Source organism: Rissa tridactyla, chromosome 3 (assembly GCF_028500815.1).
Source record: "Rissa tridactyla isolate bRisTri1 chromosome 3, bRisTri1.patW.cur.20221130, whole genome shotgun sequence".
NCBI lineage: Eukaryota > Metazoa > Chordata > Aves > Charadriiformes > Laridae > Rissa > Rissa tridactyla.
Window position 1 is genome coordinate 99,391,084 of NC_071468.1, and position 498,423 is coordinate 99,889,506.

The window sequence follows — 498,423 nt, forward strand, 5'->3', positions numbered from 1 at the left end:
CACAGTTTCTTCCCTTCTCCACCCGGCTGCTACACAAGTTGCTCCAGCATAGGAGTGAATCCACCAAAATCCACCTAGTAGTTGCAAGAAGGCAGAGCTTTTGCCTTTGTCTGACCAGCATGTTAATATCCAAGACATCTTACTGAGACCAGCAGGGCACCGGCCAGGGCAGGTCAAGGAGTAAGACAAGAGCTCGCACATTTGCTTTGAGTGCTGTACCCGGCCTGGACCGGAGGGGGAGAAATGCAACAAAGCTGAGGAGCACTCCACAGAAACCAGCAATGCTTTTCTTTTTTTTTTTTTCATTTCATTTCATTTCATTTCAATTAATGTTTAGGGTTTGGCATGTAAGCAGTACCACACTATTAGAAACCATGGTATGCAGTTTGCTGTCCATCAGCATTTCTTCTACTGAAACCTGTCCTGCTGATTTTTTACAGGTCAGCAGTTATGTCTACATCTGCTTTTTTAAATTTTTTTTGTTTCACTGATACTAAGTAATGATCCCAAAATTGTCTGAAATTACGTGAAGACCTAACCTGTTTCTTTTTTTTTAATTTCAATTAAACATTAACACTAACATTATTGCAAAAAGTCATACAGTTACTTCAGCAGAAATTAAGAAGCATAATTAACATCTATATTACAAGACTCAACTAAATTTTACAATGCAAAACCTTACGAGGGGTTTATCAGCCCTTTCACAGAAAAATCCTTTTCTTGGGAAAAGAAAACAGACAAAGAAGTGAAAAGATAGCATCATAGTGGAAAACTCCCAAAATCACAATTCAAACCATCTCGTAACCCAAATTTTCTTACTGACGTATTTACTGAAACCTATAGACAGTTTCAACAGTATCAATTCCACAGTAACATTACCAATAGGGACTGATTTTTGAAGTATTTTTTTAAGAGAATCATTGATGTTGCAACAACCCACCTCACAAATGTTTTACAACATCCATATGGTCAGCTGTCAAACTGTCACCATCATCCCATCCAAACACAGTCCAATCCATCGTACCCCAACCTGTTCCGCTACCTAATTAACAAAATCCAAATCCCTTATTTGCATTAAATATATATATCATTGCAGTTTCTACTCCCACTTTTGTTATACTAACTAGCAGAGTGCCCGATGCTAATCCATCAGAACCCAGTATGATTACCACTGCTAATAAGAGGGTAGATATGGTGATGCCAATATCTAGTCCCTTTTTCAAGGTGCCCCATTGATCCATCGTGTCTGGGATGTTTGGATCTCTATGGATGGCAGGGATTAGCACAAAATGTCCCTTCTCTCCTTCCAGCTCCTTTTCAGCTGTTAATCTACCCACAATCTTATTTACTGTGTGTATCATCAGCCTGATAGAATTCTCATGTAACTCAGTCTTTCTATATATTGTCTTTGTAACTTGCTTTCTTTATGTTTTCACCTTTTAAAATAATACTCCTAATTTTTTTTAAACTTTTGCTTATTCACAATCTTTATTTATAGATTTTTCCATCCTTTAACTCATTTCCTTTACTGGTCTGGCTTTTTCAGAAGTCTTGACAGATTTACACTTTTCCTGTAGTGTATTTGTATCATGGCTGGCCCAACTTCTCTTTGTATGTCTGTTTTGCAGTTCTCTGCTCCAAGTTTTCTTATTACTTCTTTAAATATTTGCCATCCAGGTTATAGGGAGATTTTTTTTCTGACCATGATGCACAGATACCTCTGTACTTACTATAAATAACAGGGCAAATGTTCTGAGCTGGCCTTTAAATTCCTGCAGGCTCTGAAGCGAGTAAAGCGTGAATCATGCAGTGAATAGAAGTTCAGGGGGCTATTTTAGTCAGAATACACTCTCAATCTCTCAGTGTTAATTTATTTAAGGGGGGAGTGATGACGGTCACATCCCTTGTGACACTCTAAGTCTCTCTGGCTCCACTCACACAGCGCTTTCAGATCCTGGATTTATTCCCCAAGTCCCCTGTCCAAGACTCTGGTACACAGGCGGAGGAAATCTAGATACATCTTCACAATCTTCTTAAATTTATCCTGACAGGTAGGTCTATCATCCACCTCCGCCTCTCACTGCATGCATCTTCTTCAGTATGTTTAGGCTGATGTAGCGAATATGCTCACTGCATCCTTGTTCTGTTACATATCGTATTTTCAATCCCTTAGCATCATTTTTCAGGCTACATATCAAGGAAGAATCTGCCTGTGCCTGTGCTAGGTTTCTCCAAAAGGATACACTCTTCTACTCCATTACAATATGTTCCATGTGCTTTAAATAATTTTGCCTGCCATGCTGGGGCTTGGGGGAGTGAGGTGGGTTCTTTTGTTACTCTTCCTTTAATAACTTTTGAGCATTCAACCAATGTTAGAGAGAGGGGCTGAAGCATCAAAGATAAGAAGTACTGGCAAATTTGAGAAATCAGTCTGGGTAAAGGAAAGAGAGAGAGATTCAAATTTCTACCATGGGAAAGAAAAGCAGAACTCGGCCTCTTTTGTGCGTGGAGCAACAGCAAGCAGCCAGTTAACACAAACATCCTGGTCGATCAGCTTAAATATAGCTTGAGATCAGCCACCGCTCCGTCGTCTCCAAACAAACAGGGGAAGGTTTGAACTATCAAGCATGAGGACTAAGAAAGTAGAATTATTTTGTAGGCTTAATGTATTCTGCTGCACAAGCATCTTCTTTTTCCTCATCTAATATCTATCTTTACCATATTTAAAATGTGAGCTTCTGAAACACGCAAAGAAGTTTTTCAGTCTTTCTATCTGTATAGATACTGATGTTTTCTTTTCTTGGAAATGATTACCACTAAACTAATTTACAAGAAAAAAAATGCATTTGTTACATATGATATTTAAGATTTGCTGCATTTCTAATACTCTCTTGAGATTAATCAAATTTCTACCTGTATAGCAGTAGAGAATAGGATCCTTTCTTATCAAGTAATCTGTAGGCAATTGAAAAATTTCTCTAACCCTGAAAGAATTACTCTCCATCATAAAAACTAGACATAGCAATGTATCTAGGATTTTTTTATCTTTTTCTTTTAATGATATAAAGCACTAATTGTCAGGATTCAGAATAAGGCAAAGGAGGTTTAAAATATTTTTTACAAGGAGACTTTCTTATTGTCTGAAAGTTCCAAAATATTATTCTATCTCTATTAAAAGAAACCCACTGCAGTTTAAGGATTTTCTTCAGCCTTTTGGGTGTTTATTTAGGGCTATTGAATAATACAGACTTGGCCAGGCGGATTTCCCGTATTAAGCCTATGACTTGATCATGAAAAAATGTCCTGTTCTGTACTGACACACACTGAGTTTTCGAATACCCAGTCACTGTGTAAAACAGCCTGCAAAATTCCAACCTAAACATAAGTGGCGAGCCGCCTTCCAATTGCTAATAAATCTCCGTGTTACACTTACCCAGAGCACTTTCACCATTGCAAGTGAAAACTCCCAAAATAAACACCAGGGTGGTAGCCGGTCTGCCTCATCTAGTCACTAAACCCGCACTTACCTTTTAAGCTCTTCTTTTAAAAGGAATAGTTTCCCATGGAATACTTGGAAAGAGGTAGGTATCCCGCTGGCCTCCGAAAGGACATCCAGCCTGCCTAAATTTAGGTGCCTGGGTAGCTGATGTATTTTCCGTTTGTTTGTCTCAAGTTTGGGTTGGGTTGGATTGGATTTTTTTTTGTTTTCTGGTTTTGGGTTTTGTGGTCTTTTTCAAATGTAAGCGATGCACAGGAGTGGAAACTGAAGTATTTTTGCAAATTAGGGGAAAAGAGTCTCCCTTGTACGTAATACTAGGTCCTGTTCCCTGTTATGACTTGATACCATCACAAGGAGTTAGACATAACCCTTATGTCTAGCCTTACGCAAGCATAATCCCAAATTAATAGGAAGTTGCCTGAGTAAGACATACGAGATGAAGATGATTAACATGCTAGCTCATTCTTGAGCCACCTTCCTACTAGAAACTAAATATATTACTTTGTCTTAGTTCTTAGTATTTTTTTCTTTATATCGCTTTTGTCATGTTCTACCATTTCCTTTGGCTGAGGCTTTGTGGCAGTTGAGCTAAAGAAGCAACACCGACTAGCTTATTGAAAAATAACGGTCAAATGTTCCAATAAAGGCTCCTCTCCCCATTAAGTCTTGTCTAAAACTGCATTGGTTTCACTGGAAGCAGAATGTAGCCTCAGAATGTAAAACCCCAATCCCATCCTCCAGCACTCTGGACATCAGTTCCTACTGTAATGCTCCTTAAAATTCAGGGCTTGCTGATAAAACTGTTGATTTATTTTCATACTACAGAGCTAGAATAACTATTGGCACCAGTATCTTGGCAATCTTTCTTCAGATCACCTACGTGAATATGTAGAAATCTGGTACACAGATTAATAGCTTTGAAAACTACATGGTACCTTTGAATAACAAATTTCAGAAGCTGAGACTAATAAATTTTAAATCACCATTAAAATTGCCTACAATATAGCCACACTAAGTAGAAGAGATGACTGCGTTTATCTTCTGAGTTTGGATAAACCGAGTTTATCCATTGCACAATTATTCACAACATACTGCTTTCAAAACCACAAGGTTATTAGATATATTGAAGACCTAACATTTTTATAACAAATCTGGTAACAGTTAAATGTCAAGGGTGGATCACAATGAATCCAAATGAATCCAGCTGGTATACCTTACTGTCATATTTAGGTGGCATTGATGCATGGCAAAAAAAAGCAGCAGCATTTTTTTTCCCTAGCATATAGCATCCCAAATGCTTTCAAAAGTGACTGTGTTCTCTGTATACATATTTAGTTTTTATAGACCCATTACTTATGTGGGTATCTGCATGGTATTACACACTTCAGTGCCTGCAGTTTTGCCTTCTCAATGAACTGTATGCAGATAAATATGGGTACGAACGGTGGCAGATATGTAATTATATATTGAGTGTTGAGTACATGTGGAGGTGTTGAGTGCCTCACCAATTTACGATGAATATGATGGTCTCTGTGACAACTTGATGCCCCGTGCTAGTTCTTTCAAGAGCAGAAGTTCCTCTAGACCAAACTTTAGGCAAAAGTAGACTGAAAGTAGAGTAAAGCAAAGATCGGTTAAGCAGGTACAATGGTTACAATAGCAGTCATCACAGCTAAAAATCACTGTTGACATTTCTCCCTATTCTTCTTGCTGTTTCTGGCAGTCTGAATACTCTCCTGATTCCTCCCTCTCTCGATTGCATAGTACAGAGAGTCCACACTCGGCCGCCTTCACCCTGCAAGGCAAGAGCACCGAGTAATGGGCACCGATAGGCAGATTCTAGAAAGCAGGGAAATAAACCAAAATGAGCGTAGTTTAGCTGCAGGAAAATGGTCAGTTGCACAGCAAAAAATGCTGAATTTTGCATTTCAGAGAGCCAGACAAGTCTTGTTTTAGAATAGCAGAAAATTCACATGTGTTAGAGCTGCTCTAGTTTACAATCACCTACATTTCAGAGATCTTTTCAACAATTCTAAAGGCTGGAAGTCTCAAGTCAACACAAGACATTTTTTTTCTACAAAGTCCACAGCTGTGGGGTCACATAGCACAAAGAGCTCTCAGACTGGTTTAGTTTGTGTGCTTTAGTTTGAAGTTTGTTGTATTCCAACAAATTTGTTTGGTATTTTATTGATTAGGAAAAGTTTCTGTCTTTTTTTTTTTTTTTGTTCCCCGTAGTGGTTCTCTATTGAATGCAAAGCCTTTCTCTTACTCTTGAGGACAAACACATTTCCATGGCCAAAGGATCACCTAAGATTAAGGCCAACAATTATTTTCCTTGGGAATAAAGCATCTTTCTAGGAAGGTAAAAGATGACAGAGGCTTGGGGAGCCAGTTTTCCATGCTTTCACTTCAAGTGCAAGAAATTCTTTGCCTTCCTTTCTCTATCATAAATACAAATTGTTAAATAAATAGAAATGCTTTTAAAAATAAAGCAATAACACACAGCAACAAAGCACTAAACTTCACGTACAGTTCTCCCTCTGGTAAGAGTATAAGAGAAACAACCAACCATGTGGGATGAATTCATAATATTGCACGTATCCCTAGAAGTTTTCCACACAGTAGAGAGATGAGGCTAGTACAAAAACCTACATAGGACAAAACCCTCTATGGTGTACAAATAGGTACTGCATAACAATAATATATTTGTTAGTAGAAAGAAACTAAATATACCAGAAGAGTAATAAAAGAAAAACTACATTTGGTTTTGATTAAAAAGTCCAATTAGTTGAAGATTAACTGGAACGAGAAGGACAATGAGAAAATCAGATAGTTGGAAATGTGCTCTTCTGTGATGGTAACTCACACTTAGGGTGTAAAAGTCCACTGTATCATCTCTCAGGGACCTCTTGCAAAGGTGAACAGAGAATTTCCTACAAAAAACCACAGTTTTACGGCAGTGAGAGAGCTGCCAGTAGCCCTTTGGTGGCAAGTGGTGAGGGGGTAGCACAGCCTCCGTGTCACGCCTCCTCATCCAATGCCGACCGATCTTATTGCCTTGCAGGAGGGAGCAGGTGACACTCTCAGGGAACAGAGCCAAGGGTGTTAATTTATTTACAGGCCTGGGAGCATCTTGGTTTTGCTTTGTATGCCCATGCAGCCTGAAAATTCTACACAGGGCACTGAGAAAGCCAAAGCTGTAGGAGGAGAGTCTCAAAAAGGGAGGGACAGCCCCAGGTGTCCTCGGAAGTATGCTGGCTAGGCTACTATTCTTACCTCCGCAGTCTCCTCACCTGCCATCCCAGTTACAACATCTCAGTCCACTCTGACAGTTTCTGGGCCCCAGGAACTCGCGATGCTCATTTTTCCCATCCCCTCAGTATGTCCTCCCCCAGCTCTGTCTCCTGCATAGGCAGTGCTTCTGTTACTGCCTGCACAGATCCCCCAGCTCCAAATATGCAGACATCCCTCGCTGGTAGGTAGCCGTAATTCAGTAGTTGGAGTAATACTAGTAACTCCATCCCCAACCAGCCTGGTGTCCTGGATAATGCCATCGTATTTCACTTCTTTCCCTCACTCACAGCCCCACAGGGAACCCTATTTCTTCCCACACCTCTTTTCACCAGCATCAGACTTACTGACCTGCTTATTCTGCATCTCCAGGCCCTTAGTTCAGCAGTTGCAGCTGAAGCGGTCGAGACTCTGTTCTTCATTCTGGCTCCATCTCAGCTTTGCCATCCAAGCAGTTCAGACTGTCCGGGGAAGAGGAGCAGAGCTCCCACCTCCCAGCCTTCAGCCCCTCCAAACGTAGGCACAGGCCAAGTAGGCAACAGCAGCACCTTCCTGGTGCAGCCTCCTGACAGTACTGAAACACAAAGGAACACATGGGACACAGGGCTTTTCTGAAAATTCAGTGACGTGATGGGATGTATAAAAAGAACGGGGGGGAGGTAATGACATTTGAGATAATTACAAATACATTTGCTCTTACAGATTATTGGCTTCAGAGGTAAAAGACTCGCATAACTTCCCATTTCATTTATCCTTCTTCATCGTGTTTTACTTCTATAATTTTTATTGAGCTTTTTCCTCAGAGCCTGGTATAAAAATACCTGCATTCACTTATAAGGTTCCCGTCCCCCTCAGTAAGCTAAAGTTGGACTCATTAAAGTTTTTTAAGACTGCTATGATAGACTCTTCAAAGTTCAAGTGTAATAGCCTGAATATAGATGAGTTTTCAGTGGCAGCCAAAGAAAATGTCAGAAACTCATTCTCCCTGACATTTTTGAACTTCGAAAAGACTGAAAAAAGTGCCTGGCTGAGACTTTGCGAAACCAACCAAATTTTTATAACAATTTGTCTTTGCTGTTGGGATTCTCTACTAGCCACACTTTTACTTTGGGGTATTATCTTTCCCATGCTGTGTAGGACTAAGAAGTCAGTTGGCTAGAATCTTTGGATACCTGTAAAAACTTAAAAAATGAGATTGCTCTGGAAATTCACAAGTACAATTTCTAGATTGCTTTTGTAATTGACAGATCATTTCCCATCAGTGACAATTGTCTATTTTAAATTGTGGTCTACCGATGATGGGTTCACTGGAAGGTGCTCTTAGTGGTGGTCTACAGAAAGAGACTGGTCACACAATTAGAAAAAATAGAATGGACTCTATGATTTACTTTTTCTGCTTTGTTTTTCAATAGATTTTAGAGCTGGAAGAAAATATATTTAAACTGCCTACATACAACAGGCCATAGAATTTCATCCACCGTATGGATCTGTACAACTAAAATTGATCTAAGATACCTGGTTTAGGAAAGAACAAATCTTGGGATCTTTCAGTTAAACTCAAATCCAAATTTTCTGGAGTAAATTTGAAGTAAAAGGGGGATCTGGTTGTGCCAAAGCTTAGTAAAGCCCACATGCTGTGGTCACAAGAACGTGGAACATATTACATATCTGAAGTTTGCAGCAAGATGTTGCATTAGATCAATAGTTATTTTTTCACATATGACAGCAAGACTAGGCTGGTAGAGACCACTGTCTATTTTCTTATATTTACCAAAATGTGGGTTTTTTTTCCCTATAGCTTGGCTGTAACATCTTACAAAGTCAAATTTTGTTGTCTTGTTGCTTTTAACTAAGAGTAGCCTTTCTTAAGTATAAATTGCTTTCCTCTCCTGCTTGCAAAAGAGATACAGAAGACTTACAGAGGGCAGCCTAGTAAACACAGATGCAGAATATTTCTACTGTGGTCGGTACAAAGAAGTTCTAAAGTTGTCTGTATGTTTCCCAGTTGTTTTTTTTTTTTTTTCTTTTATGGGTGTTCCAAATTTCTTGCCTTGTTTTCCTCCTTATGGGCGTGGACATAGATTTAGTTTTTATGTCTACATTGACATGATCTCAGCCTGACAGTACATTATGGGAAGCTGGAAGATTTATTGGCAGAAGAGGGACTGTTGGAAGAAAAGCTGCGTAGTGGTAATTGGAGAATGAGTCAGTGTCTGGAGTCCAGCTGTGCCTGCTACACAAGCCTGACTAGAGAAATCTGAGTTACTCAGATTTCTTCAACTATCTGAAACTGGCTTTTTCAAAAAAAAAAAAAAAAAAGGGAATAGGCTTTATGTATGCTGGATACATTTTTAGCTGACAACATTTGTTTAAAGGCAGCAAGATATCTTTCTTCCTTCTTATCGTTGTTAGTATTGCAGTGGAGCGTAGGAGCCATGCTCCTGGAGAAGCAATTCATTATAAACGCACAGACCGGCATGTCTGAAAGATGTCATGGCATCAGCATCTCAAAATGCACCAATAATAGTTTGATATGCAATAAGTTCTGTGACTAATATCGTAAAAACACCTCCATCCTCACCCTGGGAGGCAAAGCATTGCTATTTCTTATTGCACACATTTACAGTGGTAGAAGATTAAGAAGCGCAGCATCTATTCCGCGCTGGTATTATTTTAAATAGTGATTTGAATTGTGAGGCTTGCTTCATCAACATCCCCCCCCCCAAAAAAATTGAAATTCTAACCTTTGAACAATACATTATTTTAAGGAAAAAGGCATTTAAATGTGCTTAGAAAATATTGTCAAAATAAATACTGAATTTGAAGCAAATTTTATAAAATTAAGCGCTTGACAATCCATTATTTTTATCTCTTTTGCCATACTAATAAAACCAGCTACTTCTAAGTGAAGCATTCCTCACAGATTGCAGTGAGAACCTCAAAGTGTTACAGTGGATATCTGTTACCTAATTTTACTGTCAAGACGAAGAAAAACAAAGAATAAATTAATTGTGAATAATTCACATTTTCCCATTTCATTGCATTTTAATAATCCCTGAAAGTTTAGAAACATAAGTAAGGAATTTTCTTTTTTCACATAAAAGATTCATGAAAGATTCATTGAAGTGTCACGTGGTTGCCCAGTTTCTCATCTCAGTTTTTGGCTTACTCATTGCAATTATAAGATAAATAGACCAAAAGTTCAGGAGAGCAAACCTGACAAGATAGCATGTCTTGTATTTGTTACAGGCATTAATAACACTATTTCTGGAATTTTAGATCCACTCGAGAATTTAAATAAACTAAAAACAGAAGGGAAAAAAAAAAAACAAGCTGTGTTATCCATTCCTCCCTGTCCCCATTACCTCACACAGATGTTTCAAAACTATTAATTCCAGCTCTGGGTAGCTATGAAGGTAGCAGTGCCTGCTGTGGTGTAGAGCTGGATGTTTGAGTAGCTTTGTTCCAGCTGGGAAGGGAGAGTGACCAACACGGGCTTTGAGAACACGTCATTGAATAAAGAAGATCTCCCTGAAGCATTTGGGACCTGGCGTAATTCCTGAACTCTCTACGGCATTAGAAGTACAGCACTTATTCTGTGATTAGGAGAACACATACAATTTGGCTTTTTATGGATCACCATCTTTTCTTTCCCCTAGCATGCCCACAGCCCTCTGCTCCATTTCACACACAACAACCTCACCCTCTTCCCCATTCTTGTTTCCTAGGTGCTTCTTTTCTTCCTTGCTGCCAGAAGAAGACAGTACATGTGCTGAGCATACCCTGGACACTGATTAGCTAAGTAGTGGCTATCAAAAGTGACGGATGATTTCTGCTGTCTTGCCTCCGGTGAGCCACACTCATTTATCTGGGCCTCTTTCATCTACTTAGTTGACGGTTTTCAGACAACATGTTGAATGTTTACCGTCTTTGAGATGTTTATCTATCTATATTATTTTATTTCGATCTATATTATTTTGAATCTACTTTTATTAGTATAGAAAGAATCATTCACTGCCATTACCAACTCAAATAGAGAATCCTTCTTCTGCAGTTGCATTAGCAACAGTCTGCAAAGGCAGTCAGCAGAGATCAGCTGTGTGGACAGTATTTGCAACGCAAATAGTGGGTCCTTGTCTTCGCCACAAAATGTCGCATGGAATGGGGACAATGCTGATAGGTCATATGGTGCCCATCTTGCAAACTTATAGCACATCGTTTCTGAGGCAAAACCAAGATATTTTGTCACAATACCGCTTTCTCAGTTCTCTTGTACGTCTTACGGAAGAAGGTATTTTATTGGAAGGTCCTTAAGGATTACGACTACCAGAATTCAGTTCTGTAGAATATTCCATATCTCACGTGGTTTCTCACACCATGGTTTCACATGATGATAAACTCCGCAGTGACAGTAGCATAGACATTTTCTTTTATCCCCGTGTGATGATGTGCCATGCTGTGAAGCAGATCAGGGAACTAACTGATTTGACTTTAAGAAAAAAACTTAGTGCTTTTTGAACACTATTTGAGTTCAAATCCAGTTCACATTGTGAGCACACAAACTGTTGTTTTCAGTGCAACTGAAAAGTCTGTCCCCATCTTTCTTATAAGCCCCCTTTAGGTACCGGAAGGCTGCTATAAGGTCTCCCTGGAACCTTCTCTTCTCTGGGCTGAACAACCCCAGCTCTCTCAGCCTGTCCTCATAGGAGAGGTGCTCCACCCCTCTGATCATCTTTGTGGCCCTCCTCTGGACCCGCTCCAACAGGTCCATGTCCATCTTGTGCTGAGGGCTCCAGAGCTGGACACAGTACTATAATAAATAAGAAAGACAAAAATTAACTCCTACCCTTGCTAAGATGACTGAAAACCAATCACTAGGCAAAGAGCCTTGGTATTGAAAGAAATCTAAAGCTACAAAAGTAGAAAATCTGAATCTAAAGCAATCTATGCACTAGCCCCATAAGTGGGACATTGGATTAAAGCGCAAATATTCTTTCATAGCAACCATCACCAAGGACATCAGTTATATAAAAATGTGATATAAAAATGTGAACAGATAGATATCCTTCTGCAAATGAAGTAAAAGTGGGTTGTTCTCCATCTGGAAGGTTGATAAATGAAATGTTGAACTATTTGATGAAAAACATCAGGAGCCATTGACACGTCTTTTACAATCACTTTCTACACCTGCCTACTCACTACCGTCAGGGCAATGCCAAACGGAGGTTGGTTGTAGGTCTTTTTACACACATGCATCTATACAACGTGCAGGAGTTGCAAATACAGGAGCAGCCCAAGCATCTACTTAATCCGATCTGTTTCTGACTATGATTGGTACCAGATGCTGCAAAGGAAATTTCCACAGAATCCATGAGGTAAGCAGTCATGGAGGAACTGATATATAAGGACAGTTTCTTCCTAACTTTCCTGTTTAGCTGGTGCGTGCCCTGAAGAATGGCATCTTGCGCCCTTTCCAAATTCACACTCTCCCATTACCTTAATAATGTATATATTGTTTAGTAAACCCCGTAGCTTTCTTTCTGTACCCTGCTGCAAGCTTCCCCCATCACCAGGGCTTTCACAGTCTGTGCACCAAGGAGCCACGGGCCAGCTCTGACACCACAGCTGCACAACCTCTGCTCAGACTGCCAAAAATGAGCTGTGAGGCTGTACAGAGACAAGAAAAATAAAAATCAGAGGTAGAGCTAGAACTGGTGAGTCAAGATTGTTAGCAGCTCAAGGATTCAAGAGGGAAAACACCGGCGTGGAAAGGTGTATAACCCTAAATTAAAAAAGAGAGGGAGGCTTGTCAGCCCAGGGACAAGTCAGGAGCTCCTGGGTCAAGTCACCAGTGTCATGAGTGTTGGTGGTGCTGGTGGTAGGTGGCCCAGCAGCCCTGTAGATCCATTGCGGGGAGCCGTGGGACCAGCCTGGCCTCCTCCTCATGACTGATGCCTGGCTGGGCAGCAAACACCCTGGGTGCCATATCTGGAGCAGCGAGCGTATTGATCCTTAACCTAAGAGGTCATTAAATCCAAGCTAATTTTTGTGTAAGTCAATAAGCACTTGCTTAGTACTTGTAAGTTGTGCATATCCTGCTTGAGGCTACACATGCCCAAACAAATCAGCTCAAAATAGGGACCGTAACAATTGACGTGTGCGTATTTCTGAAATCTGCTGGACTCTCAACCTCAGTAATTTATCGAACAATCAAATCCATGGATTATGTGTTGTATAAAACACTGGTAATTGTGTAAACTGAGAGAAATTGCACATTTCTGAGTCTGTGCTGCAGTTGCCTGATTGAAGCACGTCTTTTTCAACATGATGTTTTATATTACTTCTTAATCTCTGCAAAACCAGCCAATTCCTACCACTTGATTTGCTCATACTGCAGTGATTCAACCCTTGGCATTTCTAGCAGATTCACCACAGATAATGAGTTGTGACATGTGTGTATAGCTCATTGAGTAGATAGCCCACAACTGTGCCTATTTTGTTTTTACAAGCATTTTTGTTCAGTTACACTGGACAATGCAGCCAGCAGGATAATATTTCATGAAGTCATCTTTTGCAGTAGCTGTTGTTTTTTTTTCAGTAGCAATGAGAATTTCTGAAACAGAATATTGTTGCTAATTACTTTCACTCACCTAATTTAGGCATCTAAAGCTTAAGTGCCTGGTTTAAGCTAATTGACTTGGCTGCCTCAGTGGTTACTGGAGAGAGAGAGGTCTCAGAGAGCAAAAGATCTCCAGTGTATTTTTGACACTTACTTTATCCCAAGATGAATCACCCACCAGGAGTCCCCCCTCTTTCTGCTGAGTACAGAGGTAGTCAAAATGATAAATTTCAACTGGATGCTCACCCTTGCTTTTATGCCGTGAATGTATGAAGTTATCTGCAGATGGACTGCAAAGAAACAATGTTACATAGACACAGCTTGAAATCACACTTAGAGAATCACAGAATCACAGAATGGCAGGGGTTGGAAAGGACCTCTGGAGATCATCTAGTCCAACCCCCCTGCCAGAGCAGGGTCACCTACAGGATCGTGTCCAGGCAGGTTTGGAATGTCCCCAGAGTTGGAGACTCCACCACCTCTCTGGGCAGCCTGTGCCAGGGCTCTGCCACCCTCAAAGGAAAGAAGTTCCTTCTCATGTTTAGGTGGAACTTCCTATGCTCAAGTTTGTGCCCATTACCTCTTGTCCTGTCCCTGGGCACCACTGAAAAGAGCCTGGCCCCATCCTCCTGACACCCACCCTTTAAGTATTTATAAGTGTTGATAAGATCCCCCCTCACTCTTCTTTTTTCCAGACTGAAGAGACCCAAATCCCTCAGTCTTTCTTCATAAGAGAGGTGTTCCAGTCCCCTAATCATCTCAGTAGCCCTTTGCTGCACCCTCTCCAGCGGTTCCCTGTCCCTCTTGAACCGGGGAGCCCAGAACTGGACACAGTACTCCAGGTGCGGCCTCACCAGGGCAGAGTAGAGGGGGATAGCTGATACATACTATTTTAGAGATATAGGAAGCAAGCTTGAGATTTTCTACTCCAAGCCAAACGATCCCTCCAGGTCTCTTTCTTTTGCATTGTTATGATGAAACTTGGATGAAGCTTCACTGAATTTGGTGAGCACAATGAGTAGTTCAGCTTCTTTTGTGGTGTGTGGGGTTTTTTCCTGGGGGGGGGGAGTGGGGATGGGAGTGGAATTTCAGAAGGAGCCATCACGAAAAGCCCAGCCCACAAGCCCACAAGTGAGGCCGTGAACATGGTTTTGCAGCTGGTCATCATATTTGAAGAAGCATGGAGAGTCCATATTTCTGGAGAGTCCAAAAACAAATACAGTCAAAGATCTAAAATCACAAAAACATAATGAAGTGGGGTTGTTTAGCTTAATAAAGAGAAGACTGATAGGGAAGAGTAAGAGCCTGATGATTTTCAAAAACCATCATGGAGGAAAAGCAATTATCACAGCAAGGAAAATTTCAGAGTAGACATAAGGAGAAACCTTCTCATAGTAAAGAAGTGCCTGGGGGGACTCGTCAAGATTTCATTACTGGAGCTTGTTAACACTAAACAAGACAAGTATCTATCAGGAATAACTTAGGCATAGATGCTCTGCCCTAGGGAAAGAGAAATAGAGCAAATACATCATTCCTCTATAATCTTTCATTGTCTAAATAATTTCTTATTTATAAAAAAAAATATTTCTTATTTCTCTGTTTCTTATAAATTTCTTATAAATAAGAAATGGGCTGACAGGAACCTCATGAAGTTCAAAAAAGGGGAGTGGAAAGTCCTGCACCTGGGGAAGAACAGCCCCAGGCACCAGTACATGCTGGGGCCACCCAGCTGGACAGCAGCTTTGCAGAAAAACACCTGGATGTCCTGGTGGACACAAAGTTGATCATGAGCCAGCAGTGTGCCCATGCCACGAAGGTGGCTAACGTTACCCTGGGCTGCATTAGAAGCAGTGCTGCCAGTAGGCAGAGGGGGGTGATCTTTCCCCTCTGCTCAGCGCTGGTGGGGTCACACCTGGAGTGCTGTGTCCAGTTCTGGGCTCCCTGGTACAAGAAAGACAACTACTGGAGAGAGTCCAGCATAGCACCACAAAGATGATGAAGGGACTGGAGCATCTCTCCTATGAGGAGAGGCTGAGAGACCTGGGACTGTTCAGCCTGGAGAAGAGAAGGCGCAGGGGGATCTTACCAGTGCATATAAATACCTGAAGGGAGGGTGCAAAGAGGACAGAGCCGGACTCTTTTCAGAGGTGACCAATGACAGGACTAGAGGAAACGTGGGCACGAACTGAAACACAGGAGGTTCTGAACATCAGGAAACACTGTTTCATTGTGAAGGTGACTGAGTACTGGCACAGGTTGCCCAGTGAGGCTGTGGAGTCCCCATCCTTTGAAATAATCAAAACCCATCTGGACATGGTCCTGGTCAACCCGCTCTAGGTGGCCCTGCTCAAGCAGAGGGGTTGGACCAGATGACCTCTGAAGGTCCCTTCCAGCCTCAACCATTCAGTGATTCTGTAATCAATGGAGGGAATAAGCAGACCCACAGAACGATTTTGAATGTTATTGGAATTGCTCTTTCCCTATATGTCTGTCTTTTTCTGACACCTGTAGAAAGAGTTCCCGATTTAGATGTCCACGTTTATGGGCAGGAGGGGATGAATCTGGGCCAAGGGCTGAAGAATACAAAGTGCCCTGGTAGCAGAGTCCCTGCTCAGCTCCCCTAGGAGTTAATGGTGTTTATCAGCCCACTGAATAAAAGTTGCTTTTTCTTTTCTTTTTCTGACAGAATTTAAGCTTCTGCATAATGGGGGTTAAAACATAGCCTGCCAGATTGTCAAAATTATGCTCTTTATTTCTGTAGAGTATGCCAGAGAAGAAAATCCTAAAGCACACAAGTGAAGATTTGGTTCTAATCTTCATAATGTTTAAGTAAAGCAAAGACTCACCGTCTCACCTGTGCATCATGTTTACCAGTCCTCAATTTACTTAAACATTGAGAGAATGTAACAAAATCTTCATTCGCTGATATTATGAAACATAACAAAAAGGGGACTGCCAATGAAATAACTTTATTAGCATGTTCATAATACCTTTTTGCATTTCTGTAATTTTTTTCGCATTTTCTGTTTTTTAGTTTGGTCTTTTTCCAATTGATAATTACACTTGACAACCTGAATCTACTTTGCCTAAATACATAAACTCTATTTTAAACGTTTTGTCAGGAGCAATACTCAATGTTAAAAAAGAGATTTTCAGAGCCCATATTTTCCCTTCTGCCTTGTGATACTGAAACCCAAACTTTGCTACTGATTTGAACTTGCCCATACAAGTTAAGCTTACCTACACCACCTTCCTAATTCCACCTCCTGCAGAATAATGCCTTCATTTTGATCTACCATATAAATGCAACTCATTGATTTCTTTCTTCGTAGGCATGCCACAACCTGCCCTAACTTCCTTCAATTGTTTCTAATGCATTTACTGGTCTTTAAAGTGAGGTAAATATTTTGTTTCAGTTGTCAAAGATTCTTCTTTACGTATAATCATTGTGAAAAGACAGTCAATACTGTTACTGAGTATGTTTAGTGGGTGGTGTCTAAGTGACGAGCAAGAATATGCACTCTGGAAGCACACGGAGGTTACTAAGGAAGACTGATATTTACCTGAAGGTATTAAGTATCAGTAAATAGGCATGAAAATAAGCAGCACAAAAATTATTGTGACTTCAAGATAAATAGCAAAGTTCTAAGTCGAAAAGGGGCCACCAACAATTCTTTTCCATTTTCTACACATGAAATTTCAAGATAATCGATCCTCTTTATGCCACAGCTTCACCCCACACAACGTGTAGATGCAATATTTCCTTTTTTCTGTTTTATTCTCTTTTTAAGACTTGCTATTGCCATTGGCTGTAAAAGCCAGCCAGATGAAGTGCTTCGTTATATGTCTCTTAATTAAGCTAGTGAGAACATTTAATAGAACTGGGTTTTAATTTTCTCCTGCCACTCTACAATAAAAATGCATTCCCTAGATTCCCAGTCACCTTTTAGAAACCTCATATAATGAGAAAGAGATATATTGGGCTCTCGATCGTTGCCATTTGGCTAGTACGTTTTACTTTTATTCTTCCTTTGAGGGATGGAGATATTCAGTATAACATTGTTATTTAAAAGTCTTTTCCTGAAGAACATTTTACTGATTTTTGAGAAGATTTTATTTATGGAGCTCAATGTCTTTGCTCTTATTTTTGAAGGCCGTACTGCAGCAAAGCTCTAAAAGACAAACCCCAAAGTAGATTAGTTATCCCAACTGTTCAGACTTCCCAGACCCGCATTGGCACTTACTGAGTTTCGTCAGCCTTTCTAGGGGGAGGAAAGCTTGAAAAGTAATCCAGTAATAAAGCCAAAGCCCTCAGTACACTCAGGGAGCAAGAGTGTATGAAACGGAGAGGGAAAAAATACAAGGCTTTTATTTTATCCCTGAGCCGATATGGGACAGACACCTCAGGTAATGGATGCCGTGTCAGAATAAAGGGGTTTAGCATAATAGTGGGGTCTCAAAATACAACTTGGGCTCAAAGAACAGGTTCTTTCCATTTTCTGACAGCAGAATTTACCAAGGTGAATTTGTTAATAATGGAGATAAGCAATGTCACCTGGGTGCTGTGTTCCTGGGGACTTAAGAAAATTTAGGAAGCGCAGTGTATCCCCAGATGAACAGTACTGCTAAGGGGTAGACTTGGAATTTGGATGGGGTGACACCCTCCTGTACAAACCCTCACATTTTCAAGGTAAATAATCTCATCTCTAATCTAGCAAAATCACCACATAGTTATGCTTGGCTAAATACAATTCTGAACACGACTGATACCAGAGGAGGGATTATTTTTTTCATCCCAAAGTATTTTGACGTGTCAGTCAATGGTGGATTTCCACATATTAGTTAGTTACCGCTTCCTCTGAAGCTATGATCTGCTCGTTTAGCAGGCATTCAGCGACTCACCATGCCGCTAGGAAGTTGAGCATGAGCTCTATTATTTCAACAGAGCTGTTGGCAGAGAAAGTCAATCCCTCTGTTGACAGGAGCTATAGACAACCTACTTGTGTAAGGCAAACTCAGCGCTCTACCAGGTTACCACGTCTCACACTGAAAAGCTATGCCGTAATTTCCTCCTCTTTTCAATGGCATTTTAGTTGACACCAGTTTTATCAATGTATATTTTCCATTGAGAGGTTAAGTTATATAGCTGACTCCAACAGACATTTTAGGAAAATAACTTGTGAACTTTTCTGAGGTTTATAGTAACCTGGCAATGCACGTGAACGTCTGAAATGAATACTGAGGTAAGACCTCTAACTCCATCTCAGCTGCAACCGGCCATACAATAAGCAATGTATGAATGTGAAACAGAGAACAGGAAAAGTAAGTCTTTGAGATGATATTTAGGAGTGACTTATGGTTTCATGGTTTTCAGGCACTTTTTTCCCTCTGCTGTGATTTCTGATTTCTTAGACAGATATTTCCAAAAGCACTAGAAGATCTACTTTACTCTCAGACCACAAATCTTCTATATAACTCTCCTTTATGAGTAATTCTAATTATTTTCCTAAAATCAGCTAGATGATAGATATATATTCTCAGTCCTAGTCCACTATAAAATCTAGATGCATCGAAACAGCCCAGCAAAAAACCAAACAAATAATACAGATTAAGAAAGGATAAAAGGCTGAGATGAAAAAAAAGTCTTCCATGAATTGTATGTGAGAAGCAAAGAGCAGGCTGCTCCCCAGAGAAGATGACCTGGGAGTCGGGGTGACAGTGAGGTGGCGGGGCACCATCCTTACCAGCCCTCCTCCGTGGGCCTATTTTAATGGGTTTAGACAGCAAAAACAATTCCCATTTTAAAGTGTCTTCATTTACTCAGGATTCAACAAATCAGCTGCCTTTGGAGAATAAGGTCTTCCACAAAGCTGAAATTTTTGAGCACTCACCCAGGTCCTGGGACGCCCTGGGTTCCAGTCATACTGCAGCTGGAAAGGGTTTGAACTCACAACATCTAACTCTCTTAACATGTTTGTGAGGTTTTTTATATCCCCTTTTGAATATCCACTACCAAGAAGGGGAGAGAAAGGGAGCAGAGAAAAAAAAGGTATCTCCATAGGGATATGCCTATTTCATAGCATAGACCTTATCTTCCAATTAGGTATCTTCCTATATATTTTCTTTCATTTCTGAGGTGATGTGTGTCCTTGGAGGGCTGTAAAATGATTTTAAATACTATGAAGCAGTAGTGGATTCGCTGCCACCAAACTAGCCCTCAGCTAAAATGCAGATGTTTGGACTGGCTCGGCACCATAGAAAACGATGGCTTCTGTCCTGTTTTCATGGCAATGTGACAGCAGCTCTGACAGATGCGTGCTTTCGCTGCAGTGAAGTGGCTACAACATTCAGGATACAGCCCTTCTTTTCCTAAGCTCAGCACTACTCATCCCCAAAATGGAAGACAATATGGTTCCATGAAAGGCTGCTGGCTTCTCACCCAAAATCCCTGCTGGATAATAGAGTGGAGGACATAAAGGGCACTGTCCCATCTGAAATAGCACTGGCTACACTCAGTGTTTTGGGTGAAGATGAGGTCTGTGGTGACAAACTCTACCCATCTGCCCTAGCCTATAGGATGCTGGTGGTCCTCAAATAGCCCTGCATAGCTGAATTTTGGCAGCTTCACTGGCAGCAGGCACAGCAAGGGCAAATTAGAAGCCAAGGTGCAGTGATGGGCACAGCTCCCTATACAGAATATGTTGATGCAATCACAAGGCATATGCCAATCAGGTGATAAATAAACAGAAAGTGTGCTAAAAACCTATATGGTACAAGGGTGAAAAGGGTGAAGAGTTAAGCTCTCACATCACAGACCACTTTTGCCATCATGTTGTATGAGCTGTCTGCCCCCGAGGACAGGGAGACAAGAACAGTATGCACCATTTGCCCTAGGAGTCATCATCTGGTGAGCTTCCAACCTCACACAAAGCATGAGGCAGCATCTTGGCAGCTCTTTATGCTTACTTGCCCAGTGCTTACAGTTAAAATTTGGAAAACTGAAATCTAGTTCACGTTCCTCTTCTGCCTGATCGAATTCAAATCTTTTATCCCTCCAGTGTGCCCTTCCAGCAGACTGGTAAAAACAGGATTCATGTTACTTGAGCAGAGACAGGAGGCTTGAACTAATAACATTTTAACTCAATTAATGTGTTCCCAGAGCAAATTATTTCCTTATGATAATTCAATTTTTATGAAACATATACACCAACTTGAATATACATAAATTTCCCACCAAGCTCATCATTTTGTATAAACACAAAAAATCCTAAGAAATCTACAGTTACTTGATAGCAAATGTACAAAACCCCAGCATTATGGAGAAGGTACAAAAGACAGGTCAGCTACCGGGACATAGGAATCAACTTTTTTATCAAATAACTCATATTTGTTACTCTTTTCAGCAGTTATTTAAAATAAGCCTATAGCATTTTAAGGTATAAGATACAATACATTCAGAACAACAGAAACAACTATGTAGGCATAGAAAGAATCATAACTACTCTCAGGACTGTCTATTTATTAATTTATTAATTTTCTATTAATATCTCACTCCTTCACAGGGAATGAGTGAATTTTATCCATTCTTGATTAATACACTAAATAAGAACTCAGAAAACATGTTGTTATGTTGTGTTATTTTTATAGTACAATTAACGACTTTGCATATTTCTTCATTTTCTCAGTTGTTACAATCTGCACTGTTAGTCACAAATAAGTTAGTCTTAATTAATTGGAGGCTTGGTAAGTACATACCCCAAGGATCTGGCAAAGCTTTCGATAAAACTGCATGCAGCCAAGATATGCTTTCTAGTTCTCCTCCCTCTGCTGTGCTCCCCAGACAAACCCGTGCCTCAGTTTTCCAGGCAGAGCATCAACAACCCGATTTCCCCCTGTGGCTTCTGAGTCCCTGCTCCAGTGTCTCCAACAAGGGAACATAATCCCAAGAGGCCACTTCTTCCTCACCCCGCGTTAGAGGCTCAGAAGGAACACTGCATGGGATGTGCTTTGGATGGACCGTACAGTCTGGGTAAAGAACTGTTTCGTTGTGACTTAAAAGTTGTCCCCACAATAATTAACACCCTTCAGACTGTTCAAACCATAGGAGTTTAGGAGAACTTCAGAGAAAATTAGATCTTCATTGGAGAGCATTGAGGCAGAGCCTAGAGAGGACTTTGAAGCTGTCAGCCACAAGTGAAGCTGGAAGGAAGGAGGAAGGGTACTGTAGCCTTATATAAAAAATACCAACAGTTTATTTTAACATTGTTTTTTACTGAGTAAAGTCAACACATTTGGTACATATTTGTCTGTACACTTAATCAAATACAAGGTGTCATTTTATTTGCAGCAGATTTATCCAGTTTAATTCAGTGTGAATTAAAGTAAAAATATATAGATTTCATAGCAAATTGACCCTGCAGCAGTTTTCTTGACAATTCTGCCTGAGAGTTTTCTGATTGCTCTATTGACCATGTGACCCGCCTTCTGGACGTGGGGAAGGCTGTGGACGTTGTCTGTCTGGACTTTGGTAAGGCCTTTGACACCGTTCCCCACAGCATTCTCCTGGAGAAGCTGGCGAATCATGGCACAGACAAGTGTGCTCTTCGCTGGGTTAAAAACTGGCTGGATGGCCGTGCCCAGAGAGCTGTGATTAATGGGGTGAAATCCTCTTGGTGGCCGGTCACCAGTGGTGTCCCTCGGGGCTCAGTTTTGGGGCCAGTTTTGTTTAATATCTTTATCAATGATCTGGATGAGGGGATTGAGTGCACCCTCAGTAAGTTTGCAGATGACACCAAACTAGGTGGGAGTGTTGATCTGCTTGAGGGTAGGAAGGCTCTACGGAGGGACCTGGACAGGCTGGATCGATGGGCCAAGGCCAACGGTATGAGGTTTAACAAGGCCAAGGGCCGGGTCCTGCATTTCGGTCACAACAACCCCAAGCAACGCTACAGGCTTGGGGAAGAGTGGCTGGAAAGCTGCCCAGCAGAAAAGGACCTGGGGGTGCTTGTGGACGGCCAGCTTAACATGAGCCAGCAGTGTGCCCAGGTGGCCAAGGCGGCCAACAGCATTCTGGCTTGTATCAGGACTAGTGTGGCCAGCAGGAGCAGGGAAGCGATGGTGCCTCTGTACTTGGCACTGGTGAGGCCTCACCTCGAGTCCTGTGTTCAGTTCTGGGCCCCTCTGTACAAGAGGGACATTGAAGTGCTGGAGCGTGTCCAGAGGAGAGCTACCAGGCTGGTGAGGGGTCTGGAGACCAGGTCATATGAGGAGAGGCTGAGGGAGCTGGGCATGTTTAGCTTGGAGAAGAGGAGGCTGAGGGGAGACCTCATTGCCCTCTACAACTACCTGAAAGGAGGTTGGAGAGAGGTGGGTGTTGGCCTCTTCTCCCAGGTGAATAAGGACAGGACCAGAGGAAATGGTCTGAAGCAGCAGCAGGGGAGGTTTAGATTAGATATTAGGAAGAATTCCTTTACTGAAAGAGTGGTCAGGCACTGGAACAGCCTGCCCAGGGAGGTGGCTGAGTCACCATCCCTAGAGGTGTTTAAGAAACATCTAGATGTGGCACCTCAGGGCATGCTCTAGTGGCAGAGATTGTAGGTTGTTTGGTTGGACTCGATGATCTCAAAAGTCCTTTCCAACCATGAAGATTCTATGATTCTATTGCAAAATATCTTGCTTTACTCTTGTAGAGTGTCCTTTTTGGCATATTCATTTATATTTAACAGTTTTCTTTGTGTTTATGTAAAGAAAAGGACAGTAAGTGGAGTTCAGGGTGGGTTTTTTTTAAACAGATTCTGTTAAATTTTGTAAATATACTTACAAAAGTATCTAAAAGTCAATATAAACTCAGTCCTGACATACTTCAGGAAAGAACTTTCTGAAGTCCCACATTACCAAAGCCATTACATGACTGCAGACAATTGCCCAGAGAAGCTGTGGATGCCCCATCCCTGGAAGTGTTCAAGGCCAGGCTGGATGGGGCTTTGAGCAGCCTGGTCTAGTGGGAGGTGTCCCTGGCTGAGGAGAAATAACTAGACTCCAGACGATCCAATGTGAATCAACAGAAGCCATTTATTAAGCACAGATCATCATCTTTTATGCCCCGCGTTGTAGCATATAAGCGAATCGCTTATTATAATAAGCGACTCGCCTATTTCTGATTAGCTAGTTACACTGTCCACACGCTGTGCATGCAGTTTGTTCACGCATCAGATTGGTTACAAGAATTCGCGTCGTAAATTGCTTAGTCATTAGCACAACATGTTTTCTGCCTTCTCAGTCCCGTTTTTCCTATGTATTAATTCCGTCTTCTACCACCTGTTTTGCTCTTAATCTAATCTCTCATAGTGGGGAGGCTGGCTCACATGACCATTTTCTCTCAGATACATTCCTACACCTGCCCACGGCAGGGGGGTTGGAACTAGATGATCTTTAAGGTCCCTTCCAACCCAAACCATTCTGTGATTCTATGATTCTGTGGCTTGACCATGGGGAAAAGCAAATCCACGTTTCTGTAAGAATCTAAGTAGAGCATTTTCATCTCTGCCAAAAACATCCTATTTGGTATGTATTTCATCTATAAACTTGTTTATTAGGACACGTTCATCTCACAGTGCTATGAAGTTTAAGATGTAACTGCAGATGGAATACTTTATTAGATACCGTCTGCCATACGATCTACCAGTGGCTGGTCACAGCATCACGAATCTCTTACAGGTCTCCTTTACCTGCAAATATCAAAAGGGTAACATCTTAATAATTGTATACTTTCACTTTGTTATATGTTCTGCTAAAATATAACTGTACATCTACATAAATATATAGTTAATAATATAAAATACCTACAGATCTGCACTAAGCTCAAAATATTTATCCACAATCTCTTCGTTACACAGTTCAGCAGTTACTTTTCCATAGATTTTGAGTAGAAGACAGATGGCATTTCACAGTAGAAACCAGATGAGATATCACGTAGACAGATCTGTGACATATGGTAAATACAAGCCTCTTCCTGGCTGTGGTAGATCATAGCAACATTTTTCCCAAATACTTGTGTTGTTTTGTAGTAGTGCAATATTTCAAAGCTTTATTCAGGTGGTGATTATCTGTGTCTTAATTTCAGAAATGCATGTCCTGAGACAAAATTGGTTTATGATAATCTCAAACATTTAGCTTGTTTCATGGCATTTTTTGTCTGAAATGGGCTAAACTTCACAGACTAAACTGGAATAACAGCACATAATGTGGCAGTCCACATTTAAACTGCTTTCTAGCAACAAGTGTCTGCAAAGATACCCGTCAACATGCAAAATTTGTAATGTGGAGAACTAATGCTTCCAAAAATAAGGACACAGAGATGCTGACTACTCAATACAGTAAATTAACACCTTCGATCTATCACAGTAGGTTTAAAATAAGGTTACATCAGTCACACATAAGACGTTAGCTTACTTCAAAAATAGTTTGCACACATATGACTCATTGTACACAAAGCTGATTTTCTCCACGTCTACTAATGTGACAATTATGAATGATTCCAGTCCCTGAAAAGTTTCTCAAATAATAAAAATCTATCTGTCAACCAGGCAAATACATCACATGCCTAGTTACAGGGATCCACATGTGTATGTTTTTTTCCTCTAATTCCTGCCACTGCAAGTTTCCAATGCTATTACACCGGTTAAGTACCTCTTACTGACTGCCACGATCTGGACATCAAGTAGAGATAAGGTCACACAAGGTATTTCTCAAATCATCTACTTCCTATAAAGCCTTCAGTGACTCAAAAGAGAACTTGAAAAATGTGGGGGAAGCTAAATGTCAATGAATGACAACATATTTATGCAGAAAAGAAGCAAATTACTATCTTTGTAAAACGCCTAATTGCCTCTGAGAACAACCTCGCTTAACTATAACTTACCGCATTCTGGTGATTCCAGTTCCTTTATCATTAGGAAGGTTTTGCACTTCATAGGAATGTTTTCCTCTGGTTTCACATGAGGATTAAAATACAGGTCTGCAGAAAGTCTGAACAGCACTTACAAACGACAGTGGGTAGCAAGAAAAACTCTTTACAGCTCAGGTCTCTGGGTAGCTTTGTTTTAATTAATTGTATGTATTTTCATAACAAGTTCTCAAAACTAAAGTAACGGAAGTGTCTACTTTCCTCTGACCTTCTTAGACCTCTTGACTTTATCCTGTTGAATAGCAAGCTGATTTCCCCATGGTAACGATTGCTGCCGATATTTCAGGTTTTTTTTCCTATTAGACTCTTCACAGTTTTAAGAAACCAGTTAATTGGAAACTTTTTAATTTTGCAGGATTCTTGTCACCTTCCTTGTATCTTGTTTCTGTTTTATCTGCTTAATTCTTCCCAGAAATGCTGTCAAAATGTTTATACACGAAATAATACACAGAAGTACAAAAATGCATTTTCACAAGATGTTGCAGTCAACATATGCACATGTACTGCAAGGTGTATATATATAGATGTATGCATATATGTATGTATGTATGTATACAGGTAAAGTTTTCTAGGTTACTCAGATTCTTCTGCTCCACTGATTTCCAGGCAAGCTGTAAGTCCTCAGTATATCCAAAACTCCTAGAGCCTCTGTTACATGGTTTTATTTGAACCCAGGTGCCTAAATGTAACACTGTAAGCTTGAAACTTATTTCTGTTACTCCAAATTCTCCAAATTCAGATGTAATGCTCCAATCAACAGCATTCCCTGAAAATAAAGCAAAAATAAACCAATAGTTTGCTTGACTATGGTAAGCGCTGCGTTCTCCAAAGTACTTTAGAAGGGTTTGTATATCCTGCCAAATTTAAATAAAGGAATGAATTACTAATAAGAAATTCTGACTGCCTAAGCCCTCTGATCATCATCAAGTCAGTTCTCTTCAGCTACCCGTGGCAGCAAATTTTAATCAGAAGAGTATTTGGTTTGTTTTCTTATCCCCAAATAATTTCTACTTCTAGCACTTCTCATTTTGCCCCCTGGTCACTGAAATTTTGATTTGAAGATCCATCATACGAAAGATTGATAAGCAGCATTCAGAACCTGCTTTTCTAGGGGAATATGTTGCTAATGCCATAGCAGATATTTAATTTCAAGCTCTTTATTGCTAATTTTGACTCTGTTCCTCCTTTGCTATCTATGTCTTCGTACCTTTGTTGTCTGTCAACTGTTACATAAGCCTTTCCTGTGCTACCAGGACATACTTTCAAGTGATTACCCAATTCAGATTAATATCTTTATTTCCTTCTGGTGTGGTAGCAGATCCCTCTTTCTCAGGCAGCCATTACTTTTCATTCACTGGATACATATTTAAAGGAGCAAGAGCAGGAAAAGATAACAGGTCCATTAGTACAAGCAACTCTGCTAATATAGATTCATCAGTAACTCTGAATATACACAACTTTAAACACTTTCAGCATTTTCTGTGGGCAAATGCATTTCCAGATGAAGCAAGCTATAGCAAATACTAAAACTACGTATGATTCTTCAATATATGTAACTGAATTATCTAATATTTAGTGTTTAAATCCTGATGTTGCCCTCAAATGTTTCCATTTCTCTTCTCTTTACATTTTTATTACTCAGAAAACAGACAGCACACAGATCAATTATTTTTTTATCAGCCTCTATAGAGTTAACAGAAATAACTCTATTTAGAAATTCTACTTTGTTATTGTATGACACTGTTTGTACCTGATAATTCAACAGCATCGCTGAATATATTGGATGAAATTAGTTGAAGGCACTGCTGACAGCATCTTATCTTGTTTTATTTACTTTATTTACACTTAAGCACAGAAACTATTGCCTTGGGCATGGGAAACCTCTTCAGAACTGTTGACATCTCAAGGCTCATTAACTTCTCCTCATAGGAGAGTTATTTAAGAGTTACGTAACAATGCATTAATAATTGCAGTCGTAAACATCAGTATGTTCAGAATTACAAAAACAGCTATAAAAATCCTTCAATGCAACACATCTTACTTTCTCTGACCTTGTTGACCTAGCCCTGACCCTGGGATTACAAAACGGCAATGGCAGGTTGTATCATACAAGGCCAGGCTGGATGGGGCTCTGAGCAGCCTGGTCCAGTGGGAGGTGTCCCTGCCCAGGGCAGGGGGGTTGGAACTAGATGGTCTTTAAGGTCCCTTCCAACCCAAACCATTCTATGATTCTATGATTCTATACTATCATCAGTTTCAAAAAATACAAAAAGAATGTATTCAACATTCATATTTTTATATGTTTGTGAAATATATAAAAATTAAAATTGAATGTGATGTACAAATGAAAAGTATGGAAATGAAAAATAAATGGCAATGCAATGCTTGGTAGGGCGTCTAAAAACTTATTTTTGCCTGTTTTTTCATTTAGATGCCAAGCAAAACTGGATTATTTGTAGAATAAATTTTTAGTGTCAAAAAAGCAAGCAAATATTGATTAAAAAATGGGACTTTACTTTTTACACCTAGGCCTCATGTCAAAAAATAGCACATAGCTACTGACACTTTTACACTGTGCCATTCAAGTGAATGCTTTTTTCATACCTATGTATTCCTGTAACTGAGTTTTATATTTTTTCCCCAACTTTCAGCAGAGGTTCTGTTCAATAAAAGAAAGAAAACATAAAACTGCTTGAGAGGACACTGTATTGGGTGTGACGTGTAAGCTTGGAATCTAATGAAAAGCTTGGGATCATTTTTATTTTAGGCTATTCAGATGATTCCTTACAGGCGTTGTTTGGAAAATAGGTTCTTCTGATATCATAGACAGGACAATACATAAAAACTACATAAATAGTTGGTATCAACAGAAATAGTAGGTTGGAAGAAAATAGTAGGTCAGAATTGCAAATTTGCATGGCTCTTAGTAATGGGGGGGGGGAAATATAGAGAGAAAAGAATAATGAAGAATATCAGTGGCAGCAGATTCGAGAGGCAAACCTTGGCTTCCAACTCAAACCTTTCAAAAAGTCCGGTTGGTTTGTGTCTATGAGCTGCTGGATTGCGGAGAAGCGTCTCTCCTGGCAAGTGTTAAGCGTATCTCTTTGTCAAGCAGTGGAGTACAGCGGGGAGAAAGCTGGAGATGGGGAATCACTGCAGCTCACTGCATGCCTCGCCATGGCAAGGTCCACTGTCACCCCTGTAAGTTCAGGAGCTTGTGGGAACTGGTGATCTTAGTCATCCCCTCAAAGAAGTACACCAACATTCACTTGTGTCTCTGACCCTATTTGTTCTCCTTTGTATGATCTTATTCTTAATGACTTATTAGCATGCAGTTCAGCTACGAGGTATGCTATATGAGCAACGACATTAATATCCAACTTTAAAAGGATTTGATAATAAAATATAAACATACATAAATAGAAATATTTTCATCACATTAAAAAAAATATAGTGACTAGAAGTCCAGCATGCAGCACATTTTCACAGAAAACAAATTATATCAAGAAGTTGCTGTCTCTTTTGGTTGGTTTTTTTTCCACATCATGTATGCATTTCAGCCGATGCAATCCTGAAAAAAAACCAGGGCATGCAGCAGATGCATTAAATTGCCTCGCTGAGAGATTGCAAACCATAGTTGTGATTATGCAGATTATCAGCAACTGGAGTGACTCTAATGGGACTCCTGAGGACTCTTGGTGAAAGATTATTTAACATTTTTATGGATTAATCAGACAATGATATTCATGTAAAGCTTGCCGTTAACAAACAGATGACTTTAATAAAGGATGGCATTACTTTCCTGTTACAGATTGATTTGATTTGATTTGCAATCAAACAAAATAACTTCATTGTAGCTAACTGCACCATAATACATCTGGAAAAAAAAAAGAAAGAACATGGGCTATATGCTTATGTTAAAAAAATGACTTGGAAAGCAGTAATCACAGGAGAATATGCAGAAAGCTCTCTGAATAGGAGACCTCGGTGAAATGGTACGGCAAAAGGGATTAGCGTGACCTTTCAGGGATCTGTAAAGGGGAACACAAAGTAGAAGGTAGGAAGTTGCCTAACCTCTGTACATCTACTACTACTATTAACGCTAATTTGGTATAATTTGCTTTCAAATTTGGTGTATCTGCTTACAGCACCAAAATACTGGAGAGTGTTCAAAGGAGTGTCACAGAAAGTGATCTAGATGCTGAAAAGTTAGCATTGTTATAGGTGTCTTACGGGGCTTGGGATATCCAGTTTGTTGAAGAGAAGTTTCACAGCTGATTTCATGAGTGCATCCTGGTACCTGCAAACGGAAAAGATGCCCAAGAGTAGGTGCTAGTCAATCTCTGTGAAAAGGTGTAGTAAGATCCAGTGACCGGAATTTTAATTTAGACAAACTGAAGAGAGATACAACTTTTTAGTTGCAAACAAGTCACATAGCTGGCTGACCTCATCACGAGTCATCAAATCACATACATGCTAAAGCCTTGAAATCTGTGAATGTATCAGTTCCTCCCTTCTTCTCTTTCCTTTGTGGGACATGGTAAGAAAAGTTTCCTGAATTGCTCTCAGTATAGCCATAAGGTGCTAGAATGGTTTAGCCTCACTGAGTTGTTGGGGTTTCACAAGGAAATATCTGCGCATCGCCAATATGCCAGACAGGTCACAGTACATGTTCTAGCCTCACGCTTCATAAAAGCATTACCCAATATATGGAATTTGAAGGTCAGAAAATTAAAAACTGATATTATTTACAGCACTCACTAACTTACTGACCAAATTAGGGCACTTAGGATAGGACATATCTCCTCTAATCTTATACAGCTGTGGCCACAGGCTGCCTTTCCAGTCAACGGAGGGAACTGAGGGAGCGGAACACCTGGGCTACCTGCCAGCCACCTGAAGGTGAACCACACCATACACGTGTTTCCGATATAGGTATTAGGTGAGATGAATCCCAGTCATGCACCTCACGTCCCCCGTGATGAAACCTGGGAAGTACAATAAGGACCATTTCTGACATGATTACTTTGGTATTAGGCAGGCAATAAATTTATCTTTGAGTTAATGGGAGGGCTCTCTAATTCAAGGCCTTTTGGCATACACAAGCCCTGGCATCAGACAGACTCCGACACTAACAGTCGGGGCCAGCATTAACAAAACGAAAGCATAAATTTCAGAATAAAAACCATGCATAAAATTTAACTATTCTTTTGAGGCATAGCTGCAAAATGTGCTAATCCAAAACATATTTATTTAGGTACAATAAATGTGCTACATCAATTGACTCTCCAGTGAAGATGCAGCCTTGGGAAGCACAGGACAGGGATGAAGAAATCTTAGTTGTGCAAGGCAGTTTTCAGCAACCCGAACTCAGTAATGCCCGAGTGTTACTCGGCCATACTTGAGTAGCAGAAGTGCTGGGGGCGGCACTGAAAGCTGCCACCCCAGCCAACAAGATGTGCTTTGCAATATGAAAAGAGAAAGAGGTTTTAAGGCAGGGGATATCTTTTATCAGTCCAACTTTAAAAACAAACAAACAAAACAAAACAAAAACCCAAACCCAGAACATCTTCAGATCTTAAGACCACCATGTCTACAATTATGCTAAAAATTACCATATTCTGTTTGATATATAGAGGGTGGGAGCACCTCTCCTGTGAGGACAGGCTGAAAGAGTTGGGGTTGTTCAGCCTGGTGAAGGCTCCGGGGAGACCTTGTTGCGGCCTTTCAGTATCTGAAGGGGGCTGACAAAAGCTGGAGAGGGACTTTCTACAAGGGCATGCAGTGATAGGACAAGCGGTAATGGTTTCAAACTGGAAGAGGGTAGATTTACGTTAGGTATCAGGAAAAAACGTCTTTACTGTGAGGATGGTGAGACACTGGAAGAGGTTGCCCAAAGAAGCTGTGGATGCCCCATCCCTGGAAGTGTTCAAGGCCAGGCTGGATGGGGCTTTGAGCAGCCTGGGCTAGTGGGAGGTGTCCCTGCCCATGGCAGGGGGGTTGGAACTAGATGGTCTTTAAGGGCCCTTCCAACCTAAACAGTTCTATGGTAAGATTCTATGTGCCATGTTGATGGGCTGAGCCTGGTGCAGTCACACCTTGGTGAAGAAGAAGGGGTGCTACCCACAGGGACGGCAGCCGCCTTCAGGGACGGCCTGGCGAAAGCCCCTGGGTGGTCACACAGGGGTTTGTTTCCCATGGAAGGCGAGGTGAGGAAGACGGGCCGCCGGGCAGGAAACGAGGCGCAGGGATGAACGCCCCCGGGGCCCCGGAAGACCAGCCGCGCTCGGATCCTTCCTCAGGAACCCAGAGGGAAACCCCTCAGGACCAGGCAGGCACATCCCACCCGCCACCTCACCCTCGCTTCTTCCTCGACTCGGGCGGCCAGCGGGCCCGACGCCAAACCCCACGGGAGCGGCTCCCAGAGGATCGGAGGGCCGGGGGCCGCCGCCGCCGCGGGGGCGGAGGCAGCGGGCGGGCGCTTCCCCGAGCGGCGCCCCCGGTCCTGACGGCGTTTCCGGGCGGGGGAGCCGGGATGTGCGTCCGGGTTGGGTCGGCCCCAGCGAGCGGTTTCCTTTCGCCTTCCCTCCTTCTCCCCTTCCCTGCCTCCCTCCCTCGCTGAGGCGGAGCCGCCGCCGCCGTGCCCTCTGCGGGAGCGCCGCCCGCCCCGCTCCCGACGGGGGTTGGTGAGAGGGGCCGCGAGCGGGAATCGGGGCCCCGAGGCGGGAGAGTGCTGGCGGGCAGCCGGGGAGCGGGGTCGGGGAGGCGGCGGGAGCGGGGCTGGAGGGGTCGGGGCGGCGGGAGGGGGGCCGGGGCGGCCGGCCCGGCCTCCGCCCTCAGTGCGGCCGCGGCGGCAGGGCCGGGAGATGGCCGCGGGCAGCCCCCCTGGCACCGACGGGCTGTCTGTACCGAGCGCTGGTCCTCGCTTAAAATGGCCATGCGGAGCCCCCGGGGCCGACTAGCGGCCGTGTTAACCCTGCTTGCCTAATATCTGATAAAAAAAAAAATATATATATACACTAGTGTTGAATGCAGCCAGAGGCAGTCCCGAAACATGACCCGCGGTTGAGGCGAGCCGGGGTGTCGGGTAGCCCGGCTCTCCCAGCGCGGGGTGCGGCGATGGGCACAGTCTGTAAAACCGGTGTTTTTTCCCCTCCTTTGACAGAAGGGATGCTTTTTTTTCCTCAGGGGAGGAAATTTGCCGCTCTGCAGATGCGAAGGGTCGGTTGATGGCCCGGCACTGCAGAACGCGGGGGATGCTTAGCCTCTGTCTCCTTGCTCTTCTCTTTCTATATCTGTTTCTTCCTCATTAAGAAAAAACAACAAAAAAAACCCCAACCCTCCTCCCCCCGACAAAAAAAAAAAACAAACCCAAAACAAAAAAAACCACCACCGAAACTTGAATGAGCTATCTTTACGTTAAGCCAAGTCAAATATTTTCCATTTTTGCACATGGGAATTTTAGTTTCTATGGAAATCTCCGTGTGCGCTGTACGGAACTATATGCGCTATATGTGAACTTTGTCCGACTACTTCAGCATCTTGGTTTTGTCTCTACTTAATGTAGCGACAGCAAAATTAAAACAGAGGGAAATTAGTTGTCCCCCCCCGGAGTGGCTGTGTGGTGTGAGATTGTAGTTAAACCTAATATACTTATGATACAGGCGTTTTGAGTGTAACTAACTTGTGTATGGAGTATTGATAAGATAAATTACCCAAAAGTTTAAACATTTAAAAAATGTTTTAAGACGGTTGGATTATTCAATTTCTTGTTTTAAAAAAAAGACCTTTGGGAAACACACAATCTTCAGAATTATCCAGTAATATTTAGTATGTTTAGTGTTTTGATTCACGTGCAAAAAAAAAAAAAAAAAGAAAAGAGCACACATTGATTTTGGTTTTTTTTAACCTAATTCCCCACAAAGACAAATTTCGACAAGTTCATAAGAACTGGAGTAAGGGATATCACCACAAAATGATATAGGTTTTATGTCAGTGTTGATGTTAGGTGATGATAACCTGAACTGCGTATAAGAGAAGAGTGACTGAAGGTAGAAGTTGCCATACTTCAGACTCATAATATGTGCTAGGTCGATCAGTTGAGCGTCTTGTACGTGTTAGCAGTGGAGCATCAGGAACATAATCAACATGTGACAATACAGTTATATAAACTGCCAATTAATAAGTGGCAAATCGAAGTACAGACTGGTTAAATAACTCGCCTGAGGTCATTTAAGCAGTCTGTGGCAGCGCTGGAAATGGACTGTACTGACTGTGTGAACCCTAATGTGTGGTCATCTTTCCTCTTGCTTCTACTCACAGCATTTTAATGAATGTAGCTATTTACTTTGTTTACAGAATCAGTAGTTTCCTGAATAAGCCAGAGAGTCACTTGGGCTGCAAAGATGTTGGAAGAAGATATGGAGGTGGCCATCAAGGTGGTGGTAGTAGGAAATGGAGCTGTTGGGAAGTCCAGTATGATTCAGCGATATTGCAAGGGGATTTTTACAAAAGACTACAAGAAAACTATTGGTGTAGATTTCCTGGAAAGACAAATCCAGTATGTATTAAACAGCTGCCATACTCTTGAATTTTACCTTTCCCTCTGTTTCTTTGTTCTGTTGTAATCCTAAGATTTACAAAGGTTTGAAACCTAAGGCCTGCTGTCTCCAAAGCACAGTAAAGGGAGTTGCTTTCTCTCTTGCACAGTGGGCTGAAATTGTATCACTCTGTTTTCCATCCAAGGCTTAGAATTATAAATGAAAAGCAAAATAAAATTTGGAACCTCTATCGTACTAAGCTTTTTGACAAGTTCCCTTTGTATTCTACCACCTGTTGATTTTAATTTTTTTTTTTATTTTTTATTTCTTGTGGAGGAAGTGGAAGTGCTTATGATAAAATGATTGCACAAATTTATTAGCCAATATAGGCTTGAATGACTGGGGAAAAAATTAAATATGCTATAGATTTAGTCTCTGTGTAATATAAATAGATAATACCCAATTATGTTTGCTAAAATGGAAAATACTATGGTAATGTGAAGTAAGAAAATTCTATAAATTTTGTAAGCTGATTAAAAAGACAAAAGGGCCGTTATTCAGGCACCTAAGTTTTGTTTTGAAGTCTATATTTTTCCCCAAAGAGGGAAATGCGAGGAGGGGGAAAACGTAACATGGATTGTCGGGAAAGAGCATGTAATGTAATCAGGGGACTACTGCCGTAGCATGTTACAGAGGTGAACCGTTATCAATACTGAACTACGTTATGTTTAAATGAAGTTAAATTTGAACTGAATTACTCTTACATTGTAGACATAGAAATATTTCCATGTCAGTTGTTTTCAATTGCTCCCGTTTGTTGTATTGATTACAAAAACTGTGTTGTTTATTTCAGAGTTAATGATGAGGATGTCAGGCTAATGTTATGGGACACTGCGGGTCAAGAAGAATTTGATGCAATAACTAAGGCCTACTATAGAGGTGAAAATACCATGTTTGTTACTTGACAGTTGTTTTTTTTGGTCTGCGCATCTCTAAGATACTTTCCTATCTCTGTATGAAGAATTTTAGTTATTTCGTGTGTGTGCAAAGCATGTTTAGTTTATCTTTTTTCAGTTCTTAAATTTTTTTCCCCTTCATGTAAGATCCTTGTCTTAATTAAGCATGACTTTATGCAGGATGCTCAGTAGTGCCCTTTAAAAAACAACAAGATGAGACCAATATCTGCACAGAATTTAGCCATTCAGACAGACAAATGCGAAATTTTTTTTTTCCCTCTAAAAATGTTTTACTTCTTTAAGACATTTATTTGTAAATGTTCCAAAAACTATTGCTGGGGCACTTGGAAACTAATCCAACGGGAAAAAAAATCCACCAGTCATCCTAGAAAGATAGTTTACTAGGCACAACAGTTCTCTTGCTAGTACAGACTGCCTTGAACACGTTAACACAACGGAGTAATAAGGAAAGCCTATGTACTTCATAAAATAGAAACTCTATTATTCAGTCATCCAAAGTTAGGTTATCTATTTAGCCAGTTACAAATTGCACACCTGGGCTTTCTTTTGCGTATAGTTTAACAGTGGTTGTGAAAATCTTTCCTTTTTTTTTTTTTTTTTAAACATGAGAGAGATGAATGACTTGGCAAAGATTCCATCATTAGTTCTTGTCAAACTAATCACCTGATGACTGGGAAAAATATATCACTATGGTATAAAATCTTAGAAAAATTACTTCATTTAGAGATAAAATAATAGTTATGCCATGCTGTTTCAGGGTGCTATAGTCCTCTGACCTTTTTATATCTCATGACCATTTTTGGCAACTAACAGGGTTTTTTGTAATATTTCTGGTTGTCACTTGTAATTGATGATTACGATTTCTTCAGAGAAAGATATTTTTTTTTCTACTTCTTTTGATCCTCATGTGGGAATAGATCATTCTGCTATTTTACAGCTGACAAGTTGAGCATATGAATTTTAGAAGGTACTGCTTGATTCTCTTGGAGCTTCCTTTTTACTCTCCTGGCCTTCAGTTCTCTCGTGTGCTTTGCTCTCCTCAATTATTCTAAGCCACAGTCTTTTTCTCCTAATTGCTGGGACTGGTATTCTAAAATATGGAGTGTTCAGAAGAACTTCAAAGTACACTTACTGGCCTCGCTTAGGGCATATCTTGGAATCTTGCTCATGACTCGTGCCCAGCATGGTACAGTTAGATCTCTGCCTTCAGGATCTTTGTACTGAAGAGGCTGCTGTGAAATAGGAGATAGTCATCCCGTGGATACACATCGTAGACAGCATGATGGGTGTATTAACAGTTCAAGCTATTAGATACAATGACTGTTCCGCACTAGACTTTGACTTACGAAGGACAAGGGAAATTACAAGAGCCTGGAATGCAATTTTGATGTAGCATTGGGTCTGCAAGCACAATATTATAGAAGCAAAAGGTCAAGCTTACTTTGGAAATGCAAAGATTTCATTGCCAATTATTGCTGATAAGAGGGAGGACACCTCTAAAGTAGGTAAGATAGATGCTGGTTGATACTTCAAAGTCTGCCTCTCCCACAGGTCACTGTCCCACTATCGTTAGGGCTTACACACTCTCCTGGAACCTTGTGTATTGTCAGTTCTTCAGGGATCAGCAGCTCATCCATGGTCACACAATGAATGCCTCAGAGTCTGTTTCTGAGCCCTTCTTGTCCAGGGACCAAATTGATTCAGCCTTGCAGAGAAACAAAATTCGAGCTCACAGTGGATTTATCATGAAGTTTTCTGTGTATGAAATGTGCAGCTGGTGTAGCTGCATGCCCATGAGGGTAACAAAGGGGTACTGGACAGTCAAAAAACCACTCGCTAATATTTCAATTGTGGAAGTACCTTCTCAGTATCCATGGGTTTTAACTATTGTTTGCTAACGCTGTTGCAAAACCATAACAAAAATGGTACAAAACATTTTCAATAATTTATCATAGTGCTGTGACAGAATGAGTATGAATTAGCAACACACTTACTTTCTCCAAAAAGCTACTAAACAGTTTCCTTGAAATAATCACAACTTCCTCTGAAAACTTAAATTTTCTGCTTTTCAGAATCCAGATTGCTGTAGTGCAAAGAATAATGTGAAGTGAGCTTTAGAGATACTGCATACAGAAAAGTATTTGCTATCTGGAAAAGAGTGAGCAATAAGCAAACATCTGTTTTCCTTTTTCCAGCCTTTCCACACCCTCTCCTTTCCTTTGTATACATACACGGTGCTGGAAATAACTTGAAAGGTAACAAACCCGTAGCCATCGTGAATAATGGATATAATGATCAAAATAATCCGGCAGTCTATTTTCATTTGGAGACTTTTTGACACAAGCTGGTGGTAAAAGTGCACTTTTACGGAAAAAACTTGAAAAATCCCTCATATTTGAAATACATTATATATGATGATTCTTTTTTTTTGTTTTTAATATTTGTTGCGTTTTTTGTATTTATTTTTATATTTCTAGGAGCCCAGGCTTGTGTTCTGGTGTTTTCTACAACTGACAGAGAGTCCTTCAAAGCCATCCCTACCTGGAAGGAGAAGGTCATGACTGAAGTTGGAGACATTCCCACAGTTCTTGTGCAGAATAAGATTGATCTTCTTGATGACTCTTGTATAAAGAAGTAGGAGTTTTATCTTACTGTTTTTAAAGAACAATACATGCCCCCTGTATACATATGTTTAAAAAAAACCCAAATCTGAGGGAGTTCTGGTGAAGACTTAAGATACAGGTATTGCTGCGTGAGTGTAGTTACTTGGGCAGATGTGCTTGCCGAGCTAGGAGCTTTCTGTTTGCTTCACGCCTTCTTCTGAAGTGACAGCCAAAAAAAAAAAAAATAAGAATAGCATTAAGAGTTTGGTTGTGCCATGATATGATTTTCTCTCTTTTTTTTTTAATCAGAAATCCTAAAACTGTAAATTTTCTCTCCTGTTAAAATTTAGTTACTGTTAAACTGTGCTGTGCACCAGTGAAGTTACGTTATCTAGCTTGGCTAGTGAATGCTAGATAAAATGAAGTAGTAGTATTAAACAGGTTGTTTGAAAAAGTATCTTAATATTTTTTGGTTTCGCTTTTCTTTAATTTGTTTTTATTGCTCATTTTTATCAAAACATTATAACTCTACCAAAATCCATATCTGTTAATATTCTCAAACTGCATGGTGCTGGTCCTTCGCTATATTTTTCTCTATGGATTTTACTGTCAATTCATTCCGTGTTTGTATACGTGACCAATTTCATTCTTGCCATAAAATCAGCTTAACAAATGCTAACTTTCATTTGCCACAGCCTTTCATGTAGAAAATATTGCATGATGAAGCTGATCATTCTCCACTTCTTTATTTCTACCATCTTCCTGAGAGATTTAAATTATTTCTTCTTTTCGTTGTTTCCTGCACTGGCTTGCTTTGTTCTCTGTTTGCTATCATTGATGCCATAAATCAGCTTGTCCTCCCTCTGCAAAGAATACTATGGATTTTTCAAAGGAAAAGCAAAATTGCATTTGAACTCCTCCTTTATTCATGGTATGTCACTTAGGTTTTGTTCTCAGAATGCTCCGTCTGCCTCAGTAACTTCATCTTTCTGATGATGTGATTTGCCTTGGTGAATTTTTCGTGTTTCCTCAACTTTTCCTTAAAATTTAGCACAAGTTTTCTTTCACTTCACAGAAAAAAATAATTCTTCATTTCATCTCTGCACTCGTCTGATTGCATAGTCTACTACTTCATTAAAATATACTTAAGGATTACTTTGTTGTTGTTGTTTTGACTTTGCAGTGGTAATTGTTCTGATTCTAGTGCTGTTAATTACAGCCTCCTTCCTTTTGGTTTCACTGACAGCTGTCTTTGAACTCTGGGAAATTTTAGTTAACGAAGTCAAATACTGAAAAGCAATCGCTTTTGGTCATAAAGAAACTGCATGTAAAATACTTTCTTGTCATAGTGGAGATATTGTAAAGAAGTTAGGGAACAGGTATTTTTTTGCCTGACTGAGTTTCTTACCCACTTAGTCATGTTTAACTTACCACAAAGCATTTTGTCTATTAAGAATAAATGCTGGCAAATAATACAAATTAGTATGTACAAATTCTTCTTCTTTTGTGCAGTGAAGAGGCAGAAGCGCTGGCAAAAAAGCTAAAATTAAGGTTCTACCGAGCATCTGTGAAGGAAGACCTAAACGTAACTGAAGGTAGGAGAGAGAGCAGAGCAGGTGTCTGTCCTGCCCTCTGCTGTACCTCTCTGGTTCGGAGCTGATCTGTTACTTCCCATGTTGTTGCAATCCTTTCTGTATTTCTTAGGAGCCCACTTTAAACATAACTAGAATTACTTGATAGCGGTATGTTAGGCCCATTTCTTCATGTACATCTGTCCCTTCTCTTCCACAAACAGCGCGTAGCTTCAGTATTTAGAAACGCCAGTGTGTTACGGCTGCTTACTCCTAATGACTGTCAGTAAGCACTGAGCTTTGAAAAAACTTCTATGTAGAAGTTCAGTTACTACAATATACAAATTGTTGAACAGATTATTTTGTAATTATTAATAGCTAATAATTTATATAAATAATTATTTCATAGTTTAGTTATCTTTAAATAAAGTACGTTAAAAGATGGGATCTCTTGCAGCCATTTGTATACTGGTGACATTTTATTGGTTCCCAAGTATCACTTTTTAATGTATATATTTAATTTCATAAGAGTACTGTTGGAAAATTCTTCCGCTGTCTTTTGTGGGGTAGGTTTGAACAGTAATGAATTGCAGACTCTGATAACTTATTTTTTCGCTTAATCAGGCAAACTTAATAGTAAACTCACTGTTTCTTCTCTGTTAATGTCATTCACCTTGGAAAAAAGATCTGCAAGAGAAAATGTAGAATGTTCCTGTATCATCTTTACAGGAGTTATTAATTACAAATTTAAATAATCATAACACATCTAGGATTCTGAGAATTCTCTTATATTGTAGATTTTTTCAGAATCCTAGGTTGACTTTTTTACCCCAATACAAATGGGGGCAGCATTAGTTGATGAGAAAAATGTTGCTGCCAAGTTTTACCCATAGCCTTACTTTACATAACTGTTACCATTCTAAGGTTTCTTGCAGAAGTGTGTGTGTGTGTATATATATATATATAAAAAATTCTGACATAACTTTAAAAAGTTGCAGGTTGCATGAATTGGAACATTTAGCAATATGTATGTGCCAGCTTTATGACAGGAGTGCTGAGATGTTTCTGTCTGCTGTGCAAGAGCCTGGTACGGCAAACTCTGAGACCTGGGTAGACACTGGTCTAATCTGGATTCTGCACAGGCCTGCCAGACACAATCATCACCAGGTCGTGCTAAACCTCTGGTGTTGAATGCACTGGTGTCACCACGCAGAATTTTGATACAGAGGTGTTATTACTGATAGGAAGATTATTTTTAGGCACATTCTGATGTCGCTTTTTTCTTTTTAACATTCCAGTTTTTAAGTATTTGGCTGATAAATATCTTCAAAGGCTGAAGCAACAAACAGCAGAAGATCCAGAACTAGTACATACAAGCAGTAACAAGATTGGTATGTATACTGTAATAAAAAACCTGAAACAGTACTTTGTGCCATCAAAGCTTATGGTCTCCTTTGTTTCCTTATGGAGTTAGTACAGGGTGAATTGGGGTCTTAATTATTACCTTCCTGTCTTAGGATATTGTCTCCTTTCCTTCTGTGAAATAACTTTGTGACTCTCTAAAGTTACAAGACCGTCAAACTGGTGTACTGAAGTTTCTAGCTAATGTTTGTCAAGAGCCCTTTTATTAAATTCATTTAAACAAACATTGTGTAAGGACTTGAGAAAGGATGCTTGTTGTTTTTTTAATGTAATTAGTATTTGCGTTACTCATCTTGGTGCAGATTTACAAGAGACTCATGGTGAAAGAATCTGGCGTGTAATCAGAAGGTCTTTGTAAACTGCCTTTTGTAAGGGAACGCTGAACTTCTGTACTCCTTCTCTAAAGCGTTTCTGAGTCAGTTCATCTATTTTCCTTAAAACACTCCCTTTTTATTCACGTTTTTTCCTTACCTTCATCTCAGCAAAGTTTCCAACTTTAAAATTGTCATGTTTTTCTTTTACTGTATTACTCAACTAACCATAACTTTTGCTACCATGCAATGAGTAGCATACGCACACGCAGATGAGTGTATATGCTGCCCTTCAATTACATAGATGTATACTGGCTTTAAATACTTCCTAGCTAGTAATTCCAACTGGCTTTACTTCAAATTTAGCTGCAAAATTGACCCAGAAATGGAATGAGCCTTTAAAAAGTACGAGTATGCATTTGAGGTGCACTGCTATGCTAGTTAAGTGTTGCGTCTTAAGTGTTAATGTATTATGCTGCAAGAAGTAAAGAACTACAAATACTTTTCTTGTCTTTAAATTCCGTAGGTGTTTTTAATACAGCTGGTGGAAGTCACGCCAACCAAAATTCTAGCACTCTTAATGGTGGAGATGTCATCAACCTTAGACCAAACAAACAGAGGACCAAGAAAACCAGAAGCCCTTTTAGCAACTGCAGCATACCTTAGACCACTTTTGGAGGAAGAAAGACCAGCCCAGCGAATTGGATGAAGTTGTGCAATTGAGTACAGAATAAAGCCAGCTGTAGAGGTATTTTTACCAGTGCTTTAGCAAATCTTGTGCCTATGGGATCCTTGATAGAGGGTGGATTTATATAAACTTGCTGATGCGGTGTTTTTTTGGTGTGTGGAGTGAGACACCTGCTGGCAAAACACAGAATCGTTGGTTGCCCCGTGCACTTCGTAAAAAAAATTAGGCAAGCTTCTCCTTTTTCAAGGAATTATTTACAGAGCTAGCAACTAGGTATTGCTGAATTGCAAAGCACATGTAACTTCAGGATAACACTTACCAATATAGGTACAGACCATAACGCTATGGCCCAAGGTAAAGTAGCAACCTGGCAACTAAATTTCAAAGAAAATGTTAAATTGGTTAGTCAGTACACTAAGAAGATAAATGAAGAGCAAAAAGAAGACACTGCGTTTTATGCCTGACTATATTAACGTGGATTCTGGCCGTTCTGTGGGTGCAATATACTTGTATTATACATATGAGTGCTAAGGTATATATGTAAACATTTGGTACGAATATTTAGGCTAAATTCCAGTGTATACATTACATGGAGATAAGCTGATGATTACAAAATAGCATCTTCAAAAAAAAAAAAAATCCTTTAAAAATGTTGTATTTCAGATGAGGGTTTCCCAGCTGCCACTGTGTACGTTTAACTTGCTGTACTTTGGGCCTAAAAGCTTAGATTTAAAAATGTATGGTGCCAAAAATGCTCCTTCTTCTTACCTAATGCTGCGCTACAGATGTTTTTGTAAGTTTGTTTTTCTCAGTCTTAACAGGTTGAACAAATAACACAGTCTTTGACACTAATAGTTATTCCAGAGGAACATTTAATATGATCATATTCCTGTTCAAATTTGATTGTTGTATCCGGTGTTGCCTATGAAAAAGGAACTTGCAAAGCGGTGTCACAGAATATCTATCTACCTTGGAAAAATTTTTCATAGATACCATAAACGAAGTTATGGGGATCCAAAAAATTGCAGCTGATGACTGAATTACATTAATGAGACGTTCTTGAACGTTGTCTCAGATTCAAAGTTAGCTGCTGGTTACAGAAAATCTCATTCTGCAAGTTCAGAGACATGGCAAAAATTTTTCAAAGTGCTTAAGTAATTTTACAGAATTGATTTAGATGTTTAGGAGCCCAAATCTAAACTTAAGTTATTTGGGCTTAGGCTCCTAAATCACTAAGGTGCTTTTAAAAATGCTAAGCAAGGTATCTTTTATTTACCAAAAATAAACACTTTTTAATCCTCTTCAAGAGCATGCATGCCTTTTAAAAAATATCCATTTTGTTTACATGTTTTTGTATGGTATGATATAATTTTAACTTTCTAGGATTTCTACAACAAACCTGCCGGTGACAAATGCAAAATATGCTGCTTGAAAAAAAAAATCAGAGTTTTAATAGTTTTTTAAACGATGTATGAGAATGAAAAGGAGTTGAGCGATTCTGTATATTTTTGGAGGAAGGACTTTTCACTGTGTGAATTCCTGTCGGAAGCTTGGCTGACTTTGTTTCTAAGTCAATGAGTATGAAAACTGAAATGTACTTTTTTTTTTTTCCCCGCTGTCTGCAGGGAGAGAAGTGGGTGGCAAGTTATGCACAAACACTAAAGATCTCTGAACTCTGTCTTTTATGTTTACTGTATTAGACTTTCTACTGAGTACCGTTGTTTCTTTGACAAGCTGTTAGAGCATCTCCCGTTGCTGGCAAGAAGGCGGCCTTCAAGGCGCTCAATCTCCTTTGCCATGGCAGCAAAACTCTGTGTTCTTCACCGTTAACTTTTCCTATATTTTCTCTTGGATAAAGGCCTTCATTTTTTAACAAGTGCATTTCATCGCCGTATGTATGTGTAAATGGAGTCAAGTCCTATCTGTCTTAGCAATTTAAGAAGTAAGGTACTTAGGATGAGACACGACTGTGCATCATGGGGCCACCTTACAACTTCAGGATGTAGGACAGAAGTGTGTGCATGAAGAATTTTGGTGTTTTTAACATGGAAACTTTTACATTCCATTGTCTGCCTGCCGGTTTCACATTTTTTTATTCATTTTTTTTTCTCTTGAAAACGAAACAAAACCACAAAGTGTCTGAAACATCTTTTTTGCCTTGTTTGACTTTGTACGGAGGACTGAAAAATAAGTCTTTATTATGTATGATGACCGTTTGTACTATTACGTGTAATAATGTAGACGTCGTATTATTACATAAGCCATTTGTATTTAAGGTCTGTCATTACAAACCACTGTTTGAAGGACTGAAAACTCAGTAGAAATTTTCATAGGTGGAGACAATTGCTAAATTTAGGATATGGTGAAATTTAGTACACATACTTTACCATAGGAATCTGTATTTGCAGCGTTGGGTAACTGAGTGTTAATTTCATTCCCACCTTAAATCTGAAGCGGCTCTTTCTTTGTTGTGACTTTGCAGTGCTTGTTCTCCAATACAGCTGAGATGGAGACTGTCCAAATTAGCCTTTTGCTGGAAGCGCTCTGCATGTACGCTGCTTGAAAATTAAATTTTTATCCTACTGGGGTTAGTGTGTAGACGTAAACTAGATGACTTGCATATTGCAGGAATCCTTAGGTGTTCACATTGCCGTTCAGTGGGAGTAACTTTCGCCTTTTGGATGAAGAGACATGCCTAAACGTTTAGCACTCACGTTGTCCCTTGTGAATAATTTTTATTATAAACATTGCCCCATTCTCGTTAAAATACCGTATATTTCAGTTACCAAAACCTACAGGCGCAGAGCTGGTAATAAAAATGCCCTTCTCTGTGCACCTGTGTGACTGCGTGGTGGAAGAGAGCGTAGCTGTTAGGCCCGTGGCAGGTGGGCAGCCTGGATTCCGAGGAACAGATCTTCCTACCGCAAGACACGACTTTTGCTCTGTGAGACTAAGCTAATTGCACTCCTCTTTCACCCGTTAATATCTCTCGAATGGCTCATTGGATGTATTGTCTGAATCTTGCCAAAAATGCTCTGCTTTCGGCTGACAGCGCTACCACTAGTAGAAAACTTGGGTCATTGTTAATGCCTTAGTGACATGGGCGTTCAGTAAAGAGCATGACGCTGAAGCATCTGTGGCTCCCGTGTTGTATCCATTCAGTGAATGGGTGTTCTCCCAGTAAGCAGGGCACCGTTTGATGCAAAGCGGTAACGCTAGGGATGTATTTCCGACTGGAAATAACAAATCTCAAAGTTGTAAGACCGATGACACTAAGACTTTTGTGCTTCTGTGTGTGTGGTTAATTTAAAAAAAAAAAATTAAATATTCCACTTAAAGACGATTTTGAAGCTTTCTTATTTTCAGTGTTTTCTTAAGGCAACGCTTACAGTTTTGAGTCAAAATGCCTGATTACCATACTGTCAGTCTGATTTCCTGTTTAATTTTTTCATGCTTCAGCAAAATTTGTCTTTATTTTTTTTCCCCCCTCTCTGTTATTGGGCGACAGTCTGTCTGACAGGTAGTTTTCCTTTGCGTCACGTGTGTAGATGTGTGTTGTGTTGTGCTATAGGGACCCGAGCGGCTGAACACGTCGTACTGCCTGGAGGCTGTGCAGGGGTACGTGCGTTGTAGTGTGTGGATGTGCACCTTGAACCTCGTTATTCATCTGTTCAAGTTGATAGCTACCGGTTAATAATAGAATTAATTACTTGCACTGCGGAACCCTCTGGTAGGAATTTGGTCCTACAGCAGACTTAAACCCACTTCTTGGATTCCCGTGACGGTACCGAAGTCCCTGCTGCTTTTCTAACTAACTGTCATCATAGACCGTGGGCTGACGTTGCAGTTCCTGCACGCTAGTTGTACCTAAGCCAGAGAGCGAGTGTTGTCCAACAAGCCTCATTTCATCAAAACTACCTGGCCAGCTTTTTGTAGGAAGCAAACAGTTGCGTGTATCTTTTTTTCTTTTCTTTTAAATTCTCAAACAATATTGACGAATACTTCTCTCTGTTAAATATGGCATCCTAATAGGTTATTAAAATTATAGAAGAAAAACTGCAGCAATGTTTAGAGTTAAGACGAAAGGTGCTATAACAGACGAAGAGAAAACCTTCAAACAGTTCCACGTCGAAGTGTTCTGTATGAGTCATCTCAAAGCTAGGTGAGTCCCAGCACCGAACTCGACTCATGCTCAGGTTTCTAGCAGTAGGGGAATACTGATAAATAACTTCTGGAGTGAGGGTTCGTTCTTCTCTTGCCGACTTAAAGGTGGTTCAGCAGAACCAACTGAAGTTGATCAGAAAAAATAAGTAAAAATTAGTCTGGACCAGGAGAAATACCACTCTCATTGTGAGGATAAAGATGCATCGTTACTAATGAATGACTTACTCTTATTTCCAAGTTCATGTGAATCTGAATGGTTAAAACAGATAATGTACATAACTGTTTTTATCACCATTGTGATCTCAAGTAAACGTAATATATTTTTAGAAAAAAAAGTCAACTTACAGTAAATCCTCAAGTGGATTAAAGGCTTAAAACTGAATATTCTGTGTATGCCGTTCCTGTAAAATCCCTACGAGTTAATTCTGCTGTTCTCTTGTAAGTGCCATCAGTTGTATCACGCAATTTAAACATGTTTGTTTGATTACTGTTTGCTCTGATACAGGTCACGATGTTTGTGGTTCTATTAAATTGTCAGTGTATTAATTTTCAAAAAGCTATTGCCATAACCCTGTCACTGCGCAACCTGAATCCGCTCAAGAAACTCGTGTGTCCAATTCCAGCCTGGGTGTTGCCAGCAGCTGGGATCCCAGGCAGCTGGCGTTAGGTAGCCTCCCTGGAACAAGTCTGGGCACCCCCAACTAACAGAAACGCTGTTCCTGAGCTCCTGTCTCTTGATTTCTGCACCGCACGGGTCAAACACAAAATAGAGATTCTGTTCTGCTCCTGGTCATTGCATTTTTCACGATTGGTCTGGCTCTTACAGTGAGAAGGTTTAAGCGAACGCTCGTGGACATTGCAAATGGCATTAAAATATTACTAATGTATCAGAGATGCCTGATGCATCTTCTGAAAAGAAACGGGTAACTAGACACTGATTTTTATTTTTTATTTTTTTTTTTTTAGTAAGACACAACCCACAGCATCTGGGGCTGCCTCTTTACCCAGGTCCTAGTGATATGCAACACGGCAACCTGCTGTAGGTGACCCTGCTCTGGCAGGGGGGGTTGGACAGATGATCTCCAGAGGTCCTTTCCAACCCCTACCATTCTGTGATTTCGTTATCTATCTCAGTAATCTGTAAAGTTAATATACTCCTGCTTCCTCTTGCATGCAGTTTTGCACGCAGAAAAAACAGTTTTCTTGCTTAACACCCCTGTAAGGATTAATAAGCAATGTTTTAGGCAAGAAAAAAAAATCTTGACATGAGAAAACTCCCATTTTTATGGTCATGTATTTTTAGGTCAGGGAAGTGCTTAACTGCACACAGAAAGCCGAAGCTTTGACACCATCGAGGGGTGGGGTTTATGTACTGTGCAGCTGTATGAGGTTTAGCTTCAGGACAGTGGGTGGCCGTTTCACATGGCTTCTGCTGCCTGTCCCCCGCTGCAGACACCTGGGCACCTCTGGCGTCTCTGAGGAAATGGTTCGTGCTCACTGATGTCCCGTTTCCAAGACTGGCTTATGCTGAGAAGAACGTAAGCTTTATTTTATTGCTCAGGAGATAAGGGGACCACACGTTCACTGGTTTTTCTACACCTTCTTTGTCCCAGCTGTCGTAATGCCTGTGGAGCCTTGTCTACTGTGATGTAATTCTTGACAACAGACAGCACTTAAAAAAAGTTTAAAACTTTAATCTGTGCTTTGTTGATCTCTGTCACATGTGTGATGCCAACTAGCTATTTTGAGTTACTTTAACAATGATAAATGTTTAAGATGATAGCCACTATGAAACTGGCATAAAACGCTCAGTAGATGTCTTTTGCTGTGGCTTACGGGTATGACTGTGGAAGAAACTCTAAAGACAGTATGGCTGGTGTTTAAATTAGATTGTTCAGATCTATGGGATCTTTAATAGATGCGGCACGTCAGTATGCAATGGTAAAGCACAGGAGAGGGTAGAGATGGATGTATTGCAGACCCCTGTGCATCAGATGACACAGAATTTCAGAAAGTAGAAGACAAACAGAAGAAAGAATTTAAAATAAAACCCAGTAACTTAGGCCCAAATAAGCTGAATCTATGCTATTAACTCAGCTGTTGATAACCATGTTTTGATCACTTCATTTTGTCTTTGGAACAAACACAGGCCTGTGAAAGTGCTGTAAGAGTAAAAATACTTTTTAACTATTGATGAAGAGGATCTAAAAAGGAAAACAAAAAAAAAAACACCTTTAAAACTTTTGGTCTGAATAACCTTATAATGGTTATATTATAATATATATTATAATATATAATATTATTATAATATATATATAATATTAAGGTTATAATATAACCTTAAAAAAACCAAATACTGAAGGAACAGTCTAAGCATCGATAGGCTGCGTTCAACTTAACTATTTCACAGCCTGATTTCTGAAAACAACCTGCACTGTATATTATTGTTGAGGGATTGAATGCTGTTAAATAGCCAGAAGCTTTTCTTCCTCTTGTTAAACTTCACAAGGATCTAAAACATATGAAAAGAGACTAGTTATTGCTAAAATGGAATTTCAGAATGAATCTCACCAAAGTCTTTTCACAGTCTCAAAGCTGAAACATTAATTGTGTTAAAAGCACCCTCCAGAGTGCCAGCTGTGTGGATAAAACGCAGCGACAGCATCTCGTAGCTGCTGAAGGCTGCAAGAAGAGCGGGGCCAGGTTCCCTGCAGCCTGCACACACTCGAGGTGTTTAGCCCCGTGGAGCTCCAGAGCTGCAGCTGAGCAGGAGGAGCCTGGCATGAAGAGGTCCCACCTTGGGCTAGTGCTGCTCGGGCTGCAACACTCAAGGAAGCGCGCTGCCACGGAGGGAGCTGGGGTTGGTGGCGTCACTCTGTCCCATCCCGCACCCGCCAGCTGAGCTTTGATCCGAGTTGAGACGGGGCAGGGCTGAGCCGCCGAGGCTGCCGCTCCCCTCTGTGACCACCACCCTTGGTGGAACAGAGCAAGACTGACAGGCGGTGCGGGGAGGGGGTTGCAGAATTCCAGGCTTACCCTAAAACATGCAACTTCTGACCCGCAGCCACAAAGCACGGCAATAATAAGCAGAAATTAGGAGTGAGAGGGTGGAAGAGGAAAAAAAAAAATTAAAAAAACCCACTCACACAAGGAATGTTAAACTTAAAGAGCGTACTATCATCCTACCCAAGAAACAACTATAGTACCTGCCAGTTGAGAATCCAACTGTTTTGCTCTGGTGCTTCACAGATGATGACACAAAGCAAATCTGCAGAGCAGCAGCTGATAAAATACAATTCCCCTTTATTATATTATCTTTGAAAAAAAAAATACACAGCAACCTCAAACTACAGCTAGATGGTGGGAGGCAGGGTGGTTCACGGGGCAGGCGAGGGAGGGGGCTTTGCCAGAGCTGGAGCTCATTTCTAGCCTGGGTTGTCACCTTTGGATGGATGCGTCACTTTCCACGTCCGCAGTTACGACCTGGAGGTATGTCTGTCTCTTGGAAGTATTGTGACCTGCTTATGAATAGTGACAAATTATTAAAAATGATAAATGGTAATGAGTATGACAGTGTGTTGTTTATGAAAATACACAGTTTATTCATGTTTTTGATTTATTGCCACGATTTGGTTTTTGTCCCCCTAAGTCTGGTTCACACGCTATGGATACAGCAGAGAAAAGCTGAAATCTCACTACATGACAAAACAACTTTAGTCTTAAAAAAAAACAAAACCCAGGAGAATGGAGGAAAGGCTAGATTTTGACGGTGTCTGACAGTTCAGCAGAAGCACAATTACAACAAGCAGTATCAGGGGAAGTCCTGATAGCGTTCATTATTGCCAAAAGAAAATGCCAATGCTACCAAAACCCACTAAATGCTCGCACCTCGCAATCAAAGATACTTGGATGCGCGTGCATTCGCATATACGCATGTGCTTGTACAGAGAAATTTTTTTTTCTTAGCTTCTGTGTGCTTTTTATGGAGGTTTGCTCACCCTGCGATTTGCCAGAAGTATCCAGGAGGGTAGTTTAATCCTGTTTGCTGTTGCAAGACTGTCTGACAGAGGATTTCTGGTGCTCCAGCAACGTGATCGATTTTTCAGAATTTTCTAAGTTTCTGAGCAGAGTCTCTAGCCGCCTTTTGATTTTCTTCTGATCCTCAATGGCACAGCCGATTACCACGGACTGAAATTTCTGATCGATGGGTCCTGCCGGCACGTCAGATGTGCACGCACCGTAAAGCGACATTAAGCGGATTTTGGCGTCTTCCAAATCATCTAGAAGTTTATTGACAATTTCATCGATCATCTTGGTGGCATGCTGTAGGGATTCCTGCTGCTGGGCGTTTCGGATGGTTTCTACAGAAACCTCCACAGTGAGGGTTCGGCCCATCAGACGATTAGCAGTCAAATTAAGTTCTTCTCTCTCACCTAAATCGAAAACAAGAAAGTATTCTAAGTTACAGGCAAATAGTTTCCTGTGCAGATAACATCATCAAAACAATCAAACTCCTACCACTTTGCAATAAACAAGGCTGTTTTTTTAAGTAAGTGACAATCAGCAAGATTTCCAGGGGCCAGAAATTATTTTTTTTTTGCATTTGCATAAATCCTACTTATTTCACAGAAGCCAGCGTCTTCTGATTTGAAATGTGGCATTAAGCTCTATTAAAAATGTAAGCAATGCTCTTCCGCGGCTGAGACAATGTTGCTGCGTCACATTAAAGCAAAGCATACACTATTATCAGGAACATTGTTCATTAACAGAACAGGCACATTAAGGACCTTCCGTGCCTCTGTAAGGGAGAGATTTAGTCTGTACCCAGAAGGCCATAAAGAGAAAACTGATTTCAGACTACCAGATGCAATTAGAGGCCATGAAAAATATGGTTTTCTATTTTCTGAAAACCTGTGTCTTTTCCTAAAATACAACACAACATATTTGACATGTAGAGTCTTAAAGAGCCAACGAGCCAGCAATTTAAAGCTCCTATTATAAAACGTACAGATTCAGGGAATATATTGAAAGCCATATATCGTACAATCATGACAATGATCTTAATCATCAGGTTTTTGCAGGCAGTACGCTTTGTAGCACTCATGCCTGTCCAGCAGTCAAAGCCATTAGAATGCTGGTTTTTCAACTATATTTAATCATCATCATCAACTTCTCTCCCTCAGCTGAGCTATGTTAACCCCGATTTTGAAAATAAACTGGTGAACCAAGTATGGGCTGTCACATACGCAGTAGTGACAGTCATGGCAGGCCATCCAGCTGAAGAACATGTGAATTTACGCAGTCAAGAAAAAGGGGATCCCAGGGTAATGGATGGCCCTTCAGTAACCTTAGCTGGCTCCAATGCCCATACCTTTACCAGCAGGAGCAAGCAAACGGAGCTGCTCCCTATGGAATGGGCTGTTTTGACTTTGGGTCAGTTGCAGGCGTTACAGCAAAGCAGTTTCTCACCTTCACTGATGTGCCTCATGTCCTGGCTGTTCTGTATATTGTGGATCATTTCTAGCAGGATTTCTTTCTCTTGTTCCATAGCAGATGCTGCGTCACGGAAAGCCTCTACCCTGCCCATGGTTGAACCAAACAAGATGTTTAAATAATAAAATAGCTGTTCACCTATATAGCTGCCAAGAAGTGTTTCTTTAAACTCCAGCTTAAGAAGTACAGTCAGTTCTTAATTATCCGTGAGCCAGACTCTCTGATTTTATGACATTCTCCCATATCTTAACTTCACTTTTCCAGACTCAATGTAATTTAAAAACACAAACAAATGGGGGAAAAAAAACAAACCCCAAAACAACAGTAATTCGATCAGACTTAGATCTTTTATTTTACCAACAGTACTGTTCGATCCTACTCCGCGGTTAGTCTGGATATTCAGAGCCTGACAGTACTACAGCCCCATAGCAGAAGTCCTGTAGCTAATTGGCAATTATTATCAGCTGCTTAACTAGAAGAGAAACTGACCCAGTCCCCATCAGGGAACTTGGGGGTGAAGGCTGCAGCAAGGAGGGCCGGCTTACCCACCGCTCCCAGGCCAGCAGCACAGAACCACTGCCACCCACCTACGAAGCAACAAACGTTCTGGAAAATTCAAACGCTGCCTCGAAGCCAAATGACCCCTTTCACGAGGAGAAAAAAACAGACGAGAGGGACAAAGCTCACACACTTTTATTAACGTGACAAGGCCTCCCCTGGCGTGCCTTGGTGGCTGGGAGAAGATGCTGGACCGCCTGCCCCCATGGTCACTGGTGTTTTCCATGGAGCGATGCTCGCTGTGATTCACATGGGAAGGAAGCTTCTGTGGGAGCAGCTCCTATTTCTGGGCTTCCAGGGAAGCAGGAAACTTGGTTTCTCCCGAAACAGGACCCCTACTCCAGTCCTGTTCACTGTGCTGAAGCTCACAGGGGCAGACCCATCTGGCCATGGGCAATGTGAAAACGCCATAATAGAAATCAGGGTCCAGTTCCTTAGTTCATGGGGCTTTGAGCAGCCTGACCTAGTGGGAGGTGTCCCTCCCCATGGCAGGGGAGTTGGAACTAGATGATCTTTAAGGTCCCTTCCAATCTAAACCATTCTATGATTCTATGTCTTATTCCCCACCATGGGTTTAAGGAGGGGGCTTTTGCATTCAGCTGAGTCATCTGGAAAAGCACATCTGGGAACTGTCTACCCTGGAGACTGGGGACAAGAGGGAAACATCCCCCCTGCCTTGGCTTTGCCCTTGGAGGCTTGAGGGTAGGGGCTTGTAGAGGATTTGCCAAGCTGCAACCGGCTGCAAGAGTTGCGCAAAAAAACGTCAACTCTGCATTCCCAGAGCCCACAGAAAAGCGGAATATCACGTGAACCTGGCTGACAGTTTCAGATGCTTTCAACGTGCAGCTCGGGAGGTCTAGCTGCTGTAAGCAGCACGGGAATCCATCTATCCCAAAATGTTTATTAAACCTGGCCAGAAGAGGGGAAACAAACCAAAACATTGTTAAGTCTCTTAGATGCTCCGCACTCTTCAACATTACTGCTGTAATGTTGCTGCTCCCTCCTCAAAGGCTGGCTGAGGGCAGGTAGCTTCAGAAAAACAGCAGTAAGAAAAAGGAGGGCAAAAAAAAAGGCAGAACGGGAGCATTTGGGGATATAAATAGCCACACTTCACATGCAGCCTGATCATGAAATGGTTCTGTTTTACAAAATATTTAGCCTAATTTAGGCAGTGAAAGCACAAGCTTCAGGCCTTGCCTTTAATGTTCATTCTGAGGAGGAGTGGGAAAAGTTAATGCAATGCAAATTCTTGCCGACAGCAAATACTTTTAATTATTATTTTGGACTGGTTAGTAAGAGCAACGAGGCAGGTGGAGTCATTTCATACTTCAGATGTCTGCGCTTTGTAATTTAGGAAGTCTAGCAATATTTTCATAAATGCCTCACCATGCCTTTTTAAAATAAACTAGTATTTTCACAATTTAAAAAATGCATTGTGACCGCTGGAAAACTTAAAATTAAAATTTGGAAGGGCAGAATTTCAATCTTAATAGTGTTTTTAAATCTGATTCGGCATATTGTTGTACTAACTTAAAAACTATAGGTATATATGGAACAATCCCTGATTTCCACAGGCTTTGCTGGGTCCTGTGAAGAATGTGGAAAAACTGCATTGCAGAGATGTGTCCTGAATTGGTGCAATTCTAAAGAGAGTGCCTGAAACATCACTGCTTCCAAATGCCAGCTACTGGTAGGACCCAAAAGCCAAATGATCAGAATTAATGATTGTATACTGAAAAAAAAAACCCAACCCCCCTATAATTTACCAGCTAGAAGTTGGATTGACATTGTTTTACAGAAAGTCATATAACCAAATCTTGAGAACTATTTTATTTGCAATAGTTGTTTCTTGGGAATTATTTTAACCACTTTTTCAACTGCAATACTGGGTGTCACGCAACTACAATCCACTGGGATTTTAGTTTTAGTGTATTTGCTTCCATAAACGGCAGTCAAAATGAGCACCTACCCTGGCACTGTGTAACGGCACATGGAGGCACAGCAGCTCCTGCCACCGGGGCAAAGGGACAGGGAAGCAGCATGTCAGGATTCCCCCACTCCGCTGCTATCCCTTCTAAAAATTTCCATCCTGACCCATTATTAGCAGTGACATGGGGCTAAATAACCCTAAAAAATAAACTCCTCGGGTTTCAGAGACCTCTTGAGGGCAGGGTGGAGGCACAGTGTGATAACACAGCACACTGGCAACAAAGGCAGCACCGGAGCAGCCAGCGAGCAGGAGATCAGAAGGTAGGGGAATGGCAAGACAAGGGAACAGAGGAAGCAGCCAGCTGTCGCTGCTGTGGACCTGGATCCCACGGAGGTCACAACAAGGGGACAGGATCATTTCAGAACAGCACTCCAGGGGGGAAAACCCCAAAAAAGCAAACCACTCACACCTGCTTCAGGAAAACAGTTAGTGCTCCAGAGAAGATGCAGGGGGGCTTTATCAGGGTGAGATACCCAGCACAGCTGCACCCTACTTTATCTCTCCAGCTTCTACCAAGGCCTGTGGCCACCTGCCCCCAAGCTGGGGTGGGTCCTGCTGGCTCCTCTGGCCCACAGGTCACAACCAGGGAGGGACCTCGGCCCCCTGGCAGGGACTGCACTCCTTTCCCTCCTCACTCTCCGCAAGAGGTCCACACCTTGTGGTCAGCTCTTGTAACTTCAGTCCTAAAATGTGCTTTAAAGTCACAGGTTTGTGTAAATCTTTGGCTTTCTTGGGGTGGGGGACAAAAAAAAAAGAAAAGATTGGAAGAGATAAACCTCTAGCAGAGGTGACTGATGTGGAAAAGGGTGGAAACACAGTCCAAGCCTCAAAAAACCAACCAACCAAAGAACAGAAGGCAAGGAAAAGAGAACACAAAACTCATATTAATGCCCAATTATCAATCATCTCGATGCAGCAGTATGGTCTTTTTCTAAGAGATGAAAACATCCAATCATATGTTAACTTGGACTGTATTTGTCACTTTGAACATCAACTAAATATTCCATCCATTACCTAAGACTAAAAAAACATTCCTTACTTCTGATTTTTCCTGGTCCGGAGCGATTAGCTGCGCAGTGCCTTTCTTTCCTACATACCATTGACATGAGCAGAGCATTCCCCCGCGGAACAGGTGGACCAGCCTGTGCTTTTGTTTCCAGATGAGAAACTCGATACCCGCTTTCTTATGACAGCTGCAATAACTCCGTCCTTTAAACTACTCATTGACTTAAATAGCTCACTATTAAAGCTTGTGTGCTGGAGGTGCAGATAAGTTTTCAAAGGAAATAAGAAACATCTGAAGACGGTGCAGCTTTTTTCCTGAAACGGAGCTGAGCACACTGGACGGAGACAAGGCAGGAGGTTTCACTCCAGCATCCTCAGCTGCTTAAACTGAGCTTCCCTTCTCGGGTGAGCGGTCCCATGAACATACAAATATGTGGGGGAACATGGTTGTTCCGAAGGAGAATAGGAGCAAAAGTACAAAAAATTAAGATTTAAAAAAACCCAACCAAACAAAAAACCGCAAGAGTCTGACTTATCTCATGTATCATTACACCCAGCACTGCGTGTTCACTTAACATAACCACCAGAACATGGTGACTCACAAACAGAGACTCTGGTCCTGCTTCCAGCTGCTCCCGGGATGTCTTGGCATTTGCCAGCAGCCAGGGCAACACCAGGGTCCGAGCCCTTACAAGGGACAAACGTGCCACCCGTCCCCCTTGCCACCCCTGCTAGGGTGCTCGCACCCCGGCAGCCAGATTAATCCCTCTTTTCTGCTCACTTTCCCTACAGAAAAAACTCCCCCCACAAACACCTAGCAGGGAGGTACAAAAATACCCTGTTACTGTTGGAAAAGCAGGTCTAGTGGTATAAGGGAAGGGAGGAAAGGGAAGGCTGTTTGAACCAGAGCATTTCCGATGGGATGAGGGTTGCCATGGGGTTCAGCTGACCTTAAACAACTTGAGAACCGAGGACTGTCGAGGGGTTTAATTAAAGCCTGTAGTTCACTTTGACAAATTTTCACTTATTGTATTTACAACATTAGGGTCTACAGCTAACTAAACCAGCTGGAGAAGGAAGAAGTGTGGAAGCTCTTCCTCCCATCATTCAAATAACTTTGAAATGAGGCACGTTGATTAGTTGTGCATGGAAAATAAATAAGACTTGAGCGACTTTAATCAAACTAGTTTGACTCTTTTTTTTTTCGTAACTGTTCCACATTTAGAACTATGGCTGTCTGAAAGGCCCACAGCAAACCGAGAAGTTTAATTTGGGGTTTAGTTTCTGGTTAACCAAACTGTCTGCTTTGTTTCAGAGTTGCTCAGCAAATTTAAAACACATTTTTGCATATTCTGATGCTCATTTTGTGATTATACATTCATGCATTAGACCTCGATGTGAGCAGCGAGACTTGTTTGCAGACAGTGATTTTGTTTAGTCAAATTGAGAGAAGTCTGCGAAGGACTTCAAGGAGATTTAATCAAGCTAAGTGAAAGGCTAATATAAAGGCACACAAAGTCCACTCCTGAATAATGCAAAGTAATACAGGCAGAAAGGGGAAAACACAACTCCTATATCCCACAGAGCTCTTTTAATTACAGGAAAGTCCTAGAAACATTCTGGGTGGTTCTGTGAAAGCTGCTGATCAATATGCAGCTGTAATGAAGGAAAGGGCGTGTTGAAACAGTACCAGCAGGAGGTGAATCAGTAGTACACCCACGGCACCCCACACATCCATCCACCTCAGAAAGGACACCGTGTAATTAGGCAGAGTTGAGAGGACAAAGAAGTTGATTAAAGGCAAGGAATCATCTCTCATGCGGCCGAATTGGGAAAAAAATCAAATGGGATTCTCTGGGGAACACCAAGCAGCAGGAGGAGATGGGACACGTCTTGGTGCAACGATGAAATACACATCATATTCGCAATTACTTGGGAAAAACACACCTAAGCTGCCGAACGCAATGCTATTCACGTTATAGTTACATGGTTTATTACCCTTCAGAGAGGAGGTGGACATAAACATGGGTAACAAGAACATCCATAGTTGGACCAGTAAGTGCAAAGGGAGGTGTGTGAGACACGAAGCCTCATGCTTCAGCATTCAGCACTGCGGCTTAAAGGCTTCCAAGAGCCTCCAGAGCCCGAACGACACCAGATTTTACCCACAGCTTTCCTGCACCTTCTTATGAACCACCTGCCCAAGAGATGCGGGAGAGGGGATATGGGGCTACTGTGCAGGACAACAGACACCATCCACCATGAAGTTTGTACACGCCATGTCACTGTTGCCCCACCAGCAACCACCATCCCCTCTTCGCTAAGGACTCCCCGCACCGAAAAGGTCAACAAACGTAAAAAAGTCTTTTGCGCTTTCCCTGAATAATGTCTATTTTCATACGTTCACAGAATAGTAGGGGTTGGAAGGGACCTTCAGAGATCATCTAGTCCAAACTCCCTGCCACAGCAGGGTCACCTAGAGCAGGTTGGGTTCGAATATCTCCAGAGAAGGAGACTCCGCAACCTCTCTGGGCAGCCTGTTCCAGTGCTCTGCCACCCTCAAAGTAAAGTTCCTCCTCATGTTCAGACAGAATTTCCTGTGTTCCAGCTTGTGCCTGTTGCCCCTTGTCCTGTCACTGGGCACCACTGAGAAGCGTCTGGCCCCATCCTCTTGACACCCACACTTTAGGTATTTATAAGCATTGATGAGATCCCCTCTCAGTCTTTTCTTCTCCAGCCTGAACAGACCCAGGTCTCTCAGCCTTTCCTCATGACAGAGCTGCTCCGTTCCCTTAAGCACCTTTGCAGCCCTCCACTGGACTCTCTCCAGTAGTTCCCTGTCCTTCTTGAACCGGGGAGCCCAGACCTGGACACAGTACTCCAGGTGCGGCCTCACCAGGGCAGAGCAGAGGAGGGAAGATGACCTCCCTCCACCTGCTGGCCACGCTCTTTTTAATGCGCCCCATATTCCTCTTTTCACCTCTTTCCAGGCCACGCTACTTCGCCTCAGCGCAGCAGCTGCCATTTTTAAGCTCGCCCCCCGACGAAGGGGGAATCCCTCCTCCCTCGGTTACCTCAGGAAGCCTCACCCCAGCGCCCTTCCCTTCCCCTCCCGCCCTGAGGAGCCACCGGCTCGGCGGCTGCCCGGTCCCCTCAGCGCCGGGCCGCGGCCCCTTCTCCCCCCGGGGTCCCACCTGAGCTCCAGCTGGTCCAGGTTCTCGAGGAGGCGGCTGGAGCGGTCCGCCATGGAGGTGGAGCGGTAGAAGCGGCCTCGGAGCTGCCCGCCGGATTGCTGCTGCTGCTGCTGCTGCGCCGCCGCCTCACTGGCCTTGGCGCTGATCTTGGCCTGGGCCATAGCACCCGCCCGCTGCCGGCGGCGGATCCTCGCTGCGGCTGCGGCCGCTCCCTCCCCGCGTCCCGCAGGCGGCGGCCGAATGCCGGCAACTCGCTCATGGCCAAAGAAGGAGCCCGCCCCTTCCCCGGACGCCTGAGGACACCCCGCCTCCGCGCCAGGACCGCCGCCTCACGGCTTCCCGCCTCCGGGTGGGGTGGGGGGTGAGGGGAGGCCGCGGTGGTGGCAGGCCGGAGTCATCAGGGTGGTGACACCCGGGGGGGGATTAAACCCACGGGTGACAAGTCGTTCCTGACACCTCGGGGTCTCCCCGCGGCCCAGAAAGCTCTTGGGGGGCAGCAGAGGCGCCGTACGGCGCCTCTGCTGCCCCCCAAGACCTTTCTGGGCCGCGGGGAGACCCCATGTACTGTCCCCCGTCCCAGCAAAACCTGGACCAGCCAGAAGTACCTCAGATTAGGAGTTGACCTGTTGGAAAGCGGCTCTGCAGTGAAGGATCTGGGAGGCCTGGTGGACAACAGGTTGACCATGAGGGAGCCCTTGTGGTCGAGAAGGCCCATGGTCTCCTGGGGCACATTTAAGAAGATCGTGGCCAGCACGCGGAGGGAGGTCATCTTCCCCCTTTAATCGGGCCCGGTGAGGACACATCTGGAGTACTGTGTCCAGTTCTAGGCTCCCCAGTTCAAGAAAGACAGGGGACTACTGGGGAGAGTGCAGTGGAGGGCTACAAAGATCAAGGGAAGGAACCACCTCTCATATGAGGAAAGGCTGAGAGACCCGGGTCTGTTTGGCCTGGAGAAGAGAAGACTGAGAGGGGATCTCATCAATGCTTATCAATATCTAAAGGCTGGGTGTCAATAGGATGGGGCCAGGCTCTTCAGCGGAGCCCAGCAACAGGACAAGGGGCACAAGCTGGAACACAGGAACATGAGGAAAAACTTTCCTTTGAGGGTTCCAGAGCCCTGGAACAGGCTGCCCAGAGAGGTTGCGGAGTCTCCTTCTCTGGAGATATTCGAACCCAGCCTGCTCTAGGTGAACCTGCTTTGGCAGGGAGGTTGGACTAGATGACCTCTGAAGGTCCCTTCCAACCCCCTACCATTCTGTGATTCCGTGTAAACCAGACACTAAGGGAAGAGGAACAAGTTTTTCAATATCTGTATTAACTCAGTTCGAGGTGGTAGCAGCTAGTATGAGGATGTGCCTTCCAGAAACGTTCTGTGTGGCTGGTTCATTGGTTTGCTCTTTCATTAAAGCAAGCAAGCAGTCCCACCACCACCCCACTGTTATTTTTATATAAAGCTATTCAAAAAGTGAGCTACAAAGCTGAAACATCTGAAAACGCAAGAAATAGGAGGAGGAAAACAAGAAACGCTTTAAAGATCCATAAGCCTGTTTGAGGGGTGAGAAAATTTGGAGAAAAGTTAAGCCAGAGACAGCCCTTACTGTAAGCGGAACCTGAACAGAATTCCTAAAACTAAGATACTTGAGATATTGCCACTGATCACACATCTTACTGGTGCCAACTGTAAGACACCCCTGACCACCTGCAGAAAAGAAGTTGTTCCACCAGCTGTCACTGTCCACGATACAAAAAGGTTTACTGAAAAGTGCTCAATGTTCTCTTTCTATGCCAGGAAGAAAAAATATATCTATCTATTTCATGGTAGCCAAGGTAGCGGATCTACATCTGGTAATTACTTGTTCCAAGATTGTATTTAATTTGACCATACGAAGTAGTACCTTCTCTCTCGCAAGTGCCCACCGTACTAACTGCGCCAACAACTCACACAGAATCTCTCATGCTTCAGGTTCCTGCTGGAAGCGTTGGTTCCGGCAATTGAAGTCACACATAGGCTTCACTTGCCTCTACAGTGAGTATTTAAAAAGGAATTTGCTTATCCCAAAAGTCCAGGTTTGGGCAAATACCCATGTCTCTAACAGACCAATTTTTGGCACCCAGCGAAGAGGGATTCTGTTGCACAGGGATACTGTTTTGTACACTTATCCCGCTGTGATTCAAAATAGCTGTTTTCTCAGGCTCGTCCACTCAGAATGATATCATGTCCCAAATGCTCTCGTTAAATTAATTGCCCGAGTTTTGTTTTATGTAGTTGGATAAGTAAGGCTCATTGCCTGTGAGCTCATGGAAATAACTTCATTTGAACAATTGTTCCATCCATCTCTCTACGGTCTTTGTAGAAGATAATTAAAAACCGCTTCCCACCCCAAGCAGAAACCATTTGTAGCCAGGACACGCAGTTTTGCAACCATTTTTTTTCCTAGGATCCTTCTATTCTTCCCAAGCCAATTTATTAAGTATCAAATAGATTGGGTTTAAAAAGCAGAAATCAAAATAGCTGCACAGCTATGAACATTTTTTTCCTTGCACAGGGTTTTAATTCCACGCAGGTAGAAGCTGCAATGAACCACAGGCACAGAACAGCTGTAGCTGTGTCCAAACATATCCCATATGAGACTTACCCTTTTTAGCAGCAAAATGTCATTTTACCCTAGAAGTGAGAATAGCACAAACCCTGGAACCAAAACACAGGTTTATAAGCAAAAATGGTCTTTGAGGACAAGCCTCAACATTACTGCCTGTGCAACCTGGGATATCTTCCCATTTAGAAACTTGGAAGGACCATGAAAACAGCTTTCCCTCTCTCTAGAAGGGTAGATTGCCCTGTTCCCTCTATTTCTTGCTGAGGTATGTAAAGGGGCACTTGTCACCACTTTTCTAAAATAATAGATGGCTGGAAAGATAGGAGTCCGTCTCTGGAGGAAGGGAAGTGACTCACAGATTAATTAGGAGAAGTCTGGGGACACAAAAATCATGAGGGCCTTTGGGGCCTCAATGCAACAGAAGGAGGAAACAAAGCACAGATTTCATCCTCCACCTTGCGGTCTGTGGTGAAGAACAGTGATGGCCAAGTTCAGGACTGCCAGTGCTGCCATGCCAATAACCCCCTCTCCTCATCTTCTCCACAGCTGTGTTCATGTGATGGACTCCAGAGCCCTGCTCTGGCTATGCGCACCAGAGAGAACACGAGGAGAAGGTGTGTATCTCATGGTTTCTGCACTCCTGCCTCAGCAATGAAGCCGCTGTCTGTCTCTTGTTTAAACTACAGCATCGTAAAAAACGTGTGCAAATTGCAAAACAGAGCAAAGTACAGAAGGGTCTCATTGACACGCACAAGGTCCCTTGAGGTAGCAGAAAAAGCAACTTTCCTAGGTCTCAGACATCTGATGTATCTGTAGAAGTCCCAGAGCCAGGGAGATGATCTACGCTAAAAGCAACACCAATAGCCACATTGCTAAATAGCACCTTAGTTCCAGCTTTGCCTTATTCCAAACCCTGATTTATACCTTGTCATGTACCCTAACATTTATACATGAGCTGTCATGGAATGGGATCAAAGAGAAAGTCCACACCCAAGAAACGCCATGCCAGATTATTTTCCTCCCTTCACCTACAGGAATTATTTTTTCCTTCCTTCACCTACATCTTCATCTGAAGAACCTTCTTTATACGCAGGTGTTATGGAAACACAACAGTTCCTATACATACCAGAAGGATGCGACCATGGCTTGGGCCAGCCAACCAAAGCCGGCTTGCAGTCTCCCCAGCAGCGTGACAGCAGCAAAGATGGGCCAACGCGGGTTTCTAAGGTGTGTTTTCAATCAAAATACATATCACAGTAGGCTGCCCCCTCACTCAGCGCCTGCTGAACCTGTGCTACTGTGTCTTTGCTGCTATTGTTACCAATGCTAATTAAAGCTAGCCCTGGGTTTGCCTATACATGTCGCAGTCATTTGACTGTGTAGGCAAGCCCTGAGGTCCCAAGCCTGTTAAAAGTCTGAATGAAGTCCTCTATCTCAGAAGCAATCTGAAAGCTGGTATGACCATTTTGGGGCATGCAGCAGTTCATTTTCACAGAGAAGAAAACTGCCTAGTAAATGAGCCAATGAATTCTGTACAGCTGCAGATGCTCAGACAATTGTCAATGAAGCTCTGAGCGCAAAAAAAAAAAAAAAAACCAACACAAAACCAAAACACAAACCAAAAACAAGCAGAAGGGCTCCCAAAAATTAGGATACTGTAGTCAGTGAAAGTAAGCTTGCACAGATTTGCAAAGGGAACTTTACATCAAATTTCCATGCATGCAGAGCTTTGCTGTCCGAGGGCACGCTTTGCCTGTACTTGCCACTTGCAATAAATTTCCTGACTTGTTTACATCCACCTTTATAATATCTTGTACCATATTATTTGATGCAGATTGTTACAACTGAGCTCTAAACCACTTGAATTAAGAATTTCCACAGGAAACTTGAGGAGGTTTAGAAGCGTCAAAGAAATATGCAGATGCAGACTTTATTAAAGCTACTTAGCTGGAAAGAATTGCCAGAAAGTATCTTTGTGCTAATGTCAGCCAATTTTTCTAAATTAATTTTGAAACAATTCATCATCCATCCTCCTCACCTCCTTCCAATTTACAGCAGTCATTGTAAACATTGCTAGGACAGCACAAGCAGATGATGGAACACTTTCCTTTTAAGAAAGAAAACGGCGTAACTTCATACCTCTATAAACTTCACCATATTTGGTAAAGATTCGGTGAAGGTTTGCATTCTGTGGCTGCTATAGGAACAGTAGCGGTCATTTCTGTATACCTTGAAGAGCTAAGAAAATTAACCCATCACCCAAAACCACATACAAAGCAAGTAGTTTACAATAGGATAATTTATATTTTTTTAATTTTTTTTTTAATATTATTAAACTACAGAAGCAACCAAGTAGGCATGATGTTTTAGTGCTCCAGTGACTTTCATCACAGTTGCACAGACTTATTTGGCATCTCATCTTGTCTCTAAATATGACCAAAAGAGGGTTTTTGTTTGGTATGAAAGAATATGGTGCAGAAGGCACCAAACAGATAAAAGCCTTGTACCAATCTCGACTTGTCACGATTTCAGTTTTGTAAAAAGCTTAACACATGCACCATAAAGAAATTAAGAGCAGTAAAATGGTGGTAGTGAGGTGGAGATTAGATTTTTTTCCTCACTAAAGAGAAATAGGAAAAATCACCACAGGATTACTTTAGATTAATGAAGGGTGAACTCGATCACCACCACAAAAGCAAATTCTCTTAAAAAGGGCAGGACAAATCACTTCTAGTACAAACATAAAGGATGCTGGGCAAGCTCTTTTTAACAGATGAACTGTGCTTGTAAATGCAGACAAATCTCTCAGCAGCATACGCAAGGCAAACCTCAAGAATTTCAGCCAGTTAAACAAGATCCCCAGCCAGAAACATTAAGTTCTGAAACGCGACCATTTACAAGACACCTTTTCCAGCTGAAGAACAAGGTGCAGTACCACAAGCTGTTGGTGAGTAACAAGTCACACGTCTGTACATGCCATGTTTTAAGAATACAATTTTCTCTCCTCTTCTGGAAACTGAAGGATCACAAGCCAGTGATGGCAGAAAAATTTGCAAAGAAAAATTTCAGAGAGTTAAGAGAATCTCAAAGAGGCCAAAGAAAATGAGGAAGAATTTTAAGACATCGATAATTCTGGAGGCTACTTTTAACATAAAAAGAATACAGAGACTAGAACTCTATTTAGCTGTTTTCATAAAAGCCATAGCAGCAGTGTCTGGGATTTGCTACTTGTTTTGGTAAGCAGATGCGGAGGCCAATACAACGTGTTTAATAACTGGAACTCCAAGTACAGACAATGTGTGTGCACACATGGCTTTTGTTTGTTTGTTTTTAATGTAACCAATTAAGTCATGGCCTGTCAGGTACAAGCAAACTTTACATTTATGACAAAATAAAGTGTTATGAGGAATAAAGTACATGATCAAAATCCAACATAGCAGACTCTGGAGAAGACCATCTACCCAGGTTTTAAACATTGGTTGAGCCAAGCAAAGAACTTTCTCAAGCTGAAACATCTTTTCATTATGAAAGAAATTTGCAACTTTAGGGTCTGCACTGAAAAAAAAAAACAAAAAAAAAAAACTGCCCAAAAGCCTCTGTAACTTGGACTGAGATGTTTTTGAGGATGAAAATTTTCTGTCTCATTCCACCCTTTGTTAGAAGAACTTGATGTGAAAAATTGTGGAACTGATTCAGCTTGTGAGTCAGTAGCTAAAGGCAACTCAAAAATCTTCCAGAAAAGGGCTTCCTCAGGAGCACTATGAGCTATACACCCAGATTTGAACAGGAGAGCAATTAATCTGAGATTTGCAGTAAGAAATCAAGCAGCAGGCACAAGGGGTCCCGCTTACTCTGTGTCGGGTGTCAGAGTCAAATGCACTGGAAGCGGTCAAACTATTTTCTGGTGTTTGAACAGCTTCTTCAAGTTGTATGATTGCTAATGGGCACCGAGATAACTCATTAGATTCTTCATTAATTTCTATTTGTTTCAGAGATGGCAATTACATCAGAACCATGACTGGAAATCAACCAGTGCCAGTTTCCCAGCCTTTCTGACCATGATGACACACAGCTGTAGTTATTCTGACTCTCTGGAATCAAGAGACTGAGAAAAACCTAGCCTTTCCCATGTCTTACTCTCCACAAAAAGTATTTAGATCTACATTTAAAAATATTAGATCTACAGCAGTTAGAGACAAACTCACAGGCTAATGAGTAATAATTAAAAAAAAAAAAACAAGCTGGCATTTTATTACATTGAGATTTCTTACTGATCGACAGCAATCATTAACTGAAGTATAATAGGCTGGTAAAGCTGGACAGCTTGCATAGGTATTTTTAAACAGAGGAACTGAGAAAGGTGGCATAGATAACAATTTTAAACACAGAAATAATTGTTCACCTTAAAATAAGGACAGTACAAAAATAATTAACACATTTACATTCATTTATCCAAGGCCACCTCTTCATGAACAGAAGGGAGCAAAGATGCTAGTATATAGGAATAATGCAGCTTAAATTCTCCACATCTATTCCAAACAGGAACTAGAACGTTTATTTAGCTTCTACTCCCTTAAAAAGTTGTTCCAGCCTCAGATCAGGGAGAAGAACTGAACCCATCAAACTTTAAGCTATCAAATCCAACACTCTACCATGCTACTATGGAAAAAACCACACATTTATAAAAATAAAGCTAACAAACTAACTGTACAGCCTGTGGTCCTGATTCTGACATTTATAACAAACAGGACATAGACAAAATTATGGTCTGTGAAGTGAAACTGGCCACAGGCAAGAGTTAGGCCATATGTTCAATTTACAAACCTGGGATCTAAGCTTCTCTTTATAACAAGATTAGCTAGGCAAATCTGAGATAATTGGAGTTTACTATTTTTATCTGTTGCAATGACCACATGAAAAAGTAAATAAAGACAATGACATTTTGTGACAGAAAAATTAAATACAAGAACCAATTTTAAAAAAAAAGACAACAAAAAACCAAACAGCAACTTAGAACCCCAGAATACCTAGTAAGACCAGCCTACTAATTAGGCAACAACTTATACAGCTAGACTGGAAAGACTTAGTCATCACCCATTAGAAACAGAATATGCAAAGGCTTAAAAAATTATTTTTATAATACACAATATATTGCAGCGGATATCCATAAACTTCAGCTGTTCAGCAGCATGACAGAGGACATCAGATTATAAATCTAACAATTTAAGATACAGACGTGTTTTTGAAGTGGTATTTCTGAACCTTTGTAAATAGATGAACAAGCTTCCATTTTTGTGAGCAGCTCTGATGATGAGGTGTTAGTCCACTGAAGTTTCATTTACATTTCCTCAAGGCTTCTCTTGATAGCTTCTTCCAATTCTGTGTCTTCCTCTGTATAAACACAAAAAGACTGATTATAATCTCAAACTATGGTTGATAACTAGTCATAAACACAACCACATTAATATTACTACATAAAGCAACAAATTACTTCTGTGGGCAATGACAGTAGACTGCAAAAAGGCAGAGAAACAGAATGATTTCCCTCCTTTTCTCTTATGCTATCTTTTCAACACTTCAAAATACAGGAACAACCTCTACAACCTTCCACTGTATTAACTAGGGACAGACCAATGATTAGTTTCAGAGTATAACACAACAACATATTTACTGGTCAAAATAATACTAGGATTAGAACTCATATGTATGCACCAAGAAAAATAAAGTATGAAAATGAAAAAAGACAGACACAAAACAAGCAGAGGTTTCAGTATTTTCATTCCAGTTCCTTATTAATAGATATTCCCATGTCTACATTCTAACCTGGCAACACTGTTGTGACTCTTACTAAGAAGGCCAAATAGAGGGGGGAAAAAAATAATCATATTAACAGTAAGAATAGTCTAGATCAGGGCTGTAACATTTTTGATGGTAGAGGCAAAAGCTGCATTGCAGTCATCTGACTTGTTAACAACCTCTCTTAAACACCTTTCATAATACTCAAAAAAAGAAACTCTGTTTCTGCATTATATTTAGGTTGCTTTGGGCACTAATTGTTCGGTGTTAGTGAATTAAATATCTTAAGTTAGACAAGGTTTATATGTACAGTAAACATTAATATCAATGGTATAGTTGGAAAAATTAAAGCAGCTTTCAGACACACAGTCACTGTTGAATTATTCATCTTCTGATTTAGGAGGACACAAGCACATCCTATAACAAAAGCTCTTAACTCTTACAACAAAGGAAACAGAATAATTACATATATTAACGTAACAGATTTTAAAACTTTAATTATTGTCGGGCTGTTTTATGCAAGGCCTAGATTTGGAACAGAAATAGTATCAATGAATGCTCTCTCATGTCAGCAGAGTCATACTCATTCACCTGGACCTTCTTGCAACATCCGATACTACTGATAAGACACGTTTCTGAAAGGAAAGCATTCCATGGTCTCAGAAACAAAAAAGAATTTTTGCAATCGAAATAAAGCCAAAAGCCATTTGCATATAACTGCTTGCATTAAAATATGTTGTCAATTAGCCACTAAGCGTGTGCAAGAATCAAGAATAAGGTCCAAACTGTGACTCAGTTGCTAGTGGCATGCAGTGACCTGGACTGTCCTCTACTCCCTGGAGCTGCTGAAGCAGCTTTTTCTGCCTCTTACACTTGCTTTTCGCTTTCTCCTCTTCCAGCAGTTGCTAGTGCTTTTTCCTTTTTACCCCTTTCTGGGGCTGATTTTGCCTTCTCACTCCCTTTTACCCTGTGACAAAACTGCAATTAATCACGCAGGCAGCCAGTGAAGGCAGCTGAAGCCAGGCTGCTTCATAAGGTCAGATGTCTTCAGCAGCACCAGAACTGACACCTCCTGTATGTACTAAATGCCACTGCTATCCCTGGTGGCAATACCCAGTGCTAGGGGGACCTGAGCGTGGCAAACTTTCAGTACTGTAGATGAAGATGTGGGACATTTAGTAAAAGTTGGTAAATATGTAACTGAATAAATTCTGGGAATGTAAGATTCAGTTTGATCGCTGACCTTGTACAAATTATTATTTGTTTTAGCTCGTTTTATTTCCATCAGGTAGGAGGGCAGATTCAAGCCTTTAAACAATAAATTCTTTTCAAAGTTCACTGTAGTCTGTCACCAAAAATTAATGACTGCATTGTATGAACACCACCACTAAGCACAACAGCAAAAGGATGAAAACAATTTCAAATAAGGCAAGATATGATGTGAGCAGACAGCTGTAGTGCTGATTAAAACTTGTGCATGAATCTACAGCTTTTTTAGGAGGCCTAAAAGCCTTGTTGAGATAGAGTACCTTATTTTGAACTACTTATTCAGAAGTTCAACTATTTAGTTGTTCTGCTCTGAGTCAACACAGTCACATTAAACTGGTACAAAGTGAGCTCAGTCAACTCTTTAATTGCACAATACCCTGTGGTGCACGAATAAAGCAGATTTTGAGTCTGCTGGCATACTTTTCAGGTTAGGAAATTAGTTTTTATTTATAACTCATCACAGCGTTCTTAACTACTCAAGATTGCCCAGCATATTTTAGAGAGTATTCCTAAAAGGTGACTTCCCATAAAACTGATTATAAGTTTAATTTCTATATTTTCCATAATTAATAGCACTCTTGAACACAGAATAGTAAAAATTAACAGACCTTCCTGCTTCTTTGTTTCTTCTAAGCTCCTCTTCACTGTTAGTTTGATATCTTCATCCTCTTCACTATCTGAACCTTAAGTGTACAAATGAAACATAAATTACACATTGCTTCTCATAAATTTAACAGTCCCCTCTTGCACTTCTCTTACTGTAACATCATCGTAGGTTGAATTTGAAGAAATACACTTGTTATGATGTGAAAATCAAGATAAAAATGCATTATAGTGGTAGTTTAAGACAGTAACTCAAGAGACAGTTATTTTTCAGCTGCCTTCTTCCCTTTCTCCCCAAAATCTAGAGGCAGACTGCTTCAATTTTATATTAAAGCAGTAATAAGAAATAACAGGTGCAGAAGCTACTGTTAGTGTCTACTGCATTTGCTTTTTTGTAATATTCATTTATTTTTTTTAAAAAGAGAGTACTCGCTTTCTACAAAATGTAGCAAGGATTTAATTATGGGAAAAAGTGCTATAGCGTGTGTCTGCCTACACATGGTCTTAGCTGTATTTTGTTGCCCAAATACACCATTTGAACAGTGGAGTGCTGTTAACTCAACTGAGCCGTGTAATTCAGCAAATGTTGTTCAAGTCTCACAGAAGGAAAACGAGTCGATACACTTAGTTTAATCTGCTAACTCGTCACGACAATAGCCAAGCCCAGCCAAAACTCCACTACCTTTGCCTTTCTAAATAACACTCTTCACAAGGCTGGTTTCCAGCTCCAGCATGACAGCTCTATTTTGAACTGTCTAGCAGGGATCAGTGTGCCTAAGGTGGTTTGGTTTTTGTTTTTCATTTGTTTTAAACAGAGTCTCAGTAAACTACAGGTTAAAAAATAAACAAGTCGATGAGTCACATTATGTATTCATTCTCCTGCTACAGGCTATTGCTATTTTGGGAGATGGTCTCTGTAATGAGGTCTTATAGCATTCGCAATCAACTAGGTCTCCTACGGTCATATCAACAGAAGCACTTCCCTTAAAGTCATCATGTTTATTAGTACGCCAGAGTACTTCTGATCATTCCAATATGGACATCTAATTTACTGACTGTGCAACTTCTGGCATTTTAAATGACCCAACTTAGGTATTCAGAGGGACACGTACACTTTCTAAAATTTGTTTTCAAACCTCTGACACATATACCTTATTCGAACAGTAATGTTGCTGACTTTCCCAATTCCAGGAATACAAACTCCAACAGCTGGTATCAGAGATCAAGAGCCCACAAAGATACCAGAAATAGCCGGATATACAGTGCAATTAAAACAGTCTTTTCTCCAGTCACTTGGCAGACTGACTGTGAATCCTTTTTGGAGCTGCCTACTATCTTTGGGCAGGAGAGATACTATTTTTCACATCATCTTCCAAAGCAAACAAAGCAAAAGACAGAAAAATCCACACGACCACAAAAAAAGTCATTACAATAACTTATGGAAGGGAGGAAAAAGTGCAAAGAAAAGGCTTCGAACAAGTGGCTTCTCCCTTATTAACCTTTTTTTCCATCTTCCAGCCTGGAAGACTGCTCTAAAAAGTTTTGTACTGTTAGAGGTGTAACAGTTGAAGCAATCACTCCCTAACTCACTTCTTGGCATAAGCATAATGGAAGAACCAAGTTCCTGTGAGCAGTAAAGCATAGCACAAGAGGGTCTCTGATTTGCTACCATTTTAAAATAAAAAAATGCATTAGGAGCACTTTTCTGGAGGTTTCTGAGGTTTTTTTTAGACCACTTGACAGAAGATGCTGGCAAACGGGCAAGGCAATATTCTTCTGATTGTCATCTTGCACAGATGGTTAAACAGCACAGAACAGGAATAGTCAGAAATCCAGGAGTTTCTTTGAGATATGATCTAAAAGAAGTCAACTTTCCTGGAACTGGTTAGAGAGTCACTTTGCATTCACCCCAGAAGAAGCCATGATGGCAACCCACTGACACACTGTTGGAGGTCAGTGCTTTCCTGCTTACTCCTGGCTTCCCTGATCCTGACAACAGGCTAACTTGACACTCATTTTTCAGAATACAGCAGGTAAGTTGACTTTACTGTCAATTAAGACAGTTATGAATGCTAAAACAGGATTTGCAGATAGAATTATTTTAGTTCATTAACAAAGTTTAAGATTCATCTTATGCATTAATGCAGGCCTCATCTTGCCAAAATGTTTTGCTAGTCACACCACCTTAATTACACCACTGTAATAACATGGGGCAAGGATTCATACTGGAACAGAAGTATATGCAAACTGGCATGCAAAACATTTAAACATTTTTAAATGCATGCCCCATGATTTATCATTGCACATGATATGCAATAACTAAATACTACCTGGTAGTTACAACATCACAGAGAACAGGTTTGCTTAAAGCATAGTTGAAGACAACACTATTCCACTGCCAGAAACTATGAAACTTGACAACAATTAGTACTGATGATCTTCTGTTAGTTTGAGGGGGAAAAAAGAATCAGCTTGCAGTCAAATGTGGTTACGAGGCACGTTAAAAGTCTCATGAGCTACACTCTGCCTTCACTGGTCATTATTTGCAAGACTTCTCTCCCTTCTAACTGTATTAATGCACATTCAACTTCCCATGAAGGCAGTTGCTGGATTCTCTGAAATCTTTGAGTTGGCGGAAGTTAACCTATAAAGAGGCTATCAAAAAGGCAAGTCTTAGATAAGAGCTTTTCATGCAAAGGCTTGTCAGCATCTCAAACTGTACCGAAACTTTCCTTACCCAAACCCAAAAACTTGTTTGTCCTCGGTGTTCCTCCCTACCCCCACCCTCCCCAAATCTACACAGAGCAAAGACTAGAGGCACAAAAGTAGTAAAGATGAGAATTTTAAGAAGTTCTGATATGATTCTTTGGGAATCAGGAATAAGATAGTAACAGTAAGAAGAAAGCTGTCTGCAGGAAAAATCCTAGGCAGAAATGTTTCAATAAATAAAGGGGGGGGGGAGGGAGGGGCGGCAGGGGCAGAAATTCAGCTTCCATAAGAGGCTAGACAGCAAGAACTATCAGTGTGAAACTCATCGCTTGTCAACCAAAGAGAAAGAAAGGCCAACTGAACAGATGCATTTTTCAAGTCAGAAGACACGAGGCTGGTTTTCCACATGGGACAAGTCATCGTGCTTGACCTAATGTTGCTCATAGTGGGCCTGTACCCTGTGACTGAACTCTGGTCTCAAGATCGGATTCCAGTTAAGAATATACTCCACGCAAACATCACAGAAAGGCTGAGGTTGGAACAGACTCTGGAGGTCATCTTGTCCAGCCCCGTTCCCGCTGTCTGCCCCGTACTATATGTTCAGAAAGTTTTTGAATATTACAAAAGGATACTGTACTGGGGAGCTCAGAACTTGACAGTTATGGCCTTACCAGTGCTCAGTAGAGGGAAAAGACCACCTCCCTCAACCTGCTGCCAACAGTCCTCCTAATGCAGCCCAGGATACCGTTGGCCTTCTTAGCCATGAGAGCACACTGCTTGCTCATGGTAAACTTGGTGTCCGCCAGGACCCCTGGGTCCTTTTCTGCAAAGTTGTTTTCCAGCTGGTTGACTCCCAGTCGGCATATATTGGTGTCTGAGGTTGTTCCTCCCCAGACGCAGGACTTTGCACTTCTTGTTGAACTTCATGAGGTTCCTGTCAGCCCATTTCTCCCCTGTTGGGGTTTCTCTGGATGGCAGCACAACCCCCTGGTGTATCACCTGCCACTCCCAGTTTTGTGTGTCATCAGCAAACCTGCTGAGGGTACGTTCTCCTCCACCATCTAGATCATCAACAAAGACATTAAACAGGACTGGTCCCAGTACTGACTGCTGGGGTACACCGCTGGTTACTGGCCTCCAACTGAACATCATGCCACTGATCACTGTGTTCCAGGTCTGGCCATTCAGTCAGTTTTCAGTCCACCTCACTGTTGGCTCATCCAGCCCACACTTCATCAGCATATACTCCTGGTACTGCTGGCATCTTCTGGTGATGAACAGTAAATGAGAATGTTTAATTTGGAGGAATGAGACATGTCCTGTGTCTCTTGTTAAAATCCTTAGGACATTCTGTAGCTCCCAACTCCTCTGGGGTCAGAGGAAAAGCAACTGACCAGTTTCTCAGCCAAGAGATCCTAACATATGGCCTCTTCTGTACTCTTCTGTAGTACATTGTGTTAAATAAACAACAGCTAAGAAACCGTGACCATACCTATTCTCTCAAAGAAATCCCACTGCTCACTATTGTCCTCACATATTGCCAAATTCCTGCTGGAAGAAGAAAAAAGAAAAACAGGAAAGCAAACTTTGGATGAATATAGAGATCAAGGATCAGACAGATTATAGATGGGAGCAAATACAGTGATTTTTTTGACACTTCATGAGTCTGTCTTAGAAACGTATTCTGGGAGGAGAGTGGTTACCTTTCACAGAATGCAAGCGCCACCCACTGTCCTGACATCAAAGCTCACAGCTTGAATTTGGATTAGCTGCCCACGAGGCTCAGCATAATTCCCCCCCTGTATCTGACCCTCTTCTCTTGCAACCTCCCTAGTTACCACCATCCCCTTAATAATTTCCATCAGGTTTACTGGTTCCTCTGTCTCACCAGAGACTGAATTTCCCTTCCCTCAGGACTGAATTGTCCTCCTCCCTTGCCACACAACTTCTTAATGCACCTCCTGACTACTGCACATGTTGCGCAGTCTCACACACTACCTCCACTTCTCTCTCCTACAATGCTCCTTCTCTCAGTCTTTTCAGTAAATCCCAACCTCATCTGCCTGTTTCCCACCCTAATGTACGGTGACAATAATATCACATTTAACTCACTGTATCTCCCCCCACTGAGCATTTTCTTTTTACAGTTGATGTCTGAGGTTTTAGTGCTACGTTGCCTTAAGGATACCATTAAAGTTACCTTATTCAGGATCCCAGTAACTACTTGTGATGGTGCAACCTCACCCCCATGCCTTTAGGCCACCTGGTGCTTGGCCCAATTTCCCCCCCCTACCTTGGGCCACATAACAATACAATGGACCAGAATGTTATGGCAATCCATTAACACCTGGGACATATAATAATCCAACATAAAAGAAAGAAAGAAGTGAAGGGTAACAGATCAGAACATTATGTTCTGGTCCATTAGCACACCTGGCTCCTGTGTCCCCTACCACTTGGAAAAAAGAACTACAATCAATCACTCCAGACAATATATGGATTGTGGCCCAAAGAGCCGCACATTAGCTTTACAAGTGTAGGTGTTCTTATCTATTACTGGATCCAAATACTTTCTGACCATCTGTCTGTGCATGCCTAAGGAGTCAAAAGGGGCACCTGTAGACTCAGAGTCACCCACTGTGAAGGGAACTTTGGTCCTAGCAGTCAAAGACTCATGTGTGTGTGCGCGACCCCTTGAGTGATGTGTGTTGGTATGTTTGTGTTCATACACATATGTATTGATTTAGGATGCCCTATAGTAAGTTAGCATGAATCTTGGCCATTTTCAAATCTGTAATCAAGTCACTCTTCAATTATTTTGTTAAATCACCTCACAAATCCTCAAATCAATTATTAAGTGCTGCTAAAATTCAACATCTTGATCTGCCTCAAATCATTAATAAATTTTGAACTGCTGCTAAATCATAACTTTGTCAAATATTTCCATCCATGACACTACTTAGCCAAAAACTTAAGATCAGTACCCCATGCTTACCTTCGCTAGCAATCGCATTCAGTATGTGTGATCATGCTGCCTTTAAAATACTGTTCCTTGGCTTCTGGAATCCCTTCCTTTATTTCTTCTTCAATATGTCTCTGGAGGATCCTCACCACATACGCCTCCCCAGTACTCACTGCTCTAATCTCCATTTCTTCATTAAGGTAACATCATCTGTAAATATAAGTACAGCTACTCCCTGCTGAGGGCTCCCAAATACACAAGACCTCTCTTCCTCTGTGCAAACTAAAGCTTCACCCTATCTATCTTTCCCTACAGATGCTCATTCATCAGTTCATTCAAGTGTAAAGCTCTCAATCCTCCACTCTTCTCCAATTGCATTTTTTGGAAACCGTGGCCAATACCATGATTGTCACTCAGACTTTCATTTAACCTTCATCTTAGACACCTCTCTCAAATTCACAACTAGATTAAATTAAACCTTGAGGATTTTTTGGTATGATCTGATCATGAGGTCTTCCCAGTTCATCCACTTGGCTACAATTCTTGTTCAGACTCATTATCATAGGTTTTATAACACTGCTTTCTCCCTAGGGCATATACATATATTCAACCATGCACACAAGAGAGGCCACTGACATACCAAAGCCGCTAATAACTTCCTGTTCTAGCTAAACACAAGGTTACAACTCAAGGGTGACTTTATCACTCCCTACTACAATAGGCTGTGGCCACTGTAATAACAGTGTAAGTAAAGGAATAGATTCTTACTAGAGTAACTATCATTCATTCATGGTGCATCACACTGCAGATGCTCATGCCCTTCACGTTCTCTCTCTTTGGACAGTGAGGGCTGGAGGCCATGATCTATCTTTAGTCATTCGCAGTCTGTGTTAACTGAAGGTTCAGAAAAAGTAGAGACTGGGGTCAGATTCACCCAAGAGTACTCAGGGAGCTGGTGGGAGAGCTCACCAAGCCTCTCTCCATCATTTAGCAACAATCCTGGTCAACAGGGCAGGTGCCAGATGACTGGAGGGTGGCTAATGTGACGCCCATTTAGAAGAAGGGTCAGAAGGAGGATCCGGGGAACTACAGGCCTGTCAGCCTGACCTCGGTACCAGGAAAGATCATGGAGAGGATCATCTTGAGTGAGGTCTCACGGCAAGTGCAGGGCAGCCAAGGGATCAGGGCCAGCCAGCACGGGTTTAGGAAGGGGAGGTCCTGCTTAACCAACCTGATCTCTTTCTGTGACCATGTGACGCGCCTTCTGGATACGGGGAAGGCTGTGGACGTTGTCTATCTGGACTTTGGTAAGGCCTTTGACACCGTTCCCCACAGCATTCTCCTGGAGAAGCTGGCGAATCATGGCACAGACAAGTGTGCTCTTCGCTGGGTTAAAAACTGGCTGGATGGCCGTGCCCAGAGAGCTGTGATTAATGGGGTGAAATCCTCTTGGCGGCCGGTCACCAGTGGTGTCCCTCATGGCTCAGTTTTGGGGCCAGTTTTGTTTAATATCTTTATCAATGATCTGGATGAGGGGATTGAGTGCACCCTCAGTAAGTTTGCAGACGACACCAAACTAGGTGGGAGTGTTGATCTGCTTGAGGGTAGGAAGGCTCTACAGAGGGACCTGGACAGGCTGGATCGATGGGCCAAGGCCAACTGTATGAGGTTTAACAAGGCCAAGTGCCGGGTCCTGCATTTCGGTCACAACCCCAAGCAACGCTACAGGCTTGGGGAAGAGTGGCTGGAAAGCTGCCCAGCAGAAAAGGACCTGGGGGTGCTGGCGGACGGCCAGCTTAACATGAGCCAGCAGTGTGCCCAGGTGGCCAAGGCGGCCAACAGCATTCTGGCTTGTATCAGGACTAGTGTGGCCAGCAGGAGCAGGGAAGCGATGGTGCCTCTGTACTCGGCACTGGTGAGGCCTCACCTCGAGTGCTGTGTTCAATTCTGGGCCCCTCTGTACAAGAGGGACATTGAAGTGCTGGAGCATGTCCAGAGGAGAGCTACCAGGCTGGTGAGGGGTCTGGAGACCAGGTCATATGAGGAGAGGCTGAGGGAGCTGGGCATGTTTAGCTTGGAGAAGAGGAGGCTGAGGGGAGACCTCATTGCCCTCTACAACTACCTGAAAGGAGGTTGGAGAGAGGTGGGTGTTGGCCTCTTCTCCCAGGTGAATAAGGACAGGACCAGAGGAAATGGTCTGAAGTTGCGGCAGGGGAGGTTTAGATTAGATATTAGGAAGAATTCCTTTACTGAAAGAGTGGTCAGGCACTGGAACAGCCTGCCCAGGGAGGTGGTTGAGTCACCATCCCTAGAGGTGTTTAAGAAATGTCTAGATGTGGCACCTCAGGGCATGCTCTAGTGGCAGAGATTGTAGGTTGTTTGGTTGGACTTGATGATCTCAAAGGTCCTTTCCAACCATGAAGATTCTATGATTCAGATGTAGTATTTGTATTGGACTTCCACAAAAAATTGACTACTGAGAAGGCAAGCAATTATTGGGATAGTGGGAGCTAGGAAGCTTAATAGCATTCATCAAAATGAACTGAAATCCTGCTCTTCCAAACATTAACTCTCATAGAAGCTGCATTCGGTAGTATTTAAACACTTCAGGCAATAGTAGCAGATTAAAGATACTCCAGCACAGTGGAAATGAAGTTTATGGGTCAGTGAAAGAGGTGCAGTGGCTATCTGGCAGACAACATCATACATCACCGTTGATTTTGACAGTCTCCTGAGACAGTCTGGTCCTCTTATTAAAAAAAGTCTGGTTTACTTAAGGGCTCAGTCAAAGGATCTCATTTGAATACGACTGTGAGAAATATAGTTAAGCTAAAGCCATCAACTTAGGCAATAATCACTCTTGTCAACCAAGAAGTTCTGGCATTCCTTTCAGTGTCAGGATGGGTATGACGACCCCTAACCTACCATCAGCTTTGCACTCAACATTGTCCAGCACTCAATTAAAAGTATAAACTGTAGCAGTACTGTCACAACTAGATATGAAGAGTTAAGACATAGACAAGGGAATAATGGTGTTTTTCTGCATGCTACAAACCTTTTTTTGCAAAGGAATTACAAAGGGAGACACCGAAAACTCAACTCTTCCACCCTTCTCAAACCCCTTGATTAACATGCATGAATCTCCTATCATGTGCTGTGCCTTCGGCATAAAAGAAAAAGAACCTTCTGTATTTATGAACTCAGGTTTAGCCGCAGAAGAGAGCAAGTAAGAATAAGTGTTTTACCTACCCTCAAAGGAAATTCATGCATCCATTACAGCCAATGGTTTAAGGTAGCATGTAGTGATATCCTATTGCAACATATGCAGGAACTTTTCTTTTTATTTATTTTAAAATGAATGCACATACCACAGTTCCCACAGCAGTTCCCCTTACATAGTAAAATGGTTCACAAGGTGCACCTGTGATGGATTGCCACAATCCAAATGCAGTTCAGCTGCTCACAAGCTAATGATAGCTCTGTGAAGGTGATTCAGGGAAACAACTTTTTAGTTTTGAAGCTCATCCAATACCAAGAACTGTCTTACATTTTTCAACATAATTCTCTGTGGTAACCATTTCTCACTCATTTCTCCCTCCAGAATAATAGCCATAGGCTTGAGAAAGTCACAAAGCAAGCAATTCTTGTTTATATTTCCTTATATTCAGCTGCATTTCTGTAACAGGACAACACGTTATGCCAGCCTATGATATATCGCATGACTTTCCATCTCAGCCCTCCAATACTGGTCTTGCCACACTAAGACTTGCAAATGCTTGCTGATGCTGCTGAGCCACACACTGAAGTGTGTGTTCTGCGGTGGCTTTATCTTTTTAAAAAAACTGTATAGACTCTTGGTAACGACATCATTGCACTACGCAATGAACACAGGCCTATTATCAAAACCGAATTTTCTAATGTCCTGTTTTAATAAAGGAATAGGAGACAAAGGCAGCTCTCACTATCTGGGTCCTCCTCCACTGACACTGACTGAAGAAAGGGACCAAGGACGGCTCAAGACAATTCTGTTCCTTACAAGTTTGCCAGGGCATGCCAACAGCCAAAGGACTCATGCACATTTCCATCACTTTCCTGCTCAAAGTTTGTTATAAAAACAAATAAAAAAACCCAACCACATGCATAACTTAAGTGGTATACACAACCAGCAGCCAGCCAGCAAGTTAAGGTTTGGGGTCTCTCAATAATGTCCATCACCATAATAGTAAATTAAATATTAATGTAGTAAAGGACCTTGAAATAAGGGTTAGATTAGGAAACTTCTAAAAGCAAGGCCAATATTAAAAAAAATAATAATACTAAAGTATAATCTATAAACAGAAAATGGTTATATCAAAGTCATCATCTTTGAGCCAGTGTACCCTGGTGAATAAAACTATTCTAACAAAACTACACGGGCAGGGAGCTAGACTACCCTTATGTAGCAAAACAGTCATTTCCCTCTCCTCATCGTCTCATATCATTTCATTCCCCTCTCCTCACTGTCTTGTATCTTTAAGTCGCGAAACAAACTGTACAAGAAAGGAAGCCCCTATAGCTAAACTGACTTACAGCTAAATTGACTTAAATTAACTGCTTGCAAGTTACAGCTCTCTTCCAGCTATTCCTCCCAAAAATATACAAAGCTCTCGAAGCAAAAACAACCTCCCACGTTAATATAGTTACACTAGAAGAGATCTATCAATCTAGGAATTTCAATACGCTCTACAAAGAAAACATTCATAGTGGGAATGCAATGATTCATTGTGTAGCTTTATGGATAACCATGGAGAAAAGTCATCTTCCCCCTTGAGCAAAATGAACTGCACTAGTGAAAGTGATAGTTCTGTGATTAACTATGCCAAGACACTTTACTAGTATGGCTGCTTCTGGCTAGGAATCACATCTCCATTACCCAGCTGAAACATCTAGACCAGCAAATGCCTGGGATGGCCAGAAAACTCTGTAAGCACCTTTTCTGTATCAGAAGCACATAAACCAATTCCAGCTCATGACAGATAATTTTTTTCAGGAAACCATGAAATTATCCTGTCTTTATTTTTCCCTTTAATCGATTGATGCCAATTCACCATTCAGTGCTAGCGCTCCACTTTAATCTTCCGCAGAACAGCAGCACCATGTGACAGCTCTCATCCACTTGGCACCAAGACTAGCAGTGTAATTTCCTGAAAACAGTTTAGGGCTAATCCAGAAACAAGCCTCCCAAACCACAACAAGAAGCCACGAAAAGCAGTGATGTGTCTACAGAGAATTGTCAGGTCTTTTAGGAAAATTTTAATTCAAGATATTTTAAAATACTAAGTATTAAACCTCATGTCAGCTCTATTATCCTTTGCATGAAAATGAGCTGGCTCAAACCTCTTTGATTATCCTCTATAAAAACAGTGTGACCATTTTAGCATGCCATTAATTAGAATATGGCATTCTAGAGAATTTAAAAGCTTTCACTGATATTTTTCCTCCGAATGGCTGCCAATGAAGATACTTATCAACTGACTGGAAGCAGTGAGAAGGACAATCAGAGTTAAAATAGGCAGAGATATTCTGGGAAATAACAATGCTTTAGCAGGGTCGTGTTTGTTTCAGACCCAGAATAAATAAAGCAAAGCAGATTTGAATACAAACTGACAAATACGCACACAAGAGTGCTCTAAACAGCTTTTCTTCAAAAAGAAAGGAGACAACAACTGAAACAACAGTTTGTCTCCTGCTATAATAAAGAATACAGGGAGGACAGAGTTTGTTATGTTGAATAAAAAACCACTTAAGTCTGGTTTCAAAGCTTGCCCCAAGCAAACCGATATTCTGATCTATATTTCATCAAAATACTAGTACAGTAGAAGAAGCATCAAGCAACAGCTTGTGTTACCAGCACAAGTGTTCAATTCTTTTATTAGAAAGAATTATTGGTTTACTGGAAAGATTATGTTCCATGTTTACTTTCTACCTTTTGTGGTATCTGAAATGCTGTTTAGCAAGGCACACATCATGTCTCCTTCAATGTGGTGAGGATTTAGGATGCGAGCTGACCGCTGGGTCATCTTAAATTGATTTTCCAGTTCCAGGAAGCTTTTGTCTCCAGAAAGTACAGTGAAAGGAATCTGCTTGGGCAGGTGCTCATCCAGACGACCAGCCTGTACGGAAACAGGTGACAAGCGTTGAACTGAGATCACATTTTTACCTCATGGTGTTTGGGTAGCTTTATGGAAGACAGGTCTTCATAGGCAAGATGCCTGCAGCAACAGCAACTTACCTCCGCTTCCATGGCTGATGTACATTATACCACTGAGAAAGGTACTATTTCAACAGTTTTGACACTGCATTTATTCTACACATAAAATAATAGATATAGAAAATGGCTACCAGAAAAGTACAGATGGAGTATGGAATGAATTCCTGAAAAACAGCATTTCAGAAGCATCTCCACATAAGAGTAGTCATCTGGGCAGAACATTTTAAGAATCATAAAAAAAGTGTGATGCAACATACAAACCCTGATGCAAAGCACACTTATATCATAGAATTAAATCCTCAAGTAGTTTTATCTAACTGATAAAGCACTATACAAAGAACATGAGTCTCCATGGCATCCCAGATTCCTGTACTTCACCTGCACCTCTCCCAACTCAGCCAAAGCCCTAGGTCTATCGAAGAGAGGCACTGCTCTTTGTCAGCCCAACAGGGTCTCTGAAACTGGCACCCACCCATCTCCACCTTAAAGATGGCTCTAGATTTGGGCTCCTTGAAGAGAGGCAGGAGTTACATTTCTTTCTGAAACAGAAACTGTAAGAATTGTGGTTTTTTATTCTTCATTCCCTAACCATCCCCGTTACCCTCCACAATGGACTGATGTCCTATTTGGGTGAACTTTTTTTATTCCTGCAGAAAGAAAAAGAACAACAACAAAAAAACCATGTAAAGCACTTCTCAACAGTCTGTTCTCCGCTGAATTCAGTGACAGGTTTATCATTCTTTTTAGTGGACACAGAAGTCACGCAGAGAGAATCTATGCATCATCTGCAATTAGTATTTCACATCAATAGCAGGTATCATCTGCGACTCTTCTCTGGGTACACAAACACAACAATAAAGCAAGCTGCACTAACTTACGTGAACACAGAGAGCAAAGTCTGCTGCTTCTCTTCTGGTACCGCAACGTGGATGAAGAAAGAAACATCCAATCCTCTTCAGATAATTGTAGATTTTGCATTGCACTGGAGGTTTCCAGTTGCTGTATCCTCCTAAAGAGGGAAGAAGAAAAATTAAAAAAAAAAAAGGAAAAAAACCCAAAACACTAGAAATGCCACCATGAATTAAGAATTCAAGAAGGCAAAAGCAAAGATAAATCTGGCTTTAAAGGCAGAATTTACTTTGACCAATGTGAAAGATGAGGAAACACATAACCAAAATCCTAAAAGAACCCTTGTTCTTGGGTTAGAAAGCAAAAAAGGAAAAAGCAGCTAGCCTGATCCTACACAAAACCACTCATTCAATTTTTTATGAATTTTACTTCTAATCCTGAAAAACTTATCTTCTAGACATCATGTGCATTTAGACACCAGCATGTATTTTTTCCAGCTTTAAGCACAGCTATAGTTAATGTGCAGAAGCAGAGGAACTCTGGGAATGCGGTACAAGTAACAGAAATGCTTCTCGTAGGCAATCGTGTACTAATGTAACGCCCAAGATTATTTCTAACAGACTCTGTAACTGTCTGACACATTACATGTCAGGAGTCTTTTAAAATAAGATCCAAGAACTGGAGCAACAGCTAAAACAAATGCTAGAGTCTTGACTAACACTTGGATGCAGTCAAGGATAAGCAAAATGAGTCTACAACTGGAGAAAAAAAAAAAAATAAGTGCAGGAATTTTCTCAACAGTATCCTAAAACATGTAGTTACTGGCTGAGAAAATAGTTGGATAATAGAGATGAGCTGAGTAACAGGCCTGCTACAAATCAAGAGAATACCAGGCTGAAAGAGGTTGCAAGGGAAAGGAGCAGTAAGTCTCTCAAGAAGAGGGGGGAAAAAAAAACACCAGAGGAGTTGCAGTTACTATGACAACATAAAAAGGCAAACAAATGGAAGGACCATTTGAAGGGGGTGAATAAGAGTTTCATGACCTTCCTAATTGCTAAGAAATAATGGGTCTGCAATGGGGAGGGAAAAATGTTGCTTTACGTGCCAGATGATAGAGCAGCTGGATGTAAGAATGGATTTTGAATGGAAAGTGAAAGCACTCATTGATGACACTTCATGTGAGGACATGTGAAACTAGAGCTCAAGTAAACAGGTTGCAGAGGATTGCGTATTCCAACCTGCCCACCCCTAGCCTGAGAAAGAAGTAGAAGCAATCTTCCGTAGATTCCTCCTCCCTCCAACCCCCCCCCTCCTTTTCAGCCTAATGGCTATAAGAGGGTGTCAAAAATGATCTCAAAGCTCAAAGATTTAGTAGCAGACTACACAGAAACAATTTAGGAGTATGTGTCCATGAGAAAAGTGGTATTTGCAAGTCATTCTCATCTGTTGTGACAGCCTTGGTCCCTGCTATTTGGGAAAGACTTGTAATTACCAACCCTGGCTTTTGGCTACATAAACATACAACATAAACATTTGGCCAGGACAGCTGAAAACAATGACAGAACTGTATTTACTCTGGTGGAGCTAGACCACAAAAGGGTGAAGGACAACTGGATAGCTGAAAACAGAAACCATACAGAGCCTGGGCAATACAATGGAAGAACTCAAAGCAAAGCTAAGGCTGTATTAGCAATAGGAATAACAGAAATAATGCAAAAGTATCATATAAAAATAATTAAAAAAAAAATCAGAAGTGTTGTTTGGGAAATGCAGGGGAAAAAAAATCAGAAGAGACAGGGATATCACCATATTTTCACAGGCTAAACAAACAACAATAACATGCATCAAATAACTCTGTAAACCATTATTATGAGAGGGCACCTACAACAATGAATCCAGATGTGCCTGGGAGCCTTAGTATTCCCAGGCTCTGTAACAATGTAGTTGACAGTAATAAACTGCTAAAGTATTTTCTGATATGAATATGGACGATTTTAATCACCGTTAACTCTTTGGTGTGGGTTTTTCAGCTCAAGTGCTCCAGGGGCCATTCCCATAAGGTAGCCTGCAATGCAGCAACTCCATTTGGGAAGCAAGAAATGGATTTGGGCTGGGCTGCGCCAGCAGGCGCCTATGTTTGGAACATCCCTGGGAACAGCGTCTTAACTAGCAGAGAGGTACCTTTGGGTAAGATTATCGTATTAATAGAGGTTCCTAACAATAGATTAGTGACGCTAAGACTGTACTATGGATTATTTCTCTTTCTTAGATAGGTCAGAGAAGAGACATTTCTGACAACAACACAGTTCAGACATTCCTGGGTTCAATCAATTTTTTTTCTTACTGAATCAAAACAGGGCATGGAAATGGAAACCTTGGAAATAGTTAACAGCACAGAAGACCCTGTCATAACAAACAAGTTTGGGTAAATTAATGACAAACCAGTTTTGAGTAAATTAAATAGAATAACAAAGTATGACTGAAAGCAAGTGCCTGAATTCAAGCGGCGAAAGTTTGACATAACTGTGAAAAATTCTAACTTTGGACTTTAGATGTCAAGCAGACCTGACATTTCTTCAAATCAGATGCCTAACAGTTTCTTATTTTTGTCTGTAGAAAAAGAAAAAAAAGTTTTCCAAGGTCAAGTGGATTGAATAACTATAAACAACAAGCCTTCAGCAATTAAAACCCACAAACCCCAAATCACAATAGCCTTAGAAATCAAGGAGTGCAGAGGTGAAGTAAAATTTGACCAGAAGTCAAGCAGGGTAAAGCCTCACAGAAGATAGTAAGAACAAACAACAGGTTGTTCAGCCACATAGAAAAGAGAATATAAATAAATGCAGCAGCCAGGCAGCAAAGATGAACTAGAAATCCAGGATTATTAGGTATAATCTAAACCCTCAAAATTAATATTTTGTGGGGTTTTGTGCATGCTTTTGTGCAGGTACATGTACATACACAAAGATACTGTTACTGTACCAAGAGGTCAAAGGCTAAGTAATGACAATACAGGTAATGATACAGAAGCGATACCTGAGCAGACCACAAAACTCAGGAGCACAGTCCTCTTTAACAGAGAAAACGTGTGTCATATTCAGGTGTGTGTGTGTGTCCAACCTCAGCAGCATGAAAACTCTCAGCATTCAGGATGTTCTTGATTAAAGGAAGAGATAATCAAGAACATTAAGTAAAGAAGTAGTACAGTGCAGTGGTGTGTACAACACGCCTCACAATTCCTGCAAGTCTGTTAAGATGATGCCTATGTCTCAGGCACTAAATATTTTGAAACTAGCCCTTACCTAGACTTTAGTGAAGTATTCAATGTACAACAGGCAAAATAATTATGAAGGCAGATAAAGAAACACAGTAGAAAAAGCATGAGGTGGACAAGAAATTGGTTCAAGAATAGTCAGGTTAGAAAAAAGTATCAAGGGATGCTATTAGTAGGCTTTGCCAAGTTGGGGTTTACAAACCCCAAGGTTATGGGTTTACAAACCCATAACAATGTGAGTTCCATCAACTACCTCGTACCACTACCGGTATCTTCCAGATGTGAGATACACTTATCAGGTATAGGATGACCAGGGACATCGTTAAGGAGCAAGCCAGAGACAGAACAATATTCTAGTACAAGAATGTAAAATCATGCCTTTTGGAACTGAAAAGAAAACATTATGATGAGGACTTGGGAATCAGAAAGAAAATAATCCCTGAGTATTATGGCTGTCCTGATAACTATGAAAACCTAGTATGATATAGCGTAAGTAGGTTCAGCAGGGAAGGCAGAAAGGCTCTTAAACTGTTCAGCAATTCTGGAACAATATTCTACAAGGAATGCTAAGAGCAGAGGAGGTTAAGACAGAGTTAGAAAACTTAAAGAACACTTCTATGACATGGTGCCTGTGACGCTGTAACTTAAGAGGCCCTAGTGACTGTTCCTGTTCTTCATCCTCTCAAAGAATCTCTGCTCAAGTATTTGTGTAGACTTGTTAATCTTATTTTCTTTAATAATTTTTTACCTTGAAAGCCCCAGATAAACGTCCCTTGGTTCAGGTTAGCTGGCAGCTGCGTGAATAAGCTTCCCCAGTTGTCCAGATCCACCAACACAATGTGAGTCATGGTACTCAGGTAGTCAAGATCAGGAAGTTCACCATCTTCAATGGGATAAAAAGGACGCGTTTAAAGATCAACTGACTTTCTGGTCAACCAACATACATCAACTTAAGCTATGCTTTTGAAAATTCACGTATTCAACTATTCTATAAGCTAAAAGTTATAAAACATGATCATATTTGGCAACTGCACTGTTTTTAAATCAACTGAAGTAGCGTTTGGTAACGCGCAAATCAGACAAAAAAATGCGGAATCTAGCTATACGATGGTGTAGAGCTGGACAGTTTTGTGCTAGGCACAGAAAGCTGTTGTCCTGCACCAAGACATGTGAATAGTCTGTTTAATATTCAACTGTGCACCTCCTACTACAGCAAGTCTCCATGACATTTAATTGCTTACATGCACAAGAGTATGTAAAATGTTTAGAGAAATATTTTGTGCTGTACATTTAACATAAATGTCAACCTTTTAATCAAAAGTATTATGACACTATGAGTAACTGAAAACACTTCCAATTTTTGAACACAACCTTTAGCATTCTTGATGTCATTCTTAGAAGTGACACAAACTTCAAAAAAATATTTGCAGGCTCAAGGCAAAAACACCCCCTAATACATACTGATAACATAAATGCTCAGATGAAATTATTTTTTAGCAAGGTAAGGAAACAGAGAAGATGGTGTTAAAATAAGACTGACCACATAGAAAGCACTACCAGGCTCATAAACATTTGTACATACAAAGGTGGCAAGTTTCTCTTGAATGTGCATTATAGACCACTTTTACACTTTTAAGAGTTAGATCTCTATTTGGGGTCCTTGATTGTCCTCTTCCTTTTAACACCAAATTAAGCTCCCAAGTAATTTCAAAATATTTCAGTCCCAGGGTTCTCATATCTGCCAACCTTTTTTTTTTTTTTTTTTTTTTTTTTAAAAGACTTCATACATACAGCATATAACAATAAATTGTTGATTACAAGTTCTGGAAACTCAAATACTGAGAATTCAAAACGCAGCCTTAAAGAACAACAAATACTGAATTCTGAGTTGATTTACAGACTGGGTATAGGCAAATAGTATGCTACATACTTGTACTAACATTGAAACAGTGTGTTAAAGACAACAATATTTTCTAATGTTAAAAAAAAAAAATAAAATTCTGCAAACCTTCACCAAGTTCTTCAGAGTGTGCCGAGTCCTTTTTTTCTTTCTTTCCCTGTATTGGTCCCTGCAGAGGAGATGGCTTTGGTCTTCCCTGAGTCTTCGATGGAGATGCTTCAAGTTTTAGCTGGTGCGGTTTTCTGTCCACACAAGCCCCACTTGCTGTAAACTTGAATACTGTATTTTCCGATTCTGATGCAAGACTTGATAGATCAGGTTTCTGCAAGAAGCAGTGTTTCATATGATAGTGCTGATGCGCGCTCTGAAGATCATCAAAGTTTTTGTTGCATGCAGCACATCTAACAACATACATCTCTTCCTTATGTTTCAGTGACGTGTGACTGCTGAGATGACTGTTCAACTCAGCAAAATTCTGTGCAGTTGCAGAACACAAGCAGCATCGAAACCATAAGTTTCCTTTTTGCAGCATGGCTTTCTGGCAATCCACATAATCATTCCTCCTGTTTATTCTGGAGACATAAGTTGTCCGGCAACCACAGGTTAAACGGTCTCCTTTTTCTACTGGGAGGAAGTCCTCCTCTTTTTTTATTGACATTTCCATCTGCTCAGGCACAAATGCATAGTCTGTGCTATGAATCTCCTTATAATGGATTAGAAATTCTTCTTCTGTGTCAAAGAAGAGATTACCACAAAGGCCACAGAAGTATTTAGTCTGTATCTCCTGGTTATGATGCTCTTGGAAGTGTCGCTGTAGCGTTCCTACTTTCCGAAAGTGATTTCTGCATAAGCCACAGCAATATCTGTGAAATGCATGGCTTTCTAAGGACATGCAATGTTGTTTAACGCTCTCTTCAGATTCAAACATCTCCTCACAAATGCGGCATTGCCATTTTCCCAGAATATGACTTTTTTCAGGGGAGAGTTCCATAGGACTAGGAATGCAGTCTTTCCTTTCACCTGCAGAAACGCACTCTGTGTCAGAAGCGGATGGCATAGGTTCATCTTCCAGAGCTTCTTGCTCATAATAGTAACTATGTCCACCATGAAATTCAGTCACATGTCCCATAATATCCTCTTCTCTGAGATCTACAGAACATGCTCTGCACCAGAGAAGAAAATTAGTCAAGTGTGCTCCCCCATGGAATCGACTCATATGCAGGCGGATAATGCTTGAATTTTCAGCAAGCTTTCCACACACAGCACACTTGTGACAGATCCTATTTGCTGACAAAATGTGCTTTTCTACTGACTCTTCTGTAAAAAACTTTTGAAGACATTCACAAAACCAGGCTTTTACTTTGCAAGCACTACCTTGACTTTGGTTTGCTACATGATCTTCCTTTTTATCCTTTAAATCGCTCTTCCGTTTTGAAGGAGTAGATCCCCTTTCACTGGTAGGCTCATTCGAAGTCCAGTGTCTTTTAAGTAGTGGTCTTGACCGATCCACAACATGGCACAAGTAAGACTGATTTTTATTTTTTCCATTGATATGACAGAACATCAAGATGGACTCTTCCATTCTACTAAAAACTTTAATGTTATGTTGAGTGGTTTGCTTATGCTGGGTGATCTGATTCTTATCAGCAAACAGTTTATCACAGTTCTCGCAGTGACCTTTTGTTTTAAATATCTCTGCAACTTGGGAGATTCTCTTCTTTGACACTGCCACAGGCCCAGAATTACGACAACGTGTTCTAGAATGGATTAAAAAAATAAAGAGGTTATATGATAACCTGAAATATTTTTAAACTTTCAAATGTACTTTGAAATATTACCTAGCAGCTACAGCAATTAGTGTGTGGAAATAGTGCCCTCTGTACACTTTAACTCACCTACTAGCTTGCCAACAAAAACATGCAATGTCTATCTCATCTCTGCACTTCAAAGAGAATTAGGTGCTAATTTCCAAAACTAGCACTTAGATCGATGCATATGTTGTTTTAGAAATCCAATGCTGCCAACTTCTTGGGGCTGTTCAGCCTGGAGAGGAGAAGGCTCCGGGAAGACCTTATTGCAGCCTTTTACTACTTAAAGGGGGCTTATAAGAAAGATGGGGACAAACTTTTTAGCAGGGCCTCTGGCAATAGGTCAAGGGGCGATGGCTTTAAGCTAAAAGAGCATAGATTTAAACCAGGTACAAGGAAGAAATTGTTTATAGTGACAGTGGTGAAACACTGGAACAATTTGCCCAGAGAGGTGGTAGATGTGCCATCGCTGGAAGCATTCAAGGTCAGGTTGGACGGGGCTCTGAGCAACCTGATCTAGTTGAAGATGTCCCTTCTTATTGCAGGGGGGTTGGACGAGATCACCTTTAAAGGTCCCCTCCAACCCAAACCATTCTATTATTCTATGAACTTAGAAACAATGGAACAGAGACCAAGTTCTGTTGCTCTGTTACAGAAAGTAACAAAGAGGATACAGACATTGATCAGCATTCTGCAGTGGATTGTGCGGGGTAAGGCAGGGTAAAAGACATGGCAAGGGGGCAGGTTTTTGATAGTTTACTCAGGAAGTCAATATTCAGATAGTCCTAAATGCCCTGAAATCTATTTGCACCACTAAGAACACACCTGCCTATCTGTTATTGATCTATGAATGATCACATTATAAAGACGAGTGTCGCTCACAAACCTGAAATGAGCTGTTAATTCCATATGCGAGCGTAGTATCTGGCAGCAGGATATACACTTCACTTGGAAGGGGACCTCTTTGCACAAAGATATCAGAAGGTTCTTTGCATACGATGGGAAAGGTAGAGGAAGGCCAGCCTTCATGTCATCTATAATATGGAATGGCAGAAAGTGCAACCACACATTAGAGTTCTTTCACAGTTATGTCAGCTCTCAGATGACAGTTACAATGGTACTCATTTGTCACAGGCTTCAGAAAGTGAGTTACCATGTGTCAGCTGAGCCACAGTAATTGTGCAATGGAAGTTTTACATAAAATTGCATTAATGTTTTAAACTTCTGTAAGAATCTCTTATCTGAATCTCTTTGCATCCTTTTTTTTTTCCATACTCTGCAACTAACTCTACTGCCCTTTTCCTCCTTCTACAAGGTCTGATCAGTTATCTCCCTTAGGAAGGTTCTTATTGACCATCCTCCCCTCCATCTGTCACCACCTGCCTACTCTTTCGTTTAAAGCCATAGTATGTTTAAAACAGAAAGAAGCATGCAATTCATTTAAGAAGTTTCCGCATACTCTGACTATCTCCTTTTTCCCATCCTCAATGTTAATTCTCCCTAAATTTTCAGGTGCATACTCCATGTCTAACTCCAAGTGCCAGCAGAACAGAAATTTTTCTATTGAAAAGAGAATGGGAAGTGACTTACAAGCTATTGCTGTTAATGTTCTGCATCTTAGGAGGCAAGTTATCTTCGAATTTTCTGTTTAGTAAGATGTGATGATCAGCAGGCAGTAATTTGAGGTTATGCCTTTCAACTAACTTCACTACCAGATCTTACAGATCACGCTGATATTAATCCTAAAGACCTACCAATGCAAAGGAATAAAACAGAGCCCCTCCTTTCCCCCCCCCCTTTTTTTTTTGTTCCAAGTTAAATGCTATCCATCTCTAAAGAAGAAAACACTATTTTGGTCTTTTCAAAGCAATAGCTCACCAGCAATCTTTTTTAAAACCTATGGCCTGATTTTAAAGGCTCTTGGTCTTTTCAAAGCAATAGCTCACCAGCAATCTTTTTTAAAACCTATGGCCTGATTTTAAAGGCATCTACGGTCAGCACATTCAGAATTAATAACCTCTTTTTGAGAATAAAAGTCCATTAGATTTACAATACATAAGAGAAATCAGAACCATGGAGCTGACTGTCACTTCCATGAAGACGTTAGTACTGACTCAACCTGCAGGAAGATTCCTTAAGCCTGTCTTTACTGTACACTTCCTGCGGACACCATGGGAGAGGGCAGAAGTAGAAGATATAATTATGAAGGTGAGAAATAACTATACCAATCCTTTTGGACATGTAGGCTTATCCTGAAAGATACACTATCTAAAGTATGGCAGCTTCTTGAATAAGAAGTCAACTCCATCTATATCTGATCTGTCTCAGCTGTTTCCCTAACATTAAAGTAAATGCTTTAACGCCTATTGCTCATGTCAAAGCTAAAAAGTCAGTACAGCTATGATGGTCATTAAACCTGTTTTCAAAACCATGACCAGACAGATATCTGCTGTGGAATTACGAAGTATGGTTCAGGATGTTATCAGCTCACAACATAACTGCTATTTTAGCCTTCAGTGGCAATGTGACCAATGCAAGGCATCAGACTGGCAGCACCATTCCAACTAAGCATGCTAAATTTGCAATTATATGGAGACGAAACTTTCACAGGTCTTTTGTATCAGGAATGCCAAGGGAACAGACAAGAAAAATAGCTTCCAGCAGACTTCAGACAGTACAGTAAGGGGAGGGATCACCACAGCCAGTCTGACTGGAATTGAAAGAGAAATTTACGTGTTTTGGTTCCTATCAACATGATAAATGTAAACTTATTTAGGACAGTAGTTGCACAGAGTCACTGGAGGATGAGACACTTATACAAGAGACTTGGAGATAAAGGAAAGTCTGCTTCTCATTACAGCAACTGTGATGGAGGAATCATTTCTACACAAAGTTATAAATTTCAAAGCATCTCCTCTTACAGAGCTGTATCACATTGGAGACCTTAAAAGAAAAATAAAAATTAATTAAAAACCTTAAGCTTTTTTTACACAGAAGAAAAATATAAGTCACTTCATATCATAAGGAGCAATTATCAGAAGGAATGAAAAGTGGTACACTTCGTAGCAACATACCACTCAATTTAGAAGCCTCGAGGAAGTGGTTCTTTCCTGACATATGCTTCAAGCATTCGTCACTTTTGGTGAAAAGGAGGAAGCAGCTTGGGCATGCAAAACACTGAATATGCTGTGGAGGGAGATCTTTTTTATGTCCATCATTTTCATTTAGCTGCAAGAAAAAAATGATCTAGTTAGGAAAAATATTAAGTCAAGAAACCAGTCACAGTTCTCCTCATATCCTTCCATGGTAATATTTTCACTTTTGGGTTTTCAGCTACTGCATCTATGTTTATGCACAGCCTACCCCTATGCACTTCAGCTCTTGAGTCATAAGGGACTGGCCAAACTGCCACTGTCAAACTCAGCTACTCAACCTTATGACACTGTCAACTTTTCCATTCCCTTCTTGCACCATCTCTACCTTCCTGACAAAAATCTTTAAGTTTTGCTGCTGACATTTTTGCTTAATCCCTTATGTTTGCTCAAGGAATCTTCATGATATGCTTATGCCTTCTTCCATAGCTTGTTTAGTATTATCTCCTCATCCTTCCACACCAAAATAACCCCATCTTCGTGCCTCTGCAAGAGCTGGTCCCTTTCTCCAAACTCGTCTGTAACTCCTGCTCATGCCCCTGGACGCACCACAGGCACACACACAACTTTGAAGCAATGGCAAAAGAGCAGGGAAAAACTATGATGCAATCTTTCAAGCTTGTCAGGTCTGACTATGCATCAGGAGTTACTACTAGATGGGTACATAATAATATTTGTTATTAAAACATTCAACTTTGAGAGTGCTATCCATTATCCAGTTCAACACCAGACTGCTTAAATAAAACCAGGCACCCAGAACATAACACCTGTCATTGAACTGAGGTTTTACAGTGGGAAGTTACGAACAAAAGGAAAAGAGTGAGCATTATCCAAAAACAAAAAAAAGTGAAAAGAGTGGAAGTAGGGAGGAACAACAACAAAAAAGCAAATACTATTAGCTTATATTCAAATCAAAACTCAAATGCTAGATTATCCTTTTCCCTTCTGCAATTTAACTAGTGAGTAGCAGCAAATACATCTATCAGAGAGACCTGAAACAGAGAAGAAACAGTTGCAGCTCAATCGCCCAATTTTCTTTTCTCATTCTGCTGCCTCTTTTTCCCCCATCTCCATTCTGCTGCTTCTCTTTACCATCACGTATTTCACCATGACTTCTTGCCTTTATCTTTCATAGTTTTGGAGATGAGAAAAAAGGGGAATGCCTTTTGACACCACCACCAGAGGGACAAGAGGTTCAAGATAGAACTATGGTCCTCTCATGGGTATGCTGGGAAGTACAATCTAATGGTCAAACCTACTGGGAGTACTGTCAGGATACATCAGGTGTTTGAAACACAGCAGAATAAGAAAAACTACTGCGAAGACTAAAACAAAGGAGGTGAGAGAAAGAGGGTTAAAAGAAAAAAAAAAAGAAAAACAAAAACAGTGCATAATTATGTCTTGAAAACCCTCTACTATGTTCAGTCAGGAGGATTACTTATCCTTATGATCTTGCCTTAGATAAAAGATGATCGCTGTACTGCTGAGAGGTTGAAAATCTTTTGCAGCATATCACACAGGCAACAGCATTATTTGGGGGTCCGTGTAATGTGACTGTTGGGTCACAAGGAGAATGATCAAACCTGGAGAGAAAAAAAATAATTAACAAGTTAGTCACCTCTAAGTACTCAAAACGTTTGTGTTTTTTTTTTTTTTTTTTAAATGGGGGAAAAAAAAAACCTGTCTTTTGAAGTTGTTGGACAAAAATCTATCAAATAAACCTAAACTGTATAATTCCTCACTTCCCCTATCATTAACTGTATCAGTCAAAGTATCCTGTACAGAGGTGATTCTCCCTGAGGCTTACCTGTTATAATGACCACTTTGGAGAGGAATCATACTGTTTTTAAGAGCACTAGAACTAACAAAGCCTTGAATTCCTACAGAGGGATTTTTAAAATTTATTTATTTTTACCTCCTTGCATTGGTTCTGGCTGGGATGGAGTTAAGTTTCTTTGTAGCTGTTTGTATGGTGCTGTGTTTTGGATTTATGAACAACAGTGTTGATAGCACAGTGACGTTTTAGCTATTGCTGAGCAGTGCTTGCACAGCGTCAAGACCTTCTCTGCTTTTCAGACTGCCCCACCAGCAAGTAGGCTGGGGCTAGGCAAGAGGCTGGTAGGGGACACAGCTGGGACAGCTGACCCCAACTGACCAGAGGGACATCCCATACCATACAACGTTGTGCTCACCAATAAAATCTGCGTGAAGGAGGAGGAAGGGGGGATGTTCAGAGTGATGGTTATTTGTCTTCCCAAGTAACCCTTATGTGTTACAAAGCCCTGCCTGCCAATGAGAATTCCCTACATTGCTTTGCTTGCCTGCACAGCTTTTGCTTTACTTATCAAACTGGTTTTATCTCAGCCCAGAGTTTTCTCACTTTTACCCTTCGGATTCTCTTCCCCATCTCACTGGGGTGAGTGAGCAGCTGTCTGGCACTGAGCTGCCTACCAGGGTTAACCCACAGCACTCCCCTCAGCTTCTCTCCTTACCACCTTCTCCACGACACATTCGCTAGTTAAAAGGCGGTATATGCTGGAATTGACACAGACACAATGAGTGCTCACTAGCAGTCATCAGCTGTGAACAGATATCTGGCCTACAGCTCTTGCTCCTCTTTCCCTTCAAAATACCCTTCAGGGGCATTTTTTTAATCATACTATCAAGTTGTATATGTTAACCTTTTGGTCTTTTTCAGTCTTGGAAGAAGCAACAGAAGTGGAGAACAAAAATCTTGCTTCTCAAAAATAAAAAGATATTAAAAAAATGCTCAACAAGATGAAGAAATCAATTCTGAATGAAAAAAAAAAAAACAACCCCAAACCCCCCCTAAAAAAAAACCAAGAGGGAAGTTCATCACATCATCTATATAAAATCTGTAACACATTAGTCTGCTCTCCAAACTATAGGCAGTTTAAGGTAGACTTGACACTGATGTCCTGAGTTTAAGCATATTCTTTCATTATTATTTCTTGCACTGAGCTCTTTCTCTATGTCCTTACCTTTGAAGGTGACCTAGGAGAAGATGTCCATTATCAAACTCTCTGTTGCAATGCATCACAGGGCAAGATATGGGACTGCTGTTGACTTGTCTCTGACCTCCCCTCTTATAAATACCCCTTTTTCCACTGTTAACGGTGCCTGGTTTGAGACCTGTGTTATAAAACAAAGCACTTAAGCCTCTGTAATTCAGATTCTGGTTAAGAAAAACAAACTAACACACAAGCCCTAAAACATTAAAAAAATCAAGTTATATTGATTCTTAAAAGCAAGCTAACAATGCACTCAACTCAATGCATTGAGTTACTCCATGTAACTCAATCCTGCCATGGTAAGTCTGCTCTTTCAGTTGAGGAATCCGTCTCTTCAATCTCCAGTAGGATTACTTTTCACTTTGACACCCTTCCTGTAGGAGCTCCAGGCAGTATTTTAAAATGATTTGTCTTCCTGAAGTTATACTTACTTACGTAGACATTTTCCTGAGCAACAGTTCAACAGTAATATTTTTCCTTCTAGCATCTTTACTTATGAAAGTAGTTAACACTGCCTTACTGGTTTTTAGACTTTGTATACTGAATTTTCTAAGCAGCAAAATATTAGAAGAATAGCTTTTATGGCAATGAGTGTGTAAGAACTTTCAGGTGCCACACTCTAGCAAAGTTAATTTGTTAGATTTGGTTATGCGTAAGCGGCACCTGTAAGCTCAATGTCGGTATTGCTCAATGCAATTATTACTTGTTCTATTCTGCAATGCAGGACTTCGAAAACGCATCACTGAAACTTAATTTCCTATTCTTACCTGGCATTTTTAACCACTGGTCCACACATAATCTTGCAGCTTCTGTGTCACTGTGTTCCCGAATAAATTCTAATTCTTGCAACCCATGAGCATACTGGGAATCTACCTTCTCCTGAAGGGGAAAACATATCAGGCAAGGTGGTAATCAAATAAAAAAAAAATAAAAATTCAAGATTAAGTATGCATCCCAAAACTTACACATGGGTCTCTAAAAACCTAAAGAAAAAAAAAAACACCCACAAAACCTAGGTGGGGGGGCGCAGAATAAAATCTTACAACTTGACTGACTTCTGTATAACACAATAAAGATGGAATGTAACAGCAACAAAACAATAAATTAAAAAAAATAGTACTAATTTTTATGCCCCAAATAAAAGCTACAGCCTCAGTGAATTACTTTACTTTTACTGCACCCACTGAAGTTTCGGAAGCATGTGCATAACCAAGATTTTTAAGATTATAAAAAGCAGCAAATAATAATGAGTTTTTTTTTAAAAAAGCAGCAACACAAAATAGTTATTGAAACAAAGAGTCAATTTGTTCCACTGCCGAGGCAAAAAAACCCATGGTAGTTTCACTTTGAAGGGCAATTTTAATTGCATTACGTGATGAGGAGTAAAGGAACTGCCCAGCAGGAAAATATTCATCATCAACAAAAGGATGTTCTAGCCTTCGTTCTCAGACTCCTTTAAAAGCTACATAGCTATCTCTGACGCCACTTAACCTTTGAGAAACTGTATGTGGAGACATTAAGAGACTGCCAAATTCGAAGGGCAGGAGACAGGAGAGGGATGTAGACCTCTGGACTTCAAGGCTACCTTGGACTATATCTAACAGCCTTTTACTCTGTTGTATTACAGTTGCATAGTCTATTATAGACTATAACAAGCTGTAACTATAGTATAATTATGAGACTTTAAAAGTCATTAACAGTGTTCAGAAAATTAGGCTGCAAAGTCCGCATGTTCCAGAAATACTGGATTTGCATTTGTCCCTGTTGAATTTCATGAGGTTCTTGCAAGCCCATTGCTTCAAGCTATCCAGGTCCCACTGATAGCAGCCCTACCCTTAAGCCTATTGGCTGCACCTTCCAGTTTGTAATAAAAATTAAAAACTCATGCCTTTTAAGTAGCTACACAACACAATTAATAGGATTCACCTTTAAAATTATGCCTTACATATAGAAAATTTTATCCCATTATAAAATATTACCTGATACAGAGATTTAATGTGGCAAATGGCTTCCCCAAAATCTCAGACAAAAGCAGGCAGATAACTAGGTTTGCTGGATAATGGTTTGTGATAACTGTTATTATTCAATTATTTAACCAGAATAATTTATGCTAAGGTCCCTCTGCTGTATATACAAGCAAGAGAACAAGTTTTTGCATTGGCTTGCATGAAGTTAGGTTGTTTTTTTCCCCCCCTTAGGAACTGCGTAAGACTAGCAAATTGGTCGGTTAGAAGCTGTGTGTTTCAAATGATGCCCCAGAAGGAAAAATCTCTAGTTACTAGTTCCAGATCCAGCTCAGCAATCTTTTTTTTTTTTTCCACTTAGCAGTGAAAACAAACACACTCATGACTACAAGGCCTGTATTATCCAATTCTACTGAAACAAAATACGTCCAATACCTTAAAGGCTTTGTTTTTCTCTTCTTTTTGCTGTTTCTCTACTTCAACATGGCGTGCCAGACGATCCAAGGTTGATGCAACTCGTTCTTTCTGATAGTCAATGTGATCTTTACGTTTAGTATTTCTCTACAATTGAAAAGTTAAACTTTTATTTAGTAATTGTTAAGTAACAGGCAGTAATATGGTGAAAAGTGATGCCCAAACATCAGGACATAGCTCAGTACAGATACTCCAATACTAAGTTCCATGCTTTACCTTGCTAGTTTTCCTATTTACCAGCATCTGTAACTTCTGCTAAAAAATGAAGCAACCCCAACTCCCCTACATATTCAAGGCAATTCATCATCAGCCTCACAAAAGCACAAGAAGGAACATGGATGATTATGCTGGGTGTCCTAGAAATCTCCAACAAATGACAAATTAACTAAATTCTTCTAAGTAGGTAAACAAAATTCCTGAAGATTTCAAAGCCAACATGTGGCCCACCTGAAACATTGAGAACCAATATCATTCTTGCTCTAAGACAACATTGCCCAGTACCTTCAGAAAGGCACATCATTAGCTTTTTCTAGCATAAGGGATAGGCCATACACTGTACTTTGCTCCTGCTACACGAAAAGCTCTAGCAATCATCACTGCGAGTGAGCATGTGCATGTACAGAAGACCCACCTTTCCTGGAAAGAACCAGGTTTCTGACACACATCCTCTACCGCAACACTGGAAAACAGAAGTCAAGAGATGGCCACTGCTGCCAAAAACAACTCTGCTAGAGTCACTTTCAGTCACTGTCCCTCTCAAAGGCCCCACAGAGTAGGCACAATAAGCCTGGGGGATACATGAACTGACCAGCCTGCTTCTGACTCAGAAATTCTTAGGAGGGATTATGAAGAATAAGGCTGAGTTAAGACCAGGCTGTCATCAGAATAAGGTCCTCCAACCTGCTGCTTAAATGTTATTTTAGACGGAAAAGGCCTGGGAGTAGGACAGATACATTTGCAGGCTAGAGACTGGACACAGACTTCTGAGGTCACTTGTAAAGCGGTATTTTTCTTCAACACACTTGTTAAAAACACCAAAAGTCAAATAAAGGTTCCAAGTCCATTTCAAGAAGGCAAAAAATGTCTCTGGAAAAAACGAATTGTTGGCACTCTTGCCTTCCACTCAACAGTAGGTAAAACTCAAAAGACTTTAATATTGGTTTATTTACTTATTACTTGTTAAAAATACATCTAACAAGTTTTTTGTGAAGAGTAACATACATATGGAGTATAGGAAGCAAATATATGGAGTACAGGAGATTAATTCATTCATTCAACCAAGAAGTCCCAAAATACGTTTTAACATAACTCACATGAATGTAAGAACTGCTGTTAGGTTCTTCATCCTCACTACTGACAAGATCAATGCATTCAAGTACAGGTCTTAAAGGTCCTTCCTGAAAAAGTGTTAAACACACACACAAAAGCATTAAATTGTCTTCCTCAAAGATAAAATGTTGCATGCGTTACAGCACATTGTCAGCATTAGCTATACCTGGAGAATTTCACCAAGGTTTCAAGAGGGTGCAGTAAGGAAATTCCTGCATGGTAACTTTTGCACTTAACAGACTAATCCACAAAATTGCTAAAACATGCAAATAAATAAGTATTCACAAATAACTAAAATATCAACACCTAGATATCAACTAGAAAAAAAATCAAATTAACAGTCTTCAGATGCTTAATCACTTTATATTCTTCACCTTCTCAATCAACTTAGATCTACATTTTTAACGATACCTCACTTGCACCATTAATTGACTAGTAATAGGGTAGCAGGCTGCTACCAAGAGAGGAACAATCTTCGATTTCATTGAGCAATGCTACATGGTTTTTCATTGTTTTTTGGGGGGTCGATTTGGTTAAAAGACATAAATTAAATTCCAACTCCAAAAGAAATTAAACTTGGGCATTTCAAACATTAAGAAAGTGGGAAACAGTTTCATACACATTTAAACCCTGAAGGCTACTCCTTTCTGAGGAGATATTCCATCAGCAGGTTACAAAGGTCTTTGTATTGGAATCACAATGAGGAGGAGGCCATTTTATTTTAAAAGAAAACACACTTCACCCATTCATACCACATACTCAAAAGCACAGAGACACATGCCCAAATAGTCTGTCCAGCATTCAGCTGCAAAGAAGTGCATCCAGGAAGCCTGGTCAGGACTCCGTGCAGCAATACGGAGGACAAAGGACCATGGCTATCAACAAGCACTTAGGTCCTCTCTATTATTCCTAGCTTGGCAGCCACGTGCTTTGTCTCTCTCCATGCTGCTCCCTCCTCTGAGAGTCACTAGATGTTATTGGTTTTGTCTCCTTCTAATGATGTCTTAAGGCTCTAGCCCTGTTCTTTGTCTTGTGTAGTCATCTTGATGGTTTAAGCCTTGGTTTTAATTTGTGTGAATGCCGTCCCGGATCAGAGCATCTTCAGAAACTTCATGTAAATGGTCTGTGACATCAGTGACCTGCTAGTCTAGGTAGTATCAACACCAGCTGATTTACATGCCTTCATATGCCTCCTTTTATTCATTACGTGTGGTGCTTACACACACATTGGTGTATGTTCCCATTCACTCTCCATTCATGCCAATTCTAACATTTCTACTACAAGCTTCTGTCAGACAGCAGAATGTTGATGTAAACACGAGAAAGCAAGACGAGAAGAGAAAGCAAGACGAGAAGAGAAAGCAAGACGAGAAGAGAAAGCAAGACGAGAAGAGAAAGCAAGACGAGAAGAGAAAGCAAGACGAGAAGAGAAAGCAAGACGAGAAGAGAAAGCAAGACGAGAAGAGAAAGCAAGACGAGAAGAGAAAGCAAGACGAGAAGAAAAAGCAAGACGAGAAGAAAAAGCAAGACGAGAAGAAAAAGCAAGACGAGAAGAAAAAGCAAGACGAGAAGAAAAAGCAAGACGAGAAGAAAAAGCAAGACGAGAAGAAAAAGCAAGACGAGAAGAAAAAGCAAGACGAGAAGAAAAAGCAAGACGAGAAGAAAAAGCAAGACGAGAAGAAAAAGCAAGACGAGAAGAAAAAGCAAGACGAGAAGAAAAAGCAAGACGAGAAGAAAAAGCAAGACGAGAAGAAAAAGCAAGACGAGAAGAAAAAGCAAGACGAGAAGAAAAAGCAAGACGAGAAGAAAAAGCAAGACGAGAAGAAAAAGCAAGACGAGAAGAAAAAGCAAGACGAGAAGAAAAAGCAAGACGAGAAGAAAAAGCAAGACGAGAAGAAAAAGCAAGACGAGAAGAAAAAGCAAGACGAGAAGAAAAAGCAAGACGAGAAGAAAAAGCAAGACGAGAAGAAAAAGCAAGACGAGAAGAAAAAGCAAGACGAGAAGAAAAAGCAAGACGAGAAGAAAAAGCAAGACGAGAAGAAAAAGCAAGACGAGAAGAAAAAGCAAGACGAGAAGAAAAAGCAAGACGAGAAGAAAAAGCAAGACGAGAAGAAAAAGCAAGACGAGAAGAAAAAGCAAGACGAGAAGAAAAAGCAAGACGAGAAGAAAAAGCAAGACGAGAAGAAAAAGCAAGACGAGAAGAAAAAGCAAGACGAGAAGAAAAAGCAAGACGAGAAGAAAAAGCAAGACGAGAAGAAAAAGCAAGACGAGAAGAAAAAGCAAGACGAGAAGAAAAAGCAAGACGAGAAGAAAAAGCAAGACGAGAAGAAAAAGCAAGACGAGAAGAAAAAGCAAGACGAGAAGAAAAAGCAAGACGAGAAGAAAAAGCAAGACGAGAAGAAAAAGCAAGACGAGAAGAAAAAGCAAGACGAGAAGAAAAAGCAAGACGAGAAGAAAAAGCAAGACGAGAAGAAAAAGCAAGACGAGAAGAAAAAGCAAGACGAGAAGAAAAAGCAAGACGAGAAGAAAAAGCAAGACGAGAAGAAAAAGCAAGACGAGAAGAAAAAGCAAGACGAGAAGAAAAAGCAAGACGAGAAGAAAAAGCAAGACGAGAAGAAAAAGCAAGACGAGAAGAAAAAGCAAGACGAGAAGAAAAAGCAAGACGAGAAGAAAAAGCAAGACGAGAAGAAAAAGCAAGACGAGAAGAAAAAGCAAGACGAGAAGAAAAAGCAAGACGAGAAGAAAAAGCAAGACGAGAAGAAAAAGCAAGACGAGAAGAAAAAGCAAGACGAGAAGAAAAAGCAAGACGAGAAGAAAAAGCAAGACGAGAAGAAAAAGCAAGACGAGAAGAAAAAGCAAGACGAGAAGAAAAAGCAAGACGAGAAGAAAAAGCAAGACGAGAAGAAAAAGCAAGACGAGAAGAAAAAGCAAGACGAGAAGAAAAAGCAAGACGAGAAGAAAAAGCAAGACGAGAAGAAAAAGCAAGACGAGAAGAAAAAGCAAGACGAGAAGAAAAAGCAAGACGAGAAGAAAAAGCAAGACGAGAAGAAAAAGCAAGACGAGAAGAAAAAGCAAGACGAGAAGAAAAAGCAAGACGAGAAGAAAAAGCAAGACGAGAAGAAAAAGCAAGACGAGAAGAAAAAGCAAGACGAGAAGAAAAAGCAAGACGAGAAGAAAAAGCAAGACGAGAAGAAAAAGCAAGACGAGAAGAAAAAGCAAGACGAGAAGAAAAAGCAAGACGAGAAGAAAAAGCAAGACGAGAAGAAAAAGCAAGACGAGAAGAAAAAGCAAGACGAGAAGAAAAAGCAAGACGAGAAGAAAAAGCAAGACGAGAAGAAAAAGCAAGACGAGAAGAAAAAGCAAGACGAGAAGAAAAAGCAAGACGAGAAGAAAAAGCAAGACGAGAAGAAAAAGCAAGACGAGAAGAAAAAGCAAGACGAGAAGAAAAAGCAAGACGAGAAGAAAAAGCAAGACGAGAAGAAAAAGCAAGACGAGAAGAAAAAGCAAGACGAGAAGAAAAAGCAAGACGAGAAGAAAAAGCAAGACGAGAAGAAAAAGCAAGACGAGAAGAAAAAGCAAGACGAGAAGAAAAAGCAAGACGAGAAGAAAAAGCAAGACGAGAAGAAAAAGCAAGACGAGAAGAAAAAGCAAGACGAGAAGAAAAAGCAAGACGAGAAGAAAAAGCAAGACGAGAAGAAAAAGCAAGACGAGAAGAAAAAGCAAGACGAGAAGAAAAAGCAAGACGAGAAGAAAAAGCAAGACGAGAAGAAAAAGCAAGACGAGAAGAAAAAGCAAGACGAGAAGAAAAAGCAAGACGAGAAGAAAAAGCAAGACGAGAAGAAAAAGCAAGACGAGAAGAAAAAGCAAGACGAGAAGAAAAAGCAAGACGAGAAGAAAAAGCAAGACGAGAAGAAAAAGCAAGACGAGAAGAAAAAGCAAGACGAGAAGAAAAAGCAAGACGAGAAGAAAAAGCAAGACGAGAAGAAAAAGCAAGACGAGAAGAAAAAGCAAGACGAGAAGAAAAAGCAAGACGAGAAGAAAAAGCAAGACGAGAAGAAAAAGCAAGACGAGAAGAAAAAGCAAGACGAGAAGAAAAAGCAAGACGAGAAGAAAAAGCAAGACGAGAAGAAAAAGCAAGACGAGAAGAAAAAGCAAGACGAGAAGAAAAAGCAAGACGAGAAGAAAAAGCAAGACGAGAAGAAAAAGCAAGACGAGAAGAAAAAGCAAGACGAGAAGAAAAAGCAAGACGAGAAGAAAAAGCAAGACGAGAAGAAAAAGCAAGACGAGAAGAAAAAGCAAGACGAGAAGAAAAAGCAAGACGAGAAGAAAAAGCAAGACGAGAAGAAAAAGCAAGACGAGAAGAAAAAGCAAGACGAGAAGAAAAAGCAAGACGAGAAGAAAAAGCAAGACGAGAAGAAAAAGCAAGACGAGAAGAAAAAGCAAGACGAGAAGAAAAAGCAAGACGAGAAGAAAAAGCAAGACGAGAAGAAAAAGCAAGACGAGAAGAAAAAGCAAGACGAGAAGAAAAAGCAAGACGAGAAGAAAAAGCAAGACGAGAAGAAAAAGCAAGACGAGAAGAAAAAGCAAGACGAGAAGAAAAAGCAAGACGAGAAGAAAAAGCAAGACGAGAAGAAAAAGCAAGACGAGAAGAAAAAGCAAGACGAGAAGAAAAAGCAAGACGAGAAGAAAAAGCAAGACGAGAAGAAAAAGCAAGACGAGAAGAAAAAGCAAGACGAGAAGAAAAAGCAAGACGAGAAGAAAAAGCAAGACGAGAAGAAAAAGCAAGACGAGAAGAAAAAGCAAGACGAGAAGAAAAAGCAAGACGAGAAGAAAAAGCAAGACGAGAAGAAAAAGCAAGACGAGAAGAAAAAGCAAGACGAGAAGAAAAAGCAAGACGAGAAGAAAAAGCAAGACGAGAAGAAAAAGCAAGACGAGAAGAAAAAGCAAGACGAGAAGAAAAAGCAAGACGAGAAGAAAAAGCAAGACGAGAAGAAAAAGCAAGACGAGAAGAAAAAGCAAGACGAGAAGAAAAAGCAAGACGAGAAGAAAAAGCAAGACGAGAAGAAAAAGCAAGACGAGAAGAAAAAGCAAGACGAGAAGAAAAAGCAAGACGAGAAGAAAAAGCAAGACGAGAAGAAAAAGCAAGACGAGAAGAAAAAGCAAGACGAGAAGAAAAAGCAAGACGAGAAGAAAAAGCAAGACGAGAAGAAAAAGCAAGACGAGAAGAAAAAGCAAGACGAGAAGAAAAAGCAAGACGAGAAGAAAAAGCAAGACGAGAAGAAAAAGCAAGACGAGAAGAAAAAGCAAGACGAGAAGAAAAAGCAAGACGAGAAGAAAAAGCAAGACGAGAAGAAAAAGCAAGACGAGAAGAAAAAGCAAGACGAGAAGAAAAAGCAAGACGAGAAGAAAAAGCAAGACGAGAAGAAAAAGCAAGACGAGAAGAAAAAGCAAGACGAGAAGAAAAAGCAAGACGAGAAGAAAAAGCAAGACGAGAAGAAAAAGCAAGACGAGAAGAAAAAGCAAGACGAGAAGAAAAAGCAAGACGAGAAGAAAAAGCAAGACGAGAAGAAAAAGCAAGACGAGAAGAAAAAGCAAGACGAGAAGAAAAAGCAAGACGAGAAGAAAAAGCAAGACGAGAAGAAAAAGCAAGACGAGAAGAAAAAGCAAGACGAGAAGAAAAAGCAAGACGAGAAGAAAAAGCAAGACGAGAAGAAAAAGCAAGACGAGAAGAAAAAGCAAGACGAGAAGAAAAAGCAAGACGAGAAGAAAAAGCAAGACGAGAAGAAAAAGCAAGACGAGAAGAAAAAGCAAGACGAGAAGAAAAAGCAAGACGAGAAGAAAAAGCAAGACGAGAAGAAAAAGCAAGACGAGAAGAAAAAGCAAGACGAGAAGAAAAAGCAAGACGAGAAGAAAAAGCAAGACGAGAAGAAAAAGCAAGACGAGAAGAAAAAGCAAGACGAGAAGAAAAAGCAAGACGAGAAGAAAAAGCAAGACGAGAAGAAAAAGCAAGACGAGAAGAAAAAGCAAGACGAGAAGAAAAAGCAAGACGAGAAGAAAAAGCAAGACGAGAAGAAAAAGCAAGACGAGAAGAAAAAGCAAGACGAGAAGAAAAAGCAAGACGAGAAGAAAAAGCAAGACGAGAAGAAAAAGCAAGACGAGAAGAAAAAGCAAGACGAGAAGAAAAAGCAAGACGAGAAGAAAAAGCAAGACGAGAAGAAAAAGCAAGACGAGAAGAAAAAGCAAGACGAGAAGAAAAAGCAAGACGAGAAGAAAAAGCAAGACGAGAAGAAAAAGCAAGACGAGAAGAAAAAGCAAGACGAGAAGAAAAAGCAAGACGAGAAGAAAAAGCAAGACGAGAAGAAAAAGCAAGACGAGAAGAAAAAGCAAGACGAGAAGAAAAAGCAAGACGAGAAGAAAAAGCAAGACGAGAAGAAAAAGCAAGACGAGAAGAAAAAGCAAGACGAGAAGAAAAAGCAAGACGAGAAGAAAAAGCAAGACGAGAAGAAAAAGCAAGACGAGAAGAAAAAGCAAGACGAGAAGAAAAAGCAAGACGAGAAGAAAAAGCAAGACGAGAAGAAAAAGCAAGACGAGAAGAAAAAGCAAGACGAGAAGAAAAAGCAAGACGAGAAGAAAAAGCAAGACGAGAAGAAAAAGCAAGACGAGAAGAAAAAGCAAGACGAGAAGAAAAAGCAAGACGAGAAGAAAAAGCAAGACGAGAAGAAAAAGCAAGACGAGAAGAAAAAGCAAGACGAGAAGAAAAAGCAAGACGAGAAGAAAAAGCAAGACGAGAAGAAAAAGCAAGACGAGAAGAAAAAGCAAGACGAGAAGAAAAAGCAAGACGAGAAGAAAAAGCAAGACGAGAAGAAAAAGCAAGACGAGAAGAAAAAGCAAGACGAGAAGAAAAAGCAAGACGAGAAGAAAAAGCAAGACGAGAAGAAAAAGCAAGACGAGAAGAAAAAGCAAGACGAGAAGAAAAAGCAAGACGAGAAGAAAAAGCAAGACGAGAAGAAAAAGCAAGACGAGAAGAAAAAGCAAGACGAGAAGAAAAAGCAAGACGAGAAGAAAAAGCAAGACGAGAAGAAAAAGCAAGACGAGAAGAAAAAGCAAGACGAGAAGAAAAAGCAAGACGAGAAGAAAAAGCAAGACGAGAAGAAAAAGCAAGACGAGAAGAAAAAGCAAGACGAGAAGAAAAAGCAAGACGAGAAGAAAAAGCAAGACGAGAAGAAAAAGCAAGACGAGAAGAAAAAGCAAGACGAGAAGAAAAAGCAAGACGAGAAGAAAAAGCAAGACGAGAAGAAAAAGCAAGACGAGAAGAAAAAGCAAGACGAGAAGAAAAAGCAAGACGAGAAGAAAAAGCAAGACGAGAAGAAAAAGCAAGACGAGAAGAAAAAGCAAGACGAGAAGAAAAAGCAAGACGAGAAGAAAAAGCAAGACGAGAAGAAAAAGCAAGACGAGAAGAAAAAGCAAGACGAGAAGAAAAAGCAAGACGAGAAGAAAAAGCAAGACGAGAAGAAAAAGCAAGACGAGAAGAAAAAGCAAGACGAGAAGAAAAAGCAAGACGAGAAGAAAAAGCAAGACGAGAAGAAAAAGCAAGACGAGAAGAAAAAGCAAGACGAGAAGAAAAAGCAAGACGAGAAGAAAAAGCAAGACGAGAAGAAAAAGCAAGACGAGAAGAAAAAGCAAGACGAGAAGAAAAAGCAAGACGAGAAGAAAAAGCAAGACGAGAAGAAAAAGCAAGACGAGAAGAAAAAGCAAGACGAGAAGAAAAAGCAAGACGAGAAGAAAAAGCAAGACGAGAAGAAAAAGCAAAACGAGAAGAAAAAGCAAAACGAGAAGAAAAAGCAAAACGAGAAGAAAAAGCAAAACGAGAAGAAAAAGCAAAACGAGAAGAAAAAGCAAAACGAGAAGAAAAAGCAAAACGAGAAGAAAAAGCAAAACGAGAAGAAAAAGCAAAACGAGAAGAAAAAGCAAAACGAGAAGAAAAAGCAAAACGAGAAGAAAAAGCAAAACGAGAAGAAAAAGCAAAACGAGAAGAAAAAGCAAAACGAGAAGAAAAAGCAAAACGAGAAGAAAAAGCAAAACGAGAAGAAAAAGCAAAACGAGAAGAAAAAGCAAAACGAGAAGAAAAAGCAAAACGAGAAGAAAAAGCAAAACGAGAAGAAAAAGCAAAACGAGAAGAAAAAGCAAAACGAGAAGAAAAAGCAAAACGAGAAGAAAAAGCAAAACGAGAAGAAAAAGCAAAACGAGAAGAAAAAGCAAAACGAGAAGAAAAAGCAAAACGAGAAGAAAAAGCAAAACGAGAAGAAAAAGCAAAACGAGAAGAAAAAGCAAAACGAGAAGAAAAAGCAAAACGAGAAGAAAAAGCAAAACGAGAAGAAAAAGCAAAACGAGAAGAAAAAGCAAAACGAGAAGAAAAAGCAAAACGAGAAGAAAAAGCAAAACGAGAAGAAAAAGCAAAACGAGAAGAAAAAGCAAAACGAGAAGAAAAAGCAAAACGAGAAGAAAAAGCAAAACGAGAAGAAAAAGCAAAACGAGAAGAAAAAGCAAAACGAGAAGAAAAAGCAAAACGAGAAGAAAAAGCAAAACGAGAAGAAAAAGCAAAACGAGAAGAAAAAGCAAAACGAGAAGAAAAAGCAAAACGAGAAGAAAAAGCAAAACGAGAAGAAAAAGCAAAACGAGAAGAAAAAGCAAAACGAGAAGAAAAAGCAAAACGAGAAGAAAAAGCAAAACGAGAAGAAAAAGCAAAACGAGAAGAAAAAGCAAAACGAGAAGAAAAAGCAAAACGAGAAGAAAAAGCAAAACGAGAAGAAAAAGCAAAACGAGAAGAAAAAGCAAAACGAGAAGAAAAAGCAAAACGAGAAGAAAAAGCAAAACGAGAAGAAAAAGCAAAACGAGAAGAAAAAGCAAAACGAGAAGAAAAAGCAAAACGAGAAGAAAAAGCAAAACGAGAAGAAAAAGCAAAACGAGAAGAAAAAGCAAAACGAGAAGAAAAAGCAAAACGAGAAGAAAAAGCAAAACGAGAAGAAAAAGCAAAACGAGAAGAAAAAGCAAAACGAGAAGAAAAAGCAAAACGAGAAGAAAAAGCAAAACGAGAAGAAAAAGCAAAACGAGAAGAAAAAGCAAAACGAGAAGAAAAAGCAAAACGAGAAGAAAAAGCAAAACGAGAAGAAAAAGCAAAACGAGAAGAAAAAGCAAAACGAGAAGAAAAAGCAAAACGAGAAGAAAAAGCAAAACGAGAAGAAAAAGCAAAACGAGAAGAAAAAGCAAAACGAGAAGAAAAAGCAAAACGAGAAGAAAAAGCAAAACGAGAAGAAAAAGCAAAACGAGAAGAAAAAGCAAAACGAGAAGAAAAAGCAAAACGAGAAGAAAAAGCAAAACGAGAAGAAAAAGCAAAACGAGAAGAAAAAGCAAAACGAGAAGAAAAAGCAAAACGAGAAGAAAAAGCAAAACGAGAAGAAAAAGCAAAACGAGAAGAAAAAGCAAAACGAGAAGAAAAAGCAAAACGAGAAGAAAAAGCAAAACGAGAAGAAAAAGCAAAACGAGAAGAAAAAGCAAAACGAGAAGAAAAAGCAAAACGAGAAGAAAAAGCAAAACGAGAAGAAAAAGCAAAACGAGAAGAAAAAGCAAAACGAGAAGAAAAAGCAAAACGAGAAGAAAAAGCAAAACGAGAAGAAAAAGCAAAACGAGAAGAAAAAGCAAAACGAGAAGAAAAAGCAAAACGAGAAGAAAAAGCAAAACGAGAAGAAAAAGCAAAACGAGAAGAAAAAGCAAAACGAGAAGAAAAAGCAAAACGAGAAGAAAAAGCAAAACGAGAAGAAAAAGCAAAACGAGAAGAAAAAGCAAAACGAGAAGAAAAAGCAAAACGAGAAGAAAAAGCAAAACGAGAAGAAAAAGCAAAAGGAGAAGAAAAAGCAAAAGGAGAAGAAAAAGCAAAAGCGACCCAAACTGTGTACATAGGTCATAAGTTTTTTAAAGAAGGTGTACAAAATAACATCTGGAGCTCCATCCACACTCACTGCAAGAAGAGTCTTCAATTTTTAAAGGCAAAAAAAGAAGCACTATGTCCACATAATCTGATGTCAGGCAAAAAAAAAAAGCCCATATCATGCTACATTATCACATGCCAAATAAATAATCAGTATAATGAATATGAAATAGGATGAGTAAGGCTAAACACACTGAACAAAATTATTCCTAGTGACTCTAACTCACATCCGTGGTCACACATGTATGCATCTTCAGTGAGAGGCAAAGTTAACTAACATGCCAGAAAAAGTTTCCCATCTGAATTCTGAAAGTTGTTATCTAGCCTCAAAGTAAATAAACAAAAGCAAAAGATAGTTTATGTTTTTGTGTTTTGGTAGCGAGGACAGGTGGTGGTTGGGGTTTTTTTGTTTGTTTGGTTTTTTTTTTAAAGTCTGTACATGCAATGCCATCTACATCATATGACGGCTTTTGACTAAACTGCAGTATTAGCCATTTGGCTGGCAATATTACTGGCACATACCACAGAGCTGTTATATACTCTAAAGGTATTCTTTATTCCTTAAAGTGAAGTTTTCCAGGCAGAAGGACTTACGATAGTCAGCAGGCTGACTTCTTGAAAAGGTGCAGTACTGTATCCACCACCTCTGCCGCATATTGGGCAGTGTCCTCAAGATCTTAACAATCAACCAACTAGGTCAGACTAGGAAGATTTACTGCCTCATGAGAAGTAGTGGAGAGAACATGCGTGCAATTCTCTCCACTGTCCTTACTGCATCTCATTCTTTACATTCTTCCACCTTTCAAGGCTGTAAAGCTGTTCAGCTGGCCAGGCATAAACACTCCTCATTGTCTCAGTGGGGAGGAAGAGGCATGAGATCTTGGACAGATGACAAAAGCTCATACAAATCAAGCCGCAGGCCTCAAATTACCCCAAAAGAGTGCTTAACTTTTCACAATTAAATAAAGAGAATATGGTTTCCTAAATTAAATCTAAAAATAAATAAAAAACCCAACTTCAATGACAGATTTGCTTTTGTAGAAACTGAAAACCTCTATAAACCTATAATACATTAAATCTTTATTAAACAACAGGTGTTAGCAAGTAACAGTGCAAACACACACTCAGACCACCTGACTGTCCAATCAGTTCAATAATGTGTTTTGAAGTGTTCAATTCTGATCCTAACAGCTGTAGCTTCTTCAAATGCAGAAATTTTCCTTATTTCTGTTTACTTACTCTCTGGGTTCAGGAGCTAATTAAAAGTTAGGAAATCAACTGCCAAAAAGTAGAGTAACTTGTTTTGAAGCCTAGGAAGTTCTAATGACCAGAACAGTAAATTCAATTTAACACAAGTAATAGTACACTTGCTTAAATGTTGTTTGCATACATGAAAAGTTCTTTTTTCCTTCTGAATTCTGTGCCTCTTACTACACAATTTTTGTGTACTACTTTTTGGGTTGCATTCCAATTTGAACACAAATGCAACATGGTAATTCTTTAAAATGACTCCTCAAAGATACACCACCTTATTTTCCACAAAAATAAAATGGGAGGGAATATCCCAATCCATCACAGCATCTGCCTATATGCACTCCTGAATAATAATGCAAGTCCCAAAAGTAGCATTTATTTAGGCTAGTTTGTGTTTCATTGGTTGGTAGTTTAACCTTTAGATGAAGATTAAAAGCAAATACTGAAATTAAGAGTGTAAGAACTACAATCCTGGATCCCATCAAGAACTCATCTAAGCTACAAAAGATTATTTTGAGAAAGTATAAGAATTGGCAACAACAGTATAAACTTATCCCAAGTATATCCAATCAGCAACTGCTTAAGTCAATATATTGTAAGAAAGGCAGGTATTGCTTTTGTAGAGGAGAAAAGCCGTTTCCATCAGAGGTGACATGATATGGGAATGGTGACTAAGACAAAGAGGCTCCAGCAAAGGCTTGTAGAACATCTCTTATCACACAGACAAAAGGACAAACTGATTCCTACTGCATTAGTGTCTAGAAGGGTAGTCAAACATTTAACCTGGGCTAGTGACACTGAGCAATTTTTTTTTTTTACCAAAAAGGAAAGAAATAAACTAGTCAGATAATCCCTTTAGGTATAGCATAAAGAGAAGTAAACAGAGGCAAGACATCCGGGAAGAATTTTAGGCGCCTCAGACAGACTGTGAACCCTGGAGTACCTAACCGATGGGAAACAGGGGAGGGAAAAATTCAGCCGGGATTAAGAAATAAAAAGGTGTGTTTCAAGAACTGAAAGTGGGCCTACTTGCTAGGTCACCCGCTCTTGCAAGAACGTGAATAAAAATGTGCTTCACAGAGGATTCTGCCTGAGCCTGTTTCATTCGGACCGGAACTTATTTCTAACAATATGAGAAACCTTGACTGAAAGCCATCGTTAAATGTCACAACACTGGTTTAGACCCATCGCAGCTGAGTGCCATTAAATAGAAAAGACTCCAAATACTACTTCTAAAGAGACAGTGACTTCAGCCTGGGCTCATCCTGCCAGCAGTGCTCCTCTCTGCCAAATGAGCCCAGAGAAGCTGTGGGTGTCCCATCCCTGGAAGTTTTCAAGATCAGGCTGGATGGGACTTTGGGCAACCTCCTCTAGTGGGAGGTGTCCTTGCCCATGGCAGGGCGGTTGGAACTAGATGATCTTAAGGTCCCATCTAACCGAAACCATTCTATGATGTTGATATCAAAATGAAGGTGCGAGTTCAAAGCCTCTTTATTCAGTGGTCCAGAACAGAAATCATCCTCAGGGAGGGAAACTGAGTCTAGGACTATTCTCCTCTTTAAACGGCCATAGAGGCCTTCTGAGAATTGCATGCAACCCATAGCTTCAGATGGAATTCCTATATTTTTAATCTTGATTGGAGAAGCAGTGCCTGGTGAAACATAACCTTTTTCCAGCAAGAACTAGCAGGTATTGCTAGCAAACATTCCCAATTAATACTCCAGTACCACGTGGAGGGAAAGTTCTCAACAGAAGGAATTCACCTTTTGCTCTGTTGGCTCACCTCCGCACAGGGTGAGTCCTAAACTGAAAGTGAAGTGTAATAACTTCATTTTTTCCAACTGGTTAAACTAAACAGTAACATAACGCAAAGATAGCGCCAACCCTGAAGATTCCATTGCTGTAGGAGAGTTAAGAAGCCAAGGATCAATTAGCTTCATCCAACTCACTGTATCTCCCCACAAGATGAACACCACCAGCTAAAAAGTACCTTCGTACACAAGACCCTGAGATTACACAAAAACCAACACGGACAAGCACTCAAACAACAGCCTAAAGTTGTGGCTTCTCTGGCTGACTATACTGGCATACTTGGCATCCAGAAAGCCATCAGTGCTCAGTCTTCACATCTTAGAAGCAGATCCTTCACACTCCAAAAAATTCAAAAAACCCAAACAAAAAACCCGCATGCTCCACGTCTCAATTACTTCTCTAAACAATCTTCGAAAGCCACGCTCTTCACTAACCAACAGCTACGCTGCCGAGCAATAAACCAATGGCTAAATCCCAGCTATTTCAGTTACTAGGAGAATTTCTAGGTTTTAATTGATAGAAAATCACCTTTTGAGCCTCCAGGCAGCTCTGATGTCTGTGCTGTTATTCACAGCTTTGGTTGAAAGCATTAGCATTAAAATCAACAAAACTGTAATTTCACTATGCTATGCAAAGTATCAACTGTAACAGTTAATATAATTAAATCTGTTTAATCAGGGGCTGGTAAAGACAGAGCCTCATATTCATCTCCAAGGACCGTTTCTTCTCAAGGAGTTCTGTGAAGCTCATTTTTACTGCCTCCAGAAGTTTTCTCAAAAAGTCCTGAACTGTGGTCTCACTTTTTCCTCCTCCCTCATTTCGATCAATCTTTGGGTAATCAAGCCTAGCAAATAGACACCTAGTCCACTGATACATCATGTAAAATTTTTTTGTTTGCTTGTTCACTTTTTAGCTTTACATGCATTCAGACCAAATACCCAGTTTACTTAAAAAAAGCACAATTAAACTTTTGCATAATTATACACACACTAGCATACAGAAAACATGAAACTAGATTTCAATGTATGTGATCACAGACTTAACGTATCTTTGACAAAATAACTATGTGAGCATAATTGTGTATACACATGTAAACACACTAGTTATCATGGAACAAGCTTACATTAAAATAAATTTAAAAATCTGACAAATTGTACTACTTGTGCTTGAAATCTTTGTCCCAGCAGATTCACAACTTGAACACTGCTGAATAACTGACCAACATTGTGAACGAACATGCACTTAGGAAGTTTTAATTTCTTTGACATAGCAAATACAAAAATCCAAGTCCTTGGCTGACTTGGGTTGGGAGCAAAAATAAAAGTCCTCCTTCAGAGATGCTTCCTCACACCTCTACAGTTCTGTTCTGTTCCTGCTGTGATGCAACTGAAAGCTAGAGAGACAAATACTTGAGTCTGTATATCTAATATTTAACACCTCAGGGGGAAAGGAAACAAAACATTTAAATGGTAATGATCATCTTTCAGCAAACCACTTGATTTTGGTATATCCCAGGGCCAAGTGTTCTTCAGATGTCATTTTTATTGGAAAACACCTTTAAAGAAATTAGTCAGAAAAAAAATTTACGAGTGGACCATTAAAAAAAAAAACCCAAAATATTTCAGCAGGAGTCCAATGCTTTCCATGCAGGCTGTGGCAACTCGAATAATCTGTCTGCTTAAGTGCTATCGATCCCATTAAACCTGCGAGTCTCTTCACTCTTGCCTTATCCTTCCCAAGGAAACAGAAAGGGACCCTCCTATCCTAAAAAATTAAGCCATCAGGAATAATGGAAAAAAACAGAGAAAACTAAAAAACTGCCAAAACAAGTGAAAAACCCCACACCAAAAAACACACCCAACTTTCAAGAAAAAAAAAAAAAAAGAAGAAAAACACAGAGATCACAAGGCCTACAACTGTTTGTTTTCTATCAAAATGAGCACAGGTTGAGATACCTCCAAGTGGCTTCTCCAATTCAATTTATACAGTACCACCTCGTGCACTGGGCCCTCAGGACATGTGAAAAATAGTACTTAAATGATCAGGCAGCATTCATACACAACATTTATGAAGCCTATACACTTCTAGTCATACATACGATTATACGGAAATGATGATCTAAAGCTAGTCAAATAGTTTAGAAATCCTTTTGCAAAGTCCAGGTTCACCCTCACTCAGATGAGCAAATGTGAGATTTGAGGATGCATTGCTGACATTAGATGATAGCCAGCTTTTCCAGATACAGCTTTTCTCTTGTATTCATCGATGACAACAGTAAGCTCCCCAACCCAAGATACCAATCCTGTACAAACAGGCCTAAGCACAGTCATCTTCCTGTATACAGCAGCCTCTCTCAGAAGCAGTCATCACTGGGATCACAAAGGCTCCATATTATCCACAGGCAAAAGCATGAACAAAAGGTAGCAGAAGTGTTGATTTTAGTTAAGTCTTTTTTGTTTCAATTACTGCTCTTGGCACTCCAGCAGCCCTTCAATTATTACACATTTAAAGCTATACCAGCTGCCTCATTCTTTGCCCAGTGTTTCAAGAAAATTAAGCTTACACAGTCATGCCACACATAAATGCTTGCGTGTATACAATGAACTTTGAACTCATTAGTCAGTTTTGACCAAATCAACTAAAACAAATCTCAACCAAGAAATCTCAAAGATAATCAACTACTTATAATTTTTGCAAAAATATACTTGTCCCTCATACTCGAGCAGCTGAATACCCCTGCAGAAAAAAACTGAACTTAGGCTTTAATCAAACATCATGCAAAACAGAAAAAAAACTAATCATCTAGTTATTCTTCAGCACTAAAACTGAGACAAATCCATAGGAAACGAGCCATTACTAGTTAGTCCCGGCATCAATTAACCACTTCTGTCATTTGCATGACTTTTTCTTTAGGGAAAATCACCTTTCTGTTTTTGCATGTATCCCTGCCATCCAGCACCACTTCGCTGATGAGGGACTGAGGCCACAACACAGGCAGCATCAAAAACATTCTGGTTTTCTTGGATCTCCAGCAGATGTGTCTTAAAGTCACATTCACATAAGCCACACATCAATATTAGACTAGGGGTTGTACTGTAGCTATTACACAGTGCTTCACAATTTGAGAAGACTGTTTAAGGCCTCTAATCTGTTATTTCCTTCCTCTTTTTCTTTTGCTAAACAAGTACAGTGTTTGACATCATTTTGCAGAGTGAGCAGTGCTTTATTCCATTAACTTCAGTTAATAGACTATTCATAAAGCAAAACACTATCCAACAGGATTACCAGAAAAGTCATTTACAGTGACTTTTCATATACCTCCTTGATCACTGTAATCCCCCACTCACCTGCTTGGATACTCAAGTCTAAATTCTCTCTATAGGACCAACTGACATCATTTTACACACTTCCAAGGAAGGGGTAGATAAAGTTTTAAGATGAACTTGTTATCTGCCAGAGATTTACAAATTAAATTATCTTTAAATCCAAAAGTAATGCTTTCCATCAAAATATCATCAAGATCATCAACACAGTACTGAAAAACCCCCTCCCATTTTATCAAGCTACTGAGCATATTTATAGTAACAGGCAGCATGTTTCCAGTTCAAGATCTACTTACTCCAACGAACTCGATCTCATCTTCACTTTCAGAAGTTGGTGATTTACTATCGTGAATGTCGACAGAGCTACAAGACTCCATTATCTAAACAGAAACAAGCCAAAACATGCTTCATCATTTTATTTTGTAGTTTTCTTTAACTACACAGCATTTTCCATTTTATACCTACTTTGGCTTTACAACCTATATGCACTCAACCAGCATCTCTGTATCATTCACTGACAATTATTCCCGATTATCAGGAAGAAACTCTTTACTGTGAGGGTGGTGAGACACTGGAACAGGTTGCCCAGAGAAGCTGTGGATGGCCCATCCCTGGAAGTGTTCAAGGCCAGGCTGGATGGGGCTTTGAGCAGCCTGGTCTAGTGGGAGGTGTCCCTGCCCATGGCAGGGGGGTTGGAACTGGATGATCTGTAAGGTCCTTTCCAACCTAAGCCATTCTATGATTTTTGGTAATGTTAGAATAACTGGTAACAATCTTGACTCGAATCACAGTACAATTTTTTTCCAAATATGCAAAACGTGGCCTGACCTACAAAGCATCCCAATACCTCTAATTCCCCCAGCAGCCACGGCTATAGCATACCGCCAGAGCTCAATAACACACTTAAATTCAAAAACCTTAGCGATTGCCGAGACATTACGGAGCCCTGGCCTAACGCCGCGCTACCGTCACAACACAGAGGGCGGTTTACAAACAGACGCGGGGGCGAGCTGAGGCACAATCAGCAGCTACAGGTATTTCTGATGCCTTTGGCCGCTTTAGGACTGCAGCAGCGCCAGAAGGCTTGAGCTCCTTGCTTCAAAACAAGCGCCCTCCTGCCAAACCGAAGGCGTCCGTGAGGGGCGCGGAACGGCGGCCGGCCTGAGGGCGGGCGGCCCCGGCAGGGCGGCTGTGCTGACTCACGTCCCCATACCCGCACCAACGCCCCCCCCAGCCCCGCCGCACACCGCTCGGCCGCCGCGGCTCCCGGTGAGGAAGAGGCGGCCTCGCCGGGGGCCCGCTCCTGGCCCGGCCGCCCGACGGCGGTCGGGTCGCTAAGCGACAGCCCCCGCGCCCTTCACAATGCCCGTCCCCGCTCACCCCGCCGCCAGCACCCGAAGGCACCGCAACGCCCCGACCCAGCGCGCCTCCGCTTCCTCTTCAACCCCGGGGGCGGCGGGGAGGGGAGAGGTGGGGCGGGAGCGCAGCACGGCTTGCCGGGATTTGTAGTTGCCGCCTGCTTCGCCTGGCTCCCCCTCCTCCTCCGCCCCCATGGCGGGTGCTGCCGCTACCGCGACCGCGCCATGGCACAGCCCCCCGACTCCCAGCGGCAGCGTTTCGGGGCTCTTTCCTTCAATAACTTCCTGCCTCCCCTCTTCCGCCTTCAGTTGGGTTGCACGGAGTTCCTGCTGGAAGGGGGAAAACCCACACGCCGCTTCCGGGGGAGGAGGAGGAGAGTGGCGGCCATTGGCGCTGACGGGGAAGGGAAGGCGGGAAAAGCACTGAGGCGGCGGGGGCGGCCCTAGCGGGGCGAGGGCTCCGGTCGGTCCCGTGTCCCCGCTTCAGCCTGGCGGTTTGCAGCCCACCTCACCGGCTGCTCGTCCAGCCCAGGTATCAGCGGCCGGTCTGCAAGGATCTTATGGGAGACGGCGCCAAGGGCCTTAGCGAAGTCCAGATAGACGAGGTCCATTGCTCTCCCCTCATCTACCAGGCCATTTGCTTTATCATAGAATTTTATCAAGTTGGTCAAGCATGACTTCCCCTTGGTGACGCCATACTGAGGACTCCTGATGATTTGCTTGTTGCTGAAGTGCCTGGAAATGGCTTCCAGTATTAGCTGCCGCCCATCACCTTCCCAAGGTTCAAGGCGAGCCTGACCGGCCTGGAGTTCCACACATCCTCCTTCTTGCCCTTCTTGAAGATGGAAGTGACATTTGCTTTCCTCTAGTCCTCAGGAACCTGTCCTAGACGCCATGACCGATCAAAGATTGTTGAGAATGGCCTTGCAATGACATCTGCCAGCTCCCTCAGCACTCATGGGTGCATCTTGTCAGCACCACGGGCTCGTGTGTCCAGTTTGCTTAAGTATGCCCTGACATGATCCTCTTCCACTAAGGGTACATCTTCCTTGCTCCAGCCTTTCCATGTGGTCTCTGGGACCTGTGATTCCTGAAGGCCTGTCTTGCTAGCAAAGAATGAGGCAAAGGCAGCACTCAGTAACTCAGCCTTTTCCATGTCCTATGTTACCAGGTCACCCATCTCATTTAGAAATGGGCCCACATTTTTCCTAGTCTTTCTTTTGTCACCTATGTACTTACAGAAGGCATTCTTGTTGTCTTTGACATCCCTGGCTAGATCCAATTCCAGTTGGGCTTTAGCTTTTCTAACTTCATCCCTATATGCTTGAACAATGTTTCTTTATTCCTCCCAGGTTACCCATCCTTGCTTCCACCCTTTGTATGCTTCCTTTTTGTGTTTGATTTTGACCAGGAGCTCCTTGTTCATCCATGCAGGCTTCCTTGCATTTTTGCCTGACTTCTTTCTGTTCACTGTGATGGAAGTGCTCATGAGCTTGGAGGAGGTGATCTTTGAATATTAACCAGCTTTCTTGGGCCCTCTTCCCTCAGGACTCTTCCAAGCAGATCTTTGAAGAGGCCAAAGTTCACTCTCCTGAAGTCCAGGAGACTACTTTTTACACTCCTCCTTCCCCTGAGGTTTTTGAGCTCCACCATGTCATGGTCAATGCAGCTAAGGCTGCCATTGAGCTTCACATTTCTGACAAGCCCCTCGTTGTTGGTATGTGGTCCAGCAAAGCATTAGTCCTCGCTGGCTCCTTTATGACTTGGAAGAAGTTATGAGTGCACTCCAGGAACCTTCTGGATCGCTTATGCCCTGCTGTGTTGTCCCTCCAGCAAATATTTGGGTGGTTGAAGTCCCCCATGAGGACCAGGGCTTGCGAATGTGAGGCTGCTCCTATGTGTCTGCCTCATCTGCTTGTTCTTCCTGGTTAGGTGACCTATAGCAGACACCCACTGTAATGTCAACTTTACCTGTCCTCTCTTTAATCCTCACCCATAAACTCATTCAGTTCCTCATCTATCCCCAGGCAGAGCTCCGTGCTCTCCAACTGCTCTTTCTTATAAAGCACAACTTCCCCTCCTTGTTTTCCTAGCCTATCCTTCCCTGTATCCCTTCATTCTAACACTCGAGTCATGGGAGCCATCCCACCATGTCTCTGCAATCCCAACAAGCTTGTAGCCCTGCAACCGCACACAGATCTGTATCTCATCATGTTTATTGCCCATACTGCATGCGTTAGTATACAGGCATTTCAGAGAGGCACCCCAGCACGTTGGCTCCCTAGAAGGGGATTGGAGGATTTCTCCATCATGGTACCTTGCAGGCATTTCCTTGCTTATATACAAGTGCTGGAGGTGACCCCGCTTAAGCCCCATTTTGTTGATTTTGTGATCTGTTCCTGTCACATGATCCCATGCCCTTTGCTCATGTCCATCACTCCCTCACAGGGCTACTGGTCACTTGCTCCCTCCCCCTTCATTCTTAGTTTAAAGCCCTCATTATGCAGCTGGCCATCCTACTGGCAAAAATAGCTTTGCCCTGCTTAGTGAGGTGGATCTCATCTCTCTCAAGCAGACGGTGACCTGCAAGCCGGGTCCTGTGGTCATACAACTCAAAACCTTGTCGCCTACACCAGTTCTGCAACCAGTTATGGGCTTGTTGTCTTCGTGCTCTTCTCCTCATTTCCCCTCACTGACAGGATCAAGGAAACATCACCCGGGGCCCCCATGCCCATGATTCTTGCTATTTATTTGCTACTGCCCTCCTGCTTCATCATATTGTTGCTGGTAAAGTTGGTATGAATCATCTTTTTTCAATGCATTGGCTTTGAGTAAGCTGAACAGTGCAATGTCCCCTTTGAGTTGTGTGTTTATATACAAGAGCTGCTTGCACACAAACAAAGCACTTACCGAGTTCTATATATATAGGAGAGAAGGAATTCAGGGTTGCATGTTAAAGTTTGATGCTATGGGAGCTTTGTGAATAAACGGCTATCAGAAATAACATATCACATGGTATTTAATGGCAGTGTTAATGTAGAGCACTTATTTTTCTTGTAAACAGAGTTACTAATGTTAGTTTCACGTCTTCTTCCATATATGAATGAAAAAATAGCTTTATGATAGAAGATAGACATAGCAAGGTGCTGAAAGGCAGAAAAAAAAATAAAAAATCACGCAACAGCTGAAATAATTTTTTCCGTGTATTTCCTGGATTTGAGGTGTTAACTCATAATTATCCCCTTCTGTGAGATGTGATTCTTGGGTTTTTGTTTTCTACTGTTTGACTGCTAATTAAAACATACTAGTTAACAAATTTGTACAACTTAATCACTATTGTTGGACTGTATGAACAACACTGACTTGAGCATTTTTATTTCATTATTAAAATTGGAAAATTAAAGTCATTGTTGCTGCCTAAACTTTCATATTTTGCATTTATAACTTAAATTTGCTAACAGAACATTGATAGCAGCCATTCTGTTTGTAGCTTGCATTTGCACTTAATTACTTTTGATTCTTGAGAACAGATAATATGAGGCGCAATAGTAACAAGTTACTAGAACAGCAGAGTGGCATTATTTTTCCAATCTCTGATACCTGATGAAAATAACACTCATTTGAATATGAATTTTTCAGTTGTAATTCATGTAAGTGTTTACTCTTGCAATGACCCATCCAAACATCATCCTCGTATTTAAACAATACAGGTAAGGGAATTGCCGTGCAATCCTGTCAGCATTTATAATATGCTAACAAAACTCTGGATTCTAAAATTTGAGTGTTTCAGCTAATTCCTGTGAAAGCACAGGCTTCCCAGCTTATGTCAGCTTGGGAAAGTTCTTGTGCGTTTCATAGAGAAGAGAAAAGATGTGGCCTGCTGGACTTCTTGGCTGGGAGGCCACCTGCAAGGCACATTCACTGTCTAACTCGGTAAGAGACATGCTCTTCGTGACCTGAGATCTCCAAGTCCAAACCTTCAGACAAAGTCTGCAGATCACATAGGATGCGGAAGCTTTTTCCGACCAGACCGTCTTATGTAAACTCAGTAACGCTCTCTAGCAACCAAATTCACATGTTCATTATGTGCCCTTAATTATTTTCTTTTATAGAATTTAAACATATTTCAACCTCCTTGTTTCTCTCCTTGCTTCTTAAAGTGAGTGAAACATTGCCTTTTTAACCATTGATTCCCCTTTTGTGTCAACGTTGTCTACTGTCACTCTTGATCTAGAAAATTTAGATGTCATGTGGTTTGCATGTTTTTGACTCTTAGCTATATATTGTAAGAGGAGATATGAACTTGACATGCATTAAAACCCCTGATTTATTCAATAGCATACTTTTTCAGTAAGTCTTTTATCCCATTTTATCCACATATCTTAATATTCTTCCCTCCTTAGAAAGCAAGTGTTCTTACTGAGCTGTTCATAGTAAACAATAACCAAATTCTTTTTCATGATAATCTTAAAATTCAATCTAAAATGCAGTAATAGAAATAAATAGTTCAAATTTTAAGTTTTAGTATTGCTTACCTTTTCAGTACTACACCTGTAGTTACTAAATGCTGTAGTCATATTGCTGTTAGGTTTTCCTGCAGTTGCTGTTGGCTGCCTCCAATTCTGAGTAATGCAATGATGTGTCCTCTGGCACTCATATCAAAAGAATTTTACACTTTGTGACAGCACACATTTACACATCACCAATTAATTTTGATTTTAGTGCAAATGTTGGGAGAAGCAGCATTAGACTGCTCTGCTCTCCCTACAGGAGAGATGAGGAGGGACTCTTTATCAGGGAGCATAGCATTGGGATGAGGGGTAACGGTTTTAACCAGAAAGAGGATAGATTTAGGTTAGATATTAGGAAGAAATTCTTTGTGAGGGTGGTGAGGCACTGGAACAGGTTGCCTAGAGAAGTTGTGGCTGCCCCATCCCTGGAAGTGTTCAAGGCCAGGCTGGATGGGGCTTTGATCAACCTGGTCTAGTGGGAGGTGTCCCTGCCCATGGCAGGGGGGTTAGAACTAGATGGTCTTTAAGGTCCTTCACAACCCAAACCATTCTATGATTTTGTTACTTCTGAAGTTTCTAATCTGTGATTATTTAGTCTTCAATTTTGTGTTTCAGAGTTTGTCAGGGTCATTTTGGAAAACCAGTTGTATTTTCTTCCTTTTTAGTCGTACTGCAAGGAGTATGGCTTTTCTGTTAACCGTGTAGTTGTGTATAAAAGCTATTTATCTTCCTTTGTACGGTGGGATAACATCAGTCCTATATTTTAGGAGAGAGGAATGATTCTTTCCAGCTTGATCCCTCTTTACCCTTTGGTAAAACATTAAAATGTCTCCTTCTCTATGTTGCTTTTTGTCCAAAACACCCATCTCTCTCCCTGGCCCGTGCCTTCACCCTACCACAAAAATCTTCCATTACTCTTTGTGGTGAGCCTTTGACAACTCACCTGGTCAGCAGAATAGAAGAGCCTGTTGTACAGCGTGACTGATCTTCAGTGCTGCCCCAGCAGCAGGGAGAAGGACCACTCGTGTTTGGCTCCCAAGTGCTTCTCCACCTCCCCAACATCAGGAGAGCTGCAGCTGTGCGATACCAGCTGTGACAGCTTTAAGGTTAGAGAGCCCTTGTCAGGTGGGTCAACCCTTTGCCCAGCTAAAGATCACGAGCTTTATAGAAGCTGGCTACACAACAGTTATTAAATAAAGAAAAAAAAAGAAAGAAAAAAAAAGTGAGAGGGAAAACAACCCCACCTTACATGTTAAAGACTGATGTAAGAAAAGGCCCAGAAGACAGTAAGGACAATAAAATAGAACTAAGACATAGTAATGTTTCATTTTATTTGATAGAAAGTTGCTTCAAAAATATGATTAACTATATACATTCTTATATGCTGTACATACAGGTACATATACAAAATGTACATAATAGCAAACATCCTTCTGTTACATTTTATGGATGGTAGTTAATAACATGAGATAGAACTTACATCAGATTCCATACCTGCTTTCATCCTGATCCTATCTACAAGGAACTGGTAGACATGAGAGATGAAAAAGGCTAGCGGATCACTTAATTCATACCCCAGCCCCCACAAAAGTCTTCTCCACAGTGCATTTCATTAGTGCATTGTTCTAGTAGTTAGGTTTGCAGCACTACCCTTCAGAGGTATTTGGCTGCTAACCTTATCTTCAGATTTTTTTTTCCAGCATTCACCCTAATACCATTTCTATTTTCTTTCTATAACTCAGATCTCCTGAGTTACAGAAATCCTCCTCAAGTCAAGCTATATTTCTTCATGTTGGGGTTTTTTCCCTTCATCTTGGTCCCTTAGTTGCTTGTTTGCCACATCTGAAATAGATTTAACTATTAGTACTGTCTGTTCTGGGAGAAGTACACTGAAGCATGAAGGCTGTAATCCAAGCATTCTCTCCTTCCCATGCTACCAGCGCATTATAAACCTGGAATCAGTCAGCAAGGAAGAAAATGTACCTTCCCTCCTCCTCCTCAGGTAATAACTGGGTGTGTGACTGCCAGCTGCTCCCTAGGACAAGTGGTGTTAGATCTCAAGAGGAACTGCCCGGTCACTGGGATTTTTCTGTCCCCAGTCCCATGAGGAATGCTCTACCTGTCCACTCTCTAGGCAAGAGGTAGCACACCAAAATCAAAACACAGGGAGTAGAGGCTGGCAACTCTGCCGTTTACTAGTTGCTTCCAAGACGTTGTCCTCCATTTCCCAACTGGAGGGATGGAGGGATTAGGCACCCTTAACCTATGGACCTGATGTTCAGGGAAGAAGAGAAAGGGAGAGCTGCCAAACCAGGAGGGTACTGTCAGCAGAAGGCCTGTGAGAGAAGCCATGGCCTCCACAACCAAACAGGCTATCCTGGAGGACTCTTCCCTGAGCTAAGAGGGAACTTGGCTTCTTTCATTGTCTTTCCAACTTTCAGAGATTAAAAATGAGCTGCTTCTTTCCTGCAGAGATCTTGAGAGCTGCAGCTTCGTTGCCCTAAGAATGTTTTCTTCTTTCCAAGTTAACAGCATCCTTAAATATCTATTTTGTTTCTTCTTCTCTGCTCATGTGGCCCTGTGCTTTCTAACCCTGTGCTGGCCACAGTCTTCATTTCACTAGGAAATTTTTCTATTCTCTTTTCATACCTCTATATCTTTTTTGTATGAATATGCAATAGCTTTCTCTGATCAGTAAAGCAGTTTTCCATCAGCTGTCAAGGTGAAAGCAAGGGGATTAAGGTTCCTCTTATAGATTCTTTTGGTATTACTTTAAATAATGTTTTTTTCTAACTAAGGGGAACTCTTCTTATATTCTTCAGAATAAGTTTATATTTTTTTTAATTACCGCATAACATGCATATATTTAATAATATCTTAAAGCCAAAGATATTAATATGCCTTCATATTTTTCTAGGCTGTGGGATTATCATTCGTTTGAGAAAATGGTTGTCAGGCTTCTATTCTGCTTGCAGTATCTCTGTCCACTGTTGCTAGGCCCATTTAGATATTATTTCTTTTTTATTTTATACTTTTATTTTATTCTTTAATCTCGTTGAGAATTTGAACCGGTATGAAGTACCTTCTGTTATTCTTTGTCTGAATTCCTGAGATCCTGTCCGCAACCTTGGTTGGGAGAGGGCGCTGGTGAGCTTCTGGCGAGATGAGACTCCACCTTAGAAGAAGTGGGTCTGAAGCACTCCTGCTGGCCTTGTGTGGTGGGAGGTGGAGGAGTCAGACGGCTGTCACTTTGCTGAATTTGTGCATTAGCAGCTGGTGAATCATCATCCTGCTGGTCTTGTGTGCTGAGAGGAACAGCAGAAGAGATGATGCCCTGAGGAGCAGCTGTTGAGCCACTGTTGAGACAATTTATAATTAAGCTTGAGATACTAACATTAAATGTGCAATTACTACAGTTCTTAGTTTCCGAGCATCAGAGTTTATTAGCCAGTGAACTAGTTTTCTTCATTGACACATTCCCCTTTTCCTTGTTTCACCTCAGCCATGTGGATCTGAGATGGTGACTGGTCTGTATCGTTGGATTTGACTCCAAGTTCCCTCTCCTGAATCGTAATCATATTCTGGAGAAAGGTGGAGCCGGTGGGCAAGAAAGGAGGAGCAGCAGCAAGGGAGGAGATCAAAACTGCAGTACCACCAGTTTTAAAAGTAAGTAAAACTGCAGTACCACCAGTTTTAAAAGTAAGTAACTTGTGCGTAAGTTGTTACTAAAAGTACCGCACAACAAGGTTTTTGTCTTGACCCCTCTCTGTACTTCGCTGCCGGAAGGTGAACTGAAGGAAGAACTGTGAGATTGTGAGCACTTTTAAACTCTGCTCATTTTCTTACAGAGAAAACTTGCGTCATCTGAGTTAAAGGAATCACCACTGTTATCTTGATTACTTACAAGATGCTTAAATGCTTTTACAGTGAGGAAATTCTGAACAGATGTAAAATGAATCCATTATAAATGCATTCTAATAATCATCCATTCAAGAGAGACTACGCAGGCAGTATCTGCATTGGTTTCAATGGATGTTGGACTGGATTTTACATAAGCACTTACTGATAACAGACATAAAGACATTTCTAAGATATTAAGTTTAAATTGAAAGGTCTATAGGCAGTATTAAAAAACAACCCAGAGTTGTTACAGTGCTAGCTCAAGATCCTCTGGTCAAGGCTTCAGCAATACTGTGTCGGTACATGAGAAGACAGGACTAAACAAAATTTCTGTATTCATCTGATGAAGATACAGATTTAAAATGTAAAATATTTACGATTTAATACTTTCAAAGAAGACAGAGTCTGTGTTTCTGTGCTGTTATTTTTACTTCCTGCGTCAAGGACAAGGAAAAATACTACAGTGAATCAATGCACACTGTATGTTACAAATACAGAGGACTTTTGTTTTATGAAGCCTTCTCATCTCTAGGAGAAAAGCATTAACATAGTAAACTGTATTTAAGCCAGGCTAGTGCATTTGTTTATTGTTTCCAGATGGGAAAACCTGTGTATCTATTCTTCAAACAGATAGATTTTCTGAGCATTTCTCAAGTAGTAATTCATAGATCACTGGTGGTCCACGGAGTACTTCCAGGTGGCTTAGAGAGGAATTCTAGTAGCAAAGCTACTTTTCAAACAATTGTGTTGTAACATAGTCAAATATCTTGGGATGGGTTTGTTTTATTTTGTTTTATTTTATTTTATTTCATTTTTTGTTATGAAGTGTCATACAGTTGCAAATGCGGATTTTAAAACATGAACAAGATAGCTGAACTAGGAAGAAGTCAAATATTACTTCAGTATGGAAAATCTAAGTAAGGGCAAATCTGTTCTCCCTTTCTCACTGATTTTAATCTCATATCCTGTTCCTTGTTAATCTCTTATCCTGTTTCTGAGGAGAGGCTGAGAGAGCTGGGACTTGTTTAGCCACAAGAAGGCTGAAGGGGATCTTATCTACATGTATTAACATTTGATGGGAGGGTGTAAAGAAGACGGAACCTCTTCTCAGTGGTGCCCAGTGGCAGGACCAGAGGCAATGGACAGAACTGAAAAACAGGAGCTTCCCTCTGAACATCAGGAAACACTCTTTCACTGTGAGGATGACTGAGCAATGGCACAGGTTGCCCAGAGAGGCTGTGGAGTCTCCAACCTTGGAGATACTCAACCCAACTGTACATGGCTCTGAGCAACCTGGTCTGGGTGACCCTGCCTTGAGCAGCAGGGGTTGGACTAGCCAATCTGCAGAGGTCCCTCCCAACCTCAACTATTCTGTAATTTGTACGTTTGGTATATATGGAAACAGTACTATGGAAATAGCTGATTTCACTGACGGTAGGGATGAGTTCAGCACATTTAGACTAGCCTTATTCACAAGGTAAGAATGCCCATAATAAGCAAGATGTTATTTAATAATTCCTCTGCCCCAATAATTTAGACTCTTCTGGAAGTAAAAGAATGATAATTTAGCTCTCCTACAGTAGTCTTATCAGTAGGTACAAAAGAGGGGTGATTTTCCTTATCTTTACTTGTGGGTTAATTGAGGCAAAACAGGTGACATGAAAATGGAATTGACTGGTCTCTGGAGAGAGCCTACAGAGAATAATAAGAAAAGTAAATAATGCCAAATCTAAAATAGACATATCAATCAAAGTAACTCCATGTGTTTATTTCTGTATTCTCTTCCTGTAATTTAATAGCCTTGTGCTGCTTTGTCTGGAATGAACAACTTATTTTGTGCTGTAATGTTAAGCTGGACTGCTTCTGTATTATGTACTTTCTGTACAAAGTTAAGAAAATATTTACCTACTTGGCAATGCATATATGAACATGTATCTTCATGGTAATTTTAAAATTGTTTTTAGATTTTGTTACCACGGGGTAACACATGGAATTACACATTGCAGACTACAATTTTTTTTTTTTAAGACTTACCAAAAGCTATGCTTCTGAAAAGCACCTGAGTTAAGATCTTTGCTTAAAATTGGCTTCTTGGTGCAATTGTTCAGTTTTTGTCCCATCATTCGCCTAATTAAAGCATCGTCTGTGTTTGGAAACAACTGTTTTGTGATTCCTGCAACATAAAGAGATGATATATAATGAGGCCTCCAAATCAGGGAAACAACAGATGTATGATCTAAAATGCATTTCTCACATCTTTGAAATTTCCAGCTACTTCAGCTTCAGCTGTAGTTAATTTGCTGTCTTCACACACTACTTCATAGATTTTGCATGTGCCAGCTCTTGCTTTTCTCTGCCTCCCATACTGCTGTGCCTGCTCTTGGCAAACTCAAAGGGAACTCCAGGGCCACAAGGGCTTCCTGTAGTGAGTGATTTGTGTTTGCTCATCCTCTCCCTTTGTTCTGTTCTCGATCAGAGTGTCCTATTCCTATCCTCGTCAGTCCTCATGCCTCTGACTCCTACAGTTTTTGTTCATTAATTTTCATTTGCCAGTGATGTCTCCTTCCCTAAAAACTTTCCTTCTGTTTTGCCTGGCTAACTTTTTTTGAATGCAAAAAACCAAACAGGACTCAACATCAGGAATCCAACTCCTGCTTTCCCCTTCTCCATCATCTTCCCTTCCCTTGAGTATTTTTTCCCTTTCATTTAATTTTGAAGTCTTACAGTTTCCATCTTCTTGAAATAATCTGATCTACTAACTCATTTTCTACAGACCTAGAACTCCCAGACTTCTGTCTTATTTTTCTTCTTCTCTTGTATAATGTTGACACTTTTATATTTGAATTCAGGAGTGTTGTCATTTCCCTTAACAAAATTCTTTGACTTCTCTATAGGCTCCCCCTTGCCACTGAATTTTCCACAGCATGCTGTATTTAGTGTCCTGATTATCTTCTCTGCTTCCCTTTTCACTTTTGCCTATACCCTTCCCCAGAATCCACCTTTAGAAAAGTCACTAGTAGCTCATAAAATCATAGGGTCATTTAGGTTGGAAAAGACTATTAAGATCTTCGAGTCCAACCATTCTTCTCATCCCATGAAATCTTTTAAATTTTTCTCATACATCGTTCTGAAAATTATCTCATCTTACCGCCTACTAAATGTATTTTCACTATTTTACATACTCTTTCCTCTTCTCTCTCTTGACTTTGGGCCTTTTTCTCTAGCTAGGTTCTTAAAGAAAAGAGGATTCTGCAACTGATTGATAGCTTTTGAAACTGCTGGCCAACTTCAACAAAACTGGACCAAGGTGCAGGAACTAGGGCTAAGCTGGGAAGAGAACCAAGAGAACTGGGGAAGTCCAAGGGAATGGCAATGGGCGAGGGATTCTAGTACAGGAACTTAGGCTATGTTGGTCAAGTATTAAGCTATAGGTGTGAATCCAATAAAAATCAGGCTTCGTGTGCTTACAAAATACTGTTTTCTTTAAAGGTGCCACTTCCCTCTGAAATTATTCTTTCCTATGCACCAAACATTTTTTGCTTTAAACCTCAGCATAAATCAAATTTTGTTTGCTTCTCTGATCACTGTTCCTGTCTTCTATACTTATTGTCTCATTGGGCCTCCAGCATTCTTTCAAATGTCAGAATTCACAGCATTCACTAACTTCAGAATATAGCAGACATTATTTTAAATTTGATTCAAGTGTGTCCTCTCTTTGCCTTCCCTTATCCGTTATTGTCAAACTCCAAGTTTGACTGTTGTAGATTAACCTTTCAAAGGCTAAAAAAATGTTTATCACTGTGCTGAGTAGGCACTTAAGTAAAACCCACAAAACTTGCACAACAGAAATACTACTACTTAGCATTTCACTGACAGTATTTGTAACAGATGGGTTTAAAAAGTATGCAGCTGAAGAAGGAAATATGAAATAGTGCATCACCTGAATAGACCAGCTGTTAAGCATTACAGTCCCTCCCTCAGAGAAGCCCTTTGTCATGTCAGTGCCACATTGAGTAACGTTAACAAGTCATCACCTATGATTTCCTGAACTTCATTCTGATTCATAGCTGGTTTCGCGGCTTTGTCCTTTGAAGAGGAGGACTTTGCACCTGTCAGGCTGTGTGTAGCCATGTATTCATGTGTATAAAGTGCTTGCATCAAGTCATTTATAAACTTTTGAGGTTTGCTCTTGTTACAAAGTGCAATCTGCCACTTTTCGATCTTGAACTGGAAAACAAAATTGGTCATAGGCATAACTATTTCAGTTCTCTAGGAATATTACATAGTATTACCTCTGAAATATTTTTAATTTTTTTTAATTATTCTTTTATTAATTTTATTTTTTTAAACCACAATTTCAAAAGTTATCTCTGCAAACACTTCACCAAGCGATCCTGATTACTCACCAGTGGAGTCAGGACGTGTTCAGACATATCGAAATCCTTCTGCTTGCACTCCATGCGGGCTGGCTGTGATCCAGTTCTGGCGTGGATTCTGTACAGCCTCGGGAGCATGGCACTATGCCCGAGCTAATATTCCTGCCTCCGAGCAGACATGCCCTAAGAGCTGTGACATCTGGTCCCGGGCTTTGTGAGTGACTTCTGCACACAGCAGTTGTACAGCCTAAGTATTTGAACTCTCCTAATGGGCAATTTTGAGCTACCTCTATTACATAAGTCTACTTTGCTGAGAAAATTAGGTGTCTCTATTTCTTTGGAGATGTTAGGTCAAATTTTGTGTATTGCAATATTCAGTCAAAACATCATACCTTGAGAATTCTTAATAGATTTCTTTGGGCTTTAGGACCCCCTGACAACACACAAGAATGATTTCCACCGCCTGGCATGACTCAGTGCGTAAGAATGTTCATGTAAACTGTGAATGCAGAAGCTAGAATTATTCTTTTGGTTGTGTCTTTGTATTTGTCATGTAGAGCCTCTGTGCCTCAGATTTCTCAATTATGCTCTGTTATAATTACAAAGAATAGGGGAACATCCTTACTCAGTATCTACATATATATATATATATGTATTTGTACTTAAGTGCTGGCCAGTGTCTGGACCAAGAGCAAAAACATACCATTCCCCAGTTACTTATTAAGAGTTTAAGCAGAGTGCTGGCATTTTTCTTAGATTATCTCTGAAACACTACCATTCCCCTTTGGCATCCAAACCATGAAGCTGGACGTTATCCCTGGATCTCAGTATTTTATTTTCTTCATGCATCCACATTCTGCCCTCAGTCACAGATGTTCAAGGTCACAGAAATCAAAGCGAGTTTGAGAGTGTACCATCACACTGGATAAAGTCTAGTGTTTCTCATGGAAACAGCTTTCTGCACAAAAGAAGCTCATCAATCACATGGTTTTTACTGATGCTTATTTTTTATATTTGTTATACTACAACAGTAGAGTTTGTACTGTATAAAATTTTCATTTTTATGCCTGAAATTGCCTTTTAACTGACCTGTTTTTCTGTCTGTTGCTCCTCGTCTTCCACATTCAAAGTTATTGGTGAGCTGGAGTTACTATGCATAGCTGCGTATGAATCTGCTAACGGATGGCTAGATGCTTTCCAAACGGCATGTGAATGCAGACTGGACGTAGATGATGCCACTCCCCCTTTCAGCAGTGCTTCAGCCATTCCTACCAGTTCCTCAAAATGGGTGACTGCCTGTGGCAACACTGAAATCAAATGGAAAGTGAGGGATAAAATAGTATTGAAGCTTTCAGACTCTAATTACATAAGCATGTATATTTTTGCAGTAAGAGTCCTGTCATAATGCAAGAGAGTCAAAGTAGTCAGCAACGACGCTTTAACATACTTTTTTCCTATTCTCTCAAATGTTTTCTTGCCATTCTGCTGTCCCCACCCATAAAGATCTGGCCTCCGTTTCTAGAACAGGATAGATCAGTTCTCTGCAAGGCTAAGAGGAACCATTAGTTCATGCCCATCACGGCACTAAACGGGCTATTTCTCTTTTTTCTTTTTGCTATCTCAAAATCTCTACAAGTCTGTAAAGCTATTGAATGCAGGCTAAGTAAAGTTATGTCTGATTTTTTTATTTTTTGATTCAAGGAAGTTACATAAGCTGCATAGACTTCTTTTTTCCCTCTTTTTTAATCTATAGATAATATCTTTTAAATAACCTTTTCTCCAAGTAATATTTATTTTCAAATATAAACTTTTATTGAGTTCATTAAGAAGAATCAATTCAGAGCAAATAGGATGCAAGGGATAAGGAATCAGCAAGATACAGAATCAATAAATTATAGAAAATACTGTAAAAGACTAATAAAAGTGCTTAAGATACACGGCAAATAGACCTAAATGTACAAGAAAAGTTGTCAGACAGTAACAAAATGTTTAAAAATAATATTCAAAAAGGTGAAGATGAATGATTCAAATCAAGATGAATAACATATGGAATGGAATGAGGTGGGCAATGAAACTGAAGATAAGCACTTGCGAAATCATATGATGATAAAAAAAGAGAAGAGATACTAGGCTGTCTAGGGACATTATGATGTAGCTGGCAAGGGAAGGAGCAAATCCTCTTTAAACCTTCTTGATTCACTAATGTTTTGAAAACTTGGATTCAGTCTTGTCTGCCCCAGAGTAAGCAAGAGGGGCTTCAGAAATGATCACTAAGTGGTGAAAGATTCATTTATAAAAGAACAAAATGGTCCTCCTCTGGGAAAGGACTAAATTTTTTGCACCTGGAACTCAGATTATCAATAATGAGGAATTACCAAAGTAATTAGAAATTAAATCATTCCAGAATAAATACAATTTCAGTAGATCAAGACAGACCGCTAATAAATAAGGTTAGTTGGACTGGTCAGTGGAGTGTTTGAGCTTAGCTGATGGTTATACACAGCATACAGGAAGGTTCTCCTGGGAACAGCTGACAGGATTTAGACAGATTTTTCCACTTCTAACTCTATGATTGCATGGCCTCCGTGTAAGACAGTTTTTTCTAAGTGCTGCTGGAGTTAAATGTTGCCATGTATCAAAGACTTTGATGCTAATGGTAGACCTTGATCGTGTCAGGTGCTTGAGCATCCATAATTCCCATCCAAATGGCCTCTTATAAATCAAGCTTTTCATGACCTTCAGGCTTTCCTCTTCATCACAATAATTCCCCTGACTTTACCTTGAAGCATCACCAGGGACTGCCTCAGGCGGCAGTTTTCTCTCATGGTGTCTGTCAGCTTCCTCTTGAGGCTTTTTATTTTGGCACACAGTTCTACCTTGGATAGTTGAAATAAAGGCTCTTCATCATCACTGCTACTTTCACTGTATAGAAGGTTGCTTCCTGAATACGGTTCTCTCTGGAAAAAAAAAAAATAAACCCGTGATACCTAGAACAACAGCAGCATAAAATTAAAGCATTAAAACTAACATTAAAATATCTGGCTAAATCAGAATATTTTCTTTGTACACGGAATGCATGAACAGACTCAGTGTATTTTAGTAATAGCTGCTACTGGACATAGCTATCACAGTTCTTATTAAAATTAAAAATGAAACATCAGTGTAGTACGTAACTGTTAGATACTTCTCCCTCTGTTCTCCATTCACCAGTTTTCTAAGGTAGTGTCTTTGAGAACCGTTAGCTTCACTAAACCAAAAGCCTTACGCCCCCCTAAACGAGTAAATTTCAGTTTGCTTTTGCTTAATACATTAAAATTGCTGAAGATGAGATGTTTACCTGTTTGTTAATTAAAGATGTTTCAAGTTGACTCAGGATGTTGGCAGGAGCAGATGCCTGCAATGATTTCTTTCTTTTTATATGCTTCATCATCTTCCCCTGGAAACAAAAGCATAATGGTGGCTTTGCATTCCTATGGGGTCTTTCATTACAGTATCTCATAGTATATCATAAACTTTTATTCACTGTGCACTTGACGTTCTTGGTTAGCAATTTTTAAAAATATGTTTGTAACTTTTTGTTAAGATTTATGTTTTCTGTCCCTACATTTTGTCACTGCAGATCTCAGCACACTGCAAAGCTCAGAAAACCTGGTCCCTTCACTTTTTTATGCAGTGGTCAGATTTCTGTCTTATGGGAGAAAAAGTAACGAAGCTACAGAGCATCCAAGTCTCAAATAACACTTTTCTCTTTAAATAGCAAAGGACAAAAATCTATTGGCCTACTCTGACAGGTTATTGGGCTGAGCTACCATGTGAAGACTGCCTGTATTCCTACCTTTACTGTACATATTTTGTGTATCATATTGTGAAGAATTAATAGTTAAGTTTCTTTCATTCCGTTATGGGCCTACCAATATCAGGCACGCAAAGAGAGAAACTCACCTGTTCTTTATCCAGATCACTGTCCTCACTTTCTGAGAATATCATTTCTATCCTCTTCCTCTTGCCTTTTCCAAGGACTTGAATTTTTGTAATTTCATCTGCTCGTAATATCTTTTGCATCATTTCCACCAGCTCTTGGGGGTCATCTGAAGCGACGGAAAAATAAAAAAAAGCCAAAGCACAGAAAATCAGGTAGCAATACCTTACAACTAGATTAAAATTTTGTATCAGACAAATGCTCTGGAACTGCACTCACCACTCATGTACACAACTTTCACCAGGTGCTTTTCTGTCTTTCTTTCACCCACAGGCCAGTTTACTAGCACGTGCTCATTTGGTTTCAGAAGTCTTTCTAGTTCATTGTCATCACTGGGAAGGTCCTGTATCCATGAAGTCTCTCCAATTTGCAGTGAATTATCATTTACAAAATCAAACAGCGTGAATTTTTTCATTGTTAAGTGGTTTTCTTGTCACACAGACACTGCCTGCAGGACGTCATAGGAAAAACAGCTGTTACCTTGTCATGCCACAGGAATGTTACAAGAATACTTTAAAAAGCCCCTATTCCTGGATATTGGTAATGACCTTGTATGAAAATATCCTGGGCAGGGAAGTGAAAACTAGCCAAGCAGCATGTTATATCTCCCCTGAAAGATGGGAGATGGTCTGCGCCATACATGTACATCAGACAGTTGCCTCCAAAACTATGCATAGAAAAAGCTTTCACCCACAGAGCCCTTGCTTCCGTATTACTGCCATGCCTAATCTATCTCCTGGCTGGCATCTCTATTACTACTGCATTTGCCCCAACAAAAGCTTTCAGTTCAGCCTCTGACTAAAAGACACAGGTGTGATAAAAACTTTCCCTAGAATGAAGGAAAGCACTAGCTATGCATGCCACGAAGAGGGATGTGTGACTTCCAGGGCTGCATTAGTCACCTCATGGTCAGCAAGATGAACAATTGCAGCCACAGAAAACCAACCCAGCACAACGCAGGACAACTGACTGGGTGAGGTATGACACATTCTGGCAGTGGAAAACTTGACGTTCAAAAGAAATGACAGGCTGAGGACTGGAAGAGAGCTGGGCTGCTTCACGAAGAATAACAGCAACAAGGAGAACCCGAACCCAAATATACAGCTAAGTCCTTTGCTTACATAAAACAATGTTTTTAAAGCAAAAGACCATTTCTGGGCTTTTTAAAGCACTGAAGTTCTACATTGGCAGAAGGGAACAAGTCATACTTTGTGCTTTATTTTTCTAATAAAGCTGATATGCCTTACACAAAAGTGTGAACTGTAATATACATTACTAAACTATATTGGAAATGTAACCGATTTATTTAAGTCTTTCCATTATACTCAAAGAAGATATTTTCTACTTTACAATTTTTAAATCAGATAAAACCAATAAAAGAAAATCTGATTTTAAATCAGATAGGACCTTGATCTTCTTTAAAACAAACATACGGTTTAGCCTGTCAGTTCATAGAGGTGAAGTACTTTTACAGAGCTGAAAACTCATGAATTCCTAGATGCGACAGCGTGATTTGCGATTTACTTGGCCTCAATCAGTCAGAAGCAAATCTAGTGCCTCATGCAGAAGCTGTCAGAAAGGTAACTCAGAGCTAGGAAAGGAGAATTACACGGGGTTATTATGTCTAAGTGAGAAAATCTGGCTGCAGTGCTCTAAGACGCGATGTCAATTCATTTGCAGAAGCCCAGCTCACCACTATTCACCATGTCTGTGCTATGCCTCAACAGAACTGGCTTTTCACACAGGGGTGAATTTGTTAATTTGCAAGAGACAGCTGCGTGCTTGTCAACATGTTTACTGATACAATGAGGCAAGCAGAGTAAGAAATCACCATTAAAAAGAGTGTTAAATCATGCTTTTATGCAGAATGTGTTGAGTGTGATAGCGGTAGGATTGTTAAGTACTGCCCTGATGAAGAAAGGAGACTGTGTTTGGAAGAATTCACATTAATTTTCCTTAAAGACACTTAGAAAGACTGGGAAACATCCATCCCATGTAAATGCTGGAAAGGTGGCAGCCTGAATATCTATGCCTAGCATGAATCGCCGGACACCTCATTCTGCCACTGATCCATGCCGAGTGGATCCTCATACTGCAGACAAAGCAGAACCCAAAAGAAGAAAAGTTTCAGCATGGACCTCACTAGAGACAGGTGAGGTCCAAAATGAAATGGCATGTTTGTCCGAACGACAATATAACAGATTTAGAACAGCTGGTGTGTGACTGCATCAGTATTCTTCCTTCTTTTTCAAAATGCTTTTGAGTGTATAACCCAGTCAGCTTAACATTTCTCATCTGGCACGAAGAGGTTAACTTCTACCTCTGATCAACCCAGCACAGCCATCCCCATCACCCAGTTCTTCGATTCTCAAATGAAGTACTCTCAGCTTTCCCCTCCTTGGCCCTTGGCAGTTGCGAGCTACTTCATTACCCTCCTAAAAGCCCACAGAAGATCAACAGAATCACAGCAAAGTCAGAGCTGCCAGTGAGCTAACACTAACAGCTGATTGACCGACTTCTGTATTTTTTTAATGTTTCCCTGTAGTCCTCTAACAGTCTATATGTTGTTTCTCATTTTGTATTGAGACAAATATTCTCTGAGCCATGGGATGTGCTTGTGGTCTGGGCTCGTACAGGGTTAGCAAGCCAGCCCGGGATTCCTGGGGACGCACTGAATGCACAGGCTGTTCTCAGCGTGGAGGGTAAGTGATGGTTCCCCACGGCACTGGGGCTATTCACACATACGCTGTGCCAACACTGCACATCGGTACCAAGTCCAACAGCTTTTGGAAGGTATCAGACTTGCGTATGTGTTATACATCTTAATGAGGTCAATGGACATGCGGACGTCTGGATGTTCGGAGCCCACGACAGCAGCCTGGTGCCACTGGTAGACACTGTGAAGACCACGGCCAGCAAAACCCTTCGCACAGTCTTTGCACTAGAGAAGCACCTGGATCCACGAAAATCCATCCCGCCACTCAAAGCTAAGGACAATTTTTACGATGGTCACAACAGGACTCAGAGCTCAGCAATTTGTCTACAGTATCTGTAAAGCTCTTTTGAGCTGTCAAGATTCTTGCCTGTGGTGGGAGGGTGTACTAGTAAACAGCAAAACTGATTTCACCACGAGTCTTAACAGCTGCCAAGTTAAAATATAAGCTACATAGGATGCTGAGAGAAATAAGGAATGGATGGGATGGGGTCGAGGTGGTGGAATCTCCTTCTCTGGAGATACTCAAAACCCACGTGGATGCGCTCCTGTGCTCTAGGTGACCCTGCTCTGGCAGCGGGGTTGGACTAGATGATCTCCAAAGGTCCCTTCCAACCCCCACCATTCTGTGATTCTGTGATCTACTCCTTTAGCTCCCGAAACGAGTCTAAAAACTTCCCAGCAGCTTTCTAAGGCTTGTGCTCAGTCCTGTTGCTCCTGCTGCTTTTGAAGGGACCAAGGCAGGAAAGCACTTGTGGGACAGCAACAGCAACTGGCCAGGTCCCCTCTTCTCTGCTGCAGCTCTGCTGGGCATCAACTCAACTGCTTGAATTATATGTAAAGTAACAAAACTATTACATTGCCAAATAAAAGGAACAGAGTGCAATAGTTGATTGTTAGTATTTTCATTATGGAGCTATGGCTTCAGCTCCCCCAGCAGACATTAATCAAACTGTGTCTTTTCACAGAATTTATTGTGACAATCCATGGGCCCTGGGGATAATACCTAACTGTCTGCTGGCATCATCTCTAGCCAGTGATTAAAGGGAATGGAAAGGTAGAACAAAACGTCTTTAATGAAGAAGAGGAACAGTAAAATACTTCACTTACTGGTAGAGAAGTCCTGCAGTGTTTTCTCACCCTGTTCTCCCACTGGAGTCAATGTGAACCTTGTTTGAGTCAGGATTGCTGCAGATGCCTCCCTTTAAAACGTTTTATTTGCCAAAAGAGATCAAAGGCAAAATGTACTGTATCATCAGGGAAAAAAAATAAAAATCTTGGGGAGTGGGATTAATCTTACCAAACTTTTACTGCCTTAAAAGTGAGAGGTTGTCTAGCCACGTTTGGCTCAGTCACCGCAGAGAGAGGTGATTCATCTCACCCTAAGACATGTATCTAAAAGACAGCAGATGACTTACGTCTGGGAGAGCCTATTTCTCTCCACTGACTATTCAGTGACTATACAGGGGTAGGTATGTCTCCTTACAGAAGCTGGCTTGGTTGAACCCACTCGATATGAGCTTTTTCTAATTTTGAATAGACTTTGAATAGTAGGATAGATTCCAGTAGACCACCTGCTATAAGGAGCCAAAAGGATGGAGTATGAAGTCTGCTAAAGGGTATCTGGTTCCCTGTTTTAAATCTTTCTAACACAGTTCTGCAAGTCATCAAGTAAGATTTCTGACACTGAGTGCTTTGTTCAGTGGTTTAATTGGAAGATATATAATCATTCATAGACATTACCCTGTGTGCAGCTACTAACCACAGAGACAGAATTACATGACCTTTGAAAGCCATTTATGTTTTGCAAGTTACTTAATTCTGCTATATTCTCCATTTGAAAACACTAGCTACCTATTTGAGAAGCACTGAAATGCAAATTTATGATTTGTCACTGTTCTACGACACAAATCTGTCGTCACTTTTTCTAAAAGCAGGTAATTTGTAGAAGGGGGAAAAAAAGGAAGGAACCATTTAATTTTAGAGCTCTGCAGAGGAAACATTAATTGGACTCTTAATTTTTACAAACATGTTAACACCTCACATTGGGCACAGATGCTACAAATTTGCACACAGAATATTGTTACTAAGCAACCCAAAAAGCCAGAACAAAAAAAAAAACCACCCACAAAAGTAATTTAAAGACGTATCTCACCCTTTGACTGACATAGTCTGTTCCATTCATCCAGAGAGCTGGCAGATGGCATGCTGAGATCATTATTTCTCTTTCCTTTCAGTAAACGCAGTGTAAAGTATTATAAATTTACAACATGAGACTGTAGACTCACTGGGGCCGATGGGTCTGACTCTGCCATGGCTTAAAACAGGGCTTTGCCACTGATTTCAGCAAAACAAGAAACTGTACCACGACTGTGCAGCACAGCTCCGTAACAAAGTACTAACATTTGATATTATCTATGCTGTAAATCCAGCCTTTGATAATCTCCATTTTCCTTGGGGGAAAAAAAACCAAACCAAACAACAAAAACCCACCGCCTTTACTGGGCTAGAAATTCATCTGCCTCACTCAAAACTATTTATTTCTAGTTCAGCATATTGAGTGGTAGTCACAGATTTAGTTTGTGTTACTTAGACTGTGGCATTTTACATTGAACTTGTCAGGACATTCAATACAATGTTGGAGTAAAACTCTAGGGCTGCACTGAAGTCTGAAAATTCCCAGTTCTCTGTAGCAAGTGTATGATGGAAAACATGACCACATTTAAATATGTTACATGCCATGTTGCGGGTTGTAACCTTATTCTCCTGAAACCAGTGTAAGATTTACTAATGATTTCAGTGGAATTAGGTACTGTTGGAAGAATGCAGTAGTGTTGTTACTGCTCAAAAGATTTACAGTGGGATATCTTAGCCATTTTATGGGAAAATATGGCTTAAAAGCAAAAATCTGCTGTTTTCAGCTAAGAAACACAGAGTACAGATTTTCCAGAATCATCAGTACCACTGTGTTCCAAATTCAGCTGGAAATCTGGGGGAGCATCCATCAGAACGTTACTGCAACTTTCAAGACTATAAATGCACAGAAGTGATCACGCTTGTCTTCCACAGGAAGGATACAACCACATGATTTTTATTACTGATAACCAACAGCTCACTTCCTGAGTGTAGATCGCTATCCTGGTGTGACTATGAAATAATCTGAGATATTTTTCTAAGAAGTGATGCTATTCATGGTACAGTAACATCTTCTGGTTTTATTCAGGCAGATTGTCTTGTTGACTTCAAAGCCTCAGCAGCATTTACAACAATCCATTTGATTTTGGAATTAATGAAGCCATTATTATTTTTCACAGCAGTGCCCTCCATGCTGTGAGTTTCAGCAACCTAGAAGTTCTATAAAATAGCATTAATACCTAAATATGCCAAAGCCCTTTGTAAGACTGTGGCTTAAATCAAAAGCTTGAAGAAGTTTATTGGAAAAGCTCTGATTTTTGCATCAAACCATTAACTTTATTTGTAATGCTGAGTGATAGGAAAGGATGAATAATGAACTTACTTATTAAGCAGGTATATTTAGTATGTCTAGAAGTACTAAACTTTTGGTCTAACTAATAAGTTATTTAACTAACAGTGAAAGATGGTGTTCATTTTAATAAATTTCAAGATAGCAGCCTGGCATCATTAGTGGGCTTTCAGGACAGGATTCAGTTCTAGATTAAGAGGCTTACATTTATGTGCCACTGGTGTACCAGCTACCTAAGCTGTAACTGTAATCACTGGAGATCTAGGGATCAATTTGGCTTCCTGAACGTAGGTTTCTAGCGCCAGTGTCCTCCAGTATTCTGCTTGGCCTTCAGCTGCTACTCCAGAAGTGCAAATCTCCCACAGGTCTTTTATCACAACTGCCGTCCCTTTGGAGATGGAGACGTCTCAGCCGTGAGCAACTCCAACAGTCGTAAGAGTCAAGCCCCTATTGAGCACGATTAAAGCTCCCTGGAGAGCAATCGAGCTTATTTCAAATGCTCGAGGGCTCAATTCACTTGCCTGAAAATAAATGCATGGTGCAATCTTAGATACCATAAATTATTACGCCTGGCCTCCAACTGCCTCTTCTGATGGGCACATCTCTCACATAGGGCCTAGACGCTCCTCCAGGCTCAAGGGTGATTACTGACTCCAGGCACCTCAAATGGCACTAAACACATAAATTTAGGGAAGTGAATTGTTCTCTGAGCGCTAATGATTGAACTGAGTTTAAATAGGTGCTTAGATACCTCACATGCCTATAAACCACATACATTTATTAATCTGTATTTTAATCCCACACAGTGAAAGATCCCCATAAAGATAACAAGATGCCAAATAACAAGACACAGGAAGTTATATTAATTCTACATCACAGATTAGTATCTTTATTAAGTAGCTATTTCACAGCTGACAGATGGAAAATTAATACCTACTTTGATTTGCTTGTTTGCAAATGCCATGCTCAACAAAATGTATTAATATACAGACCAACAAAAATCAGTTTATTTTTTTAACTGGATGAGATACCTAAGCTACAGGAATTTAACTAGTCACATGAAAGCTCCTTCCATGCAGGTTAACATATCCAAACTTTTAGAAGCAGTAAGTGGCCTCGGAGGAGAAACAAGTCAGCATGGCGCTGTAGAGTCAAACACCTGACCGTACTCATTCTGACCTGGCTTGGGTAATTCAACACAACACATCTTAACAGCTCCCAAATTATCAAGGCTAAAGACCAGTGATGCAGTCACTTATTTTGTCTAAAGATGTTTATGGGAAGGCAACATCATTAGGGAAAGTTTGAGCACATGCAAATCTGTGCTGAGGTGCAAAAACTGTGTACTTGTAACAGCCCAAGCAGTCAAGTAACTTTTCCTAAAAGGCTGAAAAAATGTCAGACATCCTTTCCATATTCAACTGATGTACTTTCAAATTGGACTTGTTCAAACAAACCCACTGAATAACCTGATGTAAGAGTTTATAAGAGGATGCATCTTCCTCTTTTTATAAGGTGGCGTAAGCTATCTTATGTCTTTCAATAGTGCTGCCCCAAAGCACTACTATCGGTGACATTCTCCCTTCAGTTCTATGAGCACAGAAGTGAAATAGCAGCTAGGAAATTCCAGGCTTGAGCTGGCGGCATCTTAACTATCTCTACTCATATGTCTTTATTGGCTGTCATAGGTGAGTGATGATAGATTAGAAGCCATGCCTGGTTAATACTCAAAGTGCCTGCTCTTTTACTCCAAAGCTCTTCCTCAATTGCTCTGTTTTTGCAGCATGTTGGTAGGAGGGAATGCACCTGATGATCTCCAGTTAAAAATAAAAAAATCTGCATTACTGTTAAAGGTCATGAGCTAGAACAAGAGACATATATGTTGTCCTCTTCCTCCAGGGAATATTACTGAAACTAAAGAGTAGTTCTGCATACACGTAGGAGAATTGACAAAAAGGCATCTTCCCTACAAGGCTAAGAACCTCAAACCTTATTAGAGCTATTTTTTCCCCTCCTGTAAAATTAAATGTCTTTTTTAGTGTATGTAGTTCAACCTAACTTTATAAATTAATATGAGCTGAATGACCAGTGTTGTATATCACCCTGAAACAATCCTTAAACAACTTCCAATTATATACATAAAATACTAATGAAGTGCAATTCCCTCTGGGATGCAAGGCCACATTCAGATTGACAACTGCTACATTAAACACTGCCAAAAATGAATACAGAGCAAATTTTAACCAAGGACAAAGGGGCACACCACTGCTGTAATAAAAAAAAAAAAAAAAAAAGAGCCATAGGAGCTTTAGCAGTATATTTCCATCTAGGCTCAAGATCAGCCTCTCTGTCTGCAAAGTCAATTTATGCCGACAGAATTCCTGCCAGCATTTTTCCAGCAACACTGCAAGCCATGAGTGCACAACTGCATGGCTCACACTCCATTCGATTTACATTCAGTCTAATAAACAGATGGAATCAAAACATACAAGTTGTGTGAGTTGATGAACCTGCAAAATAAGGACAATTACCCTTATATATATATATGAAGCAGGCAGGAATTTGGTTTTACGTGGTCACCTAAGACACCTGCAGACGGCAAAATGTTCTGGTCATGAAGGGGTCTAGCCTGCAGCACTGGAATAACACTGTTTGGTCTTGGGTAAATCAAACAACCTTTACAATGTAGCTTCTCTTTTCAAAGGATCTGAAATAATAATACATAATTACCTAATTTCAAGGATATTGTGAGAATTTACTAATGCTAGTGTGCCTTCCAAACATACAAAGCACTGTATGGAGCAAACAATTTAACAAGTTTCGCAGAAAAAAAGATTTCCAGTAACCTTGCTGAATTTAGAACACATCATTTCACATAACAGATTTTTTTGACATCTGATGCTTATATCAAGCTGGAAATTGTTACTGAAGAATGTATTTTACAAGGTTTAATAATCTACCAGAAACTCCCTTAATGTCTTCTCATACATCATGCTTAAAGTGCTGAGGATAGCATGTAACCCGTGGAGTAGAATATTGGGGGGGAAAGTAAATTATTTCATTGATAATACTCAGATACTATGATATTTTCTGTATTTACTTTGCTTGCTTCTATGGTTTTTACTGTATTTACTTTGGTTTCTGTTTGATCGAAAAAAACCCCAGGTATTTTGTGAAGAAGTATTAGACGATTAGAGAACCCTTCTAACCAGTTAAGTAGTCCTTTAAGCAGAATATTTTATTTAATTATAATTAATTAGTAGAAACATAGTCCTTAAAGCATACCTACGTACCAGTGAAAGGAAATGGTCTTACCCTTTCATTTACTCAGCAACTTTTCTGAAATCATATAATGCATCATCTCCTATTCTCATGTCCACATCACCAGATCTATCGTGATCTTTTTCTTTTGACTTCCTGATACAGGGAGTCTTATAATTGCAAAATGAGGTCCACAAGACCTGAATCTATAGGAGCAGAGAGGTGCCTTCGCAGAGCTGTGGAGTGCCCTTGAATCCCACAGCTCGCATTGGGAGAGGTCAGCAGATCTCTGCAGACATGGTTTCTCCACTGAAAAATACCATCGTATTTTCTTTTTGCAATTTTTTTCTCCCTCCTTTCAGCCTAACCCATGGTACTCAGATAGGATTTTTAGTTTCTTTTCAAAAGCATTGCTGAACCTCATGTAAATTATCCAGGAACATGCACTAGTCCATAAACTGTACCACAATTCTGCATACAAGACAAGGGTAAGAGAAGAAAGTATCTCTGCCTTCAGCCTTGCTGGGCAAGACTAAGTCAGAACAGGTTATCATGAGAGACTGGCTGAAAGAATATTTTAGGTCAACACTGCCTTGTTTCCCTGCAGGAGGACTGTGGCTGCTACAACACATTCCCTGCTCAACTCGTCCATTAAACTGCAGAAGTTCGACATAATTTTCATGCTGTTACACTTCCTCCCACATCTTGGGAAAACAGGTAAACAACTGCATTCAAGAGTGACTGCAGGCAGAGAAAAATCCTCCTGTCCTGTCCTGTCCCTTTCCACTGCAAACGTTTTGCTGGTCACCTCTTTTTTGTGGAGTCTCTGAAGCAGAACTTTCCTTTTTTATCCCTCTGCCCAAGTACTTATCACCACCTCCTCCCCCAGCATTGCTGAAGTAAAAGGCTGCTTCCAAGCCTCCTGCCGAAAACTTCAGCTATGCCCTGACTTTGTCACTGCTGTTTCCCAAAACAAGCATCTGTAGGACGCTGCCTCCCATCTTTTTCCATATCCACATCACGCGTACTCTGAAACAGCAGCATTACCCCTGATTTATTTCGGGGTCGAAGGCTGCCTTCATACCTTATAAAACTCTTGCAGACTTGTTTCAGCCTCTCAACAACTTATATCTCTTTTCTGACCTGCCTTCCCATTCCACATGCTCTTGCCATTAGTCTCAAAAGTTTGTTACCTTCTTTTACTTCCTCTCCTCTGAAATAGCTTCACCTCCGGGATTCTCCTGAGGTCAAATCTCAGCTCAGAGCCAATGATTTTGTTTTAACCTTCTCTCTTCATTCCTTTTCTCTTCTCTGTTTATCATCCTTAAGATTTATGAAAAGTTCCCTGAAAAACATTCTGTAAAGAAGCTTAGATTAAAAATGCTATACTTTTAAAACTTCTTTTAATTTCTCTTTATTACTATTTGGGGGAAAAAAAAAAAATCTACCCACATACAGTTTGCTTTTTTTTTTAATGTGAAATAACTTCAGCAACTTAAACTTTATTCACCATGGAAGTAATATTTTAACGACACTACCAAACCCCACAGTATTTAACAAAGACAGAGCAGTAATGGATATAAAGAAAGACATAGGAGCAGTTTGGTATACATGTGAGACAGTTGACTCAGAAGCCTGGAGCAGCAGCTCTCTGAAAAACCATGCCTGTCAGCATTTCTTGTACTAAACTGCACTGTCTTTTGCATTTGAAAAAAAAAAGAAAAATGCAGTTGTCATGAAATATATCCTTTTAGCAAAATATTATCCTCAAGACACCAATGGGCTCTAAGCCTTTGAAGGGAAAAGCTATAAACCTTAAACTAACAAGGAAGCATTAAGAGATTTGTCTGTCAAACGTTTTCTATCCGCTGTTAGCCGAGAACAATGTGAAAATAACCGTTCCCTCTCGGTTCTCTGCAGTTTACTGTGCGGTCACTGCTGCTGTGCTACATTTCCTCCACCATCCCATTCTGAAGCAATAAATCAGTGCAGTGCGAAAGGCGTCGAAAAGTTTCCTGCTCCTGCAATATGCTGCGGGGAAGCACTGCAGCAGGGCAGCGCGTTGCCGGGAGGGTCACACCGATTTGCTTCAGGTTACAGTGAGGTAACACGAACCGTTTGAATAATCTCCAGGTAATCTGCGTTAAAACCATTTTACTGCAGTGTACTGCGGTATTAGGAAAGATTTCAATATTGCACCACGTGATGCAACGCAACCTCACAGCATTTGCCAGTTCCGAGGCAGTGAGGGAAAGCTTTAAATCAAAGGCTGCAATGTAGCAACTTTCCATTCTATGAAGTAATAGGACAGACTATTTTGGCTCACTATGTTGGCGAATAGTATGAAATGCTACAAAATTCCTGGAATAAAACATTACAGACCTAAAAGCGAACATTTTTTTCTTTTCTTTCTTTACTTATCCCCCCTCCCAGTATCAAGAGAATCTTTCAATGAAAATGTATTTCCCTAACATTACGTGTACAGTAAAGCGTTACAATGTTATTAGCTCAGTGATAAATTAATTTTAGTATTCTAATCTTAGCATTCTAAAGATCTTTTTTCCTGTTCTTACTTAAGCTACCACAGATATGTTTCCCTCTCTCTGTCCTTCCAGCTCACTTATTTTGTAGTTTAATTTAAATTTGTACATATGCTTTTCTATAATAGTCTTATGGCAGTGATATAAAGCAGTAACATTTGAATATTATTTCAATGTTAACACAGAGATTTTCATTATTTCCATAAAGTTTTGGAAACGTTCCTCAGATTTATGCGCTCACATCAAAGATGCACAAAAAGGAATTTTGTCCTGAATAAACATAACTTTTCCCCCAGTAACACAGGCAAACACAATACTAAAGAACTGTACCTGGATATATTTTCAGCGCATGATTTTTTTTTTTGTGTTTAGTGGTGCTGGCGAGTTTAGAACTGCATTTTTACATAGTCTTTGAAAGTATGGAGCACCATCAAAGTAACGGCGACAGCGATAGTAACAGCGGCAGAGACGAGCCCTTGTCATTATCTGCGTTAGCAACCGGCACATGGAGGATTTTTACGCGATATGATGCGATGCATCGGCCCCGGCCGGGCGACAGACGGGCGGCTCGGGGAGGTGACATTCGGTGCGGCATCTTGCAGTTTACTGCAGTACGAGGGTACGGATACAGGCGGCATCGGTGCTCCCCGGGTACGTACACACGCGGATGATGCCGCTTTCGCTGGGGCCAGCCCCGGCACCGGCCGGCTCCCCGCGGACCGCACGTCGGTGCCAATTCCCCACCGCCCGTCCCGCAGGGCAGCCGGCACCGCGCCGTGTCCCGGCCCCTCCCGCGCTCCGCGGTCGCCTCGTCACCCCCGGCATCACAAACACGGGTCCGGCACGGCACGAGGACCCTCATCACCTCGTCAGGACGCATCTCTCTCGTTAACGTTTCCCGATCCCTTTCCCCCCCTGCGGCAGCGGTCGCGGTCGGCGCCCCGGGTCCGCGACAGAACCCCCCCTCCCCGTACAGTCGCCGCCACCCCGCGCCCCGCCAGGAGCGGGGGCGGCCCCTCTCCCCCCTCCGGGGGTCCCCGGTCGCCGTGTCCCCCCCCCCCCCCCGGTACCTCGCAGCAGCCATTTTCCGCCTCCCTCTGCAGCAGCTCCAGCGCGTGATGTCACCGGCCGCCCCGGCCAAGTGCCCGCGGCGGCGGCAATGGGCTGCGCCGTGCTCCTTCCTCCCTCCCTCCCGGCGGCGGCAGCACCTTCTTCTTCTTCCTCCTCTTCCTCCTCCTCCTCCTCCCGGCTGCCATGCGGCGCCCCGCCCGCCCCGCCCCGCCCCTCCCGGCCCGGCCCCGCCCCGCCCCGCCCCGCCGGTGCCCGCGGGCCCTCAGTCCGCCGCGCGCCCCTCTTGCGCCCCGCCGCGCGCCGCCCTCCCACCCCGCCGCGCGCGGAGTGTGTGGGGAAGCCCCCGCCGCCGCCGCTGCTGAGTCACGGCCTGAATCTCATCCCGCTCCTCCTCCTCCTCCTCCTCCCCCCCTCCGCCTCCACCGCCTCCGCCTCCCGCCCGGCCGCCGGCTCCAGCAGCGCGGTGCCGGCGGCGATGCCCGCCCCGCTGGCGGGGGGAGAGGCTGCCCGGCGCTGCCCGGCCCCCTCACGCCGCCGTCGTCGCTCGCCGCAGACCCGCGCCGGCACAGGGGCAGGCGGGCGCTTGAGCCATGATCGCCGCGGCTTTCCTGGTCCTGCTGAGACCCTACAGCATCCAGTGCGCCCTCTTCTTGCTCCTGCTGCTGCTGGGCACCATCGCCACGATTTTATTCTTCTGCTGCTGGCACCGCAGGCTCCAGAAGGGGAGGCATCCCATCAAATCCGTCTTTTCGGGTCGCTCAAGGAGCCGAGGTAAGAGATGCTGCTGGTCCCCGAGGCGGGGTGGGGGGGGTGAGTTGACCCCGGCCCACCCCCGGGGTTTCTGGCGGCGGAGGGCGGCTCAGCCTTGCATTTAGCCGGGGAAGGGCTTTACAGAAAATTCAAGCCGAGCCCAGGACTGCGGCAGCCTTGTCTCCACCCATCCCTCATCGAAACCTCGGCCCGCGGGAGGGAAGCGAGGGGATGGGGAAACCTCCCCCACACCCCCCCACCCCGGCCCTCCCCGGCCTCTCAAGTGCAGCAGAACTTTATGCTCAACTTCTTCCCCATGAATTAAATATAAATGCCGGGCGGAGCTGCCAGCCGCGGCGGCAGAGCCAGACCCCCGTCCAGGCATATGCGCCAAAGGGCGAGCAATTGGATAAAACCGTTAGTCAGAGCGAAATCTGAGGTGGAGCTGGATGCAGCCTGTGTGTCTTTCTGCTTCCCTTCCAGATGCTGTTATGAGAACTCATCACTTTCGCTCTGAGGTAATTTATTTAGCACGCAATTTCAAGGTCAGAAGTTGTTCTCTTTTCCTGAGTACATATCGTTGTGGTCTTTTGTTAATGAAATCACATAGCAAACTTTTCATTTTGCATGAAAGACATAATGTCCTCTTTCATTTCTTGGGTTGTTTTTTTTTCCACATAAAATGTGAGTTCTTCATTTGTGTCACCCTAACCGGACAGCTGATTTGTGTCATTTCCCAGCAATCGGTTACTTCAAGAAAGGCTGTGCTTGCTGTACGTGCCAGACCTCCCTCTGTCCAACTAGCAACCCAAAGCCCAGTTATTGACCGCACTGTAAATACGTGCAGAGCTGGTAGGTTGTGTGACCGCAGAGCTTCCCCTCTCTTGCTTTGCCTCCAGCCCTCACCTGCGCCTTGCCCCTTATCAGGGAAGTTGCCTGCTTGGCTCAGATGCTGCCGCGGGAGATCCCAGAAGAATCCAGACTTACAGCCTGCTTGGCAGGTGCCTCATTTCATGACTCTGTATTCATAGGTCAGGGGAATCAAAACTCTTACATGCCAGTACTAAAAGTATAATACAAAACCCAGTCACTTCCTAGGGATTCTGAATGAGGAACATAATTGATGGGAAAATATGGAAAATAATATTTGTTTTCATGCTGCCCTGTAGAGCTCCTGTCTAGATGTTTCTCTTGCCTGGTTTCCTGCTATTGATTTAAGGCATATCTTCATGCCATTGTCTGTTATTCTGGAAGCCTTGAGAGAGAGCTTTGCACTAAAATGATCTTTTGTTTTAAATTATTTGCATTTTTCCTTACCCGGTTGTGGGTGAGAAAATTACCCGATTATGACTAATGCTTTAAAAAGTGCGCATGGGATACATTTTTGCAACGTGGTTCGTATTGGCAATTAGTTTGAAACTCCTAACTATTTTGAAATTTGTACGCGTTACCACAAGAAGAAGATGACATAGGGAGTGTCCTATCTTTAAAGCATGAAAAGTCTGGTTTTGTTGTTGACTGAACAGTGCTGCAGTAAAGTGAACAAACTAATGTGTCCCTCCGGAAGTCAAAAAGATTTTTTCATGATTTAGTTCCTCCAATATGAAATACTTGGTTTCCATGTCAAGTTCTCTCACTCTTGAGCCTAGATAAAGTTTAATGTGTTATGCCCTTTTGAAATACATGTCATCCTGTGTGGTGACTCTTAAAAGAAGGGAAGTTTGCAAAGTAACTATTTATTTTTATTACTTCAGCATGTAGTTATTTGCATATTAGACAGTTAGAAGCAGACACATTTGAAATATTTCCTAGAAGTTTGCATTTACTGAAATATGCTAGGATAAACCACAAGAACTGTTAAATTTTTTTCATAATTTTCTACATTTTGTTTAGACAGAATAACATCTAATGGTCTAAACTGCCCCTTTTGGTAAGTGGTGGAGGTTTTCCCCTTCATTGTCTGATGATAGACCTTCGATACTTAAGAGAAAACAATGACTCATTTGACATGACGTTTTCGTTTTCCTTTTTTTTTTTGCCAAGTAAAACCTTATTTTGATTATTCTAATTTAATTGATTAATAACAAATTACAGGCATACTCCCATGAAAATATTGGCAGCTTTATCTGAAACAGAATTCGACATTCTCATTCTATATCAGCATAAAACATAATGCAATTCCAACTCCAGTAAGATGTTCATGAAAGCAAAGCATGATACATGAAAACAGGGGCTTTGTATAATCCCCCCCTGCCCCCAAATGAACATAACATCTCAACTCCAAGTTTTACAGCACAAGGTCCATCTGCTAGCTTCCACTATGCTTAGTTGTTTGTCAGGCGCAGTTATAAATGGTGTTTCTTAATGATAATAAAAGGTTACGAAAAATAGGTTGATAGTAAATAGCAGTGGGTTGGCATTCATCTCCTGAGAGCTGGGTTCAAATCCGACTTACATCACACGTGAACGTGCAGGTGGTCTAGCGGCAGTGCACAGAGAATTATAATTGCCCTATCTACAGAGTGGCTGGCAATTCCTGCATGATTGGCTGCCTGCCAGGAAAGCCTTATATTTGGAAAAATAGATGTGTAGCAAATTTATGTTGAGGTTCTTTGCCAGAGCCACAGCTCTCATGGTGCATGCCTACGTTGTCTTTGTCTCTATACAGTGAGAACTATTTAATCCCTTTCCTTTATTACTGAACCCCCCATTAAAAAATAAGACGCCATACTATGAGAGAATAAATACTACATTTGAAAATGTATTTATGATCCTTAACAGCTCTCCTGTTCTGAATTTTATATGCCACCGGTAAACTGAATCCACAAATAGTCTATTTTTGTGGGTCTTGACTTTGACTGTCTCTGCAAAACATGCCTCATTATTAAACACAAAAAGTCTATGCAGATATTACTTATTATAGAATGAACTTAAACACTTGACCCCCTGCCTCAAAAGGAGGTAAATTTGCATGAATCATTATGAATATAAAGTAGGTTAAAGTCTGTCTTTGTTAGTGGTGCTTCATAATGAAAAAATTAACCAGCAAGAAGATGTGAGAGTGTTTCCTGGGATAATACAGTGGTGTCTCCACCTCCTCACTAACATTTAGTTACTGCTATCTGAAGTTTGTCAAGCCTAAGTTTGAAATATATTTCTATTGCAGTCCTTTTAAGTTCATTATGACTATAACTGGTCTTAAGATTCCTCCATCCCCCAGGTACTATTGATACTCCATGAATTCACATAGGAATCACACCTAAAATAGTTAATGTTTCTAATCTGAGGGAGACCTAGATATGCCATAGCTGTAAAAAGAAAACAAGTAAATTTCTAACGGAAATATTCATTGCTTGCTTACACAACAAATCAGACTTTGATGTAGCTATTTGCACTAGTCTCTCCTTTCTTTATTTTGAGAATTAGTTGTAGAATGAAATGTCTCTGTTCAACCAAAACCACACCAAAATAACAATATAACTCAGTAAGAGTTTTACCGAAATAGGGACTGATCCATTTTATTATGATGATGATTATTATTATCCCTTGTATATTCAAAAATGTGAATGTTATCAGTGATTAACTGACTTAATTCTTCTTGTGATCTCTGCAGAAGTTTTGTTTTTCATTAAATACAGGAATTTTCTTGGGGGCTTGGGCTTGATACATTGCAATGTTTATCATCTTGCACTTTACAAAGAGATTTGAATGTCTTCTGTACTTTGCAATTTAAAGGCATTGCTTAACGTGTTGGTGTTGCGACTTCTTGTGATTTACATTTCTTTCTGAATTCGTTTTCCTTATTGCCAAAGCCTCTGGAGTCATGGGATTATGTGAGATTTTTTACCTTTCAATTAAAGAGGAAGTAAGCTTCTAGCCCTTAGGCTGGAAGGGATTAATCCAAATGGTATAATTCTTAAAATCTTTTGATTTTGGGGTAAGAACTGTTGAAAAGGAATTTTTTCATTCAGGATCTTTAAATAGTTGGTTTCTATGAGATTGTGAACAGATAATTGTGCAAATTGCTATACCAGTAGTTGATGGTTTTCATATTGTTGGGGGAAAAAAAAATCACCAGACTTACAAATCTTTTGCCTGGTATTGTCTCTGAGCTTTAGAGTTTTCCTTTATCTTACCTTTTAAATTAGAAATACTGTGATCTCAGGAACTGAAGTTATCAGTGTCAGTGGGTAGTCACTAGCAATATGGTATCTTTTTGTATTTATTTTATTTTGACTCATGTATTTCGGGCATGTTTCCTGTGAAAGCTTCCACTAAGACCTACAGGTATAAACCTACTAGGAAATAAATCCATAGAGGTTTTACAGTCCACTGTAAATTCTGACTTCACATAACCCAGGTGTATGTCTGGTGGGACTAGACACACCAGTAAGGCAAATGGGAAGTGGCACTTTGTGAAAAGACTCTGGGAGGGCTGGCAGCATGTATTAACCACAGCTGTAGCAAAGGAATAACATTCGGTCGTTTGAGTTTTGCAGACCCTACATTTTATTCTTAGTTTACTGAACAGTCACTACAAGGTTAATATATATTCACTCTATTGTTGTGACGAGACTGGTAGTGAAATAGGTCAACCAAGACTGATGACAATTTTTAAGAGCAAATGAATTTGCTAAATCATCCATTATGGTACAATGGATGCAAAACTGTAGTATAACAAACTCCGGTAAATGTATACATTGACTTTGCCAACAACCGATGCCCTGAAACAGAGTTCATAAATTTATCCCTAAGCATACTTTTGCCGTAATCGTCCCCCTTCTGAGACTGACTGTGAGGCAGTTGCCTAAAGATGCAGTTCTTGGTATCTTACAAAACAATAATGAATAGTCTTTGAAGAGTTGCACCATAATTCATCCCGAGCGTTGCAGTTGTTTATACACTGCTCCAGATATGTACAGCTCCAATGAAAAGAGAAATCAACAGACCCTCCAAGCTGAATTTGAGTCTTCTGTTTGATTGGAGGGAGTGCATTCAAGGAGCAACAGAAATATACAGGACTACCCAGGAAAATACATTCATTCACCTATTCAAAGGATGTTTCTTTGTCTTTACGGAGCTGAATCAGCCTGAAAATATTTTACCTTTGTGTTACCACGCTTTTCCCCCAGGATGTTTAAGCTGTTTTTCCATTAGCCGCCTAAGAGTTAAGGAACAGGTTCAAGGGAAAATAAAGACAAAAATAAATTTTCTTAGATGTATGAAAGCACTTATGTACAGGAATGAATGGAGAGCTATAAATACAGGTTACACTGTGTAAGGACAAATCCTTCTATCCATTTTTCATAACATGTCCAACAATGTGGCCCAGAGTAGATGATCCTGAGCTGTTACATGGCAAACTAGATATCACTGAGATTCTGCTTACTGTACGTTGTCTGTCCATCACCAGCTTTATTCACTGCAGTGCTGCTTTCAGATAGCCTAGCAAGCATGGGTCTATGCTGAGAAACAGCCTGCTTGGCAATTTTATCGCAAAGTACATGGCAATTCCCTGGTTGCTGCAGCAAGAGCACTTGGGTTCAAGAGCTAACTCCAGAGGAGTTAAGTCGGCTGCCTTTACTCTGTACTACAGCGCAGTCTAGAAATGCCCAATGTATTTCTATAGCCATCTGGTTGCCTGCATCTGTGTTCTGGTTTCTGACAGTCTGCAGAGCATTGAAATGCTGAGGGGATCTCCTCTTAGCTCCATCAATCACCCCGTAAAGGACTGACATTGTGTCATGATCCACGTGAGTGGTAAGGCATGGTCTTGTTACGCTGCATATTGGGACCTGCATTATAAATGAACACATGCTCACAGTTCTCTAACAGGATAGGGACAACCACTGCATAAAGATCCGGTACATAATAAAAGTTCTTCCTACTACTTAGTTTCCCATTAGTATAGTTATGTCAACAAGCTCCTAGCTATTGTGTAAGTATTTACATATCTAGGCTTCTCAGTGTCTACTGTTATCTCTGGAAGTGCGTGTTTTAGATGAGGTTCCGGCTTCAGTTGTGTTTTATGCCAGTTACAGTGCACATTCCTGGTGCACACCAGCAGCTGCTTGCAAGCAAGCGGAGCCCCGGTTTCAAGGGGAACCAGGTGGAGCATGGCTTATTGCCACCCGTCTGTTAGCAGCCACATTGTACAGAATGGGAATTTCTAGCTACTGTTTTTTGAACAAAACTAACCTCGGATTGAAACTGTGAATTAAAACAGCTGAGGTCATACTTGTGGTGAGCACATCTGCTGTAGAAACTTCTTATACAGACAGAAAGGGTCATGTAGGGGTCCGTAGATCACATACAGCTCAGAAAAGCTTAAGCATCTATACTGATTTCTTAGTTACCATGATTAGGGTGACAGATCAGGTTGTGGATGCCCTTTCAGAAACAGCTCAGCACTTAAGGCTGAGGGTATTAAATGAAAGAAAGCACCGCATGAACAGGGTAGTATGGCCCTCGGTGCTGTTTCTGCTCCTGGGTTGTTATATGTGTTTTCCTAGGGCATGGAAATGTCACTGACAGTCTTCTGCTCCCAGGCTTTTTTAGGGAGAGGTACCTTCGGTGTGCTGTGGAGGAACCACACAGAGCACTACGTGAAGTCACCTTCCTGTTTTCATGCAGGATCCGATTCAGCTGAGCTGGGCTGGTTGAGCCTGGTCATGTCAAACATGAGCGGGTGCCATCCAGAGCTGTGGCTTCGCAGCCTAACCCCTGTGCTCTGCACTCCGGAGGGTTCTCAGGCTCTGAGGAGGGTGCGCTCGGGCCCCTCCGTCTCCCCTGGACGAGGACTTAGCACTCCGTTGCAGAGATGCTTGAGCATCCTCAGGCCCATGGCTGATCTTGACCTAGTGCTAGCAAAGCTGGCTTGCTTTTGAGCTGATTCCATGTGCTTCTAGATCACCTGTGGGCCTGGGTAGCTGTTAACTGGGTTGTTATCTGGGTACTTCTGCCGTCCAAAGTGTCTGAGCCTCCGCTGTGCTCCCTTGTGCCCTACGGCCTTGCATCAAGGAGAGTCAGTGGTTGCTGTTCCTGACTCATTAGCGAGAATGAAACATGAGTTACAGCTGAAATGTGGAAACACTACATCAGCTATAGAAACTAACTGCAGTTGACATTTGGGCAAAGACACATTTCTTGCAAGTTGTGCCAATGTCCTTATCGCCCCTGTCCACTCAGCTGCTTAAATACAGCACTCGGCTTTGGGATAGCAGGGTAAATAGTTGAAACAGTTCTTACAAAGCTTAATTTATTATTATCTAAATGGATAGCACTAACTACACTGAAATGCATAATCATGTCAGACTGAGGCATTATATTTATCCTCCTTCATTCTAGAGAGAACAAAGTGATACAACTAGGTCGAGGCATTATTCTCTTCTGATCTGCTGCCACTACCTTCCTGCACGTAAAGTGCAGCCGGAGTTGGAAAGTGACTTTGCAAAACCAGCATCTTCTTATACAGCAAGATAAGCTTGCTGTAAGCATTTACAGTTTATAGTCTGCCGAGCTACTCAGCTGACCTAGTGTAGGTGTCTGCTTCTGGATGAGCCGAACAGTTTTTCAAGCCTCACTGAATGTATTGAGTAAATTTTTCATTGGCTGTAACGGGAGCTTAGGCTAGTAGCTCCTGAAGGAGAGACCTGTTCAGAAATATTGTTGGTATCTTAATAGATATCTGAATTCCACCCTAGGTATCTGTTTTTTTAATATATGCCTGTTAAGTCTCTCATCAATTATGCATCTGTTTTATGCTTGGCAAAGTGCAGACCCATCTTCACGCACACTGGACAGAAGAGAGTCATTTCTTTGTACTAGACGTTGGGCAGCACTAGCGGGTGGTTCAGCACTCTCTCTGTTATTTCTTATTCTCCTTCTTCCTGTATTTTTAATATTTAAAGTTAATTCCTTATGGCAAATTCTTGATGTATACCGTACACTGCCCGAGCTGAGGAGAAATGAGGAGGTGGAAAACGGAGGAAGCAGGGGTGGAAGAGGGACATGCTTAGGGAATGTGCTAGTATATTGTAAATTAAACTTTCCCTTGCAGACCACTGATCACGCAGTACTGTGATTTATTTTTATTCTTAAATAATTGTTCCATTCCTGCTGTAGGCTTGTAGTGCCCTGTGGTAACAGGGAAGGAACTGGGACAAGCCATCACGAAGGCATAGGGCTGCAAGCCTTCTTGTCGGAGGACGGTAGGACTGTCTGGAGAACGGGCCAGCCTCTGTGGTTTATAGATTTAGACAGGACACAGTATTTAAAGGGTGTCTCGAGGCGTGACTGGGGATGCTCTTTGGGTATTTGCTTTACACATCGTCAGATCTTCCTAGAGTTACAGCTTACCTGCTTCGATAGGAAGGGAAAAAAAACGGTTGGAAGGAAAAAAAACGGTCGGAAGGGAAAAACCGGTAGGTGCGGGAGAGGCGGTGGCCAGCAGGAGGCGGGCTGGCGGGGCGGGGGCGGGGCCAGCGGTAACGGCGGCAGGTTGAAACGGGGCGTAACCGCCCGCAGCGGCCGCTGGGCGAGGGACGGCTCCGGGGCAGGTACGTCCGCAAGGGAGCGGGGCTTCACGGCAAAGAAAGGGGGCTTTTTCCTGAGCTCTGCGGAGCCGGGGAAAGGCCGGGAGAGCGCAGGCACCGGCGGGGAGCCAGCAGCTCACAGGAATGCATCATCATGCACTGTTACTTCTCTTAAAGTTGATGTTTATTCATAGAATCATAGAGTGGTTCGGGTTGGAAGGGACCTTAAAGATCCTGTAGTTCCAGCCCCCCTGCCATGGGCAGGGACACCTCCCACTAGACCAGGCTGCTCAAAGCCCCTTCCAACCTGGCCTTGAACACTTCCAGGGATGGGGCAGCCACAACCTCCCTGGGTGAGCTGTTCCAGTGCCTCACCACCCTCACAGTAAATAATTTCTTCCTAATATCCAATGTAAATCTACCCTACTTCAGTTTGAAACCATTACTCCTCGTCCTATCATTACACTCCCTGATAGAGTCCCTCCCCATCTCTCCTGTAGGCCCCCTTTAGGTACTGGAAAGCTGCTGTAGGGTCTCCTCAGAGCCTTCTCTTCTCCAGGCTGAACAACCCCAACTCTCTCAGCCTGTCCTCGTAGCATAGGTGCATATTAACTCTGAAAACACATACTGGCTGTAAAGGTTGGGCTCCAGAATTAGAATTCTGACACCCAGTATATTCTACATAAAATACTTACACACTGGAAAAAATTATGGTTTCTTATCAACAATAAAGATAATAGATAATATATGATCAAAGCAAAAGGGATAGTAGAAACTAGAATAGGAAGGAAAAGGATCCGGTGAATTAATAAAATCACACATTGAAAAAATGGAGCAGTCAAAGATTCGTGTCACTAAAGCAATAATGTACTAATGTATTCATATGGTGCTATTAAATTATTAGACAAAGAACTAAAAAGAAATACAGAAAAACTAAGAAAGTGAAAGGAAAAGGTTCAACACATTGTCCAAAATGCCCTCATCTGTAAATAAAAAAAGTAAAAATTAGACAAGTTTTTTAGGAAGTTTCAAAATCTTGGTTTTTATGTTAATGAATGGGCTAAGAATGGGAATGGGGAAAAACATAACAAGGATCGCAGAGTGTCACATACTTGGTTATTAAATACCAGACCATACTGAAGAAATTCTGGAGAATGGGGCAAATGAACACACATGATGTTCATAAGTGCAAGGCTGGATAAATTATAGATAAAAGTTGTTTATCCACTTTATTAATTTTGAAGTTTGTGGTCTCCAGAAAGGACCTTTTGAATTACTCTTGACAATTCAGTGAAGACCTCTTTGTTATGTATAGTCTGATCAGAAAAGAAGATGGGATGGAAAATATTTAAACAGAACAGAAAAACGTGCTATACTATTTTTTATATATATGTCAGCAAGAGTGATGTCTGTGAATAAGGACATGTAAAACTCTCGCCGAAATAACAGTGATGGAAGACAGTGGAATTATTTCATGTAGAAGGAGGAAAATAAGAGGAAATTTGATGATTAAATATATATATGGAATGATGAATACTGTATTGAAGGCAGACCAAAACCTAGTCATCGTGGGTCTGTTCCATCCTATCTAATTTTGGATACTTACAGTATAGGTATCTATGAGTGAAGAAGTCAGCTTGGGCTCCCTTTATGGCCAATGGAGAGAAATAGGTGCTGTTAGGGAATGGTTTATCTGACCTGCTGACTTCAGTGGCTCAAAAGGGAGCGCAGGGAGGGAAGGTCTGCTGAGCTTTGGTCAGAGGAATCCCATGCTGTGCTTCTACGCACAAGAAACCAGTCACTGAATCAGAGGTGTGAAGTTAAAATTTGGCTGGATAAGAAATTTTTTTACAAAACCTATTACACAACCACTGGGTTGTGTGCTCTGGCACGCAGCACCTAGGCTTGCAACATTCATGGTTGGTTAGGGTATAAAGATAGACACAGTAGGTCCTTTCAATATTACCACACTTATTCCATAAAAAACCACTTTTAGAGAAGACATAAAAGGATTAATTCACAAAGATGTATTTCATCTAAAAGAGGCTGATCTCCCCAGCCACCTTCCAAAGACAGAACAGCTCCCTTGAGAGTAGGTGAACTAGGCTTTGGCTCTGTGCTGGCCTCCAGAGATACCTCTCTCTTCCTGCTGACTGTAGAGGATGATTAGGAAGATCAGTCTTCAAGGATTCAAACAGACTAACTAGGAGGATGTGCATGGATGGTTTTGGAGAGAAGATAATCCTGGTTTGCCTCCTGGCTTCCCCTGTGATATCTAAAACTAGTTCTGGTGGCCATTTGAGTTGTTTCTTTAAGGAAAAATACTTTTTAGTGTAAATGTTGTGCACTTTGTGCAGTTATTTTAGTATTTACAAGAAAACAGATTTTTCTAAAAATATATATTTGAAGTTTTATTTGTTTGGTTTGCCTTGTGTCAAAATAGTACAGGCATAAAAATGAGTCAGGCAGTAGGCACTGAGCAACTCTCAATGCAAAGAACAAGAAAAGGTTTGTCACTGTCCAGTGACACAGCATTCACATGATACAGGAAACTACAAACAGCTTAATGGTGTTATAGCAACCTCATTGTATTGCCAGCATGATTTTAAAATCTCTAGCATTTGCTCAGCGATTTGGTCTCAGGTGGTGTGCTGTGCATCCCTGAATATTTTGTAATACTTTTCTGCTCTTCTCTGAGCACTGGCTTAACATCTAAAATAGTGCTCTCTTTACCAAACAGATATTTGTGTCACTTTCATATTTTTAGATTTTGATTGCTGTAATAGCATGACATGTTTTCAATTTTGGGTTCAGCTGAAGGATAAATAACACAGATGACACAAGGAGTGTCTGTTCATTTCACCGTTGAGAATGAATTGCTGGCCATTCTAGTCTTGCATTGAGCATAGGAGTGGCAGTTCCCACATATTACATGACTTTTGACTCCCGTCTTTATTTTTGATTACCAAATTTTGAAATTTTCCAGATTTGGGTTTTTGCTCTGGCAAAATCTTATTGCAGGAATGAGTAAGCATTTGGGGTTTTGGTCTGAGGACTCTGCCCTTGTAGCATTGTCTTTGTTGATATGGAATTAATTTTCCACCTGAAATCATGATCCTCTGCCGTTATTGCATTATAATCCTCCCCAGAGCAACCATTTGTGATACCGCAGGCAGATTATGACTTCAAGTGAAGAATAAGCTTCAGGAAACAGAAGCAGATGAGCTCTTAAAGAGATAAAGATCCCATTTTCTTGCTTGCAAAAGAGAAAAATATATAAAATATGAAGGAGAAGCACTGTCTATAAACAGGCTTTTCTGGAAGTCACAAGTGGCTTTTTTGTATCAAAGCATAAAACTCAATCAGTAAATCTTGAAGTATTTTGAGGTGAAGTCATTCAGTGAGAGAGACCCACATACTCAAATCCCTATTTGGCATGTGTCTCTAAGTACTTTTAGAGCTGCTTAGCTTCTACCAAATTCTTCTGTTACATAAACGTACTTTCCCAAAGAGTTTTATCCAGATAATGGGAATGGGAGCGTGGTGAGGGAGCAGCTGCAGCGCAGGGTGTATAACCAGGCTTCGGCCAGTAGCCATCATCTGTAAATGAATCATAATACATTTAACATTAAGAAAATCTCTTCTGATTTCAGAACTCAGAATAATTTGCTGGGTATTTTGGTCTCTTAAGGAATATTTTCTTTTACTATGGAATAATCCCTGATGCAAACTAAAATTTTTTTTAAAAGAGAATTTCCACAAGAAGTAAGCTTGATAATAGTAGGCTCCCTGTGTTATATTTTTCCCTGTCATCCTGAATAGTCCTAGTATCACATTGAGTGATACAACTTGTAAGTATCTGTTTGCTATTTCACAGTGTAGAAAGAAAATGGGGCAATTTGTTTTCCCATTGCAATAGTGTGGCAAAGTATCTCACAGATGTACATCTTTGAATATTCAGAGATCTTTCTAAATCCACACTTGTCTGCTGGCTGCTGTGGCTTCCACTATGCTGCTTATGTGGGTTAATACAGACAGGATGCTGCTTCCATTAAGATACAGGGAGTCAAAGTCTGGCCCTACCTGTAGTCTGGACGACTCTATTGCTTCAATAGAATAGGAGCAACCATAAAAAAGGATTCAGGAAATTTTGTCTGTATCTTTCCATCATATGTATTTCATAGCCCTGATGCATCACAAACATGAACCTCCCACACAGACTAAGTGGAGCCTGGCTCTATTCCTGTCCCTTGTGTCCAGTAGAAGGTTGCTACCTGGAAGTTACCTCACCTGATATTTCACCTTGGCACTTCAACCTTTTTACATCATCTGTTGCATGCAATGTGTATCTGTAGCAATTACTAGCATGTGTGTCTAAATGTGTGTTTATGTGTTTTGGCTATTTAGGGGTATATTTATTTAATAGAACATACTTTTAAATAATGAAAATAGCTGTCTTTCTGAGTGCCCAGAACGGACTGCCACTCTTTTCCCTTACAGTCTCATGAACACTAGAGCAGTAAATCAAATTTGCACAGAGCCATACATATGACTTTTGATTGCTTCAATTTACCAACACAACAACATTTAAGCATAACTTTACTATGCTGATTTCTTAACTGAAACAAAACAAAAGCAAAACAAAACACTAAAACCAAAACCAAAAGCTAAGGGAAGGGAAAAAAGAACAGCAGGTTTGTATAGAAATGTATTGCTCCCACCAGTTTTTAGCTACAGGAACTCAGAATATTTAGATTCACAGCATAGATTTCTGCAGTTTTAGCTAAAATGTCACCTTGCAGAAGCTTGATTCTTTATATGGACCAGCCATTTCTGAGTGCTGGGTTTGTTGTATAAGGACTTCAGCAGAGATATTTTACTAGAAGGGAAAAGAAGGTAGAAAATTCTGAATTGTTGCATCTATTCTTGGTTTTGAAAAGGAATGCTCTTAAGCTGCAGACTGTCACTAATGACATAAATTTGGTTTACTTATTCTGAAAGCTGATGTGACTAAGTGAATGAAGCTCTTATTTACAACCTGGTCAAGTTTAATATCAACCAACATTGTATTCAGTACAAATGGCGCATGGTAGGTTCCTGCATGGTCATGATGGTTGGCGTAGAGGGGACTCAGTGAAATAAGTGAATGCTCATGGTAAATGCTTTGGAGGTAGCAATACAGGGCTAGCGTTATACATGTTGCCATTAAAGGAATGAGATTCTGTAAGGCTATGAGACATTCTGGATGATGCTCAGAGGTCTTCAGAGCAAGCCTCTAAAAACCATTTGTGAAGCTTTTCCTGAGTTTTTTAATTTGGCCAAATATACATGTATTTCTCAGATGGCAGCAAAAGACAGCACTCTGTCTTAATTATTTTATTCCAAATGGAGGAGTCTCCACCTAAATGCAGCAGCATCAGAACTCTTAACACAACTCTTAGTCATAATTAAGTGTTGCCAGCTACCAATTTTTCTTCACTTTTATTCTCAGGGAAAAAATACACTTTTTCAGCTCATGCTCCCTAAAACAATTTCTCATGAGGCCAAGAATTAACCTGGAAAATTTTAATTATAAATTTTAAATTAGAACTCTTTTGTTATAAATAACCAAAAGTGTGAGCTTATAAAGAAAAGCAACAGGAGTTAACTGCTACTAGCTGTGTCAGTAATAAATATAATTGAGAAATATAAAACAAATGTGATTTTAATAGCACTTGGCAACGTCTCTTTATTGTTACATGCAGTATATATGGACAATATATTAATTTAAGCATGCCTGTACCTTGTCATTGTTAAGATCCTGTATGATTTTTCTGTTGTTACATGGGTCCATTCTGGGAGATGTCAAACACGATGATTGCTTTTTCTGTTACAGGGCTTTAGATCAAGTCCTCGTCACGCTAGAAGACGTGTAGCACCTCGCCTTGAGGAAACACAACCTATAGTTGAAGCTCACCACCTAAGTGAGCAGGAAACTTCTGTAAGAAAAAGAAAACTCAAGAAAAGCAGCCGAGTTCAACCAGAATTTTATCATTCTGTTCAAGTTACCCCAACTCGAAAACCTGTAAGTATTCTACCTTTAGGGATAAATAGCACTCAAAGTATATTATAGAGGCACGTAATATAATTGTAATTTTGGGGCCATCCATATTCTGTTCCTCTATTTAAAAACTTTTTCAGTTCTCATGTTCAGTGAATCTAGATATGAGTTTGTCAGACTGTATTTAATGTTGATTCATAACTCCAAAAAATTGGGTTACGAAGAGGGCTTTTTTTAATTTTGATTTTTATTTGATATTCAGTCTATAGTCGGTATTCAAATAAGACATTTGATATGATACACTATAAAACATTTGATAGTTTTATAGTGATATTGCTTAACAGATTTTTACAACATATGTTTGTTATTGACATTCCTCACTCAATTACATTTATCAGAGATTCTATGTACCGAACAAAATTTATATGACATTTCGTTAGTAGATAGAATTTTAAGGTCTCTTCTGCTTTATACAGCATTTACAATCTTTCTGCTCAATAAAACATGTATCAAGTCTTATCATTCTTTGCTCCTCAGCTTGAGCTGTTCACAGTTCTTTTAATATTGATAACCTACTTTTAGTGAGGACACACGACAATTCATTGAACACTTACACAATTCCTAATGTAAATGCACGTGAAGATATATCCTGCAGACATAATGAATTTCTCTTTTTAATGAGAGTTCATTGCTTTGATGCATTTGCTGACTAAGCTATCTGGGACAATGTTAAGGGGCTTTAACTACTTCTATTAAGCCAGTATCTTTAAAAAGGTAACTATTGAGCATACCCTAAAAAAGATTACCTTGATGTTGCTCCACCTAACTGAACCTTCCTAGATTTGTGTTAACTGAGCACCAAGAATCATCAGTAAGCTCTGAAGTCAGTTTGAGAAAGAGCATTCCTTAGTGGAATTACGTTGCCTGAGACAGCAAGAAACTTGTGCAAGGAAAAGAAAGCCAGAGCTGACAACAACTGTCAGAACTTTTACCTTTTTAGCCGATACATTTCGTTTCTCTGCATTCACTTCACTAGTCCCCAATTTCCTCTGTTCTTTCATACTTCTACATATTATTTATTTTACTCTGTTGCTGTTCCTGTGGTTTAATTTGATCTGATGGATTCGTCTTCTGCTTTTCTTATAGTATCTGCTCTTCCTTTCTTCTTAACCACGTCCCTTTCACTCCCATCCTATCTTGCTTTCTAGACTACTTTGTCTAACTCTGTTATTCTTAAGGTCTCCAGCCTCTCATCAGGCTCTCCTCTGTTCGTTACTTGCTTCTGGTCCTTTCTCCGCTTTGTTGTCCTTCCTTCATTTCTTCCATCATCTTCTTTATTATTTTCCACTCCAATCCTGTTTTTTTGATTCCCTTTTTTATTCAATTGTTTTTATTTTTTCCATGGTAGGCTTATGCTGAGGGTAAGCCTGCCTGTAATTGCTGAGGCTGTTACCAACTGCCACTGATTACCAACATGGGAAAAAGAGCATCAGTGGTGGTGAATTAAAGACCAAAAACTGTGGAAACAATGTAAGCAGCAAAACAGGCTTTGAAGACTGGATTAGTGAAGCTAAGAAACCCCTGCTTTTCCCCCAAATCAGTAACGTGTCAGGGAATTCATGACCAGCAAAGAAAAAAAAATGTACAAGAACAGAAAATGCGCAGAGTTACTATGTGACTTCACTTTCCTATCATTTCATGTCAGGCACGCTGTGCCTGACAAGACCTACCACTGAAACAATAATAAATCCCAGATTTAGAGAAAACTTCTCTCCGTGCTGTCACCATTATGTCACTATTTTGAAATTGCTTTTGCAGTATATCTTTTATGCAACATTATGTAGTTCTTTTGATAGCCTTTTTTTCTACAGCCTCAATGAACTCACATTTCTACAAAAAAGAATAAATCATTATCTTTATTAGACTACGATCCAGAAAACATAAGTCACCAATTTCATTTCTCATGGACGTTGTAAGTTATTCTGAATGTATTATTAACGCCATAGTGACAGGGTGAGTAAGGTTCATGCCCTGACAAATCACTGCAGCGTTGTGAAGTTCCACGCAGTCACAATGTCATCCATCCCGCAGTTGTTTGCAGCTTCATTCCACTTAGTCTCAGTGTCTCGAAGATGAGACTTTCGGCCTTTATCTTTGTACAGTTTTACATGATTCAGTGCCAGAAATGCTCTTGTTAGTCTGCATAATTTCTTTCCATTATTTTTTCCTGTTATTCCTAGCTCTGCCCACTTGAACCACTTTAAATAAATCATCTGTTGTCTTGATGTTTACACTGTGGAAATATTTGTAGGCAGCTATGGCCATATCCTGCTTAGTCATCACTTGAAAAAAATTATGTATGATGTCTGCTAACTAGAAGACATAATTTCTCCTCATAAAACAGGTCTTCGTCTGATCATTTTTGTTGCTATTTTCCTACTTGTGCTTTTTTGACTATGTTTTCTGACAAGAGAGAACGGTATTTCCAAAGTAATTATGAAAAAGCCTTATGGAAAGATTTTTCTTTACTCCAGGAAATACTTGAGTAATCAGTCCTAAAATATGTTAGCCTGTTTTGTTGCCATATTAAGATATAGGCTTGAAGACATTTCAGATATTTCATTAAAAGTTTTGTTGGGTGTTTAGATGCTAGGCTTTCTTATTCCTGCTAATTTAGACTATTTTGTATTTGGTTGGTTTTGTTGTGTCTAAATCTTGTTTGTCAGTTTCCTAGTCGTGGCTATAATTATCTGAATTTGCTTGGATTATTTCTCACTTCCTGCGTAGCAATCTGAGATCTTTCCAGTATTGTCCCTGATCTTGTCAGAACTAAATTAGGTGTAATTGTGTGTATGGGAGTAAACCTGCTGAAGACAATAATTGCTCCCCTTAAAAATCTACGTGACCAGATCTTTGCAGAAATAGAACATTAGTTTTCTCTGAAAATTTCATTATTTTTTTTACACCTTCCAGGCCATTAATGAAGACATGAAATACATTTTGTCCTAATACTGACCCTTACCAGACAGAGTTCATATCATTTTCACTTTATTTTATTCATCTTACTACAGTGCAACATCAACATAATGGCACGTTGTTATATATTGTGCCCTGTAGCTGACCCTCTTATTGGTGTCTCTATTATTTGTGCTGACATTCTCTATAGGCGACAGTTTTACATCAACTTCACACTGAGGAGAGTACAGATACCTATTACTGAAGTGTGCTTTGAATCTTTGAACACAATGGAGAACTCTTGAGAAGAAACAGAAGCATGTTCTTTAAATTAGCATGACTTCATGCAAGTCAAAGGGGTGTTACATATCAGTCCTTTCAACAATCGGGTATCTGATTCTGTACGGGTAGTTAAATTTTCTGAAGGTGTGGAAGGATGCACAGAAGTCTCCTATGGTGAGCTCACTGCTGTCTAGCAATACTTCTTCAGGGCAAACTTTAAACTGTGGGTTTTATTACAAGCATTTTGCAATTATTATCTGTATTTTAAATAGTGGTCTGCTCTGAAGTAAAAGTATAAAACTCTGCAAATTATTAATAGGTTTTTTCCCTGTGCTGGCCTGGAACCAAAAGATGGCCTTGAGTTTGTGTAAACATATCTGGCTCCTGAGCTGTGGGGTTAGTTAGACATACAGTCCTGCCAAATTCTAATTTCACCTGTATGTCCAAATACATAGTTGAAAAGAGATGCTGTCAAAGCTGCATCTTTTAACATCTCCGTTGTTAAACACTTTGAAGGGCTCCTAAATTGCCTGACTCATGCAGCCACCAAGGATTACTTAAGATCATGAGATGTAGTACCAAAATTTGCACTTGCATTTGTCATAACAGGATCACAGTAAGATGTGTGGCAGATAAGGCTACAGAGACCGGGGCATAAATAAATCCCTGTTTCTACTCAAAAGCCTTGTACTTTACACATCCAAACTCACTGGTCTGTTTTGTCCCAGCACTGCAGCAACAGCACATATTGAGGCGATTATCTAGTAAATAGTGTTTAAAAAAAAAAAAAAGTATCTCTGAAGATATACAAAGAATAAACTGATGACAAATAATGATTATTAAGGATGATCTCAGAAGGATTGCTGCTTTTGGGTATCCCTCAGTGTCTCCTAATGAACCTGTTTCATTTAAAGACTGCCATTTGCTGAAGCAATTTAGCTCCTTCGGGGTGGATGCAGCATTGCTACAAGTCACTACAAGGGAACCGAAAGAAACATCAGATGTCTGGGAGGACACATGTAAAAAATCTACTGATGGGAGCAGCTTCATTTGGCTCCACTGAGACTATTCCCATGACTGACCTGAAGCTTGCACTGTAAAGACTCTGATGGTGCAAGCTTGAAAGTAAAGTTAAACAGTTTCTAATGCATGTAAAACCATGAGCTGTCCCATCCATGGTCTCATTCCCCTGTCCTGGTTTTTTCTTTTATGTGTTTAAGCATTAAAACTTATGAGAAAGTTTCTCATTTACATGAGAAATATGTATTACAATTCTGTAAGAAAAACATTTAGGAGGTTTTTTAAGCATCTGATACCAAATCATTTACAGAAGAAGTCTGGGTATTAGCTGACACTCAGCTTACTTGAGATGAAATTTTTCATATGGATGAAGTTGTTCTACAGGGCTTTCTAAGAGTTTTTTATATGTTCCATTAAATAGTTGCCATTTCATTTTGTTATTTTCCATTTATTCTTACTCTGGTGTTATTTACTAGTTTTCCAATACCATGATGTACTTTATGTGATATTTGAATGACCTAATACATATGACATACAAAAATGACTCATCACCCTGCACAAGACTTTGTTAATTCCAAGTATTAGCTATTTAATCTGTAGATTGCATTCATACCTTCTTTCTTTTGGTGACATCTGCTTGTGTTGGGATTGTATCTCCTGTGAATCACATTTAGAAGCAAATATGGCAAAACATTATCATCTTTCACCTTCAGCATTTTTATTAACATTGTATTAATGTTCTCAAGATGTATGACAAAGCTGTGAGCTACCAGACTCTGCACGCACTTGAGTGTGTATACACACACACGTGTCCTCTCCCAGGATAATTTGAGCACAGCCACAATGAAGGAAGGCAAGGGAACATGTGAATGAATATACAAAAAGGGAAAAAAGGGCTCCATTTTTTGCTTTAAGACCTAAAGGCTATTGATGAGGATTTTGAAAAGCACCTGAGAGTTTATTAGGTGATTGATTTGTAGAGTTTTTAACAAGATTTAAGCATCTAGCCATCTTAAACATTTTTTTAAATACCTCAAGCAACCTATTTTAGGTGTGTAGGATCTTTGCAAATATGACCATAAATGCTAAATCCTGTCATCAGAAATAAAGAGAAGGCTTTCAGTGGGCACTGGGTTGACTTTAAAGGTACCCCTTCTCTTTCCAAACATACATGTGCCTACCAAGAGAGCGTTTACATCTCTTTCTTGGACTGTTGTGTTTTATTGCTTTTCTTATAGCAAATAACTCCTCACTAATAAATTCTTCATAAACAGTTTGTCACGGACTTCATTTTCCCGCTCTTCTGCTGGCTTCTGTGACCTCCTCCCTTGCTGCCTCCTCCCGATTTCCTCTTGGCTGCTTTTCCCTCTCCACCCTACAGCTCAGCTATTGCATTGTAGCAATTGCCCATTTCTTCTACTCCTTTTGCCCAGCTTTTAGGCAGTTTAGATTTTTTGAAGGAATTTCTTAAAGGTGTATTGCCATGAGTTACACTAGGCCAGGGAGGTGATATCTTCACAACTTTAAAAATGCTTTTTGTTAAAACACAATGAAAACACATTGAGAATTAGATCTGAGATTTAAAATTATTGTTGAGTTGTCTTTCTAGTGATTTTTTTTTTCTGTGATGAGTTATTACAGCTATTAAGCATAGGGCAAAAGAAACAGTTAATTGCCATAGTGGTAATAATTATTGACGACACATATAAGTAAAAATATATAGAAATAAGCATAGCAGTAACGGTACAGATCCACATTTAGAGCACTTTAACTGACATTTCACTGCTAGCTCTTATGTGGAGAGTTAAGGTCATTTGAATTAATTGTCCTTGTGATGTGATCATGCTTGAGTCTATTTACTTAGATTTACACTTGTGTGGTTGCAAATAGCATCAAATCTATGTTATTTTTCTATACACAGTTTCAAGTCATCCTACACTGTGGGCAAATTCCTCTAATATAACAGGTTTTGTCTTGATAGCTAAGCTGATTCCATAGAATTTTTGTTTTGTCTGTATCAATTTTCATTCCTGGGGCAAATGCTTATTTAGTGAAAATGGGATGAGAGATTAAACCAGCCTGGTTCTGTTTGATTTAAAGTGTTGAAAGTTAGGGTCAAGGTGCACCATCAGCATGAAGCTAAGAGCAATCTTTGTTGTAGGATGTGACTTTGACTGCTGTTCTCTCTTAGAAGCTCAGAAAAAAGAAAGCATCAGAGCTAGTCTTGGGAGAAGCGGGGGAACAGCAAGCAGCATAGCCAATTACACTCTTTTTGATGTAAAAATAGTGCTTACTATCAAATAAACACCTTTGACTTCACTTGCCAGTATGGTGGTTTGCTTTCTAAACTGTGGATTACATATAGGAAATTCTGCATGGTAGCTAAAGGCAGGTTGAAAAAAAATATTAATCAGCTCTGACTGTGTTATGATAGTGGTGTTTGCACAACTTAAAATGACCAGTAATTGTCTCATAGATGCATAGTAATTATAGAGTCTAAATGCAGATGTTTCCTTTTCCTTTGCTGCCACAGGAGTCACTCTTCAGAGTTGTATTGTGTAACATCCTACTGTGGCACATAAACAGTACATCTTTATATAGCATGGGACTCCCTTATCCATTTGTATTTATATATAACATTGCACATGGGTATTATGTTAAAAGAATAGTTTGGCAAAGGCAACTATTAAAACGTTAGGAAATGCTGGAATTAAGGTTACACGTGCAGCTTTAATTCAGTCGATTCTGCGTTCTCATATCGACTTTAATTGTATGATGGTGTACTGTTTATTCACAGGGTGTTTTCTGTATTCATCGTAGGATGGAAGTGCTCTTAAGATGACTCTTATGTGTAGGAGTTGTGCAGAAGTTGTAAAGTGTGTAAATGAATAAAATAGGAGATTGCAGGAAGAGAGAGGATCTCTTATTTCTTTAAAAAGCAGTGAGTGCTGCCTTGGAGATTGAAGGGTGGGCATCTCAATTTGACCTAGGAATCACAATTGATCTGCTGGTTTCCCTTTGCTTCCTGTGTAATGAGAAAGATCATTAGTATTCGTGAAGCACTCAGATACTACTGTGCCACAGAACAGTCTAGGAAATAATAATTTCTTCTTCACACCAGCATTTGAATAGCATGAAACAGGTGAAGTTCTGGGGCTGCCCATTGAACAAAGGATGACAAAACACAATATTGATCAACTGTTTATGGAGTGAATATCACCCATCATTTGCACTAAATAAGAGCAAGACACTGGGGATGTAATAGCATACGACCACATCATTATGACCGCATCATGATGTATAAATAAGCAGGATGAACTAAGGTTGCATGGTGAACCTTGAACCTGGGATTTGGTAACAATTTAGTGCTTGACTTTGTAACCTTAAGAAAAATATTTTAACAGGAACTTGGTATTTAATTTTCTGCTGTTGACAAGAAGTAAACTTAAACCCAGCTCTGTTGTGTGGCTCATCAGCAGGTTTTGACACTTGAACAACAACACAGAAAATTCTGCTATTGGATTGCAGGGAGAGACTGACGATAATTTGTATTCCTCCAAATGAATCAGTAACACAGGGGAAGAGGTAGTTTTTCTAGAAGAGCTCTCAGATATTTGCTAATGGCAGAGTTGAGGTGAAGTTCCCATTTCCTACCAGGCTCCCTAGGGAGATCTGCTTTCTTGTGCTCATTCTTCCCAAGCATGGCTCTTTCTGCCTTGTCTCCTCCAGCTTGCTCCTGACCTGCCTCTGCCCCACCGCTGGCTCCTTCCTCACTGCCCAGTCCTCACTCCTCTGCCAACCTCAGCCTTTCTTCTCTCACTTTGTCAGTCCTTGCATCACTCCTCCATGTCACACCTCTTGCACAGCCCTTCACAGGTTCACCTAGTCAGTCATCTCGTTGCTCTGAGGCACTTGTTCAATGAGTGTCTTTGATTTCTCTGTCTCCCTGTGGCATTTGGTTGCATACTCTATGCGTACCTTCTTTGGCTCTCGTCTCTTTTCTTGGAGATCTCACACACAGTTTCTACCCTCCTCATTCATCAGAGAACCTTGTTTAAAGCCTTTTGCTGAGGCAATACCAGTTTCATAGAATCATAGAATAGTTTGGGTTGGAAGGGACCTTAAAAATCATCTAGTTCCAGTCCCCCTGTCATGGGCAGGGACACCTCCCACTAGACCAGGTATGCCAGCATCTCAAATCCTTAGCTCTGCCCTGATCTGCTCTCTCCAGCATTGATGGTTACTAGTCCCAGCTGTTACCTTGCGTCCATTTCTCCTCTAGTCCTTAGCCATGAACTCTGCTGCTCCCTTGAACGCTTTTCAGCTGCAGCTCTGAGGCTCTGCTGGTCTCTGTGTTCGTCCCTCAGGCTGTCAGTCCCAGTGTATTCCTCCAGCCCTTTCCTCCAGTGCACCGGTTCCGGTGTTTGTCCTCTCTACATTCAGATCATACGGCTTCTTCCTCTCGCTGGCTAAGCACGGCCGAGCGAGTCACAGAGAGCATAAAAGAAATGGTCTCCTGCCTGTCAGGTCTGGTGCCTGCTCTCCCTTGCTCTCCATGCCTCTTGCCTGCACTGCCATTGGCCTGCGACCACAGCAGATAACTATTAGATGGAAAGATTAGTTTTGCCTCCGTACCTCCAGGCTGGAAGGATCCTGTTCAGCTCCTTGGTGGGAATGGTAGGTGTCCTGAGAGCAAAGGTAAGAACTGTGAAGGTGGAATTTTCTTGGTCAGTCCATGATGATGCTGGGGTATTGGCCCGGCAGCTGTAAGACCCCTGAAAGTCTTTGTTTAGTGGGTGTCTGAAGGGATTTTAGTTGATAAATTGAAGATATTTTAATTGATAAATTCAAACATGGCTTTTTAAAAATAAAAATCTCGTAAAATCACATTGGTAGTCACCTGGGCCCTAGGAATAGCTAAATCAAACTTTTTATCTTTGCAAAGAAGTACTACTAGCAGATGAGGAGGATTAAAAGAAGTTGACTTGCTTAGCTCAACAAAACCAAAAAAGGCTGAGAGGAGGTACAATACAGGCTATGAATGCATCGGGGAAGCAAAAACGGTATTTAAGGAAATGAACGCTGTTGTCACAAAAAACAAAAGACCAGGAATAAGTTTCAGGTGGCAACAAGAGGAAGATTACTTGTAAATAAGACAGCAGTAGGTTCTGGAGCAGCTTTCGCATCAGAGCAGTGAGATCACAGGGATAGCAGATGATATTTATATCTCAAAGCCTTATCGCTCTGACAAATGTAGACAGATTTTTAACAAAGTTGGCAAAAGGCCTATGTCTAGCTTAAAGGATATTCATATTTGAAGTATCCATCCCAAAGCCTAGAGTCTTCTCAAAAAAGATTACTGGGATATTTTTTTAGTGTTGACGAATAACTACTGGATATTTTCATCATCTAGCTCTCAGGCTTCTCAGTCAGCTTTTGACTAAAAATTTTCAAGAAACTTCAACCTTGGGAAGGGAATATTTTCAACCAAACATAAGATAAGGCAACTTAAAATGGATTTTATAAGAGAAAACAATCTGATAATTTAATTATTAACAGTATTAGTGGTGTCGTGTAATTATAAGAACCTGTATTTTCAAATAGTTAAATGTTGATTGATTGCTGGATCAAGTCTTGAAACTTTGTTTTAAAACATGGGATTGAAACAGTTTGAAAAAAAATGAATGTTTGTAAGGAGGGAAACTTAGGAGTCAGGAATGTTAACAGTTGTTACTAAAAGCAGAATATCAATACCACTGTTCTAGATTTTCATTCAGTCATTTTAAAAAAATCTTCCAAGTCCTCTTTTTTTTTTTCTTGAAAATAATCTGTGCCCATCAGAAATTCAAAAGCTACTTAGAACTCAGAACTTTAATTTGCTCTTTGCTGTCCAGAGTGTTTGCATACTCTGATATACCTTTTATGGCAGGAGTAATTTGGTTTGCTATTAAAACATAGGTATAATAGAATACAATCTACAATGAGACGTTCAGAAGGCTGAGGAAAGTATTTGAAGCTAGATGTTTTCTTATTCCAGATTCTTCCTCTGTTACATGGTTGGCCTTGTAGGCGTAGGAAGCAGGTAAAACTCTGTGTGCCTTCTTCAAACCTTAATTTTCTGTCACGTTATTTTCTTTTGTGTCTGGCAGACTAGGGGGATCTGAATGGATGCAAGATAGCTGCAATTAAAAATTAATACAAAATTTATTTTTAGGTAATAGGAAGGGTTTTTTTGCAAGAGTTATATACAGCAATCATCTAAGGTATATACATTTCTTTCGCAGAAATAATTCATGATTTTAAGACGATGAAATCCTGACATTTTAGGTATTGATATCTATGAAATGTTAATTTTGAAACAAGGTAATGATAATTATAATGGAAGTAGCACCTTGCTGATGGTTTTAGCATAAAACTCAACTAAAATACCTATTCCACATGCTGTAGCTTTCCAGATACTCACAGCTCAAAATACTATCTTCCCATCTGCAAAACCTTCAGTACCTTTCTGTCGGCTTCTATAATGTAGGTAAGCTATTTCAAGATTAAATCCTGCAATTCATATTGAAAAGCTAAATAGGTGAGGAGTAAAGGAATGGATTAAATGTGTTATATATCATGGTTGTCATGTTGATGATATTATTAATTTTCAAGTGACATTCAAAAAGAATACACATTTTTGTTAGCGCAGTTTTACTAAGTAGCTTTTCAAGAGGACTGATGGCTTTGGCACAGTATGGCTAGTTAAGCTGAATGTTATCTGGCCCCACTTACATGCAGGTCTTGGTTACACTGATTGAAGTATGCCTTGCTTTTCAATTTATTCATTTGAAAAAGAAAAAAGGGCAAGCATGTTTTCTTTGCACAGCAACATACTTTAAATGCACCATCAGGGAACTTTCTGCCTTACTTTCCTCTTTATGATGGCCATCTTCCTTGGTGGAAGTTGCTGAGATCTGTGGAGATTATCTTGACAGTATCTGATCCTGCAGCTCATCTCACAGTTAACGGAGTTACAAATGTGGAGCATCTCTTAACTTTCTGCTCCTGGGAGAGATCACTGATACTTGAAGGAAATGAAACAGAAACTCTACTTGCTGTAGAGTAATATTCACTAATTTATTCTTTTAGCTACTAGAAGATAGTATCACTTCAGACCAATAAGTAGTTTAAATTTGGTCCGTCTGTGCAGAAGTAGTAAGTGAACTGGATTGTGGTTTCTGTTGCCTCCATTGCACATGTCTCATCCAGGGACTACTTCAATATTTTACCCAATTACTAAATGAAGCAGGATTTATAAGCAGTCATCGGAGCAGGGATCAGAGCCCAGCACTTCATTCTCCCCAGAGAGAGCCTGGCATGTTCCAATGCAGAGTGCTACGCTCCCTCTTCCGCATTCCACACCAAGAAATCTTGAACTCTAGCTGTACCACTTCCACAAACAGGAGGTTGTTGCAGAATAGTCTCCAGGCTGTCTGCTGGAAAATGAGGGTTTAAGCCTAGCTTTCCAGCTTCTTAAGACAATAAGGAAAAGGCAAACAGCTGCTTAACTTATTTTATGGTTCAAAAGAAACTAGTGATCTCTGTTGTTATGAAAGGATGACTGAGGACCAATTTCAGGAGACGGCTTGGGGGTGTCTTATGTCCCTGAAGAATGAGATGTTGCATCATCCTGAGTGACCAGGTTTTTCTGACTACTTAGTTCCTACCAAAAACTCAATTTTGCATCATGTCAGTTTTAGATGTGCAAGTAGATGGTTATCCAGTAAACATAGTTTGATGTTACAAAACTGTATTGCAGTGTCCAAGTACATTTGTGGATCTAGCCCTTTATCCATTTTGAATTTCATGTCCTCAAATAATCTACCTCTTTCATGAAACTTGCCTCTGTAAGGTTATTTTCAAAGTCGGGGAAAGGTAGAGATTGAGCATCAAGAAAAGATTTCCTTTCGAAAGCCTATGAAAGTATCAGAATTTCCTTGTATAAATACAAACACAGGCTCAAAATGCATTTGCTGAAATAAACACGGAATGCTTATTTCCATCTTCTCCTACCTTTAGAAAGAAAGAATGTAAATTCTCTCTACAAAGCAATAATGTGATGTTTGAAAAGCCTAACTGTTTACAAAGTTAGTTTAACATAGAGTGAGACCATTGATGCTCGGGAGTTTCAGATTTAGTGTGTTTGCCTTCCAGCTTTCTGCTTATTGCTTTATAACATTAAATACAAACCCAGAAACTCTGTAGTTTTGTTTGTATATCCTGGCAATGTAGGCACTTTCAAGTATGGATGTCCTCTTAAACGACTGGCATAGAACCAGAGAAAAAAATTCATTTAATATGGCTGCACCTCCACTGGAGGATTTTTTTTTTTAATTTAAGCTTAGCCTAGTTGGTTTTACATTGCCCTTGTTTGCGCTTTCATTTTGTGTATCTTTTTTGAATTTTGATAATTTCTGACAACATGCAGTCCCAAGGGACTTGCATAGCCTGATTACATACATTGGATGTTTTGTATTCTGTATTGCATTATCATCTAATCAGGTTAAAGCGGTAAAGATTTACTAATGGGAACATTCAATTGCCCTAGATTTTGTCTTAAATTTATTAAGTTATTTTACTTTAAAAGTTGATCCACTTTAATATCATTCAATCTGGGATGTTAAAGGACAAAAATAGCCTGCTACATTCAATTAATAGTCTAAATTATTCTAAATTAGGAAGATTTCTGTTGAAACACGCTCAGTAAAACCATGATTCAAACACTTCATTTCTGTTCAGATTTGTTCATTCTGAGCAATGAACATAATGAAAGAAAAGCAAGTGTATTCCAGGAATTCTGAGGTAGTTTAGTATAAGTGAAATATAAATAACTCACAACTAAACTGAAAATTAAATTTCAGTCAATGTTGACCTGTACTTCCCAACAGCTTTCAAAAACCAACGTGAAAGAACTCAACTGCAGCAGAAAATTTTCTCAAAGATAAGATGTGAAAGTACAAGATATTTGATAAGAATTCAGTTGGCCAGCACAACCTCCGATGTGTCATAAAGTCAGGGAATTTTTGCAATAAGACGATAATTCGGTACCAGCCTCTCGGCAACTTTTGCCAGCTGGATTGCTTGACCAAGCTTAAAAGCTGACCTCTGCTAATGCTTCTGTCTCGAGGAATGACAGTGCAAAACCCACTGGTGTTCTTGAGGTATCAGATGCTATTTAGGGGTGTCTTATCTGATATATGGTGGTGTGTGTTACCTTATACCGTTTTCCAGCTACCCGTCTTCCATCTACTTTCCACCTGATCTGCAGTGCCCCACCATGACAAACAGTCCTTCTTTCCCTCCTCAAAGGAAATCATGCTTTGGTACTTGGCCAAATCCCTCTTACAAGAAATATACTGAATACTTCTTTGAAATCATCCCCATTACTGGAAACCAGCTCGCTTTTATAGCAAAATAGCAAGTCTGACTCTCAGGCGGCTGCTGCAAATCACCTGATTGCAGAGAAAACCCTAGACATGGGCAGAAATCAGTTTTGCTCTCATAAATGCCTGTCCCGAGCACTTTGCTTCCCGAGACACAGCAGTGAGGACTCTGTGTGCAGTTTGCACCCCCCTGTGGTACTGACGGTGAAATGATGCATTAAATTTAATCCTGTACTTTGAATGCAGAAAAAACTCTTAGATTTGCTTATGTATGACCAACAGGCTTCAGTGCACAAGCTGTTATATGCATAACTGCCTGCAAATGCAACAGTTCCCACTGATTGACAATAGAGACTACAGTTAGTCTTTAGGCTAATGAGCAGAAGGAATGCATAATCGGAGGCATAGAATAAGCAGCTATAGCATCTGGGCTGTGACCTTACAGGCCTTCAAGCTAAGAAGGGTCAAGCCCTGACCCTTGCTAAGTCCCAGAGTAGGCTAAGTAAGGACATGTCTAATCAATATTTTAGTGGATATAAAAGACACTTCACTCGCATAACCCAAAAAAGTGTTGTGTATTATTAACAGTATGTTTTTCACTGGCATACAGCAATGTGCTTTATAGAAAGATAACAGAAGTGCCTTACATATTTTGATTTTAATAGAATATAACCAATCTTTTTTTCACATGCTGTCCAAATTGTCCAGGAATCCTTTCCAGGATAGTACAGATGTTCTGCATTATTTTGTATTTTTTAAACTCGTTACTATGTTGCTGTAATCATGGACTTATTTGGGACTTACAGCTATGGCATGGAAAACGTGTTTGCTAGAAACTAACAATCCAGTAGGATGAGAGGTAAGCATGTTGTGAACAGTGGCTATGCAAAAGAGAACAATTATGGAGTTCTTATCAAATCTATTAATTTACTCAAGCAAAGCAAAGCAGTTAAGTTCCATTATAAACATCTTTGGAATAGCAAAGTTGAGATACTTAAAAATACTTACGTGCTCAATAGCTCTGTGTACACATTACTCAGAAGTTATCTCCACGCTGAATAAAAAAAGTAGACTGTAATCAAGTTAGAAGCTGGCATTTCTTAGATGCGAGTTTGCTAGATTTTGCTACTGTGAAAAATTCCTTTTGGAGCTTCCTGCCTTGTTCTGAAAATGTGATAACGTGATTCCTGAAGAGTCAGTAACCTGAAGTGGGTTTTGTTTATTCATTTTGTTAATGCATGCATTAAGTAAGGTAGAAAAACAACTTAGAAGAGGATGGCTAGTTGTAATACACATAGATACCAAAGATTGCTCTACCACTGCCTGTTCAGTTTGCTTTCTCAGTCATATGGGAGTGGGGTCTTCTCACATAGCTTGTCTTCCAGTATTGTAGCACAGCTGACCAGAAGGGCAGTCTCCTTTTTCTGAAAATCGACATCTCAATAGTGAAAACGGAGAATATATTCAGTGGTGTATATGGAACGATCACTCAACAGTGCTTTTGGTTTCTAAGGGTAGGAGGAAGTATAGGAGGAGTTATTATAAAGAATAAGAATGGGCTGTTAAGGCCTCTTTTGAGAAAAGGCTAAATCCTACTGGATAAAAATTACAAACTACTTTCAAAGATAAATCTGAGAGTTGAGAGATCTTTTCTTCAAAGCTTCACTAACAACTGCTATTGTACTTTGTCCTTGCATATTCCAAGCTGCTACATAAATATTAACAAAATATCACTATAGCACCCTCACAACACTGTGTCTGGGCTCTTTCTAGTTTTCGTATTATAAGCTAGAAATGAAGAAGGTGAAGAAATGGAAAGGCAAAATCTGTCTCTGTGGGTCTGTGTGATCCAAAGATACTGAGGCTTGCTGAGCAACCAATAGAAGATACAGGCCTGAAGCAGGATGTTCAGAGCTGGGATTAAAGGGAACACTTTCGCTTTTGTGGTAAAATCTGGATTTAAGGACAGGCCATAATAAACCTAATCCCTGACTAAGCACATCAGCACCCCTATTAGCCCCACCTGGTACAGCAAAGTGCTCTCCATGCCCTGCAGCAAGCTATGCACTTCCAGCTCCCATCAGAAAGACACCTGGCTGTGACCATCCTGCTCTATAAGATCCTATGGAGAGTTTTAGTTTATTATATAAACTGGCAGCAAAATATTCCCAGCACCAGAGCTAATTACGACAGCAATCAGAGCTGAGATCACACATCTCATGTTTCTGTTTTTCCGCACTTACCTCTTGCTCTCTCTGCGTTGCAATACAGCGAACAAGAATTCAGTTAATTGGTTTTATGTATTCATTCCCTCCCTCTCTTCCCATCTGAACTTCACCATGAAGTACTGCAGAAGGAGAAAAGAGGATTGGGATAGAAGTGAAGGAGGTCAGGAGGAGCAACCACTAATAAGACGTGCTTTCTTATTTAGCCAATTATTTAACTGTATGTTATTGGCAGTTTCATACATAGTATATAGTGCCTCACGTTGTTATTCTGGATTATGTGGGTTTTGTGCTTTAAAAAGGGTAAAATACTCCCCAATGTAATAATGATGATTCACTTGTCCACCCCATGAGAACCAACAGTAAAATGGTTCCGACAGAACCAATAAATTTTATCAGATCTCAGTCACAGTACAAATTTCTTCTGTAAGTAAAGGCACATTTTAAGCCCCTCTTTAAAAAAAAAAAAAAAAAAGGAGCTACAAAATAAGCCTAAAATAATAGCTGTTGTAGTGTCAAAATATCTGGAATCTAGATGGGCTGAATGAGGGCTCTCTGCAAAACGAAGTATACACCTCTCCGAACTGAGAACAGCATACCCCTAAAAATTAACGTCATACCTGGACCAGCATCAGGTTACGGTAGCTCCCACATGAAATCACAAATCAAACACATCGTTTTCTAGTCAGGTGCCCTGGAGAAACCACAAGCCTCTCCAATCAGAAAATGCGGAGGGAGAGAAATAGCACCTCTGCCCCATCGTGTCACGATAACCTGCGTATAACGTATCTTAAATTCTCAACATGGTGTTGAAATGTTATCGTTCAGACATCTGCATTTCCCACTTCACCCTGAACAGGGAAGCCAGAAATGGCAGCAGCCCCATCCCTGCACTGCATCAGCGCTTATTTACGTTTCTGGAAGTGCGCTTTTTTTTGGGGTAGCTGGGAAGCCTGAACGCGGATACGGTCTATAAGCCGACATCAGCCGTTTGTCTGACGATGCCGTCTCGGCAAAGCGTGACCCAAAGCTGCCTGTCGCGCCCCGCTATCCCAAAGGACTGCTCTGAGAAATCCTGTTTCCCTTTCCCCTTCCCCATCCCCTTCCCTCCCTCGCCGCGGGGCTGTTCTGGCAAAGCGGGGCGGTAACAAAGAGCCCGGCGTGGGCCGTCCGCGGGCGTGGGTCTTTCCCCAGAGACGGATTTACACGAACGATCTCGCCAGCAGCAGCTCGGCGATGGCAAATCTTTCCCTCCTCCTGGCGGGGGAGCCAAACGCTATCGATTTGTAGCCCGGAAGGTTTTTTTTTTTCCGCTTGTTGTTGCTGCTGCTGGGTTTATTGTTGGGGAAGGGGGAGGCTCATTTGCGAGCTGGTTGCCCAGCCGCCGGCCGCGGCTCTCCCCACGCATCCCTCCAAATGCATTCCCACTAGAGACTGGCTGTTTTTTGGGAGGATTACCCTCGGTGCTCGGCACACCTCCCCTTCTTCCCCCCTCCTCCCCAAATTCACAGCAATGGTAAGCGGCGTCCCTCTCCCCTCACCTCCTTTTCCCGTGAGATGCTTTTCCACGCCACGCGGGGCGGGTACTCGCCGGTGCTACCGGAGGCCCCGCGTCCCCACCGGCTCCCCGGGCACTCTGACTGTCTGTCTGTCTCCCCGTGCAGAGCTCCGGCAACGCGTCCTACCGATGCTCCATGTCGTCCTCCGCCGATCTCTCCGACGAGGAGGACTTCAGCCAGAGGTCGGGGACGGTGTCGCCGGCGCCGGGGGACACGCTGCCCTGGAACCTGCCCAAACACGAACGGTCCAAGCGGAAGATCCAGGGCGGCTCGGTGCTGGACCCTGCCGACAGGGCCGTGGTGCGCATCGCCGGTAAGGCGCGGCCGGGGGCTGACGGGGCGGGCGGCCGGGGGGCAGAGGGATCCCCCCTCCCTCGCGTTTCTGAACGCGGACCCTCCGGGAGGTGACTAAGCTCTTGGCTGCGTTTTCCGGCCAGGTGAATTGATGCGTGAGGGGAAGCGAGCTGAAAAAGGCGCAGGTGCGCCCATTAAACTTTCATGGGAAAACGCATTAGCGGTGCGGGGGCCGCAGCAGCGGCCTCGGCCGTGTCAGCCGGTGCCGGCGTTTTGGCCGGGAGGCCGCGGGAGCAGCCCACCTCCTCGGGTGGGAGCGGGGAGAGGCGGCGGGCGGTGCTGCCCCACGGTGTGTGCAGGGCGAGGCGCCGGTTCTTTGTCCGTGCGGGACAAGGGCCGCGCTCGGGGGGGATGGGGACCGGGGCCGGTGTGCCGGAGGCGCGGGCGGGCGCTGGTCTGCCGCCCGGCCGCAAATGATGTCGAAAATAGGGCGGAGGTCTGCTGCTCCCCGGCGAAAGCTGGAAACCGCCTGTAAACGAATCCTAGGAAGATGCGGCGGACCTCGGTGCTCCCCGGGGACGCCGCTGTTGCTCCCCCCCCTCCTTTGTGTGCGCCTCCGTGGGTGCCCTCCCGGGACACCATTTCCCAGGGTAGCGCATCTTAAGGGTGCTGCTGGGGGCAGCGGAGGGCGCGGTGGCAGCGCTTTGCGGGGCCCGGCTTTCGGCAGCCGCGGGGGGAGGCTGCGGAGCCGAACCGGCCCGGCCCGGCCCGGCCGCCCGTGGGGCTCACCGCCGCCCCCCGGAGGCGGGGAGCAGGGGCCCGGCGCCGGGCCGTGCCGGGGTCAGGGCAGGAGAGACCGCTCGGGGCGGGCCCGGCGCCGGGATCAGGGCCGGGAGGCGGCGGCGGGGCGCAGGCGCGGTGAGGACACCTGCGCCAGGGCCGGGGCCGCGCCTGCCCCCGCTCCGCTCCGCCCCGCCGCCGGCGCTGCGGGGGGTCCCGCGCTGGCTGGTTGCCAGCGGCGGCGGCTGCCCGCGGGGTCGCTGCCCGCCCCCCCGATCAGCGTCCGCCGTGCTCGGCCCCTCAGCGCCAGCGCCGCAGGGCGGCGGTGTCCCCGCCGGCCCCGTCTGTGCCGTGGCCGTCGTGTCCCCGCCCCGGCGGCCGCCACCCTCCTCGTCCTAGGGAAGGACGGGGAAGAAACACCAGGGGCGGGTGGGAGGTGGCTCGGGGGCAGAGCAGGCGGTGCCTCGGCGATGGGGCTGGAGCTCGGGGGCTGCGGCGCGAGGCGGCGGCGGTGGATGCCGGGCTGGGGCCGCCCCCTCCGCGCTCCGAGGGGCGGCTACCGACACCCGAGCGGCCGGCGGGGGCGTTTCCTCGGCCGGGCTGGCAGCGCCCGTCTCTCCGCCCTCCCTCCCGTTAGCCGCTGGCTTTTTTTCTTGTGCCGTCCCCGCGGCTTCTGGCTGCCCGCAGCCGCGCAGGGAAGCGGGCAGGGCTAGCCCCCGGCCATGGCTGGCTACCTCTCCCCCGGCGCCTACTTCTACGCCGAGGAGCAGGAGTACCTGCAAGCCTATGAAGATGTCTTGGAGAGATACAAAGGTAGGGCAGCCCGCCCCGCCGCACTGCCGGGGCTGCCGCTTGCCCCCCGGGCGTGGCGGCTGCGGGCTCGGGCGGCTCCGGCGCTGCGGGGTCCGCGGGGAGCAGCCGGGCCGGCGTGAGGGGTGACCGGCGGCCCCGGGTCCCTGCCTGGTGTCTGTCCGTCCGTCCGTCTGCGGGGATGGACGTCGGCGGCGCCTGCCATAAATAAATATACCGTCTGTCCCTCACCAGTGGGTGAAACGCACTCTCTTGTGTTTAAAAATGTATTTTTCGGGTGAAATGCAGTCACGGTCATGTACATCTCGGTGTGCGTTTGTCTTTAAAGCTTCAGTTTATGTTGACCTTTTTATTTTTATTTTTTTTTGTGGTCGGGCAAAGAGTGATCTTGGTTCATGTAGCACCTGAGTTTTTTCATCGAATGTTGGAAAATAAGGAAAAAAGGCATTTAGCGTAACAAAGATGCATACAGCTAAATTTATCTTGCTAGAAATGCAAATTACATTGCTTTCTTAAATTCGTCAGAATGGAAGCCGTGGCTTGAGAGACATGATTCATTACTGTTTTTCGGTAGATTCACTGATACTAAATCTGAAAATGCTTATCAAAAGTGTTACGGCTCTGATTTTAATTCAAGTAAAAAAGGGATTGAGTTAAATGTTCTGATTGAATCTTCATCTCAGAAATAGTTTTTACAGCATGTCACAGCATATGTTGACATTTGCAGCACTGAATCCTTTTGTAATGTTTGGGAAAAGGATGGCTTAGATTTTATACCTGAAATTTTTCAGCTGTATGTTTTAAGTCTGTTCTGAAGGTTTTGGTTAAATGGTTTCCACTGATGGGAATGGGAGTGGCATAGTTTAAGACAGGTTGATTTGAAGATACTGATAGTTGGCCTTTTTTAATTTGGGTTGATAGTGATAATATTTTGAAAAATAAACCCTCTACAGATGGTTATTTTGACATGAGAACTTTTCAGGTCCGAGTCTAGTTTATACCTGTGTCACTGGCAGTTTCATGTGTCATTAGCAGTATTGACTAATGACTCCTTTGTGTCTGTTGTCCATTGTGTCAATGCAGCTATGGAGCATGTGCGCTATTTCTGTGCTGAAATGCATTAGTGCATTTTAGTTAAGAAATAATTATGGTTTGTGATAGGTCGTCTTCAAAAGCACATCTCTATTCCATTCTCTCCTGTCTTTTTAAGTCATCAATTACTTTATATGTAGCCGAACTGATTTTTGGAAAATTTTAAAGCAAGTAGATTGTTTACTTTTTAAATTAAAAAAAAAACCACACTGAGAAAACTTGTTTTTCTGTTCTGGTGCTAATCCAAAGCACTGTGATTCTGCTTTAGATTACCTTTGATTTGCTGCTAGAGTTAGGTTTAATAAGATTCATTCTCATACCAGTTTGTCTACTTGCTTAAAAATCTGGGAAAGATATTAGGCCTAATTTCCCCTATTTCAGTGAGAGCTTTATTGGTATCAGGGCTGGAAGGTTTGTTTTTTAAGTGTTGGGGGACAAAGGGATTTTAATAAAAATAAATTCCTAAAACTAATTAACATCTGTATTAGAAATAAAGCACATTCTGGAAATATTTGAGTGTATATCATATTATGGAGGTAACATCGGGTCCTTTCACATGCTATTTTCAGTGACAGTCCAATAGTGAAATTATTTGGGAGGATCCAATTTCTGTTGTCTTAGTTTTTAGTGTCATACTCAGTATATCAGTACGCTGTGTTTTGCTGCTCGAGGTATACTTTATTCAGCCATTGGGAGCAAAGGTAAAGATTCAGACTTGTTTTAATTAAGATATATTGGAAACCTGGAAAACACATTATTTTTTAAAATGTGTTTTCAAGCCGGTCATGATTTCCCATCCGAGTCCCAGTAGTATGACTTCACTACAGTGATTGTTGTTCTGATGACTTGCTATGGGAGCTGATCTAATCAGAAAAGAATTGCTACAATATAGGCTTTGAAGAGGGAGTGCCATTTCTCTGAATTTCTCAGTTTCGTAAACACTGCCTTTAGTAATTTTCTTAATCAAATGCAAACCACGTTGACTTTATATTTTTAAGGCGAGCTGCAATCAATAATTGTAATGCCAATAGTTCTTTTTTTCCTTTCTACAGTTTGCAGAACGCTCTCGTATTCATTTAGGGCATTATCAGGGAGCCAAATTATCTATGCCCCAGCTGTTGAGTACTGTAACTAGCAGAGTCAGCTGTACGAAATTCATTGCCTGTCTTGGAAGGCTTGGGATCATATGATGCCGCATCATTAAGACATTTGGGCCATTTGATTTAGAAAGAGAAAAGCAGCCCATTTTAAATGTGGAAAAGTGAAATTTTACTCTTTGTCCGTTTCTGCAGCCAAAGTAGGCTGTGGATCTTGAAGACCGTGCACTAGCGAGTACCTTGTTGCTTTAACAGTTAAAACCAGGATATTTGTACGTCTCCAAATTCTGTCTGCTGACCGTGTCTCTGGCTGTGACAGCAAATAATTAGGCAACTGTTTGCTAAATCTGTGATGGCACGGAAGAGCTGTTTGCTGTGGGAGAAGAGTGGTGGTTTCTGATTCTTGGTCAGCTCAGTTGCTGGCTGTCATATTTTTTTTTCTTGGTTCATGTAGTAATTCATTGGCAGTATTTCTAAAGCATTTTGGTGGAGGAGAAAAAGTCACGTTATCTCAGATGATTTAGAAATCTTGTTCAGTCAAGCTACTTAGTCAAGGGAAAAAAATGCTTCTTTGTTGCTAGCACCTCTAGGAATTCAAAGGCAAAGCCTCTATTGTGATAGTGGCAATAAAATGCCCAGTATATTTTATCTGAAACATTTGATGTATTTCACATCTTGTTTGTGACTGAATAGGAAGATGAGAAATCGTACAAATACTTGTTAATATAACTAACAGTTCAGCTTTATCTCAAAAACTGTATTTGAGTTCTCTAGAAGGTTGTAAAGAACTTAAAAAAAATTAGTCTTTCTGCTTTGTAAGTTATCACAGTGTTGCCTGGGAACAAAAATTAATAAAATTATTGTCAGCTGCAGCCTTCTTGGTAACTAAGAAAATGTCCCATAGTATTTCATATACATTTAATTTTTAAAATATTAATGCCATCTCTGTCAGATGGCATAGGTATGCATTGTTCCATACCAACAGGATTTGAGTATTAAATATTTGAAGATTGCCATTTTAAGCTCTAACTGCATGCATTCATTAGATTTACTCTGGTATAAATCTTCAGTAGTACACCAAGAATCAAGACTTGCATATGTGATCCCTGTGAAATTGTATAGTTCACTTCAGGTAAAACTCTTCTGTATTTTTCAGTTCAGCAAGTAAATATTTATTTAAATACCAATTGCAACAACCTTCTTTCTGCAAGATTTTGAACAATTATGTAACAAAGTTGCCTCCCTTTGACATCATTATTGAAATGGGCGCATCTGTTAATGATTGTATGCTGTCTCTGAAAAAGAGCTAATTCTTAGCATTGAGTAAATCACAGTTATTCAAGAACGTTCTTAACAACCATGTAAGCTATAAAAGCTTAAAATATATAGGGTTATCTGGCCCGTGCAGACCTTTTAGTGCTGTAGATTGTGGCTCTGTAAGAAGCAGATGTATTAGAAAATTCAGCTTGACGTGACTGCCCATGAAAAATACAGCCTTGATATTCAGGGACTTGACTAAATTGCTGTCAGGGATAGGAAAGGTACCACATAAATGTTTTCTTTGGATTGGATGCTTGATTGCTGCTTCCTTAGGGTACTTTGGGCTCACTGAATGGCCTCTGTCTGTGTAGGAAGGAGGGGAAGGTCTGGGACTGGGGATAGCAAAACTCAGGTTGGGTTGTTTAAACTTTGGTACATTCTGTTTCGCTATTGGCATTTTTCTCTTGCTTTAGAAAGATCTGTAATGCTACACATTCAGCTGAAGCACCACAAACAGTTCTCTTTCTGTATTCTGAGAAACAAAGACGCTGGAGATGGATGAGCGCTAGCAGGTCATCTGCTGCGTTTTGTTGCCTGTGTAGGGTTCAGAGGTAATGTAATTTGTCCTAGTGATTGATGGAGGGTAGCGTCAAGTAAAGCTGTTCTGATATTGTTTGGGTACAGTTTTTGAATTAAGATTAAAAAAAATTCAATAGATGCCTGTCGTCCAGCTCCTTTGAGCTGACTTCAGGAAGGGACCATTCGCTCAGAATGGTTTTAGTACGTCTGAAAACAAAGCTGCTGCTGCATTTTAGGAATTTGTATGCTCCTAAATGTGTTTGGTAACAGACTTAGTCCGGGGATGTTGTTCTTCAGAGATGGCTTCATAGAGCAAACAGAGGAGGGGCCATGGCAGATGCTGCTGGCTCTTGTGAATTTCTGAATTTCCTTGTTTATACTCTGAACTTGGGGGTCTGAACTTACAGCCTGCAGAAATCCTGCTCGTCTGGGCTCTTGGCTGTGAACTAATCAGATCTCCTGCTTCAGGGCTTCTGATTTTGAACTCAGAAAGAAATACCGGTGCGAGTAATTGATTAGGTGCTTTTAATTTGTTTTCCTTCTCCTTGGCATAACAAAAACTGGTGGCATATAGGTATTAGTTTTGCAGGGTGTATAAGGAATTTCCACCTTGCACGGTTTTCTTCCACCTCTTTTCATGAGCTGGTAGTTTCTAGCCTTGGAATTGATCATTTTTTTTGTTCAAATAGGACAGGGTTTTTTGCTCTCTAGTGAAGGGTACGTGTGGGTTATCCAGATGCATGTCACCTTATCCTTTCTTTGCCATCATGCAAGTCTTCAGCATGATGATACTGTCATTTCCCCTGTTCCTAGCACATTTCCTACATCAGGTTAGCCTCCCAGGAATGGAGGATTTTAGCCAAGAGAAAGTGCCTTCAATTAGGGATGGAAATGTAAGGCATTTTCTGCTGTATGAAGTCAAATAAAATTAATGGACACCTTGGGCCATGTAAAAATGTAAAACCTACAGTTTTACTCTTTCAGCATTCCTCCTTCTTTAAGCAGAAAGTTCTCACTTTCAAATTTCTTGGAGATGAGACTTTTCAGTGCATTTCATCCTAAATAGGAACGAAATCTTGCTGGTTTGCCTTGTATGAGCGCCTCATTTGAGCTAAGTTGAAATGATCTTTTTTTTTGTTGGAATAAAATAGTAAGAACCTGAATGTTAGCCAATTCAGCGAGTTTTTTTTATGTGTAAGTTGTCGAGATTTGGGCAGCAGTTTCTGAAGCTGAGTTTGATGGTAAATATAGGCTCCAGGCTTTAACAGATACCTGTTTGGATGACTAAGGCAGGCAGAATTTGTCCATCAATTCAAATATCGTTGGTATGTGAATTGGGGCAGAGATCAAAGGTCTGTTTCATTGCTTTTATGGTACTTCCTGATTCTCATTGAGTCAGCAACATCTTTTAAATGGAGCTCACAGGAATATTCCATAATTCCTTTTTTAATGGCCAAAACTGGGGGTGGTGAAGTATGGGGCGAGGGGGGAAAGAAAAAAAAAAAAAGAAAATAACCTTCAGTCATCATTGTGTTAAAAGGCTTGTTCTGGTACAGTTTATAGTTTTCGTTGAGGTGTTTCCAATTGTTTGCTGTGATCTGTTTTCCTAATCGCTAATGATATTTTGCTTGAAACCCAGGTTATACTTTTTTTCCCTCTACACTGTTTAAAACATGCCTGGTTTGAGGAATTTATTCCATCATTTTGGTAGGACTTCAGCATGTAGTTGGAATTAAGTGCTCTGTAAAATAAAAATGGGCTTATTCACATGCTTAAAGTTAAGTGCAAGTATTTGATAAGTTCAGGCTTAAAGAATAAAGTTTTGTAAATGTCAAATATGAATGCAGCTTATTGCTGCATGCCTGAAATGTTTCCTGTAAAACATCATTAAAGCCGTTTAATTTAACAAAGCCTTGATTTTCTGTAGTGGGTGAAAATATTCATGTACTGAATGCTTTCTGTCAACCCAGCTTTCAAACAGGTGAAACAATGCTTACAAAGACACTTCAGTCTGTGGGTCAAATCCTGAAGAGCATGTTAATAGCTGGATCTTACAAGTTGATCTGCGTAGGCAGGCTCCGATGCTTTTGTGGGAATACACTGGCGTCACAAATTCAACCACGCAAGCCTCTTCCCAAGATTGGGGCCCAAGTAATAGCTCAGCCTTTAATAAGGCATATTCCTGCTGAAATCAGTCATCCTCTAGGGCATTTAATTTGGCCTTAACTGCATTAAAAGCAAGTTAGTGTGTTTCTGGATTTAGTTTCATTATACCTGGTCAATACGTAGTTCTGTTGTGGAGCATAATCTGTCAGCTCTCAGGATTTTGTACATTTTAAACAAACTGACAATAGCTGCAGATCTGTGAAAAGATGAAGATTCTAGGCAATATATTGAGGGTTAAATTCTGCACATTGCAATTACACAATTAGTGTAACTATTTCTGTAAGACAAGGAGGATTAGACGTCTGATGGGCTTTTCAGTAGCATAGGCCAAAATCTGCTCTTGATTATAGCCACATGGCCCTTTTGAACTTGGCTTGCTTTGAAATCTATTTTCATTGTTCAGTTTTGTAGTTAATATGTGAAATTATAGTGTTTAATAATGTGTTCTACAATGCATATAAGTACAGATCGGCAATTAAGTGAAGTTCATACCCTAATTCTGTTGGAAAACTAAATTAGTTTGGCCTGAGATTCAGGTATCCAGCTATCTGACAGCTATGACACTTTGCACCACTTGGATCTAAAATTAGTAGAGCTCTTCTATACTGGGATTAGAGAGACGCATATGTGTTTTAGTTCACAAAATGGGTAAAAATCTGACTCTTTATAGATCTTTTGTATGGATGTTTCAGGCAATTTACAGATGAGACTACAGGTGAACAGAGAAGTCCTCAAACGTCTTTTGCTTGATACTGAAATGGATATCCTCTCATCGTGCTTGGAGACTATTCTGCATGATCAGGTTACAGTCTGAGCATTCCTCATGTGACAAGGTCTTTTAGGCACAGTAGCAGCAGCATTAGAAAATACATGTGATCATTTGGACAGATGTTTTACAGTAATAATGGTAATAATAAAGCATCCTGAGCAGTTCTAGCAAAAGAGCTTTTTCGAGAGAGGAATAGCATTTGCGATGCTGTGGTTTTTACTCAAACAAAACTGTTCATTTTGGTAGGATTCAGGAACTCAACTATTGATGTTTATAAATATTTAATGCTTTAAGTTACTTTGCCTTTAGATAAATTTTTAATTTAGAGATAAAGGATTTACAGTATGTCCTAGAAATTAGGAAATGACTTGAGCATTTGTCTGGAGAAGCCACTGCTATGTAGTCATCCATAACTTCTGGGAATAAGGTATTTTTGCTAAGATAATCCTGGTTTCAGGGTAGGATATTTTCAAAAGCACACATAGCAGTTTGGTAGCCTCAATGACTTTTAATTGAAATTAGGTGCTTTGTTGCTGTTTGTGCCTTGGAAATTCTCTCCCAGTGACAACACTTTGTTTGGTTTGTAACCTGATGCTGGAAACCACATTATAATACCACGTATTACAGGTTAGTTCTGTATTTAAAACTCAGTTTTTGGAAGGTTTTGAATATGAAGTCTTCTCTGGAGGAAAATTTAATTTTTAGAAGGAAAGTTGATTTCAGAGTTAAAAAGGACATTTTCGAACATACTGAAATTTTCTTTGTATTGCAGAGCAAATGTTTTTCTCAGGCTTTATAACTTCTACTCCCTTCATTGAATTTTTAACAAAACCATTGCTGAGAAACATTTGTTGTGGTTTTTGGGTAGGTTTTTGTTTTTCTGCTTTGCAGATAATTTTTGTTGACGTCCAGTTTACAGTAGAGTTAAAGCGGCATTTGGCTCAGTGTCTCTTTAAAGGAGAGAAGACCAGACACAGATGAGCTACAGGAAGAAAGCCAAAGTTGATTAGGTCCCTTGATGAAATTACTTTATAATTTTACCAGGCTCAACAGGATACTTTTGCATTGTTCTGTTTCAATTTTTTAAAATAGAGCCCTTGTTAATAAAGTCCGTATGCTCCTTGTGAGGCCAGATCTAGCCTACCTCTGAGAATGTCACTCCAAATTCTAATTTTCTGCTTGTTTCTGTTGCAAATTGTATCAAATGAAATCAAATTGATTCATGTAGGCATTATATGTTTCTACTTAAATTGTACATTTATTTTTGCTTTCTCACGGATATGCATTTCCTTCAGATCTTGTATTACACTGAATTGGTCCAACTGTCCAACATCCTGTTTGCAGTGGGTTTACAGTAGCACTGAGCAGTTATCTTAGTTTGCAGCATCAAACGTTTTAAATCTGTTATAATCTAATTTATAAAGATAACGTTAGTGTCCTAGAAACAATACATGTTTATGCCTGGATATTTTTACTATCATACCAAAGCATTTTTTGGCTTTGGGAACCACATAATACTCAACGGAATGTAGAGAATTAAGTTTACACTGTGAATGCATGTGTGGCTCTGCAATAATTTGCAGTTTAATACCAAATGTATGGATTTGATTAAATAACACTAGAACGTGGAGGATCATCTTTATTCTAAGCATGAAATGTATTCTGAATTTGGTGCTACAAGTAGATGCCTAGATTTCTGTAGTCATTTCAGTGAACAACACTGTGAACGGTCTGTTGGAGGTTTAGATGTATGACTAAATTGTTGATGATCTTTGTACAGTTTGTGCTGGATGTTGGAGTTTTTCTTTGTGCTTCCCCAGCCAGTCTGCTTTATTGAGTCTACCCATCTCTGACCTTTTGTCATTTGCCTTCTTCAGGGCATACTTCTTCATAGAAGGCTGCATGTCCTCTTCTGTGTTCCTAGTAAGAAATACCTCGGGGGGCGGGCGGGAGGGAAGGGGAAGTTGTTTTTAATAAAAGGCTTTATTCCTAGTGTCTGGAAGATACAGCGTGACTGCTGTGAGTCTACCCTTGGTTCCCCTTTTTTCTTTCCTGCATCGCTTTCAGATTACTTTTTGGCTGTAGGTTGGATTCCTTGTAGATTGGATTCTTTGTAGGCCTGCACCTACGAAATGCAGACAGAAGGTCAGCTTGCTTTGAGGGCCTTCTTGTGGGACACACCTGCCCCTCACCTCGTCCCCGTGCCAACTTTGCAGAGAAATGAATCATTCTTCCTGCTCAGACTGGTCCCTTCCCAGTCATGGTGGAAAAAGAGGAGAGCTTGGTTGCAGTCTCCTCCTGCCTGCCGTGGTGCGGAGAGCACCAGCAGAGCACTGGCTCTAGCCCTAGGGAGCAGCACGGGCTTCACTCCCTGAGCTGTAGTTCAAGCTGTAGAGAAGCATTTGAGGTTTTCCTTATCATAATCAAATGTAAGAAATATATGTGTGTGGAGTGAGATTTCTCAGGCTATGTGCCTGTGTGCGGGTTCCTGCTGTGAACTTGAGTTCCTACAGTCGGGATAAAGCCGACTGGGACTCGAGTCTCAGGTCATGTACTGAGCTGCTGGAGGCCTGCTGTGAGAGCGTTTCAAGTGTAGAGTTTAATCCCTGTCAGTGAAAGTGCTGAGAGAGAAGAATGCTCAGAGGACTGACACTGACATGGTCATTTCTTTTGAAATTGCTGTATTTCTTTAGCTTTTGGTTTCATTACTCTAACTGGCACCTGGATGTGCAAGCGTTGCTGTTTAGGGTGAGAGTCAGTCTGGTTTCAGCTTGGACCTCCTGCTGCCAGTGAAAGTAAATGCTCCCTCCCTGCTGTGTGTGACCAAGTTAGTTAATTATGCAATGCACTAAGACATCTTCTGTATCTTAACTGCATTTTAAATCGCCAAGATCTGTTTTCCATGTATTGGCTTAATGACTCAGCTGATAAATAATTTTAAGTTTGATTTATTTGCCTTTTTTTTTTTCTTCTTCTGAGTAAATAAACAGGCCATCACAGTATTTATCTCAATTACTAGCAGTTAGTGTTGACAAATGGCTTAGATGCTCTGTGAGATAGTGGGGTCTGCTTGCAATTTTATTTTGTCAGGCTAGCAGATAAGCAAAAAAGAGTCTTAACGTTTTTGGTGTTTTTGTATTTTTTTTTTTGTATTTCAGTTAAAATGCCTTTAGTTCTGTATTTTACGATTAAAAATCTCAGCTTGTACAATCTCTTTATGCTTCTAAGTTCTCTCGGTGCCATATTATTAAAGCATTTAATGACTGTACATGCACTTCAGTGCTCCTACTACTGATGTGCTTTGTGAGATGAGACAGCGTGATTGTATGTAGTACCTTTGTTACGTTACTGTTTTACGTTATACGTCTTTGGTATGTATTTAAGAATTCCCTTTGATGTATTTTTTTCTTTTAGATCGTTCTAGAATACCAAGTATAAGGTTAGCAGGCAGTTTTCTGATGATGATCTTGGTAGTTCAGTTGGTAGCTTCTGTTTGTCATTCCCAATACTTTTTTACTTTTTGTTTAAATGATATTTAATCTCCTGTCATTGTCTAATGATCTTTTAAATTTCAATAGGTTGGTTTTGAGTCTTAAAATTTTGGAGTTCTCCCAATCTGAAAACATTTGTATCATCAGAAAAGATTCCATTTTTTTGTTTACTGCCTTCTCTAAATCTTTAATAAAAGCAGAATGCATTGATGATTTCTGGAAAACCACAGCATTCTTCTCACATTGGAAGGCAGCCAAGATTCAAGACTTTGTTACTCTGTAAGTAATTTTTAGGCAACAAAAGGATTACATGCTATATCATAGTTGTTTCTAGTCAGCTTTTGGACATATATGTAAATTTTCCCTCTATTTACCTATATATATACACACACACTCCTTTTTTGTTTTTTACTGAGAGGAGTCCAAGCAATTATGGAGGAATTTGATTTATCATTGCAGAAATGATGGGAATTTGGCATTATATTCTCAGTATCTTTCCCAGTATCTTAGGTGGATTTTTTTTGTTGTTGTTTTAATTTATGCTTTCCAGTTACTCCCAGTGGACCTAATCAGAGCTGCATCAATAATTTCTCAAGCTTCTTCATTTATTTCTTGCAAATAATCTGGAGAATAGTGATGTATTTTAGTGTAAGTGTTTGTAAGCAGCTTTTTTCTCTGATACCTTAAGTTCTTTCTGAATTTGCAGTAAGGTGATGGTAGTTGGCTATGTAAGCTGCCTGTGGGTAGCTGCGTTTAGGTGTCTTGTGTGGCTACATCATTTCTTCTTTGAGACTCCTTCCTGTGGTGGAATGTGGTAATTTTTCTGTAAAGGAGGTTGTGGGGAAAGAAACAACAAATTGTTGTCTTAAAGACTAGGTCTTTGCTCGTAAAGAGTTTATTTAGATACTTGTCTATTGCGGTAGCTTGCCGAGTCTCACTGCCTCCCTGATTCTGGTCATCCATGGACTTGTGTATTGCCTGATTTGTAACAAAATTCTCTTTTCTTTTTGATAGGTACTACTTCTCTTGTTTTGTTTGCTCTCCTGATTTTTCAACCATTGCTTGGATAGGGCTTCTGTCTCGCTAAGGAAACATTTCTGGGATAGCAAACTTCTATAGCGTGTGTCTGTTTACTTGTTGGCATTGGGCATTTAGATTACTAGCCTGCTGGTACTGGAGTAAATCATACTTCATAATGTTCATGTGAAAAGGGATCAACATTGCCATCTCTTTCCTTGTTAAAAATGACTTTATAACATCCTTCGATCATCTAACAATGTCTGTGGTATAGGATGGGAAAGCTTTAGAAAAATAAGGGGTGTGTGTCACATTGATCTTCTGAATTTTTTCTAGGTCTTGGACAAGATTCCTCACTTTTAAAAACAGGTGATCCCCAATCTTGTCCAAAAAACTGACAGTACATTCTGTATTCAGGCAAATAAGTATCTGTTAAATTATATCTTGAGTCAATTAATAAAAATAAAGACTGAATGAAGATTTTGAGATTTAACCTTTTAAATTAGCAGTATATTTTTTAAATTATTATTTGCAAGGCACTAATGGTATTTTTATTAAATTTGACAACTACATATATTTATTTCCCTCTTCTCCTGCTCTTGCACATGCTGAAAGTCTCCTGATGGATACTGTTGACTGCTTTATAAAGAGTGGCATCCGTCATGATCTAACTGCATCTCCCTGTGAAGTTTGTAAACGGGAATTTTTATGTGTCAGTTACTGATGATATTTTTAGTATGACGACAGTTTTATCTGCAAGAGGGGCTTTTTATCTCACCCGTTGGGCCATTTTCACTTTCGACATCAAGGTAAAGCTATTCTTATGTTTTAATTGGTATCGCAGTTGCTGTTAGTGTGGCTTTTGTCCGGGCCCACCTGGAGGCCGACATCCCAGCCCGGCCTCAGCCTGTCCCCGTCCCCAGGGAGGTGCCCGATGACCCGCGTTGGGGGTGCCCCGGTGCCCCCGGCCGCCCTGCTCCTGGCTGGGGCGGTGGGATGGGCCCTGGCTGCCAGGCCCTGCCCTGACGGACCCTCCATGGGGAGGCCCCGCTGCTTCCAGCACTGCTTAGTTTCCTTCTTTGTATCTTGTCCTTTCTTCTGGCCTCATGATCTGTGCATGGCAGCTTTTCATATTAGAGTGTGGTCTACACCTGCTTGGCTTTCTGTACATTCCTGACCGGTTGTGTTATATCACGTCCTGTTTAGTGTTGGCCATTCTAGAAATTATTGTGTAGCTGAAAAACTGCTCTGTGAAAACAATGCATTTTAATGATGTGCTAAGACAGCGTTATTGATGCAGTTTCTGTGAACATAAAATTAATATGTTTATGCAGCTTTGGTGAAGCTTTATTCAAATTTTCTGACGGTATCTGCTTTGCACTTTATCAATTATGGATGTCTGTTTACTTGAAAAAAAATCAGGCTTCTCCCTTCTCATCATGCTTTTGAGCTTTTAATACAAAAGGAGTATGGAGAAGTTCAGTTTTAGGGCTGATCAGTGATTTCATTTCAGATGGGCATAGTAGTTGGCAGTTGTCATGTCTGCTCAGGGGAGCATAGCTGCAATAAGCAACTCTTGTTACTCTATGGTGCTGTAGGAATTGTTATGAAACGCCTAAAGAAACTCTGGAATTACTCTTAAAATGTGATGGACTAAAGGCTTCTTAGTGTTGAGTTTTTAATTTAATGTGGTTTTTTGTTCGTTCCCCCCCTTCTCATTCCTGGATGGACTGAAGTGTTAGTAACACCAATAAAATAGTTTGTTCGGGAGGTGTAGATCTCAGAAAAATGTTTAGAGAATATGCAGCATCGAAAGTCTTAGACGGAAAGTGAAGAATTGAGATAAAGGCACTGCCTTTATATGGGGACTTGACAGGAAGATCAAAAGTGTTCCTGACGATAATGGCTTTTATTATTATTAGCAGGGCTTAATTACTTCATCCTTCAGCCTAACAACCCAGTGATGGAGAAGGAAGAGCTATAGCACGAGTTCATTGCACAACTTAAAAGGTACTGAGAAGTAACTTTAACTTGACACCAAGGAGCTGGGAAGAGAGCTCCCTTAGGAGCTAGGAGAGTGTCATGCTTCATGCATATGGAAAAATAATTAGTTAATGTTTGGGAAATACTATGATCCTTGGAAGAAATGCTCTGCATTGTGTTCTTATGCTGATTTGATACCCACCCCTCAGACCACCCAGTGTACAGAATACTCCTTTGTGCAGTGCAACCAAGAAATGAAGGCTGAGAGGTACCAAAGCCTTAATGCAACTCAGTGATGTTTAGCAGTAAGGGCATATGTAACAAGACCATATAGAAGACAAAGGGCAAAATCCAGTCCTAAATCCTGCCTAAATTGGAATGCTCTGTACAGCAGTCCAGGTTAGTTGCTTTCCACCACTGCCAACTAACTTCTTCAGGCATCTGAATTTATGAGGAGTATCAGCATTTGGCTTAAAACGCCCTTAGGTATCTTGTGCCTTCTCAGAAATATTGCATTCCTAGGGACTATGCTCTCATCTTCTGCCTAGGGTTCACTGTATGCCGAGGGTCAGAGAGCAAACTGCCTGAATGTTTTCTTTGGTTTACTAACCAGGGAAACCTAATCCAAACCTGAATGCTGCTTCTGTGTGAATTTGCATAAGAATAACAGCGATTTGAGTATTTGCCTGAGAATTAGATGCAATTTTAGGCCTCTGAGCTTGAAGAGTTTTGCTTATTAGGAACACAGAATGCCACAAGTTTTTTGATGTTTGGGTGGGAATGTAATGTTTTTCTCTTAAAACTGAGTTACTGCATGAACATGTAGGAGTAAGAAGGCAGAAAGGAAAGCAAGTTATAGATTGGTGTGCAGGAGAGGAAAGTGTAGGTTCTGGTCTTTGCCTCTAGGGCTGTCATTGCTTTTTGTTCACTGATGTTTATATTAATACCAAATCCAAAGAATTGGATGAAACACTGAGCTCTACTGTATGGTAACACTTCCACAAAGGACCAGAGCCAAAGAAATTCCACTAACATATTCAACATTGACAACCCATATAAAATGTAGAGCTGTCAACATCAAGAATACAAAGAGACGTTATGACAGTGCCATTTGAGGATGTGCTGTCTTCATCAAAAGCACTGATAATGTCCTGCACTCCTTTGAGAACACATGATCCACACAGCAATCTGTGTTAGGAAAATCTATAAAAATTATGGCAGAATGAGGCTGCGTCAGGCAGCTGGAGCAGTTTTTATGAAAACAACAGTGAGGATTTGGAAGATACCCATGATTTCCCTTTTCCATGATACCTTCTAATCTGTCATCTGGATAAGAGGTTGGAAACTCTGAGGAACTTGTTGGGGAGCATCAAGCACTGGCTGCTCTGTGAGGGACTGGGAGCCCAGTGTGATAACCAGGCTGACAGAGACCCTGCCTGTGGTGCCAAGCACCACAGCCTCCGAGCGGGGCAGGCCTGGGGGCAGTAGCCATGTTCAGTCTGCAATTCAGATCACCCAGGTGGTTTGGGATGTGCCCAGGGGCCTTAAGAGAACTGTCAGGCTGATCAGTCTCCAGTAGTGCCATCACGGGGTAATAAACACATTGCTGCTGAATCTAGTTGCACACAGTAAATCACTCATTCCCTCCCTTCCCTATGCAACACTTTTTTTTTTTTTTCCTGCCCCCCCCCCCCCCTCCATAGAGTGGTTATTTACAATATTGTTAAACGTTCCTTAAATGATGGTGCAGAGACTGCTTTGCAGTGTCCTGTCGCTCAGGAGGGAGAAGCTTATGGTAATTCAAATTGTTCAGGTGGACAGAAGATGCATTTGTTCTCTCTCTGTCTCTGTGGCTACTGATGTGCTTCCTTGTCTGTCGCAGTCTGATGTCGCACTGTAACGTGGGAGTTACTCCAACCAGACCTGGAGTATCTGCAGCAACTGCTGCAGCAGTTGATGTGGTTGTTGGCTAATCAAATACTCTGGATAGGAACTGCTGCCTATAGTCCCAGGATGTTTTAGTTTAGAGAAGGGGATTATCTGCTATATGATATTCTTTGTAGCATACTAGAGATGTACAGTTGGAAGTATGGGAGGGATTCTTGCAAGGTCTTGCACAGTCTCATGTAGATTTTGTTACTGACAGTCCTTGACCATTTGTTGTATTTAAAGAAACTTTTTTGTTTTGTTTTTTAATGACATTTCAGCTTGCCAACCAGTGGTACAAATTTTTTCTGTCTTGTCCTTGTCTTATGATATTAAAGCTTCTCTTAACTGTGAAGAAGTCCATTGCTGCAAGGTCAGCTTTGGATCCAGGGATTTTGAAATTTATGAATCTCCCCTCACATTTCTCTGAATGTTGCCTTCGTGACCTCAGGCCAAGTCAAATATCGCTTGAGCTATTTTTGGTAGCTGTTATTTCAGCAACAAGTTTCTACCTGAGTCTCCAAGCAACAGCATTTCACCAGAACTGTGAAATTTCTCTGTGGTTCATTTCTGAATGATGGATTTTCATCTAAAACTCCCCTTGTCTTTAGAACCAGGTTTAGTATAGAAGAAATAAAAACAGGTTTAATGTTCCCAAGATTTATATTTTTTTACTGACTGTTGCCTTCTCTATTTTTTGTTGTATGTGAAAGTTAGGGAGGCACAGCTGTGTCTTCACAGATGATATTAAAGTGCATAACCTAGTTAATTTTGCCAAGATACCAGCTGTCTGGTAATGTTTTCTTCCAGCTGAACATCAGGGCTCACTCCAGGAGATCAGCTGCTGCATCCTCCACCCATTCCAAGGATAGGTGAGAACTGGAGTTAGTACAGCAGCATTGTGGTGTAAACTGTAAACAGCCAAGCAATACAAGCAGTACACTTTGGACTTAACTGCTGAATCAGTTCTTCAGCTCAGGAGAGCAGTGTTTCAGCTGCTGCTTGACCAAGGCAGCTGAAGTGGCTCTTTCATGTCTGTCTTAGAGAGGACGGTGTTGGCCGGTCGTGTGTACTGGGAGCCATACTGACTCACTTGCCAATAGTGTATGACTATACGCTATTTGCACACCGTAATCCAATGAGACATGGGGCACGTGGTCATTTCTGCTGTTCAGAAATACTGAGCTTCACAAGCACCATGGGTTTATGCACCTCCTATCTGCCTCTGAAAGAACTGTAATTGCTGTGTGGTGTTGCAGAACGGGTGAATTACTCTGGACTAAGATAAAATGAGAGATTACAGCACATTAGCTAATCTGTATTAGCTGCCTTGTCTGTCTGCTCACGCTCAGTGGTGAAATGGGATGTAACTAACTCTCCTTTCAACGAGCACCGTGCTTCTAGGCACATCTGACACTTGCCTCAGAGTAACCCTGATATATCTGATACGCTCTGTGTCCCTTCATTGCCTGGCCTCACAGTACCCCACTTGTCTTGGGAAGGCAGCATTGACTTTTCCAGAATGCATGCAGACAGCATGATTGATGTTTATAAGGATTAGAGGTAAGGAGTTGAGGTCGGTTGTTGTGGTACTTTTAAACCTCAATTAAAAAGTTGACGTAAAAGTTACTAGTCTTGTGGTTACATCAATGCTAGTAAATTAACGGGATCAGGAACATTCTGTGATACTGATGCCCACTGCCATGGAAGAGCCTGCATCCGTACTCTGAAATTTTCTCCGGATTAGGCTGCAGGCAAGCTCTGTTGGGAATGGTGCGTGACCCATGCTCACCCTGAACTATGCTGAGAATTGTCTGGGAGACAGGCAGCTGGCACGGACTGAAGCCAAGCTAGGGATGGCTCCATCAAAAGCCTACTAGAATTGGGGGATTTAATTATAGTGCCCAGGAACATCAGGCTGGTGTTTATTTTGCTAGGATAGGCATAGTCTGAAAACTGTCCTAAAAAGACTTTTACAAATTTAGTTTTTTAGTTTCATGATGGTAAGATTGGAAAAATTGTATGTGCAGATTTAGAGCAAAAAATTTTGTTCTGAATACTAAGCTGTGGGGAAAAATTGCAAGTTAATGAAAGTGTTATTGAATTTGTTATGATTTTTACTTGTTTGATAAAGTATTCCATCTGCTTGAATAAGAAGCTTCTGATGCTTTTCCTGACCTCTTTACAAGTTGTTTTTTGCAATTATGAATTCAGTTTGTATTTAAAATGGGTATTTTATAAGGGAATATTCCATTGCATAGGATAAGCAAATTCAGAGCAATGACATTACAGGAAGGGTTGGAACAAAAACTGGTGTAAATAAAAGGCTTGATGCTATTGCTACGTGTTCCAAGCAATGCTTGAATAGTCAAGAAAGTTATATGTGAGCATTGAGAAGAAATTGGGTACTTGGCTGAGAAAATAGCCTAAGATCATGAAGTGCAGAGTACACCAAAGGTGCTTGCTTTGGTCTTAGGTTTGATGGGCAAGGAGTATGCAGTAATGCTTGCATGTATTTTAGTAAGATTTTGATACTGCTAGTAGTAGAAAAGTTACTTGGGGAATCAGCGTGCCATCACACAGTGCACGTACAGATAAGAACAACTGAACAAATGTCACACTTGTATTTCTTTACTTGATGAAGTATCACAGCGGGATGGATAAATGCTCTTTTATGACTGACCCACTCTTACAGAAAGGTGGCCAGAAGAGTATGTATGTTGCAAACGTGTTGTCGCTAGGCATAGCTGAAAAAGAATCTAGAAGGGATCTTCTCATGGTTAATTAAGTGTTAATACAAGAGTTTGCTCCCTGTGCCGTGGTGGTTGTTTTTGTATGTGCTTAGTGTAGCTTGATTTGTGAGGGGTATATGTTTGGCTTGATTGCTGACATTTCTTTTTCTTATTTTAGATATGCGTAATACCTATTCTATGCATGTTTTCCAGTTACTAAGTTTACTTGTTTGGTGCCATTGCTCTGCAAATGGTATATGGTATAGTACTTTGTAACATATTTGTGTAATTCGGCTATAGGGTATACAAATTTTCTTTACATTAACTTTGCTCTGGTTACCTAATTTTAGGTTCTGACTCAGTCATTTGGCCACATTTGATTTATCAGGTTATATGTTGGTCCCCAGTTGTATCATTCCTGAAAACTGAAATTGCTCACATTACCTTTTGGCAAGTCAGCCTAGCTCGAGGGAGAACAGCCACCGTAAATAATAATATATGAGATGCAGAGTGAAATTGGATTACTGCTCAGTCATTGTTTTCACTGTGATAGGAAAATGATGAGTTAGCAGCTAATGAGTTGCGCTGGTTTGCATTGTACCCTCTGACAGATTAGACAAGTTTAACAGTAAGTGTCAGCCCCTAGAAGAAAAGATTTTAATGTATAGGATGCCAATTAGAGTTAACACTAATTTCAGCTTCAGTTAACTGCAGTAGAGGGAAGGGGAAAAAGAAAGATGACCAAAGAGCATACTGTATATCAGTAAATAAAAAATGTATAATACAATGGTGCCCAGGTTTTGGGCTGAAGAATTTGAATTCAGATCATATGCAGAGACATCTGATTCTCCAGCTCTAGGTGCTGCTGGTTAATTTACTGACTTTGGGAAAATTGTTATACTACTCTTCTTCAAGGCAACTGAAACCCATAATTAGGTTGAATTGTCAGCACTGTTAGATTAATGTAAAGATGTAGCAAAATCAGCGGAAAATGAAAAAGTAAATAAACAGTAGATAAAAAGTATTGCTTGTTCATCAAAACAGGCTGTGTTTAAAAGACCACAAGAGTAGAAAAAAATCTGAGCGCTGTAGTGAATACGTAGATCTGAGCTCAGAACATCATGCCGTGCTGAAAAGATTAATATTTACTGTGAAGTATTTACTATGCTTATAGAGCTGTATGTATCAGGAGCAATAGAATAATAAAACCATTTTAAACTGTACTGGAAGTGTGGCAGACTAGGAAGAGCTAACTTTTTTGTTAAGTAATATATAGCTTAAGTTTGTATGTGGGTTGTTTTTTTTATCAGCATTTACTTTTTTTGCTCACTAGTTTTCGTTAATCTGAAATAGCATCAAGCGCTTGTGGGAGCCATGTTTCAGAGATCACCTCCTAGTTGAAATGCTGTGATTGCGTGGATACCTTGTTGCTTGTTCCCAGCAGCACAAAATAGGCTCTCTGGAGGCGATGTGGGTAACTGAGTTTGCAGCAGATAAGATCAGAGGCAATGCTTAACTTTACAAAAGTCATACCATTTCTTTTATACCTCCGCTGTATTTTGTGGGTTAGGTTAACCTTTTGAAGTATGAGGAAGGTGTTCATTGATGAATTAATCTCTTCCTAACATCGAATACTCTGAAAGCATATGAGTTTGTGTGATCACTGAGCCCTAGGAGAGTAAGACCTCGTGCAACCCAGTGTTGATTGCTGACATGGTACTGATGTCTTTAGTGGAAAGGAGAAAACTTAAAATAATGTTCGTTTCTTTGTGACTTTTGTCCCATGTTGGAGTTACAATTACATTGCATAATTGAAAATTCCTTATGGCATGGTCACTGCATAAAGTTAATATAAGTTTGTAGGAAAAATGGGAACACTAATTCTTTTTATTCATCTGGATTTTGTTTTTTTTTAAAGAATGTAAATAACTATGCTATATAGGAGTCTTTTTCACATGAGAAATTAAGCTGTGAAAGGGAACACAGTAGATTCTCAAATAAAAATGTTTTAAAAACTTTAAAGCAGTAAATACCCAAAGTTCATTTTATAAATCGGGACAGGAAATCTCGTCCACCTAATCCGACTTTTCTTTAAGTGCATACGTCTCTTATGTGATCAGTTGAGAGAATGCTTTCAGGAGGAGGGAGTTTCTGAATAGGCTTTGGCTTGTACTTTTCTGCTTACTGGTACTTGGCTTCAACAGAAGGTGTGAAAGATGCTCTGTCAGTGCACATAGTCATCAAGTGGTGTAGGCATCCTCCCACACTGGGGGCTGAACGGATCACTGCTGTAATGAGGTATATAAATGCAGTCATCACTTGAAGACCTTGATAAATGTCGTAGTACTGTTACTGCAAGACTTGTAAAGGTAAAAAACCAACAAAACCAAACCTTTGCATGAAGAGTTCATAACTAGCCAAGAATTAAAAGATGGGGAGGGTGAAGTTGTGTGTGTACAGGTGTGCATATATGTACAGGCTTGTATTGACCTGACTATTGAAGAGTGATAAGGCAAAGGTAGAATATCTGCGCTCAGCTGTACAGATAAGGGAGGAGATTATATGGAAGGTTAGCAGAATTAGCAATTTTGCTTTGCCTTCTTCGTTTGAGGAAAGGGAGACATTTCACTGCTTCCTCTCTCTTAGGTCTGGAAAAGGAGCCTTTCTTGTAGAACCAAGGTGGTCTGGGTTTGAGAGTCCGGGCTATGTTGGCTCTCCTAGAAAGGGCTACAAATATGAAGAGTACCCATGGACTGCTGTTACAGAAAGGAAGGGGATAGAGGAATTGTTGCTCTCTTCTTTCTTGAGTAGACCAGGACAACGTATATTTATACATCTAAAAATTGATATATTTTTGTTAGATGTTTTAAAATGGTGTTATGATTAAATAACAGCTGAGCAATTTCAGGAGCATTTCAAGACTTTTGATAACACCGCTTCACTCCCCTTGTCTAGTCATTGAGTATTGGCTGATTTCCTGTAGGGAGGAGAAGTTGTTCTGGAGAAGTGTTTTGAAGTTAGGGTACATAGATGGTATTTGAGCTTAAGTTAAAGTTGGGGTTTTTTTGCCTTTGAAATTTCTTTGCAATGAGTTACTGTGATGCATGCTTAAGATTGAGATGCCCAAAACTGCTCTCGCCCTATCAAATAACAAATAAGTGTTGCTCATTCATTAGTTAGTGGTAAGAGAATTTCATAATATACACTCTTTTTCTTTGGTCGAGGAAAAAAAAAAGTAACTTGCCTGGTTGCATGAATCATTTGCAGAGGAAGGTATGTTAAGTAGTGCTGCTGAGAGGTGTTTTTAAAGGCCCTTACTCATTTAGAAAAAAAATAAATTACATAAGTACTATTTCAGACATAGACTTTTAAAAATATCTATGTGATACTTGTTACAGAAAAATTGATATTAAATCATTCCATTACAGTTTTGTTTTTCCTTATGGCATTTAGTTCATGTTTTAATGTATTTAAAAGTCACCTAGATATTTTATACTTAACACTGCTACTTCTGCATGTTTTTGGCAGAATGCTAGTGAATGATCCTTTAAGTGGCATGGGTAGCTGGAATTACAGACCCTGTTATGTCTGATGTCAGTTTTTGTGATCAAAGCTGTGACTTCTGTAACGTTATCTCTAAAATACTCCATTGTGTTCATAGCTTTGTCTTTTACTTACATAAACGGATACAAAAAAGCCAGTCTCCCCCCCTGTGCCAATCATGGTGGATATTGAGGGCCATGCAGAGGGCTAAGGCAGAAGTGTCACAGTCAAGAGTAATCCCACCTTGCTGAGCTGTCAAAATTATGAGTGTGGGACCTAAACTTGGAACCACTCTTTGGACGTGTCCCCCTTTCTGTCTGTTGACTACATAAGGAATTGGAAGGCAGTTGTTTTTAACTTAGGTGGGATGAAGGTGGGCCCTGTGCTTTTAGACTGTTCTCCTATTTTGGCTATGTTTGAACTTTGGAATTCAGGAGCACTTTCCTGGTCCTGCCTCACAGCCTGTCCATGTCCTGATTTAATACTGGTGTGACACCTGAGCACGCACTGTTCTTTTCCTCTTCTTTTGCTTCTCCTTTCAACCTGAATCCTGGTTTCCAAGGAAAGGAAATATGGCCATGAAGGTGGAAGAAAGCCCATAGTGTGGAAGGTGGAGCCTGTAGTGTGCTCAGATCAGGTTCTCATTCTGAATAATCTTACAGCCCATTGCAGAACATGGATACTCTGCAGTGTAGATGTAGCCTGCTGAAGCATCATCAGCATCTGCTGATGGGTCAGGACTGTACACTGAAAATGGAAGAATGCTGGTGACTAAAATGTTGTGACACAACGGAGGCAAATATAATGACTTTTGCAGAGGAGAAAACCAAGAAACTTCAGTTCTACCTTTTTGCAAAGCCACACGCTCACAGATTACATGGTGCCTAAATTTTAGGGTTTATTTTCTTTTTTAGAACTAGTGGATTCAGCCTTGAAATGGCTGCTGAACAGCACTTGATTTCAGTCTGCTGGTAATGGTATGGAAGAGCAAAACCTTTATTTTGAGGAACTGATCTCGCATGCTATTTTTGAGGTAACATAAGTGCATGGTTGTGCTTCAATTAGGATGGTCAAGGCCAGATGTCTAGTAAGCTTATTTCATTAGGATGATGAACTTAAAAGAGGACTGTAGAAGTAGGTGGTGATGGTGAATTTTAAGCACAGGAAGCAGCTCATGTTCAAAGACCATCAGGATATTTATTATAGAAACATAATATGAAGAAACAAGTCTCCATCACGGAAGACTCCATCCCTGAAAACCTGATGATATTTCTCTGCTAACAGAAACAGAAAGGCTTTTGCTTCCTTCCTGAGAAACAAATCTGCCTGTAATTGTGAATACTGACTTCTTCTGCTACCCTTTAGCATTTTTCCTGTGATAGTTTTAATAATTGCGGCTTGTATACGTGAGAGAAAACTAGTTGAATATCTAGAAATGTTAATTTTCCCATTAGTCCTTATGAATGACATCTCTCTCTAAGCTGACAAACATTCTTACTTGCACGTATTTTTTTTTCATATTCACATTCCCTTTTACATGAGGAGGTATATATCTAAAGATATTTGTAAGGTTTGCATTTCATGTAATTAAAAAGCCTTATGTTTTTAAGTACCAGTGGCAATTCTGAATGCTACAGGTTATCTTGCAATTGCCAAATATTCTTGGAGAATGCTAACAAACATTTGAAAATTGTTGTCCTGACTACATTTTTGGTCAGTTCCTTCAGAATAGAAGTGTGGATGAGGATTGACTTTTGCAAGCTGGTGAGTTTGCACTTTTGTTTTCAGTGCAACCACTCCGAAGTTATGACACTTGCACAGGAATTACTGCTGGTGGGATCTGGCCTGTCTTTTGATTAGTACAGCATCATCTGCCATGGTGTCAAATATAGAAAATGTAGGATATGGTTACAGAAATCGTATGACTCTGACTTTTCCTCCCTTTTAGAAACAAAAATTGTTTGTAATTTTTTTGGCTGATCTGAATGTTGTCACGCAATCTATGTAAAAAGCAAACAAACAAAAAAAACCCCAAACAAAACCAACCAAACCAAAAAACAACAAACCCAACAGTGTTATGTCAGACCCAGTTTCTCTGAAAACTGTAGGATGGAGACAAAAAGAACTTGAGCATGACTGGAATTGCACATAGTATTTTCATTTTTACAATTATTTGTGCCTTAGCAGTAGAAGAGGTGTACTTTGTGAAGAAAACTCTTGCATCAGTTGGCCTCCAAAAATATTAGATTTTTCCATCTTGCAGCAAGAAAAAGTTATTTTAACAACCAGAATTTTCTTGCGATTTGGGAAAATGTATTTCCAAAGGGACGAGTTGTATGTGTGGGATTTCCCACTCACACAGTTACAGTACCACTAAGAGCTTCCATATTTTTATTTGGTTATGACGGAGTACTTGTGCCCTTTCACAGAGGGATCTGTGCTCCTGGAGGGTGTAGAATTAAGACCCATGAGAAATTCAGTATTATAGAACTTTAAAGTAGGTGACTTTGTTGAAGCAGAAGAAAACACAACTCATACAAATGGTAAAATATACTTGTGAGTCACTAGCATTCCATGCTGAAGTCTCCTTCTATTAGGCTAATAATAACAGCATCTGTTTCATTAACCATTATTCTTTTAATGTTTCTTGAACTTTGCTCGAGCTCTGTGACAAATACTGAGGGGAAAATGGGGTGAATGTTCTTTTGGGATTTGTGTTCACTTTTATTCTGAGTGATTTCCAAAATATATCAACATGGGTGTGAGTACTGTTCTGTTCCTTTCATGGGAGTAAAAAGGTGTGCAAGTTCTTGCTGTCTGGAATGGATTACCAGAAGGAAACAGGGAAACCTAGGGACTTCAGCTAAATTTTTTACTTCTAATCTGGTAGGTGACATGAGTTTATAAATACTTCTGGATTAAAAGGTTATGTGTTTTATCATCCAAATATAAAAATGCTTACATGGTTTGAGTGGAGGCTTGGCATTGGGCAGGGCAAGTAGACAAGAATTATTTTCTGAAGTGCCTCAGGGTGGATGGTCCAATGCTGAGGGACCTTCCAACTTCTCCAAAATACTGGCGGTTGCTTCTTGCTAATTACAATTTAGAACTGTGCTTTCTTATTTGACATCTCTATTATAACAGAGTTTCCAATTTTTGCACTCAAATGTTTACCATATGATTTCTTTTAGTCCACTTTCATACTATGTGTTATTTCGGTTTAAACTTGTCTGAAATGTAAAATTAACTAAGAGGCACAAATAAAATGTGAGGAGTTGGTAAATGTTAAATGATGTTGCAGATTAATTTCCTGGAGCATCTGTAGCCTAGGGAATTTGAGGATCCAGTTGGAGATTGCTGGGCCCACGAACAGCTCTTGACCTTCCATAGATGTGTGATTCAGCAAGTTAAGAGGTTTGCTAAATTAACTTCTGATAGTAAATATTCATTAACTGTCAGAGCGAAAAACTACCAGGACCTTTAATGTTCTTCACTAACAAAATCTCCTTCTAATGGGATCCCATGGCAATATGTTTCAGATGCATAAATTAGTGGCTAAAATCCTCTTCCATCTAGAACACAGACTGTGGATGATGTGTCCTCATTATTGTTTACTTAAATATTTTCACTTGTGTTTCATGGGAGAGTAATAGCTTAGTCGTATCACTCCAGAGTTCTATCGGATTTTCCTAGAATAAATTTTCTTGAAAAAAAATAATGCTCAAATGTACCAAGAAAGCAGGTATTAAAAAAAAAAGAAGAAAAAGGCAAGAAACCTTCTTAGTGAAACGAGAACACATCATCAGACTCTAGGAGTGTCATATTCTAGGAGTGAGTTCTCGGAAGCCTGCTAAGTAATGCACCTCCTGCATGCTTTTGTACTAATTATGTTACAGTGCAATTGCTTTGTACTGGTGAAAAACAATTACTGGGCCATAATCCCTGCTAAAAAGATGTATTATGATTTTCCATCTTTGAAGTTGAAATTTGACCTTGTAACTACTTGTGTTTCATTATAAAAAGGTGAATTGTTCAACACACTGAGGTTTTTTCTAGTGGTTTGACAGATACCAGGCACCAAAGAGTAAAATTTGATTTTATGCTTTTCTAGTGAAAAAGAAATGGGAAAACTTTGAAAGAATATTTCTGTTGGCTATTTTTTGAAAGGTAACTTCATAATGCAAAATAAAGAGTACAGTAAAGCAGAGGGAGCGCATGTACTACACTGACCTATTTAGTCTGTATTTCATCTGGTTGTGATAATCCTGGATAATACTCCTTAATTCTTCTAAGACTATTTACAAGAAGCTGTGGTCTTTTTTTACTTTTTTTAAAATGGTTTGAAAGTAATACTATTCTAATGGTGTCGGATAACCTGGAGTTTGAAAAGTAGTCATACAGTGAGAACTGTAACAATTGACAAAACTGACTTTTCAAAACTGGAAAAAATGAGTCAAATGTTCTTGAGTGAAATAGTCGTATGTCCAGACAGAGGCATCAGGGCTTGCAGGTCTCACCCAATGCTTTCTTTCCTCCTGGAATAAACACCTTTACCTCTTGTAATCATGATACCCCCCCCCCCTCCCTTGCCCAGTATGAGTTATACTAAAATTATGAGCTGGCTGTGATTAACTTGTTTGTTTGCACTAGATTTGAGGGTGAGATCACAGCTATCCCCTTCTTGTAATTGGTTTAACAGCACCGGAGTAAAACGGCTTTTTCTGCGTGAGATGTTTGTTTCCTCTCCATAACTGTCGTCTTTCCTCCTCAGTGAGGAAAAAGGCTCTTGGTGTTGTTCATAGAAACATGCTTTAATGTTTAATTAAGATTGAATCGAAATGTTTCCACATTGATTTGTGTCCGTGAAAAAATTTCTTTTAAGTTTCTCTAAATGATTCCTTATGCTTCTCAGGTTGTGCTTGAGGAAAAAATAGCTTATTTTTTGTATGCATATGTACATTTTTCTATAATTTTTTGTTGAGAGAGTAACTTTGGAAGTTGACCAGTTAAATATTAGGCACCATGTTATTGTGCCAGTGCAGAATGGCAAAGATCACTACCTCCTGCTCTTGCACATTGAGACTAAGCATCTTTGGGTAAAGGGGATGCTGACGTTCTAATTTCCCATTCTGCTGTCTGCAGTAATGAGTTTTCAATATGCTAATGAAAAATCTAGGAAAATTGGAAGGTAGAAGCTGGCAGGTAAAGATGACAAATTTATTTTGGCTTTACTGTTGGCTAAAGGAGAGCTGGAAAAACTGGAGACTGCCAGAGCGAGCTTCCTGGCAAGGAGAATTGACCGATCTCATACCTTTGGAAAAAGCACTCTGTATGACTAGAGGTGATAGAAAATTCTTTCTCATTGCATCTGGGAAATTGTTTGCAGCCTGTTACCATCAGTCCGGAGGCTGGAATGTTCCTGCCTCTGCGACTGATTTACATCCTGGGCCAAGGCACACTAAATAAGATTGATATAGAAAGCCATCAGTGACAGTCATCCTTTTTTGTTCTAAGTCTGGTGATTACATAGGCTTAAAGTAGATTTTGTCTTTTTATACTTCAGTCTTTTCTCTTTTTTTAATTATTGCTTTCCATTTCGTTGGTACCTTCATGTCTCAGATGAATCTTGGCTCCTAGTATTGTGTTGGCCTGTGGGTGAACACCTTGCAAAGATGTTTTCTTAGGCTTTGTGGCAACCACACAAACTGAATTGCAGAATACTACTTTCAAAAAGTTCAAAACAAACTTGGTCTGTTTTTGCATTTTAGGCTTACAAATTATTCTTGTTAATCTCATGATATATTACTACATTTTTAAAATCTTTTTGCAGTGTCTAGTATCTTTTGCTGTAATGCAAGAACAGTGTGATCTTATGACTGGTAAAGTAACTCTGCTATTTCAGTCAGATTTTTTTTCAGTTTATTTGAAGGGGTACAAAATCAAGGAGACCAAATTGGCTGGAGGAGGTAAGTTACTCCTATAAGTCATTCTAAACAGGAAATTAAGGGAAAAAACCCAACCCATCATGGAAATGGTTGTTTTACTCTTAAGCAAAATGGTAATGCACTGTGAGCCAGTGTTGAAGTGCAGTAAATAGGAAAAAAGTGTCATGGCACTTTTACATATTTACAGTTTAACCTGTGTATTAACTACATTGATTAACTACACATACTAAACATACTTGCACAAATCTGAATAAACAGTAGCAGCAATTATTGGTTGTCATCAGAGGTTCTTTTTTATATTGGCTATAATTTTTACCAACTGATATAACTTTTTTCTGAATGTACGAATATAATTGATTAATACATTTTAAAAAATCATCTAGTTCCTCAAAGAGGGAAAAGGATTGTAGGTACAGGGGTTTTGTTTGTTTGTTTTAATTTGTGGTTCAGGTATGATAAAGAAACAGTCTTTTGTCAGCTTTTTTATCTCTTTCCAGCTTGAGGAATATCTAATTCTCTACTTAGGATAGCTAAGGAGTCAACTTGGCTATTTAGAGAATGTTGTCGTAATTCTACAAAGGTTGGACAGACTTCATGTTACCTTCCAGGTATGTTTTAGAGTGCAGAAATTAAAACCCAAAGTGATTTAGATTGCATCTACTTGAGCAGCTACTTTTTCTGCATCATCCAACACGACAGTTGAGTTCAGCTGGTCAAGTCATGGCAACAGCTCTTGACTGTAAATGTCTGGGGGCAGCTGGTTGGCCTTTCTGTTGTAGGATGGTAGGAGAGCTTCCTCCCTCTTTTGACAGATCTGAGATCAGTTGACCTTCCAGTGATAGTCCATTTTTTAGCTTCATTTTCTGTCTGGAGGAATCAACTTGTATTAAGTTTAGAATTAAAATCACATCTTTACATTAAATGGGAAAACAATACAGAATTAAAGTTTTAATAAAGTCATTTGTTTCATAGCGTAAATCTTCATCAGTGGTGATTATGGAGGCTTGCGTTTTTTCACTATTAGTATTTTTGTTTTAGCCTTAGAAACGTAGTTTCGTTGGAAGACTGCTTGAAGTTATTGCAAGTGCTCTTTGTGATACCCTGCTGCTTAGGGAGAAGGAATAGAAGTATTACATTCCAACAATTACATCCTTTTCCTAAGGTGATCTTTTAGGTGATTTGAATTAGAATATTAATAGCAATTTGATTAGCATTTGAATACTAATAAAACCAAAAGAGAAGAAGCTTATATTTCAGTGTTGTTCCCACTTTTCACCTGCCCTGCTTTTTGGAAGGGAGGTCTTCAAGGTCTGGGGATGAAGTCTGAGGGAATTTGAATGAAGAAGCTGGCCAGCCTGGGAAAACATATCCCTGTTGTTCATACTGCATAGCTGTAAGATTTCTGCTGCTAGCAATGTGACTCCTCTAAAAACTGTGTTTCCCAGTGCCAATTCTGGTTCTGGAAGCTCTGTAATGGGACACCTCTTAAAAGTAGTTAGGTAACAAGATGAAATCCCTCAACGTTTCCCAGTTTCTCATCCATGAAGAGAGAAATTGAAGTTGGCTATTTTAACTTCTTTCTGATTTATATATACACTGAATCCATTTTCTTGGTGGGAATGCATATTGCATTCTGGCATTGCTACTTCACATATGGCTCAAGAGGCTCAGATCATGTTCCTGAACATGGAATTAATCTCGTTCTCTGGCTGTTTCTGCATCCCGTCCATCATCCTGAACTGTATCAGATCATGCCAGGTTTCCGCTGGATTAAAACTTAGAAGAGTCTAATAATACTAACTTTACCTCCCAGCTTTCTACATTAAAGATGTTGAACAGTGTGTGGTTTTGGATCTCGTCTCTAGAAAATGAGAGACAGTGAGTCAAATAGCATGTGACAGATGGTAATAGTTAATGGTTATTAAAGAGTTCAGGGATTTTTTTAAAATACGTTTAAATAATGTTATTTATTTTGTTCACAAAGTAATTCCTTCCTGAAATAACAGTACGCGTACTGACAATTGCCCTCATAGTAAAACTTCAGAAAGAAGTTTTTGTTAATCAGTATTTAGTTGTTTGAAATATTTAACAGAGATGGATAAAAAAAGAGCCAAGTAGCTACACTTCAATGTATATTTGTGTATCAATGTAATGCTTAAGTCTTAAGTCTTAATGGGCAGCTCTGTAGCTTACATCCTCTTGCTGATGTCCGCTGTGCTCCTTTCTGTCTAACTGGGATGCCTCCATTTTGCCTATCGGGATACTTGTTTCGGTAGCAATTGAGCAAGGGTTCAGCAGTGCCTTCCCAAGCCTTTTCTCCCCTGTCTTTATTGTATCTGTCTTTAAGCTTGGATGTGCAGTAGAGCTAGCCGACTTCGTATCAAGGGATCACAGTTGTTCCCTACATAATTCTGAATTCCTGTAATGGAGGAGAAGCATTTGCCCCAAAAAAGAGCACTGGTAACGTAGACTGTTCTCATTTTCACCACTGCTGTTTTGTTGTGATAAATGTCTATAAAAACTGTATAGCTGATTATTCAGACAAATACTGGTTTTAATGGTACACAAAGATTATGGTCTGCTGTTACGGGGAAAAAAAAGCACCTTTGGAATCACAGTGTGAAAAAGATTTCACAAAAAAATGTAATAGAAAGAAGAAGGAGAGGAATTTCTGAAAAATACTCATGATAGAAGATCTGTCTCTGCTAGGTCTCTGGGTTGGAAGTGTAAAGCTCCTATGGGTGCTGCTGGAAATGTATACCTGTGCAGGGAAAACTCTCTGTCAGATAGCGTTTTGGCTGCCTCCTTGCCGTTTGTCTCCTGAGATGCCAAATGTGTATGAACAGAAGTAGGAGCTGAAGGATTCGAAGCTCTTAGGTTTCTAACTTAAGTCTCTAACTCTCGCTGTCAGGGAGGTACAACTTCTTCCCTTGCTCTGCAGCTGTCAATACAAAAGATTTTCATTTTCATAGGTAGTATTCCACTAACATAAAAATATAATTTAAATATGGTATTGAAATCCGTGGTGGATTTATACTTGTCACTGCTTTTTATTGTCTTAGTCATCACTCCATTTCATAGCTACTTCAAAAGGGCACCACTAGAAATTGATACTACTGTTTTTCACTTTATTTATGACTTGTTCTGAAGCATTATTGCTTGTCACAATCTGCCTTTTCCAGTGGCTATAACTGAAAGCCATAGCTAAATCTTTCTGTTTTTCCAAGAGTTTTATGCAACTGAAGTCAGATGCTGGGAATTTGGACTCTCATGTTACACCTCTTGGTCATTCTCTCTATTTCATCAGGCCCATATCTTTGGGTTTGGTGGCCCTTTTGAAAATGCCAAAGAATTTTAGGATGCTTATCATACCATGGCCACGAGAGTGGGATTTTGGCTCTGGGCAGTTCAGTCTTGGTGGTTGCACAGCTGTTGTTACAAGGATGGTGGTACTTTCCTCTTCTGAGTCAGTCAGCTCCCAGGCAGTAGTATTTTTGTAAATAGTCAAGTCCCTATCTTGATCCCACTGAGGTTAGCGGAAGTATTTATCTTTGATTATAGGATCTTTTGTTCGGACTGTAGGTTTTTAAGGAGATAGAAGTATGCAAAAATTTAATTGTTCATATTAGTATTAACGGAGATGATATGAGCCAGTATTTAGTCAAGTAGCAAAATGCTTATGCTTCACAGTGGTGCAGCATGTTTGGGTGGCTGTCATGTCACTGAAGTTATGCCAGTGTGAGCTGGATGGGCTCTAGTATAGGATCGAGTCATGAATACCTTACCTTTCTACTGGTTTTGTCACATAAATAAGATAGGATGAAACACGGAAGTATCATTTTTGGCATCAGAATTCTCTGGGTTTTCTTAGTGTGTCTTCCACCACAATAAAATAAAGTGCTGTCACTGGTCATCTTATTTTGTGCCTTACAACACGGGCTATTCTTACAAAAGCTTGCATCTCTGGTTTTATATGATTTTGTAAGAATCCTTGTCTGTATTGGAAAAGGTAAGATTTTGACTTGGGTGGTAACAGAGGAAACTTTGGTAGCGTGAATGCTAAAAATTGAAGAGATGGAAGCAATGGAAGAGATGCTATTAAAAAAACCCAACCAACCATTTAAACCATTCTTTATTTTTTTATTGTTGGGAATAGGTAGAATTTAAAAATCTAGAAAGATTTTGAAATTTGAAAGCTAGATTCTCTCTGGATCACAGGGAGTTGAAACAACTTAAAAAGAGTAACTGGAAAAAAATCCCCCAAATGCAGCTTCTACTGGTAGGTTCAGGTAGGTTCACAGCAAAAAGAGGAATAACCCAGATTTATCTATGGGGTATTGGTATAACAGGACAATTTAAAGTTGAGGCTAGGTGAATAGAGAGGGCTTGGCAGAGTGCATGTTTATTGGTGGTGACAGGTAAGACTAAAGGTACTTGCGATGCCAGGTATTGTTTCAATAACTTTGGGACCAAAATGATTGTATTTCCCTTTTGTAACAAATAACTAAAACTGGCAGTGTTGGAAGAGATTAGAGAAACAGTGGGTATTTTTATTATTATTATTAATCTTATCTAAAATGAGGACTTTACTGTGCAGACAATTTGAATAGCAGGGGATACGTGAGGTTTTATAGCCTGCACTGTAGGATAGACTCAGTGCATTTATTATTAAGCATTTGATGGAAAAAACCCATTATATTAAAAGTGTGAAAAGCACCTCCAACAGACGATTGGAAAGAGATTAAGAGATGATCTCACCGATCTCTGTGTCAGTCTTATGACCTGAGTTCTGAATATGTAAGCTGTAATGCAGTATTTTAAAGACATTGCTGAAAAATGAAAGGAAATTAAAAATCATGGGTTTATTTTTTCACTTAAAAAGGAGAAGTCTTCTGGTTTACTTGCTGGAATAGCAGAAGGCGCTGTCAGAGTTCTTTGTGACCAACTCAGGAGACTGTGGCTAAAATGACCACTAAGCCTGCCCTGGGGTAATGGTCATTGTTAAACCTCAGTGGGCTGAATTGACAGCAGCCACCTAGAAGAAATTTCTGTTGTGCTTTTAAATCTCTAAGGTTTTACAAGGATATGTACATTCAGGTCTTCTTCGTATCTCATATCATTCTTATGGCTTCATTTTAGTCTACATAATAAATGTATTGTATGCATCATGTGAAATTACTGTTGGGACCTGCACAGAAGAGGAAGAACACAGCTGACTGTGTTTAGTATGATCCTTACACAGCGCTGAATGTATGGCATGGAGTGTAAGAGCCTGTGCTGATGCAGGAGCTGACCTTATCAAAGGAGAAAATAGTTTAAAAATATGTATGAATCTCCCTATGTTTTTATGTCAGAGCATGGGGGAAAACTTAGTTATTCCTGGAACGTGATAGTCTGTTTTGTTTTGTCATTTTTGGCCTGGTTTGTTGTTGTTTTACTTACGTTGAATAATGATGCAAGTCCCTCAGTTTCAGTGGTGATCTGACTTTGCCAAAGGAGTTGTGTGGATGCCAGGCACACCCATCGTTATTATTTAAATCTTTACATTCCAGTACCGCTTGGGTAGGTGGGAGGTGAGGATGCATCTGTGTCCTGTGTGAAGGAAACAAAGTGCATGGGAACATGTGGAGTGACGGGATAAAAAGACAATGTAAAAAGAGAAATAGGAAGATTTGGCAGATCGTAATGTAAATCACACTTACGAAAATCCAGTTTTTGAACCAAGCCATCTTTCTTGAATAGAAACAAGTAGATATGTTGTAAAATTTTCACCCTCTACTTTACCATTTCTGTCCGTTTTGACATGAAAATGGTTTGTTTTCTGTAAGCTCTGTTAGTAGATATTGTTTATCACAGGGGCTAATTGCAGAAGATAAATAGGTTGCATGAATACAAAAATTCATATACGCACCATGTGGAATGTCACTACATGTTTCATTTGTAACTTTAAAATGTCTCTTATGAGAGGTCATGTTGCTAGTGAGGACTACCTAGCTCAAGAAGCAAAGTAACAACTTTGAGGAGAAGAACCCTCGTTGTATAAAGATTGCCTTCTGACGCTCGCAAAGGCTGTGGTAAAGAAAAAGAGTTTCCAGAAGAGCTGCATCAAAGAAAATGAATGTTCTCCCCATTGTAACAAAATAACGACTATCGAGTATAACTCAAAAGATATTTTTTTTTGATTTTTCATCCTCATTCAGAATATTTAATGGAGAGTTAAAATCAGGTAACAATTGCAGTATAAGACTTCTTAAAAAAACAAAAACAAACCAAAAAACCCACAAAAACTTTCTCCACAAGTAATTCTGGCATGCAGTATTAGTTGTAATTCTGCCTATTTTGTTACGGTAAGTGCCTGTTCAGAGTTCAGCCTGATACCACCAAATTAAAAGGCTGGTTGACTAGAAGATTATATACTTTCAAAAAATTGTATGAATATAATATAAAACTGTTCTCTCATAGTCGTTATTTCTTTGAAAGTGTTAATTCTTTGCCTTGGTTTTTTTTTTCATTCATGCTGTGTGACATTTTCTATACTTATTTATTTCTAATGCATGAACAAAAGTCTTTTGGACTCAAATACAGGAAGAATGTAGGCATGCTTTTTAGATAGCATTCTTGTGTTTTTATTGCTCATTCGTGTCAGTTTTCAATACCACTCACGTCTAACTCTAGCAGAAAGCCTTAGAAAATGTAATAAAATTATCTTGATGGGGAGAACATTCATTTTCCTTGATGCAGCTCTTCTGGAAACTCTTTTTCTTTACCACAGCCTTTGCGAGCGTCAGAAGGCAATCTTTATACAATGAGGGTTCTTCTCCTCTCCCTGGCAGGGCTCCAGAGAGGAGCCATACGTTCAGATTCTTCCATGCCTGGTTGAAAGTCAGCTGAAGAAGTTTCAGTCTTCCTGCTAGGCAACACGGAAAGGTCATTGTGCTCTTTTAGGGGAAGGAATTGAACCCAGGGTTCGCAGTGCCACACATAACTTAGTTACTAAAGGCAGCGCTTTGTTTTATAGAACGTGCACAGTTTGCCTTCCCTTTATTCCCACTTTTTTTTTCCTCTCCATTTTCTGCTGCTTGTTAATGTGCACGCAGAACCTGCAAGTTAGTTTGATTTTGTTTAAGTAACTGTATTTGCCTCAGGCCTGTATTGCCGCACTTGGGAAAACAAAGTCAGCAACGTGGTTGACTTTTAGATGGACTATAAACATGAACATGGGATGTATTAAAAAAAAAAAAAAAAGGATATCTTCTGTAAAAATAATGTAAACCTGTAAGTAGTATTTGCCAGAACACAAAGTTGTTATAAATTATTGGTTACTAAATTGTGAATTATTTCACATCTGCATCCTAGTTATTTTGAATGTGTGATATTCTCAACTACTGTAGTTGTCGTACTTACACACATGCACACCCCTGCCCTTCCTGGTTGAACACCATGTGGTTTGCTTAAGAAGAATAGAAAATAATTGCTAACATGTCAACAGTGCATAGTTTTAAGGAAGAGTGACCTCTGCTGTAATTCTTAATGTTTTCCAGATTCAGGAATTTCCTAAATCCTAGCGAAACAACTTTCTGAATGTCTCTGTGAGAATGCAGGAAAATCCTTCATCCTTGCTCACTGGATTATCATGAATGGGAAAGTTAGTACCTGTGGTGATGCTTAACTCTTAGAGTAAAATTTTGAAAGTAATTCTGTCTGGACCTTTGCACCCAGCTGATGTTCCAGTGGTATCTTAAAATTACCCTTACTAAATTATCAGCCTCAATAGCTCTTATGGGGAGATGAAATTACATCTTTCTTGGGAGACTGAGGTTGAAGGAGGTGATTGGAGTATGTAGAGCTGGTAGTGTACAATCCCTGACAATACAAATGCCGATGACTTTGTGTTGGTGGTGACCGTGATGCACGAAGGGTCCGTGTACCCTCCTTGTGTCTGTGGGCAGCTGGGCAGCAGGGCTGGGTCTGGTTTTCCTGCCCATGCTGAGCTCTGCCTCTTCTCTCTGCAGCTCCCAGACTTGCCACTTGCAGTTAGCATAGCTGGAGCTAATTTCACATCAGCTGCCTGTGTAGTTATTCATTTTTGCTAAACAGCTGCTTATGGTTTTATCTTTTTCTACATCTATTAATTATACTGTTCCCTGTATTGTCTCATGCAGAATAGTGCACTTAGACATGCTAAAACTGTTTAGATGAAGTGGTAGGTGTATGTGTTCGGCCTTTCATCCATGCTTGCTGGGGTGCATCCAGCTGGGACCTGACAAATACCAGGCCCCGAGGGCACCACCAGCTCTGACTGTCCCTGCCCACCCGCCGGGGCTCCCCCAACCTGCCTACAGCCCAGGACCCCATGTCACCCCCTGGGGACCATCAACCCCTGCCCCAGCAATGCCACAGCAGGGCCATTCTCCAGCTCTCCACAGCCTGGCCTGGCCCACACCTGAGTCCATGTCCCAGCCCAGACTCAGCCTGCCACCATCCCCAGGGAGGTGCCCAATGGCTGGGGTTGGGGCTTTTCTGGTGCCCCCAGCCACCCTGCTCCTGGCTGGGGTGGTGGGATGGGCCCTGGCTGCCAGGCCCTGCCCTGATGGACCTCTACGGGGAGCCCCCGATGCCCCCAGCAGCCAGGTTGCTGCTGGCTCAAGTTGTGCTCTGATATGAAAAAAGTGGAGAAATAAACTGCAACAACAGGATCTTCTCCCCCAAATTTCTTTTCTTTGGCAAAAAGTTGAGCTGTAGCATTGTTGGACAGCCAAAGACGAATGCAGAAATGCTGCAATAGTCGCCTCTTTGTTTTGCTCAAGATGGATGTGATCGTTTGAATGGTCCCTGTCCTTTCTCATGCTCCTTCCTGGCACCAAGATCAAGTCATTTCTCCTTCTTGGACTACTTCAACCAGAGCAGGTTTCCATTTGTTTTAATTTCTTCCGCCAGGCGTGATCTGCCTTCCAGCTGCAGTGAGACAAGGTCACCTGAACCTTTCACTCTGTCATGGGTGGTTTGTTCACCCTATCACTCCTGGAGCCCAAGTAGGGCCGTTACCTTGTACTGTTTTCTGCCTTGCACTGGAGATGGGGCTTGGCAGGCTGTTGAATGAGCTGTGCCGCGCATACTGTGTGTCAGTATGGTGCTAACTAATTCTCCGATGGTGAGAACCAGAGGGGGCAATGGCAGAAGCCTTCCCTTAATGAAGGTTATTGTCATGGCTAGAAAAGTGCAAGAGAACTGTAACTTGTGTGTACAAGTGCACTTACAGAACAAAAGCTGTTGAAAAAGGCAAAGAAAATTGTGTTACCCAGTTCTGCAAGGAAGAGAGCTGGGTTTGGAGAATTTGAGTGACTTGACTGATCATAAGTCAAACTAGTTTTTGTGGCAAAGAATGAATATAAACAAATTGGTTTGTTTACTAGTAGTAAACACTGCTGCCACAATCTTCAATAGCAGCATGTGTGCAGCCAGATGATGTTCTGTTATGGTGAACTAAAATTAAGAGATGATGTTAATCTACTGTAAACATATAAACCATTTATAAAAAATGGGAGAACATTGGCTTTTTCAATGAGGAAAAAAAGAACTTTGTGCTGCAATTAATTAAAAATTAATTAAAGGATTACTCTAAGTTCCAACTTCATGGCAACAAAATTTAGGTGAAGATGTGACATCTGTCTTCGAGAACTTCTCTGTTTGCTTTGGCACAACAAGGCTGTTCTGTCACACACCTCTAGGTCGGGTGGTTAAATGTGTTTTCTAGGTGGAGCTGTGCTGTTTAGATGCTGAGCATCTCAATTACATTACATCAGCAAAATTGCTTCTTGTGTATCCATTCCTTCTGCTGACATTTATGTAACACAGAGGAAAAGGGGCACATCCTATTTGGATGAGGAGGGCAGTGGATGGAGAGTTTAATACAGGAACAAGAGGAAAATGAAAGTGAGAGCATCGGGATAGGAACATCAAAAGGATGGAAGCACAAAGAAGGAATGGTGATTGACTGGCAAAAAACTGAAAGGGGGAAGAGTCAGTGGGGTGGAGGTGAGCAGGAGACCAAGAATAGGACGTTTAGGAGGAGGAGATGGGGGGTGGGTGAAGGAAGGAGCCACAAAAGGCCAGGTAGTTCCAGAAGAGGAATGAGAAGAACTGAAGTAATGATGGAGAAAGGGCTTTGGATAACATACCCTGGAAGTCGAGCCCAAGAATACTTGGTCTGCGTACAGTTTTTCTGTCCAAAAATACATTGAAACTGCAGACAGTGTGTGTCATCCTCCTTTTGTGGCTTTTCTGTGTAGAAGATAAAAGCCTTTTTATTGTCATCATTTGCTTCATCAGAGAAGTAGTAGAAAGAGCAGACCCTGGTCTCTTATTGGAATAGTTTAATTTTTTTTTTCATCAGTTTTAAGTTAAAAGTCCGTGCTAAAATACTATATGACAAGTCAAGCGCTCTGACTTGGAATTGGTAGTATTAAAGTTGCGAATCCAAGATAAGAATTGCAGCAAATCTTTATGGTTAGGTCTGGCCAAAAGAGTACAAGAGTCGGCCTTTAAAACAGACTGACTAGGTGTTAATAGCACTCATTAAAATTTAACTGCGGGATTTAAAGGGCTTGTCTATACATGCGGTTACAGGATTCCTTGGGTGGGGAGGTTGCCTCCGGAAGAATGGTCTATTTCCGTTGATCTTAATCCACTATAATCTAGTTTGGCTGTCCATTCAGTTTAAACTGGAATAACATAAGGCAATGGTTTTCATCAATTTAGGTGAGATTAGTTTAAAAATATTTTTTTACATTTGTCGTGTTTCTTGGTACTTCAGGATGAGATGCTCCCTCTTTTCAGTTTATTCTGTAGCTGTGAGAATTAGGCATATCACTAAAAAAGAAAAAGGGAGAGAAAAACTAGCATTTCTGAAATTGCAAATTTAAAAAAGCTACAGCAAAGTTCGCAGATCATGGAAATCAACATTTTTGCCGGGAGATAGTTCAGAGGAATTGTACCTGACTCCTAGGCAGCGTGGACCTTGTTAGGTGCCTTCTGAATGCATGAGGATGGGTGTATGGCTGAGCTACAGCTTTCTGTCTCAGCTCCTTCCCAAACCAGTTGAGGTTGGTTTTTTTTTTCTGTTTATGGTTCTTGCACCATAGTTACTAGGGTGATAAAATCATATGCTAAAGTTAGTGTTGGAGGGAGAGATTCTTTGGGAAAATTTTCTGGAGAAGTTTCATTCTGGAATTATATTTCTCTTTTATGATCCCATCTCATAACAACCTGGATTTTAATTTTTATTTTTTATATATATATATAAAATAAAAATATTAAAGTTATATTAAGTCTGTATTAAATATAGATGAATAAAATTACATTAATATATATAATTTTATAAATATATAGATGCTCTTGGGCAGACATTGTGTTGCTTCATCTGGCTCTGCTTTCTGTATTCATTGCTGATTAACTGGGTGGTACAAGGAGAAAGTAAAAATGGGATTGTAAGATTATTTTCATTTACTTCCTTTAACTTTTTCTCTGGGCGGGCTTTTGTTTAAAACAGTTCTTGCAGAAGTGTTTCCTAAAGATAAAAAAAGAAAAACAAAATTTGCAATAGCTGTCTGTTCCTGTAGTTTTTGAGTACTTGGCACAATGGAAGACAATCAGTGACTACCACAGTATAAACAAACTAACAAAGAAATACAATAAAATGTTATTATCCTTTTCCTGTGTTTCATCTTCTAACTTTCCCTTGCCCCACTTAGTTGTGTGAAGACAGAAAAGAGAAATACGGTTCATGCTGTAGTGCAAACACAGGGCCCGGTCAAGTGACGAGGCAGATGGAGCCAAGTTCACCATGAAAGTACAGTAACAAATTGCATGTGTGATGCCTACGGGCATGATCAGAGGGTGCGCTGTCTGTATGGAAGTGTGTGAATAACTTTGGTATCTTTGTTATTATTCCATTTCATATAAAAATACTTAAACTACCTGTTTACTTCACGTTCAGTGCGAGTTGGAGATTTTCCAGTGTATTCACAGAATACTTTAAGAACATTTAACATGGCCACTCGCTAGTACTCTGTTGAACTGGTAGTTTCCTAAATACATACAGCTAAGGACCAGTGGGTATGTTACTGCTTTTCTTTTGTCATCACTTTATTTATGATTGAAGTTTCAGATTTTTTTTTTCCAAGGGGATTTATTTTTAATGTGGGTGTGTTTATATATTTATAATTTTTCTTTCTGAAGATGTCTAAGCTAGGCACTTTGAAAAGGGCTTGAGCTTCTGTTTGCTGTTGGTAACCATGACTCATCTGTGTTATTTTTAACATTGCAAACATGAAAGTATTTTTCCCAAATGATTCCGATTATTTTTTTCCTATGGTTGAGTTTTTCATTTTATTAACCATAAATCTGGAAACCTAGGTTATATATCTGTAACCCGGCAAGCTGCCCAGAACTGAGTATTTTAACAATCGCTATTGTTGTGTTGTAACTGGAGCTGTTAACGTGGGGTGACATTCTTGCCCTTGATCAGTCTGTAGGCTTTGTGCAGCTGTTCTGGGTGGGATCTGGGGAGACAAGATCCATCGCACCTACAGTGCCTATGAGTCCCTGAAGACGAGGAATGTCTCTGCTGTAGGCATTGTGATTTTAAAAAAAGGCATATCCTTGAAACTCATAGGCAGAATTATGTTTGTAAACACATCCGGAGTCCTGCTGCTTTGCTTCAGGTCTTCACTGGGCTGACTGAACCAAAGAATTAGACAGGCTTGGGTTCACTTCTTTTTAACTTCCCTAGGAACATTGTCAGAGCCAATCTTAAGAAAACTGTTCCTTCAAAAATAATAATGTTTTTGCAGAAGCCAGAACTTCTGCTATGTCTACCATTCTAAGTAATGCTTTGCAAAATCCAGGTTTTCTGAATAAGCTTTCCCTCCCTCAGTGGCAGTGTCATGTGCTTCCCTTGGGGATTTTGGAGGCAATCCTCAGCACTGCGTAATTGGTTCAAGAAAATACTGATCTGCCTGGGAGACTGGTCTCTGATCCTGCCTTTCAGCTTTGTCATGTGAATAAATATTGTATTTTTGCTTTTTTTGTGATGGTGTACAATCTCAGTAAGCCATTAGTGTATAAATGTTTGCCTCTGCAAAGGTGGTGGTGCCAGGCCTGCCTGTTAAACAGCTTTTTAATTCTTTATCTTTTTATTGTTAATATTCAGTAATCTGTAATTCTCTAGTCATGAAAGTGTAGTGTTTCAAAAATCTCTTCTAGCACAAACATCCTGGATTTTTGCTTGGAAGATCTGCAGGAAGGGCCAGTCCTGCTCACCGGTTTGTAAGGCATGGACCACTGCTGCAGCATCTGCCCCAATTACTCCTTGTTTCAGTTTTATGGTCTGTATAACTGCAAATCTAATATTCTTTCATGAGACTCACAGAAATTGATATTCCTTGTGGTAATCTAGGTGTAAGAAATACATAGTCCCATTCTGGCACAGGGACAGTTCCGGAAGATCTCCGTGTTAGGACTTTGCTGGATCATGTCTGTATGTGGTTCATGGAGCATCTTTGCCGAAGATAAGTTTCAGTCATACCTTCTTCATTTTATTTTTTTTTTAAGCAGAAAATCTTGCTGATTTTTCTAGGGGATCATTTAATCAGGTCTGTTATTTCTCTGTAGCTGTACCTTACATGAAAGAATACAAATTTCATGAGGTTTAATTTGCTGCAGTGAGTGTAGAACAAATCTGATGGATAGAACAAGCCAGTTGTTAACAAAATCCCACTCAATTGAAAATAGTTTTCTCTTCACCCCAAGTTGTAGTCACACTGCTACTGCAGTACTGTAAAATCAAGTACTTCATATCTTGTCAGCATCTTGTGACTGGGCAGACTATTTTATTTCGTTACAGTAATTTCAGACAGTAATTCATTTGATCCTCTATCTCAGGCAGTAACTATTTGAGGCTTACAAGGCAAGCTTTGGGCTCTTAGCTTGCTAATTAAAAAAACCCAAACAAACCAAAAGCTTCCCCCTTTAAAGGACCGAGAGACTTGTAGGGCAGACTTGTAGACTAGGGAGCTTGGTGCTCAGTGGTTGACCTGTGTGACTGGGTGCCATAACCCAACCTCCTTTATGTCCTTCCATTTCCCCCCCCACCCCCCCGGCTGGATTGGCCCTGGCCACATCTGCACGCTGCAAAACAGACATTTTGGCCTAACAAACTCTGTTTGTTTGTGGTGTTTCTTATACTTGTCATTGCATATATAAGACAAGTTTTTGATTTGTCCCTAAATACCATGGTGACATGTGAGAGAGCAAAACTAAACCAGATCTGCTTGACCCAGTCCTCATGCTGTTAACCTTCACTCAAGTTTGCTCTTGGTTTGAAGGGGGTGGGTCTGGCTCTGCCATGGTGGGTGACTTTGTCCATCAGGCTGTCTTAGGGCTGTGTTTCCTTCCCATTTGAATAACAACAGTATAGGTCAGAAGGCAAATCGTCTCTATAACGGAATGCCTGGGTCAGTTTCCTTTTGCATGATTCCAGCCGTGGGTTCTTCTGGGAGCCCCTTTCCTCCTCCATGGTTGTTCCTGCCACCTGGTTTCCTTTCATCAGTTCTGTCACACAACCTTGTGTGCCAGGGACCCTCCTTGACCTGGTGCTTGGCTGGTGCTTGTCAGCGTGCAAGTTATTCGGATCATGGGCTAACCAAGGTTCATGAAGTTTCATGATTGTTCTTAGCTAGCATAAAATTTCTGCTTTTAGGAAGTTAAATGTCTGTGTATAGAAACGCTGTTAATTCTATATTGTATTATTAATAAAAAGCTATTAGAACAAAATCCATTTATAGTCCAGTAATATCTGCAAAGACTAAAAATACATCTTAACTTGGACAGCGAGGCAAGTTTTGGTCTGGCAACCCTGGTGGTGGTAATTAATCCCTCTGCCTGGGACGGGCAGGTGGCATGTCACTCAGCCTGCCCCCCTTACTGTCATCCTGTCTCTGTTGCGCTTGTGGTGTCTGTCTCGGAGTACATTAGACTTTTTAAGGTTGTATTTCATCTCCTTTTATAGCACAATTCTCCTATTGAGCATAGATCTTGAAAGATTTAGAGGGAGCCAGGCAAACATGGAATAAAGTCATCACAGTGGATAAATTAGTAGTGATTTTTGTAATCAAGTTAGAAATCAGTCTATATTCTAATCTAGTGTTCTTCCCAGGACTTGGAGTTTTCTGAAATATTTGCGTTCTAATTATGTTTCCCATTATTCGTCTCTACAAAGTAATTTTTGTTTGTAAGCTTGAAGTACCTTATATATTTCAGAGTTCCAATGGAAAACTGTGATTCTAGGTGTTCTACCATATTGTTTTTCATCCTTCTCCCGTGAGATTAAATGAAATACAACAAGAATTTGAATTACAGGACTGAAGAAAATCAGCTGCTGCTGAAGTCAGCATATGGGTATTTTTAGTCCTGTGAGAACAGAAATTGGCTGTCAAGGTTTTAGTGAATAATTTATGTTTTGCTGAGTTGAGAATATAGAGTATGGCTTTTAGAACATGGGATTAAGATTGCAACTGAAAATTGAAAATTTGGCTACAGAAATCTCTTGAAGCCGTTGGGGATGAAAGGCTCAAAAGGCTTAATTATTTTGGAGCAAGGGGCGGTAGAACTCATAAATGAGTACAGTCGCTTGCGGAAGAGAGGTATCGTACAAGTGTACTCACTTGGTGTTATAATTGGTATGAAATCTGGGTACCTTTATGCTTCTGGCTAGGGTAGCTAAATGCAAAAGAACGACGTTTCGGGGTTCTTTGGAACAATGATTTTGAAAAGCAAGCTTGCATTAGCTAGTATATCAGTGCAATTTGTGGTGGAATTTGTCAGAGTAAAAGTATGATGTAAAGGTATGACAAAACACACAAACCTTTCGAGTACTTCCAGTTCTCCACATCTGAAGGGTGCTGGAAGGCCATTCAAACTCTGGTTTCATGGATGCCCAGCTTGTGGGCACAAGCATTTCAGATAATTGAAGCTTCTCTGCAGTTATAAAAAATGTAGTATCTGTACACATTGTGTCTGGAAACAAAATTTGATTGAATTTTGACTTTACCTTTTACTGAAAATGTTCAAATAGCTTAGTAATTTAAGACTAACAGTAACAAAGGATATGAAATGGGTAAAAAAAATAGTTGTACAAATTGCAAACCCAGAAGTTTGTAAATTTAAGTGATTGAAGTTTTTTATTCGAAGCTAATTTAGAGTTCAATAGTTGGAGTATCCTTTGGGTTTGTTCTGAGTTCATGAGAACAAATGGAGATATTTTAATACGAGCTAGCTGCGTAGGTGTTTTTTGTGGTTAGCGGAGAAAAGATGGTCCTGAAAGAGCTCACTTTTCACAGAATTACAGAATTTTCTCCATTGCTTATAAAGAAATCCTGTTATGACTCCATCAGATGAATGCATCTACACTGCAGATGGGTGAGATGGATCGTGCTCCTATCGTTTTCATTTTTAAAATTGTCCACAGCAGAGGTATTAAGGAGTAGTCTTAGGAGGGAAAAATTTTGGGTTTTTTACTCTGTATACTGGAATTGGGGATCAATTATGACCAATGATATTAATGTAATTTTGAAGAAGGTTTTAGATACTTTACTTCATTTATTGCCGTAAGGTACAGTGCTTCAAACAAGATTCAACATTTCCTTACTAAATTTCAGAGTGTAGAATATCAGCCTGGCACTTGCTTTTTGCAGACTCATATGGTCACACACGAGGAGATGATTTAAGTTGGCAGGAGGGTTATGGCCACATGTAAAATGGTATCTCTAAGTGCACAAATGTACATTTTGCTAATCATTTTTCATTTCTTTTCTTGGTTCAAAACTCTAGATCTTTCAGATAAACAGCAAAGCCCTGCAGTTATTATTCATAGAGAAACATTATTTTAAATGTACTTTATGCCTTTTTTTTTAGTGACAGTTTTTCTGTTAGGTAGGTTACTTCAGGTTACAGATCTCCCCACCTTTCTCTTTCAGTTACAGCAGAAATGTGGCTACTATTTTTATAACTTCCACTTTGCAAAGAATTACTTGAGAAGAAAATTGTGAACTCTGAAGTGAAGATGAGTTTTGTCACTAACTAGTGGGGATGAGATTTATGCATGTGCTGGGTTGTTTTTGTTTGTTTGTTTGTTTTTTCAACAGACTTTGTAACAGAGACTACATTTTTGCAGAATGCTGGGAGATGCCACTGCTTTTATTTCTGGACTTGTGAAAAAGATCTTGTTCATGATACAGCTCAAAAAGTGTTTATGCTTTAAAAAACATTGGTAATAAAAGAGCCGAAAAGAAGAATTTCTTAAAATCACGTAGGCAGAAAGGGATAGTACAATAGAGCATGAGCAAAGTAAGCGTAGATGCTTGATCCAAATCTTTAAAGCTCCGACACACCAGAGTTCCTGTGGTAGCTGGATTCTTTTGGTGGGGATCTCCCACAGTTCTGTTTAAGCATCCAAAAAGCTTTCATTAATAAATACACTTCCTCAGGCTCACATAAACCTGTTTTGAAATGTTTGTATTTAATCTGAATAGTAGCAGCAGGTGTTAGAGAATTCACGTGGTTCCATTTATAAGACAACAGAGAACCCATAGGTGAGGCCATGAGAGGGGACAAAGGAAGAGTCTTGCTCCCTTCTCGCTGCCCTGCCTGTAGAAGAAGCATCAAGTGAATCTTGCACTTTCTCAGACCAAAATCAATCAACTTACAGGAAACCAGCTGTCCTTGGTTTCACTTGGTCATGAAAGTACATATTAGTTTTGTGCAATTTCTAAAAGTACAGTTAGACTGCCTAGGCAGGGAAGCTGCCATGCTTTTCTGTCTCGCTTAGAAGCTCCTACCTCTTGTTGGAGAACCCCAAATGTTTTCCAGATAGTTCTTTGACGCTTACAGCAGGGTTAGTTGCGAGCAGTGTCACTGAGCAAGAGTTCTTCATGGAAGGAAGTTGAGAAGTGCCAGTACAAAAGTGTCACTTGGACTGACACCAGGGACATTCACTGGTATGCAGCTGTAGACTGAACCATAATACAAGTGTTGCTTGTTCTAAGGAAGCACCACCTTGACTTCATCACTGGCAGTAGAAATTATTCCAGTTAAGGAGCTTTGGTGAAGCAGAGCAATGCTTTTAGCAGATACTTCACCTGTAACTGTTCTGTTCTGGAACGTGCCAGGGTTCAGGTTTCTGCTCATGATACACCTTCCTCTTTAAACTGGGGACAATAAGAACAATTGCACAATGTGCTCCTATTCATTAGCTTTTTGTTTAAAGAATTAAATATTTTAAATACTATATTTAAATAATATACATGGAAAATCCAGTATTTAGCTGTAATTTTATCTGTGACTGTTTTGTTGAATGCTAGGGAATGTTTCGGCATGTTCCGAGCTTTTTATTTGCTTTCCAAAAGTCCCCGTCTTCTTTGACCTCTGTGACTACTCTGAAGCAAATAACTGCACTCCTTTTCCTCCCCTGCTTTTTCTCTTTGGTTGTTCCAGTGGCTTTTCCTTGAAGGAAGTCTCCTTGTTGTTCTTTTCCTTATTCCTTTGAGATTGTGATCACTCCTTGTTTGCCTTATCTTCCATTCAGTGTTTCTGGGCAGTCTTGATCCATCCTCGTGACTTCATCTGTCTTTGTCATTATGAATGTGGTGAGGCACAGGAACAGGTTGCCCAGAGAAGCTGTGGATGCCCCATCCCTGGAAGCGTTCAAGGCCAGGCTGGATGGGGCTGTGAGCAGCCTGGTCTAGTGGGAGGTGTCCCTGCCCATGGCAGGGGGGTTGGAACTGGGTGATCTTTAAGGTCCCTTTCAACCCAAACCATTCCATATTTCTGTGACCTGCTGCTGTAGTAAAGCTAATTCAGCTATGTTTTGCCCCATCTCATTTATATCTCTTGTTTGCCTTGCCGCCCCTTGGGTGAAATAAAGACAAAATTAAATTAAATTCCCTTTCATATTGATACACTAAACTCATCAAGTTCAATTACCATTTATCCTATTTTTTTGTCCCTATTGAGAGCACTTACTGGTTGCTAAGGCTGAAACATGCGGCTCCTCTCTTGGGCCCTTACTGTGTAATTCAGACTACAGAGTGCTTATGAGACCTTGCCTTTTTTTCTGCGCATGCAGCGTAAACTGTCCTCCAGAGAGGTCTGAGCCTTGTACTAACTACCATAGGATCCATCTTTATGCTACTCCAGATGCTGAGCTTAACCAATCATTCCAACATATGTTTTCACTAAAATCATCATCTTCCTATATTGCTGCCCTGGAATCCTCATCTTCCACTATGAAAGGTACAAGCTTCTTGTCTTTATCTTCAGTACCACTCACCAGCCCTCTCTGCCCTATCATTTTCATTCCTTAAATTCTCCTGTTCTTCTGACAGTGCCATTTTCAAAACTCCCTTTGCCCATTGTTGCTGCTCTTTATCATCTGCTCTTTATGCATGGCAATGACCTCTCAGAAGTGACCTTTTCTTCTCCTTGAAACCCTAAAATCTCCATCCATGGTGGCACTTCTCTTATCTATGGTGCAACGTGGAGCTGCTGTGAACATGACGTCATCAGAGGTCCATGGACCTTTGCATATGTGTAAAATACGTGTTGTGGTGAGTTTAGAGGTCCCAGACTCCGGGGGATCAGGAGAGCAAAGGTGTCCCAGCTCCTCCAGCACTGCCTTGGTGCCTGCACCACAGAGTAAAATCCCTGTCAGGCTGGCTCTGGCAATGCAGTTAGATCAGATGGGAAGGGGCATTTATGTGGTTAGTAAGTTTAATGAAGAAATGCGTACCTGCCCTTACGTCATCCTCAAGACCTACTGACCCCTTGCTCAGTAAGCTTTAGTACTATCACAGGACTTGATAAATTGTTTTTGCATCATTATCGTGGATGATTCAAGTGATACTGTATTGCTGCAGTGAATACGGGAGGGAAACAGATCACTGGATAAAATATGTCATTTTAATTGGTGGTTTACATGTGGAAATGCACTTTAAGAAAGAGTGATAATTATTTCAGGATAATTTTTATGTGATTAAATTAGCACTGTTATTCCTTTCTCTGTATCCTGAGTTTACAGCTTTTGTGTTTAACTTAATAGCACCAGTGTAGCCACATAGAGAAATTATGTGGTTTGCCTCCTTTATTATCACAGGTAGAGTGTTTGTTTTGTAAAGAGCAGGAATTTTGTGATCATACCAAAGCTCATATAACACTTTCATAGCTCTCTTTGAAGGTTAGAGGCAGAGATGTATTTTGATACAGACTGTGAATGTGTGTGGTAAGTCTGCATTAAGTGGGGAGATGCAGAAGCGCTGGATAAACGCTCGGCAAGTTTGCATGCTTTAGCCTCTCAGGAATCTAGAATAAGAATTTAAGATGGGAAAGATATTTTGATAATTGGGGACACCTGCCTGCCCAGGTAGATTCCACGCCCCCAGCATGTTGTTAAACACACATGCAGTTTTCAGTTGCTTCCACTGCTTTTCCAGATGTTTGTACAGCTGTGTATTCTGTATAGCAACACTATATTTGAAAAGCAGTGACATCTCATTCTATAAGTAACTAATTTTCCTATTTTCCTATTCAACATCATTTTGCACATCTCAGCATGACAGTTCAATCAACTGGTTTCTCTTTACATGAATGAAAAAATTGCTTTGTTAATAAGTCTTTGTGAAGTGGATTAAAGACTGTAGATATTCCTGGTGAAACAGAAAATGTATTTGAAACACTCTGACTCTGGGTTTGTGTGGTAATCAAGGAAAGTGGTCAATGAAATTTCCAAATTGCTGGCTTGTTTTAAAAATGAGGTGTGTTCTTGAGGCCAAGTTTTCAAATTAAATTGGCTGGAAGACTTTAAATGCTGTACTAGTAAAGGGACTGGAACGCTTTTTTATTTAATACTTTAATAACTAATTTTTTTATATGAGCTGGCATTAAATCTCTGAAAGTGTGAAAGTGGTTTCAGAGTGTGTGTGTTCTTTGTCTTCCTGCGACACAGAAAACATCCTAGTAGTTATTTTTACATTTCATTGTTGTGGAGGAGAATCTTCTATTGTTTGTGAAACCGAAGGGAGAACAATGTATGAGTGTGCTGACGGAGATGAATGAGGAGCAATATCGTAAACATCAGCTGGTGAGATTTTCTTTTTTTTTAAATGCCCAGTGGTTCAAATTCTTGTTCTGATTATCTTGACACCGCACATAAATGAATTAATCTTCTTTAACCTAAACGTATTAGAGTATGTGGAGAGGCACAGCAAGACCTACTGATTTAGCCAAACTCAGCGTCACAGGTCTCTGCCCCCATCTCCTCTTTTCAAGCTGTCTTGACTCTGCTTGTGAGTATATTCGTGTACGCTGTACACCGCATTAAAGTTTCATAGTCTTAGCTTGTGCTGAGGAAATGGCAATGTAAACCATGCTGTTCAGAGGCTCCGTGTGTCACATGGAAACATTGCTGCTCTCCTTCCAGTTCTTCATGCTCTGCGGCAGTCTGGAGTTAGTACAGTTCCTGCAACCACAGGACTTCAAAGGCTGGTTGAACAGTTTGCAAAGGGAATGCTGTTCTGGGTCTTCTTTTCTTCTCTCAGGACCTTTCCATGGATGTACCCCTCTGCTTTTTCTCCAAGGGAGAATGCAAAAAGCAAAGCAGGACTCGATCAAAGGACAGAAATGCAGAGAGTCAGTGTAAATCTCCACTGACTTTTGGGGGCTTGGGGAAAATGACTGCAGTTTTTCTTAGTGCAGTGCTGCATATTGATGTGACCTGAGTTTGCTCTGGATTGATGAAGTTGGCTTTTAGTCTCATAAGCCTTTTGCTGTTTGGTTAGGCGTGTCTTTCCAGTATGGGATTTCTGTTAAAATTTGCTTCAACATTTTAAAATGTATAAGCTGTCATCTGGCATTGTAGAAACCTGTTTTTAATTTGTATTAATCTCTCACTTAAAAAAAGAAATAAATCTGGTAGAGGTGGTGACGTAAAATGGTGATACAGCCACAAGTCAAAAGGTGCTATGATATGCCTCACAGGAGTGTGATGTCCACTGAGATAGTGTTTTGGACTACGCACAGGTTTTACATGTCTTTATAGCTGGATGTGACATATTCACATGGGTCTTCTCTCACATGTAAAAGGCAGAAATCAAATAATACTGAAAACTGAATCAAATTGGAAAACAAGTATTTTCAGTGATTCTCACTGCTGTCTATAGAGTTCAGCTTTGCTGGGCTCTTTGTAATAGTGTTAAGCATCTGTCCTGCTACAGGGCTTGAGGGAGAGGGCTGTACAAAAGGAAACGCATGAAAAGGTCACTGAGCTTTTAGTATTTTGTTCACAGAAGATCAGTACTTACCCAGGAGTGATTTCCTGGTCAGAAAAGAACCAGACATGGAGATCTATAGCACTGCGTAGGGCATATTTTCCACGACTTTATTTAATCTGAATTGGCTAATTACTTGGTTTTTTAGGAAAAAAAACTAAATAAGAAAGTTGAATAGTTGAATACTGTATCACCTTCCCCTCCCCCCCCCCAACTGGAACAGGCCTATAGATAAATGCTATTATTCCATTGTATTTCTCTGTTTGTCTTAGTGGGTGATTCCTTGTTTTATACTTCAGCTGTAAACTTTCAGGGGTTGGTACCCTTGTTTGATTTGTGTTTCTAAACTTTAAAGAGCACTGTTTTCTGGGACTGGAAGACACTAGAAAAATTATCTTTGAGCTTATTTCATGTGTCATTTCTGATTAGGTATAAGTTAGCTACTTAGTACAGTAACATTACAAATGCTGGCTGACTGACATCCCGTGAATACAAAGTGATTCCTTTGGGTTCCTCTTGATTTTGATGTATGTGTGCACACAAATAGCGATATTTCTTCCATACAGGTGTGGGTATCATTAATTTTACATACTTGCAAATCATATCAGAAGTATAGTTCTTGTTCCAGTAGTTGAAGATATACATAGCATCTTCTGTGTAGGATGGTAAACCCGGGCAAACCTGCAGAGCTTTTATGCAGCTGAGTTATCCTCACATGTTTCGGGTGTAGGCCAGCTGAATTCTTCAACCTGCTTCAAATGTAGATGGAAAGTAGTGGCAGAAAAACATCTAAGTGAGAAATTGATGAGTGCAATTTCTTTTTGAGCCAGATGGGTGTGCAATTAGCTAATTTTTGAATATTTTCAAGGCACAAAGCACTTATTTACAGCCTGTTGTGGTTTCAGGTTTGCCTGCGTTTGTAGGGTTAGGTGCAGTGCATTACAGAGTATCACAAGCCTAAATGGCGAGCCAGTCACTCTGATGGTTTAGATCTTTCTTTTGGTGTGGTTTTATCTGTATGTGGTGTTTATTTTGATTTTGGAGGTGATCATAGCTCTGTCAAAGTCAATGGGAGTTTTATGATTGCTCCTTCATCTGCAATTAGGATTAAACTCTGACCTCTAAAAATATCAAGAAGTCTTATTTTGTTTCTAGCAAGCTATAGTGATAACAGAGAACAATATTCTGTGTTACACCTTCTGTCTTTCTGCTTCAGCAAGTGTCTCTTGATATCAGTCTATATCAGTCTGGATTATGAATGTTGATGTTACAGTCAAATGTGTCTAACATTCATACTGTCATGCATCATCTGATACACCTGGGAAAATGGGAAGAGTTTAGCCAGAGCAGCCTAGGTCTTCATAAGACCAGCATGTGAATTCATGCTCACAGGTACCACTGTTTTACTACAGTTACCCAAAGTAGCTTCAAGAGTGTCCAGAGCTCATCAGCAGGAGCTGAGGTCTTCCTGGGGGCCAGGAGGCAAGTGTACTCAAGCCATGCAGACAGCTTGAGCTCCCCAAACTCCAGAGAAGTCTTCTCCTCCTGGTTGATTCATGGAGTTCTGCTAGATCTTTATCTTGCATAGACATGGGAAACTGTGTTTTATTTGCATATAGAATTGGGTCTTTTGTTTAAGAAACTATACATGAACAACTGGTGTGTGTGCAGCTAGAGAGGAAGGTGCAGCTAGTATTACGATTTTATTGTTGACTCTATATTTGAGTTCTGATAAGCCCATCTAATCAATTAACAGATTGTTTTGGGGTTATGAGTCTAAATGTTGCATTTCACTTTACAGCAGGGTAGGAACATATCTTCCAGACAGAGCACTGTGTTTTGCAAAGCCTTATACAAGAGCCGATGGCAGAGCAAACAGAACAGTTTATGTGTGACTAAAAGACTTTTTTTTTATTTTGCAAGCCTTTTAATTTCATTGCAAGTGTACTGCTAACATATCAAAGCAATTAATTTCAGATTTTATGATCTGTTCTATCCATTTTAATAAATAGACACATTAATCAAACAGATCATCCTGGTTTATAGTTAAGAAGAATTACAGAGTTTCAAAGGTAAATATTGTTCCAGATCACAACATTTAAACTTCTGTAATATTTTTAAGTCTTCTCTCCATGAATTAATCTGCAGCGTTGTTTTGCTGCTTGTCTTGCAAGGCTGGGAAGCTGCTGAAGAGGGTCACTGGAACTGCATGAAGAAACATGCATTAAGTAAAACGCAGATGAAAGGGTGGTATCTTTGGATTCTGTTTGCAGCTGTTGCAGTCAAGACAACTTCATTGGGAAGCCCACTTAAGGGATGACTGAACGTAATGCAAAATAAAATGCTGAAGTTTCCCAGTTTATTTTCAGTCTTTTTCATTTTTAGTTTGTGTTTTCCTGCCGCTTTTATAAAATTGAGCACTTCCCAGTCTTTGGTGCATTTATATCTGTTGTCAAATTTAGTTCACATTCTGCCTACGAATTACATTGCTTATCTCTTTAAAGAACATTTTTTTCAGAAAACATTTGCGTTTTTATAGCTAAATGCATACTCACAAAAATGATTTGGCAAGTAAAAAGTACAATGCTATTTTGTGAAAGAGAAATAAAAATATTCTCTTTGAAAAATGTATCAGAGATATTAAGCATTGATTATTTTTGTGTCGTGAAGGCTGAACCCTAATGACATAGAAGCCAATGGGGGCTTTACTTAGTAAAGGTTAGCTGTTAACTTCAGTGAGGTCTGAGTTTGGTCTTATTTGACTGTAATTCCAGGAAAAACATGTGATTTCTAGTTCATCTTCAGCTCTTGATGCATGTAGTCCACAATTTAATAAAAGCAGAGCATGAAGGGGCATCAGATGTTAGAATAAATGGGGAAAACTTTTATTCTGATTCATCTTTATAATCAGACCAACTGTATATGTGACATTTCATCCTAGTGTGTGAGAAATTTGTTTTCCAGAGGAAAGGAAACCGGAGAGAGACTTAAATTCTTCACAGAATAATTGGAGCCACCAGAAAAATTAAGAGAAGACCTAAACTGAGGTTCATATTTCACTGCTATTTAAATTAACAATGCACAGCTCAGGATAGGAGTAAATTTGAATTGCTTCCATAACTATGTGCGTATATGATCTGACGTGGCTGTTGTGGGCGGAGTGAATAACTTCACTTGTAAGAGAGTAGTGAAATGTTTATTAACATAAAACAGTGATTTAACAAAGTTAGTAGTGAATCCGACAGTGTTTTATGAGATTTGATGCCAGGGTACGCTTGATTATTTACTGCACAGAGGCCAGGGTCAGACAAGCTCTCAGGGAGACCCTCCCGTTGCATCACGAGGTTCTGAAAGGACCCCCTGGCTTTCTAAACTTCTCAGAGAGGAGTCTACGTGCGGCTGGATCCAATCCTAGTCCCAGACTTGGTCAACGGTTTATGTCTAAAGGATTATATATGCACAATCAATCCTTATATCACTTAGCCAAGATTTCAAAGTTTAGCATGCTATTCATCACTTACCGAGAATCTGTTTCGGCAAGGAATCTCTCAACCTCGAGGAGCAGAACCTTACGCGAGCGTCCCCACTCAAGGGGAGATCCTGTCGTGCAGCCCGCTGCCGTGCAGGAGAGCTCAAAGGGCTCTCGGGCTGTCCACTATTTACAGAGCAAGATAATTGACCTATAGTCATATTCGTGTGGGAACAAGATACCTAGGTCCCCACTCCAGGCAGTGTTTTGGTTATGTTGCCAGCCATCCCCCACAGTTCCAGTGCAACTCACCACAACTCCCGCTGATGGCCATGGCTTGAGCAGGAGCCGGGGCGGGGAAGGGGAGAGCACACCGCCACACTGAATGTGTGTGAAAATGAAGCTTTCTAAGAGTTGATGGCTTGCCTGATAGGATTATGCAGAAGAGGAGCTACTCTCCTTTCACTTGAAAGACCCTTGCCATGTCAATGCAGACCTCATCACAGGTAGCGGTAATTGAGTGAGATACGTTTTCTGGAAAAATACAGGTCAGATGATGCACATTGCTGAATATTTCTATTTGTGAGTGTAGCAGTTGATTGTGAGACATGTTGGGGAAGCACAGAGTCTTGCCTCAACCAGTGTCCTTTTCTGACGGCAGCTGGTAGTGGATGCCTTGATAGGAGAAGGACCTAGTGGTACTTTGCCCATCCTTGGGTGGTTTGTGGCTAAAAATACTGCAAACAGTGATGAGAACACCAGCACATAATACAAGCTTTTCTTACAGGGTTTAAACATAAATAATAAATATTTTGGGTGTGAGCATGTTCCCTTAGATTTTTCTGGTTGTTGGTGGATATTTTTCTTGCATAACCTAACTTCCTCTGTGGCACTGCATCAGTTCCAGATTTCAGATGTTTGTGAGTAACATAGTGAGAAAGAAGCACTTTGTGCCTTACCTGTCTCTCTGCATTTGTATATATGCAATGATAGCATCATTCGTGGTGGCATGATGCAATGGTAGCATTGTACGCATGTGTATGCATGGAACACATCAGTGGTAGTTGAATCTTCACATCCGTGAGCCAGGTGAGTTGGAATTGATGCTTGTCACGAAGGGGGAAGTGTTAGCAATAAGCAGTAAGTGGGAAAGAGAAATGAAGGAATTTTACCTGAATGAAATAAGACTTTAAAAAAGAGGTTAAGGTTTTCATCATTTTTAAGAAGTGAACCTCAGTTAGGCAGTGCATTTCAAGAGTTTGTGCCTTACTTATGAATGCCTAACAATAGTCGTTTTTGCGTGCATTTCTTAAATACTAGGAGATATCCTTTGTGTAAGAATCCTTGTCTATCGTGCTGCTTCTTGATTTTTTTGGCAGTTCTTCAGGGTGAAACCCCAACATTATGTCTATCTTGAATTTTCTTATCCAGGTTTCACTATCTAGTCTCATAAACTGTATGTTGTGTGTGTATATACATATATTTTTATTTCTTCCTTCTCACATGTGGACCAAGTCTCTCTCTTGCTCCATGCTGTTACTATCTTTCTTCCTCTGTATTGTCTAAACTGTGTATCTTACCAGTCTGTCTCCAGTTATCCTCTTATTTTGTATTTGGCTGACAAGGCCTCCATTCAGTCTTTCTAAAAAAAGAAGTAATGTGATGCTGTCTCCAAGGCAAGCTCCTGCAAACTGCTAGCACTATTCCCCAAGCTGTCCTGGTGTCAACACCAACACAGATGTAAACAAGAACTGTTACAAGTTCGGATTTCATAAATCCAAGGAGAAGCTGATCAAATTTAAAAAAAGACAGAGGTGGTAAAATATAAAGTGTTGCTTTTAAGCTTGACAAATATCTCCTGCTCTTCATGAACAGCTGATTTAAGACTAGCACCATTATATATTAAAATGCATGAAGTATTCTTTTGAAATCTAAAACATAAAGCACTATCTGTAGTAAAATATGTTCTGTTAGAGGAAGCAAATAGCTAAGGAAGAAGCTGGGTTGTCAGGTTAGCTTTCTCTGAGAAAAATGTCATATTTATCCAGGACGTTTGGGGGTGAAGGTAACAAGAACTTAGTAGATATCCTTTAGCCAAGAAACTAATCTTTCATGACAAACACTAAATGTATATTGCCATTCTAGTTCTGAGTGACTAAATTAAGTATTTCACAGAGGGTCCGGGTATGGTGTGGGTTTTTTGTTTTGTTTTGTTTGGTTTTTTTTGTATTTTTGTTTGGATTTTTTTTTTGGGTGAAGTTAGAAACTGTTGAAAATAACTTGGGAGTTCTCTGTTTTCCTGTAGTTCTTCTCATACAGTAAATATTGACCCCATAAAAGCAGGTGCTGGAACTGTAATGCTTGCAGACTCAAAGTTTATCTTGACTATTGTAGTGGGGTTGAATATGCAGAAATCCCCATATGAGGCCCCTAAGTTTATTTTTTCACAATTGTTTTAGCATTTCTACAAGACCTCACCATAGCTATTATAAACCTATTATAAACCTATTGTGAAGTGAATTTTGTCTTCATACCTTGAAAAATGGTGAGTGAATAGGTTTGGTGCTCTGTATTCAACAACAGCATGAAATACATTATTGAATAACTATTTCTTAAAGGAGTAGCATCCCTTCTGTGCAGTAGACAGCAGTCTCATAAAAAATAATAAATGATCTTTTCATTAAATATCATAACATATATTCCCAAGAAGGTTGTATTAAGGTTTCACAGCCAGTTTTAATTCCAGTTTTAACTCTACTTCTGAGTGCTTCAGTTTACAACCTTAATAATATTCTTTTAACACAGCTTTTTGAGTTTAATATAAATAGGTATTGTAAATAGAAACAATATGAGAAAAAACCTATAAAGTGTATTTATACATGAGTAAGGAATAACAGTTATCAGGGCGTTTGTAAATACCTGGACAAATGTGGAAAAACCTGTTGCCTATCTAGCCATTCATGCAGGCAAACAAATATCAGCAGAGAAGCAAATGTAACAGCAATGCATAAAGCTGCTTAAGAAACTGAGAATTTTTGCAAGTCTGGCACGAGGTGGTGGAAATCCAAACTTTGGTATTTTCACCATTAGGATGAAAAAAAGCAGCACGGAAATTTGCAGCTCATCTAGAAAGCTGAGGAGTTTTGTACTCTTGCGCTCTTCTTGCCTTTGCTCCTGTCATCGTGGAAACAAGCGCATTGTTCTCTTTGTTCAAACTGGTAGTGTCTGGTGTGGTTGCTCAGAGGTGGTTTCAGGTTGACTTCAGGCAGAGGACCACTCAGCAGCTTCTCCCCAGGAGAGCATTCAAGGGACGCCAATGACACTTGTTCCCTTTGATATAGTTCTGGTAGGAAACCCATCCTCGTGAGAAATGGATCTAGTTCTCAGGCACTACAGTCCATGCAAGCCACAGGGATTTGTGGAAGGGGGCATCGGTGTTAGAAGGATTTGGCCCCTGAATTTGATTGAGGAATTACAAGAACACACAGTGAGATACCTTAGTTGCAGCAACTCATTTTTAAGTCCAAATTTTCTAATCTGGAGCCTCTTCAGATGCTGCTGTGTGGTAGTGTAGGTTTGTAGAGTAGGTGTCAATCTATTAAAGACTGAGGATATCGTGTTGTGGGACTTTCCAGGCATTTCATGTCGGATATATCAGAATAATGTCTGTAATATATGTGTCTGCAGTAACAGGTAAAAGCAGAGAAGCTCAAGTTGATTAATTAACCATTGAGCGTTTATTGTGATGATGACAGATCAGATGATCTAGAAAGACGTGCTTTCTTTCTGCAGCTCCTGCCTCACCTGTATTCTTAAATTGCCTTGGCTTAAACAGCACTGCTGCTGCTCGTTTTGTGGTGACGCTCTTTCCTTGCTACTCACTGCTGGTAGAGGGAAAAAAAAAATAGACTTCCTGATTTGAAAAGCTCAACGTTTGTACTCAAATGTGTATTGATGCACCTAAAAGTTCAAAACAAACAAACACAGATGCTTAATTTACTTTTTACCGTGAGTTAAATCCAGAGGGCTCACAGTTTTGCTTGCTGGGACAGCAAATGGGCTCATTGCTCCTATTTTTTTAAAAAGGGGAGTTGCTACTTTCTGACAGCTTGGAGAAGCCCTGGTCACGCCTTGGCTCTCCTTTCCCTGAAAAGAAAAGAAACTCTGAAGTTTTGAAGGGAAGAATGAGCCAGTTTGCTGAAGGTGAAAAGGACCGAAGCGCAAAGCTGGTGGAAGTAATGTGCTGCATGGGTCAGTAACGCGTGCTGCTGGGCTGGCAGCGTGGCAGGGCTGCCTTCGGGAGAGGGCAGAGCTCGCTGAGGGGGAAAACTCTCAACAGACTTTCAGGTTTCCTTCCTTAGTTTGGTGCTTTTTTCGTTGTCTGTCTTCTAGTTACTTCATATGGGGGCTTGATTTGGTATGTTCTGCTCTGAGCCGGAGTACACTGAGTACCATTGCACTCTGTTCCTCCTTATGTGCATTTGCTTTCTGGAAGCATTTGTTTTTTTGATTAAAAATCACAGTTGTGGTGTTTTAGGTTTGGTGGAGTTTTGTTTGTTTGTTTGTTTTTCTTTTTTCTGGTGGTTTTCACAACATGACAGGTGACGGCTTTTCTCCTTTTTATGCATTTGTGTATGTCAGGTGCAGAGGTTTTCTACGAGTGTATGTGTAATATATGCATATATAAAAGGAATAGGGGTAGTAAGCGTCACTACTTTTATTTATGTTGGCATTTTAATTGAAAATAGAGTCGAAATTGATAGTCACTGCCTGGTCTAACAAGACACAAGGAAGTGAAATTTTTTTTAAGCTGTTTTTTTAATGTCACCACAGTAACATTTCCCGAAGTGTGAACTTTTGTGGTAGTTAGTCAAAACCACCTGAGCTTACCTTAGGAAAAACCCGCGTTGTACACTTATAGGCTGAAATATTAAATTCTCAGTTTTGAAAACTTGTGTTCCTTTTAAAACAGCTACCCAAAATGGAACAATTACAAGTGAAAGTATTTCTGGATTTCTTTTATTTCTGAGATTTTCTGTTCTCTACATCTACCAAACCAGAGCTACTACCTTATTAGGATAAATAACTGGTGTTGGAAATGCTGTCTCAATAGATGAAGGCTGTAAGGAAACGTATATACAGCAAAAATTTTTCTTAATCTGCCAGATTTTTTTTTTCTCCAGTAGTGCTGCTTTGCTCTTTAGTTTGTATCTTACTCCTCTTTTTTGGGTCCTCAACTAGAATAAGAGAGTGTGGAGTGGGGAAAAAGCATATGCCAGAAGCTTGGAAGATCTTGAGGGGTATGGAGAAGGCATTTAGGGAAAAGCAGCTATTCTGTGGAGAACTGAATGTAGACATATACTATGCATACTACTTGAAGAACTCATTGCCACAGTGAACGTGGCTGCAAAAGCTATAGGTGTGTTAAGAAAAGGATTGAAAAAATAATAGGAAAAAAATACATTTATGACTCTTAAATGCAAAGATATGTATAAGCATGTAGAAAGTCTGTGACTCATATAAGGGAGGAGTATATAAAGGCTTCACAGGCTTTTGCTCGTCTTGTTTTTGCATTCGCTCCTGAATACTCCTTTCTCACTGCTGTTAGGAACAGCATACGGTGCCCAGTTTGGCCCAGGATGGACTCTTGTAGGATCTCATGCCGTTTTGAAGACCTCGTTATCACACCAGAGACTTGAAAGTCCATGAATATGGACTTCCTGTGAAATTTTTTTTTATTACTTATGTTACCTTTGACCAATCTGAAACCAGTATTTTTTTAATGTAAAATACAGGATCTGATTCAATCTTCTAGTGATGGTAGTAGCTGCTTGTTTTGCTACCTGAGCTCACTGCTCATTCTCAGCCACACTACAAATAGCCCAAGTCAATGAAACAGCTGCAATTTTGTTGTACAGGGTCTTACGGGATCTTGCTATTTCAAGCTTGCACAGATGGTCCTGGCCCTAATGCACCACGACTCCTGCTCCGGGGAGCTCTGGGACTGTGAACGGGGTCTATAGCAGTTGTACTGTCTAGTGACCATACATTGGTTTGTGGAGATAACTCAGGCGCTGGAGTGGTCGTCAGTGTTTCTCTAACAGGGCTCTGTAGAATACATATGGATGGGAAGTATATACAAGCGGGGTGCTTTCCTACCCCGAGTCTATTTCTGTTTCTTCTCAATATTTTGTGGGCAGCCATTGATGCTAACTGCCATGGCAGGGAGCAAACTGCTGGGTCCCGTATCTGGGTTAGTGGACATCCCTGTTTATGTTAGAGGATTAAAAGAGAGTGCTTCCTCTGATTGAAGCTGTAGCTGATCTTTGTGTGGTGGAACACTGGTGATACTCCAGTGAAAAAGCACAGTGATTAAAAACGCCGGCTTTGAAATAGTAAGAGATTTTCTATTGGTAAATACTTTAATAATTAATTGGATTTTAGAGGCTATAAGTAGTATTTATAGCTCATAAAAGTTTGCCTTGATCTTTTTAGTACATTTTAGGGAACGGTTGACTTCTAGGAAGTTACATTTTTGTTAGTAGTGCTGCTATTGTACCAGCAGGGCTGTCGCCCTGGAGGAACTCACCTGGAGCTTGTGCTCAAGAAACTTATATGTGACATGCTGTGGTGTACTGCAAAAACACTTGCGTGCTATTATTTTAATGAGGCATTTTAGAGCCTTTACAGGCTATTCTGTTTTTAAACTTTATTAGAATGCTAATTTTATAAAGATGTCCATAAAAAAAAAAAAATCTTTTGCATCTTTTGTAGGCTGTTAAACCCTTTTCTTTTTCCTTTTTACCTCCAGATGAACGGGACAAAGTACAAAAGAAGACCTTCACAAAATGGATAAATCAGCATCTCGTGAAGGTCAGTTGGTATTTCTGTGATGTCTGGATGACTGATTACTACAGCAGTGATTGTGTCTTTTACTAAGTGTTTGATTTCAGGATGCAGCTGCGTTACATATAATAAGGAAGATCTTAAATCGTGAGATTTATGCATGTACGTTGTCTTTGAGCAGTCATGGGGGAGTTGAAATGCTGCTGTCTGATATCCCAAGGTGATCTATTTGAATACTTGCATTTGGAATTAAAATGAGTCAAAGTTTAAGGGACATGATTTCTTTCTAGAGAACTTGGCTCTTTTCTGCTAGTAGACTGTTATGGCTGTAGCACCACAGCTAAGGCAAAGGAATTTTATATTTATTTTATTTTATATTTATTTTATTTTAGTACCACGTTGATTGTGGACAGGGAAATGACCTTGAGAATGATAGCTCTAGATCATCCTCTGGCATCAGTATGCTGCTCATGGATTAAAAATAGAGGCATTCTAGGGACAAAAGTCACTTTTCAACATCTTTATTCTGAATAGCAGTGAGCTTTGCCTCGGGGACAGAGCACACCATTATAACAACATGTATAGCTTGTAGTCAACAGACAGCTAAAAGCCGTGAGTTCACCTTCACTGCATGGCCCTTCAGTTCTAAATTTAATCTGCTGTTTCAGCGCCAACTGTCTAACCCAGACATTTCTCTGGAGCAACAGATTGTATAATTACTTAACACAACTTGCTTTGATTTTTTTTTTTTTTCTTTTTCCCCAGAGGTTGCATTCATGTGGAAGTCACATTAAATAAAAATGTACCTGCAAACTGTCAGAGTTGAGATTTAATTAATAAGCATAGTGTATAATGTTCAGAAACTGCTGTAAAGATTTACTCCTGTTCATATTTAGAGAAAAAATACTTTTAGGCAGCAATTTAATTATCTCTCTGCTTCTTGTGGCTGTACTTATGGGTATTTGAGAAATATTGGACACTGAAGCAGAACAGAATTTCTTCAGGGATGTTTACAATCAACTTGGAGTGCTCCTTGAATCTTTAGAAGATGCAGAATTCTGGTTTTGCATCTTTTTGAAATTAGGGAAGCTCTTGGAAATGATGTGACTTAGGGAGCTAGCAAGGCTCGGATGTGAAGTTGGTCCCACGTTTATCTTTAGCAAGAGACCTCTCTTCTAGAGTAGTCTTTCAGTCCTTCCCACCATGAATGAGCCACCAGGAGCGGTCCCGACGTCAGACTCTGGGCAGCAGCAGCTGTGCACAACCTTTCCATGCACAGGGTGAGTCTGGAGTGGCAGAACGGTTTTTAATACTGCTCATACCAATAGGTTTTCCTTTGTGGATTTGCTAGACCAAAAGGAATCACGCTGTGTAGAAACAGCTGCTCTGAAGACAAGAGACTGCAGACCTGCAGCCATCCCTTTATGGATTTTACCTCTTATTTATAATATAAGAAAAATATCCATTGCCCAGTACTTCAGACAAATTAGATTTAAAGAAACAAACATACAGGAAGATTGCCAGTACTCTGGCAGCAACATGCAATCTCCAAATTAACCATCTCCTTCTAATTGAAGGTAATTGTTACCATGTTTGTAGAAGTTACTTATCTTTTTCTGTATTAAAGACGCATTTTAGAGATGTAGTTTTAATTTTCTGTGGGAAGCGGAAAACCCTATCTGAAGCTTCTAAACGCAAGTTTAAAATGATGCCTGTTTTTACAGAAGAGCAGTGTATTGAAAAGTATATTTCTATACACCATTATTTTACACAGTTTTAAAACATGCACAGTCATCGTTGCCATACTGTCAACCTCTTGGGAGTAGCTTAAAAAAGATTTAGACTCTAAATCTGTAAGGAAATCAGGGTAAAGAGTTCACATTAAATCCTTTTGACTCGCTTGCCAAGGTCAGCGACTGTAGGCCTTCATTTTCAAATAGTTCTCAGTGTGAGTGATTGTAGAGACATATATATAGATAGACGTACATGTGTGTGTCTGTACTGCTGGCCTTGATTTTCATCTCAGATCGCTCACTTTAGAATTCAAGTAAAGGATTGTTAACTTACACAAATATAGTTTAACTGTGTCTCTTCCATTAACTCTGAATTTATGTAGCAACACAGGTTTTTTGGAAATACTCCATTTGAAAGCAGTTGGTGATACAGTTGTCAAATTTCTGGTTTTACTGCATTGTTTCTAGGACAGTGACTTGCATGGAAATTAAAATCAATCCTTCAAATGCTGTCTTTTAAGACACAAAGGCATATTTAGAAAATACTATATAGGAGGGAATGCAGAAAAAATATCACCATAAATGACTGCATTTCTAGCAGAGTCTCTACACCTGTCCTGTTCTATGCATTAAGTTGAATTTGAGTCCTGGTTTTCAGCTTTATTACCTTGGATTTAATGCAAAATACATGCAGCTTTTATTTGCCCACTCGCTGCCAATAGCTTATTGCAGACACCAAAAAAAAGGTAGGAATCAGCTTATTTCAAGCATCTCAGTAACTTTAGTTGAGGTAGTTATCCAGACTTCTTTTGTGATAGCAGAGAGAACAGGCCCTTCTAGATGTCTCGGACATCTACTGCTTTAGGGGGAGATGCATCGTGTCCTAGAAACGCGTTCACTCTGCTGACTGAAAAAGGAGGTCAGTGTGCTTTATCTGTCACCAGGTGGGGTTCAAGAAGTGGAAAGGATGAAGGTGACCGTGGAAATTGAAAGCACCAGACCATGCATATGGACAGGACCCCACTATGGACATGGGGATGGATTGCATTTTTCTGTCGTCTTTTTTCCATCCTGTGTATGTTCTTTACTTTCTCTTTCCCACTTTCTTTTCTTGGTCTCCTGTTTCTTTTTTTGTTTTCTTTCCTCTCTCTTTTTTTTTTTCCTTCTGTTTCTGTTTTCTTCTCTTGTCTCTTTTTATTTTTTCCCTGCTTGTTTAGGTCTTTCCTTGCTCATTTTAATTAATCTTCTATTCTTCTGCAATCCTTGGGAAAGTACCAGGCTCTTATCCCTTTATAGCTGTATATTCAAAAGAGTTTTTTCTAGGTCAGCAGCACGATGCTTTTACGGGTTACCATCATTCGTTAGGGGTTGGCATGGAAGCTTATTTTCATTCTTCTAATTAAATTCTGCATTTATGGGATTCACTGAGTAACCACAAACAACAAGACAGCTGAGAAATATTTACCCTTTTGCCTGCCGTTGCCCATCTTTAGTTGCATTAGATTCAAAGCGCCTAAGCGCACAGTATATAAAATTCAGCGTTTGAGATTTAGTCCCTTGCCAGTTCAGCTAAGTTAAGCATGCATTCATGTACTTTGCTAAACTAGAAACATAGTCATTGCAGAAATATTTCCTGCAAATTATCTTGAGATATGTAGTTTTAGAGACAGGTACCTAATGTGTTATTTGCAAAATTCAGCTGTTCAAGTTATCTTTGAATTCCACAGTTGAGGATCAAGTGGACTGTCACTACATTTTTTAAATGCTGAAGTTTTGCTTTTGAAGTGATAATACATTTTCCTAGGGCTGATTAGAGCATTGCACTTGCTAAGGCTACTGTTTAATGTCTGATGGTGAGGCTCCAGTTTAAACCTTATCTTTCACTTCTTGTTGACATATGGGCTGGAGAGGTGAGATACTGGACTTCAGACTCGCCTGCTGCTGTGGTATGAGCTTCCAGGGAGAAACTCACATGCCGGCGTAGTGTAGCAGTGGGGTACAGATCTCCTCTTAACTCTCTAAACCTACCTCTGCTTCCAGCAAGTGTTTCACTTTGCTGTTGTCAAAATAAGATGTTAAATTTGAGTACTTGCTACAGCAGGAAGTAACCCTTGATGTAACAAGAACAGGTAAATTTGTGGAAGCAAGGGGTTTAATTCTAGTGTAGCTTTTGCAGAGTCCTAAAGCACCCAAAGAAAAATCCAACTTCCACAAAAGCCCAGAAATTCTTCCTGAAACTCCTTTGAACCCCAAACCCTAAGGAAAGAATGAGAGAAGTGTGAAATACAGGGGGAGGATGAAATAAAAGTGGGGAAAATAAAAGAGTTGATGATGGACAAAGGAGTAAAAGCAGACAAATTCTTCTTTGCTGTTCAGTTCCTTTCTCAAACCAATTGAAAAATATTTTTGTAGTGCCAGATCTTAGTCTTGACAGATTAAATGGGATTTTTTGAAATACTTAGTTTCTTTATCAGAAATTATGATATACAGAAAATAGGACTAAAGGCAAGTCAACCACAGCATTCTCTTGGAGAAACTGGCTGCCCGTGGTTTGGACAGCAGTACTCTTTGCTGGGTTGAAAACTGTCTGGATGGCTGGTCCCAGAGAGTGGTGGTGAATGGAGTTAAATCCAGGTGGCGGCCGGTCACAAGTGGTGTTCCCCAGGGCTCCGTATTGGGGCCAGTTCTCTTCAATATCTTTATCAATGATCTGGATGAGGAGATTGAGTGCACCCTCAGGAAGTTTGCAGATGACACCAAGTTAGGTGGGAACTGTCAACCTGCTTGAGGGTAGAAAGGCATTGCAAAGGGATCTGGACAGTCTGGATCGATGGGCTGAGGCCAATGGTATGATGTTCAACAAGGCCAAGTGCCGGGTCCTGCACTTGGGTCACGACAACCCCCTGTTGCACACTTGGGGAAGAGCGGCTGGAGAGCTGCCTGGCAGAAAAGGACCTGGGGGTGTTGGTTGACAGCTGGCTGAATATGAGCCAGCAGTGTGCCCAACAGCATCCTGGCCTGTATCAGGAACAGTGCGTTGAGTAGGGCTAGGGAAGTGATCATCCCCCTTACTCAGCACTGGTGAGGCCCCACCTCAACTACTGTGTCCAGTTTTGGGCCCCTCACTACAAGAAAGACATTGAAGTGCCGGAACACGTCCAGAGAAGGGCAGTGAAGCTGGTGAGGGGTCTGGAGAACAAGTCTTATGAGGAGCGGCTGAGGGAGCTGGGGTTGTTTAGCCTGGAGAAAAGGAGGGCGAGGGGAGACCTTATCGCTCTCTACAACTGCCTGAAAGGAGGCTGTAGGGAGGTGGGGGTCGGTCTCTTCTCCCAAGTAACAGGCGATAGGACAAGAGGAAATGGCCTCAAGTTGTGCCAGGGGAGGTTTAGATCAGATATTAGGAAAAATTTTTGCACCAAAAGGGTTATCAAGCATTGGAACAGGCTGCCCAGGGAAGTGATTGAGTCACCATCTCTGGAGGTATTTAAAAGACCAGTAGACGTGGTGCTTAGAGATATGGGTTAGTGATGGTTTTTGTCAGAGTTAGGTTGATGGTTGGACTAGATGATCTGAAAGGTCCCTTCCAACCTAGGTGATTCTATGATTCTATAACCAGAGACCAGCTAGATCAGTGCTCTGATGGGGAAAATACGCTGAACACCTGGGTATCTTCCGTCCAAGGGAGAATGTTTCTTCTTTTTCATGGAAGAAAAGGTTCTAGAGAGCCCCTTAACTGACTTTCTAGCAGCAATATGGGACCTTAGGGTGCCTGAGCAGCTCCCTGGAGAGGGAAGGCTGTCCTGCCCATGGCACTGGCAGGGACCCCTGCCACCCGGTGCCCCCTGTAGAGCAGCTTTGTTTGAGACTGGCCGGACCTCAGGAGAAACACACTGGTGGTGGGAGCAATGGGCAGCATCCTTGCACAGTCATTAGTGGCTCCAAAAGTCCCTTTTAAAGGTCTTATGAGGAAGAAGGCTTTTACAAGTAGCAGGAGAAAATGCTTTTTAAACTATTGTTTTAAAGCTCAGGGTTCAAAGTCCTGTACTGTGTCGCAGTGATGGCGCATTAGAGAGAAAGCGAGCAGCTTTTTGTTGTGCAAAGACTGAATAAATAATTCAGAACAGAAAACTGAAGTTATTGATTCCTGTGTGTCTTTGAGGCAGCACACGTTTGCAAATGGCCACTTAGGGTCAATTGCTTCGTGAAACGTGCAGGTACGCGCTTAATGGCAGAGGGACCGTTCCTGATACAGCACAGTCATTCCCTTGCTGAAAGTTGGCACTTCACTGACACTAGAAGTTATCATTTTAGATAGCACTACTCTGCAGTATCTTCTTTTTAGCCGTGCAGTTAATCTAAAATTCCCCACCTCCTCGTCTTTTAGAAATGAACATTTTTTAGCTCTACATTTATATTTATTTTAAGGGATGAGGCACCTGGTGTTAGTCTAACAGTAGCGACTTTTTAAAAAAAGTCTCAATGTAACACCTTTTATTTTTGAAACATACTTGGAAAAAGCATGTTTGGGGTTTTTTTTTTTTCCTGTGTTAAGGAAAATAAGATGAAGATTGCTTGCTCTGCTAGTGCATCTAAATGAGCCTTCTCTGTATTCCTTGTAGTTAATTCTGACAGCTGCTGCAAACTGCGCTGGGAGCAATTCCTGTGAAATCCCACTTCCAACACGGCATGCAGCTTGCATTAGGCATTGGGTGCAGCTCAAATATGAGTATTTCCTTCTCTATTTTGTTTTCCAATTGTTCAGCAAGGCCTATTGTCTTCTTGGTACAGGAGAATATTTCAGTTTTTCTCCTAAAAATGTTTGCTCTTGTGTGTTCAGGACTATTCTAGAAGATCTTTAAGTGGTTTTTTTTTTTTGAGACGTTGAAGAAGATCATCAGTTAATTATTTAAAGAAGTATCTGATTTTGTTATTATCCATTGAAATATGCACAATTATAGTTTGTTCATGCTACATTGTGCACAAATTTTTCATAAGCCTTCCACTTGGAGGTAAACCACACATCTTTCATCTCCTTAGTATAACCTATAGCTGTTTGCAAAGCAGATCAGCAAGCAAACTCAGGACTTTTTTTAGTGTTTAATCAAAGTTTACACAACAGAGGAAGGTAACAGCAGACAGTGAGGAAAAGAAGCAACAGAATACCAGAAGATAAAGCTGAAAAAAAGGAGGAAATTTGTACAAAGTTTTAGAGGCTAATGATAAGCCACATCACAAAATCTCTTTGCAAGCAAATATATAAATAAATCCAAGTCAATAAAAACTGTGCCATGGATTTCAAGTTTATTTGATCCTCTTAATTCATGCAGACTTCATGACTAATTGGCAGCAGGAAAGAGAATAATTGAAAACAGTAGATTAAATATGCATGAAATACATGATAGCTTGAGTGCATCGATATTTTTGTGGCATGCAGCACTATTGAACCGGTTGAGTATATGTTTTATGATCCTTTTTATTGTGGTGTTTGAGTTTTTTTAAATCGTTTTATATAGGTGCTCATATATGAAAGAATGAGTATAAGGAGAATTAAGTCTACCATGAGATTACTGTATGATAAAATAGAACCACTAGAATCAACATGTTTCCTGTGGTAGACTAATATATTAATTCATTCTCTTTTTGTGGGTTTGTTGTTTGCAGTTTGCTCTCAGCATAGATTTTATTTAGTATTATTTATTCCTGAGAGATCACAAGAGATAAAATTATACGACTTGCAATTAAATGTTGGCTTTTTAATTAATTGTTAAATTATGCATGGAATTATATTTTATCTATATACGTTTGATGTATCCACACTTAATAATCATTTTTATATTGGTTTAGAAATACTCTGGCTTGATCTTGCCCCCATGGGGACAGTGTAATTGTGCCATTGGCTCCAGTGGGAGTAGTATTTGTCCCAGTACGTGGACTCCAGACAGTAAGCAACCTCCAACATTGTCATATGCATTACCAAAATATTTCATTCTACAACAGTATTTCATATACTTTGGAAAGCCACTGACCCTAGGTAATGTAGATGTGTGACTCCATGGGGACCTAAGAAGGTATCAGAATGAACATATTTTTCCTGTAAAGAAGATATTGTCTGCTAAAGGCGTTTATGGTGCTTTGGGCAAGGAAATTTAAAGATAGTAACATAATGTTTAAAATCCTCATTTACTACTGAAATACAGTACCTTGGCTTTAATCAGAATAACGTTATATCTGCCAACCCTATATATTACCGGCTTTAGGCAGATGTGCATGGTAGTGCCTTTGGTCTGAGTAAGTGTATGCCTGTAGTTTTAAGTTGTGAAAGCCAGATTTATTGGCTGGCTTTGACGTTATTAGCATTACATTTGTATACTTTAAACAACTAATCCCTGGTGATATATTTGGTGTATGATGTATACTCAGTGACATCTAGTACAGGGCTGGAAAAGCGAGGGCAAGTTGGAAGTAATGGAGGGTGAAGAAGAGTGGTGGCACTGTGTCTCTGGCCTAAGATAAAATGGGACAAAAGGTGACCGTGGTTGCTGTCAATTTGAGGCATTGAGCTGGAACATGGAGGTTGACAGTAGATTTTTTGGTCACCAACAAGCATCGGAAGGACAGGACTGTGTGGCAATGGGGAAAATCATTTATCCTCACAGCTGACAGGAGGAGCAGATGTGGAGGTCTGCATTTGAACACCGATGAAGGTGCCCTCTGTAGCCTATGCAAGAAAGAGGTATTTCTGTGGCATAGCTCATCTCATCCCCAAGCAGGGTGTGCAAACCAGGTCAGGGCACACTTCCTGTTGTTTTCCCTGCCTGCTGCAGGAGTTGGGGTGGCTGCCTCCGGTGTGGACATGTGTCTTGTGAGAGAACTGCCAGCCAGAGAGACCTCCAGCCTGTCAGGTTCAGAAAGTCGCTAGCAAAGCTGCTAGTTGGGTCTGGACTGATTGTGAGGGACTGCTTCAAAATTTAAAAAGGGAAGGTAGCTTACCAGCAAGTGATTGCAAAATCCCAGGCTCAACTTTCAAAGAAAAGAGAGAAGTGAGAAGCAGAAAAAGGGACAATGAACTTCTAAGCAGCGGAACTGGGGAAAGCAATAGGTAGGGTCTCCTGGGGAAGTAATCCAGGAGAGGGACGAATGCAGGAGATCTAGCAGTCACTTGAAGGCGTTTGTGTTGGAGGCACAAAGGCAGCCTGCAGACAGGCAGGACAGGTAGGAGGCATTGTATAGAATATACTGCTGCTTTTAAGAGACTTGTGAAATACAAAGGAACCATACAAAAATTAGAAATAAGGGCAGCAGGACTAAAGAGTTGTATGAAGGAGTTAACTAAAGCATGCTGGAGTAAAATCAGACAAGTAAAAGCTCCGGAGGAGTTACAGTAATAGTGTGACATAAAAGTCCCCAGGAGAAAGGTTCTGTAATTATGAAGAAGAATATGAAGAAGAAAGGAGAACTATGGATACATTACCAAGGGAAAAAATGAGAAATAGTATTGAATGCTGTAGAAAAGTCTGAATTTCTCTGGTTTCTTCAGTCTACAAAATACTGACTTGACGAAACACATTTTAACAAGATCAGGGTAAAATTCAAATACGGAAAGAGCAGATCAAAGAATATGTAGATAAATTATGTGCTTTCTGGTTGCACAGCTTCATTCACCCAACAGGAACTAATTGAAGTGATTTACAACATTTTATCATTCTGTTTGAGAATTCAGAGAGGACAGGGGACTCCTAGGAGTCTGCAATTACAGTAAGCGTAGTACCTCTCCCAAGAAGAAGAAAAGAGTGGGGAGTTGCAGACCTTGCAGGGTAATTTTTCTCCCTGGGAAGACAGTGGGACAGATTACTGAACTATCACGTATCCCACCTTTGGCAAGCAAGCGGACAAAGGGGAAGCAATGCACGTGGTGTATACACATTTTTTGACATGCTACCACATGTAGTCTTGTTAGCAGATTACTGTCACAAAATTTGAATGAAGGAATCCCAGATATAGTTTGCTTGGATATTGCCATCAGTAACAGCTGCATCTAGAACTGGCGCTAGGAGGAGCCAGTGCCATCAGTTGTGGCAGCTGTCATGGCTGCCAGCAGGCGCTGCCACAGCATCATCTGGGAGGCCACACATGTGAGCAAGGACCTTTCACCCAGAGACGGCATCCAAGCACCCTCTGCTCTTGCCATGCCGCATCCTCAAGTGAGGACTCAAGCTCTGTCACTTCATCCTTGTAATGATACCCCCGTTTCTCCCTGTCATGTTACCCCTGTTACAGCTGCGACTGTACTTTTCTCTGGCTCAGGCCTTTTGTCCTGTTGTCAGCAACAAATGTGGCCCTCATCCTGCCACAGTTCTTACCAAGGTCCATCACCTGCACTGGGCTGTGTTGGTTTATGCCCAGGGAGCTCCAGGAACTACAGATGAGCTCCACGCCCTGCCTGTGGACCACCATGGTGCTTAGGAGACAGCTTGTAATTCTGCCTTTTCATAGACACATGAGCGTGCTTGTGGGCACACGGTTGTAAAACTCTGCCTGGCCGCACAGCTCTTGATCTTTGTGACAAGAGGTTTGCAGCAGTCTGTAATAAAGCAGCAAGAAGATAAGTCTTCTTGGAAAGTCAAGGACAGGTTGTGATAATTGAGTTTGTTTAGTCTGAAACAGAGAAGACTGAAGAGAGATGTGATAACATGTCCTCAGTATTTAAAAAAAAGTGGTTATGCAGAGGCTGGTGAACAAGTGTTTTCTGAGGTCAAACTTTAAGAGGAGGGGGGACAACAAAAAATTCAGATTAGTTTACAGAAGAAGATTTAGTTTGAAGATTAGCAAAGAAAAATCTCCCTCCCTGGAAAGCAAGTAAGCATAGTAAACACTGAAGTATATGTATTATACACTGTAGAATTTTCTTCATTTGAATTTTCAGGAATAAATTAGAGAAGCATCTATCCAAACTCAGTCTGCTCCACTGCACTGGGTCTCCTGACAGCTAGAAAATGTGATAGAGATGTAGAGAGAGTTTTATAAAGTGGGTTTTTTCAGTCTTTTTAAGATTTATAAATATATTTATATATACTTATACACAAAAGCATTTGAACAAAGAGTATTGCATTGAGGAAAAATCATAAAAGGTTACTGAGGTGCAAAACATGAGAGAGGTGGACAATGCTGTGCATTAAAATAAGCTGAAATGCCTTTATGCAAATGCATGCAGCATGGAAAATAAGCAACAAGAGTTGGAGATGTGCCCACGCCTCCAGGGCTATGATCTTATTGGCATCACAGAGATACGGTGGGATGGCTCTTATGATTGGAGCATTGGAATGGACAGATACCGACTCTTCAGGAAGGACAGTCTGGGAAGATGAGGAGGGGGTGTTGCGCTCTGTGTCAATGAACAGCTGGAGTCCATGGAGCTCCACCTGGGGATGGATGAAGACCCAATGGAGAGCTTATAGGTAAAGATTAAAGGGAACGCAGGGGCAGGGGACATTACGGTAGGAGTCTGCTATAGGCCACCTGACCAGGATGACAGAGCGGATGAGGCCCTCCATAGACAGATAGGAGTGGCATTGCATTCACCGACCCTGGTCATCATGGGGGACTTCAGCCACCCCGATATCTGTTGGAAGGACAACACAGTGGGGCACAAGAAATCCAGGAAGTTCTTGGAATGTGTCTGTGACAACTTTCTTCTTCAAATGGTAGAGGAGCCAACAAGGAGAGGAACTATGCTGGACCTTGTCCTTACCAACAAGGAACGGATGGTGGCGAGCGTCAAGCTCAAGGGTAGCCTTGGCTGCAGTGATCATGAAATGGTTGAATTCAAGATCCTTTGGGCAGCAAGGAGAGCACGCAGCAAGCTCACTACTCTGGACTTCAAGAGAGCAGACTTTGGCATCTTGAGGGACCTGCTTGGCAGGGTAACATGGGAAAAAGTACTGGAGGGAAGAGGGGCCCAAGAGAGCTGGTTAGTATTCAAGGATCACCTCCTGCAAGCTCAGGAGCAGCGCATCCCAAGAATGAAGAAGTCAGGCAAAATTGCCAGGAGGCCTGCGTGGATTCACAAGGAACTCCTGGACAAACTCAAGAGCAAAAAGGAGGCCTACAAAGGCTGGAAGCAAGGACGGGTTGACTGGGTGGAATACAGAGAAACTGTCCAAGCGACCATGAACCAGATTAGGCAAGCTAAGCCCCGATAGAATTAAATCTGGCTAGGGGCATGAAGGACAACAAGAAAAACTATAAGTATGTCAAGGGTAAAGGCAAGACTAGGGAAGATGTGGGCCCTCTCAGGAAGGAGACAGGAGACCTGGTCACCCAGGATATGGAGAAGGGTGAGGTGCTGAATGACTTTTTTGCCTCGGTTTTTACCAGCAAGGGCTCCAACCACATCACCCAAGTTGCAGGATGCAAAAGCAGGGTCTGTGAGAATGAAGGACCGCCCACTGTAGGAGAAGATCAGGTTTGGGACCATCTGAGGAACCAGAAGGTGCATAAGTCCATGGGACCGGATGAAATCCATCCACGGGTCCTGAGGGAGCTGGCAGATGAAGTTACCAAGCCACTTTCCATTATATTTGAAAAGTCGTGGCAGTCTGGTGAAGTTCCCACTGATTGGAAAAGGGGAAACATAACCCCCATTTTTGAAAAGGGAAAAAAAGATGACCCAGGGAACTACAGACTCTGTGCCTGGCAAGATCATGGTGCATATCCTCCTGGAATCTCTGCTAAGGCACATGGAAAATAAGGAGGTCATTGGTGATAGCCAACGTGGCTTCACCAAAGGCAAATCGTGCCTGACAAATTCGGTGGCCTTCTATGATGTTGCCACAGCATTGGTAGGTAAGGGGAGAGCAACCGATGTCATCTGCCTGGACTTATGCAAAGCGTTCAACACTGTCCCACATGACATCCTGGTGTCCAAATTGGAAAAGCATGGATTTGATAGATGGACCACTTGGGGATAAGGAACTGGCTAGATGGCTGTACTCAAAGGATTGCAGTCAATGCCTCAATGTCCACATGGAAACCGGTGACGAGTGGCGTTCCTCAGGGGTCAGTACTGGGACCAGTGCTGTTTAACATCTTTGTCAGTGACATGGACAATGGGATTGAGTGCACCCTCAGCAAGTTTGCCGACGACACCAAGCTGTGTGGTGCAGTTGACACACTGGAGGGAAGGGATGCCATCCAGAGGGACATGGACAGGCTTAAGAGGTGTGTCTGTGTGAACCTCATGAAGTTCAATGAGGCCAAGTTGCAAGGTCCTGCAGCTGGGTCACGGCAATCCCAGGTACAGATACAGGTTGGGCAGAGAATGGCTTGAGAGCAGCCCTGAGGAGAAGGACTCGGGGGTACTGGTGGACGAGAAGCTCAGCATGAGCAGGTAATGCGCATTTGCAGCTCAGAAAGCCAACCGCATCCTGGGCCACATCAAAAGAAGTGTGGCCAGCAGGTCGAGGGAGGTGATTCTGCCTCTCTGCTCTGCTCTGGTGAGACCCCACCTGGAGTATTGCGTCCAGCTCTGGAGTCCTCAGCACAAGAAGGACATGGACCTGTTGGAACGGGTCCAGCGGAGGGCCATGAAGATGATCAGAGGGCTGGAGCACCTCTGCTATGAGGAGAGGCTGAGAGAGTTGGGGTTGTTCAGCCTGGAGAAGAGAAGGCTCCGGGGAGACCTTATAGCAGCCTTCCAGTACCTAAAGGGGGCCTAGAGGAAAGGTGGGGAGGGACTCTTTATCAGGGAGTCTAATGATAGGATGCAGGGTAATGGCCTCAAACCGAGAGAGGGTAGATTTAGATTAGATATTAGGAAGAAATTCTTTACTGTGAGGGTGGTGAGGCAGTGGAACAGGTTGCCCAGAGAACTTGTGGGTGCCCCATCCCTGGAAGTGTTCAAGGCCAGGCTGGATGGGGCTCTGAGCAGCCTGGTCTAGTGGGAGGTGTCCCTGCCCATGGCAGGGGGGTTGGAACTAGATGATCTTTAAGGTCCCTTCAAACCCAAACCATTCTATGATTCTGTGTGATTCTGTGAAAATCACAACTGGTGCAACAAGTGTTAATGGGCTGGGAGCATGCGTGGAGTTGCATAGGACCTCGCATGACACGCCACATGTGGCATCTGGCCCCTGTGCTCACTGAGAGCTGTCTGTAGAATGAAATTTACTTTGGTGAAATAGATACAAAAACTGTCTGGATATTTCTGTAACTTAAATGAATATTTAGAACTTTAAATTGTAGCAATAACAGAGTAGATGTCCATTTTATGTTAGTTGATACCCATTTCTACTGAGGTGGTGAATCTGCAACGGCACGGGCTCCACTTGGATGGATTAGCTGATCCTAATATGCAAAGTTGCAAGCAACCGACCAAAACTCTGCAAATGTTAAAAACAGCGAGGGTAGTGCTATGTTTATGATGATGAATAAGCGGAATGGGACGCATGGAGGTATTCCGGCTGGCTGGACCAGTGTTGGTTGGGAAGAACCTTTTAGCCCATTCTTCAAAAAGATTTGAGATGTGTGAGCTGGAATGGAGACAAGATTTATTTTTCTGTAGGAGGCAGAAAGAAGGATTTTTGACATTTAGGACATTTGGTTAAACGTGTTCTGTACAATAAAGGTGTTTCAGATACTACACAACTACTGAAATCCAGAAGAGGACTCATGGATGTGCATGTTTATGTCCTGCTGTTTGGTATATACATACAATTATGCACTAGCATATTTGCTGTTTTGGGGATTAGGAGAATATTGGAATGCATTTCATGAAACCAAATATAGGAAGATAAGAAAAATGAAAGGACGAGGTTATCAATGGCCTGATTTTTATTTTATTTTTTTTTTAATTGAGCAACAGTAACAACCTTAAAGCCATACAAGCATCTTTTTTTGTTATTATTAAGAGTTTATCTGGAGGCATATGAAATAATTGAAGGCTGGGGGCAAAATGCAAAATAGGGTATGCAAAAGCAATGGATTAATCAGATGATTGAGTTGTCTGGAAGGGATGTGAAAGTTAATGTAAAAACAAAACAAAAAATCGTGACTGATCCAAGCTTAGATACAAGGATGGGGCTTTAGAGGAGTGGAACATGTGGAGTGTGTTCAGATCACAAAGTTCTTGTGCTAATAGAGTGTAGAGCATTGTCCAGATGAGAAGGTGAAGGATGAACCCAAGGATGCAGCCAAGGATGAATCTTGAGTTTGGAAATGTCTGTTACAAAGACAGATCAGGGGTGTTGAACTCGTTTTGGATGGGAGACTTGTTTAAAGGTGACTTACTAAAAGTGGTAAAGTGGCTTTGTGCAATGGAGTAGTATTAGCTGTGCTTGCTATTTGAGAAAATTAATATCCATCAACAAAGTCAAACAGTTAGAAAATTACTCCTGGGTAAATAAAGAACAATTTATTTTCAGTGAACTGCAAGAAATATTTCCTGCAGAGTGGATTATCAGACTGGCAAGCAAAAGAAAAGAGTGAGTTTTGCACCACCATACCTAAGTGTGGATTTGCCAGACTTTGCTTGCAAGGCAATAGGCGCACAGAAGAGACTGGGCACAAGTTTTTCCCTTCATGCCATCTCGCCGCCGGCCCTGGCTGTGGGCCCATGCTGTTGGGCCCGGGTGGAGCTGGTTGATACGTTCTGGGCCATGGGTGTCCAGCGCTGGAGTGCGTGCCTGCGCGGAGCCGGGGGAACAGCACCATCTGCAGCCCAGCGCCCGTCCCCCGGGAAAGCTGTGCCTGGAGAGCTCTCTCGCAGGGTTAGCCAGTGATTAAATTCTGCCACAACTTGTCTGCCTGTATATTTTTAACAGGATGGGTGAAGTCTACTATAGGATTCAGTACAAAACTAAAATCGTGACCAGGGTGTGTATTTACAGTTTGTTTTTTCCCTGGGAATAAATTTTGGGTTTAAAGTAAGTAGATTAAACAACATGAGAGACTCACAGGGGACGATGTCCATCCGCATGTAACCGTTTTGGCTCCCTGATCTTTTGGTGTGACATGAGGTTGGCCACGGACCATGGCTCAGCACCTCACTGTGCCAAGCAGCTCATTGGGATGGAAATTACCCAAGGTGGAGTGGCCCTGCTGCGTATCGAGCAAGACTCATGTGCTTTACCTGGGGGAATCCAAGAGGTCTGTAAAGCAAAATAAGTAGTCTTGAAGATATTTGAGGAAGCAGCCTTGCTTGGCAGATCAGTCACGTGGGAATATTTTGACAAATCTGATATTTTGACAATTACATGCTGCCTTTAAGCAAGGATCTTGTTACAACCTGTTCAGAATTTTAGAATGTGTCATAAATCATGCTGTGTGTGTTGGCATAGTAAACCTTTATTTTTGTACCTAAATAAAACTTTTCGTATGAGATTTTTTTTTTATTCTTCACTCATGACATAGGTTTGTTATCATGCAGTTAGACCTGCCAGTATGATTCCTTAATTTTCAAAGGTGAAAGGACTAATACATAGAAATTTTCAAAACTTACAGAAAACTGTTTCCTCATAAATAGTGCTTTTAATACAATTTGCCCTTTAAAAAGCAAGCTAAAGTACATTTTTAGGAAGCAGAAATATTAAGGAAACTCATGAGGATGTCAGGGCCTCATGCAGCGGCCACAGCAGTTTTGCAGCAGTCTGGATGCTGATAGCATTTTCTGTGGAACAGTGTAATTACAGGAGCTCTTAACTATCTGTGTCTGTTATCTCAGAGAAGAGCGTTTTACTGTAGCTGAAGTGAATGGGAGTCTTAAGGGATCTTTTTTCCTTGGGCACTGAGTCAGATTTTTAAAGAATAAATTTGAAGTTTATTGTGAAACTCGCGATGGCCTTGTGCCAGCTGTTGTTTGGACTTATCTGTGACCTCAGTGGTAATTAAGGCCTGACCCTTTTTTTCCAAACACACCCCTTACAGTTCTAACTTTTGAGCCTTATCCCATTTTCCTTTGGAAAAGTGGTAATGCTTTATGTCTGAGCTGGGCATTTAATTAACTTTGCTTCCAGAGGTGAGGAGAACAGTACTTGAAAAGACTTTCCCAGGCTATGTGGTCTGAAAAGCCTCTGTTAGAGCCATAACATTATAATTCTTGATAATGCCTGGGAATGACACTGATTTTATAAATGCTTGTCAGCTGAACTTCTGTTTTTCAAAACAAACATGATTCAGATTTGTTTCTAATTTTGCCTGTTCTGGAAACTGTAAGAAAAGGTCTAATTTAACATGTTCTCATAATGATCAGTTTAGCTTAATTATAGGTAGGGAGACTTCTGATGTCTTAAGAAAGATACTCAATTACAATAGTCTGCTTTCTTCACCCTGTAAAAATGGATAATTTTCAAGTTTGAGCACAAAACTCTACCTTGTTTCCAAGCTCTGCAGCCTGCCAGGGCTGTGGCAGTTGCTTCACCTCCCTCAGGGAGTTCCTGGTGGCCTCCGGTACATGGGAGTTACCTCTAGTTATTCCTGCCTGATCTGATTATATACTCTCTCCTGCCTCTTTTGCCTCAACTCTAGATTCTGCAGCACATTAATGTTTGTTTCTGGTACTTCCTATGCTATTTCAGATGAGAATGTGCTCCCTTGCATTTTAGGTGCTGGTCTGGAACACGCTGTATCCTAATATGCATGTCTGTGAGGTCTGCCCATGTGTGTCTGGTCTGGGTGTCCACCCGCTGTATACACAGGAAGGGCCACAACCCTATTTTCCTTCCACATTTACTTCTGAATAAGAAAAAGGGTGTGATTCTTCTGTGTTTTCATGGAATCATCATAGAAACATAGAATGGTTTGGGTCAAAGGGACCTTTAAAGGTCATCTAGTCCAACCCCCCTGCAGTGAACAGGGACATCTTCAACTAGATCGGGTTGCTCAGAGCCCCGTCCAACCTGACCTTGAATGTTTCCAGGGATGGTGCCTCCGCAACTTCTCTGGGCAACCTGTTCCAGTGTTTCACCACTCTCATTGTAAAAAATTTCTTCCTTATATCTAATCTAAATCTGCCTTCTTTTAGTTTAAAACCATTAGCCCTTGGCCTATTGCAACAGGGCCTACTAAAAAGTAGAGGTGTGGCACTGTTAGAGAGAGTGACCTTCCTACTGTGCCCCAGCCCGTGCATCTTCTCTCCATCCTTTTCAAGACCAAGCTGGTTTTGCTTGCAGAAGCATAAAGGACAGTCCTTCCCCTTTCACCCATATAAGCATAAGCAACCTGTGGTTTTATTGTGTAAAACTATAGTTTTTGTTCCAGTATCAGCACAACACAACTAATAATATCAAGAAAAATTGTAAGAAACAGGCTTGCTGTGGAAGATGGCTTGTTCTTTGCTGTGACCCATGGCAAAAATAGAGATCACTATGTGCAGATTTAGTTCCCCAAGTATGGACATCTAGGGCTGTTTGAGATGCGTAAGGGTATTCAGGACAGACATCTGTGGAGGACTGGCCAGCAGGACTTGGGCAAACCTTAGTCCTTCTGGAGAAGCAGGTGGAGACCGAGTGGCATACCCCCTAAACATAAACACAGAACAGCCCTATAGGTGTGTGCCCAAGCAGCTGAATCATGCCTTCGTTCTCCCTCAGTGGAAACGAGAACCAGGCAGACTTGAAGGCAGTGGTGACAGATTAGCTGTGATGCCAGACATGGAGGAGGAAGCCAAGCCTGGTGGGCCGGGGTCTTTATCGGTTAGAACTGATAGCAACTTGATTGTAAGGACAACCAGATGTGTCAGCTGAACGGTATGATAAAGCTATGCGAGTTATGCGGGGTATTAGATTGCTGGCTTTTGGAGGCGGCAGCCATCTTCACGGTCTTCATTTGTCAAGTGCCTTAACATGCTGTGGTCTGGGGACAAGCAGCTCTGTGACTGCTACAGTTTTGAAAGCTGCTTTTTTCTAGTGGTAGTACAGGTTCCCCAAGGCACTAGACTGCAAAACGTAAGCTTACTGGGGAAGTATGGTATGAAAATATCTCATGCTTGTATCAAGGGGGATGGAGCTTTTCTTACCACAAACATCATAGTATACATGCCAGAAGATGAAGATCAGAAGATGAATCACTTCTGAAGCAGTGCCTTAAATTCTCACAGTCTCCTTTTGACTAATGAAGCCATTTTACTTCTCTTGTTTAAGTTTTGTCAGATGCTCCTCAGCCACTCAGTATCTCCCACGTCTTCCTTAAAGAATCTCTTCTCATACCCAAATTATCCCATCTGCCTCATTCACGTGGGTATATTGCAAAAAGTTGCCCAAGGCAGCATGTAACCTACTTTGCACATGGACCTTGCAAAATGTAGAGCTGACAATTCTGCGATTTTATTGAAAAGCCTCAAGAACTGTTATGAAATGCCATGAAGCTCAGCAGATCCCACAGATCCATCCAGGACCCCCATCTCTATCTAGTACTCGTGGTACTATGTGTTCTGAAGAAGGCTGAATGTGGCAGCAAAGCAGCAATGAAATAGTATTATTTATTTCTTTGGAGTTTAAAGATCTATGAATTCATTATGTAAGTTGAGAGACAAGACTTTGCTCAGGTATATTTTGCATCTCAGTATAAAAGAGATGATTTTGCAAGCTTTTCCTCAAGTGGCAGTGTAGGATCTCTTGAGAAGCACAAGATGCTCTTTTAAAATAAGTGATCTGCTGCTTTGAGTGAACATGCTTGCTGCACACCAGTTGCCCAAATACATCTTTTTAGGTGCACATCTGCTGCTCAAAGTATTGGAAGAAATTCCTTATTATGTTGTCCTACACCAGCATACCAACATAGTATGTTCTAAATAATTAATCCTCACAGTAATTGTCAGCCAATGGCAGAACTAAGACAGACGTCTAAGGTGTACTGCTGGTTTTCCTGTTTTGACAGCTGTATGCCACTTTCTTCATACACAGTATGAGTTCATCTCTGAAGCATCTGTGATTTCTAGAAAGATAAATCGGGGAAGATGGTTCTCTCTCTAATACTTTGGAAACCTCAGAGTATAAGAAACAAATAGAAGGTCAACGAATGTGTGTTGTGAGAGACAGACTGGCAGGATAACAAAATTATCCTGCATTTAATGGAAAATAAAAGCAGATGGATTAGAAATGGTAGTATTTTCTCATCCCACAATTCAGATACCTGCACATTGGGCAACTCCCATGAGTTCTATGTTGAAAAGAGCGTGGGCATTGACTTGGTGCTGCACAGGTAGTTCTTCAGTTGTGCAGGTGCAGTCTTTCAGATGTACGCTGCCTTCCTCTGTCCTTAACCTGATGTCCTCCCATGCCTCTGGCCACCAGCCTGCGCTGTGGATCTGCTCTGGTTTGGGATTCTGCTTTCCTGAGGGCAGTGGAGAGTGGCACGTCCTGGTTGGCGGGGCAGGCAGGAGGGGGGAGCCCTCTCACAGGGTTTTACTGTAAAGAAAACTTGCCTGCTTTTGTTGGAAAGAGTTTAGTACTCAGTTTGGCATAGTTCTTTGAATAGGAAAATAAAAACTCACAGTTGTTTTGGGTTAAAAATTAAAGACCATTGTGCTTTTTCATCTTTTCAGAATTTATCATAATCAAATATCTTATCAGGAATTTTAATGGTATCTACGCAGCTTCCCATTTCTTTCTTTTCACCACAGATATAGTAGGAGAACATCTGTTCTGTTTCTCTGTTCATCTTAACAGTACTTGAGTATTACCAGAGAGTTTTTCTCTTAGAAATTTCTTTAAATTAATTGTTTACAGGATTTTTTTTTAAGTTATGTTATTTTGTGTATGTGTGTGAGTGTGTAAAGCTATGTATAAGAGTACTGCTGTGTAACTTGACTGTGTATGCAGAGTCTGTATAAATATTTTGGAAAATATTATCAGTTGTAATTCCTTATGGAATAGTCTTCTGGATTACTTGTTATGGCTAGTCTTCAGCACGAGCATAAATACCCTCTGATATTATTCTCAATTAAGATAATGCTTTTTGTGGAAACAGATTGCAGGGTAATTTCGTGTTTAAAAGTTGATGTAAGAAAACCTGAACAAAAAGCATTTATGAAGCTAATTACCAGTATGGAGACAGTTATTTATTAAACAGGACGGATCTAGAAATTCCCTTGAAAGTCAGGTAAACAGAGCTGTTGTATAAAGTTGAAGATCTGGGTCGATTCCTGCTTCCCTCATCATACACACAGAAACACTGGCTGTCAGAGGAGTGTCCCATAGATTTCATATTGGAAGTACAGTTCATCTCTAGCAGAGGTGGTGACTTCAGAAGAAATTTCTGATGTCATATTTTAGTCTCTGTAGGCTCAGGAAGTTTCTGATTTGGTGCCTCAATGGGGAAGGCCAGGAAACTGGCATTAAACTGTAGCTGGAAGGCCATCAACCTCTGCCCTGGCTGGCAATGTCAAATGTTTCTGCTTCTGAGAAATGAGGTCCATTGTTTCATGTTTAAAGAGCAGCCAGCTGAAATTGTTAAAGAAATTTCAGATAAAGTTATACTTACGCTAATGCTAAGAAACAAGAAGCTGGCCTGTGGATGGACATCTCCCTGCTTTGTTGTGCCTGTCAGAAAAGTGAGGGTGTTCGGCTGTCTCCTCGTTACATCTGCTCCCTCGCTTGTGGTTGGCCTCACAAGGTTTGCTGGTTATCAGCCCTTCTCAACCCAGCTTGGTTACATGAGGCTGACCATTTACTGGGGGCACCACAGGAGGGGATCAGTTGGGTTGGTGACTGGTGGTAGAGTGTTGCTGAGCTGTAGGGAACATTAACTTCTGCCACTGGCATGGCTGGTGCGAAAGGCTGTGTGTGTCCTTGGCTTCACTAGGCCAACCTGATGTCATATTTCTTTGGTATGGTCTATAAAGTGGATGTGTGAGCCTTTGGGAGAACTCACTGAGTACTGGGAAATCTGAGGGGACAAAACATGTTGTCTATTGGTGAATGGTATGCTTTGATTAGTAACAAGTCCAGAAAATGCATTAACTTTTGGCCTGACTCCAGGGAGCATGCATGCTGAGGGTAATATATATGTTGTGTGTGTTTTTTTACAATTCATTGGATCTAGCTTATTTAGGTCAAAATAGGTGGATATCTGGTATCATTTGACTTGTCAGTTACTGATTATTTTTTTGTTGACATGTGCATTCATTACCCATAACTTCTTGCTGTTTTTCTTGTCCTTTTCAGTAAAATGAAATAAAATGCAATGGAACTGTGCAAGTGCAGACATAGATGTGAATTTTGCCTGTTACAATTAATTTCCGTTTGTAAATTTGTCATGAAAGTGAATGAATTTGAAAAGCCATGGTGGGGTATAACTGAGGTTTATCTGTATATCAAAAGATATGTGTGAATAGGAGTGTGAATTCTCAGGTATAAATGGGGATCTTATATTTAATTTTTGCATTTATCTGTGCAGGTTCGAAAGCATGTAAAAGACCTGTATGAAGACCTAAGAGATGGACATAACTTGATCTCGCTTTTAGAAGTCCTTTCTGGAGACACCTTGGTAAGCTTTTAGATCAGAATGCAGCAGTTCCAGTTTGTTATATATACATTTGCTCTGTTTGTTAGCTCTTTGGTATTGACTGCTGGAGGTTTCTTTGATATTGTCCATAATCTGTAACTTGATACCAAAGACATAAGTTGTATTTCTGTTGGTAAAATATTACACTGTGAATTCTCTGGGGGAATGTAATCTGTTCTCTTCATTTCTCGTGGTCAGTGAGACTTCCTTTCTTAATAGGGTAATGCGCTATTTTTTCTGTTTTTCCTTTTTCTTTACAATTTTTCTTTTAACAAGTATTGGATGCTTAATATCCCTTCGCATTAAAGGGAGTAACTTACAAATAGCAAGGATAAAATGTCCCTGAAATTGTCTAACACACTCCTCAGGTGTCATTTCCTTTCTTTGTGAGCATTACTTCCCTTGCTTGGTATTTGTTCTCTTCATTATGTTCTTCTTTTCATGCTCTTCTTTTCATTTGTGGTCTGTCTTGTGTCTTTGCTGTCCTGTCTCCTGTCTATTATATTCATTAGCCAAGAGAGCGAGATTTTTTGAAGACCTTACGGTTGGTGAGTTCAACAGAAGCATGCGCAAATGAACAGCATGAGGATGTGGAGGATGAGGATAAGGGGGTAGGTGCCGACCCCCATAACTGTACTAATGTAGTGTTTGAAGTGTGGTGTCTGCTGATGTGAATTCTTAGTTTGGTGTGCTGCAGTAGTGTGCTGTAGAAAGGACAAAAGAACTCACGTTGTTTTATGATGGGGGTATGGTAAAGACAAATTTTTATTCAGCCTTTTTGCAAACAGCTAAAACACAAATGTTCGTTTCTATTTGGGTTTTTTTCGTCAAACTGTACAAAACCACGGCACAAATGTGTACTGGGCAACATTATCAAGATGTTATAAATTAATAATTTTAAATAATAAATAAGGAAATACCATAATTCCATTAAACCAAGATTATTTTTTTTATGTGCAAACAGTGTTGCTCATATACAAGTCGTTTAGACAAAGGCTTGAAGGTTCTCCTTAGTGAAGTCAATGGCAAAAAATTGATTTGTCTTAACTAGAAGCACCAGTCTACTGCACCCGTGGTGTATTTGATGTAATACTGGATAATATTTTAAAATAAGGTAATTCAGGTGCACAGATCTATTTGTTAGAATTTATAAAATGTAATAGTTATTTTTATCAAAGGAGGTAGTCAAAGTAGAAGTTAAGTGACAGCTCTGAGTAGTGGCCACTAAGGATATGGTTTGTTTGCAGGATTTATCTTTCTCGCAACAAATGCTGAATTATCGTTTCACCGTATTTTAACCATCCAGAAGGGAAATATCTACTTATAAAGTGTAAAATACTGAGTGCTTGTTAGTCCAAGTGAGCTGTATCATGCCTTTGTAGACCTCGCATTGTTAGCATTTGCTAAAGCAACTCGCTGTCATAGGGCTCGAGTGTCTTCTTGGCTCCCTGTGTGTTGCGCTGCAGTTGTCCATTTCAGTGGAATTTGTCCGCTTTTTTTTCTGGGGCATAACATAACTCAAAATGCTGCATTTTAGCTGTACATGGAAAAAAATATTTCCCCTCTGAGATGCTCTACCTAACTATCTAGTTCGGGCTTTATTATACCCTCTTTGTTGTGGAAAACCAAGTTCCAGTATCTGCAGTTCTTCATTCCATCCAGGGAAGCTACTCAGTAGCAAGGGCTGCAGGGCTTGATCCTGGGCTATCGGTGTGAAAAACAAGGGGCTAAATCAAAGGTTCTATAATGGAAATTAAAATTCTTTGTGTTTTAGTTTATGCTTCTTATTCAGCTTCATTTTCCCGTGTTTCCTTCTGGCAAGCATCTGATACTCCACAGGGGGGAAAAAAAAGGCAACTAGTTAAGGCAGGCTTGGGTTTACCCGTGTGTTTCGCAGTGATTGTCTGAGGAAATACTCATGTTCATGGCTGATCCCCGGCAATTATAGTTCGCTTCAGTTCAATGCCGTGAAAGTTTGTGAAAAATCTGAAATAAGGAAGAAGAATAGAAGGATTTGGATATGATGATGATGATGTAAATTTAACTGCTTTCCCATTGCTGATCTGTGACAGCTAAGTAAAGTATGCTTTTTCTGTGTGGTTCTTCTTCTTGCTGATTTTACACTAACTGCATGCAGTTTTGCCATGTTTCCAATAACACACCATTCATGCTTATTTTGCAGTTTCTTCTTGCTAGTTTTGACCTTGCTTTGAGAAGAGTGACTTGTTTGGGTTTTTTCACACTTTGTAATGTTCTACCCAAGTCAAGAGTTTAAATTTGCACTCTAGGGCTGTATATGTTGTAGTATTCTGTTTGGAGGAAGGTATCGATATCATAATGATTATGCAGTCATACCATAAATAAACATTAAATCATAAAGGTGCATACAGAGGGAAGCTTTTCCATCACAGAGTTTACCAGAGCAACCAGAGCATAAAGATCCATGACATTACTCATAATTTGCTTTGCATAATGTACTGTAAATCTTTTTTAATAATATATTGCAGTTTGGTTTCTGTAGGTAGATTCATGTTGGGCTTTTTTTAGCCCTCTTGGCCTAAATAGTACTTTACAGGGAAACAGCTATCATGCATGGATCGAAGTTGCAGTTTGGGACCACTGATCTCTCTTGCCATCCACTGTACTAAAAAATGTCAAACTACAGTTTAAAAAATAAAATAAAATTGTTAAAGCACACTTTTCCACCAAAGGTATCTGCTTCATTAAAACTGTAGTGTTTCAAATGTTTTACATGGTATCTTTTAAATCGGACTGTTTGTTCTTCTGCCTGATGAGAAAACCTCACAACTATTGTTTTCCAATTTTAGCCCCGAGAAAAAGGTCGGATGCGTTTTCACAGACTCCAGAACGTCCAAATTGCACTTGAATATTTGAAAAAACGCCAGGTATGGTGAAAATTTTAATAAAAAACATTAATGAAAATTTCCTCACCTGTAGCTAGTAAATAAAAAATATGTCCTGCTTGGTCTTTTATGCCTGTTGTGTAACCGCTGCTGGTGTAGCCCTGGCTTGATCTTGTGCTCGAGGTGGTTAAGAGAGATGTGACAAAGGTAACTTTACATCAGCCTTCTCTGAGCAGTAACATCAACACGCTCCATGCGGTATATGATGTTAGAGAGGAGAAAATTATGGGTAGGATCCTCAGGTGTTGCTTATAGTAGATTTTGCCATCTTTCATGCTGCCCAGACTCTAGCTGGTATGCAGTTTTGTTCACAATCTGATTTTTAGTGCAAAATGCAGATTGAAAGAAATCAGAACATTGTGTGGGAGTTCCTTGTTTTGATTCTATCTATTTTGGAAAAACTTTCTCAAGCCTTGATCCTGATGAAAGCAAAACTGGTGCCCTAGAAAGGCAGCAGAGTCACCTGGGCTGTGGAAGATTCAGGCTTAGTTTCACCTGTATCAACTGTAAGCAAAACACTTGAAACCCACACGACTGGTCAGTTTTCGCTGCTGTGAGTTCCCTTCTGCTTTTAAATTTCTTATACATTTAAAGGATTCTTGTTTTCTCCCTTTGTAAAATGGCAATATTAAAAATGTCCAAAACATGGATGGAAAGAAAAACTGTACTTCCCATCCAAATGAGTTGACGCTGGAAATCTGCTTTCTGATTAGTTGTTGTTTGGGGTTTTTTTTAATTATTTTAAATTTTATTTGCTACTTAAAAGGTTTCAAAAAATATGAGGTAGCAAACCATAGACAGTTACTTAATATGGTTATACAAACAGATGTCTTTTTGTATTTTGAGTAAAATTGTAAACTATCTTACGGGTCACTGAATGATGTATGTGCACTGAGAAGTCAGTCCTGCTTCACTGAGTTCAAAGCAAACTTTTCCTGTTAACCTAAGTGAGCCATTGAACCAACACACTACGAAGTAAATGAATGGCTACTTGAAATGATAGTCACAATGGCGTTTTTATGCTGCACCGTGCTTTATTTATGCACGACAGACCATGCGTATTAAAATGTAGGAGATGTAGGATCAGGTCATCCTCATGTTTATGAACATGCGCGTGTCATTGGGAATTGCAAGTCTCCATCACGCAGCCGTTGGTTGTGATCGGAGGATTTTTGTGCTCCCTTTAGCCTCGCAGTTTTGAGAAGATGGCTGTATTCTGCTGCACCCCAAATGCTTGTAGGGCTTTGGTCTTCTTGACAAGTTGCCGGCAGGACTTGGATTTGATTAAAGTTTCAGCCTCCTGTTATGTGTTTCTAAACTGTATTTAGGAGGTAACTTGCTCAGATTGGCTGGATAACCTCCAAATGCAATGCTTTATTGTGACTGTAAGGCAGAGAGATCCTGTATATTGATAATTTTGAAGCTTGACTTGCGAAAAACCAAAGAAAAAAACAAAGATAAGGCATATTTGACTATCTTGTAGAGTTTTGCCAAAGACAAACACTTTTTATAATGCAGTGAGAGGAAAACATTTGAATTTGTTTTTAATTTCTTTTTTGAACTGTGGAATACACTCTTTCTTCCAGACAGAGTGTTTTTGGTTTGGGTTTGGGGTTTTTTTTCCCCCTAATAGTTAAGATTATGTCTGCAGATCAAGAGGATGACATGCCTTTGCTTGTTTGGTTGATAACAGGGTATATGTTAAAAAGCATGTGCGTGTAACTTTACTAACATAAGCATAAAATGCCTTTTAGCTGAGTCATCTTTAATTGCTAGGCTATATGGGTACATAATACATATAGAGAAATTAAATGTAATAATAAAATACAACAAAGAAAATAGAATTATTGAACTTACTCTGGATGTGAGTTTATGGAAGGGGCAATAATCGCAGCCTTTGTTTTAATCCTATTAACCATTTCATGTTTATAGCACTGTGAATGACCAGAAGTGATAATAACTGTTGTCGTTATAAAGCTACTGGTTATTTAACTGTGATACTAAATTCCTGATTTTATCAAGCCAGACCATTAGCAGGCCGGTTCTCCTGCTGCTGAGTTCTTGCTTTGGCGCAGGAGAGCGTGGGGAGGAAGAAAGGCTATGCGTGGTAGTTTCACAGGTCTCAACATTGCCCTGAGACGGATAAACCACAGACACAGATCGTCATAGTCTTTTTATCCTTACCCGCTCTGTCATACCTTCCCCGTCTGACGTGGACTGAAGTGAGGGGTATTTGGCACGAGGAGCAGATCTCTCGGCATAGTGACAGCTGAGGAATCTTCGCAGCTCAGTGTGGGTGGGAGAGGGCAGTTCCTGGTGGGCCACTTACAGCCCAAATGCAATTCCTTTCTACTTTTGAGAATTAAAAAAGCCCAACAGAGTAAGCTTGGTAAGTGAGTAATGCAGTATGTATTTGTGGCATATTTATCTCAATTTTTTCTGTATTTTCTTTCCACTATGGAAGGTGAAACTGGTTAACATCAGAAATGATGACATAACAGATGGGAATCCCAAATTGACTTTGGGGTTGATATGGACCATAATTTTGCACTTTCAGGTAAGTCTAATTTTCTTTGACAGTGTATTTTCAGTCAGATTCTTGAGTACAGTTATGATGAATGTGTCAACTTAGGCGGGACTCCATGTGCAAAAAATATAGATTATGTCTCTTCTCTAATGTGTATTTGAAGGTTTTGATGATGTATGTTATCTCATGATGTAAACTGAACCTGAAGGTGTCGTTTATTTGCTCATTTCCTGTCTGTGGAGCAAGAGAAAATAGCTTGGGTTTTGAGTATCATTAAAGACAATAGTTGATGTATTCCTTTCAGCTTTTGGACAAACCGATCTTGTTTTATTCTGCAGACTTCTTTTGATGAGTATTAAAATATATTAAAAAGTTTTAAGTGTTTTTTCGTTCTGGATCTGAATTTCTCTGCTGATACGAGTGCGTTGGCAAGCACTACTCTCAGCCTTTTCGAGCAGTCCTCAACACTGCAGCATTTGTTTTTAGCCCCAGCGATGGTAACGCGGGTCACGCTAGGTGGCACTCTGGTTGTTGTACACTGGCGGGATTGTGTACAGTATAATGCAGCTTTACAGTGTGTGGTGTTAAATTGCTCCTCAAAATGAGCCTTTCACAATGGCCATGGCTGTAGATGATGTAATTCAGATGACAGATAATTCCCGTTTAGTGACTGCAGCATTGTTAGCGATAAACTCCCTGCTGTGCAGGCATTTTAAATGATCAAAAAATTACATGATCACACAGAAAAAGCGTGGTTCACTTAAGAATAACCTGCACTGAATTTATGACTGGAAAAAAAAAAAATCTTAAAAAAAAAAAACCAAAACCAAAAAAGGCTGCTGGGATCCAATTTGCCTTTCTGCAAATCCTCATGAGGAACAGAAGACCAGTGTGGCCCTGGTCTAAACAGTGCATGGCTTAGCCCAGGCCAGCGCACAGGGTAAAGGAGAAGTCACTGACTGCTCACCACTAGTAAGGACCTGAAGTTCCCTCAGCTCCCCCCTGTCATGTCAGTCTTTGCTCCCCCATGGTTATACAGAGAAATAAGGCTGGGCTTAAATATATTTAAGCGTGACCCACAGAATAGGCAGTGATTGAATGTTGCTGTATTTTAAGAAATAAAAATTAATAAAAACTTACTAATAGAAGCTGTTAGTGGAGATTAACCTTTACTTGATGTATGTTTTATCTTTCTGAAGCTGATGAACAGGTTTTTGCAGGATGAAATTGTTAGTTTTTCTCATTAGCTGAAGTACAGGACTTCTGATGCAATTTTGGGTGCTTACAAAAAGTGATGAAAGTTAGCATTACTAGTTATAGCTGTAAGAAATGATGGGAAGGAAAAACATTTATATAAAGTTAACTAATTTAGGTAAGCTGGTGTGACAAGGATTTTCCCCTGTAAGGTAGCCAGCTCCATATGAGATATGTAGAAGCTTTTAAATTGTAGCTGAAACACACTTACTTCGCTCTGTCCTGACCCCCAGTAACTGCCAACTAAATCTTTACCAATACAATTCAGATCTTGCAGATCTGTCTGCTTTTATTTTTTCAAAATAGTCCCTTAAAAAATTCGGTGTTAAAATAATTTAAGAATGAATAGTTGTTCCTGGACTAAATATTAAGCCTCATTAGTTAATAAGAAATAACTGAAGAATCGGATGTATTGAAAAATATTTTCTGTCTTTTTGCTATTACCTACACTGAATGCAGAAGGGCTTTCTAAGTTCGTGTAAGAGACACCCTCTTTGCTAATCTGTGCTACCCTGGCATTTGCCTGTACACCACTTCTTTTGAAGTATATGGTAATTTGGTATCATTGACACCCACATATGGCTGATTTGACTTCAGAATGTATAAGGAAGTTCAGAAGAATGTGCATACTTACACCTCACATAATTTTTTTTGGCTTCACTTACATTTTGAATGAGGGAAACCTCTGAACAGAAAAGTCTAACAGCAGAATCTTCACAAAGGGATGAAGCTTCATGACAATAACTTTGTGCATGGAGTGATCCTATAGATATTGGGAAAGTTACAGTGAGGTTCAATTTGAAGTTAAGACACCTAAATCCAGGTGCTTATGAGGAGCTGTGTTCGTATGCATTAAGCGTATAAATTGTCTTTATAATCTGATAATCTGAGTGATAGAGGTTTAGTCTATACAGCTAGTATAGCCTAGAGAGTGAATCAACTAACCGGCTACTAGGGGCTCACTCCATTTGACAACATAAACATCTGTGTGGTTGGAGATTTATGAGACACCTGTGTAAGTATGAGAAACATGGCATTGGTCTTATGGGAAACCCACTACCATCTGGGAGGAGACAGATCAGGCAGGATAAACTGCATCTTAAATGGTGATAAACATGTTTAGCAACAGATTTGAGGGCTGGAGGGCTAGTCAATACAGTGGGTAAGGCTGGTGGACCAATTCATATCACTTGCAGTAGGTGCCTAGAGTACCTACTGACTTACTCAGTTGTCCAGCATAGGTGCTTAGTGTGATTTGAGATGACACATCATATCCAGTAGGATATGTAGTGGGAAGCAAATTTCCTTAGGCCCTGCGGTGTATCTTCTGTCCCCATGTAGATATCTCAGATAGTTTTAAGTATTTCAGTTGTTCTAGATGGTCAATTGACTTTATTCTTACGTCTCTACTTCAGGGTGTGAAACATTGCTGTTGGAGATCCATTGGTTTTGCTAACTGGATCTCCAGGGCTTTTAATTCAGTTTCCTAAAGACAGGTGGCATTTGAGTAATGTCTGAGGTGTGCTAGAGTATCCAGGATATGCATGTGGAGTTTTCTGATGAGACACCAGATCTATGAGACACCCATGCTCTTCTAGACCTGCGGCTGGAGGCCGGTTGGGATATAGCAGGATATCTCAAAGAGCTTTCGAAGTTCACATTTGGGGAACTTAAATCTTGCCTCCACTGGTTAAAATGGGCTCTTCAAGACCTAGCCAGCATGTAAACATATGTATGTACACACCTACATTGATGTGGCTTAATTGGAGCTGCCCCTTAAATTTTCCTAGCATTTGCAAAGTAGTTATTTTCTCAGTGAGTTTAAGGGGCTGTCTGCTGTGTGATGTTACTGCCTTCTGCTCCATCATTTAAGTGTATTCACTGCAGCCTGAAAGGTAGTCAGGATGCCAGGGATTTTTTTGGTTGTTGTTTGTGGCTTCTTGTTTCTCTGAGTCATGGCACTTATTGGGAGGATAACATTTCCTCAAAATAGAAAATCCTTCTGAGTATCGGAATGAATTTAGGAATGATTTAGGGGAGATACATGATGAACAAAAATAAAAGATGGTACACGTTTGAGGATTATGTTTCTCTTGTATCTGAGTTATGTCTAGAGGCGGTTATGGCTTTGTAAGTTGGTACCCATAATTAGATAAATACAACTGTTGTTCTGAGTTATACCACTGACTTCTGCAGCTGCACGAGTTCAGAAATTGTACATTCTTCTGTGTCCCAAGTAATTACATGTAAGATATAGAAAAGATGGAATGGGAAATGCGGTGGTTTATTGGGTTCAGTATGTTAGAAAATAATTTGTCCTGTGGGTATTGAAAATTCCTGAGACATGTATGTTATTAGGATTTAGCCAAGCTTCCAATGTATGCATTTCACATGCTTTTAATAATATGTGGCTTTTAAAGAAATTCATTTTCATAAAGCAATAACTACTGTAAGTTATTTTCCTGGCACCTGTAGAACATGCTAAATCAGATTACAGTACTCGGTATAATTATAGGCCCTATGTATAAATATCCAAATTAATGCCTGAATGAACTCCTCCTTCAACACCCAGTACGTTTTCACGGATGAAGTTGGAGATAACAGAATGGAACAGAATTTGGCCTCAGTAAGTAACCACAATTTTAGTAAGATAATTTCTGTGAAAATCGGTGATCATTTATTTTCAAACCACTGCAAGCATTCTTTAATTTAACAACTGTTAAATATTTAGAATAATTTGCAGTTGGTTGAAAAAACCACACCAAAACAAAGCAAAATCTGAAATTTTAAACTTTCAGGCATCCAAAATTAGGCCTTTGTGAACTCAGACCTTAAAAAATTTCTGGAGCTTCTAAGTCATAATTCAGCAGACTTTTTCTGTTTCAGTTTCGTCATCATTTTGCAGCTCAGGAAACTGCCGTGAAACACTTTTCCTTAGACTCCCCCCAGCTCCCTGCTGTCAGGCCTCTTTGCAGGATGCTGCTTTTCGAGGCTCTGGTTGGTAACTTTTTTGCTTAGATGTTACAGTGCCATCCAGCCCCTTCTGGCCAGACAGCTGCTTCCTCTCAAGCCTCCTTAGAGCACATGTAACCCCTTCGCATTTCTCTTGTCAGCCAGCAGATACTTTTTTCTTTTTTTTTTCCTGCTGACTCCCTGTAAGCCTTCAAGCAAAATTCGTTATCATTCTTCCCTGAAGCAGTCTCTAGACTGTTCATTTGGTCCAGCAGATCAGCAGTTAAACTTTTACTCATGTTGGGCAAAAAGGTAAGAAGGGTGGATTTGTTTGTAGATGACTCAGCTGAGATAAAGGACAGTTACCCAGCCATTTCTCAAGTTCCCGATACCCTTTACCACACTTCGGTGTTCAGAGCCTGCAATGCAGGTACTAATTTTGAAGCACTCTCGCATCGGTCGTGAAGACTGTGGCCTTCATACAGGGTGGCCAGAGGAGGTGACAGCTCAGCTGTGGTGGCCCATTCCAGTAAATGACATGCAGTAGGCAGAGGAATAATGGGATGTTCTGGGACCCCTGCATCTTCCTCTGCTTCAACTGCTCTGCTGTAAATCTGTGATGGGGTCACCGTAAAAGAGACATGCTGCCTGCTTTCCTCCTGTCTTTCCTGAGATGGCAGTGTGGAGCTGAGAGAGCTGAGTCTGGCCTTCGCTCGCCATTCTCCTGGCACCTCTTTCTGCTGGGAGCACTTGGCTGGCAGCAGCTGTCTCTGAAGCTTGCCTCTGGGTCTTGCCAGAGCCGTAGGTCTTGGAGCCCAAGGATTGAAGTTTAATCTGCCTTTACTTTAAAATAGCTAGAGCAGTTCAAGGTCTGATCTTCTCAAAGATTTAAAGATGGAGCTATGTGGCCAGTTGTCTGATCTCTGACTATAAGTGGTCGTAGGGTAAACTGTATTCCACCTGGGAGCTGCAATTCCCAGTCATTAGCCAGTTCAGCAGACCTGTCATTCAGTGTATGATGGGGTATACTCTTCCTGTGTGTTATTCCTCAACTGAGCTCCTAGTTATCTCTTCCTGAATTCTTCAGCAATTTTAAAAAAAATAAAAATTGCTAACTCACGGGTAAGAAAATGCATGTGGAGTTCTTGGAATTTCTGGGATTCACCTGAATCACAGCAAGGACGAGAGGCATTAAGGCTCATTGCAGCGTCATATTTAGACTTTATCTCTACAAATAATGCGCTATCTGTTAGAGGATAAGATTTACGAGCAGTTAGGTCATCCCTTTGATTCTCTTCATCCTTAATCTCATAAAACCATCAACAAGGAACAAATTCCTCTTTTTGTAAGCCATCTCACTGGATATAAAACCTCTCCTGTTCAGGGTTCTAACTTTTGGTACCTCAGTGGCACCTGAAAGCTGAACAGCTCTTTCAGTTTTGGTCAGTGGTTTCCAGGACAGCTCAAACAGCTCCAAATGTAACCTTTGTTATATTGTTTGCTGGCAAGCCTTTATTTTTTTGCCTTGTTCTCTATCTTGTGGTGCTTTAATTTTCACTTTCTCTTTGGCTTGTGTTTATCTCTCTGCCATTCTGCATGTGACCCTTGGGCTGTGCAACAAAACACTTGCTGGTTATCCGGTATGCTGTTTTAGTGCCATGAAATGACATGTCTCGTTTATGCTAAATGCTCCATTGCTTTTGCTGTGTTGCATAAACAACAGCAACCGGAAAAAAAAAAAAAAAAGAGGGGGAAGAGATCTTAGATCCAAAACTACCTGAAATGCATTCCTAGTAGACTTCTGATCGTGTTATTTTAGGATAATAGATATCAGGTGCAGTTTGATTGGCAAAGTGGAATAACCTTTCGTTTACTACGTTTGCTAAGTATATGAAACCAATGATAAAGCATAAATTAACAGTGTACAAAGGATGAATGGACTCAGGGTTTTGCAGGCTAACAAATACATGGTTATTCAACAATGTTGCCACTTTAATGTGTAGTACACCTGTCCCATGTTAATAGTTTAACGCATTTCACAGTCACAGACGTGCTTGACAAGTTACAGAAATCTAGGGTTAAATGCAAACTCATACGAATCTGCATGAGCTATTTCATGTCTTGATGTTGTTTGCTATGTCTTAATATTAACCTCTTGTTTGTGATTAAGCAGCCTCTAAGACAGATCAAATTGTAGACAAGTGTTGGTCTAATCCTTTATTCATGTTATACTTCTTAAGGGTTTATGTGCCAGAAAAAGTCTTTTGCTAATCTCCCCTTAAAACTTACCAGCATTGGTGGGTATCTTTGGGCTTCTCATTAAAAAAAAAAAAAGGAAAAAAGAAAATAAAAGAAACACACCAATCCATGATAGTATTATAGTATTTTTAACAGCTTCAGTTATTCATCTGAATCTTTGCCTTTAGCCAGCTCTGAGCTTCCATTCGGGTCTAGGCAGATGTCTGAGACAAAGCCTCTGGTGTGGTCAGGTCTTCACTATATTGTGGTGGTTCTCGTAGGCTTCAGTGGTAGTCTCTTTTCATGCTTTAGAATATAGTATTTCTTTGCTCTAGCAGACAGGTTTTAGAAGAAATTTAAATTTCCCTTTTCTGTATCTCCAGTTTAATCTTGTTGTCTCCCTTCCTAAGACCAAAGTTGTGACTTTACAGAATTTCAATTAGCTGAAAGTGGTCATTTGTCTTTAGTTACTCGCACTTTCATTTATCATCTTCCCTTAACGTTTTGCATATTTTTTTTATATTAAAAAACCCACAACTAATATAAATGGAATTTGTCAGTTCTTTTTGTCCTTGATCTTTTCTTTGGTTCAAGAGCATAAGTGACTTACCAAGTTAAAGTGACTATAAAGTTACTTTTTGGTTTATGGACAGACAAGGAACAGTACAAAGAATTGTTAATAGAGAGGTGGTAGCCTTCTCACTCAGGAACAGCTGGTAAGTATTGCTAAATTGGTTATTAAGTATCAAAAATACATATTTCTTACCTATTTCTAGGAAGATAGAAAGGCACAAATACTACTAATAGTCTGTAGAGATATATTTGGAATGCATTTATTCCTAGCTAATATTTAGAGATAGTTAAATTCTAGGAGTAGCTGCAGATATACTCTGCATTTAACTAAATCGACCTGGAATATGCAGCAGTAAGCCAGGACTGTTGGGAGCACTGAGCTTGTAACCAGTGTTTCAGACCTGATTCTTGTATTTTTTGCTGCCTCAATTTTTTAATTCCACTTCAGAAGAACCTGATTTTCTGAAAAAGTGAATTACCTACTCTTAAGAAAAAAAATATCCAGATTTAAGGTATATGTGAAAGAGCATGTGCAAAACCAGAGACTTTCTAAATTACTGATTACATTACAAAACACGGATTGTCAGCTATAAAATAACAATATGTGTTTCTTCTGACCTATCTTGAATTAAATTTCATTTTACATTTTTATGACAGTCAGAGTGACACCAATTCTAACAGGAGTTTTGAAATAACAGAGAATGCTTTAGGGACATTTTCTCTTTGGAAGACTGCAGTATCATGCTGATTGTTGAACACGTTAACAGTTTAAAGAAAATATATACTAAATCACACTCCATTAGAACTCAGATATTCTAGTATACTTATTGTTCAGAAACCTCGGTGCCCACCTGTCTTAATTTAAATATGCACTTGCATTAAATTTAAATTCGCAGTATTTTTAAGCAAATTCTTAACTCCAGCGAAATTTGTGCATGAAGAACAACATTGGCAATGTACTTGTGCTAGGCTATATTTACTTTAACACATTTTTAATTAACATTTAATATAACATGATAACTTGCAATTTTTCATTCAAATACGGGACACTTGTCTTTAACCTTTTACATAATTTCTGCTTTATCAGCATAGTTGTAATAAGTCTTTTTTTGTAAGAGTATGTAATGTAATATTTCGATATTATTATACTATATTTTACCATGTATTATTATTATTGGACATGTTATTATTAAACCAAAAGTTACATCTGTGTGAAATTAAATCAGTCTCGGTCCGTTGCACTGCAAAGTCCTGAATCTTCTTTTCTGATGAGAGAGGAGAAAGAGAGGTATATATTCAAGAGTAAAAGCAAGAGTAAAAGCCATTTGTTTGTACACAGTGATGTCATTTACAAAGACTATTTTTTTTGTTTTTAATGTGCTCTTCTGTTAGTTAAAGCGGGGGGCAAGTCAAGACCCTGCTCAGCCCCATATGGATGTGTGTTTTAAATCATTGAGTCCTCTGGGCCTTGACTGAAAGTGGCTTTTCAAAGCTGATTAGAATACAGCTTTTTACTGTGAGTAAAGGGAGCAAACGTCACAACCGCACCTGTATGTTAAGCACACTACAAATGCAAATACAAATTGAGGCCATGAAAGAGAGTGTGGTCATGGCATATACATCTGCTTTGAAAAGAAACATGTTAGCATTGTGCCTGTACGGAGCTGCCTGTCTATCAGTGGTCCAGGGTATTCTCTAACAGCCTTCTAGTCCCTTAGTGTTACGGTATAAAATATTCTAAGCATTACTGTCAAATTTTACTCCGGTGCCCTGAGAGTGGTCAGCAATGAGCATCTGTATTGTTGGAAATTCTTTGGAGGCTGATCCTACTTTGCTGTATTATTCATTCTAGATCCCGCCAGTAAAATGTCATAGAATACTTCAGTGGAACTGGCCCCTGGGGATAAAGTCTCTGGGTTTCATTATTGCAATTCCTTTTCAAATAAACAAGGGAGACTCAATGGTAACACCTGATAATGTTTGGCAAGTCACTCAGTAGTTCTTTCTTGGCATGAGAAACCATACGCATCTACCTCTGCTGGTGCGTGTTGGTTTTGTTAGGTTTTGGATACTGGTAACAAAAATTAAGCTGAAGCTTCAAACACAGATATTTTTCAAACCAAGTATGTTGGTGATCAGAGTTGCTTGCGTTTTAATAGTTTTCTACCTAGTTTTCATGTGTAGTTAGATGGTTCTTGGCTGTTACATTCAGAGCTACACAGAGATGCCTACAGAACAGGAGCACAGGAGGAAGATAAAGCTCCATTTCTATGAACAGTAACTTTGTGGACAGTTTTCTAGACAGACTGGCTCTTATGATTTGTTTCACCTTTATCTGCCAGAAGGTTTAAATCTGCTGCAAAGTTCCAGCCCCCAGTACACAGCGCACCACTGCCCTGAGCAAGTTGTTATGCCTATGCGATAGTAGTGAAGCAGCAGGTTATTTATAGCTGACAGGTCAGTGAAAAATCTCATCAGCTGCTATGAAAACTCCACATACAAATAAAAATTTGACCCCCAACAACCTGTCAGAGCAATCTCTGATCCTTCACTTTAATCTTTCCTGCTGTGGATCATTGGACACGTAATAAAAACATACGAAGTGCGAACCAAATCTACTAACTAAATCCCTGCTATTTGCTGCGCTGCTTGCTTTTGGCTTTGGAGTGTAGCTAATAGTTTCAAAGGTTGCTGCATATTTTTCTACTTTATCTTGCTTGAGTTACTAAATGAAACGGGAAGTTAAAATGCGTGCAAGAATTTTCTATTGCTCATAAATGCTATGTCATCTCTGTGAAAGGCCATCAGCATTACAGCCCAACGCTGAAGCAGTGATGTTTATTTAAGAGGATTGGTGGCCAGAAATAAGCCACAGTGTCTAATCAGACACAGGCCCTGCCTGGGCACCGTGCCACAACGTTTATTGCGTGTGCGTTTCTCATAAGCAAAATGGCTACGTACTGAGGAGGATGGACATGAAGTCTGGAAGAAATTACGGGGCAAACGGCCGTTCTTAACTTTCTGAGAAGGATTTAAGTGTATGTAAATATACTTGGATGAATGAGATTGTGAGACTGTGAGTTACCGAAAGCCAAATGGGGAACGTCTGTGGATGTGTGAGGGCTGCAAAGGAAGAACAGTGTTTAGATCCTGCCAAAGCTCCCTTAAGTCCAGCTAAACATTCCCCTGGAAGAAAATATTTCAGAAGAAAAAGGAGAAAGAAATCAACCGACGAGGGACCAGAGTCAGTACAGGTTAAAGAAAATGAAGAAAAAAGCCAGCATGAAGTGGCGATCTCTGAAAATACCGAAAATTGTCCCAAGTATGTGGAATTGGCTGATTCCTTCCCCCGGAGAGTGACAGTGGATGGTAATGCACTGCCCGTGAGTACAGACCTTTCGTCCGATCTTGTTAAAGCAGAAGTTTTACCGGGTGAAACAAAGAGTGATTCTCATTGTGGGGACGGTTTTCATGGTGATAATCAGGAGCTCACCAAGTCTGATGAAACAGAGACATGGTTAAAGAAACAAGAGAAGAGGAGTTTAGAGAAACACTGTACACGGAAGAGGAAATACTCGGAGGATAGCAACAGGAGAGAATTAGCATTCCTGAAGAAATCTAGTGGTCTTTGTTATGGAAAAGCAGCCAGCTTGGATTCTGCTATCCACATTTTAGGCAGACAAAGTGAAGAAACTGTGTTAAACATAACTTCTTGCAGAATCGTTGAAGATGTCCCAGAAAGCAATAAAACTGAAAAGTTGCATCACTTTCTTTCTGAAAGCAAAAGTGATCTGCTGCTTGAACAAAAGAGGTTTTATTCTTCTGATGCTGTGCTTTCCCAATTGCCAAAAGAAAAGGCATCGTTTAGCATTCTACCAAACAGAAGCAAGGTAAATATTTTGGCACGGTGCATTGTCTTTGCAAGCTAGCTCAGAATAAGTATTGGAACAGTATTTTTACTGTTACAAAAATATCTTCACTTTGCTGTGTATAAGCCTTTTACACATGCTATGATAGTATGGGTTGTCACAGGACAGAACATATTACTTCATCTTTTTCACAGGTTAAGTAATAACTCTGTACTTCAGGGGTGTTGATGTATCCTTGTGCTGTTTTGCTGTCTGTAGTTTGATTTGTTTCCTAATTTAGGAAAAGGATTTTCATGTTAAAATGTTTCTAGCAGGTGGAGTGAGTTTTAGGGAGTTGTTTAAATTCACGTTCAATATCTGCAGTAAATTTTCATATCAGGTCTTGACTGTCTTGCAATTCCTTTGGGTCTTGTATCAAGGAAAAGAATATTTGTAATTCTTTTCAGTTAAGGCCAATAAGAACTGAAGAAAGATAGAAATATGTAGGCATCTTGAAATAGAAGTGAACATAAACCATGTTAATAATGCTCTACACTTCTTTTAAAAGATCTTTCCTCCCAAGCTGTCTATATGACCTATTAATATTAATTATTGACATTCCATCCTTCTCTGAGTGTAGGATTATTTTCCTTTTACAATAAAAAAATGGCAAAATATGAGCTTAATTGCAGAGTATCTGAAGGAAAGCAAGTTTTTGTCTGTTGGTATTCATGCTTACCAATTCAATCCGTATTACCAATTCTGCCCCATTTATCTTCAGCGCAACCCAAATCTATAGGTGTGGGTCAAATGTTGATACCAGGATATGGTACAAAACCGCTTTCCCTTGCTCAACAGGGACATGTGGGCTTTGAGTTGAGCGAACAGAGGGAATGGACATATGCAAAAGGTACCCTTCCCATCAGAGAGTAATTACATGTCTGTTTATATAATTTACTTTTCTAACAGGAATCAAATTATACTTTTTCCAAGCTTAGGTTTTAAGTACAGATAACACACCCAGTTACAACACACAGTACACACTAGTACAAATAGCCTTCTAATTAACACAGAGATCTTTGCCCTCTTAATCTTCGCTGGAATTCAGGAACAGCTTAGGGATGTTCTTTGATTTGAACAAAACGTCATTCCTGAGTAAAGGAGTATGAGGCCTTGTCTGTTCAGCCGAGCTTGGCTGCTTTTTTCCTGTTTAAGCAGAGTACTACAGCTTCTAATATTGCTGCAGTTGTTACTCCAACCAGGGATATACCCCTTGTCACCGCAGGGGGAAGGGGGGAAAAATGAGGCTTTTGCTGAGCACCTACAGCAATACTGAGACTTGTTCTGGTGATATCGATAAAACACTGCATAATTATATGAACATGAAATCTACTGACAGACCAGGCTAAATGCCTGAGCTGCTGGAATTTCTGGTTTTCAGTTCAATTCCCTTTCTACAGCCAAAATTCTGAGTATAAGTAATTTTAAGAGCGCCCAGCTTTGACCTGAAAACAAATCCAGGAAGAAGACTAGATTTCAGACTCTAGTTTATTTTACGAAGTCATGACCACTTCCCTTTTGATTGCATGTGAGAACTGAACAAATATTTCAATGTTTTGTATTTTAGTGTAAAACAGTAAAGCTGTTATTTATACAAATCCACAAAGTTCCTGTTGTCGGCCTGAGCTAATACTCAAGGTTTGCAGTTACCAGTCTCAGTTTTTACCATTTTCTTTGCCGCAATTACAGAGATCAGTAGCCTCCACTCACCTTGTCAGCTTACGCACACTGTACTGTACTTTAAGCTTAAAGGGTGCCTCAGATGTGGCTGCTATTTGAAAGCATGTTGGGTTTTCAAACTGACAGACACCAGAGGAAACTCATTGGTACAGTTGGCTAATTTGCGCTGTCACAGAGATACGACATTTTACCCTCTGAAACAGCATAGTCCCCACGACTGGAATGTATCCTTTGAGTTTCTTTCTGTGGCACGTCTTCCTATGCATGTAGAACAATTATGGTTTGTGTTCAAATACGTGCTACCTCATTACCTCTGTAATGCAAAATTCAGGTAAGCAGGGTGTTCTGAAGCTTGGTCCTGACTTCTCACTAATAGCTTTGAGATAAAAGGGTTTTTTACTCTCTGCTGGAGCCTAATTTTCTACAGCCCTTGTTCCTATTACAGGAAGATTACTTCCTCAAGCAAGATATGCTCTGATACTGTTCTAACTCAGGGCTGTTCTAGAGCAGGTGGCAGTTTGCATTAAGGTCAAGAAGTTGTGAATCAAGACTGAAAGAGGCTTCCTGCAGCAGACCCCTTCTCAGTGATGTTTTAGCACAATGGTGGTAGAGTAGAAAATCAAGGTTGTAGTTTTGGCTTCTCTACAGGGCATACTGCCACTGTGATTATTTGGTGTCTCCTGTGTTGAAACAAGCCATGATTTTCATTCAGTATCAGCAAAAGAGAGCTACCAGCTGGTGTTACCACCAGTTTTTGGTGGTTGTGAGCTTGTGTCAAAACCAATGACTTACGTGTATCACATTATCAATCATTATCGTTATTCTTCCAGCCTAATTTGTGGTAGTTTCAGTTCTGGTTTATGAATGTAAATGTTTTCTAGAAAAATATGTCTAATATATAAACAGAGTCATTCATCTACTTCCAGTACTCAACTGTTGACTTGGCTGCAAGTTCCTCAGCTGCTTTTTGGCGTGCGTCTACGTAGTGTCTGATGCAGTGGATTTCTTATCTCATCTACAGTACTACTAATAATCTGCAAGAAAAAAATCCATATATTTGAGTCAGGTTGAAGGCAATACACTTGCTTTTAAGTAAAAAAATGTAGATTATTTGTAATCAGCATATTCAGTTGTATACTTCTGGCTAAGTCAGTCATCTGTTATTATTGCAAATAGTTGTAAGATAACAAGACAACTTCCAACTATGTCCACCATCATATAGTCTTGTATTAGTTATTCAAGTAGTACAGTTAAGGGAGGGAGAGATGCCAGTTAGTCTTCTGGAATGTAATTGACAGTGCAAAGGTGCAAAAGTCAGTAGTTTTGTTCTATTGGCATAGTATTGTTTCCTTCCTTGTAATACTCAAAAGAAGCAGGCACAATCCACCTTAAATGCTGGTGAATGAAGGAGATCTAAAATCATTGATGGACCTACAAAACTAGGGCCAGAAAGGTTCTGGACGGGTCATCAAGGTCACCTCTGTACCTGAAGGCAAGATAACTTAATGAAAACCACTCTTGGCTGATATGTGTTCCTCTGTGTCTGCCTTATTGGTGGTTTCAGTGCTTTTCTGGGTAATTATTCTAGTGCTTATCTGTCTTTTGTATTAAAAAGCAGTTTTAGCTGAAAACATGTATGCTCATTTTAAACTCATTAGTTCTTTTCCCATTCCCAGGAGAGTTGATTTATTACCTTTTTTACAGCAGCATTCTACGTATTTAAAGACTCTTGTCACATCTTCCCTTGGTTTTTCCTACTTTAGAATAAATAAACCAAATTTTTCAATCCTAACAAGTCATGTATTTTTAGATCTTTCTCATTCTTGTTTTTCTCCTATGTTCTGCTTCAAGTGATCCAATATTTTTTGAAGGGTGTTGCCCAAAGCTGGACTCGCAGCTCCATAGAGCCTTATGAGAGCGGAATAGGAGCGCTTGAATTTATGGCCAAATGGAAACTCACAAAGTCCAACTGTAACGTCAGGGGAGATGACTTCTTGTGATCACATGCAAGTTCAAATTCCATTTGTATAACTATACTTCCCTCAACATGCTGTTAACAGTCCTTTTCAAACACAACACATAACTAACTACTTAGCTTATGTGGAAAATAGCATTTCAAAATCTCTCCATATTAATGTATGCTTTTTTCTCTTATTTCTTTGCGTTCTTCAGACTTTTCTAGCTGACATCAGAATACATTTCATTATATATCATACATCTCTAAGCCATTATATATTTTTGTGCAGTTAAGTACATTATGTCAAGTTTAGACTTGCTTCAAAACATTTGGGATAAGATGGAATCAGAGGGAAGACTCCTTACTCTCTGTACCAGTCTTGCTCTTCTTCTGTTTGCACTGTAATAAACAAGTCAGGGAAATCCAGCACCACCACTGATCTCTTTTGGAAGGTGTTCTCTGGTCTGCTCTTTGGACTCAAAACTGCATCAGTGAAATCAGTGCAAGCAAAGAGCTTGAGGCTTTTTGGTGTATGGATTTTGTATACTGTGCGGCGCAGAGGAAACTTACAAGCAGAGAAAAAACACTTGCGGTAGCAGAGGGAAACTAGTTCTCCCAGTTAGAAACAAGAAATAGAGTATTTAGTGCCAATTAAGACTTGGATCCTGAGAGACTAGGGCTATGCAGAGAATTAGCTTTGTCTCCTTTTTCTTGCATAACTTGTAATTCACAGGCTTTGAGATTATTTGGAGAACTGTATCTCTAGCAAACGACTGTTCAAACTCATACAAACTCAATAATTTGTTCCATGCTCAAGGAACAAATGTCCTCTAGTAAGAGATGTTGTCAGGTAAATGATGGGCTTGTGAGATATAAAAATGAAAGGTTCACACAAACAGTTTGCTTTGAAGGACAAAATTCAAACAATAAAAGATTTGATTGCCCCTTAACTTATTTTCTGTCCTAGTATTCCTAATGTAGTAGTCCGTCTTTTTCTTTCCTGTGGCAAATGATGTTATCAATATTGATGATAATGCAGAGTTGGTAGATGAGTATCTGTACTGTCCTTATTGGGTTATCAAAGGGAAAATGTGCGCGCTCGCTCTCTGACACCTTATTTTGTGGAGTTAGTATTTTACTTGTTAAGTAGTTCCAAGTTAATAGCGCATCTTGCAAAGTAGAGCTCATGTTTTTAAACATAATAAAATATAATTCTTTGACTCACCATTTCTCTCGGTGTATTTTTATACTTCTAAAATATGAATTCAGTGTTTATGAAAAAGTCTGAAATCTTAGCCTTGGAATCTGAAATACTTTATTTAGAGAACAGAAGCGCTCAAGCTGTTTCAAGTCTCAGGCTAATGTTTGTGTTCCTTAACCTGTACTGAAAGGGGCTACCTCCATGAGTGGAAAGCAATTTCAGTTTTAAACCCAGTCTAGTCTATTCCTTTTTCTTCAGATGGCCAACTAGGGCACTGAATGGTGCCTGGAAGATTTTGGATTGAAATCCTGTTCATTTTAGGGTAATGAGCTAAATCAAAATTTGGATTGCATGCTTGCCTAGTGGTAACTTTCAGAATAAGAAATATTCTCCTGGTGTTTGTGTCCATAGCTACAAATGTTATTTATATGTAACAACAGATACAACTACGACCTTCATAAGTTGCCTTGATGTCTGAAATCACTTGTTGCCGGAGGAATCTAATGTGCACTCAAATATGCTGTGTTTGCACTCTCTGCAGTCTGAAATGTCAATTAACCGTGAAGGACGCTAAAGGTTCGAACCTAGCAGTAAGGAATGGCCATTAGCAAATTACATTGTTAGCTTGCTTCGTTAGAATTTATTTAAAAGTGTGATACTTAAGGATTACACATAGAGGACTTTCTGAAAACAGCAACGAAAAAATTAAAAGTTTTTCTTTTGCTAGACATCTGGGCACTTCCAGATGACATCATCTCTTTCAGAAGCGTTGTCCGGATAAGTGGTAAATGGTTGACTTGATTTATATTGTGGCCTGGTTGTTCTGTGATGAATAGAAACTAAAGCTACTGAAAAAATACTTAGTTTGCTTTCCTGCTTTGAAATACCAAAGAATACAAGTAACCCACAGAAAGGAAATCGTATACTACAGATGAGCTCCCTAGATTTTTACAAGAAAATTTTCAGAATGATTTTAGGTTGGTCTTTGCCACGTTGGATTCCCTGTTGTCTTCACATACAGGACTCATACCGTCTGTATTTTGTGTGATTTCATGTAGTAAATACTCTGTGCAGGATTGATGCAGGATACCTGGAAATGTATAAATAATCACAGCTACATGTGTCTCTCTCTGTTTTAAACAAAAAAGGGACTTTATTTTTTTTTCTCTTTGATTTTTCTTAAAAATGTGCTGGAGATAGTAGGATGCAAAAAAATGCTGTCAGATCTTCAGAGGTATTTATGGGCTAGTTGAACAGTTCAAACTTCTTTGCTTTCTCGCATCAGTGCCTGTATCTTTCCCTTACCTAGAGCCAGCAGATGTGGTGGCCGGTGATAAGTACCTGAAGAACTGCTTACACAACTTGGTGTTTTGTGGATGCTTGGATAGAAAATAATGTAAATCAATTTGTTCCCTGCATTAGATTTACTTTGTTTACTGTATGGCTGTAAATGCTCATTGTCCCCCAGAAGAGTGAAAGATGGTTAAACAGAAATTGCAGCAAGTGCTGTGGCAGCTACGTTGCCCTGACATCTCCAAGGCTCCTTCTTTAGTCCCCTGCTTCCTAGTGCTTCCCACCACCTCCTGTCAAGCATTGACACAGCAGCATCAGTAGGAAAGCTACATCTCTCTGTTCCTAGCACTGTGTTTTGTGTGGCTCTAATGTGAGAAAAACACGTAATTTCCAGCCTAGCCTGTCTGAGTTCCCCCAGGAAGACTCCAGACAGAAGATACCTTTGTGTGCAGAGATTTCAAGGCCAGGAGGCATGGTTATGACTGAACATAGCTCCCTGGTTTGTTGGAATTGGCATGGCTCAGGTTAAGCCTCTTCTGCGGCGAACTCAAGCACCTGCCTCGCCCCCAAAGCTGTCTGTGGTCAAACCTCCCCCAGCCCTGTCCTCAGGCTGGCTCCGGAGCCGCAAGGAGACCTGACTCTCCCGGCAGTGCTGGGTGAAGGCTAGTGCGGCGCGGCCTCTGCCAGGGGGGCTCACAGGGATGCTTAGTGTCTGCCCACAAATCCTAACATTGTCTCAAGCCCTCTTGCCTCTGCCCGAGTCCCTCAGCCTGCTTTTTGTAATGTCTGAGCTACGGTGCTTGGGTCCTTATACAGTGCCTCATGGTACCTGGGTTCTTAGGTCTTCAGAAGTTCTTCAGAATAACATATTATATTATCCACTGTTGATGGAATAAGTGGTAAAAGGTGGCCACATAGAAAAACAACCTGTGATAATCACTTTATTTATTAAGGCATGTCATATTGGTGCTCTATCTTGCATTTCAGATATACATTGAATACAGTTTCTATCACATAAGGTGCAAACAATACACAAGCAAATTAGAGAAATACCTGCTTCATATTTATACAGTGATAGTTCTTTAAGCAAACTGACTGAACTTCATTAGGGGAAAATTAGAGGTAATAGAAAGTAGTATTTGTATGTAAATTCCCGGTACTTTCCTGCTTTGTCTGACATGAGGTTAACGATACTTAGATAATACAAAACCAGCTCTTCGGTATCAGGCAAAGTTCTCGTGTGTAAGCCTTTAGCCTGTCAGTCATCCATAAAATGCTTCTCAGAAAATTCTGTCCTAAAACCTTTATTGTCAGTTTTCAATGTAAATGACTCTTTTATTGCTGAATTCCATAGCAGCATGTATTATAATTTAACCTGTTTTGAGAGAGGAGCATGGTAGCTAAATAAAGAATGTATAATATAAACATGGCTATTACATAGATATGAATATATACGTATGAAATATGTTGTATTTTTTATGTAATTATGTAACATTTATGTATAATAGTTAAAATACATAAAAGTAGACTATTATTCACATTATCAACATAAAATAGACATATTTAAGTGTTTTTTATTAGGGAATGGTATTACATTGTCCCCAGAAATTAAGAGGCTGAGAACTAGCTAACTGAAGAAAATTGTGAAGCTGTGAATTTTGGCTATCATACTGAAGATGCTAAGAGTGCATATGTATATAACGTGAGAGAATATTAATATAGTACATGAATAATCAACACGTTCATGTATGCAGTTATCAGACAGAAGGTTTCGCAGTAATGCAGAGTGGTTTTCTGCAATATTTTAAACATTATTATGTGTTAGATGTAATTTTAATATTTATATTAATTATATTTTAGATATCTGATATCCATGTTACTGGAGAGTCAGAGGACATGTCTGCTAAAGAGAGATTGCTCCTGTGGTCGCAGCAGACAACTGAGGGTTATGCTGGAATCCGTTGTGAAAATTTCACTACCTGCTGGCGCGATGGAAGATTATTTAATGCCATCATTCATAAATACAGGTAAGTACTGTGTTTGTTCTCTTGAAAAATATTAATTGCAGCATTTTAATGTACGTAGAGAGAGGGCCTTGTGGTTTATGCACTGCAGCCGTGAAGATGGCACTGTCTCTTTCCTTGGTAATTTGCTGCTCTTTGCAGCCAAAGGATGCCTCATTAGCCTTTGTGTGTCCCTCCTTCTTCAGAGGAGCATCCCCATGAATCCTGCGCATCTCTTGTGGGGCACCTCCAAGCTGCCGAGAAGAATGTCTCCACTATTCAGTCTTCTCCACAGTCCCTTTTTGTCATTCTGACATATAACTATAGGCAGGGTAGAATCAGAACTGATCACCAAAGTCCAAAACTGCACTGCTGGTGAAATCCATCAACTACTGCATGACCTGAGATGTGCTCAAGATCCCCTTATTCTTCCCTGTACCATGCCCCTGGAGCCTAGACCTTTTTTGGTGTTTCCACTTGGAGCCCAGATCTACTCTGAGATGTGTCCCCTGTAAAATGGTAGGATATTCTCCTGAAAAATGGCACCAGTTGGCTTGAACCTTCTCAGTTCGAGAAGGTAATTGTGCTAGTTTCTGCCCCTTTCTGTACTTTTGTGACCACAATCTTATAAACAAGCATTTGTAGAACCACTGGTGGCTGTGGCTAGAAGCTCAAGGATGCACTACATTAACTTACTTAAAGTACCATTGAAGAAGTCTACTGGCAAGAAAGGATTTCTAATTCTGGATTCTAAGTAAAAATGGGTCTCTCTTTATAAAAAGTCAACTTTGGCATCAAAACTCATCAGAGGAATGAGATTTAAGATCATTGCTGTGCTCAGTGTTCCTCTTCGTTGCGACATCTCTCTAGTTTTGTACGTTTTTTTTGGTTCCTGAATTGAATAAGAAGGTTTGTGTCTTAGAGGACCTCATGGGAGAGTATTCTGGCCACTGGGCTAATTAGTGTGTACTGACTTGTCCCTTGCAACTTCTGGATTTTATTATAGCATGTGTAAAGAGTTTGTGCTATATAAACTGGAGCGTATCGTAAAGAAGTTTGAGGGCACATGATTTCCTTGGTATAATACCGAAGGAGTGTCCCAAGTGGAGAGAGCCAAATTTGGTACAATTTAATGCAGCTCCAGGGAACAGACCTTGGAGCAGCTTATTCTGTTCTTGGATTTCGTCTTGCAGGACCATTTGGCTCACCACAGAAGGAAGCCTAGGGAGAGCCAACGTGCATGCACTATGGGGACTAGGACACTGAAATAAAATGGGAGACGAGTCAAGCAGATGCAGCCTGTTCCTCACACGCTGCATAGAGAGGCTGTAAGCATAACATCGTTGCTCTGAGTCCTAGAGAAGTTAGCTGTGGCAGTACATAGCTTCATGGTAAAATGAAGCTGCATCTGAATCAATGAGGTCTTTTTCTGTCTAACGCTTCTGTTCTGGGTGGCCAGTCAGGGAGGAGGTGCATGCCAGCAAGCAAGTCTTCTTTTAGTAACATTGGCAAGACAAAAGGAAATAGCTGGCAAAAGACAAGGCTGTTTTACTTCAGGACAGAGCAGCTAAAAGAATGAACATAGCACAGGCAAGTATTTGAAAAAATAAACAATTTGAAAGATACAGAGAGAGGGGAGGGGAAAAAAGGAAGGAGCTTAATGAGATGGAATAATGGAAAATATTTCACAGAGCTTCTTCAGAGCCTTATACCACTTACATAGAGCAGTGTAGTCTTTACAGCTCAGCAACTAGTGGTTGTGGTACAGATTGGTTAATAAATAATGAAAAACTTGGAATTCCATCCTCTGTCTGTGCAAATGTTAATGCTTTGGGATGTGACTGAGTACCTGCAGCTGCTTTGCTGGAGCAGCGTTTCTGGCAGTGCTCCGTGAGTTTCATTCACAGCGTTTCAGCAGGGAAGCACAAGCACTTTTGACAGCACTGCGTTGCACAAAGCCGATGATTCAGTGGCTGAGGAGCAGAGTCCCCATTTTGTGCAGTTCTGTACCAGTGTCCATGTAGTTTATCCTCTTCCTGTAAACATATCTTCTCCACCTAAGGATCCCGTGTCCTTCCCAGGAATGTTTACTGTCCTTATCTGATGTCTTTTTGCTGTGAGAGGTTACAGATTCTTGGACTCTGCCTTGCTGATGAAATCAGTGAGATTCTTCCACTGATTTCAGTGAGCTTCTATGTTTCTTTCCTTACCGTTTTGTACCGTTAAAACAGAGATAATAATTTCCAGCTATTGCTCACAAGATAGGAATGGTCTTTCCAAACAGTCATCTGATATTTTTAACTACAGTGTTTTTACTCCAGAGAGATCTTTTAAAGCTTGGTTTGTGTTCTGAGCAGTAAGTAGGTTAAACACTAACAAAATGCGCGCATTTCTGGCAGTGATTCTCCATATGCTCTGTTTGTCTGTTTTAGTAGCTCCCAGTTTGCAGCTCACAGGTGGTCTCAGGACTAGGCTGAGCATCCTGCGGATGCCGCCCGCTGGCATGCTCTGCCAGGACAGACGACCAGGTGTTCCTGCTTGGCCACTGGGGTGGGACTGTGGTGCTGCCACCGTGGAGCACCCCCGTGGGTGCACGTCTATCCATCGTGGTGCAGTGTGGCAGCCCCTCCTGTGCCAGGAATGCTGTGCTTGATGGAGATACCTCTCCTTAGTGTGTACTCTGGCACAGGAGGAGTATCCATGCTCTGCGAGTGGGGACAGGGCTCTTCAGCAGGAACACGACTGCCAGCCCTGGAAGGGATTTAAATGGGCCCAGACCTAATTTTAAGGGGATGACATTATGACAGTAATAACCAGAAGACTCAGAAATAGCATGCGTGTTACTGGTATCTAGAACTGCAGTTGTACTGAGCGACAGTAAGCTGTACATTGGGTGGAGAGCACACACGTACCCATGTCAGGGCACAGCAGCGGGGGCTCCCCATGGAGGGTCCGTCAGGGCAGGGCCTGGCAGACAGGGCCCATCCCACCACCCCAGCCAGGAGCAGGGCGGCTGGGGGCACCGGGGCAGCCCCAACGTGGGTCATCGGGCACCTCCCTGGGGACAGGCTGAGGCTGGGCCAGGACGTGGCCCGCACAGGGGTGCACCGCTGCAGGGGCCATGGGTCAGCTGGGGGGCCAGGGGCGAGAGCATGAGCAGCTCCTGGAGGACAGGAGCCATGCTGCCTCTGAGCTGAACCTGGGCACAGACAGGCAAACCCCATGCTCACAGCCCTGACACCATGGCTGAGAGGCCTTTCCTGGATGTGTCATTGAGAACACAAGCTGAACGGGTCCAGCATGATCCCTACCGTTGGTGATCCATGAGACAGGGAGATGTCACTGTCCAGTTCTAGGTGACAGAACTGGAGTGGCAGGTTATCATTACCTCCTTTCCAGGCATAAGCGATTTTTTAAATAGAAAGTATGCACCAGCTTACTTGCTGTAGCTGTGGAGGGCTGGGCGAGGAGCTGGGCTGTGGATCAGTCGCCAGCGGGCAGGGAGCCTCTCCCCTCGGCGGTGCTAACAGCCCGCCTGCTCTTAACAGCAGGGGAGGATTATTTCATCTGGGCTGCCGGTAGCCGTCTCCGTTTTTTTTCTGTTCCGGCAGAGGATCCCAGCACCTTTTTTTTGGTGCAAGCCACCTAAGATTTAGGATGGAAAACTGCAGGAATAGTGCATGGATTTGCCATGGCTCTCTGCTCCACCCAAGGTGCATGGGAGAAGTAGGATAAGGCCAGGATTTCCCTGGCATGACTAACTGTAGTACCCGCTGCAGCATCTCGGCGGAGATCAGCAGGCCGGTGTGCGGTGGCTGGGCAAGCCAGGTTCCTCCCCGTCTCCCTGCCCTGCGCGCATCCGCAGCCATGCTGGCAGCACTCCGCTTCCAGCGCCGAGCCTGGGGACGTGGGCCGCGTGCAGGCGCCGGATCACACACACTCAAGGCAGTCACCTGCTCTCCTGAGCAAATGCAGGATGTTTGTTTTCATTCCTCTCAAGCAACAAGGATTAGGGTTGTCAGAGCTTTTCCTGAGTGCCTTCAGTCACTGTCTCTTTTACCTCTGTTAAGAGTACGAATGAGTTTCCAGTGATTTTGCAGTGCTCTTTAAATCAAAGGAAAGTAATTTTATCAATGACAGAAACGATAGGAAGAAATTAATCTATTTGAGGTACTTGGTTCCATATACAACTTGACTTTTTCCTCCAGACTTAGGAAAATGTAATTTGTTTTCATGTGAGAAGTTTACTTATGTTTTCAGCAGGTTCATGTGTTTATAGTCTGTGTTTATAGTGTGAGATTGAAGATTACTCAGCTGAGCTTCTGAAGAGTATATAAAGCTTCCATTTTAAAGCATCCTATACATGGTAAAATCCCTGGGAAACGAACAGGGCTCTGCACCAGCCTCAAGAACTGCCTTAGGGAGCTCCCTTGCAGGCCCTGGATTTTGCTTTTCATGTTGTTATTCTGTGTGAATATTTGTTCTTGCGTAGAAAGATGAAATAAAATTATAAAATTAAAAAGTCAGTTTTAATATGGAACATTACCAGGTTTTGTTAATTCTATGATTTTATTTAGATATATAATCCTTCAGACTCTCTTTTGAACCTCCACACCTTTCTCTGGATGTGTGATCAGGTCCATTACTGAAAGCTACAGATATGCCCAGGAGATTCGAGAATATTCTGTATGTCTCATCTCTTACGTAATCAGCCTTTTATAGCTTAATTTTTCGTTGAAGACGTGTGTTATTTGCTTCAGTGTGTTGTGTTGGAAGAAATCTGACTTCAGGCACTTTAAAAAGTACGTGTTGTTTCTTTCATACCATCATATCATACGTAGCAAAAACCTTTAAGCCAGACTTCGAAGTTGGAAGGTGACTTTAATCAGCATGCAGTGCCCAGATTTTCCTGGAGATACTGCCGTCTACATACTGGGGTCTTCATCTTGCAGCTCGATCATGTATTTCTAGTCACTCAACTTTGTTTTAGGTAAATGCTCTTGATTTGTGTTTTCTTATGTATATGCCTTTTGCCCAGGAACAAGAAATACTCATTTTTTAGAACAGTATCCCATTGTTAAAATATATAGAAAGAGTTGGTGTCCATAGAGAATGAAGGCTACTCTCCTTTCATTAGGAGTTGCATGCCAGATTGAAGCTAGTAATCTAAATTATAGATCTACATTACACTTTGCAGATACATTTATTTTAAAGCAAAGCAAATTCAAATAAAAAGTTATACCAAAGTAACAAATTGCTTTTTTGGACCTCAGGCTGCCCTGAGCCTCTGATGAATAAGGACTGCAGGCTGTTTCAGTTAAAAAAGCGTCTGAAAATGGAATTTAAGAAATAGGAAAAACAATATCCGTAAGATTTACAGTTAAATGGCACCTATAGACACTTTATTAAGGACAGTTCCTACTGATACTCAGAAAACAGACATGGTTACAGACCACGCGCATCTTACTTTCTAAAGAAAAAAGTGAAGTATGGGGGATAGGAAAAGATGATTAACATCAGACATGCACGCTTTTTGTAAAAATGTGTGCTCTCCTTTGCACGTTTTATTTTTGTGTTCTTACAATTTTTATAATGAAGAGGTAATTTTGCTTTTAACACTTACAAAAGGAATTACAGAAAAGAGCAGTATGTTCCTGTGTAACTAGATAATAGCATTTAATGAGTAGCCCCAGTGGTGCCTGTATGGTGAAAAATAGCATCTCTTCAGGAAGCACTGCGAACTCAGTTCCCAGATAAAGCCATATTTTTTAAGTTGTGGTCTCAAGTGTTAGGTCTGTTCTCATAAACGAAGTGGCTCCAGCCCCTGTGGTACAGCAGGGCTTGTGTCTGCGTGGCTGAAGTCTGCCCCGCGCCCCCCAGCCAGGCTGCAGCCTCTTGAGAGCAGTCCTGGGTCAGCGCTGTCCTTTGAACTGGGCCCAGGTCTTGCCTGGGAGGGCATGAGTGCAACGGCCATGGCCATGCTATGGGAAGGACTAGCAATTAAAGAGTCATGCGCCCTTCATCTGGGCTCCTGTTCACTTTCAGCGTAGATATGTCCAGTTATGCCTGGACTTTTAGGTGAATTGCAGCAACCATACAAAATGGAAAGACGCTGGTTAGGAAAAAAAGTGAATAAACCGTGTTTAGGTCAGGCAGAGGTCTGACAAGCAAGCAGGGCTGTAATATACACATGAAGGTTTTCAGACAACAAAACAAGCGAGATTATTTCATGTAATGCTATACCAAGGTTTACCGAGACCACGTGCAGAAGTTGGCTACAAATTTTGGCAGCATCTAACAAGAACGATAAGTATTAAAAATGCTGCAGAGAGGCAAAGTGGTGATGGAGTTCAAAGTGTTGCATTTTGAGCACAAATTAGAAGGAAAATATTTTTTATTGGATGTGATCCAAAGAGGCCATTGGCTCTGGTAAACTTTATGCAAGACCTTAATGATGCCTGTACTTTTAAGTTGTATATAGTTTAGAGAGAGAGCAAGGAGAAGATGGCTGTTATCCCCGAAGGAAAGAGGAACAGAGGCTGACAGCGAATGCAGCCCAGAAAGCGCGTAGATACACTGGGTGCTTCATGTGGGAGGAAGAGGAATAGAAACTGCAGCAAAGAATGTGTCCCCAAAGGAAGGAGCACTGTGGCAGCTCCATAAATGCTAGGTAAAGCGAGAGACAAATTTTCCAGGGTCACAACGCTTTTCTTTTGACATATTATGATAGTAACTCCGTACACTTGCAGAATTACTAAGCGGCTGGTTTTTGGAGTGTGGTATAGCAGGGAACAAGCTAGATTCCTGCCTGCTAAATAACTCTTCTGGTTTAGAACAAGCTCTTTCAGCCTTACCCAGGACAATTTGCCGTGTATGTGTAGTTAGTGGAACACTAAGCTCCTGGCCGGCAGTGCATGTGGCATCCCTCTGATGTTAAAACTTGTTGCAGCTGATCAGGTACTGACATGAATACATTCCTTAAGGGGAGGGATAGTGATGCCTCAATTTGCAGTAACATGTTGAACACCCTTGGGGAATGAATGAGAAAGAAACTAAATATTACACAGTGTCAAGCCTTAAAACGCTAGGGGATATGTTTTAAATAAAGAGATTAGTTGGGTCTGCTAGTTTTGGCTTGCCGTTTTGTAACTCGTAATTTATTGTTACCCAGCCTTAACAAAAGGAAAATGTGAGTTTGGTTGCGTTGCCCCTCGCTTCCCATCCACCTCCATGTTCAGCAGCGTGGTTGTTACTGTTTTCAACAGCTTTTGTTATGTAGAAGAAACAAACTTGGCATTAAGAATTGGCAATTTGGGAAAAGATAAACAGCATTTAGGATGATTAAAAGTATTGACAAGTGGACATGCTTTTAATGTTACTTGCCTGAGTGTGCATATACATATAACTAACAGGTTTAGAAATAGCAAGTAACCTCAGCTGCAGTTTAATTGAATACACTCAGAAAAATTCTGTGATGGCTTTTGGTAAAGGCTATATTAAAATAGTACTGGAAGCAGGCCTGCGATTTTAACATCTTGTGTTGTGGTGGTGGTTAGCCTTAGTGGGTATTACATGGAAGACTTCCAGGCAGTTGGGTTGATTAATTTCAGATCTGGATTTAAAATGATCCCTGTGTACATTGTGCTGGATCCTGCTGCCGAGTAGCAGCTGAATGAATGATAACAGTTTTCTTTTTGCAATAACTGAGAAGACAAAAATAAAATAGGATGAAATCAAACCTTTTTTCTTGCTTAGGCCAAATGGGAGTAAAATGAAAAATAAAGCTGTGAATTAATAGGCCATTTTTTTATCCAGGTTTCATGTGTCTCTTACTCTAGGACACCTAAGGGTGTCAGAAGCCTTTTGTCAAAAGGCTGTGGTGGCTGAGCAGGGGTGGCATATGTGCCCATGATAGATTGGACAGGGAGAGGTTTTGGTCTTCTGGTAATGCCTTTCCAAATTTGTGGCACGTGGAGCAATGGTTGCCTCCAAGACAGGATGTCACAGGGAGCCTTTGGGAAATCTTTTGAACTCATTATGGTACCTCACCCTTCTTCGCTGTTGGTAACTGCATTAATCCCACTGGGAGGCTAGTGTGTTGGGCAGTCACTGCTGGGATCTGGAGGGAGTTTTCTCAGGGAGCCAAACAGAAAAATCATTTGGTTGGGTTTCTTCATTGTATTTTTGGTATTCAAACACTCCAAGGGAAGGTAAATTATTTATGGTTATTTCTGTAGCTTGTACAGTGTGGGTTGAGGTTAACAGCTGTGAGCCTTGCTCCTATTTAAATTTTATCATAAGCAAAAAGTTGGGAAAGTTACTATACCGTTTCTGGTTTTGTAGTGACAAAACCATCTTGTATTACAAAGAGAATGTAAAGTCTGTTTTTAAAGCTGGTGAAAGGACTGACTGAGATCCTTTCTACTTCCATTCCTGTGTATACTGAGCTTGAAATCTACGCATCAAACTTACTGCCAAGTTGTGATTAGGGTTCGTAAGGCATGGCTAAAGCTGAACTTCACATTTAATCAATAGGTCTTTGATGTTACAATGCCTCAATTGTGTTTTTATCTAAATCAATGGGTATGGCAAGTTACAGGTAAAGTTTTGCTGTGCTAACAAAGGTGGGACAGGAGGCTTCAGTAGGTTTATTAAACTCAGTGCTTATCAAATCACGGACCTGCACGATAGGAGACATTATCCGAATTAGCTGTGTATGTTGTTAGGGGATAAATTAGTAAGTCAGGGTACCTGAGGGCTTTTTATCCTTATTTTTAGTGCAGTTAAAACATTCATTCTTTTTCTCTAGGAAGTCTTGATATAACATGTTGGGATGTGTGAAGAAGAGACAGGAAATGTATCTGTAAATAGCGTGCCCTTGTTGCTCCGTCACTTGCAATAGTTTTTTCAGAATTATTCATAGTATCTGAAAATTTATATGAAAAATTAAGAAAAAGGTACAAGGGAGAGCTGAAGAGTTCGGATCACATGAGAATTTTTCAGCTCTTGAGGGAATAAAAAGGCATGATTGTTCATCTTCAGAGAGGCATTGAATGAAATCTGTAGAGGCACATAAAATAATGAATAGTACACACATTCCTGTCATACCAGCACAAGAGAAGACAAAACCAAAGAGTGTACAGGTCATAATGATCATGTGAAATACATTAGCACAGTGTGTCATTGAGGCTGGGGACCTGTGAGCTTAAGAAAAGTATTTGCCACGTACTTGAACAAAGAACATGCAGAGCTGTATTCAGCAGCATGCTTTTCAGTTTATCACAGTTGTAAGGATAAAATGTTTCTATAATGAGAGTTTTCAGTTAGAAAATTGTTTGCATTTTCCCTGAGTTGTGAAGTGTTGCCTAATTTCAGTGATGGACTGCTCAGCTTCACCTAGTGGTTTGATATGTTGGGGTAATTTTATTTCACCATGTTGTGTCTTAGTTGAAGATGTTGTTGTGAATATATGGTTGAACAGTCACTTTAGTCTCAAATTTGAGATTACATGAAATATTTTTCATATCTCCCCCCCAAAAAAAGATATTACTGAAAAGCAGTCAAGTATTTATGTTAATTACTTCAAATAATCTATGTCATTTGGCCAAAATAGAAGGATTTCATGGAGTACTTTTTACCTGTTTTCCCAGTCAAGTGCTGAATGATGAACTACGAGACATGATATACCATGCATCTCCTTGAATTTGTTTCATATTAATTCAATGAGAAAGTCTTAAAGAAGTCCTAGGCAAATCTCTAGTAATCATCGTTACTGAGTCTGTGAGAGCCAGTTAAGCAATTTTGCATTTAAACGTACAGCATTGCTTTATGTTTCTAAGAGTGTCAGTCTCAAAACATGCATGTTCAGTGAGGAAGAATATTTCATGACAGCTTTGCAGTTATCTAAACTTCTACTCAGTATGGTCGGTGGATTTGGTTCGTTCTGAAGTAATTCTTAGATTCTGGATAACTTCGTAGTTAGGTTGAACTGGATGTATTGGCCAGGTTTCCAGCCACTATAATAGAATACATACAGACATTTGCATGTAGACACCTACATTAAAGTGTCTGGATCTGGAGCTGAATCTCACCCCTTATCACTTTCCTCATCTTCATATACGTGTAATGGAGACCTTGTGATCTGGGGGATATATACAAACAGCTGGAGGCTCTCATATATCCTGTGAATGCTCAAGGCTGATTACTGATGGTTAGACCTGGCTGCACATTATTCCATGCAAGCCTCCTTTTCTGGGCGATTCCACTTAGTAGTGTTGTAACTATAGATGAAAAGTCCTGCCTGTCCTTTGACTGACTGTTTCCTCTGAAGGACAGCTGCAGCCATTTCTTCTTTGTTTAGATATTCCATCACATTTACAACCATGATGTATCTTTAATGTTTAATTTTCTAGCTTTTCTACTCAAATGTTTGTGAGTAGTGTGCAAAACTATCATTCTAGCAGACCCGTGAGCCCAAGGACCAGTGCTAAGGAGCTTCAGGCAAAAAAGATCACCTGGTTTAGACACATCTGGACATCTGGTTCAAAACTTACTTTTGCCAGTTGCAAATGGAAGTTAGTGCTCACATTTCTGTACTGAGGTCTGAGACTGAAGGGTTCTTTCCCAACATAGAGCAAGAAACTCAATGAAGCTAGACAACCTCCTCATGTGTGATTGTTTTCCATAGATCCTTCTGAGACGAACCCACATTTTGTAAGGAATCCAGATGTTCTGAAAGGAGGGTAGCCTAGGGTATAGTGGAAGATAGTGTTGATTCAGGAGTCAGTATTCTACGTCCTCTCCTCAGCATGAGGGTTTTGACACCAAGGAGCACGCTGCAGAACCTTGTGCTGTGTGCCTCCATAGTGGTCTTTGATTCTAATGATGGAGGAGATCTGTTCCTCCTTAATGCCACGAAGTCATACCTGCTTGCCATTTTTGAGCAGAAATGCTCCTTTTCCTCCTCTGTAAGTGATCAGGCTATGTGGAAGAAAATCTGAATTACTCTGCTCCCTGAAACTTCGGTTTCCAAGTTCTCTGAAACGGGGTTACTCAACCCAGCTAGTCCTATATGGCCCTATTTTCCCTAAGACATGACATCCTTTATATGGAAGCTCTCGTGTGACGGTGGAGAAAAGATCAGGAAAATAACCGTGGTAGGCATATGCATTAGCAAAGGGTACTTCCAACCCAATAACTAGATCTCATGGTCATGACACTGTATAGAGCACCGTGTCCGCAAGCACTGAGCATCAATAGAAATGCCCACAAGGACAGTACGTGTTAGTTGAAGTCCAGGAGTCATTCCCATTGTGTCGATGCCTCAGTCTTTCCAAAGCAGGCTCTTTGGCAAGCTGTTTTGAACAAGATTTATTTTTGTACCTGACGTGGAGACAAATTCTTAAATAAGTTCCCAAACATTGACTCTGCTTATAAACTGGTGTAAATATTTTTTAGTGTCTTTGAAACTCTGTTAAGGGATAGGTTAAACGGTAGGTGTTAGCGTATAGTAAGTTAAATAATAAATTGATTTTGCTTCATCATCTCATTTGTAGAGTTCCTGAGAAAGTAACAGGAGATTAATGTTGTAAAAGATAGAGCTAAAATTTTTGGTTTATGTGGTCATTTTCTATCTTCTGATTCCTTTCAGTCTCTCTATTCTTGTCTTTTTTTTAAAAAGTATTTTATGATTATGTATTCTGGCATGGTCTTTAATTTGTTTCAGTAGTCCTCTCATCCCTGAAAAATGGATGGGTCTTTCTGGCACCCGTCCTTTTCAATTGTCTGTGAACAATAAAGCAAAGAATTTGTTTAACTTTTATAGGCATTTTCTAATTACAGCAGTGGAAAAGCTAACTGGACTATAGGGACGTGTACGCTTTACTCTGCATCTTCAGTCATATTTTGACTGAGAATTTTGCTTGAAACTCACTGTATTAATATTTCTGCTCAATATAAGCCAAGAAAGAAATAACCTTTTAATATCAGGTATTACTCAGGCAGCGTCCAGTGTTTTGACTGAAACAGAGCTGTGCAGATTAAGCAGCTTAGATGGGTCATGTAAATAACTTCAGGCTTGTCAGTTAGCCTCCTAAACTCATTAATAGTGTTTTCATGTGGAGTGTTACTCTGATGTATGTATGTCTTAATAAAGTTAAACATTGCTGTAACATGGGCAACTGTCATCCAGGAACAGTGAAGAGAAGGATGTGGTTTCTTCATCATTGCCTGGGAAAATAAAAGTTCAGTTAAATATCTTTTTCCACTTTGAAATATTAAATTCCCTTCAAATCTAACATTTTGTTTTAACAGCAGATATTATAGCTGCTAGTTTGGATCTTGAACTGTTTTACTAGGTGTTAGGTTCTGGCTATGGGAAAATCTACGTGTGCCTAACCTTATTTATTATGCACAACTCTTTGATTTCCTGGAGTCTTTGCAGAGTATAAAGCTCGCATTTGATCCGTGTAACTTCATTTCTTTATGCTGTTCTGCAGACACGGTTCACTTGCTTCTCTTTGTGGTGCTAGGTATTTGTTTTGTTGAATTGATCCTAATTTTGTCAGCTTCCTAATTGAAGTGGTATTAATCACACCTTTTTTTTTCCTTACTTCTAATACAAATTGGGTCTAATTTCTAACACCTACACTAAGATCTCAATGGCAGGCACCAATTTTTTTATAAATGAAATGATTAATGACTCACAACGTAGAAGCCAAACCCCTTGACTTAGGTGCGGCTGCAGCAAAAGCATCTCCTTTGCATGGAATGTTCCAACTCGGCTGGTGTTTGGGATGTTTATGTGTGTGTTTTGATGGCAAGGGCCCAGCCCGCTGAAAAATCTGCCGTAAGATGATTCACAATATTATGACAGAAGGTAGAGTCATCGTCGTTTACTTAAAGTGCACTTAATTTAATTTGTTCTTCACTATGTATAAAACCACTTAATAGTGCTATGCAAATTGATATAAAATATATTTATAATACATGACAAATAACTTCTACAAAACTTGTGTATTTTCTCTTTAGTCTTAAAAATGAAGACGTTTGCCATGATGGATGATGCTTTTAAATTTAGTGCATGCTTCAATTAGTTAAATAAATACGTATTAGAAGGATGCTCATCACAACTGCAGTTTAAGCAGTTAGTAGTATTTCAGAATTGAAAGGTGAAATGAAATACTAATGATATTGGAAAATATTTGTGAGCCTCTGTAACATAGCCCCACAACACTCGCAGTGCACAATCTGTGCTTGGTTATACCAGATCCCCTTGATTCTTCAGAGAAGGATGGTGGCCAGTGATCAGTCACAGCACTGAAATCTGTGTGCGCATGCTCAAATGCAAATTCCCAGGTACCCAGTTAGTGGGCAGGTATCTCTGTAAACTTGCAGCAGATAAAAGCGACTTTTATTTTTATTTGAAATTGTGAGAAAACACTCTTAAACAAAAGTAGAACAATGCAGCAGTTAGTGATTTCGTGAGCCATGTTTTTTGGATGCATTTTTCTTGGGTTAAGAAAAGTCTTTTACTGAGCTGTGGGAGGTAAGCGCCTTTTTCTGTGGCTTTGCAACATATCCCTCTACCATTTGGGCAGGGGAAAGGGTGACGTGTGGAGGGTGGAGGCCCCAAGCCCCCAGCAGTGTGCACTTCCCATGGCCAGTACCAGGTGCTTTTGCATTCGAGTCAGAATACCCGCCTTTTCCCTTTTCGAAGCCATCAGTGGGCTTGTTCTCACGCTGCTGTTGAGCCTTCTGTCTGCTTCAAAATACCCAAGGCAAGCACTATCAAGACAGAGACAAATGCTGTCTTCTGTAGTATCTTCTGGATGATCAAGACTTTAGATGATTATAGACCAGGTAATCTAGGTCGGTATGCTATGTGTTAAGTATATAATTAACTGAAACCAGCAGTATTCGTTGCAAATTTCCCTTGTTCTTAAAGGGGAACTGGAATAAGCCTATGCTGGTAGGAGTCACAGGGATGGGAAATGACGTTTAAAAGTGGGGGAGGGATCTCATCAAGTGGGCTCTTCAGCTGGGGATTGAAGCCACAGCACTGATGTAAAATGATGTATTGCACAACAGCAGCATTTTTTTTACTGATTTTTACCTGTATCTTGGTGTGAAAAACCTCACCTCTTCTTCATCTAAATGAAAGCTTTATTCTGAGGAGATTATCATGTCAGTGTCTCTGCAGCTTGCAGCTCATTTTCTGGGAATAGTGAAGGCTTTTACGAGAACTTGCCCTTTCTTGTTCTGAGAGCTGGCAATTGAACAGGCAGCCTAAGTGATTCTTGGGCCATTTTTAACAAGTGTGAAACAAACTTAAAGGCAGGTGAAAAAAAATAACGAAACAAACAGCGTACTCTTACAGAAACGTGCTTCTCTTGTCAAAACTGTGCTGTGACAGCCATCTTTATTACTCATACTGTCTCCATTATTGTGGCTGAAATAGGAGACTGGAGTGCTCTGTTTCCTTTTCTAGTATTGTCTTTTATTTTTCACGGATTTTGTGTGCTGCTAAGAGCAACGGATGATATTGGTTTCGTTGCATTGTTTTCATTGCACTGAAATGCAGAGAAGAATGGCATGAGCTTCATCGTGCTGCCACTAAGCATATTGGAAGTGGAAAGTCCCGCTGGTTTAGGAGGATTATGTTTCTTTTCACACCACTTGAGTTTTATTATTAATTAAATTTTCTTTCAAGAAATAATAGGTGCAGTATTATTATCTGTCTTGTAGGCTTGTCTTCTAAAGAGTACGAGGAAACCAGTGATTCTAAATGGCTGAAAAGAAATAAATTTTTATTTACAGCACCTTGTAGTTAATTCAAAGACAAGCTTGTATTGAGTTTCCCAAAGTTAATACCATTTTCTGATGAAGGGAGTTTGGGGTGTTGCCAAATGAAATGTTACTATTCGTTTTGAACAATGTGATATTTAACAGTTTTATTTCTCTCTGTTGCAATTACTTAAGACTTCTGCTAGGTAAAACTCAGAAAATAGTTTCTCTAGAAACAAAAATGAGAAAATTTAAGGACTGAATTGTTCACTAAAACTTATGTCATATTTTTGTCTTTTGGGGTTTTGTTTTAGTTTCTTTTCAGTGTGGGTCTGGTTTTCAGTAGCATAGGATTTCAGTAGCAAAGGTTTCAGAGCCTTGTGACTCTTTGCGGCTTCAGTGGGTTGAGTTTTTGCTCATCATCTTTGAAAATCCCTTCTTCTTTTTAGTCGCTATGGCTAAGAGGATTCTCGGTGGTGAAGGAGGCAGACAGTAACACATTCTGCTCTGAGAACTGCAAGATCTAAAAGCCAAGCACCGCATAGCAAACCTCAAGGACAATATTAATTTTGAAGTTTTACATTAATTTAAAACATTAAAGTAGTGATGTTGGTACAGGATAATACTCATGGGCCTTGAAAATGTTTATAGGTAAGATTGGCTTAAGACAGATATTCCGTTAACACAAGGGTGTTGTGGCTGGCAATGGAGTGTAGCAGGATGAAGGTGTAAAGGCTTGAGTGTTTTCTACAGGACAACCAACAGCAACGTTTATCTGAAAACAGGGCTTCAATGCAGTTTGAACAAGACTCCTTTAAAGCCCAGTAAGAATACTTGTCTTACAGGTTAAAGAGATGGTTTTGTGACTGAACTTGTTTCTGTATGGGTTTTGACATGTGCTGAAGAGTTTGAGGCAGAATGACTAAAAGCTTGTAAAGGTAGTGGAAATGAAGTTCCTCATGTACATGAGTCCTAAGAGGAAAGTGAGTTTAACCTCCTCAAGGGCAGTGGAAGGGACAAGGCATGATAATACAATGGCAATGCACATGAGTAAATATGCATAAGGAGAGTGTTATATATAAGGGATGGCTAGAAACTTTAGCTTGTAGATAAAGAACTGACACTGTTGTAGTTACCTGCTGCTTGTATTTATCACTTAGGACTGACCTCAGCCGGTTCACATGATTTAATGAAATCCTTTTTTAATGCAAACTTTGTTGCTGTATCCATCCATGCTCTTGGTTTGATTTACTAATAAGCAGTGATTTAGAACTGGTAAACAGCTGTAATTGAGTGTTACTGTTTTTATTTGACAGGCCGGACCTGATAGACATGAATACCGTTGCTGTTCAAAGCAACCTTGCAAATTTAGAACACGCTTTTTTTGTAGCAGAAAAACTTGGTGTTGCCAGACTTCTGGATCCTGAAGGTAAGATAGCTGCAAAGGGCTTTGTTGCAAAAACCCTAACATTAAAACAAAATCTAATCTGCCTGCAGGTTGTAGCATATTTTTGGGCATTCTTACAACTGCATGATAAAGCGCTGCTTCATCTTGCTCTTTTAGATGTTGATGTTCCCTCACCTGATGAGAAGTCAGTAATAACTTATGTGTCATCACTTTATGATGCATTTCCCAAAGTACCAGAAGGTGGTGAAGGCATCGGTGCAAATGTAAGTAGGAGAAAAATACTTACATGGTGTGCAAGTTTCATTAATACGATTCTTGATTTCGGCTCCAGAATGTTAGATGGATCTTCCATAAGACTATTGTCACCCTTCTCTTTGACGTGATTTTCTAGGTGGAGATTTTTCTGGCTTAGCAGCTATTTTGTGTTCTGGACATGAAAATGTTTGTGCAAAGAGCTTAACTGAAAGTAGTTTATCTGAAGTTGGAGAAAGATAAGAGTTGAAGTTCTTACATTCCAGTCATGGACCTATAAATTTTGCCTCTCTAATTCTTATAAATTTGAAGTTTATTAAACTTGAAAATTTTGTTTTCTGTGGAATTATTTGGGACCAAAACTAGAGAGTGAAATCATATATTTGGAAGCTTTAAGTGAGCTGTACTGAGCAAGTAAATACTGTTTCATAATTGCAGGGTTTAGAAATCTCTTTTCTATGTGTGTGAAGAGCCTTGGACTTCAAAGATAAGGCGAAAATGAGCTTTCATATGATTTTTTCTGATCTGTAATCTGGGTTGTGCTTTCATAGGATGTTGAAGTCAAATGGGTTGAATATCAGAATATGGTGAACTACCTCATGCAGTGGATCAGACACCATGTCACAATAATGTCTGACAGAACATTTCCCAACAATCCTGTGGAATTGAAGGTGAGGTGTGGTGTCTTAGACTCCTTGTTGGAATGACACTTTTCTTACTGACTCAAAGCGTGCTTGAACAGATGAAGTGCTTGTTGATTTATACAATCAAATCAACTGTAGAATAGTACTACTCCATAGCCTTTTCAAAGTACAATAAATACATTACTAACGTAGGAACAATCAAAAGCAAATATTTAACTCGTCACTGATCATTTTTTGTAGAACTCAAGTAGAACAGTATAAGAACGTAAGCTTACAAAGAATTGTATTCTTACAAAGTAAGGTTATATTCACTGTGAATAAAAGTTGATGATGGTTTTTATGTTTCTGTAGGCACTTTATAATCAATATTTACAGTTTAAAGAAACAGAAATTCCACCAAAGGAGACAGATAAATCAAAAATTAAACGTCTATATAAACTGCTAGAGGTAAGTTTTAACATGCATTGAAACGTATAGAAGTTCCCTTTCTGTGCCTTAAAATAACAAATATGTATGAATTGTTAAGGTCTGGATAGAATTTGGACGCATCAAACTTCCTCAAGGCTATCATCCAAATGATATAGAAAAAGAATGGGGAAAGCTTATTGTTGCCATGCTGGAAAGAGAGAAGACCCTTCGACCTGAAGTGGAGAGGTACACTAGTGAATGTTTGACTCGCTTGGTTAATATATTTGCTGTTGTTTTAAGCCATATTGAAAATTGTAAATGTCTTCCTCCGTGATAACATCCACATTATTTTTCTAGACCAAGTAATTTTGCCTTTGTTCAAGGCCTGAAGTTCTTTACCTATTTCATAGAAGCAGGTCCAGATGGACATAACTTCGATGGTCTCAGAAGGTCATAATGAGTATTATCTGTGCCTCAGATCATCAAAGCACTTAAACACAAATATAACCACCTTCTTTGTACAGTTAGAGAGCTAGGTTCATATCATTTCACTGTCTCGTTTGGACTTGATTTCATATAAGCAACGTATATTTCACTTGGTGCACAGCATTGTGGGCTGACGTCCTGTTCTGAGGTTGTTTAAAAGTTGGTTGTACTCAAGAGCGCAGAAAGCATTTAGACATGCAAAGCACATAGTAGTCTTCCATGGTAGCAGAATGCGTGACACTATTTTGTATATCACTAGTAACATACTGAGCACGTTTAAAGTCTTGATGCAGTCTTTGAGCATTTCTGCTTTTTAATGTTACCTCTTTTGAGTTGTGGCAGACACAGTTGCTATACGTTCATTAATTAAAAAAACCCTTTTATTTAACTCAAATTATTCTTCTATACTTACCTGGAGGTAGATATAGACACCTGGGTCTGGATTCATTCTGCTTAACTTTAAACATCCAAAGGAGACACCTAAGATCTGAATCACTTTCTAGAGAATTCTGGCACTGACTTTCTGGTGACAATAGGGTGATCATTCTCTCTGGTCTAAGTTCTGAAATTAGGTGTGAAGAATACAGATCATTGTGTAGGAAGTCCTCAGAAAGAGAGATTTTAGCAAGAGAAGATCTCAAAGACAGTCAGAGTCGATTAAATATGCGTCATGCTTACAAAAGAGCATGACAGAAATGGCAGATTCAATGGGAGGTGTCACTTCCCAGCATCCTGCTGGGAAAGAAGTTCCTATAGAAGAATAGAAAGTTGTCCCCACCATGCAGAGCAGAACACTGGAAAGCAGTGGAAGAAACACAGCCTGCTAAATCTTGTAGGTTAATCTGTCCTGATCTGCCAAAAGCAAAATTAGTGCCTGCCTTTGCCAAAAAGCGAATTCGTATTTGCAGAAAGCTGGGTTATCTGTGTTGAGAATGTGTATAAATGACATTAGTTTATTTCTTTTTAAATTCAGATGGACTGAGCATAGATAAACAAATGTAAACATAAACACCTTCAGGACTGGTAAACACACTTAAAGTGACAAGTCATAGAATCATAGAATCTTCGTGGTTGGAAAGGACCTTTGAGATCATCGAGTCCAACCAAACAACCTGCAATCTCTGCCACTAGAGCATGCCCTGAAGTGCCACATCTAGACATTTCTTAAATATCTCTAGGGATGGTGACTCAACCACCTCCCTGGGCAGGCTGTTCCAGTGCCTGACCACTCTTTCAGTAAAGGAATTCTTCCTAATATCTAATCTAAACCTCCCCTGCCGCAACTTCAGACCATTTCCTCTGGTCCTGTCCTTATTCACCCGGGAGAAGAGGCCAACAGCCACCTCTCTCCAACCTCCTTTCAGGTAGTTGTAGAGGGCAATGAGGTCTCCCCTCAGCCTCCTCTTCTCCAAGCTAAACATGCCCAGCTCCCTCAGCCTCTCCTCATATGACCTGGTCTCCAGACCCCTCACCAGCCTGGCAGCTCTCCTCTGGACACGCTCCAGCACTTCAATGTCCCTCTTGTACAGAGGGGCCCAGAACTGAACACAGCACTCGAGGTGAGGCCTCACCAGTGCCGAGTACAGAGGCACGATCACTTCCCTGCTCCTGCTGGCCACGCTAGTCCTGATACAAGCCAGAATGCTGTTGGCCGCCTTGGCCACCTGGGCACACTGCTGGCTTATGTTAAGCTGGCTGTCCAACTCCTATACCAGGTCCTATGGTGATGGTCACTGTGTGTGGTGGTCACTGTAAAATGAGAAAGAAAAGTTGATCAAGTTAAAATTTTTAGTTGATCTGGACACAAGAACTTGATCCGTCTTTGCTGTATTGGTTACTAGTGCACCTCGCCAACATGAGTTGCTGATACGGCTCCTGGGGTGGGATTTGGTTTTGGCAAAAATGTGACCTCAGCTTATACTGAAATTTGGCAAGTACTAAAACTTTGCCTGCAAGCCTGGTGGATGCATCTGAAAGGACCAACACAGATAGCCCAAGTGTGGCCAGATTGGTGTATGGGTTCAAAATTAATATGATGTCAGCGAGGAAAATGACAAACTGAGTTCTGGTTTGCAAACCTAGCAGAGTTTGGCATTACTGCAGGGGTGTGTCTATGCCTTTGCTGTGCTCTTCTGCATAAGCACAGTCCTCTTACGGTGTGGGTGTGGCTTTCAGGAGGTCTTAAAAGCAGGGGGTGAAATACTGAAAAAATTACCCCTAGCCCAAATTCTGAGTTAAAGCCTAAACTTAAGGGCAGTGGTCAGATTTTTCTGACTTGTTTTGTGGTCAAAACAGCAAGAAGCAATTAGCTCTGCATGTGGAAGAAGTTGGAGGGAAATTTGCAGAAGGACAGATTAGTAGGGTAGGGCAGTTAGTAAATATGCATATTTGGACAGTGGAGTAATGATGGTGGGTTAGATGGTGTACAGGTGTCTCAAATTAAATTGTTGTGAGCTGATTAACCATGATATTCCCCCAGTTTTATTGTGCAGTTCCATGTGAAGGAAAAGTAGTCAGCCCAACCTGGAGACGTTTTGTACCGTACTGTGGAGCGTGGAGTTGTCACTTCACTACTTTTTTGCAACTTTTCATTGAAGAGTCTGAGAAGCACTGCAAAGACTTCTTTAAGTTCTTATTTGGCTTATAGACATTTAGTGACACTTAAATAAAATATTGGGCGCGTCTGTTTCTTAGAGACGCCCTAATGTTGCTGCCTAGTCCGTACTTGCAAAGCTTTAAAGCAAGGTAGGGAAGCCAAAAGCAAGGTAGCGTACATAGCCTCAGGTAAAATCCTTTGAAGAGCTGGCAGAATATTAATTGCTGCGTTTTGAATATGCATTACTGAAGCCTATTTAAAGGAGGAGTGCTAGGTGTTTTAAAAGCCAGTAGTGAAATTTCATCCCTAGAAGCTGTGCATTTCTTAGGACTTGTATCTTTTTATTTTTCAGCAAATGTAAACAGCCAGGAGGACCGTGCTCTGGATGTAAAAATGAATAGCAGTAGTTATAGCTATCATAGCAGTGATTCACTGTTTAGCAACAGTACTAGTGCTCGAACCAGCGTTGATTCTAATGAGAATTTCCTTTCTGTTAATTGTGGTCCTACACTGATTAAATCTTGTATAAGCTTTGGTAATGGTACTTTAGAAGGAAACAGGTAATTTGGCGTATGTATTTGTGCTTTGTGTTAGATGCTGTTTGTTTGTTTGTTTGTTTTAAAGTCATGCAACATGTCTAGTAAATATAAATAATGTTAATATTTACTTTTTCTTCTGAAATACTCTGGCATCACCTAGGTTGGAAATGCTGCAGCAAATTGCAAACAGAATTCAGCGGGACAGCCGAAGCTGTGAAGACAAACTAATACTTGCCCGGAATGCTCTGCAAGCTGTAAGTCAGTTGGTTTTGTCTGTGTTCATTAACTTACTGCAGTGGAATGGCTACTTTAAAAAAATAAAATCTTTAGGAATTTTTATAGCATACTTAATAGCTCCTACTTTTATTTTCATTGTACTGTTGTTTGTAATTTAGCATTGCTTCAAGAAAACACCAAAAATTGCCTAGAGTGAGTTCTGTTAGATTTTTGTCGCTAGTTAGATAAAATGCTTCACAATTATTTCAAGATGAGAAGAAGTTTTTACAAAATCTTAGGATTTCTTACAGCTCATTTCTCTTTGATTTAGCTGCAGGGCTTAATGGCTTTCTCTTATTTACTCAGGACACCAAGCGATTAGAGTCAGGGCTCCAGTTCCAACATGAAGCGGAGTTAGCTGGCTATCTTCTTGAATCTGAGAACCTTCTCCGCCAGCAAGTGATTGATGCCCAAATTCTTATTGATGGAAAATACTATCAGGCAGACCAGCTTGTGCAAAGGTACTTTACAGTGTATTTACATGAATAAATAAATGTCCCAAATATGGATACCCATTATGGACAACATTTTCAAATCTTTATGGATACACTTCTCAATTTGTCCCTGGGCACCCAAATAAAGATTATCAGGTATTCAACAGCAAACGTTGTTGAAGACAGGAGGAGCTGTTTGTACTCATTTGTGAAATTGAGTAATTCAGTAGAACATGACTTAAATGTTTAATGTTTACTAGATATCCGAGTGTAAAGATGTTAGCTTGTTTCATTGCACCTAAAATGCTTTTACAATTCACTAACTTTGATTTTAAAAATGGAGGCAAGATTTCTGGTGATAGCCGTGGATGTCTCAACAGGTAGTAAGTGGGGTAACATTAGCTTATATGTGGCAGTGTGTACAGTCTTAGCAGAAAGATGCATTTAAACAGCATAATACAATTTCATGAAGAAATGGCCCCAAAGTTTTTCAGGATTTATCTTGGACTGGGTGAGATCAAGCACAAAACAACTCCTTGGCAGTGAACTGCAAGTGTTTGATCTACTGCAACGTGTAGTATCTTGTAGATTTCTGCTTTGCTGATTGTTCCCTGGAATTGTGTATGGTGCGTGCTAGTGCCCATACCATGCTGATTTTCTGGTCATTGCTTAATTTCTGCATCTGTTATCTGTATTTATAGAAGTATAAGGTGACATACCCTATACTTTCTGATACAAATGCTTATTTATTAATATTTACGTACAACTGAAGTGTAAGAGATCATGTGATTTCATATTGCTATTCAGTTCAGCATAATAAACCTTAATCATAAGCATTCATTGAAATTATTCTATTTACTTATTTATTTTCTTTTGTTTTAATAGAGTTGCAAAACTTCGTGACGAACTGATAGCCATACGGACCGAATGTTCTTCCGTATACAACAAGGGGCACACACTGACAACAGAGCAGACAAAGCTGATGATATCAGGAATAACCGAAAGCTTAAACTCAGGATTTACAACAAACTTAACCCCTGAATTAAATGCTGCAATGACCCAGGGTTTAACACCTTCTTTGACTTCTTCCAGCTTAACATCTGGCCTTTCATCAGGTCTTACTTCCAGACTGACACCAACCATCACTCCCGCTTACACACCAGGCATCCCACCACGGTTAGTTCAAAGCTATGTGACAGGAGTAGACAGTGGGACTCTGCAAACACTCAAACTGATGCAAATCAGAAAACCTCTTATGAAATCAGCTTTTGTGGATCAGAATTTAACAGAAGAAGAGGTGAACATGAAATTTGTCCAGGACCTATTGAGCTGGGTGGAAGAAATGCAGGTAGCAATCTTGTCGGAAACAGTCTGCTTTTAATTACTACATTTACTGCTTGTAGATCATGCCTAATTTTTCCTTCTTGTTTGTAAGGTGCAACTTGATCGAGCAGAATGGGGTTCAGATTTACCAAGTGTTGAAAGCCATTTAGAAAATCACAAAAATGTCCACAAAGCTATTGAGGAATTTGAATCCAGCCTTAAAGAAGCTAAAATCAGTGAGGTACAGCACCATATTCTTTATTTCTTTGGTTACTTTCTTACTGGGTGACCCATAGACTAATGTTGAATTTCAGAACTGTGTTTAGGTTTTACAGTCTTACTTTACTTCTGATCTCTAGATGACATAGCATGAAATCAGGAAATCTAATGGTTTAACATATCTAACCTTTTTGTTGTCTTTTGACCTCGTGTACCAAATACAGATCCAAATGACTGCCCCGCTTAAACTCAGTTACACAGAAAAATTGCACAGACTGGAGAGTCAGTATTCAAAACTCTTGGTAAGTTAGTCATACAGCTTCGATGTTCAGTTTTTCAGTGTACAACGTCTTTGATAAGGGATGAGCTTTAAATTCTGACCTTTGTAAATCTTTTTTTTTTCTTTTTAATAAAGAACACATCGAGAAATCAGGAAAGGCATCTAGATACTCTTCACAATTTTGTGTCTCGTGCTACTAGAGAGCTGATATGGCTGAACGAAAAAGAAGAGGAAGAGGTTGCATATGACTGGAGTGAAAGAAACCCCAATATAACAAGAAAAAAGGAATACCATGCAGTATGTATTGCTAGTATAATCCAGAGGGAATAATTATATCATCTTTAAGAATTTAAGAGATTTCTGAAACTTTCCTTTTTCTTTTTTTTTTTTTTAATCTGGAAAAAAGGAATTAATGAGAGAACTTGATCAAAAAGAAGAAGTTATTAAATCAGTACAAGAAATAGCTGAGCAATTGCTTCTTGAAAATCACCCAGCCAGGCTAACCATTGAGGTAAGTTAGTAAAACCAGCATGCAAACAAGAAAATAGCTTTGTGATTTAATAGACCTTAGATTTTTGGGGAAAAGAAGGAGAGTGCTAACTCATAGGAAATTAAACAACAAGACTGTGAACAATAGGCCCTTTTTTCCCCTCTTTGGTGTCTCTGTTGTATCTGACTTCCAGTTTCCAAAAAGCAAAAACACTTCTGTAAAGTTAGAATTACATCTGTGATTGCTTAGATAAAATCCCCCTAAAGTCTAAAATTAAAACTTCCAGAGTTGGTCTGTACAGACGTTTCTGGTCATGCACACAGCTTCTAGAGTTATTGATATAAATTGCATTGGCAAACCGAGGGCACAGAGCAGTCCTTAGGTGCTTTCTCTCCTGTTGGGTTGAAAGAGGTTTCAGTAGAGCTTTTCTAGTCACTTGCTATATGTACAGGTTCCTATTATGGTTTAGGCTTGGTTTCATAACTTGTTAGTGAATTGTGAAACTTGTTCGGATGTTAAAAATCTGACCAGGTGATGTGATTTACCAGGCTTGAATCAAGCTCTGTATTATAGGTAAACGGTTCACAGAAAATTTATTGTAGCTGTTGTAGGGTCATAATAAGTTTTCAAAGGAGAATGCAAGACGTTCTTTCCTGTAGATCTTCAAGAAAAGAGCAAATACAGACAGTGGGTGGTAAAAATGGAAACAATAAAAAACTGTTTTGTTATATAAGAATGAAAAAACAGAGAGGATGGATTTTTATGGTTCTTCAGCTCAGTGAGTTTATATCTGCATAAATTGGAAACATGAAGAAAACTCCTCCCTTTCTTCCTTCTCATAACATTTACTTTAAATAATAAATGACTTCTTATGTAATGTGGGGAATTCTATTATAATAAAAGTATATGCTTTTCTAATGGGTTCTTATCAGTGTAATATAATTAAGATATGAATATATTAAAGATACACATTATGAAACCAGGCCATTAGAGTGAAGATGACTGTGCAGTTTATGATGTCTGCAATGATGCTATATTGAGACATTTAAAACAAAAATAAAAAAGAACTGTATGCCTTTTCTACAGAAGAATCCATGCATTAATGCATCAGTTTGAAATTCATTTAAGCCAATGGAAAAGCTCTTTTGAATTCCCTGATAATCATACAGAATTGAAAAATTGAGACTTTTGCCTGATTTCACAAAGTCAAGAGTACCCTCTGCTGGTGACCACTCGTGCAGTGCATCTCTAGTGGCAGCACCAGACAGACACTATAGGAGGCCTCATTGGAGTAGGGTTACGTTTTTTAAATTCTTGTGCAACTGTTACACAAAATTATACATTGCAGCAAGTCCTGATTAACTGTTTTAATTGTACATTCATTGTTACTTTAATATCTGATTTGTATCCAAGGAAGAATCTGGGTGTTTTGCATGAGTAAATAGAGGCACAGAATCATAGACTAGCTTAGGCTGGGGGAGCCTCAGGAGATGTAGTTCAGCCCCTGCTTAAAGCAGTGTCAGGGCTTTGTTTGGCTGAATTCTGAACTTGCCTGAGATTGTGGTGATTTTACAGCTGCTCTGGGAGAGTTTTCTGATGTTTGACTATGCTTTAGCGGTAGGACTTTTCTCATGTCTAATTGTACTTTCCTTGCTGCAGCTTGCTTTTCCTGGGTGAGGAGGTTGGGTTTAAATGCTTCTGTTTCCTACATTACTTTTATGAGTCCGAAATTCTGAAAGTGTGTGCATGTTTTAATTTTCATTTCCTTTTGTAAAATTTGTCTCCTTTAAAGGCCTACAGAGCTGCAATGCAGACACAATGGAGCTGGATTCTTCAGCTCTGTCACTGTGTTGAACAACATTTGAGAGAAAATGCTGCATATTTTGAGGTGAGAATGTGACATGTTTTAAGTTAGGACCGTAGTAAAGAACTTCCACTGAAAGTGTTCATTGCTATCTCTCAGTAGTTGTAGAATTGACATGTGTCATGTGCAGTCATTAGGTGATGAGCCACACTCCCACAGTGTTACCACACCTGCATTGCCTTCACTACAGTTGTATCCGTTCACAGCAGATGAAGATCTGGCCTAACGTTTTCTATAGCGCTGCAGCTGCAAGTAGAGACTCTGAGAATGAAGCCATGTTCTCTCCTTGTCATACACAACTGCTGGCAATACAGCTTTTGTGGATGATGTAGAGGGGATGGTGGTTAATGAGGGCCAAGGTAGAACATATTCTGGGTGATTTTTCCAGGACTACCCAAATATAAATGGAATGTACAGCACGGATAATAAATGGAGCAGAGAACACCCTGACAACAGACACGTCCAAGGAAACACCTTTCTGACTATTGCTCGTTTACATACTTGGCAAATGATGCAGTGCTCAATTACATGCATGATGATCGAAGATTTAAGTTTTTTGTTTTTTAAAGAAAAGTCTACTTTTTTTTATGTTTAAATTATAGAGATTAGTTCTTAGTGTCTTCTGGGTTGGTTGGGTGGTTGAAGAGGAAGGGGGTGATGTTGGGATGAGATATATTTAGACCGAGAAGGGTGAGAGCCCAAAGTTAGGAAATGGACACAGCAGAAGAAAAAGTTGAGCAATTTGGGCTCCTAGTGGTGGGGGGAAGAAATAGGCATTCTGGATTTGAGAAATGAGGTTTCAGGGACAGAATGGAGTGAGAATTATCACAGGACACTTCCCTTCCCAGTTGTGCTTAACCAGGACCCTAGTTTGGATTTGCAGATGCCCACGCAGAACTGCCAGGTGTGGCAGCTCGCTTCGCCTCCTGCACAAAATGTTTGCTCCAGTGCACTTGCTGAAGTATGCAGCTAGTTTACTACAGTTTGTTGGCTTTGGCTGTTCTTTATATATGAAAGTAATCGTAATTCCAAGGGAAGCAAGAATCACTTCAGAAAATGTTTCCATATCAGGAACAGTAATTAACTAAAGTTCAATAACTGCTGAATTCATTTTGCATGTAAATAGCACTGAGAATAACTGATGTTACAACCTGTGCTTTCTTGAACAGTACATTTAGACATGAGATCAAGAATAGTGTTGTGTGATACAGTGGTCACTTCAAGCTACTAGAGAAGATTATTTTTAAAAAGACCGCGCTTCAAGAAAAAATCATAGTGTAGCTGTTTAAAAATAACACAGATATTTATCTCATCCTAGTTTTTCAGTGATGCCAAAGAAGCCATGGAATATTTAAAGAATTTGAAAGATACCATATACCGAAAATACAGTTGTGATAGATCAAGCAGCCTTCATAGGCTGGAAGACCTTGTTCAAGAGTCTATGGTAAGAATTCAAGGATCCTATTAATGTGAGTTACAATTGAACAAGAAATGTGTAGATTTTAGTTGGATATAAAAAAGGTGTGTTAAAATTATTCCTTTGGAGTGATGGAATGCACAAAGAAGATTTGTTTTTTAGAACTTACAATTCAATAATTGCATTTATCCATGTATAATGACTGTTTTTCATAGCCTTAAAATACAGTTTCATTTATTTCTCCGTCTTCACAATATCAGATGTTGTGGGAAATCAGTGACTTCAGAAAGAAACTTTGTTCTTGTAAAATGCGTTACTTCTAAGGAACACAGTAAAATGAGTCAGGAAAAGAAAAGCTTAACAGGATCAAAGAAGCAGCACTGTATTCTGGCCATCTCTTACGATGTGTTTTTTCTTAACTGTTTTAGGAAGAAAAAGAACAACTCTTGCAGTATAAGAGCACAGTAGCAGGCCTTGTGGGGAGAGCAAAGGCAATAATTCAGCTGAAGCCAAGGAACCCTGACTGTATGCTCAAAACATCCATCCCAATTAAAGCCATCTGTGACTATAGACAAATTGAGGTTAGAAACTTGAATTTCCTCAAATCAATTACAGACGTGAGAATTCAACTAAAGTTTCATTAATTACCATGTTCCTGGAGAACACTAGGCTCTAAATTTCTTCCACCCTAGTAAACAAGAGCAAATCCTTGTGTTGAACATTGTTTTTGTTGTTCTGCTGCTTATTTGTTGACACCATTTGCAGAAGTGCTTTGTAAAAGGATTTTGTAATGCTTAGCTCATTAAATTATTCTGCTTTTCTGTTAATACTAGATAACTATTTACAAAGATGATGAGTGTGTATTAGCAAACAACTCCCATCGTGCTAAATGGAAAGTCATTAGCCCGAGTGGTAATGAGGCCATGGTTCCGTCTGTATGCTTTACAGTTCCTCCACCAAACAAAGAAGCAATAGATACAGCCAACAGGTAGGGACAAAACAAAACCACCCATTTTCTTTTAAAATTAATTTATGTGAAGTTTGGGTTAAAATAACATCTAACTTTTTTTTCCCTTTTCATGTGTTACTTTGATCTAAAATTGGAATCTTTTTATGTTTCAGGATTGAACAGCAATTTCAGAATGTTCTGGCCCTTTGGCACGAGTCACATCTAAATATGAAGAGTGTGGTGTCCTGGCATTACCTAACAAATGAAATTGAAGCTGTTCGAGCTGGCAACGTTGCCTCGGTATGTGCTATGACTAGCAAGGGCCTCCTAGCCATTTGCTGGAAAGTCATGGGCTACACTTCCCAGAAATACTGTATAATGAACAGTTCGCAGTAATGCTCATCTTCCTTGTGGGAACAGCTGGCAGGGGCCACGCTGGTTACCACTGTGCAGTGTTCTACCTTGATCTGAATAGCCTTTACACAGATGCATTTGGAAGGAGCAGGGAGGTTGTATAAGGAAAATTACCTGTAGCCTTATTGCGCTAACCTGTCTAGTCTCCTGTTGTCAGCGGGGAGACAGGATCTCTCGAAAGCGGTTGAACAGTGACTAAATCTGAATTTTGTTCTGGGAGAGTCTCCATTGCTGCGTTTGTGTTGAAGATACCTGGGGAGATTTGCTTCATTAGGCTAAGGTTAATCTTTATGAAAACCCCCATTATTTCCTCATGGCTGCAACTTCTTACTAACAGCGGAACAACTGTGAAGCGACAGTTAGTCTTTCAAGCTGAAGGCAGCTGAACGCTCATTCCTCTGTAACGCATTTTTTCATTCTTACACATGTCTGTAACTGGAAATGTTAAATAGCTAATTAGGATCAATTTATCAGAAATGAAATAGTGATATAGATCAAAATACTTATTCTGTCTGGCCATAACAGTGTGTGAGATCACTGAGTTACATAACGTTAGATGTATAGCATCTATACATCTTAATACGATAGTTTATTATACAACATCTATATCTGTCTACAAGCTGTTGCAATAATATTTGGAATACCCAAAAGGACATTTTCACTCCTAATTTCCTACTGTTGCTGTTGAAAAGAAGGAATCTAAGATAATTCTTTAAGTGTCCCTACTTCTATGACTTTTACTGGCTTCCTGTTTGTTGCTTCGTGGTGTTAGATGTAGAAATGATGTCTGATATAGGATTGTCTTAACACAGCCCATTACTGGCATTGAAGATGGAAACGGATTTTATTGTGAGTCTAAGCTGTCAGCTGTTATGTTGATACCTGTCAAGTGGGCTCCAGCTGAGGAGCAGCAAGCTTTCAGAACCTTGATTCTTTGACTTTTTCATCTTAGTAATTGGTTGACATCGCTTTTTGATAAAAATTGTTCCAGGGAACTGTGTGGGTGATGCATCATTGCTGACCGTGCCTTGGGTTTATAATCTGTTGCAGATAAAGACGATGTTGCCGGGTGAACATCAGCAGGTTCTAAGCAATTTGCAGTCCCGCTTTGATGATTTCGTGGAAGATAGCCAGGAGTCCAAAATCTTTACAAGCTCCGATACGGCACAGCTGGAAAGGGAAGTTAATGTTTGCAAGCAATACTATCAAGAGCTTCTGAAATCTGCAGAAAGAGGTAAAACTTTGCTGAGAAAAGCAGAAGGATGATTGTAGTTCGTGATAAAACTTCTCTTTCTGAATTACAAGCTTTAGTGAGTTACGTATTTTTTCATATTGATATTACTAATGCTCCAGTTCTTCTGAACAGTTGAGTGTCATCATTTTAACAATGTGCACAATTACACTGCACAGAAGCTCTAAGGTTTTGTAACTTTGTATATTAAGCTATGTAGAAATACTGATGTGTTACTATACAGAGCGCTACAAAAAAATTTACACCCAAGATTTTATTCTGTGCATTGCAGCTCACTGTTTAGTTTAGTTGTTTTTGAATGTTGGAAATGCAACTTTGTTGAGTTTGTAACACAATTAGAACTTTTTTCACACTGTTAAGGCCAGAAAAGTGTCCTATATATTTTCCTAGTTCCATAGAATGCCGTAGTTACTGCTTTCTTAGCTCTGTTTTTAAATACAATAAGAACAGAAAGCTTAAAATACCTGCTCTGATTTACAGTCGAGTAGCTAATGACTTAAAGAAATACGGCAGTGCAAACTTATTACTGCATTAGTTCTCTGTACTTAAGGAAAGATGTGTTGCCCTGTGCAACTGAAGAGACGATTTAAAAAAATAAAAGAAAAAAACCCTGGAGATTTACTGTGGTATAGTGCCTGATATCATCTGATTGAAAAGTCAGTCACTGAGTTTAGCAGTGTCTGTGTAAGGGGTGGTGCTTGTGCCTGGAATGTATGGTCAAAGATGTACGCTAACTTTTCACTTGTGAGGGGGTGATGTAATAATAGCTAACATTTACAGGTTCCTAAAATTTGCCATATAGCCAAAATTCAAAGGGAAGCTGATGGGATTTCAGCCAGTCATGATAAGACCTGTAGAATGGTGACTTTATAAAGTGTTTCATAGGAAGACATGGTGGAAATGCCATGATGGCTTCGTGTGCGAACATGTGCCCTGTTTCTTTCAACAGAGGAGCAGGAAGAATCTATTTACAATCTGTACATCTCTGAAGTTAGAAATATCAGACTGCAGCTGGAGAGTTGTGAGGAGCGTTTGATACGGCAGATCCGAACCCCAATGGAAAGGGATGATCCTGAGGAAAGCGTGCCTAGGATTTCAGAGCAAGAGGTGAGACTTTGAGAAAGACTGTTTTACCTTGGAAAAGAGTTTTATTTTAAGAAAAACATATCCAGACGTTTTGAGTGTAGCCAGGAAAGTTTGCGGTGCACCTTGAAAAGACAAGAGTCAAAGATTAACCTTGTGTTTGTGAGAGAAAAGATGCCAATAAATGGTGACTCTGTTAGTTTCCCTCTTGCGTGTATGTTCCTTTTTAAATTTTTTTAATGGTGTCATCATGAAACAAGCAAAGGAGAGCAGACCTGTACTGATAATGATATTTAGAGTATACATGAGGTTGATGTAGGATAAACACGCTGTCAGTCACTTTTCATTTTACAGAAACTGAAGGAAGAACTGGATCGACTGAAGGATGACCTGAGAGTCATCACAGACAAATGCGAAGAGTTTTTCAGTCAAGCTGCTGGTTCACCTTCAGTCCCTACTCTGCGCTCTGAACTCAATGTTGTTATTCAGAACATGAACCAAGTTTATTCCATGTCTTCCATTTACATAGAAAAGTATGTAATAGCCCGTCTCCCATCACGTGTGTTTTAGTTTACTGTTTTCTCATAAAAATAAATTAAATATAAAGATGTTAGTATGAATAATACTGATAAAGGAAAAGGAAGTTAACATATTTTTAACATTGTATAAAGGGGTACCCTGTGACATGAAAAGGCTGAAAAACACAAGTGTAATGAGTGTTATTATTGATGGTTCAGTTAACAGGAGATAACTGTTTTTCAGATTGAAAACTGTAAACTTGGTGCTGAAGAACACCCAAGATGCAGAAGCGTTAGTAAAACGCTATGAAACTAAATTGTGTGAAGAAGAGGCAGTAACAGCTGACAAAAACAATATTGAAAATCTGATGGGTACATTGAAGGTAAGAGTTGGCTGGTACCTTTTCAAGGGCAAATTAAAAAATAATAGGAAAATAGGATCTGTCTTACAACGCCTGTTTTGGTTACGCTGTACTGTAGAGTGTATCAAAAGTTAGCTTGTGTATTTGGAGGAAAGTCTGTATTAGGATTGGCATCTCAGAAAAAAATGACAGCTTTGGAGCATTAGGAATTGGATAGTTTGCATGCTCATGGCTGCTGTTAGGAAATGCCTTGCAGTGTCTGAACTTCCAAGGCACTTGTTAATGCTGCAGTAAGATTTAATTTTTATTGTCTCTTCAAAAAGTAACATATGCTTAAGGTAACATAAATATGTTGATACATAAATGTGGCCACAGTAACATTCCTGCTACTGCTACGGAACACTATTCAGGGTGTTCCAGATATCTTTGAGAAACGGTAAGATTGAAGTTCATCATTTTTTATGTGCTGTGTATACCTCACTTTTATATTGCAAATTATTAGTAATGCTTTTTTGTTAGATAGAATGATTGGCATCTACCTAAGGATTTTTCTTTGAAAGCTGTAGTTTATAAGATAAGTGTGTTAATTTGCGGTCTCTGTTTTGATGTATGTGTTGTGGGTGATGCTGTTACTTAGAATTATTCTGCAGTTCATAGCTAATTAGTTCCTTCAGACCCGTTCTGGTGCCATTCCAGTGTCTGAGCAAACGGAAGTAAAATATTAATTTAAATATTTTTCATTTATACATTTTACTCATGTAAAATACTCATTTATAAAATAGTGTCGTGATTTAGGAGTTATTTACAATTTATCATTTATCACGTACTAGCAATGGAGATCTGAAGTAGATGAGAAAAGACAAGTGTTCCATGCCTTAGAGGATGAACTGCAGAAGGCAAAGATGATCAGTGATCAGATGTTTAAAATGCACAAGGAACGTGATCTTGACTTTGACTGGCATAAAGAAAAAGTTGATCAGTTAGCCGAGAGGTGGCAAAACATTCACTCTCAAATTGAAAATAGGTTTGTATAACTTTTTCTTATAATCTGTTCATATTTTATGCTGGTTTTGTTGTTTCTGAGGGAAAATAATCAGAAATGAATTTTAAAATAGGTCAGAATATTTTTTCTGAACTATATGTGAAAAGTGCCAATATCAAGGATTCTTACCTTTTCTGTGCTGTTGACATCATTGTCTTACTTTTCCACAGGAAATGTCTGTCACTGTTGAGCACCAAAAGATTAACAAGATACATAAACTTTATTTACTTACAACTTACTGAGACACAGTAGAGATAAATTGTCTTCTTTCTTTCCAAAAAAAGCCCGCAGAAATGTCTTGCTGTCCTATGGAAATACCATCTGTTTCTCCGCGTAATTAGTTCAGACAGGCTAAACTGATGAGCGGATTCATCCCATATGATTGGATTCATGTTAACTTGCTTTTAATGACTCAAGTCCTAAGTCTGGAAGTCCTTAGCTTCCACTGACTTCTGTGATAATTTTGTCACAACAACTTTTGGTGAAGTGCCAGTATTTTCTTTTGGTTTCCAACTGTTTTCACGCAGCTTCAATATCCAGTTGAGATGTTGCTCTAAATTCAGCCCTTCAGTATTGCTGTCATTATTGTATTGGAGATTGTCACGGGTGTACAGATAGGGCAGAACCACACCTACCTGTAATTCTGAAGGAGATGTCCATACATGACATTCCTGGAAATATTTTTTCCTTCGGTCTCTATAGTTCTGTTTCCTGGAAAGGACACAGAACTATAGACTGAAGGAAAAAATATAGGTAAGTTAAGGAAGTCTGTACTATACAGCCTGAATTTATTTCCTTTAAAATCTACTTTGTTTTGTCATCATAGCTAACCTGAACAGGAGCATTAAAGATAGCGCTTTTCATGTAAAACGTCACACAACAACCTTCCACATTTTTGTCCCCTTATTTTAAGGGGCAGATATCCATACAGGTGCAATACTGAAGTTACTCACTTGTAATTAACTAATTTAGTTGTCTCTACTTAACATTGCTAGAAATTAAAAGGGAGATGGGCAAAAGATGACTCATTTAAAGCTGACTACAGAATGGCAAGCTTTAAATCCACCTCAGATTTTTCATCATCTGGTAGCGTGACGGAATTTAAATGATAAAACAGTAGTTTTATGAGGTACTGAATTGTCCTTATTTCTTCAGAGGGCAAATATGAACCACGTGCTCTCCTCACAGGGCCTTATCCTGAACAGAATATGCTGAAAAATGACTCTTAGTACATAATGACTTCTGGTGTAAATAGGACAGATTGTGGTAGTTGCAGCATGTAGCTGTAAACAAGCTGCTTTCTGCAAATGTTCACTCTGCTGCTTCCTAACAGCTTGACACTGATGATCATTATACGAAAAGTATGTACAAATATTGGCTGCAGTTATCGTGATCCTTTCTCTTTTTCATGGTTATTAGCTTTAAAACATGTTTAAGTGTGAAACCTGAGCAATATTGTTTCCTTTGCTTGCTCTTTTTCAGTCTCTTTTTGCCATTTGGAGAACAACACTAGTGCAATTCAAACTATTCATTCCACGTCAACCTATAAAAAGTTGTTAAATAAGTATGTTTATCCATAGTCATGCAGTGTTTTGGATTAGTTGTGTTTGTATGGTCTTTGAAGTATAAGGATCATGAAAGAAAAATTGTAAATATTCTCATCAGTATGGAAACCACTTTCAAGAAAGACACAGCAGTCTATTTTCAGGTCAAAACCATGATTTAAAAATGGACTTGCCCAACAGGATTGATTGCTTTCACACATTAGAATATTTAAAAACTTTGGTTTTGGTGTAACTCCTGTTGTCGTGTGGGAGGCACAGGCTGTGGTAAACTGCTGCTTAACCTCCAGTACAGCTCTTTCCCTTCTTGATTCACATAGGTCATATTTGAAATACTCTCCTATTTTATAACAGAATTAATTGCTGTTGCAGAGCCCTCCCTCTTGCTTGGGGATTTTGTGCTCATGGAGTTTCAAGCAGTTGAGCTCACTAATGAGGGTTATATGCGGAATTTCTTCTGTGGTAGGATCTCTCCTGGGTGTCATCTATGACAAATGAAAAGGTTTCTTCAAGCTGGGAATCTTGATGTTTGAGAAATTAATTTACTGTTTAGTTGTTGTTATTTTAGTATGTTTATAGTGTGAACTGTAGCAGAGCTAAGGCATCCGAAGCCTTTAAAGCTGTATTTGGCTTAGCGTTGTACTTTCATCTTTTATATTCATCTTCTCTCCTTTGGCATATCTTCTAAAATAAAATCAGGTTGCGTGACTTAGAAGGTATTAATAAATCTCTGAAGTATTACAAAGATACTTACAATTCTTTGGACACATGGATTCAACAAGTGGAAGATACTCAGCGAAAGATTCAAGAAATCCATCCTGAAAATAGCAAAGCATTGGCTAAACAGCTGAACCAACATAAGGTATGAAAGGGATCTCATTGTAGGAAAGCACTGCTTTAATGACTGAAAAAGACTTAAAATATCTTTTGAACCCAGTCATATCAGTCTTATTTCTTGATAGGAAGTGCTTATGTCTCTCAGCCCTTATTGTAAATTCCAAATATTCACCAGCTTTTATGTTTACAGTGTAGCTAACATTGTTAATATATTGCTCACAGATTATAGCCATTTTATAGATCAGGTTGGTTTGGTCTTCAAATCTGCAAGAAGAGCAAAACCTCTAGAGAGTACTTACAATTCTGGACTCTCCTTATCACATCATTTCTTACTCAGTACTGCTCTTGGTAGTTATGGACGTAGAAATATTTTCATGGATGCAGGGCTAAATTCAGTAACTCTCTCCTGCAAGAAGGAAATGCAGCTTAAATAAGAGACAGAATAACAAAATATATGCATGAAGTGGTGTATTCCTAACTTCTTTTTAAATTCACTCACCAGCTATTAAACCTGGCAGGGTTTTTCTACTACTTCTGTAAGCCTGACAAAGCCAGGACATGGGCTGGAGCATGAAGTTACTTGTACACACATGGAAATGAGCATATTATGTAAATGTCATGATGTTAGATAAAGTAGAATTGCTAATAATAATAGTCATAAAAGTCACTTTTAAGATGAAAATGTAGATTCATATTTTACAGATGCTGGTTTCTGAGATTGAAATGAAACAAAGCAAAATAGATGAATGCCAGAAGTATGCAGAACAGTACTCAGCTGCTGTGAAGGTAATAAATAATGTTATACTTACAATCCTTGTTTTTAGTCTCAGTATCATGTGGAATGCTGATCATTTTGTGTATTTTCTCTTTTTACAGGACTATGAGTTGCAGACTATGACCTACAGAGCTATGGTTGACTCCCAACAAAAATCTCCAGTGAAACGCCGAAGAATGCAAAGCTCATCAGACTTCATTATTCAAGAGGTAAATGGATTTCTTACGTCAGGACAATATGGTTTTTTGAGTCTTTGCTTAAAACAGAGTAAACACAAGAATGGGATTTAGTAATGATGAAATAGGGTAATCCAAGCAAGATTTTTTTTTCCTCTATGTAGATTCGTAGTGTGGTAAATATCCTATCGGTTATTATGCAGTATTTAGATAACAAGATGATATATTGCTGCTAATGAGCGAAAGTCCCCCAGATTATAAAAAACTATATGAGAAATGTACCTCAGTAAAACTGTTTAGAACTACAACTACCTCTGGGCTGGATCTTGATCAGAGTAAACAAGGGGAGCTTTTATCTTTGCTATAGTAAAACTTACCAGATCTGGACAGTTGGACAGATTCCAAGGCAAATCAGTCTCATTTGGGTAGGAAAGAGAAATCTGTCTCCACGCTGTTAGAGAGAGGAATAGTGACTAGTACTGCTTGTCCCTCTTATAACCTGTTCTTATAGCGGGGGAAGAATCAAGTGACTGTGAAGTCAAAGCATTGTCAGCTGTTTCTTCTCCTTATGGATCTCCTCATAGATCCTTAGGATTTGTTTGTGCAAGTGCATCCTGCTGATGGCATTCAACTTTAGAATCAAAATTGGGAGAGTGGATTCCACAATCAGGATTTTGGAATCAAAATAGGGGTAGGTTCTAGAGTACTGTTTTTCACTTATTTGAAGGTTAACGGGAGTGTTTCCCTCTCTCTTCCCTCTCTCCCTCCTTCCCCACCTTGTATCTCTGCAGTTCATGGATTTACGGACTCGTTATACTGCCTTAGTGACCCTGATGAGCCAATACATTAAGTTTGCAGGTGACTCTTTGAAAAGACTGGAAGAGGAAGAGGTAGGTCTTCCCTTGGCAGACACCAAAGCAAAAAGAACCGCCAGGCAAACAAAGAGCAATATGCCTGTTAGAATTATTCACAAACTTAGCAGCAGATATGAAAGACCAAAATACCTTCTATGCTGCACTTTATACAGGAATGTAGGAGTGTTAAAGTACACCATTATCATTCAGGTAGACAAAATCCTGTACCATCCATACATTTTACCAGTTCTTCCAGCTAGAAGGATCATATGATTCACTAAATTCTGATGGAGATGTAGTTACCTACAGTATATTTTAATACTTTAATATTTTAGGCCTTGATCTTTTGGATAAATGCAGACATTAAAATGAGGGCAAGCTTAGTGTGCATGCACTGTTGATATCCTATGTAGGCTTTAATATTCCATAGTGTGCATTCTGGTCCACTTAACAATGTATAAGGGAGCTCTTTAAACAGGGAGATGTGATGCCTGCTTAATTCATTTCTTAAGTTTCTTTGACAAGTTTAGATATTTTTTTTGCCTTCTGCCTTTCTACTGCACTGGTTCCTTGGGTCAAACGACATTTTATTTATGCTTAGCGTTGAATCTTAGTAACAAGAGTAGGTTACTGAAGTTGAGCAGACAAAATACTCAAAATTCATGCTTGCTGCAGAATCAACCTTCCAAATAATTGAGAAAAAAATACTTCTAAATTCTTGACTTTCTTTGGAAACATTTCTCTCTGAAAGAGATTGCATAGTCATTCTTTAAGGACTGCAGTGTTTTAATAATATATACAGAGCATATCTCTAAAATAATGCCCATATTAAATATAGTCCTGGAATTAATTGTGCCTGTATTAAATGTAGTCCTATGTAAATTACATAAAATTGGAGAATACTCTCATAAAGGTATAAATTTTAATGTTATTACTACAGAAAAAGAATCAGAGTTCTTAAACTAATGTGTAATTCTGGTGAAGGCTTTGTCTTTTTGGCTTTTCTTGCTGTTCAATACCTCTGGACAAACTGTGACACTAACAGCATGTATCTTTGTGCGTCATGAAGTGGTGGAGCATACGGATGGAAACAGATAATGTTTATTGATCAGTAGCCGTTATAACTGAGGATTCAGTATAACTATTAATCCTAATGGTATCAAGGATAAAAAGTGAAACGAACAAGAATTGAAATAAGGATCAAGAAACCCATAAATGCCGATAAGCTTCACGTTCTTCAAGAGCAAATGGAATCTTTTAAACTCTTTTGGGTTTCAGTCTGTTCTGAATTTCCAGGACTGCTTTTCTAGATATCAAACACCCCCCATCTTCCATCCTCCTCCACCTTCTAAATTTTTGATGGCTTCTTTGAAGATAACCTAAGTAGGTTTCCAGTCTCAAAGTGATTTGATGGGTTTTGACTTTGTAATCAGGGCAGTAAATCAGACAATGAATAATAATTTTCAAAGGAGGAATGATAATTTTTTTCTTCTGGGATCAGACCTCTGAAGTCTGTGATTATTCCAAGATTTTCTTCCATGCCAGTCTTTCTTTCTAACTCTCAGTAATGGCATTAAGAATGAACGGAATATGGAAAAAATAAGATCCTTTCCATGATATCTCAGTTTAATCCATGTGCTGTCATGCTCAGAGCTTACCAGAGGAGGGTGAACTCCAGCAACCTGTGAAGTCAGCTGAAGTCTTTCAACGTTTGGGATGTAATGAAGCTGTTGAATTCAGAGAGGAAAACACACCTAATGAAAGCAAGATGGATGTGGAGTATTTGCAAAAAGATAACTCTTCCATTAAACCTAAACACACAGAAAATAAATCTAAAATTGACAGAAGAAAATTAGATGTAGACAGTTACGATAAAATCAAAACTGATAGAACATTAAAGCAATTTTTAAATGTCAGTGGTCAAGAAAGTAGCATTAGTGGTAACAGAGAAAATAAGCTACATACAGAGCAAAAGAATTTAATGGGTTTTGGTAATCAAAGTAAAGAAGAAGAAAATGGTAGAAAAGATTATTTTGTTTCAGCTGAGGTCTGTGTGAGTATGGATAACACTCCTGGTGAAATGTTAAATGAGCAAACTGTTGATAGAGGGAGACAGGAAACAGAGGGGGTATCAAAGAAGTTGCCTGAAGCAGAAATGATACGCAAAACCACAGGAAAAAATTGGTCAAGAAAGGCAGGGAATGATGTTCCGACAAAGGAAGAACGTGAGATGCCATCAGAAACTAATTTGGAGCTAACAGCGAAGAAAGATGAAGTTACTTCAAGAACTGGAAAGCGTGCCCTGGATATCAGCCCTTACAAGCAGCAACATTTTTTGCCGAGACCTCATTTTGACTGTCAGTGTAAAGAACATTGCTTTACAGCCCATAATACTTTAAACTGTGAAGACAGAGAGTTTCAAATGTGTGGTGAAAAAGGTGACTCTCTTTCAGGTGTAAGGGATGCAACACCTTTAGAGAAAGTTGCATCCTCTTTCAGAGAGCTGACAGTGCACGATGGAGGTGAAAAAACAAAGTTAAATTTGCAATCTCGGAGCAAGCCAGGCATTTCTGCTGGTGTTGAAAGGGATATAAACAAACTGCACAGAGCATCTCTGGGTAAAAGTTACTTCATAGCAGAAAACGAAATGCTACAAAAAACAAATTTAAATCCAAATGAAGCCAAGAGTACAATGCGGAAAATTTTGGCTGTTTCTTCAGGAAGTATTTCAGAGAGTCAGTATGCAGCGAAAGCCTCCGAATCTTACCCGTTAGATTTTGAAGTGTCACCAATGCAGAGTGATCCAAGTTTAGGTGCAGAATTGTTAGGAAATACTGGTGATTTAAATGCAAATATAGCCCTCGCAGAAATTATTTCCGGAGAAGAGGATTATTTTCCATTATCAGAACATGGATCAGCAAAAAAACTTTTGAGTTATGATGAGAAAGTAAGTGAGAAGAAAATATCGCAGGGTAAAATTTGTGCTTTGGACAACATAAATATAAGCAGGAAGAAGCAGAGTGAAGAAGACAGGCTAGAACAGGGTCAGAAATGTAAAGATTTATTGCTAGTTGCAGAAGTGGACAGTAGAGGTAAGGGTTATAGCACAAAGATACCTGGAAAAAACACTGAACTCCAGAAAATATTCTGTGAAAAAACAGGGAAAAAAGCCTCACTTGAAAAAAAAGAAAAGCAAAAAAAAAGAGACAATGATAATGAAGAGAAAAGGAGCACAACTATTATTAAGGTACCAGAGTTTTTATGCAATGCAAATGAAACAGTTAATTTAAGAATGATTCTAAACCAATCTAAATCAACATTTGAATCTCAAAAAATGTCAAGGTCAGGTGATTTAAAATTGATTGAACATAATTCAAACAATGAATATGCTAATGATGTTAATTACATTGCATTTTGGGATGCTTACATTTTTTAGGTTTTTATAAATTTATTTTTGTTTATTTTGTATTGCTGTCTAATTGCCATCCTTTTCTCCACCCAGCTGATGCTCAGCCATGTCTTAAGAAATAATGGAAGTTAACAAGATATAGTTTGTGACTGTATCTATATTTTTAGTTCTTCTTTTTCAAGCATCAAACATTATATTTTGTGTCTATAGGAGCATAAAAAGAAATCTGATAAGAAATCAATTTATATGTTTTGTGTCCGTTGGGGTCTGTTCAAAATTGTGACACTGGGGAAACGTGGAAAGGAACTGAAGAAGCTGCCTTTGCATTAGCCTTTTAGGCAATAAGTTTCATATATCATATGAAAAATGAAGTAAATCTGGTAATTTTGAACTAAGCCAACATTTTGTTTATTTAAAAATGTTCCTATAATTACCCTTCATGCTGTATTTGTATGATCATAGGAATATAGGTGTGTTCTTACCTCACGTTAGCTCACATTGGGTAACTAAACCATAGTAGTGCTAATGAAGACAAGGTATGTATGGTTTCAACCATATTATTGCTGGTGAATACACATCTCGCTTATAAGAGTTTCCCTTGATCTGCCAACATGCAGAGACTATAAGCCAACTAGTTTTCACTAGGATTTTCCTAATTACCATGTTTATACCTCTAATTGTGTCTACACTGCAGAGCAGCTGTGCTCTTACCAGTCCCCCAGCTGAACCAGTGGAGGCATTGGGACTGTGGAGCACACTACGGACCATAGATGTACTGGAGTTTAGCTACTTCTCTTTCTGGACCTGATGCATCTTGGCTCTAGCTCTTTCTTTTCTTGGAGGGGATTTCCAAACTTCTCTTGTGTTATTTGTGCTTGCAAGCATAAAATCCTTCTTGCTACTCCTACTGAACTGATCCAGAAATGGTAGCTGCTTTCTCCTTGGGAATTCTTGCACATAGCGTTTGGCTCACTTTTTGCTCTACCTGTTTGTTTGGAGAAAAAGCATATGCAAGCTGTTGTTTGACGCTGCTTACCGCTAAGAGGCATCTAGCTGAAGTGAGAGGCTTCAGGACTTCTTCGCTTTGTGGATGTCTTTATGAAGGGTTTCATATTTGGCTAATGGTAACTTCCTGAAGCTTACTGACTCAAGAGAAGGTGATGGTGGTGGGAACTGCTCGTCCTACTTTCTGGACATACCATATATATCTGAGTAAGTATTTTCCACTCCGCTTTTCAAAGAGTTTTTCATGTTTTTACATGTTTCATATGCTGTATTACAAAAAGTACATTCCAACTTATCTCGTTCTTTTACAGATTTTAAAGAATAAGGAAGCATCAGTGCGTGAAGCATATTCAGATCTCATGGCACAGCAGAATAGCACAATTGATGAGAACAGAAAACTCATGGGAAAGGTAAAAACACTTGAGGAGATGTTGGAGGATATGAAGAAACAAAAATTCCAAGTGGAACAGGAGCTCCCTAAAGTGAGGGAAGATGCAGAAAAAGAGCGGAAGAAGCAGCAAAAGAACATGGAAGAGATCTGTCTTCAGAAGACCAAGGCTGAGCAAGAGGCAAAGCAGTGTCGTGTAGATCTAGAGAGCATTAAGAAAGAGAAAGCAGATGCAGAGCAGGAGTTGGAGTGTGTAAGACAGCTCATTTTTCAGGCAGAGACTCAAAGAGGTATACTGGAAGAAAACCTCCGTGCTTTCCGAAATCAGGTAGAGGAAAGCACCTTTACCAGAAGAAACCTTGAAGAGCATCTAAGAAGAAAAGATACTAATCTTCATGATTTAGAGCAACAAAAAAAAACCTTAATGCAGGAGCTGAAGAAAAAAACAGAAGGAGAGGAAAAACTTATGAGACTGATAAAGCAAATGGAACAAGATCTTGAATTTAAAGGGAATCTATCAGAAATAAAGCTGCAAGAGAAAGAGAAAACTGAAGCCAGAAGGAAAGTTGTTGAAGGCAAGTACTCTGTAACTAGAGAAACTTCCCTGCCAACTTTCACAGCTGGGCAACACAGCCATTGTAGGGCTGACTCTGAAATTACAAGTTTCCAGAAGAAACAAGAAGCCAAAAAAGTAGAAGAGCTTAAACAGAAGATAGATGAGCTAACCCTTGCTAACAAAAAAGCTGATAAAACTATTAAAGACCTGAAATATGAACTGAATGAAATTGAGCTTCAGAAATCATCAACAGAAGAAAAGTCTCGTTTATTAAAAGAAAAACTAGATAAAGTCAATAGCGAACTTAAATGCCTAAAAATTAAGTTGGAGGAAAAAGACCAAGTAGAGCAGAGATATTTGCAACAGTTGAAAGAACTGGAGAAGCAGCTGTATAGAACCACAGGTAAAGCTGAAGAGGTGATGCAAGAAGCTATAGATCTTAAGAAAATTAAGATGAACTACGAGGAAGAGCTGAAATCTGTTCAGCAAGAAAAGACACAGCTAAAAAGAGAAGTAGAGGAATTAACTAGATCACAGACAAAAGCTGAAATCACTATCAGACATTTAAATTCACAAATCAGTTCTCTTCAAAAAGAGAAGCTGGCAGCTGAACACAGAACACAGTCATGCAAAGGAGAAGCAAATAATCTTCAAGACCAATATAAGAAAATTCAGGAACAGTTGCTTCAAAAAACAAAAGTAGAGAAAGAGAACCACCAGGAAATTCAGATGCTGAAGAATGAGTTATCCAAAAGTAATCAGATGACAGAAACATTGAAACGAAAGATAGAGGACCTTAATAAATGGAATACTGAAACAAAACTACTGATGAAGCAAATTCAGTCTGAATCAGAGAAGATGACTTTGGAAAAGCAAAGTATTCAGAAGAAAAATGATGCGTTAAAAGCCCTAGCAGATGGTTTCAAAGAGCAACTGCGTACAACAAATGAACAATTGCACAAGCAAACAATAATTGAGCAAGAATTCATATGTAAAATCAAAAGCCTAGAAGTTGAGCTAGCAAAAACAAAAGACATAGCTAGTGAATATAAACAAAAATGGGATAAACAAAGTGCTTCCACCCTAAGCATTGACCGGGAGGTTCAAAATCTAAACGCCCAAATGAATGCTCTTTCTATGGAAAAGAGAACGCATGAGCAGAAGATACAACTACAGCAAGCTCATATACAAGAGCTAAATAGTAAATTAAAAAAATTACAAGATGAACTCCATCAGAAGACTCTGGATGAACAAATGGCACGCAAGAAAATGATTCTGTTTCAGGAAGAATCCATTAAGTTTAAACACTCTGCAGAGGAATTTAGGAAAAAAGTTGAAAAATTACTGGAATCCCATAGCATCAAAGAAAAGGACGTTTCTGGCATAAAACTAGAATGTATTGCTCTTCAGCAGGAAAAGCATATGGCTGAGGAGAACATCATGTTGTACAAGATACAAATGGAAGATCTACAAGAAAAGCTTAAAAAATGTCATGAACAACTGCAGCAAGGGAAGCAAGCTGAAATGGACTATCACCAGAAGTGCAGGAAACTTGAGGAAGAATTGGAAGTGCAGAAGCGCACAGTTGAGAACTTGAAACAGAAAATGGACATGCAGGTCAAGGAGAATGAACACAGGCTTCTTTTGTTTCAGAATGAAGTGCAGCAAAATAATACGCTCCAAGATTCTGGATTTAAATTGAACTGTGAAAGAAGAGGGAATGATTTAAATTACCTGAGTGACACTGCAGCTAGAGAATTTGCAAAACCTAGCTCACCTTTGTTAAGGCAAAAGCAGGAGAGAGCAGGTTTTAAATCTGATCAAATAGAAGAAAATACATTGTATGTGAGCGCTGATGATACAATACCAAGAGAGGTGCAGTTCCAGATGTCAAGAATAAACCAGTCACTAGAAGATTCAGGCCCACCATCTTTTACAGAGTTTGTTTCCCAAACGAGTACGCAATTCCAGATAACTTTTGATAAAACAAGCCAAATCTCTGGGACATCTGAAAGGGACACATTGAGAAACAGGAACCTGCAGAGTTCCAGACAAACTATTAGACATGAAGAAGACATGAAACATGAATTAGGAGTGGTAAAACTGCATCCCATGGAGGTACACACTACGTTTTGTGAGGGTTTGCCTTCCTAGTGCTGGTTTTTACTATTCTGTTTGTTTATTTGGTTTTAGTTGTGCTTTATCGCTATTCTGTACTCTCTCTGATGTTTCTTATGCTCTTACCTTGGTGAAGGGAACCCCTTCATTCTTGCGTGACACAAAAAGCTTTTCATTAGATCTTGTAGCTGGTTTGTTAATATCCAAGAAACACTTTATTTAAAAGCTTTGTAGTAGAAATAGGAATTCACATACAGCGTTGTATCATTATTGGTCAAAATAAGCCTTGATTAACAGCACTAAGTTCATGTAGTAGCATACGACAGTTATCGTTGCTTTGTCTAGTCATATTCCTGTTACCAAATAAATATTTGAAATGTCAAATGCACTTTAGAACTCTAGCTATCTATATTTCTCTGCTCTCCGATGCTTGTAGCAGTTCTCCTTTCTGACTTACATTCAAGTTCTCCCTTTTATTTCTCTGGTGGTGGATTTAGGAGTGAATATGCACAGCGTAGTTCTGCAGATGTATTTCTCACTGTGTCAAAAAATTCCTATTTACAGATAGTGAAGAACAAGCAGTATGACATGCATGTTGAAGTCACAACACTAAACCAAGAAAATGACAAGACTTTTGGTAATGAAGAGAGAATGTTTGAGGGATACAAAACATCCGAAGGGTTTAGGAGAGAAGACTTTGCAAAGATGAGCTCTTTCTTAGGGGAAGAGATGTTGAAAACTGTTGATGATGCTACGCAGTTGGAATATTTTACAGAGGAATATGATGATATTAAATTTCAAGGTCTCCGACATGATGTAACTGCCAGACAGTTGATTGAAGTTAAACTTTTAGACAGGCTTACGGTTCAGCAGCTCCGTTCAGGGCAGAAAACTATTGATGAGGTTCAGAAAAGTCTAGAAAAATTTTTAACTAAACCTACAGCTATAGCTGGGCTGTACCTTGAATCGAGCAAAGAGATACTCTCTTTTGCTTTAGCGGCAAAGAGAAGAATCATAGGAAAAGCATTGGCGTCAGCATTTCTAGAGGCCCAAGCAGCTACTGGTTTCATCATTGATCCTACAACAGGTCAGAAATTCTCTGTTGATGATTCAGTCATCAGAGGGCTCGCAGATAATGAATTCAAGAGTAGACTGCTTGAGGCAGAGAAAGCTGTTTTGGGCTATTGCTGTTCTGGGAAACTGATCTCTGTGTATCAGGCTATGGAAGCTCGACTCTTAGAAAGGCAAAAAGGTAAAAACATCCTTGAGGCTCAGATTGCAAGTGGAGGGGTCATTGATCCTGTGAGAAGTGTCCGTGTACCTCCAGAAACCGCCTTGCAGCTTGGCTTGCTTAATAACACAATTTTAAAATTTTTGCATGAACCTTCTAGTAATGCAAAATGTTTTCACAATCCAAATAATAGGAAAGCTATGTACTATTGTGATTTGCTGAAAATGTGTTTGTTCAGTGTAAGCAGTAAATGCTTTCTTCTTCCAGTTGGTGAAAGGAAAATAAGCAGCCCATCAGCAGAGAAAAGTCATAAAATTTCTGTAGTAGACATCAAAACAGGAGCTGAAATGACTTCATATGAGGCTTATCAAAAAAATTGTGTTGATAAAGCTACATATCTTGAACTTTCCAAACAGGAATTTGATTGGAAGGAGTCTACATGTTTTGACTCTGATGGGAATTCTTTTCTTTTGCTTACAGATCTTAAAACAGGTATACAGTTTAATATCGAGGAGACCTTAAATCAGGGTAGAATTGGCAGAGTGTTAGTCAATAAATATAAGGAGGGTCTAATCACAGCTAATGAGTTTGGGGATATTTTAGTTAGCAGTTCACAGCCAAATAAAGATTTAAACAGTCCTATTGCAGGCTTCTGGCTTTCTGAAACCAATGAAAGAATTCCAGTTTTAAAAGCCTCACGCAAAAACTTGGTAGATAGAGTTACTGCCCTCCGGTGTCTGGAAGCTCAGGTTAGTACAGGAGGCATAATCGATCCATTTACTGGGAAAAAGTACAGTGTTTCAGAAGCTTTGCAAAGGGAGTTAATCGATGATAGTTGTGCCAAGCAAATCCAGCAGTGTGAACTGATCTATACTGGGATCATTCACCCTGTAAGGAACACAGTGATGTCTGCTATTGAAGCTATGCACGTAAATGCCATAGACAAAGAAATGGGTATGCGCTGCCTGGAGTATCAGTACTTGACTGGTGGGTTGATAGATCCAAAGTCTCATTCCAGATTGACGATGGAAGATGCAATTAAGAATGGTATTATTGATGCTGTCACAGCTACTAAGATGAAAGACGAAAAATCGTATGTTAAAGTTCTAACATGTCCCAAAACAAAGAAGAAGTTAACCTACAAAGAAGCTTTAGAGACAGCTGTTTTTGATTGCCACACTGGGCTGCGATTGTTAGAAGCAGCTCAGCCCATGAAAACGGGAATTTCCAGTCTTTACTATAATTCGTAATGGAACAAAGATATTAGTGCTCATTTTGGGGCTGGCTTTAAAACCCATTCAAGTCAAGGAAATGATCTAAGATGGCCTTTATGGAAAATCATAAATGGTGTTTTCTAAAGTAATCGTGAGTTGCTGTAAAACTAATTAGTATAAACCACTAAAACTGGAATTAGATATTACTTGTTACAAAGTTGAAATTTATAGATAAACTTAGGCAGATTCATAATTTCAAAATGCAGACTGTGTGTTTAGTCTTTACCTGAAGGCCTCATGTGACATTATCTACATGTAGGTAGTGTAAATCAGACGTTATACTGAGGTTGGTGAAGTTAACATTAGTGTAAAATGGGTAGATTTAGGTGAGACAATCAGATTCTGATACTAAAAATTGAAAGGGATTGCCCATTTTGCAAATGAAGACAGTGCAGTATTTCATGTGACCTGATACTTAATTTAATATTACAAATCAGTTTGCAGATATGATTCATTTTACAAAAGTGGCAATAAAGTATACAAGGGTTAAATCTGCATTCTACTAAACACATATACATAAGTAATTTTTCTCACACTGGTATTTCATTAATTTTAATGGGCTACTCGTATCCTAATTTTTTCTGTGACTTCAGGTAACATTATTTTTTTTTAGAATCTCTTTCATGCTCTAGCAGGCAAGTGAACTAGAATTACATACCAAATTAAAAAAATTCCATTGAAATAAAATGTCTTCATTTTTACTTGTGATACATGTAAGGGCTTAAGTGTGTTTTCTAAGTATTGTTAAGTTTCAAACTACTAACAGGTTGTATTGCTATAAAAAATTTATCTTCCTGTGCAGGAAAAGATGTAATGTCTCAGTATTTTACTTTTATTGTTCTTGTTTCTGTAGACATAAAAACAATGTATTCTTCCTGATTGTAATTTAGTAATCCATGTGCATAGGTTGCAAAATACTGATATCCTATACTGACTGTATATATCCACACCTGAGGGTAATGCAAAGGCAGCAATTCAAAGATACTTTATATGCAAATGTTGTTTAGATTTTATCTGCTGAGTAATGGCTGGGAAGCTCTGCTTTTTCTTAATATCAATCATTTTATAATGAACGTGCATGTGTATGAATAAGCACCATAATTAAGATTACAAATCATTTGAGGAATTATTTTGTTAATGTCTATAATTATGTGGCATTTTTTGTTCCTACGTCAAAGTGTCGTAGTAATGCATGTGGTGATAAATAAAAAGAAATCTTTATGTGATCATACTGACATTGTGATAGAATTGTGTTTCTAGGGACAGTAATGTTAAATATTCCAACTATTTACATTTACATGTTTTTTACAATTCGTGGTGCTCATCAGAAGTCAATGGCAGAAGAAAAGAAGGAGCATGTTGAGAAGGCTGGGGATTTACTGAAATGGGTGTCAAACCTCAGCAAGACACTCAGCAAAGAAGAAGGAGAAAAGGCTGAAAAGACAGATTTACCTAAGCATCAGGTACACAGATGTCTTTCGGTAAAACACCACTTCCTCTTTTTAGCTTTCTGTGTTGATTAAAGTGAGAAAATATTCCACAAATATTTTTTTTTCTCCACATCACTATCCACGTGTAATTTCACATTTGGTTGAGTAGAGGGTTGAGTAAATGAACACCGATGTTTAGGAACACAAACATGTTACTCAAGAAGTGCAAGCTGCTTTTCACAGGCCTGGCGTGTGATGTATTCTGGCACTGCAAAACGTCACTTTAGAGAAACTAGACCCTGCAGACCGTAACTCAGCCTTTGTAGAGAGACAGTGCCTCCTGGCAGGGCGGCACTTTGTAGGTCTGCCCCCTTGGCCTGAAATAGTGCAGTGAATAAAGTCCGGTAACTTCCACCCAGGCACCAGGAAGGCGAGAGTTGTCGAAGGGGCCTGAGGGCCAGGTTTCTTTTTGTTTGCTTTCAGAAGTTATGTTGAGGGGTCCTCTTATGGGACAGTCAAAATTACTGTCTTAGGAAATACAGCAGGTGTTGACTGAGCCCTCTTCGTTATCACACTAGTCCATAGGCAGCCGGAGTGGCCCATCTTGCCAGCTTTGTATTTAACAGGTCCATTGTCATTGTGTACAGTTGTAACTCTGACCGTAACCATAAATTTCCATCTGGGAAGTTTCCTATAATTTCTAACAGCCCCCCTGCTAGGTTGGTCCCACAAAATAGCTTAATGACACCTAAAAAGATAGCAATAGGTGAAGGTCTACCTGCACACTCAGCAGCAGAGAGATGGAGCAGTCTCTTTTCCACATCCCTCAGGGCAGGGCTGGATGTGTGGTCACGCAAACGTGATTTTTTTCCCTCCTGGCAGCCTGATCCCGCATTTTTATTTTGGTCACGCATGCTGGTGCTGGTTAGAGCCACCAGAGCAGTGTGGGCATAAATCAAGTTTGCTGTGGGGCAGGTCGGCAGTCGTGCAGTGCTGATGGCCACCGGTCCCAGCGCACTGCTTGCTCATAGAGGAGCAATGTTAGTTCTGTTACTGAGTCTGTCCCTGTACTATAGGAGCAAGTCAGCTTGTATTGATTTGAGCGTATTAGTTGGTAAACCACTAACAGTTAGGATCAGGATTTGCAAAAACATTCAACAGTGGTCTTTTTCTGCCCTTGTTAATGACAACAGTGCAAGCCTTTCTCGGTGTTGGGCCAGTGCTGAACTCCGTAGAGCATCTCAGCTTCCCGTGGCAACTATGGCTGGCATCTTCCCCGTCCAGCCTGAGCCCTCAGCGAGTAACCTGCGAGTTAGCCTCCTAGGCTTCCTCCAGCCTGTGGAGGACATTTCCCTAGGGTGTTTTCCTCCCTTGAGGAACAGCCCGGTGGGGTAGCATCACCTTCCGGAGGTGCCTGGTGTCTCCACTGACAAGCGCAGGTGCCTCGACAAGTTTGTAGAAACATGTAGACTAGTGATTTGATAGCTAGTGTTAGCTGAAATACATCTCACACGATGATTTGGGGTTGCTGTGGGGTGTAACTGTGGAATAGGTGGAGAAGCTGGTGGCAGTAGTGACAGGGCACACACAGCAGCTGCGATGATGCCACTTCCCCAGAGCAAAGCGGAGCTCGTTACCCCCCCTCCTACCTCAGCCTGCTCCTGTCCCCTTCTTGTGTAGTGCATACAGTGCTTGCTCTCTTGGTTTCTGTCCAAGCAGCACAAGTGGTGGGGTTGTGATTGGGCTCTCTGGCGGTCATTGCAGAGGGAGGCTCTGTTCAAGAGCATGTTCAGGCCCTTTCACACCATGCACACAGGGACAGAATTGGTTGTGTCCAGACCCAGGTGCCCAGGGTGCCCAAGCACCTTGCTGGACTTCTCTTGGCACTGACAATGAACATATTTTGGGCTTGCTAATGAAGTCCTAGACTCCCCTTTATTTATCCGAAATGAGTGTTTTTCTCTGAAGAGACAGCAGGCAGTTTCTCAGAAAAGTTAAAAGATTACATTCTTGCAAGTTCCTCTGCCAGAGCAAGTGCTTTAGTGAGGATTACACAGAAATGATAGCGGGGAGAATATAATAAGTAATTAATTTTTTCCAAGTGTCTGATACTGTGCTTGTCTCCGTGATTTAATTTCATGAAGGTTTGTGGCCTTCTGGTATCTTTTTTTAAAAAGTTATCTCTCATCTTGGTGAGCAACTTCTTCAACATGAGTGTTGTACACATATCTTTATAAAGCTGCTTTAAACTGTGCCAACTATAATGAGTGCTTTTAAATGATTGGTTAATTTTCAAACAAATAACATTTAAAAATATCTCCTTTTTGTCTCACACAATACTTTTCTAATAGAAACAGCTTATTTAACCAAAAAGTATGGCACAACAACTTATCCATGTATAAATGATACAATTCCATAGTACATAATATCATTCTAAGGATAGCTGGTATCCTTAGGATAGGAAAAAAGCAAAAAAAAAATCAAGTTCTTACACTATTGAGTTTAGTCGCAGATAGAAATACTATGTTGTTTGTTTTTCTTTTCATGTGTGTGCGTGTTGAAGTCTTGAACACAGGTTGTTTATTTTTCAGATTTCCCTGGATGAAATGTCAACCAAGAAAGAACAAATAGCTGAAGCTCTGCAGACTACTCAGTCATTTTTAGCTAAGCACAGTGACAAGTATGCCGGTTTTTATTTTTGAAATAATGTAAATTAATTGAATCAGTACATACCGTTTGCTTGGAAGGAAATCATAATCCTCACCTTATGGTTACAGTTACATTTCACATGCAAATATGGGAATTGTTTAATTTTATAATTTTGTTTTCCCATTTGCAGAAGCTTGATGCAGTTTTGTTTATTTCAAGAATTTGACTAGGTTTATCTATTTCTGATCAGTTTAAAAACATTAGATAGTAATTTTCATTGGAAGTCAAAATAATTAACAAATTAGTAGTAAATTAGTACTTGAACTATATGTCACAATTTTGTTTCATCTATGTCTGAAATCAGACTGCTTAAGATACTAAATTACTGAGATATCTCAGGACTCCTTGCTAGCTGTGCTACCTGTCTTGACTAGTAATCAGCAAAGGCGCAGGCAGATGTTAAATGCTTTAGTGACAATTCCACATAAATTCTTGATTAACGTAACTTCTTTTCCTGAATAACTACAAGCAGATTGTAGTTTTCTTGAAGATTCTATAATTGGGGTATTTTTTTTTCAGACTACTTTTAGCAATTTCACCCTCTTTTTTAAAGTAAAGGTAAGCAGATCACTCCCTGCAGGTTACAAATTACTCAAAGATCTTCTTCTTGCATTTTTCTTTTTTTCTTAATAGAATGACAGATGAAGAGAGAAATGAAATGGAAAAGCAAGTCAGATCCCTCCAGGAGAGCTACAGCTTGTTATCCAATGAAGCTTTGAAGCAGCTGCAGGAAGCACAGTATCTGGGTGATGAAAAGATGGAAGAAAAGGTAACAAGATTGAAACTTACATTTCAGTCTCTTTTGAGGTTTACTGCATGGTTTTGGAACCCCACGTGATCAGTAAAAGAAGAAGCTGCAATTAACAGTGTGTAAAAGAACTTGAGATTTAACTGACTGAAGGTTTTGTGTATTTGCTATGGAATACTGTGTGTCACCTTACCTGTGCATATGAACGTTCTGCTCATCAGATTTTTTTGTGAAGAGTCTTAATAATGTGTGCCTTGCATGAAGAAAGATAAACAAATCATTCATCTCTTAACTCTTCTCTTAAAAGCCATTCTTTGACTGCTAGATAAGTCTGTGTTTCTGCTGCAAAAACGACACCATAAAATAACATTTTAATCTCTCCCATATATCACTCAGAAATGTCCTAGAAGAGATCTACTTTCATTTTTTCTTAAATTTTTCCTGGATATGAAAACGGGAGCGCATAATGTGATTAGCTCTGAGACACTACAAATACATTTGTTAATGGATCTTAATCTTAAATATGGAATTCTCAAAAATTATGTTGCTAATGAGTGTTCTTATATACACATAGAGGCAATGTCCATGTAATTAGTTCTAATTATGTTGCCAAACTGACTTCATGCTTTCCATGCAAACTAAATGCAGTATTGGGTGCTAGAGTATTTGATTCCATATTGTTGAGTGTATATACAGAAGTGCTGTATGCTGTAAACATGAATAGCATGGTTGTTTTGAATCACATACTGTTTCCGAATATTCTAACCTTTCACAGACATTTAGAGCATGAAAATTTGCCTTTCAGGTATACGTTCTATTTGCTCACTCTGCAATCATTTCTTCTATTGTCTTTCACTAACCCTATTGATGTGTGCAAAGCATAGGTTTTCGATTCACAGATGCATGTTGATTTTAAATCTTTTATCACATCGTGTGCTGTTGACTGACTGACATAGATCACTTGCGCATTTTGAGCTGCTAACATTCACAGCATTCCTCAAGGCCTGGTAAGTACTTGTTTTATGCTTATCATGCATTCAAAATCAAAAGAATATTTAAAATACACAGTCTGAAAATAGTGATAGCTTTTCTTTTATATTCCTTTTTAGGTGAATAAAGTCATTGCTGGTGTCATTGACCAAACGACTGGAGAAGTCCTTTCAGTCTTTCAGTCTATTTTAAGAGGTTTTATTGACTATGACACCGGAATTAGATTGCTCGAGAATCAGCTGATCCTTTCTGGAATCATTTCTCCAGAATTAGGAATATGTTATGATTTGGAAGAAGCGAAAGCTCATGCCTTAATTGATGAGCAGACTCTGTTGCAGTTGCAGGAATTAAGTAATGCAAGGAAGCTTATTTCAGAATCATCGTTATCAAATCTTCCAGTTGTATCAGCTTTAGAAAAAGGTCTAATTTCAGAACCTTTGGCTATTAAAATTCTTGAGAATCAGCTTTCAAGTGGGCACTTGATTTTGCCATCTACTGGAGAAAACCTGAATTTGCAGAATGCTTTCCAGAGAAACCTGATTTCTCCAACATTATACACAAAGCTTCTGGAAAGACAAGACACATGTAAAGATCTCATAGACCCCAGCTGTGCTGAGAAGATTTCCCTTGAACAGATGGTTCATAGAAGCATAATACATAAAGAAACAGGGTTAAGACTCCTACCTGTGAAACCACAAGAAAAAGGTAGAATCACGTTCAAATGTGGAAGGAAGATAACTGTTTTGAGGGCAGCCCATGAAGGACTCATCGATCGGGAAACAATGTTCAGGCTGCTGGGTGCTCAGTTAATGTCTGGAGGTATAATTGACCCTGACTCAGGGAAGCGAATGACTGTGGAAGAGGCCATGAGACAAGGGATGATAGATCAGGACACTGCTTGTGGGATCCTCACGCATCAGGTTCAAACTGGTGGAATCCTTTGTCCAAATTCAGGACAACGCTTGACTGTTGACGAAGCTGTACAATGCAACTTGATATCATCTACCAGTGCGCTGTTGGTATTAGAAGCACAGAGAGGTTTTGTAGGACTAATTTGGCCTCACACTGGTGAAATATTCCCCATATCAACTTCTTTGCACCAAGAGATGATAACAAATGAGCTGGCATTCAAAATACTAAATGATAGACAGAAAATAGCTGCGCTTTACATTCCAGAAACTTGTGAAATAGTCAGTCTAGATAAGGCTGCAGAATCAGGGATAATAGACATCAATACTGTATCTATTTTGACCAATGTGACTTTACCTGATAAAATGCCCAATGTAGAAGAATTAGAGTCCCCTTGTAAAAATGCTGCAAAATGGTTATCAATGTATGAATTTGTGCCATCTGTATTCCATGACTGTGAGGAGGAACACGAAGATTCTGGCACAGAAGACCCTGTGTGTCACAACTTAGATCAAGCTAAGAAATTATTTATATCTTATCTGATGGTGAATAGTTATATGGATGCTAACACTGGAAGAAGACTTCTATTATATGATGGACAACTCCAAGAAGCCATCAGTATGTTGCTGGAAGGTGATGGTGCTGTATACAATGCTGATGTGTCAGAAATGGAGTTTAATAACAAATACATAAACACAAAAGAAATTAACCTAAAGTCAGCTGGCAATTTCCACTTTAATAATGTCACAGGCAGTGTTCAGGGTGATCTTTCAGGTGCTGAGAATACTTCTAATAACAGTAAATTAAATCAGTTTGAAGATTCAGGGAATTACATATCTTTACAGGGAGAAGATCTCCGTGTGTGTAGACCAGATGTTTGCAATGCTATTGGTACTGAGCAATCAGAATATACACAGGAGATGTTGTTAACTAACCCCACAGAACTTAGAAATATAGTAAGTAGCACTCAAAATTCCATGAACAGAAATGCAGTCAGAGGTCTTCCAGAGGTTTCTGAGTGGACAGAACTGCCTAAGCATAACAGTCAGAAGGCAAACTCAGGAAACGTTGAAGGATATCTTCTAAATTACTCAAATCCAAATCTTATTTCGGAAGCAGAGAAAGAAGAGATTTATATGGCAGACAGTCTGGGTAATGGAAACAGGAATGATAAAACCTTACAAAATTCCTTGAGTGTGAATGATTTGTCAGATAATGAAACCTGGAGAGAGATGGAAATGGGCACAAAATACAGGCCTCACATATTGCAAGCTGACAACAGCAGAATGGTACTGGATAACAGCAAGAAAGATGATTTTCAGAGAAGGCTTGATTCATCCATCAGCACAGATCTTGAATATAGACTTCCAGAAGAACTGGTTAGTCAGTGTGGTGACACACTACAGTTTGAAGATAATGGATATAGTGAGCAACCTCTACAGGACTACACTGATGTGCACAACAGGCTATCCCTAGAAGACTATCTTTATATACATGGCAGACCATCCTTCGAGGATTGTACTGATTTGCAGAGTAAACTGTGTCTAGAAGACAGTGGAGATGTACACTGCAGGCCTTCATTGGGTGGTGATACTGTTACACATGATAGACCACCTGTGGGGGACAGTAACAGCACGGCACAAAGGCTAACAGTAGAAGAAAGCAATCTTACATTTGACAAGTTGCTGCCGTGTGACAGTAGTTCTGACTCTTCAGTAGAATGGGGTGATGGCATCCCACAGTTTGAAAGTAACTGCTTGCAGCATGAATGTGGTGAGGTAGCCTCTAAGGGTGACAGCTCTCAGTTTGATGATGATGATGATGATGATGATGATGCCTATGAAACACCTCAGGTTGATGATGACAGTGACGTCTATGATACTTCACAAGTTGATGATGATGGTGATTCCTATGACACTCCTGAAGGTGATGATGGTTTTGATACCTTGCAGCTGGGGGATGATGATACACCAGAGCCAGAATTGTCTGGAACATCAGTTCCATTAGGTTTTCTAGAGGAGAGAGGTGGTCTGATAACCCTGAGAGAAGAAACCAGCTCTTTTCAAGAACTTGCAGCTAATGTTGGAGAGAGCGTCCATGTAAATCTGACAGGTTCACCTGAAAGTGTACATATAGCTTCTGCAAGTGCCGAAACTATGGAAAGAATCCCTGAGGAGGAAAGGGAAAGAACAGGGAGCTTTGGAGAGAAGGAGCAAAAATTACTAGTTACTCTGGAGAGTGAAGGAAAAAAGGAGGGAGGCCTTAGTTCTTTACGGAAGGTGTATGAAACAGAAGTACGAGACAGAACTGAGGAAGATGAAATGAAAGCAGAAAGTGACTCCTATGAGGATGAATCTGATGGAACACAGGAGGAGGAAGATTATGAGGAGGATTATGATAGTTATGATGACTCTGATTCTGACAGTGACGATGAAATGGATATTTTTTACTCCCACCATCAATGTATAAACAAAGGTGACCAGCTGTTAATTTCCTTAGGAGACATAGAAAATAGCTATGAAAATAATCAGAATATTGATGACTGTTGTTATTTAGGCCACAAGAAAGGGTATACTTTGCAATCCCAGTCTAACCATGAAAATGGAGAACAATCCCCAGGAAAATGTGAATCTGCATCAGATGTTTCTGAGGAAAGATGTGTTAGTCTTACATACACAAGAGAAGAAGACAGACAGCAGGAAACAGAAGATAAATATGGGACTTCTGTCAGAAGTAGACACATGTCAGAAGACACTACTGAGCCTATTCAGTCTGAAAATACCTTTGACGCTAAATGGATGTCCTGCAAGAGTGAAGAAAATAATAAAACACAGCTTAAGGTTCGAAGTTCTCAGCTTCTTGATGATATTGTGACATCTGACATTAGTGTAACAGCCTTCCCAATTACAAAGCAAGCTACTGATGATGACAATGATGAAAGTTCTCAGACAAATTTGCTTCTCTCAGAATGCTTTATTCATAGTGCGAATAAAAGCAATAGTACCACGCCAGTGTTACATTCAAATAATGGGCAAAGACAGAGAGAAGCAGTATTTGCAGAAGAAAAAGTATTAAATGATATGGCTGGTGTGGAACAACTAAAGGAAAGTTCATCCCAAATGGACAACAGATTCCTTGCGGATATGCCTTATGTGGGTGATGGTGGTAGTTCACTTAGTGACCAAGTACATCCAGTCTCCAGTAGGAAGGATGGTCAAGTAGGAAGAGGTTTTGAGATTCTTACAGAGAATAAAAATAGAGTAAATATTACGGAGTGTGATATCATGGGGCTAAGTAAAAGTCCCATTCAGATGGAAAGCCTTGGGGAAATATTTGATGCATCAGTAATTAAAGCTGATAGGGAAACTCCTGTTTCAACTAAACAAGTAAATGTTGATCAAACTTTGCTTGACACTGGAGGTAGTGCAAAATCAGATGAATTTAAGAGAGATTTTAACATTTCCGCTTCTTTAAAACAATATATAACAGATACAAAAGAAGGCGGCCGTTCAGAATTGGATAAAACTGAATCCTGTTGCTTTGAGGACAGGGAAAAAGGGGGAAAAGATAAACAGAATGAAAAGGATTTTCTACTAAATACAGAAGAAATGCATTCAAGTGTATTTAACGCTTTTCCCCCAGCTGATTCAGCGCAACCAAAGGAAATTAGCATAACTGAAGAAACAGGGAGAGGTATCTGTCAAAATACTGACAATGTTCTTAAAGACTTTTCAGAAAACAAGAGCAGCAATGATAGCGAATTTTCCCCAATGAAAGAAGACGCTTTAGGAAGTATTGAGGATGCCAAAGGGCATGGGAGTGAAGTGCTACCTTCTGGGAGTCATACCCATACCACCGATGTTTCTTCTGCAATTCTGAGCAGCACAGGTGCTGACTTGAATTATGGTGCCCACAAAGAACATGAGAGGCTGAAAAACACAGAGGGAGAAAATTTTATGGCCAGTGAGACTTCTTCCCTTGGAAATGGTTTCAAAAAACAAATGTCCATGGAGTCATTACAAAAGGAAGCAGGACTCTGCGAAGATTTTCAAGTAAAGGAAAGTATTTCACAATTGCCAGAAATGACTGACGCGCTAATGGAAGACTTAAGGAATATATTACAAAGGAAATTAAAAATGGGACATGTTTACTGCAAACAGGAGGGTGAACCCCTAAGTTACTCTGATACCAAAGTTTTAATGCAAAATTTACTTAAAATGATTAGAAGTACCCAGCTTGGGAGTGACACACCTAGTGGGCCAAATCTCAAGCAAATAAGCAATGCTGTTAGAACTGCGTTAATGGTTACCACCCCATGTACAGAGCCAAAGGACAGGGATGCTCTTTCATTGCCTTGGCCTGATTGCAGAAGTCCTGATCTTCTTTGTGATATTCTGAAGCAGGAATCGTGCAAGCAAAAGATGGACGATACAGGTGAAAGGAAGAGTGAAACAGATGTGAAGGCTCCTGTTCCAAAACTTACTGCTTCTGAACTTCTGGAGATTTTTCAAATTTTGCCTGGAGATGAAAGTACAAGCAAGTTAGAGGAGCTGATTAGTGGTTTGCTTACGAGCTCACAGGTTGCTGGTATCACCACAGAATGTGAGGGTAAAGGCAAAGTAGATGGGCTTTGTACTCTTCTCTCAACAGAACAATCAGAGTTTGGATCAGAAATTGCTGAAGAGAAGACATTGGTAGATGACACAGCCATTGCTTGGAAAAGTGACCAGGAGCATGGGAAGACAGACAGCCTGTCCAAAGGCTTCACTGAGCCAGTTTTCAAAAGAGAAGAAGCAGTCCTGGAAGACACCCCCACTAGCACGGTAAGTAACAACAGCTGGTATGTGCTATGTGTGTCACGTCCCACTCCCAGTAAAGAGGGAGGGTAAGTGACTTCAGATTCGTGAATTCTCGACGGTGTGGACTAAGGTGAGATAAATCTCAACGTCCATATAGAAGCATTTATTAGCTTACCAAAATGGTTAGTATAGGTCTTAACAAGTCCATGATAATTGGTTAGGTATATAACAAACTATGGCAAGTGGTGAGGTATGCATTGTGTTACTTAACAACAGGTACAGGACAACTTATGGCAAGCGGTACTTAAAGTCGTACTTAAGCTTGTTACTTAACAACTCTAACTGTTACTTAACAATTCTAAGAGAAAAGAGAAACTGAGGGATAGAGAAAGGAAAAGACAGAGAAAAAAGACAGAGATAAAGAGATCACCGATCCTGGTTCCAGCGTCTTTTTCAGGGAATCTTCCCAGGCATAATCTTCTTTCTTGGAAAAATCTTCCCAGGCACCGTCTTCTTTCTTGGGAAGAATCTTCCCAGGCACTATCTTCTTCTATTGTTTCTTCTTTGTTCCTCCTAGGGGCACTTATTTTCCCTTTTTATGTTTGCTGAATTAGCACAGTCCCCCCCCTTGCTGAGGACAGCCTTGTCTCAGGTTTCTCCCTTCTCCCAGGTGACGTGTAGCATGATTTGGGTGGAGAGACGAGTGCCATAGTCATACACGTTTAGCATGATCTCTATAATCTCCATTAGCATATGCAGGGGTGTGCACTTTCATATCCATTTTGCAGATAATGAAGCAAAGGTCACTCATCGGACACAATGGCCTTGAGAACTGAGAACTAGCAAGCTCACCACATGAGTGGCAGAACTATCCTGTCTTCACAAGACAGTTCTCCCACACTTTCAGGCGCCAGAAGTGTTAGCCTTATCAGTTCTTTGAAGGCCAGGCCTGCATTATTTATTTCCTTGAAAGTGTTTGAGGCATTCCATTGAAGGCTTGGAGGGCCTTCTGCCCTCGTCAGGGAATTTACAGTCTGTCCCTTACAGTGTGTCCTGTGTTAAAGGAATTGCATGAATCCTTCCAAGAGCTGAAGAGAATAATTAAACTGGAAAAATGGTTGAAAAATTAAATGAAAAATTTAAAATAAATTATGATTAAGCAAGGACTTCCATTGCTTATTTTCAAGTCTGTCAGTTTGGAAAACTTTTTCTTATTGTTAAAACTCATTTTTCAGGTTGATGGAGTACAGCAATGTTTAAAGTTAACGGAGAAAATGCGAGGACATTTGGCAGTGCTTCAAGATATGAAGAGCCACCTAGATAACCAGCAGCCTATTAGTAACAACCTGGAAATACTAAAAGATGAACTGGAACAACTAGAGGTAAATAAAGTGTTCCTTATGCGTGTACTTCAGTTTGCTAGGAAAAGCCCGTAGATAAAAAAAAAAAGAGAGATTTCAAATATAATTAAAGTAATTCATATTTAAATGTCTTTCTTGCTTAGTAACTTAATGCATTTCATATATATTCTCTTTGTAGTCATTTGAATCAAGACTGGCTACCTTTGCAATTATCCTAAAAAAGGACATGAAGTTGACAGAAGAGTTTTTGAAGTTTTGTCACAGGGATGTTCCTGAAGAGAAACTTCAAGAGTTGAAGATAAGCTATGAATGTTTGCAGGAACAATTTTTGGTGGTCTGTGATACATCTTCAAAACGAGCAAAACAAATAGTCTGTGCTGTTGACTCAGAAATGGTATGTTTTTATCAGTGTACATTTTAATCTTGGTTTTCTTCAAGATAATTCAGCTAAAAAGAGGGATTGGTTTTGCTTTATTTTGTTTTATCTTAATATAAAAATACATATATGATTCTATTTAATGTCCTAGAAGATGTGACTAGACTCCAGGAGCATAAATAAATACGTAATTTCCCTTTCTAGTCTAAGCTTGGAGAGTTACACCAGCAACTTTTAAGCAAATTGCAGAGATTTTCAGACTGGATCACAGAAAACAGTAAAACCGTGAATGACTTCATAGTAAATACTAATGATGTAGAAGAGATGAAGAAAAGTTTACAGATACTTAAAGTAAGTATCCTTTATGGCAGGTGGTGGTGCTTCTGACAAATGTTACTACTTATTATGAGTTATTAGCTAGGTCTTATATACCTGCTCATTAACCACTATCGCTTAAACAGACAGCTAGAACTAATTACTTAAGAAGACAACTACTTGATAATCCAATAATAAAATCTTGTTGATTTGCTTTTTATCTTGAAAAAAATTTTGATAGAGTTTGGCTCATTAAGAAAGCTATTGGTTCTGCTTACATTTGTTGCAATAAAGCTGACCCTTTTTGGAAACGTAATTTATAATACAGATATTTCAGGGATTAAAATTAGATCTTTATGCATAAAATCCATAATCTTTACTGAAGTTTAATTACCTTCCAAATCAATTATATTTGAGAACAGAAGATGGGGAGACATAATGTTACACACTCCATGAAATGAGTCGTGAAAAACACATCAGATCAAGTTGTTAGTAAAGTTCCTACAGCTCTGTATGTATGAATGATAAAAATGACATTATTTTACTGTGCTTTAATAGGGTGCCAGTATGCATGGTAATGTCATAGTGGCTGTACAGTGTATAACTATGGGCAGAATTTGCCACACTGCTGGAAACCGTGCTTCTCGCTGTGGAGTTAAGAATAGGAATGCTTTCAAGTAAATATTTTAACATTTCTGGGTCTTCAGACCTGGAGCCTGCAAATGTTAAACCTAAACTGCCATAAATCTTCCAAAATTGAAGGTCAGTCAGTTTTCAGACATCCATGAGAAAGCAAAGAAATAGAGATGTTCACGGTCATCTTATTTATTACTTGGACATGGATGTCCCAGTGTCAAACCACGCACAAATTCAAATGTTGTATCTGAATGTGTCAGAATGATTCTGACAGAGAATTTTGATTTACTGTGGCTAAACCGTCTCCCCAAAAGCACTTTGGAACAGGAGCTAAGAACAGAGAGTGGTGATACTTGTATTTTATTTGTACTGAATTTGTCTTCATTGCTAGTCATTTCCTTCTCTTCATTTACAGAACAGTGCTGCGGAGTTCGGCTGTAAAAAAATGCAACTGGAGTCCACTGCGTTCGATGTTCAGTTTTTCATTTCTGAACACGCCCAAGATCTCTCTCCTAATCAGAGCAAACAACTGCTGAGGCTCTTAAATGCCACCCAGAAATCTTTTCAGGAAGTACAGGAAGCAATGACATCTCAGGTGGAAAGTTTAGAGACTCAGTTACAGGCAGCACAAGAGCTGGGTGATCAGAAGGTTTGCCTTTCTCTGTAAATGTGTGCTGAGTGTTTTTGTCTATGGATGAGGAATTTTAATACCAGCATGCAGTATTAAATGTATGCCTATCTTCTCAGTTTTACTATAGCTACATTCACAGTTCTACAAAAATGGTATTGATCAAGTTTGGTGAATTGTCATTTTTGTCTTTCCTTGGTACAGTCACAGAAACAGGATATTAGATTATGGACAGACACAGTTTTCGGCATTGGGATCTGTACAGCCTGAGGTGACCAGCTCCGCTCTTTCTAGCAATGAGAGAAATTTAGTTGAGGTTTCTCACAGGTGTTGTTTGTTTAGCAGCTGTATCAGTAATTAAATAAAGCAGTGAACTCTTCTGGCTGCAGCTGTATAAGATCAATGAATTTACTGTCACAGCATTGCCCATCACTTCTGTCCTGCTGCAGACTTTCTTTTCCTATGATTTGCCAGGTTGTCTGCTTATGTGATCTTTTTTTCTAGGTCTTTAGAGTCAAAGAACCAGATTTGTTTAAATCCTTGCTAGCATGGCTTGTTTTGACCGAGACAAGTTAGAGGGACAAACATACGAGTAAATCAGCTAAGATATTTGCAATTCTAGGCATGGGCACTGGGAAAGCTGTGAGTCAAGTTGGGGCAGTTGCCTCTTCAGCTGGCATGGCTGCAGTTGGCAAGCATAAACAGCCTTTGTAGAGTCAAAGGAGGCTGATAAGATGCTGCAGTGTAACTGCATCTTCTCTTCTCTCATAGAAGCACTGTTAAGACTCAGAATCACGGCTTCAATCCCCAGTTTATCCATCATGAAAGATGTTTTTAGCATTCTGAAGACTTGGTAGTATTTTGCCATTTTAAGAACATTCGTTTCCACCATACTTTGTGAAAGAAACATAAAATTGAGTGAAGGAACGGCACAGATAACTTTTCTAGGACTTAGTAACAATAACAAGCTTGCATGTTTTTTTCTTTTCTACTGCTTAAAAAGTCAACATTTTCTATTCAGGTAACATGTTATGCATATCAACAAGAGCTAACTCGCAATCACAACTAACCTCTGTTTTTATATCCTTTTTTCAGAATTAATAGTGTTTATCACAGGTTCCAAGCGGTTAAGAGACTGGATTTTCACTCCTGCTGTTTGGAGATCTCATCTTTCACCTAAGTGCATGGCCAGACTTCTATTGGGCAATTCCATCAAACATGGTCTCTTACTTACAACATATTTGAGGTTTATCCATAACTTCTGTATGTTCATCTTGCTCTTTGTACCACTGCTATCATGTTTACAGCATACTTTTAAAATGATTGCTTTGCGATATTGATGTTCAAAGGTATTTTGACACTATTTGAGTGTCTGTTAGTTCCTGAAGTGAGGACATTTGTATTTTATTGTTTGATTGTATTTGGCTCTAATACAGGATGTGGCTGAACGGCAGCAGGAATGCAAAGAGAAGCTGCAGGAAATCTGTGATTTGCTTACGCAGACTGAAAATCGACTCATCGGACAGCAAGAGTCTCTTGTTATTGTAGACAGCAAGGCTGAGCTAGAACAATACCAGACCAAACAGGAGGTATGCACAGTTCTAGTCAGATAAGTTAGAGAAGACTGAGTGCCGAGGGGAATGACTGGACTCTTTTGTTGAATAACAAGGCTGTCATGTGAGAGGAGAGTGAAATAGATTTGTTTGACCTGCCAAAAGTAAAAGCTTAATGGTGTGCATTTAAACTGAATACACTCCACTATGTGCCAGTGGGAGGAAAGAAATGTTGAAGCTAGGAGGCACTAGAATAGGGAGTATACACTGGACGTTTCAAGAAGCATTCTTGGAGCAGGCATGAAATTTGTTATATATGAGCTTAAGATTGTTCCTGTCGGATGCGATAAAATCACACTTGTTGATTATGCTAAAATCATTTAACCAGCTTTTTGACTGGTATCAGGGAGTGCTTATTTCTGTTCACAGTATTTTGAAGAATTTTGCTGAGAGGCTTTCTCTTGCCTGAGGCTTTCCGTTGCCTCACTCTTGTTTTGGTTTGAATTCTCTTTTTTCTAGTGTTCCTTGCAAGCTCCTTGGTGTCCTCATGTAACAGTCCTTTCAGTTGGCTTGTTTTCCTATTGAGACCTTGCTTTTCAGCTGTATCCTGTCATCTCTAACCTTTTACTCTGTGCTGACTGATACTGACGGAGTTTATGATAGTTAAAGGACTTGGTACTCTTCTTCTTCCTCCTTCTCCTGGTAGTAGTTTACTATACTGTAGAGCTCCAAATCAGGCTTAGTAATCTATAAAGGCAGAAATGTCCTTATTGATTTTGCCTTGCTTTACTTATTTTCAAAGTAACTCATCTAGTTTGTCAAAGTTTTCCTTATAGTGAGTGGAAAGATAGAGATACCCCTGGGGTACCTCTTAATATTGTTTAGCAGTCTTAAGAATTTATGGCCTAAATGGAACCTAAATGTACCCATGGGAGTGAAGAACTGATACAGTATGTGCTTCGGCTTTTTTCTGTCAGCTGTTTGTGTCTGCCGAGCAGACTACTTGTTATTTGCTGACTGATTTCTTGTAGACACCGTTGTAGAAGCGTGTTTCAGGAGGGAAAAGAGGGCTTAAAAAGTCTCTTATAGGTCAAGTCAGAGCTTTCATCCTCAGTGAGCTCTTGAAAGGGAGCACAGAGATCTTTGTCAGAGAAGGAGAATCTTGTCTTAATATAGCGTTCCCAGGAAAATCTTTCTAACATACTTGCTGAGTGTTAAAACAAGCTGCAGTTTTAGCTGCCAAACTATATTCTATAATTGCTGAAAAATATGTAGTCTAGAATGAGAATCAAATGTTTTGTCTTGCAGCTTCAAGAGTGTTACACTGCATATAAAAAAACCCAACAACTTCATTATTTCAGTAACTGAATGAATGTATTCCACAGCATAATTATTGTCATAATTAAAGCTCCCCTCAGATAACTGGGAGGCAGATTTTTTTGATCTGACTCTATCATAGGACTAGGCAAACTGCTTTGGATAAACTAAAACTAGACATCTGTCCTCTATGAAATTTAATGAACTTAAACAAACATTCTTTGGAGATGGAAATATTGTGATTGATTACAGTTAAAGAAAATATTCTTATGGCATTTCTGGCCTGAACAAAACCAAGAAATGTGGGAAATCTCCTGCCTGAGAAAGTCAACTACAAGTCTCTGACTTTTATTCAGTCCCCTTATTTTCCACAGCTTTCTGCTAGGGTAGTAACGGAATGGAATTTTTCAGGAATCTCACCATACAAACTACAGCGTAGCAGATTTACTTTATCTCTTGATATTTAAAAAATAAGATATATTTTCTTCTGTTTACATGGAAATACAATGCTAGAGCTGCTAAACAAAGGAAAAAAGTGGCCTCAGTCTGAATAGGAGTGGAAGCCAACAGACTTGCAATTTTTAAAAAAGAGGACAGATTAAACTGCAGCAGCGTTGTAGCAACATTGTCAAATGTTGAATTGACTTTATTTTTTTTAATAGTCCTACCTGCAATTTAGTAATGTATCGTGTACTCTCCCAGTTTAAAAAGGACCAGTGTGGTACGTACCCCTAGAACAGCGAGAGTTACAATAGTTAATTGGAAAGATCTGCTGAATAACTTCTATTTGCTTTCTTTTTTCTCAAAAGGAGATACAAAAAGACATGAGAATGAGTGCCCAGACACTGGCAGAAATTGTGAAAAATACTGAAACCTTCTTGAAAGAGAATGGAGAAAAGTTGTCACAAGAAGACAGGACTATTCTTGAGCAGAAACTGAATGAAGCTAAGACAAAGTGTTTGCTCCTTAGCCAGAAGGCAGAAGAGTCCAAAAAAGAACTGGATAAAGCTATGACAACAGCAATTAAGCAGGAGACAGAAAAGGTTTTTAGGCAACCATTTCATACCTTCATTCAAACTTTTTATGTGTCTTAACAGGATTAGTCTTGCAACTTATTATTGATATACTGCAGAGAAATTAAAATCATATTTCATTTGGGTGACTAATAAGCTGCTGGTTTATTTTCTTTATAAAATAAACAACAAAGTATATGTCAATCAAAAATGTTTAAGGTTAATGTATTTTAAACGGTATGTTTGCATATAGTATTTTGTACTGCCTGGAGAAGGTTTCTAAACTGAAACTGTGAAATTTCATTGTAGGTTGCAGCCATAGAACAGCTGGAAGAAAGTAAAAATACAATAGAAAACCTCTTGGATTGGTTGTCAAATGTGGATAAAGAAGCGGAGCACGGCCGGAAATTTAAGCAGGTGATAGAACAGAATGGAACACACTTTGAAGAGGGAGATGTGAAGTCTTTGGAAGGAGAGGAGGATGATGTCAATGGTAATCTGCTGGAAATTCAGCAAGGCGTTGAAACCGGGGTGGACGGACTGGTAAAAAGCACAGAAGATAATCTGAACCTGCAGTATCAGAAAGTCAAGGTACTGTTACTGGGTTTATTCAATGTTTAGGTGCTAAGCAGCTCAGTCCGTATTCAAAACGAGTGAATTCAGTCTCATCCTTTCTGTCATAGACTTTGGAACAGGCACTAGGAAGTTAGTGATACACAGTAGTAGGAATTTCAGTAGTTAGAATGTATTGTGAATTTGTCACTTTTTCGCTGTTACTATGGTTGTTTCCTGCAAAATAAGAAAAAGGACGTACTCTACAAGGCAAACGTTAAGAATCCTGATGGTGAGTCTAATTCATAATTTTTATAGTGATAAATTAATGCAGGTAAATAAAATGCAAAAAGCAGCAACATAAATTCATACCCTCTATGTTACTTTTTCGAAAGTCTTTGTAGTAGCCCAATGGTTCAGCCCCCTGCAGTTCCCTGTGAACACTGATTACCAATAGCTGCAAATAACAGTTTGCTGAAATTACAGTCTTCCTTCCCTGTAACTTTAACACATGGGCAAAGCACTATTTGAAGGCTTCAGAAGGATGAGTTACATAAAAACACAGCATAGCATTTTAAAAATAGATTTTCCAGGTTAGATAATTGGAATAATTTAAAATAATAAGAGATCAGTTTTATGACTCTCGTTGACTTACAGTTGAGCAAACAAGAACGTCAGGTGTCGTTTGGTGGACATGTAGATGAAAATGATTATGCTGATAGCTAATATTATTTTGCATTTCCTTTATTATTTTAAAAAAAAACCAACGTAAGAAACGTAACCAACGGACAAGAGGTAACAGGCACAAACTTGAGCATATGAAGTTCCACCTAAACATGAGGAGGAACTTCTTTACTTTGAGGGTGGCAGAGCCCTGGCACAGACTGCCCAGAGAGGTGGTGGAGTCTCCATCTCTGGAGACATTCAAAACCCGCCTGGACGCGTTCCTGCGCAACCTGCTGTAGGTGACCCTGCTCTGGCAGGGGGGTTGGACTAGGTGATCTCCAGAGGTCCCTTCCAACCCCTACCATTCTGTGATTCTGGTAAAATTAAATGAGTTGTTTTTTACTTCCCCATCTTTGACAGTTCTTTTCTGCACCTAATGTCTACAGGGTAATTGCCCACTGTACTCATGGAAGAAAAGCATACCAGTCTGTTTTATGTAGCTATTTTCCTGGAAATAGAAGACCTTCAAGAATGGATATTTTTTGAAAGAATGTATTTGAAATATGGTTTTTATTTGGCAGTTCTGGATCCTATGACTTACTGGTTTTTTATGAGATTGAAACAATTTACATTCGTAGATTGTGTCTCAGTTTCTAAAGTCAAATGGACCTGTTTTATGACCAAGTATATTTGATAAGAATCACTGCTCTTGAAACTGAAAAATGAAATTTAAAAAAATAGATAATAATGTTTGTTCATTCAATATAAGAAGAAAGTATCTGTATTCTTTGTAATGTTTGATGCTTTCACTCCTTTTGGTCTGTTTGTCTGAAATGGTAGCTACAGTATATGTAAAAGGAAATGGAACAGTTTTGATTTGGAAAGTTACCTACCTTTGAATGCTTTATTTGATAAATCCTATTTTGAGACAAGGAATTAGGAAAATTTTGATTACACTGAGTACACTACCCTAAGTGTTAAGTAATCAGATAATCTTTAGTAAAAAATGTAAAGAGATTGATAATGTCTAGCTTTACTATACAGAGTTGTCTTTTGGAAGTACAGGGGAGTGTTTGTGTGATATATATCTCCTAGTATTTCAGACTTCTAGTGATATTTGAAGACTTCCATTTGGTTGTGGCCTGTATATCTGGCTAAAATTATCATTGGATGTTTTGTAAAATTTTGAAAGTGCACAGAAATATGATGACCAGGAGTCATGCTTTCACCTAAATTATTCACAAAATGTTTTTTAATAAGTATTACAAAAATTAGAAAAGCTTTTTATCGTTTTGATGGACTTTGTTTTACTTGTTGTTTCTAAACAGAATTCGGCAGAGATTTTGAGACAGTAATGGTCTAATGGAACCACCCAAGAAGGTGCTGATGATAATTTTATTTTTTTTTTCTGGCAGGCTCAACATGAGAAAATTATTTCACAGCAGAAGGCTGTCATAATAGCAACTCAGTCTGCTCAGGCACTGCTTGAGAAACAAGGCCACTACCTTTCCCCTGAAGAAAAAGACAAGATGCAAAGGAACATGAAGGAGCTGAAGGCTCAGTACGAGACTGCTTTAGCTGAATCAGAACGGAAAATGAAGTTGACTCATTCTCTAAGAGAAGAACTTGAAAAATTTGATGCAGACTATAGTGAATTTGAAACCTGGCTGCAGCAGGCAGAACAAGAACTTGACAATTTGGAAGCAGGGGCTTCTGACTTCAGTGGTATTATGGTCAAACTGAAAAGGCAGAAGAGTTTTTCAGAAGATGTTATATCTCACAAAGGTGATTTACGGTATATTACAATCTCTGGACAAAGAGTTTTAGATGCTGCAAGGTCATGTAGCAAAAGAGATGGTGTGAAGGTTGACAAAGATGGTATCGATACTTCGGCGACATATACTGAAGTGCAAAATAAACTGGATAGTGCTTCAGATCGTTTCAAATCTCTCTATACTAAGGTAAGTTTTATTTATACTGAATAGGAAAGACTACTGTAATTGATTTGGCAGTTTGTATGAAAAGGGGCTAGCTGATGAAACAAACACTGTGGGAACTTGTAAATTCTTTGTTTCTTAAAGTTAAATAACAGAACAGGATGCTTTTCTGGAAGATCTGCTTTAGTCAAGTGCCAGACTATTTAAGGTCTGAATGGATGAAATTTTCTACCTTGTGTTATAAGGGAGAAATCAGACCAGATTTCCACATTGTTCTTTACAGTCTTAAACAGACTGTTTGAGTTTATGACAGCACATGATGCTTCAGTAACATTTTGGGGTGGAAAGAAATGGTACTACTACTAGATGGATGACATTTCTTTGTTCCTTGGGATATTTCCCACAACTGCTTATTTGCTTGGCTTCCTACTAATAAAATGAGTATAGAAAGAGAGAGAGACTATGCCAAGATTAACACTCAAAATTTCAATTTGATTTGTATCCGGAAATAGTTTCTCCCAATGTGACCTTTGTTGTCAGCACTAGGCCTGCAAGAACATACTGATTTGAGGATAACAATTCTTTTCCACTACTCTGCCAAATAAACATTTTATCCTTAACAATCTCAGATTAGTCTCTAACTAAGGGGAAACTAGCAGTGCAAAATCCTCCACGTACCTTGAAGAGGGAAGATAATCCAGCTCTCTGTGCCAGGTTCACATATGGAATCTGTCTGGTAGAATAAGACAGACATTGCCAACTGGTTTCACATGCCAACTGTCTAGTTGTCTTCAAAAAAATAACCAAGTGCTATTCAATGTTGATAATATTCTGGAATTGTAAATTTTAGAGATGGTTATTAATTGAACTGTCTCCTAAATGGTCAGTATCCTTCGACTGTGACATTCCATAATTTTCTAAGATGATAGGTTCAGACTCCGTAGTGGAGACTCAGTGTCCGCTGGTACAGTGTTGGTCTACAGCAGTTGCCATCTTTGTCTGGGAATTTTCATCTCTTTAATGTTTTCTTGCTCAGAAATGTAAATTCTAAAAGACATGGATTTGATTGCTTGATTACAAAACCATTGTAAACCCTCTTCTCTGGAACGGTTGATGAAGAAGACTCTCCATTTACAGAAGCTCATTTTCATTTTCCTACTGAACTTATATCAACAGTGAAGCTAAAAGCTTGTATTAACGTGTTAAATTTCCCCCAGTGGATTTACAGGATTAGTTTGAGTGTGAATGTAAAGATTTCATCGCAAAATTTTCAGAGCATTTATGTGCATTTTTTTATGCACGTAAAAATCCTATGCCAGCAGCTTGATTTGTGATCTCAGATTTGTCAACTTGACAAATTCTAGCCTTTCCATATATACATTTAGCACAGGCACAATAGACATGCTTTAAATATTTGACCATAAATATGCAGAGCAAACCCAACACAATGTAGACTTTTCTTATTAAATTGAGTCTTGAAGGACAGACTTTTAAAAATTGGGATCTTCCACAGTTTGTGAGATCTTCCAAGCTGTAAATGGTTTTGTAGTAACCTTTTTGCCTTTTGTAAAACTTCCTGCTTTTAATAAATATTTATATTGCTTTTATTGTTTCTTTATATATATTCACACAGAAATGTATGAGTTTACAGGCTTATATGTTGAAGGAATCTTAAAGACAGTTCTTAGTTAACTGGTTATGTAAATGAGTGCATTCTGTGTTTGCCCACCAGATGGAGACCAAGTACCAAATGTAAATACAGTGCAAATGTATTACAATGTAAATACAAATGTAAATTAAAGACAGTGTATAGAAGGTTCAGAAGATAAATATTTAAAGTAACTGTTTATAAATATTATGATGATATAATAAGATTTTTCTTATGAAACTATCTCCAGAAAGTCTGAAAGAGTTCCACTGAGCATTTTACGTGACAATTTCACTGTATACATTTTGGGGTGTGTTGACATATAGGACTAATAAGATCTTGGTCAGATGACATTCTTAAGTGACCGAAACAAAGCATATGTGCAATACTGAGCCATATCACTTTGGATAAGGTATTTATGCAAGCAGTACTCTGCTGTCTGTATTTTAATGAACATGCATGTATCTTCTAATTTTTTTGAAAATTTCTAGCTTCCACTGGCTACGTTTTTGGTGCCAGAGTGCTGATAAAGAATCGTTATGCTGATGGATCAAAAATTATTCCTGAAGCTTTTCCTATTCTAGTACAATGGGTCAGATTCCAGTTTCTCAACTGCATCAGTGAATTGCTCTTAAATCCCACTTGAGGAGCACAAACTGGGAAGACCTGCGTAGCCTGGCCAGCTGTTGGGCCTCAGTTCCGAAATCAGTTAGGCAGTGGAACGATGACAGGAAAAAAATCATGCAGTATTTCAGGAAGGAAAGTATAACCTTGAGATTGGTATGAAATGCAGCACCCAGTCTAATGCTTCAGTATTTGCTTGTTTGCTTTCTACTCTTTTAGTGTAGCATCCTTGGAAATAACCTTAAAGACCTGGTGGATAAATACCAGCATTATGAAGATGCCTCATCTGGACTTCTGTCAGGTCTCCAGGCCTCTGAAATAGCTGTGAACAAACAACTATCAGAGCCAATTGCAGCAGATCCCAAAAATCTCCAAAGACAACTAGAAGAAACAAAGGTGAAAAGCTTTAAAAAGCAGAAGTACTTTTGTCCTAAAAGTAACTGCTTTCTGTGTGGAAAACAGGATAATCTAATATAATCCAGGTGGCTGCAGGCCAAATTCTTGCCTTGCATGTGAGCATTCAACTTTTATAGTTCTGAGATTCAGCTGTCCAGAGTGTTACCTGAAAAGCACTAAGGTGAAAAAAAACGGGGAACCAAGATGCCATTAGCAGTGGTGAAAGCAGGATGTGTTTCATATCATTTAGCAAATGATAGGGTGAAATCTGGGAAGCTTTTGAACTTAGAAAGAATTTAGTGACTCCAGTTTGCTATCAGAGCAGGGCTTGGGACTGAGTTCCTGATAAAGAAGACGTTGCTGTGTGTTACTGCATTAGGAAGGGGCTCATACTGGATAAGCAGTGCGATGCGACCAGTCCGTTTGCCTGCTTCTGTTGTGTCCAGTACTATATGCCCTGCAGAGAGTGAATATAACATAATCTGCATTGCACAGAAAAAATGGTATTTTGGTGGTTTTTTGTTTTGTTTTGTTTTGTTTTTTTTTCCACACTGAGGGAGTAACCCACAACTTTATGTAAATCCTAGTAGAGGCATGACAGGTTAGTGATGGAGCTTGTGAAGGTAAAACTCCGGTTAATTGCATAAAATGTAGGTTTACAGAAGGCTTTAGGAACCTAGGTAGAAGGTGAGTTATATAAAGTTTCATACAGTCTGTAGTCTTTGAGCTGACTTACATTTTCATAAACACGTTCAATTATCTATACTGTAATTAAAATGCAAGATTACTTACTTTTCAATGAGCAAGGCTTTCCTGGCTCCTCTGTCTGTGCTGTGTGGAGTATCCATGCAGGTCTGATATGTTTGCTATTGACAAATGGTAGACAATGGCTCTTGGAAAGTGCATGCTCTAACCATTTCCCTTACATCAGCGTGAGCAGTAGTACCTTTACTGCATGGTATCTTTCAAATCTGCCACTGGAATTGACCAACACCTCAGTGCATGATGCATCAGAGGAGACAAATCACAGTGATGTTGTAAGACAACAAAGTTAAAAGTGTAAATTTTGAACTCCTAACAGTGGAACAATTTAGGTACATTCGTGCTTCCAAGTACTAGAAAAATAGGAATAACACCAATTACAATTTGAAGCTTCATTTAAACTTTTTATTCCCTATGCCAAAACGAATTATATCCTGTATAATGCCAATTTTCATGCAGGTAATACAAAAGGAGGCAGTGCTGGGGTTCTTTTATGAAACGCCTACATGGATTACTTGCCACACAAAAGAGCACTCAATGAATATGAGCTGGGAAGAAGGGAAAGGGTACAAAGTGTCAAAAGATTCAAAGGAAGAGAAAAAACAGGAGGCTGAAGAAAGCAAGCCAATTAATGAAAGCAAAACAAAGAGTATTTCTGAAGAAGTCAGGTGTTGCAAGTTAAAGCTGTCCCTTGTAGCCAACACATGCAGCTGATAATCCAGCTAGACACAGACTTTGGCAGCATGGTGGGGTCTAATCTTTTTATGGGGATTAATTGTTCTTCAGAATATTCTTCAATGCCTCTGGCATCAGCTTGGTTGCTTTCTGTCAGTGTATAAGGGTTTTTATATGTCTTTGTTGTTTTCCGTGGGTTTTTTCCACAAGCACAGTATATTTCTCTAGTGTAAGGAAAATTCCTCTTCAGGTCTATCTGAGTTTTATTGTGCCAAGTGGGTCAGCAAGACATCCTGTGTTCTGGCATACTGTTGTGCTCGGGACACTGGTGCTGAATGCCGACATGACTTCTTTGTCCTGGCAGGGCAGACAGGATTACCATTTCAGTCATATGTTCATTGAGTTTGTGTGATCAAAAAATAAATTAGAATTCCCTTCATTTTGGACTTGTGTAAAGTTCAAGTGAATCAAGACAAAGATACACTATATACATTATATACACTAGCACAGAGGCCTGAAATAATTTAAAGACTACTCACTCTAAAGTACTTTTATACGCTAGAGACAGAAAGCCACTTTCAGAAGTTGGTCCAGCCTTCCTGTCTTTCTCTGTTGACTCTGGAGCGAGTCATGGCTGGGCTAGTCTCTAAACCTGTGTTCCTTGGTTAAATGGACAAACCTAGGCAAAACTCAGTGGCACTGGCTCCAGGAGGTTCCTAAACTGTGAAGGCGATCATCTTGTTCCAAGCTATTCCTGTTTATGCTACGATATCAGCCGGATCCTTTGTCAATACAACTGATGGTGAATATGTAACTACTGGTGATGACTGTATGTTTTTCCCCCTGAATTGTTCTCTGATGCCGAGTTGAAAAATATGTTTATTTTTCTTTTGGATAGTATATGAGTCTGTACAAGTGTTTTTTTTAAAAACAGATAATTAAAAAACACATTTTGAAGTTACATGCAAGAAAACAGTTGAGTCAGAAAAGTGTTGTAAAACACAAGATAAAAAAGATGCTGAATAAACTAAAACATGGGCCAGAAGGTCAACAGTGGCCATAGCCACTGGTGAAGACTTTTCTTAAGGAGCAGTCACAAATTTAGTTTATTGCCAGCGCTAAGTTTAGGTTGCATGGCCTATCTCAAGCCTTGCATGTGTAACTGTTAGCTGTATTGAAAAGCATAACTGATAACTGTGGAATTTTACAGGTTCTTCAGGGACAAGTGTCTAACCACCAAATTGCTGTAGAAAAACTGAAAAAAGCTGCTGAAGTGTTATTGGATACAAGGGGAGAGTTGACACCAGACAAAGATGAGATTCAGAAAACACTGGGTAAAATGTTTACTTTTCTTAATAACTCTTTTTATCACTTGTGTCTGCATGCAGGTAGTGGAAGAGATAAAATACAGAGTTTCCACATTCTTGTGTCACTGTTGAAGTCCATGTTTTGTTGAATCATAAGCTATGACAACACAGTAACTTCATTGTTGGTGTGTCTCCTACATTGATCCATATGCTTTTCACTTAGAAGCTGTCAGTTTATTTTTGACTTTTTTTTCTTTTCTTTTTTTTTTTTTCCCAGGAATGGGGATTATGTTTAATTCCCATGTTACAGATGGGCATGCCAAACAGTTAGTGATTTGCTGAGGATCATAAATTCTCCAGTAGGGAGGAGCACGTTTAGGTTCAAGGAACATGGTTCCAACTGTCTGTTTCCAAGCAATTATTTGAAGTGTGCTTAGCCAAGGAATTATTTCCTTCTGACTTCAAGAAACTGTCTGCGATGGGTTGACCTTTACATCCGGAAAGTGTTAAAGGTCTAGCTGCCAGATGCCCACGTAGCTGCTCTCTCTCTCCTCTCGCCCAACAGGATGAGGGTAGAAAATAAGATGGAAAAGCCCATGGGCCGAGATAAAGACTGGGAGATACACTTACCAGTTCCTGTCATGGGCAAAACAGGCTTGACTTGGGGAAAAATTAAATTTCACTTATTGCCAAATAAAATAAGTTTTGATAGAGAAAAACAAAGACAAATTAAAGCAGCATCTTCCTCCCACCTTGCTCTTTTTTCCAGGCTCACCATCACTCCTTCCTTCCCAACTACTCGCACCTCCTGCCTGCCAAACAGTGCAGGGTGGATGGGTAATGGGTGGTTGTGGTCAGTCCATAACAGCTTGTCTCTGCAGTTGCTTCCTCCTCACACTTTTCCCTGCTCCAGTGTGGGTCCTTTCCATGGGCTGAAATCTTTCAGAATAATCTTGCTCCAGTGTGGGCTCTCTACAGGCGTTTCCTTCAGGAAATGTCCACCTCCTCCAGTGTGGGGTCCTCCATGCGCTGCAGTGTGGTTATCTGCTCCAGCATGGCCCTCCACAGGCTTCAGGGGAAGCTATCGCTGTAGCACCTCTTCCTCCTCTTTCTTGTCTGACCGTGATGTTTGCAGGGCTGTTTTTCACACTTTCTTTTCCCTCACTTCTAGTCCCAGGCAGCACTTTTCCCCTTTCTTAAATACATTTTCCCAGAGGCACTGCCAGCTTGGCTGAGTGGCTCAGCTGTGCCTGTGGTGGGTCAGTTGGAGCTGGCTGGAACTGTCTTTGTCTTCCATGGGGCAACCCCTGGCCTCTTCTCACAGAGGCCAGAAACCTTGCCACTACCAAAACCTTACCACCTGTACTTAATACTCTTTTCCTATCAGTTGTGAGAAGTAGCACAGCATGACATTCACCACTGTGTGAAGTTTGCAGAGTCTCTGTGTGTATCACACAACTGACTCTTACTGGAATCCCTTAAGTAACTTGCAGAGCAACAAAATAGAACAACTGTGGAGGTGCCACTTTGGAGTTGGTGATGAAACTCCATGGGAGCTACATGAAACTTGTAACTTCCAGAGTCTTATCCGGAAAGTGTTAAAGGTCTAATGAAGAACCATCTGGAAGAACCTTTCAGCTCTAACAATAACATAAGAGACATAATTGTAGAAGAGCTGTCCTAATGCTCTGCTGTTTCATTTCTTGGGAACAGTCAACAGCTGTCATAAGCTAGAGCTGCATGGGAACCAGCTTCTAAAAGCTGGGGAGCACAGCTGTAAGTCGCTCCCTTGTCCTGTGGTCTTCTTGGCTATATTTGAAGATTTTTATCTTTGCTTGTGTGTTTTTACTGAATAAAGCTGATGGTCTTGCTTTGTTCTGATGTAGGCAATTTTTGACTCGCACTTACCTGGTGAGAACTGGTAAAATGAGTTAAAAGCTTAGTTTGGCTGAAGGAAAAAATTGAAACGTATTTTATCTTTATCAGATGATATTGTGGAGAGGTATGACAATTTATCCAAGTCTGTGAATGAAAGGAATGAGAAGCTCCAAATAACTCTGACACGATCCCTAAGCGTGCAGGATGGTTTGGATGAAATGCTGGATTGGATGGAAGGAGTTGAAAAGAGCCTTGAAGAACAAGATCAAGTGCCTTTGAATTCTGCTGCTATTCAGGATATTATTAGTAAAAGCATTGTAAGTAGCATTCTCCGAAAGAAGAAATATTTGTTTGATAATCCAGATTTCAAGAAAGAATTAAAATCTTAGTTTGACACCTTTAATGGATTGAAAATACGTTAAAGAGGACTGTTGCGCGAAGTGAAATTGCTCATAAGGATTTTTGTAGCTGAAGAAGCTATATCTATACTGATGGCCTAACTGTACTGATTTGTTGTTTGGACCAGTTTCACTTCTTAAAATTTAGTTATAAGCAATACAAATTAGTTCTTGCTTGTTTCAGGTGCTTGAACAAGACATTGCAGGTCGCCAAAGCAGTATAAACACTATGAATGAAAAAGTGAAGAAGTTCACGGAAACAGCAGATCCATCCACTGCATCCACACTGCAAGCTAAAATGAGCCAACTTGCAGCACAGTTTTCTGAAGCAAGTAACAAGCATAAAGAGAAGCTTATTAAAATGGAGGAGTTGAAGACTAAAGTGGAGTTATTTGAAAGTCTGTCAGAAAAACTTCAGTCATTTCTAGATGAGAAAAACCAGGCACTCAGTGAGACGGAGGCACCAAGAAAGGATGTTAGTGAAGTGTCCCAATACGTGCAGGTACTGTATATTTGTATAAATTGTGCATTTCTAGTCTAACTCATCTAAGAGATGGAACAGTAAGGCATGCTTGTTTCCCAACTTTGGTTGGTAACTAAAATCAAGAATTTAATTTTGAACAAGTGATTGTAAAATTTAATGTGAAGAATGTAATGCTGTTTTGCAGGAAGCTAGTGTAGAATTGGCACAACATAAGAAGGATCTGGAAGTTTTGCAGCAGCTTCTTGAAGAACTTTCATTCCATGCTCTTCCTGGAGATAAAGCATTGGTATTAGAAAAAGTAAATGCTTTGTCAAAGAAATTCAGAGAGGTAGAGGAGACTGTAAAGGAAAAGTAAGTTGAACAATAAAAGTGCTTCCCCCTTGGCTAATAACAGTGTAAATGTTATGGTGATTATTATCTTCTTGCATGCAATCTCAAGGGATTGCAGTTAACCACTGCAGAGAGTGGTTTTTTTTATTAAAAAAAAAAAAAAAAAAGAGATTCTATTTGGAAATGCCTCTGCAGTTAGTCTGATGCCTCTGTAGTTGAGTTTCTCTGGTTCAAGAGCTATAATGTTGCCTGTAAAGACAAGTAACTCTTCAAATTTTGTGACATTCACAGGAGTCTTGTTAGTTCTAAGAAAACCATACTTCTCCCCTTCTCTGATAGAATATAAATTGCTGCTTTTGCAAATTGCTTTAGAGAACTGTGTGGAATCAGGCTGCAAAGGAAAACTGGAGAAATTATTACAGCTTCCATATAAATTACCTGTAAAGCAAGAGTAAATTTTCCACATTCTGCTCATATCCATAAAATTAGTTTTTGTGACTCTTTGAATTTAGGAATAGCAATACCAAATTGATACTATCTGTTGGTTTAATTGTCAGAAGGAATACTGACATTCAGTACTCAGTTTCTTTTGTTGTCTTTACTTGTCTAGAGAAGAGGATGTATCATCTTGTCAGAAACAAATGGATGCTTTTGAGCTCCTTGTAGAATCATTAAAGAAATGGATAAAAGAGACAACAGAACGAATTCCAGCAGCGCAACCCTCTCTGAATACAGAGGAGTTAAAGAAACCTTTGGAGGATACATTGGTAAGACATTGTAGATGAGAAGTGAAACACTGCCAAAGGAAATAGGGTATCTATTAGTAACATAAAAGTACAGACTTAAGGGGTAAGCAGTCACAGTCTGCATTTTCACTCCTATTTTCTTAGCATGTTTGGATATACTGCAGGGGATTCCCAAGTAGCAAGGCTATTCCTTTCTCTACACTAAATCTTTTCAGTCTGATATCAGTTTTGTAATGAATAAATTACTGTTTTTCTTAACCAGAATTTAAAAGATGAATGGACATTAAAAGCACCTGAACTGCAGAAAATGAATAGCAGAGGAACATTGCTGTGTAATCTAATTACCGCTGTGACTTCTCCTGCGAAAGTGAGAGCAGTTGCAAAATCAGGTATGCATTTGTATAATCAGGTGAGCCTGACATTTCAGGAGTTTTTAAAACTTTTAAGACTAAAATATTTCACCCTTGGATTAGCTTTCTGAATATTATGTCTTGTGAGAAGTTGGTTAGCCATGTCTGTTCCTGTGACTGTCATTTAAACTAACTGCTGTAGTAATTCAGTACACATCCTGATTGCTTTACACTGCCAAAATATCATAAAAGCACTTTCATGTAAATGATTAACAGGTCCTAAAGCTGTTACTTCAGTATGTAATTCCCCGATAATGAACAAAATGGACAGCATCACAGTTGCCTTCACCTCATCCCGGAAAAGTTCTGACAATGACAAACTGACTTATTCTGATCCGTGTTCAGTGCTTCACATATCCACCAAGTCTGGAAGTAGGACAAATACAAACCCTTCTTTTGCAAACCGTGTTGTACCTGCACACCTTTGCTGTCACAGAGAGACCTCTTTCGCAGCCACAAGGCTATTTTGTGTGATCCCAAACAAACACATAAAGATTTTCAGAGTCATAGAGTTTTTGTTAGATAAGGGCATGGTTTATCTAAAAATTGAGCCTAGGTGAACATTATCATCCCAATATGATAGCATAATTAATCCTAGTCAGTATTTTAGTTGAAACAACAGCACGGAAGGGAAGCAGCTCCATATCCCAGCATGACTTTCTTGGGCCAAAATGTGTTTCCAGTCTGGAGCTTCAGCTAAACCCTTTCTACCGATAATATGATTTTAAAGACAGCAAATCTATTTCCCTGATTGTCTGCACTCTAGTGTTTAAATTTTAATTTGTTTTACAGAAACCAAGCCATAGTTCAAGGCATGTGGTACCAAGGGTGTTTTAATGGCCATAAGCATGGCCATAAGCCATAAGCATCAGTCAATTCTTGAATTTATTTCCAGAACTAGTCAGTTCAAGTGTGTTGGCCTTCACTAATCATCTGCAAAGGACTGGGAGGATGGGGACTGCCAGAGGATACAGTCTGCCAGAGTAGAGCACTTTCCTTTTCACATCTCTTTGTAGTAGCTGCCTCTGATTTCATTCTTGTTTGAGTTTTAAATAAAAATCTTTCAAAGAACATTTTGGAACCTTACATGGGATATTTGGGATCCTTTCTGTTGCCCCTTTCTCTACTCCTATGCGTCCAAATAGAAAAATAATTAAATAACTAGCATAGAAGAGCAGCTGTAATTCTCCAGACTAGAGTATTCTCCCTCCTAGACAAGAGCTGTACTGTGTATCACTTAATCACAGTTATAAATACCAGAGTCCGGCTAATAGACCATGAAGATTTATAAGGCTCTGGCTGGGGCCTGTGACTTCTCTTATCTGGTCTATTTTCTGTTGCCATCCTCCAGCTGCCACTAATGTGGTCCTCACTGTCCAGCTGGTACTGTGGGGTGGATGCATAGCCTTTTCCAAGGCAACCGTTAATCTTTCTCTGTTAATTGCTCATCTGGGAATACATATGTGCAGGAGAGCGGGAAGTGATTCTCCTTGGAGTTCTCTGTGGCTTGACCGTGTGCCCCAGCTCTGTGGTCTGACAGCCTTTTACAAAGCCCATGTAGCCCTGCTTCCAGGGGCTTTGAAATGATTTTTAATTAGTAGGGCTGCCTGGGTGAGTGGCTGCCTCCGAGTGGCAGTAAGGACTCCACGTTGCAATCCCTGTCATGGGGCATGTGCTCAATGCGACAAGACAGGGAGGGATTCATCCAGTCGGTATCAAAAGCGTGTTGTGCAGAGGTAAGGTGCTGCTTATAATCATAGAATCATACAATCATTTACGTTGGAAAAAAAACCATAAGATCGTCGAGGCCAACCGGTAACGGAGTCTCAGCGTTTGCCAGCCAGCCCTCTTCCCGGCCATACCCAGGCATGGCTGGGTTAAAACCATGTCCTCAGTAGGCAGCAGGGAACAGGTTCCTTTTCGGGGAGGAAGGAAGTGATGTTAACCATATGGATGTGAGTAGGCCTCACAGCTGGGCATAGACCTTTGTCCACTATAGGCGTTTATTCAGCATAGCGTTGAGAGCAGTAGGGCTGCTTATACGTCATGCCTATGTGCATACTTATACGTGCATCCATGTGCACACCCACTCGCTATGCATATGCTCTGCATATATGGTACCGCTTATGGTACTAGCAGGCTGGAGCAGCTTAAAACATAAACCAACCTAAAATATATAAACCAGTTGAAATAAAATATTTGCTAGTACAAAGTTAGCATTCAGATGCTTCTTTAATATTATAATGAGAGCTATGTATTGTGTTGTTTTGAAGAGGAAATGCGGTGCTGGGTTTTTGATAAGCATGGAACTTGGTCTCTCTCGATTCACAGGTGGCACAATGTTAAATGGTGAAGGAGCTCCAGGGACTCAGGATTTCCTGAAAAACAAAGGTCAGTAAAAATTTTAGGAAGTGATAAAAAAATGCACTTGCCAATTACTGTTAAATATGTAAGTATTTTTAAGATTTTGTATATAAATCTGCTTGTAGCAATCACTACTAGACTGAAATGTCACATCACCATCACGTAAGGAAACTATATGGACTAGGACGTGATACTAAAAGTAATTGTAAAAATACCTACCTTCAGTATTTTCTTTGAAGACAGATCAAATTTGGCTGTGTTTTCTGAATCAGTATGTGCTTCCATAAATGTATACAGGGATAGCTATTTTAATATAATGCATGGCTTTTGAGAAAATTTTAACACCTGCGTGTGCAGTTTAAAACTTTTTAACACTCACCAGCATTTACAAAACACACATACACAAACATACGTATACAAAGACACCCATTTTACATACATTTATATCACTGTATGTCACCAACCCCTTTACAGAAACAAAGGAGCTTACCTAGGCACTTTATATGTGCTTCTGGATAGCCATTTACCATGTCCCAAGTCTGCAGTGTCTGTTCTCCTAAACTACCGTCTACCTAGCACACAGTCTGCCTGCCATGGTCTCTCAGTGATAAAACACATTTATAATTGTACATGAATGTAAGCAAAATATTATTGCAGTATTGTTAGGCTGTCATATAAGTAACTGAACTGTAGTCTAGTATGTTGAACTTTTTATCATGGAATTGTTGCTTAAAATATGAAAATAACAATGGGTAGAAAGATTGTAAGGTATTTGTGTACCTGTATATTTTAAAGCAATGATTTCTGTGAAATAAGAGGCTCTTGCAAATAGGAACTTAGATTAGGCTGTTCAGATGTAGTCTTACCACATTTAGAGGGAACTAGAAATAACTCTGAACGTGTTCAGCAACTTCTTCTTTGGGGGACTATTAGCTATTGTAACTCAGAGTACTGTTTTGAAGTTCTTGAAGTCTCAGTATTGTTTGAAGCGCTTGTAACCTCTGACATGGGCTTTGTGCATCTCTCCTTTTACAGAACTGACAACTGTTCAACAAGCTATGTCTGATGTGAATCACAGTTACGAAGATTTGGGAGTTTTATTGAAGGAAAAGATTTCAGAACTAGAAAGCATGCTTTCAAAAATGCAGAATATTCAGGAAGAATCGACCTCAATGATGCAGTGGTTGCAAAAAATGGACAAAACTGCATCAGATTGGGAAGCTGCTCCAACCGATAGTGAAGCGGTTAAAGCCCAAGTTGAGCAACATAAGGTACTTTGTGCCTGAAAAAAAATACTCTTTTCTTCCAGTTATTGGGCAAATTCTATTTGAACAACTGGTATCTCAGCCTAGTGTAATGTTGCAGAGAGTATTTAAGTGATCCCAGTAAGTGCGTCAGTCAGGTTTAGAGCAAATCTGGTAAGCTGTGTCAGTGGAGTAAAAGGAGCAGTGTGTCAGAGAGAAGGAGTTGCGCAGGTCAGAAAATAATAATTTTGGTGGCCAGTTTAAATAGGTGAGGCTCTATTGATTATGCAATAAACTATTTTGATCTCCCTAGTGGTTTAGAGATATATACTGGATTGCTTATAAGATATGAAGGGCTGTATCTATCCAAAAGCTGTTTCTGCAGCTGCTGGTTCACTGACACTCCACAGACCTCCCGGTCTCTGCAGCTGCAGCGGCTTATGCTTATTCCAAGGCAGTGTTTCTCTTCAGAGCCATGTCATGCTTGTTAAGTTATATAGCTGCACAACAGTCTCCTCCCCGCTTTTAAATTGGTATGAGAAAAACACTGAATCAGCAGTAAGCTTCTGTCCTGTTTCAGCATCGGAGACGTATGCTTCTCTAGCAATCAAAGACAATATTTACACATTTACACATGTAAAGGTTCATTTATGAAGGGAAATGTATGGATAGGGAAAACTCTTTCCTTGCCTGTGATTGTGGGTAACAAGGACAGAATTTGATTCAGCTGAGGTACTTTTACATTTGGCGGGTCACCCTTAAAAGCCTGAACAGCTACTAACTTCCCTGAGACTTGGATAACATTCAATCCTAAAACTCAGGCTACGTGTGGAAGAAAACTAGCTCCTTACTTTTTAACAGAGAATGTGCAAAGGTAACATGACTATCTTATGCCCAGTGTAGTAAGAGAACAGTGTTAACAGCTAAGAGTAAAACTGAGCAAGTGCTCAGGCAAGAGTCATCTTTCTGATGCAGTTGGACCTTTTACTAAAAGTTCTAAATCAAGCACAGGTTTGTTCCATGTTTATTTTAGTGGGTTTTGGATAATCAAAATGCAGTTCCACGGGGCAAGCTTTGTTACTTAAGAATATTCATAGAAGAGCCCTTTGCCAGGCATAAGAACTGTTCACTTCTATCTGTAAGAACAGCATGAATTAGGAATTGCTGGGGCATCTCAGCCTCCTGCTAGGTCTACACTTTATGCTATGGTGCTCTTTAAACTGTAGTTCTAGATGGTGTACAAGAAGCAGTCTATCCATGATAGCAGGGCTTCCACTGAGGTAGACGAGGCTACAGCACACTCCTCTCTGTTGGTGCTTGCTGGGGTGTTTCTGCTGTGAACTCTGCTGTGCCTTAGTGAGTTTGCCTTCTGGACAAGAACAGGTTCCAAGTGGATGTGAATATGATGGGACCTAGTGGATCTCATTTATCTGAATTCTTCTAGTTCTGTCACTTGTTCAAATTAAACAATTGTTATTAATATATTTTCAATCTGGCAGGTTATGTCTTCTGAAAAAATTGACCAGCAACATATGCCATTATAAAGCGTTTTGAAATTCATAGCAGAAAAGTAGTATACAAGTGCTAGATATTTATTGTTTATCTTCATGCTTGGCATCTCAGTATTGGACTTCAAACTCAGATTTTACTGTTCTTCTTAGTTTCTCATTTACTTATTTTATCACTTGAATTTGCAGCTTTTTGAAACTGAATTAAAGCAAAGTGCGAATAAAGTGCAGGAACTAAAGGACAAAGTGACAGAGCTGTTGGAGAAGAACCCCGACTCTCCTGAGGCACCCAAGTGGAGACAAACGTTGGATAAAATAGGTACTTCAGTAAAGCTGTATTGTAGCTCAGACTGATTTGGAAATTGTTTTATTACGAGCTTTTTTAATGTATTAGAAATCACTAGTATTCATCATATCTTGCTCCCTCATGCCCCTTAGATTCTGTGGAAAAAACTCCCTTTACAAGGGTGTAGATCTGGAGTAATTCCACTGATGTCCATGGGCTTTGAATTTGTATGAGTGCAACTGAGAGGCCTCAGTTTGACTCCCTGTTTGAGAGGGCTTCATCTTTTTCAAACAGTGTGTGGCTAAAACTTGACTGGTCAGTTATTGCTTCAGATACATATGATGTTCTTACAAAATAGAACAAATTAAGTTAACTCTAATTTCATGGAAACAACACTTTGAGTTCTTCATGCCTTTTTCCTCTGCACTAGTGGCTTTTGTCATTGGTTTTGATGGCTTTTTGCCATTTTCTAAAATTCATTCCATAAATTTTGCCCAAAAAAATATGGAAATGACCATGTTTGGACAATGGATTTTGAGATACTGCAATGCGTGTGAGCTTTTAAAAATTCTTCTTAGGTTTGTCATATTTTGTATAAATCATAGGTCAGTCTTGTTTCATACTGATAGGCATTTCTGTAGCTACACCATAAAAATGTTAAAGCTAAGATTTTTTCCAATCTGTCCTGTTCGTAAGTGAAACTCTGAAAAGTTTAAGTAGCAGGTAAGGCCTCCAAGAGAACTTGAGTAGTGTTGAATGGGAATTGATACAGAATGAGCAGAGGTCAAAGGCAGTGAAGTGGCAAAAGAAACAGAAAAATCACAGATGAAATTCAGGGAGACAAAGAGTTAGCGAAATATCAGAGCTGACTGAGCAAGCACTGTCAGTATCACTGAGAGAAGCGGGAAGTTAGAAGACAGTAAGACTCAGTGGCTGCTCTGGAAGCCACTTTCTGCAAGGGTAAGAGACCATAGCTTGGCCTAGGTGTGAAGCTAAGCTCACAGAGCACTTTTGAAATACCTGTGTACGGAAGTCTTCGCATTGCCTGTCATTAGGTGCCTGGTTTAGATGTTTAAATGAGACAGTTAATCCCCACAGGCTCCTAATACAGATGTTTGAAAGAGGTGTGCTCCTTCAGAGGGCTCTTCAGAGTAGGAGGCTAAGTTAGGATTTCTGCTCACCCTTGGAAAAGTGTCTCTTTTTACTGAATAAGCAGGAAGATTTCTATCTATGTCTATCTAAATCAGGCGCCTAAGTTATAACTGAGTACAGCCCTTTAGCTTTTATGTCATTTGAGAGTGAAGCTTAAATTTGGTGGTATTTCACTTACTAGTACTCTAATCCCATTTTATTACATGTTGTATATTCATTGCTCTAAAAATTCTGCACGTGGCTGTGCTAAACTGCAGATGTTCATCCAAGTGTATATGAATCTGACTGTTAAAAGATGTATCTGCCGAGTCACTGCAATAAGGCATCTGGAGTTAATCAGCAAGAAGCCTTATTAGAGAGCTCTGTTTATGTTTCATATATAGTCTGCTGTCTGACAGCCCATCTGCTAGAACATGCATGCAATATGTTAATGTTATCATTGTTAGATTCCAAATGGAAATACCTCAGTCAAGTTACAGCTGAAAGACAACAAAAACTGGAGGAATCTTCAAATTACTTGACACAATTCAATACAACAGAAGCTCAATTAAAGCACTGGCTTGTTGAAAAAGAGCTAATGGTCAGCGTGCTGGGACCGCTCTCGATTGATCCTAACATGCTGAATACACAGAAGCAACAGGTTCAGGTGAGTCATGCCAACATGCATCATTGATTTAAGTTTCTTCTGCTTTTTTACTATTAGCAAAGTGCTATTTTGCATTTAGATAGGGTATAGCACAGTTAGTTTGAGCTATTACATATGTTTATCAGCAAATATCAGCTGAAGTCATGCTTGACTACAGTAATTACATGAGAAACGTTATCGTAAGAGTAAAGAGAGATCAGAACAGCTAGAGGAAAAAAATGTTGAGATACTGAACCTCTGATACATTTTTGCGTTGACCGTACTGTGGTTTCTCTATAGTCGAAGGAAAATGTTCCTTTGAAGTTTCATTTATTTGAGACCGTATGTAACATTTTACAGCCAGTCCTCATATACTGTCTCTGCTATAGAACTAGCTTTTTGAGATTTTATTCACTTGACTATGCCAGTAGCTAGTAAAATTATGAAGGCAAGTGAAACGCAGTATTGTGACTAGATAATGGGGCCAAGAGTGTGAAAGGGAGAATAAAAAGTACAATGAAAAAGTGGGGTAGTTTACTTACAGAGATCCAGCAAACTGCATACAAAAGAAACAAAAGTTAAATCAGAGTTACAGAAACTGGAAATCTTAATTTTAAACATTTCTGTTGCTGCCAGTTATTTTAAGCTGTGATGAGAAATGGCATTTTTATTTTGCAAAATATAATTAAAGCTGGTATATTAATGTTGACTAAAATGAAGTGTTTAAAACACGAACTATGTGAAAATGACTTAATACTGGTTCGTAAGTGCTTCAAAAATCTAGACAGCTGGCATAACACTATAAAGTATCACTTAACAGTCTTTAAATGTTAAACCTAATTGCAGTCAAAAGAAAGGGTTTGGAATGTTCTGTAAAGTAAAACAATGATATTGGTTCCTTTTTCTACAAGCACTATGACTTACTGTCAAAAAAAAAAAATACTGGGAACCACTGATGTAAACTATAAAGGTCTTAAAGTACAAATTCAGTCATTTTGTGAATAATCCAAATATTCTCTGTGCTAAAATACTTAGCAGTATTTTGTCAGAATACCTCTTCTTTGAAATTCTAAAGACAAATATTGAAACTGTTGACGCTGCTTGAAACTGAATAGTGATTATTTTACTTGGTATGGTTACTTAATTACTGTAGTATTAACAGAATTCATTCTTTGCTTGTATCTGCTGATTGAATTTCTGTTAGATGATGTGTAAATTAACCTCATTTTTCCTGGTTCTTTGATGTAAATGCTTGGAAACAACACAGTTTATGTGTAGAAGATGCAATTATTTCACCGGCTTTTAAATTCTGAGATGATTACTCAATAAGAGAGCTTAGCTACAACAAATTCTAGAAGAGTTTTGTCAGAAGCACTTTGCTTCTTTTTTTCATGAGGTAAACGCTTCTTAAAATTCCGTTTATTCCCAGATTCTGCTCAAAGAGTTTGACACCAGAAAGCCACAATATGAGCAGTTAACTATGGCTGGTGAAGGGATTCTAAAGAGGCCTGGTGAACATCCACCCTCCCATGAAATAGTGAAAGAGCAACTGGCAGCTGTGGCACAAAAATGGGACAGCCTAACTGGCCAACTGAGGAACAGATGTGACCGAATTGACCAAGCCATTGTGAAAAGCACAGAGTATCAAAGTCTACTCAGAAGTTTGTCTGATAAGCTAAGTGCCTTGGATAGCAAACTAAGCAGCAGCCTGGCTGTGAGCACACAACCTGATGCCGTGAAACAACAACTGGAAATTGCTAGAGAAATTAAGGAGGAAATAGAACGGGAAATGAAGAATGTAAATGCAGCTCAAGCTCTTTGTGAAGAGCTTTCAACGCTGGTTGGAGAAGACTATTTGAAAGCAGAACTTACAAGACAGTTAGATGGCATCTTAAAATCATTTAAGGATATTGAGCAAAAATCAGGTTAGTATTTATATACAGAAAAATAGTAACTAAGGCATAAAGTAAAGCATCATAGTCTCATTTGTCTTTATAGAGATGTTGAGTTAGCTGAGCCTAATGGCAGCTCTCTATTCAGTCCAACCCCTGAACAGTTGTACATTAGAATTTAGGAAAGTCCTCATACCTTGAAAAGGTGAAAACAATACTTGGGATTTCTAGTGAGCAGCTTGGGAGAGAATTTGAAGCACAATAGTGGGGGCTGCTTTTCTTACCTCTTCCTTCAGGTGCATCTTCACTGAATTAGAATGCCGAAAGAGGATGCTGTTAGCTACCTAACAGCGTAGGTGCAAAGTGTAAACCCAAAATATCATTTGGCAGTGCACCAGTTAATGGCTTGGTGAAACACAGTGATAACTGTATAAAACTTTCTGTAAAAGAAGGGGGCTGGTAGTCTGCATCTTTCCCTTATCCTGTGAACAACAGAACTGAGCAAGTAATACACTGCAAGCAATATCATACATTGTTCTCCCTAACAGCCTCCGTTTTAGCTTTTTAATTTCCTCTGGTCATGAGGAACTTCAAAGGATCTCCCTGAGAATACATATTGCCTGCAGGCCATCGGTTAGACAATGCTAGGCTAGATTACTTAATCCCTGTGATTACAGTTCATAATACCATGAAACACAACTGTGTGTTTTTTACTCCTGAAATCTGCCTCAATGGGATTCATGTAGACACAGATTGGTTAAATTCACCTAATTTGATTCACATCCAAATGCCTTCACTGCTCTGCTGTAGTACAGGCACAACTCTGTCCCTTGCAAGAAACTTGGTTGTCTTCCAGTCAAACACCACACACTAAGGACCATCTTTCCTTTCATTAATATTCATTCATAATAGAATCAATATTAATTATTATGTCTTCACGGAATACTAGCAGGTTCTGATAATGAACCTCTGTGCTGTCTTCTCTTTTGTAGGTAACCACGTTCAGCAGCTTCAGTCGGCATATGCCGCTTCTCATCAGTTCCAGCAAATGTCTAAGGACTTCCAGGCCTGGCTAGGCAAAAAGAAAGAAGAGCTGAACCAGGCTCGTCCTGTATCAGCCAAACTTGATGCCTTGCAATCACTAATTGAAGAACAGAAAGATTTTAAGAAGACCATGACTGATCAGATTAGTTCATATGAAAGAATTGTTGCAGAAGGAGAAAGTATCTTACAGAAGACACAAGGAGCTGACAAAGCAGCACTGCAATCCCAAGTTGCCACACTCAGAAATAACTGGGATGAAATGAATAAGCAGGTAAAAGAAAGGCAAGAAAAATTAACAGATTGTCTGGAGAAAGCCCTCAAATACAAGCAGCATGTAGAAAATCTGCAGCCATGGATAGAGAAGTGCCAAAGCAACTTGTGTGAATTAAAAGTCAGCATAAACCCTGTTGAAATAGAGAATTCTATTGTTCGGGTGAGGGCCTGGCAGAAGGACCTGGATAAACACCATGGAATGGTGGAGCTATTAAATAATACTGCTGAAAGTTTGCTCAGTGCAAGTCAAACAGATAAAGAAGTTGTTCAGGAAGAAACTAAGGTGCTGAATCAGAAAGTGAATGTGGTCACGGAACAATTACACAGGAAGAGAGAGTGCTTGGAAAATATGGCACAAAGGCTGAAAGAGTTTCAGGAATCATCCAGGGAAACTGAAAAACAGCTTAAAAATGCCAAAGAGCATCTGGAAGCTCAGAACTCACTTGGACCTCAGTCATTCAGTAACAAACACCTGACGATGATGCAGTCCCAGCAGAAAACCTTGCAGGCTTTAAAGCCTCATGTTGATTTAGCAAAAAAGCTTGCCCAAGACCTTGTGGTAGAAGCTTCTGATTCAGCAGGTGTTTCTGACCTTTTGCTCCAAGCCGAATCTTTGGAGCGAGAATACACTGCAGTGAACCAGCAGGTTGAAGATAGGTGCTCGTTCTTAGAGGCAAAACTTCAGGGAATTGGCCATTTCCAAAACAACATCCGAGAGATGTTCTCTCAGTTTGCAGAGTTTGATGATGAACTTGATAGCATGGCTCCAGTGGGGAGAGATCTCGAGGAACTGCAATCACAGAGAGAGGACATAAAATGTTTCCTGAAAAAGCTGGAGGATCTTATAATGAATAATGAAAATGCTAATAAAAACTGTAAAATGATGCTAGCCACAGAAGCTGAAGCCTCTCCTGATCTTGTTGGTATAAAAAGAGACCTGGAAGCTTTAAATAAACAGTGCAACAAGCTACTAGACAGAGCAAAAGCCAGGAAAGATCAAGTGGAGGGTACTATTAGCCGTGTTGAGGAGTTTTACAGTAAGCTAAAAGAATTTTCCAGTCTGCTTGGGAGAGCTGAAGAACATGAAGAGTCACAAGGTCCTGTTGGAATGGAAACAGAGACTATTAATCAGCAGCTGAATACGTTCAAGGTAGGGAGATTTCTTTCTTACTGCCACAAAGTATTTTACCACAATGCAATTTTATTAAATATCATTGTGAAAGGGATTGGTTAAGTGCAGACCTTGGAGAAGTCTTGTTTCAGAGCAGTCGGTTCTACCTGCATGCTTTTTATCTGTTTTAAATGGGATATCCTCTCGGGCTCCAGAGAAGTTTTGCTTTGCTACGGCTTGGCAGACACTGCTAACTTTGTGTCCCAACTCACAGTTCCGGCAGCCCAGTTCCCTCTTCACCTCTGTTCTCTACCTGGTTTCCTCATGTGATCCATATATTTTTTTCTGGTTTTCAGAACTGCATATTGTCTTTATTCTGATGTCCATGTATTACACAAAATTTCTTCTTCACTGTGGTGTGAGACTCCACTGTTGAAATACCAGCCCATGTTCACTTTGCTCATCTGATTAGCTTGATTTTTTTCACATGGGCATAGGTTTCAGCATATGTAAGTTTAAGACCGTACCTTTTGCCATTTTCTGTTCTGATACACCGGACGGTTTTACCTCACTGAATCCCACCCTTACCTAGAAATATCCTAGTAAGAACAATTCAGGTAAAATAAGCCTCCTTTTATGTTGAGAGTTTACTTTAGGATCCTTATCCAAAATGCACTTTGTAGCTTCTGTGCATAGCTTTTTTAATATGCCAATTAGAAATCCTTGTCCAGCTCAAAAGAATGCATTGCAGTGATAGTGGGTGTTAATTATGCTTTGGTGCTGAAACGAAGTACAGATATTTGCTTGTTTTAGGTTACAATAAATGAATTTCCAGTGCTCGCTGGAAAGATTTATAAGTCCTACAAATGTAAGCAGTGTTTGAAAAAGATCATAAATCTCCTAATAGCTGTGTAGTAGCACTAAATAATCGGTCCTGCTTTGGTTTCGTTTCAGTCTAGTACTGATTCAAATGTTTGTATGACTTGTATGTTAGTTCACAGTTAATCATAAAAACAAACCTTCATAACAGGACTTGATAAACCATGCTGTTAAAAGATGACCTTGGAAAAAAAGTCATTACATGCTTGGCCCAACAGAGGGTGCATTTTGCTCGTTTAAACTAAACTGTATTAGAAAGGAAAACTGAAACTGAAAACTTAAATGTGGGAATTTCGGATGCAAATTACTGTGAGTTTTGATGATCTTTCAAAATGCATAAATAGAGACAAAAATCTTGAACAAATAGTTACATTATGAGGAGATTCCATTAGACTGGGAGGATTAGAATTGTATGCCAGTGTGTCCTAACAAGTCTATCTCAATGTAAAAGAGAAACAAATGGCTTTTGTTTGTATATGGTTAGTAAAACACTTTGGATATCGGAAAATAGCAAAAGCTTTTGCTTACGCTGACTGTACAGGATTTCAGTTGTAGCCAATTTTTGATCTCTGATTTTACCACATTTCTTGCGTTTTCAAACATTAGGTGCAGCTTCAGGTCTTCGTTACTCTCTCTATATATACACAGATATATATCTTTTTTTGGCTAGAAAGAACAATGCTTTTAGGGAGCAGCAGTCTGATGAGCCAACAGTAGAAGAATCCAGTTGCTTGTGCGTTGTCTCGTTGTTGTACTTCATCAGGGCGTTGGATGAGACATGGCAATTGTACAGTGCAGGAGTGAGAGGCTTTTCTGGTCCATGCAGACCTGTGGGGCGATAGTGTCCAAAGAGCTTGTACAGTAAAAAGGCTAAAAGACCTGGAGAGGCATAAGGGAGAACAGTGATAGCAGCATATTTATATCCAGATGTCTACTCCAGGATTGTATTTATATTAGGTATAATTATAAGCTTAGAAGTGTGTTTTGCTCAGAGCAACTATTTTAGGCCATGCTTTTGCTTATGAGTGAAAACACAATGCCCTTAAACAGGAGGTGAAAAACAATGAAAAGGTGAAGGGCTTGTTTAAATAAGTAAAGAGCAAATGCAGGAATGAAGAAGCAGAGTGGGGAGCCTTTGGAGGAAGGAAATAGGAAGACCATAATGGGAAATTTTACTAGGTGAGGATGGTAGGTAGCAAAGAGGTACTGATAGGAGGAGGATCAGGATCAACGATTACTCATCTAATACTTGGCGTGAGTGCTACTGGGGCACAGCAAAATTACAGTGGGTAATGTACCTCTTGGTACATTTTACCCTTCCAGACAGCAATTTTACCTGCGGCAGCAAACTGTAGGGAGAACGGCTCCCACAGATCCTGCTCCACTCCCGGTGTATTTGCTCACATGTTTGTGCACGTACGCAAACACACACAACCTGACAATGTGGCTGTGGCTGCAAAACCACAGTCTAGCTCCTTACAGCTTTAGCTTCTGTGGTCAAGTACAATCAGCTTCTATTCCTCAAGAGTAAAGCAAGAGAGTTGTTCTTTGGTAGATAGATTTATTCACATGAAATCTTCAGTCTCTTCAGGGAAGGATCTCGTGTAATGGGCCAGAGGTGATTTTTGTGGTTTGACCAATTTTTATGTACAAAGAGTTAGAGCTTTGTGCGTCTTCTTGGCATGACATTAAAATGCATCGTTACTTAAAAAAAATAAACAGGCTTTGATTTGTATTTTTTTATATCTATATAAAAACATATATACATATTCATACTTGTTTTATTTATATTCCTGCTTTGTAATCTACTTATTCAAGTCAGTATAGAGGTTAAATTGGAAGTACTTAGTGTCAGTGTGAAAATGTATTTATTTACAATGCAGATATAAAATCTGCTTTCTGTAAATGCAGATCTCCAGTGGAGTTAATTTGAAATTAGAACCGTGACTCTCACTTCACAAAGTACTCCAGGAAGAGTACAATCAAATGAAGAATTTGTCTCAATTAATATAAAACACACAAAATTAATTACTAATTAACTCGGTTTTGTTAGACATTTTTTCCCCCAATGTCTGTATGCAATGTATAGATTGGTACTAAAAGGAAATCTGGGTAAATTAGGTCTGTTGAGGTACATTGGGACTGCCACCATTCTTCAAAAGCAGAACACACAAGAACAGTGCACCTGGACTGAACCGAACGCCCTGGGTTTGGGCAGCAACACAGTGCTAGGATGTTTGTGGTAGGAGCCGTGTTTGCAGCTAGTTTCTCTCTGAAATAAAGAAAGAAAAAACCCAGAAGTTGAATTATTTTACTTCTTGAAACTTTTGCACAATTCTTTCTGCTGCCATTAAAAGGCATTCTTCTTACTAAAACCAACATGGCACTGTTAACAGCTTTCATCAGTATATGGTTCATTGGATTTTTGCTTTTATTTTTGGAACAAAAGTAGATGTAGTTGTTAGAGGTTGCCTTCTAATTGGACTTCATGGGAATTTTTAGCTAGCCTGGGTATTCCTGCCAGTGAGCTTGAACTAAGATTTTAATTGGCTTATGTTAGTTGTGTAGAGGGTGTTTGTCCTCTGATTTTCATTTGAAGGCAGATAATGTTGAAAGAATAATCAGGTTCCTTTTTATGCTCAATAAGAAACTAAAAGTGTTGCATTTCCCATGCACTGGTTTATAAACCCTAGAATAAGATTTGTAGGGATTTGTTAGTAAACCTTCCTTGGGGGTTTACTATAGTTAGGGTCTGTGTTGAAAAGCAAAGGTAAAACAAGCAACTTTTTTTTGCAGTATTGCATGTGAAAGTGACTGTTGCGTCTATATGAAAGTCTTCAGTAGATATAGTGAAAAAAGGTAAAATACATTTTTAAAATGTTAATAAAATAATTTTGTTGTCGAACAAATACAGACCAATTTCAGTTATAATACTTCCCCTATAAAATGGTGTGACGGTCTGAATTTAGTAAGGATCTGTTTGGGGTGAGAATCATCACAGATGATGGGACTTCAGAAAATGCTTCTCTCATCTTTACTGTTGTAGTATATATTCTCAACTAGAAAATCCAGAGGTGAGTATCTGTTTGGCATATTTTTAGTATGTTATGGCTGCTCACCATAGAGGAGGAAGAGAGAATTTGTCTCGCATGACTTTAGTATTTTGATACGTAGCCAACTGTGTATCAAGTAAATCAATAAACAACAAGTGTGGTGGGTTTGTATTTCTTGCATACAGTGTATCCTCCTGGCTGCTTAATGCGGAAAGCTCCAGCTGATTGTAGTTAATGCCCTATGTTAAGTTTTAGCACTAATTGCCATATGCTGTCCTTAAGCTGAGGTCGGAATTGTCGCTGTAGCTGATGGCTGCTGTCACACAAGCAGCGCAGGTCGCTGCTTCTTAGGAGTATGGTTTCCTTTGGAGCAGAACACCTTGGTCCAGACACGTTCTCCTGTCCTCGTGGCAAGTTACCCCAGAGCCTCCCAACCTTCCCCTGCATATTATGGGCTACAAGTGGAGGTGTTGAACAGTGTTTAAAAGATGTACATGTCCCAAACCTGAATCTTTGTCCTGTTAGGCTGTTTTTATGCTGCTCGAAGTCTCATTTAAAAAGTCTTCCAAATATAGATACCTTTTCCCAGCATTTTAACGTTTGTTTTGGTGGGAGCGGGGCTTGGCCCTGCCGTTCGCCAGGCGGTGGTTGCCCTGTCGGATGGTGCCAGCCGGAGCTGCTGCCTCAGAGCCAGGAACCAGACTGGAGGGAGTCGAAACTGAATGAGCCTCTCTGCCCTTCCAAGGCCCAAGGACGAGATCACTGAAGACAAGTTTGGGATTATTTTTTTTTTTTAAAATAACTTCCAATTTAACTTTGCTGTGGAAGCGTCCATTTAAACGACGGCTTTATCGGTCGGGGGTGATGGGGCCGGTGGTTAAAAGCCAGCAGCATGGTCACCAGAGTGTCTCCCGGCGGCTGGCGCGCTGCCGCCTCCCCTCACCTCCCGGCGCCCCGCCTGCCGGCCTCCTCGGCGGGGCCACCCCGGCCAGCGAGCGGCGTGCGGCCGCGCCCCCGCCCCGGGCGGCTCCTCCGGCGGGCTGAGGCGGGCGGCGAGGCCTCCCGCCGCCCCGGGCCGGCCCCGCCCGCCGCACGGCACCGGCACGGCCGTGAGCGAGCAGCGACGGGGCGGTGGGGGACTTGAGGAGATAAGGAGGAGGAATGGACGGGGGGAGCCCCCCGAGCGGCGCTGCGGGAGCGGGGGGGCCGGGAGCAGATGTTGCCTGAGGGGCGAAGCGGGGCGTTGCTCGGCGCTGGGGGAGCGGGGCGAGCCGGGGAGAGGGACGGCCTCGCCGGGCGGGACGCGCCGGCGCTCGCTGAGGGCGGGGGGGGGTTTCCCTCCTCGGCTGCCTCCTTGGCAGCTGCGCTTCAGAAATGAGGAGGAAGGAGCGAGGGCAGCCCGGCAGCTGCTGCTCGTAGTCGGGACCTGCCGAATGTAAACCTGCCGTGCCTTCGGGGTTCGGGGGCACACGCCGCGCCCGCTCTGCTCTGCGGTTGCCTTAAACATCTCTCCAGGTCGGCGGTGGGAGAATCGGACTAGAAACGTTGTGTTTTCCGACTGTCTGCTGGAAGGACGCGTTGGCTTGGCTGCTAGAAAGTGATGTGTTCCTGTGGGACTTGCGGAGGCACCACGGACAAGCCTAGTACCAGAGGAGGATAAGCTGCCTTTCGGATCAAGGTTATTTATAGTTACTGCCAAAAAAAGTAAAGGGCTGGTTTATTATTCTTACTGTTCGGGATTTAACTTATTTCTTCACACACCCCCCAAGATTTTTCTCCGTGCCTTGGCGTGAACCATACACGGCCACTGCGGATTCTTTTTAAGCTGCCGCACCATGTTTTATTTATAAAGGAGATGGGACTCTGCAAACCAGTTAAATGGATTACAGTTGAGCTGTCACCTACAGAAGATAATGTGCTGCCTTCTGTAACACTTTTTCATTTGGAAGGCTTAATCGGGAGATTTCAGATACAGATTCTGACCTGGAAAAATAAGTGAAGCTTTCTGTGGAGTGTTTGAAATATTTGAGCCACTGGTGGATTTTGCTATACTTTGTTTTTCTGTGACATTGGAAGATTTCTGTTACTTTTCTTACTGAAGCACTTTATATTGGGGGGGAGGGCGGGGATAAAACCTCACATCCAGGTAAAGTTGCATTTAAACTGATGCACTGATTATGAATGACCTCAACCACCTCGTAAGTTATGATGTATATTTTGTATCTATGCATCTTACGCTAAGGGCAAGTTTACTATAATTCTTCAGAGTGCTGGTGTTTTTTAAATGTTTCCCCTGTATCCATGAAAACAGAGGTGTAGTGGTGTACTTGTGCGAATACTTTCAGGATGGGGAAGCCGCTTAGCAGACCAGACTGTCTACGTCAGAATCCTCCGTGTGTTGGCAAAGGGGAAGAAGATGAAGATCTAAATATTGAGGACTGTTATGTTCCCCAGAGGTCCATCTATGACACTGTGCGGCTGAATGAACAGATCGATTCGGGCTCCAAGGGCAGCCTCTCTTCGAGGCATTTCACGGACCGGACCTTACCCTACAGTCACAGAACACTGGACATCAGCACTTTGTGCTCCAATGGTGCCCTTACCTCTTCCAGTGTTTTTGAGCTCCGAAGCCGTGAAGCTAATAAATTAGATGAAAAAATGATCTTTGATGCTCTCAAACTGAACAGTGATATAATTCGGACAGCTGGATTAGCCAAAGCAAAGTCTCACACAGAAAAGAAGGAGCATAGGCGATCGTGGAGAATGTTTGTTCCGCCCAACTTTTCGGATTACACGAATAAAAGTGAATGCTCCTTTAATGAAACTGCTGATATGTCAGATACAGCTAGATTGGGCAAATGCAAATGGGGTACGAATTCTCTTACCTCGGAAGAGGATGATTCTGGTTTATGCAGCCCTCCAACAGAAAGGGAAGATAAACAAGATACACTGTTAGCAGGGGAACAAGCTCAAATGCAAAGTTTATCTTCTGCAGAAGATATCCATGCAGTAGGTCAGTTCGGACCGTATTTACCAGCAATCTGCAGAGAGCAGCAAACCCCACTGCTTGCAAGCAGTAGCGTCCCTGTCAAAGAAAGCTGCAGATTGGCTTTGCATGACATCTTACCCTCTGGAAAAGTACAACAAAGCAATGCACAGACATGTGAGACCGATGAGGAAGAAATGGGGGGGGAATACTCTCACTTACAAGGTTTCAAAGAGAAAAGTCTGTCACATGAAGATCCTCTTCAAAGTGATGGAAGAAGTATTTCCCTCGACAACAATGAAGTGGAAAATGGATATGAAGTTCATGAAAAAATTAAAACACAAGTCACAACAGTAGAGGAGGATTATGTGGATGATGCACATCATGATATAGGTGTCTATTATGCAAATATTGCTGTAAATACTAGTGACTTGGATTTAGCAAAATACGAGATTTTATCTGATACAGAGGAATCCAGTATAGCATGTACAGGCTCAAATGAAGTGACATTTTCTGTTCAACAGCTTCAATTAGATAGTACTGTAGACTGTCCAAAAGCTGTCCCAGGGAGAAGTAAAGGCAATATCTGGACTACTGGCATCCAAGAAACCTTGGATACAGTCTGCAATGGCCTATTGTCTAACAAGGTAATTTAAAAAAATCCACATATTTTTGAAATAGTTGTAACACAACCTGAAAGATATTTGCTTAAAGCTTTCTTTAAGTTTTGTTGTCGCAAAAATGTCATTTTTTATTAATTTGTCAGATGCAGCAATCAGTGTAATTTGCATAGCACACACACGTTGTCCAAAATTGGTGAGATGGTCAGTTCAGAAAATGAATGAGGGGCAAATTCGGAGAGGGATGATTACTTCCAGCTGTGTGGGGCAGGGTTATTTATTGCCCAGCTGGTGCCTGTTACTCCCGATGTGGAAGTGCCTCATCCGTGCACCCATGTTGGTGCTGGGTGTCTGCGCAGAGCGTGGTTACAGGCAATGCCATTCAAGGGCAGCTACAGCCCATGTGTTCAGCCCGAGCTGCCTTACTCATCAAGGTATAGGCGACAGTATCAGGTCCTTGTGGTTTCCAAAGCAGGCAGATTAAAGGCTCACCGCCTCTTCTGAAAGCCGACTTTTGCATTTGCGTGCCAGAAAGCAGTTCCGACGTTACAGTAGTGTTTTACAAGTGCAGGATCTCGCAGCGCTTTGCGAGTGGCGGATGAGGTAAGAGAGTAAGAAGTGAAGCTTTGTAATAAGGAAAGGGTGTTTGTCGGGTCTGTAATTTTTTTCTTCCCACTGGTTGAAATCTGAGATACTTCAAGCTTTGTTGCTAAGTTGTTCTGGTAAACTTTGGCCTCGGCAATAATTGTAATTTATTTTAAGCTTCTCCCTGCAAAGAATGCACGCGTTTTTAAAGGGCAGATTATGGAGATCAGTCCTCTCTGTGGCAGGATGTTGCTTGCAAAAGATGAGGCTTTATGGCACATAAAAGAAGAATTTGTTATTGATTCTGTGTGGAAATATTATTCTGCCTCCTCCCTACCCTACAGTCAAGAAAAACACAAGCTTTTTCCTTTTTTCTGGGAGCAGCCAGCTGGTTCCAGTCTCTCAGTTTTCATGTAACCACAGTCTTAGGGGTTTCAGGGGGTTTTTTGTCCATAGGAACAAAATTCTCAGGGGTGCTTATTTTATTTTACCCCTCGTGTTTAGTGTAGTTGCTCTAGCTTCTAGATTGACTTGTCAAGCTGGTGGAAGCGTGCTCAGCCACCTGAGGTCTGCTGCTTTAAAAGCAATCACTTGCCACCCTGTGTTTGGTGCAAAAGGGGAGAGTCACTGGTATGTCCAAAGTGATCCCCGCTTTTCAGGATGCTGAGAAAGGTTGCTTTGAATGCACTAAGTGTACACCAAAACTGTTACTGAATGCTGCTATAGAAATAGAAGGATTTCGGGTCAAAAGTTGAGCATTCTTTAGCATTGTTTATTCATTGGTTATTTTTCACTGGCCTGTGTAATTAATTCAGGGGCTTCAGGCCATTTTCTGATCTCATTGACACTGGTGTCGTGTAGCCTAATGCAGCTGAATACAAATGGAGATTTACATTGCTGTTGCTAGTGGTAATAATCTGGCTCTGAAAAAGTTTAAATACCTGGAAGAGTAAAATAAAGCAAACAGAAAACTGCTCAAACTGCTCTTTGGGTATGGTCAAAACCCTGGCAATTTGCAGGAAAATCCCCTTGAATGACAACCCATTCTCCTGGGTGTCCGTGGGGATACTGTTTCAGCAGCATCTGTGGTGCCTCCTCCTCACTTGTTACCATTGTATTCTCCTAAAAACTACCTTAAAATACCTCTTCCTTCACCACTTCTTCAACTTAAAACTTTTGCTTTTGTGCTAATTTGGAAAATAGTGCCCAGCTGTCTCTCTTGGTGTGTGTTTATTTATTTGATGACAATTTAACAATCCTTCTGGGCCATTTTTTTGTAAGATTTCGTAGGTAGATAATTACACAGATAGATGAGTTTCTCCAGTCTTGAATTTTTTCCTCTATTAGAAGTTCTTTCTGTTTGTTTGGTTTTGGTTTGGTTTGGTTTTTTTCCTTCCAAAAACTTTCCCCCCTACTCTCTCTCTCCCCCTTTCCTTCCTGTCTAAAACTACTCATGGAAGTGTACATCATTTCCCTCTGTGATGTGTTGCATTTATTCTGTTTAGATCGAGTCGATTCTGTTTAGATTTAATAATTTGTTTTTAGGAAGGTGCTGATGAGGAATGGTTTCCTTTCTTCTAGACACCAGGTTTCAGCGATTCTTTTTCTTTTGTTGTTTTTTTGTTGCATACTTTTTTGATGCAAATACCAGATGCATTTTATGTTAGAAGATACGATGTTTCATGTGTGTCTTGGATTTCAACTGCAGGTATTCCAGAAAGAAGAAATTGAACCCCTGCAAGCAAAACAACAGGAGGTAAATTGGTTGGGTCAAGGCCTTATTCAAAGTGCTGCTAAAAGTACCAACACAGAAAACCTTGAACACGATCTTGAAGATGTCAACACCCGATGGAAGACTCTTAATAAGAAGGTTATTATTCCGTATACTGTTCTGCTTTTGTTGCATTCTGCTTTTTTGATTATTTGCTTGCTGATGTCTTTCAAAATACAGGAAATTAAATATTTACTAAGAATATGAATTATATTGCTTTACACAATCACGTTGATGGTAATTCTGAGGATAAGATTTATAGCACTAGTAGCCAGAGGTTTTGTCAAACTTTCTATAGGTCTGTCCTGGATTTTTGTTCAGGAAAGACTCCTCTAGGACTATGTGTTCCTTCCTCCTTAAGCAGAACAGGGAAGTTTGATAACCCAATCAAAGAGGTTGGAGTTGTGTCATGCTCATGGGAAAGGTTATTATATTATTGTATTGTTATACAAATGTTATTTGTAGACAGCCACTTCCAAGTAGTTCTTCTTTCGCATGTTTTTTCACTCTATTGTATTCATTCACGTACACTGTTGTACCTGTGCAGTGCACAGAGGAGTGGTACAGCCCGGCTTTGTGTGACTAGTGGCACGTTTCCTTTAAAGCACCTTAAGGATTGTGTTGCTTGAGACATCAGAAGGTACCACTGCTTTGGAAAACTGGCTGTAGATGTTTTTCTATTTTAAGAGTCCTCTCCCAGCAGTAGCTGCAGGTGGAAAATGGAAAGGGTGGGAAGTAGAAACGGCGCTCATTTTCCTCCACTTTGTCTTCCTGAAGGATTGGTGCAGCAGAACCACAGACACCTGTGGTTCACCTGTTTGCCTTCTTCTTTACTATGCCTTCTTCCCTTTGAAGGGATTCTTGCCCCTTATTAAGAGTTGCTAGTTTGGGTGCCTGGCTCAGTCTTTCTATAAGGAAAATAAAGACTGACTGAAACACAAACTTACTTCATAATACTGTAGCTATACAAAACAGGAGTATCTCTTGTAAGGAACTAGTAGAGCAGTCTGATTTGCTGGGAGTTAACCTCTTCTTTTCATTGGATGTCTGTAGCCCCAAAAGATTAATGCTAAATTGTGCCACAGTGCCTTTATTAATAGCTATGAAAATGTGAGTGTTAGTGATATTGCCAGATGTTCTACAGATTTTGGCTATTTATTTCAAAGAAATAAAAAGAAAAGGTCAGTACAGTCTGATCATCTTCTTTTTTTTTCAGGTTGCCCAGCGTGCTGCACAATTGCAAGAAGCCCTCCTTCACTGTGGGAGATTTCAGGATGCCCTTGAATCTCTGCTTAGCTGGCTTATTGATACAGAAGACCTTGTCGCTAATCAAAAACCACCATCTGCTGAATTCAAAGTTGTGAAGGCCCAAATACAAGAACAGAAAGTAAGTGAAATGCGTTAAGAATCTCTCTCCTTCCACTGGATCAATGAGAATAAATTCACAGTCTTTGGCAAAGCATAAAATCTGTTTAAGTGTATTGTATTATGTTGAAGTGGTCTGAGGTGTTTAAAGCAGCCATCTGCTTGGTACTCAAGAATCTGTCCAGGGTTAGGAGAAGTGCTCGTCTTCTGTGACTTAAGACAAAGAGTGACACTGTGCGATCTGAGCTCTGGTTAGAATTATTAACATAATCCGGAAAGGATCGTTAAAGGTCTATTGGAAAAGAAAAAGCATAAAATCAGTATTTGGTCATTTGGAAAGTAGGAAATAAAAACGAGTACATTTTAATTGTAATAATTCCAAGGTAATATTACAGATTTTAGACTTAAATACTTGGCTCTTGATCCTGATTGTGATCTGATTGTTGTTGGTAATAAGTTGAAATGCTGTTGGGAAATGGCCTGTGCTAATGTAGAGACGCTATCAGTGTTGTCAACTTTTGCATTTTTTCATAATGGTTATAGAAAAATGAACCATAATGTAGCTTATGAAACATACAGTCCATGCGGCTGGACTGTGTGGCCCACTGCCACGCAGAGATTTCATATAAAGTTGTGGTCAATACAGGTTGTCATGTTGGGATATCCGCAGAGGCAAAAAGTTAATGTTACCAAAGGCAACTAGAGAATGGAGGAAGGGAGGATTTTAGACAAAGGTGTGTTTTATTCTTCATGGAAAAGTTAATTTACTGGACTACATCAGTGAACTCAGTTGTATCTCAAACAAGTGATGAGTCAATTATATAATGGGTTTTATATCTATTTTCCTATCTCTATATACATCATAATTGTCTTTGTGTTGCCGAATCTAGAAGGGCATGCAGCTTTCTCAAAAACGTTCCTATAAAATGCATCGGATACTCTAAATAGCTTGTTTCCCTCAATGGTATTAAATAGAGGTTTTTGTTCTATATGTTCACTCTTTGGGCTGCCACACATCTTTACCCCATAGAAACCAAGGAAGTTGTTTGGGCTTGGCAAAACTCTGCTGTTCATAGCAAAACAATTGAGAAACGAAAATGAGCATGTGGGGGGGTGGTGTGGTGTGTATCTCTTTTTGATTAACATTATTCACACTTTCATCACAATGTAGGCATTGCTTTTTCTTTTTTTGCTTTAACAGGTTTTCAAGAAGTCTAGCTCCTTCTGTTTTTACACTTGTGTTATTCCAATGTTTCTTAATAACCTGGTGCCTGATTACTTTCTCTGTAGCTTCTCCAGAGGTTGCTGGATGACCGCAAGCCTACCGTTGAGGTAATCAAGCGTGAAGGGGAGAAAATTGCAGAGTCAGCAGAACCTGCTGATAGAGTGAAAATCTTGAAACAGTTGAGTTTCCTGGATAGTCGGTGGGATGCATTGCTCACTAAAGCTGAAACAAGGTATTTGAAATTCTTTCATAGATTTGAAAAATGTAGACGTAGCATGTGATAGATGATTAGAAGCAGCATGTGGAACTCTATAGTATGAAAGCTTGCAAGTACTATCATTCTTACTATTACATTATATTATTGTCTTGATGTTAATATAGTAGGTGTTGAAAGGGTCGAGGAATGTGTTTTCTGGGTGGGGATTTGAAAAAGGGCAGCCTTCTTCAGAGCAGAGAGAAGAAGAGGGTGCATAAGAGGTGGCCTGAAGAAGGCACAATTGAGAATAAGAAAGGACTTGGAAAGTTGGAAGAAAAGGCATTTAAGTGAACAGTGAAGCTTTACAGTGAAGAACAAAAGAATGTGATGGCATCTGGGTGCTTAGAGTAGCATTGAACTCACCTCTGTTGCCTCCTACTCCTTTTCATAGCCTCTTCTTAGTTCCTTTACTCTGAACCTCTTTTGTTAGCTCATACTAATAATATGATTATTTAATTAGTAGAGTCAACCACTAATAGACCATTATTTCCTTCTTTCTTTTTCTTTTTTTTTTTATTTTTATTGAAGGAATCTGACTCATTAGCTGGGGTAAATGTTAATGTCATGTTTAATTTAATATTAGTCTCCCAGTCTGGTGATATTTAATTAAAAATCAAATTGCAACTTTTCCAAGCCATGTATTTGCCGCAAAGTTGTCTCCATTTTTCTTTGGATGGTCTCTAGAAATGAAGAGATTTGAGGATGATTTTTAAAACTATGTGGAGTGTTTTCACTGAGTGTTCTGTGGCTAAGTCTCTCAATTCTACCTTGTTTGTAAGCCTTGGGAAGCACATGTAAACATAGCTTTTGTCTGGAATGAGTTCCCCATTTGAAAGACAATATTGTGATGTTTTTCACATAGGGCAAGTCTCTCTGAAAAGTCTACTTGAAGGAAACTTGTTCAGCAGTGGTTGTAGAGGAGACTCTTCCTGTAATCAAGGGTCTTCTCTGAAATGTAATAATCTGAAACAGGAATGTTTTAGATACTGCTTTTTTATTTTAGAGGTCAAGTCTCTGTGCTTTATTAACGTTGTCTCACTAACTTCATTGAGAGCTATTATTCGGAACAGGAGAGGCAAAAGTAGAGCCAAATAGTTCTGTTCACATCATTGAACAAGTGTTTAAAGATATTTTACGATGCTGAGGAAGCATGACAGTATGTTCTGGTTCAGTAAAGCCTTTGCCTAACTTTAAAACATGTAAAATAGTCAAGGGAATGTAACTTTATGCTTAAAGACAGCTAGAAACTTGACAACTATCCTAATTGGGTATAAAACAATATTTTGTTGAATTGAGTGCTAAATTATTTTTAGCAAAATGTATATGAATAAGGTGATACTCTCTTTATTTACAAAACTTGCATATTAGCTAAAACAGTTTCAAACAGCTTCTGAGATGTTTTTTAAAAAATTATTTGATTTTTACTTGACCTCGGTTTTCATTGAGTATCATAGATATGTTTCTGTTTCACTTGGTGACTGATTCCTACAATAAGACAGAATCCTTTCCTTTTTTTTTTTCTTTGCAAAGGATTCAGGGGCTTTTTTAAAAAAAAAAAACAACCCAAAACAAAAAAAAAACCAAATCTATTTCACACTTACTTCATCACAAAAAATAACCTTTTTCTTCACATGTTAATAGGAACCGTCAGTTGGAAAGCATCTTGGTGGTAGCGCAGCAGTTCCATGAAGCTCTGGAGCCGTTGGTGGAGTGGCTGACCGCCACAGAGAAGAGGCTTGCAAATGCAGAACCTATTGGAACGCAGGCCTCCAAACTGCAGCAGCAAATTTCTCAGCATAAAGTAAGATACAGACCGCACGCTTTCTTTGTGTCATTCTTTTTAGAAGCTTCTGTAAAGTGCCACACAACTGGCAAAGCTGTTGCTGTGTACCTGTGTTTTACCATACTGAAATTTTTTTCTGTAATTTGAGTTTTATATATTTACGTTGGCAATATTTCCTTTTTCGTTCAGTTTTTATTGAGTTCCACTTGCATTTCTTTTATGTTTTTCTGATTTTCTTTTCCATTATTCATTATTTTTTAAAAAATAGGCCCTAGAAGATGATGTCTTAGCTCACAATAAGAGTTTACATCAGGCCATTAGCACTGGTCAGTCTCTAAAGAGTATGAGCTCCAGGGAAGATAAATATATGGTGCAGGAAAAGCTAGATTCTTCACAGGCCCGATACATAGAGATTCAAGAGAAGAGCAACAGCAGGTCTGAACTTCTCCAGCAAGCTTACAGCAATGCTCAGATTTTTGGGGAGGACGAAGTTGAATTGATGAACTGGCTGAATGAGATCCATGATAAACTGAGCAAATTGTCAGTCCAAGATTGCAACCCAGAATTGCTTGAGAAACAGCGCTCTGAACTACTGGTATTTTGATTTCTGTTCATTTATTATTTAATTCATTTTTAATTTTTATTTATCTTCCCATGCTTTATTTATTTTTCATTAATATATTCTGTTTAAAATTATGATATGTTTATTCCAAGTAAAAATAATATAATCTGTTGTGTCTGTGCTACCACAAACAGCCTTTTTTTTCTCTTAGGATCTTCAGGAAGAGATTCTTCTTAGAAAACAAAATGTTGATTTGGCTATACAAAATGGCTTAGAGCTTCTTAAGCAAACAACAGGTTAGAGCTTTTTTTCTTGTACTTTTAAGTGCTTATGAGAAAATTGAAGTGGAACTTGTCAATGTTAACCCATATTTGCTGGTTAAAGCAGTCGTAGTTGTTTATTTTAATAAAGGTTTGAGGTCAAGGTTCAGGCAGGTCATGTATTTGGGCCAATCTCACTATTCACGTAAGTGAGCAAAAGTCCTTTTTTTGCCTGCAGAGAATTTGGCCCTTGAATCCTTTAATATTTTTAGTGGAAAATTATTTTAGTGAACCCGCATTCCATTCCTAATAGCAAGTTATGGACATTACTCATAATGGAGGGCTGTTTGGCAGTAGACGCAGTCAATTCCCTGCAGACATCCACAGATGAACGAGATATTAAACTACCTTTTACTGCAAGAGGAAAGCTTCATCCATTGGAGCTAATACTGTGGGAAAAGTTGCGTTCCAGTTGTACACAACATGTCTGTTCTGTAGATCAACATCTGTCCAGATTTTCCAGTAATTCTAAAGTTCTTGAACTCTTTAAGACACACATGTGGTTGGGGGTGGGGGGTATCCTTCTCTGTTCCAGTCTTAGACATTATGCATAGTCTATAATGAAATCTGAATATACACTAGGTAGGTTGTTTTTATTTCAGCCTTTTGAGTTGTGTTTCAAATGGATAGTAATGAGGGTGTACAGAGATGTCAAATATTACTGTAACTGAAAATCTAGGTAGTATTTTGTTGATTTTTTTTTTCTTCACATTTTCAATGACCCTTTTATAATCTTTTTTTTTTTTTTTTTTTGACCTTTATAAGAAGTGTTGTGAATTTAAGGGTGGATTTTTTTTAAAGAACATTTGTGTTAAATATTGAATCTAAGTCCTTACTTCCTAATAGTTTAGTTTAGTAAAACAGAAGAAAAGACAGAAGGACAGATCCTGAGCTCAGGTAAACTTCGTAGCTCTGTGAACTTTAGTGACGGTAGGATAATTTACAGCAGTTGAGGATTGACCTTGTCATCTTGTTTGGGTTATTTTATAATTTAAATACTGGGATTTCTGCAGTAGGTGGAGTTTGGGATTTGGGTGGGTTTTTTTGCTTTTAAATATCTGTGATCACAGGAAATAACATCCCTCTGGTGTTTTAGGTGATGAAGTTGTAATAATTCAAGATAAATTGGAAGGCATTAAAGCAAGATACAAAGACATTACGAAATTGAGTTCTGATGTATCCAAGACCTTAGAGCAGGCTCTGCAGCTTGCAGGTCAACTGCACTCAACTCACGAGGAGCTCTGCAAATGGCTTGACGAAGTGGAGGTGGAGTTAGACTCATATGAAACTCAAATACCAAAGGGTGAAGAATTAAGCCAAGTACAAGAAAGACAAAAAGTAGGTTTTAGAATCTGTGAATTATTTATTGCTGTATGATTCAGCTAGGTTTTGTGTTAACTCATGTTTGGCATGAAGTTGTTTCGTGAATAACTAATTTTGGCATCAGATCACTTGACTAAAAGTAACAGTAGTTAAGAATCAAACTCACTTTCTAGAGTCATCTGTTATAATCACTTACAAAATTGGGCTGAGGTTTATTTTTAGCGCAAGAGAAGCACAACATTTCCTTTTTATTCAAGCAGCTACCTAATCCTGGGAAAGCTCTTAAATTGTCAAACAAAGTTATTTTGGTTCTTTAGGTGTGACATGGATAAAATCCTGTGAAGTAGAAAAAGAGTCAGCATTTAAAACATATACTGCTAGTCTTGCTTAACAATATTTATTTCGAAAGAAAAATTGGAGTGTAAACTGGATGGTGTGGACAACATTGAGGGGGGGAAGCTAAAAAAAAAATCTTTCCATTAAATTTCTTTTATATATATATATACACACACATATATATATATATAAAAATAAATAAAGAGAAATAAAACAGCGGTGGGGGTTTCTATACAGGTAAAAACTTATTCCTGAAAAACTTATTCCATCATTGTGTGATGATTTGATTGGAATTTAATCCAGTCATTGCTCATTTAAGAAATCACGTGAATTCATCATATTTTGCTTTATTGCATGCCTGATTTCACTTGCTGGTGATTTAGTTCCTTATGGAGTTGCAGGTTGCGAAGAGTATCCATTATTTTTATTTTCTTCATTAAGTACTAACAATTCTTACAAAATTACAAAGAATTTCAGACTGTCATACTGACTGGAGAAATATATTTAAGATATATTCTGTAGAAAATTCTCTTCAAGAATCACCCGCTTCTCTGCCAAACAGCTTGCAGTATCAAAAAGCGAAATTGAGCTGAAAATAAGTGTGCTTTGGGTTGTGTGGAAAACATTGCAGTTCTTGACTCATAGAGTGGTTGAAAGAATAAGAAAACATGTGCAAGCTGCGTGTGCTTAGCTCGCATGCTCGCATGTTTACTTTAAATGGCCTTTTCCAGGAGTTGAAAAAAGAAGCAAAGAACAACAAGGGCTTACTGGACACTCTGAATGAAGTTGGCAGTGCCTTCCTGGAGCTGGTGCCGTGGAGGGCCAGAGAGGGGCTTGACAAGATGATAACAGAGGACAATGAACGTTACAGATCAGTGAGTGACAGGATCTCTCAGAATGTGGATGAGATTGATGCCGCCATCCTGAGATCCCAGCAGGTACTGAAAACTGTTCTTTGGGCAAGTCTCCGGCCATGTGTACCTGAACAAAAGATGTTCTTTAATAATGTTGCCAAAAGCTTGTTGTGCTTGAGCAGCAAAAGGCCTGTTTGAATGAAATGGGACTCCACTTTTAAGATATGAATGCCGGAACTCAGCTAATCTATACACTTGTAGTTGCCTACCTTTTTCTTGACGCAAACATCAGTCTTGTAGGTAAAATTGCTGTAACTATCCTGTGGCTCCTTAAGTGGGAATTTGCTTAAGTAAGAACTGAATGGCCCATGTTCCTTTGTAGATCATGTTGTGTTAAGTAACATTGAGATCCCCAGCTAATTTTACTGGATGCGACACTGAAATCACGAGGGTTGCCACACCTTTTAGCATCATCTGATTATCTAGCTCCTCTGTACTTTCCACAATTAAAAGCTGGATCGTCTTGTTCAAGCTGTAGTGGAGGATTTAAATAACAATTGCTTTTATTCACATCCACCATGCTTTTCTGCTTGGTTCTTTAGTTATTTAATATGTGGAAGTTTCTATATGTGCACAGAGGTATATATGTGGGTACACTTTGAGAACTGGCACTCTAGTTTGATCGCTAAATAGTCCCATATTTAAGCTTGCTCATAAATGCGTCGTAGAAACACAATTTTCCAGTGTCTGCCTACAGTTCAGGCCTAAAAATATTGGTGGACAAATACTGTTTCTGCTAATAGTTCCCGTAAACAGTTGTAACAGCACAAGGAGAAAGCATGTGTGGTATTTTCAAAGTTTGCTGAAAGCCAACTAAAAGAGGCTGGTGGTAACTGAGATCTCCTTGTAACTGAGGTTAAAAATAACTTCATGTTTCTTGTTAAGGGATTTGCTGTGAATATTATTGTGTTAACCAAATCTTCAAAAATGAAGAGTGATTTTTATTTTTTTTTTTAATGAGTGATAAGGTGAGACAGGAGAGTATATGTTGGCTCTCCTTCAACTTTTCTGAATTCTGTGAGTATGTTGCCATCCCCTAGCACAAGTTCAGCAGATTTGGGTCCAGGCATGAAAGGTCCAGAGCTGCTGCTCCACTAGCTAATCTTGTGAGCGTGCATTGCACCTTAGTCCTCCTTACCCCTAACCTCCCCTTCAGCCCAACTCACATCACCACAATATACTTCTATACACTATATCCTATGATAAATATCAAGTGGCTTAACACACTTCCAGTGAAGGATAAGCTATTTTCCATTTAGCTCGCCGAAAGACCATGCGAAATAAAAAATATTTTTGGAGAAGCTAGTGCTCTGTGAGCTTACCCTATGGCAACTCGTTCAAGTGCCTGTACTATTAAAAAGTTTTGGCTGGAGGAAAAAGCCACTGAGAACATGAGGGTTCAATGGGAGTAGTGTGGGTTTTGTGCTACATATTAATGGGCCAAGGTGAGAAATTTATTAAGCAATATGAAGGGGTAAGCATATTGTTTCATGTTGTGACTGGAAGCTGGAAGGCTTAATAGACTAGTGCAGTGTCCTGGTTTTAAACTACCTGGGCAAAATGCTCACAGATGGATAGAATTACCCTAGAGATAAATTTAGCTACACGTTTTAACCTTCATTTCTCAATACTGAAGGTACTGGTTGGTGTCTTACCCTCGTGAAGGAGTGCTACGAAGAAACAGAAGGTCATATTCTACTTTGGGTGTACTTATTGTTCTTCACTCTAAAGCAGCCCTAGAGAGTGCTTTAGAAGGCATTCTCAGAGCAAGTCACAATGTCATCGTATTTAGAAGTCAATCATTCCTGGTTAGAAGAAAAAGTACCACAATGAACTACGCTTGGTTAAACTGGGTGGGGATGAAATAGATGATTTTATAGTGACTCAAGTGAAGTTCAGGGCTCATAAATAACTGTCATGCATAATGGTAAGAAATCACTTCAAATTTTGGATGCAGAGCGTACTGATTTTGTGCTTTTTATTCCTTAATGTTATAGTTGAACATCACAAATTGGAAATCCTATACCTTCAGCAAATGGACTTTAGAGTCCCTGGTCTTCCTTGATGCTATGTGACCTAGAACTTTCACTGCTGTGCCTTGATTTTTGTTATTTCCATCAAATATTTGCTCAATGTTATCTTATATATTCATGGGTATTTGGTATCAGGAAGTCCCACTGAAGGTAATTTGTACCTCTAACACATTTGAAATCGCCGTCTTCATTTCCTTCATTTGGATCATAAATAGATGGGCTTCTGAAGAGCTTGGTTGTGAGCTGCAGTTGTTGAAGCCAGGATTAAACCACCACCGGTGCATGTGCTTAGTGCTAATGCTTACAGTACTGACTGTTTTTGGAACATACCTTTCTATTAGGAAGTCACAATATTTAGGACAAAACTTACTTTCTGTTACCTCTATGAGAAATGACATATAGTGAAAAAGAATGTTTGTGCTCTCTTTCATGTAACAAATGGATTATAAAGGCTGAAAAAGATTGACTCATAAAGAATGAAATCACAGAACTGCTTCTTTTGGGTTTGTGTGACTCATGATTAACCACTAAGACAAGACTGATTTAGTGGCTAAAGCGAACTCCAGCTACCTTACATGGTCTACAGCCACAAAGGCACAGACCAGCAGATTGAAAAGACAAGAGGGACAGAGAGAGACTTCTGAGGAAAGTGGGGGTATTAACAATACAAGTCGCAGGTTCTAACCTAAAACATCCTGACAAACTTTCACAATAACTCGGAGTCATATTCTTCGTGTTCAGTTAAATGTAGTGGGGGTCAGAGTTTAAATAAATAAGTAAATAAATTAGTTCTTAGTAGTTTCTACAATGACTGTTTTGTATGTCTGATCATCCCATGCAATATTTCTGTATGGCTTAAGCTCAGAGCTGCCCCCATTGAGTACTGCAACACATGTGTGCTAAGATACATGCCTATAAACTTGAGCTGAAGAGAGAATGTGTGATTTATTTTTTTTTTTAAATTTGGTCTTACTTTTCCAAAGAGTTAGGTCCCCATGTATTTCTTTGCAGGATCTCATGCTCTCCTTTGCAAATTAGTAAGAAACAGATCCTTTAAATCCTCTCATTACTTTAGTGCTTTGAGGTAATTTCTGAAACATTTAAGTGTTGACTAAAGCTAGTCAAAAGTTAATCTTTTAGTAGAAGGACTGGCTGTACCCAAATGCCCCAAAGAATTTTCTCATTTAATCTAGTTTTGGATTTAATCCTGTCCTCTCTGAATTCAGTGAGGTTTTTCCACTGACTTAGTTGAATTGTGATTGTTTTGCCTTTATCATTTAATACCAAAGCAGCTTCTAAGATTAAAAGGATAACATCAAACAACTATTTCTTAGGGTAATTGCAACACTAGCAGTAGTAATTAACATAGAGATGGAAAAGACACGTGAAAGTAGAATAAAATGAAAATAAACAGTCTAGTTAAAATTCTGACATTATAACCCTTTTTATTTTCTTATGCCTGTTAGAGAGCTGTAGGCTTTGGAAAAAGTATTTGCTTCTGTTGCTTTGTCACGCTTATGAATTAACCTGCTTGTATTACAATCCCTGAGAATCATTTTGGGCTTTGTATTTCATTTATATAAAAACCTCATATGGAAAGTGAGCCGCTATCATTCTAACAATTCAAAAGTATCTTTTTTTAATCTTCTTTAAAATTTTTGAAATGGTCATTCTAATTTCATGTCTATAGAACTGCTGAACTAATTCACGTCTCCCTCATTTAGTTTGATCAAGCAGCTGATGCTGAGTTTGCCTGGATTGCAGAAACAGAAAAGAAACTGATGTCTCTGGGTGATATTAGGCTTGAGCAAGACCAGACCACGGCTCAGCTACAAGTTCAAAAGGTAAAAGAAATGCATTTCCAACTGTCATGTTAATTATTGGCCGGCACACTCTCCATCTAGAAAATGTACTGGCATGATTTAATTTTCAGTCCATCATAATGCACTTCAAAAATAGTTTTTACTCCATGTAGTCTTATTATTTTTTTTTCTGACCAATTTGTATTGTGTTTCAAGGCTTTTACCATGGAGATTTTGAGGCACAAAGATACTATAGATGAACTTGTTAAATCGGGGGATAGGATCATGAACACATGCACCGAAGAAGAGAAACAGACCATGAAGGTAAAGTTCCTTAAATTGCAGCTAGAGCAGTAGTATGCAAAAAATATATAAGTAGAAGGATTCATATAGTGTTTTTTTCTTAAATACTAATGAAAAAGCATTAATTACAGCCACTTCTAGTCTGAGCATTGTAGTACTAGAAGAAATGCTGTTGTGTATCACTCTCCTTCCTTCAGGATGTTCAAAGAGCAAACCCTGTGTACTTGCTTCATAGCCTGATACTAATTTGTAGCCCCGTTTATCATTTTCGTCCATGGTAAATAGTATTTTAGCCAATGGACGATTGAGTGAATAGGTATTAGTCATCTGGGGTGGTGTGTGTGGAATCTGGCTGTTTATCTTCTCCAGTTCTCTTGGGTCAGTGACGGTCTGGGCGTGTGTATTTCTGTGCCGGATTCAATGGCTGTGCACCTCAGGGTGAATCTTTACTTTCATTTCCGACGATTTCAGCGTAGGCCTTACTTGCCAAGGTTTTTCCATCCTGTCGACTAGCACAGCTCATGAAAGGCATTCTTATGCCTTTGTCTATTACACGCACACAGGGAGCCTGAGGTATGGGCTATATATACGTACAGACAGATTTTTCGTGTTGGCATTTAAGAATGGACTAGTTGTGGGGTTGGGGTTTTTTTTTGCTAAATTACAGTAAGGCTGGATTTTTTGTGTAAATTTAGTCCTTCCAATAACCACCCTCCTTGAACAATACTTCACTAATTATGCTCTGCTGCAGGATCTCTGAATAAATTTGATTTGCTCTTAAGTTAATTTAAAATAGATGAGATGTTCTGTCTATGAAACTGTAGTCATAAGGGAGAGCAGTTTTATGTGAGTCTCTACTAAATACTTGTTTTTGTCAAAAATACTGTATATCTGTGTGTTAGGCTATGTTTTGTCCTTTGGATAGCATCTCTATACTTAATTTACATGCAAGACATAACAAATTAAAGGATAGCTTGTTCCGCCAAAAAAGATCCTTTACTTCACATTCAGTGGCTTGCTTATATGTCTAGTTTTTCCAAGGCTAGCATTTATGTGCATTGTCACATATAATATTTCATAAAAATGATAACTTGGGCAGCCTTCCACAAGAAAAATGTATAGCTAGTTGATACTTTCTTTTATTATCACATGTGCAAATACGGTAGATTTGTAATGTTTAAAACTTGTATTTCTATCATTTTTTGAATGGTAACGCGTTTTCATTAATTAATGTATGCTAACCTGGAAAATAATGTTTTGTGGTTTCTCTTGCAAGTTTGTAAGCTGCAAGCACAACAGTATACTCTGTTCTCTTCCCAGATTTAAAAAAAAAAAACCAAGCACCGAAAAACAGATTTTCATGTATGGTTCATGGTGCTTTGATTCAGAAATGCTGTGGAAAATGTAATTTCTGCCAAGTATCACTGAAGATAAGTGTCTTCAGTAAGGAAGTGGGGCTAAGATCTGCAGCCGAATCATTTGCAGCTTGACTGGAAGCCCTATGAATAAAGTGTTATTTGTAAATATCAATATCATAAAATATGTTCTAATTACTTTGAAAGTACTCTGCCAAATTCTGATCTCCCGCAATATTAATTCTGTCCACCTTAAACACTGATACTGTAAAACTTTATCAAAACTAAAATTTGGGTCACTGGGGTTTGATGCTATAATTATCAAAGGTTGTTTAGAAATAGATTATATATATATATAAAAATAATTGAAATTTGTAGGTAATAGACGTGGAAAAACATACATTGCTATTTTTTGTTATATTATTTTACAGAAAAAAATGAAAAGCCTCTTGGAGAAATATGATGCAGTCTGTCAAATGAACTCTGAGAGAAACCTCCAGCTGGAACGGGCTCAGTCCCTGGTTAACCAGTTCTGGGAGACTTATGAAGAGCTTTGGCCATGGTTAACTGAAACAGAAATGATCATCTCTCAGCTTCCTGCACCAGCCCTTGAATACGAAACTTTAAAGCAACAACAAGAAGAGCATAGGGTAAGCATTTTGCCAGTTTTGAAAAACAAAGTGTCAAAAGCAAGTAGTATTCTGCCTAGAACTGTGGAGTGCTCTGCTAAATGCTGAAAACCCAGACACATGTAGTTCTGTTGAAAAAAGAATTATTTAAAATAATAATACAAAATAAGTACATCATGCCTCTGCTGTTTTTCCAAACTGTGCATGCAAACAAGATTCTCTGAGGAAGGCAGCAAACATTTCATAAGCATAGAAGAGGGCTAAGGGGGAAAAAAATGCCATTGTAGCAAGAGAACTGAGCACAAATAAAGTTAATTTTTAAGAAGCGTATTTAAAAGTACACATTAATGTCAGTATTAGAACAAATCAAAACCCATAAACAGAAAGAACAGACCTGCGACCTCGTAGCAAGAAACAAAAGAAGGTAAAACATGACTAAAAAATTTGTCTTTTGTTTTGTTGTTATCATTGGAACTAAACCTAGCTGAGCCAGGAAGATGGACAATTAGAGGGCCAAGAATTGATTGCTTGGGTTCCAGCCAATCCCATAATTTTTTTTCATGTCAAGTATGTTTGTTAGGTAATAATTAAAAGAAACAATTGTTTACCATAACATCACAAAATAGAGGCAACAGTGTTGTAGGCTGACCACCATATGGCCTTTCTTACATGGAGGAATAATCAGCTGGAATAAAAATTAGTACGTGTCATATGTGGCTACGAGTATCACGTGAAATCAGATGCATCCCACCGAGGTTAAAAGCCTGCATATTTTGACACATGCAAAACCCATATGGCTACTGGACATACCTGTCTCTCCCTACTGAGCATAGAGTAACTAGGTTTTGGGTTTTTTTAGCTACCTCAATTAAGCGACTCAAGTTAGATAGGATGAACCCTGGCTTCAAAGTCTTGTTTACTCTGAGACCAGTTAATGAAGATATGCCACTATTATGTACTGGTAAACACTGGGTTCACTCATTTGTCTTCCTATTGTGTCCACAATGAACAAACATGCTCTATTAAGACTAGCTATATAACATGAGCTTTACAAACTATCTTGATTAGTCACTGTGAACCAAATCATGCTTGCTTTACTCACCGGATTGTTCCCCATCTACTTTAATCATTCTGCTTGCATGAGAGGCCCTTCAGATGAGCTTCTATTTTTGCATTTTCCCTGGGCTGTGCCATTAGCTGAGATTTGTTTGTTAAGTAGAAGATTAATGTCAGGCAATTTTAACATGTAATCTGATCTGGAATACTTGTTTACTGGAATTGTTTACCCAATAGTAGATCATGGAAAAGATCAAATAATTTATTGTTCTATTAAAAAAAAAAAAAAAGTTTCTGAATGTGAATTGAAAACCGTTTTCTATATTCACTTACATTTCTGTTCTGATGTATTTACTGATGACTGTCTTTATTCCAAGTCATGGAATTCATAGAGTTGATTCTGTGTGAGTAGCACGCAGTCAGTTTGGTTTGAACTGAGCTGTGGGCAGAGCACTAGCATAAGGTTTGGACCCAGAAACGTGCACTCTTGTTGGCCTGGTGTCAAATCATCTATTTGTGCACAAAAATAAACCACACAAAATTATTTTCTAAAATATTTCAGACTGTTCTTAGTTTCACCTTTTCCTCTTCGCTGCTAATCAACATTATTTTTCTTGTTACAAGGTATACAAAGAGTTACATTCTCAGTAAGAGCTAGAGTCAGGGGGATTTGTGTTTTCATTCCTATTTTGTCATCAGAGGACTGTTGAGCGTCATGGTCACTGTCTTTTCAGTCTTCTCAACCTCTCCTTGTCTGGGGAGGAGCAAGTAAGCAAGCCAGTATCAGGATGTCTTTTTAAGGGAAGGACCTTAGTTGAAGAGAAGAGGATTTATTTACACTAAGACTGATATAGGCCCTTTTCTGTGTCTTCATTAATTTAAACAAACTTTGAGCTGAGTGGAACAGGGCATGTGCCTCTCATGTTCCTGCACAGGGACTATAGGGTAGAAATGCACGGAGTTCACAGCACCAGGAGGGACAGTGCCTCACAAGACAGTGGGATTTTCCTGAAAAGGGTGGAATGAGCTGAGAAAATGAATAAAAGTGGAGGGATGGATCAGGCTACTCCCACAAAAAACCTTTCCCTTTTGTCAGATCTATGGGTGCAAGTAAACAAAACCAAAATCCTTAGGGAAGTTGGTAGACACCTTGTGACCTTTCACTTCCACAAGTTTTACGCACGGTTTTGACTTACTTAGGGCGTGGATGATGAGAGGGAGTAGACAGCTGAGATCAAATTTAATTTACTTATTAATTACTTGCTAAACTTTGTGTCAATTAAGAAATAGCGCTGTTGTGAAGACAGAGGGGTCTTGTCCAGAGAGGAGACTGCTAAACTAGGTTGATGGTCTCTACTAATCGGTCTTCCTTGTCCTTTTGTCCTTTACACTGATTTCTTTGACTCTTCCTTGTGCTACTTCCCTCTTCTTAAAGCAAGGATAATTTGGATTAATATTCTTGCAATGCCAGTACCTCTTTCTGTGATGTTCTTCAATGGAAGGGTTTGAGGCAAGTGACAAATACCAACATGAAAAGTATATATACAGTGGTGTTATGCACATGTCTGGAATATTGTTGACATTTCTGTCATTATAGGTGCTAAATACGGGGAGTGTCTGTTGCCAAGATCATATGCATAGTTAGCATCTTATGTTTTGCCTGTAATCATATGTCCTACAAGAGTATTGCATGGACCTTTCCAGTGTGTCTCTAATTGTGATGTTTAATGCCTGGATAGCTCCCCTTTGGAACGGGAGCCATCACTGGCAGAGCAATCACTAACTTTATTTGATATTATTTGCACTTTACATTAGGATGAAGGGTGTTTGTTTGGAATTTCTTGCCAGCTGGATGTGTTAGAAGTGTGGACAGCTGTAATGTGGTGGTGCAAGCATAAGAAACTGATAAGTTGTTTCGTTTGTTATAGCAACTGCGTGAGCTGATCGCTGAGCACAAGCCTCATATAGATAAGATGAACAAAACTGGGCCTCAGTTGCTGGAGCTGAGCCCAGGAGAAGGTTTTTCTATCCAAGAGAAATATGTGGCAGCTGACACCCTTTACAGTAAAATTAAGGAAGATGTCAAAAAGCGAGCACTGGTACTGGATGAAGCCATTTCTCAATGTACCCAGGTATCAATTTAAGTTTAATCGGATTCATTCAAATGGAAAGATACACAGACATTGTCATCTTGCATGTATATATCAAGACTAAACTTCTGTTTTATCTGTATTTTTCAACCTAATGGCCTGTGAATGTTCATATCGCTGCTTATGGCCTTGATTTTTCTATTTCTTGAGGGTTTATAATTTTATATATTAGTAAGTATTAAGACTACTGCAGTTGAAAAATGGTATTGCTTCTTAATTTTGAAGTAAAAAAAGGAACATTTGGTCTAAAAATGTGGGATTTTATTTTCACGTTATTCTGTTGTCTCTTGCTGGTCTGTTACCAGCTGATGCTTCCTTTGCATATGGATGTCACTGTTGATCAGTTAATTTCAATACAGTCATACCTTGAACTTGGCAGCTTTAGTTACAGTCCGTTACCAATGGAACTAGAGGGTAGTTTGGTAGCGGTAGCGTTTGGTCTTTATTGCAGACCCACAAGACCCACAAGAACTTAATGTAACATGTGCTTGAACTGTTACGTAAAAGTAATGCGAACAAAATCAGACCTCACAAAATGTCATCATGAGCATAGAATTCAGATCAAGTCTATAAAAGCTGCGCATCTTGGATTCATCAGCCTATGCAGTGAACCTCGATAGAGTATGCTAGGTATCACATTTTGGAAACTTTAAAATATTGAGTTAATTGTCATTAAACCCAAACTGAAATTCTTTTACTCAACCCCAAATTCAGAAAAGAACTCAGTAACTGTACGTGAACCCATACGAAAACCTGAATAAAAATATTTTGTTCTGTACTGCGCCTTTTATAGGAAGCTACCCCTTCTCTCTGTTCACTGGAAATTAAGTGCTATATTCTGCTCAGGTCTAAAATACTAAATAAAGAAATACATCTTAAAGTTCTCATCAAGTCTACATTCTAAATAATTTTTGTCATAGGTCATTGTACTTCATGTCATATTCCTAGCTCCTGCAGACTGAGTTTAAGAAGCTCAGGGGAAAAAGTGACATATTATCCTGCTTTTGAACTTGGTATACACATTGTGTTATACTTTAGTCATTCTAAACAACTTCCTTATTCACACCTCTGAAAGATGCCTGATTATTTAGATTCACTGTTTTTGTTTATCGTAAATGCTCATGGAGCTGCACATTTGAAAATCAAGATATTTACTTAGCATTTGAGTCCCTGCTTTGTATGTGGTAGACATTAACGTGTTGTACTGGCTAAGTACAGAAAGCAAGAATAAAAATGCATTCTTTGGTAACAGCTAGAGTATAATCAGATGTTGAGAAAATGCTTAATTATTTATGCAATACTTTAAGGTTCATTTTCTGTACGTTAATGTATATGCAGATGTCAAAGCAAAACATTGTAACGCCCAGAATATAATTTTATATAATCTCTTTTTTTTATCAAGATACATAAATATATATTATTAGGGCTCTGCACTATGATGGTTTATGTCAGCGTTTGTCTAGACAGTCCTGGAAGAATAATTATTTAACTCTTCAGGTTTTAAATTATATGAAATTGCATTACGTATCAAAGGCACCACATAACCTATGGAGCCAGAATGAGAGGTTGTAATGACTTGCATTTTCTTCCTTTTAAGTTCTAAAACACCTTGTCTCATTCATTGAAGTACAAGTACAAGGAAACCCACTGAATGTACCAACAATTTTAAAATTTAATATATATATATCCTAAAATTAGACCTGAATATTGCCAATTTAATTTCCGTCTTTACCACTTTTGTAAGGTTTTGTTGCTGCAATCAGTTTTTCAGAAGTCCTGAACGTGGGAAGGCTACTTATCTTCCATAACACATTTTGCTGGCTTGCATGATATTTGCACTTCTAACAAAAACACTGAGTCCATAACATTAGTCACAGTGTCTGATTTGAAGTGGGTTGTATGGTGGGAAAAAGTAATTACATTTGTATTGCCTGTATTCCTTTGAATAGAAAGGATGTAGCTATTTGTTCACATAAGGTAATCTTGTTTTGCTGTGCTCTTTCTAGCACCTTTCCCAAGTGTAGTCGAGTGCTTTTTGTAGATCCTGGAGGGATCGTTAAATGCACCCACAATTTACTAATTTCTGTAATTTGAAAGGGGCAAAGTGGTGAGATATTTTTAGGAGTCTCTAGGGATCCAAAAGCATATGGTAAAGGCTCTTTGGACCTATACCAAGAGGTGAGCCATGTTACATAGCTGTAATTGAGTTTCTGGGCACCTACCTGGGCTCAGTCAAATGTGGGTCAACACACGCTGTTGTGTGCTTTTAGTTGCAGAAAGTAACGTTCCTTTACTGCAGTAACAAGCATCAGCTGGGCACTAACAAACATCTTTTTGAATGACCGTACATATTGAATCTTAATCAGTGGTTATATGCCAGTATGTTGGTCCTGATATGAAAAAGTATGCATTTACTACTAAGGTAAACAGCTTTCTAAAATCATGAAATCAGAAAGTCATGGCTCTCCAAAATAAGGTACAAACTACTATATGAATTACACAGGACTAAATGCAAGTAGATTCTGCTACATGTATGGAATGTCTCAGGACTGAAACCAGACTTCATAGTAAAATTCTTAAATCTAAGAGGAAGCAGCATTTTGCAAGGTCATTTTTGTAATTTAGATATTGAAAGAGGGGAAGAACCACGAAGGGCAGTATTGCAAGTGGCACATACATATGTTGGCTAGAGATGTTAAATATGTTAATTTTAAAGTACTTTTTTCCAAGAGAATTTCAAATGCCATTTTTCAGTTGTTTTTTTTTTCTAATTTCTCTGGCACTTCTTTCTGTCCTTTACCACCCTACCAGTTTCATGACAAGATAGATCCGACTCTTGAGAGTCTGAAACGCATAGTTGAACGTCTGAGGCAGCCACCTTCAATCTCAGCAGAGGTTGAGAAGATTAAAGAGCAAATCAGTGAAAATAAGAACGTGTCGGTGGATCTGGAAAAACTTCAGCCGGTGTATGAGACGCTTAAACAGAGAGGGAAGGAAATGATTGCTCGCTCAGAAGGAGCCGATAAGGATATATCTGCTAAAGGTAAGAGATCAAGGAAAGTTTCATGTAGTGTAAATGCAGCAAGCTGCAGCATATAAAAATCTTCATTTCTGATGACCACTAAACTGGGGATTGTGTTCTCCTGGAGAAGCTGGAGAAGATTTATAAAAGTAAAGTATTTGTTTAAAATAATTCATTGTGGATATGACCTTTGTTTTATTTTTTAAGGTTATGTTGGTTGTTTCCACTTAAGATTATAAGGAGTCCTGTAAAGAAACAATTTTACAGTCTGAATTTTAAAACATACCCATATGTTTCTGCTGTAGAACTGTAGAGAGATTTATGGCCAAGAATTGTTTGCCAAGGTAGTAATCTAGTTCCTCTGTTGTTTAGCTGTTCAAGATAAACTAGACCAAATGGTCCTCATTTGGGAAGACATCCAGACCTTGACTGAGGAGAGGGAGGCCAAATTGTTGGATGTAATGGAACTAGCTGCAAAGTTCTGGTATGATCATGTGGCTCTTGTAGCTACTATTAAAGATACTCAGGAGCTCGTTGGAGAACTGGAGGGACCTGGAGTTGACCCATCTGTAGTCAAGCAACAGCAAGAAGATGCTGAGGTCAGTAGAAAGTATTTTGTTGACTTAAAGTTTATTTACAGTATGCGGAGAAAAGACAGAATTACTATGAAATACCACAGGAGGATATTTTTTTAGAGACCAAGAGGGATAATTGTGGAGAAATATACTATAATGATATCTCAAGAGTCTGTGGTAAATAACATGTATCAGTTCTTAATTGCAATGAGCATGCAACATGTGCCTGTCATTATATTTGCATATCTGTTTATAAACTTGTATATAATAAGCACGTCACTGAGAATTTTAAAAGCTATACATACTTTAGATTCCCTGAGTAATACGTAACATCTAAATGAAAGGTGTACGCATGTATCATGCTCTACATATTATGCTCTAAGCCTGTAATTATTTATGCTGATAGTTAAAGATTTGAAGGTTGAATGATAACCTCTAAAAAAGAAAACACTCTGATTAAAGAAATCTAATTGAAAACTTCCTGTTTATTTTTTTTCATCTCATGCAAAATGACATCATAAACCATTGTTGTAATTTAGACTGATGTCAGTTGATTTCACTCTGACGCTGCAAAAGGGATGCTTGTATTTTAAGCATCAGATGGTAAGTCCAAGTGACTTTAAAGAAACCAAAGGCCGAATCCTGCCATGTCCTATCTTGAAAACAAGCTGTACATAGTTTATTAAATTTAGTATTAGCAGCATTGAATTTTTTTCTCTTTGTAGGCTGTTAAAGAAGAAATTGATGGACTACAAGAGGAACTAGAAACAGTTCTGAGCCTTGGCTCAGAACTCAGAGCTGCTTGTGGAGAGCCTGACAAGCCTATTGTCAACAAGAGTATAGATGAGGTATGGGAAATTCAGATGCTTAAATCTGTTACGTTAGGTGCTTGTTCAACTGAAATTGGTATATCCTCCCTGCCCCCAACAAATTTTGAAAATAAAAATTTTGTGGCAAATGTAAGATACCTCTGAAGCTTTTATGATAAAGTAAGGTTTGCTTTTCAAGTAAATGGATCTTGGCTCATATTAGTTTAGAATGTACAGACAATTTTATTTTATTGATTTATGGGTTGAAAGTTTTGTAAAAGACAGAAAGGTTTTTTGTAAAAATAATCACTGATTAATGCAATAGATGGCTACTTTTTGCAACAGTAATGCTAGAATAAATTTGAACTGTATCTGGTTTATGCCAAGTGCAACATCTTAACTGAGACAATCCTGTTTGGATGACTACAGAGTACTTACAATTTCTCCAATGTTCAGCAGTGTATGCTTTCTTTTAAGCTACCTTTTTTATAATGATGCAATTCCACATTATTTAATAATACTGTTTCTCATATTAAGTGTAATCCGTATGTTAATAAAAATATTCATTAATCAGTATTGAATATTACAGCTTTTGTAATCCAGAACCTCAAGTGTATTCTGAAGGAAAGTAACTATGCAGTGATAAGGAGAACAAGAGTTTTAACATGGAATTAATATGAACTATTCATGCTTAGTTTATTGGTGTTATTGATGAGTGAATAATTAGTGAATGCACATTATACAGCAGTAAAATTCTTTTGTCCATTGGAGTAAATTGCACCTATTTGCAGCTGAATTCTGCCTGGGATGCCTTAAACAAAACATGGAAAGAACGGGTAGATAAGCTTGTTGAAGCTATGCAGGCAGCTGTTCAATACCAAGATGGACTGCAGGTAAGACAGTGTGATACACCTAACCCAACCTTGAGTCAATAGGATTTAATGTGGTTGTAGTAAAAAACGTTATGTGATTGGGAAGATGACATGTATCACTGATTATAGCAACTATTTTCTTCAGTAGGCAGATATTTTTTCTCGGGGTTGCTTGGGTTGGAGGTTTTTCTTCCATTAAAGAATAGACCTATTTGCGTTTTTTTTTTTTTTTTCATGTAGTTGTTCATATATTCCTCTATGTATAGATTCAAAATTAATATCCCCTTGTTAATTGATAAGAGCAGAGGGGTTTTGGTACCACACAAATCTATAGTAATCCTGCTCACGTTTTCTTGTGGTATTCAGTACTTCATATGATAGGTGAGTTGAAGTTGTGACGTGTTTACGTGATCTGAAAGGAACAGAATACAGGTCTGCATACTCACTTGCTATTTTCTGTATTTGAGTGAAGGACAGTGAAAGAATTTCAATTTTCAATAAAATTTTCAATTACACCTTTTTTATAAGTCAAATATTTAACTTTGAATATTTTAAGCAAAAAATATTAACATAATGTTACTGGACCATTACACTAATTATTAGCATAATTATACTAAGAATATGTACATACTGGACCGTTATACTAATTCTTAGTATAATTTATCCAGTCACAATACTTTAGAAGATGATTCACCTTAAAATCTATAGGTAAATTTTCCAGCAGTTTTTTAAGATATCTTTTCTCTATATGTGCTGTATTTTATTTAATATTTTTGCATATTCTTTGCAAGTTTTAGCTGAGTGGCAGGCCTCATGTCTTTTGTCAGTGAATGGCTGGAAGGTTGAAACATTTGAAAAGTTTCCATGGTCAGATTTTGCGAAACTATCTTTTTGCTCAGTGGAATTACTGTCTTTCTTGGTTCATTAAATCTTTAAAAACAGAGTTTCACATGACACTGAGGGCAGTTGCTTGTGTGTTCAGTGCAGATCAAGCAGCAGAACACATCCTAATAATAATGCAACATCTTGTTTTCCAGTGCACCCTGGCTATGTATTTTTCTCCAAGTTCTCTTATTTTCATACTGCACAGAGGTTGACTTGTAGGGTTACATTAGGAGCGTTGCCATTGCTTTAAGTGCTTTGCATTTCCTGTGGCTGCACATTGTACCTCCTATAAGCTTGGTACTTTGTAAAAGAACTGTATTTAAATGCTGCCTTCTGCTCATTTCAATAGACAATATTAAAAGTATTGTGGGCAGATTGTTAGCTACAGCTGCCTCATCCTGTTGAGCGTGTTGGGGGGTAGTTCTCCTTTTCTCAAGGAGCTGTGTAGCAGTGAGCAGCTCTGACAAGCCGTCCTAAGCCTTTCTCCGTAATGAATCACAGATAACAGGCAGGAGGAAAAGGGGCCTAGCAGAGGTATTTTTTCCCTTATGTAATTACCCAGAGTGATATAGGTGTTCTTGGATCTGTTACTCCAATCTGTAACTGGAGTATTCTTGAGGTTGTTCTGCATTGTATCAGGAGTGAAAGAAGTACCCACAAAGCCTCAGAACTGGGGAGGCTTCATTTGCTTTTTAAAGTTACAACTGCCTTATCCTAAGGAGATTCAGTCAAGCTCAGTTATCGCCCATCACTATCTAATATGTACTGAATGGGTCATGTTCCATATTCCTTATACAGATAACATTATCCTTCAAAAGAAGGTTTTTTTGTGATCATCATTTAAAGTGTGTTATTATTCAGCTACCACCTTCCACCTTTGCTCCAAAGGACTGCAGAACAGAGTTTGTCTTGTATTTACCTTTCGGGGTATTCATAAAAATTGCTGATTTTACTCAAGTAGAGTACTAGTCAGCATGAATAGTACTGGCGGAATGTTACTGCTAATAGAAGTTCAGTCTTGCAGCATGTACATTCTCGTAACCATTACGTGGAATACTTTAGTTAATACTTCATCCCTTGTATTGCAAAAAACCCTAGGTTCCACTGAAGAAAGCTGTTTTGTTTTTTTTTTCAAAGAGCACAGCAATATTGTTCTCTGGAGTAAAAAATTCTGGTATTTTACTTAGTACAACTTTGAAATATGACACTATTTCTCTGCTCATGCTTCATTTTCATACTGTGATTTTCAGGCAATATTTGACTGGGTAGACATTGCTGGCAGCAAGTTGGCATCTATGTCCCCAGTTGGAACAGATCTGGAGACAGTGAAGCAGCAAACTGAGGAACTTAAGGTATGAACTAGCAATTTATTTCATTCATATTTTCATCTGTCTGCATTTTTTCTGTGGTGTTTAGGATTTTTCTGTATTTTTCAGGAGTAAAAAGCAATTTTCAATTTCTAGTAAAAAAGAATCTGTATGAAAATTTCAGATAATATTTCATTGCAAACTTTTCATTTTAAAATGTGTTTCATTTTAGAATCTATTCCAAATTTTGGTGAAACTACATTTTATTTTGTGACTATGTTCTGATAGCCAAGAAATGCTTGTAATAGCATTCCTTGCCTTTCAAAGGCTGTGAGGTTATTATGTACAGGGTTCTTCTGCTATGACTTTTATGTGTTCTGGTTTCTACCGTGAACAGCTTCCTTGAGGATCTGAAAGAATGCCTCCACAGCTTCACTTCTGCAATTATAGGCTTTATCTAAATGCGCACACAGATCACAACATTCCCAGTACATTAGTAAGCTGAAAATCAAAATTTCAGGCTAACGTAGACCTTCAGAAACCTGTCTTTGTGGATCTGTGACTTGAGTATGCTCCTGATGTCGGTAGGCTGTTATGCTGTATATAAAAACCAGGGTTGTATAATGATCAGGTAATGTCCTTGGTTTCATTGCTCACTTGTACTGTTTTTGGCTGTGGGCAAGTTGTTTAATCTATCTATTTTATGATGTAACTTCAAATGAACCATAATCTTACGTAGTTCAGAAGAACACGCATATGCGAGTTGTATTCAGACTGCTGTCCCAGTTGCATGTATAAGAGAGGGTGTTCCACTAAGGAAAATTTGCCTACAGGTCGTTTGAGAAACAATTCTATTTGAAGTTTAAAGGATGGTATTATCACAACCACAATAGCTAGAAGTGACTCAAGATGTGTTCTGCCTTTTTTACAGACCAGGGAGATCATTGGAGAATACTTTCCTATTAGGCACCTTTATCATTCTGTGGTCACAGTTAGCAATATCTGCTAGAATATTAAGACACTGTTGCCAATTTTCAGTTTGCTGCGACTGTCTGGATGATCAGTGTCTTACAAGCATTTTTACCCTGGATGACAACCCCCCAAATGTATGAAAGTTGACAGTGATGCATTAGTGTTGTAAATACCGCTGTACTATGCTATATTCAAGAAGGTCATTACTTGTGATAAGTTTATGTGTATTCTTTTTCTATTTACCATAGCAATTTAAGACAGAAGCTTATCAGCAGCAGATAGAAATGGAAAGACTGAACCATCAGGCAGAACTATTGCTGAAGAAGGTAACAGAGGAGAGTGACAAGCACGCAGTTCAAGACCCTCTCTCAGAGCTCAAACTACTGTGGGACAGCCTAGAAGAAAAAATCATAAATAGACAGGTAAATAAACTTGAAGGTGGGGGCTTTATTCATGACTTAGATTTTTGAGAAAAGCTTTTTATTATGTATAACGTTTGCATCAACGTACACATTTATTCCTTTTGGTTTGGAAATTACAGAACTATATATAATATAATTTGAATTTTACAATTTACTGAGTTGCGTTTGTGGTTTTTAAACCCTTAGCAGTATTTTTTGTCACTTCCTCTGTCAGCAGTGCCATGTTGAATCATTATTATTTCATTTTGATTATTTGATGACATCTTAAGTAGCAGTTGAAACCATGTTTATATGTGCAAAAGTAATATTAGCTGCTGAACTGAGCACTTAAAAAAAAAAAAAAAAAAAGACACAACTTAATCCTTAACTGTTTCAGTGCTCTTTCCTTAAATTATCAAAGTGAAAGAGAGATTTAAAGATGCAGTGATTTGAAGTGTATTTTTTTTTTCCGAAATCGAATCATTTCACAACAAAGAAAAGGTTTTAAAGATCCCAAATTGTATTTATATTGAAATTATGTTTTAAGTGATAAAAAACTACTGTCGTATCTCCGATGAGAGAACCTTCGAGCTTAACTCTGCTCTGGTTACATGGGGTTTAGGTTAGGAATTTAAGGTTAGGAATTTAAGCCTGGCATGTAAGGCTTTACAGGGGAATTGCAAACTCAGCTCTTAACTATAAAGCTGTTGCTTGTGTTGGATAACTGTTACTCCCTGGGTTTTATGATATCATATGCATGGACTCTGCTCTCGATTATGGTGACTAATGGTAATATAAGCCAATTCAATAGCATTGTGAAACCATTTTATTGTTAATTTTATTTTTACTATAGCACAAGCTGGAAGGTGCCTTGTTAGCCTTGGGGCAGTTCCAGCATGCCCTGGATGAGTTACTGACGTGGCTGACGCATACAGAAGACTTGCTGAATGAACAGAAACCTGTGGGTGGAGACCCCAAGGCTATTGAAATTGAACTTGCCAAACATCATGTATGTAATTATAATGAATATTAACTGAAATGTTCCTTTGATGTTTATCTTAGTGATGAGTCTTGTAGTAAAACTTAACACTTGATAAATAATTCTCTAGAGATTATAGCTGAAATGCTGGCTTGGAATAACTAATATTTTTCCTCCTAATCCTCCATATTCTTTCCTTCCTTGCGTATGCCATGTAAGTGACATAGGTTTTAGCCAAACAGAGCAACTCACCTTAGTCTCCACTTTTATTCACCTTAATTTGACCCAGGGAACTTAAAAGTTATTGAACCTGCTACTCTTCCTGAAGCAATGAACTCCTTGATTAGTTCTGTTTAAGCCAGGTCTCACAAAACGTATGTGACCATTACACATCTTTCGTTCTTGTTTCTCCCTTCTCAGAAAATAGTGATTTGTTGTTTTGAATTCTGCAGAATTTTATCCCAATTGGATCCAACTAACAAGAAGAATGCTTCTCTGAAAATCTCAGCCAACTTTAGAAAGGTGTCCATTCCCCCATCTTCTTCTCTTGTTACATACAATTTAGGGGGGTTTCAAAATTTTTTTCTAGTATTTTTACTGATTGTTGTGACTTTGGAGCCTGTGGAAGAATGCTTCTGTTGTGCCTTTTACTTTGAAGAGTACCTCCCAGGAGCAAGAGATCTTCTCTACCTCCTTGTGTGACTCGGTGTGCTGTCCATGATGATGTATTGTTTCTAGGCCTGAAGATTTCAAACTAACCTCATAAATCCTCTCTTTTCCTTTAAATCTGCCATTTAGTTTTTGGCCTGCATATGACATGAAAAGTATTCAGAGTCCATTTCGGATTTAGAGAGAATTGATTGAAATTGACGGTACACAGATAATTAAGGCATTTTCATTGTTTGTGGTAATGCAGCTCCGCAGCTTCTGAAGTCTTTTGTGTGGTCAGTTGGAACTTGAGCAGAGAAAATATCTACGTGCCCAGTGCAGCTACTGTTACAAACAGGCCCTTAAAAAAAAATAAATTACAAATCCAGCTTCCACTCCATGAACCTTTTATATTCTTATCGAACGGAAGTGCTTTACTCTGAAGAAGCATCCAGACATCGTTTGTGACTTCATCTACCTTCAGTGCTGAAGGAGTTCATCAAACACATGAATAAATCTGCTTCCTTTTTGTAAAACAGAGTTTATAGGTTAGAAAGTTCACACAGTAGTGCATCCTGTGGTAGCCTGGAAAAACATCCATCTCTGGAATAACTTTGGAAAGAATAGACCTTGTTCTTAGTGAGCCTCCTCAGGAAGGAAGGGAAAATATCTGTGAATATCCCTCTCTTTCGCCCTGTTAGGAAAATAAAATAACGAATACCTTCCAGTGCTTAGCTTAGAAGAACTAAATCAAATGAGATGCACATTTTGTATACAAGGGCTACTTGTGACTTGCTGTTTCATCAGGTGCTCTGTATAGTTTGTTTAAAAGTTCCCTTGTATTTAGCTTTATATTTCTTCCATATGCTAGCATTTTGAGGGAGGTGAGTTTGAACCAGGCCCCATGGAAGACAGCAGTCATAAACTTGAATTTCTTAGATGGGGTGTACCATTCCCATCCCAACTATTTTGCGTATTCTCTTTCTGTTCTTTATTTCTGGTATTTTAAAGCATTATCTTTTTTTTTTCTTTTTAAAATATTTCTGAAAACAGCATCCTTTTCCCCAAATGTAGTTTTTGCATTTGAGGGTTTTATGATAACATTGCATTTTAGGGTTGGCGATAACAGGTTTTTGACCAGATGGAAGAGGTCTTTTGGTGTCAGTATTGAATGGTTGTAATACAACTTTTAGCACAGCTGAAGTGCTGCATTATGTCGGGTAGCCTGACATAATGTGAAATGAGTTGTAGACCTGAAATGCATGAAAAGATGTCGTGGCAGTTGGATCGTATGGCACAGCAGGCACATAGTATTCTTATTGCTCTCCCTCCTCTCTCCTTATACTACTGTTCCACAAGCAATTGGCACTACTATATACAACACTTGTTTTGACACCTTACCATCAAAAACAAAGAAAAATCCTATTAAAGAAAAGTATGTAGTAAATTAAGGAAAGTGAAGAAATAATTCTTTATGAGCAGTACCAGAAACTTTTCATCATTTCAGAAAGAAATATATGTATTCAGGAGGAATATATTATTCTTTCCAAGATATAAAAACAAAGTGTAGCATTTTGGCAGGATGGTCTGTTGCTGCTTTTGATTGAAGAGACCTTAATGATTGGCTTTAATTGCTAATACCTGTGCTGATGTTAAACTTGCCTTGACAGTGGATTAGAACTAGCTCAGTCACTGTCGTTGCCTTCATTCAATAACTTATCAACATGGCCAGACATATATACTGTGTTATAATTGTAGGTGCTACAAAATGATGTTTTAGCTCATCAGTCTACGGTGGAAGCAGTTAAGAAAGCAGGAAATGACCTGATTGAATCAAGTGCTGTTGAAGAAGCAAGTAATTTACGGAGCAAGTTGAAACTTCTGAATCAGCGCTGGAAAAACGTGTTGGAAAAAACAGAACAAAGGAAACAGCAGCTGGACAGTGCCTTGATCCAGGTGAACAGGAAATGATCAAATAAAGAGATAGCTCAGAAAAAGTGTCTTTTTGCATGAAATACATAGATACGTGTATTAGAAGTTGGCCTAAATCAAAACCATAATGCAGACACTCCTGAATTTGGAGAAAGTTTGAACCCAGCTCTGTCTTCCACAGCTGGCCACTGTCTTCTATAGTGCTGAATCGAGGCTTCAACTTTTGGCCTACATATTTTAAAAGGGTGAAATTTCTGTATGGGTATATTATTCAGGGAAAACATTGCTCTCGCAGTTGCTCGTTTAGCCTGCTTTCAAGATTTCCATGGGTTTTGGTTTTATCATTAGATTGGATTGAGCTGGTTTAAATTTTGGGTTGGTTTTTTCCTTTGATTTTTTTCTCTTTCGTTACCTTTGATTACTGGAAATATCTGATTAAATCTGCTGCCAGTATACTTCTGCATCTGAGCTAGTATTAGAATGGAGAACATTTAAGTAAGTTCTAAAATTATATGGTATAATTTAGGCCCAAGGTTTCCACAGTGAAGTTGAAGACATGCAGCAATGGCTGACAGACACTGAACGTCAGCTGTTGGCATCAAAACCTGTTGGAGGCGTACCAGAAACAGCAAGAAAGCAGCTTAACACCCATATGGTAAGTATCAGTATTAGAATGCTTTGCAAATTGCATTTCAGGACTAAATATCTTTCAAGAGTGCTTATGTTAAATACAGAGCATGTTCTATATATCACAATGTCTGTACAGTATCTTAAAAAAATTTAATAGCCTTCAAAACAACACTGTTATTTTCAATGTAGGAAAAGTAGTCATTTGGGAGATGCCCAAAACTGAACCATTAATAGTGTTGAGACAGAAATAAAAGAACTTTTGCATCCTTGTTCTCAGAAAGAAAAACAGAGAAGCGTTTACAGATTTTTATCAGTCATTCCTATTTTTCTTTTCTCCTCTGTTCCCATAACTACATTTATGCTTTTTCTAAGATAGGAAGATGAATCTAAAAGTGATCCACATTCATTGGGCCTTGAATTAAGAGACTTGATCCTTCATTCTTTATCTAACCAAAGCTGACATTAAAATCATCATTAGCACAGATGTAATGAGGACTACTGGCTCATATAGAGACTCTGCTGTAATTAGAAGTGGCAAGCTGATCGGGATACCTGAATTACTCCCTTCCTTCCCTTCCTTTCTTTTAAAGAAACATTCTATTAATTTCTCCACCCCCATAGAACCATAGAGATTAGAAAGAAGACACTTAAACATGATATATTACCTCAAAGGAAGATAGTTCATAGTGCTCCGCTTATATGAAATCATGCTGTGCTGTTAGGCCAGGATATAACCCCAAACCCAGTGATCTGAACTCCTGACCTCCTGGCTCAGATCTACGAGTGATACTTACTGAACTGGCCTTGAACTCGAATATGCCTGACATGCTTTCCATTAGAACGCTGCATTGTCATAGCTTTAAAAATCAGATTTTATTTTGGAATGATGATAAAGGTCATTGCCCACCAATGTGAGGCACTTTATTTTTCTTCTTTTTTTTCCTCTCCAAAATTTACCAGTAACTATTTTTGAGAAAGAAAATAATTTACAGTTTTAAAATCAGTTATGACAGGAAACTAGGACGAAACATAGAAATAACCTTGCAGTTTTGAGCGCCCCCAATCCTTCTCTCTTTGTCTTAGAAAGAAAGACCAAAAAAAAGTCCAAAAAAGCACCTTTTAAAATTTATTTTTTATTTCCTGTGAGAGTGGGGCATAGTCACAATTCCATGGGAGTCAGTGGAGCTTTTTCCATTTAAAGTCAGATCAAGACCAAAAAATTTTCCCTGGAAAATTTCAGTGTTTTCTTTGGTCCATTCTTTTGCTGTGCGAATCAATAAGCCATTTTCTATACTTACGGCATTTACAGATTGATTAGTTAAAGAATCTTTAAACTGAGTATAATATTATAGTTGGAACAAATGTGCATATATCCCCAGTAATATGTAGTCTATATGTACAATAATTTCCTAACTGTATGTGTACATTTCAATGGATTTTTGCTATGCTGTGGGCCATCATATAACTGCAGGCATTGACTGGTTATCCTCTAATGTATTTAACCCTTAAAAAACAGGACTTGATTTCAGTTTAGTTAAACCTCAGTAAATCTGTGCAGATATGTGTAAGTTCTCTGAAACGTTGCGGCCACTTGTCGCGTTGAGTACTATTTATCGTAAGTTCTAGATTCAAAGTTGCCCCTAAGTGATAGAAACATGTTAATTTGTGACATGAAACGGGAGAAGAAAGCTTTTCACTATGTTTTGATTTATTTCTCCTTGGAAATAATGTTATGAACCATCTTCTTGAGTATAAGATCCGTTTCTACAGATATGAATAAAAGAGCCTTCAACCATAATCAGTTCACAAATGGAGTTGAGACTGGGCAGCATTTCCAGCTAAGGCAGTTCCAAGAAAACAAAAGATATGAAGAGACATTACAGGACACCAGCAGGGAAGGGGTTTAAAAAGAGGCCTCTCTGGCTGTCCCAATGCTGCTAGAACATTCCGCCTCTTTTCTTAAAACAATCGTTTTTCTCAGTTCCTCCTTGAAAATAACTTTAATTGCTCCTGCCCTCTTAAGAGTGTGACTACGGCAGACCAGCCCCAGTGTTTGGGGTCACTCCTGCTGTGCCATGTCTCACCTGTGCTGCGCTGCTCCCTGTGTTTACTTCTGAGAGGTTCTTGTGCTGCAGTAAAGTAAGGTGCTCTGTGGAGTTACGGAAAGCAGAAATACTGTAGGGAGGTTGGGAGCATAGGAGGAAGCAGTCTAGGTGACCTGATCTCCTCTGTGATCAGGTACAACCCTGTGGCAGTATCTCATAGCCCAAAGAAAATGTTGAGTTTGGGCTCTTGTCCTGGGAATCGGAGGAAAAAGTTCTTTTCCTCCTATTTGCAAGCCACTTAGTTCTCACCTCCTGGAAGGTGTTCCTCACTGGGGAGTTTGCAGCAACTTGGTTGGTGCGTTTTGGATGGTCTGTTACAAATTTTGAATATGCACTTTTGAGTCAGAGGGATGCATGGGAGCTCCTGCCACCTCATCTTCAACATGGTTAAAAGAGAATCATTAGTAGAATAGTTAGCAGGTAAAACAGTTGTTAACCCTTATTCTTCCAGCTTTCTTTGTGTGTGTAAAATGTCTTCAGTGCTCTTGCCAGGCGAGTGAAGGAAGATATAAACAAAACAAAAGAGACGGTGTACAATAAAGCAGCCCTCCCAAGTTGTCCCACCCACCTTTGAAGGTGTATAGGATAGGTCTGGGCTTTCAGTGTGCTGTATAATGCTGACACCTCTTGTGTTTCAGCTACAGATGGACTTTACACCAACCAAGTTGTAGCAAATCTTGTGCAATAAGTGCATAGTACTTTCTTTGCCAAGCTTTGGATCTCAGAGAAAACATCTGACAGACAATACAAGTTCTCATTTCCTGAAGAATTGAGCCCTTTCTTTGCTTATTTGGCTTTTTATTAATTGCACGTTTTTCCTTTATTAGTCTTAATCGTACTTGCTAAATGTTCAGGGAGGAAAAAATATTATACTAGCATTTCTAAAGAGTACTGAATTTCTACCTGACTTATTTTTTTTTGGTGCTTGCTTTATTTAGGAACTCTGTGCTGCCTTTGAAGCCAAAGAAGAGACATATAAGTGTCTAATGCAGAAAGGCCAGCAGATGCTTGCAAGATGCCCAGAGTCTGCTGAAACAAACGTTGAGCAGGACATAAATAACTTAAAAGAAAAATGGGAATCAGTACAAACAAAGCTCAGTGAAAGAAAAGTATGTGTTTTTACATAAAAATAGAAGTGTAAATCATGTCTTTAAGGATGTTAATGTTCCGTGCTTTTAAGCATGCATACTTACCTTATCTTTTAGACTTAAAATCAATTGTAGAGACAGTTATGCAGAATTCATTGGTATGTTTAGAAAGTAAATAAGATTCAAGAAGTTGATTATCCGTAATTGAGGGGATGATGAGTGAGAGTGGGACAAGCCTGTTCCATAGAAATGTGTTAACTGGTACTGATAATCCTCATTTGGTAGGATGAAGGCTTTTCTGGTTTTTATTACGGTAATCATAGACATGAGAGAGTGAATAAAATCATTTGATCATTCAAGTTTATCTCCTTCTCAGAACAGAGTTGCTGCATTAATTTTCCTAGCTTTTATCCATTTTTTTTTTCTTACAATTCCCAAACGTTTGGCCTTCTGCCACTTACTTCAAGTGACTACCTTCTGTTCTAACGTAGATCAGTGATTTCACTGATATGCAACATACATTATCTTATTATTAATTTCATTTTGCTTTCATTCCTTCACGAAGTATATTCATTTGTTCTACCTCAATCAAACAATGAAGAATACCAATAATTACAGACAGAGGAACTGTTTGTACAGTGCTGATATGTATAAAGCACAAATATTTAGCTAAGAACTTAGTTATATTTTCAAGTAAGAATCCTGGTGTCTCTTAAGGTAACCGTATAATGTAAGAACGTCCAACTAATTAATACCCGACATGACCACGTTCTTGCAGGAAGCTGTAAGGTTGGAATGCTCAGCTAGGCCAGCAGTGCGATTGTTTGAAAGTCTGATTGCTGTCATATGATCAACAAAAAATCTGTACCCAACATCAGTCTCGTTTCAGGCAACCAAGATTACAATTGGGCTTTATTAAAAAGAAGTGTTCTAGGCAAACTTATTCTTTGTTTAGTGCAAGAGAATATATTAGATGAGCTCTTTGAGGCTTTTCGAACTGCACTGCCACCTTAGATTTTTGCGATTCTACTGGTTTTGTATTGAAATTGATAAATCCGTATGCCCATTAGGATTAAGTAGTAGATGATGTTCTAACGTGGAAAACTTTATCTTGATACTAGGTGCTGTATTTTCTACTCATCTATCATACGTAATTGTACTCTTACTCTTCTATCCATCTCCTTTAATATGCTCAAATATAGGCTGTTATTTTAAAACTCAGAAACTTTGAGTTGGAAATATATTTTAAAATGCTAACTAAAATGTTCTACTCCATGAACTAAAATGGTTTACTTGACTGAAGCCCCTGCACAATATCAACTGCTATTAATGTATGATGTGTCTTTACAGACCAAACTGGAAGAAGCCCTCAATTTAGCAATGGAGTTCCACAACTCACTTCAAGATTTCGGCAATTGGCTTACTCAGGCTGAGCGAACTCTAACTGCAGCTTCTCAGCCAAGTCTTATCTTGGACACTGTCTTGTTTCAAATTGATGAACACAAGGTATGTAAAGAAACAGATGTGTAATGTTTTTCTCCCACTCTGTGGAGATACTTTAACAATGTCCAAATGAACCCTGTAACGCTGGCACTCAGAGAAACGTTTAATTTGTTTTAAAATTGCATTTTATAGTCTTTCTCGCTACATCATTCTTTATCAGACTGGGTTTTTTAGTGTTTACCCAGTGCTTGAGCAATGTAGCATTCGGAGTAATTTTCTCTCTTTTTTTCCAAGGTTTTTGCCACAGAAGTGAATTCTCATCGAGATCAGATCATAGAGCTGGACAAAACTGGAACCCATTTGAAATATTTCAGCCAGAAACAGGATGTTGTCCTAATTAAGAATCAACTGATTATTGCACAGAGTCGATGGGAAAAAGTAGTTCAACGCTTAGCTGAAAGGGAAAGAGCTTTGGATGATGCAAGGAAAAAAGCCAAAAAGGTAATCGGACAACAGCTGTTGTACAACTCTTTGAACTTAGCTGTAATTACATCCAGACTCTTGAAGAATATGTGCTTTAAAGCACTTTCAAGTAAGTTTGGGTTTAGTGTAACAGACACTGTTGAGTTAGTGGAGCAATTTCTGTGATTCAATCATAAAGCACTTCATTTGGGAGGTGAAAGCATCATTTTCAACCCAAGCAGTGACTTCTGTCTGCAATACAGGATAGTCTGAAAGAAGAAAGTTACAGTATGGCTTCCAGATGTACATTGGTGCCATCTGTCCTTAAAAAGAAGTTTCACAATCAACCCTTATGTTTTAAAGAATGTGATGAACACCTTTCATTAATCTGTGGGAGTATTCCTTAGTATTTTCTTCTTGGGTTTACATTGTGCCCTGCTTAAGACTCATCACCTCCTCGATCTCTTACGTTAGTTACTAGACCTATATCTTCTCTGTGGTAAGATGTCTCTATTTATTTCCTTAAAAACCTAGAGGTTTTTTTTACACAGGTTTCCCCACCAGGGAGCATTAATGGTTTTTTTCCCTAGATTCATGTCCCCCTCCTGGAGAGCATAAATGATAAGATGCAAAAACTGTGAGAGGAATGTAATCTGTTTAAATGTCAATAGGAAGTTCTAGCTTCTTTTTATTCAAGTGAACATGACCATTCAAGATTTGGTCATGTTCACAGCCAAACCACATTCCCATGTTCACTACTACTCAGCTCATAGAGTAAGAACTTCTCTGAGCAATAAATTAGCTCATAAGCCAATCAAATGTTACTTATTTTCCAGCAGTTTCTCTTGTGCATTCATCCAGCAAAGCTGAATACAATAGGTTGTTAATTTAAGACGACAGCTATCTATGCAGAGCAGGGAAGGAGTACTGAAGGGTACTGGTGTCAAGGCCTGATCCACAGCCCTGAACAACAGGGTCCAGGAGCCTTGAGAGGTTTCTGAACTAGTTCCTTTCATGTGTAGACAGCCCAGGCAAGAAGAATTTTCAGGAGACACACAGAGGGAGAATCAACTGGCTTAGAAAAACTGAATCCCAAAGGGATGCCGCTCTGTGAAAGCTGGTTGAATCTTTGGTTTTTGCCTGCTTCCTTCCCTGAAGCACTCTCTTTGTTGAGACAGGAAGGAAGATCAAGGATCTGTTCCTTGCCCGTTAAGATAGCATTTGATATAAAGAGAGCATTTATGAGTGTCCCAGGGTAAATCTTGAGCAGTCATCCAGATGGGAGTTTTCCTCAGTGATTTACTGCTGTTGTGCCATACAGGCAATAGCTAAGCCCCATTCTTGATGTATTTGCTATTCATTACTAAAAATGTAGGAATCTAAATGACCAACACATCAACAGAAGTTACCAGTATGTCATTGAAAGATGCATACTAGGTGTGCAGATCATGTACATAAGAGGTTGCTAATTCACCTGGGAGAAGGGAGGTTAAGTCCAGTAGGCACGTGATTGGGCTAATAAGTCCCTGTATGAGAGATAAGGGAGAAAAAGCACACCGAATGTTTTGAAATTCTGCAGAGTACTTGTTTGGCCTGTACAGAATGGTTTTGGGTTTAAAGTTTTTGGACTATTTTATGAATCAGTGAATTTTAAAATCTATGCAAATCTCACTTCCTTGCAGTTCCATGAAGCCTGGCACAAACTTATGGAATGGCTGGAAGAGTCAGAGAAATCTTTGGACTCGGATCTTGAAATTGCGAATGACCCTGACAAAATAAAGATGCAGCTCGCACAGCATAAGGTGAGTCATGAGTGATGAAATGCAAAGTGCCCAGTGAGATACAGGTAAGTCTATCAGTTTTGTACCATTCCATCAGCAAAGGAAGTAGATTTGTGGCCTCACTACAATGGAGTGCTTATTAGCATTAAATTAAATGGTGGTGTGCTGCAGGTCAGGAGTGGAAAAAAAGCTTCACAGTACCTGGTCTTGTGGGTAATGGCTAAGTGTGAAGAGGAAAGACATAATAATACAGCACCATGGAAATTTTAAAAAAACAAAGTAATAGTATCTCAGAATAGGAATCTCTGAAGAGGTTTTATTCATAGAATCATAGAATGGCTAGAGTTGGAAAGGACCTTAAGTATCATCTAGTTCCAGCCCCCCTGCCATGGGCAGGGACACCTCCCACTAGACCAGGCTGCTCAAAGACCCATCCAGCCTGGCCTTGAACACTTCCAGGGATGGGGCATCCACAGCTTCTCTGGGCAACCTGTTCCAGTGTCTCACCACCCTCACAGTAAAGAATTTCTTCCTGTATATCTAATCTAAATCTACCCTTATTCCATTTAAAACCATGACCCTTTGTCCTATCACCACACTCCTTGATAGAGTCCCTCCCCATCTGTCCTGTAGGCCCCCTTTAGGTACTGGAAGACTGCAATAAGGTCTTCCCGGAGCCTTCTCTTCTCCAGGCTGAACAACCCCAACTCTCTCAGCCTGTCGTCATAGGAGGTGTTCCAGCCCTCTGATCATCTTTGTGGCCCTCCTCTGGACTTGCTCCAACAGGTCCGTGTCCTTCTTATGCTGGGGCTCCAGAGGTGGACGCAGTACTCCAGGTGGGGTCTCAGGAGAGTGGTGTAGGGGGGTAGAATGACCTCCCTCAGCCTCCTGGCTATGCTTCTTTTGATGGAGTCCAGGATGACATTGGTTTTCTGGGCTGCGAGCGCACATTGCTGGGTCGTGTTGAGCTTCTCATCCACCAGCACCCCCAAGTCCTTCTCCTCAGGGCTGCTCTCAATCCATTCTCCGCCTAGTCTGTATTTGTGCAGGGGATTGCCCCAACTCACGTGCAGGACTTTGCACTTGGCCTTGTTGAACTTCATGAGGTTCACACAGACACACCTCTCAAGCCTGTCAGGGTCCCACTGGATGGCATCCCTTCCCTCCAGCATGTCAACTGTTCCACACAGCTTGGTGTCATTGGCAAACTTGCTGAGGGTGCACTCAATCCTACTGTCCATGTTGATGACAAAGATGTTAAACAGCACCAGTCCTAGTACAAACCCTTGAGCAATGCCACTCCACTTGTCACTAGTCTCCAGTTGGACTTTGACCCATTGAACACAACTCTTTGAGTGCAACCATCCATCAGGTCACTGGGTATTGTAGGCTTTTTTCAGTCCTTAAAGCACAATTTTACCATCTGGTTAATTGGGTTGGGATTTTCCTTTTAGTACTACAGTACTACTCAAAACTGAAAAATAATCTTGTCTTTTGATTGTCAGTTGCTTTTTATGTGAAGTGGAAATATTAATTAAATCCTCTAGAAAGTACAATGACACCATTAGTAGCAAAGGTTATTTCTCTCATGGGATTCAAAATTCTAGGACTAGCTTTTGGCAAACCCAGCTACTGTAGGTGAAAATGTAAAAATCACCCTGATTCACCTGGCTTTTCAAACAAGTAATAGTATAAAAGCTCTGTAGTTCCATCAGACAGAGCAAAAGCATGGATAGAAGAAGTTTTTACTTGATTTTTACTTTTGCAAAGATCCTAGAATAATATATTACTGAGGATCAAGTGGGTGAGCGGTAGAATCTTCAGAGACAGACTTTGTCTCAAGATTTATCTTGGAGCTGTTTCATCAGAGTATTGAAAGACCATTCATTTTTCTACATTTTGGCATACATCTACTTCTACTTTTCGTGTTAGTCTTGTTGTTCTCCATTTACTCCTATTTTTTCATTCTGCACAATATCCCCAAGGGTTTGCATATGTAATTTTTCCTTCCCAATGTAGCTTCTGATGATTGCTTTTACCTCTGACAAGTTTTGCCATATATATTAATGGTTGGTTAAGGCATCAGTCTGCCTTATTTTTTTTTATCATCGCTCAGGTTATATGATGACTTAAGTTTTGTTTATCAACCAGGAAAATATTCTCCTTTAATATGGGAAAATTGGCTGTTGGTCAAGCAAAAGTAGTTTTACCTATGTTTGCTGTTAAAACTTTTAGATAAAACCTACATTAACATTCTGTTACGCTAACTCCGCAGTTTCAGTTTGTTCTGGGATTACTGCTATTGCCAGAATTTGAAGTCAATGATGGGAATTTAGAAAAAAAAAAGAAAAAAATCTTTCTTTTAGTATAGTCTGTCGTGTCTTCTCTGACTCTATCAATGGTTTAATCCTTCCACTCCCCTCTTTTCTTTATATGAAGTTCATACTCCTCACGATTACAGTCAACACATTGTGACTTTGCTTTGAATCCTTTTGGGTCCGGAGGTTTGACTCTCTACTTTTATTCTCCTCCCCTCTTCTGAAACATTAAACTTCGTAATCCCGTTTGTTCTTTATACCTACAGCAGTGCGTTTTATGAGCCCAAGCTTCCTCGCATGGATTGGCAGACTCATCACTTCTCTCAAACGTATCTTTTCTCCAGGTTGCTTTCATACAAAATGCCTGCAGAGAATAGCTACTTGAGTTGCTTGAATCTCATTTCTCATGAAGGAATGGGATGGAATGTGGTACAGGGACATTAGGATTGAAACTGGTGATTTGGAAGAAAAAGATGAATGTGTGCAAGTGAGGGAGTTCTGTGAACTTTGTGACTTTAAACTTCAAACAACCCCCCCAAGAAATCAACTCAATTGTTTTTTAATGAGCTGTCAAACCTCCCAACACTGCAATGTCCTTCCTTGTATTTTAAGTCTTTTCCTTCCACTCCCACATATACCCCCTTGTGTCTGTCTTTGTCTTTTGTGTCCAGCCTTGAAGGTTTCCTTGCTCATTTAGTTAACGATTTTGCTATCTGAGCTGAATGTGTGCTCTCTGTGTGCTGTAAGCAATAATTTGGACTTGCTCTTTGCCAGTTGTTACTGCCAAGAAAAAAAAAGGCCCTGAAAGAGAAAAGCCAAGATAATATGTTTTCTCTCTCACTCATATCTAGTGTGTTGCCAGGGACTTTTGGGGGTTATTCATGGTCTGTTTATCAGCATTTTTTTCTCGTTTTTAGAAGTCAGGAATGGAAAAACCCTTACTAGGTCACCCAATCCATTCCCATGCTGAATGTTCCTTACAGTACATTTATATGAACCTGGCTAATTTTATCTGTATGTTCCCATCTTCCTTAGAAGGAAGGTAGGTAGTTAATTACTGAGATTTAATTCATCTTACCTGTCCGCTCCTGGCAGCTTAAACAAAAATCTACTCTCAATTACACCTCTGTGAAATCACATGAAAGTAGATACGGTGTAGCATGTGTAGTCTGTCAAAGAATGAATGGACTGCAACCCTTTGTTCCCCTTTATATCTGTTTTTCCTGTATGATCCTTCTCTGGCAGCAATTTTTTTGTGTTTTCTAGTGAAAATAAAGTAATGCTGTGCATGTAGTGTTAAGTAGTTAATAAACCCCATCAAATGAAAGGAGCACAGAAATATTGTTTGTATTGAAGGAACTTTTTATAAAAAAGTGGTTATTTTCATTTTGAAAATTATTTTTATTGTAGTTCTAGCTTCACAATGGTGTTTGTATTCTTTCTTAAAATGCTTTTCCTTGTTGCTTTATATGAGGAAAACGAAAGTAAGGAAATGCTGAATTACAAGACAAATGCTGCCTTTTTTTTTTTTTTTTGAAAAATTTTTATCCTCAGTTCCCTCTGGATCCTGAAATAACCTTAAAATAAGGACAGTACAGTGCAAAATAGAAATCAAGTTTTAAAAAAGGAACCTTGAATCACCCTAGGTAAAGTTGTCATACTGTCTGTATGACATAACCCAATGCCTACCTCCTGCTCGGGACACCTCCATTCCACTTGAGCTTTCCCTGATACACATTCACATCTAAAAAGAGCAGATGACGATATGGACACATGGGAAAGTCGGTGGAAGAGTTGTGAGCTACCGTGGCACAGGTTGGTGCAGGCCAGCTGGGAACAGCTTGCCAGTTAGAGGTGAGCAGGCATGCACGTGAGGGATCTTTGCAGTCTTTACATGCCCTGGGGAATTACAATAAGTTGTAAGTGGTAATCATTTCCTTGCTGGATGTGATGATACTGAATATTGCTCTGAGAACCAGATAAAAATCGGTTTCAGCAAAGACTGAGCAAAACCTCTTTTGGCCTAGTATTTTTTTGTGACAAAAAAAAGAGAATATTTATTTGATTCTATACATATGAGTTTCCTAAAGCAAACTTGTGATTTATTTTTTTTAACTGATTTCCTGCTAGCAGCTCACGAAGGTGTGAAATAAAACACTTCAAGTGTTGTTACCCATTTAAAAGCTGATGTGTAGTGCTGGTTTTGTCTTTTGGCAGTGTTCCTTTATTTAATTATTTACTCTGTCAGTCGGTTAACTCCTCTGCAGTATCAGATGAGCTGCGTTTCTGTGCGTTTCTCTGTGCCTGTGTAAAGCTTCCAGAGGCTCTGGGCAGGAGCTGTCAGAGCTGGCAGGCAGATGCCACTGCTGTGTCACTGTCACCTTGCAAAGTCCTGGGATCACAGAAACCTGCTTGGGATCATGGCTTCCAGCCCAAATTGAGTTATAGGGATGTCCTAGCTGCTTCTTGTGCCTGGATCTGTGTACTTTTTGCATACAATTCTTCCCAATTACAGTATTGTTCAATCTTAGGAGGGTTAAATGCTTGTGGTTGGAGGTTTCCCAGCTTGACCATGCTGAGGTAAAACAGAATAACCTTTGTAGCCCTTGGGGTGCTCTACACTGGCTTGAAATCTTTATATGTAAAAATGTAGCGTGAAGACTGCTCAGTTCATGGCTCCCAAACTAGCAGTTCTTTTGCATTCTTCTGACTACCAGGCAGCCCCTTGCTGAAATTTAGCAATATTATGATAGGACAGGAATCATTACTCTTACTGAAGGAGGGATTTTCCAGAAGTTGTTCCAGCAGATGTAGAGCTACGTTTCCAGAGAGGAACAAAAAGCAGGGACTCTGCTAGAGTCAAGCCTCATACAATTTCAGGTGGACTGTGGTACCAGCAGACTAGAAATCTTGCAGTAAGCTTAAAATTTTCTTGCAGCAACACTTAAAATTTCCATTGCAAATAATAAATCAAAGATTAATTAACTGTGACCTGTAAGCAGTTAATGCTATATGGGTGTTTTCGTTTTCTTCCATATATATAGGAATTCCAGAAATCTCTTGGTGCCAAACATTCTGTGTATGATACCACAAACAGGACTGGACGCTCCTTGAAAACCAGCTTGGCTGATGACAATTTGAAACTTGATAATATGCTGAGTGAACTAAGGGATAAGTGGGATACAATTTGTGGAAAGTCAGTGGAAAGGTAAATGAAAACCAATCTAATTATTCAACAGATAAGAAAAAAGTCTTAGGAGAATTCTTTTGCCTTCTGTTGTGTAAAAGTAAAACCAGAGTGGCCAAACTTGTTTTATAATTAAAGAATGCCAAAGCAGTAAAATACTAGAAATGCATACTTTACTGATGGTATGAAAAGAGAAGGGGGGGAAGGAATGGTCCCAGAATTTAAAAAGGGAAACACTGATTTAAAGCCACTAGTTGTTATGATTTTATGCTGAAAATGTTTTCTTGAAGTGTATGAATGATTATTTTTGTGTGTGTTAATTATTTTTTTTTTTTCCCCCCTAGACAAAATAAACTGGAGGAAGCTCTGTTATTTTCGGGACAATTTACTGATGCGCTGCAAGCTCTCATTGACTGGTTATATAAAGTTGAACCTCAGCTAGCGGAAGACCAGCCAGTACATGGAGACAATGATTTAGTGATGAACCTGATTGATAATCACAAGGTAATTCCAAAAATATTCTTTTTTAATTACTAGGTTGCTCATAAGCGTAGCATTTTAATGCTATCGTTACTTGGCTATTCTGTAATTCCTAGAAACATGAAATAGTTTTATAACACAAGCATGTCATCAACAGTGTAAAATGCTTTAAAACATTCATGGAAGACGACAACTGTCAGTGACTCATTGACAACAGTAAGCATTGAGATAATCTGTTTAATGCTGCTATCCTGTGTATTTATGAATATCATGTCAAAAATCACAAGTGCGCACTTGTGAATATGTGTGTAGGGGCAAGAGGTGGCAAAAATTATTTTACTGGAAATCTTTGGGAAAGACAGGGGTTTTTATTTAGTGCATCTGCTAACCAAAAATCCAGTGCACTCATCATGACTACAGCAGCATTTCAAACCTGCAGGGCTGCAGGAGAAAAGTAGTTGCAATGCTTAAGTTATGCACAGAAGTATACAAAACAGATTATGGCCCAGGAGGCCGACATTGGCAACCTGCAGTATTTTGTTACTGAAGTGGTTTTGGAGATGGGAGTAAATAGGAGGTGTAGGACTGTGCCTCTGAATCCCAGTTTTGCAGTTCAGTATGTCAGAAGTTGAAGTTACTGGTGTTGCACAGTCAGAGCTCTGGAGCCTGAGAGGATTACAAGGTGAAAGTCCCTCTGTTCATCCAGCGGTGACTTCCAGTACCCAAAGACTGTTCAGTGAGGAGGAGATTTTGTCGGTCATTAAAAATAAGTATTTAGAAACGTGGGTTCTCTATAAAAATTAATCTGAAGTATGCTGGAATTGCTTCTGAAATCCCATTGTACATCACAAGTAGGTCATGGCAGGGGCACAGTGTACTGTAATTGTCATATCTTCTTTTAAGAGCTTCCTTTATGTAACTGGAGCTTGTTCCATCTGCAAATGTGAACGTACTCTCACATAAATATGTGAATATATGGTGAGATCGACAGCCTTATAGTCAGACCCCCAGATGGGGTTTTGGTTCTGTTTTTATGATTTTAAACCTTCTCCTTGGTTGTTAGCAGTTTATCTGATCTTTTCCTGCGGCAATCTTGCACATTAATCAAGTGTGTCAGATCAATTGCTTTGATAAAGAGTGTAAAGCCAGCTTGCTGAGGAGGCTAGATTTCCCATGCATTGCATCAGGATGGGTTCTCAGGATCTGCCTGATGTTTTTCCTACCATACTCCAGTTGTATTAGGATAGAATAGAGTGTAAATAGCTTAATGTGGAATCTAATGAGCAGAACTCGGGTGTTTTGAGTCACTTTGGTGGAGTTATTCTTGATTGAACTAAACCCATGTTTCGATTTCTTCTTATAACCAGTAGTTTTTTGTTTCTCTTCACATAATTATTCCTTGATGAATTAAACATATCAAATGTATTTGGTGGTGCCTAGGCTTTCCAGAAGGAGCTGGGAAAAAGAACAAGCAGTGTCCAGGCTCTGAAGCGCTCTGCCAGAGAGCTGATAGAAGGCAGTCGTGATGACTCTTCCTGGGTCAAAGTCCAAATGCAGGAGCTAAGCACTCGCTGGGAGAAAGTTTGTGCCTTGTCAGTGTCCAAGCAAACACGACTGGAACAGGCTCTTCGGCAGGTAAAGGAGTACTAATGGTGTTACATGTACTTTATAAGAAGCAGAGAAAATATCTTACAGTCTAGCTGCCAGAAATGTAATTTCATTTTCACTTCATGTAATTCAATTTCATTTAATTTAATTTTAAAATACTAATTTTCTTGCTCATGCATTGCTTACCTTGTCTCCATCCCTTTACCACAGCACATAAATAATGCCTCTTAGCATTTATTATTGCTGTTATTATTAGTCTATACCACAAATGCAGAGCAAATGTTTCAAAGACCTTACCATCTAAGGAAATCACTGAAGTTAACAGTCAAGCGTGAAGGGTGATTAAGAGCTATGCTCCCTTCACAGGAAGCTAGAGATTGCAATCGTATTTATGCCCTTCATGCCTTATTGGAAAGAAGTAAATTTGTGTACTGAAAACTTGTTTACATTGGCACAATTACAGTGCATGGTGAAGTACTTTGCAAAAAAAGTGGGGTTGTGCTGAGTATGCTCAGGAGGTAGAACAGTGTAGGTACCGCAGTATTGGCTGGTGCCGATCCCAAACAAATAGGATGTGCAGCTCTGTGAAGATACACTACCTTGGGTTGATGCTAGGATGGCGCTCCTGCAATAGCGATGTATCCACTGCGTACAAAACTTCTGCCCTGCTTTTCCCAGTGTTTGTCCCGCTCTCTAGTGTCTCAGCAGGTACAGTTCTGAGCTACCTCAAACACTAATTGTGTCTGAATATGGCTGTGCCCAAAGGTGGAACTTAGTTTCTCCAGACATAAAAGGATCAGTAACCAATGGGCTGTCAATTAATCTTGCTTAAGCAGTGATTTAGGCTATGCAGAAAATATAGTTCTCATCTCTCCAGCTGGTCCATGAAAGCACCTCCTGTGTAATTTGTCAGCGTAAAGGCATGACATTCTCAACTGAGCTGCAAATACACTATAAATCAGATGCCTAAAAGCATGAACAGGCTTTTAGGCTTCCTATAATTTTTTGGGAAGCATGAGATATTTTTACAGTTATGAAAATGTAGTACTATATATCATTGACTTTTTAATGGAGAGTTAATGTGCCAGTACTGCTGCATGATTAATGACTCCAAATGCGGGCTCAGTCTCCTTCTGTAAGCTGCAGTGTGTCTGTCAGATCCCCTCATGAGTGACCGTGACTTCTTGTATTTTAACAGGCAGAAGAATTCCACTCTGTTGTCCATGTCCTTTTGGCGTGGCAGGCAGAGGCGGAGCAGGCTCTTCGTTGCCATGGGGTCCTTCCAGATGAGGAAGAGGCCTTGCGTACACTGATAGACCAGCACAAGGTAAGCAAGGAAATGAAGAGGATCCTCTTCCTTCTAATCAGCCGGTTAGAGGATAGAAAAAAGGAAAGGAGGCAAGGTGTATCCCATATAGGGGTATCCAACATCCAGTGTTTGTTTTTGCAACTGTTTCTGTAGAGAAGCTGGAAATTTAATGGAGTTGAGAGTTTGGTGCCCATACTGGTGTTGGGCTGTTGTTTGAATCCTCTTCGCTTACTAAGAAAATAATGGGCCTTTAGAAAGTTGCTGTAAACATTTAGAGACAGCTGCAAACCCCTCTGTGGGATATATGCTGCCTGAAAATTATAACACAGACTGCTACAGTAGCAAAAGTGTATGTGTCGTCTTAGCACCGTTGAGCAAAACAGCATATACTTTTCTTTCAAGGTCATTTGTAAATGTCAGCAGAATGGTGTTATCATCCATTAACCTTCTGTCATGGTGAAACAGCGTGTTGTCATACTTCACGTGCATTAGGTACTGAAATACTGCAGTGCCATAGGTACTGCAGATACTACATTATAGACCATCAAACTAACTCTGCAGTAATGAAATGGGAAAATGGCTAAGTGAGGAGCAGAGAGGTCATATTTTCACTCTTCAAACAGGAGGTTACAAACATGCACATTTAAGCCCGTGCAAAACTCTTCTTGTAAATGCAGTAGTAATAGTACCAAGAATACAGTACCCACACTGTTATAGAACAAATTATGAGAGTAATGGATTTATTCATCATTGCTCTGAAGAAAGTTCTAATAAAAGTTTGGAAACAGAGTGGAAACGCATCCTGTTTAAATTGAATTTGGGAATATTATTACACAGAGGAGTGCGTGCAGGGTATGACGATGTAATGGTTCTTAACTGAGGAGTTTTCAAGGTACTCAGACTGCAACGTTTTGGAGAAGTTTGCAGATTTAATTTAGGGCCCTGGAAACTGGGTGCTGTTCTTTATCTGGCAAATGTATGAATGCGTCAGCATATGCTGACTAATGTTGGCAGTAACAACCTACTGTCTCCGATGCAATTAAATTTGGCTTTAGCTGCCTTCCCACGTGCTTCTTCAGTTCCCTTTTATTTAATTTTTTGCTCTTCTGAATACAGAGAACTGTCTGAATGAAATCTTAGGTCCACTGAAATCATTAGAAAAAACCATCTTAAATTTCTACCTCTGCAATGTAGATTGATTAACAAACTATTTCTGTACAAAAAGCTCAAAATTGTGCTGCCAAAGCTGAAGCATAACTTGGAACCTCAAACCAAAGGCAGAGTTTGTCTCTGAGAAACCTTGTACAGCTAGGGAAAATAATTGCTAGCTCAACACAACCACCCTCCCTGTTAGATGTGGCCATACCGTACTTAAATTTTTTTAGTAGACTTTAGAAGGTGTTCTCTCAACTACATTTACATTTTTAAAGGCCAAATAATAGAAATACAAAAATTGTCAAGCTAAGGAGGATTGTGGCACTGCTGCTTTACCACTCAATAAGCACATAAAGCAAAATCTTCCTGGAATGAGTAGTCTCTCCTCTTAAGCTTGTAACATTATCTTTCAAGAAGAAAAAAAAAAACAAAAAAACAAAAAAACAAAACAACCAAACAAACAAAAACCCCCAGAAAATAAGGGAAAATGTAATATTAGTTTTAAACACCATGGCTGTATTATAATGCTGCAAGATTAATATAAAAATGTATGACTGACATTTACATAAATATGAAATGTATCTTCCTTTTGTCACTATGATTCCTGTAAAATGGTTTTAATGCATTGGTATCCAGCTGCATGTTGAAAGGTTTCTTCAGGACAATATTTTATCCAAATGGTCCATCTTTATGCCCATTACCAATTTTCTTTTCTTGAATACTGCACGTGATTTAATGAATTCTGCTATCTCAGGCAGAGAGGTTTCTGTCACTTGCCATCCTCTCCAGGGGCTGGGAGGTGTAGTAGGTTAATTAATGCACTGCATTAGTTAATGAGAAGCGTCCCATCTCCTCTCTTGTAAATGTGTCTACCACCAGACTGCCACAGAGTTCAATACAGTTAGTATCCTTTACTGAGGAAAAGCTTAATACACTGTATGTAGTTTGTCATAGATTTAGATTTTGACATGTTCTAATAGAGTTGTGCAGGGAACACAATGTTGTTGTTGTCTGTTTTCCTCCTGGCTCTGGCTTATTTTGGTAATCTCTCACTACAACCCATCTCAAATTTTCCAAAACCATTTTGAACTGAAATATTGTAAGAACTCGTGTGTTTTCATGAGAGAGGACTGCTACTGTGATTAGGTCTTAAACTCTGACATAGATTTAAGCTTAAGTCAAAATCAGTTAGTGATGAATCTCTCTTAATATACAGCCTACCTATTTCAGGCTTTTAGAACTTCGTTCTATGTAGAACTATGTAGAAGAGATTGTTTCTTTTACGCATTCAATTTCGTAATAGCTTCATATTTACTTTGTAAAGGTGCAGGATAATGTCATTATGAAGAGTTGTAGAATCTGTTTTTACAGTGCTTGGGTGATTTTGAATTTTCTAGGATCTCCCTTGGCTGATCTTTAATTTCTGGAATCCAAAATAGCTCTTTGTGGATGGAGAGAGGAAGAGTTAAACTTTCAGAGACATTGGTTCCATTTTGTAGCCTAATTAAAGATGTTAAAATATAAAAAAAAATTCCACTAGGCACTGAGAGATGTCGGCAGTTACAGTTAAGGGTGCTCACAAAGACACACAGACTTATACAACATTTATACGCAACAAAAAAGCAGAATAATAAAACTATTGTAGTAATAATAATTAAAATAAAAAAGAAATGCAAACTGTAGAAAAGATGGGAAAAGTCCTTCATATTTTTTTGTTGTTTCCCCTCCGCACCCAATTCTGGTCCTGCCACCCTTTCCTCTGTCGGACTCCCTGGGAACATCAGTGGCTATGAGCTTGGACGTCTAAAGCTGTAAACATCCTTCTGCTTTTACAAGATTTTTCCCACATGGCAGCGCCTCTGAGAACAGCTGGCTAATTAGCAGACTCTGTCCCTGTTCTTGCTGCGTCTTTCCCTCAGCTGCTGAGTTTTCACATTTGTGTTAGTTTAGTATAGCTGCTCTTGAAGTCTTCTATCATCTTGTCTGAGCATGTAATTATAGTTGGATGTTTCCAGCCTCTGCTAGGAGCTTGATAGTTTATTATGAAGAATTACTGTAACTGACAGACAAACCAAGTCATCTGAAATGTTGCCAATAACGATTCTAGCCATCATATAGTTGATTTACAGCACTTCTAAAATGCTGTGATTTTCTTCTTTTTTTTAACAAGGGCATGTGTCTTTCAAGTATTTACAATATGGTGGGCTTTTAAGGAGTGTCAAGCTGGGGTAAAAGATTTTAGAGCTTCATTTAGTACTTTATGTGGAATAGGCTTTTTAAACATTCTTAGCTTTTCTCAGCCAAATTAAACTTGCTTCTTGGAAGTTGAATCTCTTGTGCGATTGAGAGGCTCGTGACCTTCCCAGACAAATGCACTCAGAATTTCTCTTGCAAGTTTTGTCAACGTCTAATTGAAATTGTTACCTGTGGTTTAGGAATTTATGAAGAAACTGGAAGAAAAAAAGGCAGAAGTGAATAAAGCAACAGGTATGGGAGAAGCTATCCTAGCTATCTGCCACCCAGACTCCATCACCACCATTAAGAACTGGATAACAATCATCAGAGCCAGGTTTGAAGAGGTCAGTATATGTCAAGCCATCTTCATTGCAACAGTCTGTCTTCAATTGGAACGTAGCTGACAACTAACATGGTAGTTACACTGGGAAGAAAGGATCCAGCTGTTGAGAACTAAACATTTAAAATACCCGCAGTGATGGATGCGAATACCAGCCATGCTTCCCTAGGTTTTATTTTAAAACTTATAGGGCTTTAAGAACTAAAGCAGATGGTCAAGCTTCTTTGTTTGTATGTATTAAATACTGCCTGACACTTCCCATGTGAAGAAAGCTAATAGTTTCTAGGGAGAAACTTAAAAGTTGCAAAGGAAAGAAAATACAGGGCAAGCTTGAAGCATTGTCTAATTGCGTTAGGGAGGATTTCAGTCCAACATATTCGTAATCTAGAAGATTTCCAAATGATTAAAGTGGCTACAAGTAGGTCTCTGAGGACGTACTACACTCTCAGCTGCTAAGGTTGTATCTTTGTTGTGATTAAGTTTAAAGAAAAAGAAAATACTGGTGTTGGCAAAGTATGGCTTCAGGAATGTGCAGGAGGAAGACGGACATCAAACCCTCCGTGATTCACTAACTTACACGTATTGTTTGATAAAGTTCTTAATATGTTGCCTGAATGTGCTAAGTACTGCATTTAACAGCACTTAATCATGAATATCTGTGGGAAAAAAAAAAGTGTTGTTGAACTGGGAATTCTAGTTAACTAGCACCTTTAGTGATCAACCACTACACCTAGCACCTTTGCTAATGAAACATCAGTAGGCCTGGGAGGAAGCTCTGGGTTTAGGTTAGCAGAGCAATTTTAAATACATTTTAAAGCATTTCAGATATGCACGTGCTCATGCATTGGTTCTTTTACCAAGGTCTTAGTATGGGCTAAGCAACATCAACAGAGACTGGCAGGAGCTCTGGCTGGACTTATCGCTAACCAGGAATTGCTGGAAGCCTTGCTGTCCTGGTTGCAGTGGGCAGAGACTACGCTTACTGAAAAAGATAAAGAGGTTATCCCCCAGGAGATTGAGGAGGTTAAAGCACTTATAGCGGAACATCAGGTAAGGCATGTTAAGTGACACGTGTCCTGCACATTCCACAGATGATGCTTGTGTCTTAGCTGGGCTTTGTAATCAAGTGTGAATCTCCTTAGCTATTTCCTCTCCTAATAATCGAATCCCTTTGCAGATACTCAGTTGTGTGTTTTGTACGTGCGTGTAGTTTATTCATCACAGCAGTAAAAAAAAAAAGCAAACAAAAATTCAGTTCCACATTGTTCTAAAAGCAAACCTACAACTCCCCGTAGGAACAAGGGTAATAATAAAAACTCCACATGAAATACATGATAGTGCAACTGCCTTAGAACTAGAGTTACAGTGTGGCTTTACTGATTTGATTTAAAAAATATGTTTATGAAGTGCCAGAGGGAGCTGCTGATGCAGTGAATGCTCATAGGCTTACCCCAGCTTACACGCCAGAGCTGTCTCACTTCTCGTAACGGCAGTCTGGACAGCAAGGAACACCTGAGAACTCACAGTCAAAATTCTGTTGCACATCACCTCACCATACACAGTTAATAAAGGAGTTTGACATACTGTTTTCTACATTTAGCCTTCCTTTACCAGCCAGACCATAGTGGTCTTAAAAGCTTATACTAACGATTTTTCTTACCTGCAAAACCTTTATCTGTGTCTTTTTTTGTGAGTCTGGCATTATGAGAGTTTTTCCGTGCCATTCTTGTAACTCTGGTCTTTTGCTATTGTATATGTTTTTCATTCCTGTGGTCACTTTTGTGTATTGTTAATTAAAACCACCTCTATCTGATTGCAGACATTTGTGGAGGAAATGACCAGAAAACAACCTGATGTGGATAAAGTTACGAAGACCTATAAAAGAAAGGCACTTGAACCCACTCCAGTACAATCTCATATTCCTGTCCTTGATAAGGGGAGAGCAGGAAGTAAGTAATGAAATATTTTGGGACAGGTCACACACACCATTGCTCTATCTATAAAGATACCAGATTACTAATAATCTAATAGGTTTGTTTAGCTTATAGTGAAACAGAGTGAAATTCGCTTAGATTTTTCTAATTATCTCTCATTTTTCATTGTGAGGAAATTTCTCATAGCAGACTTGTATTTTTCAATTTTGTCCTATACTTCCTCAATGCTTATTTTTAAAGCGTGCAGCCTTTCATGTGCTATTAAACTTCTAAGAATGTGCATGTGCTGGGTCTTTGCAAATCTACCATTATCAGAAAGTGCGAACATCTTCTTTTAAATAAAGATGTAGAGACAAAATTTTGCTCTTACTGTCTATGAAATTATATGGATCCAGTTAGAAAGTGTGTTCAGTGAAGTTGAATGGAAAGTGAATCATCAAGTGAGGAAATTGCTTTCTGTATTTTTAGATATGCTTACCCATTGTACTTTACAGTTACCCATACACGGAACCTGCTTCTAAAATCAGGTTGTTTACTTTGCAATTCTGTGGGAGATTTGCAAAGATTTTATTTACTTGTGCAGTTTCACCAGTGCAGCCACTACACAAAAGATACTTTAACCACCATGTGGTCCTTCCCCAGCCATGGTAAAAAAATAAAAACAAAAAATCCCACTAGATGCAATCATATCAGGGTATGGGCTCATTATTTGGGACAGGAAGGAGTAGTTTTAGGAAGGTCAAGTACCCTTCACGCGAATGTTTGTTTTGTTTGAACTGAGTGAGGCTTAACACATTTTATCATGTTTTAACAGGAAAGCGTTCCCCAACACCAGGCATGTATCTGTCAGCAGCCCAGGCACAAATCGAAACCAAGAATCCACGAGCAAACCTTTTAGTCAGCAAATGGCAGCAAGTCTGGCTTCTGGCCTTGGAAAGAAGAAGAAAACTTAACGATGCTTTGGCCAGACTTGAAGAGGTCAGAAACAAAATTATGCATAATTTTGTTTACCCTGGATTAAATTGTAAATACTGTAAACAACTTCCATATTTGTTGTATTATATTGTATGATACAGCTAACTGAAAACAGTGATACACGTGCTTTAAAAGCTGTCATTCTCATTTTAAATATGAGAAGACTTAAGATGTTCAAAATGTTTATGTAGGTCCTCAAAGAACCAATTATTCAAAAGAACGCAGGTGGCATCTCTGTCATTGATTTTCTAGATTGATTGATTTCAACTGAAAAGGTTCTTTCTCTTTTTTTATTAAGCTGAGAGAATTTGCCAACTTTGATTTTGATATTTGGAGGAAAAAATACATGCGATGGATGAACCATAAGAAGTCTCGTGTGATGGACTTCTTTAGGAGGATTGATAAAGATCAGGATGGAAAGATAACAAGGCAGGAATTTATCGATGGAATTCTTTCTTCAAGTAAGTTTTAAAATTAACTTACTGTCGAACTTGGAACAAACATCTTATGAAGTCTTATTGTCTATATAGTGTACCCTATGCAGTTTATTGTGCTAGAAGGTCACAGATTTCCCTTTTGAAGTCAGTAACTATGATTAATTTAAACTATAATTGTTTTACTTTAGAATATTTCTAGTTTCTGGAAACTCTTTCTAGATCTTTTGCGTTGTGAGTCAAATTACAAGTGTTACATTTATATTATTGACTAATTAATAGTTTACTGGGCTCAGATAGTCATTTCTACAGTACACTAGCCACTTCAACAGTTACATTTCACTGATCAGTCAGAATAGTAAAACGTACCTTATAAAACCTATAGATAATTTTCAAAATCATTTCATTTGACCATATGATTCTTATCAAAGAACTTACATGGAATAGTTTCAATTATAAAAGGAAACCATGTAATTTCTGAAACCGGTATTTCCATGAACCACGACCATGTTCATATACCTGTATAATGAGGATCAAAATGTCAAGCAATCAGACTAGGAAGGGACTGTTCCTAGCTTCCTGATGGATTGGTATTTCTTAGGTATGCAAAGTTGGTCACAATGTAAGCCTTCCACATCATGGCTGGGTGCAATCACGTTTCCCTCTAGCCACTGACCGATAACAGATAAGGGCCTACTTCAAATAATCCTTTATCTTCAGATTATAGAGACTTTCGCTTTCGAGTAGTGAAGGGTCAGAATTGGGCTGCTTTTAGCATCTCATGTTAAAGTTACTCAGTAGGAGAATATTGTGGGTATATATTTTCCCCTTGCTTTAGGAAATGCAGTAATATAATCACTATATGTGTGCATCGCTGTTTTGCATGTATTGACAGAAGTTGATGAAAAAAACCCTGATATCAGCGAGAGGTTAAACAGTTTACTCATTTAACTCAGTTGGTATCAACTTGTTATAACTGCTAAATAGTCATGATTTAATCCCTGTTCGCCATCTTGAAATTTTCTTCAACCATTTCGTAAAGAATCTCTGTGTGGGTTAATAATTTGCTTCTGTGGACTTCATCTAAAGAAGGATTTCACAAAACATCATGCATGTTTGTGCAGTGGGAAGGCCTTGCATTCCAGATTTAATTAGCAGTGAAATTCTTGCTTGACCTTTCCTCACTAACAATTTATCTTGTTAATCTGTGGTATTTTCTGCACTTTGAAGGTCAAAACGTTAAAAAAAATTAATTACATATATCTTACAGTTTAATTCGCACCCTCACTTTTGTGACTCTCTTCAATCCACACTATGATATTCATTTTAATCCAATATTATAATAACATTGGAGATGCAGATTGTTTTATGAGAAAGAACCCTTCACTCTTTTGAATGTCCTTGGGTTTTTTTGATAAGCATTGTCTGTCATATACTGCCTCAAAACCTTTAAATATTTGTGATAGAACCTTTCATTTTAATGGGATTGAAATGCTTTTGTTGTCTTTGTCTTACAGAATTCCCAACAAGCCGACTTGAAATGAGTGCTGTTGCAGACATTTTTGATAGAGATGGTGATGGATATATTGACTATTACGAATTTGTAGCAGCTCTTCATCCAAACAAGGATGCATACAAGCCTCTCACAGATGCTGACAAAATTGAAGATGAGGTAAATTCTCTGCTTTCTTAGATTGCACTCTGTTCAACTTGGATCATGTTCTTTAATATTTAATCTTATTTCCACTCCTATATAATTTGAAGTTTACTGGTTACATAAATATTTAGAAAGGTGATATTAGCAGTAATGTAATCATCCAGTTGTGGTTTTTTGCAGGTTACAAGGCAGGTAGCTAAATGTAAATGTGCAAAACGATTTCAAGTGGAACAGATTGGGGATAACAAGTACAGGGTAAGTCTTCTAAGGACCTTCTTGGGTCTTTCAGATTAAAGATTCTTTGTATGGTTATGCAAGGAATTAGGCTATATTAATTTACAGGAATTTTGTATGATAATTACATGTTTACTTACTTTAAGCTTGTCTAAATTTTATCATTTTTCTCTTGTTAGAACATACAGGCTAAAAATATGGGAAAATGCTCCTGCTTGTATTTATTTTTGCTGAAACTACTGAAACTTTTCAATATATGGTAATTTTTAAAAGCCAACTGCACGCATACATACATACAACAGCTCCTTAAAAGCCAGTATTTTTGCCTAGATACCCGAAACGTTTAAACTGTTGCTGGTTTTCTATTAGTTTTCTAAAAACAGTGATATTTTCCTATGGTGTTATGTTGTACTTCAAAAATCTTTTAACAAAGTGTATTCAGTCGCTTTTATCCTCCCGTGTCATTTTATGGGAGCACACTGTTCCTTCTGAAGAAGTTCAAGAAATGTGTTAGATATCTGCAGAATGCTTTTAGATCACAGAAAAATAAATATCACATTGCAGAGAAAGATCTGCTACCCCTAGATTCAATAACCAGAACAATTTCAGATGAAATATGTGATATTTGGCTAAGAGAGTTTACTAAATACTTGTAGATGATTTTCAAAGATCACAAAAACAGCAATGGGAAGGAAACAAAGGCCTTGAATATTTTCCAATATTCAATCTCCGGATGGCTAGCTACCTGCTCGTTTCTGAAGTAGATACTTTATTTAGAATGTCTAATGTGTTAGTTTGCATGTGTTCTAGAGTCATATAGAGAATTTCCTGTAAACTAATCGTGTCTTTCTTCCATTTTTCATTTCTTATCAGTTCTTCCTGGGAAATCAGGTATAAACCAGTGGAATGTGTCATGAAGCTTCTTTTTTTTCTTCCCCCCTCCCCCCTTTTTTTCTAACTCATAGTGGTTTAAGCTTGCAATAGTCAGTCTTGTTGCCATCCTTTCATCTTCAGCTAATTCATTGCTGGTCAGCTGTGGTATTTCTTTAAATGCTATGGAACATTAATTGTCTCAGGATCCCTCCCCTTTGGTCCCTCACCTGCTTTCTTTGGCCATTTTCCTCATTAAGGAGATTACTTTTGAAGGAACCAGATAATGGTCAGTAGCAATTCCCATAGTAAAAAATCTTGAGCATTTAAAGTGCAATTTTAGAATTACTGTTATTTTATCAGTTTTCAGTTTTACAGCAGAATGCTTCAAAATTGTGTTGCGTTTTTTAAGCTGTCAGATTAAAGGCTAATCACAGTAAACACAGATCCTAGTCTCATATCACTTATTTATTGCATATTAGGCAAAAAAATATTCAGAAAATTAAAAATGCCTGTGTAGTCAAGCAGACTGATTAAGAACCTAGCCGATTGTTGGTATTTTATATACTAACATGGTGAATCATTAAATACATATTTTGGAAATAGGCAAATTAAACTTGCTGTTCCAGTTTAGACTGTTCCCTGTCCCAAAGTGTTTTCCAAGGAGCTACGGCAGGTCTATAATGTATTGGAGCTGTGTTAAGAATACTTTTTGTCAGCTGTGTCATCAGTGAGACATACCACAGTGGTACAGGGAGGATATGCCAATCAGTGCTCACTTACTCCTGTGGTACATACTGATACACGGCTTCTTAAATTGTTAAATCATGTTCTTCTTTAATTGTTAAATTCCCTGGTAAGAATGGAAATGCTTTACACAAACCGGATACTGTTAGTATCTTATTCATGCTCTTATAAAGGCAATAATATGTATAATCCATTCTGGAAATGCTAGTGTTAACAGCATTAGCCATTTTAAATCTAGAGATGTTGAAAATGTGGATGCATTCTTACTTACTGGCAAAGTCTGTTGAAGTATAGAAGAAAGCACAAAGAGTAGTGGATAATCTTAACACATGCCTGAAGCAATATATCTAAGTAATAAGTTAAAATGTTTTCCACATATCTATAATAAGCCTCTATTTGAAAAAGTCTATTTGAATTTATGTTAATCCTCTTATCTGACATCTGTACTTCCAGATCTGGGGAAAATACAGCATTTTTTGAGAGCGTCTTAACTCTTACTGGTGCAGAACAGCATCATAGTAAAAATCACCTACAGCAAGTTGGCTGAGGCTTCTGTAGTGACAGTGATGTTATATGGCTATTGTCAAGAACAGACCTTTTTGTAGCTTAAACTAGACTTCCTTTACATTTTTATTCCAGTGTTTTTGCCACTGATTATTTGAAACAACGATAAATACTGTTTAAGGAAAGTTGGTATCCGGGCTATTTTAAGAAGGAAATGGACTGAGTTACCATTGGGAAAAATTCCTTGATAGATACCTGTGTTATTTTCCAGGAGCCCCACTGCCTGAATTAACCACAGCCTAGGTGGGCAGTTTCCAAAGGATACTGTGTCTGACCCTTCGTATAGTTGCCTGAGGGAGTCTAGCCGAAGAATTAAGCTGGGATGGGGCAAAAAGTAAAGAAAAGAAAAAAGATAGTATCTTTAGAACCTCTAGAAAAAATTCTCTATAGAAACAAGCCAATGAAAATAAACAGAATCTATTTGGATGCCATTTCTTTTATTAACTTTGATGTACATACGTAAAATAGTTCTTTGTTCAGCACATATTGAATGCATTATTAAAAAGCCCTTAAAACTAATGCTCATGTGAATGTTCTTATTTATAACAAAAAATTATTATTGAATTAAGCAGCGAGCTTTGCTTTTGTTTGGTTCCTAAAAGTAATATTCCTTTAAACTTATTCGCTCTTCTTGACTTAAGTAGTACCAAACAACTAAAGTCATTTAACAAGTAGGGAGCACGTTTGTGTGGTTTGCATTTAAAGCATCCCCTCACTGGAGCAAGTAGTACAGTTGAACTATGGCCAGCCTTCTCCAAGGGTCAAAGATTGTCCCAAAGAGGTGTATTTGACTCCCGTTGGTTTCAGTGAGTGCTCCGCATGTTTGTGTGTGAAAGCACTTACACTTGGCCTGATGATCTGCTATCAAAATTGATATTTTAGTGACTTTGTCTAAAAAGTACTGAATTCTTCTGGTTAATTTTCATGAGATAAGGGGGTCAACGTTTTGGTCATGTTTTCTTTGATCCGGATTTGAATGGAGATACTGCATACTGAGTTTGTTATACAGGTTTCAAGAGCAAAGCACACGTTAGGCCTGGCCATCAGCCCAAAGGAGGAATGGGCTAGTACAAAAATTTGTATGAAACAGGTTTTTGTGCGTATCTGAATTGTGAAGAACCTTGATGTGACAAACAGTTTGTAGCAAAGGAAAATAATTACAGCTATCTATCATTCATTGTTTCTTTAATATTCCTTTCTCCACACACGCCTCGCTATAGGTGAGCAGTGTCAATGCTACACCTGAAAATATCCCTATAAATGAATCAATTGATAGAAGCGTGCAACACTCGTTGCACAGTTGATTTTCCAGCCCACATACTGATCATCTAAAGCGATGCTGCTTTCCTTTCAGCTGATATCATTAAAATCTAGACTGCTGCAGAAGAGTTTTCTTAAGATTTTAGTGGTGAAATAATGCAAATAGGTCTTAATTAATTTGCACAAACGCACATCGTAACCAATTAAATAATGTGTTACTAATTTTGCTTCCTTTATGAGCTCAGACATTTCAGAATCAAGCATAAAATTAAACCCGAGATTCTTTCTTACCGTCCTGCCATCTTCTCTGGATTAATGCAACGGCATCTGATTTGAAATCTTAACAGCTTTAATAATCTGCATAAATAAATCTGATTTTTTAGCATTTACTAATAATTAAAATAAACTTTTTGAAGTGTCTGATTCTTAACCTATCAGCATTGAACTGCATCTGAATGACTGAGAACCTGAGACACTTGTTTGATTCTTTTTGCAGTTTGGTGACTCTCAGCAACTGCGCCTTGTTCGTATCCTAAGAAGTACAGTCATGGTTCGTGTTGGAGGTGGCTGGATGGCACTCGATGAGTTCTTAGTGAAAAATGATCCTTGCAGGGGTATGTAACACCACTGTTAAAATGGACATGCAGATAACTATTCGGATATAGTTGTCGTTTGTTGTCTCAAGATGGAGATTGAATTGTATAAAACGCCAGTTCTGTAAACATCATCTCACTAAATGTCATGTAGTGATCTGTTCTGTAAAATTTAAATCCCATGGTTAAGATCCTGTTCGCTTGCACTGATTTGAAGAACAACTGTGGTGTCTTCTGCTCAGTTCTTCCAGAGTTAGAGTGGTGTAATTAAGAATTGAACTTAGCCCAGATAGAGTTTATGGCGTGTAAGCTGCTTGTATGACTTGGCAGAAATAGCACACAGAAATGTCCAATAAAACCTTCTCGGCAAGAGAGAAGTTTTAAGGCAATAAATCAAAACAAGGCAATTGAATCGAAGAGTAACAACAGCAAGACAAAAAAAAAAATCTCTGGCCAGTGGCCGCGCCCAGGCTTTCAGGCTCTGCCTGTGTAGCCCTGTCTATTCATTGGCATCCTCCCCAGAACCACTTTGCAGAGCCCTGAGCCTTGTACGTACAAGTGGGAAATGCTCTGGCCAGGAGGACTTTGTGCTCTGGGGAAGCAGGGAGCGCTCTATGACCGTGCCCTCCAGGGCTTTGTATCAAGCGCATTGTTTTATCAGTACACAGCAACATAATGACGTCTTAGTTTGTCAGAAAGCCTACTTCTGTAGTGGGAAAGAATGCCCTGTCTGGCACCCTTCTTGGAGGAACAGTTGGAGATAGGAAAGAAGCCATTTGTGAAGGGAGCAGGAAAGATACAAGTCAAATAATAGCCAGCATAGTAAAACTGCAGAAAGTATAATAATGCCTGTGTTCAGAGTGAGCTGACGCTCTGCAACTAGGTAATTCTGTCCTGTTAACTAGCAGTATTAAGTTTACTGCATTTTTACCTCCCAGGAGTTCTATAGAATCATAATCAATATTGTAATAGTGCAAGAACAGCACAGCAGAGTTCAGGAGAGGCAAGTGAAGGCAGACATCACCTGTCCTGTAGATCTTACCCCGGTGTCAGCTATCTCACACAGCTTCTACTTTGGGACCAAGGTTTCTAAACAGTTTGGTACAGACCATGAGAGGGTGGAGAGCTTGTATTTGTAGCAGTTGTCATGCTAAGTCAAGGATGTTAAATCCAAAAAGGAGCTACCACAAAACCTCATAAGGGCTAACAGTGTGACACTAAGGCCTAGAAACCTTTGTCAACAGGCTTAAAAGGTACCCATAAAACTTCTTACCATAGCATCATAAAAGAGCTGTTATACTCTTGTGATGATATCTCTGAGTTTTTCACCAGTGTTAAAAATAGTCCTTTTGCTTACTGACATATTGAATATATTGTTTACTAAAGAAATGTAACAGTAATGTTACTTTATTGGTGTTGGACCACAGGTCTAACTGAAATTTAGCATCTGATTCTGCACCTGCAACTATAGGAAAGTCATTTATGCCTGCAGAGCCATCCTTACTTTACAGCTTTCTGCTTCTGTTCCTCAAAAGTGCACGGTAGTGGAAAATGAAACGTGCCTCAAAATAGCTGACTTCGTCGAAGGGTTAACTTGGTGTGTTTTGACAAGCCTATTTCTCAAGCCTATTGACAGATAGACTGTTGCAATTCCTACTTGGGTTGACACTGAGAGATACAATACTTAATAACCATCTGATTAATTTATTGGAATTCCTTATTACTGTCCTCAGATTAAGAGTCCTTTGGAACTTTATCCCCTCTTCTTTAATAAGCCTTGTATCCTATATGTCTCTACAGTATTTTCTGTAGTACTTTATCCCTTTTTCATGGGAAATACATGAGCAGATGAGTAAATCAAGACAGTGGGTCTAAAGGAATACCGATCTCTGTAAAATCACACAGACACTGGGCGTTGCGCATTGGTACCTAATCCTGGTCTTGTTGAAGTCAGTCATGCAGAGTAGTCAGTGATGGCAGTGGTGCAGGTTCAGTCTTTTCCTTAAGCAAATCTGTATTTCCACCAAGGGTTTCTCATGTACTCAGATAAATCACGTTTCAAAGTACTGTTGTCGTAAACAGCTTTAAAAGTACTGGACCCAGTTATTTAAAATAATTTTAGCTTATATTACTTCTTTATGTCAGCAGATAAATAGCATTACACAAGTATACTTGGGACTGCAGCTGAGTCTATCCAAGCACTATTTCCTTTTTGCCTAGGAGACCTTTGAGACCTCAGAGCACTTAAAAACAGCTTTTGCTCTGAGTCCTGTCTTTTGGCCTGATGCTCTCAGTCTCTTGCATATGCAGCTGCTGTACTTAATTTCTTCTCCTGCTAACGATTTTCTTTAATGTGACCCATGTCCTGTGTCATTTTTTCTAGTTCATCATCACGGGAGTAAAATGTTACGTTCGGAATCAAACTCTTCAATTACCACTCAGCCTACTATAGGTTGGCAAACCCCTCTCTTTGTCTCCTTCTCCTCCTCTTCTCCTCTCTCTTCATTTTCTTCCCACTTTATTAAAATATATACTTTTAACAATATGCTACACCCATCCCATTTAGCTTAATGTGTTCCTACATGGGCTGGTGCTTTGCAAGCTAATTTTTTTTGACACGCTTTGAGAGTGTTTCAAAAACAATTGTCATTCACACTGACACAGTTAAATGCTAACATGTCTTGCATCTATTCTTGCGGAACATTCTCTCATATGTGTCTTTGTATGTGTGTGTGAGTGCTTAGCCACCAATTACCTCATTATAGTTTGGATTTTATGTTCATCATTGCATGTTGCCAAACTACATAACTTCATAGTTTTGAATAAATATATTTGCTGCTTTCCTGTAATTTGTACTTAGCAATTTCTTCTGGAACATCCAAGCAAGTATTATTTATTATGAATAGCTGTAGAGTTAGCAACACTGCTCATCAGGTTGTGTCTATGTATTAACAGTTGATTGATTAACAATGATTTAGCACGTTGAGCATTCCATTATCACGCTGACTTCCTTTGACAGTGGTTCATTCCTGCTGGCATAAAGTATTAGAATAAGCGAGTTCTGCACATAACTCTTCTGTGTCCAAAATAAATGCATTACACTGTAATGCATTTTATTTATTGTTAAAATATGTTGGAGTTGGCATGGCAAAAATGACAATAAACAGCCTCGTGACAATTTTCATAGCTGACTAAATGAACACCTTTCTTTGCTGCAGCTAAAGGGAGGACAAATGTGGAGCTGCGGGAAAAGTTTGTTTTAGCAGATGGTGCCAGTCAAAGCATGGCAGCCTTCCGACCACGGGGCCGTAGATCCCGACCCTCTTCAAGGGGTGCTTCTCCCAACAGATCTACTTCCCTGTCAAGTCAAGCTGGCCAGGCAGCTGCCCCACAAGCAGTTGCTGCAAGTACACCAAAGGTAAGGAGAAATGTACAAGACTGCACTGGTTAACAAATGGAGTATAGATTGGGTTTGGGTTTTTTTTCCTTTCTCCAGCAATATTGGTGCTTTCCCTAGCTGATAGGGAAGAAGTCTCTTGATTTTATTTCATAGTCTAGGGAGAATCTGAGGAGTCTCTTCAGTGTATTTCCTCTACTGTTTGTTTTCAACACGGGAATAGCAGAATTCTTTACATTTAAGGTGCCGCATGAACTAGCTGACAATTTGGGAAGTGCTCTGAAAGAGGTGCCGCATGAACTAGCTGACAATTTGGGAATTGCTCTGAAAGAGCAATTTCATTTAAAAAATAAGCTCTGTCATCTCTTCATTCCAGAACATTTGTCATCAACTCTTTCTGCTTAGTTTTTGTTTCTACTATGAGATTTGATCGCCTTGTGAAAGCCTGGGTATCCTTCTCCATGACATTGTTTTCCATCTACTGTCCTTCATATTTTGATTTACCATTGTTTCATACAGACACCCCATCATTTAACACGCAACTATGGTAAACCATGGTTGACAAACAGCAAAACGTCAACTCCTTCTAAGCCACCAGAATCCTCAGACTATCAAGGGTCATCTGCAGAGGTACAGTAAGGACAGAGATTCTAGTCTCATGACCTTCCTTCACTAAAACTGTCACTTCACTAACAGCCACTAGAGTTACAGTGCTTCGGAGCTGCAACATCCTTTGCGTATTAATGCATTGTCTTTATTTTAGACCTTTGTCAAATGACTTCTTTCCTTTTTTTTTTTGTCCGCCGAAAATCTTTTTTTTATGTTCTGTTTGTTATGGTTTTTGACTTTTAGGAAAACAGGCTCAATGAACTTATGTTTAAAGTGCAAATGGTTAATAAATCATAACAGTGTGCAATGAACTGGATGAGCAAATGTGGAAAAGTACTTTTTAATAAAGCAGTTTATATGCTTTGCAGGTTTCTTTCCTAAAATTGTTTGCTTTGCGTTTATAATGTACTGTAATATTCATGAACTGCAGGAAGGAGATTTATAACTTATGATCTCCAGTGCAAAACCCCTAAATATAGAAATACCCAATCACTGTGAAGAAGGTGGCACAAAAGACTGACTGCGATACAGAAATCTTTCCAACAACTGAAAGTTTCGTTTAGGGGTGGTAGCGACCGATCGTTGCTCTAATAAGATAGCTATTTGATGACTTAACAGGAAACGAGTGTTGGTCTTATTTCCAGCCCATGACTTACATAGAAACTGCTAGTATAGCAATTAGGATTTTGCTGGCAATCAAGCTGTATGACCAAAATTTGAATGGGCTTGGGCCCATAGTGTCTCCTCTAATGTCATTGCAGTCAGTGAAAAATTTGCAGCTGGATCAGGCTGCGAACTGACTTGTCACTTGTAAGAGTTACTCTTGCCCTGGGCTGGACGGAGGGCTCGGTGAGGGGAAGCCTCTGCCACCATCACCTCTGTATCTGCTTCTCGCATACCTGCGCTTTGATGCCTTTTGCCGTTCATGTGACACCTTCCAGTGCTAAGTTTGCTTGACCTCAGCGTGGCTTTGCTCTAAGACGCACAATGAACTTTTCGCTCCCTCCTTCTGTGCGAGTGGGTGCGTTACTTCTGCACGCTGCAGGCATGTGTATACAGCACTTCAAACACGCGGCGCTGTTGCTTAGAATGATTAACAATAGCACAAAGTTGAGTCAGTTGTCAGTTTCTAATATATTCCTGTATTTTCTTTCGTCTCTTAGCTGGTAACTGTAAGATTAATTGATGGTACTTTAAGGAGTTTATATGGCATGGAAAGGTGGTGTTTGCATTGAATTACAATGAGGTGAAAGCAGTTGGCATTGATTTCAAATGAGGGTGCTGTATTTCTCACCTGCTCTTACAACTGCCAGTAGTTTCAGTGAGTTTCTTTTATGTAAGCTGCCACGGTTTAAGATTATAAATGGAACGATTGGGGTGGGGAAGGTTGCAGTGAATTTCTGAAGGCATTCTACATCATTTTCTGCCCAAGAGAGCAGTTCTGTATTTTATATGTAGATTGCATTTGGGTTTAGGGCTTAAATGAAGAACAAGCTTGCTCTCTTTTTCTTCTTGCACCAGTGATTCTATCCCAGTGCCTTGCCCAAAGTGCAGCCAACTCAGCGGGGGTAAGGAAGAGTGTTCCCTTTCCCCTTGTCTTCCCAAGCTGCCTCTGTATGGCAGAGATTTCCAAGGTGTGGCTGGCTGGTTGTTAAGCACTTGTATTTGGCTTTAAAAAGAGTTTCACAGCGTGCCAATCCCTGTCAGAGCCAGCAGATTGTCTGCTCTTTGGCATCTCAATGTTCTTTTGTTCAGATGTGCCAGTGGTCCGAGCTAGCAGCTGCCAGGCGGGCTCCTGCCAGGCCTCCGCTCAGTGCTTAGCTCTAGGCAGCTCCCAACACACTCCCCTGGATCTTGGTTTTCCATGTCGAATTCTGCCCCACCCCACTGTATGGGGATCAAAGGCACAAAACACAGGATGCTGGGATCCAGGCACTCCACGTGCCGCATTCATCACTGCAGTGTTTATTCTTCTTTGTGGATATTTACTGAGTATTTTTGTGTTGAGTAAATGAATGTGAATACTGCAGTTTTCCTCTTACTTGCATACAGCTCCTATTGGGAATGTTATATGCATTTTGAGATTTGAGGATTTAATTCTTGTGGCTTTGAAAGAAATCTTCCCATTTGGGGCAGACCGTAAATCAAGACTCGTTTTATTTTAGAAATGAGAAAGCCCGCAGGGTAAGACTATGGAGTAGAGAAATTTCAGACAATGTATTAACAACAAGAACTTTTAAAATTATTCCTATGTCTTTTTTTTCTGCTTTTTTTTCTAGCAAAATGTTTTGAAATTTGATAGGTTTGTTTTACCATCAAAATACTTGTAAAATTGAAACAAATGTATTCACCACCTATATCAAAACCTCGACTACTTCTCTGTTCATTTGTCATGTGCCATCAACCAATCTTACGTGCTTGAACTAATTATAAGAAGGTAGCATTATTCTTTCTTTATATGCATTGAAATACACACAGAGAATGCTAAAATGTTAATGTCAAGAAGACTGTTAAAGTGATTTTGTTGTTGTTGTAGTTTTACATTTGGGCTACTTCAAATACTAACTGCTAAAGTTATGTTCGAAATTTTACATCATGAAAATTGTCCATAGTGGCTCAGACCAGTATTTCAGATTCCCAGTGAATGTTGTTACGATAATTGTATTCTAAGCTATGTGTTACCTAGAGCCAGACCTTATCTGCAGTAGTGACAATTGGGAAAAAACTTTTTTCTTTTTTCCTTTTTTCTTTTTTTTTTTTTCTTTTCCCCCCTGCGTAGGGAACACCAATTCAAGGAAGCAAACTTCGACTGCCAGGATATCTATCAGGGAAAGGATTCCACTCTGGAGAGGACAGCGGCATCTTGACAACAGCAGCTACCAGGGTTAGAGCTCAGTTTGCAGGTGAGTGTCTGCACTTCAGAGCTTGATCTACCTCTTGCTTTGTTTTCCACCTGAACACTTAAGGTCACATTAGCGTGCGAGGGAGATGTCAGAAGAGTGGGAAGGAGTGAAAGTCCTACTGTCTCCATATTAGTATTGCCAAGGGTGCACATAATCAGGGTAATGGTCCTCCGTTCGCATGGTTGCACAGCAGGTATGTTCATCTCTGGTTGTGCAAATTCATGACTGCAGCCTTGACAGTGGTAACTCCAATGTGTCTGCCTAAGGAACTAGGGAAGAAGCATTTACTTGAAAAGAAAGGCTTCAGTTCTTCAGTGTTCAAGTCATGTTCAACTCTGATGGAGCAAAGGGGTCACTTAGTCATGACTTATCCATTTCTTTTGCAAGAAGAACTGCAGGGAGCAGCTGTAGATGACCTTATTAATGGAATATCCCAGAGAGATTTTTAAAACAGTATATGAAAATAGAAAGCAGTGAAGTCGTGCTCTTCCAGGATCCTCAGAGCAGCTCTGTGTAAGGGAGAGGGCTAGATGGTTAGAATAGAAGATAGCCCTACTGGCTCACACCTTAAGCCTTCCCTCACACCTTAAGCTCTGCAGAGCACACTGAGCCGTTCTGGAAAGTCCTGTTCAAAGAGTAGATGTCTCTTAAGTTATAGGTGATTAGAAAAATGAACCACCTGAGATTTAAGTTTCAACTTGGTGTTCTTCACGCGTACAGGAAACAAGATTTGTCAAGATCAAAAAGATTCAATAAGTAATTGGAAAATTATGAAAAGCAACATTAATGTTTTTCTGTTAAGATTCTTTGTTGCGGTTTTTTTCTTCGTGGCATGTTGTCTGGGCAGGCTTTTACTTTAGCAGGCTTGCTGGAGCTCATTTACTCAGCCCTTTGTTTAGGAGAATGTTTGCTCTGCCCTTGTTTACTTGCAGCTTTCAACTGTATGGTTTTGATTTTTTTTTAAAAAAGGGGTACACAGTTAAAAATTGGAATATTCATTTGCATCTCCAAGGTACATATCTTGGGGAATCCAGAATGCATGAAGTGGCCAGATCCTGAATTCTTTCAATTAATAATTGAGAAAATGTCAGGGGAAAGAGAAAGAAAGGATCTGGCTGTTAAGTGAATGAACAGTGCACGTCTAGCAAGTCAAGAAAAGTTGCCAGGGTAATACATTTTTAATGAGATGTGCTAGTGACTAACTACATCTCTGCATTTGATCTCACATTTCCTGCTCTTTCGTGGGAGATACGGCATTGTTTTATGCTCTTGTTTAATATCCGGATGAACTTTGATCATCGTCTAGCTTGCCTTCCCAGAGGTTGGTGCAATGAGGAATTTTTGAAGTTGCCAAAAACCTAGGAAAGACCTGCGTACCTTTTCCATCCTTACCTCTAATACTGATGGATATCTTTTGTCTTTCTAGAAACCAGAAAAACTCCAAGCAGACCTGGAAGCCGAGCAGGAAGCAAGGCTGGCAGCAGGTCGAGTAGCCGCCGAGGCAGTGACGCATCTGACTTTGACATTTCAGAAATCCAGTCTGTATGCTCAGATGTGTCAGAGACTGTTCCTGCTACAAGCAGACCGACACCCCGAGCAGGTTCTCGGCCAGGATCAGCTAAGCCTTCGAAAATTCCAACTCCCCAGAGAAGGCCCCTAGCCAGCAAATTGGACAAATCCTTAAAGAGATAATAGGATTGGCTCCGTAAAGATCTTTTCCTTTTGCATTAAGTATTTAAGTTCATAAGATGTAAAATATTATATAGAAATTATTGTGAAATATTGCAAGAGGTGGATTTTTAATTCTGCAGATGGCCTTATTTGTGTATTTGTCGTCTTATTTTATGTGTATAATTTTTGTCAGATTTGTTTTTGTTTATGCCATATCCTGTGAGAAGGGGGAAGAGTTTTAATGTAAACTAACAGTTGTACACAGTAACGTGTAGAAAGTACACTAAAAATAATTGCCGAATGTACAGTGTACTGAATGTACAGTAAGTCTCTGCAACCTGAATAAAATAGGCCTATCACTATGACATTAGCTAACAGTAAAGGATACCTCATGATTTTTTCTTTAAAAAAAGAAAAAGAGAATACTAAAAAGCCAAAAGACACAATTCCACATTTTGAGCTAACTAAACAAACACTAAAGGATGTACGTCAGAACTACTAAGGAATATAAACCCACATTCACAGTACCCTTATTTATACAGCATCTCTCAGAGAACTCACAGAGTTAATTAAGCACTCGCCAGTACTATGATACTCCGATACCTTGCAGCATTTCTGTGCCATTGCTTTCAATGAGGCCAGACACATTCTGGATATCTGAACTATTATTCTGTAAGAATGTCAATATATAAAGTGCATTCATGTAAATGTGAGGTTTTCTTTTGCTTGAGTGGATGGTAGCACTGTAACATCGAACTCATTTTGTATCAAAGCAATTTTGCTTGCAGAAAGCTCCGAAATAAACATGTCCCTTAACTTTATTTCTATTGTATTTCTTATTTCACAGGAAGATACTTTTCTGCGTTATGTTTTAGGGCATATATAATTTCAGATGACCAATATTACCATAGTAACATAGGCTTTAATTTAATTTCCCATTATCAGCAATCAAATTTTGGGTAGCTACTGTATTTGTTTAATAAAACAGTAAATTGCACATATGTCATTTATGAAATTATATGTAATTATTGTGTGTCGACAATTATTTTCTCCATATTAAACTGGGACATTTGTATACCACGTATGAAAGGCATAAAGAGTAATTCAGTTCCTCTTTTTGTTAGTGAAATATTTTTGCCATTCATGGATTCCTTGAAAGCATTAATAATAGTTAATTTGTGGTGGGAAAAGGATGCAGCTTCCTGTGGGAGTACTGTAGAATGGCTGCGTAGATGCTGTATTTGGGAGTGACAGAATCCCTAGAAATTTAAAATGCTCTTTGATAATATCAGAAAGACTCAAGTAGAATTCGGCCAGTGTGGCAGACAAAATAGTCTAAACCTGAGACACGACCAGTTCATATACCAAAAAATGCTGCACCTTTAGCAGAGGAGTTTTAGGGGCACCGTGGTTTATGGTTTGTCCCTTAGCATGCTGAAAATGAAGCAGAAGCTGAGTTGATTACACGCAGTTAATGGTGGTATCTGTGTTCTCTGCTAGCGCTTACTGGCAGCATTACCAAGACGATGTTTTCTGAGTTGTCACAAGAGCTTCCTGCAGACTCACAAGTTGACTCACACAGTCAGTTTATAAGAAACAGAAAAACAATACTCAAAAGACAATTAAATTAATCAAAACCCACTCATGTCAGGATTTTCTCCAGCACAGAGTCTGAGTGTCTGCAGACAGCAGACAGTAACCAGTCCTACACTTCTCTGACACAAGGATAAATCTGCAGAATTCGATGAAGAAGGCATGTTGTGGACTTACCAGCAAGTGACACGTAGCTCAGTTTTATTGAACTATTTTTTGTAAAGAAAGAGGTGGTGTTCGGTTTTCATCCTCCTGTAATTCAAAAGGATTTATTCTTTGGTACCAGCATAAATGAGAGAGGAAGGATCAGCCCCATAACCAGCTCCCCACCTTGTTCAGTCGTGTGAGTTTTCACATAACTTCCACCATTGAAGATGCACTTTCTCCCTTTTTTTTATCCCCCTCCTACCAACAGGAGTTCATCCTGAATTCACCCAGCCTGCTGGATGACCATAAGTAGAGTCAACCTTTTAGTGTGGCCTGGGCTCTTACACCTGGATATTCTGGGATTCTCCTGTGCAGCAAAGGAGCAGAGGTGATGGGAAGAAGGGTTGGAAAGCCTATGGCTGTGAGAACCGTATTGTTCAGTGAATAACGTATATTTAGCATTTGGAAAAGCTGGCTCAGTTCTAGGCTCCTTTAACTCTCGTTCATTTTCAGCTTTCTGCATTTCTGTTTTACCGCCTTCGAAATGGGAAAGCATCCACAGAATTTTTTGAAACCTGCAGATGAAACCTGTAAGTAAAAAAATGCAGCATTAGGAAAGCCAGTGGTGCCTTGCGGCTTCATCCTCGGCTTGTTCAGTTTAGGGATTTTGTGAGCCTCTCACTCACATGCCAATATAATAAATGACAATAATTCAGGCTTTGCCTGTGGCACATCTCTTCACAAAAGCGTAGAGATGAGGTTATATGCAATTTTAATTTAAAAATTAATGCATTTCATAAAAATAAACTCTGATGCAAGCAGCTATAACGTACTATAGGTGGCGGCGACGTTTGAACCTGTAGCTGCCTGTGTCGCTGTCTGCCGTAGCACCGGCAAGACCATCTACACCCCACAGCTTGCATGTGAGAGGGGCCACAGTGCTTATGTGTGTTGGTCACGGCATGTGGCAAGAGGACACGTTGGTGAGCACTTGCTGTAATAATGTTCTGTTGTCCTGGGTTGACCGACACAGGGCTAACTTCTCTTCTAATGCTGGGGAAAACTGCACTTTTAGAAGACTCTAGTGTCTGAATTCATGAAAATATTTACTTTACAGCCAGCTAGGCTATGAGGGATTCAAGGTCTCGGTGTTTTCAAGCCTTGCCAGGTGCAGGGATGAGAAGGATCGAGGCCTGGGCACTTGGCCCAGGCTGGTCAACAGGATTGTTTCATACCGTGAACATCACATTCAATATAAACTAGAAAGTTTGCGGTGTAGTTCTGTCTCTCCCTTGATGGTGGTGGTCCAGAGAACTCCTTGCCCCGGTGCCAACCCCTGAGCCCTTCCATTCCTCCCGAAGCTGTTGCACTCGCAGTGGCCGACATTTGCTGTCTCCTGCTGGGAGCACACAGCTTCCTACTGATAGAATGGTCTGAGTACAGTTCTGGTATATCTTATATTAGTATCGGGATCAATACTGGTTCTTTATTATTATTGTTAATTATGTAGTCTTATCCTATTAAATCTATTTATATTGCAACCCTCACGTTTCCTTGCTTTTCCCAATTCCCCTTCCCGGGTGGAGAGGGGTCGTCGGGTGGTAGAATAATTGTCTAAACAACAATAAATTGTTATGGGTTTTCTCAAGCCATAACATCTGTAAATAACCACGGGGATGGAAAATAAGCACAACCTGGTTTGCTGCATCTCAGTACAGCTGCCCTAACAGCTGCCAGGTGTTTCCAGGTCTTGGGCTGGTCGGTAGCACCTGAGCTTATCCTAGGCTGGTGGTGTTTAGCCAGATGTTTGCTCTAACTATGGGCCGTGGTAGGGAGTGGTGATGTTAAGAGGTTTCTGTCTTCGTGTAAGGTGGGTGGAATTTTGTAGAACAAAGAAAAGGTGCTTTCCTAAACAAAATTGTTCTTTCTGCTGAATTTGAATAACCTGTTTGCAGATGTGGAGGTAGGAGAGATGGTCGACTTGGTTGCTTTCTTGTTTTTCACGAGTGTTGTCAGGTTAAATGCGGGTAAGCTACCCATCTCTGTAGAAAAAAGGTTTATTTGCTAAAAAGGGGAGTATTGCAGAGGAAAAGGGATATCTTCAGAAATATCGGATGAGACAGCAGCTTAAATTTTACATAACTTGAATGAAAATGCTTGGTGGCTGATGTTTTTGAGGTATTTTTCATGCAGATTGAAGTCCTTCTGTTAAGGCTTGTGCAGTGTTTGGCTGTTGCAAATGAAATGGTATCTGACCCAAAGCTGAAAGAGTCTTGGGGGTTGTCATTTCATAATTAAGTTGTTCTTCTGAACAGAAATTGTTCCAATAGTCCGAATTGCAGCTCGGGGTGCTCAAACTGCGTTTCTGTTTTTGAAGGTTGAAGGAAAGAGTGACGAAGGTGAATTGCGTAACGTAGCTGGCATCCGGGGTGAGTACGTACGAGAAAGTTAATAGCTGTGTTCTTAGCACTCGGGTGATTGAACATGAGTAAGATCCCAAACCATAAATCAGGCCCTGTCAACATCTACAGTGGTTTTTGTTCCTCCGGGAGGAGGCAGCCAGCGTGATGATAGCTCTGGCCTGACAGGAAAAGCTGACTTGGAGCTTTTTGGGGGGTCACGATGGTCCTTCCAGGATTTAGAAAAATATCTAACGCCATTAATTTTTTTTTCTTCTTTTTGGGGCTTGATCACAGCTCTTCCACGTCCTCTTTTATTGGCAGAATAACAGGGACCTAAGGACCTATGGAAGAGTTTGCACTGTCTGGGTTATTTTTGAAGGTGATGAGCTCATATGATAAAGAAGTACCTCTCCATTTAAAAGCCTGCAATCAAAGTATAAGACGGGAAACAAGTCAGTTCAAAATGAGGATGAACAAAATAGGCTTGTAAATACTGCAAATATTGAGCAAGCCCACGTTTGCTGATCAGGAGAGGAGGTATAGCTTCACTTCTAGCAACGCTGATTTGGAGTTTTAGAGACCAAATCATCCAAACAAAGTAACTGGGAGGAGGGAATGTTCACCAAAGGCTGCTACAGGAACTGAAGGGTGAAGCAGCTGAGCTGCCACCTGGAGTCCTCTCATCTCACGTGAACACAAGCGGATAGAAAAGTGTCAAACATATATGCAAGCTTTTTCTTAAAAGGCACTGGTAAGCTCTGAGAAACTGCTCGTCAGTTTGGACTTGAAAAAATGATAGAAGCAATAATAAATGATATATTAGTGGAAACCTGAATAAATACACTAAGGAAGAGTTGGCTTAGCTTCTGGAGGGAAGTCACACCTGACAAGCTGCCTGGAAGCCCTTGAAAGGATCAGTTACTGTGGACAAAGGTTGAGATAGACCACATGGCTTTCCAAAAAAATTCAGCAAGGTCTCTCGCCACAAATTCTTAAAGAAGTAAGCACTTCCAGGATCAAAAGAGTGGTCTTCATAAGGTTAAATAGCACATTAAAAGCTAGGAAGGACAGTGCAGGAGAAGGTGGTCAGTTTTAGCACAAGGAAGAGGTCTGCCGTGGAGCCCTTGACAGGTTTTAACACAAAGCTGCAGGCGCTGGCTCGGAGGTTCCTGAAGTGCACGTTGTTGGAAGGGTGCTCTGGAAAAAAGCATCACTGCGTTTCTGTGATTCATCGCGCCTCCTGGGAGGTGTGCATTGCTTTCCACTGACGCTGAGGATCCCGCAGTGACTAGCGCAGCCCTAGCCAACTAACCTTTACATGGCTAATTCAAGTCAAACGAATCCCACCCCAAATTAATGAGTTTATTTCTAGCTAAGAGTAACATGGGATGGGATTTTCATTAATGATTTGGAAGTTCTGCTGCTGCTGCTGGCTTTTATCACTTACACACCCTTTTGGTGCAATAAATGTATTTTAGGGGTATGCAAAGCGCGGACCATCATATAATTTAGCACCATTTCTAGCCACGTTCAGGAAATGCAAACCATGTAAGGTAGGTGGACAATGCAGTCGCATTATTGCTCTCAAAGACTTTAGGAACTTTCGAGCATTCCTGGCATCCTTCAGCAGCAAACCCAGGTGTGAGCAAGTGTGTTCCCCTCTGTGTGGCTCCCAGTCACGTCTACCTCTGCACGGCACCTGCAAATCCTGTTTCCTGTGGGTTCTCCAGTCATTCATCCTACTGGGATCCACTGGCATCAGCGTAAATGAACGCATCTTTCACGGGACACCCTGGCCGGCCATGCACGTCCTCAAGACCCAAACCGTTTAAAAACTTCAGTCATTGAAAATGAGAGCGCATCGATGCGTTTCCCTTCAAGTGTCCTGTGGATCAGAGGGAGATAACAGAAAGGGGTTTTCCCAAAAGATATGAGCTACTTGTCACTTTGGTGTGGTTGCTTTGGGGTTTTTTTTCTATCTATCTGCATTCTAAATAAGCACGATCGCGTGTGGCCGTGCTTAAATACCTCCTTCTGGAATGAAGAAAAATAAAAACAATTAAATAAGTGTTAAGTTCTGGGTGCGATGAATATTTACTGAAAACTATTTCTTTGAATAGCTCTCCATTCAGCCAGAAATTGATCTGGAGCACAGTTTATTATATTGGAACTCAAGGGCAAAACGTAGCCATTCATTTTAAAGCAAATTTGATTTATTCTGTAAAAATACAATGAGGTGCAGTACACAAACCACAAGTAAATTAGGCGAGCCGAACACTTTTCTCAAAAGGCAAAATGCTAGTAGTGAATGCTGCTTCCACTCATTGCTATTGTTTTTTCTTCGCAGAGTGTATTTGCAAATTCTTGGTGTGGTTGTTCCTGTGAGCTGAAGAGCAGCTCTGTGGCGTTTCCTAGGAAAATGAGCCCGCTGAATTCCCCAGCCCGTGCACGCGGCTCTCTAGCAAAACCTGAAGCGACGCTTCCCGCGGCCAGATGGCGAGGAGGCTGCGAGAGCCGCCCGTCCCCGGCTCCTCAGCGCGGGCTGAACCGCCCAGCGCCACGAACCGCAGGGTGATGGGGGTGATGGTCCCCGCGCAGGCACAGCCCCCTCCTCCTCGCCCAGGAGGCCTGGCAGCGAACGGGCTGCCGGGGGGTGACGGCTCGTAATTTCTGCCGACGTTCGGGAATATCGTTAGCCTGACCACAGCATTTTGAGGCGCTGGAAAATCTTCGTTAAGTCCGCTGATGTGGTCACTTAGCCAACACAGTCTTCTCCATGGGATTTCTTTTTTTTTAATACACACGCTCTGTTTACCTGGGAGATGAAATAGTGAAGAAATAATTGTCACTCTGTTACCCCCACACGCTTCAGGGGGTTTTTTCCCCACTCTTTTTTTCCCAGTTTATGAGGACTTATTAAATCTTTCCAGATTTTTGAGGAGGATTTTGTTCTTAACGATGCAAAAGAATTTTAATATAGATTTTGCTAATGGAAAAGCTCTTCTTAATTATTGATGGAAACATCAGCTCCCGAGTGAGTGCTTAGTATTTGGTAGCTTTAAAGCTTTACATGCGAGAGAGCTGCTCCTCCTCTCCGAGCTCCTACTCTGTTTCCAGGGATGTGTGTGTGACTATCCAAAACTGTTGCCATGATCTCAGCCAGGGCAAACCCTGGTCAGTGCCAGCCCGAGTCCTCCCTGAGGCCGTAGTGGCTACAGGGGCATTAGGCTACTGCCACCACCCTCTGTCCCCATCTCAGGAACAATGCCTGGAGGTCAGCACAGGGGGAAACTGCCCTCTCAGCGGCAGAGTAACAAAACACGGCAGCAGCCGGTCTGTGGGCAGAGCTGATGGCTGGGGTGGGTGGCAGGCAGCCGCTTGGTGGCCCAGGTTCATGAGAACAAGACTTCTGCGATAGCTGGGCTCACTCACCACCTGTAGCGAGAGGACTTTCCCCTGGCCAGACCATGCTGGGGCTGGGAAGGTTCTGCACATGTTGGACCTGTCCTCTGTCTAGTGCCAGGTGGCTTCATCAGGCTCAGGGCTGGCTGCTTCTTTCAGTTGGTTGCTGTATCACGAAGTGATGGAGATGTAGAGAGCAAGAATTGCCCCAGTTATTTCCAAAGTCTGCAAGTGAATAGCTCTTCGCTTTTAGTCAGGAATGGGCATCAATAACATCGCCTGTTAGCTGCTCTCATGTCTCCTCTTTGGCTGGAGTCTGAGCACCCTTTCTCCATGTCCTCCACAGGGGCTTTCTGGAAGAGTGTGGCAGGTGGGAATTTGGGAAGCCTCATTCCCTTTTCTGAATGTGCACACGTGTAACGGTGTATTTAATCCGTAGCTCCATGTACTTGCACGGGAGGTGAAAGTGGGACCATGCCATCACCTTGTGTGTCCTGCTGGTCCATGGAGGTGGACCAGGATTTATGCTACTTGCTGCAGCACACGAGGACCTCGTAGGAGTAACTGAGTAGTGGGACTCACACCTGTAAGATACCCTTTGTTCTTTTCTAACCTTCCCTCAAGGGCAGGACTTTGTGTGGGGTGGAGATTTCCAGTTTGATCATGTTTCTTTATTCACAAAGCTCCATGATTTTTGTGTTGGAAGGACTGTTGAAGATGTGTTCATTTCTTCTCCTAAAGGAAGGTAGTAAGTTTTTCCTTTTTTCTTAGAATATGGCTAAAATTTAGGATTAATGCCTCTAAAACCTGTCTTTGAAAAAGATGAAAATTTCTCTTTTTGTAGAAAATGCCATTGTGTTGGAAGGGGCAGAACTGTCTCCTGTAGTTCTTATTAACCATGATTTGAGTTAATCTAGTTGTGGCAGAAAAGACAGGTAGATAATGCAGAAGCATTCCTTTGCTTTATTCTGGTTTATGTTATTCTCGTCTAGTGAAAGACTAGTAGAAGTAGACAATTAGTCAGGAATTTCCTGAATAGCAATGCAAAGTCAAAATGGGGATTATCAGCTGGAGTTGAGTTTTTCAATCAAAATGGCAGAGATTAAGGAATCTTTTCCTTGTTTTAGGCATATGACCTGCTATATACAGGAATGTCTTTTCATATTATGTCTTTATATATTAGTAGTCAGACTCTGGCCCTGAATGCAATGTTATTAAACTCTAGGGTATAAGACGTGGTCTCCAACTCTACATAAATAAAAGCAAATATTTTCAACTGAGTACTCAAATGATGTTGAGGGAGTTTAAGTTCAGGCACGGTGATGTCATTCAACCATTAAAAAAGTCTGAAAAAATACATAAGTGTGCAATAATTATGTAGGGTATGATTGTTAAAGTACTGAAAACATTTAGGAACACCTGTTGGATGGGCAATATTTTAGGCAGCTGCGTTAACACCTAGTGATGATTTGGAGAGTTCTGTTTTGGGTGTTGGCAGTGACTTCTTGCGACTGAGTGCTTGTGTGTGAGCGTACCAGACTGAGGTCATTTACAGTCCAACGCAAGGGTGTACATGTGGTTTGGAAGGTAGAGTTTAGAGATAAAATCAGTTGGATTAAAATCGAAGAGAGGACATCATTTTGTTGTTGTGATATTAACTTGCAAGGAAACATTTTTGCTGTAAATTGTACTGTGTAAACTCGCATGTGTAGTCTCAGACTGGAGCACCAGCTGTGTCTATCGCTGGAGAGATCTAGTGAACAATGCATGTCAGAGAAAATTATAGCATAATTTATTCATACCTCTTAGAACAGCAGAAATAAGGCTGAAATCCATGTGCCTGTAGACAAAAGGTTTTGTCCTATTTCCTATCCTGTCCAAGGATGCAATATCACGTTGATAAAATGCCACTGCAATGCACAACAAAGAAAAGGCATATTAAAGCATACTTCCTAATTAAAGTGTGAAATAAGAGTGCAATTCAAGTAGAAATTACTGACAGAACTTGCCAATTAAAACGTGAGCAGCAAGTCCTGTAGCACAAAGATGTTTTCCTGGCTCTAAGCATTTGAGTAGGTGGGGGGCTGAGTTTGGGATTGACTTGATCAAGATGGCCAATAATCAAGTTAAGTTTATATATTTTTTAAATTGGTGTTTAGTTGTGTTTTCTGTCAGGGTTTTTCCTCAGTTAGTCTTTCAGGAGGGAAGAGCAGCCAAAAGAAAACAAGGAGTCTCAGATTTAATGTCGTATCTTGCAATAGCTATTATTTGGCAGGGCCGTGTTCTGGCAGTGAAGCGGCAGATGAACAGTGCTGCTTCAAGACGATACAACATTGGGAGAGTCTTTACACAGAGGGATGTTGCAAAATGGCATAAAGAGGCAAGCTGGCGTGTCAGGCTGGGTGGTATCGGGGTATTTCTTGAGCTGCTATTTTCTTGACACAGTTCTGTAAGGCACCAGTATAAAGCGTTTTGTGTTGGTGAACATTCTACAGCTAAAAAAAAAATATGTCAAATTACTGGAAATATGAAAAATACCATATGTGATAGTTTCCTGGCTAGTCTTGGTTTGCCTCAGAAATGCTTTGGTGATGCTATGCTTCCAATAAACATTAACATAACAAAACACATTCTGTTTTCAGCACTTCTGATGGTGACTCTCCTCCCAAATCTCTAACTCTTTGTTGTCTGGTCTGGTGAAGTGGTTACGGCACCCTGCCAGCACTTTTCCTCTCTCCCTAAACTGAAGGCTGTATCGACAGCGATGACTAGCAGAGTCGGAAAAACAGAGATGGCATTTCTTGTTCACAGGGGGTTGGTTTTCTTGTTCTTGTATTTTGTGGTTCTGGGTGGAAAAATACGTGTATAGTTGGTACTTCTGTCCCCTATGCTAAATGAAACCAAGAAATGAGGTGCAATGTGAGAATACAAAAGTCAATATATGCAAGTACTTTGAAAAATCCCAAATAAATGCAGCTCTAACTTTGATCTCCAATGGGTTGCCTTAGGGTGTTTTTTTCCTGTTGATACATATCACAAACAAAGTTCACCTGGAGAATGGAATTCAAAATGTACTGATACACTTTTTTCTTTTTTTTTTTCTCTCTTTTTTTTCTGAGGCCAATAGGTGGTTGATTTAGAAAAGGATAAATATTCTGTGTACTTCCAATCTTTCTCTTATGTTAGAGATAACAGGTTATCTAAGTTTTGCTCCAAAGAGACGTTTAAAATTTAAAAGCAGATGAGACAGGGGAGCAGAAAAACACCTCCTGGTGAAGTTAGAATTGCTCCAAACAATGGGGCCCAAAGAGAAGCAAGATGCATTTGCTAAAGGTAGCATGTACCGAAATTGTGTGCACGGTAAGTGTTCAGCCCTTGTAGGAATTGTCCTAAATACAAACCTGTGATTACTGTGGCACTGCTGGTTCCTTATTCTAGTCACAGAATCACCTAATGATAGGGGTTGGAAGGGACCTCTGGAGATCATCTAGTCCAACCCCCCTGCCAGAGCAGGGTCACCTACAGCAGGTTGCACAGGAATGTGTCCAGGTGGGTTTTGAATGTCTCCAGAGTTGGAGACTCCACCACCTCTCTGGGCAGCCTGTTCCAGTGCTCTGCCACCCTCAAAGGAAAGAAGTTCCTCCTCATGTTTAGGTGGAACTTCCTATGCTCAAGTTTGTGCCCATTACCTCTTGTCCTGTCCCCGGGCACCACTGAAAAGAGCCTGGCCCCATCCTCCTGACACCCACCCTTTAAGTATTTATAAGTGTTGATGAGATTCCCCCTCAGCTGTCTTTTTTCCAGACTGAAGAGACCCAAATCCCTCAGCCTTTCTTCATAAGAGAGGTGTTCCAGTCCCCTAATCATCTTGGTAGCCCTTTGCTGCACCCTCTCCAGTGGTTCCCTGTCCTTGAACCAGGGAGCCCAGAACTGGACACAGTACTCCAGGTGCGGCCTCACCAAGGCAGAGTAGAGGGGGAGGATGACCTCCCTCGACCTGCTGACCACACTCTTCTTGATGCACCGCAGGATGCCATTGGTCTTCTTGGCCTCGAGGGCACATTGCTGGCTCATGGTAGTCCTGTTGTCCACCAGGACTCCCAGGTCTCTTTCAGCTGAGCTGCTCTCCAGCAGGTCAGCCCCCAACCTGTACTGGTGCATGGGGTTATTCCTCCCCAGGTGCAGCACCCTACACTGGCCCTTGTTGAATTTCATAAGGTTCCTCTTTGCCCAACTCTCCGGCCTGTCCAGGTCTCTCTGGATGGCGGCACAGCCTTCCGGTGTGTCAGCCACCCCCCCCCAGCTTTGTGTCATCAGCAAACTTGCTGAGGGTGCACTCTATCCCCTCATCCAGGTCACTGATGACTATATTGAACAGGACTGGACTCAGTATCTGGGTTACAGTATCTGTAGCCGCTGCAGGGTCCTGCTCTGCTCTTACCATTTCACAACCAAGACAGCTAAAGAGCAGGAAGAAGGGAAGTGGGAATATGCCACCTTCGCAGATAGGAAATGGAGAAGCAGATTAAGCAATCTGGCTGGGAATATTCAGGAAATCTGCTGGCAAATCAGGAAACGGGTTTGGCGCACACCAAACCTCATCAAGTCCTCAACCTGAAAAGAACATCCCTTTCTTTCAAGCACATCATTATTTAATTATGTCTGTTTAGGAACCTAAATTTAATCCTCCTTGTCTGCAAAGGTGTCCTGAGTTATCTGGAAATTTAAATTATGATCAATTTTAAAAATAGTTAAATGTCAGTGTTTCCTCATAGAGGATTATCTGGTGGAGAAGGCATTGGACGTGCTAGGTACAAATGTACAAGTCAAGCAGTTACACTACACTCTGCCCATCGAGTGTTTCTGCTAGAGGGAAACACAAACATGAATATGAATTTATCTTTCAGTTTGGGGCTCTGGAATGTTTCTGTTTTAATAGTGTTCTAATAAAATCAAAACACTGAATCTTTCCCAGCAAAGATATAAATAGAAAGTAGGCACCCTCCTTCTTATACAGAGAGATAAACTGCAAAAGGAGATTGTTCACAAAACTGAAAAAAATCCGATAAAAGGCGCTGACATTTTACTTGCATCTCAGAGCTGCTGCACTTCTCTAATAAGCAGCTGTTATTTCTCTTTCATTTTCCCATGTAATTGATTTATTCTCATGGCTGAGAATGGCACGATGCAGCACCAACAAGACAAATGGCCTTTCTGCACAGTGGCCCCACCGTGCCTCTGCTGGGGGAGCTGATGGGTGATCTTAAAGTCTAGGTGGCCTCAGCGGCCTTGGGGCTGTGCAAACCATACAACCGTAATCCACTAGGAAGATAAGACGAAATGTACTTCTGCTCCTGTGCTACAATCCACGTCATGTGTATTTGTGTCTGGGACTTGCTCTGCAGATGGTGCAGAACTGGGAGGAGCAGCTGGCAGACCGGAGGGCTGTGCTACCATTCAGAGGGATCACCACAGGCTGGAGAAATGGCAGGCGGGAACCTCGTTGATGTTCAACAAAGGGAAGTACAAAGTCCCGCACCTGGGGAGAAACAGCCCGGAGCACCAGGACTGGCTGGGGCTGACCAGCTGGGAAGCGTCTTTGTGAAAAAGGCCCTGGGGCTCCTGGTGGACACAAATTTGACCGTGAGCCAGCAATGCGCCTTTGTGGCAAAGGCCAACAGCATTCTGGCCTGCATTATGGAAAGCATCGCCAGCAGGTTGAGGGAGGGGATCCTTCTGCTCTGCTCAGCACTGGTAAGGCCACGCCTGGAGTCCTGTGTCCAGTTCTGCGCTCTCCAGTTCAAGACTTGGACATTCTGGAGTGAGCCCAGCAAAAAGCCACAATGATGAGGGGACTGGAGAATTTTACATAAAAAGAGTGGCTGAGGAAGAGGGAGGGAGCTCTCTCTGACTGGAAGAGACTTGGAAGCAGACTCTCCTCAGTGACGTCCTGTGGAAGGACAAAAGGCAATGAGCACAAGTTGAAATAGAAGAAGAGTACTGAAGAAACTTTTTGCTCTGAAGGTGATTGAATGCTGGAACACGTTGGCTAGACAAGCTGTGGAGTTTCCATCCTTGGAGACATTAAAACCCTGACTGGACACAGTTCTGGGTGGCACGCTCTAGCTGACCATCCTCTGAGCAGGGAGGTTGGACTAAATGATCTCCAGAGGTCCCTTCCTGCCTCAACAATTCTTTGATTCTGTCACTTTGCCCTCATCTTTAGAACATACAAAATCATATTCTAAATGATATTCGATATTTATAGTGCTACTGCAGATAGGAGCATCAGCCATAGCTATGGCTCCCAAGAAGCTGTCAATACAGGTAGACAAGACTTAAGACCATGAATGAGAAGAACGAAGAAACAAAGTGATTTGCTGAAGGCAAGCTGCAAGTCATATCTTCCTTATTCCTTGCACAGTGCTCTATTCACAAGTCTTTCTTTTTTTTTTCCAAAAAACACTCTGGATTTTGTTTCAAGGTCTGCATGGGTAACAAATGAGATATGAATGCACAGATCTCGCTTGTTATAAATATACTAATATAGATTATATTTCTGAACCAAGTTTGCCCTCTATTCAGCACTTTGGGGAAACAGAGGTACATTCATTCTGTGAGAACCTCTTCAAAGATCTATTCACAGCCACTCATGGGAAGTGCTACATCTCTGGGCATGTGTGAGAGAAAAAGCACTTTAATTGAATGCATGAGTAACTAACTGACTGCCAGATTGTGACTGGCCTCTGCACAAGCCCAAGGTTGCACATGTTCTGCTGGGAGCAAGAAACCACTGCTGGGCCACCCCATCCTCTTGCTCTCTATGAGCTGCCCAGTAGACCGTGCACTGTAGAATGAAGTCAGATCCCCATCTGCGCTTTCAGGGTACCTATGGGATCTGAAAACTCAGCTCCATGCAATATAGAGCATTCATTCTGCTGAAGGACCTCCTAAATACGGCTACTATCTATGTACAGAGCTGTGAGCTGTAGGTACTCAAATAGAGTTGAAAGAGTTGAATGTTTTTAGATTTGTGTAGGAAAGGAAAGTTGCTAAAATGCTGGGAATTATGACTAGTATGGGGCACAAAACTACTGTGAAATGGAAGTGACGGTTTCATGGTTTTATGCAGCGTTCTTTTGACTATTTGTCTCTACATGTATCAGAATACCCTTTGTTCAAATTTTGTGTCAACTGGTCGTGTCTGCTCAAGAGCAAAATGTGGCTTTAGCTTCTCTACAGTGCTGTGGGAAATTATTCTACTCTATAATATATATGCATGAATCTTGCTCCATAGATGTGGAAGAATTGAGTTGCTTGAGTGTGTGCAAAGCAGAGCAACAAAGCTGGTGAAGGCTCTAGAGCACAAGTCTTATGAGGAGAGGCTGAGAGAACCGGGGTTCTTTAGCCTGGAGAAAAGGAGGCTGAGGGGAGACCTTATCGCTCTCTACAACTACCTGAAAGGAGGGTGTAGAGAGGTGGGGGTCGGTCTCTTCTCTCAGGTAACAAGTAATGAGATGAGAAGAAATGGCCTCAAGTTGCAGCAGGAGAGTTTTAGATTGGATATTAGGAAGAATTTCTCCACCAAAAGGGTTGTCAAGCATTGGAACAGGCTGCCCAGGAAAGTGGTTGAGTCGCCATCCCTGGAGGTGTGTAAAAGGCGTGTAGACGTGGTGCTGAGAGACATGGTTTAGTGGTGGACTTGGCAGTGTTAGGTTTACAGCTGGACTTGATGATCTTGAGGGTCTTTTACAACCTAAATGGTTCTATGATTCTATAAGAATTCACAAGTCATCATGTAGTTTTAAATGTGGACTTCAGTTTCACTCGGCACCTTTGCCTGCTTGCTGTATAATATGTTTCATTTTCTGTCCTTCCATTATTAAAAGCTGATCTACTTTTTTCTAGGAAAAAACTCTGATGGATCATGACCGATAACACAAAGCATCCATAAAGAAGGTGAAACAGGATGAGCAAAGGCATCAGGGTAGCCAGGGATGCTCTTACACTGTTCATTAAAAACACACGAATCTGCTTTCATGCGATTTGATCAACATTGATTTTGCTCGTAGAGAGCAAAAGATAAAAAAGCAGCCCCCCTCCTTTTTTTCTGTAAAATGAAAGGAACTGATGTAATTGTTCTAAATTCAGCACAATGAAGTGCTATCGGACCAGTGCCAGCAGTGTATTTCCTGCCAGTGTCTGCTCCTCCAATCAGTTTAATTATGAGCAATTGTTTGGGTTGTGCTGCGAAGAAATATTAGAGAATGGAAAAAAGAACATACTTCAGGTCATTATTTTGCAACTGATTCATGGTCTGGCAGCAACCATTAACTAGATTTTATGCTTTACAACACTGTAATAGTATCAGCGTGGATCAACCTTGCCATATAAGCACATACAGCACAAATCCACCGTTTATTTTGACAAGGTTCTAGCTGAAGCATTTGAAAAATGCTGAAATAACATCAGCTATTGGCTAGAATTTTTGGTTAATCGTGTGCCTGCTCTTATCCAAGGGATCTAAGCAGGCAATGAAAAAAAACCTGGCTATTGTTAATGCCTCCTATGTTTATCTGTCACGTCAAATTTTGATGATGATTTTTCTTGTGCTTGACACACATCTCATGTCTTGCTGCTACACGCAGAGGCATTTTGTAATCCAAGACCAGTTCTTTTTGGAGGGGGCAGACTAGGGGAAGACGGTTCTTTCCCCAGCATGCAGGATTGCTCTCCTTCTGGCAGTTTGCTTTCCTTGGGATGCCGAGGACTTAACCGAGCTAAACGGATTGCTCAGGAAGTGAATCCTGATTGAAGTGCCCCTCAGCTTCCGTGGAACGGTTGCAATGTAGACTAGACAGGGTGGTTACCAAGGCAGTGCTCCTGTGCTGAATGGTCTTAGCGTGGGGTTCTTGCAGGACAAATCCCAAAATGCCAATTAGCGCTGCTCGGCAGCTTGGTCAGCCGCCAGGACAGGAGCCAGCCGGGCACGGCACTCGGCTCTGGAGGGGAGGACGTCTTCATGTTGCAGAGGCTCGTCTAGCCACCCTTGGTGTCTTTCCTCTGCAAGCAGACGATTTGAGATTTCAGTGATTGTCAGAATATATTGATCAGCAAACTAGAAAAAAAAAAAATCCCTTGGAACACAGAAAACTAAGAATTTATAACACCTGTGGCAAGAGTTAGTTTTCAGGGGTTCATGCCTAAATCTGATATATGACATGCTGCAACGGCGTGATCCCTCCAGGAATGTAACATAAACTAGCCTGATCTGGATCCTGTTCCAGCAGAAAACAAAAGATGCCCTTGTTTTCAGACTTGCTAACGGAAAATGTTCTTTTTTTCCCAATCTAGTGTGACTTGTGTACACTCCTGTGTTTTCTGATACCAGAATGAATCTTGGATAACTAGCACATCTCTCCTTGCACCGAGTAATAAGGGATTAAAGCAAATAAATTGGGTAAATGCTGCAGGTGGCATTTTACATCTCTGCCAGGTTCTGCAGTCTTTATATTAAGCATGTTTCTTAGATGTAGTTTAAGCCTGCAAAGTTCAAGGGGTACAAGGATCCAGCTGTTTGTAAAAACAAGGGGATCCAGCTGCAAATCATCCAAGACTTGGGCTGCTCCGATTCTGCCGTTAAAATGTGAGCAATGGTAATCTCTGGCAGTGAAGTTCTGAATTTCAACAGAGTTCAGAAATAATAGTTAGAGGAGCTGAAGTTCTGTGCTTGAATCCTATGTTTAGTACTTTTGTGTATCGGCTTAGCCTGGAGATCATTTAAAATGAAAAAGAACATATTTTGCTGCACCCCGGTTACCTAAGTGTGTCTGGGAAAACCATTTTCCATTAGGAAGATGTGTTTCCTGCGAATACAAAATCCTTCCCTTCTTGTAGAGAAGTTACAGAAGGAACAGCAATGCTCGTTGCTGCAGGAAACAGAGACTGGGGCAATGAAACTGATGTTTGGAAAAGTAGGATCAAAAGCATAATAGGACATAAAGAGATAGGACCATGTGATGTGTTGTAGACGTTACCAGGGAAGAACAGAGATTAAAATCGCACTATCCTAGGTCAATTTAATAGAATAAAACCATGAAAAATGATTTTATTCTAGCCACTGACATAGCTAATGCGTAAGGGCAGAGGTGGGTCTCAAAAAGAAATTTCCATTACCACCGATGTTTTTAAGCATTGTATTTTGACAACAGTCTAAAAATAAAATTAGTTATATTGCCAGATTCATAACTGTTTTATTTTTTCCAGCTTAAGAGTTCTTAGAGTTACTCAGAAGAGTGTAGTTGATTTGAGAGCGTGGCTATGATTTGCTCTGCCACTGTTGCCGCCTTCTGCTGTACCTTCAGGAATGGCAGAAATAAGAAGAGAACATATCTGAGCCTTTTACCAGCTTTGTTATACTGCTTAACGTTACTTGCTGATTGTAAGCTTTATGCCTCATGGGAAGCTGCCCCCCCTGACATCCTCTGGCTGTTCAGTGATGAATCTCATCTTTCATTGTACTGCCTCTTTTTCTATACCATTTACGAGTGCACTGAAAGGCACAGTTTCCTACAGGAGCATAACCTCCACTGTGAAAGCTGGTTTTTATTTCTACCTTTTCTCCTCCCACCCTTCAAAACATTATTTTATAAAAGATCTCCCCTTTTCCTTAATACCAGCCTTATTTTATTAGGGGTCCTTGGGAAGAACCTTGTTCAAAGCTTTTTGGAAATCCAAGAAAAGTATTTCAGGTATATCACCCTTGTAGGAACTCTGGTAGTTCGCTGAGACATGACTTCCTTCTTTCCAAGGAACACTTCTCCGCAGGCTACCATGTTGGGCAGTGTCTGCTGCTTCTATTTCTTGCTATAGTTTCTACCAGTTTCTCAAGTCCAGAGGTCAAATTTATTGGTTAGTGACTCTTCAAGTCGCATAGACCTCTTTAAAACAAAGCTGGAGTTGGGCGTTACTACCAAGGAACAGTTTTAGTCTCTATATAGCATCTCCCAATAAAGATTGATATGGTCTTTGCATATAGCTTAGTATACAGATGAACTGTAGCATATACGGCACGTGGCAGGAATTAGATGACTGCTGGGAGCCACCAGCTGTGTTTATGGCAGTGAAGTACACAGTGCCTGAGCACTGGTACCCAGTCCCATCCACAGCATTAAGCTGTTGGAAAGGTCTCTGGCATGGTTTTGGCCTGAACCAACTTCTGCACTCATAAGCAATTCCTGGGCACAGCCTGGGAGTTGGGAGCAGCCCTCATCCCATGCTAATAGCTGTTTGGGATGCAGCCCTCCTGTTTTGGAGAGTGGATTTAGTGGCAGGCGTGCAACTTGCACCATGGTGTCTGGCTCGAGTGTTGGGGAATGATCCCAGTTCTGGTCAGCCTACAGCTGTAACCATGATGCTCGTCACGTCGTGATGGGGACTCTTCTGGCTACCAGCCTACAACTGCTCTCGGGTGAAAGGTTTTATCTATTTATTAATTTTCCTTCAGAAGAACATCTCAGAAGATCCCAGCACATCTCTCATCAGCCGCTGAGCGAGCTATAGTTTATTTGCACAGCCTTATTTATACTTCATCGTGAGACATGCGGTGGTTTTCTTCCATCTCCATATTCTGAATTCCCCTGAAAAACCTGCCACGAGGCAGTGCCCGTCTGCACGTGTAACAGCTCCCACGGCTCATCGGCTTATTTTCCCTTGTCCCATATAAGGTGCCCACACTCCTCTGGCAGCTCCGGCTGCGTGCATGCCCTCCTCAGCTGGGGGCCACACATGTTTTGGATTTGCGAGCTGGTCTCTTCAGCCTGGTTTGTTTTTTTTTTTTCCCCTCCTTTGTTCGGTCTCATCACAGAGCTCTTGGTTCTGCCCTGCTGCGCCGGGCTGAGCGCTCCCATCCCATGCAGTGCTTGTGCACAGTGAGCACAGACAGGGGCCTTCAGAAGTGCTCCCACCTTTTGGACCTTGTTCGTTTTTCTGACAGTAAGTGCCACTCACGTTCATGGCACCCACTGATGTAAATCTCCTGTAATCTTTTAAAGAGCCTTTATTTCACGGTGAGAATCCCTAGTTTCACCTGATTTTCATGTATTTAAAGTAGACAAAAGTCTTCGGAGGCATGCCGATACTTTCTCTTGCTCTTCCCCCGTCGTTTTCCCTGCCGCCACCCAGCGAATGAGCTCGCCTGCTGACGGTGGTCTTCTACAAGGGGGTCTCTAACAACATTCATACAACAGAAAGTAGCATGCCAACCTTCACAGGCCTCTGCAGGTTGGTCCGTTCCACCCAGCCTATTTGCCTGAAGTTAGTGAGATTTAAACTCCAGGGAGATATCCCAGCAGAGCAGCACCGTGGCTCTGGCGGTGCCTGGCCAGCTTGTACAGCCCAAAAGGACGATTAATTGACTTGGGCTGGCAGCATTAAGCTGTGACTGAGACCCAAACTAACATCTCTGTGCAGCCCATTGGCCTTACAATACAAAATCAAAAGCTTCTCTGTTTTCACATCCTGTCTCTGACACCAGCCAACAGCTGATGCTTTGGCTAATGATGTTTATACCCAGACCATCTTGCTGAGCATCACCCTTGATGTTGCTAAAATGACAATCTACTGTGCGGTACGTATGTGTACAGTTACAGACAGTGTAAGAAACTCTCTGGGTACTGCTATAATATGCGTCATTTCAAGCTGGTATTTATTGCAAATTATCAGTTTCCATTTTTTTCACCCTCAAGGATAGTTTTGATCATGCCTTTAGAGTCGTCTTCCTGGATCTCTCAATTCACCTCTCACCTCAAGCTGTCGGCTGGAGTGTAAACTCTGCAAGAAGGACTGGTTTTGCAGCTTTGTGTGTATTTTTAGTGTTTCAAAATTCCCTAGTTTTAGAATACTTTGTTGGTCAGGCTACTTTACTCCGCAAATCTATAAATAGAGACAAAAACTTTTTAGGTCTCTCAAATGTTCTTATCAGAAAAAAAAAAATATGTATTACTATATAAATAGTAAAAACCTAGTTCATTCTTTTTCTAATTATAGAGCCATTTTCCACAAGCAAAGCAATGGAAATACTTGTCTGAAGGAAACTTATGTTTTTGCTTCTGGGGGTTATTGGCTTTTGATTCAAATTCAGCTTCTACCATTTGGTTCATTTTCCTGGTTTGCCTCACGAGAGGAATTCTCCCTTTGTTTGCAACCTGCTGTCCGGCTGAATATGTGAAAAATGTGAAGATGGGGAGTTTTATGGGATCCCTAACACACTGTATTTTTGACAGGAACTTCTCTTCACGAATGTAGATTTAATTCCTTCATTTTTTTTCTTATATCTGGTTTTTTTTTAAGTTCGTGCCTTCACTCTGTATCGACTTGCCTTATTCTGCTGTGGTTCCTGTGGAAGCTGAAAAATCTCCAGCATTACAAAAACTAAATGCTGTAGCTTTCAGATGCTAAGTGCAGATGCAAGTCCTCTAACTACTCCTCAAGCAATCCAAAATGGTTGTGGTTAACTTCTGTTATTTATATTGTCTCTATTCAAAGATGCTAAGGGGAATCCTGCCCTGCCCTGCCCTGCCCTGGGTAGGCTGTAGTTGTTCCATGCAGCTTCCAACAAGGTGTTGGTTCGTCTAGGTGGATGTCACAGCTGGTGGGCAATCCAACCTTCCTGTCAGAAGCAACTTCTAAGCACAAATTTACTGGTCATGCAGACAAACCTGAGAAATCTGCATCCTTGACAGACTTTGCCACTTTTCTCTTGGCATCTGAAGGACTGAGATAAAATTGCCAAGACTGAGGGATGCTACACCAAGAAGAGAGTCTTGTGATGGTGAAGGGTCACCATCCCTGGCTGATGGGAGTGCTGTATCCCCCTCTGCTGGAATCAGACTGTGGCATTGTTGGACCGAGGATCTGAAAGAAGTCTACTCTTGGGGTTAAAAAAGAAAAATAGAGCTCAAGAGAAATAAAATCTATACTTACAAATTTCAACAGCTGATTATTACTTATTGGCCACTACAAAGTCTAGAAAAACACTACCTGTTTAACGCTGCTCTGTGTGCAGTAAATGACCTAATGCTGTGCTACTTCTGCAGTAACTCTGCTGCTGTTTCTAATGATATTGCACGGGGAATGATTTTCTACCACAGGTGTCACAGATATTCTGCTAAACATTATTTAGATACTAATTACTGGTAAAAACAACGTAGAGCACTGGGAATGAGGCGAGATGCTTGTAGGAGCTTGGAGATTTTTCTGCCTTAGCTACCTCACTCCAAAGAAGAATTCTTTCTTGTAGGAATTTAAAAGTAAATAACATGAAGCTTGGCTGTCAAGCCAAAAAAATACCTGGAAAGCTTAAAAAAAAAAAAAATACGGCCACTAGCTTGTTTGAAGCAGAAAATGCCCTGTCCTTACTGTTCTTCAGAAAAACTGCAATTCAGGCTGTGCAGCAGGGTGACTTGTGGAAACGACTAACTGCTATGAATGACCATGAAGGGCAGAGAATGGTTAAAAAATAGACTATGGGGGAAGTGGACAATGTAGCTGGTGTCTCAAAGCCTCTCACAAGGCTGAAGGTCAAGAGCTGTAAAGAAGCCCAGTCAGTAAAGTAGGTTAGCTTGACAGAAGCATCCATAGATGGTAATGAAAGGAAGCAATTAGACCAGCTTCTCCCATGGTATGCTGGTGTGTTTTCCAAGAACAATGAAGAATTTGGATGAGAGGATTGAGTGCAATACTGCTCTGTGCTAAACCACTGACTGCTCCTGGGAAGCGGCGCTTGTGCTGGCTGCCCTACCACCAAGGAGCTGGGTAGAAATGTTAAATTCCAGGCTGGGGAATGGCCTGACTGTGCATCCTACGGTGCTGTTGGCATCCTTGCTTATCTAGGCAGTTCTGTGTTCATGGGTGGTTTCAATTTTTGCTATTGATACACTTACTGCCTTTGCAGGAGCTTGTTAGCACAGGTACAGCGGCACCACCAGCAGCTCTCAGGATCTCTTTTGGCCCAGAAGTGGATCAGCTATCTGCATGTTGTGCCTGCACAAGATACCAACCCCTAAGTGGGCTGAGGGCCAGAGCTTCCCAGGCATTGCTTCCCACCCCTGGGGGAGAATGGCTGGAAGCCCGCTGAGGTGTGCACCGAACCCTCTCCTCCACAGGCAGTGCTCATCACCCTGTCCATACCTTGGCTGCTGCCTGCAGAGCCAGGGGTTGTCCCATTAACACAGTTCCAGCACTCTGGGGGCACTGCCAGACTTGTGCGGGCCACACACACCCCTACGTGCTGCTGGAGGAGTCGGCTCCAGCTCGGGGCTGGCTGTGCTGAGCCCTGCCAGCTCCCCAAGACATTTCGGTGTCTACGCAACACATTCCTTTTCCCTCTTCCTTCTACCCAGACATACACTTTTCATTCTTCTGAGAAGCTCCTCTTTTCCTTGGAAGAAACTTATTTTAATTATGTAAAATCTCAGAGGAGACTTGATGTTACATGCTGACTACATGAAGTTTAATCTCCAGCCTGTTCAACATAGATACTCGCCTCTCTGTGTGGTAAGCACCCCAAATTCCATTTGAAGGAAAAAGATTTTCTTTCTTCTTTTATTTTTTTTTCCTTTGCTTGCTCGGTTTTGTTTTAGTTTGTTAATTTTGTTAACTCATTAGGTTCTGTTAGGTTCAGTTAAGAATTTAAACACTGGTCCTTGTGTCAACCTCCGGATGACTGCAAGTCTCCTGACTTAGGTGCAAGACCTAGGTGGGTTCCCCAGTGTCCACTCCCCGCAGGCTAACCTCTGTTCTGATTTTGGAAGATCTTTGTATCTTTTGCATGAACTTCATGTAATTTCTCTAAAATGGGGAAGAAACAGCTAATGTTAGGAGAAAAGATTGTAAAGCTTGTAACTGAGCCAGTTTCTAAATCTGGAGTACAAAGGTATGCAACCATTTAAAAGCAGAAATCTAACTCGCTCCTGGAGTACGCTGGTACAAGCCAGTTGTTAGAGAGTGTTGATGTTAACGGTGTGACTAATGCAGGTACGTGCTTCTCCCTCCCACAAGGACCTTTCTCCGGTGTTCGTTAACCCACCTGTTTGTGGCTTCTAATTCTAAATGAGTCAATTCTAAACATTGACTCAGGCTCCTCATTAATCTCCACTTAGAAATGTGACCAAGAACAGAAAGACCATAAATGGGGACAAGACCAGAAAGAATGTAGTAGAGATATTGAAGAAACCAAGAAGAAAAGAGACACATGGTGAATGAGACAATAGAGAAGCTTACGCTTTTGGTGCAAAATCTCAAAAAATTTGGCTGGCAGGTGGAAGGAGTTCAAGTGAGAGAGCTGCCTTTTCACAAAGGAAAATGAAGATACTTTAGGAAATGAAATGTAGGTGATTTTCTGAGTGTTGCATAGTTAGTCGCAGGAGATATGTTTGATGGCCTATGTATTGCGAGGAAGAGCAGGTTGGTTATTAGGTATTGCTATGCAGATTCTGCCCACTAAGAGGAAAATTTTGGAGATGGGTCAGGAGAAGAAGAAGAGCCAAGAAAGGGAGAAACCTTAAAAGTTTTTATTATAGAGCTTGCCAGGTTGAGACAAACATGCAGTCCTGGGGGGATGATGACGCCAGATTGTATGAATCAGATACTGCCCTGAGAAAAAATTTGGTAGGCAATCATAAATGAAGCTTAAAAGGTGCAATTGGATACTAAATTTAATGCCAAACTGGAACAAAGAGAAGAACTGCAAGCTCTGGAGGACTTTTTGCATATCTTGGTATGGAAGAAAGGTAACTGAGATGTTAGTCAGTGAAGACTTTTTGTGGATCCTGCCACAGAGTCCACTAGATAATTAGGCAGAGCAAATAATTATTCAGTCCTAAACCAAGCATTATACTATTTTCTTCCATTACAGTTATAGTGGCAGTTGTTTCATAATCTTAAGGTTTTCCTCACAAAGTTAGGAAACTTAAGATATCTGTCCCAACACACACTTGTGTGTGTATAAATAATTTTATTTGTATTTCTTCGGTCTTAGTTTTTCCATTGGTATAATTTTTAACAATGGATCAAGAAGTAATGTAGTCGTCAAGAAGTAATTTTAGTTTTAAAAAAAAACCCCAACAACAAAACCCCCAAAAAGTGCTGTAATGGCAACAGAAATAACCACTCATGGTTGCCAGTCATGATGTATTGAAAAAGTTATGCTAGAGCATTACGCATATCACTCTGAGTCAACTTAAATTTGCTGTCAAGTCTGTATCATCTAGTAAGAGATAACACCTCTTCTCCCAAGTCTACACTGGCATCTGGCCTGGTTTGCTACACAGACCCATCAGACTCCTGCCTTGGGAGTCTGTGCTACACTCCTCAACTGTCTTGGTAACATCCCAAGTTGTATTTTTCCCTGGTGAAAGCCTGGAGGATGGGGGGGTGGGGAGAGGGGGAAGTTAAAAACTACAAGTCCAGCACTGAGATGTAATGTCAGGAGTACTGTATAATGAGGTCTTTTGAAGTAACTATCATAGTATTTAACATATTGGTGAAGTTTCAGATGTGATTCTGTGGACACTGCACTTTCAAGAAAGATGTGGACCAGTTGGACAGAGTCCAGAAGCAAGCAAAAAGAATGACAGAGGTTTAAAAAACCATGGCCTATGAGTTGAAGGCACTGGCGTTGTTTAGTCTAGAGAAAAGAAGACTGAGGGGCGGCGCGATAACAGTGTTTGTTAAAATATTTTAAAGGATGCTCCAAGGAGGAAGGGAATAAATTATTTGTTCCAGTGGGGAAAGCGCAAGAAGCAACGGTCATGAATAGCAGCAAGGGAGATTTCTGTTACGCTTTGAGGAAAAATGAACTTTTCTAATAGTATGGATAGCCAAGTACTGGAGGTTCTTGTAAGCAGAAGTAGGAGGTGGTAGGAGCTCATTATTAGAATTCTGTAAAACAAATGTCTATACATACATACTATGTATATAAAAATACAAAAATCCCAAGTTTGACTGGAAGGATTTAGTTTAGTGATGAGCTGTGGTGAGCTGCGTAATCTCTTACGGACACTTGAGGATGACTGTTCTTCCACCATAGCATGAACAGAGCTAATGAGGAAAAGGCAGAAGCTGTTGCTTGTCCCACGTAGGTGGTTTGAGTCACTCAGGGAGCAACACCTGGATTTTGGTAATGCAGAAGAGGGGCTCTAGAGCTTCGCAAAAGGAGGCACGTAAAGGCAGGCCTTGGGTTGCAGGTAGGCATCAGTTCTGTGGGTGCTGCTGGTCAGATGCTGCTGTTCAAGATAGAAATGACCTTGCTCTGAAGCTTTCAAGGTGGTTTCTGGACTCCAGCTTCTTTCTCTTTTCTTCTCTTCTCCAAGTGCTTCTTTGTGCTCATGTCAGGGCACCTGAGTCCTGTGAACTGAAGGACCCTGTCCTACTTATGCGTATTTGCCTGCCTGCCTGACTTTTGGCTTTCATTGACATCCCTTGGGCAGCAAAGAGCACTTGGGCCACCTCCATCCCTTTCCAGGCTCTGGGTCCTCTAATCAGCATTTCATGCCACGGATGTTTCTCTTTAAGCTATATACTTTCTGTGCTTGATGTAGTTTTGCTACTTAGGGTCTGTTTACAGTCTGGGCAGTCCTGATGTCCCATAGTCCCCAGAATATCTCCTTGTAAATTGCCACTTTCTGCCTTCCTTAAGAATTATCCTGAAATCCATATGCATGGGATGGCAGCCAGAGGTTGGTGGAACTGCTTTAAGGTGTGAGCTTATCTGCCTCATTAAATAACCAGGAGAAGCTGGCTGCAACTTTCCTTCAAAAAGCTCAGTCATACCAACAGCAGAAGATTAGGGTATAAATAATCCATTTGGCAGGGTTAATACAAAAATACCTCTCTGTTGCTCAGCACTTGTTTTTCATCCATTTTCTTAGTTACGCTGCCTCACTGCCTCTGGCACCCACTACGCGGTTTCTATTTTGGGAAGCTCCCTGAGTGACTGCTCTCAGGGGACCATAAGGTTATGGGGCTTTCTTTTAAAACTAAAATTTGTTCCTGTGCCCGTGGCGTGGTAAATGAACAGAGATCCCATTCACCAGCTGCACTTTGAAGTCGCACACGTCTGATAAAGCAGGTCTAAGCAGCTAAGACTATATGCCACATAAGGTAGGTGCATCAGCAGCTCCTCTCCTTCCTCGCAAGTGCCTTCTAGCTGTCTGAGAACCTCAGTCTCTAAACCTCCCCCTGAGGTTGTGTGTGCTCCCTGGAGTTTTGTTGCCTAAGCCTCAGGGATCAGTACAAATTTAAGGAATGACGCTTTCCTTCTTTTCTTCCCTCCGGGTCCTGAGAGCCCGCCCTGGCCATCTGGCCGCATGCCTCATGGCTTTTAGCCCCAGTAAGGGGCCGAGACAAAGGAGCCATTCTGCAGTTCAGACTGTGAGCCCACACAAAAGCCGTTAGATAGGCATCTCTATCTCCCTCCCTCCTGGAGACCCGGGCCATCGTTTAGCACATGAGCCCCCCCTCGGAGCTGGCATTGTGTCCTGCTTCTCCCCTCTCCATTCTGCGGGGCCTCTGGCTTCTTGGTTTCCTGCGCATACCCGTGTTATTTGTCCCAGCTGCAAGGTGCCTCCCTCCCAGCCATCATTCACTCCCTCCCTTGGCAAGCTGCTCTTCTGGTCCCCAGCTGCAGCTTTTGCCACTGCTGTGTATAATTCAGGAAATGGAGCCCAGGGCAGGAAGGTGCTGCCCTACCAGGGCAGGAGCCCTGGCTGCCTCCCAGACCTCGCTGTCCTTGGGCTTAATCGCTCACTGCAGGAAAAGAGGATAACCTACCCGTGTGCTACCTTTGATAATATTTCTTGGTTTGTTTTCTACAACCACAGTTACAACACATGGTGGGAGAGTTGGAACTAGATGATCTGTGAGGTCCCTTCCAACCTAAACCATTCTACAGCAATAGTTATGTCTAAGACAGACTTTTAACAGATATTCGGTGTTCATGCTGGAAAATCCCAGGTAGAAATACAGGTAAGTCTGTGATGTCAAGCGATCGTATACAATAGCTAATGTGTTTAGACTTTGTTTTATGTTTTCTGGGCCTACCAGACTTGCTGTGTGCTCCCAGGTGAACTTTACATTCCATACACACTTAATGTGCTACATCCCAGGTCAGAGCTGTTGCTCCAAGCGAGCTGCGTGCTGCCCTGGGAAAAATATTGGACTAAAAATGAGGCATATAAAGGGAAAACGATGAGTCGGTTGCAGAGGCTGGGGCAAGGAGCTGTGAGAAGAGTAAAGGGCATTACCTTGTTTGCCCATATTTTTTGCATTGGAGGTAATCTAGGGGTCTAAGGTGGGGAAGGTGTTGAGGAACCAGACCAGGCAATAGCCAAGACAAGGGACACCTCAATATGCAATAGCCAGGTGTCCAGCTGTGAAGAAACTTTGTGTTGAGTCTCATCCTGGTGGTATAAACCGTTTGTGTTTTGTCAAAGGTGAGAGGGAGCTACTGACCCTTCAGTGGGCCAGAGTAAAGCAGGCAGAGCTGGGCCGGTGGAAGCTAAGAGGAGCCTCGCAGGAAAAGCTGGAGGGAATGTGCTGTGAGCAGGACAGGCGTTTCCCCCAGGCCCAGTGGGAACCTGGAAAGGAAAGACCAGCTGGAGTGTTTGCATGGCTGTCTCTTGGATAACCTTGGCGAGACAGTTCAGTCCCAGGGAGCCGGCTCCGTGAGATGTTTTTTAGCAGCTGTGAACCTGGTTATTGTGTGCACCAGACCACTCCTTCTCTTTGCTATTGTTTCACTTTTCCGGCTTTGTTCCTTTCAACATCTCCATCCGATCGGGCTCCATAGCAATTAATACCACTGTAAACAACCACTTAAGACAGGTCCGTATGCTTTGGAAATAACATAGATGTTTTCCAGTTGAGAACAACTACATGGGATGAAACTTGTGTGGATTGTCCTTTGCTCTTCAGCAGGCCCTCATGACCTAAACGTTGCACGGCCCGGGAGAGTTATTCAGTCAGTCCTTGCATACTGTAAATCAGAGCAGTTTTCTTTTGCAAGGTTTCCAGTCTGGTGCCAGCGTTTGCTCTGTGAGCACTGTTTTTTCTGTAATTACATTTACTACAGCATGTGTCAGTGAAAATAATTTGCCAGAGCCAAGTGTGAACATAAAATAGAATTTATATGTATGTACAGGTACTTTGTGCACTGCCAAGATGTTATTGCATACCATTACATCCTAGCTGGTAGGTATTTATTATAGATAATTCATACAGCTCCAAGAGGAAGCTGGTAATTTGTTTTATGTTGAAATATCCTGCTTTAGGAGTTTATTAATTTAGGAATTATGCTGCATAAAATTCTGCTTCCCGCCCACCATCAGTGCTTTCCCCTTTCCTGGTTGAAATCCCACCTCTCACTAAGAGATCTCCTGTCTTTTGTATTTTCACTGAGTCTCCAGAATTTTACCTTCTCTCAAGGATCAGCTGCAAATACTCTGGAATGGCTGGATGGCAAACCTACAGGAAAGCCCCGGTAGCTTGCTGCATCTCCCGGCTGGAGTCCGTGCTCCTTGCTGTTCAAAGTGCAGTTCTTCGGTTTCACTGTCTGCAGTCAAGTATTTACAGTATCAGCAGCTGCCAGTATCTTTGTGAGAAACACAGCAAACCCCATTCTGTTTCTGAGAACTGCTACATTTGCACAGACCACCCTGCCCTGAATGTCAAGGGGTATAATTGGGAATAATTTCATTGTGTTTTCCCTACAGCTCATTTTGTCAGGTAGGAAGGGTTCTCCAGTGCACTCACCGCATTAACTAAGCATTCATTGGTATATACCTGCATCCAGCTACCTAGTAGCTCTTTGCTTCAGTTGCAATGTAAAACGCTGGATTTTGCCAGTATTTCCCAGGAAAAATCACCTGCCTGATTCAAATTTCTGACCATAACCTGTGCGTCATTCCCAGTGTGTTCTCCTCAATATTTCAGCCTGAGCTCCTGACCTGACTGCTTAAGGCCAACGCCAGAAGCACAACAGTTGTCACCCCTGGGATTCCAGTATCTGTTCCCCTCTCCTGCCAGTGCCGGAGCCGCTCTGCGGCGCAGGTATCGCCGGCTCGGTGTCAAGTGCGAGCAGATGCCAGAGGCATCGTGCAGCCGCCTCTGCTCCCTTCCCGACTCCAAACCGGTCTGTGGTGCCTCTTTGTTCTGCTTTCTGCCTTGTTGTCATTATAAAAAAACAGTAGGAAAGCTCTTTTCCAGGAGGATGCCGCAGGCATTTGATAAAGAGAGTGAGATTTTACAGGCTATAAAACGCATGTGCACTCCTTAGTTAAAGACCTTTCACAGCTCCTGTGATTCAGGCTGAAGACTTTTAGACATTCTGTATTTTATTCTCGGCAGTCTTTCCGCAGTCAGTCTGTCCCTATGTGGAAGGTTATTATCCATAGCTTTTCATAAAATATCAGCGTAAAATTCATATATTTGATATTCAGATTCTACTAAAGAGATTTATACAAAATCCATTGACAGATGGATTAAGATATTTATTTTTTTTTAAATTTGGTTTCCAGCTTAGGACACAGTTGCCAAACTATTCCATTAGTACTGCTGACTCCCCTTTGTATTAAACTAAAAGCTGAGATAACGTGTGCTCATAGCAAATGAATGATGCAAGATGATCAGTATGCCAATACAGCTGTGCTGGAGAGACGCAGTTGGATTTAAATCACTGGTAAATTTACATAAGCCTTCCAGAGAACGGACTAGCTGGCTTCGTGGCAGACCATTAGTACCCTCCTCCTTTTGATACGGATGTCATTAGCTCTGGGAAGAATGGGAGCACCACGGAGTTATTTATACAGGAAGCATTGTTTGTTTTAAGGCACGATCTCTGATGTGAAAAATAGTCTCGAATATTCTAAAAACTTACTTTTAACTAAAATAAACAAATATGTAAGGTCTTGTATGCCAAACAAAGAAGTATTGAACTCTTCCAAGATTTTTATGAAGACATTTTTTGAGACAACTGAGTGATGAGGACATTAAAATGGGGAATATCTTTAGTAAATATTTTGCTGCCCTCCACTGGACCAGCAAGAGAAAATCCCCTGCTAACACGAGTGCCTCTGAGGCCCTTTTACTTCAAAGGTTATTCAAGGCTCTCTGTTCTATCTGAAGTGAAAATTAGATGGTTTTGGTTTTAAAAGGAAAAAACGTAAAAGCTCCGCCTGGCAGACCAGCGACCCAGCTGCTACACGGGAAGGTTCAAACCTGGAGCTGTTACAAGTTCAGGCTATGGAGGGATTTACTCTTTCTACTGCAAACAGAAGTGGGGTTTTATAAATAGATACCTGGGAATAAGAAAGATTTTCTCCTTTCTCTACTCCTGTAATATTTTGATCTATGAATATGAGGAAGCTGCAAGAATCTATGCTTGGGGGTGGGTTTTGTGCTCAGTTATTGTAAATAACTTTTGAGTTTTATACCAATGACGACGTGTTGACCTTGCCATTTATTCATTAGTAACTTTGTACCAGTTGTAGTCCTTGGCAGAGGACTAATGTCAGTATTTTATCTAGAAATGTTTGCTATTAAAATATTTTCTAGTTTGAATAACATTTGAGAGGATACCCTTGAAGAACCACTTTATCAAAATAGGAGACTAAGGCAGTCACTGGGGCTGAAGGGGAAAAATTCCATGTGAAAGTGGAGAAAGGACAGCTGTTGAAGGGATGAATATTTGCAAAGAAATGAAAGCAGCAGCAGACTAGCATGGAAACCGGGATCAGAATTTGTGAGGGTCACTAAGACCCTCTAAGAAGAGATATTCACAGTATATCTACAGCTGTGAATTTTCCTGTGTAAGGAAGACTTTTGATGACCATAGGGCTGATTCATGGTTCTGATGGTGCAGAGGACTTCCTTAGGAACTCATTATGTTTCCATCTTTATAATGCAGAGCACTGGTACAGCTGAACCACTGCTGCAAGGGACGGTTGTTGTGTTTGGCTATGAATATTTTTACCGCTGGTTTTGTTCTGACATTTTAGTATGAAACAGAGGAAGTGGCAGCAAGAATGAGAAACATTAATCTGTTTGTTTTCAGTCCAAGAAACTAGGCGTGATTCTTATCAGACAATAAAAATGAACCACATGATAACCAAAGCCTGCAACTTGGTGGCAGCTATTTGTGTGTGGATGGCCCGTGGTTTTTTCAAATGTTCATGTAATTTGCGATTGCTGTCTGGGTTATTAGGGCTGGAAGGGTTACTACAGAACAGGTTTCAGCTGAAGTTTTAGTTTGAAGGCTTCTTAATGGCTACCACGCTGGATTTATTTTATCCCAGTTGATAGGCACGCCACTACTCTCATAGTTCAGGTTTTTACCTCGTTACTTCTCCAAATGCTGTCTTTCACTATTGCTAACTTTTTGTAAGGAGTTCTCCCTGAGATACTAAGAAATCTATTGAAAATGTGCTGTACTCACTCCTGCAATGAAGGTTTCATGAAATCTAAAGCAAGCTTAGACATGCAGACTGAAGCTGAACTCTTTTCTGATAATTTAAGGAGGAACAGAAGAGATCTCTGTTTTTTTATTAGAGAGTGACAGGAGATAAATAACAGTCCTCAAACCTACCAATGAATACACTAGTCTGGAAAAAAATATTGGTTTTGTAGTGTTTTAAGTCAAGAAATTAACAAAAGTCACATTGCGGTTGTGCAAATGCCAAGGTTACAATATGCAGGCGAGCCTCCAAGCTTGTAAATAAGGACTCTCAATGTGGCATCAATTTTTTTAAAACATAATAATTCTCTGTTTCCTCTCATGATTTTATGCTTTGATGTAGGTGGTACATGATAGAAGTTCACTAACACTAGATTTACTTAGGGTAGGAGGGAAATTTCTGCTCTGGATGTGAGTGAGGAGCTTCTTATGTATTACACGGTCAAATGCCATCGCTTCTCATGGGAGGAGTGTGCAGCTGTCACAGAAAGAACAGGCTTGGATGTCGCACGCTGAAGTACCTGGTCTACCAGGAAGAATAAGTATGGATTAAAAGGAATTTTTCAGCGTTTTGTCTTGATGGAAGATGGCAGTAATTGCTACCACATGTATGCCCTGGAAGTTATTATAGTGTTGAGTGAGGAGATACACCCAGGTACCGGTGAGAGTTATCTGGTCCCCTTGTGTTGCTCCTTGTTACACAGCCAGACACAATATGACCCTCAGGGCCACTCAAAACTGACGATCTGGATTACTGGCATCTATTCAGTTTTCACGTATTTTTTTCAAGGACAATTTGGTGGGGTGGCTGGGATTCCGCAAAAGGACACAAATCGCTTATTTGGGGTCCATTCCAGTGTCACCCATGGAGTCTCCCATTCCTTTGTCCTGACGCCCCAGGGTAGCCTAAGGAGAACATCACGCTGGGGTCTCCTTAAGGTGGTGTGAGAGGGAGAAATAAATAAATGGTTACTGATGGACTGCTCAGCTATAACATCGATTGTTTCTTTTTCTGCATGGTATCTCTGGGAGTCTGATATATTTCTCTCGGATTTACCAAGTCCTTGTAAAATATTACACCTTATTACTACACAGTATCTCACAAGGTCCAGCAGAATCTTACACGTATGAATAGAATTGCGTCAAATAAAGAGAATAATGAAGTACTTCCTTATGACTTCTAAGTATCAGCAACAATCTCTTTTACTATAGTGAATTAAGATTTTTATTAACTCTTGTATTCTGTAGTGATCAGGCAGCCAAAGATTCCATGGTAGCTAGGAGTAGCAGCTAGAAAAGTTTTGTCAGATTTCAGTTCAACAGATATCCCTTACTGCTGGACTGTGAGTGATGTGCTGAAGTAGTACAAACCCACCCTCAGGTAAAATGAGGAAAAGAAAATCTTATAAGGAAAGCTCAGTAACTGAGAAATCTGGAGCCCCAAGGATGGCTGAGCAGAATTTACCTATTAATTAAAGCTTAATTACACTGCCCTGCCAGTAAGGTGTCACTTATTTGAAAGTTCTTGGGCAGACGGGAGAGGAGCAATCCAGAAATATCTTTCAGCAATGGTGAGACTTTCCAGACAGCTCCATTTGGCAAGGGACCTTCCAAGAGGAGCAAAGTAGTAATCTCTAGTAATCCCACTCTACTGCAAGAAAGCCGAGTTTGTAGGCACTGCAATGGGCAGGAAAAGGTGCCCAAAGTAATGGGGGTCCGAAAAAGGTATTTGGTGGGAGGTGTCCTAGTGGGTCTGTTTTCATCTGTAGCTTTTATATATTGCCTTCTGCTAATCCGTGTGTGCTCTTAGACTTTTTTCGCTTCCCACAGCAGCGTTGCTTCTTACTTGTCAAAGATATTTGTAATGTTGCTTTCCTGCATTGCAAAAGTTTTACCCATCACAGGGTATCCAGCCCAGACAGCTATTCTTCCTGGCTGCTGTGAAAGCACAGCTTATGGCTAATGGCATGAGAGGAATTTTTACATTTACTTTCTCTCCCTTTTCTTTATAACAGTGTGTGGTTTTATTCAGAATCATTGGAAGACAAAAAGGATCAACTGGTTAAACTCCAGTTCATATAAGAATTTTTTTAATGTTGTATTATAGGAACGTTAAAAGCATATTTTCTTCCCCAAGGTATCAAGTATGAAATGTGCAGGCTGTCTTTTAAGGTAAATATACACATAATTTAACAAAGATGGCTTTTTAGTAACTATGAAGTGATATAATAAACATTTCTGTATATTAAATACGCAGAGATATAAAAGTAATGGGGCTACTAATAGAACATTTTAAGCAAGGTTTTGAAAGCTGGCTTTGAGAAGTCTTTTGATCTTTATTTTAGGAAGTGATTTCTATGTGTTGTTATTTATTTGAATATCAGTATTTAAAGCACTGTGTTCCAAATGCGTATTGTTATTGTTGCTGCAATGGCCTAATAGCACATTAGTGCTGTTATCCTTGTTTTGATAAGCATTTGTGTATGTCAGTACACGCGTTATCTCTTTACTCCTCTGCCTTTTTTCTGCTTATGGCCAGAGACGGGCTGATGGGGAAGACGATAACGCAGGATGGCTGCTGCAAAGCCCCGCGATCGCGGGCTTGATGCTGAGCAGGGTATGTCTGGGCTCAAATGCTGAGTTCGCATCACCCGGCTCCAAAATGCCTCAGCGTCAGGGGAAGGATCTGTCTCTGCATCGTCTCCAGGGAGGCTTTGCAGGGTATTCCTGGAACTCATGGATCAGTCATTCTTTTTCTGCCCAAGAGACACACCCGCACACAGACGCTATGTACGTATATACATACATTAGCCCTCTGTGGTGAGGATCTGACTACTGCAAACACAGCGCTGCGAGTCTGTCGACGGTGAGCTGCAGAGGATCATTTGTGGTGATCAGAACTGGAAGGAATAGGAATGGTCGATCAGTGGGAAACTCTTTGACCTCCACATGTTCTCGCCAGGTGTCTGCTCCCTACCTCCCTGCAGGCCCAAAGGAAGCAGAAGTTTGCTTTCCAGGTAGCAATTTAACAAATTGAGATTTGTTTTGCCATGAGTAGTTTTGAGCCTTATCTTTTTAAAACAAAGTCAAGAGCAAAACTCGTCTGACATCAGTAGCTTTACAGTTGGATCTTATGGTGAGAATTGTTAAGAAGTAAATCTGTTTAATACCATAACTTTCCACGTAGAGAATATGATCTGTGTCTGGCTAATTAAATTCAGGAAACAGGAAAGATAAAACCATCAAAACCATGTGGAAAGAAAAAAAGTTTTATAAATCATCTAGTGAGAGTCTGTAGAAATGCAGAAAGCTGAATTCTTAGAGCAGACTTCCATGGTAAACTCTAAGTGGCATTTTCAATATTTAACTTCACTTCTCGGTAAAAAAGAATTAAATTGTACTACTTCTGTGTGCTACATCTATAATGTTATTAATACACATTAGTTAAAATTCTATTATTTTTAAAAAAAATTTGAGGAGTTGCTATATTAATCTAGCTTAATCTAGCTATGGAAGATGCTACATGCTCATTTCTTATTGTGGATCTTCAATCTAATTTTCAGAAGTATTACACTGTATATTTTTAGGCCATGAATTTATATAGCGAAGGGATGTTTACATTCGTAGCACTTACACATTTTTTTTTGTCCAGTGTCGAGGTAGAGCGTCTTCAGAGCGAGATTCAGAGCATATTAAATAAGAACTCCTATAAGGTTATCGACTACTTTGTTGATGTTCGTACATGTATTTTTTGTATAAAAATTACTGCGAGCCTAACGCTTAAGAGATTGTTAGTAGTGGACTATCATTAATAGTGATCAGAATTAATTATTCAATGCTTCATTCATAGATACTTCTATAATGTATCATACTATGCATACAATGCGATCTCAGGTTGTTTCAGTTCTCCGGGTGGTATTCTTCAGTACTTCATTGTGCCTGGATTTAATCAATGCTACAAGTATACAAATGTAAGGGTGCTCTCTGCCCTCTCCTCCTCATAGCTGATAAATTCTAATTTGGAGGGGGTTGAAAATATTTTTCTTTGTTACATCATAGCATGCTGAGATGAACTAAAAAGAGAAGTAATCATGCTTTTTCTTCGTAATTTATCCATGATGTTTTAAAACGGAAACAGTCCAACAAATTCTATTAATAGCACTGAAGTACAATACATTTATTGGTTTTGGTTGTTCGGTTTTTGGGTTTTTTTGAGAAAAATGACCTTACACCTCATGGAATTAATCATGATCTCTTTTGTTAGAATATGTTGTGTTGTCCCCCCTTTTTTTTAAGATACATACGTATTTATGGGGACTTATTTCATTTGTGTATACACAGAATTAGAATACCACCGGAACTGCACCTACATTTGGCATGCAATTTAACATTAAACTTAAAATGGTCTCCTGTCTCGTGAAAATGAACAGAAAAAATGTTCTTTGCGTCCAAAGATTACACTATTTTATAAAGTAACTCACCAAATTTGTTTCTACACCTGTGAGTGGGTCTTTCAGTGTATTCTGAAACTGTAAATCTCCTTTAGTTGGTGTAATAGGTTGGATATTGGTATGGAAACGCTCATACTGAGCGCTGTGCTGGGCTTCAAGATTTCTACAGCTGACCCGGTGCTGTCACAGTCCGTAGCCTGCAAGTGACCGGCAGCGAGGCACTTCAGCTAAGCTTACAAAACTGAAGCCTACATGTAAATTAGGCAAGTGGATGCAATTGTGTTTCATGCAGCTGGATAAGAAACACATTTCCTGACAAAACACTCCCTGTTTTATTTCTAATTACCTATGAAATAAGCAATTGTGAAGAGCAGATATTTTTTCCCAGGGCAAGAAGTCATTGTTAGAGCTGGGGAAGGAAATGTCTCATACCTTCCAACTAGTCTGTTGGTTTGAAAGCGCATTTACTGTAGAATGCACCAGGTAGCGAAAACAAGGAAATTAATAAAAATCACACTGAACTTTCTTAAAGGAGAAATCAAGTGATCGATTTAGATGCAGATTCAGAAGTTGTGGGGAGCTGGGATTGTGTGTTCTCCAGTCCAAACCATCATAAACGTCCAGTTTTAGTAGGCGATGAGGAAGCAGGTCCATAATTTCGTCTTTGTTTGACTTCCTCCACGGCTGCCAACATCCCTTTGGGAATTGCCAGCACTAGGGCTGTGCATGCCCTTGGCATACAGACCTTCTTTGAAAGAAGGGCAGTATCTTCACTCCTTTGAGTTGCCAAACCTGATGATTTTAAAGTGTCGATTGGGAAATAACCACAACAATTACATATTCTATTGGCAGCATTCACAAGGCCAGTGCTTCTAAATAAGCAACTACCCCTAAAGAGCAACTCCACCACTGAAGTCAAACAGATGGGCAGAAAATTCTACCAAGTGCAACTTTGTGTGGATCCATGTCAAACAAATTAAAGTAATAAAAATATTTCCAAATTGCAGTGTTTGAGAGCTTCTTCAGGGATTCAGATTGTCTGAAGCAAGCGATAGACGCACAGCTGAAGAATCCGTCTCGTGAACTGTAGCCCACCACAGAAACCCTACCACGCAGCACAGGAAAAACTCTACGTAAGTTATGAATTAAGCCCTCAGTGGTGTTTGTTTTTTTTTTAAGAGACGCTACTAAACAAAAAAATCACTGTGTTAATTGCAATCAATACACATAAAAGCACCTCGAGAACACTCCCTCTGGTTGTGCTGGAAGGCAACCCACCTCAAAGGATCAGTGTAAGTGGGCAACCTGCTCTTGGTAGTCCCAGCCTGCTCTGCTGCACAGCTGGTGGAGCAGCGCTGAATGCTGCACAGACCCACAGGAAGACCGGCCCCGCTGTCATCGGCAGAAGTTTGCCCGAGATAAAAATGCAGATAGTGACCTTTTCTGCTTTGAAGTCCCCAGACACATGGTTAATTAGTCTCAGGAAGCCTCACGCAGCCAAATCCTTTAAATACTGATCTTAAAATGTATTCCTCAACATCTCTTGATGTGGGTCTCGCTGCTGCGTTACAGGGCCGTTAAAATAGCTATGTGAAAACCATTAGAAATGTGATTTATTGAATGGATCTTTTCTGTATTTTTCAGCAGGCAGACTCTAACAGGCCTCGCACGTATTTTTCTTACAGTGTGGCTTACCCAAATGACTTCCCACCCGAGTACTCCACCATCGCAGCCTTCGAGGTTGTGAAAGGCAGTCAGTCCACGGCTTGGGTGGGATTTGTGGCAAGTCAGCAATTCCGACAGCGAAGACCATGTCTGCATTCATGTCCTGACAGACAGACAGGCAATCTCTGGGTCTCTTCTATACCATGCCAGATTAAACGCCCATGCTCAGGTCAAGGATGCAAGGAAAGCTTTTGATGGTTCTTGGCACAAGATAGTGCTGAGCATGAAAGAAAATAATGCAAAATTATTGCCGGATTGTTAGAAGATCCATTCTATCCCAAGAAGTGAGGAGAGCAACACTTGCAGAAATGAATGCATTTTGGCGCTGAAACCACCAGCTGAGGAGTGTTCTGGTCTGGGGAGCAGCTCAGCCAGGTGGGTCACTCTTTGCGTCCTCCCGGTGCCCGATGATGCAGGATGCTGACTGGCTTGACCACTGGTGGTACTCACTAGTGGGTTATTTTTCTGAGAGTTTATCCACCTTTTTTTACTAAATAAGTTTTTTACAACTGTACATTTTCCCGTCATACCCGATGTGAACTGCTCCTTGTGTAATCTCTTCAGGCACGCCTTCTTTTCCATTGCAGTCAGTATCCTTTATTTGGGGTGGGGGTTTATTTGTTTTTAAGTCTTCCAAAAGCAGTCTTTACATTTATGCTTTTCCCTTTTACTGAGAATTTTTAACACTCTTCAGGCCGATTCTCCCCATCCGCCCTCCTATTTATTGATCTTACATAAATCAGAAAAAACCACCTGGTTTTTAGAGGCAGAAGAACTGATCTTTTAATTGTGGCAAACTTGTTCTTCCTCTTATCTCTCTTAAGAGCTGTTTACAAGCAGTCCCTGTTTTTCTCTCGAATGGAATTAACAGTATTGTTTATCCAACGCCTCCCTCTCGTGGTGACCGTAGGGCTCGAGCAGGAGGCACGCTTTCGGGCTGGTGTTGTGCTTCACACTGACAGGCCACAGAATTCTGTGGGGTGGCGACATGCTTTCTGCAGGTAAATGCGGTGTTGTGGTTACTAACCAAGCCTAGCAATTGTGAAAGAGCTTGCTGTATTTATTTTAATTTTTTTTTTTTTTTGGTAGATCCTAAATGGAAGAAATTAAAGGGAGAGAAACTCGTTAGATGAAAATTAGGTGGTACGCTTTTAATACAAGGAGTGTTATCCTTATAAAGCTGCAGACAGTGAGTATTTGACCTAAAAATTTCAATTGAAAAAGAAAATTAATTTATTGGTTAAAAAAATGAAATCAGCAGGGATGTAATTGCCTCCTAGTCAGTATTTGAGTAGAAGACTCTGCAGCTTCTCCATAGGACCTGAAATCTTGTGTGTCGGAGGACCTACGGGTGCTGGATAAAATGGAGGGATGAGGGAAATGGGCAGGGCAGCGTCTGAGACTGTGTGGAAACAGAGCTGTCCTTAGGCTGATGGACACGGTGGCTGCCGTGGGTGCGTGGTGACAAGCCGTGTCCAGAAGCAGAACAGGGTTAGGGGGTTGTTTTGTGGGTTTGCTTGGCTTGTGTATTTATCTACTGATTAGTGTCATACTCTGCGTAGTTAAAAGCAATTCTTTTATGTGCCTCTCAGATAGTCTTGAAGCAACTTGAAATGCACCGTAATGCAGATAAAGGCTGCTTGGAAGACTGCCGGGAGCTTCCCGATACGGTCAGGCTGTGCTCTCTTCCCGGCACTGTGGGCTTCCTCTCATGATTGCTTTTGCTGATGATTACTTAAGATTCACTTTCCTGTTCCCCCTAATTCTCTGTATTGCCTAAGAACATGCGGCTTCTTTATCGACTGCACAGCTGAAATGAGATTATAAACAGAAAGAGCAAGCTTTAGGCTCCACTCACTTGGCATACGAAGTGAGAGCGTTTGGAAAGATGTTTTTTGTCAAAACGAAGAGGCTGATGTTCATAGTGTGTGCTGCTTGCGGACGGGGGGGGTCAGAAGGGGATCGTTAGCTGGGAACGGGTGAGAGCCGCTGTGCCCACCAGCCCGCCTGGTGCTGTGTGGGTCACCTCCCGAGGGGCACGCGGGGTGCCCAGCCAGCGGTCCCTGAGGAGGTCCTGCTTGATGTGGCAATTACAGGAGCCCTGTGACATTTATGTGGTTGTACTCGCAGCGCCTGCCAGGAGGCGGCTCTGCCACAGGACTTTACAGCCTTTCTAACGCACTCCGAGAAGCAGCAGCTCTGCAGCTCCTCACACAGCAAAATCAAAACCAAAGCCAGGACCAAGTCCCGTTCCCGAGAGCTCCTTGTTGAAATCCCAGTTGGCTGCTTGCACTGGCACAGCTGGGGGCTGATTTTCTCTCCACCTCCCTCTGCCTCCTCCCTGCCTGCCCGGGCTTTATCCTGGAAATCTTCTTCCCAGACGCAGGGGAAGAAAGGTCCTGCCAGCTCTGCACCACTTGTCCCTCCCCTGCCTGCAGAGTCACTGAAACTCATTTGCCAGCAAAGTTGCCTTTGGATGGAAATCAGGACTCAGAAAATAAATAACGCGTCTTCCTTGCCAGCATAGAGGAAATGCTGAACTCGGCGTTGCTGAAAGCCCATTGTGCCAGCAGCAGACTACAAGGACGTGGAGTACTGGGCCACCAGGTAACCTTTAAACACAACTTGCTGTCCATGAGGACCTCCTCGTGTCCACATGGAAGTGCTGATGATTCCCCTCCATACCCCATTTTTCTTTTACTAGAACTACCAAGGGCCAAAAGGACAGTCTGACACAGTTACAAATATAGTAGCCATATACTTCAGTTTTGGTGTTAAAACAAGGTATCATCCTTCTGTTACCAAGCCAGCTTTGAAGTGAGGCGGGTGGGAAGCAGAGCAGCAATGCCAGGGTGCAGGTGCTTTCCTCCATCTGTGCCGGGCTCCAGTAACAGTGCGGTTTTGCTGCTCCCTTTACGAGTGAAAATCTGGCGGTCAGCACAATTTTTGGATTGCCTGCACACTGTGATCCCACGACAAACTACAAACGGCTTCCCACACCTCTCCCCTCTGGCTGTGGAAAAGCACCTGGGCTTTGGAAACTTGGCCTTGCGTAGGACTTGTTTGGCTCCTCTCAGTGGGGAGGAAGCAAGGGCCATGGCCTGTTGAGGGCCGCTGCTGTGGGATTTCGGATTTTAACCATTTGTTAAGACATCAATATACACTAATAATTCTCTGTGGGGGAAAAAAAAAATATTCCCAAGCTGAAGCTTTCTGGTGTCACTCTGAGTGAGCTGTCACCTTAGCAGCCGAACCTGAAAGTACATGGAGGAAGCTGAGAGGTTTTAACCATCACTGTCATGGTAGGCTCTGCCCCGTTATGTGACCCCATCTGCACTGTGCCATTACATTTTGTACACAGGCGATGTAAAGATTTCTCATCTTTAGCTGTCACACTTGCCAGATGCTGTAGCCTGCACTAGAAACGCTGGTTTCTCAGCCCTAGGTGTTATCTTGGATATAGGCTCTTGTGGGAATCGCTACTGGGGCTGGTAATGGCAGCATCTTTGCTTTGGACATACCTCCATGTCCTCCAGGACTGCGCTGAGCAAGAGGGTAAAACTGCAACATCTTCTGCCTTGGGGTGTAACAACTAGGAGGTGAACAGAAAGCGTGGTGTTTCAGGGCAGTCATTTAAAAATATTCAACAACAAGAAATTTGCCCAGAGAAGCTGTGGATGCCCCATCCCTGGAAGTGTTCAAGGCCAGGCTGGATGGGGCTTTGAGCAGCCTGGTCTAGTGGGAGGTGTCCCTGCCCATGGCAGGGGGGCTGGAACTAGATGATCTTTAAGGTCCCTTCCAACCCAAACCATTCTGTGGTTCTATGAAATTCACTTAACAGGAAACAATGCAGTTATTTCTTGTTAGTGGAGTTCTGAGTGACCCAGAAGAATATGGAAGTATTGGAGTTCTGGCACAATTGAACAATTTTAGTAGATTTTTATGTTCATACAGTCTCTGATTAGTTTTTGGTTTTATTTCCTTCATAAAGAATTTTTTTTTCCTTCAGGCAGTAGTGGGTGTTTAAGGTGAAAAAGGTCTGAAAAGTTTGTGTTGCAATGGAATAGTTTTTGCTTTCTATGCGATGTGCTTTCAAAGGTCTGACACATGGGAAAGCCAAGCAAGCCAAATGTTCTTTTATGGTAGCTTTTAAAGATAAAATGAGTACCTTGACAAGGAGCTATGTCACTTTTTAATCAAAATCTTTATCTGGATACTTTGTATATGGTAAATATAAAAGCATGAGGGAGGAGAATGACCTTCTTTTACCAATAATATAAAACTACATCCTTAGGTGCTTCCCTTGCATAGCTTCTTTAAAATCCACAGAACTATACAATATACCTTAGTGTAAGAAACTCAGACTGAAGCTTGAAGTTATATAATTGGTTGGAAAATGATATGAAATCAGTAAGATAAAAACCATTCATTTGGCTGACAGGCTGATTAATGCTGCAGCATTTTCTGTGTTATGAATGAGTTTCTCTTTCAAAGGGCAACAGCTCTTTGGCTGTCATCTCCCAGCAATACCTTTGTGTGTCTCCTGTAGTTTAAGTGTATTGTTGGAATCTTGAGTTGAAATATGTGTAATATGATGTCTTCATCTTCAGTTACAACAGAGCCATAAAATTGTTATCACTGAAAGCAGCTGTTAGCACGAATGACATTTTTCCCCTTTAGGGAGTATCTGGAAGACTTGGAAACAGAGGATAACCCAAAGGAAAGGGAGAGAAGGTTGATTATATGACTTGTCTCCTACACGAAGCTTTCGCATCACTCTTACTGTTGTCTTTCCGTGTCCCACTGGTGAATTCCAACAAAATGTGACTCATCCCAGAGTGAACAAGGTCTTACAAGCTTTGTGACATGGGATGACTAAATACTGAGGGGGGCTGGGGTTAGCACTCCCTGTTTCGGACAAGATAAACAGAACTCAGCCTCTCTTCTTCCTGGCAGCAGCAGGCTGGACAGGCAGCAGATGGCCACTACGCCCCATCAGAGGTCTGGACCAGCTGCCGCTTCTGCCACTTTCCCCCATGTGCTGAACC

General features: G+C 40.2%; 5 protein-coding genes and 1 long non-coding RNA gene across 44 annotated transcripts; 2 read left to right on the top strand and 4 right to left on the bottom strand.

Annotated features, from left to right (window-relative positions):
• The first annotated feature begins 31,904 nt into the window (after positions 1-31,904).
• RAB23 (RAB23, member RAS oncogene family) lies at positions 31,905-46,610 on the top strand. Of its 3 annotated transcripts, none has more exons than XM_054196554.1 (7): positions 31,905-32,060; positions 33,733-33,934; positions 34,768-34,853; positions 37,369-37,525; positions 39,007-39,089; positions 40,364-40,456; positions 41,325-46,610. In XM_054196554.1, the coding sequence occupies exons 2-7, from the start codon at positions 33,780-33,782 to the stop codon at positions 41,462-41,464; spliced, it is 714 nt and encodes a 237-aa protein (XP_054052529.1). In that variant the 5' UTR covers positions 31,905-32,060; positions 33,733-33,779; the 3' UTR covers positions 41,465-46,610. The 3 variants fall into 3 exon arrangements, with proteins under 3 accessions (XP_054052529.1, XP_054052528.1, XP_054052531.1); XM_054196553.1 differs by having other exon boundaries at positions 31,905-32,056; XM_054196556.1 differs by lacking the exon at positions 31,905-32,060 and having other exon boundaries at positions 32,202-33,934.
• A 2,187-nt stretch (positions 46,611-48,797) lies between these two features.
• Positions 48,798-58,151, bottom strand: BAG2 (BAG cochaperone 2). Of its 3 annotated transcripts, XM_054196551.1 has the most exons (4): positions 57,891-58,151; positions 51,120-51,224; positions 49,649-50,083; positions 48,798-49,168 (listed from the first exon to the last, which is right to left on the bottom strand). In XM_054196551.1, exons 1-3 carry the CDS (start codon positions 58,147-58,149, stop codon positions 49,683-49,685), a joined length of 765 nt encoding a protein of 254 aa, XP_054052526.1. In that variant the 5' UTR covers positions 58,150-58,151; the 3' UTR covers positions 48,798-49,168; positions 49,649-49,682. The 3 variants fall into 3 exon arrangements, with proteins under 3 accessions (XP_054052526.1, XP_054052525.1, XP_054052527.1); XM_054196550.1 differs by lacking the exon at positions 48,798-49,168 and having other exon boundaries at positions 49,227-50,083; XM_054196552.1 differs by lacking the exon at positions 48,798-49,168 and having other exon boundaries at positions 49,227-50,083; positions 51,120-51,229.
• Positions 58,152-62,772: 4,621 nt separating this feature from the next.
• Positions 62,773-115,892, bottom strand: LOC128907440 (E3 SUMO-protein ligase ZNF451-like). Of its 2 annotated transcripts, XM_054196342.1 has the most exons (15): positions 115,613-115,892; positions 114,529-114,612; positions 97,843-97,926; positions 96,491-96,616; positions 94,859-94,970; positions 94,062-94,212; positions 92,516-92,642; positions 90,982-91,135; positions 88,794-88,941; positions 86,208-87,856; positions 84,948-85,082; positions 80,955-81,085; positions 79,792-79,978; positions 68,161-68,235; positions 62,775-65,878 (listed from the first exon to the last, which is right to left on the bottom strand). In XM_054196342.1, exons 2-15 carry the CDS (start codon positions 114,607-114,609, stop codon positions 65,826-65,828), a joined length of 3,213 nt encoding a protein of 1,070 aa, XP_054052317.1. In that variant the 5' UTR covers positions 114,610-114,612; positions 115,613-115,892; the 3' UTR covers positions 62,775-65,825. The 2 variants fall into 2 exon arrangements, with proteins under 2 accessions (XP_054052318.1, XP_054052317.1); XM_054196343.1 differs by lacking the exon at positions 68,161-68,235 and having other exon boundaries at positions 62,773-65,878.
• A 5,644-nt stretch (positions 115,893-121,536) lies between these two features.
• On the bottom strand, positions 121,537-145,589 carry BEND6 (BEN domain containing 6). 3 transcript variants are annotated; one of them, XM_054197210.1, is made up of 10 exons: positions 145,425-145,589; positions 143,008-143,171; positions 132,576-132,804; positions 132,320-132,465; positions 131,715-131,813; positions 131,157-131,334; positions 129,467-129,684; positions 128,036-128,228; positions 126,036-126,174; positions 121,537-123,457 (listed from the first exon to the last, which is right to left on the bottom strand). In XM_054197210.1, exons 3-10 carry the CDS (start codon positions 132,769-132,771, stop codon positions 123,190-123,192), a joined length of 1,437 nt encoding a protein of 478 aa, XP_054053185.1. In that variant the 5' UTR covers positions 132,772-132,804; positions 143,008-143,171; positions 145,425-145,589; the 3' UTR covers positions 121,537-123,189. The 3 variants fall into 3 exon arrangements, with proteins under 3 accessions (XP_054053185.1, XP_054053186.1, XP_054053187.1); XM_054197211.1 differs by lacking the exon at positions 143,008-143,171; XM_054197212.1 differs by lacking the exon at positions 131,715-131,813.
• A 357-nt stretch (positions 145,590-145,946) lies between these two features.
• DST (dystonin) lies at positions 145,947-455,968 on the top strand. 31 transcript variants are annotated; one of them, XM_054197080.1, is made up of 105 exons: positions 145,981-146,196; positions 146,659-146,720; positions 160,585-160,773; positions 178,321-178,528; positions 240,356-240,417; positions 262,512-262,601; positions 263,132-263,230; positions 265,448-265,525; positions 268,008-268,100; positions 286,987-287,153; positions 303,230-303,342; positions 303,478-303,584; positions 304,125-304,244; positions 304,569-304,664; positions 304,744-304,871; positions 308,407-308,500; positions 308,829-308,983; positions 309,842-310,304; positions 310,392-310,520; positions 310,723-310,800; positions 310,914-311,075; positions 311,185-311,289; positions 313,061-313,156; positions 314,451-314,576; positions 314,978-315,130; positions 315,383-315,537; positions 315,672-315,798; positions 316,963-317,146; positions 318,114-318,271; positions 318,602-318,780; positions 319,010-319,148; positions 319,958-320,151; positions 322,431-322,593; positions 323,271-323,354; positions 323,445-323,552; positions 324,311-324,409; positions 326,025-327,620; positions 335,683-335,817; positions 338,376-338,464; positions 339,127-339,262; positions 340,351-345,963; positions 347,175-347,321; positions 347,479-347,694; positions 347,881-348,027; positions 349,043-349,276; positions 350,692-350,844; positions 352,935-353,168; positions 353,448-353,729; positions 355,772-356,317; positions 358,785-358,961; positions 361,609-361,732; positions 363,692-363,900; positions 364,166-364,483; positions 364,650-364,816; positions 365,406-365,562; positions 365,804-365,930; positions 368,283-368,342; positions 369,351-369,586; positions 371,257-371,386; positions 372,952-373,151; positions 374,560-375,055; positions 376,015-377,489; positions 387,282-387,443; positions 388,561-388,731; positions 390,000-390,166; positions 391,832-391,991; positions 392,242-392,568; positions 392,747-392,831; positions 393,952-394,193; positions 395,246-395,452; positions 399,186-399,305; positions 399,480-399,587; positions 401,353-401,571; positions 404,535-404,738; positions 407,568-407,799; positions 408,151-408,377; positions 409,079-409,201; positions 409,954-410,055; positions 412,170-412,271; positions 413,447-413,620; positions 414,453-414,608; positions 416,985-417,182; positions 417,685-417,813; positions 420,832-421,002; positions 422,332-422,487; positions 422,719-422,925; positions 424,569-424,688; positions 430,030-430,193; positions 430,517-430,676; positions 432,093-432,287; positions 433,459-433,587; positions 437,160-437,303; positions 438,161-438,349; positions 439,119-439,248; positions 440,048-440,211; positions 440,507-440,669; positions 442,160-442,314; positions 442,480-442,554; positions 443,407-443,424; positions 446,471-446,588; positions 448,951-449,019; positions 449,786-449,985; positions 450,484-450,594; positions 453,353-453,476; positions 454,903-455,968. In XM_054197080.1, the coding sequence occupies exons 1-105, from the start codon at positions 146,016-146,018 to the stop codon at positions 455,166-455,168; spliced, it is 25,191 nt and encodes an 8,396-aa protein (XP_054053055.1). In that variant the 5' UTR covers positions 145,981-146,015; the 3' UTR covers positions 455,169-455,968. The 31 variants fall into 31 exon arrangements, with proteins under 31 accessions (XP_054053081.1, XP_054053055.1, XP_054053058.1 ...); XM_054197083.1 differs by having other exon boundaries at positions 263,132-263,167; XM_054197081.1 differs by having other exon boundaries at positions 146,659-146,693.
• Positions 156,889-176,780, bottom strand: LOC128907806 (uncharacterized). Of its 2 annotated transcripts, XR_008465741.1 has the most exons (5): positions 176,675-176,780; positions 175,440-175,503; positions 169,642-169,770; positions 160,492-160,687; positions 156,889-158,309 (listed from the first exon to the last, which is right to left on the bottom strand). It is a non-coding gene; the product is annotated as an uncharacterized LOC128907806 (long non-coding RNA). The 2 variants fall into 2 exon arrangements; XR_008465740.1 differs by having other exon boundaries at positions 175,440-176,751.
• Positions 455,969-498,423: the final 42,455 nt, after the last annotated feature.

Excerpts from the sequence above, each read along its gene's own strand:
- BEND6 (XM_054197211.1), bottom strand. The coding sequence starts at position 132,771 with ATGAAAAAATTCACGCTGTTTGATTTTGTAAATGATAATTCACTGCAA. Across the intron at positions 132,466-132,575 it reads GAAAGTTGTGTACATGAGTG|ATGACCCCCAAGAGCTGGTG; the intron begins GTGAGTGCAGTT and ends CCGTCGCTTCAG. Across the intron at positions 131,335-131,714 it reads CATCTTTAATTAACAAACAG|AGAGAACCGTATTCAGGAAG; the intron begins GTAAACATCTCA and ends TTTTTTTTCCAG.
- BAG2 (XM_054196551.1), bottom strand. The coding sequence starts at position 58,149 with ATGAGCGAGTTGCCGGCATTCGGCCGCCGCCTGCGGGACGCGGGGAGG. Across the intron at positions 51,225-57,890 it reads CTGGACCAGCTGGAGCTCAG|AGGCTTTCCGTGACGCAGCA; the intron begins GTGGGACCCCGG and ends TGGGCAGGGTAG. Across the intron at positions 50,084-51,119 it reads CATGAGGCACATCAGTGAAG|GTGAGAGAGAAGAACTTAAT; the intron begins GTGAGAAACTGC and ends TTTTCGATTTAG.
- DST (XM_054197080.1), top strand. The coding sequence starts at position 146,016 with ATGATCGCCGCGGCTTTCCTGGTCCTGCTGAGACCCTACAGCATCCAG. Across the intron at positions 335,818-338,375 it reads CAGATTTACCTAAGCATCAG|ATTTCCCTGGATGAAATGTC; the intron begins GTACACAGATGT and ends TTTATTTTTCAG. Across the intron at positions 373,152-374,559 it reads CACAGAAGCAACAGGTTCAG|ATTCTGCTCAAAGAGTTTGA; the intron begins GTGAGTCATGCC and ends GTTTATTCCCAG.
- RAB23 (XM_054196554.1), top strand. The coding sequence starts at position 33,780 with ATGTTGGAAGAAGATATGGAGGTGGCCATCAAGGTGGTGGTAGTAGGA. Across the intron at positions 34,854-37,368 it reads AACTAAGGCCTACTATAGAG|GAGCCCAGGCTTGTGTTCTG; the intron begins GTGAAAATACCA and ends TTATATTTCTAG. Across the intron at positions 39,090-40,363 it reads AGACCTAAACGTAACTGAAG|TTTTTAAGTATTTGGCTGAT; the intron begins GTAGGAGAGAGA and ends TTAACATTCCAG.
- LOC128907440 (XM_054196342.1), bottom strand. The coding sequence starts at position 114,609 with ATGGAGTCTTGTAGCTCTGTCGACATTCACGATAGTAAATCACCAACT. Across the intron at positions 79,979-80,954 it reads ACTTTGCTCTCTGTGTTCAC|GCTGGTCGTCTGGATGAGCA; the intron begins GTAAGTTAGTGC and ends GTTTCCGTACAG. Across the intron at positions 65,879-68,160 it reads AGAAACAAAGAAGCAGGAAG|AGGAAGACACAGAATTGGAA; the intron begins GTCTGTTAATTT and ends GTGTTTATACAG.